Raw genomic sequence first — 570,497 nt, forward strand, 5'->3', positions numbered from 1 at the left:
AAAAAGCACTGCACACTGTACATGAACTTTAAAAAATGTTTGTGGAAAAATGGAATGTAAAGAATTTTTGAAATCCATGCATATTCCTTGTATATGAGCATACAGAGAAAAATTTGGAAGGAAATACTTCAAATATTAAAAGATGGTTAATTGTGATGTTACGGGGTTTTGGAGTAATATACACTTGAAAATTTCATTTCTATATATTCCTCTATTCCAAGCTTTTTAAAAAAGATTTTCAATTTTATTTATTTGAAAGGCAGAGTTACAGAGAGAGAGAGAGAGAGAGGTCTTCCATCCCCTGTTTCATTCCCCAAAGGGCCACAACGGCCAGAGCTGAACCAGGCTGCAGCCAGGAGCCAGCGAGATGAGATGCCAGTGTTGCAGGTCATAGCTTAACCCACTGCACCACAACGCGGGCCCCTATTCCAAAGTCTTGACATATGTGTGCATAGTTTTAAATTATTTCCTTTTATTCATTACTTTTATATCCCTTTTAACCTCTGCCCTCACATATGCACAGCCTCTACCCTCAGCCACATTCTTTACCAGGGTGGTGCATTTGTCGCAACTGCTGAACCTACATCACCGTCACCTAAGTCTATATTCCCCTTACTCTTTGGAAGCGCATAGAATTCCGCTTTACACAATCCACGTGCTAACTCACAAGGTCTGTGTGGCCTGATACTGCTGCCTTCTGTTCAGCTCCTTCCCATGATGTCTGCATTCCGCTCACTCTTGGTGCGGGGAGCTGGTCCTCTTCTTCCACTTGGCTTCATTTTTCTCTCAGTGTCTCACATCCACTTCCTCTCTCCTCAATCCCCACCTTCTTTTCCCCTCTCCTTCTTTTCCTCCCCCTCTCCCTCCTCCTTCTCCCACCGTCCCCCTCCTCCTCCTCCTCCTCCTCCTCGTCTTCCTCCTTTCTTGTCTCCTGTCTCTCCTGCTGTTTTGGGGAGTCTGGCATGCACATGCAGGGTCAAACATCTGTAGGTTGCAGGCAGATTCCACCTGCCGCTGGAGTCCTGGAGAAGGTGCTCACCTTAGGGGGCGGGACCAAGGGAGCGCAAGACTTCTCTGGAGGATGGATGCGGTGTAGATGCTCGGTGGGGGAGGATCTTTCAGGCTGAGGAAGGCAGTCGGCAAAAAGCAGAGGACTTTCCGGGGGAGAGTCCAGCAGAGGAGCTCTTCCGCCGCTGGGTCTGCGGATTGCTGTCTCCTCGGGCTGGCAGTCACTTATGAAGGATGCTGACCTTAGTTGATTTGAGCTCCTGGATTGAATTAGTCCTGGTTGTATAATTGACTTTGATATGTGGCCTTTGGATCTGAATTGGGTTTAATGAGATTTAACTGCTTCAAAGGGCTTTATAAGAATTCATTTTATCCTTCAAATCTGATTTCAGATGCTACCTACTTTATGACGCCTTCTTGGGCTTTGATGGTCCTCCTCTCGTGCTCCCATGGTGCCCTGGCTGATACATACTGTGCTCAAGCAATTGCCCCCACTGTATTTTCTCTTTTCTGGATGAAATCTTTCCTTTATTGCCTCTCTTCAGGAATCTTGAGGGACAGGCAGGTATCTTGTTCATGTTTGTATCCCAGGCCTACCACAGACCAGGAACACGTTCAACTGAGCCAGCAGGTGCTCATAATGGCTTTTAAAGATTATATGAATGGTTAACATTAAGTAAGCACTGTGGCAAGCGCTATACCTATATTGTTTCACTCATTAGACACTTCAGAAGAAAAGAACTTTTATTATCCTCATTTTACAGCGACTGAGAGTAAGATACATTCATTTGATTTAAGGTCAACTGTAAGTGGCAGAATTTTTTGTACGTGGTTTCGGCTTCAAGCTATGGGCTCTTACCTGACCACAGAAGGAGACACGGATGGCTGAGGAACGCTTCTCCTTCCGTGGCTGAAGACGTGACTGCAAGTGTCCACCATTGATTTTACAGAGGAAATTACGATGTTCTAACTCATTGATGCTTCTAACTTCTCAATCATCTTTTCCCTCATTCTTCTTCTCAAAGTTTTATTTGAAAGGCAGAGTGACACAGAGACAGAGCTCTTCCATCTGCCACTTGCGCAGTGTGGACCCCCGTACTTTACATCACAGCTGCCTCCCAGGGTGCACATTAGCAGGAAGCTGGAATCGGAAGTGGGGACTCGATATAAGCACCCAGATGTAGGATGTAGCGGGCTTAATCCTGAGCCAAACAGGGGAGCCCCTTTTCCTTCTTCCTTTGGTGTAACCCTCTCAAGGAAAATGTTTTGAACGCTTCCTTTGAGGTGTAATCCAGCCAAAAACTAAGTGTTTTATAGGGAAGGGAGCTAACATTTTCTCTGGTTCTTGTAGCCACTCATGCATTTGTGAATTTACATATACCAAGCAAGCACCTACTGTGTGCTAGGAACTTCTTTCGGCGCTTGACAGCGGTAAGCAAACCGAGTGGAGGTTCTGGGGCGGAGGGGGGGTGGGGTGGGGGACGCGCAGGTGCCTGGCTCCCTGGCTCCTCGCGGCAACCGCCCCAGGTCACAGATAACTCTTAGCCCGCGGGTCTGCGCCCGGGGCGGGGCTGGGTGCTTCATTTGTGCTAACTCGGCACACCAAGCCTCTGTGCCAAGGGGCAGTCTCTCCCCCTTTTACGGATGAGGAGACCGAGACACAGAGGCTAAGGGACTCCCGCGGCTTCGAGCGCAGGCTCTCCCGCACACGGCTGCATTGTTTCGTTTATGTCTCTCTCTTCCTATCACAATTTTTAGCCGCTGAATCCTTGTCCCCTGACTCCCAAGTCCGGGGGTTTGCGCTGTGCCCGGGCAGCCTCGTGGAATAAATGAGAATGCCTTGGAATTTTGGGCAACTCTTCCTCTTCCAAAGAATTCAAACTGATTTCCACGTCATTCTGAGAGACTTGTGAAGAGTTCCCCCGCCAGGGCAAAGAGAGTGCGTGGGCCCCGGGTCACCTTACACGGCCAGGGCACCCAGCAGATGGCGCTATTTCAGTAGCCACCCGCCGGCTGCCCAGTCCCCTGGGCTCACCGCCTCAGCCGAAAGCTTCCCGGCCCTCCCTCACTCCCTTCTCTCTCCCCCTCCCCACGGAGCCCGGCCCACGTGACCTCCAGGCGGCCAATGGGCGAGCAGAGAGGGCGAGCTGGTCCCTGTGGCCGCCATTAAAGCGAAGGGAAAACCCGTGAATTCGGATTAAAGGGGGAAAAACACCGCCCGCTGGGCCCACAAAATGGGGGAGACTAAGGCGTCCAGGCGGTGAGGCCGCAGGAGAGCAGACGTTAGGCCGGCGGGGCCCAGGGACGACACGAAGACACAGCCAGAGAATGGTCTGAGCCCGGAGACACCGCCACCACCTCCGCCACTGAGGAGACTCTGGGCTTTAAGGACATCGCCGCTGCCGGGCCGGGGGCCTGGGCTCCTCTCCCGGTTCTCGCCCTTCCCGCCCCTCTCGGGGCTCCTCCGCGCCCGGGAGAACCCTCCGGAGCTTGGGCTCTGCGGTCTCGGACTCGATTTTGATTATTTATTGTGTAATTTATTGTTTTTCTTGTGGAAGGAGCACACATCGCCTCTGTCCCCCCGGAGAGGGACGAGCGTCCGCGGGCTCCGCAGTCCGGCCCGCCGGGCGAGCGCGGCGCGGCCCTCCCGCCTCCGGCCCTCGGCCCCGGGCGGCTGGGTGCCGGCCGGGCGGCGGGGGCTGCTCGCGGCGGCGGCGGCGGCGGCGGCGGCGGCAGGGGGGGTGGGTGGGGAGGGCGGGCGGCCCGGCGGCCTCCTCTTCCACCGCCCCCCCAACCACCACCCCCCCGCCCTCCCCGGTGTCTGTGTTTCTCTCTCTGGTCGGAGGCGGCGGTAATGGCGGATGGTGGGTTGTGGCGCCGGCGGCGGCTGCTGTGAGGGACGATGAGTTCCTCCTCCGTGCAGAACGGGGCCAGCCTGGAAGATTGTCACTGTAACCTCTTCTGCCTGGTGAGTGCCGGGGCCGCGGGCGGCGGGGGGAGGGGGCCGGGGGGCGCCCTTGGGCCATGGGGGAGGGGGCCGGGTCGGATCCCGATGCCCGAGTGCCCGGGCTAGGCCCAGCCGGAGCCGGTGCCCTGCGGAGCTCCGCAGCCGGCGCCGGGGACGGCGTCCGCTCCCCGGCTGTCCCGGGCTCCGTCCTGGGAGTGTGGGCTCTTCTCCCTTGTCCTGTTTCGGACTCCGTGTCTCTCTCTCTTTTTCCACGGAAGTCTTGTCTTCAACTTGGGCACCTTATCTGGTCGGACGCGAACATTTCCCTCTGTGTTTCTTGCTTAACTGTTGCTTTTCTCCCTGGTGACTCTGTGTCCCTTTTTCAGACTTTCCGTGAGTGCTCCTGCTTCCCCTGCCTTTCGGCCTTCCCCGGGTCATTTGGTTTCCCCTGGTATACGGGACCCTAGACCCGGAGCAGGGAAAGGCTCTTTTCTTCGTTTTTCATTTCGTTTGCCTGAGTCAGACTAACTCAGGGTTACTTTTCTTCCTTGGCTGACTTCAGATCTTTGTGTCAAAAACTAGTAGATGCTGTTTCATATGTCTTCTTTCTAAACTTTGAAAACAGTTTGCCATTTTGACAATTTCTAGCCATCTTGCTTTTATTAGAACATTATGTTTTTCTTGAGAGTGGAAGGTCTGATGGAGGAGGTGCTGTGGTTTTTGCACTAAATGCTTCTATATTTGTCTGCTTTGCTTGCTGTTTAAGACGGTTTGGAACAGCCTGCTCCTTGTTTTATTAAAAAGTCTGGGCAATCTGGGTGTCGAGATGACAGTTGTGTCGATTGGCCCAGGTCTGCTAACACCCAGCGGTGAAGACTTAGAAAAGTACCAACTGCTGGACGTAATAATAGCGTCCTGAGTTGGACAGTAGCTGAGCTCCATCAGTGACTCGAAGTTTGGGTGACTTTCCTTTCTCATTTTCCCCTGTAGTATGTGAAATAATAAGAATATATGATAGGGGGTCGGGTCCGTGGCGTAGTGGGTAAAGCCACCGCCTGCTGTGCCGGCATCCCATATGGGCCCTGTTGGAGTCCCGGCTGCTGCACTTCTGATCCAGCTCTCTGCTGTGGCCTGGGAAGGCAGCGGAAGATGGCCCAAGTCCTTGGACCCCTGCACCCACGTGGGAGACCCGGAAGAGGCTCCTGGCTCCTGGCTTGGGATCAGCCTAGCTCTGGCCATTGCGGCCATCTGGGAAGTGAACCAGAGGATGGAAGACCTCTCTCTGCCTCTGCCTCTGCCTCTGCCTTTGCCTTTCTGTAGCTCTGCCTTTCAAACAAATAAATAAATCTTAAAAAAAAAAAGGGTATATGATAGGTAAGTGATTTTAAGTGGGCGGAGCACAAGTAGCTGGCAAGTGTTAACTGCCAGCCAGTCATGTTTCAGCAGTTTCATTTTTTGGCACCTCATGCTTTGCATCTTTAAAGAAGTATTGAATTTCTTTTGTCACATTTTTTTTTTCATGATGTTCAGTTGAGGTCTTTAATGCACTTCCCCCTTCTAAAATATGTTGATCAGCATCTCTTCAGATACAGTAAGGCAAACATCGGGTTTTACATTTCTGTCCTCTCCCAACTCAGTCTGTTTTTGGAACTTTTAGGATCAGATTCTTTGAAGATAGCCTGGCACAAGCCTGACAGTTCTTTGTGATAATTATTTGACTTTTCCAGAGGGGTGTGTGTGAAGAGTTAACATGAATTTTTTTTTTCTTCCAAGAATTGTTCAGGTGTCTTTTTTCACTAGAGTCATGATTACAATAAATATGTAGTGATGGGTCTTAAGAATTAATTTTCAGCTAAAAGCTTGATATCAAGGATCAAATGTCACCAGTTAGAATATAACTTACGACAGAAGAAATATATACTCAGTGTGCAATATTAAAGTACAGTTTATATTTAGCATCATTAAGTTCTTTTATTTCTTCTTGGGACACATTCATTAAGTTACTATGCAGCGACATCTTGGTGTCAATTTTTTAAGTTTTTTTTCCCTTAGATTCTTGGTTGTTTTACTATCAGAATTAAAAAGTTTTTTTTTTTTTTTTAAATCTTAACCTGCTTTCAGTATGTTAGGTGTACATTGAAAAATTCTAGTGTCTTAATGAAATAAGGTACTTCATAATGAATGCTTGAGACTTTCAGTGAATACACAATAATAAATCATGCTTTCTTTCCTCCAGGCTGACTTGACAGGAATTAAATGGAAACGATACGTTTGGCAAGGCCCAACTTCTGCCCCTATTCTGTTTCCGGTGACAGAAGAAGACCCCATTTTGAGCAGTTTTAGCCGCTGCCTTAAGGCAGATGTACTTGGTGTTTGGCGGCGAGATCAAAGACCTGGAAGAAGAGAACTGTGGATTTTTTGGTGGGGTGAAGATCCCAATTTTGCTGACCTTATTCACCATGATTTATCAGGTGAAAGCAACTTACTTCTTACTGGTGATACAACAGTGTTGCATAGCTTTTCCAAAATACCATTTGTATTACAAATTAAGGTGTGTGTGTTTATGTGTGTGTATGTGTGTGTGACACTGTTAGGTATGAAACCAGATGAAAGATCATCATGTTTTATTTAACTGTGATTATTTTATTTACATAAATCATCAATATGTGTTATGATGGGTTTTTTACACTGAGGATAACTGTCCTTCTGTCACCCAGCTTCCTTCTTAATTTCTCACAGGTGGTTAGATCCCAAGGAATACATTAACCTCAGAAAATTGGAATTGGGGAGCATAAAGTTCATACCAGAGCCATACTAATACTTTGGAAGCAAAGTGTAACTCAGCCTTTGAGTCAGTTCTGTCACTGATCTTTTTTTGCCTGAATGTACAGATGACTGTAGGAGTATCTAGAAATGTAACTTTTTGTTGTGTTTCTTTAGAGGCTTAGAGTTATTTTGTTATTGCTGTGTGTGATTATTACTTTATTAACACTTGAAGGCATGTGTTCATTTTGTTATTTTTTAAAGTGAGTCTTAGATACTGTTCCATTAAAGACTATTAATGTGAGACAAGTGCCAACTTGTTTTAATTTTTATAGGACATAGGATCATAATCGAAAAAGTTACACAGAAATACCTTTATTGTGAGCAAATAAATATTACTTTCTTTGTTTTAGGACTAAAAGCTACTTTAGAGACAGAGGATAGCTAGCTCTTCATGTGATTACTGAAGCTTGGATTTACTGTGAGAGTCAGTGTTAACTGAATTTTTGATGATAGAAATGCATATGATTAGTTGTGTTGTGCTGCAAAGTGCCAAAGACTTCAAATTAGTATGATAATGATCCTTGAAGTATAAATTTCTGATTTTTTTAAAAAAGAGTTCTTATTTTACCCTAAAGTTTCTGTTAATATTCACTAAATAGAGCCATCTGAAATAGGGTCTGTTTTATTTTTGAAGGAAATATGATCTAGATACACGTATAGTACGTGAGACCAGTATTTATGTAGGAATTCATGTCTTATATTTAATAATTGCTTTTACTTTCTAGTGCATATACTACACCCTCTGCTGTGTTAATTACATTTGAGAGTGGTTGCAATTCTTCTTGATAAAGCTTGCCACTTTTCCCAACATGCCTGCTTAGAGAATCTAGTCTTTAGTTCTAAATACGTAGTAAAGTTCTAAATTTGTGAATTGTGTTTATATTTCTGTGTGTATATATAACGTATGCACATATGTCAGGATGTAAAAATGCCTGAGTGGTTTGAGTAAGGTGATGCTTCTAATTGTTACACCAAAAGCTAAACATGTCAACTTGGTTTTTCTTTCATTGGTTTGGGTATAGCTAAGTAACTTTAATCTTTGTATGATCATAAGAAAACCACCTTACTGAAATGTTTGGGGACTTACATTGTTGATAAGACTCTAAAATTACATAATTTTAATGTATATAACATGTAGTTATATAACAATGTTGTGGATAAAACTAGATAAACTGTACTTTTTGATAAAACATTGTTGATAAACTGCAATACTGTCCTTGGCAGTTTCGATTGTCTTAAAGTTTACAGAGAATCTTAGCAGTTTTCCCCCCCTTAAGATTCCATGAAATAACATTTTGAAGAATGAAAGATCATTTTAACAGATTTATAGTATTTAGTTTTACCATATTATGACTAATATTTTGAAAGGGAAGAGCCTATTAGAGTTAGAGGAAAGCTGTTTTGATGTATATTGTTAAAACACTATAGTATGTGGGTATGACATTTCATTTAGGTTTCATGTTATCAGTCAGTTCTGTTTTCTCTACTGAAACTGGGTTACAGTTTTAAGAATTTCTTCTCTAGTTACCTTTGATTTTTAGCATAATTTTCAAAAGTATTAGCACCTGTACTTTAAAGTAGCTATTAATCTTGACTGTGATTGAAGTAATTTGGGGAGATTAGGTTTTAATTGTTGTCAGATTTTGCTTAATGCTATTGAATGGAAAATCATTTTTTAAAATTTATTGAAGTGGAAGTGACTGAACTAGTAAACCAAAGTACAATTAGAAATAGTATGAGGTCATATTCCAAAGCCTGTCGTATGTTGTTATAGTTTGCATAATGCATAGTCAGTGATATTTATATAATGTTTTAGCTTTTTTCTTTAAGAAAACCTGTTATTTACTTTAGTGTGTTATTACTTAAATCAGACATATCTCAAAGAATAATAAGGTCTTTTCAGATGGACGATATTTGTCTTGCCCTTTCCTTTGCTCCAGGGACACCGTCTGCCTCCCTTTTGGGGTAATTAGTCTGCCTCTGTCTCTCTAGCTAACCTTTTTCATTTCTTCCCATCTGTGGCACTCTATTCCCTTCTTTTAATCTCCCCTGAGGAGAGAGCAGCTGGACAGTAGGGGTGGCATCAGCTGCAGGAGGCAGTCCTGAGTTCCAAGTGGAGGTGTAGCACTGGAGGAAAGGGGAACCGGAAGGACCCAGGTGGTAACTGAAAAGCTGGTTAATTTAGCCGGAGTCTGCTCTTCACAGGCAGTGTTCTTCTGTTTGGTTTGGTACCTACCACATCTTGTTACTGAAATGTGTGTGATTATGGTGATAATATTGCCCTAATTTTTCTGGTGAGTGAAGAGGAAAAGTATTCCTTTTTGCAAAGATTGGAATGTTGTTATTTAACTCAGATATTCAATAACAAGACTACAGAATTGCCTTTACTTAGTCCCCTTACCTTCTTGTCATCCATAATGCATTTTTTTATAAAGATTTACTTGTGTTTGAAAGACAGAGAGAAAGGGAGTGGTGGAGGCAGGAGAGAGAGAGAGAGAGAGAGAGAGAGAGATCTTCAGTCTGCCAATTCACTCTTCAAATGGCTGCAAAGGCCTGTGCTGGTCCAAGCTGAAGCCAGGAGCTTCATGTGGGTCTCCCATATAGGTGCAGGGGCCTACGTAATTGGGCCTTTTTCTGCTGCTTTCCCACATACACCAGCAGAGAGCTGAATTAGAAATGGAGCAGTTAAGATTCGAACCAGCACCCATAATAGGATGTTGACATTGCAAGTGATGGCTTAGTCCACTGTGCCACAATGCCAGCCTCATCTATAGTGTGTTTTTTGTTGTTAAGATTTATTCACTTATTAGACAGAGTTACAGAGAGGGAGAGACAGAGATATTCCATTCACTGGCTCTCTCCTCAGATGGCTGCAATGGCCAGAGCTGGGCCGGTCTGGAGCCAAGAGCCAGGAGCCTCCTCTGGGTCTCACCAGTACTTGGGTGATCTTCCACTGCTTTCCCAGGTACCCAGCAAGCAGCTGATCAGAAATGGAGCAGCTGGGACTTGAACTGAAACACATTTGGGGTGCTTGCTTTGGAATCAGTAGCTTGACCTGCTTTACCACAGCGCCTGCCCCCCCCCCCCAGTATATATATTTTTAATACATTTGTTTATGTATTTGAAAGGCAGAGAGAGAGAGAGAGAAAGAAAGAGCTCTTCCATCTGCTGGTTCACTCCCCAGATGGCTGCAAAGGCTGGAGCTGTGCTGATCCCAAGCCAGGAGCCAGGAGCTTCCTCCAGGTCTCCCATGTGGGTGCAGGGGCCCAAGGACTTGGGCCATCTTCTACTGCTTTCTCAGACCATAGCAGAGAGCTGGATCGGAAGTGGAGCAGCAGGGACTTGAACCGGCGCCCATATGGGATGCTGGCATTGCAGGCGATGGCTTTACCTGGTATGCCACAGCACCATTCCACATTATGTATTTTTTAAATTAACTAATAAACTAGGATAGTGCTAGATTCACATAAAAGTTACAAAGTTAGTGTGAGCAGTTCCTGTATAACTTAATGAGTTTCCTATATTTTCAACATCTTATATTAGAATGATATCTTTTTCTCTACTAATGAATGAGCATTGATCCTTCATTACTCAAGTATTTATGTACTTTATTTGGATGTCCTTTATTTTTACTAAATGTCATTTTTTGTCTTGGGATCCTAGCCAGGATACCATATTACATTTAGTTATTGTGTCTCCTTAGGCTGTTGTAGACTGTGACAGTTTGTAAATGGAAAATAATGATTTTGACAGTTCTGAAAAGGCTGGTCAAGTTTCATAGTACATTTTATATTTCAGCCTCTTTCTCTTTGCTATCACTTAACACATGTTTGGATCGCCTTCCTTTCAGATGTATTGATGTGTTTAAATAGAACAGAAACTCATCTTATTGTTAATTGATAAAGATCAGTTACAATAAATCAAGTCTGATTTAGTGCATACTTTAAACTTTCACTTACTCATCTTGTATCAGTAGTAAATATGGCTTAGCAAAGTAATTTACAAAAAGGCTTGATGATTTTTGTGTCAGAATTTGTGTAGCCTAGTATTAGCCTAATTGTAACCTTCCAGAAAGATATTAGTTAAAAAAAAATCTATTGGGTCTCAAAACCAAACATACATGCTTTTTACTTTTTGCTCTTTTCTGTCAGGAGAATGAGTAAGTGATTCTATATTGATAGTAATTTTTTTTTTTAAGTTGGATAGTTAGAAAGAGAGTTCCCATCTACTGGTTCATTCCAATGCCCAAAATGGCTGGTACTTGGCTAGGTCAAAGTCAGGAACTACGAAATCAGTCTGGCTATTTTATTTGGTTGGCAGATACTCAGGTACTTGAGCCATCCCTGCTGCCTCCTAAGGTCTACATTAGCATGAAGATGGAGCCAGAATGCTGGGTGTTGAATACAGGCACTCCAATGTGGGGTGCTGGCTGTGATATTATATTTTGATAGAAAAAGGATTAGGAACAAAACTCCTTTCTGGTTACAGCATTTTTTTTCCCTTTTGTAGTTTTGTAGTGAACTGTTTAGTGGTTGTGTGAAAGTGGATGATAGATGCAGAATTGGTGGTGGGAAAATGTTAGCTCAATCCCACTGGTCAAAAGTCCCTGTAAGGCCGGCGCTGCGGCTCACTAGGCTAATCCTCTGCCTTGCGGTGCCGGCACACCGGGTTCTAGTCCCAGTCGGGGCACCGGATTCTGTCCCGGTTGCCCCTCTTCCAGGCCAGCTCTCTGCTGTGGCAAGGGAGTGCAGTGGAGGATGGCCCAAGTGCTTGGGCCCTGCACCCCATGGGAGACCAGGATAAGTACCTGGCTCCTGCCATCGGATCAGCGCGGTGCGCTGGCTGCGGCGCGCTGGCCGCAGCGGCCATTGGAGGGTGAACCAATGGCAAAGGAAGACCTTTCTCTCTGTCTCTCTCACTGTCCACTCTGCCTGTCAAAAAAAAAAAAAAAGAAAAAAGAAAAAAGAAAAGTCCCTGTAATGGGGCAGGCATTGGCTAAGTGGCTAAAACACTTGCATCCTCGATCAGTGCCTGGGTTTGGGTCCTAGCTCTGCTCCCAACTCTAGCTTACAGCTCAAGTGCACACTGGGAGCAACGGGTGGTGGCTCAAGGACTTGAGCCGTTGCCACCCATGTGGGGAGCCATGGATTGAGTTCCTGTTTCCTGGTCCAGTCCCTGCCATTGAGGGCATTTGGTGAGTGAGCTAGTAGATGAGAGATTTCCCTCTGTCTCTCTATTATCTTTCTGCTTCTCAGATAAATATATAGATATTTCCTTAAAAGTCTGTATCATAAGACTGATTGATTCTTTTAAGCAAACTGTTAGTTTGCTTTCATGTAAGATTGCTTCATTTTCATTAGTGTGTCCTTGAAGAAGAGTTTTCTGTGTATTTTTATTCTGTGTATTAGCCTTTTTGGAATTTTTTTTCTGTCAGCATTGGCTTTTATTCTGTTCTTTAAAATAAAAATAAAAACAGAAACTACTCTCTTTCCCAATTTTGATGTCTTAAAAAATCATAGTAAGTTAGACTGTGACGGGACTGAGAAAACTGATACCTTGAGAACTAAAAGCAGAGACTCAATGAGAGCTAAAAATATTTTTTTTTTCTTGGCTCCTAAGATCAGTATACTGGATTTTAGAAACATGTCCTAATACTTTATATTAGAATTTTATCATAATTGAATACTGCTCAAAGTAAATGGGCTAATGTTCTGAATTTAATTTTTGATGATTTTATTGAAGCATATTAGTTATGGTGGTCTTCAACTTTAAATGACAGCTTTTAACAGGATCAACAGATAGATAATCAGCAGCCAAGCATAGGAATCTAGTTGCAGCTGAGTTAAAACACTTTATGTCTATGTAGTAGTCTACTAAGGGTTAATTCATTTATATCTTCTGTTGTAAAATTTACTTGTGGCTAAATTCTTAGTATTGGTAAGTTTTCTAGGTGTTCATTTGCTGTATTCTGTTTACTGTCCTTTTTGAGCATTAAGTTTTGTCTTAACAAGTTTCAAATAAAAGTCAAGCTGTTCTTTCAAAAGGTTTATTTGTTCATTCATTCATTGGACAAACTGAGAGGAGAGAGAGAGAGAAAGAGAAGCCTTCCATCTGCTGGTTTACTCTCCAGATGGCTACAACAGCCGGGACTAGTCCAATCTGAAGCCAGGAGACCTGAACTCCATAATGGTCTCCCATTTGAGTGCCTGGGCCATTGTCCATTGCCTTCTCAGGCACATTACCAGGAAACTGGATTAGAAGTGGAGCAGCTAAGACCTGAACCTATGTTTCGATATGGGGTGTTGCTGTCGAAAGTGTATGCCAGCTTCAAGCTATTTTTAAATCAAAGTTTTCAAGTTTTTGCTATAGGAAAATGGTGCTCTCAGTAATATTTGTTGAATGAATGATTTGTGAATGGGAAGTTACTGTTCAAGACAGTGATACAGACGTTTGAAGCATTTCTGTTTATTCTCTCAGGAAATAAATGATACTTTCTTCCATGCTGATATTTAACCTATTCATTATTCATTAGTGTATGTTGCATTTTGATATGTTTATCAGAATTACACAGGATAAGACTCCTTTTTTTAAACAGCTGATCATCATGGAGATGTTTAAAGATGTCAGTAAAGTTCTAAGAAAAAAGTTGGGTACTGGGTGTACACCAGCTTTTTTGACTTTTTTTTCCCTACTGGCACGGAATTATTTTGATTACCTAGCACATACTTTGGCACTACTCTCCTGTGTATTCTCAAGAAAAACTTTAGTAATCAAATTTACTATTTAAACTTTTGTGTTTTCTGTAAACAAATTCTTGGTGAAAAAAATTTTTTTTAAAGATTTATTTATTTATGTGAAAGAGAGAGAAGAGACAGATGTTCCATCCACTGGTTCACTCCCCAAGCCACAATGGCCAGGGTTGGGCCAGGCTGAAGCCAGGAGCCAGGAGCTTCATCGGTTCTCCCACATGGGAGTAGGGGCCCAAGGACTTGGACCATTCTCTTCTACTTTGCCAGGCCATTAGCAGGGAGCTGGATGGGAAGTGGAGTAGCCAGGGCTTGAACTGGCACCCATGTTAGATGTAAGTGTTGCAGGCAGTGACTGAACCAGCTGTACTATAGCACCGGCTGCCCCTCGTGGTGAAAATTTTCAAGTCACATTGATGATTTAGAATTCTAATGCTGTAATAACAGAAAAGTGCTAAAAATGCAGAATTGAAGCTCTTATTTTCTCCAGGGATACAGATAAAAGAGGGAGAAAATATTTAAATAAATTAAGCAGAGTTTTTTTGTTAAGCTATAGTTGATTCAGTTCAAAAGAACAAGGTAAAGATTTGCCATGTGTTCCCATGTCCATACACTTCCTGTTATAATGCTGGTGTTGAGATTCAAGGACCTTTTTAATTAGAGTTGTATAAGTTTTATTTATTTATTTGAAAGGCAAAGTGGCAGAGAAAGGGAAAAAGAGAGATATACCATCTATTGCTTCACCCCCAAGGTGAGTGCAACAGCTGGGGCTGAGCCAAGCTGAAGCCAGACACCTGGAGCTCCATTTTAGTCTCCCCATGGGTGGTGAGGGTTCCCAGCACTTGGGTAGTTCATCAGCCTTCCCAGGAGCATTAGCAGAGAAGTTGGGACTTGAACTGTCACTGTGATATGGGCTGTGGATGTCCTAAGTAGTGGCTTAACCCACTGGGCAAAGATTCTTGCCTCTATCACTCTGTCTTGAGTGGGTTGGTTTTATCATTGGACTTTTCATATATCTGAATAAAATATATTAGAAATGTTTTTATTGTGCTTATTACATCAGGGTGTTATAAAGTTGGTTCAGAGGCTGGTGCTATGGTGTGCTGGGTTAAGCTGCTGCCTGCAATGCTGACATCACATATGGGTGCCAGTTCTGGTCCCAGCTGCTCCACTTCTGGTTCAGCTCCCTGCTTGGGTGCCTGCATCCATGTGGGAGACTCAAAAGAAGCTCTGGGCTTCTGGCTTTGGCATGGCACAGCCCCAACTGTTGGGCCATCTGGGGAGTGCCTTCCAAGTAAAATAAATAAATCTTTAAAAAAAAAAAAAATGTTGGTTCAGTAGGCTTTTTCTAAGTGACACCCTTTCCCTACTCCCCCTCACCCCCAATGCTATAAAAACCGAACCAAAAACCTTTGAACTTTCCATTAAGCTTTATTAGGGCTTAATTTCCTCAGCAGTGAAAAATGAAATTCTGTTACTTTAGTGCGACGATTACTAGTCACTTTCCGTGTAGGTGAAGATGCATTTCAGAGATTCATTGGCTTAAAAAAAGAAGACAACCAGGTAGGTTGTCTGTACTTCTTTCTTTCATGTGTAATTCCTATTTAGTGTTATTGGGAATTGTGGGCTTTTGGGGGCATAGGACCTGAGGGCCACTTGAAGCATGTAGTTCACTTGAGTTTGTATCAGATTTAGACTAATGAGGGAGAAATGTTTGAAAATATACTTTTCTAAACTAAATTTATATATTAAGCCATTTAACTGCAGGACTAACTGAAATGAACTAACCATAAAACTTCATAATGTTATCTGAAGCTTTATAAATCATTATATTGCAGCTTCTTTTATTCCATAGGTTTTTAAATTTACTGTGTTGGAAAGAAGGCAAATTCATTCTTAAATTTTAAATGAATAGTTTATTTGTTGTTGGTAGCAACTGTACAACTTTGATGTGTATGATGGTAACTACATCTTGGATCTCTGGTGCTTTAAAGTTTACATGTAGTTAAGAAAAAGATTTTTGGTAATGGCTGCTTAGGACAAACATTGAAACTGTTGTGCTTCTTAAAAGGCAGAGACTTTTGATGTGAAAGGTAATAAAAATAAAAGATACTAGGTAGATGATAAAGAGGTAAAGAATTGGTAGATACACAGCATAATTCTTTTGGAATTAGGAGCATGTGTATTTCTGTAGTAATAAGTCACATAATTTGAGCTAAATATCTTCATATAAGCTGTTTACTTTTGAAATGGTAAGAACTTACTAAGCTGAAAGCAGGGTGTTTGAGAAAGGTTCTTTTTTTCTCAGCAACACAAATATGCTTGCGATTTAGACCTTTAAATAATTAAAATGTTACTATGTATCACTTCCCTTTCTTCCTAGCTTCATATTTTCTTTAATGGAATTGAACCAATAAATGTTTTTGATTTAAATGAAAGTACCTGTGTCTCCAACATAATAAAGTGTGACGATATTTTCCTATTTATTTTTTAAAATTCTGTCATATTGCCTCTTTTTAAAGCTTACATCATTTTTTTTAAAGCTAAACTTTTAGCAGAACCATACTTAGTTGCTTTGAAAGACCTATTGTTTATGACACTTGAAAGAACAGTATAAAATCAACATTACAACCTTTGTAGTGGCATAGAGTTTCTACTGCAGTTAAAGTCCGCTGTCATTACGCTTTCAGTTAATGTTTATTCTACCCATTTGTTATGTAAGTTCTGAATATAAACTGTATATAACTCTTAATCATGTCTCCACTTTTATTCAAAAGCTGTTGAATCTATTTTCCTGTGGGATGATATCTGTATACATTTTTATTGTTGAACTGAGAAAAGTGTTGTCATATGTAAAAATTGAATGGAGATGACCCATGTTTAGAAAATATTGATAAAGGCCGGCGCCGCGGCTCACTAGGCTAATCCTCCGCCTTGCAGTGCCGGCACACCGGGTTCTAGTCCCGGTCGGGGCGCTGGATTCTGTCCCGGTTGCCCCTCTTCCAGGCCAGCTCTCTGCTGTGGCAAGGGAGTGCAGTGGAGGATGGCCCAAGTGCTTGGGCCCTGCACCCCATGGGAGACCAGGATGAGTACCTGGCTCCTGCCATCGGATCAGCGCGATGCACTGGCCGCAGCACGCCAGCTGTGGTGGCCATTGGAGGGTGAACCAATGGCAAAGGAAGACCTTTCTCTCTGTCTCTCTCTCTCTCACTGTCCACTCTGCCTGTCAAAAAAAATAAAAAAAATAAAATTTTAAAAAAAGAAAATATTGATAAAGGAATAAAGGTTAAAATAAGATATACAATTAATTATATTTATACTAAGCAATTTACACTATTAAGGTGATTAAAAGAGGATATACAATTAAATATACTAAGCAATTTACACTATTAAGGTGAAAATTAAGATGCTTAAGTGGTATTATTTGGAGCAAGATTCATTGCATGTTTTGTTAAGATAGAAAATGGATAGTTGCAAACTACATCTAAGAACCTCAAAATGATTGTGTTAACTTTTTGATAAATTAATTTGGAATAATTGATGAACCTGCTGGCAAAATTTAGGCTGTATATTTAGTGAAGGTAGTTGTAACTTCATGTGACAGAAGTGACATTTAAAATTTTTAAGTTTTTAAATTTTAAAATTCCCCACCCAACTAGGGGATTGTATACGGAATAATAATCATGGGAATTGTTTGGTTGGAAGGAGACCTAAAATGGCTGATAATATACTGCTTGTTAGGCTCTGTGCCAACAGCTTCCCCTTTATTCATCACTTAGTTTTATAGTTGAGCCATGGATTAGATTGCTGATGGACATGAAATGTTTTGAGTTTAATTATTAACTGTCTAGATGTTTTTTGGCAGGTTGAATGATTGGATGAATTAGGACAAAGTAACAAGTGCGCCAGTGTAGAAATTGGCATCATGGGCGTGGACCGTATTTAATATTTTCCTGGTTATACAAATAAGTGTCCTTTGCATTGATAGAGCCAAATCTATAGGTTTATGATATCATTGCCTTTTTTCTCTTATGTTATTACCTTTTTATAGGATAGGAAACATAATTTTTAAGTAGTTAAATAGACTGTATAACAGGCCTTTTATTCCTTGTGGAGTACTTTGAAATAAGATATTTTAATGTCTAGAGATACATTGAAGTGTTTGTATCTTAATACTGTAAGGTGAAATAGCGCTTTTTAAATGTTTGTTTATTTTCATCTACTGGGAAGGTAGAGGAGCAGTAGGATGCTGCAACAGTCAGGGCTGGGCCATGTTGCAGACAGGAGCCTGGCACTCCATCCCAGTCTCCAATGGGGATAGCAGGGACCCAAGTACTTGAGCCAGCATTGCTGCCACCCAGCATGGATTAGCAAGAAGCTTGATCAGAAGCAGAAGAGCCAGAACTCAAACTTAGAACTCTGATATGTAATGCAAGCACCTGCTGCACCACAGCTTCTGTGCTGTTTATTAATATGCAACTTAAACGGTAACATTTTTTTACTTGGCTCTGAATACAGTGCTACTACTTTATTTATTTATTTTTTTCTTTTAGAAGAGGAAGATGGCGTTTGGGAGAATGGACTTTCCTATGAATGCCGTACTCTGCTTTTCAAAGCAGTTCACAATCTGTTGGAACGGTGTTTAATGAACCGGAACTTTGTACGTATTGGCAAGTGGTTTGTAAAGCCTTATGAAAAAGATGAAAAACCTATAAATAAAAGGTAAGTTATCTGACTTAAACTTTTACTTGATATTTCTTGAGTTTTTTTTAATCTTTATGACTTTATAGAGAATGTGGGATAAAATAAGCTAATACCTCACAGAAATACTTAGGGGGTTAACTATGGTAAAGAATAATGTTAAGTTTTCTTTAACTATTTCTGTCTTCCCTTCACAGATTTTAAGGTTTTTTTACAGTGTGAATAGACTGTATTTTAATATAGTGGTCTAAATTTTGATTCGGATCCTCAAGAAATTGTAGGATGAAAACAGAGGCATAGAAATGCCTTTTTTTAGTACTAGTGGAAATATGTGTGTAGTAGTCTGTTAACATTAGGTAATATTAACACCTGTTAAAGACAGTGATCTCTGCATTATATTTTGGGTGGAGTTAGCCCTTCTTATTTTCCAGTCTCTTAATTTGCTTTCATTGAAATAATTTAAATTTGTATTTTTCTATTTAAGACATAATTACTCTTGGAGAGTTTGTAATTTTCTTGAACTTTGAATTAAGCAAATTTCTGATGCTAATTAGTAGAGTGGTTGCAGATGGAGGTACAGAAGACATTAAGATAGATGCCCTCCTTTTCCTGTGTAATTAAAAGCTTCAGGGTACTATACTTCCCTGTGATGTGAATAACATAAGAAATTGTCTGTTGGAAAATTCAGTCCCAAGCAGTTGGTGAATTAATGAGACTCGAGATGAACAAGTGACAAGCAAGGTAGGATGTGGAAGAGAAAATGAAAAGGAATTTGTTTTTACCGAAAAAAGATTTATTTATTTGAAAGGCAGAGTTCCAGAGAGAGAAGGAAAGACTGAGGTCTCCATCCACTGATTCACTCCCCAGATGGCTGCAATAGCCAGGCCTGGCCCAGACTGAAGCCAGGAACTCAAAGTTTCTTCTGAGGGTCCCATGTTGAGGCAGGGGCTGAAGCACTTGGGCCGTCTTCTGCTGCTTTCCCAGGTACATTAGCAAGGAGCTAGATTGGAAGTGGAACAGCCGGGGCTCAAACCAGGGTCCATATGGGATGCTGCATCACAGGTGGTGGCTTAACCTGCTGTGCCACAGTGCTGGTCCCATATACTTCTTACTCTTTTTTTTTTTAAACTTTCTTTTTTAGTTTTTGTATCCTGGATGAGTAATAACCTTGGAGAAATAAAAATTATTTGATTAACATAAACTTCTATTGTTAACAAAATAATTAAGTGTACCAGTTAGGAATACATTCCTCTACAAATTACAAGAAACCTGGTCAGCTGGGTTATGTAGGGATTGATTGACCTTTTTCTTAGTAGTAGGAGGTCCAGAAGTAGATAATTCAGTACTGTGCTTATGTTCAGTAAAGTCATCAAGGATTCAGGGTTCCCTGAAAATTTTTTTGCTTTGTTATCTTTGGTCTTTAGCTTTTGTCTTCAAGATCCCAGTGGGTATTGAGCTTCCAGATCTTACAATGAGTGCCAGGCAGGAAGAGGAAGGAAGATAGGAAGTAGGAGGAGAAGGAGTCAGTGTAAAGCAGATTATTTCCTAGAAACTGTAGCCAGTGTATTATTGGCTATACTAAGAGGTTAAATATATTTTAATTGGAGGGGCCGGCACTGTGGCACAGCGGGTTAACATCCTGGCCTGAAGCGCTGGCATCCCATGTGGGCGCTGGTTCGAGACCTGGCTGCTCCACTTCCGATCCAGCTCTCTGCTATGGCCTGGGAAACCGGTAGAAGATGGCCAAAGTCCTTGGACCCCTGCACCTGCATGGGAGACCCGGAAGAAGCTCCTGGCTCCTGGCTTCGGATTGGCGCAGCTCCAGTCATTGCAAGGCTTTTCTCTCTCTCTCTGCCTCTCCTCTCTCTGTGTAACTCTGACTTTCAAATAAATAAATAAATCTTTAAAAAAAAAACTTTTAGGGCTGGCACCGTGGCTCAGTAGGCTAATCCTCTGCCTGCGGCGCCAGCACCCCGGGTTCTAGTCCTGATCAGAGCGCCGGATTCTGTCCCAGTTGCCCCTCTTCCAGGCCAGCTCTCTTCTATAGCCTGGGAGTGCAGTGGAGGATGACCCAAGTCCCTGGGCCCTGCACCCGCATGGGAGACCAGGAGAAGCACCTGGCTCCTGGCTTCGGATCAGCGCAGTGTGCCAGCTGCAGTGTGCCGGCCGCGGTGGCCATTGGAGGGTGAACCAACGGCAAAAGGAAGACCTTTCTCTCTGTTTCTGTCTCTCTCACTGTCCACTCTGCCTGTCAAAACATAGTCACTCTGAACAAAATAAGGCACTTGTTATTAAGAAGAAAGGGAAAATAGAAATTAGATGGGTAGTTAGAAGGGGAAATGGATATTTGATAGACTATAGCAACGTCTATCGTATACAGTAGTTCCCCATGGTTCAGTTTCCCGTAGTCAGTTGTGGTCTGAAAATATTGAATGGAAAATTCCAGAAATGAAAAATTCATAAGTTTTAAATTGCATGCCATTCTGAGTAATGTGAAGAAATCTCCTGGTGTCCAACTTCTTGCTGCACAGGACTGAATCATCCCTTTGTTCAGCATGTCTATCCGTATATGCTGTCCACTTGTTAGTCACTTTGTAGTGGTCTTTGTTACGAGGTGGACTGTTGTGTTCTTAATGTTCAGGTAATGTTATTTTACTTAATAATGGCTCCAACACTCTTAAGAGTAATGATGCTGGCAACTTGAATGTACCTAAGAGAAGCCATAAAATGTCTCCTTTAAGTGAAAAGGTCAAAGTACTGAAAGATATTTTGAGACAGAACACCTTCCTATAACTTTTATTATAGTATATTCTCATATTTGTTATATTTTATTACAGATTTTATTATGATAAGGTTCTGATAAACCTATTGTAAATTGGAAATGATGTGTTGGTAATGGATTTAATATACCTAACTTAACAAACATAGCTTTGCCTAAAAACTCTTAAATTATCATCCTGTATTGGACAAGGTGATCCAAACCAAAGCCTATTTTGTGCTAAGGTACTGGAGATTATCCAAAAAATGCCAGCAGCACAATAGACTGTAGAATATTGATTATTTATCCTCTCCTGCTTCCCAGCATCTTGAGTATATTGTGCTACCTATCATTCATCTGGGCAAGTATCCAAATTTGAAATTTGAAGTATGATTTCCACTGACTGTACATTACTTTTACACCATTGTAAACTTGAGAAATCATAAGTTGAATCATCGTTAATGAGGGCCAGTTTGTATTCCTAATATCCTATTGTACCTTATTTATAAATGAAAACTTATAGTAAGTTTGCAGAGGAAAAAAACAGAGTGTATGTGTAGGGTTCAGTACTATCTGCAGCTTTAAGCATTCGCTGGGGATTTTGGAACATATTTCTGTTGGATAAGAAAGGACTACTGTACATTTATATGGCTTATTTAAGAGTCGAGCAGATTTCCATGATTTAAAATGAAAAGCTGCAATCCTGAGCCCCAGGTACTAGATTTACTTGTCAGAAGCAGTCCTTTTTAATTCTTTTGATAGTTTCTTTTACCTTTTTAAATTTTTTTGAAGCAAACAAATGCTTACTCTTGAGTTTTCCGTTATTCAGAATTATTCTATTGACTTTCTGTTGAGGATTTAGCTATCTTATTTACTCCCAATCCCCAACATCCTGACATCAGCTGTCTTCCACACACTATTTTTCTCCTCCTTTTCCCTATCTTGCCAATACAGTTAGGACTTTGACTAAAATAATATTTATTGTTTATACTGTTATCATTGTGTAAGCCTTGTAACTGAGCTTATATAGTATATTAGAAATATATTCCATTTCTTGTACATCATTTTGTTTTCCTGTGTATTGATATCTCTCTCTTTTTGGCTTAATTATTTCTACTGAGGTTTGGTAAACTGCCACTCCATAGGCCAAATATAGTCATCCACCTGTTTTTATAGAAATTTATTGTAATACAGCCATGCTCATTCATTTATGTCTGCTTTCACACTAAAGCGGAGGTGAATAATTGTGATCTAACCAGCCAGCCAACCATACAAAGCCAAAAATACTTAGAATGATATATTTATTTTCTGAATCTTCACAGAAAAGTTTGCTGACGTCTGATTATGTATTTATTATAATCTATCCCTAGCCTATCAGAAGTAAAATCTTCCCTTCCTACCTTCAAAGACTTTATATAATACAGTTTCTTTTTATTCTTTTTAATTAATGTTGTTGTTGAAACTCTTCAGTGTATTTTAAATCTTGGAATTCAGTGTTAGTAAAGAACCTGGTCCATAGAGATTGAGAGATTTTTGGCTTTGGTAAAAGTTCACAGGAAGGAAAGGAATATATCCGTAGGTATTTGTGCCAAAATAGTCAACATACGTGAGATTTAACCCTTTCTTTTCCTTTTAAAAATGCTTTGTACCTGTGCTGTCCTGTATGCTAGCCACCAGCTACTAGTGACTGAAGTCGATAAATTGAAATTAAATAAAAGGTCAATTCCTCATTTTCACAATCCACATTTCAAATGTGTATTATATGAATAATGATTATTTAATGGGCAGTGCAGATAAAGAACATTCCCATTATTGCAGCTTTTGGATAGCATTGGTTATAGCACAGTGTTTATAATTAAAATAATACTTTTGGTGCTTCACTAAAGAAGTTGGTGATTTTTTTAAGACAATAGGTGAAAGAATATGCTTTAAATTTCACCTGTGAAACCCTTTATTTCTGCCACATATATGGCTTTTATGTTATCTCCTCATCTCAAATTCATTAAAATTAAGTATTAGATATAAGTATACATTGGAAATGTATTAGTTGCTGTTTGTAGCTTTAGGATATCCTATGTTGTATTCCTTATTACCTCTGAAAACCTAAACTTCCAGAGAAGCTAAGAGCTAGTATGTTTTTCCAAGTACTCATTCCTGCTCTTGTGTTCTAGGGTAGCACTGTCCAATAGAAATAGTGTGAGTCACACATATAATTTTAAATGTTCTAATAGGCACATTAAAAGTAAAACAAAAACACACTCAAATATCCAATTGAAAGTATGTTTTAAAAAGATTTATTTATGCTGGAGTCAGAATCCGGAGCAGGAGATTGATCCTAGGAACTTTGATGTAGAGCAAGGATGTCTTTTTTATTTTTATTAAAGATTTTTATTAATTTCTTAAAGGGTAGAGTTACAAAGAGAAGGAGAGACAGAGAGAAAGGCCTTCCATCCTCTGGTTCACTCCCCAAATGGCTGCAATAGCCACAGCTGGGCCGAACCAAAGCCAGGAGCCAGGAGCCAGGAGCTTCTTCTGGGTCTCCCACGTAGGTGTAGGGACCCAAGTACTTGGGCCGCCTTCTACTTTCCCAGGCCAAAAGCAGAGAGCTGGATCAGAAAAGGAGGAGCAGGGCATGAACCGACGCCCATTTGGGATGCCAGTGCAACAAGCAGAAGCTTAGCCTACTATGCTGCAGTGCTGGCCCCAAAAATAACTTTTTTTAAAAATTTTTATATATTTGAGAGGTAAGAGTTACAGAGAGGGGGAGAGAGAGGTCTTACATCTGCTGGTTCACTCCCCAATTAGCTGCAAGCAGCAGCTGAGAGCTGAATTGGAAGAGGAGCAACTGGGCCTCGAATTGGCACTGTGGGATGCCGGTGCCACAGGTGGAGGCCTAGCTTACTATGCCACAGCGCCAGCCCCAAATGTCTTAACCGCTAGGCTAATAAACACCTGCCCCTAAAATGGATTAATAAAATAGTTTTCTTTTCTTTTGGTATTGAATCTTTGAAATTCGGTGTATATTTTATCCTTAGAATACATTTTTATTTGGATTGGCTACATTTTAAGTCATGGATGGTTACGTGGCTGTTGCGTTAGTAGTACAATTTTAGGGCTTTAAGCTTAGGTGGACTTGGAAATGTTGATTGGTGAATGATATCTTCTCTCTGGTATTTTGTCAGCACTTCTGCAATTGTACACTAAATTATGAATGTGCTGTGGATTGAGGAGAATCCCATACAAGATATTTGCTGTCTGCTAAGTTAGGCATTGTGACTTAAGTAGATTGAACATGTGTTGAATTCCATCCCGCCCCCATAACCTAACTATGCTGGTTTGTCTTTACTCTGTCAATCAAGACTACTATGTAGCATATTTCTGAAATCTTAAGTGATGATTATAATTCTTAAAACCCATGCTGTTTCTCTGTGGTATCATTAGGATTTGCATACTTTTCTATATTTTCATGCTTTCTAGGAACATTTATGAGGAAATTTAAGTACCAAGACAGACTTTTTCTTTCTTTATTGAACTTTCCTGTAATTTTTATGTAAACAATATTCATACATATGTACATGTATATTTACATACATATACATGAGCATATAGTTTATTGTTGCTCTGAGGTATGAATGAAAATAGAGAAATTTATTTTTCTGAAGGGTAGAAGAAAGTAAGAAACCATTGCCTAAGCAGAACTGGCCAGGCACTCTTTAGAATTAGAGTTTTATATGCATTATCTCAATTCTCAGAACAACCCTGTTTTTACTGCAGTTTTACAAGTGATGTATCTGAAGCACAGAGAAGTTCAGTAAGTTGTCCAAGATCATATAGAAACAAAGTGCTGGAGCTGGATTATGGGACATGAAAAGTCCGAGACAAATTGTGGACCTTTTAGACCATTGTGTCTGTTTTGCATTTGTATCTTTTAAAAGTGATCAGAAGTAGTAAAAATAGAATACTTTAAAGAAAGATCATTTGCAGAGGACCTGAAGTTGTAAACCAAAATAGTGACCCTATTGCTTTCTAAATATTTTTTCTGTTTAAAGCAAATAATGTGTTCACTAAGTGAGCAGAAATACATATTTAAGATTCTCATAGAAGGTGTTATTGTCTGAGTTTTAATATAGATCTTTTGTTCACATAGAGAGATATGTTAAGAATAACTGATAGTACACCTGTAAGTTTAAGGATTTAAAAAATTTCCTTAAAGGCTACAGAAATACAGATTATTTTTTTTTCTTTTTTTATTTTTTTATTTTTTTGACAGGCAGAGTGGACAGTGAGAGAGAGAGACAGAGAGAAAGGTCTTCCTCTGCCGGTGGTCCACCCTCCAATGGCCGCCGCGGCCAGCGCGCTGCGGCCGGCGCACCGCGCTGATCCGATGGCAGGAGCCAGGAGCCAGGTGCTTTTCCTGGTCTCCCATGGGGTGCAGGGCCCAAGTACTTGGGCCATCCTGCACTGCACTCCCTGGCTACAGCAGAGAGCTGGCCTGGAAGAGGGGCAACCGGGACAGAATCCGGCGCCCCGACCGGGACTAGAACCCGGTGTGCCGGCGCCGCTAGGCGGAGGATTAGCCCAGTGAGCCGCGGCGCCGGCCGACAGAAATACAGATTATACAATGATTTCCAAACCTGTCTGGGTGTGGAAATCCTTTGAGAAAGCCCCCCACCCCCAATTATTGATGCTTGTCTTTTTTAAAAGCTATATTTACTTGAAAGGTGGAAGGAGGGAGCAAGGGAAAGTATGAGTGAGAGTTCTTTCATCCTCTGATTCACCCCAAATGCCCACAATAGCTGGGCCAGGCCAAAACCAGGAACTCCATCAGGGTCTTCTACGTGGGTAACAGGAACTCAAGTGCTTGAGCCCATCACCTGCTGCCTCCCAGGAACATTAGCAGCAAGCTGGATTGGAGGTGGAGGAGCTGGGAGCTGAAATAGATAATATGTTATGGGATTTGAGTGGCAGCTTCTACTGTGTTTCCACGCTTGCCCCAGTGCCTTAAACTCAGTCTATGGCTTGGGCTTTGGAATTTTAAAAAGATCTAAATGTAGGATAAATTTAGAAATTTTTGAATTCATGGAGGAAAAAAGAAACTCAGGAATTAAGATAACTAGGTTTTTTTTTAAATTGATAAAATGTACCATTTAACAAATAAAATTTACCATTTTTACCTTTTTTCAATGTACAGTTGAATGACCGTACATTTACACTGTTGTATATCTGTCTCCATAATTTTTCATTATCACCATAAAAATAAAAATAAAAAACCTTTAATTTGCTATTTCTCTCATCTCCAACCCTGCTCAGCTCCTGGTATTTTAAGTGGAATCATAAAATATTTGTCCTTTAGTGTCTGCCTTATTTCACATAGTGTAAGGTCTTCAAGGTTTATCCATGTTGTTGCATGTGACAGATTTCCTTTTTTTTTTAAGACTATTCTGTTATATGTATATATCACCTTTTGTTTATCCAAATGGATATTTAGGTTGTTTCTACCTTCTGACTGTTCTGAATAAAGCTGCCATAAACAATGGTGTACAAGTATCTCTTCAGGTTACTGCTTTCAGTTTTTGTGGATGTGTACTCAGGATGGCTGGGTCATATGGTAATTCTGTGTTTAATATTTTAAGGAATTACCATGCTATTTTCCACAGTTGTATATTCCCACAGCAGTACAACAAAGTTTAATCCTACCATGTCCTCACCAACATGTACTTCCTGTTGTTTTAAAAAATTACAGCCATTCTGTGGGGGTAAGTAGTATCTTACTGTATTTTTGATTTGTAGTTCCCTAATAATTAGGGATATTGAACATCATTTTTTGACTGGCCCTTTGTGTATAATTTTTGGATAAATGTCTGTTTAAATATTTTGCCCATTTTAAAATTGGCTGTTTGGGTGACTTGCATTTTAAGTCAGTAGTCCCTTTAACTAATTAGTTTTATGATTTTCTTTTTTTCTTTTTTTTTTTTTGGACAGGCAGAGTGGACAGTGAGAGAGAGACAGACAGAGAGAAAGGTCTTCCTTTTGCCGTTGGTTCACCCTCCAATGGCCGCCGCGGCCGGCGCACCACGCTGATCCGATGGCAGGAGCCAGGAGCCAGGTGCTTTTCCTGGTCTCCCATGGGGTGCAGGGCCCAAGCACCTGGGCCATCCTCCACTGCACTCCCTGGCCACAGCAGAGAGCTGGCCTGGAAGAGGGGCAACCGGGACAGAATCCGGCGCCCTGACCGGGACTAGAACCTGGTGTGCCGTCGCCGCTAGGCGGAGGATTAGCCTAGTGAGCCGCGGCGCCGGCCTAGTTTTATGATTTTCTAGACCAGCCATTTAGCTTCTCTGTGCCTCATATTCCCTACCAGTTAAATGGGATATCATCTTTTTTTTTTTTTTTTTTTTTTTTTAAGATTTATTTATTTATTTAAAAGACAGAGTTACAGGTGAGGGAGGGTCCTTCCATCTGCTGGTTCACTCCCCAAATGGCCACAACGTCTGGAGCTGGGCCAATCTGCAGCCAGGAGCTTCTTCTGGGTCTCCCACGTGGGTGCAGGGGCCCAAGGACTTGGGCCATCTTCTACTGCTTTCCCAGGCCAAGAGCCAAGGAGCTGGATTAGAAGTGGAGAAGCTGGGACTTCAACCAGTGCCCATATGGGATGCCAGCACTGCAGGCGGTGGCTTTACCCACTACACTACAGCACCAGCCCCAGGATATCATCTTTATGTAGCTTACTAAAGCAAATGCTAAAAACACATGAGATATGGCACTTCCTAAAGCAGTATACATATTAAACTGTCGCTAGTAAAATGGATAACTTTATAAGTGTGTCTTCATTTTCAGTCTTAGAAATAAAGAATCTTTTGTCGAGTTTCAGTGCATAATTGAGGAACATTTCTATCTACAACAGAAGATGGTCTGTTTAGGTTTCATTTGTAATATTTTACAGCATTCCTTTTTGTTTTGGTGTTGGAGCGTAAGCTCCTGGATAACAGTGTCACTCTCTGCAGTCCTTTTGTGTGGACAGTACGTTGGATTATTACTGTAGTTACATGTGTTTGTTTTAGCTCTATTTAAAGTGCTAACTACCAAAAATATTTTATGGTGTATTTATTATAAATAGTAATTGTTTCTCCTAGAAAGAAAAGGCATTCTGAAATTTTAGTGTGTCATTACACAGAATTCTCTTATAATACCTCTTGATTAGAATATTGCCTTCATATAGGAATCACAGGCACCGTCTCATTTAGAATATGTTTTCTCTAGTCATGCACAGAATTGGTTTGTTTGAAATCTTTTTAAAAAAATTTGAGAAAGCCGGCACCGTGGCTCAATAGGCTAATCCTCCACCTTGCGGCGCCGGCACACCAAGTTCTAGTCCCTGTCGGGGCGCCGGATTCTGTCCCGGTTGCCCCTCTTCCAGGCCAGCTCTCTGCTGTGGCCAGGGAGTGCAGTGGAGGATGGCCCAGGTGCTTGGGCCCTGCACCCCATGGGAGACCAGGAAAAGCACCTGGTTCCTGGCTCCTGCCATCGGATCAGCGCGGTGCGCCGGCTGCAGCGGCGGCCATTGGAGGGTGAACCAACGGCAAAGGAAGACCTTTCTCTCTCTGTCTCTCTCTCTCACTGTCCACTCTGCGTGTAAAAAAAAAAAAAAAATTGAGAGTTACAGAGAGAGGCGTATGCACACTTTTTATCTCTGGTTGATTCCCCAGGTGCCCACAACTGCCTGGACTGGGCTGGGCTGGAGGTGAGAGCCAGCAGCTCTGTCCATGTTCCCCATATGGATGGTAGGAACCTGTTAACTTGCACCATTACTGCTGTTTCCCAGGGTTTACATTAGCAGGAAGCTGGAGTCAACAGTTGAACCCAGCACTTTGATATGGGATGTAGTCTTTTAAACACTTAAAATGCCATGGATTCATAGGGAGTGGGTTTCAGCAGCTCAGGCCCCTTTCCATTGGTTCTGACAAAGTGTGCTTCTCTGGTTAGGGCAGGCTGGTACTTCAATTGAACACAGATACCTTTCTCTTTGGCTTCTTTCTTTTCTGATTACCTTCTTTCATACATTTCAGGAAGCTGTCTCAGCTCTTAGAGTGCTTAATATGTTCAGTATACACATTTATTCTCTTGGCAAGAATCTTGCCCTTAACTTGTTTGTTTATAACAATTCCAGCAGCATGCTGGGTAACATTGTAGACTTCCAGTTTTGCCATGTTAACATTGATGGGCATTCCTTTTTAAACAGTTCCTATTCCCTTGGTGTCTGCAATGCCACCTTTCTTGTAAATGCACATGTGTACGTGGCCAAAGAAACAACTTCATGTTTTCCAAAAGACCTAGAAAACATGTATCAGTGCCTGTGCTCTTTCCCTTTGTGTTTGTCATCTTGGCAAGTCATTGGAAGGTGGCAGTTCCCTCCAAAAGGCTTGAAGTTTTATATAATTCATTTGAAAGGGGATAGAGAGATCTCTCATTGTCTGGTTCATTTCTCAAATGCCTACGACATTTGTGGCTGAGCTAATCTGAAGTAAGGAGCCAGGAATTTAGTCTCGGTTCTTCAAGTACTTGAGCCTTCACCCGTTGCCACCCTAGGGTAACATTAGTAGAAGTTAGAATTGGAAGCAGAGCTGGGAGCAGCCAGGACTCAAACCGGCATCCATATAGGATGCTGCAGATTTAACCCTCTGAACCACAGCTCTGACCCCTGGACTCTGCATTTTTATAGTTAAGAGGGGAAAATGTTTTGAAAATTTATTTCTGTGGGTTGTATGTCATTACATACAATGAGTATAATGGGCATATCCCTCTCAGAAATTAAGCATTAGGGTATGTTAAGATGAAAATACCATTTAGAAATTGTTATTTATGTACCCTATAACTCAGCCTTAACAATTACAAAAGACATGTATCAAAAAATAGGACACATAAAAGAAAAAGCACAAATGTAGCTAACTATGCATTCCCACATATACTGACAAAATTAGTTGTATACATGTTTTTTTACATCACATACTTCCTTTGAGAAAAAGTAATGTAGAAGCTTAAAAGTGATGAACAAACATTTAATTTTCACATGGTAAAGGTACATGCTTGGTATTAACAAAGAAGATGAAGAGTCACACCGTTGATTTGGTCTTTTCCCTGAGGCTATGTTATGTTGGCTACCCCATTTATTTATGGAGAAACTTTATTAAACAACCTTGTGAGTTCTGGGCTATCTGTCTTCTTTATAAATTATACTTGCAGATCAGCAAGTTCCTTACTAAATTAATCTTTGTTTTAGTACTTTATCAACTATAGCTAATAACAGCCATTTTACATTTTGACTTGATCTGTTCACTCAAATCTGTAAGTTCATTAGGTACATGATTTCTGCCTTTCAGATAATTTCAGGCAGTTGTTCTGCAAAGCATTTTCTGTTATATAACATGGGTCACCATTTTTCTCATGTGCTATATTTCTTTTCACTCACCATCTCTTCCTGAAATCAGTGCTACATTTTATTTTATTTTATTTTTTTTTTTTTTATTTTTTATTTTTTTGACAGGCAGAGTGGACAGTGAGAGAGAGAGACAGAGAGAAAGGTCTTCCTTTGCCGTTGGTTCACCCTCCAATGGCCGCCGCGGCCAGCGCGCTGCGGCCGGCGCACCACGCTGATCCGATGGCAGGAGCCAGGAGCCAGGTGCTTTTCCTGGTCTCCCATGGGGTGCAGGGCCCAAGCACCTGGGCCATCCTCCACTGCACTCCCTGGCCACAGCAGAGGGCTGGCCTGGAAGAGGGGCAACCGGGACAGAATCCGGCGCCCCGACCGGGACTAGAACCCGGTGTGCCGGCGCCGCTAGGCGGAGGATTAGCCTAGTGAGCCGCGGCGCCGGCCCAGTGCTACATTTTAAGTTCTTATTATGGCAGCACCTCACTTCTGGTACCAGTTTCATCGGCTATATTGTGTAACTTAACCTTCTCCAAAACTTAGTGTCTTTAACCTGGCAATTGTGTATTCTTCATTAATGAATCTGTGGGTCAACTTGAGCAGTCAGAGGGAGTAAGAGTGTAGTCCATGCCAGTCCATAGTATATTTATTTATAGATTTATTTCAAAGGCAAAAAAAAGAGGTCTTTGATCTCCATCCATTGGTTCACTCCCCAAATGCCTACAACAATTAGGCCTGGGCCAGGGCAAAGCCATGTGTCCGGAATTCCATCAAAGTGGCAGGAACCCAAGTACTTAGCCATCATTAGCAGGAAGTTGGATTGGAAGCAGAGGAGCTGGGACTCCAACTCAAACCGGCACTCCAAAATGGATGCAGATGTTACAAGTGGCGGGTTATTATACCACAATGCCCACCCCAAGTTCACACTTTAAACTACTGGTTAAGTTCAGGTCTATTCCATATGTTTCTTGCCTTTATAAACCAGTGGGCAGCAGGGTGTGTTTTTACATGGTGATGAAAGAAGCACTAGAAGTCAAGTTGAATTGCATGAACACATGTCAAGCTTCTGCAGTTCTGAAAGCTTGAGTAAAGAGAGGGGTGAGCAAAACATATTACAATGTTACAGTAATCCAAACAATATGATATTGGTGAGTAGATCAAGGAATAAACACTTGTGTATATGATCAAATGATCTTTGACAAGAGTGCCAAGTCCACTTAGTTGGGAAATGACAGTTTTGTTAGCAGATGGTATTTGGAAAACTGGATATCCACATGAAAAAGAATGAAGTTTATTCCTGTCATATCATAGGTGTATAAAGCTTAAGTGAAGTGGATTAGAGACCTAAACATAATTCCTATAACTATAAATCTTCTGCAAGGATATGAGAGAAGATTAGTGACATTTAACTTGGCAATGATTTCTTAGATATGATACCAAAAACACAGGCAGTACAAGCAAAAGTAGACATGGGACTTCCTCAAATTTTTGTCGGTTAAAGGACACAAAGGTGGCTGGCGCTGTGGCATAGGGGGTAAAGCCACCGCCTGCAGGGCAGTGTCCCACATAGGCGCCGGTTAGGGTCCCGGCTGACCACTTCCAATCCAGCTCTCTGTTAAGGCCCGGGAAAGCAGTATAGGGTGACCCAAGTCCTTGTGCCCCTGCACCCATGTGAGGGACCCAGAAGAAGCTCATGGCTCCTGGTTTCAGATCGGCACAGATCCGGCCATTGCAGCCAACTGGGGAGTGAACAAGCTGATAGGAGACCTTTCTCTCTGCCTCTCCTCCTCTCTCTGTGTAACTCTTGCTTTCAAGTAAATAAATAAATCTTTAGGAAAGAAAGACACAAAGAAGAGTGAAGAGGCCACCTACAGAATGGAACATGATGCTAAGTGACATAAACCAATTATAAGAAAGACAATTACTATATGAGTTATCTAGACTAGTCAAGTTCATAGAAACAGAAAATGGAATGGTGGTTGGTGGTTTTCTAGGGAATTGCAAAACAGGTTAGTTGTTTAATAGGTATAAAGTTTGAGATTTGTAAAATGAAAAATTGTGCTGTTCTATCTTGTAACAATATGAATATTCTTTTTTATGTTTGATTTTTATTTATTGGAAAGACCAAGTGACAGAAAATCTTCTATCCAGTGATTTACTTCCCAAATACCTACAAGAGCCAGGCAGGGCCAGCCTGAAGTCGGACCCAGGAATTCCATGCAGGTCTCCCACATGGGTGGCAGGGACCCAAGTACTTGAGCCATCACCTGCTGCCTCTCAGGGTGTCCATTAGCAGGAATAGGAAGCTGTATAGCAAGCAAAGGCAGGGCTCATTTCTATGAACTACAGTATGAGATGCAGGTATCTCAAATGGTCGCTTAACCTGCTGCAGCATGCCTGCCCCGCAGTGAATAATAGGACTTAGTTGTGCATTTTAACAAGGTTTTTGTTATGGCAAAAGTATGGTTATTTGTCTCTTAACCACAGTTTGTTTGAAAAGGGGCAAAAGATCAAATAGCTGTTATAATTTCATTTATTGAAAAATTTGTAACCTGGCAGGAAGTTAAGTAAATAATTGTTATTAGTATTATTAAAAGCATAGGATATTTTGGGAACACCAGAGATAATGCTTTAAAAAGCCTTAAGATTGAGAAGTGGAGAGAAGTTTGTGTCGAAGAACGTGAAAGAGGCCGGTGCTGTGGCGTAGCAGTAAAGCCACCACCTGCAGTGCTGGCATCCTATATGAGCGCTAGTTCAAGTTCCGGCTGCTCCACTTCCCATCCAGCTCTCTGCTGTGGCCTGGGATAGCAGTGGAAGATGACCCAAGTGCTTGGGCCCCTGTACTTGCATGGGAGACCGGGAAGAAGCTCCTGGCTCCTGGCTTCAGGTCAGCACAGTTCCGGCCATTGCGGCCATTTGGAGAGTAAACTAATGGAGGAAAGACCTTTCTCTCTGTCTCTCTCTCACTGTAACTCTACCTGTTAAATAAATAAATAAAAATATTTAAAAAAATCCAAGATTAAGAAATTTTCAGCTTTGTACTATCTTTTACCTGATTTCTGCCATCTGTTTTTCGACTTCTGGTAACTCTATTTTTTACTGTAATTTTAATTTTGTATGTCTTGCTTTGTTCAGAAAAAGTTCAAGAGGGCTTATACATGGATACAACAGGTTGAATTGATTAACCAACATTGGTTAACAATATATATATATATGTATATATATGTATACACTTCCTTTGTATTCTGAGGCAGAGCATCAGACAAGCAGAGCCCATCTGGCTGGCTCACTCCCCAGTGCCCACAGTGACTAGCGTTCGTTCTGGGTCTCTGATGTGAGTAGCAGGAACCCAACTCCTGAACCTTTAACTGATGTTTCCTAAGGTTTTGTATTAACAAGAAACTGGAATTGGGAGTCATCTAGGACTCAAACCCAGGCACTCTGGTATGGAACGTGGGTATCCTAACCACTAGGCCAAATGGCTACTCCTATTGGTCGTATTTTAAAAGCAGATGAGTTCTCCCTCCACCCCCCACCCCCCACCCCCACCCCCCCCTTTTTTTTTGACAGGCAAGAGTGGACAGTGAGAGAGAGAAAGAGAGAAAGGTCTTCCTTTTCCATTGGTTCACCCCCCAGTGGCCACCATGGCTGGCGCACTGCAACCGGTACACTGTGCTGATCAGAAGCCAGGAGCCAGGTGCCTCTCCTGGTCTCCCATGTGGGTGCAGGGCCCAAGGACGTGGGCCATCCTCCACTGCCTTCCTGGGTCACAGCAGAGAGCTGGACTGGAAAAGGAGCAACCGGGACAGAATCTGGCGCCCTGATTGGGACTAGAGCCCAGTGTGCTGGCGCCGCAGGTGGAGGATTAGCCTAGTGAACTGTGGCGCTGGCCAAAAGCAGATGAGTTCTTAAATGTATAGAGAAATAAGAAAAATAGATTCATCTTAGTGTGCAGTCTCATTTCCTTTTGTGCCGCTTGACCTTTCAGAATTTTATATTACTGATACATCTTTTGTCCTCTTTATTTTCCAACCTGTATTCCAGCCATATCAATGTTTTCTAAGAGGTACTGTCTGGCATTATTCTTGATTCGAGGATGCCTTCAACTGTTAAGACCCATCATTGCTTTAAACTAACTTCATTGGTTGAGAGGGATGGTTGATTGGATTACAGCGCCAGTTTTAGACGTAATAAGTAGAGAAAGAGATATTTGTATTTAATTTTCTATATATAGAAAGGGTGAAATAAGCAAAATTAAGTGTCCATTAATTCTATTGGTCACCTAGATTTTTTTTCTTCTCTTAAAAAATTGAGATCATGCTGTTTTGATAGCCTGCTGCTTCCTAGTAAACTTGGTCCCTTCCCCAGCTTATTTTTGTGGGTATGTATTGATTGTGTGTGTGAGTGTACCTCTCTAACTGGTTCCTCTATTTGCAGCTTTTTCTTTATGGTAAACAGTGATGTGAAGAACATTTTTTTACATATGAATGTATGCTTATATCCATGATTTTTGTTTTCTTTCAGATGATGTAGATTTCTGGGCTAGAAGGAATGTACCTTTTTATAGTATAACTTCTTAGTAAACAAAAGTTAACCTTTTTTGGCTATTAATCATCCTAAAATATAACTTTTTCTTCTTTATTAGTGAGCACTTGTCCTGCTCTTTCACCTTTTTCTTGCATGGAGACAGCAATGTTTGTACCAGTGTGGAAATTAACCAACATCAACCTGTATACCTTCTCAGTGAAGAGCATATCACCCTTGCTCAGCAGTCTAATAGCCCGTTTCAAGGTAAATTATTTTATTGTCTTAATTATTGAATTTTTTGTTTGAAAAACATCCTTACTGAAGTTGATAATTTTATGTTTTAGGATTGATAGAATTTCCCCCAAGTGGTGATTCCAGTGTAGTCTATGTTCCTTTTTCCAAGAGAGAGAGAGATTGATCTTTGACCCACTGGTTCACTCCCCAAATGGCTTTGACACTTGGGACTGGGCCATGTTAAAGCTAGGAGCGTAGAACTCTTCCTGGCTTCCCGCATGTGTGGCTGGGGCTCAAAATACTTGGGCCATTTTCTGCTGCTTTGCCAGGCACATTAGGAGAGAGTTGGAGTGGAAACAGAGCAGTTGGGACTTGAACTGGTGCTCTGATATGGAATGCTGGCATTGCAGATCATGATCATGGCAAAACCCACTGTGCTACAACACCAATCCCAGTAAAATTAATTTTTTAAAGATTTATTTATTTATTTGAAAGGCAGAGGTACAGAGAGGCAGAGAAAGAGAGGTCTTCCATCTGGTGGTCCACTCCCCAAATGGCTGCGGTGGCTGGAGCTGGACTGATCTGAAGGTGGGCGGATCTGAAGCCAGGAGCCAGGAGCTTTTTTTGGGTCTCCCACATGTGTGCTTGGATGCTGGTGTCCCAAGTGGTGTCTTAACCATTGTGTCAAATGCCTGCTCTGAGGAAATGTTTTATAAACTTGTTGGCTTATTTTTAAGGGCTGGAAGTATGTTCTTATTTTAATTTAAACCTAGTGTTTACTTTTAAGAATTTATATGTTTAGTAAATTAAAAATATTTAGATTTGTACATCTGCATTTGTTTTTACTTGATATGCTTTTCCTTGATAGGAGTCAAGAGAAGTTGAAGGATACACAGAGACCCCACTTCATGATGAAATTCTATTTTTGATTTGAGGGTAGACAAATACTTATCAGGGTTTTTAAAATTTTTAAATAAAGATTTGCTTATTATTTAAAGAAGGAGAGCGCGTGCTTCCATCGACTGCTTCACTACTCAAATGGCCACAACAACTGGGTTAGGGCTGGGTGAGGTTGAAGCCAAGAATCAGGAGCTTCCTCCTTGTCTCCCATGTGGGTTGCAGGGGCCCAATGTCTTGGGCCATCTTCCGCTGCCTTCTGAGATGCATTAGAAGGGAGCTGGATTGGAAGTGGAGCAGTCAGGGCATGAACGGCATCTATAAAGGATGCCGACATTGCAGTCAGTGGTTTAATCTGCTACACTAAAATACTGGCCTAGGGGCCAGTGCTGTGCCAAAGCAGGTAAAGTTGGCACCTGCAGTGCCAGCATCACATGTGGCCCCCAGTTGGGGGCACGGCTTCTCCACTTCTTATCTGACACCTGCTATGGCCTGGGAAAGTGATGGAGGATGGCCCAAGAGCTTGGACTTGGACCCCTGTACCCTTGTGAGAGACCCGGAGGAGGTTCCTGTTTTCTGGCTTTGGATTGGCCCAGCTCCAGCTGTTGTGGACATTTGGGGAGTGGGCCAGTGGATGGAAGACTCTCTCTCTCTCTCTCTCTCTCTCTAACCCTGCCTTTCAATAAATAAATAAATTTTAAAAAAATATTGGCCCCAGCAGTTTTTTAAGATTTATTTATTTATTTGAGGGCAGAATTATAAAGAGAGGGAGAGACAGATACATTTTTCATCCACTGATTCACTCCACAAATGACCAGACCAAAGCCAGGAGCCAGGAGCCAGGAGCCAGGAGTGTCTTGTAGGCCTCCCACGTGGGTGCAGGTGACCAGGCACTTGAGCCATCTTCCTCTGCTTTCCCAGGCACATTAGTAGGGAGCTAGACGTGAAGTGGAGCAGTGGGGACTCAAAGTGGCGCCCTCGACAGTTTTTATATTAAACTTAAATGGTGTACTTTATCTTCTTAATAATGAAACATAATAAATTCACTTTCACTGACATCATTATGAATTCCCTTTTCTTTTTTAGAGTTACATTAATTATCTACCACATTGTTCAGTGTGATCTGATCATATTTGGTGTAACTATCTCTGTTACTTACTTTATGTCTGCTTTGGGTTTCTAGTTATCCTAAGCCCATTTGGATTAAATGGCACTCTCACAGGACAGGCATTCAAGATGTCTGATTCAGCCACAAAAAAACTGATTGGTGAATGGAAGCAGTTCTATCCTATCTCGTGTTGCTTTAAGGAGATGTCTGAAGAGAAACAGGAAGACATGGATTGGGAAGATGATTCCTTAGCTGCAGTAGAAGTTCTTGTTGGTATGGATTTTGAGTATTAATCTTAAGGGGAAGCTAGCTGACTAAACATATTAGTTAGATTTTACTAAGTAACAGACATAGGGAGAAAAAACATAAAATGGTCCATAATTTTTGTGCCCAGATTACCTTTGTTAAGCTTGTAAAATGAACTTGAAGAAATGATATACATTACAGTTAACTAGATGTGATTAAAAAAAATACAAACACATTCATAGTTAGAAAATAGAAAAATGAAAAGAAAAAACTGCTTTCTAAGGTAATCCCAACTAAAGTAAATCCCTACTAACAGCTTTTTTCTCTCAGAAGCAAAATTGTATGCTAACAATGCATATATTTATAAATATATTTCTTTACATAAATGTAATCATATCTACTTTTCCATTATTACTTTTGAGTAAAACTGATTCCACTGTAGTTAAGATAGTAATTGATTACTCTGTGCATTTTTTTCCTTTCAGCTGGTGTCCGAATGATCTACCCAGCGTGTTTTGTTCTAGTCCCTCAGTCAGATATTCCTGCTCCTAGCTCTGTGGGATCCTCTCACTGTTCAGCTTCTTGCTTGGGTGTTCATCAAGTGCCTGCTTCTACAAGAGATCCTGCGATGTCTTCAGTTACTCTTACACCACCTACATCTCCTGAGGAAGTCCAGACAGGTATTGTACTCATTTGTTTCATCACCTCTGGCAATAAATTGGTATTTTAGGTACCCTAAACACTTAACAATGGTTTATTTTGAAATACTTTCAAGCTTGAGAAGTTCGCTAGTACAAAGAACTCATCTAGCATCCAAAATTGTTAACATTTGCTGTATTATCCTCTCTCTATTTATATATTCATCATCACTGGTCTTTTTCTGAACCATTTGAGAATAAACTGTAGAGACAGCGCCCTGTAACTCCTGTCTGCTCATTGTATTTCCCAAAATTAAGATATTCTCCCTTGTACTTTTTATTTGATCACCCAGTTTAGGAAAGCAACAATGATACCCTACCATCCAATTCACATTGGCGTGTTTTGTTTGTTTAACATGTTGAGGCAGGTATTTGGCATAGAATTGAGATGCTCCTTGGAATGCCTGTATCTCATATCAGAGTGTCTGGGCTCGGGTCCTGGCTCTTCTCCTGATTCTGGCTTCCTGTTAATGTGCACCATGGGAGGCAGTAGGTGATGGCTCAGGTAGTTGAGGCCTGCTTGAACCTGGCCCATCCCTGGCTATCGAGGACATTTGGAGGAGTGAACCAAAAAATGGGAGATTCATCTGTCTGTCTCTCTGTTTCTTTGTCTTTGAAATAAATAAAATGAATTTTTTAAACAAGTAACCCTGTTGACTTGATGCCCACCTTCCCAGGATGCACCTGTGTCTCTTCTAAGAACACATCTAAGCAGGATGCATACTAAGACCCCCACCCTCCCCCCTTTTTTTTTAAAGCATTTTTAAAATCAGATTTGCTTGTTTGCTTGAAGAGCAGAGTTATAGAGAGAGGAAGAGATGGGGAGAGAGAGGATCTCCCATCTGCTTGTTAACTCTCTGAGTAGCCATAGTCAGGGGCCTGGAACTTATCTGTGTCTTCCACATGAGTGCAGGGGCCCAGGCACCTGGGCCATCCTCCACTGCCTTCCCAAGGACCTTGACAGGGAGCTGTATTGGAAGTGGAGTGACCAGGACTTAAGCAGGCACTCGGATGGAATGCTGGTATCGTGTGTCAGAACACACGCTTGTTGTGTCACAACAGCGGCCCCAGCCCATCCTGTTTGTTATCTGGTTAAGGTACCACCCTCACCTCAGAGAAGAGGCTGAAATTGGGGTCAGGGGGGTGGGAGGGTTTCTTTTTAGTTTGGACCACACTTGGAGGTACCATTCTCTTTTTCTGTTTCATGAGCAATCCTCTGACTTACTCATGATGGGTATTTCTCCATGTGGAGAGGCCTCCTACTTTCAAATAAATTGTTTTCACTTGTATAATATATATATATATATATATACACACATACATACATATATATATATATAGACGCCTCTGCTTTGAATTCATATCTGTAAGTTTCAAAATAGAAAATAATCAAAAGCTCTGAAGCAAATTTGGCAAAATGTTATAATTCTAGAGAGCTAGGTGGTATGTTCACAGGTGCTTATTATGATTAACATTATAATTTTATATACGATCATTATTTCAAAATAAAAATATTCAAAAAATTTTAAAAGTTAGCATACTTCTTGCCTCAAGATAAAAATGTTCTCAAAATATAGCTGGAGCAAGTTGTACCACAGAGTAATGAGAAACCCCAGTAATTTTACTTTAAACCTACTTCTGTTCTCCTACAGCCTGTTCTTTTTTGTTTGTTTCAGTTGATCCTCAGTCTGCCCAGAAGTGGGTCAAATTTTCTTCAGTAACTGATGGCTTCAATTCTGATAGTACTAGCCACCATGGTGGGAAAATACCCAGAAAATTAGCAAATCATGTTGTGGATAGAGTTTGGCAGGAATGCACTATGAACAGAGCACAGAACAAGTATGTATTTTCAAGTTTGAAAATTCCATATTCGTAATTACTTATAATTAGGGGATTTTTTTTAAATATAAATAAGAATTTGTGTGATTTTAATGGAAAGTTGATTTAAAAATTAATTTTAAATTCCTCTGTAACAAAAATTGTGTCATTCTAAAGAATTTCATAATTTGAAATCTTAGGAGGAAGTATTCTGCTTCATCAGGTGGCCTATGTGAAGAAGAGACAGCCGATAAAGTGGCATCCTGGGATTTTGTGGAAGCCACACAAAGAACAAATTGCAGTTGTTTGAGGTATACTTTTTTCTAGTTGATTGATGCCCACGTATATGTGTAATAATTTCTCATTCTGTTGATTTAGAGTAGCTTACATAAGCACACAGTATGTTAGAATTTTTTTTTTCAAAAGAAAAAAATTACATAATTTGATGCTGACTATAGAAATACAGACAAGTCCCTGCCTTAAGTTCTTTATCAGTTACCAGAGGTAGACTTTTGTGAAAGCTTTGTTTCCTAGCACCCAAATAAAAGAGACTTTTTATTGGGTTACGGCATATACAAGAACACTTTTAAAAGTTTGAGGAAAATTAGTTTAAAATTATGAGTTTATTTTGGAGCAAAACAGTTTTGAAATTTATGCATAGTTCTTTTATGATTCACATTTTCTTTTTTTTTTTTAACTTTTATTTAATGAATTTAAATTTCCAAAGTACGACCTATGGATTACAATGGCTTCCCCCCCATACCGTCCCTCCCACCCACAACCCTCCCCCCTCCCACTCCCTCTCCCCTTCCATTCACATCAAGATTCATTTTCGATTATCTTAATATACAAAGATCAGGTTAGTATACATTAAGTAAGGATTTCAACAGTTTGCTCCCACACAGAAACATAAAGTGAAAAATAATAGATGATTTTTTTAAATGATGATGAAATCAGATCAGACCTATTGTCATGTTTAATCCCAGTGAGAGTCTAGTTGAGAATTGATAATTTTTTTTAACAGAAGATCAGTTTAGTATGCATTAAGTAAAGATTTCAACATAGAAACACAAAGTGAAATATATTTTTTGAGTACTCGTTATAGCATTAAATCTCAATGTACAGCATATTAAGGACAGAGATCCTACATGAGGAGTAAGTGCACAGTGACTCCTGTTGTTGACTTTACCAATTGACACTCCTGTCTATGGCATCAGTAGTCTCCCTATGCTCCAGTCATGAGTTTCCAAGGCTATGGAAGCCCTCTGAGTTCTCCGACTCTTATCTTGTTTAGACAAGGTCATAGTCAAAGTGGAGGTTCTCTCCTCCCTTCAGAGAAAGGTACCTCCTTCTTTGAAGACCTGTTCTTTCCACTGGGATCTCACTCACAGAGATCTTTTTTTGCCAGAGTGTCTTGGCTTTCCATGCCTGAAATACTCTCATGGGCTTTTCAGCCAGATCCGAATGCCTTTAGGGCTGATTCTGAGGCCAGAGTGCTGTTTAGGACATCCACCATTCTATGAGTCTGCTGAGTATCTCGCTTCCCATGTTGGATCACTCTCCCCTTTATTTATTCTATCAGTTAGTAGTAGCAGGTACTAGACTTGTTTATGTGCTTCCTTTGACTCTTAGTCAAAGGCACCGGCTCCCTAAGGTACTTTTAAAGACATGGAATATATTAGATAATTTCCACAGCGTCTAAAGTAGTACATACAGTTGAGTTTTGTGCAGTAATTTTTTTTAGCATTCTTTGGGGAGATGTAAGGTGAAATAAATATCAGAAAATGTGATTCTACAAAAGACTCAAGGTATATCACTAAAATACAAGATTTCTAATGGTTTGTTGATAGATTGGTGGAATGGATGACTTTGGAATTTTTTAGGTAATTACATTTATATGTTGGAGCCTTTTGATGAGACTTGATTATCAGAGGCTTTACGATTTTATTGCCTGGAATTTATTATTTTATTCTGCAGATTAATGGTAAATCTTATGCTTTTGCAGTCATGGAAACAATAATGGCCTTCATATCCCTAGCCTCATCAAAGAAATGGCCACATCTCTTTGTCAGGGAAGTGAGGCAAAAGAATGTAGCACCTGCAAGTTAGGGCCAGGGCTTTTTTTAAATTAGCTTTATTTGGTCGAATACAATGACAGATTCTCAAGTGTTCTGATTTATTTCTGAATAGATTGAATGTTCTCATACAGATTCTTTGTATCATTTCTCAAAGTCTGGTAACATTGTTGAAAGTTTGTCTCTGTTGGCCGCGCAGCGGCTCAATAGGCTAATCCTCCACCTTGTGGCGCCGGCACACCGGGTTCTAGTCCCGGTCGGGGCGCCGGATTCTGTCCCGGTTGCCCCTCTTCCAGGCCAGCTCTCTACTGTGGCCCGGGAGTGCAATGGAGGATGGCCCAAGTGCTTGGGCCCTGCACCCGCATGGGAGACCAGGAGAAGCACCTGGTTCCTGGCTTCGGATTAGCACGGTGTGCCAGCCGCAGCGGCCATTGTGGGGTGAACCAACGGAAAAGGAAGACCTTTCTCTCTGTCTTTCTCTCTCACTGTCCACTCTGCCTGTCAAAAAAAAAAAAAAAAGTTTGTCTCTGTAATAAAAATATGGATAGTTAGCTCTTATTTCGCAGTTTAAAATAGTTCAAAACTATACCTTGTTTAGGACATAATTTGGGTAAGATCAGGGTGTCAGTAAACTGTGTTCAGTTGGCCAAATTTGGCCTGTTGCATGGCCAGTGAGCTGAAAAGGTTTATGTTTTAAAGAGTCGAAAAATATTTTGTGGCACAAGAAAATTATGTGTTGTTCAAATTTTGGTAGCCATCATAAGAACCCACTGGAACACATTCACATGTGTTCATTCACATGTTGTTTGTGGCTGCTTTTGTCCCAGTAGTGCCAGAGTTGAGGACAAGTCATTCATCACTTCTTTAGGTTTTTGTCATGTGAGCAGTGTAAAATATACGTGCACAAACCAATATAGCCATGACATCACTAGGCAGTATAATCTTACGGGACCACTGTCTATATATTATGCAACAATGACTGAAATGTTTTGCTGTGCATGACTGCAGTTGGGACATAAGACTGGCCTCTAGGGCCCAAAATATTTATTATCTGGTCACTTAAAAAAAATGTGTCCATTCCTGGTCTAAGATCAATGGAACACTTAAATGAAATTAAGCTTTTGTTTCCCTATATTGGTATTTTTATAAAACATCTCTTTTGTTTTAGTTTCCAAATTAGGCTTTGCTTTATTCTTTTTGAAAAGATATGGGTTTTAAGCATTTTTGTCTGATGTAGTTATAGAGGAAGGCACTAGGAAACACATGTTAACATAAGTTTGAATTTTTTATCTTGAAAATGAACTTTTACTTAAAATTTTTTCTTTGTATTTTCAGAAGTTTCTCCCAAGCATGTAGAGATTTCCTGCACTTAAAATTTTCAAAGCATATGACTTTGCTCAGCTTACGCCTTTAGTAACTTTGCAGTGTCTATGATCATTTCCTTTTTAAGAATCCTCCTACAAAGGTGTGTCTGTGGTTCCCTGTCTTTGAACATGTAAGAATTGGAGGCAAAGTAATGTGGACTTGGGGAAATTCTGGGACCATCTTGCTACCCCGCAGGCTTGAGACCAGCCATCCCACATTGAAGCATTAAAAAAAAATTACTATAACATTTTATACTTCAAGCTGTCTTCCACCTCTCAGTCATAAATAATAATGTTATCTCATTGTTTTAAAACAACTTCTATGTATGGGATGGAAGAGTCATAGTTTATTTAATCATCCCAGAACAACATAAGTTGTTTTTTTGCTTGTGTTTACTTTTTTTTTATTCTTTTTTTTTATTTAATGAACATAAATTTCCAAAGTACAGCTTATGGATTACAATAGCTTCCTCCCCCCCATAACTTCCCTCCCACCCACAACGCTCCCCTCTCCCACTCCCTCTCCCCTTCCCTTCACACCAAGATTAATTTTCAATTATCTTTATATAGAGGATCAATTTAGCATATATTAAGTAAAGATTTCCACATTTTGCGCCCACACAGAAACACAAAGTGTAAAATACTATTTGAGTACTAGTTATAGCATTAATTAAACATCTAAGAGTAATTGTGTATTAATTACAGAGTTCAACCAATAGTTTTAAGTAGAACATAAAATGCAACTTTTGTATTGTTGTGGCTTCCCCCCCAACCCCCCTTCCTCCCGTGGCCCTCCCCTCTCCCACTCCCTCTCCCATCCCGCCCTTCATCACGTTTCGTTTTACTTTTTAAAAAACAATATTATTCCTTGGTGCCACAGCTCACTAGGCTAATCCTCCCCCTGCAGCGCTGGCACTCCGGGTTCTAGTCCCGGTTGGGGCGCCGGTTCTGCTCCTCTTCCAGTCCAGCTCTCTGCTGTGGCCCGGGAAGGCAGTGGAGGATGGCCCAAGTGCTTGGGCCCTGCACCTGCATGGGAGACCAGGAGGAAGCACCTGGCTCCTGGCTTTGGATCGGCGCAGCGCGCCAGCCGTAGCAGCCATTTGGGGGGTGGACCAACGGAAGACATTTCTCTGTCTCTCTCTCACTGTCTAACTCTGCCTGTCAAAGAAACAAAAATAATACTATTAGTGACTTAACTATTTATTATGATATTTCTTAGCACTTATTCTGTGATGAGATGTCATAGGCTCAGGATACACTAATTAAAAAGGCGCCTGCTGTAATGAAGTCTTACTCTTAAGGGAAATGAGGCAGTAATTTGTTGTTTAAAAAGGTTTTAAGGCCCAACACAGTGGGTTAAGTTGCTCTCTGCGGTGCTGGCATTCCATATAATCCTCAGCTACTCCACTTCCGATCCAGCTCTATGCTAATGTGCCTAGGAAAGCAGTAAAAGATGCCCAAGTACTTGAGCCCCTGTACCCACGTGGGAGACCTAGAAGAAGCTCCTGGCTTCAGATCAACTCAGCCCTGGCCAGTACAGCCATTTGGAGAGTGTACCAGTGGATGGAAGATACCTCTCTCTCTTTCTTTCCCACTGTAACTATGCCTTCAAATAAATAAATAAATCCAGCTCTCTGCTGTGGCCCGGGAGTGCAGTAGAGGGTGGCCCAAGTGCTTGGGCCCTGCACCCACATGCGAGACCAGGAGGAAGCACCTGGCTCCTGGCTTCAGATCAGCACAGTGCACTGGCCGCAGCGGCCATTGGAGGGTGAACCAATGGAAAAGGAGGACCTTTCTCTCTTTCTCTCTTTCTTCACTGTCCACTCTGCCTGTCAAAAAAAAAGATTTTAAATCTTGTTAAAATTTAAGAATAATGAGCACAGGGAAGGAAATAAAGTAGATGGACAATGTGGTAGAATTGTGGGCAAGAGGGTTATTTAAATACTACTTGGGACATCAACCTGATTCAGCCAATTTTACTTTGATTGTTTTGCATATGAGAATATTTATTTTTCTTGAACTGACTTGAGGCTGAGTAGCGCACATTTACCAATACTAAACTTGCGTTGACTGTAAATAAGAAAATTATTCTTAGAAAGCAAACCGCTTAACACCGCATACTGTGCTTCAAGGGTACTGGGAACTTAAGGCCAATAGGAAGAAAAGAATCTTAAAGGAATTATTTTGTTGGGCTTTGCTTTGAGAACAACTCCTTTAGAAAGAGTCCCCAACTTTTGAGTTGTAGTATGATATAAACTTGTTTTCTCTGAAGAAACTAGCTTTTATAAAAAGGTCTGTATGAAAGAAAGAATTGTGACTTAATGTTGTCAAAAATTTGAAGAGTCACTGCTGAGAGTTACTCTTACAACTGGTTAAGAGAATATGTGGGCTGGCGCCGCGGCTCAATAGGCTAATTCTCCGCCTAGCGGCCCCGGCACACTGGGTTCTAGTCTCGATCAGGGCGCCGGATTCTGTCCCGGTTGCCCCTCTTCCAGGCCAGCTCTCTGCTGTGGCCAGGGAGTGCAGTGGAGGGTGGCCCAAGTGCTTGGGCCCTGCACCCACATGGGAGACCAGGAGAAGCACCTGGCTCCCAGCTTTGGATCAGAGCAATGAGCTGGCCGCGGCGGCCATTGGAGGGTGAACCAACGGCAAAAAGGAAGACCTTTCTCTCTGTCTCTCTCTCTCTCTCTCTCTCTCTCTCTCACTATCCCCTCTGCCTGTAAAAAAAAAAAAAAAAAAAAAAAAAAAAAAAGGAGAGAGAGAGAATATGTGAATATAAAAAAATCTCTTGTATACTTGGAACAGAGCCAAATAATTCACCTCATTAATGGAGAGCCTCTCTCTTGTTTGTGTAAAGTAGACTAAATCGCAAGCTTTTTGGTTTCAACTTTTTTATACTTAAAAATTATTGAGGACTCTTAAGATATTTTTATTTATATGGATTATTACCTATTTATATTCATTTTAGAGAAATTTTAAAGCACTATACTTAAAAGAACATAAACCCAGTAATATTAACATGAATAAGATATTTCTGTAGATATCAACTATGTTTTCTAAAATAGCAACAGAAAAGGTGGCTAGCTTAAACTGTACCTCAAACAGTTGTTATACAAGTACATTTTTTCAAAGCAGTCATTGTATTTCAGCAGGTAGCAGAAATGCTTTACCTCTTATTTCTTCAACAGAACATAAAAGCATGTATGTAAAGGGATTTAATAAAACTTATTTTTAATGAATTTGGTAAAATCTAATAAGATTATATTTGTCTTCATGAAGGACATTCTTAAGTGAAAATGGCTTTTAAAAAACCAGCAAACAGTGTAAAATAGTATAAAAAATAATGATTACTATGATTAGTACAGTTGGTACCACTGCTCTGATTCATGTTCAGTGGCTAGCAATTTTATGGTCCGTTGCTTTTGCAACGTCATTCTAGATATCAGAGTGACAAAAAAGGCAAATAGTGCTTTGCTATTATAAAAATAGTTTTGAACCCCTGAAAGGATCCATGGATCATTCTCAGATATTTGAATAAATGATAAGTGAGTGGTATTGTCATTTCTTTTCTCTTTGCTTTCCTGGTTCCTTCCTGCTAGTATTATCTATTTTCCTTTTTTTGCTGGCTTAGGAGCTTGGTATTCTGTTTTTTTCTCTTTTGCTAATTCAACATTTGTTGTGCTTGCTTTCCTTAAAGTCTAAAGTGAATCAGAGTCTATGTTCTGTTTATGGGAGCAAGAATCTTAAAATGCTTTAATCTTTTTTTTTTTTTTTTTTTTTAAGATTTATTTATTTACTTAAGAAGCAGAGTTACAGACAGAGAAAGGGAGGGACATATCTTCCGTATGCTGGTTCACTTCCCAAATGGTCGCAAAGCAGGAACTGGGCCGATCTGAAGCTAGGAGCCAGGAGCTACCTCTTTTTTGTTTTTGTTTTTTTGACAGGCAGAGTGGACAGTGAGAGAGACATAGAGAAAGGTCCTCCTTTTTTCCGTTGGTTCACCACTCAATGGCCACTGCAGCCAGCACACCGCACTGATCCAAAGCCAAGAGCCAGGTGCTTCTCCTGGTCTCACATGTGGGTGCAGAGCCCAAGGACTTGGGCCATCCTCCACTGCACTCCCGGGCCACAGCAGAGAGCTGGACTGGAAGAGGAGCAACCAGAACAGAATCCGGCACCCCGACCAGGACTAGAACCCGGTGTGCTGGCGCCGCAGGCGAAGGATTAACCTATTGAGCCACGGCACCGGCCCAGAATACTTTAATCTTGCTCTTCTTAGCTTCCATGTTAATTTTTAAAAATATTTTAATTCTACCCCATTCTAAGAGATTTCAAACATACATAAAAGTAAGAGAATTGAACAATTAAACAATGAATTTGTATTTATTAACTATCCATATTTACTATGGTTGCTTCATCTAGGCATTTTCTTTTGCTGAAGATATTGTTTTAAATTTTGACATCCATTGTAGTTGACTTATTTAAAATATAATTATTTTGGCATACAGTTAGTATAAAATGTTAATGATATTTGGCATTCTTTTTACTTTTGAGATTTTAAATTAATGATGAATTTTGCTATTCTAGGCCTTTTGCCTTTAAAAAATTATTTTCATTTTATTTGAAAGGCAGAGAGATAGAGAACAGGGAGAGATCTTTATTGGTTCTCTTTCCAAATGGCTGCAATGGCTGGGCCTAGGCCAGACTGAAGTGAGGAGCCTGGAACTCAACCTGAATCTCTCATGTGAGTGCTAGGGACTCAAGTACTTCAAAAACAGTAAAAGTAAACCTAATGGATACTGAATGCTTAAGCTATATATTCTACCACTTTTTTTTTTTATGTTTCTTAGTGTGAAAAATTGTTTTATATGTATCATTCATTGTGAATCTGGAAATCTCAGAGTATACTATTTTAAACTGTGAGTGAAATTATTAGGTTTTTAAGTATATATCATAAGTTTTTGAATTAGGATTGCTTGAAATTATGAGGAAAAGCTATTTTAGGCATGCCCTTTTTGTTTCCTAGTTATCTGTTTCTTTAGTGCTAAGTCTTGGGAGAAGGTAGATATATTGTTAGACCCTTCAGTCAGTCAAATCCAGTGCTTTCCAGACTGATCTTTTAATTTAGCAGAATAGGAATTGCTTTGTGGTCATTTGCTGCAGGATTATAAGTGATAACTGAGCTCAACCAAGCCATTCGTTTATAACAGTTAATAACTATAAAATATCAGTGAATAGATTTCAAACGTTTTGATCCCTGTTTATCTTAAAGTAACTGGAGTCTTACCTCTGTCCAGATATTAAGATTTTTAAATTATAAGGCACATCATCTTTGGCTGTTGGTTCCTAGATATTAAATGAAATAAGGGAATTGGCTTTAAGGAATCTTTCTTCATGTTCTTATTTTTTTAGGTCACTGAACAGTATTTTTTTCCAACGTAAATTTAAATCATTATTTTGTGTGAAAAACAAATGATGTCTGAGATGTCTAAGAGTGTTAACTTACATACTTTGCTGTAATGGTGATACTGTAAACATTAAAGCTTTTTTTTTTTTTTTTATTTTTCAGGCACAAAAATCTCAAGTCAAGAAATGCTGGACAGCAGGGTCAGACACCATCATTAGGTCAGCAGCAACAAGTACTTCCTAAGCACAAGACCAACGAGAAGCAAGAAAAGAGTGAAAAGCCACAGAAGCGCCCCTTGACTCCTTTTCACCATCGTGTATCTGTTAGCGATGATGTTGGCATGGATACAGATTCAGCCAGCCAAAGACTTGTGATCTCTGCTCCAGACAGTCAAGTGAGATTTTCAAACATCCGAACTAATGATGTAGCAAAGACTCCTCAGATGCATGGTAGTGAAATGGCAAATTCACCTCAGCCGCCCCCACTTAGTCCTCACCCTTGTGATGTGGTTGATGAAGGAGTGACTAAAACACCTTCAACTCCTCAGAGTCAACATTTTTATCAAATGCCAACACCGGATCCCTTGGTTCCTTCTAAACCACTGGAAGATAGGATAGACAGTTTGTCTCAGTCTTTCCCACCTCAGTTCCAGGAAACTGTAGAACCTACAGTCTATGTTGGTACAGCAGTAAACTTGGAAGAAGATGAAGCTAATATAGCCTGGAAGTATTACAAGGTCCCAAAGAAAAAAGATGTAGAGTTTTTACCACCTCAACTTCCAAGTGATAAATTCAAGGATGATCCAGTTGGACCTTTTGGACAGGAAAGTGTAACATCAGTTACAGAGTATGTATTTTTTAATAGTTGCTATTATAAGTTAAGGGTGGAAGTGATGAAAGTTCTTAATATTAGGATCCTGGGATTGGTTTCAGAGTAGGATTCATGGTAGTAAATCCTTTAAGTATTTAACTTTGCGTATGTCTTTACCATGTTTTTTCCTAAGGAACCTCTTTCCTATGAAATATTCTAACCACAAAAAAAAAAGCGAGAAAATAATAGATAAGTACGTGTTCATCAGCCAACTTAAGGATTTTTGAGCATAGAACTATTGTGTACTGTTTTTCTTCCTCCATTCTTCCTTTTACTATCTTGACTTTGATACTTACCCTTTCTATACATGTGGTTCTAGTTAATTATTGCTTTATGGTACATCCTTGTTATGAGTACAAGGATACTGCAAAAACTTCATGGAAAATGTTTATTTGGTTGCAGAAAAATTTTAAAATCGATGTATAGTTTTTTCTTGGTGCACATTTTCATGAACTTTTTGAAGACCCCTTGTATACCATAATATTTATCTACTCTTTTGAAGGTGAATATGTTGTTTATCTTCAGCTTTTCGCAGCAACAAAGGGTGTAGTAGCAAATTTTTTTGTACATATATCCTTGTGCAGTTGTATAACAATCTTCTCTAGGAAGTACATATAAAAGTAGGGTTGCTGAACCATGAAGTATTCCATTTTCGACATTAAGAGTCTAAGCCATTGGTGTACAGTTTATACTTTCATGAACCATGAGAATGTCTATTGCTCTGCCGTTTCCTCAAAACTTTGGTATTACATGATTTTTAATTTGGCTAATCGGCTGTATGCAAAATGGTATCTCATTGTGCTAACACATTTTTTTTATGATTCACAGTGAGATTAAGCATCATTTAAAATGTTTATTGGACATTTGGATTTCCTTTTTTATTAATTGACATTGATCATACCTTTTAGTACATGTTTTAATTCTTTACATATTCTGGATATTAATCCTGTACCAGTTGTATGTGCTTTTGTCGTATTTGGTTTGTCTTTGTCTGCTTCATAGCATACTCAGAGCAGAACAAAGCTCTTCTTTTCAGGTTTCCATTTACTTTCTGTGTTGCTCTGAATACTTTTATGGTCACTCCAATAAGACTTTTACTTTTTTGTTTTTCTAAAAGATGAAAATCAACCAACGAAATGACATTTTTATTGTTTAGAACTGTCGACCTTTTGTTGATGAATTACCTTCTCATTACATAAATGCTCCTTAAAAGTTAAATGTCTTAAACTTTATTATTTCTGTAAACCATCTTTCAATTCTTGATTTATATATATATTTCTATTAATATAATTACTGTGGAATTTATTACTTTTTAAAAAGTATTTCTTTTTATTTATTTGAAAGGCAGAGTTAGAGAGAGAGAGGGAGAGCCAGAGAGAAAGAGATATCGTTTACCTGCTGGTTTACTCCTCAAATGGCTGCAATGGTTAGGGCTGGGCCAGGCCTAAGCCAGGATCCTGGAACTCCATCCAGGTCTCCCATGTGGGTATAAGGGACCCTAGTACATGAGGCCATCTTTTGTTGCTTTTCCAGGTGCATTAGCAGGGAGCTGGATCGGAAGTGGGTCAGCTGGGATTCAAACTAGCACCCATTTGGGATACTGGTGTTGTAGGCAGCAGATAAACCCACAGTACCACAATGCTAACCCCAGGCATTTATAACTTTACCATGATGTTTTATTATAATAAGGAACAGTTGCTTTTTAGACTTGTTTTCTAGCTCTTTGTAGGATTTTATTTCAGTAGCCTGCTAAGTTTAAACCACTGTTCCGTGTAAATTGGTGACTTTGTTTTTGCCTTTTTTTGTTTGTTTTGCGAATCTCTTAAGTACCTCAGAGACAGTGTGGGAGATAAACTTGATGTCCTTGCATTCCTTAAAATGACTTGATTTTTGCCTTCATAATTGGCTTAGTAATTTGAATAGGTATTAGATTCTTAGTTGAAAATAATTTTTCTTTTGAGCTCTTTAAGGATCTCTTTACTATCTTCTAATGTCCAGTGTATCAGAGAAAATGTGTGATCTATCACATTCTTCTTCAGGTATTTAAAAATGTCATCTGCTACCACCATGAGGCAGTTAGAGCTTTGAGGGTCTTACAGCTTCAGAATTCTGAAATTTCACAAACATATATGTACATAGAATGGTTTATTTTTTCCTTCCTGTTCTTGTGCTAGATACTCGAAGGGCTCGTTTAATTTAAAGTCTTTTTTTGGCTGGCGCCGCGGCTCAATAGGCTAATCCTCCACCTGCAGCGCTGGCACCCCGGGTTCTAGTCCTGGTTGGGGTGCCAGATTCTGTCCTGGTTGCCCCTCTTCCAGGCTAGTTCTCTGCTGTGGCCCAGGAGTGCAGTGGAGGATGGCCCAAGTGCTTGGGCTCTGCACCCCATGGGAGACCAGGAGAAGCACCTGGCTCCTGGCTTCGGATTGGCGCAGCATGCCGGCCGTGGCAGCCATTTGAGGGGTGAACCAACGGAAAAGGAAGACCTTTCTCTCTGTCTCTAATTGTCTAACTTTGCCTGTCAAAAAGAAAAAAAAAGTCTTTTTTTATGTCCCACCACTGGGAAATTATTTTTTTCTTCCTCAGATTCTCTTTGGAACTTCAGATTCAGATTGTGAGCTTTTGTAATTTTCTAATTTTATTTAAAAAACATTTTTGTTTGAGAAGCAGACAGAGAGAGCCAGGGCTCCCATCCTGTGGTTCACCCTCCAAATGCTCACAATGGCAGAGCTAGACCAGGCTGAAGCAAAGAATTCAATCCACATCTCCTACGTGGATGGCAGGGATCCAGCTTTTTGAGCATCCTGTCATCTACTGTTTCCCAGGTCTGCATTAGCAGTAAGCGGAAATTCAGAGCCGGAGCTGAGAATCAAGCTCACGTACTCTGATTTGGGGTGTACGCATCTTACTGGCATCTTGATTGCTCAAATGCCCAGTCCTTTCTTTTTTATTCCTTTTTTTTGCTCTATGGTCTAAGGAGATTCCTCAACTTTCTTGTAGTCCTTTCTTGAATTCTTAATTTTTATTTCTCAAAATCAGATGAAACAGTAGAAGAAATGTCATAGCCTAGAATATGCTAGAGGAGAATGCAGGCAGAGTATATGAATAGTAGGAGAGTCACATAGCTTAGAAAAAAAGAATCCTTGTTTAATGTCCTGTTTTCCCTTTAGAAGTGCTTTATTTTGATCTTCCCTTTGTTATGCTTCATCATATTTCTGATAGTTTTTGTATGCATTTTAGAGTGAGAGAATAGATGGAGTGATTGGAAATTTTATATATTTAGTCAGAGTTTGTTGATTGGCAGCCTTTGCTCAATCAATAAATATTTTAGTATATATATGTATTAGTGTCCAGCAGTTATCTTTAGGATATCTAGTTCAGGGGTTCTTTGGGGACATTAAGAATTGTCCCTAAAATTCCAGAATATAAGTGCTAGATCCTATTTTTTTTTTTTTTTTTTGACAGGCAGAGTGGACAGTGAGAGAGACAGAGAGAAAGGTCTTCCTTTGCCGTTGGTTCACCCTCCAATGGCCGCCGCGGCCGGCGTGCTGCAGCCAGCGCGCTGCGGCCGGCGCACCGCGCTGATCCAATGGCAGGAGCCAGGAGCCAGGTGCTTTTCCTGGTCTCCCATGGGGTGCAGGGCCCAAGCACCTCGGCCATCCTCCACTGCACTCCCTGGCCACAGCAGAGAGCTGGCCTGGAAGAGGGGCAACCGGGACAGAATCTGGCGCCCCAACCGGGACTAGAACCCGGTGTGCCGGCGCCGCAAGGCGGAGGATTAGCCTAGTGAGCCGCGGCGCCGGCCACTAGATCCTATTTTTACCAGGCAGTTTATGCATTTTCCTTCAAAAGTAACCTTCCTATTCCTCCATTTTCAACTTTTTCTCATTTCTTTCTAGAAATTTAAATTCAGATTTCTTCTGATCTTTCTAGACAGTTTGACTCTCCTGTTTGTAAAGTTTGCCTGTAGTCCTCTGGTTTAATCCTAGTCTGTGAATTTTTCTCTACTGTGTTTTTTCTGATTGGCACTTCCTTGAGATTTAGGGAATTGTCCATTCTCTACTGTTAGAGATTTGTTCCCTCTCTCTCTCTCTCTCTCTCTCTCCCTTTCTTTTAAAGATTTATTTATTTATTTGAAAGTCAAGAATTAGAATTGGAGTTGGAGAGAGAGAGAAAAGTATCTTCCATGTGCTGGTTTACTCCTCAAATGGCTGCAATGGCCAGAGCTGGACCATTGCAAAGCCAGGAACTTCTTTTGGGTCTCCCATGTGGGTGCAGGGTCCCCAGCACTTGGGCCATCTTCCACTGCTTTCTCAGGTTTATTAGCAGGGAGCTGGATCAGAAGTAGAGCGTCCGGGACTCGAACCAGTGTCCATATGGGATGCTGGTGCCACAGGTGGTGGCTTTACCCACTATGCCACAGCACTAGCCCCAAGATTTGTTCTTTTTTAAAATTCCTTTATATCATTTTAGCAGACAAATCTCTGTGCTTGATGTATTACTTGAATCTTTTTTTTTTTTTAAGATATATTTATTTGAAAGGCAGAGTTACAGAGTGAGAGAGAGAAGGACAGACAGAGATCTTTGAGAAATAGAGACAGAGATCTACTGGTTCACTCCTCAAATGGCTGTAAATGCTAGGGCTGGTCCTGGCTGAGACCAGGAGCCAGGAGTTTGTTCCAGGTCTCCCACGTGGGTACAGAGGGCCCAAGCACTTGAGCCATCTTCTGCTGCTTTCCCAGGCATATTTGCAGGGAACTGAATTGGAAGTGGAGCAGCCAGGACTCGAACCTGCGATCGTGTGGGATACTGGCCTTGCAGGAAGTGTCTTCACCTGCTGTGTTGCAATGTTGGCCTCTATTACTTGAATCTAAAAGTATTCTAGTTTGATTTTACTTAAAATTAATTAAAATTTTCCTAAATTTATTTTAGGATACTCTTCTGGTCATGGAAGTCTACTAACATTAAATAGTGTGTCATTGGGCCTCTTGAAAGCATATTATATCTTGGAAAATAGGTCTTAAAAAATCTTAGTGTTATGTGTGCTAAATGTAATATAAATCTAAGCTAGCCTCTGCTCTTATCTGAACTGTTAATCTCGTTGTTTCTGTACTTTTCTACATACATTCTCTGCACAACATCCAGAGTGATTATTATACATTAAATATTAGTTACTCATTTGCTTAATCCTCTCCAATAGTTTCCCTTTATGCACAGAATAAAATCCAAACCTTTTCTCCTGATGTGTAGGACTGTACACAACTTCCTGCCTAGCTAGTTCTTCACCCTCATCTACTAAAATCCTATTTGCTTCCTGGTTTAGTCACATCAGTTTTCTTGCTATTCCTTCAAAAAATCAAGCCCATTCCTCAAGGCATTACAGAGTGGGAGAGAACTGATCAGCCCTTCCTGTCTTTCAGTCCTGCTCCTATGTTACCCTCTCAGGGAGGATTATACTAATCATTCTGTCTAAACTGTGGTCTGTCATTTCTCCCTAGTATCCTTGCCTATCTGATATATTGCTTCAATTTCTCTAATTAATCTCATTAATGATATATATTAAATATATCATTATTTGAAATTATATAATGTATTTGTTAATTATGTTTTCCTTATTAGAATGTAAACCCTATGAGGGCAAGGACTTTGTTTTGTTTACTGCTGTATTCTTCTAATATAAACACACACATACATACTCCTAGAACAATCCTTGACACAAGTAAAAATTTCACAACTGTTTGAATGAAATGACAATATGCCCCTGTAATACTTGAGTATTTTAAAATAAGAGTAGTGATTGTTTAACGTTATCCAGCTTAACCTTAGAATCTGTTCTTAAATTATTTGACATTTTTCTTACTAAGAATCAGAAAGAAGAAACATAGTGTAGAAAAGAAGCATACAGAGTAGAGTGGTGCTGAGTTATGATTATGTAAGTTAAGATATTAACATACTTCTGTTTCTGCTTAGTTATGGCCGCCATATTTTCTGCATTATAGAAAAGGAAAAATGTTTGAATAAAAGTGTTTTTTTCTTTGTGGTAATTTTATGTCTCAAGTGAAGGTTGTTTTGGTTATGCTAGTTATTGAAATATGTGTTGTTTCACAACACATTTTTTAGATAGTGTGCCTTGCTTTATAGCATAATAGTAGATTAGTAGATGTGATAAATATTAACAAAGGTCAACCATCAGAGGCTTAGCTCCTATATGAAACTAAGAAACACTCATGGAATATGTTTGTTCTATACTTAATATGGTAGAAGTGTGTTTGACTATTTTTTAATGTTTTTGTCATCTGAGTGGTTGTGTCCTTTTCCTGGAATTGTTCTGTGGAATTAGTTCTCAGTTGTGGTAGTTTTTCTGCCCCTTAGCCCCATACCCAGATGACCTTTGGCAATGGCTGTAGACAAACTGAGGGTGTGGCACTGACATCTGGTAGGTAGAACCCAGAAGTGCTGCCAGATACATTACAGTGCACAGGATAGTGTGCCACAATGAAGAATTATTCAGCCCAAAATGTTAATAATGTTACAGTGTTTTAATGAAATGAATAACTTTTCATAGACATTTGAACTCTGGAATAATAGCTGTTAAGTTAGATACCCCAAAGATAGTTTTAAAAGATTATTTATTTATTTTGTTTGAGAAGTACAGTTACAGACAGAGAGAGAGAGAGAGAAATGTCTTCCTTCCATTGGTTCACTCCCCAAATGACTGCAACGGCCAGAACTGCACCGATCGGAAGCCAGAAACCAGGAGCTTCCTCCCGGTCTCCTATGTGGGTGCAGGGGCCCAAGCACTTGGGCCATCCTCCACTGCTTTCCCAGGCCACAGCCGAGGGCTGGATTGGAAGAGGAGCAGCCGGGACTAGAACCGGTGCCCATATGGGATGCTGGCGCAGCAGGCAGAGGATTAACCTACTGCGCCATGGCGCCGGCCCCCCCAAAGATGTTTAATGATTAGCTTCATCCCTCCATATTATTTTAGTAACCTTCACCACCACCTCCCACCCAAACCACATAGTGAAATACTTGGTATAGTCTTCAGTGTTTTTATTATGATGAAATAGGATTGCTCCCCCATAGTGAAAAGGATGTTACTGGAATAACTTGATAATTCAGTATTTTTTATTAATTAACATTGCTTGAATGAGGAGGATCAAAGAATAACATCTGTAGAATGTGACAAAGTCAGATGACAACCCCTGACATTAAAGTGAATTCTGCGAATTATGTTAGTTTCTCTTGGTGGCATTTAAACAACATCCTTAAATTCTTCATAGAAGCTCTTACAGTTTTAAAGCTGTAGTGTGAATCAAACACCTTTCTTAGCTATAGAAAGCCTAGTTTGCTTTATTTCAGTAAATTTGTGAGTTAATACCCCAGAGTTTATAAATTTGTAGTCTTCCCATGCTTTGAGCTTGGAAAGTGTGTTTAATTGTGTAGCAGGTAATTTTAATGAATTTCCTTATAGGACTGTTAAAAGTCCTCCAAATTCTTTCTTCCTCCATATTTTCTTTCTTTTTACATTAATATTCAAAGATATGTTTTCTCTATCAGTTTAAAGTTTCTGTTGTATACAAGGTGCCGTGAGGCACTGTTAGGATATAAAATAAATTTGGTCTTGGTCTTAAATGAAATTGTATTCTAATGGAAATGAACAGATTAAATTCTCTGATGTAGGTATAAATGAAATACAGTAGGGATGCAGAGCAACAGAGCAGGAAATATTCCATCTGTAGATATCTAGAAGCTTTATATAGTTGGACATGATTAGATTACAGGGGTGCTGCCTAGTAGTTTGGTGTGTCATGATGAGAGATGAGACTTTAAAAGTGAGGTAGGGAACTAGAGTGGAATAGCAAAATGTTTTCATAAGATTATATATTACTGTTGAGATAATGGGGAGGTCTATTATAAGCTTTTTGAGTGAGCTAAAGTAAGATTTTGGAGCAGAATGATTTTGGAAAGATTAAATAACATGATTGAAAGTTCATTTCAATAATGAAGAGAGAGGCATGTATAAAAGGAGATCAGTTTGGACATGAGTTTGAGTAGCTAGGACAAAGTGATGTAAGACTCTTGCCAGGAAATTAGAAACAGCAGGGGTGCAGAGATGTAGGAAGGTTACAGATGCTGTGAAGTAGACTGGAAGTAACTTTGCAGCCAGCTGAATAGGATAGTATAGGAGTAGCAGGAGAGATGAAGAATAGGCATATTAATTTCTGAGATGGAAAGATGAAGAACAAATTCTAAGGTTTTCCTACCATCTTTTTTGCTGTTGTAGGTTAAATCATAGCAAACTTGGATTTTAGCATCTTTAAAAGTTGTTTCTCAGAATAGGAGCATCATGAAACAATTATTGATGTACTTTAATAAGGTAAAGTTTTGCTAAATAAGTAATAGTGGCATATCCACTTTGACAAGGGAAATACGTACGAGCTAATATGCGAAGACCTCTAGATAGATTATAAAGTACAGAAACAATTACATGGTAGTATATTCATACATATTTTTTCATCTTAATAAGATAATATAAATTGTTAATCCATGTTACCTTGGAAGAGAGGGATTGAGATTGTATCCTTCTCTCTCTGTGCTAAATGATTTCAGTTGTGTACAGTATGAAAATGTGAATTCAGTTTGAGGTGCCTTCTTAGAGATTCCATGAGGCAGTTGGGATCATGTGTCTGAAAGTTATGAGAAGAAGCATTGATAATCCATTTAGAACAGATATAAAATGCAAAGAAAAAATAGATCACTAGAAAGAACAAGTTGCTTTATAATAATGGTTGACTTTTATATAAGTATATGTGTGTGTGTGTCTTCATAGGAAATTATGGAATGAGAAGAAACTCAGAGCTTTGTTTTATTCATTTTCCATTTGGTTCATTTATTTATTCATTTTCCATTTGGTTAAAATAAACGGTTTCCATTGATTGCTCTTTAAGGTGGCAGTATTCTCCCTTAATAGTGGATAAATGACAGTAAACAATAGTCTTGGGTTTTGTTTTGTTTTTTCCTAAGATTTATTTACTGGGGCTGGTGCTGTGGTGTTTCTGGTAAAGCTGCCGCCTAGTGTGCTGTCATTCCACATGGCCACCGGTTTGAGTCCTGCCTACTCTACTTCCCATACAGCCCTCTGCTATAGCCTGGGAAAGCAGTAGAAGATGGCACAAGTCCTTGGACTGGACCCCTGCATTTGTGCAGGAGACCCAGATGAAGCTCCTGGCTCCTGGCTTTGAGTTGGCGCAGCGCCGTCTGTTGCGGCCATCTTGGAAGTGAACCAGCGGATGAAAAATCTTTCTCTCTGCCTCTCTCTAATGCCATCTCTCAACCAAATAAAGAAATCTTTTTAACAAAGAAGAGAGAGAGAGAGAGAGATTTTCCATCATCTGATTCACTCCCCAAATGGCCTTAATGGCTGGGGCTGGACTAGATCAAAGTCAGGAGTCTAGAGATCTTTCATCTGCTGTTTTACTCCCCAAATGGCTGCATTGGCCCGGGCTGGTCCTGGCTGAAGCCAGGAGACTGGAACTCTTTCTGGGTCTCCCACGTGGGTGGCAGATGCCCAACTACTTGGGCTGTCTTCTGCTGCTTTCCCAGGCTTGTTAGCAGGGAGCTGGATTGGAAATGGAGCAGCTGTGACTTGAAAAAGCACCCTTATGGGATGTTGGTGTCATAAGTAGTGAGTTAACTGGCAGTGCCACAACATTGGCCCCAGTGCTTAGTTTTGGTAGAATTCATGTTTGATTAAAATAGTCTGCTATTATGATTCCGAGGGAAACCTTTCTAAATGCTGAAAGAAGAAACTGTTCTTTAGCATAGTGCTCCTAATGTTTTGTTCTGTGGTCAGGGTACATCAGGTTATCTTAACCTTGATACTAATCATTAGAATTAGCTTCTGTGTCATATTAGTTATCTGCCAGATTCTGTTCTATGTATAGAATGCATTATTTGATCCCTTACAGGTAATTTTGAATGCCTTTATTTCATAGAAGTCTCTGATTAAATAAACTAGTTTTGACTACTCAATTTTTTAAGTAAGCCTTCTATATTTGTTATTTAAGGCAATAAAGCTGTACTTTAGACAGCTAGTTTGAGTGTAAGAATTTATATTGAATATATGAGTAGTTCTAGAAGTAGTACCATTTGAAAAAAGGAGAAGGATTTTGAGATTTATTAACTCATCTGTTCCTTAACATTTCTCTCCATAGGTTATCTCTTATAATTGTCAGTCTTAATATGTTGTCGTACCTTATTGAATAAAAATGTAAAAGTATGTGCTACCATAAGCCATGTTGAAGTCAGCACCTTAAAATGATAGTATGTTATTGTAATAGTGAAAGGCAGGAGATATAATTAATGAATAATATAAAAGTAATTTAAATATGCTTTGGGTTTTGTAATGCTTCCTGTTCATGGCTGTATCTGATTCTCTTCCAGTTTATCTGTACCTACCTTCATATATAATGAAACTGTCTCTGTAGTTTATTATTTGGCTATATGTGGAAGTTTCTTTTAGGAGAGGGACATGTTAATCTCATTTACAAAAGTATATGTATACAATACAAGTGGATAGTGACAAAATGATAATTGGAGTTTAATCTGGCATCTCTTAAAAATCACAGTTTATTTCTATTTTTATCAGCATTAATACAGAAAAATGTATAATGTAAATGATTTATATTTCTTAATTGTGACTTGATTCTATTGATATTATTGACTACATTTAAATTCTTTGCATATCCTGATGTCTGTGAGAATGATTCAATAAAATAACAAAAAGTCATCTTTAGGCAATGCATTTGATTTACTCATTTTTATTTTTAATAAAACTATGTATTAGCAGTAGTCCTTTTAACAATAACTGCACACTAGTTTAGCAACCACTTACGTAAATAGTGTGACAGTTTTTAATGCTTCTGTGAGAAGACAATTTAATATGAAAAGTATAGGTTTTTTTTTTTTTTTTTTTAATTTACCCCTACACAAAGTACTAGTGTTTTTCAGGCTATGGGTGGAGGGATTTCTTATATTGTGGTGTTTCTGAGTAGTTACTTGAATGAATGCTTAAAATCTTACCAGCCCTAACTTTGCCACTATGTGACCTTGGCAAATCATTTATTTCTACATAATTCCCACATGAAAGTCAAGGGATAATACCCTCCATTTCCTTTCTTATGAAGTTATTTAAGTTTTAAATAAATATTTAGAGGACTTGTCAAAGTAGAAAAAATACTATTTTGATAAGATTTACATTAGAGAATGTCTTGTAGACAAGTCATCCAACAGTTATTTAGGATCTAATATTGTGAGATACAGAGCTACTCTTAAGAAATGTTTATGGAACAAAACTATTTTAATGATTAGTTATAAAATAATCTCCATTAACAAGTTGTATTAACATTGTGTTGCCATGGAAGAAAGTTTTTGTAAACTTGGCATTTTAGTCTTTGGGATAAATGTGGGGGCATATTTGGAATAATGATACATAGTTGAACATTTGATGGCGTGTTTAGAACGTAATAGTTTTTGTTTTGATGGCCTGTTTTGCCCTTGGTAGATAGAGGCTAGAATGCTGCCAATGCTGATATTAGTGAATAGATGAATGAACCGTGACCTTCCTGTCATTCAAGGAGTTTATAGGCTGGCAAAGACAAGGGCACTTCAAGATGTTTGTGGAAAGTAGAACTAAAAATATTTATTTTGGTACAAAATAATTTTGAAATTCATACATACATGGGTCTTTTAGAAGTTCATGGGAAATGTATGTTACAAAAGACTGCATGAATTTCCGTGTTTTTGCACTCAAATAAACTTAATTCTGTTTCTACAAACTTTTTGAATTGTCCTTATACCTTCGTTTCTCCCAAACCTTATATATTTTTTTCTCAGTACTCAACAGATAAGCGGAGTATCAGTATTATCTAATGTATAAAAATAGTTTATTTGGAAGTACAAGATAATATATTTTAGTATTACTAACTGCAAAAGTGTCTCAGTCCTGTGTGGCTTTTAGATTTCATGTATTTTTTAGCAAATAATTATTGAGTAGCTATTTTTGCCAGAGACTCTAGGTGGTTAAGATAATTCAGTGAACAAAGATGAGATCCCTGACCTTGTGGGGCTTATCTAGTGGGAGTGACAATCAGCTATGCACATGATAAACAAATTGTCATCATAAACATAGTTACATGTTAACATAAGTGCTGTAGGGGGAAAATACAGCAGGATCAGGGGTATTACTGCTTAGGCAGATGGGTAGTATTGCAATAAAGTCCCATAGAGAAGATAATACCTTAAAAAGACTTGAAGGCAGTAATGGAGATGACTAAAGACATTTGTAGGAAGAATGTTCCAGACAGAAGGAATGGCCAGGAATGTGTCCTGTTTGAGGAATATCAAGGAAGCTGGTGGAAGCAGTGTGAGGGAGAGGGGCCTAGAATGGAGTCAGATGGAGCTGTTGACGACAGCTTGTGACCCTTAGCTTTGTAAATCTGACGGAACAGGAATTTGAGAGTCTAAGTGATCTATGCAAACCAGAAACTAATCATTTTGTATTTACAATCTGGGTTATAAAGTACAAGCACACTGATCTTTGGTGATTTAAAAACCCTGATGCTTTCCATGGTTCTTTGATGCAGATCAACTTACGATCATCTTTTAGCCTTAGATTTCACCTTTCTCTGGTTTGTTCATTTCTACTAGTTCATCTTTCCAACTTCAGTGTTGTCATCTGTCTTGGTCATTTTATTAGTTATATTAAAAGAGTAGAGAGAAATATACTTTTCGATTACCATGTTGAACCAGAAGACTGATTATGTAAGAATTGATATTTCAGTATGATTATAAAAGAAACTTTGAGGTCCTTGAACTGAAGTATCACTTTGCGTGCAATACATCTTAGCAGAATTAGTAGTAATAATTATTCATATGAAATACAAATCAGGCCTTCATAAAGTTTGAACTCAAAGTATATCCACTGAGGACAGTAAGAAAAGTATACTTTCATTGTATAAATGCCTAAATTGTATTAAAATGTCCTGTCTCACTGTAAAGCCTGTAATCTGAGAATCACCATCCTAGAGCAACTTAGATTTAAGCATTCCTCTCAGGGAAAGGATTGGGACAAGTTAGTGTGCTTGAGGACTTGAACACAGAGTGAGTTACCAAAAAGACTACACATTTTGGTGAAAACTTGGATTAGGTAGGAAACTTGGGTTTTAACTCCATTTCTCTGTTACTAAATTTGAGATTTCAGTAAATTACACTATGCTTCATTTTCTTCATTTATATCATGGAGAGGGGTGTAGGTTAGATCATTCTAAGTAATTCTAAAAATGTCATGGTTCATAAATTGTTTTGGAAATTTTTTGTGCTTTTGTGGATAATAAATACAATTTTCTAATTTGTTTTTATGCAGGTTAATGGTGCAATGTAAGAAGCCTTTAAAAGTTTCTGATGAATTAGTACAGCAATATCAGATTAAAAATCAGTATCTTTCAGCAATAGCATCAGATGCAGAACAGGAACCTAAAATTGATCCATATGCATTTGTTGAAGGAGATGAAGAATTCCTTTTTCCTGATAAAAAAGATAGACAAAACAGTGAGAGAGAAACTGGGAAAAAACACAAGGTGAGTCAGAGAAATCACAGTACACTGAAGAGTCACTGATGATTTTGTAGTACTACTGTGTAGTAACACACTACCACACTTAGATATTTTTTTCTTAAATAGAAAAACCAATTACTGAGAAAAGCATAGATTTTTTTGAATAGGTAAATCAGGTATGTAGTATACAGTATGGTTGCCTGTGATGAAAAGATCTTTTTTTACTTTAAAGTTGCTGGGTTGGATTAAGAGTACATGATCTTCTGTCTTAATTAAAATCAAGATATTTAGGTAGGGTTTTTTTTTAGTCAGTGAGTTAAAAATATGCTGTAAGTGAATTACTAGTTTTCAAAGATAAAATATGTATCATTGAGTTAGAAAATACATGACATTTAAAATATGTGAATCAGGAACTTACAGTGTCCTTAAAAATCAGTATATATATTACATATGAGAGAGATAAAAATTTAGTATGTGTCCATCTTTTAAGAATAATATAACTCTAATAGGAAAGAAATTTGCCTTGTATACAAAATATAAAGATTGAAAGCTGTAAAATTGTGAAAATTACTCAGTAGTATGCTTCATAGAAAGAATTAATTTCACAAAGTTTTACTTAGTTGCCCTTTTGTGAATACGTAAACAATAACTGGAAAGGCTCCAAGTATAATAGAAAAAAAACACTAATTAGGGGGTTTTTCAGGTCTAGGTTCAGATTCCAACTGCAACTACGTACTTGGCCATATTTTCTGGGGCAGATTATTTTTAGATATCTTTAGAACCTCCTTTTTTGTATTTGAGTAGAGTCAACTCTTTACTTTTTAACTGTAAGAATTAATGATAATATGTATATAATGCTTAGCAGAAAGGTTGACATGTAACTAAATAATTGGTAGATTTTGTTATTGGTAATTCATATATTTCAGCCTAATGTATAATGTTGTTTGCAGATAGACGATGGGACATCTAATGTAACAGTGTTATCACATGAAGAAGATGCTATGTCATTATTTAGTCCATCTGTCAAGCAAGGTAATACTTCTGTTTACTAATTAAAATGTTGCATTCCAGTATTATCACTATAGATTGATAGCTTGTTGGCCTTTTAGTACTCTTTCTGCATAATTCACTAAATTTTCATAGAGATCTTTCTTAAAATTATGGATTTAGTGTTTTGTCTCTTGTTGTGAGAAACAAGTTGAGGTGATTGAAATTGTTGGAACTGTTAAAAATTTTTATTTATTTAATTAGTTTGAAAGATAGAGTGAAAAAAAGAAAGAGATTTTCCAATCACTGGTTTACTCCCCAAATGCCCACAACATCCACAGCTGGGCCAGTCCAAAGCCTGGAGTCAGGAACTCTAAGAGCTCCACTGTCAGTGGCAGGAATCCAAGTGCTTGGGCCATGATTCACTTCTCTGCAGGTGCATTAGCAGAAAGCTTGATGGGGCATGGAGGAGAGACTTGCTCCAAGGCACTCTGATTCTGATATGGAGTGCATGCATCTCAAATGGAGGCTTAATTTGCTGTGCCAGAATACCCACCACTTTTCCCCCTGTTTTATAAATAAAAGTGATTCTTGTCTTTAAAATGTGAGATTGGGTAAGATTATCACCTAAGACTCATCAGATCTAAAAACTCAATTTTTAAATTAAGCTTCATGGAATCCTGTTGTCTTTTGCTTTTCATACAAGTTTAGGAGAACTGTTTCTGAGGCCTTTAATTCGATAAATATTTACTTGTTAGGTATAGCACTATTCTAGATGTTGGAGATACAGTTGTCAGGATGCTATTTGAAAGTATCTGGCCAGCACTGCAGCTCAATAGGCTAATCCTCCGCCTTGTGGCGCCGGCACACCAGGTTCTAGTCCCGGTCGGGGCGCTGGATTCTGTCCCGGTTGCCCCTCTTCCAGGCCAGCTCTCTGCTGTGGCCCGGGAGTGCAGTGGAGGGTGGCCCAAGTACTTGGGCCCTGCACCCCATGGGAGACCAGGATAAGTACCTGGCTCCTGGCTTCGGATCAGCGCGGTGTGCCAGCCACAGTGGCCATTGGAGGGTGAACCAATGGTAAAGGAAGACCTTTCTTTCTGTCTCTCACTGTCCACTCTGCCTGTCAAAAAAAAAAGTATCTGACATGTGCTGCTTCTGAATGGAATAGAGAGACACAGTATTATTCATTAAACATTTTGTATTTTTAATTGACAAAAATTGTGCATATTTATAGTATACAGTATTTTTTAACAATTAAAATTTTTTAGCAGAATTTTGAGTGACGGGGAGAGAGATACAGAGAGCTCCCATCTATCACTGGTTCACTCCCCAAATGTCTGCCACAGCTGGGATTGGGCCAGGGCTAAGTCTGTAGCAAGGAACTCTGTCCAGGTTTCCCAAATGAATGGCAGGACAACAGCTGCTTGAGCCCTTCACTGCTGCCTCCCAGGGTCTACGTTGTTATGAAGCTAGTTGGGGAATAGGAGGCAGACGCTGAACCTAGGAATTCCCTGTGGGGCACAGGCAAATTAACTATTAATGCTCATCCCAGCTTCATGTTTCACTATGACTACTCTGGCTATTTAACATTTGCATTACTACATCAGTTTTTTTGTGGTGAGAAAATGCAAAACTCTTAGCAGTTTCCAAGTGTGAAATACGTTGTAATTAACTGTAGTCAACATGAGGTACTATTTAACCTTTTTTTTTTCTTTTAACATTCATTTATTTATTTGAAAGTCAGAGTTCAGAGAAAGAGGGAGGGAGAGACAGAGATCTTCCATCTGCTTGTTCATTCCCCAGATGGCTACAAAGGCCAAGGTTGAGCCAGGCCAAAGCTGGGAGCTTCATCCAGTCTCCCTCATGGGTAGCAGTGGCCCAAACACTTGGGGCATCCTCCAGTTGGCCCTTAGCAGGGAACTGGATTGGAAATGGAGCAGCTGGGACATGAAGCAGCATCCATATGGAATACTGGAGCTGCAGGCAGCAGACTTAGCTCCTACACCACAGTGCTGGCCCCTTGCTCTCGTTTAACTTTTGATGAGGGCAAGGGAAGTTTTCTTATGGTATATTCTCTTTGGGGACAAAGTTTTGTTTCAACATTTTGAATAACTAGAGATGGTCAGTCTCTGGACAGCCAAAAACAAGAAAAGGAAAAGTTTATCTGACCAAGGAACAAATGAGCTTTCAGGAAGTTAATTTAGTTGTTGATGGTTCTAAGTAGTTTGTTTAATGAGTTAACACTTTGTGTTCTTTGCCAAAGTGATGTACAAATTTAATTCCTATCAAAGTTGCAGTGAGATTTTTCACAGAAGTTAAAAAAAACCCTAAAATGTAGTCGGAAGCACAAAAGACCCTAAAGAGCCAGTATTTATTTTCTTTATTTGAGCAGCAGACGGACAGAAGAGAAAGACAGACTGAAAACTCACATCCCATTGACTTTCCAGAAGTCTGAAAAAGTTGGGACTGAGTCAGGCTGAACCCTTGGGCTAGGAGCACAATCCTACCTTGATGTGGGTGGTGAGGATGAAAATTCTCTAGCTATCACCTGTTGCTTCCCAGTTTGTGCATTAGAGGAAGCTGGAATCAGGAAATGAAGCTAGAACTTGTACCCAGGCACCCTGGTAAAGGGATGTGAGCATCACAGGTGGTATCTTAAACAGCTACCTTGCCAAAGCAATTTTGAGAGGGAAAAAAGTTAATTGCATCACAGTACCTTATTTGAAAATCTGCAAAGCTGTAGTAATTAAACCATCATGGTACTGGATTAAAGAAAGACATAGAGACCAGTAAAGCAAAATAGAGAGCGCAGAGTAAATCCATGCATTTATTATTAACAGACAACAAAAACAGATAGACATGAGCTTACATCAAACCAAAAAGCTTCTGCAAAGTAATTGTAGTAGTTAACAAACTGAAGAGACAACCTATGGAATGGGAGAATATATTTGCAAAATATATATCTGATTTCCCATAAAAATGCTAAAAGCACACAGTGGGGAAAGGATAGTCTCTTCGGTAAGTGGGTCTGTGAAAAGTGTGTATCCACATGCAAAAGAATGAAATTAAATTCTGATCTTGTAGCATATATAAAAACCAACTGAACATGTCAGGATTTTGGCACAGTGGATTAAGCCTCCATCTGTGATGCTGGCATCCTGTGTAGGTGCCAGTTCAAGTCCTGCTGCTCCACTTCCAATGCATCTTCCTGCTAATGCGCCTGGGAGAGCAACGGAAGATGGCTCAAGTGTTAGGGCCCTTGTACACACATGGGAGACCAGGATGGAGTTCCAGGCTCCTGGCTTTGGCCTGGTTCAGCCCTGGCCATTGCGGTCATGTGGGGAGTGAACCAATGAATGGAAGATCCCTTTGGATCTCCCCTGCCTCTCTTAACTCTGCCTTTCAAATAAAAAAAAAATGAATCTTTTTTAAAATTCTGAAAATGCATGAAAGACTTAAGCCTAAGGCATGAAACTGTTAGAAGAAAACATGGTAGAAAAGCTCCATGTCATTGGTCTTGACAAAGACGTTTTTGGGTATGACTCCAAAAGGACAGACAACAAAAACAGATAGACATGAGCTTACATCAAACCAAAAAGCTTCTGCAAAGTAATTGTAGTAGTCAACAAACTGAAGAGACAACCTATGGAATGGGAGAATATATTTGCAAAATATATATCTGATAAAATTTAATATCCAAAATATAAAGGAAAAACAGCTCAATAGCAAGAATATAATATAACTGAAAATGAACAGTGGACTTGATTAGACATTTCTCAAGAAGACATGCAAATGGCCAGTAGGTATGTGAAAAAAAATCTTCAACATCACTGTCTGTCAGGGAAATGCAAACCAAAGCCACAGTGAGATAACAACTTAAAAATATTACGGCGTTGGTTATTGAAAAGGTGGAAAGTAGTAAGTGTTGGCAAGGATGTGGAGAAAAGAGAATCTTCATAAAAGGGGTGTTTAAAAAGTTCATAGAAATGTGTTATGGAAGAAACCATGCACTTACTCAGCCTTTACAGAAGAAGGAAATCCTGTCATTTGTGACCACAGTATGGGTAACCATTGGAGTGCATGGTGTTAAGTAAAATACTCCATGATCTCACTTGTATGTGTAATCTCAAACAGCTGGACTCAGAAACAGGGAGTAATGATGGTTATTAGGAGATAGGAATTAAAGAGATGTTGGCTAACGAACACAAAATTTTAGTTATGAGGAGTAAGTTAAGAGAAAGGTTGTCCAACAAGGTGTCCACAGTTGGTAATGTACTGATGCTCATCAACTTACTATGGGTAACATCCCAGTAAACTAATTCTAAATTAAAAATACTGTGGCCAGCGCTGCGGCTCACTAGGCTAATCCTCCGCCTTGCGGCGCCGGCACACCGGATTCTAGTCCCGGTCAGGGCACCGGATTCTGTCCCAGTTGCCCCTCTTCCAGGCCAGCTCTCTGCTGTGGCCCGGAGGGTGCAGTGGAGGATGGCCCAAGTACTTGGGCCCTGCACCCCATGGGAGACCAGGATAAGTACCTGGCTCCTGCCATCGGATCAGCGTGGTGTGCTGGCCACGGCAGCCATTGGAGGGTGAACCAACAGCAAAGGAAGACCTTTCTCTCTGTCTCTCTCTCTCTCCACTCTGCCTGTCCAAAAAAAAAAAAAAAAAAAAAAAAAAATACTGTAAGTATGGGGCCGACGCTGTGGCATAGTGGATAAAGCCGCCTCCTGCGGTGCCAGCATCCTAAAGAGGCGCTGGTTCGAGTCCTGGCTGCTCCACTTCCGATCCAGCTCTCTGCTATGGCCTGGGAAAGCAGTAGAAGATGGCCCAAGTCCTTGGGACCCTGCACCTGCGTGGGAGACCCAGAAGAAGCTCCTACTCCTGGCTGCGGATCAGCACAGCTCTGGCTGTTGTGGCCATCTGGGGAGTGAACCAGCTGATGCAAGTCCTCTCTCTCTCTTTCTACCTCTCCTTCTCTCTCTCTGTAGCTCTGACTTTCAAATAAACAAATAAACCTTAAAAAAAAAAAAAACACTGTAAGTCAAAATGCATTTAATACAGCTAACTTACCAATCATCGTAGCTTAACCTAACCTAACTAAAAATGCTCAGAATACTTAAACCTTATACAAAGTTGGGCAAAATCATCTAATGTAAAATCTGTTTTATCATAAAGTATTGAGTATCTCATGCAGTTTATGGACTGCCCCTATCCAAAAAAATGCTGGCAGTACAGTACACTGTAGAATATCATTTGCTTCCCGTCATGATCATGTGGCTGAATGGGAGGTTGGCATTCTGCAGATGCCTAGCATCACAAGGTTCATGACACACGTCACCGGTTAAGAAAAAGATCAGAGTTCAAAGTATAGTTTCTACTGCATATGTATTGCTTTCACATCATTGTTAAGTTGAAAAATCATTAAACCAAATCATTGTAAATTGCAAGTAATCTGTATTGTATTTTTGAAAAAATATTAGCAGTCTAGATTTTAAGTATTCTCATCACAAAACAGTATGTGAGGTAATATATATATTAAAGAGCTTGATTTAGTCATTCAACAATATATGCACATGTCAAATGAAAGAAGTAAGTAGTTTGAATTCTTCGTCCTATTTACCCTACCTTAAGTATATTTCCTGGGATGTAGGAAATGTTTTTATCTTTTTCTTGTGCCAGTGGTGCAGGTTTTTCAAACGTGAACCATTGGGGCAAATACTTGGTACAGTGGTTAATATGCTTGGGCTTGCACATGATATATTGGTGTCCTTAATTTGAGTCCCTGCCTCTGTGCTTTTGACTCTAGTGTCCTGCTAGTGCACACCCTCTGATGGCAGCAGTTGATGGTGCAGGAATTTGCGTACAGTCCACCCACAGGAGAGAACCTGCATTGTGTTTGGGGCTCTAGCATTGGTCTGGCCCACTTTGCCTGTTGCATTTAGAAAGTTGAACCAGTTAATGGAAGGTCTCTGCTTCTTTTTGCCTTTCAAATTAAATGAAAATAATTTAAAAAAAAATGGACCCATTTACCATTTCTGAAGCATCTCAGAGCTTTGGAATCTTGATTTTTGTGTTCTCTTGATAATTTAAATATGTATTATTTAAAAGGCAGAGAAATAGAGATCTCCCATCTGCTGATTTATTCCCCAAATGCCTGGAACAGAAACTGCTAGGCCAGGTCGAAGCCAGGGTCTTGGAACTCAGTCCTGTGTCCCACATGGATGGCAAGGACCCAGCTATTGGCCATCACCTTATTACCTTCCAGAATATTCATTTAGGAAGCTGGAATTGGGAGTGGAACTGGACCTTTATCGCAGGCACTTGAGACATCAATCACTACACCAAATGTGCCCACCCTTGGTGATTTTTTTTTAAAGATTTATTTTATTTGTTTGAAAGAGTTAGCGCTGGTTCACTCCCCAAATCGCTACAGTAGCCAGAGCTGAGCCAATCCGCAGACAGGAACTAGGAGCTTCCTCTGGGTCTCTCTGTGGGTGCAGGGGCTCAAGGAATTGGGCCATCCTCTGCTGCTTTCCCAGATGCATTATTATCAGGGAGGTGGATCTGAAGTGGAGCAGCCGGAGCTCAAAACGGCACCCGTATGGGAAGCCAGCGCTGCAGGCCAGGTCTTTAACTCACTGTGCCACAGTGCCAGCCCCATCTCTGATCATTTTTATGTACTTGAAAACTTCAAAACTACTTCTCTAGTGAATCCTTATGACTGACAACACAGAGGGACTGGGAAAGTGACTTTTATCTTTCTGAAAGTTAGGGCTATCTTAAGTAACTTGACATTCAGATAGTTACTTGGAAAGTTAAGTATCAGTCTTAATTGTTTTTGTTTCTCTCGTGGAAATATAAACAATCATATTTTTCCCCAAAACTGGAAAAAAAATTCTAGTATGGAAACAAAATTTATTGGGAAGATAATATTTATTGAGTGTTTAAATGCCTGGCAGTGGGCAGAGGGCTTTACCTACATTCTATCACATTTAATTCTTAGTATATGTCATTACTGAGGCATAGAGAGCTTAAGTAATTTGCCACGGTCATACTCTTGGTGTTGGAGCTGGGTTTGAATAATTGCTGTTTTTACATTTCAGGAAAATGGAGGGAAGAAGGTGTGTTTAATTCTGTTGCCCTAATGGTGTTCACAATTTTGTTAATCACTTGGAAGTACTTACTATGTTCATATATATTACATGGCCTTTGGTGAGCTTCCTGAATAAGGTGCCACAATTATTTACAATTTTTTGTCAGCAACAGAGAACTCTAGATTTTCTAAGAGAAATAATCCCTATATAAACATAAAGTTATGTATCTGGTTTAAATAAATAGAATGGTACTTACATGGTCAGTAGTAGAATTTTTTATTTTTCTGATTGACACATGTAGATGTTCCACGCCCAACTGGTCACGCCCGTCCTCCATCAACCAGTTTGATTTATGACTCAGATTTGGCTGTCTCTTACACTGACCTTGATAATCTCTTCAATTCTGATGAAGATGAACTAACAGTGAGTATTTTCTTAATCATTAGGATTATGATTTGTTTTCCTTCATTTTATATAAGATTTTATTTTTCAGAAGTAATTTGTGATTTCATTAATGTTTTATCCTTGAACAGGAGATATTTTAAAATATGAGTATATTTTTAATGTCATATTTGAGTTGTCTTGATATAGAATCACCTATAAACTTTGAATTGTCTTCCTTATCCTTTCATTTGTATGATTGAAGGATTCACGATCCAGCTTAATTTGAGCTCTGCCATAAGTCTGTTTTTTTAGTTCTTAGGAAGCTGATTTTCCTATTCTTTAATCCTCTGGTTTGAAAATTACTCTACAGTTGACTTGTTGAGAGGATATAGAAGTAATTAACATTAAAATTATGTGCCTTATAATTTGGTTGAGGAATATCACTTCTTTTGAATTTGGCATCACAGCTATAATGATAAGATAGATACACACCATAACAATGAAATAGTAAGAAAAACTAGTGTTTAGTCTTCAACCCCATTTGCAGAAAAAGGTGAAAATAAAAGAAAATTTAAAATGAGACTCCTTAGACTGGTGTTTAGCATAGCAGTTAAGACTCCCATGTCCCATGTTGGGAGTACTTCAATTCCATTCCAAGCTCTAGCTCCAGACTCTAGCTTTCTCCTCATGCAAACCCTGGGAGGGAGAGGCTCAAGTAATTGAGTTCCCAGCTCCCACCTTTGGCCCTGGCCTTGGCTCAGCAGTGGTTATTATGGCCATTTATGTGATAAATCAGCAGATGGAGGGTCTCTGCCTGCCTTTCTCTATCTCTGTATGTCTTTCTCTCTCTAATAAATAAATAAAAATTTAACAAACAGATTTCCTAGAATGTCAGATCTAACAAGTTAATGAATTGGGTTCAGCATTATCATAAAGGGGAATTGCTTTTTTATCTGTGTAAAGTAACTTGGAAATTTCAGTAGTACCTATGATGTTTCTGTGATCTTTCCTATATAACATGTCTTTAACCCTCACATATACATATGAAATGTCTATATTTTAGTCTGTATGTATAGGGCATATATAGCTATACATAAACTTTTTCCTCATATCCCATAATATAGTATCTGTCAGGGTACTGTGCAGTAGAAGAATATATCTTTGAATACTTTGGTGCATTCATATTTTCCTCTGTGCTAGCATTCATGTGTCAACTGTGGCCTTATGAGGTAAAAAAAACATTGTAGTCAGAGCTCAGTTCACATATTTACCTCATAGGGTCTAACAGTAGACAGGGTACAAATGTCAGCACTAAAAGCATTGATGATAGATTGGAGATGCTAAAACTTAGTTTGGTCAATATATTAAAACATTTTTAGTTAAGAACCTTGTTGCTTTGTCATGAGATTTTTGAAGTTTGTGCTAGGTTTCCTGTTAGCATACACTTACAGGAGTAAAGAGAATGTTAAAAGAAGGTAAAAATATATAGAAAAATTGAGGGTCTGTTATTGTGGCACAGCAGGTAAAGCCACCACTTGCAATGCTGGCATCCCATATGGGTGCTAGTGCATGTCCCAGCTATTCCATTTCTGACTCAGCTCCTTGCTAATGGCCTGGGAAAACAGTGGAAGATGGGCCACGTCCTAGGGCCCCTGCACCCACGTTGGGGAAGCTCCTGGCTCTTGGCTTTGGTCTGGTCCATCCCTGGTGTTGTGACCATTTGGGGAGTGAACTAGTGTATGGAAGATCTTTCTCTCTCTCCTTCTCTCTAACTCTGCCTTTCAAGTAAATAAGATAAATCTTTAAAAAAAGAAGAAGAAAAATTCTGAGATATGATTAATGTATATAGGAAATTTCCATGTCTTTCACTTAAAAGGACAAATGCTTTAGGAGTATCTTACTAAGAAGCAATTCTGTGTTAATTTACAAACCTTTATTGTAGATATATTTTTTATTTTAATAGGTTTTCAGTTACTTGTCATTCTTGCTTGTCTGTGTTAGGAAAGTTTTTGGTTATTTTCTTTAGAGTAGCTTATTCCCCTATCAGTTGAAAGGCTTATTGAGTCACTATTCAGAGAAACTGATCTGGGGTCAGTGTTTGTCTTAAGATTTTTTTTTCTTTTTTGTATCTTTAAATTGTATCTAGTATGTGTTTAACCTTATTATAGATTAAAAATATTTTTGATGAATGAACTTTTCTTTTAAGTTATGTCTGAATGATTACTATTTTGGGATGATATTGAATTAAAACTTCAGATAAATATCTGCTTTTTTTAAATAGCCTGGATCTAAAAAATCAGCAAATGGATCTGATGATAAAGCCAGCTGCAAGGAGTCAAAGACAGGAAACCTGGACCCATTATCTTGCATAAGTAAGTTTTCCAAATCTGTGCTCCAGATAAATTTGTAAATTTTTATCTCCAGAAAGCTCCCTACTCCCGTTTTTTTAACAGATTCATTTTTTAGTCCTATGTTGAAATGTGTGTTTTATTAAATATAGGCACTGCAGATCTTCATAAGATGTATCCTACGCCACCATCATTGGAACAACATATTATGGGATTTTCCCCAATGAATATGAATAATAAAGAATATGGTAGTATGGATACAACACCTGGAGGAACTGTTCTAGAAGGAAATAGTTCTAGTATAGGAGCACAGTTCAAAATTGAGGTTGATGAGGGATTCTGTAGCCCAAAACCTTCTGAAATTAAAGTAAGTATTTTTCTAGAAAAATAATTTACTTCCTATATTTTCTTGTAGAATTAATTTGTATTTGTATTCAAAAATCCTTTCATAGTAATTCTAGTTTTGTTGTTAAGAAATATGAGGACTGAATTGTGTGACACTAATAAGAATGCATTTAAGTAAAGAATAAAATTACCTACATTTTATTTATTTATATAAGGAGAACAGATTTCATGTATTTCATATAGATAGTCTTAAAAATATGTAACAATTCCCACTCTCCCTTTCTGCCTCCTTGCTTCTTCCTTTCTTATTTTTCTTTTAATTTTTGTAGTAAGATACTTTCAGTTTACTTTATAATCACACTAAATAAAGAATTCAACAGGTAGAAAGTAGAAAGATGTTGTTCTTCAAGAGTATAGATAAGGGCTATAGACAATAATCAGATCTCCAGATGTCAGTTTCACTCATATACATGACTTGGTTTTGTATGCAAAAATTTTACCTTACCACTACATTTTACCTTAAGAATGGGAAAAAGCTGAAATGAATTTGGCTTTTTGTTGATTTTTTTCCCTCCGAATGCTGAGATACTCAAAATCCATGATTTTTACTTGTAGGATTTTTCTTATGTTTATAAACCTGAAAATTGTCAAGTTCTAGTGGGATGTTCCATGTTTGCACCCCTGAAAACTCTACCAAGCCAATGTCTGCCCCCTATCAAATTGCCAGAAGAGTGTATTTACCGTCAAAGTTGGACTGTTGGAAAATTGGAATTGCTTCCTTCAGGGCCTACAATGCCATTCATCAAAGAGGGGTATGATTCTATTATTATTTAGATTATTATAGTATATGAACTGTTATAACTTTTTATTCATAGATAGGCTGAAAAAAGGATATTGGTTTTTGAAAGTTCTAAAAATTTTCTGGTTAATTGATTATAATGGTAATAGTTGGATATGGTTAAATTGTTAGAAAACTTTAAGAGCATTATGCTTAAATATCTGTCTTCAGAAGCATATTTTCTTTTGATTTACAGTTCAGACTTACCCCCTTTTGTTCGTTTGCTATATTGTCCACATGTTTTACATTTAGTCACCTAGAGTGTATGTATTAACTAGAAATACTTAGGTCTTAATTGTTCTTTTAGTTTTTGTACTGATTGTCCTCTATTATAGTTTGCAGTATTACAAAAACATTTGAGATGCTTTTATTTTATATTTCACAATACTTATTTAATATCTGTATGTAATTTTCTCTTTTGCCCTGTGGCAATAGTGATGGAAGTAATTTGGATCAAGAATACGGCCCTGCTTACACACCTCAAACGCATACTTCCTTTGGGATGCCTCCTAGCAGTGCACCTCCTAGTAATAGTGGAGCAGGAATCCTTCCTTCTCCATCCACCCCTAGGTTTCCAACTCCAAGGACTCCAAGGACTCCTCGGACTCCTCGTGGAGCTGGTGGACCTGCCAGTGCTCAAGGCTCAGTCAAATATGAGAATTCAGACTTATATTCACCAGCTTCCACCCCATCCACATGCAGACCCCTCAATTCTGTTGAACCTGCAACTGTTCCTTCCATCCCTGAAGCACACAGTCTTTATGTAAACCTCATCCTTTCAGAATCAGTTATGAATTTGTTTAAAGACTGCAACTTTGATAGTTGCTGTATCTGTGTTTGCAACATGAATATTAAGGGTGCCGATGTTGGAGTTTACATTCCAGATCCAACGCAGGAAGCACAGTATAGGTGTACCTGCGGCTTCAGTGCAGTCATGAACAGAAAATTTGGAAACAATTCAGGATTATTTCTTGAAGATGAACTAGATATCATAGGACGCAACACAGACTGTGGCAAAGAAGCAGAAAAACGTTTTGAAGCTCTCAGGGCTACTTCTGCAGAACACGTTAATGGAGGACTAAAGGAATCTGAAAAGTTTCCTGATGAGTTAATATTATTGCTGCAAGATCAGTGCACTAATTTATTTTCACCCTTTGGAGCAGCAGACCAAGATCCTTTCCCCAAAATTGGTGTAGTGAGCAACTGGGTACGTGTTGAAGAGCGGGACTGTTGCAATGATTGCTACCTTGCATTAGAACATGGGCGTCAGTTCATGGATAATATGTCAGGAGGAAAAGTTGATGAAGCACTTGTGAAAAGTTCATGCTTACACCCATGGTCCAAAAGAAATGGTAAGTATGCTCACAGAGTACTTTTATTTTGGCTTATTTTCTTTTACTTGTATGACTTTGCTTTTGTTTCTTAGTTAATAGAGATGCTTTAATATTGGGCTTTAAACCCTTCTAAGGATATCTATTTTTTTTTTTTAAGATTTATTTATTTATTTATTTGAGAGGTAGAGTTACAGATGGAGGCGGGAGAGAGACAGAGAGAACGCATGTGCTTCCGTCTGCTGGTTCTCTCCCCAAATGGCTGCAACAGCTGAAGCTGGGCTGGTCTGAAGCCAGGAGCCAGGAACTTCGGGTCCCCATGTGGATGCAGGGACCCAAGCAGTTGGGCCGTCTTCCCCTGCTTTCCCAGGCCATTAGCAGAGAGCTGGATCAGAAGTAGAGCAGCCAGACACAAACTGGTGCCCATATGGGTTGCGGGCGCTACAGGTGGAGGCTTGGCCCACTATGCCACAGCGCTGGTCCCAGGATGACATGTTTAGAGGCAGTTTCTTAGCTGTTGAAATAAAAGTTTGGTTATTATAAACCTGCAATTATGCAGAAATATAGACAACACTTTGCACATATTAATTAGCAGAAAATTGCTAGTTGTTTGCTCTATTCAACAGTGTTTCATTTACTGAATATTGAGCACCTTGTGTGTGCCACCCACAATATTAAACATTCACTGTTGAACAAAGTAGACATTGCTTACTCTTTTTTTTTTAAGGATTTATCTATTTATCTGAGTTAGTGGGAGACGGGGAGAGAGAGAGAGAGAGAGAGAGAGAGATGGATGGATCGATCTTCCATCCACTGGTTCACTTCGCAGATGGGAGAGAGAGAGAAAGAGATCTTTGATCTGCTGGCTCACTTCCCAGATGTCCACAACAGCCAGGGCTGAGTCATGCTGAAGCCAGGATCTTTTTCCAGGTTTCCTGCATGGGTGGCAGTGGCCCAAACACTTGGGCCGTCTTCTGCTGCTTTTTCCAGGCTGTTAGCAGAGAAGCTGGTCAACAGTGGTGCAACCAGAACATAACCCAGCTCGCTTATGGGATACCATCATCACAGGTGGTGACTTTACTCACTGTGCCATGATGCCAGTACCTCCTTACCCTTTTGAGTGCATAATTTAGTGAAAACAGATGGTAAAGAAGAAGTTGATCATTTATTGCTTAGTGACACAGTGCGTTGAAGAAAAGATAAGATTAGAAAGTAGAAAATAATAAATGACACTACAATTTTAGATATATGCTCAGAGAAGATATTTCTGAGGAGGAAGAGCATTTGAATAAACTAGAAAATGTGAGCTATGTGGTTAATTGAAGAAAGAGTATTTCAGGCAATGTAGGGTACAAAGATTTGAGGGAGTAAAGTGCTTGATATAGTTGAGGAACTTTAAGAAGGCTATTGTTGCTAGAGTGTATTGGTTAATAGGCAAAAATGATAGGGCATGAAATCTCCAGTGGTGGCCAAACACCAAAATGATGTATGGTCTTTAGAAATGTAAGACTTTTGTAGTTTATTCCAAGTGTGATGTGAAGCTGTTGAACAGTTTTGAAGAAAGAAACAACATGGTCCTTTTTCTGTTTATTTTTAAAGTGGTAACTCTTGAGATATTATGGAAAGTAGCCTGGGAGTTGGAGATTGTGAAGGTGACAGTAGAAGCAGGTGTATCAGTTGAAAGGCTTTTTCAGTAGTCCAGGGAAAAGATGATGCCTGCTTTGACAAGATTGGAAGCATCAGAGGTTTGTATTAGATTGTAGTTATATATAAAATTTTTTTTTTGACAGGCAGACTGGACAGCGAGAGAGAGAGACAGAGAGAAAGGTCTTCCTTTGCCGTTGGTTTACCCTCCAATGGCCGCCGCGGCTGGTGCGCTGCAGCCGGCGCACCGCGCTGATCCGATGGCAGGAGCCAGGTACTTATCCTGGTCTCCCATGGGGTGCAGGGCCCAAGGACCTGGGCCATCCTCCACTGCACTCCCTGGCCACAGCAGAGAGCTGGCCTGGAAGAGGGGCAACCGGGACAGAATCCGGCGCCCCGACCGGGACTGGAACCCAGTGTGCTGTGAGCCTCGGCACCGGCCTGAGCAATATGATCTTAAACAAATTAATTTCACATAGTGAGTTTTCATTTGTATTAATGAAGTAAAACTAGTACTTGACCTTTGTAGCATAATAAAGATCTGATTAATTAATTCATGTTAAACGTGGTGCTTACCACTTAGTAAGCCCTGATTTAATATAAACTACTATTATTATTAAAGTTATGAATTACATATTTTTGTCTTAGGTGTGGCCAATCCACATTTTAAAAAAGTTTCCATTTCTACTGATTAACTTTTTAAACTTTAAGTCATCGATTAACATATACAGAAAGTTAGCTACTTTCAAAATGTGGCTTTTGTGAGAATCTATGTTCCTAAGAAGTGTATATCATGTAGCTTTTATTTGGGGTTGGTGTTTGGTGCAGTGGTGAGTATGCTGTTAAGATGGTTGCAATCTGTATTGGAGTAGTTGGGTTCAAGTGCCAGCTCCAAGTTCTGCATCCAGCTTCCTGTTAATGCACATCTTTGGAGGCAGCAGTGATCATTCAAATAGCATGAGAGATGCAGATTGAATTCTGGGCTCCTGGCTTTGCCTGTCCCTGTCCTAGCTATCGTGGACATTTGGGAATTAAGCCAGTTGATAGAAGATCTGTCTCTCTGCCTTGTAAATAAATAAATGAGTAAATAAATAAATATTTTTTAAAAACTTATTTGGTTTTTGTGTCATTTGCTAATTCAGTCATTTTTTAACATATATGAAAGACTTTGCCTGGTATTTTGGAAACTGTGAGGATATTCTACCCTTAAACTGCTTACTAACTACTAGGGGAACTAAAACTGTAATGCAAGTTTGGAAGAATTAGAGATAATCCAAATGTTCATCCAGAAGAGAATTGATAGTATGATAGTACAGATGGAATATTATTTAAGATCCAAAAATGTATAAAGTTATATGTAGGGGTCAGTGTTACGGTATAGTGGATAAAGTTGCCGACTGCAACACAGGCATCCCATATGGTGTCCCGGCTGCTCCTATTCTGATCCAGCTCCCTGCTGATGGTGTGGGAAAAGCAGTCAGAGATGACCCAAATGCTTGGTGCCCCTGCTACCCACATGGGAGATTCAGATGAGGCAGCTGGCTTGGGATCAGCTCAGCTTCAGCTGTTGTGGCCATTTGGGGGATGAACCAACAATTGGAAGACCTTTCTGTTTCTATCTCTGTCCCTGTCTCTTTGTAACTCAAATAAATAATCTTAAAAATTTACATGTAGGGGACAGCACTGTGGTTTAGTAGGTTAAGCCTCTACTTGTGGCACCAGTATCCCTTGGGGTGCTGGTTCAAGTTCTGGCTGCTCCATTTCTAATTCATCTCTCTGCTAATGGCTGGGAAAATAGTGGAAGATGGCCCAAGTCCTTGGGCCCCTGTACCCATGTGGGAGACCTGGAGGGAGCTCTTAGTTCCTGGCTTCAGCCTGCCCTAGCCCTGGCTGTGGTGGCCATTTGGGGAGTAAACGAGCAGATAGAAGATCTCTATCTGTCTCTCCCTCTCTGTCTGTAACTGCCTCTCAAATAAATAAGTCTTGAAAATAAAGTTATATGTAACAAATAATTGAATCTCAGTACTTTGGTGGAAGAAGAAAGAATACATCCCAGAAGATAATAATTTATAATAATATATCTTTTAAAAGTATTGCTTTTGGGCTGGCGCCACGGCTCACTAGGCTGATTCTCCGCCTGTGGCGCCGGCACTCCGGGTTCTAGTCCCGGTTGGGGTGCCAGTTCTGGCCCTGTTGCTCCTCTTCCAGTCCAGCTCTCTGCTGTGGCCCGGGAGTGCAGTGGAGGATGGCCCAAGTGTTTGGGTCCTGCACCCGTATGGGAGACCAGGAGGAAGCACCTGGCTCCTGGCTTCGGATCGGTGCAGCGCTGGCTGTAACGGCCATTTGGCGGGTGAACCAATGGAAGGAAGACCTTTCTCTCTGTGTCTCTCTCACTGTCTAATTCTGCCTGTCCAAAAAAAAAAAAAAAAAAAAAAAAGTATTGCTTTTGATTAACTTCTGAAATAAGCAAAGCTAAATGTAATTATATGTGTATAAAATTAAAGTTGTTGCTTAATTCTTGAAATTTTGCGTGTGTCCAGAACTCACTGAGGGACAAAAATAGAAGCACTCATGATTATTTTTGTAATATTTTAGTTCTTGGGTAGTGAGATCACATTATTATTAATATTAAAGGATATTTAAAAAGGAAAAGATATAAATACATGTGATGTTTTTAAAAAGGGCATGATTATTATTATAAGACGTATATAGTGGTTAAGAACATAGGCAGGCAGCTGGCACAGTGGCATAGTGGGCTGAGCTTCTGCCTGTGGCCCTGGCATCCCATATGGGCGCCAGTTCAAGTCCTGGCTACTCCACTTCTGTTCCAGCTCTTTGCTATGGCCTGGGAAAACAGTAGAAGATGGCCCAAGGCCTTGTGTCCCTGTACCCACGTGGGAGACCTGGAAGAAGCTCTTGGCTCCTGGCTTCAGATAGGCCCAACTCCGGCTGTTGCAGCTGTTTAGGGAGTGAACCAGCAGATGGAATACTTCTCCCTCTCTCTCTCTCTCTCTGCATCTCTCTAACTCTGCCTTTCAAATAAATAAATCTTTTTAAAAAAATAGAAAAAAAACTTGAATTTCATTAAAAACTTAAAAAAGAACTTAAGCAGGCTATGAAATCAGATTGTTTGGGTTTAAAATATTACTCTACCATTGTCTGTTTCCTGTGACCTTAAGGATGTCATTTAGCTTCTCTACCCCAGTTTCTTTTTTTTTTTTTTTTTTTAACTTTTATTTAACAAATACAAATTTCCAAAGTACAGCTTATGGATTACAATGGCTCTCCCCACCCCCCCATAGTTTCCTTCCCACCTGTAACCCTCGCCTCTCCTGTTCCCTCTCCCATTCACATCAAGATTCATTTTTAAGTATCTTTATATACAGAAGATCATTTTATATTAAGTAAAGATTTCAACAGTTTGCACCCACACAGAAACACAAAGTGTAAAATACTGTTTGGGTGCTAGTTATGGCATTAATTCAAAATACAACACATTAAGGACAGAGATCCTACATGGGGAGTAAGTGCACAGTGACATCCTGTTGTTGACTTAACAAATTGACACTCTTGTTTATGGTGTCAGTAATCTCCCTAGGCTCTTGTCATGAGTTGCCAAGGCTATGGAAGCCTTTTGAGTTTGCCAACTCCGATCTTATTTAGACAAGGTCAGAGTCAAAGTGGAAGTTCTCTTAAAACAGGATCAATAATAGATTTATGTATTACTGTGTTGAGCAGATTGATTGACTTAATTTATATAAAATAGCAGTGCTTGGTACACAGTGAAACTCAAATATTTGTAGTAATGTTAACGTTGGCAGTAGCATTGGTGGTATGCTTTAATTATTAGTATTGTTTTTCAAACAGACTTACTTGCCAAATACTAGAAAATACTGAGCTTTATCCAGTGTACATTTTTTATAAGTAAACACTGATATAAATAGAAAGCTCTGTAAAAATAAGCATTAATTTTATTCTAAAAATTGTCAAGAATAAATGAAAACAAAATTCTCTTTATATTCCAATTAAGAATTTTCACATAAAAATGCAAGAAAATATAAATGCTCAAAGTGGGAATAGTTTCACTAAATTGTAGCAGCATTGTGACCAAGTGGCAAGGTCTTATATTAAGGCCCTGTGGCCTAATTGTTCCCTCGTGTTGACCAGATACCATCTTCTCACTATAAAATTGCAAATCTCCCTTTATATTCTCTGTTCTGTTCTTTTTGCTTTTCCCCCTATTACTTGCTTGTTACTTTCCAAGTGTGCTATATAATATATCGATTAGTGTCTTTTTGCTAAGCATAGTCCTGTGAATTCTCTGTAAGATGAAAGGTTTTTGTTGATATTTCAAGCACTTAGAAAAGTACCTGGCATATAGGAGATTATTGAGATACTGAAATATTTATTTGAATGAATTTAAAAGTCTACAAAGTATGTTTTGTAAATTCTAATGACAATATTTATTTTGTACAAGATAGATAAAGCTTTGTCCTGATTGTAAAGGTACATACTTGCTGAACAAAAATTAATTTAGACTGAACAGGGGCCAGCGTTGTGGTGTATTGGGTAAGGCCACCAGCTTCCTGCTAATGGCCTGGGAAAAGCAACGCAAGATGGCTTAAGTGTTTGGGCCCCTGCCATCCACATGGGAGACCCAGATGAAGATCTTAGCTCCAGGCTTTGGCCTGGTCCAGCTCTAGCCATTGTGGCCATCTGGGTAGTGAACCAGCAGATGGGAGGTCCCTGTCTCTCATCCCTCTCTCCCTGTTTCTCCCCTAACCCTCTCTTTGTAACTCTGACTTTCAAATAAATAAATCTTTTTAAAAAATCTAAATAGTGTAGAAAAGTAAAAGCAAAAATTGGAGCCGGCACTGTGGCGTAGCAAGTAAAGGCGCCGTCTGCAGTGCCAGCGTCCCATATGGGCGCCGGTTCGAGTCCTGGCTGCTCCACTTCCAATCCAGCTCTCTGCTATGGCCTGGGAAAGCAGTGTAAGGTGGCCTAAATCCTTGGGCCCCTGCACCCGTGTGGGAGACCTGGAAGAAGCTCCTGTCTCCTGGCTTCGGATCGGTGCAGCTCCAATGTGGCCAATTAGGGAGTGAACCAGCCGATGAAAGATCTTCCTCCCTCCCTCCCTCCTTCGCTCTCTCTCTGCCTCTCCTCCTCTCTCTCTGTAACTTTCAAATAAATAAACAAAAATTTTAAAAAAAGAAAAAATTGCTCCAATTTCTGCCCATCCTCGCCATCATATCACCTCTTGATTTGTCTTTTTTAAAACAGTTTTGTAGAGCCGGTGCCGTGGCTCAATAGGCTAATCCTCCACCTTGCGGCGCCGGCACACCGGGTTCTAGTCCCGGTCGGGGCGCCGGATTCTGTCCCGGTTGCCCCTCTTCCAGGCCAGCTCTCTGCTGTGGCCAGGGAGTGCAGTGGAGGATGGCCCAGGTGCTTGGGCCCTGCACCCCATGGGAGACCAGGAAAAAGCACCTGGATCCTGGCTCCTGCCATCGGATCAGCGCGGTGCGCCGGCTGCAGCGGCGGCCATTGGAAGGTGAACCAACAGCAAGGGAAGACCTTTCTCTCTCTGTCTCTCTCTCTCACTGTCCACTCTGCCTATCAAAAAAATAAATTAAAAAAAAAAAGAAAAAGAAACTGCTTTAAAAAAAAAAAAAAACAGTTTTGTAAACACACCATACATTTCAGCCATTTAAATATCCAATTGAATGGTTTAAATATTCAGAGTTGGACAGGTATCACCATAATTGATATTAGAACATACTCATGCTAATTAGCAGTCATTCCCTTTTCCCCTACTGTTCTCCCTCCCAGTCTTCATTGACTGGCTTTTTTCACTTAGCATTATGCTTTTTAAGTTTTATCCATGCTATAGCATGTATTAATATTTTATTGCCAAATATTATTTATTGTATAGTTATACCCTATGTTGTTAATCATGTTGTTAATCCATTCATCAGTTGATGGACATTTGGGTTGTTTGCATTTTTTGACTATTATAAGTAATGCTTCTGTGAATATCTCTGTATAAGTTTTTAAGTAAACATATGTTTTCATTACTGTTAGGTGGACTCGCTGGGTCATATATCTCTGTAACCTTTTAAGGGATTGCCAGACTTTTTTTAATACAGCTGTGCTATTCTACGTTCCCACTTGCAATGTATGAGGGTTCTGCTTTTTCCAAACCCTCATCAACACTTGTCAATATGTCTCTCTCTTCCCTCCACCCCCTTTGTTTTTTTGAGAGGTGGAGAATCAGATGGAGAGAATGCTCCCATCCACTGGTTAACTCGTTATGCCAACAACCACCCAGGGTGAGCAAGAGTTAGGAGCTGGGAGCTCAATCTTTGTGTCCCATGGGTGGCAGGAAACTAACTACTTGAACCATTACTTAACTATCTCCCAGAGTCTCCATTGACAGGAATGTGGACTCAAGAGCTGGAGAAAGACAGATACTCCAGTACAGGATGTGGTGTCTTAACTGCTTAGCCAAAGACCTGCCTCTGTATGTCTTGTTGATTATAGTTGTCATAGTGGTTACGAAACAGTATCTTATTGTTGTTTTGATTTGATTTTCCCTGATTACTAGTGATGTTGAGCATATTTTCAAGATTTATTTTTGTTTCTTTGAAAAGCCTTGTGATGGAGGGGTGAGGTTTTTTTTTCTCCCCTACTGGTTCACTCCCCAAATGGCTGTGATAGCTGGGACTGGGCCAAGCTGAAATCAGGACCCCAGAGATTTATCTGGGTCTCCCACATGGATGGTAGGGGCCAAAATATTTGGGCCATCTTCTTTTTATTTTTTTTAAGAGATTTATTTATTTATATGAAAGGCAGAATTACAGAGAGGGGGAGAGAGAGAAAGAGACAGGTCTTCCCTCTGCTGGTTTTCTCCCCAGATGACTGCAACGGCTGAAGCTTCGCTGATCCGAAGCCAGGAGCTTCGTCTGGCTCCCATGTGCATGCAGTGGCCCAAGGACTTGGGCCATCTTTTACTACTTTCCCAGGCCATTGCAGAAAGCTGGATCGGAAGTGGAGCAGCTGGGACTCCAACTGGTGCCCATATGGGATGGTGGCACTGCAGGTGGAAATTTTACCCACTGCGTCACATGGCTGGCCCCTGGGCCATCTTCTGATGCTTTTTCCAGGTCATTAGCAGAGCGGTAGATCAGAAATGGAGCAACTGGCACGCATAATGGCATGCTGGCTGTTGGCATCTCAAGTAACAACTTAACCGACTGTTCTACCATTCTGGCCTCCATGTTATTCATTTGTTTATTGTGCTTTTGTATCTTCTCTGAAGAAATATCTTTTTAGATCTTTAGTTTTTCTTTCTTTCTTTTTTTTTTAAGATTTATCTTATTTATTTGAAAAACAGTTGAAGATTCAGTCCCCAAATGGCCACAGTGGCCATAGCCGAGCCAATCTGGAGCCAGGAGCCAGGAGCCTTCTCTTGGTCTCCCACGTGGGTACAGGGGCCCAAGGACGTGGGCCATCCTCTGCTGCTTTCTCAGGCACATGAGTGGGGATCTCGGTCAGAAGTGGAGCAGCTGGGACTCAAACCAATATCCATATGGGATGCTGGCACTGTAGGCCAGTGCTTTAACCTGCTGTGCCACAACACCAGCCCCTTTAGCTCATTTTTTATGTGTTTTACTACCGAATTGTAAGAGTTCCTTATAAGGATTAAAAAAAAAAAAGACCCTTAGGAGATATATGATTTATAAATATTTTCTCCTATTTTGGGGGTTGTGTTTTTACTTTCTTTCTTGATGGTAATCTTTGAAGCACAAAAGTTTTTAATTTTTCTGAAGTACAATTTTTTTTCTTATTGCTTGTTTTTTTGGTCTCATATCTCAAAGACATGTCCCTAGTTCAGTTTCATGAAAGTTTATTCCTATATTTTTTTCTAAGAGTTTTGTAATTCTAGTTCTTATTTAAGTCCATTATCCGTTTTAATTAATTTTTATACATAATGTGTGGGAAGGTTTCAAATTCATTCTTTTGAGTGTGACTATCCATTAGACTGATTATCTCCCCATTAAGTTGTGTTGGCACCTTTGTCATAAATCAGCTGATCATGAATTAGAGGTTTGATTTCTGGATGCTCCGTTCTTTTGTATTAATTTATTTGTTTACTCTTGAAGATCCTTATATATCCACATATTTCATATGTATATGAAATTGTTTTTCATTCATGTCTCAGGTTTTGTAGATAATTATTTTTCTTCCTTAGTCCTTAGGTTTTTCTTCATGTCAGTCTTTCCTTGCCATCATTATAGAATACCTGAAGACATAAATAGGAATTTGTTTATTTAGTATTCTCAGCAGCTAGTACAGTTCATGCGCTATAGATCTTCAATAAATATTTTAGTGCTCAATAAATATTTTATTTATTGAGTAGGAAAAATGTCTGTCAGAATCACACTGACTTAAAATACAAATTTCTGAACCTCATTCAGATCAGGATTTCTTGGAGTTAAGCTCCACATACGTGTTTACAAAACTCCTATGTGATGATAATAAATAACTGTACTCATTGATAATGTTTTCTAGACTTTGTTTTATGTTCTTCTAGTTGTGTAAAATATATTCCATATAGAATTTTACAGCCTGTTTTCATTTACCACTATGTTAGGTATTAGTCTATGTCAAATAGTTTTGTTACCACTTTAATGACTCAGTGATATTGGTATAGTTATATATACAATAGTTTATATGTCATAGTTATTAAACATTGTATTTGTGTTTAGTCCAATATTTAGTTATAGGCAGTTAAAGCCTGCAATGGTTAAATAATTAGAGTTGAATGGTTTGATGTAATAGTATGCTTGGACAAGTTTAATGGTACTGAAACCATTCCAGGGGCCATATGAATTATATCAATATCATCTAGTGATTTTTCTTTTTAGCCATTTGACAGTTATGAGCAGTACCTTCCACACTTATTTATCTATGGATAATAGAATACATTTTAGCAATGTGAGTGACTTTATCTGTTATTATTCAAGTTATCTGTTATTATTCAAGGTAGACAGTTTTTACAGTCTACCTTTTCCCCAAAATTAAACTTTAATCATTATAACCAGCCTAATGTATGTGATGATTTTACCATAGTGATTATTTAATTAAGGGACATGACTTACAACTCATGTCACTGTGAATCAAATTTTTTTCTGGTAAATTATCTGTCTTAATCAAAATAAGTGTAAAAACAAAGACATTTGTTTGCTTAGTTCATAGTTTATAAGCCAATTAATCAGCTAATTAATGAATTTTTGAAGATGACTTACAGTCTTTTTTGTGTTCTGGTTGTAAGTATCTAGAAGAATCATTTCTATAGATAATTTTTTTGTAGAACTTAACACAGTTCTCTATATAAGCAGAGTTTTAATGTTGATGATAGAGAGCTGAATTTCCCTAAATGTATTTCTTATTAAAGCTCTTGTGTATATTGGTAATAGCAATTCTTATTTACTTTTCTTTAAAATGCTTGTAGATGTGAGTATGCAGTGCTCACAGGATATACTTCGAATGCTCCTCTCTCTTCAGCCAGTTCTTCAGGATGCTATTCAGAAAAAAAGAACAATTAGACCTTGGGGGGTTCAAGGTCCTCTGACTTGGCAACAGTTTCATAAAATGGCTGGTCGAGGTTCTTATGGTAAGTTATTTATAGTGATGTGTGATGATTGATTGATATCAGTCCTCAGATTTTCTGTGCCTAACTAGAATAAGTACAATGATAGTCTTCTGAAATATTTTTGTGTGTTATGTTTTAATTAAGGACATTATACTTTGTGGTCTAACTCCAGTCCTAGGCTTTTTTGAACATTTCCAACATTCAATTTATTGAATTCTCCAACCTGTCTTCAAAAGGAGTAACTTCACTTGCATCCTTTTTTACAAATTGGACTTCCCAGTAAGATTTTATATGAAAAAAGGGTCATACTTCTAAAATTGTTTAAAAAGCTAAGTATTTCTATTGTTGTAAACTCTCATTTTAGAAAATTCAATTAAAAGTGGGTCAGGGGCAAGCAGTTGACACAGCCATTAAATGGTGCTGTTTGCAAGGCTGGTGTTCTGGCTTAATGGTTAAGCCTCTGCCTACAGTGCCAGCATCCCATATGGCATTGAGTCCTGGCTGCTCCACTTCTGATTCAGCTTCCTGCTAATGCACCTGGGAAAGCAGAGGAAGATGGCCCAAGTGCTTGGGCCCCTGCCACACACATGGGAGACCAGGAAGAAGCTCCTGGCTTCAGCCTCGCACTGCCCTGGCTATTGGAGCTATCTGGGTAACGAACCAGCAGTTGGGAGATCCTTCTCTCCTCTGTCTGTCTGTCTGTCTCTCTCTCTCTAATTCTGCCTTTCAAATAATAATATATCTTTAAAAAAAAAAAAAAAGAAGAAGATGCTGCTTGGGACTCCCACATCCCATTTCAGAATGCTGAGTGTGATTTCTGGCTCTACTTCTGATCTACCTTCCTGCTATTGCCCATACTAGGCAGCAGCAGATGGCTCAAGTTCTTGTGTCGCTGCTGCCCACACAGGAGACTCAGATTCAGACTCTTTAGTTCCAGGCTCCTGGCATTGGTCTGATACAGCTCTGGCTGTAGACCTTTAGGGATTGAATCATTTGTTGGATGTTCTTTCTCCATCTGTTTCTGTCTTTCTTGTTTCAAGTAAATAAAAATAAAGTTTAAAATATAATAAAAATAGATATGAAAAGAGGGCATAGCATTAGTAATTAAAAGCACGGTTCCTTCCCACCAATTAAGTCCCTGTTTCCCCACTCCATGTTCGAGTAGGTGCTGAGTAGGCATCTGAACAATGGTTATTTCATTTAGCTTGAGAGACTGCATGGTACAGACAGTGAGGGTAGATTTCGTAGATTCATATCCCTCTTCTGCCACTTCTTTCTTAGCTGTTGCCTTCTAAAGGTAGATGAGTAATAGTATCTGCTTTATATGTTATTTTGTGAGGACTAAGTGAGTTAGTACTATATATATAAAGAGCTTTGGACATAATGTACATAGCAAGCATTATATTTGTTTGCTATTGTTAATTTCAGTTTGTTTTTTTCTTTTGAGATTGAGCATCTTTTTTTAATGTAAGGGGTATTTCTGTTTTTATAAACTTCATTCATGTCCTTTGCATATTTTTCTTAGGTTGGCATTTTCTTTTTTTAACAAAAATTACTTTGTTGTATTAAGAAAAAATATAAGCTCGATCCTCTTAAGTTTTTAAATATACAATACAATAAATATAATATTGTTGACTCATTTACTATTTACAGCAGATGTTGTTGGCTATTTTCTTATGTATTTGTAGGTCTCCTTTTCTGGGATATGGAAATGAACCTTTTATCACATGCATTCTAAGTCCTCTTCATTTGGCTTTATTTATAAAGTGTAATGTTTCATGCCAGAATTTAAATTTATATGATCCTGTTTATAATTTTTTAATGGATAGGTTTATGTTATGATTAGATGTTCCACCATTCAAATTTATTAAAAGTAAAGTAAAATTCTCTTCCCATGCTTTCTTGATGTATTTCTCTATTTTTTTAAAGATTTATTTATTTATCTGAGAGGCAGAGTTTCAGAGAGAGCGAGGGAGAGACGGAAAGATCTTCCACCTGCTGGCCCACTCCCCAAATGGCCGCAATGGCTGGAGGTGGGCTGATCCAAAGCCAGGAGCTTCTTCCAGGTCTCCCACGTGGTTATGGGGCCAAAGCACTTGCACCATCTTCTGCTTTCCCAGGCCACAGCAGAGAGCCTGATTGGAAGAGGAGCAGCCAGGACAGGAACTGGTGCTCACTTGGGATGCTGTTGCTATAGGCAGAAGGCTAGCCTACTAAGCCACATTGCTGGCTCCTCTTGATATATTTCTGGATTTTTCACTCAAATTGATTTTTAAAAGAGATTTATTTATTTATTTGAAAGAGTCATAGAGAGGCAGAGAAAGAGAGGGAGGGAGGGAGGGAGGGAGGAGTTGTGGGGGAGAGAGAGAGAGAGAGATGTCTTCCATCTGCTGGTTCATTCCCTAGATGGCCACAACGGCCAGAGCTGTGCCCATCGAAGCCAGGAGCTGGGAGTTTCTTTTGGATCTTCCTTACTGGTGCAGGAGCCCAAGGACTCGGGCCATCTCCTTCTGCTTTCCCAGGCCATAGCAGAGAGCTGGATTGGAAGTAGAGCAGCTGGGACACAAACCAGCATCCATAGGAGATGCTGGCATTGCAGGTGGCAGCCCTACCCACTGCATCACAGTACCAGCTCCTCAGATTGTTTTTTTAGTTTAAATTAAGGTACTCAGATATGTTTTATAAAAGCCATTTGATGGGGCTGGCTGGCACAGTGGGTTAAAACCCCAGCCTGCAATGCCTGCATCCCATATGCGTGCCAATTCAAGTCCTGGCTGCTCCACTTCCAATCCAGCTATTTGCTATGGCCTGAGAAAGCAGTAGAAGATGGCCCAACTCTTTGGGCCCTGGCACCAGCGTGGGAGACCCGATAGAATTTCCTGGCTCCTGGCTTCACATCAGTTAAGTTCTGGCCGCCTAGGTCATTTGGGGAGTGAACCAGTGGAATGGAGTACTTTCTCTCTCTCTCTCTCTCTCTCTCTCTCTCTCTCTCTCTCTGGCTCTACCTCTCTTTGTAACTTTTTTTTTTTTTTAAAGATTATATTTATTTATTTGAGAGGTAGAGTTACAGACAATGAAAGGGAGAGACAGAGAGAAATGTCTTCCTTCCATTGGTTCACTTCCCAAATGACCACAATGGCTGGAGCAGCGCCGATCTGAAGCCAGGAGCCAGGTGCTTCTTCCTGGTCTCCCATGCAGGTGCAGGGGCCCAGCACTTGGGCCATCTTCTACTGCTTTCCTAGGCCACAGCAGAGAGTTGGATTGCAAGAGGAGCAGCCGGGACTAGAACCGGCACCCATATGGGATGCCAGTGCCGCTGGAGGAGGATTAACCTACTGTGCCACGGCACCAGCCCCTTTAACTCTATCAAATAAGTAAAATAAATTTTTTTTATAAAAAGGACCGTTTGAGAAATTCTTAACTGGAAAAGTCTCAGTCTCTGGGTTTAAGTATTTTTTCTTTAAATTGAGTATTTTTACTAATAATTACTTCACTAACTTTTGACATTTAAATAAAAAGATAATCTTTTCTTAAGTGTTTTCTTAAAATATGTCTTTTTAACTAGGAACTGATGAATCTCCAGAACCACTGCCAATCCCCACGTTTTTGTTGGGTTATGATTATGATTTTCTGGTGCTTTCTCCATTTGCTCTCCCTTATTGGGAGAGACTTATGCTGGAACCCTATGGATCTCAAAGAGATATAGCCTATGTTGTACTGTGTCCAGAAAATGAAGCCTTGTTAAATGGAGCCAAAAGCTTTTTTAGAGATCTTACTGCAATATATGAGGTAGGTATTGTTTAAAAAAAAAAAAAAAAGTGGCATTTTAAAACTACCTTATGATCTGTATGCTTATATGGAAAGTATAGTGGGAAGTTTCAGTGAATGGGGCAGAGTAATGATGATGTCAGACCAGGTGTTTACTTCTAACACTAGCCAGTTAAATCCTTTGGCAGTTCTAACTCAGTCTCTTGGCTAGTTTTGTGTAGAAATCTGTTTTTGGGGAAAAACATTGAAGGCATATATGAGGATACTTCAGAAATTTTATGTAAAAATGAAATTAAAAGTTGTTTATTTTGGGGTAAAAATTGTGCAATTCTTGTGTTTGCAGGATCTTCAAAAAGTTCACAGAAAATATATTATTATGAAAAATGTATATTTCAAAATTTTTTGCATGAAAAATAAACTTAACCTTTCCACTCCATTTTTCCATGAAAATTTTGAAATACCCTTATATATTTTATTTAAAGTAACCATGTCTAAAACAATTTAAAGCATTGTTAAATAGCTAGGAGAAAAAAATTAACCTCTGTAAAATTTCTCGTACTGATTCTATGGGACGGGTTGGGGAGGGTCTGGCTCACGAGCCATATAAAGCCTGTGAAATCATTTGGTTTGGCCCTGCTGAAGGCAACCAGAGGCAGCACTTGAAATTCAGTAAATCTCTTAAGTTAGAATTTTCATGTTGTATCCATCTCTGTGCACAATGATTGTATACTTTAAGAATTACGCATAGGACATAAGGTTTTACTGTATTGCAACTTTTTTCCACAAATATATGAAAATCCAGTCTGTACATTTTTAGTTTCTTTAACTGAATTTGTTAGTGTATACTAGTTTAGTTTCCTTGTAAGTTTCTTTTTAATACCAGTGGATCTGCTGTATATGTTTTATAAATAAACATTCCCCAAGGAGTGTTAATTAAATACAAGTCCTAAAAAATCCTCCCAGCAAGAAGTTCCATAATTAAATAGATTTGGGAAAATCTTGTGTATTATATTGAACTTTCAGTGATTCACAGTAAATTTCCTACTCCCGTGTTATAAACTTATTTGTCATTGAGCTTCTTAGAAAATTTGGTGGCCCACAGAACTAGAGGGAGAGCTGGGAGAAACTGTATTTCAATACCAAATTTTAATTTACATTGAATATGTATTTATATACATGAATTGGCATAGATGTATGGCTATAACAAAAAATGACTGCTTTTTGCATCATTCTTTATTCTGTAAACTTTGATTATTCAGAGTAAATGGTTTTAGTGCAGTATTATTATTTAGATACTTTTTCATTAGGGGTGTCTAAGTTTTCACAAAATTTAATGAATCTCTAAAGGAAGAAGACTAGTGGTGCCATTTCACTACTGATATTGTTATATAAAATGCTCATTATAAATAAGATTATTTAAAATAGCATAAATGCTTTAATATACTAAATACTGTAGTACATTGACTTTTTTGCTTTCTGTATGTATATTTATAGTCCTGTCGATTAGGTCAACATAGACCGATTTCTCGACTGTTGACGGATGGGATCATGAGAGTTGGATCTACTGCATCAAAGAAACTATCAGAAAAGTTGGTAGCAGAATGGTTTTCTCAGGCAGCTGATGGTAACAATGAAGCATTTTCTAAGCTCAAACTTTATGCACAAGTCTGCAGATATGACCTAGGTATTCAATTTGTTTTTATTCTGTAAGACCAGTATTAGCCAAGTGTGGCCTTGTCCACCAGCTATTTTCATAAATAAAATTGTAATTTGATCACAGTTATCTTCCTTTATTTGCATATTGTCTGTTTTTGTGCTACAAATTTAGAGCTGAGCAGATGTAACCGACAGTGTGGGTTGTGAGGCCAAAAGTACTTATTATCTGAATCCTTACAGAGAGAGTTTACTAATCCCTCATGTAGGGTTCCTATCAGGCAGGAGGAAATTTTATTTAAAGACTATTTTCTATGCTTTTGTAGGATCTAATGTTTTAAGTTATAGAATTCTTGATTTGCTAATAGTTTTAGAAATAAAATAATTTGTAGCTAACCTCTGTAACACCAAGACATAGTTTTCTTGTGTGTGTGTAGCTAAGAAAATGACCAAGTACTTTAGACTTGCTTATAATATCATTGAGCGTCCTTTAGACTTAATCCACAGAGATGCAGAACCAAATTAATTCAGAGGCATTTGGCATTCCAATAATTTGAACCTTATGATAACATTCTACCATTTTACCATTTTGGGTTTTAATTAGCTATTGGTGTAGAAAATATTTTTTCAACTTGTGGTTTAGGAGCCTTTTTAATGATTTGATGGGAATTTGCTACATAATATTTATTGCATTTAATTAGTTGCATCTAGAAAATGTAATTTTATTTTATTTCATGGTAATCATTTATTTAATTTGCATGAAAAAGCTGGTTTACTTTTACAATTCCGTTTTCAATTTCTAGGTGAAAATAAGCTAGTTGATACTAAATTGTTAGCAGGCAGTTTAGGGAGAGTAATTACCAAGAAAGTATAAATTAGATTATTATTTTATTCATAAAGAATTTGAAAAAGAACTAACCAGTGAAATAAAGAATTTAAATACCCTTCCTGTTTTTATCTTTAGGTCCTTATCTTGCTTCGCAGCCACTGGACAGCTCTCTGCTTTCCCAGCCAAATTTAGTTACCCCTCCAAGTCAGTCTTTGATTACACCATCTCAGATGGCAAGTACTGGAAATACTAATACTCCATCAGCCACCCTAGCATCTGCAGCAAGCAGCACTATGACTGTGACTTCAGGGGTTGCACTGCCTACTTCGGTTGCAACAGCTAATTCGACTTTGACCACAACTTCATCTTCTTCATCCTCCAGTTTGAATAGTGGAGCATCATCAAATAAACTACCTTCATTTCCACCCTTTGGCAGTATGAGCAGTAGTGCTACAGGGTCCATGTCTGCACAAGCAAGTGCAGTTCAGAATGGCCAGCTAGGGGGGCAGCAGTCATCAACTCTACAGACAGCTGGGATTTCTGGAGAGTCATCTTCGCTTCCTACTCAGCCACATCCTGATGTGTCTGAAAGGTATCTTTAAAAACACTGATTTTTGCACAAATATAAAAACTATGATTCTTAATTTTTTCTAAATATGAGTTATGAGCATTTTCAGTATCTGCTAAATGGGGTGTAATGTGATATAATATGCATACATTGTGCTTTATGTAATGCTTCCAAGTTTTGTTTTCCTTTTTTTAAAGGTTTATTTATTTGTAAGTCAGAGTTACACAGAGAGAGAAGGAGAGGCAGAGAGAGAGAGAGAGAGAGAGAGAGAGAGAGAGGGAGGTCGTCCATCTGCTGGTTTACTCCCCAACTGGCTACAACGGCCAGAGCTGCGCCAATCCAAAGCTAGGAGCCAGGAACACTTCTGGCTCACCCATGTGGGTGCAGGGGCCCAAGAATTTGGGCCGTCTTCTACTGCTTTCCCAGACCATAGCAGAGAGCTGGATTGGAAGTGGAGGAGCTGGGACTTGAACTGGCCCATATGGGAGGCTGGCACTGGAGGCGGCAGCTTGACCCACTACACCAAAGCCCTGGCCCCTCCAAGTTTTTTTTATAATGACCATAGTGATGACATTTCTCATTCCCTTTTTTTAAAAAGATTGATTTGTTTATTTGAAAGGCAGAGTTAGAAGGGGAGACAGAGCTCCTCTGTCTGCTTGTTCACGCCCCGTATGGCTGCAATGTCCAGGGCTTAGCCACGCTGAAGCCAGGAGCCTGAACTCCATCTTGGTCTTCCTCATGGTAGGAGCCCAAGTACTTGAGTCATCTTTTGCTGCATTTCCAGGCATATCACCAGGAAGCTGGATCAGAAGTAGAGCAACGGACTCAAACCAGTGCTCATATGGGATACTGGCATCACATGTGGCAATTTAACCTTGACGCTACAACACCGGCCCCTCTCAGTCCTTTTATGATGAAAGTATTGAGTGAACTTCCCTTTTAGTTTATAAATTTGGTTAGGCTGAGCATTGTTAAACCTGTCATCTATCCAGGATACAGTTGTTCGCAGAGTTATACTCATATACATCGATAAAAAAGCAGACTATTCCCTATATTAATCCAGCCATCTTAAACATCTAAACAGATTCGAAGTTTAAAAAAAATTAGCCATCAAATAATGTAACTGGTTTACCATTGAAATTACGAAGTATGAAATGTAGTAGAACATTGAATAGATCTGGGAATCTGGTTTTCTTTCTTTCTTTCTTCTCTTCCCCCCCCCCTTTTTTTTTTTTTTTTGAAGATTTATTTGAAAGAGTTAGAGAGAGGGAAAGATAGATCTCCCATCCATTGATTTACTCCCTGGATGGCCATAACGGTCAGGGATGAGCCAGGCTGAAGCTGGGAGCCAGGAGCTTTATCCAGGTCTCCTACATGGGTGGCAGGGGCCTAAGCGGTTGGGCCATCTTCTGCTGTCTTCCCAGGTCACCAGTAGGGAACTGGAGAGGAAGTGCAGCATCTGGGACTCACCTGGCACCCATATAGGATGCTGGCGCTCCAGGTGGTAGCGTTACCTGTAGAACTTGGTTTCTTTCTGATCTTGATTTAGCCAATTTTGTGATTTGGGGCTGCTACTGAGATAGGTCTTAGACAGAGGACCAGTTTTATCCTTTATGCACTAAACTCTCATTTCAGATATACTGCAGTTTTAAGAATTTTATTTCTATTTTCTTCTTATGCTAGTACGTATGTATGTATGTATGGTTCACTGATACTTCCCACCAAAAACAAAAAAAGGGATGGGGGATCAAGAGCCTGCTTTTGAATGCACTCCCAGCAATACAGTACAAGTTTTTGTCTTACTTCTACTTCATATTTTAGCACGATGGATCGAGATAAAGTGGGAATCCCCACAGATGGTGATTCACATGCAATTACCTATCCACCTGCAATTGTTGTTTATATAATCGATCCTTTTACCTATGAAAATAAAGATGAAGGCACTAACTCTTCTAATGTGTGGACTTTGGGACTACTTCGATGCTTCTTGGAAATGGTCCAAACTCTTCCTCCACATATTAAGAGTACTGTTTCTGTACAGGTAAGATTGATAAATATTGTGAGTTAAATATTTGTAAAACAGTTTGCTGTTTGAAAGATACTATTTTTCTGTTTTCAAATTGGTGTTCTGAAAGCCAAGTTCTATTATTGATTTAACTTTAAGTGATATAGATGTTAGCTATGTTGTAATAACATACCTGATGTAAAATATAAAATTCTTGATGATATGATATGTTGTAAAACATGAATTTTACAATCATACCACAATAATAATGAGAAGTAAAAATTGCATATAGTATATAGTATGTTAAATACTGGTCCTGTGTTAACCTTTTAATCCAGTGTTTAAATTCATAAGCCTAAGCAGGTAAACGTAGCATGGACCTGTATAAACTGGAGTTCTAAATAGGGCAGATTACAAGTAAAATTAGGAGGAATTTAACCATTTTATTATATAGAATACAGTAATACTAGTTAGTTGTACTCAGTATTTATTAATGTAATTGTTGTGTTGACACTTTTGAAAGTTTTTATAAAGTTCTTTAGTACAGGACCCACTGGCAAAATGGACTTTTATAAAACTCTGTAATAGATAAGAGAATATAATTCTTTAGATTATCATTTAAATATACTGGTAAAGGGTTCTTAGAGTTTAATTTCTTTTATTCTTTATTGGAAATCTAATATTTGTTATATTTGCCTATGCTTAGATTGTTCCTTGTCAGTACCTGTTACAACCTGTGAAGCATGAAGATAGGCAAATCTATACCCAGCATTTAAAATCCCTGGCTTTTTCGGCCTTTACCCAGTGTCGGAGACCACTTCCAACATCAACCAATGTGAAAACACTGACTGGCTTCGGTCCAGGTTTAGCCATGGAAACTGCTCTGAAAAGTCCTGATGTAAGTATATTTTCTATGACCAAAGTTACTGAATGATTACACATTTTATGATTTTGTGAAAAACTAAGTAGGATTTTTAATTTAGCTCTCATTCTCTAAAGATTTATAATTGGGTATATTCCTAAAATTTTATAGTGTCATATTTAGCACCTTCGTTTTTTATTTTACAGAGACCAGAATGTATTCGACTCTATACACCTCCTTTCATTCTGGCCCCAGTGAAGGACAAACAAACAGAGCTGGGTGAAACATTTGGAGAAGCTGGACAGAAATATAATGTTCTTTTTGTAGGCTACTGTTTATCACATGATCAAAGGTGGATTCTTGCATCTTGTACAGATCTGTATGGAGAACTATTAGAAACTTGTATCATTAACATCGATGTTCCAAATAGGTACTTTTTCCTTAGTGAAAATCATCCTTTGAAAAAATCATATATGTACATACATGTATATTATGTTTCTTGTTTACTAAATAGAAAATGGTTTGGAAGGATATATGCATTAAGGATAGGAGGCTGTTATTGTGGCATTGTTGGTTGTAAAGATTTATTTGCTATCTTATCAACCTTAGAATAGTACTTTCTACCTTATTTCCTTGATACATAAGAGAGAGGTAGAGACAGAGAGTGAGGTCTTCCATTTGCTGGTTCATTCCCCAAATGGCCCCAGTGGCTTCAGCTGTGCCAATCCGAAGCCAGGAGCTAGGAGTTTCTTCTGAGTCTCCCACGGGGGTGCAGGGGCTGAAGTACCTGAGCCATCTTCTGCTGCTTTCCCAGGCCATAGAAGAGGGCTGGATCGGAAGAGGAGCAGCCAGAACTTGAACCGGCGCCCATATATGCCGGTGCCACAGGCAGAAGCTTAACCTACTGCGCCACAGCGCCAGCCGCTCTCTTTGCTATCTTGATAAATAAATAGAGATTAGTTCATGAATGAACTCTTCAAAATGTGTGGGGGTGTGGTTGGGGGTGGATAGGTTAGGGATTAGGGGATTAAAGCCTCTACCTGGGACATCTGCATGCTAGTTCTAGTTCTGACTACTAAGAATCCAGTTCAGCTCCCTGCTAATACGCCTGGGAGGGCAGCAGATGATGGCCCAAAATGCTTGGGCCTCTGCCACCCATGTGGGAAACTGAGATGGAATTCCAGGATCCTGGCTTCAGCCTTGCTCAGACCTGTCTGTGGCCTCTATTTGGGGAATAAACCAGTGGATGGAAGAACTCCTCTATCTACTTCCCCCTTCCTCCCTTCTCCTCTGTTCTTTCTCTCTCTCTCTCTCCTCTGTCACTTTTCCTTTAAAAAAGTAAATAAATTTAAAGGAAAAAAAGGTGCACCAATGGAATCAGACCTGGGTTCAGATAGTAACTCTGCCACTTTGTGGGTATCTTAGGAAACTGACTTTAGCTGGCCTAACTACAACTTGCTTTTTTTGTGAAATCTGATAATTGTATCTGCCTCACAGGATTATTAGAATGCAGTGTTATATTACAGTGTAAAATGATTAGGCACAGTGCTTGGTATGTAGAAAGTATGTAATAAATATTAGCTATTTTTGCTTAGCTGGAGTGCTTCTGTTAGGTGTTTGCTTAGTAAAGGACATGCACGTAGAAAACATAATCCATTGTTGTTTTTCTGAGAAGTGTGGTGTTATGTTGAGCATTCTTTATCCTAAAGTACAATGCAAGGATTGGCCTTGCTCTTAACATTCCTATTTGTTTAGCTATTTATTGTTTATGGCTGTTTTCATAATGCAGCAGCAGAGTTGAATTGTTATGACAGAATCTTATTAATGACCTGCAAAACTTTTAAGTATGGATATATTAGGACAGTACTGGTATAAAGTAGTGTTGTTGGTCACATGAGGTGGTTCATAGAAAAACTTTTTTTTATTTTAAGGTAAATAGAATTGTAATGTATATTAAAATTTTGCATTCCAAACCCAAGATTCTATGAATATTCTTACTTAGGACTTATAAAAATGTGAAGCATTAAAATTAAGGAACCAGTTTTTTACACATTTTAAAAATATTTGATTATTTCGGTATTCCATTCTGTAGGGCTCGTCGGAAAAAAGGTTCTGCTAGAAGGTTTGGTCTACAGAAACTTTGGGAATGGTGCTTAGGACTTGTACAAATGAGTTCATTACCATGGAGAGTTGTAATTGGTCGTCTAGGAAGGATTGGTCATGGAGAATTAAAAGGTAAATTTGTATATTTATTATGTAGTATATAAATGTCTGTTACGTTCATTCACACACATTGCTAGGTATGTGTGCTGAATAAAATGCAAAAGTTATCTGTAAAACTTTTTATTTTTGTAAAGAAATCGCAGGGGCTGACATTGTAACACAGCAGGTTAAGCCACTCCCTGTGACACAGGCATTCCACATTAGCAGGCATTCCATACCATCACAGGTTCAAGTTCCAGATGATCCACTTCCAATCCAGTTCCCTGGTAATGTGCCTGGGAAAGCAGTGGAAGATGTCTCAAGTGCCTGGGCCCCTGCACCCGTGTGGGAGACCCGAATCAGGCTTCCGGCTCCTGACTTTGGCCTGGCTGCATCTTGGCCATTGTGCCCAGTTAGAGAGTGAACCAACAGATGGATGATCTCAACCTCGATCTCGATCTCTCTGTCTCTCTTCCGTTTTGTCACTCTGTAATTTTGGCTTTCAAATAAATAATCTTTAAAAAAAAAAAAAAAAAACCACAGATGTGTGTATGTGATAAAAATGGCTATTGGGGGAGGTAAATGGTGTTGAATAGTATCAATAGTAAGATTTAGGGCTTGATGATTCCTGTTTGAAGAATATAACTGGGGCAGTCATTTGTTTGATGCATTTGTTAAATTGCTGCTTGGGATGTCCACATCCTGTGTTAGAGTTCTTGATTCGAGTCCTGCCTTCCTCACTTACCTAGCTTCCTACTAATTTGTACCCTGAAAAGTACTAGGTAAAGGCTCAAGTCCCTAGGTCTCTGCCACTTATATGGGAGACCAGGATTGAGTTTGGGGCTTATGTGGTCAACTTGGCCCAGTCCTTGGCTGTTGTGGACATTTGGTGAGTGAATTAGCAGATCAAAGATCTCTCTGTGGCTGTCTGTGTTTCATCCTTTCAGATAAAAAGAAAAAAAAAATTAACTTTTGTGTTTTAATTTTGGTTCCCTAGTGCTGTTCCTTTGAATCTTATTAATTTTAAAAAAATTGTTGATACCCACAGATTGGAGCTGTTTGCTGAGTCGTCGAAATTTGCAGTCTCTAAGTAAAAGGCTTAAAGACATGTGTAGAATGTGTGGTATATCTGCTGCAGACTCTCCCAGCATTCTCAGTGCTTGCTTGGTAGCAATGGAACCCCAAGGCTCTTTTGTTATTATGCCAGGTTAGCTATCTTTGGTTTATAGCAGATTTAATTATTCATGTACTTAAGAATTTAGATGTTACATAAAATATCATTCTTAAAAGAGAAAATGTCTTTCATTACTTTTTCAGATTCTGTGTCAACTGGTTCTGTGTTTGGAAGAAGCACCACTCTAAACATGCAGACATCTCAGTTAAATACCCCACAGGATACATCATGTACTCATATACTTGTGTTCCCTACTTCTGCTTCTGTGCAAGTAGCATCAGCTACCTATACCACTGAAAATTTGGATTTAGCTTTCAATCCCAACAATGGTAGGTGAATTGTGCCTGAAATATTTTTAAATATTAGCCATTTTGGTAGGCCAAATAATCGCCCCCAATACCTATCCATGATATATCCCTAAAACCTGAGAATGTTCAAAAAAGACAATGCAGATGTGATTAAGTATGAAATTAAGGGTCTTGAGATGGAGAGATTATCCTGGATTATTGAGGTGAATTCTATATGTAATAAACATGTGTCCTTTTGAGAGACAGGAGGAGGGATGTCTGACTATAAGCAAAAGAGGAGAAGGTCCTGTGATGGAATAAAGGGAAGGCAAGTCAGAGGGAGAAAGAAGATGCTATACACTGACTTTGAAGATTGAGGAAGAGACCAGGAACCAAGGAATAGAGTTTAGATCCTGGAAAAGACAAAGCAACAGATAATCCCCTAGAACCGCCAGAGGGAGCACATCTTGGAGACACGTTTGTTTTGCCTTGGTAATTAATAAGCATGATTTTAGCTTAGGGCGGAAGATTTTAGCCTTCTGGCCCCCAGAACTGTAAGAATACAAGTGTGTCTGGTTTCATGCCAGTAACTCTATGGTAATTTTTTAAAGCAGTAATAGGAAACTAATGTGACTGTTCTTTTTGCCTTATTGATATTAAAACTGATGATGTGAATTATCACATAAGTCTTATTTTAAAAGGCAGTAATTGACCATAAAACATTTATGCAGGTTTATGCTTATGTTTCTGATGTACCTGTATGTAAATGTAGCATTTTGTATCTCTTTATAATAAGTTGATTTGACAAAATATTTTATATAAGCTGCAAGAGTAAGGATGTAGGTTTTCTAGATGAGTTTACAGGTTGCATTTTACTAGAAAAGAAAATAAATGACATTCCATTGTACTCTAATCTACCTTAGAAAATTTTCACATTTTTTTAAAAGATTTATTTATTTATTTGAAAGGCAAAGTTACCAAGAGGCAGAGGCATAGAGAGAGAGGTCTTGCATCCACTGGTTCACTCCCCAGATGACCTCAATGGCTGGAGCTGTGCCGATCTGAAGCCAGGAGCCAGGAGCTTCTTCCAGGTCTCCCACGTGGGTGCAAAGGCCTAAGGACTTGGGCCATCCTCTACTGCTTTCCCAGGCCATAACAAGAGAGCTGGATCAGAAGTGGAGCAGCTGGGACTCCAACTGGCACCCAAATGGGATGCTGGCACTGGAGGCGGCAGCTTTACCCACTATGCCATAGCGCCAGCCCCATCACATCTTTTTTTTTTTTTTTTTTTTTTTTTTTTTTTTTTTTTTTTTTTTAAGAAAGATTTATTTATTTGTTTGAAGCAGAGTTACAGAGAGAAAGATAGAGAAACTCCATTCACTGGTCATTGAACAATTGGCCACAACAGCTAGACTTGGGCAAGGCTGAAACCAGGAGCCAGGAACTCCATTGTTCCATCGTTGTCTTCCACATTGGTAGTAGGACCCAAGTACTTGGGCTATCTTCTGCTACCTCCTGAGGCTCATTAGCAGGGAGTTGTATCGAAAGCCAAGCAGCCAGGACTTGAACTGGCACTCTGATATGGGAAGCTGGCATTCATTGCAAGCAACGTCTTAACCCACTATGCCCCAATCAATTGCAAAAATGTCACATCTTTAAAGACACAATTTTGAATGCTAATTATTATTCTTCTTTTACTTTCATTATATAATAATTTGAATATTTTACTCAGTAATAAATGGGGTATTAATTTTGAGTGATTCCTTTTTAAACACATTTTCACTTCCTACATACCATGTTTGTTTTGTATTACTTTCCCATTGCTTAAATTACTATTCACGGCTGGCGCCGCGGCTCACTTGGCTAATCCTTCACCTGTGGCACCGACACCCCGGGTTCTAGTCCCTGTTGGGGCGCTGGATTCTGTCCCGGTTGCTCCTCTTCCAATCCAGCTTTCTGCTATGGCCCAGGAAGGCAGTGGAGGATGGCCCAAGTGCTTGGGCCGTGCACCTGCATGGGAGATCAGGAGGAAGCACCTGGCTCCTGGCTTTGGATCAGTGCAGTGCACCAGCCTTGGTGGCCATTGGCGGGTGAACCAACAGAAGGCCGACCTTCCTCTCTGTCTCTCGTTCTCTCACTGTCTAACTCTGCCTGTCCAAAAAAAAAAAAAAAAAATTACTATTCATTAAATTGCTTAGCTCTCATTTACAAAGGGCTTCAAAGAATTCATGGAAAATCCACACTGTCTTTAAATTCCTGTCTTCCAGGAACTTTCTGAAACACTGCATATTATCTTACAGTTCTGGAGGTCAGGAGTCTAAAATCAATCCTGGTTGGCTAAAGTCATGGTGTTAACAGGGCTGATTCCTTCCAAAAAAAATCTGTTTTCTTGTCTTTACTAGCTTTTAGAGGCCACCTACATTCTTTGCATAAGGCTCCTTCCTCCATCTTGAATGTCAACAGTGTAGTGTCATCCTATCTCCTTCATTGACTCTAACCCTACTGCCTCCCTCTCATTAGGAGCCCTGTGATCACATTGGACACACCTGGGATAATCCAGAATATTCTCCCCATCTCAAGATCTTTAGCTTGATCACATCTACAAAGTCCTTTATGGTAACATTCATAGATTGCTGGGATTAGGATGTGGACATCTTTGTGGGGGGCCATTATTCAGCCTACCATGTGCTTGTGTATGTGTAGTTATTTATATGGCTCTTAGCACAATACTTTGCATATGGTGGATACTCAGTAAATACTAGTTAACCTATTCTGGTTAAAATTTATTCATTTAAATTGTTTTATGTAAATTACTATGGAGTATGGAAATTTGAATTTTTATTTTGTTCTGTGTAGATGGAGCAGATGCAATGGGTATCTTTGATTTGTTGGACACAGCAGATGATCTGGACCCTGATATCATTAATATCCTTCCTGCATCTCCAACTGGGTCTCCTGTGCATTCTCCAGGATCTCATTACCCCCATGGAGGTGATGCTGGCAAGGTAATCCTGTTAGAAAAGTTCAGTTTATCCAAATCTTGTTCCTTAATTTAGTAATGGATTAATATATGAAATAAAATGGATAGTAGCAAGAGGTGATATTATCTGTGAATTCATGCACTCAGCCTCATAGACATTAGTACTTTAATTGTACACTTAATAATTATTTATTTGAAAGGGAGAGACAAAAAAGAGGGAGATGGGGTAGGGCCAGATTTTTCATCTTCTGGTTTGCTCCTCAAATAACTGCCAGGGCTATACCAGGCCAATGCTAAGAGCCTAAACCTCCGTAGAGGTCTCCCTAGTGGGTAGTAGGGATTGAGGTATTTGAACCATCATCTGCTTTTTCCCAAGCACATTAGCAGAGAGCCAGGACTGGAATGGATTTGGGATGTAGGCATCCCAAGCAGTGGCCTGACTGGTTGTGCCATAACACCTGCCTTTGCATTGTACTTTTTTTTTTTTTTTTCTTAAGATTTATTTATTTATTTGCAAGTTAGAGTTAGAGAGAGGCAGAGATCTTCCATCTGGTGGTTCACTCCCCCAAATGGCTGCAATGGCTTGAGCTAGGCCAATCAGGACCCAGGAGCTTCATCCATATTTCCCACGCAGGTGCAGGGGCCTAAGGATTTGGGCCATCCTCCACTGCTTTCCCAGGCCATAGCGCAGATCTGGTTCATAAGTGGAGCAACCGGACTGAACTGGTGATTGTGTGGGATGCCTACACCATGTTGCTGGTCCCTGAATTGTACATTTTTAAGAACTCTGATGCTCTGCTGTCCCTGAATCCATATTTTCTAGACTACTTGGCATTACTTCTTTTGTGGTTTTTGTGCCGCTTCATCACAGGTTCTGCTTAGGTATATGATCACAATATCATTGAAAGTCAGCAAATGGCTGTGAGAGCTACCGTTCATATCAAGACTGTGAAAAGGAACATTATAAGAATGTCAATTTTTTTATAACAAATTAGATGTTAACCACCCCTCACCCTTGTTATTTTTAGCACTTAAGAAAGCAGGCTATCTTGTCCTTCTGTTTCAAGTCAAAACTAATTAGGCTACATTGAGTAACATTTATTTTAGTGAAATTATATATAGTTCTTTTTTGGTTATTTTACTATGTATATATTATGAATCTACATTTTTAAGTAGTGATTTTTGTCCAGTCTTACCATGTATCCCTTCCTCTTCTTTTAACTGCAAATGAGATTATTGTGAAAAAACACATCAAGTAAGGAACAACTACAAGAGTCCTACCACTGTAATGAAACTATTTTTAGTTTTAGCCATTATTCTTTCAACATATATTACAGCTGTCAATAAGTATAATCAGCTTTTTAGTACAGCATTGTTTCTATACTAATACTTGTTAAATTATTCCCCCTTTCTTTTTTTTTTAAAGATTGCTTTATTTGAAAAGCAGAGTGACAGAGAGTTATCTTCCATGTACTGGTTCACTCCCCAAATAGTGGCAACAGCCAGGGATGACCAGGCCAAAATCAGGTGGCTGGAACCCAAGCACTTGAGCCATCATCCAATGCTTCTTAGACACATTAGCGGGAGTTGGACCAGAGTTGAAGTAGCTGGGTCTGAAACCAGTGTCCTGATATGGATGCAGATATCCTAAGCTGTAGCTTAACCTGTTGTGCCACAACACCCACCCCTTCTAAAATGTTTGACATTAGGGTATTTTACTTTTTCCTTTCACAGATTTTTATGTAATTAACATTTCCATGCATATGTTTTCTTTTAAAGATTTATTTATTTATTTCAAAGGCAGAATTAGAGAGATCTTCCATCTGCTGGTTCATTGCCCAAATGACCAAAATGGCCAAGATTGGGCCATGCAGAAGCCAGGAACCTGGAACTCCATCTAGGTCTACCATGTGGATGGCAGAGGCCCAGGTGCTCAGCCCATCTTATACTACTTTCCCAGGCACATTAGCAGGAAGCTAGATTAGAAGTGGAGCATGTGGGAACCTGTGTCTATGTGAGATGAAGGTATTGCAAATTGTGGCTTAACCACAATGCTGGCTCCTTAGCTATTTTCTTTTTTTTTTAGATTTTTAATTTATTTATTTGACAAGTAAAATTACAGTAAGAGAGAGAGAGTGAAAAGTCTTCCTTCCGTTGGTTCACTCCCTAAATGGCCGCAACGGCTGGAGTTGCACCGATCTGAAGCCAGGAGCCAGGTGTTTCTTCCTGGTCTCCCATGCGGGTGCAGGGGCCCAAGCACCTGGGCCATCCTCCACTGCTTTCCCAGAGCACAGCAGAGAGCTGGACTGGAAGAGCAGCAACCGGGACTAGAACTGGCACCCATATGGGATGACGGCGCCTCAGGCGGAGGATTAGCCTAGTGAGCCAGCCTCTAGCTATTTTCTTACATACCAAGAAATACAATAACTCATCTAAAGGGTGTCAACATTATTTAATAGTTGTCCCTTCATATTGACCTGCTTTCCAAAAACACTACTAACTGATTTATAGGTAGTAGTAGATGAACAAAGCTAAATTGATGCTACATTTTGGAGGGGGTGTGTGGTTGTCAAGAATTAGTTGATTAAATAAGTTAGAAATGTCATTGAACATTTTGTATTTTTTACTTAGCTGCAAAAATTTACACAACATAGACTTGGCATAATAATAAAAAATTATTAAACATTTGGCAGGGGCCAGCATTGTGATGTAGTGGTTTAAAAGCTCTTCACCTATGATGCTGGCATTCCCATATCTAATTGCTGGTTCAAGTCCTGGCTGCTCTGCTTCTGTTGCAACTCCATGCTAATTCTCCTGGGAAGGCAGCAGCAGATGTATCAAGTGCTTGAGTCTCTGTCACCCACATGGGAGATTTGAATGGAGTTTCAAGCTCCTGACTTTGACCTAGCCCAGGGCTGACCATTCTGGCCATTTGGGGAGTGAACCAGTGGAGAGAAGATTTCCCTTCCTCTCTTGCTCTCTGGCACTCTGCCTTTCAAATAAACAAACAAACAAATAAATAAATCTTAAAAATAAAATTTTGGCCTATTCATTTCCTCTTGCAACTCTTAAGAACTCTTGTAATACTATTAATAATTATACTCTTCCTAAGTACACAGCTATTGATTTTTTCAATGTCCTTTCATGTTTTTTATATTGATATCATAAAGTATTAAGACTGATTGCCATAATCCATTCTTTTTTATCTATTTCTGGTGCATAGGTTTATTGAATGAACTAAAATTCTTTTAATTTCTTTTCAAGGGTCAGGGTACTGATCGGCTACTTTCAACAGAATCTCATGATGAAGTAACTAATATTCTTCAGCAACCATTGGCCCTTGGTTACTTTGTATCAACTGCCAAAGCGGGTCCATTACCTGACTGGTTCTGGTCAGCATGTCCTCAAGCACAATACCAGTGTCCCCTTTTTCTTAAGGTATTGCCATTTCTATGCCAATTCCTAAATAATCCTAATCGACAGTGTAATTACTAGGAAATATGGAAGTGTATTTTTGAAGTCTTGTAGCTCATCTAACTTCTAAGTTCTTACATACATTGCCACATGTAGTTCCCTTGGCAGGATCACAAAATTACACAATTATGAAACAATTCTAAATTTCAAACTTCTGATTGAACTTTATTCTAAAGTGAAATTGCCAAGATCTTTGTCCTTTTTTAAAAAAATATTGATTTATTTATTTGAAAGGCAGAGTTACAGAGAGAGAAGTCTTCCATCCACTGGTTCACTCCCCAGATGGCTGCAACGGCCAGAGCTGCGCTGATCCAAAGCCAGGAGTCAGGAGTTTCTTCTGGGTCTCTCACATGGTTGCAGGGGCCCAAAGACTTGGGCCATCTTCTACTGCTTTTCCAGGCCATAGGAGAGCTGGATTGGAAGTGGAGCAGCTGGGACTCAAGCCAGCATCCCTATGGGATGCCAGCACTGCAGGCAGCAGTTTTACCCACTATTGCCACTGTACCAGTGCCGAGAGCTTTGCTTTTACTTTTTTTTTTTTTTTTTTTTTTTTTTTTTTTTAACTATCCATGTGGAAGTAAAGTTTAGTTGAGGGAAACTTTATGTCTTTTTTTTTTTTTAATTAATTTATTTATTTTGAAAGGCAGAGTTACAGAGAGGCAGAGAAAGAAAGAGGTCTTCCATCTGCTGGTTCCTTCCCTAAATGACTGGTAGGAGCTGGGCCAATCCAAAGTCAGGAGCCAGGAGCTTCTTCAGCTCTCCCATGGAGGTTCAGGGACCTAAGAACTTGAGCCATCTTTTACTGCTTTCCCAGGCCAAAGCAGAGAGCTGCATTGGAAGTGGAGAAGCTGAGACTTCAACCGGTGCCCATATGAGATACTGATGCCCATACAGGGTGCCGGCACTGCAGGCGGCAGTTTTACCTGCTAAGCCACAGCGCCAGCCCCACCTTAGGTCTTTCTAACCTGGTCGTTTTCTATCTTCTCTTTTCCTTTTTTTTTTTTTTTTTTTTTTTAAGATCTTTTCTTTTTTTTCTTTTCTTTCAAAGGTCAGAGTTACACAGAGAGAGGAGAGGTAGAGAGAGAGAGAGGTTTTCCATCCAATGGTTCACTTCCCAGTTGGCTGTAATGGCCGGAGCTACGCCAATCTGCAGGAACCCAAGGACTTGGGCCATCCTCTACTGCTTTCCCAGGCCATTGCAGAGAGACGGATCGGAAGTGGAGCAGCTGGGTCTTGAACCGGCACCCATATGGGATGCCGGTGTTTCAGGCCAGGGCATTAATCCACTGTGCCACAGCGCTGGCCCCCCTTTTTTTTTTTGAGAGAGTTAGAGAGGGAAAGACAGGGAGAAAGGTCTTTGATCTGCTGGTTCATTGCCTAAATGGCCACAGGCTGGAACTGGGCTGATCTGAAGCCAGGAACCAGAAGCTTTTTTTGAATCTCCCACGTGGGTGCAGGGGTCCAACCACTTGGGCCATCTTCTGCTTTCCTAGGCCATAGCAGAGAGTTGGCTTGAAAGAGGATCAGCCAGTACCTGAACCGGTACCCATGTGAAATGCTGGTGCCACAGGCAAAGGTTTAGTTTGCTAATCCACTGAGCCGGCCCCTTAACCTCATTTTCTAAATGAGCATATTTAAGGTCAGAAAACCTCACCTATCCAAACTCATAAATTTGCAGTAGATGTCAGACTGAAATTGGATCTGTTTTTTTCCACCATAATATTTATTCATGTATTTGAAAGAGTTGAAGAAGGAGAGGAAGAGAGATCTTTCATCTGCTGGTTCACTCCCCAAAATAGCTACAACAGCCAGGGCTGGGCCACGCTGAAACCAGGAACCAGGAGCTGCTTCTGTGTCTCATATGATTGGCAGGGGCCCAGGCAAATGGGCCGTTCTCTTCTGCTTTCCTGGGTGCATTAGTAGGGAGATAGATTGGAAGTGGACAGCTGACACTTGAACTGGTGCTCATATGGGAGCATTCCAGCATGTCAGGCAGTGGCTTAACCTGCTATACCACAATGCTGCACCCCTAAAATTTGGATCTGTTAATAGCTATTATATATTTTTAATTATATAGTACTGTATTTATGTTGCATTATTTTGATGATCTAAAGTTTTTTAATCTTTATAATAATTCCTGAGTTTTAGTTTCATTTACTCTCTCCTTATAAAAGCTTTCTAACTCTGTGTAAATTCCTGTGTTGAATCTATTGTGTTTTCTTTAAGTAATGAGATTTTCAGTGATGATATAGCTATAGTTGAGGTAGATCATAAACTGTTAAAATAAAGTGAGAGGTTAAAGACCTACATAGAATTTATTGTTGCAACTGCTGCTGCTGTTCCATAATAACAAATTCAGATCTAACTCACTTATTACGTTAGCCTACCAGAAGTTGACTATTTTTAATCCCATAAATCATGCTAATTTAAATACATGCAAACTGAATTTTGATTATAGGGTCAAAGTTGGATAGTATGCTCTAGTTTCTTGGAGTTAGGTTTTAGTGGGCAGTAGTTTTCTTACTATCCTTTAATCTTATTGCTATTAAATGTGGGTACTTTGGACTGTATCCCATTCAGTCAGTGACATTTGAGATTAAACAATGGACATCTATGGCCCATTCATAAAGAATGCAGTAGTTTGAGATCTGAATTGTTAATGAAATAATTTGTTTAAAGAACATCAGCCAGGGTAACAATTAGTTTTTTTAAAGTTTTTTAATTTTTATTGTTATTTATTTTTGTTAAAGATTTATTTATTTATTTAAAAGTCAGAGTTACACAGAGGAGAGGCAGAGAGAGAGAGAGGTCTTCTCTCTGCTGGTTCACTCCCCAGATGGCCGCAACGGCCGGAGCTGCACTGATCCAAAGCCAGGACATGGGAGCTTCCTCTGGGTTTCCCTTGCCAGGGCCGGGGCCTAAGCACTTGGGTCTTCTTCCACTGCTTTTCCAGGCCATAGCAAAGAGCTGGATTGGAAAAGGAACCGCAGGGACTAGAACCAACACCCTTGTGTGATGTCAGCACTGCAGGTTGCTGCTTTACCTGCTGTGCCATGGATCCGGCCCCTTTTTAAAAGATTCATTTATTTGAAACGTGGAATTGTAAAGGCAGAGGCAGAGAGGGAGGGAGAAAGGTCTTCCATCAATTCCTCAGATAGCTGCAGTAGCTGGAACTGGGCCAATTGAAGCCAGGAGCCTGGAGCTTCTTCCGGGCCTCCCATGCGGGTATGGAGGCCCAAGGACTTGAGCCATCTTCTGCTTTCCCAGGCCATAGCAGAGAGCTGGATCAGAAGAGGAGCAGCTGGGACTTGAACCAGTTCCCATATGGGATGCCAGCACTGCAGGTGGCAACTTTAACTTTTTTATGCCACAGTGCCGGCCCCATAATTAATTTTATCATATGATTTTTTTTCCTCTTCCAGTATATGTGCACTTGTCTATGCAGATTTCATTTTGAGGACATATTCCCAAGGAGTTTTCTGTAGAATAGTAGTCCTTGGAGTCTCCACTGAACAAAGAGTTCTTTTGTCCTTTAGGAAGTTTCATACATGCTGTCAGCCCTCTTGTAATCACAATCATGTGTGTGCACTAAAAGCTCTATATAAAATATCAGTAAATAACTTCACTTATAATTTCCCAAACTTATTTTAATACAAAAGAAAAGGATTGTATAACACCTATTAATAGCTCATGACCTTAGTGTTTCATTACACATTTTTAAGGAAACCTACTTTACAAAAAGCTCAAGGGACTATCCAGATTTTTTTCTACTCAATATTTATTTGCAGAAAGGATAGTGTAAAGTGGGCATTCACCTCTCAGATACAGTGTAACAAGATTAGGACATCTGGTTCAGAATCATCAGGTAAGGCATAAATAACCATGCTTTTTGTTCATCTTTTTTTCCATGCATCCCATTTTAGTTTTATACTGTAGGCAATAAAGCCACTTGGTATGTTTCTTTTTGCTTGGAAAAATACTGTATTCTTACCCAGAAAATTAATCTTTCTTATAGAAATTAAAGGTTTGATTCTAATTATATTCATTTACTTTATAGTGATCTCCCATGTGAGACTTTTGTTATAACTCATAAATCAAGAATTTACAGACATTTGACACATAAATTTCTCTGGTTATATTCCTGAATATACTACACAATAATTTATATATATATATGTATAAATAAATATACATTAAGTTGCATATTGACAGTAGCTAAATGTAAAATAGTGTTTCTTGCAGTACAGAATGAGATCTAACAAGAGTTTCTGCAGTGAACACCACCATTTTGTCTTTTTAACACTTTGATACATTGACTTATTAACTAAATGTTTTACCTTATTTAGGTGAAATGCAAATAATAATAGCACATTCCTTCCTCTCACTCTTCATTGCCATATCTAAATGGGTGCATTAGGCATTACTAAGCCTCTGTTACAAAGCTGGGCAAAGGATTCGGTGCACTATATTACTTACGAGTGCTCACAGTTCAGCCACTGCTGTGTCGAAGGTTTAAAGTTGTAAAAGTACAGCAGTATTCCTGCTACCATTTTAGTGCTGGAGTCTGCATTGTCTATGTTCTGAGACCGTATTCCAGATTATCACTTTATTGCATCCTTAAACATTCACTTCGTATATCTAGACAAATTAAACTTTGAAAATAATGGGAAATGTTTTCAGGCAGTTATTATGTGATCTCAGAAACAGTTAAGCTAAAGAAAATGTACAATGATTCGATGTAAGTTTGCTACTTAAAAATTTCTTCTGTAATGAATTAGTTATTTGTATAGTATTTGTATGATATAGTGTATCATTCATAACATAGGACTGAAGTGTATTTAATTAAAGAAGACACATTGGAAAAATAAGGTGAAACTAGATTTTTTTGTTCCTATGGTCAACCGATTATCTGTTAACTTTTTAGGCCTCTTTGCACCTCCACGTGCCTTCAGTGCAATCTGACGAGCTGCTTCACAGTAAACACTCCCACCCACTTGACTCAAATCAGACTTCAGATGTCCTCAGGTACAGCACTTTTATCATTAAGGGTTCTTGGTTGCAACTGTAAAAAGAACACAATGTCGATCCTTATGTTTTTCTCAGTTTTGAGAAGAATTTACAGTTTTCAGTTGTGTCATTCAGAATCGTTGTTTTTCTAACATGAGTAATTTACTTTTCAGAATAAATTTTATGAAAATTATCTTTTCCCTCAAGGACTCTTTCATACCTTTACCGCTTTTTTTAAGGTGACTTTGAGTCTTGGATACCATAATTGAAAACTGCTTCCAAAATTTATATCATTTATTTGCTTTTCAGGTTTGTTTTGGAACAGTACAATGCACTCTCCTGGCTAACCTGTGACCCTGCAATCCAGGACAGACGCTCATGTCTCCCAATTCATTTTGTGGTGCTGAATCAGTTATATAACTTTATCATGAATATGCTGTGATCTTCATTTGACAGAACTGTGCAAGAGAAGAACAAGGAAAAAGGATATTTCGCTGCAGGATTAAGTTAAAATTATCTTCTCAGTGAAAGTCATTTGTGATGGGGTCTAATTCTTATTACTTCAACAAATATTGTTTTGACTTGGGGAGGGGGGGCGGCTATAACCCTGCTGTTTTTCATCGACTATACTGAACTCTTTAGGATGATGACTGATCATACAATACGTATTATAACATTTTGTAGCAAAAATTAACCTTTTTTTTCCAGTCACAGTATTTGTGAAGAGTAATGAGCCATAGTACCCAGTCATGTAAAATGAATATTAAAAGCATGGAGAGGAAACATGAGGAACAATGAATTTCAACATATGGCTTTAGAACATCAAGATGTTCTTGTATTGGATTATAGTATCTAGTATTCAAAAATGCCTGCATCTCTTATTTATTGTAAGTTTTTAAATGTATAAATTGTCTTATATTTCTTAACCTCTTTTATAAAAATTTTCCTAGAAGGTTTATACTGCCTTCTTGCTTTAAAGCAATTGGTCTAAAATATATGTAATCGTCTTAATTAAAAAGTTGCAGTAGGGTTGCTTTTAGAGTATTATTTTTTTGTAAGGGGGGGTGGGACAGTAAATTTGTATTGTCTCAATGTACAGTTTAATGGGGATAGAGGGAGAATAATGTCCATACCATTGTGTGTGGCGGATTTACAGCTAAGCTGTAGTTGCAGAGTACATGTACAGTAATGAAGTTCACTGTGTTTATAAATTGAAAAGGTACCGGGTCTTACAGCATTTTATATATCACACCTTTACAGAGTAACATGATGGCAATATACAAGTGATATTGTTAGGTGGTTTAACTTAGAATAAAATGAAAATTCTTCAGTTATATTTTGTACTATGGTTTAGGGCTATGACTAATATTTCAGGCCATTTCCAGTGAAAGAAACTTAGTTTTACAAGAAAAACATTTGCTACTGAATGCTTAAACTAATTTTGGTGTTTAATGTTAAATGCTTAAAGTTTTTTCAGTTTTAACAGTGGCACATTTAGGCATGGGGATATTATTAATTGTATGAAATTTATCTTCAGGATCTGCTACAAGGTTGAAATTTAGCCCAGCTCTAGGCATTTTACAAATTATTTTAAGAGCAGTCACTCTTGATCGTTTGACTTTTTTTTTTTAAATTAAATTAAAGATTGGGAATGTGTGTGAGAGTATGCATATGTATGGGTGTGTGTGTGCAATCAAACTGTGGTGTAAATAGATTCTCAGTGAATTCTGGTATTCAGACTCTATTCCACTAGTGAAAGAACCATTTTCTAAACTTAATCTGTTTCCCTTTGCTTTTTTTATTTATTTAATTTTCTTGGTTTGGAGATGGCAGTCCCAAACACCAGAGTCTGTACTATCCTTTAACACAGCTCAGATTAAGATAGGGCAGATGCCAAGGAGGTTCTCACCTCCCTAAAGAAGGGACTTGAATTTTAGGGACTTTAATTCTCCCCTTCCTTCAATACAACTTTACCCCCTTTCTTGTTTGCACATGCCAAGGTAACTGCTTTTACACAGGCTTTCCCCCCTTGAAGAATCCTTTCTACAGTGCTGCTCACCAGAGAGCCCAAGTTAGCCTCCTACTTGCATTGCTGACTTGAATTCACAGTCGCCAAGTCTACCTGTCTTTTCTGGAAGCAGTCTAGCAAAATTCCTATTTGTATGTTCATTAATTATCTACAAAGACAAGATCGATTGTATTTACAAAACTCTTAGTTTTTTGTTTTTTGTTTTTTTTTTTTTTACTGGAACTTGTTTTGTAAATACTCTGTGCTTAGCGTCAAGATCACTTTCTTATGAACAATATGACTTCTTTAAATTGTGTATATAAAAACATTAGCAAATGTCTTTTCTATAAAGAAAACACAATTGACGACAAAGATTTTCAATCATTTCTTCAAAATTATAATCCCTACGGTCAGTGTATTTTGATATTATATCTAAAGGTCACATCTCTTCATTTATTTTGAAATTATGCTAACACACCACAGGTTATGTTGGCATGTTTGGTTATGTACTTTTTAAAAAAAAAAAAAAAAGCTTGTCTGATTTTTGAGGGAATAAAATGCTTATTTGGAATTTCTATAAAAGAATATTCTTTTTTATATATGTAGCTCACTCTTGACCATAAAAAATAAAAACTATATTCTCAGTTGCTTAAAATCACTAACTATGGTAACCACACCTCAGTCTGAAATTAGATTGTTAAAAATCACTCCCTGACAGTTTCTTTTATATAGAGCCATAAGGAGGGAACCCAGTCTACAACTACTTTTTATCTGAGAATCAGGGAATAGTTCCCAAATATACAGGATTTGGTGAAAAGATTTTTTTTCCTTCCCTTCATATATCTGTTCACACTCAAATGGAAAGTTATTAAGTAGCCATGAGAAAAGGTCAGTTGACTTAGGGGGAAAAAAGGAAATTAAGCCTTTTGTGCAGGATGATGGTTCTGACTTCCTAATGCATTGTCACAGACAAGTGTGGGTAGTTCTGTTTTATTTACATAGGTAGGCAAAATACTATTACTTTATACCAGTGCATTACCAACACCTTGACTTCTTCCTTACAGTGCTAATGTCTGTTTTTGTGCAGTTACCCATTACAAAGCAGGGTGGAAGTTCAGTATTTTGGCATTTAAAACAGATTAGTTATATAATGTCTGCTTCCAGCCAGTGAGAAACATCTAGCCATACCTTTCTTATGCAAGCCATTCAGTTATCAGGACTGTGAATTAACACTGTATGAATAAATTTCTGTACACCTTATTGTTTGGCCAGAAGGCCACCAAGTGTACTTATATGTAATCCTTAAATTTTAAAGTAGGCGTAATTTTTAAATATTTCTAAACTTTTCTTAAACCACTAAAATTAAGCTCTTACTACTTAGTCAACTATCCTCAGCTGTATTCGTACTCAATTGTCAGTATGGCACAGATTACTGTATTAAAATAATCTCCTTTCGTCTTCATATTTACCTTCTGAGGTAATTTTTTAACTTAATGTGTTACTACACAGATTTGCAGATCTTTAATCAAGCACTATGTTAATACTGTAATATCAAAATACTATGTCGCATTATTTAAAATGTTCCAATTGAATAGATTAAAAGGAAGTTTTTAAATGCTATTGCATCATATAATTTGCTATTTCTCCACTATGACATTGCATATCAGTCTATTAATATATTTAATGTTGCATGAGTGATATTTTGGTCTGGGTTTCCTCTTAAGATTTTAGTTTGTCTAAATTAAGGAAAAACTTTTTTAACATTTTTATCCCTCTTCCCCTCCCCCCAAATCAGCTGGTAATCATAATCTTTTGTTTTTTTTTAGTGTTTTAATGGGCCCAGAACTGTGGTTTAAATTTTTATATGTGTATTTTTTTCTTTTTTGTGGAGTATAAATTTGAAAACTGGATTTGGGACCTAAAATACTCCTCAGGTTGATGTATTCATGGAGTTTTAAAATAGTTTTAGTTTTCAACGTAAACTGGATTTGTGGACCTTAAAGTTACTGAATTTAAACTAAAAATTGTAACATCATTACTGGACATGTCAGCATCAACCCTCTCAAAACAGCTTGGTCACTTTATGAAGGGGTGTTTTAAAGTTGTTGTTTAGCAGTGACATTACTATGGTCCAATTGCTTTTCTTTTTAACGTGACAAAGAATAAGGAACAAACACTATTGCTGCCGAATGCCATAACACTGAGTTGTACAAATTGTGATTGAGGAAAATGAAAAGGTTTATACTTTTTAAAAAAAAAACAAAAAACAAAAAACAAAACTTCAAATGGAATAAATTATTCATGAAGCCTTCATTGTGGTGTCTCATTCTGTTGAAAACACTTCCATCTTAAATTTGCAAAAACTTGTAGCAGTATTATTGTGCCAAAGGCAACCTAGAAACTAATCAGTGGACTTTTAATTTCTCTGAGCATTTTATTTTTTAAAAATTTTAACTGTCAATGTACAATATGTAGGATGATTGCACATATGTATGCACATACCAATTTCTCTTAGGCTGATCTATTTAGTAATAATTTTCTAGTCCAAACAAGCTGCCTTCAAATAAAGCTTAGCTCTACCCTATTTTTATTTTTATTTGATTGCATAAATGTGTTTGAAGCCCAAAAATTTTTTTTTAAATATGATTAATCATTAAAAATAGCTCTATCCATGTTCTGGAAATAGCCACCTAAAATATTTTTGTTCATACTTAGGCTGAGGAAAGACATACTCTAAAATTATTGTGGTTATTTTGAAATAGATTCTGCCAGCAAGCTATGTTTGAAGTGAACCATTGAAGGGAGGTGTATGTTGTTGAACTGCCTATCTTAAACTATGTTCTGTCTCATGGTTCATATTACCTCTGATTTGTTTCCACCTTTTTTGCTGTAGTCTGTGTATGACTAAAAATAACTATGCAAATGAAACTTTTTATAAAAGGAGTTAATCACTTTTTGCACAACTGCACACATGCTTTCTTTTCTATTTGTAGTTTTCAATATTGAAAACTATTATCTGAAAATTCTTTTGAGTCATTTACTGAAGGAAATGAAGATTTTTTCTTTCATAGTTTAAGTCACATGCTTGTTTGTACTGTGTATAAAGTATTTATACTTGTTAAGAATTCAAGCTGCTTAGTTAGAATAGACGTGTTCCCTACTTTAAGCAAATAGTTTTTACATTGTGACCCATGTGCTCTACCTTGGCAAAATTTAAGACTTTGAAAGCCTGCAATGTTAGTCGGTCCCTTCCATAAGAATGTTCTGCAAATTACCTGCCAGAGTTCTCCATGTGAATTTTTTTTAAAGCAAAGAACTATACACTTAAAGGCAAAAGTATATGAAATTTGGTGAGCACTTTGAAATGTTCTAAAAGTAAATAATAAATTACTTATTGAAATAATCTTGGCCTCTTGATATCAATATATTATTTATGTGCATAAATGTATGTATTTGTTAATTAAATACTACTAGTTTATTCTAGGTATAAATGTTTACTGCATTTCTAGAATCCAAAATGCAACATATTTTAATAGTTTGTTTTCTGTTATCAAAATATTCCTGAGACAGAATCGTTAAAATAAGAATTACTAAAAAGTACTTGGGGCATAAATTGGCCAATGTAGATATTTGGGAGATGCAGAGGCAGAGAATTCATTCAGGATAATGTTAGAATTAACATTTTGAGCCCTATCCAAACCATTTGAAGAAAGTTAACTTTTAAATACTAGTTTCCAGGGGAGACTGGACACTTAGTGACAACTATAATTGCTTAAGTATGTTAAATGAAAATATCCAAGCTTTGCCTAACAGGGTATTAAGGGAGTTTTGCTGTTAACAACTAATTCAGGTAAGTCAGGTTTCTTCCAGATGTTCCCTCACCCACCAAGAACTCAAAAATGGAGGAATATATTTGACTAGTACACAGAAACAAAAACAAAAGAAAAAAGGAAGATAATTATGGTTTTGGGTTATGGTGAAAGATAAATTTAACCATCTTGAATGTATGCCTGAGCCATGTATTACTCTTCCATTATCTAGTTTTTTGACATCCTGTGGCTGCTGTAGGAGTTTCCAATGGTGGACTAAAAGAACTCTCTTAGGGTCATATAATTATAACCAGAAATTCTGTTTGACATTGTTAGTAACTGATATTTTTTGAGCTTTTTATCCACAAGATTGACCCAACAAAGAACTGTGTCAAAGTTGATCTGTTCTGAACTTAAAAGTAGAAATTAAAAGTAGATGCTTATTTTGCTGCATTATACCAGAGAGAAAAAACCCTAGTGAATGCTAAGTTTAATCAACCCCAATACCACACAGTACCTTCCAGACTTTGTTTCAGGATGCCTGAACTTAAGATTTGGTTTGTCTTCTTCTTTTTTTCTTTCTTTTTTTTCTCTTTCTGAGCAAGTCCGTATTTATTTATTTATTGGACAGGCAGAGTGGACAGTGAGAGAGAGAGACAGAGTGAAAGGTCTTCCATTGCTGTTGGTTCACCCTCCAATGGCCGCCGCAGCTGGCGCGCTGCGGCCAGTGCACCACGCTGATCTGAAGGCAGGAGCCAGGTGCTTCTCCTGGTCTCCCATGCAGGTGCAGGGCCCAAGCACTTGGGCCATCCTCCACTGCCTTCCCAGGCCACAGCAGAGAGCTGGCCTGGAAGAGGGGCAACTGGGACAGAATCCGGCGCCCCGACCGGGACTAGAACCCGGTGTGCCGGCGCCGCAAGGTGGAGGACTAGCCTAGTGAGCCGCGGCGCCAGCCAATATTTAGCATTAAAACCAGCAGTAACTACAAGTCTTGTGTATTGAATATCAAGTAAATTCATTTCAGGGCAAGCATCTGGCCTAGTAGTTGAGATGCTGGTTAAGTCACCTGTGTTGCGTTAAGTGCTGTGGCTTAGTGCATTAAACCACTGTTAGGGCTGCCTGCATTCGTACTGGAGTGCCTGAGATTGAATGCTCTGGTTCAGATCCAGCTTTTTGCTTTTGCATACCCTGGGAAAGCAGCAGGCAGTGGTTCAAGTGCTTGAGTTCCTGCCATGCATATGTAGATGGAGTTTCTGTCTTCTGATTTCTGCCTGGCTGTACCTTGGCTATTGTAAGCATGTGGGGGCAAATTTGAAAGGCAGAGTAACATAGAAATCTTCCATCTACTTGTTCATTCTGCAAATGGCCACAACAATCCAGTAGCCTAGAACTCCACAACATCTCCCATGTTGGTGGCAGAGACCTAGGTACTTGGGTCATCTGCTGCTGCCTTCCCAGGCTCATTGGTAGGGGGGAGCTGGATTGGAAGTGGAGCAGCTGAGACTCAAACTGGAACAGGCTATCAGGTACCACAGGTGGCGCCTTAACCTTCTATACCTCAATTCTGGCTCTCAATATTTTTTTTGACAGGCAGAGTTAGTGAGAGAGAGAGACAGAGAGGTCTTCCTTTTTCCATTGGTTCACCCCCAATGTGGCCGCGTGCTGATCCGAAGACAGGAGCCAGGTGCTTCCTCCTAATCTCCCATGCGGGTGCAGGGCCCAAGGACCTGGGCCATCCTCCATGGCAATATTTTAACAAAAGGCATCTGTGTACCCATATTGGTGTACCTGGGTTCAATACCCAATTCTGGCTCCTTCAACTTTAGGCTGCTGCATACCATTGAAAGGGCAGAGGTGATGGCTCAAGTAATTAGATTACTGCAACCCACTGAGGAGACCTAGATTTAGCTTCTGGCTCCTGGCTTTGACTTAATCTAGCCTCAGCATCTGCAGGCAGTTGAAGGTACACAGCAGATGGGAGCTGCCTTTCCAATAAAAATATGTACAAGATTATTTCCATCTTTATTGAGCTGACAGTCTAGTTAGCATGGTCTAGTACCATATCAGGTATTAAATAAAACTACCCTAACTGAGTGAACCACCACATTATACTCCTAACCTGGTCTGTCTACCCTGTGTATTGACTTGGTAGCTAAAAACCATAAGTGGCTGCTTGCTCTAAAGACAAATACCAAAAGCCTTGCATGTTCTCCCATCTGCTTCTCTTAACCTCAAAATAAGCCTTGTTTGCTCTTCTTGTAGCCTCTTAGACATTTGAGTTCTTTGAAAGTCATAGTCATTTTTACGTGAAGTCCTCCCCCATTTTGCCACATACACGCTTGTTCCAGATCAGTCTGTCTTGTTACACACTCCTACTGCAGTCCCCTCCACAGAGCCTTTCTAGTTGACACACTTCTCAGCTGCGTGATAGTTTCCACCTAACAGCTTCATGAGGGTGGAAATCATGTATGTTTTGCTCAACTTTCCTTCTCTAGAATCTAATAAAATCTGTCATTGTTTTAGGTAGTTAAATATTTTTTAGTAAATACATTTTAATTGACGTGTGATAAACACCGTAAACAACAGAACTTAGCTCAACTGTGATTTTTGTGCATAAATGGAATTGTATGATTATAACTACATGGGGCTGGCGCTGTGGTGTAGCGGGTAAAGCTGCTGCATGCAGTGCCAGCATCCCATGTGGGTGCTAGTTCGAGTCCCGGCTGCTCCACTTCTGATCCAGCTCTGCTGTGGCCTGGGAAAGCAGTAGAAAATGGCCCAAGTCCTTGGGACTCTGCACCCACATGGGAGACCTGGAAGAAGCTCCTGGCTCCTGGCTCCAGATCGGTGCAGCTCTGGCTATTGCGGCCAATTGGGGAGTAAACCAGTGGATAGAAGACCTCTCTCTCTGCCTCTCCTTCTCTCTGAGTAACTCTTTCAAATAAATAAATAAATCTTAAAAAAAAAAATGATTATAACTACATGGGATTCTTACTACAAATAGTTGGATCATTGGATTAAGATTCTTCTATTTTTCATTTTAGACTCAGTTCAGATAAAAATGTCTGAACTTCTTGAAAATACAATTTTATCATTTGCAAATGAATAACTTTGTGAACTGCAAAGAAAATTACAGATAATTGGGAAAGCTTTAAAAAAAAAAAAGCATTGTTCTTAAAAATCTTTTTTTTTAAATGGAGAGTTCTTCATGGGTTTGGTTCCCAAGTGCCTACAAGGGCTGGGGCTGAGCTTGGGCCAGGCCAAGGCTAAAGCTGGGAGCACAAATCTCAGTCTGGGTTTTCCATGTGGGAGGCAGGTACCCAATTATTTGAGCCATTGCTGCTGCCTCCCAGGAACTGCATTGCTGTGATGCTAGAGTCAGTAGCCAGAGTTGGTATCAAACCCAGGTATTCTGGTGTGGAATGCAGGGGTCTTAACCACTAGACCAAATGTCTGCTTTGGGATGACCATTTAATATATAAAATCCACGTTCTTCAGAAGAGTCAAATCCAAAAGGAACTGAGGTTTACTAGAGAAAGAAAACAGAGAGGTGGGGCCGGCTCTGTGGCACAGCGGGTTAATGCCCTGGCCTGAAGCACTGGCATCCCATACAGGCGCTGGCTCTAGTCCCGGTTGCTCCACTTCTGATCCAGCTCTCTGCTATGGCCTGGGAAGGCAGCAGAAGGTGGCCCAAGTCTTTGGGCCCCTGCACCAGCGTGGGAAACCTGGAAGAAACTCCTGGCTTCAGATCGGCACAGCTTTGATCATTGCAGCCAATGGGGCAGTGAACCATCGGATGGAAGACCTCTTTCTCTCTCTGCCTCTCCTCTCTCTGTGTAACTCTTTCAAATAAATAAATAAATCTTTTTTTTAGCATCTCTCTCTCTCTCTCTCCTTTTTTTTTTTTTTTTTTTTTTTGACAGGCAGAGTGGACAGTGAGAGAGAGAGAGAGAGAAAGGTCTTCCTTTTGCCGTTGGTTCACCCTCCAGTGGCTGCCGCAGCTGGCGCGCTGCGGCCGGCGCACCGCGCTGATCCGAAGCCAGGAGCCAGGTGCTTCCTCCTGGTTTCCCATGCAGGTGCAGGGCCCAAGCACTTGGGCCATCCTCCACTGCCTTCCCAGGCCATAGCAGAGAGCTGGCCTGGAAGAGGGGCAACTGGGGACAGAATCCGGCGCCCCGACCAGGACTACAACCCGGTGTGCCGGCGCCACAAGGTGGAGGATTAGCCTATTGAGCCATGGCGCCGGTAAATAAATAAATAAATAAATAAATCTTAAAAAAAAAATAGAGAAGTGGACATTTGGTGCAGTGGTTAAGATGCCACTCGGGACACCTGCTTCCCATATTGGAGTGTCTGGGTTCGAGTCCAGCTCCTCTCTTCATTTTTGCTTTCCCCATAATGAATACCATGGGATGCAACAGGTGGTGGCCCAAGTACTAGGTTCCCTGCTACCCAACACAGGGTACATGGATTCAGTTCCTGGCTTCTGGCTCTGGCCTGGCCCAGCCCCAGCTGGCAGGTATTTGTGGAGTAAACACTGGATGGAAGATTGTTGCCTGCCTTTCGAAGAAATTAAATTACAAAATAGGTACTGAAAAGTAACAAAAATGACTTTTAAATGAGTTTCTAGCAGGAGTAAGAATTGAGAAAATCTGAAGTATTTAGTCCTCATTTAGGTTTACCTCTCTTGTGTCCCCGTACACCCCAATTAAAAATTATCTGAAGGATCTTCAAGCTCTAAAATGTGAAATAATATGCTTTTTAAAAAAGGTTTATTTATTTGAAAGAGTTACACAGAGAAGGAGAGGCAGAGAGAGAGAGCGAGAGAGAGGTCTTCCATCTGATGATTCATTCCCCAGTTGGCCCCAATGTCCAGAGCTGCGCTGATCCGAAGCCAGGAGCTTCTTCCAGGTCTCCCACGCAGGTGCAGGGCCCCAAGGACTTGGGCCATCTTCTACTGCTTTCCCAGGCTATAGCAGAAAGCTGGATAGGAAGTGGAGCACCCGGGTCTCGAACCGGCGCCCATATGGGATGCCGGCGTTTCAGGCCAGGGTGTTAACCCGCTGAGCCACAGCGCCAGCCCTGAAATAATATGCTTATGATGGAATTTGAACAGGAGACAGCTGATTCAAAGGGGATAATTGAATTATGTCCTAGGTTCTGACAACAACTTAGATAGGATTTCAGAAATGCTGGGGGAAAAAAATGTTCCTAAGAGAGTGAAAGTGGGCACTTTCCCAAGTTTTAAGGTAGGTCTCAGAAACTAACAGGGGAGAGCATTGTGGCCTAGTGGGCGGGGCTGCCCTTTAGGTCATCTACGACCCTTGTTCAAGCGCTGGTTTGCATCCTGGCTACTACTACGCTTCCAATACAGCTCCCTGCTGATGTGCCTGGGAAGCAGCAGATGATGGCTGAATCGTTGCCACCAATAGGAGAGACCCAGATAGAATTTGTTGGCTCCTGGCTTCAGCATGGCCCAACTGTGGATGGAAAATCTCTCCCTTCCCTTCTTTGTCACTCTGTCTGCCTTTCAAATAAATAAATAAGTACATTAAAAAAATTACTTGGCTTTACCTAAAACTTCAGAAGCTGGTATATTTTCACTAAAACATTTGTACAATAAAATACTTATTATTTACTAATTATGAGATGTAAATCTCTCATCTTAAGCCCTCATCTAGTGAGAAACATACTGTATAACTATAATTAGTTGGGTAAGTCCTTTTAAAGTGATAGAACAGTGCGATGCATAGCAAGAAATAGTGCCTGAAATCAGTCTCATTACTGTTTTGACAGCACTGATAAGCTGATAGCTCTGCAGTGACGACTCAGCAGGTTGTTTTAATAAGGCTTCATGGTATTTTTGTGCTTCTATCAATTCAACAGACATTAGGTACAGTTATACTGTGCTGGGGAAAGAGGATATGGTCCCTGTTCTCCAAGTATTTTGTAGTGGGAGAAACAGCGAAGTCTGAATGATTACAGTGTGGCTACACAGTAGTTTGCCTGAAGGAAGGACAGGGTGTGATTGGAGCAAACCAGGGGGATATAGATAAATCTAGTGGAGGGTGGGTGGTTTCTTAGGGATAGGCTCCTTAGCAAGGTAATGCTGGACCTGAGAATTACAGGACACAGAGGAGTGTATTACGTAAAGAGATTGAAAGGCATTCTGGACAGGAAGAATGCTGGGGGACAAGATCCTCGACTAGGGAGAAAAATCTGAGAAACGCAGTTCCAACTGACGAAAGTTGCCACGCCAGGATAAGAGTTCCGTCTAGAGCGAAGATAGACCATGAAAGTCTCTCTTTTGAGTTGCACCCTAGGGAAATGGAACTTTACTTCAAAGCAGGCCAGTGCTTTAGTAGCTGTGTTCATTCATGATTGGTGGCAGTATAATTAGTATACTTGACTCGTAGTAAATATTCTAATTGTGTTTTTCTCTTTTCTTCCTCCAATGTGATTGAAAAATGGTTAAGGTGGAAAAGAATGAATTGAAGTAAACAGTCAGGAGAATGTTTATCCAGGAAGGAATGTTCTCTTTTGACTTAAAATGTAGGAACTATTCAACATTTTTCATCAAATCCAAGGCACTAATACTTTTTTTTTTTTTTTTTTTTTTTTGACAGGCAGAGTGGACAGTGAGAGAGAGAGACAGAGAGAAAGGTCTTCCTTTTGCCGTTGGTTCACCCTCCAATGGCCGCCGCGGCCGGCGCGCTGCGGCCGGCGCACCGCGCTGATCCGATGGCAGGAGCCAGGAGCCAGGTGCTTTTCCTGGTCTCCCATGGGGTGCAGGGCCCAAGCACCTGGGCCATCCTCCACTGCACTCCCTGGCCACAGCAGAGGGCTGGCCTGGAAGAGGGGCAACCGGGACAGAATCCGGCGCCCCGACCGGGACTAGAACCCGGTGTGCCGGCGCCGCTAGGCGGAGGATTAGCCTAGTGAGCCGCGGCGCCGGCCGGCACTAATACTTAAGACATCAGTGGTTCATGTGCCACATAGAAAATGAACCCATTATAAGATGCCCCAATTTGGGGCATGTTAAAATGTGAAAAAGTTATCAGAGAATTAGTGAAAAATAATTTTTTGTGGCTAGAAATGGTAATGGGCTTCAATATCATATTGGCCTTAAAATGAGATTATTTTCTCAAACTTTTTCTCTGGCTGCATGCTTTTCAAACATTTTTAATCACAAAAGTAGTAATTATATTACAGTCCTTTGACAATCAAATGTGATATAAGGACAATTAATTTGTAGGATTATTTGCCACTTGAGAAGAGAATCTGCCTAATTTAAACATTAGGGCTGCACAGTCTTTCTAAAAATTGTGGCGGGCATTTGGCACAGAGGTTGCTGCTTGGGATGCTTGGTTCAAGTCCTGGCTCCTCTGCTCCTGATCTAGCTTTCTGTTTATGTGCACCCTGGGTGGCAACAGATGACATTCAAGTCGATGGGTCCCTGCCACCTACGAGGGAAACCTGGACTGAGTTCCTGGCTCCTGGCTTCAGCCTGAACCAGTCCCAGCTGTTGGTGGGCATTTGGGGAATGCACTAACAGATGATTTTCTCTTTCTGTCTCTCTGCCTTTAAAATAAAATGAAAATAAATAAAAGTTTTAAAAATTGATTTGATAGTAGTTAAGGGGGGTTGGTGGTGTGGCCTAATGGGTTAAGCTGTTGCTTGTGACTTCGGCAGCTGCTCTGAATGTTGTTTCAAGTCCTAGCAGCTCCATTTCTCAGCCAGCTCTCTGCTAATGCACCTGGGAAAGCAGTGGAAGATGGTCCAGGTTCTTGGGCTCCTGCACCCACATGGAGATCTGGATGAAGCTCTTGGCTCCTGGCTTTGACCTGGCCTGGCCCCAGCTGTCTTGGCCATTTGGGGTGTGAACCAGCGAATGGAAAATCTGTCTCTCCCTCTTTTTCTCTCTTTCAAATAAATTCCCCTTTTCTTTAAAAAAAAAAAAAAAAAGTCATCATGAGAGGAAGCAGTACACTTGATAGCTTACAGACCAATGGTGCAGGGTCTATATAATTATTCTATATATAGTCTGAGTCTATATAACTATTATCAAAATTATTTCATTGACAAACGTTATTTTAATGATTTGTCAGGTGGAAACAAAGTCAGAAACACTGAAACGCACATTAGTGCTTTTCTTCCTCTGCTGATCTATTTTGAAAGCCAGACCTTATTTTAAAAGAGATTATTCATCTGTTAAAGCCTTGCAAACTGTAAAGTATTATTTAGCATTGATACTTGGTAAATAGAAGGTCCCAAACACATGTTGATTTAACTAGGTAGAAGAAACAGCATGTATTTTAGACCTTGAAGAGGTTTGGGCTCTCTTTCCAGAAGTACCAGATACTCATAATTTTGAACAGATTCCAGGGAATTCCTGAAACCACATCCTACGAATCTATGGACCCTAAGTTAAGGACGCTGAGAGGAAGAGGTCTGACTTCGGACGGCGCTGGTGGGACATCGAGAGACTTGAGATTAGATTTCTTTTTAAATTCTCCGCCACATCCTGGGATTCTGGAATTCTGGTGCTGAGAGGACCTACTAGGGGAAGATTTAAAGAAGCGTGCAGACTGGTTATGTAGTGTTCCGGTCAAACAATAGTGGGGACAACATTAACATCTCTTACACACGCGTTGTGTGTTCTGAATGCCTCGATAATCCTGTGATGAAGTTCCTGAAGCTCCGAGGGGGCTTAGTAGCTTGTCTAAAAGGACACAGCTCTGGAAAAACGATAGAATCCTTAGCCCAAACCGTCGGAGCCGAACCTGGGCAGGGAACAGCGCGGGCGGAGGAAGGGGCGGGGCCGCGCACGCGCACGCGCACGCGCACCGGCGCCCTGGCGCCGTCGGCTCTGGGTTTCCTCTTGCAGCTACTCTTCCTTTCAGTCCAGTACGGTGGCCGACGGGAGCCAGACGCTGGGGATGAATGAAGGAGCTGGGTGCAGGTTGAAAAAGTCTCCTCGGCTTTTCCCTTCCTCCAGTCTGGGTTCTGCCCTGGTGCGGTGTTCCCGTCCTGCCCCCGTCTTGCCCACCGCCCGGTCGGTCCCGGCGTCTGAGCGCTTGGTGCCCAGATCGAGTCGGGCACAGCTAGGGTGTGGGGATTCGGATTACCGCCTAGGCCCAACTTCGGACCGCGCTCTCGATTTCTGCCGCGGCCGCCTGTAGGACGCAGAATCCCAGTGGGGTCCCGTGAGGCTTGGAGGGTAGATCTTCAGGTATGAAGCGTCCGCTTCTCAGGCCTCAGCGCGTTCCCCGGTCTTTGTCGGCGACCGGCTAGACTTCTCTCAGCCCGAGGGACTGGCTTCTGGTTCTGTCCGGGGCAGGACCGGTCTTGGCGCCTCTGCCCCGGCAGCCCAGCCCTCTGTTCAAAGACCAGCTCCTCCTGCTTCAGAGCAAATCAGCGTGGCTGCCCACGCCTCGCACCCACGGTGCTGCCAGTCGGTCGGTCTTAAGAGGGGATGGCTCTGGCTAACTGTTGCTTTTTTTTTTTTTTTTTTTGATGACTCCTGAGGACAGGCAGCTGCCCGAGTGGCGCTCGTCTTTCCCCGTGGCACAGCTCCTTGCACCTACACGTGTGCTTTTTAACCCATAACGCAGGGGGTGTAGGGAAGAGTAGCCCTTAGAGCCGGGATGTGCCGTGGCTTGTAGCCAGCGAGGTGATTCTCCAGCGTTTGCACTGGGGGAGGACGGGGAGAGAAGCCGCAGCTCCTTACCCATGTCGGAGAGGCTGTGAAACCAGGCGGGTGGGGCAAGAGGAGCCGCCTTAGCTGTGGCCGCTCGCTTAGCTTTTGGGGCGCTGGGGGGACTAGTGCAGCGGTTTTAGAGAGGGCTCGAACAGGGATTTGGTCGATGACGGCTGAGCCTTGGATTTTGCCACTAACTAGTTGTAGTACTTTGGGCCTGTTCCTGTATCTCACCAGACTTCGTGTTCTGTGGAAAAGGCTAGAAGAGGCATTAAAATTCTCTATTTTCTTATTTCCCAGGTGGCAGTAGGAAGAGAGGCAGACAGAAAAAGCCTTGTCTTTATTGGTGTCCGGAACGTTGCCAGTTGAGGGGCCTGTGACAAGTGTACCACATTCCCAGGGTTTTTCAAAAGAAGGCGTTCACACCACGTGGACGTTCTACCCCAACTCTCTCTCTTTTTGTCACTAGGATCCACAGTGATGATGACTGAGTGTGCAAGCCTTCAGTTTGTCAGCCCTTTCGCTTTCGAGGCAATGCAGAAGGTGGATGTGGTGCGCCTGGCGTCTTTAAGTGATCCGGAACTAAGACTTCTCCTGCCCTGTTTGGTACGGATGGCGCTTTGTGCTCCTGCTGACCAGAGCCAGAGCTGGGCTCAAGATAAAAAGCTCATCCTCCGCCTTCTGTCCGGAGTGGAAGCCGTCAACTCCATCGTTGCGTTGCTCTCGGTGGACTTCCACGCTTTAGAGCAGGATGCCAGCAAGGAGCAGCAGCTTAGGTAACGTTCCGTTATGAACCGGGCAGATCAGGATGTACTTAGATTGGCTGAGGAATAGGGCATCGGTGGTTTCTCAGAGCTTAGAGAGCTCCTCCAGAAAACAGAATGAGAATGTAAACTTCAGAGACTATTCTACTTAGGTCTTTTCTATTTGTAGTTAAAATCCTAGGGTCTTTAAAAATATCGTGTAGAAGTTTGGCCTTATTCTGTTGTCCGGCTAAACTGATGTGGCCAGTTACTTTGTGGGAAGTGTTTAGGGTAACTCCCTCTAGATTACAGGGATGTATTACAGGATGTATTAGAATCATTTGGGCAGCTTTTTAAACTTTTTTTTAAAAAGATTTATTTATTTATTTGAAAGTCAGAGTTACACAGAAAGAAAGGGAGAGGCAGAGAGAGAGAGAGAGAGAGGTAGATCTTCCATCCACTGGTTCACTCCCCAAATGGCCATAATGGCCGGAGCTGTGCCAATCTGAAGCCAGGAGCCAGGAGCTTCCTCCGAGTCTTCCCATGTGGGTGCAGGGGCCTGAGGACTTGGGCTGTCTTCTACTGCTTTCCCAGGCCATAGCAGAGAGCTGGATCAGAAGCAGATGGGGGCCGGCGCCACGGCTCAATAGGCTAATCCTCCGCCTTGTGGCGCCGGCACACCAGGTTCTAGTCCCAGTCGGGGTGCCGGATTCTGTCCCGGTTGCTCCTCTTCCAGGCCAGCCCTCTGCTGTGGCCAGGGAGTGCAGTGGAGGATGGCCCAGGTACTTGGGCCCTGCACCCCATGGGAGACCAGGAGAAGCACCTGGCTCCTGCCATCGGATCAGCGCGGTGTGCCGGCCGCAGCGTGCTGGCCGCGGCGGCCATTGGAGGGTGAACCAACGGCAAAGGAAGACCTTTCTCTCTGTCTCTCTCTCTCACTGTCCACTCTGCCTGTCAAAAAACAAACAAACAAACAAACAAAAAAGAAGCGGCCTTATGGGATTCCAGCACTGCAGGCAGTGGCTTTATCCGCTGTGCCAAAGAGCCGGCTCCCAGCTTTTTAAACTTTTGCTGGTTCACAAAGGTTCTGGGTAGATGTTATGTCATTCTCCCCCAAACTCCTCCATAATGAATCCAAGAGTAACCCACTAGTTTTAAGGGAAGTGATTGTTTACTATCAGTTGTGATGGAGTCTTTATGTATGTAGGTTGTGAATCCCTGAGATGATAGGTAAGCTAAATAATAATCAGAAGTCATAGAAGGTATTTAAAATTTTTATGTTCTTTTGTTGGTTATTTTAATAAAAGATAATTTTTATGCATTACTTCCACACAAGTGTTCTCATACGTGTTGTTTTATGTGTTTGTGCTTCATTAGGCATAAACTTGGAGGAGGCAGTGGAGAGAGCATCCTGGTTTCCCAGCTTCAGCATGGACTGACATTAGAGTTTGAACACAGCGATTCACCTCGGCGATTGCGTCTCGTGCTTAGCGAACTGTTGGCAATCATGAACAAGGTGATTTATTTTGAGCACAACTCAAAGTATTTATGCTTTGATATCTACATATAGAAAGGTTGTGAAGAACAGGGCAACAAGGCAGGCAGGCTGTGTCCTTTCCTACTTGTATTTCTTTTTTAAAGATTTATTTATTTATTTGAAAGTCAGAGTTACACAGATTGAGGAGAGGCAGAGAGAGAGCGAGCGAGAGGTCTTTCATCTGCTGGTTCACTCTCCAGATGGCCGCAACGGCCAGAGCTGCGCCGATCTGAAGCCAGGAGCCAGGTCTCCCATGCAGGTGCAGGGGCCCAAGGACTTGGGCCATCTTCTACTGCTTTCGCATGGCCATGGCAGAGAGCTGGATCAGAAGGGAGCAGCCGGGACTTGAACCGGTGCCCATCTGGGATGCTAACACTGCAGATGGTGCCCTTATCCACCATGCTACAGTGCCAGCCCCTGAACTTATTTTTCATCAGTTTGAAATGAATGAGAGAGAGACAAAAAAAAAAAAAAAAGATAGAGAACATGCTCTGTCATCTATCTGCTGGTTCACTGTTCATATGCCCACAACATTTGGGCCTGGGCCAGGAGCTGTGGACTTCATCTGGTCTTCCCTGTGGATAGAAGGGACTGAAGCACTTGAGCCATCATTTACTGCCTCTCAGGTACATTAGCAGAAGCTGGATCCCAAGCAGAGGCAGGACTTGGTCCCAGGCACTCTGCTCTAAGAAGTGGGTGTTCCAAGGCAGCTTAACCCTCTGCAACACAACATCTGCTCCTATATAGGGTCTTCTTGACTTTTATTTATTTTAAAGATTTTATTTTGCTTATTTGAAAGGCAGCGTTAGAGAGAGAGAGATATCTTCCATCTGCTGCTTTGCACCCCAAATGGCTGCAATGGCTGGGGCTAAACCTGGCTGAAGCCAGAGCCTGGAGCTCCATCTGGGTCTCCCACATGAATGCAAGGGCCCAAGCCATTGGGCCATCTTCTGCTGCTTTCCCAGGTGCATTAGGAGGGAGCTGAATTGCAAGTTATAGCAGCCAGGACTTGATCCAGCATCCATACGGGATGTCAGCATTGCAGGCAGTAGCTTAATCTGCTGTGCCACAATACGGGCCCCATCTTGACATTATAAAGGAATTTATCTCAAGATTTGTACAAATTAACCAAAGTTGATAATACTTTTATAGGATCTAATTTATAGTGAATTTTAACTGAAAACCTAAATGATTCATTTAGACAATGGATGAGCCTCCATTACTTCATACATAACAGTGACTAGGAAGTATCAAAGCTGAATTAGAAGAAGAGTGGCCGGCGCCGTGGCTCACTAGGCTAATCCTCCGCCTTGTGGTGCCGGCACACCGGGTTCTAGTCCCGGTCGGGGCGCCGGATTCTGTCCCGGTTGCCTCTCTTCCAGGCCAGCTCTCTGCTGTGGCCCGGGAGTGCAGTGGAGGATGGCCCAGGTGCTTGGGCCTTGCACCCCATGGGAGACCAGGATAAGTACCTGGCTCCTGCCATTGGAACAGCGCGGTGTGCCGGCTGCAGCGCGGTGGCCACTGGAGGATGAACCAACGGCAAAAAAAAGGGAAGACCTTTCTGTGTCTCTCTCATTGTCCACTCTGCCTGTCCAAAAAAAAAAAAAAAAAGAAGTAGGGTGATTGACTGCATTGTTCTTGTACCCTAATAGGTGTTAAGAACACTGGTAGAGTGTTTTTTTTAATACCTCACTTGATGACTATAATAAAAGAACTGACTTTCGTGTTTAGGAGGTTTTCAGGTTTTTTCAACTTTGTGTCCCTCAGCATATGGGAAATATGGTGACAAAACTATTGCGTGAAATTTTAAAAAATATAGTGGGTGTTTTTGTTGATGTGAGCTTTACTCTGTTTTCTACACAAATCTTTTAGAATTGAACAGGAATTTGCCTTTGTTATAATGTGTAAATTTTGTATTTTTTGGCTTTTGTTAAGTGATGTTTTATGTAGGTAGCATTCCTATTTCATTTCTTTGTCTTGCTTTATCCTTTAATTCCAGTTGTCTCCAAACATTTAAATAGAAATTTATTCTTGAGACCAATACTGTTGGGTCTGAAAAGTAATTAATGTGAGTGCTAATTGTGGTTAAATTGGTTGAAATTGATGAAGTACTGTATATTGTGCTGTAGTATAGTAGTGAAATATTAAGAGACATGGTGTGTGATCTCAACAACTAATTACAAAAATAGTAAGCACTTTCATTCATTACCCAAATTATAACAATTATTATTGTTTTTAATGATATATATGTATAGAGAGGGAGAGACAGACAGAAAGATGGAGAGATCTTCCATCCACTGGTTCATGTCTCAAATGTCCACAACAGCTGGGGCTAGGCGAGGCCAAAGCCAGGAACTTAGAACTCCATTTGAGTCTTCCATTTGGGAAGCACCTAAGTACGTGGGCTATCAACTGTTGCCTTTCCTGCTGTGTTAGCAGAAAGCTGGATTGGAAATGGAGCAACCAGGACTTGCAGTGCACTCTGATATGGGATATAGGTGTCATTAGCAGTGGCTTAATGCACTGCGCCACAATATTGAATTTAATAGAGTTCCTGTCTTTTTTTTTTTAGGTATCTGAATCCAATGGAGAATTTTTTTTCAAGTCTTCTGAGCTCTTTGAAAGTCCAGTATATTTGGAGGAAGCTGCAGATGTACTTTGTATTTTACAAGCAGGTATTGTATTAAGTGCTAAGATACATTGTGAATACATTTTCCTCTTAAATGATACTGTGTAACTTCTTAGCCTGGACTGTTGTGTTATTTTAAGAATCTTCTAATAAAAATGTATCCTAAAAGTTAAAGCAAAAATGATTCATAGCAGGACAATTATTAAGTAAACTACATTATTGCCAGAGTATGGTATATTATAAAGATACAAAAATGATATATTTGATTTGGTGATTTTAATGCCCATTAATAATTTTGGAAACTTTCTCCAGTATGTTAAATGAAAAAAATTAAAGGAGAAAATAGTAAGTAGAATGTAATCCCAATTTTCTTTCTATCTTTTATTTTTTTGACAGGCAGAGTTAGACAGTGAGAGAGAGAAACAGAGAGAAAGGTCTTCCTTCCATTGGTTCACCCCCCAAATGGCCGCCACGGCCGGCGTGCTGCGGCGGAGCCAGGTGCTTCCTCCTGGTCTCCCATGTGGGTGCAGGGCCCAAGCACTTGGGCCATCCTCCACTGCCTTCCTGGGCCACAGCAAAGAGCTGGACTGGAAGAGGAGCAACCGGGACAGAATCCGGCACCCCAACATGGACTAGAACCTGGGGTACTGGCGCCGCAGGCAGAAGATTAACATAGTGAGCTGTGGCGCCGGCCCCAATTTTCTTAGAAATTAAAACAAAAACAATATCCATGGGAGGGATTAAAATACAGTATATTATTAACTTTGATGAGATAGAGATAATTTTATTCTTTTGCATTTTTATATGTTCCAGATTCTTACATATGATAAAAATAAAAGGAGAAGGACATAAAAAGGCAAAGAAAGTGTTCATGAAAATAATTCTTTAGAAAAGCATTGTTTAGTAAAACTTTGTGCAATGTTCCATGTTGTAATGTCCAGTTCAGAAGTTGTTAGATATATGTTGCTAATGATTATCTTATTAGAAGCTCAACTCTATATGAAAAGAAAGAACTTTAATTGCTTTTCGATGATATTTGTGAATTGTCAGACTTTAAATGTAAAATATAATGATCTCTTTAATAATAACCTTGACTTTATTTTCTTATAGAACTCCCTTCCTTACTTCCCATAGTGGATGTAGCTGAGGCCTTGCTACATGTTAGAAATGGTGCCTGGTTCTTATGTCTTTTGGTGGCCAATGTTCCTGATAGTTTTAATGAAGGTAATTATAATTTAAAAGTGGGATATTGAAGAGATTAACTTGGACATGTCCAGGACTTATTGGTTGGAGCTAACAAGAAACATTTAGGAGATTTTATGTTGTTGTTGTTGTTGTTGTTGTTTTAAATTGGGAACCGGCTTTGTGGCATAGCAGATAAAGTTGCTGCCTGCAATGCAGACATCCCACATGGGTGTCAGTTCGAGACCCAGCTGCTCCTCTTCTGATCCAGCTCCTTGCTAATGCACCTGGGAAAGCAGCAGAAGATGGTCCAAGTACTTGCGCCCCTGCCACCCAGGTGGGAGACCTGGAAGAAGCTCATGGCTACTGGCTTCAGCCTGACCCAACCCTTACTGTTGTAGCCATTTGGGGCATGAAACAGTGAATGCAAGATCTCTCTCTCTGTCTCTGTCTCTCTGTCTCTCTGTCTCTCTCTCTAACTTTGCCTTTCATATAAATAAAATCTTTTAAAAAACTGTGTATATTCATTTGAGAGGCAGAGGGATACAGAAAGAAAAAGAGCATGAGAGAGAAATATATAGAGCTCTCCCATCTGCTGGTTAACTCTGCAAATGGCTGCAATGGTCAGGACTGGGCCAGCCTGAAGCTGGAGTCCAGAGACTCAGTCCAGCTACCTTATGTAGGTGGCAGAGAGCCAAACACTTGAGCCATCACCACTGCTTCCCAGTGTCTGCATTAGCAGAAAGATGGAGAGGAGCTAGAGCCACAAGTTGAACACAGGTATTCTGATGCAAGTATCTTTTTTTTTCTTTTTAAGATTTATTTATTCTTTTGAAAGAATTACACAGAGAGAGAAGGAGAGGCAGAGAGACAGAGAGAGGTTATCTGTCCGCTGGTTCACTCCCCATTTGGCTGCAGTGGCCGGAGCTCTGCTGGTCCAAAGCCAGGAGCCTTTTCCAGGTCTCCCACGTGGGTGCAGGGGCCCGAGGACTTGGGCCATCTTCTATTGCTTTCCCAGGCCATAGCAGAGAGCTGGATCAGAAGTGGATCATAAGCTGGATCATAAGCTGTGACTTGAACTGGCACTCATGGGATGCTGGCACTGCAGGTGGCAGCTTTACCTGCTACACCACAGGGCCAGCCCTGCAAGTGTCTTAACTGGTAGATTCAGTGCCTGCTCCATCAGATTTTTATTTTTTGAAAGTTTATCATTGGGGCCAGTGTTGTGACATAACGTGCAGTTTTTTTAAAAAAATATTTATTTATTTATTTGAAAGGCAGAGTTACAGAGAAGCAGAGGCAGAGAGAGAGAGAGAGTCTTCCATCTGCTGGTTCACTCCCCAGATGGCCATTACGTCTGGAGCTGTGCCGATCCAAAGCCAGGAGCTTCTTCTGGGTCTCCCACGTAGGTGCAGGGGCCCAAGGACTTGGGCCATCTTTTGCTGCTTTCCCAGGCCATTGCAGAGAGCTGGATCAGAAGTGGAGCAGCCAGAACTCAAACCGGCATCCATATGAGATGCCTGTACTGCAGGCAGCAGCTTTGCCTGCTATGCCACGGTGCCAACCCCATTTAAAGCTGCTTCCTGTGATGCCAGTATCCCATATGGGTGCTGGTTTGAGTCCCAGCTGCTCCTTTTCCTGTTGAGCTCCCTGCTAATGCATCTCGGAAAGCAGCAGAAGATGGCTCAAGTTCTCAGCCTGCTGCTCCCAAGTGGGAGACCTGGAAGAACTTCCTGGGTCCTGGCTTCCGTCTGGCCCATCCCTAACCATAGTGGCCATTTAGGGAGCAGATGGAAGGTGTCTCTCTGTGTGTGTCTCTCTCTCCCCCTCTCTCCATCTCCCTGTAAGTGTGCCTTTCAAATAAAGAGAAAGTTTATCAGTGAGCATTCACTATAGAATTTTGAGTTTAGAGATTTCAGAATTATATTGGCTTTGATAATTTTAGAGAGTATGTATGAACAAAGTACTTTTTTGCCTTTAGTCATCAGTGCTATAATATGACAGTAAAAAATACCAAGGAAGTAGAAGATTTAACTCTCATTGTCTGGGAGCAAATGGGGTATAGACATTTGTGAAACACTCAGAGAGTAGTTTGAGGTATAGGTAGTAAGAAATAACAGCATTCAGACTCTGGGTTTTTAACTTTATTTCGCTGTCAGTTTGCAGAAAAGCATAGGATAGAAGTTGAAAAGAATCATCTAAAAATTTCTATGTCTATTGCAAGCTTCTGGGTCTGAGTGATATAAAAATAAAAGCATATGTTAAGCAAGGTAATTTGTGAATTGTGAGCTAAGAAGAAAAATACTAGGTCTAGGGTCATAATTCCTGGCTTTTACCACACATTCTGTGATCTCAATCAAAATATTTAATTCTCATTTGTAAAATGGGTATATTATAACATTTTATTTATATATACATATATATATATATTTAATGATTATTTATTTGAAAGATGGTGACAGAGGGGGATTAGAGGCAGAGAGAGAGGGATCTTCCATCTGCTGGTTCATCCCCTAAAAGCCTGCGATAGCCAGGGCTGGGTCAGGCTGGTGCCAGGAGCTAGGGACTGTCTGGGTCTGCAACATGGGTGGCTGGAACCCAAGTACTTGGATCATCATCTTCTGTCTCCTGGGTCCTGGAAGCGTAGGCAGAACTGTATCCCAGGTACGCCTGTATGGGATGCAGTTGTCCCAACTGGCAGCTTAGCTTGCTGTGCCACAGTCTGCTCCCTCTCTTATATTTCTGGAGATTTTTTGAATATCACATGATATGTGAAACTCTTTGTAAACTGTCAGCTTGTTTTATCAGTTCCTGAAAGAGGATTTTTGACATCTGAAAACTTAGTAGTGGATTTAGCTGTTTCTCCTTTCAGTGTTGTTGGTTTTTGCTTCATGTGCTTTGAAGTTCTATTATTGGATCCGTGTGCATTTAGAATTGTTTGTTTTGATTAAGTTAGCCTTTTTCCTTCATTCTGAAATACTCTATTTTTCTGATAATGTTCCTTCTTTTGAAGCCAGATTTATCTGATAATAATATAGCCATGTCATCTTTCTTATGATTAGTGTTTGGCTACACTAGTATTTACTTTTCTTTCTCTCTCTCTCTCTTTTTTTTTTTTTTTTTACGATTTATTTATTTATTTGAAAGGTAGAGTTAGAGAGAGAGGGAGAAACAGAGAGGGAGAGAAAAAGCTTCCACCTGCTGGTTCACTCCCCAAATGGCCGTATTATTCAGAGCAGGCCAGACTGAAGCCAGGAGCCAGGAACTTTTGAGTCTTCCATGTTGGTGCAGTGGCCCAAGCACTTGGGTCATCTTCTGTTTTCCCTGGACCATTAGCAAGTAACTGGATTGGAAGTGGAGCAGCCAAGACACAAATCATTGCCCACATGGGATGCTGGCATCACAGGTGGCACCTTTACCCGCTATGCCACACGCCGGCCCCAGTAGTAGTTACTTTTTTGTGTGTACATCATTCCTTTGTGTAGTTTCACATTTCCTTCTGTGTTATTTCCCCTTAGCTTAAGCTGCTTCCTTCATTTCTTGTAGTGCAGATTTGTTGGCAATAAGTTTTCACAGATTTCTTTGGTTTAGAAGAACTCTTCATTTTGCTTTCATTTGTATAAGATATTTTCATTGGGCTTAAAGTTGTAGGTTGACAGTTTCTTAAAGGTGTTGAAAGATCTTCTGGGATGAGTGTTGTGGTGCATCGGGTTAAGTTGCCACTTGGAATACTGCATCCCGTATTGGAGTACCTGGGATTCAGTTCTGTCTCCGCTTCGCATCCAGCTTTCTGCTAATGTACACCTGGGAGGCAGCAGGTGATGGCTCAGTACTTGGGTTGCTGCCCTTACTTGGGATCCCTGGGTGGAGTTCCGTGCTCCTGACTTCAGCATGACTCAGCCCTGGCTATGGTGGGCATTTGGGGAGTGAATCAATGGATAGAAAATTTCTCCTTGTCCCCCTGTTGTTCTGCCTTTTAAATAAATAAATAAAGACTGGTGGTGTAGCGGTTAAAGCTGCTGGCAATCCCATATGAGCACCACCAGTTCATGTCCTGGCTGCATGCTTCTGATCCAACACCCTGCTTACGGCCTAGAAAAGGCAGAGGAAGACAGCCTAAGTATTTGGGCCCCTGACACCCACGTGGGAGACTTGGATGATGCTCCCAGCTCCTGGTTTGGCCTGAGCCAGTGCTGGTGGTTGTGGCCACTGGGGAGTGAACCAGTGGATGGAAGATCTCTATCTCTCTTTCTCCTTCTCTGTAGCTCTTTCAAATAAATAAATCTTTAAAAATAAATAAATAAACTTTTAAAAAAGATAGTATTCTATTGTCTTGTGTTTTTTGTCTTTGTTCCTTCATAATGTTTTTCTCCTCTGGTTACTTCTGTTTGTTTATTATCTTTTTTCCTGTGGTTACTTTTGAGATTTTCTCTTTTATGTGGTGTGTCTTTGTATGACATTCTGTTTGTATTTGTCCTGCTTGAGGTTCATTGAACTTCTAGATTCATGAAAACATTTCTTCAAGTTAATTTTTGCCTACCATTCCCTTTTCTTCTTTGTACAACTGTAGTTGCAAGTAAGTTTGACAGTACGGTACTACCCCATGGGTTTCTCTTTGTGTTTTGAATCTCTGTTAATTCTTTGCATCATTTTGACCATTTCTATTGCTGTGCTTTCATGTTCCCTGATCTTTCCTTTAGTGTCTGATATTCATAAATTATTGATTCTTAAAGGCTGAAAAAAATGGTTTCTAACATCTTACTTATGAAACTTAAAGTAATAGGGACTCTTACATATTTAGTTTGTAGAGGCCTGATCAAAAATGGAGAACGACAAGATGAAGAAAGTCTCGGAGGAAGGCGCAGGACAGATGCCTTACGCTTCTTATGTAAAATGAATCCTTCTCAGGCTCTCAAGGTCCGCGGCATGGTGGTAAGAAACCTGCTGTTTTTAAGAGACAAAGGCCTTTTTATCAGGATGAAGAATTTTTCTCCAGATGCCTTTGGAATCTTGTAGGTGTTGGGAATTTGAATTATATTCTGGGGGAGTTATCTTCCTCTTGAGTTTTTAATGTTTGTGAGATTTCTTCCTCTGAATTTCTTCCTCATCTTTTGTTGTATGACCTTGAGTTTAATTTGTTTTCTTGGTTGTGTTAGGTAGAAGAATGTCACTTGCCAGGTCTTGGAGTGGCTTTGACATTGGATCATACTAAAAACGAAGCATGTGAAGATGGAGTGAGTGACTTGGTTTGTTTTGTTAGTGGTTTGCTTCTTGGAACAAATGCGAAAGTCCGGACTTGGTTTGGAACTTTTATCCGAAATGGACAGCAGGTGAGGGTTAAGAATTTGTAGAGGCAGAAGATCAGGATATTTTGATGATTACTATGAGGGCAAAATTTCTTTAAAATGATGTGATAGTAGTTCTCAAACTTAGTTTCTGGGACTTCTTTACATTTTTAAAAATCTCTAAGGTATGAAAGAACTTTTGTTTATATGGTTTTTAGATATTGAAATTTGCTGTATTGGAGATTGAAACTGAAATATTGGAAATACTTAATTCACATAAGAAGAATAATCTTATTAAATATGAACATAACTTTCTTTTTTAATATAACATATTTTTAGTGGAAAGTAACTATATTTTCCAAAACCAAAAAAGTTTAGTGAGAAGAATGGCATTATTTAGAGTTTTCCACATCTCATCAAGCCTAGTTTATAGAAGTCTTTGGAAAAGTACACTGTACACTTGTGAGAGAATGGGAGAAAAATGACAAACAACTAGATCATTAAGGAAATGTTTTTGCCTTTCTGGACCCTCTGGAAGAGTTTTAGGGAACTCTCATGTTCTAAGTTGCACAAGACTGCTGCATTAGATTTTCAGAATAAGTTGTTCTGTAATTTTAACATATATATGATGTGTGTACATATATATACATAATATATTTTATTATAAAATGTACAAAACAAATATTTACCATTTCATCATTCGTAAGTGTACAATTCAGTGACAACGTTGACTGTATTCATAGTGTTGTATAACCATCACTACTATTCATTTCCAGAGCATTTTAATCATTCCATACTGAAAGTCTGTACCCATTAAATAATAAACTGCTTATAGCTCTCTTCCCCGTACCTCTGGTAATCCCTGTTCTACTCTCAGTCTCTAGATTATACCGATTTTGGTACGTCATATGAGTATAATCATAGACTATTTGTCATTTTGTGTCTGGAATATTTTCAGATTTTTCCATGTTGTAGCAATTATCAAAACTTCTATCCTTTTTAAGGGTGTATAAAGTTCCATTATATGTATGAGGGCACTTCTAATATTTCATGGAAAATGGAATTGGAAGAAAAGTTTAGGGATAGGCATTTAGCCAGCAGTTACGATGCCTGCATCTCGTATTGGATTACCTTGGTTTGATACACAACTCCAGCTCTGACGCCATCTTCCTGCTAATGAGAGGCAGTGGTGATGGCTCAAGCGATTGGGTCCCTGGCTTTAGCGAGGCCAAAACCTGGCCGTTGCCTGTATTTGGAGACTGAACCAGAGGATGGGAACTCCCTCTTTTCTGTTTCTTTGCCTTTCAAATAAATAAAAATTTAGAAGGTAAGTTTATTTTGGTGCAAGAAATATTTTAAATTCATGAATATGAATAGTCTTGAAAGGTCACAAAAATACATGTTATGAAATAACTGCATAGATTTAAAATTTTTTACACCAAAAAATTATATTTTATTAAATATTTTTTCTTTTATTTGAGAGGCAGAGAGAGAAGGAAAAAGAGAGTTCCCATCCAGTAGTTTAATCCCCAGATGTCTACAACAGCTGGGGCTAGGCTGGGGCAAAAGGGCTTCCACACAGGTGTTACAAACCCAATTACTTGAGCCATTACCACTGTCTCCCAGGGTCTGTATTAGAAGGCAGCTGGAGTCAGGAGGAGGTGGGCACTGAACCCTATTTAACTTTGCTGTGGGACATGGACGTCTAAACTGCAGGCCAAATGCCTTATAATTTAATTCCGTTTTTCCACAGACTCTTTGAAGTACCCTTGTATGTACCACATCTGGTTTATCTCTTCAACCTTTTACTGGCTATGTATATACGTTGCAGCAATTGTCCTTTGTATGCAATAAGCTTTCTCCTTTGAATTTAATGTTATTATTCAAGCTGGTTTATGATACTTTGCTTAGAAACCCTCTAAGAATAATAAACAGCTAATATTTGCCTAGCTCTCTATAGTTTTCGTCTTTTTTTTTTTTTTTTAAAGATTTATTTATTTGTTTGAAAGGCAAAGTTGCAGAGAGGTAGAGGCAGAAAGAGAGAGAGAGAGAGATGTTCCATCTGCTGGTTCACTCCCCAAGTGACCGCAACATCTGGAGCTGGGCCAATCGAAGGCAGGAGCCAGCAGCTCCTTCTGAGTCTCCAATGTGGGTGCAGAGATCCAAGGTCTTGGGCCATCCTCCGCTGCTTTCCCAGGCGCGTTAGCAGGGAACTGGATTGAAAGTGCAACAGCTGGGACTCGAACCAGCGCCCACATGAGATGCTGTCACTGCAGGTGACAGCTTAACCCACTATGCCACAGTGCCGGCCACAGCTCCCTATAGTTTTGACTTGCTTTCATATTTGTTTTCTTTGCTTCTTTTATTAGTCTGCTTAACATTTAGTGCCTGCTACATGTCAGATACAGTGTTAGGCTCTGCAGAGTAAGAGATAACTAAGACGTTATCCTTTCCTAAGGACTTGTGGGGTTTATGAATTTGGAAATGCTGAATTATAAGAGCTCTATAGGGTAAATATTAATAAAGTATTAATTTCCTTGTCACTAAGGAAATTGGAGGTCAGAGAGGTTGACTACATTACTGAAAAGTCCCTGATCATCTGATAGTAAAGCTTAAGGTTGATATTTAAGGTCTTTTATCTTCAAATTCTGAGTACTTTCTGCTAAACTACATTGCGTTTTTGAAAGAATGATTTAAATATTATGCAATTCAAGTTGCTATTCATTTAGTCTTTGCAAATGATCCAAATAAGAATGAATAGAACATTCTTCAAACCCATGGATTTGGAGGCTATTTTATTGGCTCAGATGGGATTTTGCAGTTAAGGCAGCCTCTTCAAATGGGTCAACGTCAGGTGTTTAAATGGAGAGCTCTCTGGGGGCGATGTTGTGGCGTAGTGGATAAAGGTGCTGCCTGTGATGCTGACATCCCATATGTGTGCTGGTTGAAGACCCGGCTGCTCTGATGCTGATCCAGCTCCCTGCTGTTGTGCCTGGGAAAGCAGTAGAGGATGGCTCAACTGTTTGGGACCCTGCCACCCACATGGGAGACCTGGAAGAAGCTGCTGACTCTTGGCTTCAGTCTGCCCCAGCTCTGGCCATTGTGCCCTTTTGGGGAGTGAACCAGCAGATGGAAGATGTCTCTCTGCTCCCTCTCTCTGTAACTCTGCCTTTCAAATTAATAAGTAAATAAATCTTTAAAATGGGGAGCTCTGTTTGAGGTTGCTTTTTAAATTTATATTTGTTTTAAAACTTTAGATGCTTTCGTTTATCTGAGAGGCAGAGATCTCCTTTATGCTGGTTCACTCTTCAGATGCCCACAGTGGGTGGAGGGCTAAATTCTAGAACCAGGAACTCAATCCATGTGGGTGGATTTTGACATGGGTGTCAGGGACCTAACGACTCGAGTCATCGCTTGCTGCCTCTGAAAGTGTGCATTAGCTGCATGAGCTTCTTTAATGCTCCGTGCTCTCTTCCATTTGTGATTTCCATTTCTTGCAGAGAAAGAAAGAGACCAGTAGTTCTGTCCTTTGGCAGATGAGAAGGCAGCTGCTTCTGGAGCTGATGGGCATTCTTCCCACAGTAAGAAGTACCCGCATTGTGGAAGAAGCTGATGTGGACATGGAGCCCAATGTGTCTGTGTATTCAGGACTGAAAGAAGAGCATGTGGTGAAAGCCAGTGCGCTCTTACGTCTGTACTGTGCTTTGATGGGGATCGCTGGACTCAAGTATTCAATAATTTGATATTTTACCTTCTTGTCATTTTACTTTCTTGTTTCTAATCTAAAGAAAGTGAGCCCAGGGCCTTTTATTCAGAACATTTGGGTTTTTTATTTGACTAAGATAGTGAGCTGGCCTATGTCAAGAATAAAAAGTCATGAGCTGGCCTATGTCAAGAATAAAAAGTCAATCATTCCCAACAAGGATTAATTAATCTATTTTAGTCTGATTATAAATAGAATTATGTAAATATGAGAGGGGCCAGAGAAATTTATCCACTTCTAATGATAGTATGACGATACCTATGATTTTACCTCAGTCCTGCATGACTGTAGTGAATGATCTATGAGATCATTTATAACAGATAATGGAACAAAGAAATTGTGCAATATGAATGTAGCAACAAGCCAAAAGTGGCACTTAAATCAAACATAAACTGAAGAAATGACTGAGAATGTTGACACTGCCACCATGTGAGAGACTAGATAGATAGCCAGAAGAACTTAGTGAAGACAGACTTGATTACAGTCATGGGAAAAGTGATTGTGACAAAAGAATGATAGTATCCTAGACGGTGTGATACTGGCAGAAATTTCACATTAAAAGAGCTATCTGCTATTTCATGAGTAAAAGTATAACGGATAAATTCTTGGGAGGTGACCCAAACTTAGAAGGGGTATGACAATTCACCAAGGCACAGAGAGGATGGTTAGTGTGTATTATAAATTATGAAATGAAAAAGGCAATGGCTATTCAAGCCACTCTTCAATGAGGATTTTACAAAGGAATAAAACATTCTAATTCCCACTGTTTGTAATGTTTTCAATTACAGAGTGTCGTATAATTATTAGTTTTATTGTTGTTTTCCATATCTCCATGCATTATAACTGACAGAGTTTAGAGTGTTTTGACAATTTTAAAGGTCAGAAAATAATTGTAGTTTGTACCCTTCATTATTAAAATCATGTTGTATGGTTTCAGCTTGCTTGGTCATTTTTATGGTCCAACACTACTGGGCAAAATGAGGATTGCCTATATTTGTGTCTGAGGATTAACCCTGCAGTTGCAATTTCTCGACACTTTTTTCTTTTTTGATGATTCATTTTATTTATTTGTAAGGCAAAGTGACAGAGAAAGAGTGAGGGACAGACACATAGAGAGAGATAGAGAAAGATAGCTTCCATCTGCTGGCTGTAATAGGTAGGGCTAGACCAGGCTGAAACCAGAGCCCAGAACTCCATCTAGTTCTCTCTGTGAGTGGCAGGGGCCCAAGCATTTGGGCCATCCTCTGCTGCTTTCCTAGGTGCTTTAGCAAGGAGCTAGATCAGAAGTAGAGCAGCCAGGGCTTGAACCACACTCCACTATGGAATGCTGGCATTGTAAGCTGTGCCTTACTGCTGCACCACAACACTGGCCCCATTGCTTTTGATTTGAACAACTTAAGAAGGCAAAGATTTTGTAACTAGTGAGGTATCATTGTAAAATTAAAAATTTTCATCTGAAAAGTAAAACTGATGGGAAGTTCATGCTTTCTTATCCCTACCTAAAAAAGTGAAGCCTAATAATGTATTCCTTTCCAGACCGACTGAGGAAGAAGCTGAACAGTTACTCCAGTTGATGACCAGCCGTCCTCCTGCTACACCAGCTGGGGTTCGCTTTGTTTCACTTTCATTTTGTATGCTGCTGGCCTTTTCTACACTTGTCAGGTACCTTACTATATAAATTGCTCTCTGTTTTTTCTAGGTCTACCTTTATTTACTTACTAAAATGCATGAATAGGGGCCAGTGTAGTGGAACTGCGAATTGAGCTGCTACTTGTAACGCCAGCATCCCATATCAGAGTGCAGGTTTGAGTCCCAGCTGCTTTGCTTCTGATCTGCCTCCCTGCTGGTGTGACTGGGAAGCAACAAATGATGGTCCAAGCACCTGTCTTTGTGCCATCCACGTGGGAGACCAGGATGGAGTTCCAGGCTCCTAGCTTCAGCCTAGTCCAACCATGCTTGTTGTGACCATTTGGAAAGTGAACCAGCTGATGTAAGATCTCTCTCTGTTTCTCCCTCTCTCTTGCTCTCTCTTTCAAAGAAAGCAAGCAAAGTATTTTTAACAAGTGCATATATGATGTTAGATTAAAGCTTACTACAAAAATTGGCATAGGTGTGGATAGTCATAGTATCTTTTGTTGTTGTTGTTGTTGTTAGCTACTGAGCCATGTGGCTTCTTTATTCCATTTTAAGGTTTAATTGGCAGTCACTTGTATGTACAGCCAGGGTACAATTGGATATTTGGACATCTACACACACCCAGGAAACTATCACTCCAGTCAAGAAAACAAGCATGTCCAGTGGTTCCTTTGTGCCCTTTCTCATCCCTCCTCCTACTCTCTTCCCAGCCCCAGCTTTTTTTTTTTTTTTTTTAAGATTTGTTTTATTTATTTGAAAGACAGAGTTACAGAGAGGAGTAGAGACAGAAACAGAGGTCTGACTCTATCCCTGTCATGTAACTCTACCTCTCAAGTAAATAAATAAATCTTAAAAAAAAAAAAAAAATCTGAAGACTTTAAAAAAAGAAAAGGAAAAGAAAAGAGAGCTTCAGTTTCCATCCTCTGGTTCTCCCCAAATGGCTGCAACAACTGAGGCTGGGCCAGGTTGAAGCCAAGAGCCAGGAGCTTCTTCCAGATCTCCTGTGGGTGCAGGAGACCTGCAGGTACATTCACAGGGAGCTGGATCAGAAGTGGAGTAGCCAAAGCTCCCAACCAGCACCCATATGGGATGTTAGCTCTGCAGGCCAAGGCTTTATCCCACTGCACCACAGCACCGGCCCATGATCATAGTATCTTAATAAAAAGATATTTATGTCTCATTTTGTCATTATCAGAGTTTCCCATGAACACTGTTTAATGGAGTTAAAATAGTTCTTCAGGATTTGTTAAGGCTAGTAACAGCCCTTACTCCCCTCCTCTCTGTTTCCCCTTTCCTAGGGCAGTTCTTTCTCTTGTTTTGGGTGGCTTTCTTTTATTAAGATTTATTTATTTATTCTTTTGAAAGGCACAGAGAGAGAGAGAGAGAGAGAAATCTTCTGTTGGTTCCTTTGCCAGATGGTACAGTACCCAGGGCTGGTGCAGGCTGATTCCAGGAGCTCAGAACTTCATCTGGGTCTCCCATATGGGTGGTGGGGACCCAAATACTTGGGCCATCTTCTGCTCTTTTCCCAGTCACATTCGCAGGGAGCTGGATTGGAAGTACAGCACCCAGGACTCAAACCAGCATTCTACATTAGACACTGTCATCCTAGGCAGCAGCTTATTTTACTGTGCCACAGTGCTGGCCTCTTGGTTGATTCTTTTGGATTTTACTACTAAATTTTTAATAGCATATTTGTGTTTTATACATCCTGATTTTGTTCTTTTAAGTATTACTTGTTGGGGCCGGCGCCGTGGCTCAATAGGCTAATCTTCCGCCTGCGGCGCCGGCATCCCAGGTTCTAGTCCCTGTTGGGGCGCCAGATTCTGTCCTGGTTGCCCCTCTTCCAGGCCAGCTTTCTGCTATGGCCTGGGAGTGCAGTGGAGGATGGCCCAAGTCCTTGGGTCTTGTACCCCATGGGAGACCAGGAGAAGCACCTGGCTCCTGGCTTCAGATCAGCGCAGTGCGCCAGCTGCAGTGGCCATTGGAGGGTGAACCAATGGCAAAGGAAGGCATTTCTCTCTGTCTCTCTCTCTCTCACTGTCCACTCTGCCTGTCAAAAAAAAAAAAAAAAAAGTATTACTTGTTGAGTTCCCACTGTTAAAGATGAGGATTTAATTCTGTCCTAAACATATCCATACATCCTTCCTATTTTCTTTTTTGATTTTTTTTAAAGATTGATTTATTATTTATTTGAAAGGAAGAGTTACAGAGAGGCACAGTGAGAGAGGTCTTCCATCTGCTGGTTCATTCCCCAAATGGCCACAATGGCTAGAGCTGGGCCTATTGGAAGCCAGGAGCCTGGAGCTTCTTCTGGGTCTCTCACATGGGTGCAGGGGCTCAAGGACTTGGGCCATCTTCCACTGCTTTCTCAGGCATGTTAGTAGGGAGCTTGGATCAGAAGTGGAGCAGCCGGGTCTTGAACAGGTGTCCATATAGGATGCCAGCACTGCAGCTGGTGGTTTTACCTGCTACGCCACTGCTCTGGTACCACCCTTCCTATTTTCCCATTTTGCCAGTACAGTTAACAGTGATTCTTATTAGATCAATATTCATTTATATTATTGCATAAAGCACTACTGAGAACTCAACTATGTAGAAGGTGATTTCTTGTAAAATATTTTGCTTTAATAATTATATATTTATTTATATTTGTTTATTTCTAAAGATTCATTTTAATTATTTGAGAGGCACAATGACAGAGAGAGAGATCTTCCTTCTGCTGTTTCATTCCCTGAATGCCAGCAGTGGCCAGAGCTGTGCCAGCCTAAAGTCAGGAGTCCAGAATTCTATTCAGTTCTTTCATACAGGTAGCAGGAATCCAAGCACTTGAGACATCATCTGCTGCTTTCCCAGGTACTTTAGCAGGAAGCTGGGTTGGTAGTGGAGTATCTAAGATCCAAAGCAGCACTACAATATGGGATTGCAAGTGGTGGTTTAGCCCATTGTGCCACAATGCCTGTCCCTGCTTATTTTTAAAAAAGATTTATTTATGTATGTATTTGAAAGGAAGAAGAGTGACAAAGATATCTTTTTCTTGTTTTTGTTGAGATTATTTATTTGAAAGGAGGGGAGACATACAGAGGAGAGAATGAGCGATATATTTTATCTGCTTGTTCATCCCCCAAATGGCTGCATTGGCCAAGGCTGATCCAGGCTGAAGCCAGGAGCCTGAAACTCCATCTGGGTCTCCCTTGTGGGTAGCAGAGACCCAAGCAGTTGGACTATCTTCCCGTGTTTCCCAGGTGCATTAGCAGGAAGCTGGATTGGAAGTAGAGCAGCCAGTACTCGAACTGGAGCTCTTTGAGGATGCTGGTGTCATAGGTGGCGGCTTAACTTGCTGTACCACAGTGCTAGCCCCCAGAGATATCTTGTATCTACTGGTTCACTCCCCAAATGGCTGCAACAGAGAGAGCTGGAACAGGCAAAAGCCAGGAACCTGGAACTGCATTTGGATCTCCCATATTGATGGTGGGATCCAAGTTCTTGGGCATTCATCTACTACCTTCTAGGGTACACATTAGCAGGAAGCTGCATAGAAAATGAAGGTGGCGGGGGGCAGGGCTGTGGTAAAGCTGCTGTCAGCAACACTGGCCTCCCATGTGGGGGTTGTTTCACATCCCAGTTACTCTACTTCTGATCCAGCTCCTTGCTAATGTGCTTAGGAAAGCAGCAGAGGATGGCCCAAGTGCTTGGGCCCCTGCACCCATGTGGGAGACCCAGACTCCTGGCTCCTGGCTTTGGCCTGGTTCAGCCTTGGATGTTGCGGCCATCTCAGGCGTGAACAGACAGATGGAAGATCTCTTTCTGTCCTTTGTTTCTCCCTCTCTGTCCATAACACTGATTTTCAAATAATATAAATAAATGTTAAAAAAAATGAAGGTAGGACTCCAACTCTGATCCTCTGACATGGGGTGTAGGCACCCAAGCAAGGGCTTAACCCATTGTGCCTCAACATCTACCCCTGAAATGATCATCTTTCTTTTGTGCCTTACTTTTGTCTTCTTCTGCTTTTTTTTTTTAAACAGCTTTATTGCAATCTAATTTAATAACATAAAATTCACCCATGTGCAGTGTACAATTCAGTGTTTTAGTATATGAGGATACTTCAAAAAGTTAATGGAAAATATATATTGTGAAAAAACTGTTCATGGATATCAAATATCATATAAAATATAAGCCTGTATTTTAATTCCACTTTCACATGAATCTTTTGAGGTACCCTTGTATTTACAGAGTTAAACAACCATTACCACAATCTGATTTCAGGACATTTTCTTTTATTTATTTATTTTTTTTTTTTAAGGATTTATTTATTTATTTGAAAGGCAGAGCTAGAGAGAGAGAAGGAGAGATCTTCTATCTGCCGGTTTACTCCCCAAATGGCTGCAACATCCAGGGCTGATCAGAGTCCCGGAGTAGACTGCTGTCTACTGGAGAGTGAAGGCCTGTCTAGAAATCCATAAACAGTGTTTTTTTAATTTTTTTTTTATTTTTTAACTTTTATTTAATAAATATAAATTTTGAAAGTACAACTTTTGGATTATAGCGGCTTTTCCCCCCAGAACCTCCCTCCTGCAACCATCCCATCACCTACTCCCTCTCCCATCCCATTCTTCATCAAGATTCATTTTCAATTATCTTTATATACAGAAGATCAACTTAGTATGTACTAAGTAAAGATTTCAACAGACTGCACCCACACAGATACACAAAGTATAAAGTACTGTTTTGAGTAGTAGTTTTACCGTTAATTCACATAGTACAACACATTAAGGACCGAGATCCTACATGGGGAGTAAGTGCACAGTGACTCCTGTTGTTGATTTAACAATTGACACTCTTATTTATGACGTCAGTAATCACTTAAGGCTGTTGTCATGAGCTGCCAAGGCTATGGAAGCCTCTTGAGTTCACAAACTCCAACCTTATTTAGTCAAGGCCATAATCAAAGTGAAGTTCTCTCCTCCCTTCAGAGAAAGGTACCTCCTTCTTTGATGGCCCGTTCTTTATGCTGGGATCTCACTCAGAGATCTTTCATTTAGGTCATTCTTTTGCCACAGTGTCTTGGCTTTCCATGCCTGAGAAACTCTCATGGGCTTTTAAACCAGATTCAAATGCCTTAAGGGCTGATTCTGAGACCAGAGTGCTTTGGGCATCTGTCATTCTATGAGTCTGCTGTGTATCCCGCTTCCCATGTTGGATTATTCTCTCCGTTTTAACTCGATCAATTATTATTAGCAGACACTAAATCTTGTTTATGTGATCCCTTTGGCACTTAATCCTATCATTATGATCAATTATGAACTTAACTTATCATTTTGACTAGTTAGATGCCATTAGTACATGCCACCTTGATGGGATTGATTTGGGATCCCCTGGCATGTTTCTAGCTCTACCATTAGGGGTAAGTCCGAGTGAGCATGTGCTGAATTGTACATCTCCTGCCTCTCTTATTCCCACTCTTATATTTAACAGGGATCACTTTTCAGTTAAATTTAAACACCTAAGAATAATTGTGTGTTACATAAACAGTGTTAGCAAGGAAAGATTAAAGGTTTGTATAACTCAGCTCGCAATATAATCTCCCACTGGGGCTGGTCCTGTGGCATAGTAGGTTAAGCTTTTGCCTGTGGCATCAGCATCCCATATGGGCACTGGTTCCAGTACTGGCTACTCCACTTTTGATCTAGCTCCCTGCTAATGGCTTGGAAAAGCAGTGGAAGATGGTCCAGATGCTAAGTTTCTGCACCCACATGGGAGACCCAGAAGAAGCTTCTGGCTCTTGGCTTCAGATCAGCCCAACTCCAGCATTGTGGCCATTTGGGGAGTGAACCAGCAGATGGGAGACCTGTCTCTCCCTCTCTCTTTATAACTCTGTTCTCAAATAAATAAATCTTAAAAAAATAATCTCCCACGGAATTCTCCTACTTTCAGAATGGTATTTCATGTATATGTATATGCTTGTCTGTTATTTCACACATGAAATTTTCCATCTCCAGAAAATAATCTCCGGTCTTTTTTCTCCTGAGGGAGGGATTTTCACCTGGTTGTGTAGAATGGAGGAGGTGATTTGAGGTCTTCTATTTATACTGTCAACATTTCTGTTTTTTTTTCTTTAACTCTTAACTCCTAAGCTGCTTGGGACTGTCATTTCTCTGTCAGGAGTTCCTGGCTGTCGTGTTTTTTTTTTTTTTGTTTGTTTGTTTGTTTGTTTTTGACAGAGTTAAACAGAGAGAGAGAGACAGAGAGAGAGAAGTCTTCCTTTTCCGTTGGTTCACCCCCCAAATGGCCGCTATGGCCGGCGCGCTGCGTCAATCCGAAGCCAGGAGCCAGGTGCTTCTTCCTTGTCTCCCATGCGGGTGCAGGGCCTAAGGATTTGGGCCATCCTCCACTGCCTTCCCGGGCCACAGCAGAGAGCTGGACTGGAAGAGGGGCAACCAGGACAGAATGTGGCACTCCAACAGGGACTAGAACCCGGGGTGCCAGTGCCGCAGGCAGAGGATTAGCCTAGTGAGCCACAGCGCCGGCCTCTGGCTGTCTTGTTTCTTCTTCCTCATATTTTTTTCTTTTTTAAAGATTTACTTATTTTTGGAAAGGCAGGGTTATAGAGAGAAGTTTTCCATTTGCAGGTTCACTCCTCAAATGGCTGTACTGGCTAGGGCTGGGCCAGACCAAAGCCAGGAGCCTGGAACTCCATCTAGGTCTGTCATTGTGGGTGGCAGGGGCCCAAGCACATGGACCATCTTCTGTTTTTCCAATAGGAAACGGAGCAACTGGGATTTGAACTGATGCTTATATGGGATATTGCTTCGCTGGTGGCTGCACCACAACACTGGCCCCTCTTGTTTCATGCTTAGTCCTCATTTATTACTCTATAATTTTGAATTCTAAGCTCAAGGTTTCTGTAAATTAAATTTCATTTTTCAGGGAACAGATGAAGTAGCTTGTTATTTTTTAGTACTAAATTTTGTGGTCTTTTGATGCTTGAATTTTTTACTAGATTTTTTTTCTATGTGAAATCAGTATTGGGCTGGCGTTGTGGCTTAATGGGTTAAGCTGCAGCCTGAGACTCAGGCATTCCATATGGGTGCTGGTTCGAGCCCTGGCTGCTCCACTTCTGATCCAGCTCCCTGCTAAGGCACTTGGGAAAGCAGCAGAACATAGCATAAGTTCTTGGGCCCCAGCACTGATGTGAGAAACCCAGATGAATCTCCTGGCCCCTGGCTTTGTCCTGGCTCAGCTCTGGCCACTGCAGCCACTTGGGGAATGAACCAATGGATGGAAAATCTCTCTCTAACCCCCAGTCCCTGTAACTTTACATTTCAAATAAATAAACAAAAAATCAGTTATTGATAAAGTTTTTAACATTTTAATCCCAAAAGATACTTGCTTTTCTAAGGAATGTGACAAAGTGCAGTGTCTCTACTTTGCAAATGCAGTAACTAAGACCTGGAGAGGTTGTGACTGTTGAGATTTGTGGAAAACAGAGATCCCCATCCTTGACCTCTGGAACTGCCACTTCATATCTGAGTGACAGTGGCTTGATTTAGCCAGCAGTTAATTTGGTTTGATATTTTAAAGTAGGAAAGGAAGTACTAATTCCTACCAAAGTTTATTTCAGAATGCTTTCTTAATCAGTTGCTGTTTTGTTTCATTTAAACCAGTAACACACTGGTCTGTTTTCTGTAGTACACCTGAGCAGGAGCAACTCATGGTGGTGTGGCTAAGTTGGATGATAAAAGAAGAAGCCTACTTTGAGAGGTAAGACGACTTGATTTGTTTCAGTTAGCTAGAAAGCTTTTCTCATTCTTTTTGGAAAGCTGTATTTTCTTTTCTGTTTTCACAGCACTTCAGGTGTGTCTGCTTCATTTGGGGAGATGTTATTGTTGGTGGCCATGTACTTTCACAGCAACCAGCTTAGTGCCATCATTGACTTAGTGTGTTCCACTTTGGGGATGAAGGTAATTTTGTTTTTTTAATCTTCTTTCTAAAAGAAAGTGCTTCTAAGCTGGACATGTTATTGTAGTGTCAAGTAAATAGATTGTTTTCATTTGTGCAATTTTAGTTTTTTGATAGTTTGAAGTTTTATCATGAGCTCCTGAAAAAATGCACTTGGAGAACACTTATTTGTAAGAATTATAGATGTCCAGTACAGAAAGCTTGGAAAATACAAAACAAGAGAAAAAATCTAATTCTGTCATTCAGAAATTTCAGTTATACTACAAGCACTTGAGCCAACTGCCTCTACTTTCCCAGGCTGTTAGCAGGGAGCTGGATTGGAAGTGGAACACCTGGGACTCCAACCAGTACCTTTTATCTGCTCTGCCACAACGCTGGCCCTACAGTGGTATTTTATATAACTCTGAGGGTACTTCATAAAGTATGTGCAAAAGTAGAATTAAAAAGTAAGCTTATTTTGATGCAAAAATTTTTAAATCCATGCCTACTTTTTTCTTAATAAACACTTTTTAGAAGCTTTTTGAGACCCTTCATTTGCATACAGGCACTCACACATCTATGTCTTCATATGCTTATCAGGTTGTTTCTTAGGATAAAGTTCTAGAAGGAAGTTGACTAAGTAAAGGAGTATGATTATGATAAGATGTTTCATGAGGATTGCCTGATTACCTTTTAGAAAGATGACACCAGTTTAACTGTCCCTGTTGCTGAATGAGAAATTCTGTGTTTGTAAACTCCCACTGTTACTAGGCATTACCATTTTTCTTAGTCTTTGTAAATTTGATGAAGAATGTTTTTACTTATTTTGTACTTCTTTGTTTACAAGTAAAACTGTAGTTTTTCAAATCTATGGGTTTTGATTGTTTTCTTTGTGTATGAGGAGAACTCTTTTAGTATCCTAATTTTTCTGTAGAAATTTTTATTTTTCCTTTCATTGATTGATCAGTGGCTCTCCCTATAAAAGAAAACCATTCTGCCTTATATAATCATGTTTTGTTGATTTTAAGACATGCATTTTACCCAATACTGACACTCATGATTCATTTTACAATGGCATGTAGTGTAAATGTGATGGTGTTCCCCCTCCTCCCTTGTTTCCTTGAAAAACTACTATTAAGTCAGTGATGTATCTTATATTACTTAGTATATTTAAAAGTGAAGTATAATGTTACAGTTGATTTTGTCAAGTATTTTTTACTATGTAGAAATTATCACTTTTTATGTAGTATAATATTTCTATTGTGATTTTTATTTTGCCATTGTGCTTAGAAACTTTCTTTCCTTAAGTTTTTGTAACTTGTCACATTTTATCTTAGTGGTTTTTTTTGTGGCTTCATATTTTATATTAAATATTTAATCCATTTGGAGTTCATTTGGGTGCATGATAGTGTGAGTATGATTAAAATGTATTGGTGTGTATTCCTACTACCCACACAACAAGATAGCTAACCCAGCTCCATTTATCAAATTATGCATTTCCTTTCACTGACTTTAAATGACAATAATAGAATTTAATAAGCTGTTTTTATATTGATTCTGTTTCTGAGGGAAAACACACTTTAATGTTGGGTTTGAGACATTATTTCTGAAGCAGAGTGTGTACTTACTTTTTTTTAAATATTTTATTTATTTATTTGAAAGTCAAAGTTAAACAGAGAGAGGAAAGGTAGAGAGAGAGGTTTTCCATCTGCTGGTTCACTCCCCAATTGGCCGCAACGGCTAGAGATGCGCCAATCTGAAGCCAGGAACCAGGAGCTTCTTCTGTGTCTCCCACGTGGGTGCAGGGGCCCAAGGAGTCTGGCCAACTTCTGCTTTCCCAGGCCATAGCCGAGAGCTGGATCAGAAGTGGAGCGGCCATGTCTCAAACTGGCACTCAAATGGGATGCCAGTGCTTGAGGCCAGGGTGTTAACCTGCTGTGCTACAACACCAGTCCTGTGTACTTACATTTGAATACTAAATTTTATATAAGCCCAGCCATTTTAGATAATAAAAGCACCAGAGTAAGTTGTGCTTCATGTATTGGATTTTCATGTGCTGTTGTAATTCTTTTGGTTATTTTAGATTGTAATTAAGCCAAGCTCCTTGAGCAGAATGAAGACTATCTTCACACAGGAAATATTTACTGAACAGGTATTTTTATTTTATTCTTATTTATTTAACTTTTCTTTTACAATACCTTTGTGGGGAAACTTGTATATTTCATGTTAAGAGAACAGAATAGCCTTTCTCCATTGCTTTTTAACTTCTTTTTTTTTTTTTTTTTATTTTAAAGTTTATTATTTCTTTGAAAGTCAAGGGGAGAGAGAGAGAGAACGAGAGAGAGAGAACGAGAATGTTTGGTCTTCCATCTGCTGGTTCACTCCCCAAATGACCACAATGGCTAGGGCTGGCCTAGGCCAAAACCAGGAGTCAAGAGCTTCATCCAGATCTCCCACATGGATATCAGGGGCTCAAATACTTGGGCCATCTTCCTCTGTTTTTCCCAGTCTGTTAGCAGGAACAGCTGGGACAAGAACTGGTGCCCATATGGCATTTTGGTTCTGTAGGCAGCAGCTTTGCCTGCTATGCCACAACGCCGTCCCCTGAGGGGAATCTTTGAGAGACACTTAGAAGTCTATGAATGACATCTTTTTTCTTAACATCCATTTTTATTTACTTGAAAGGCAGAGTTGCAAAAAGAGAGGGAGAGACAGAGATGTATCTTCCATCTTTCATTTGATGGTTCACTCTCCAAATGGCCACAATGGCCAGGGCTGAGCCAGGCCAAAGCCAGGAGTTTCTTCCAAGTCTCCCATGTGTATACAAGGGCCCAAACACCTGGGCTATCCTCCAATACCTTCCGCAGGTTATTCACAGAGAACTGAATGAGAAGTGGAGCAGCTGGGACACGAACCAGTGCCCATGTGGGATGCTGGTGTTGCAGGTGGTGGCTTTACCTGCTGTGCCACAACACGGGTCCCAAATGTCATCCTGAGAATAAAAATTCCTGCTTATATTTATGTGATGCTTTGTGATTTACATAATGCATTTCCTAAAAGACTTCCCCCCCTCACAACAACCCTTTGAGGCAGGTAAAGCAGTATTCTATTTTGTACATGTAAAAATAGATTCCAATGATAAAGTAACTCCTCCAAAGCCAGTGAGCCCAGATTATAAGATGCCTACTTTTGGAGTTTTTACCTTTTTGCACTGCTGTGCATGTATCTATGTTTAAATGCAAAAAAAATCGAGAACTTTATAAATCACTGAATGTATGCTTTTTCATCATTCAGAAGAATTAAAATATGAAATAATCAATTGTTATCATTTGTAGGGAGTACATTTGAGTACTAATAGTTTATCTACTAATCCTCTCTGGTAAAAATAAGTTTAGATTTGGTTTAATCATATGTATTAATACTGTTTTTTCCTGTTAGGTTGTCACAGCTCATGCAGTTCGGGTCCCTGTTACGAGTAACCTGAGTGCCAACATCACTGGGTTTTTGCCTATCCATTGTATTTACCAGCTTCTCAGGAGTCGTTCCTTTACCAAGCACAAAGTGTCAATAAAAGTATGACCTTACATTTATTTTGAAAATTTAGCCCTAGTTAATGCTTTTTCCCCAGCTAATTCTGTTCCAATTTGTGGGCCTTTACTCTTTGCTTTGGGTATGAAAAATGTGCTGCCAGGCTGTGATACAAGTCATGTATGTAGCCATGGTAATTAGGAACCTAATTTCAGATTTCTAAAACAGTATAAATGTTAGTTAGAAAATGAATGTTATTAATTCTTTTAAATTTTCAGTGATAGCACATGACTATTTCATTAAAACTTAGAAGTTGCCATTTTCTTCTTTTTTCTCCCCCAGATTTTATTTGTTTATTTGAAAGGCAGAATTACAGAGAGAGGGAGAGACTGAGAGAGAGGTCTTCCATCTGCTGGTTCATTCCCAAAATGGCCACAGTGGCCTGCTAGGGCTGGGCCAAGCTGAAGCCAGGAGCCAAGAACTCTGTCCAGGTCTCCCATGTGGTTGTCAGGGGCCCAAGCACTTGTACCATCTTCCATTGCTTTCCCAGCAGGTAACTAGAATGGAAGTAGAGCAGCTGGGACTCAAACCAGAGCCCGTATGGGATAATGTCATTGCAGGTTGTGGCGTAACCTGCTATGCCACAATACTGGCCCTCGAAGTTGCCATTTTGCTTGCCAAATTGCTGATCAGCTATGACCAGTATTTGTAGATTTGTTACAAGGACACCTAACTAAACTGAAACTTATTTATCTGAAAGGCATCGCACAGAGAGAGAGGGACAGACAGAGATAGAGAGATCTTTGGTTTCCTGGTTAACTTCCCAAATAGCCACAACAGCCAGGACAGACCCATACTGAAACCAGGAGCCAGGAACTCTATCTGGGTTTCTAGGCGCATTAAAAGTGGAACAACTGGAACTCAAACTCTGTATTCTGCCATGGGATGCAGTGATGCTGCTCTTTGATGGCCCCAAATTGATACATATTTTAATGTTTTTAATTTTTTATGTTTGTTTATATCCAGCAGATATAAGAAAATCTAAGAATCTAAGAAAAGGCTATAACCCAGGAGTTAAAGAAATCTGAATCTTTTTAGAGGCATTTTTATTTACAAAGGAAAATGAACAGTATATGCATGATATATTACCTTTTTTTTTTTTTTTAATATTTAGAGAGAGGTCTTCCATCTGCTGGTTCACTCCCCAAATGGCAGCAATGGGCAGAGCTGGGCTGATGTGTGTGCAGCGGCCCAAGCACCCGGGGCATCCTCCACTGCTTTCTCAGGCCATAGCAGAGAGCTGGATCAGAAGTAGAACATCTGGGACACAAACCGGTGCCCATATGGGACGCTGGTGCTGCAGACCAGGGCCTTAACCCACTGTACCACAGTGCCAACCAATATATTACATTTAATTGTTCTTATTTTTATGATTTAGTGAAATTATTTTTTAGCTATAATGCATCTTCTACATTTTTTAATTTTTATCATTGTAAAAGAGCTACGAACTAAGAATGTGAATATATACCTGCCATTTCTACATGTCTTCTATCCAGTGACAGTCAAGTGGGATCTTTATAGAGTGCTTATAAACTACTTTCTTTGAGTTCTGAGGATTTGCTATGTGGACCTATCCCTCTACCCAAATTCCTCTCTGCCGTGAGGTCTTCTATGGCAAGACACATCGTACTCTGCATACAGATATAGTAGGGACTGAGACTGTGTGTCTCACTGCTTAAAAACTAATCGATTACTCTCATAGCTAAGCTTCTCATTATTTTAGGTTCATCTAACACTGGAAAATATTTTCTATTAGGATATAAAAGTAGTTCATATTTTTAAATCAAAGGCAATTATGAAACTTAGTAATCTATTTGGAGCTACCAACAATGAATAATGAGTTTCATAGACTCACCACCACATAAAACCATTTGTGCCTCTATGATTTCACATGTGTTTTCTTATTGCCACAATTGATTCACTGCCTATAACCTTCTGTTTTAGGACTGGATTTATAGACAGCTGTGTGAAACCTCCACTCCACTCCATCCTCAGTTACTTCCTCTGATCGACGTGTACATAAATTCTATATTGACTCCTGCATCTAAATCTAATCCAGAAGCCACTAATCAGCCAGTCACAGAACAGGAGATACTCAATATTTTCCAAGGAGTCATTGGGGTAAAATAATGTCCTTCTACATTTATTGACTTATTTTTCTTCTATTTATTCTTCTGAGTTATTCTATTTTTTTTTTTTTTTGTCTATCAAAACTTCAGGTTCTGATAAACTTGAGTTTAAAATGAGATTACATTTCCTCAGATCACTTGTGAAAATGGAAGAATGATACTAGTTTAAGTGATTTGTCAAAGGAACATTTTTTGAGGAATTATTTATTTAGTTATAAGAGATTTATTTATTTATTTTAAAGGCAGAGTTACAGAGATGGGGAGAGATTTTCCATTGGCCTGTTTACTCCCCCAAATGGTTGCAATGGCTGGGGTTGGGCCTGGCCAAAGCTTGGAGTCTAGAACTCTATCTGGGTTTCCCACGTGGCTGCAGGGGCCCAAGTACTAGGGTCATTCTGCTGCTGCTTTCCCAAGTGCTTTAGCAGGGAGCTGGATCTGAAGAACAGCTGGGACTCCAACTGGCACCCATTTAGGGTGCTGTGTCACTTGCTGCGCCACAATGCTGGCTCCTTGAAGAATGGTTGTTTTTAAAGAATTATTTTTATTTATTCGAAAGAGAGTTACAGAGAGGAGAGATCAGAGAAAGGAGAGTTATACACAGAGAGAGAGATCTTCCATCCACTGATTTATTGCCCAAATGGCTGCAATGACTGGGCTCAGCCAGGTTGAAGCCAGTATATTTTTCTGGGTCTCTCAAATGAGTGCAGGAACCCAAGGACTTGGGCCATCCTCGGCTGCTTGCCTAGGCATGTAAGCAGGGAGCTGGATTGAAGTGGAGCAGCTGGAACTTGAATCACCATCCATATGGGATGCTGGCGCTGCAGGCTGTGGCTTTAATCCTCTGTAACATAGCACTGGCCGTGGGAATTCTTTTGAAAGCTTTGTTTTAAAGTCTAAAAGGAGCCCTGGAGTTTGTGTGTATAAATATAATTGTGATACATTTTTTTAAAAGATTTTTGTTTTATTTATTTGAAAGAGTTACAGAGAGGTAGAGACAGAGAGAGAAGTCTTTCATCCGCTGGTTCTCTCCCCAAACGGCTGCAACGGCCGGAGCTGTGCCGATCCGAAGCCAGGAGCCAGGAACTTCCTCTGGGTCTCCCAAGTGGGTGCAGGGGCCCAAGGACTTGGGCCAACTTCTACTGCTATCCCAGGTCATAACAGAGAGCTGGATCGGAACTGGAACAGCCGTGATTAGAACCGGCATCCATATGGGATGCTGGTGCTTCAGGCCAGGGCTTTAACCAGCTGTGCCACAGTGCTGGCCCCAGAATTGGGGTACATTTTAACACATTCAACAAAGCTTTGTGAAGCTTCCCAGGAATCTAAGGTATACCTAGGTTCATTTCTGGGAAATTTGATGAAAATGTTTTTTCCCTATTTAGTTAGAAAAGGAAAAAAAAAGGTACAGTTTTTCACATGTATATTAAATAATTAGAATTTAATATTACTGGGTATTTAATATAGTATCTTGTTTATGAAGTGCTTTCTTCATGATACTTTCAGATTGCACTTGAGACTGAGTAAGCCTGCCTATTATAGAAAATACTGTTGAGTGGTAGCTAAAGTCTCTTTTTGTCCTGTCTTAAAGACTGGTTAAGCATTTTGCCTTTCATCTCTATACCTTCACAATTTTATTTTAACTGCAAGTTGTCTCTTTCATTTTAATGCAGACATTTCTCCCATTTTATCCAAGCTAAGAGCAGCATCACTGCTTAGTTTATTTTGATGCTTTTATTTTCAATAAAACCCAAAACCAAACCAAACAGCCCTCCTGGGATTTAAGGTGTTTTCAAGTGTTTACAATGCTCCCTGCAGGGGGACAACCTTCGCCTTCCTCAGCGTTTCAGTATCACAGCACAGCTTTTGGTGCTCTACTATATACTGTCTTACGAAGAGGCTCTTCTGGCAAACACGAAGACTTTAGGTAAGTTTTGCACTTAGGAGAGCTTCTGGTGGAAGTTCATTTTATTTTATTACAATTTGTTACTTTGCAAACTGTTATGTGATAAAATAAGGGCAGGTATTTTAATGCACTTCAGCATCATTTTATAATCCTTGCACTCTGGGCACTGTATACTTGATAGGTAAGTGCTGCTGTGTGGGCACATAACTACCCTTAACAGCTCAGTCTTCTTTCGGCAGGCTCAATTAATACATGAGTGAATTGTCTGTGTTGTGACAATTTTATTGATCTCATTCATTAAATAGAAGTTGACATAAAAGGAAGGAGCTGTAACTGAAATTTTTGCTTGATTTTAGTTGTTACCCTGTCTTCTTTCTGTTAATGTTAGCAATAATAACCTTATCAAAGCAATAGGAAAAAAAGAAGCAGTTAAAGATTTTCTTTATACCATTACAGTTATCACTGAGTTGGGTTTTTTCTTTTTTTTTTAAGATTTGTTTATTTAAGAATCAGAGTTGTGGACATAGAGAGGGAGAGGCAGAGAGAGAGAGGGAGCGGTCTGCTTGTTCTCCCCAATGGCCACAATGGCCAGAGCTGTGCTGATCCAAAGCCAGGAGCCAGGAGCTTCTTCCAGGTTGCCCATGTAGGTGCAGGGGCCCAAGCACTTGGGCCGTCTTCTACTGTTTTCTTAGGCTATCAGCAGAGAGCTGGATTGGAAATGGAACATCCAGGACTGGAAACGGCGCCCATATGGCATGCCAGTGCTGCAGGCGGAGGCTTTACCTACTATGCCATAGCACTGGCCCCCTGAACTGGGTTTTCACTACTTCATGTTTTATCAGAAAGTCAGATTTAGAATGTGACGTATCAGTATAAAGAAGCATGTTTTTCTGTATTTTTAAAAGCAAGTTTACCCGATCTTAGGCTTGTTAAATGTATGTAGTTTTAAACTTTTTTTTCATATTTTTTATAAAAGATTTTTTTTATGTGAAAGAGTGATAGAGAGGGAATGAGAAAGAGATATCTTCCTCCTGTCTGCTGATTGACTCCCCAAATGCTCACAGTAACCAAGTCTGGGCTAAGCCAAAGCCAGGAGCCAAGAATTACATCTGGGTCTCCCATATGGTTGGCAGGGGTCCAAATACTTGAGCCATGTTTTGCTGCTTTTCCAGGTACATTATCAGGAAGTGGAATTGGAAGTGGAGTACCTGGTACTTGAATCAGTACTCCAGAATGGGTTGCCAGTGTCATATGCAGTGGCTTAATGCTACATCATGACACAGGCCCCATTTTTCGTATTTGCAAGAAAAAAATATTAAACACTGTTGCCATTGAGTATATATTACAGGGAAAATTCTTGTAAAACTGATAATTTTGCCACAATTCAGTGATTTTATTTTTTAAAGATTTATTTATTTATTTGAGAGGCAGAGTTACAGACAGAAAAGGAGAGAGGTCTTCCATCCACTGGTTCACTCCCAAATGGCTTCAATAGCCAGAGCTGAGCTGATCTGAAACCAGGAGCTTCCTCTCGGTCTCTCATGTGGGTACAGGGGCCCAAGCACTTGGGTCATCCTCCACTGCTTTCCCAGGTCATAATCAGGGAGCTGCATTGGAAGAGAAGCAGTCAGGACATGAGCCAGCATCCATATGGGATGCTGGCAGCACAGGCGAAGCTTAACCTACTGTGCTATAGCGCTGGCCACACAGTGATTTTGTTTTTAAAACCTGTAAATTAAAATTAGTTTTCAGTATTTGGAAGATCAGTTTCTTTTTGTTCAAAGTATTGTATTTTAAATATATTGTAGGCCGGCGCCGCGGCTCACTAGGCTAATCCTCCGCCTGGCGGCGCCGGCACACCAGGTTCTAGTCCCGGTTGGGGCGCCGGATTCTGTCCCGGTTGCCCCTCTTCCAGGCCAGCTCTCTGCTGTGGCCAGGGAGTGCAGTGGAGGATGGCCCAGGTGCTTGGGCCCTGCACCCCATGGGAGACCAGGAAAAGCACCTGGCTCCTGGCTCCTGCCATCGGATCAGCGCGGTGCGCCGGCCGCAGTGCGCCGGCTGCGGCGGCCATTGGAGGGTGAACCAACGGCAAAGGAAGACCTTTCTCTCTGTCTCTCTCTCTCACTGTCCACTCTGCCTGTCAAAAAAAAAAATATATTGTAAATTCTCACTTGTGTTTTTTTTTTCCTGATTATAATTGTAAAGGTTATACAGATGTTACCCTGTAACTTTTATTATAGTCTTTGTCATAGTAGGGAAAAGATGGCTTAGTAATAAGTATTAGGTAATAGTCTCTCACTGCTATCCGCATCTTGACAATGAATTCTCTGAGAATAATTTTTATTTAATAAATAGTTCCTAGAAGAATGACATACCAAGAGCTGTTCTAGGGGAGAATTCAGAATGCTAATACTGTTAGCAGGGAACCAAATACACCTTAGTTTTTATCTTAATGGGTCAAACTTGAGAGCAAGAAGTGAAGGTTGACTCAGAAGTTTTGGCCAGGCCGGCGCCGCGGCTCACTAGGCTAATTCTCTGCCTGTGGCGCCGGCATGCTGGCTTCTAGTCCCAGTCGGGGCGCTGGATTCTGTCCCGGTTGCCCCTCTTCCAGGCCAGCTCTCTGCTGTGGCATAGGAAGGCAGTGGAGGATGGCCCAAGTCTTTGGGCCCTGCACCCGCATGAGAGACCAGGAGAAGCACCTGGCTCCTGGCTTCGGATTGGCACAGTGCGACGGCCGTAGCAGCCATTTGGGTAGTGAACCAATGGAAAGGAAGACCTTTCTCTCTGTCTCTCTCTCTCACTGTCCACTCTGCCTGTAAAAAAAAAAAAAAAAAGAAGAAGAAGAAGAAGAAGTTTTGGCCTGAGCATAAACGAGAGGGGCTGGTATTGTGCCGCAGCGGATTGAGCTGTCACCTGGGGCACCAGCATTCCAAATTGGAGTGCCAGTTTGAGTCCTGGCTGCTCTGCTTCTGATCCAGCTTCCTGCTATTGCACCTGGGTGGGAAGGTAGCAGATGATGGCCCAAGTACCTGGGTCCCTATCACCTATGTGAGAGCTTTAGTTGGGGTTCCTGGCTCCTGGCTTTGGTCTGAGAGCCCTGGCTATTGTGGCCATTTGGGGAGTGAACTGGTAGGTAGAAGATCTCTTTCTCTCTCTGTCTCTGTCTCTGTCATTTTGCCTTTCAAATAAATAATATAAATCTTAAAAACAAAAAAAGAGCCTGCAGATGGACCAGGTTTGTAGGAGAACAGGAGCTGGGTTTGGACATGTTGAGGTGTCTGTTAGATGTCAGGTGAGTGTGTTGCATAGGCAGCTATATGTGTGGGCTAGAATTTAGGGGAGATATTTGTATCAAAGCTTTGAGACTGTTTGGAATACGTATGATATATAAAATCATCAACATTAAATGAGATCACCAAGGGATGGAGAATAGGAGGAAAACCAGGAGCACATGGGGTGTCCTGGATGCCAAGAGAAGAGTATTTGAGAGGGGAGCTCGTGATCACTAATGTCAAATGATCTTGATAGAGACGTTAGAACTAAGGCCTAGCTAATGGCTGCATATAGCTTGCTAGAGATCATTTCACCTTTACAGTTTCATTGGCAAAGTATCTAAACGAAAGCCTGATTGTAGTGGATTCAAAAGGGAATCAGAGGAGACATGCTGGAGACAGTGAGAAGAGATAGCTCTGGGACCGGCGCTATGGTGCCTTAGGCTAAGCCTCTGCCTGCAATGCTGGCATCCCATAAGGGTGCTGGTTCTAGTCCTGGCTGCACCAGCCCTCTGCTATGGCTTGGGAAAGTAGTGGAAGATGGCCCAAGTACTTGGGCCCCTGCACTCATGTGGGAGCCCAGGAAGAAGCTCCTAGCTCTTGGCTTTGGATCAGCCCAGGTCTGGCCATTGTGGCCATCTGGGGAGTGAACCAGCGAATGGAAGCCCTTTCTCTCTGTCTCTCTTTCTGTCTGTAACTGTACCTCTCAATAAATAAATAAAATCTTTAAAAAAAGAGAGAGACAGAGCCGGCGCCATGTCTCACTTGACTAATCCTCTGCCTGTGGCACCGGCATCCCATATGGGTGCTGGGTTCTAGTCCCGGTTGCTCCTCTTCAGTCCAGCTGTCTGCTGTGGCCCATGAAGGCAGGGCCCCTGCACCAGTATGGGAGACCAGGAGGAAGCACCTGGCTCCTGGCTTTGGATGGGCGTAGTTCTGGCCATAGTGGCCATTTTAGGGGTGAACCAACGGAAGAAAGACCTTTCTCTCTGTGTCTCTCTCTCACTATCCAACTGTATCTGTCAAAAAAAAAAAAAAAAAAAAAGAGAGAGAGACCTTTTAATGAGTTGTAAAGAGGCAGAGAGAAGTGATGTGGTAATTGATAAGGAATATGAGGTCAGAAGAGAAGAGGAAGACGCCCTTTTTTTTTTTTTTAAATGAAAGAGAGAAGAGAAAATTAGTATGCTGTTGAATAATCTATGGAGAAGGGTGGATTGATGAAACAGGAGAGGGAACAAATCCTGGAGTGATGTCTTTCATAGGTAGGAGGAGGTGGGGTGTAGAAGGCAAGTAGGATTGGCCTTTCCTTAGAGGACTTTTCCTCCTTGTTAGGAGATTTTTTTCCTAGTTTAGTTTCTCAAATCCAGGGAAACATATTCATGTAACTGTAGAATGTGTCACAACATGGGAGAGTTTTGCTCTTCTGGAGCCGTATCAATGATTATTTTTTCTCAGATGTATTCCTGCCTGTGAAACTGTATTGGAGCTTTGACATCCCGCTCACTCTTCTGTGACTGCGGGCCTTTAATAAATATTATTGGCAGCTTCCAGGTAGCTGCAGAAGCTCTAAAACAGAATTCTGAAATTTGAGTAGAGTCACGAAAATATCATAGCCATTTTGAAAAGTATGTTTAGATGTATACATTTTTGTTTGCTTTAGAATATTTTTAAGAGATTTCTTTTTATTTTTTTAAACAATTTATTTATTTGGGAGGTAGAGTTACAGACAGTGAGAGGTAGAGACACAGAGAGAGGTCTTCCATTCACTGGTTCACTCTCCAAATGGTCACAACGCCAGAGCTGCGCCAATCTGAAGCCATAAGCCAGGAGCTTCTTCTTGTTCTCCCATGCGGGTACAGGGGCCCAAGCACCTGGGCCATCCAATAGGATCCTAAAGACCACCTCACTCTTCAATAAGTAAAAGCCATTACTTGATTAACTCATCCTCATGCTTCACTTCATTTAGTAATAAAGTCCTTCTTGGTGACCAGCAGAAGACGACACTTTCTCCAGTACTAGGGAAGCCATTGTGTTCACTGGCTTTAAATTACTGAACTTGAGGTTTTCTTTTGTACTTGATAGTTTTCCTCTGACAAGAAAGTTACTTCATCTGCCCCTTTCAAGAGAAACCTTTCAGCAAGCATTGACAGACTTTGTTTCTTAGCAGCTTGAAGTCTTAGAGCTGTAAAGCTTAGAGTCAAATCAAATACTGACAAAAAATACGAAGCCGGCGCCGCGGCTCACTAGGCTAATCCTCCGCCTAGCGGCGCCGGCACACCGGGTTCTAGTCCCGGTTGGGGCGCCGGATTCTGTCCCGGTTGCCCCTCTTCCATGCCAGGTCTCTGTGTGGCCAGGGAGTGCAGTGGAGGATGGCCCAGGTTCTTGGGCCCTGCACCCCATGGGAGACCAAGAAAAGCACCTGGCTCCTGGCTCCTGCCATCAGGTCAGCGTGGTGCACCGGCCGCAGTGCGCCGGCCGCGGCGGCCATTGGAGGGTGAACCAACAGCAAAGGAAGACCTTTCTCTCTGTCTCTCTCTCTCACTGTCCACTCTGCCTGTCAAAAGAAAAAAAAAAAAAAAGAAAAAGAAAAAATACGGGAACTATGGCTGCAGGAGGAAGGCCTGATAAAGGTGTGAGAAGCTGAAGGCAGGGAAGTTGTCTTTAGTAGATATTCAACAAGGGATGAATAGGCACTGATGGAATTTAAAAAAAAAAAAAGAATGGACTTGCTGGCTGAAGGTGTGAGTTGTAAGAGAATGAAGTTGAATTCATGTTGCCTAACTTCCTTTAGGAAGAGTCTGTTAACTCCTGCTGTATGTGATTAGATTAAGGACCTAAAAACAGCCTTCTGTTCATGATTGTGTTCATCAAATCTAATTTGATTTTCCAAGTAAAATCTTTAGATTTTATTTATTTATTTGAAAGACAAAGTTACAAAGAAGCAGAGACAGAGAGAGAGAGAGAGAGAGAGAGAGGTCTTCCATCCACTGGTTCACTCGCAGATGGCCACAATGGCTGCAGCTGCGCCGATCTGAAGCCAGGGGCCTGGAGCTTCTTCTGGGTGTCCCTTGTGGAGCAGCCGGCACAGCGGGTTAACGCCCTGGCCTGAAGCGCCGGCATCCCCTATGGGCGCCAGTTCTAGTCCCGGCTGCTCCTCTTCTGATCCAGCTCTCTGCTATGGCCTTGGAAAGCAGTAGAAGATGGCCCCTGCATCTACTTGGGAGACCCGGAAGAAAATCCTGGCTCCTGGCTTCAGATCGGCACAGCTCCGGCCATTGCAGCAATCTGGGGTGAACCAGCAGATGAAAGACCTCTCTCTACCTCTCTCTGTAACTCCTAATTAAATAAATAAAATAAATCTTTAAAAAAAGATAAGTGGAGCAGCTGGGATTCAAACCAGTACCCATATGGGATGCTGACACTGTAGGAGGTGGCTTTACTTGCTACAACACAGAGCGCCTGCCCCTGGGGAAATCTTGACTAACTTAATCATTCTTTTAATATGCTTTTGTACATGGCTTCTCTCACCTATTATGAGTTTTATTATCATTTGAATTCTAGCACATTTTTACCCTTTGCTATATTCTTGCTGTCTTGTGATCCACTGTTTTGGTAGTGATTTTGCAACCTTTATGTGCTGTATTCACAGATTAAATGAATTAAAAGCACCTTAAATTTGTTTTTTTTTTTTTTGTTCCCTTTTGAGTTGAAGGTTAAGATTTCTATTTTTCCTGACACGTTATTCATGTCATACTTTTTATCTTTGATTGACAGCTGCCATGCAAAGGAAGCCCAAATCATATTCCTCTTCTTTGATGGATCAGATTCCTATCAAATTCCTTATTCGACAGGCTCAAGGGCTGCAGCAGGAGTTGGGAGGTATATTTGTTTTATTTGTTCTTTATGTTAAAGTTGATTTTTTAAAAAATACTGTATCATTTATAATGTTATAAAATGTAGTAATAGATGCTCAGGGTTAAAAATTTAAACAATTCATGTGTAAAATTCCTTTCTACTTCCCTCACTAAATCCATCCCTGCTAACTACCCTTCAACCCAGAAAAACCACAGCTGTTTTCAGTTTGGTACGTATGTTCATACATTTTCATCTTGTAGCATGTACCATATGAAATTGTAGGTATTTCAGCTTTTTTTTTATTAAGGAACAGGACTAGTAGTGTTTTTTTTTTTCTTTTTTAAGATTTATCTTACTTGAAAGTCAGAGTTACAAGAGGCAGAGAGAAAGAGAGAGAGAGAGAGAGAGAGAGAGAGAGATTGATTGATTGATCTTCTATCCACTGATTCACTCCCCAAATGGTTGCAATGGCTGGAGCTGGGCCCATCTGAAGCAGGAGCCAGGAGCTCTTGGGCCATCTTCCACTGCTATCCCAGGCCATAGCAGAGAGCTGGATCAGAAATGGAGCAGCCGGGACTTCAACCAGTGCCCATATGGGATGTCAGCACTGTAGGCAGCGGCTTTCCATGTTATGCCACAGCACTGGCCCAGGACTGGTAGTATTAATTGGTCCAGCTTTATGAATCCGATTATGTCTGAGATACCTTAAATATCACTTATCTCAATCTTTTTTTTTCTTAATTTTTATTTATTTTCATTTTATATGAAAGGCAGATGGGAGGGGTTCAGTAAGAGGAGGGAAGGAGGGGGAGAGAGAGAGAAAGAGACTTTCTGTATGCTGATTCACTCCCTAAATGCATGTAACAACTAGGGCTGGGCTAGGCTGAAGCCAGGAGCCCAGAACTCTATCTGGGTGTGTGAAACCCACATTGTTGGCAATTACCCAAGTACTTGAGCCATTGTCTACTGCCTTCTAGGGTACACATTAGCAGGAAGCTGAATCAAAGATGGAGAGACCACTGCTGGCCTCAGATATGGGATTTGGATGTACTAAGTGGCAACTTAACCACTGTACCAAATGCCCACTCATCACCTATTTTTGACCTATAAAAACAGTAGTTTTGGGGCCTGTGCTGTGGCGCATCAGGTTAAAGCTCTGGCCTGCAGCGCCAGCATCCCATGTGGGTGCTGGTTAGAGTCCCAGTTGCTCCACTTCCAATCCAGCTCTCTGCTAATGCACCTGGGAAGGGAGCGGAGAATGGCCCAAGTCCTTGGGCCCCTGCACCCATGTGGAAGACCCAGAAGAAGCTCCTGGCTCCTGGCTTCAGATCAGTGCAGCTCCAGCCGTTGTGGCCATTTGGGGAGTGAATCATTGGATGGAATACCTCTCTCTCTCTCTAACTCTTTCAAATAAAATAAATCTTAAAAAAAAATTTCATATGGTTAAACCTAAGAAATATGTATTAAAATAAAGAAAGGTTTTTAAACCATGAATAGTATTATGCTGTGACTCTTTTGAGTCATGCTTTTTTTCTGGACTCTTGGATATCTTTTCTTATCAGTACAAGTAGATCTATCTTACTGTTTTTAATTGACTGCTCTGTGTCTCTCCCTCTCTGTGTAACTACCTCATAAATAAATAAATAAAATCTTTTTTAAAAAAGGGAAATATAGTATTTCTTGAAAATGTTTTTTTTTTATTTTAAAGATTTATTTATTTGAAAAAGAAGGAGAGACATAGAGAAGAGAGAGATCCTCCATTCGCTGGTTCACTCTCCCCAGATGGCTGCAACCATCATGGCTGGTTCAGGACAAAGCCAGCAGCCAGGAGCTTCATCTGGGTCTCCCAACAGGGTACAGGGGCTGAAGCGCTTGGGCCATCTGCTGCTGCTTTCCCAAGCACAGTGGTAGTGAGCTGGATCTGAAATGGAATGGCCAGGACTTGAATCCGTGCCCAGATTGGTTGCTGGTACCTCAGATGGTAGCTTAACCTGCTGGCCCCAGATATTTTTTTCTAATTAAATATCTCTATAATGTTTGAGTGTGTATGTGTGTGTGTTTTAAAGAATTATTTTATTTTATTTGAAAGACAGAGTTTCAGAGCGAGGTAGAGCTAGAGAGAGAGAGAGAGATATCTTCCATTCCACTGGTTCACTCTCCAAATGACCACAATGGCCAGAACTGAGCTTATCTGAAGCCAGGAGCCAGGAGCCAGGAGCTTCTTCCCAGTCTCCCACGTGGGTGCAGGGGCCAAAGGAGTTGGGTCATCTTCTACTGCTTTCCCAGGCTGTAGCAGAGAGCTGGATAGGAAGTGGAGCAGCTGGGACTTGAACCAGTGCCCATATGGGATGCTGGTGCTGCAGGCTGGAGCTTTAACCCACTGTGCCACAGCATTGGCCCCAAGTGCGTTTTTTTAAAATTCTTTGGAATTTTCTTTTTTTTTTTTTCTTTTCCTTTTTACTTCTTATGGTTAATTTCAAAGAGAAACGTGAGCCTTCATTGATCATCTTTAACCAGATGTCTGTATTTATTTACTTGTATATTTGCGTAGTGTATTTCCAAAGAAATGATGTTGGATTTGGAGGTAACATGTTTTATTGAAAGCAGTCTGAATGTAGATTACTTCACACAGTTTTAAGAAGTTGTTTTTTGTGTGTGACTTTTGTGGATAGCTTTAACTGTACAAATATTCCTATGCATTTAGAGATTTAAGCTTTAAAATAGTACTACTTTTGATTGTTATATATTTTCAAATATATGCCAGTTTTAAGCAGTTGCTGTTAGAAAAGAAGCAGAATAAGCGGAATAACTTACAAATCATGTAAGTTATACAAAAAGTCATAAACAAAGTGTGCTGTAGGCAAAATGTTAGAAATAGAGCGTTGATGTAGTAAAAATGGTTTCCTGTTCTTTTTTATTTCCTTAACTATTCTTGCAGGGAGAAAAGCACCCCTGTTGTGGGTGTCATTAGTACTGCTTCTGTTGGCTAACACTTTGGCATCACTAATAAAGGAATTACACAGTGTTTATTACTTCAGGATGGAGGACATTGTTGTGTACTTTATGAGAAAATTGAGGTGAAGTGAAGAACAGTATAGAAAGTAACTAACCTTTTTGATACATGTGGTGGAAATTTAAGTTTTACCCATCTGTGGCATTGATTCTCATTAGGCTTAGAGGAAAGGGCGTGTTCTTTTTTTTTTTTTTAAGGATTTACTTCATTTATTTGAAAGAGTTACAGAGGGAGAGGTAGAGACAGAGAGGGGTCTTCCATCTGCTGGTTCATTCCCCAGATGGCTGCAATGGCCAGAGCTGCGCCAATCCAGAGGCAGGAGCCAGGAGCCTCCTCCAGGTCTCCCACGTGGGTTGCTGGGGCCCAAGTACGTGGGCTATCTTCTACTGCTTTCCCAGGCCATAGCAGGGAGCTAGATTGGAAGTGGAGCAGCCAGGACTCAAACCGGCACCCATATGGGATGCTGGCGTTGTAGGCGGCGGCTTTACCCACTACGCCACAGCGCTGGCCCCTCCCTTCAACTCTTGAATCATTGATGCATCAAACAGCTTTTCCTGATGGGAGGCTGTTGTTTTATTGCAATGGCGTAGAAGAAAGCTTATGGCTGGCGCCGCAGCTCACTAGGCTAATCCTCCGCCTTGTGGCGCCGGCACACTGTGTTCTAGTCCTGGTCGGGGCGCTGGATTCTGTCCCGGTTGCCCCTCTTCCAGGCCAGCTCTCTGTGTGGCCAGGGAGTGCAGTGGAGGATGGCCCAAGTGCTTGGGCCCTGCACCCCATGGGAGACCAGGAGAAGCACCTGGCTCCTGCCATCGGATCAGCATGGTACGCCGGCCGCAGCGCGCCGGCCGCGGCGGCCATTGGAGGGTGAACCAACGGCAAAGGAAGACCTTTCTCTCTGTCTCTCTCTCTCACTGTCCGCTCTGCCTGTCGGAAAAAAAAAAAAAAAAAAAAAAGCTTATGAATTTTTGTTGTAAGTAGTGATTTCAAACTCTCTGTGTATCAGATTACTTCAGAATTTTTATTCATTTATTTATTTAGATGTATTTGTTTAATGTGTTTGAAAGAGAGAGACAAAGAGATATCCCTTCCGTCTGCTGGTTCATTCCCCAAATACCAACAACAGCTGTGCAGGGCCAGGCTGAAGCCAGGAGCCAGGAAGTTAGTCTGAATCTCTCACATGGGTGCTAGAGATCCGACTGCTGCCTCCCAAGGTGTGCGTTGGTAGGAATCTGGAATGGGACTGGAGCTGGGACTTGAACTCTGGCATTCTGATATGGGATGTGGGTATCCCAAGAGGCATCTTAACAACTGTTCCAAATGCCTACCCTGGGGATCTTTATTTAAGTAGATTCCTTGGCTCCAGCTACTATACAGAAGTTCTTGGCCGGCGCCGCGGCTCACTAGGCTAATCCTCCGCCTAGCGGCGCCGGCACACCGGGTTCTAGTCCCAGTCGGGGCGCCGGATTCTGTCCCGGTTGCCCCTCTTCCAGGCCAGCTCTCTGCTGTGGCCAGGGAGTGCAGTGGAGGATGGCCCAAGTGCTTGGGCCCTGCACCCCATGGGAGACCAGGATAAGTACCTGGCTCCTGCCTTTGGATTAGCGCGGTGTGCCGGCCGCAGTGCGCCGGCTGCGGCGGCCACTGGAGGGTGAACCAATGGCAAAGGAAGACCTTTCTCTCTGTCTCTCTCTCTCACTGTCCACTCTGCCTGTCAAAAAAAAAAAAAAAAAAAAAAAAAGAAGTTCTTGAACTGTGGTATGCCTGTATAAGAAGTACATTTTCCAAAGTTTGTTTATTTGAAAGCTAGAGTTACAGAGGGATAGATCTTCTATCCACTCCCTAAATGGCCAGAACATTCAGGACTGGGCCAGGCTGAAGGCAGGAGCCAGGAGCTTCATCTGGGTCTCCTACATGGGGACAGTGGCCCATGTGCTTGAGCCATCTTCTGCTGCTTTCCCAGGTGCATTAGCAGGGAGCTGGATCAAAAGTGGAGTGGCTGGGACTCAAACTGGCCATATTGGTGCCCACATGGGATGCTGATGTTGCTGGCAGCAGCTTAACCCTCTGTACCACAATACCTGCCCAAAATAAATAAATCTTTTTTTTAAAAGATGAAGTGCATATTCTTAGGGCTGTATAAAGAAAGAGGTAGTGTGGGCCAGCACTGCGGCTCAATAGGCTAATCCTCCGCCTTGTGGCGCCGGCACACTGGGTTCTAGTCCTGGTTGGGGCGTCGGATTCTGTCCCAGTTGCCCCTCTTCCAGGCCAGCTCTCTGCTATGGCCAGGGAGTACAGTGAAGGGTGGCCCAAGTGTTTGGGCCCTGCACCCCATAGGAGACCAGGAGAGCACCTGGCTCCTGGCTTCGGATCAGCATGGTGTGCCGGCTGCAGCGCGCCGGCCGCGGCGGCCATTGGAGGGTGAACCAACGGCAAAGGAAGACCTTTCTCTCTGTCTCTCTCTCTCACTGTCCACTCTGCTTGTCAAAAAAAAAAAAAAAAAAAAGAGGTAGGGGAGATTTTTGTGTTTGAGAATAGACTGTCTAATTGACTTGCTGTACATTTTCAAGGATTGCATTCAGCTTTACTACGTCTTCTTGCAACTAACTACCCACATTTATGTATTGTGGATGACTGGATCTGTGAAGAAGAAATCACAGGGACTGACGCTTTGTTAAGACGAATGCTCCTGACTAATAATGCCAAAAACCACTCTCCTAAACAGCTCCAAGAAGGTAAAGTAAATTGACACGATTTTGACCTGTTTAATAGTACGAAGAGATGCTGGGCTAATAAAAAAATCTTCTAACCATATAGTTTTCCTGAACATATTGTGAATTTACTCTTATTAATTACCTTAAATACTTCTCTGAGTTTAAGGTATCTTAACCATTTTTTTTCACATACATTTGAATCTTTTCCCTCATGGGTCTGGTGTTATACCCCTGCAAAGCTGGTATAGGTATTAGGAATATCAGAAACTAGTTAGAAATAAATGGACTAGAATAGAGCAGTATACTTAACTGTTAAAGGATAATGCTGTAGTTTAGTACTTTTGAGTAGAAATATGTGAACCACATTGTAAACCTTCTAGTAGCTACATAAAAAAGAAAAAAGCCAAATAAATAATTATTTAACCAATTATATCTAATGTATTTTTTGAAAGAATATTTATTTGAAAGGCAGAGTTATAGAGAGAGAGGCAGAGACAGAGAGAGAGAAAGAGAGAGATCTTCCACCCACTCTTTCATTCCCCAGATGGCTACAATGGCAGTAGCTGGGCGACCCGAAGCTAGGAGCCTGGAGCTTCTTCTAGGTCTCCCATGTAGGTGCAGAGGCCCAAGAACTTGGGCCATCTTCTACTGCTTTCCCAGGCCATAGCGGAGAGCTGGATGGGAAGTAGAGCAGCTGGGATGTTGGCACTGCAGGAGGTGGCTTTACCTGCTGTGCCACAGTGCCGACCCCTCCATTGTTAATTTATCATGTAGTCAATATGAAAATTGAGATTTCTGCTTTTCCCCCTACATAAGTCTTTGTGATTTGGTATATATTTTATGCTTATTATACCTTAGCTTGGACTAGCTACATTTCAGGTACTCAGTAGCCACATGGGTTAGTAACTGCTCTATTGGAGAGCATAGATCTAGATATTTTTTAGTAATACCAATCTACCGGATGCCTACATTCTGAGAAGGGCACCACCTGGAGGAAAATATAAAAAGTTTGAACATTTCAAATGAGTTTTAACTACCAAAAGCAATGCTTTGATGTATTTTCCTGTTTCAGTCTTCTTTTTTTAATTTATTTTATTTTAGTTATTTGAAAGGCAGAGTGACAGAGATGAGTGATAGATGGAGAAAAATCTTCCATCCACTGGTTCACTTCCCAAATGGCCACAATGGCTAGAGCTGGGCCAAGTGCAAGCCAGGGATCTTGGAGTTTCACCTGGATCTCCCATGTTGGTGGCTGGGGCCCAAACACTTGGGCCCTTCTCCTCTGCTTTCTCGGGGAAGCCGGGTCAGCACTGACCCCACCATCCTCTTTTTTTTTTTTTTTTTGAAGATTTAGTTATTTATTTGAAAGTCAAAGTTACAGAGAGAGAGAGAGAGAGAGGGAGGTCTGCATCTGCTGGTTCACTCTCCAGTTGGCTGCATTGGCTGGAACTGCACCAATCTGAACAAAGCCAGGAGCCTTGAGCCTCCTCTGGGTCTCCTACATTGGCACAGGGGCCCAAGGACTTGGGCCATCCTCCGCTGCTTTCCCAGGCCATAGCAGAGAGCTGGATCAGAAGTGGAGCAGCTGGGACTTGAACCAGTGCCCATATGGGATGCCAGCACTGCAGGCTGCAACTTTATCCACTACTCCATAGTGCCGGCCCCCTCCCACCATTCTCTCTTTAAAGTTAGTCTGAATCACCAAGAAAATAACATTGATCTTCAGGTCACTGATGGGATTTAAAAAATATTTTTGTTTGGGGCTGGTGGTGTGGTATAGCAGGTACAGCCATTGCCTGCAGCACTGGCATCCTGTATGAGCACCAGTTCGAGTCCTAGCTACTCCACTTCCAATCCAGCTCCCTGCTAGTGGCCTGAGAAAGCAGTAAAAGATGGCCCATGTCCTTGGGCCTCTGCATACACATGGGAGACCAGATTAAGCTCCTGGCTCCTGGCTTCTGGCTTTGGCCTGGCCCAGCCTTGGCTGTTGTGGCCATTTTGGGAGTGAACTGGTGGATAGTGGGTCTGTCTCTCCTTCTCTTTCTGTAACTGTTTTTCAAATAAATAAATAAATATCTCTTACAAATTTTTGTCCTTTACTAAATAACAACTGTTCTTCCATAAGTTTTTCTTACAGCCCTTATTTTAAGTTGAGTCACAACTATAGCTAGGATTGAAAGTTTTGCTTTTTAGCCGTTTTCTTGATTTATTTTGCCTTTGGTCTGAGAGAGCAATATTACTTCCTCCTTGGTAAAGTTTATGGAATTTAGATTGATTGTTAAATTTGTTCTCTTTTTTAGCATTTTCAGCTGTTCCAGTAAGTCACACACAAGTGATGCAGATTATAGAACATTTGACTCTACTGTCTGCTAGTGAACTTATACCATATGCGGAAGTATTAACATCCAACATGAATCAGCTATTGAATTCAGGAGTCCCGCGGAGAATTCTCCAAACAGTCAATAAATTATGGATGGTTCTTAATACTGTGATGCCTAGAAGGTAAGTTCAGTCCATTGTTACATGTGGTAGATAAATGTGTAGCAGTGATAATATGCAAAAATATAAACTTAATTGTTGGAAGAAAATTTTCATGAGACTGCTTATGTTAACGTATCTCCTTTTTAAAGACTACTGGTAAAAGAGTTGTTATAACAGTAAAGAAAAGAGTAAACATTTTTTACTTTTTAAATTTTTAATTGGTTTTTAATAGATTCAGTGTGATTTATAGGCACAATTCTAAGAGCATAATATAACGAAAAACATTAATTTCATCTTACGAAATAGAAGAAACCTTAAAGTATTTCCAAGTTTTTTTTTTTTTTTTTTTTTTTTTTTTTTTTTTTTTTAAAGGCAGAGGGGACAGTGAGAGAGAGAGACAGAGAGAAAGGTCTTCCTTTGCCGTTGGTTCACCCTCCAATGGCTGCCGCGGCCAGCGCGCTGCGGCCGGCGCACCGCGCTGATCCGATGGCAGGAGCCAGGAGCCAGGTGCTTTTCCTGGTCTCCCATAGGGTGCAGGGCCCAAGCACCTGGGCCATCCTCCACTGCACTCCCTGGCCACAGCAGAGGGCTGGCCTGGAAGAGGGGCAACCGGGACAGAATCCGGCGCCCCGACCGGGACTAGAACCCGGTGTGCCAGCGCCGCTAGGCGGAGGATTAGCCTAGTGAGCCGCGGCGCCGGCCCTAAGTTTTTTAATAGGGCTTTCTTTCTTTTTTTTTTTTTTTTTTAAACTTGCCCCATCCATGGTCAAGCTCTGGTTTTCTTTCTTCCTTTTTTTTTTTATTTTAAGATATATTTATTTGAAAGTTACACAGAGAAGGAAAGGCAGAGAGAGAGCGGACTTCCATCTTCTGGTTTACTCCCCAAATGGCCGCAATGGCCAGAGCTGTGCCAGTCTGAAGCCAGGAGCCAAGAACTTCCTCCAGGTCTCCCACACAGGTGCAGGGGCCCAAGGACTTGGGCCAACTTCTACTGCTTTCCTAGGCCATTGCAGACAGCTGGATCAGAAGTAGAGCAGCTGGCCCCGGGGCATTCTTATGTATAGTCATTTGTAGCTAATTATGATTTCAGTCACCATTGTGTGTATGTGTGTGTGTGTTTAAGATTTACTTTTTATTTATTTGAAAGGCAAAGTTAGAGGGAAAGACAGTGTTTTAGAGATCTTCCATCTACTGGTTCACTGACCAAATGGCCACAGTGGCCTGGGCTGGGCCATGCCTAAGCCCGGAACCTAGAGCTTCATCTGGGTCTCTTATGTGGGTACAGGCACCCAAGCACTTGGGCTATCTTCCTCTGCTTCCCAGGTGCATTAGCAGGAAGTTGGATCAGAAGTAGAGCAGCCACGTCTTGAACCAGTACCCATATAGGATGCCAGTATCACAGGTGGAGGCTTAACCTGCCATAACACTAGCTCCCACCATTGTGTCTTACATCAAATCAGTGGTTCCAATTTTTGATGCATATAAAATTACCTGGGGATTAGAAGTTTTGACAATTAAATCAGAATTTCTGTGTATGGGAGTGATGCATCAGTATTCTTCTTCTTTTTTTTTTTTTTTTAAGATTTATTTTATTTATTTGAAAGAGGTACAGAGAGAGGAAGAGACAGAGAGAGGTCTTCCATCTGCTGGTTCACTCCCCAAATGGCTGGAACTGATCCTATCTGAAGCCAGGAGCCAGGAGCTTCCTGTGGGTCTCCCATGTGGGTGCAAGGACCCAAGGACTTGGCCCATTCTCCACTGCTCTCCCAGGCACATTAGCAGGGGGCTGTGTTGGAAGTGGAAAAGCCCACATGGGATGCTGGTGCTGCAGGCTGGGGCTTTAACCTACTGTGCCACAGCGCCAACCCCATCAGTATTCTTGAAAATATTCTCTAGGCGGTTCCAATATCCAGCAATATTTGGAGAACTTGTTTGGTCATTGGGTCTCTGCTGAATGCATCATTGACACCTGTTCATATCTAAAAATTTGGAATACTGGATTTGATTTACAAAAAAATGTTATTTGAAATTCAGTGATTGAGAGTGAGGATGAGGCAGAGAATTGAACCAGCACTTTAATATGGGATATGGGTATCCAAAGTGGTGGCTTAGCCCACTGTGCCGTGATGCCTGCCCCTGTTTATTTCTTTTAAAGATTTATTTATGTATTTATTTGAAGGGAAGAGAGAGAGAGAGAGCGAGAGAGAGAGAATTTTCCATTGCTGGTTCACTCCCTCAATGGCTGCAACAGCTGGGATTGGCCCAGGCTGAAATCAGGAGCCAGGAACTCCACTGGGGTCTGCCATTTAATTGGCAGGGTCCCAAGTACTTGAGTCATCATCTTGCTGTCTCCGTACATTAGCATCAGAAACAGAGCATCTGGGACTCCAAGAGGTACCCTGATAAAGGGTGTGGGTATCAAAAGTGATCTTAAATCTTAACTGTGCAACAATGTCTGTTCCATCTAAATCTCCATGTGAGTGGCAGTGACCCAAGTACTTGGGCTATTTTCTTTGCAGGCACATTAGCAGGGAGTTGGGTTGGAAGCAGAGTAGTGGAGACTCCAAGCGGTGCTCTGATCTGAATATTGATGTTGCAATGCTGGACCCCCCATTTTTTTAAATTAATTAATTAATTTGAAAGAGTTACAGAGAGAAAGGGGCAGAGACAGAGAGAGATCTTCTGTCCATTGGTTCACTTCCCGAATAGCCACAATGGCAACAGCTGGGCCAAATGCAAGCCAGGAGCTTCTTCTGGGTCTTCCATGTGAGTGGCAGGGGCTCAAACACTTGGGCAATCCTCCACTGCTTTTCCCAGGCCATTGGCAGGGAGCTGGGTTGGAAGTGGAGCTGCTGGGGCACAAACTGGAGCCCATATGGAATGCTGGTGTTGCAGGTGGCGGCTTGACCCACCATCCACAACGCCATTTCCCCTGAATAGTTTTAACTACCTCTTGTTTTATTTATGAATTGTTCTGTTGTTTAAGGATATTAATAATAGCTGTTTTTTTTTTTTTTTGATTTTTTCTTCTGATCCTTTCGTTTTCCGTTTCTTTGGAGTTTTTGTTTTTTCAGTTTGTATATTTTAAGCTGTGTCAAAGCAAAGCATTCTTTGAATGTCTGCTGATTCTTGGCTGTTCATTGATATTTATGAGTGAGTTTTATGTGTGAGGTAAGACTGGTGGGCTCTTGGACTTCACTGTGATAGATCAGGTAACCTCCATATTGATAGTTCGCTTAGTTATTCTGTTGTGTATCAGTTTAGTAACAACTTTTATTATTTATTATTATCTAATTTCAAAGTAGTATTTCATATTGAGACTGTGATGATAAATATAAAATAATGGCTTACATTCTGAGGGCAGATGCTGTTTCCATTGTTTGGATAAGTATTATTTCATTTGCAGATGTTACATTCATACTTTTCAGATGAACAGTTCAGACAGGTTTAATGATTTACAGAGTCATAGAGCAAATGTTTTGTAGCTGAGGTATTAATTTTAATTTTCTGTGTTATGATTATTCCATTACAGCAGTGAATTTTTTTTAAAGATTTATTTATTTATTTGAAAAGCAGAGTTAGAAAGAGGCAGAGGCAAAGAAAAAGAAGTCTTTTATTTTCTTTTTTTTTAAATTTTATTTATTTATTTGAGAGAGAGAGTTACAAAAAGTGAGAGGGAGAGACAGAGAGAAAGGTCTTCCTTCTGTTGGTTCACTCCCCAAATGGCTGCTACGGCCTGCGCGCTGTACAATCCGAAGCCAGGAGCCAGGTGCTTCTTCCTGGTCTCCCAGGCGGGTGCAGGGGCCCAAGCACTTGGGCCATCTTCTACTGCTTTCCCAGGACACAGCAGAGAACTGGATTGGAAGAAGAACAGCCGAGACTAGAACCCGCAGCACCCATATGGGATGCTGGCGCTGCAGGTGGAGGATTAACCTATGGTGCCAGCCCTGAGAGAGAGAAGTCTTCCATCCGCTGGTTTTACTCTCCAAATGGTCTCAGTGGCCGGAGCTGTGCCAATCTGAAGCCAGGATCCAGAGCTTCTTCTGGGTCTCCCAGGCGGGTACAGGATCCCAAGGACTTGGGCCATCTTCTGCTTGTTTCTCAGGCCACAGCAGAGAGCTGGATTTGAAGTACAGCAGCTGGGACTCGAACATCCACCCATACAGGATATTGGCTTTGCAGGCAGCGTCTTTACCCACTATGCCACAGTGCCGGCTCCAACAATGAATATTTTTGAGACTACTGTGTGTTTACTGTTTTGTCTTCACTTGTTTCAGAGATGCAATAATAAATTAGATAGCTATAATTTTTCACTTTTCCCAGTTTATTCATACTGTTTTCTAATTTTTTACCTGAATATTAAGTTGCTAAAATAGAAACAACTGGATGGCTACAAATTTCAATTGTAGTATAGCTGTTTTGAATATGCAATCTTTTTTTTCATCAGGTTGTGGGTAATGACAGTTAATGCACTTCAGCCTTCGATAAAGTTTGTACGACAGCAAAAGTATACTCAGAATGACCTGATGATCGATCCTCTCATTGTCCTACGGTGTGATCAGAGGGTTCATAGGTATGTGCCATATGAGTTGCAATTTTACTATGGAGCTATACTTTGGAGAGTGGAAAAAAATGTAAGAAATTCAGTTTAAACTTGTGTCTTAATGTCTTTGCAGATAACTAGGTAACATGACCTGTGTGACTTTTTGTCTTTTATTTTTTTTGAGTATATTCATGAACTACTTCAAAAAGTTCATGAAAAAAGGAATTAAATGATAAATTTATTGTGGTATAAGACAATTTTGAAATCCTACATGGTTTTTCCATAGTATTTTTCGTGAATTCAAAAAAAATTATTTATTTATTTATTTATTTATTTGAAAGGCAGAATGACAGAGAGAGAGACTGAGAAAGAAACAGAAACAGAGACAGATCTTCCATCACTGACTCACTCCCCAAATGCTTATAAGAGCTGAGGCTGGGCCAGGCTGAGGCCATCAGCATAGAATTCTAACCAGGTCTCCCATATGGTGAAAGGAACTTAAGTATCTGAGCCATTACCTGCCACCTCCCAAGAAGCTGGATCAGAATCAGAGCAGAGACTTGAACTCAGCCCTACTATGTGGGATGCAGGTGTCTCAAGCAACGTATTTTAAAATCAGAGTTAACACAGAGAGAGAAGGAGAAGCAGAGAGAGAGAGAGAGAGAGAGATCTTTCTTCCTCTGGTTGACTCCCCAGTTGACTGCAACAGCTGGAACTGCGCTGATCTGAAGCCAGGAGCTTCTTCCAGGTCTCCCACACGGGTGTAGGGGCCCAAGGACTTAGGCCATCTTCTGCTGCTTTCCCAGGCCATAGTAGGGAGCTAGATCGGAAGTGAAACAGCCAGGACACGAAGCAGCGCCCATATGGGATGCCAGCACTGCAGGCGATGGCTTTTACCCGCTACGCCATGGTGCTGGCCCCTCAAGCAACATCTTGAATACTGTGTCACAACACTTGCCTCCTTTTCGTGAGATTTTTGAATTCCCCTTATTTGCATGAATTTCAAAAAATTGCACTAAAATAAATGTCTTAATTCCATGTAGCATGCACTTTCAGAAGTAATCCTCTATGTTAATAAGTAAATATTTCATAATGTCTAAGGAGATGAACAAAAAGAGGAGATGTTCAGTAAAGTCTTCTTCTTATATCTCATGCTGACACTGCTAAAACAAAATTCCTCCTTGGCCTTTTGACCCAATCCCAGTCCCATCTCCAAAAGAAACTTTGTTATAGTGGTTAATACATAGCTTTGCTTTTGTATGTACTTATGTTAGACCCTCTGTGTGAGGATGCTAACACATCGAGAGGCACACCCCAAAGACTCAGAGTCCAGACCGGCTGATGCAAAAGCAAGAGGATTTATTCGGCGTCTGCGCAGACGGGCCTCCTGAACTCGGGAGTTCAGAGAGCGCCCTCAGCACAGAGCCACACGGTTTATATACCCGCAGCGACCAATCAAAAGCACTATAGAGTCCATGCACACAGCTGTCCAATCTGTGAGCTGATCATGTGAAAGGCATGCGTCTTCTGTCCAATCAGCTACGGGATCACATGGGAGGCATGCACACAGCAGTCCAATCCGTGAGCTGATCATGTGAAAGGCATGCGTCCTCTATCCAATCAGCTACGGGATCACATGGGAGGCATGCACCTCGTCGCCATTTTGTTGTTTATTTCTTCAGCAGTTCCTTTCCCTGTCAGCGTCATCTTGTTCACCCTGAGGGGGACGACGTCTCGCTCCCTTCGTTCCCCTGGAGGGAGAGCAGCGTCCCGCTTCCCACACCGTTATCTGAGTATTAGGAGGCATACAAAATGGGTTAGGTCTTAGCACAGCCAGGCGCAAGTGTCTCAGCTAGCTAAGAATAGGGTCCCTTATTTTTATAGCTGCACCTAATTTTAGCTCTGGGGGAAAAAGTTTAGGGCTATAATTTTTAAACTTTAATTTTATTTGGGGCAAAGGTAACTTCTTGTTTTTAATAGTGTTAGCTTAAGTCACTCCATCGTGGTTTGATTTTTAAGGTTCTTCACTTAGAAATTTATAAATAGAAATTTCAACTTTTTTTGGTTTGGGTGGTTTAAAAAATTTTAGTAGTACTGTAGTGTAGGCATTGTTATTATTTTAAGATTTATTTATTTAAAAGACAGAGTTAGAGAGAGATGGAGAGACAGAGAGAGAGAGATGATTTCCATCTGCTAGTTTACTCCTCTAATGGCTGCAGTGACCAGAGCTGGGTTGGTTTGAAGCCAGTAGCTCAGAGCTTCTTCTTTGTCCCACCCATGGGTGCAGAGGCTCAAGCACTTGGGCCATCCTCCCTTGCTTTCCCAGTGGAGCTTGGGCCGTCGTTGTGGTACAGCAGGTAAAGCCGCCGCCTGCAATGCCGGCATCCCATATGGGCACTGGTTTGCGTCCCGGGTGCTCCACTGATCCAACTCCCTGCTATGGTCTGGGAAAGCAGTAGAAGATGGCCTAAGGGCTTGGGCCCCTGCACTCATATGGGAGAGCAGGAAGAAGTTCCTGGTTCCTGGCTTCAGACTGGTCCAGCTTTGGCCATTGAGGTCATTTGAGGAGTGAACCAATGAATGGAAGACCTTTCTGTCTCTCCCTCTGCCTTTCCCTCTGTAACTCTGCCTTCCAAATAAATAAATGTTAACAAAAAAAAAATGTGGAGTAGCCAGGACTCGAACCAGTGCCCATATAGGATGCTGGTACTATTATTACTATTATTATTATTATTATTATTATTTATACTTACTATGCTTAATATGTTTTTCATATCAGTATGCATAGTTCTGCATGCTGCTATTCCATGTACTTGTATTGTGTGCCAGGCCTGTCCTTTGGAGACTGATTCAGATTGGTTAAATTTGAGAATAATTTTTAAATAAGCACTCTAGTTGATTCTTGAGTTTTGGGAAGCATTGCCATAGTTTATTTAACCATTGATATATTAATGGCCATTTAGATGATTTCCAGTATGTCAGTTATTAACACAGCTGTAATGCTATTAATGCATACATTGTGGTTCTCTCTGTGATAAGAAGTGGAATTTCTAGATTTACCTAAGAGCATGACATTTAAAATTCTAATTATTACTAATTTATCTTTTTTGTTTCTTTTTTTATAGTTAATGCATATCTGTTTTTATCTCATCTGAATTTTGTCTCAAAGTCTTCCTCAAAGATTCTTACAGATTAAATTTAGATGAAATAAAAATAGAAGAGTCCTTGAGGAATGAATAACTGTGTACCTGTTTTATAGATGAGAAAACAGAAGCTTAGTGACATGCTTATGTTAAGTGGATGAATCACTCATGGAATACATCGTTGTTTTACTCCAAAGAAGAAACAGGAATAGAAAGAATATTTATTCTAGTTTCCATCTTATCAGTAATAGAATATACCTCTTTTTTTTTTTTAATAAAAAAGATTTATTTATTCATATGAAAGGCAGAGCGAGAGAGAGGGAGAGACAGAGTAAGAATGATCTTCCATTTGTTGGTTTACACCTCAGATGGCTGCAACAGCTGAGACTAGGCCAGACTAAAGCCAGAAGCCAGGAGCTTCTTCTAGGTCTCCCATCATCTGCTGCTTTCCTAGGTGCATTACCAGGAAGCTGGATCAGAAGTGGAGCAGCTGGGACACAAACTGACACCCATGTGGGATGCTGGAGTTGTGGGCTGTGGCTTAACTTGCTATGCTACAACACTGGCTCCAGAATATACCTCTTTAAAAAAAAAAAAATTATTTGAGAGGTGAAAGAGAGAGAGATGGAGACAGAGATAGAGAGACAGCACTAGTATCCAGTAGTTTGCAATTCAAATGCCATATATTGAACCTGGAGTCCAATCTAGGTTTCCGTGTGTGTGACGGAATCTCAGCTACTGAACCATCACTGCTGCCTTCCCAGGTTAGCATGAAGCTGGAGTCAGGATCCAAAGCGTGGTATCAGACCCAGTCACTCCAATGTGGGACATGGGTGCTTTAATCAGTGGTGTGGATTCCTGTCCTGAGTATGACTCCTTGAGGACTGCTTTATGGGCTCATTTCTGAGAGTTTTGCTGGAAACAAAACTTTTTTTTTCTACAGAAAAAAAGGGAATGACTTTCTCTAAAGCTTACAGATAATTTGATTTTAACTGATAAGGTGAGATGGGTAAGACTATGTAATCTTCACATATACAGAATGAGAAATAATAGCAAATGTTACTTTAGAGAATGAATTTTTCCGTGAGAAAACTTATTATGATGTGCTGTTCAAGGTTTTAATAATTTACATCGGATTTGTCATATTTTGGTTAATTTGCAAATTTATATTCTTTATCATACATTTTTCTTCTTGTTTAGATGCCCCCCACTGATGGATATTACTCTGCACATGTTGAATGGATATCTTCTTGCATCTAAAGCCTACCTTAGTGCTCATCTGAAGGAAACAGCAGAGCAAGATAGGCCGTCCCCGAATAATACAATAGGTTTAGTTGGACAGGCTGATGCCCCAGAAGTTACCAGGGAAGAATTGAAAAATGCATTATTGGCTGCTCAGGTAAGTTTTACTAAAGTAAAATTAATTATGAATAAGAATATAACTTCCTTCCTTTCTTCTTTCTTCCCCTCGCCTCCCCTCCCTTCGCCTCCCCTCCCCTCCCCTCTCCTCTGCCTTGCCCTCCTCTCTACCTTCTCCTCCCCTCCTCTCCCCTCCCCTCATCTCGTCTCCTCTCCCCCTAGACAGAGGCACAGAGAGAGGTAGCAAGAGACAGATAGAAGCCGGCGCCGCGGCTCACTAGGCTAATCCTCTGCCTTGCGGCACCGGCACACCGGGTTCTCGTCCCGGTCGGGGCGCCGGATTCTGTCCCAGTTGCCCCTCTTCCAGGCCAACTCTCTGCTGTGGCCAGGGAGTGCAGTGGAGGATGGCCCAAGTGCTTGGGCCCTGCACCCCATGGGAGACCAGGATAAGTACCTGGCTCCTGCCATCGGATCAGCGCGGTGTGCTGGCCGCAGCGCGCCGACCGCGGCGGCCATTGGAGGGTGAACCAACGGCAAAGGAAGACCTTTCTCTCTGTCTCTCTCTCTCACTGTCCACTCTGCCTGTTAAATTAAAAAAAAAAAAAAAAAAAAAAAGAGACAGATGAGACAGAGAATACCCCATCCACTGACTTAGTCTAGTCAGGTTTCCCATGTGAGTGGTAGAAACCCAACTAAAATTCAGACAAAAAGAGTAAAGGGCTTCCTGTTAGTGAAAACAGTTAAATAGGAGGCATATTATCTCTTCCATGTACATCAGTAACATATTGCGCATTCCTTTTATTACAGAATCTGTGATAGAATAATCCTATTACCTTGCTTCTGAATACCCCATGGACTAATCTTCATGATACTCTTTTTTAACATTTTAAGCAGGAATAATCATCATGATAAAAATGTAATAGCCACTTAGATGAGATTTATATTTTAACAAAATGCGAGGGGGCTGGTGTTGTGGTACCAGAGGATAGACGATCATTCTCTGTTTCTCCTTCTCTTGCTGTCATTCTGCCTTTCAAATTAATAATAAATAAATCTTTTAAAAAATGTGAACACATTTAAACCAGCAGAGGGGGCCTCTGCCTGCGGTACCAGCATCCCATATGGGTACCAGTTCAAGTTCCAGCTGCTCTACTCCTTTAAAAAAAAAAAAAAAAAAAGATTTATTTGTTTGAAAGAGTTACAGAAAGGTAGAGAGAGAGAGAGAGGTCTTTCTGCTGGTTCACGCCCCAGATGCTGGTGTTGGTGGTGGTGGCTTAATCCACTACACCACTATGCTGGCCCCAAAATAGTTTTGTTTTTTTTTTAATATTTTATTTACTTACTTGAAAGAATTACTGAGAGAGAGCTCTTCCATCCAATGGTTCACTCCCCAAATGGCCAAAACAGCCAGAGCTCAGCTGATCCAAAGCTAAGAGCCACAGGGTCTTCCCTGTGGGTGTAGGGGCCCAAGGACTTGGGCCATCTTCCACTGCTTTCCCAGGCTGTGGCAGAGAGTTGAATCTGAAGTGGAGCAGCCAGGACTTGAACTGGTGTCCATATGGGATGCCGACACTGCAGGCCGTGGCTTTAGCTTCTGTGCTACAGTGCCGGCCCCACCCATAATAGTTTTTTTATGTGTGCTGATTTTCATGAGGACAGAGTGAATAATTTTCTTCAGATTCTTGAGGAATTCTAGACCCATCAAAGACCAATGCTCTGTAAATTGCTCAGTTCTGCTCTTAGAACTACCTCTTTATATGTCTGCTTAAGCAACTAGTTATTTTATCATTTCTGTTCATGTGAAAACAAAATCAGATTTGTTTTTAAACAGCTTCTCAAAATGTTTTCTATTCATTGTGTTTTATTTCCTTGTAGGATAGTGCAGCTGTCCAGATTCTCTTAGAGATTTGTTTACCTACTGAAGAAGAGAAAGCAAAGGGTGTGAATCCAGACAGTTTGCTAAGGAATGTTCAAAGTGTTATTACCACCAACACTCCAAGTAAAGGAACTGAAGAAGGAGAAGACAATTTGCTCTGTAACCTTCGAGAAGTTCAGTGCCTTATCTGTTGTCTGTTGCACCAAATGTACATTGCAGATCCTAACATTGCTAAGCTTGTTCACTTTCAGGTCTGTTTTCAAAGGGTGATGCCTGGTGGTTGAGATTTATTTTTCTTGAGGGCTATGAATTGCAGAATTTACAGGGATACTTTAGAGATAATACAGTGATCACGATCTACTGAAATATGAGAAAAATTCTAGACTTTTAGAGATTTTTTTCAACCTAAAACTTATTCAAATAATTTATCTCTGTGTAGGACATTGTGTATTCTGAGAGTAAGGAAGTGAAATCTTTGTTTGTATTTTGTCTGTAATTACCTTATATTTTGTTTCTGATTTCTTCTCTTTCTTGTTGAGATAGGGTTATCCATGTGAACTTTTGCCTCTGACAGTCGCAGGTATTCCATCTATGCATATCTGTCTGGATTTTATTCCTGAGCTTATTGCACAGCCAGAACTTGAAAAACAGGTAATGAGCATTTTGGTACTTTTGGAAAATTTTTATCTGTTAATAAAACATTTTAGAATTTGTATTATTTTAAGATATAAAAAACATAACATTTGTATTTTTTATTACAGATATTTGCCATCCAGTTACTTTCTCATTTATGTATCCAGTATGCATTACCAAAGTCACTTAGTGTGGCTCGTTTAGCTGTCAATGTCATGGGAACTTTGCTAACAGGTTTGTAACCAATCATAATCAATAAAAAAATCTTCTAAAATAGATTTATACATATATTTTTGTTTGTTTTTTACTTTTGTTTAAAGATTTATTTGTTTGGAGAGAAGAAAAAGAGAGACAGAGAGGGATCTTTATCTGCTGGTTGCAATGCTGGGCTAATCCACATGGAAGTGAAGACTCTGGGGTTCTATTGGGTCTCCTACTTGGGTGGCAGCGGTCAAGCACTTGGGCTATTCTCTGCTGCTTTCCCAGGTACATTAGCAGGGAGCTGGATCGGAAGTGGGACAGCTGGGACTTGAACCAGTGCTGATATATGATGCTGGCACTGCAGGCAGCAGCTAAGCTTGCTGTGTCACAATGCTGGCCCCTAAATTAATGCATATATTTTCTGAGGGTACTGGCGACTGGGGGCTGGGCCAGGCTGAAGCTAGCAGCCAGGAGCCTCTATCCTCATTTGGCTCTTCCTTTTGGGTGGCAGGGGCCCAAGCACTTGGACCATCCTCTGCTGCCCTCCCAGGTGCATTAGCATGGTGCTAGTTCAGAAGTGGAGCAGCTGGGAGTTGTACTGTTGCCTATATGGGATACAGGTGTCAAAGGTGGCAGCTTAACGCGCTGTGCCACAATGCCAGCCCCATCATTCATAACATGTTTCTATTTATTTATTTATTTTTTGACAGGCAGAGTGGACAGTGAGAGAGAGACAGAGAGAAAGGTCTTCCTTTGCCGTTGGTTCACCCTCCAATGGCCGCCGCGGTGGGCCATCCTCCACTGCACTCCCGGGCCACAGCAGAGAGCTGGCCTGGAAGAGGGGCAACCGGGACAGAATCCGGTGCCCCGACTGGGACTAGAACCCGGTGTGCCGGTGCCGCAAGGCGGAGGATTAGCCTAGTGAGCCACGGCGCCGGCTCATAACATGTTTTGAATTATTCTTCATTTGAAAATATATATATTTCAAAATGTGAGTTGTAGTATAGAAGAGGTGGATAGACAACTTTTCTTTGATTTTGTTGATGAATATATATATATATAGAGAAAAATAAATCTCCTTTCTCAGTATGTCAGTAGAAAACAAGTTATGATTTATTGCAAATGCTCAGAGTTCTAGAAAAATATAATCATATATATGTACATCTGTAAGATAAATATATTTGTTGTTTCCTGAAGTTCTAAAACATATCCTAAGATTTTAATCACCTTCTGGTTTATAGAGTAAAATGGTATGAAAATAAACTACTTTAAACTATGTGAACTATAATTCATTCCTTTAAAGTTATGACTTATAACTTACTATTCTTTCTCAGTGTTCCCATAATACTCTGTTGATTTTCTTTCCTTTGTATATGCTTCATATTGTAATAATTTGTAGTGGTTAAGAGTTTATGGCCGGCGCTGTGGCTCAATAGGCTAATCCTCTGCCTGCGGCACCCGCACACCAGGTTCTAGTCCTGGTCGGGGCACTGGATTCTGTCCCGGTTGCCCCTCTTCCAGTCCAGCTCTCTGCTGTGGCCTGGGAGTGCAGTGGAAGATGGCCCAAGTGCTTGGGCCCTGCACCCGCATGCGAGACCAGGAGAAGCACCTGGCTCCTGGCTTTGGATCAGCACAGTGCACTGGCCTCAGCACGCTGGCCACAGTGGCCATTGGGGGTGAACCAACAGTAAAGGAAGACCTTTCTCTCTGTCTGTCTCACTCTCTCTCACTGTCCACTCTGCCTGTAAAAAAAAAAAAAAAAAAGAGTTTATACTAGCTGCATGTAATCCTACCTCTACCACTAACTGGCTGTGTGACCTTAAACAATTTTCTTAATCTCTCTAGGCTTTTAAGAGTTTTCTCATGTAAAATGGGTATCTTATAAGAAAATTAAATGAAAGTATGCATGTTATGCACCTATGATAGTGTTTGGGCAAAGTAGGAATTGATTTCTAGGATGTTGCTGCTAGATTGTCAGCTTTTGGGAAGGCAGGGTCTGGCTGAGCCATAGAAAACTTAGTGATTCTAGCATGGACTTAGTATTTAAGTAGGCCATTTGCATTGAATATCTAAAATAAAAAATTCTGTTTTGTTTTTTTCCAACAGTTTTAACACAGGCTAAGCGGTATGCTTTTTTCATGCCAACTCTGCCAAGTTTGGTCTCTTTTTGTAGAGCATTTCCTCCACTTTATGAGGACATAATGTCTTTGCTCATCCAAATAGGGCAAGTTTGTGCCTCTGATGTTGCCACTCAGACAAGAGACATCGATCCAATTATTACACGTAAGCTATCTCATTTTCAAGATTTATCTTAATATCTCAAACAAGAAAACCAAATTCCCTTGTAGTTTTCATGTCTTAATTTGTTTTTCATTCCTAATGTTTTTAGGTCTTCAACAAATAAAGGAGAAGCCAAGTGGATGGTCTCGAATCTGTAAAGATCCATCTTATAAAAATGGATCCAGGGACACTGGAAGCATGGATCCTGATGTACAGCTCTGTCATTGTATTGAAAGCACAATAATCGAAATAATAAACATGAGTGTTAGTGGAATTTAGAAAAAAATTAAACAAAAAATTGAAGCCGTTTGCTGCATATACCCAATATGAATCTGCATCTTATACAACTTTAAACTGAATGGAAACAGTAATGTCTTGGAATCACTAAAATGATTCAATTCCACATGCATACAATTTAAGAGAATTATGCTTGCTTGTATTTGATTGGCACGTCTTTGGATCTCCTTTGCTGGTATGTTTGTATTGTAGCAGCTGGGCTTTTTTCCATTGGGAGCACACTTGAAATGGAATTTGGCCTTGTATTTAACTTTTGAAGTGAAGAAAGACTGCCATGCCTTTAATTTAATTTCTTATAAAAATGAGTCTATTGGGTAGCCCTACTGTTTTATTTTAACTGTGAGTTTGTAACACATGATGTCAAAGGTGGAATGATGGGAGGGAGAAAATGGGATCAAGGGAAAGGAGAATTCAGGAAAAATTAGTAGGAGTTAACTACTCAGAAATCTCAGAGACTTGCAACGCAGGTAATAGTGATAGTAATGGAACTCTAGCTCTTAAGAAACAGTATTGTGAAGGCTTTAAAAAAGGCAAGTAGCTTTTGTAAATGATTTCATAGAATTACGGATGGGGATTTAAAGATTTTACATATTTGCTTCAGTTTTTACTAATATATGAAGCCATAAGTTTAAAGAGATACTTGAATAATTTGGAATTTTAAAAAACTGGTTTAAAAGTGTTTACAGAAACACCTGTGCAAAGAAGAGCCTGAAAGGAGGTCTCATTTAGTTTTTTTTTAATTTATTTTTGTAATGCTTTATTAACTTATCTAATGCTCAGAGGACAGAAATATATATCAAATTACATGAGATTTAGAGCAATAAGACTCACTGGATTAAAGAGCTTTTGGCTTGTCATCATGACTATAATTCACATTTACTTTAAGAACATCTTTGAGAAAACATACACAGTGTTGGAACCTCAGGAAAAATTGAAATGTGGAAAATACTGTTTTGCTGAAGAATTTTGCAGTCCTCTGTTAGTAACTTCCATTGGTTAGATAGATGTATTCAGGTAACCCATCATCCTCATTACAAAAAAATTAAATATCCGGCATAGATGGTACTTCCCTTTGCTCTCTGAGATATACCTCAATTACACACTCTTTTTCCCCCCCAGCACTCAAAATAGACCTTTTCACTTGTAAAAGAAGTCAGGCAGGCGGATAAGAAGGTGTTTTTTTAAGGGAAAAAAATTAAATTTAACTTCAGCCTCTTCACTAGCAAATCATCACATCTCATTTTCCTCTTTTGTAAAATCGGTTTAACGACTGGCCCTACCTCACAAGGGTATTCTCTAAGAACGAGTTTGTAGCTGTTTCAAATCATGAAGTGCATAATATCATATGTGGTAGGGATATTTATAACTTTTTATTAGATGCTTAATGTTCAATTAAGTAATTTTGATGTGAAAAACATACATGCTAAAAAAATCCCACAAGGATTTTCATATTTTTGAACAAGGCAGTTTTGTAGTCCCTAAAGAGTAAACGCAGCTGCTCCTGTTTTGTTCTGTTTTTAAAATGAGGCCTTGCAGTACTTTATGTGAATAGGTACCCCCAGGAGTTCTGAAGAGGCTCAAGTATGTTTTCTAACTAAATGCAGTACAAATTTCATGGACCAATTTTTAAAGACTGGTCAAAACCTGCTGTGTGAAAATAATATGCTGTTTTTCATCAGATTTGTTGATGATGTAAATAAAATATGTAAATACATTAGTAAATGTTAATATTCCTGTATTTTAAGTTAAGGTTATAAAATTTGTCACAATGTGATTTTTTTATTCAAGTGAAAACAGATGTGTGCAGCTATTTTGCATATTGACTTATAAACATTCATATTCTTTATTAAGTGAACTTGTAGTTTTTTGTGTTTCATTCCACTACTGTTGACCTGAAAGGAACAGTTAAAGGGACTGGAATTTCTGACTGGCTCCAAGGTCTACCGTGTATCCCTTTTTGTTATGCCACATACACTGTGTTTAATGAAATTAGAGCTGACTGAAAGCCTTAGGAAGTTAGGAGAGGGAAATGAGAAAAGTTACCCTGGAGCAATTATTTTAAAGTTTTGATGGTTTAAAATGACTTTTTTTTTCTAAAAAAGATTTTTTAAAATTTATTTGAAAGGCAGAGTTACGGAGAGGCAGGGCGGTGGGTGGGGAGGAATCTTCCATCTGCTGGCTCATAACCCAAATGACTGCAATGGCCAGAGTGGGACCAATCCAAAGCCAGGAGCCAGGAGATTTCTCTGAGTCTCCCACGCAGGTGCAGGGGGCCCAGGGACATGGGCCATCTTCCACTGCTTTTCCAGGCCACAGCAGAGAGCTGGATGGGAAGTGGAGCAGCCCAGACTTGAACCAGGGCCCATATGGGATGCTGGCACCTCAGGCGGTGACTTTACCTGCTCTGTCACAGTGCCAGCCCTTTAAAAATTTCTATAAGCAAAACAACAATTTGAAAGTATTTTTAAAGATTCAATAAACATACTTTATCCCACTGTCTTAATAAATTTCTCCTTCAGCTCTGCCTATATTTTTTCATGTTATTAAATTTGTAACACTCAGAGTCTGCTTTTTTCACTTTAACATTTTTGCAAATTGTTTAATTTTTATAATATTTTGGGTTTTATAACCTATGGTATTGATATATCCTAACCACCTCCCTTTGAGTGAACCATAATATTTTTATTATTAAATAATATCCAAATTGTTTTATTTTTTAAGATTATTTATTTGAAAGGCAGAGTTAGGCCGGCGCCGCGGCTCAACGGGCTAATCCTCCACCTAGCGGCGCCGGCACACCGGGTTCTAGTCCCGGTCGGGGCGCCGGATTCTGTCCCGGTTGCCCCTCTTCCAGGCCAGCTCTCTGCTGTGGCCAGGGAATGCAGTGGAGGATGGCCCAAGTGCTTGGGCCCTGCACCCCATGGGAGACCAGGATAAGTACCTGGCTCCTGCCATCGGGATCAGCGTGGTGCGCTGGCCGTAGCGCGCCAGCCACGGCGGCCATTGGAGGGTGAACCAATGGCAAAGGAAGACCTTTCTGTCTCTCTCTCTCTCTCTCTCACTGTCCACTCTGCCTGTCAAAAAAAAAATAAATAAATAAATAAAAGGCAGAGTTAGAGAGAGAAGGGAGAAGGGGAGAGGGAGAGAATCTTCCACCTGCTGGTTTACTCCCCAAATGACCATAATGACAGGGGCTGGCCCAGGCCAAAGCCAGGGGCCTAACTACTTGGGCCACCTGCTGCTTTCCCAGGCACATTAGCAGGGAGCTGGATGGGAAGTGGAGCAGCTGGCACTCCAATGGCGCCCATGTGGGATGCCGGAGTTGCAGGCAGACTGCTTAATCCACTGTACCACATCGCAGGCTGCATGTTAATATTTAAGTATTACAAAAAGGCACTGTTGTCAATTGGGGTATTATCAGTTTTTATTTTAGGTTTCATCTGGGATTGAGATTTCCAGGCAAAGGGGTAGAATTTATTCTTACGACAAGTTTTGCCATTTTGGGAAGATGTAATAAAACTGAAAGTGAGGCAAACAAATCAAGTAGCCCCCTGCCCCCTCCTCCCAGCAAACCTTCCTCCCCTAACTAAGTTACCCGAATTTCAGAGGTCATCTCAGGGTTTTATTCTGGGGACACTAGTATCTGAGCTTAGTTCAGGCTAACCAAAATGAAACAACAAAAACCACCACAGCTTGGCGAAATCTCTCGGTCTTTAAGAAAACAAGAAAATTGTTCTTGACTAATAATAATTTCATGAGGGATGGAAGGCAGACAAGCTTTAATGAGGTGGAAGCTTTAAGAGCATCCGCCTGGCTGATTTTATCATTTGGGAGCGACTTGAATATTCGGAAACCTTGCAGCCAGCTGTCACCAAACCTTATCTTCCAGTTTGGCTCAGTGTGGCCCATTCCTGCCTTGTTTGTTTTTTCCCCTTATACCGTGGCTACTTATACTCGGGCAAGACAGGGCGCTGATGGAAGCTCAGAGGAAACCTAGGCAAAGTTTAAAGATGTGTTTTCTCCGTTGGTCTCCCGACTTTAAGAATGAGAGAATTCGAGTTTCTAGGGAATATGTGGCGCGGCTTAAATTACCGATTTCAAAAATCAAGAGGAGGTGCTTTTTCTTCAAACGAGCCTCTGGGGACTGCCCCAGGGTTTCGCTTCCCGCGTGACCGCCTTCCGCTGCCGCCAAGTACCTTCCGTCGGTCTTTGCTTCTGAGGCTCCCATTGGGTGCCAGAGTGGTCGCCCTCTAACCTCGCGCCAGGATTGGTTGCCTGGTCTCCGGTCTTTGCGGGTGATTGGTTGTCTGATCTCGCTCGGCGATTGGGTGCTGGGAACCGAGGGGGTGGGAGGCGGGAATTTGTCTTGGGCTGTGTTGTGGAGGGAGGGAACTGAGCTTGGGGAAGAAAAAGGGCTGCGGAGCCCGGGGAGAGGCGGCCCGGAGAGGAAGGGAGAGGATTAAGGCGCGTGCCCTTCCTTCTCTGCCAGGGGCCCCCTTTATCTGCTTTCTGAAACTTTTCCTTTTCTCTGGTGAATCGGAGCCGAGTGGGCGTTGCTTCGGCTTTCCCGGGACAGGCAAGTCTGAGGGAGCTTGGGGCGGAGCGGGGGCGCGAAGCCTGGCTCGGCGGTGGCCGGGCGCCCCTGCCGGCTCCGGGCGGAGGGGAGCCCTCGCACAGGCGAGTTCGGCGGGGCTGAGGTGTTGGATGATGGGTTTCACGTGTCTGGGCCCGCGTGGGCTTGTTGGTCGCAGGGGAAGCTAGTAGGTTTCCGCCAGGCTTCCTTCTCAGAGCTCTACGGAGAGAATCAGCAGATGCTGGAACGCAGACATGCAGTCGTGATGCTTTAAGGAACACACAGAGAGGTTAAGGTTATTGTTGGCCTCGGCTGAGTTGCTGTTTTTACCATCTCTCCACCTTCGCACGGGGAATTTATTTATTGCCTTTTCACCGTTGCAAATAGTTCCATTTTTGATAACAGTGTATATCACCGCCCCCCCGTCCCCCCGCCGGCATTGATTTTAATTTCCTTGGGAGATAGTTACCGGAAGAGAGGTCTGTGGACTTCTCATCACAGAAGTGCAGCCGTGCCCCGAAATTGCTGGCAGTTCCCAGAGGCACCTTCTGTGCCGTGTGTGTGGATCCGAGGTCCAGGCCGGTGGTCTGGGGCAGGTGGGGCTTGCAGCGGCTCCCCTCTTATGCGTCAGACACTGGCGAGGTACACCCAGCCCTGGCCGATTGTCATAGAGACCCTTCCAGGCAGGTAGGGTTGCCTCAGCCCCGCAGATGAAGGAACAGACTTCGGACGTGTAAACAGGAGTTAGTGCGCGCCTCCCTTTGTGCCAGGGTCCTTTTCTCCCTTTAAGGTAGGGATACTTGCAGAGGAAGATTTTAGACTAGGGAAGTCCAAAAGACACCTGAGGGTAACACCTGATGCCCTGTCAGTGATGGGGAACCTGTCTGTGCTACCCCACACCGGGCGCAGGTTTTTCTTTCTACCTGGAGGACCACACAAAAGTGCAGAATAGGAGGAGAAAGAGCTGGGCCGTGGAGTTGGGAGCTGCCTGCAGAATTGATTTCCGTCGGTTGAGTACAGTGATGTAATCGTGCCAGAGGCCCTAGTTTCTCCAGGGCACGTGTGCTGTCATTTTGGCACATTCATGTGTTTGATCTTTACGATGGTTCTACGGCGTCGGTGTTCTTCCTGTCCTTACTTCACTCATGAGGGCACGGAGGCCTAGAGCACGCGGGTAGCTTGTCAGAAGCCTTACCAGCCATTTCCTGGCTAAGTAGGGATGCAAAGCTGGCTTTCCCCGACGAGATAAACTCTCAGCCACTGTGATTCATAAGACAAGGACATTGTTTTGCTTGCATTTGCTTTCATATCGGTACTTCGTTAATAGGGAATGCAAATTATGCAAAAAACTGTATGGATTTCAGAAACCTCGAAACCAAAATAAAGTTTCCACAAACTTTTTGAAGGACCTTTGTGGGCTTATTACTTCCGGTTTATTTCAAGGTTTCTGTCCTAATGTTAGATTGCTGGTTTTCTTTGGCACTGTCTCAGTATTCATTTCCATTTCTGTTGCAGTCCAAGAAGCTGAGGTAAACATGAGTACTATGTCTTCAGTGGGGTCTGAGTATACAATTGGTGGAGTGAAGATTAACTTTCCTTGTAAAGCTTACCCCTCGCAGCTTGCTATGATGAATTCTGTAAGTATTTTTCAACAGTCAAGCCTTCATTAAAAAGAACTGACGGTGTGACTGCATTTGTATTCTCAGTTAATGGATTGAGAATATTCCTTGGGTTCATTTGGAAGAACATCTAGCCTTTAGGAAGATATATACACAGTATTGTATATATCCACAGTTGCAGGGCAAGAAAGAATACTCCAAAAATGTCGTCACTTTATTTGGAACTTCTGTTTACTTTATTGACTGATTACTTTCTACTAAGTATTTACCATGTTTTGCACAGAATAATGGATTTATCAACTAGTTGTTTTGAAGTGCAGAAGTCCCTCTGTATCGATGGTGGACGGATTCTAGAACCCATCTCCCCCACCACCCAAAACAAAATCTGCACATTTGTACGTTTCTTTAATAAAAGGACATTATACTTACATACTCTGTGCATATCTACCCATATACTTTAAATCATCTCTAGGTTACTCATTGAAAACAATGTAATGCTATGGAAACAGATATTGTGTAATAATGACATGAAGCAATCTGTAGATACTCAATCCAAATGTGTTTTCTGCCCTTCTCACCATGACAGCTGCTGCAGAATAGTTTTCCATCTGGTTGGTTGAATCCATGGATATGGACATCCATTTCAGTCCTATAGAAAATTTATATACAGGGGCTGGCGCTGTGGTGCAGTGGACTAAGGCTCTGCCTGCGATGCCGGCATCCCATATGGGTGCTGGTTCATGTCCTGGCTTCTCCTCTTCCGATCCAGCTGTCTGCTATGACTTTGGAAAGCAGTAGAAGATGGGCCCTTGCACCAGCGTGGAAGACACGGAAGAAGCTGGCTTCAGATCAGCTCCGCTGGTGCCACTGTGGTCATTTGGAGCGTAAACCAGCAGATGGAAGACCTTTCTCTCTGTCTCCCTCACTGTCCACTCAAAATAAAGAAAGAAAAAGTTTAGAAAAAGACACTTAGCACAACACCTGGCTGTGCCAAGCCCTCAATAAACTTGAGTTATTGTTTTTATTCTTAAAACAGCTGAGAAAGGAAAACAACTAACTCAGGCACAGTAATCATGTTGTTACCAGTAAATAAAATAGGAAGTAAAATGACAAGATTTTGCAAGCTGTAAAGTTGTTTGACTCAAATTTGTACATTAATTTTTTCTTAAATTCAGAGGTAGAGTTACAGACAGAGGGAGAGACACCTCCCCTGCAATGGCCGCCGCGGCCGGCGCACCGCGCTGATCCGAAGCCAGGAGCCAGGTGCTTCTCCTGGTCTCCCATGGGGTGCAGGGCCCAAGCACCTGGGCCATCCTCCACTGCACTCCCGGGCCACAGCAGAGAGCTGGCCTGGAAGAGGGGCAATTGGGACAGAATCTGGCACCCCGACCGGGACTAGAACCTGGTGTGCTAGCACCGCAGGCGGAGAATTAGCCTATTGAGCCGCGGTGCTGGCCTCTTTTTTTTAACTTTTCAACAAAATTTCAAAATATTTTGACTGTTGGAGAATATGTGTAACATAAAGTTTCCCTTTTTAACCATTTTTATGTGTAGTTAAGTGGGCTTATGTGTAGTTCCATAGTTGCGTAGTCATCACCACTATCCTTTCTTCAACTTTTTTAGCACCCTCAACTGAAACTGCACCCATTAAACAGTAACTTTTTGAAATAGATTTGTTACTTTTATTAGAATCTGAATCACTATGGAAGTCATTTACATATGGAAGTTATTTACATTTAATGACTTCAAGCTTTTTTATTATTTGGAAGGCAGGGTTATAGAGAAAGGGAGAGAAAGAGATGTTGTATGTACTGGTTCATGCCCCACGTAAGTGCAAGTGCAATAGCCGGGGCTGGGCCATGCCGAAGCCAGGAGCCCAGCTCCTGGAACTCTAGCCAAGTGCCTATATGGACGACAGGAGTCCATGCACGTTAACAGGGAACTGGATTAGAAATAGACCAGCCAGGACTTGAACCAGTGCTCTGATATTGGATGCCTGCATTGCAGGTGGTGGCTTAACCCGATGTGCCACAGCACTGCCTCTTGATTACCATTTACTTTTTTTTTTTTTTTTCATTTTTTGACAGGCAGAGTTAGAGAGAGACAGAGAGAAAGGTCTCCCTTCCGTTGGTTCACCCCCCAAATGGCTGCTACAGCTGGCGCACTGTGCCGATCCGAAGCCAGGAGCCAGGTGCTTCCTCCTGGTCTCCCATGCGGGTGCAGAGCCCTAGCACTTGGGCCATCCTCCACTGCCTTCCCGGGCCACAGCAGAGAGCTGGACTGGAAGAGGAGCAACCGGGACAGAATCCAGCGCCCCAACAGGGACTAGAACCCGGGGTGCTGGTGCCGCAGGTGGAGGATTAGCCTAGTGAGCCGTGGCGCCGGCCCGATTACCATTTACTTTAAATTTGTATGTATTTGAAAAGCACAGAGAGATCTTCAGTTGCTGGTTCATTCCTTAAACGTCCACAACTTGGGCTGAGTCATTCCAAAGGTGGGAGCCTGAGTCTGAATCTGGTCTCCCACTGGGTGGCAGAGACCCAAGTGTTTGAGCCATCCTAGCATGCCCACTGGCAGGAAGCTTGAATCTTGGAAGTGGATCCAGGACTGGAAACAAGGGATGTGAGTGTCCCAAGCAGCTAAATAATAACTTTGTATTTCCCTCTCCGATTGGCCCCTTGCAACCTCCATTTTATTTCATGTTGTATGAATTTGATCTACAGTATTGTAGAAACAGACAATATTTGTCCTATTATGTCAACCTTTTAAAACTTAGAACAGTATCCTTAAGATCCCAGCCATGTTTTTATACTTCTATTATATATGTATAAATTCATAAATAATATGGAGTAATTTTACATATTAAACCTTGTGCAGTCATGTAATACTATACCTGTCTCTCTAGAATTATTTTTTGCTCAATATTATTTTAAAAATATAGTCCTATTGATAATTCATTTTGATTATGGTATAATATTTTATTGTATAACTGTGCCAGAAATGATGTTTTCTTGTTGGTGGACATTTAGGTGGTTCATATTCTTTTGCAGTCACAAATACTGCTATGAATACTGTTACCCAGGTTTCCTTGTGTTTATGTGGGAAAGGCTTTGATTCCTTGACTTGGGTATCTTCAACTTTATTAGAAATTGTTAATTTCTGAACAAAGTTTTTGATAGTTTCTAATTTCAGTAATATTGTCCCCAATTAGTTTTTTTTTTTTTTTTTTTTTTTTTGACAGGCAGAGTTAGAGAGTGAGAGAGAGAGACAGAGAGAAAGGTCTTCTTTCTGTTGGTTCACTCCCTAAATGGCCACAATGGCCAGAGCTACACAGATCTGAAGCCAGGAGCCAGGTGCTTCCTCCTGGGTGCAGGGCCATCCTTCACTGCCCTCCCGGGCCACAGCAGAGAGCTGGACTGGAAGAGGAGCAACCAGGACTAGAACTTGGGGTGCCAGCGCTGCAGGCAGAGTATTAGCCAAGTGAGCTGTGGCGCCGACCCCCAATTAGTTTTTATTAAAGGTATCATAGATATTAGTATATTACAGTTTCACAGAAATGATTGCTGTTTTGACAATTTGCCACAGATTGCTTTCTTCTGTGTCTTCTCTTGGGTTTCATGTGCTTGTAAATACAACATAAGCTTAGAGAGGTATGAAGGAATAAAGTTTATACCAAATACTGGTTCTCTTTGGAATTGTGTTCCCTGGAGTGCAGCCTCACTTCTCCTTGTTCTGTTTGTACTCCCCATGGAAAGAAACCCTAATAAGGTAAAATTTTTATTGATTTTTTTTTTAAATTTGTTTGTGTGTTCATAGATTGTCAGAGGTTTAAACAGTAAACAACATTGTTTGTTGGAGAGCCCCACAGGAAGTGGAAAAAGTTTGGCCTTACTTTGTTCTGCTTTAGCGTGGCAACAATCTCTTCTTAATGGTAAGTAGTTGCTTGATAACATCAGATTGTTTATTGGAACCTGAAAACAATATAGTTGAGTACCTTTATCCAGACTGGTTAAACATGTGCTAGCTAATTAAATACTCTTTTGGAATGGTGGTTATGACGCTGCTTGGGATGCCTATGTCCCTTATCAAGGTGGGCCCAGCTGAGTCCAGGCTCTGTTCCTGATGCCAGCTTCCTGATAACATGCACCCTGCCAATCAACAGCAGAGAGCTGGACTGGAAGAGGAGCAACTGGGACTAGAACCCGGCACCCATATGGGATGCCAGCGTGCAGGTGGAGGATTAACCAAGTGAGCCACAGTGCCGGCCCCCATAGTGTTTTCATTATATACGTTTTTTGGTGATCTGTTCAAAGATCCCTCGTATGTATGGATTTCAAAATTTTTTTCACTAAAATAACCGTCATTTTTTTATGTAAGAACTTAGTTTTTATTTTAAGCATGTTTATTTTATTTGAAAGATGAAAGAGAGAGAGAGAGAGATATCTCATATCTGCTGGTTCAGTTCCCAAATGAGGTAGGGCTAGGCCCAAACCCACAGCATGGAACTCAATCCCAGTTTCCCATGTGGGTGGCAGGGACCCAACTGCTTGAGCCATTAGTTATTGCCTTTCAGGGTGTGTGTTAGCAGGAAGCTAGAATTAGGAGCGGAGCTGGAACTGGAGCCCAGGCACTCCGATGTGGGGTGCAAGCATGTGAAGCAGTATGCCAAAGCACTATGCCAACACCTGCCTCTAAAGTTACCTTTTAATTAGATTTCCTTGAATTTTTGAAGTATTCTTGTACATTAGAAATAGAGATTTTTTTTTTTCATTCTTAGGGAAGCCAGTAGATGAGGGCTCACACAAAAAAGCTGAAGAACCATTGTCATGTTGTTGTACATGCCACTCGAAGACTTTTACAAACAATGACATGAACCAACGAACTTCACGTCATTTCAACAGTCCAAGCAAACTACCTTCTGAAAGAAGTGGAGCTTCATCAACTTGTCAAGGTAATTTACATTTTGTGGGGGTCTGTGTATCTAACAGGGGCCTTAATTCTTACTGTTAGGAGACTTAATTTAGATAAATTTAGTTAGCATGTTAATCATTTTGTGTCTCTAATTTTTCTGGAATTATTTTAAGATAATATACACAGTAGTCAAAAATCCTTGAAGTTTTTTTCTGTTGTTAATTTATTAAGACAATTTTTTAAATAATTTTTTGACTTGTTAAGATTTATTTGTTTATTTGAAAGTTAGAATCACAGAGACAGAGGGGGACAGAAAAGGAGAGATCTTCCATCCTCTGGTTCACTCCCCAAATGGCCACAGTGGACAGGCTGGGCCAGGCTGAAGCCAGGAATCAGGAGCTTCATCTCAGTCTCCCATGTGGATTCAGGGGCTCAAGCACTTGGCTTGGATCATCTGCTTTGCCTTCGTGTCGTGGGCCCTTAATCCACATGAGAGACCCGGAAGAAGCTGCTGGCTTCTGGCTTCTGGCTTTGGTGTGACTTTGCTTTTCAAATAAAATAAATATATATATATATTTTTTTATTATTATTTTTTGACAGGCAGAGTGGACAGTGAGAGAGAGAGAGACAGAGAGAAAGGTCTTCCTTTACCGTTGGTTCACCCTCCAATGGCCCTGTGGCCGGCGTGCTGCGGCCGGTGCATCGCACCGATCCGAAGCCAGGAGCCAGGTGCTTCTCCTGGTCTCCCATGAAGGTGCAGGGCCCAAGCACTTGGGCCATCCTCCACTGCACTCTCGGGCCATAGCAGAGAGCTGGCCTGGAAGAGGGGCAACCGGGACAGAATCCTGCGCCCCGACTGGGACTAGAACCCTGGGTGTTGGCACTGCAGGCAGAGGATTAGCCTATTGAGCCGCGTTGCTGGCCAATAAAATAAATATTTTTTTAAAAGTCTGTTTAGGGGCCGGTGCTATGGCACAGTGGGTTAACGCCCTAGCCTGAAGTGCCAGCATCCCATATGGGCGCTGGTTCGAGACCTGGCTGCTCCACTTCCAATCCAGCTCTCTGCTATGGCCTGGGAAAGCAGTAGAAGATGGTCCAAGTCCTTGGGACCCTGCACCGGTGCAGGAGACCTGGAAGAAGCTTCTGGCTCCTGGCTCCTGGCTTTGGATTGGCACAGCTCCAGCTGTTGTGGCCAATTGCAGAATGAGCCATCGATGGAAGACCTCTGTGTGTGTGTGTGTGTGTGTGTGTGTGTGTAACTCTGACTTTCAAATAAATAACTATATCTTTAAAAAAAGTCTGTTTAAATAATTTTTCTGTTATTAGATTATTTTCCTATTGTTAAATTTTTTATTGCTACTGTTTCAGATTTAACATTTATGACCCATTTTTCAAAAAAAAAATTGCGTCTATTTGAAAAGCAAAGATAGACAGGTAGACATATTTTCTATCCTCTGGTTCACTTCTCAAAGGCTTGCAATAGGCAGTCTGGGCCAGGCCAAAGCCAGGATTGCAGAACTCAATCTAGGTCTCTCACCTGGGTGACAGGAACCCAGGTACTCGAGCCATCTCCTGCTGCCTCTCCGCATATGCATTAGCAGGAAGCTGGAATTGAGAGCACAGCTGGATCTTGAACCCAGGCACTCTCCGATGGGATACGCGTGTCCCAAGCAGCACCCTAACAACTCTACCAAATGTCCACCTCTGATTTTTGTTTTGGTAAATTGGGATTACTCTTCTGTGTTACATGGCAATTAAGCTTTTCTAAAACTAAATTAAGACTTAGTAAACATTTCCAACGTCTTTAATGGGTCTGTGCATTAAGTCCATACAAGTCCACTGACTTATTTGGAACAGGGTTTCTCAACTGTTTATATTAACAGTTGGAATAATTCTTTGTTTTGGGAGCTGTCCTGTGTATCATGAGATGCTTGAAGGGACCCCTGGCCTCTAACACTAGACACCGCTAGTACTACCTCTTTTTGAACAACCAAAAGTGTCTCCAGGCCTTGGTCCATTTCCCTAGGTAAGGAGTAGTAGTGTTAACCTGTGCCCTGATTGAAAATCACTGAACTAGATTGTTTTGTTGTTATTGTATTGGCTTTTCTGGATATTGCAGAGCTCAGAATTAAATACCTTGCCTAAAATCTGTATGAAAATCCAAAGAATAGCCAAGATATTTTTAAAGCAGCAGATCTGAGTGAGCAACTTGATTTACCAGATGTCATGATTGATTTTACAGGACATAAAGCTGCAATCATTAATAAAGTCTGATGATAGCACAGTGATAGGCCAGTGTTTTTTTTTAAGAGTTATTTATTTTACTTGAAAGTCAGAGTTACACAGGGAGAGGAGAGGCAGAGAGAGAGAGAAGTCTTCTGTCGGCTGGCTCAACCCCCAATTGGCCACAACAGCCGGTGCTGCGCTGATCAGGAGCCAGGAGCTTCCTCCAGGTCTCCCATGTGGGTGCATGGGCCCAAGGACTTGGGCCTTCTTCCACTGCCTTCCCCGGGCCATGGCAGAGAGCTGGAAGTGGAGCAGCAGCTGAGACTCGAACCGGCACCCACATGGGATGCTGGCTCTGCATGCGGCGGGTTTACCTGCTACGCCACAGCACTGGCCCCAGACTAATGTCAATGTATAAAGAACCAAACTCAAGTTCCACATATATCTAGAAACTTTTTATTTTTATAGAAGTTCTCATGCAGAGCGTAGGGGAAAGGAGGGACTTTTCCATATGTAGTATTGGGACTGTTAGGTACCCATATGGTGAAAATTGACATTGGAAGCCTACTTTACACCAGGCACAAAAATCCATTCTAGGTAGATTAAAGATCTGCGTATTGAAGGCAAGGCTGTTAGGATTTTAGAATATAGTGCTTTTCAAACTACTTGTGTTCTTAAGACACCTAGGAAGAAACATAACTTGCAAATGGAACGGGATAGTGGATCAAGGAAGTTCTGGGTCTTTCATCCCTATTTTAGAAATTTGAAGCAGTATATATTTTTTTTAAAGTCCTCTGAAAAACTTTAAAAGCAATAGTGTGTGGCATAGATTCACTTCTGTGTTTGTGTAGGCCTAAACTTGCTTTTTGAAAAGTGTGTTGAGCTTGCTTATGTAGATTTTTCACCTTGTAAATAATATGTAAATCCTTTAAGATTAAGGACTGTTTGTTTTTCATGGAATCTGGCTATTGTATGAACTCAGTATAATAGATGAACTGTAAAATTAGTTCAAGCCGAGGATGTGCAAGGAACTTACAGTGAGGAGCAAAGGCGATGCTGCCTTTCCGAATTCTCACATAGGAAAAGGGAAAAACCAGTATATAGAAATAGTTAAGAACAGGGTTATAAACATTAAGGAAAAAGGAAATGTGTTTGCTGTGTTCCCGGGGTGTTGGGTTTGGCTGTGTGCCTAGGGGTTACACTCATAGACCTTAGAGTCAGCAGGACTCGGTCACATCCAGCTCTGCCACTTGAGCAGTCATGTGATGTTGGGCAAGTTAGTGACTTCTCATTTAGTGGTCAGATTGTCAAGTGGGGATAATTAACATTATTGGGTGATTAAAAAGTCACTGATGACTTTGACGATTAGCTTTCAGGATTGTAGTATTAAAAGATAGATTATATGAGTTTGACTCTAATCAATATTTTTAAGCCTAACGAAGATGAAGAAGCTTAATAGAAAAAGAACATTGAGATACTGTAAAGAAAGATTTTTTAAAAAAGATTTATTTATTTATTTGGAAGTCAGAGTTACACAGAGAGAGGAGAGGCAGAGAGAGAGAGAGAGAAGTCTTCCATCCGATGGTTCACTCCCCAGATGGCTGCAACGGCCGGAGCTGCACCAATCTGAAGCCAGGAGCCAGGAGCCTCTTCTTGGTCTCCCATGCTGGTGCAGGGACCCAAGGACGTGGGCCATCTTCTACTGCTTTCCTGGGCCATAGCAGAGAGCTGGATCAGAAGTGGAGCAGCCGGGACTAGAACCGGCGCCAATATGGGATGCTGGTGCTTCAGGCCAGGGCGTTAACCCGCTGTGCCACAGCGCCAGCCCCGAAATATTTTTATTGAAATGAAATACAGTTTCCTGAGAGGATCTTAGAATTATATTTCTCAGACCTTGTTTTTGAAAGTAGGCTACAAAAACTAAATCTATTTAAAAAATCAATATTGGACTTCTCCTGTAAGAGGCATGTTCATCAAAAAGTTTGTTGTATCTGGTAAATTGGTAAAAAAGTCTTTTTGAAACATGTTCAGTGTTTCCTGTTTTAAACTGTGTTATGAAAATTTGACAAATATTTCATCTTGGTTTCAGTTTTCTTCTGTATTGATTTCCTAAGTTTAAGATTTTTATGCTAATTTTTTATTCTTACATAAGACTCTCCTGAAAAAAACACGTTGGCTGCAAAATTATCTGCCAAGAAACAGGCATCCAAATCCAGGGATGGAAATGATGACTTTCAAGTAGACAAGAAAAGAATTCGACCCTTGGAAACTGCACAGCAGGTAAACAGAATTTGTTGGCAGTGAAATAATCTTGTTAGTTAAAGTTAACTATGGGGGGCTGGTGCAATGGTGCAGTAGGAAATCTTCCGCCTGTGGCATTGGCATCCCATATGGGTGCTAGTCCCGGTTGCTCCTCTTCTGGGGTCCAGCAATCTGCTGTGGCCCAAGAGGGCAGAGGAGGATGGCCCAGGTGCTTGGGCCCCTGCACCCACATGGGAGATCTGGAAGAAGCTCCTGGCTCCTGGCTTCGGATTGGTGCAGCTCCGGCCATTGTAGCCATTTGGGGAGTGAACCAATGGAAGGAAGACCTTTCTCTCTCTCTCTCACTGTAATTCTACCTGTCAAATAAATAAATAAAAATCTTTTTAAAAAAAAGAAAGCTAACTATGTATAGTCAAGAATCAAGTTTTTTATTTATTTGAGAGGTAGAGTTATAGACATACAGAGGGAGAGACATAGAGAGGTCATCCATCCAGTGATTCATTCCCCAAATGGCTGCAATGGCCAGGAACTTCTTCCGCGTCTCCCATGTGGAAGTAGGAGTCCAAGCACTTGAGCATCTTTCACTGCTTTCCCAGGCCACCAGTAGGGATTGGAAGTGGAGCATCTGGGACTTGAACCAGCGCCCATATGGAATGCCAGTACCACAGGCAGAGGCTTAATCTGCTATGCCACGGGGCCAGCCCCAAGAATCAGGTTTTCATTAGCACTTCTGGAGATCAGTTGGGCAACATGACAGCAGTATATTAAATGACAGTATTGTAACTTCATTTTATATTTGTTACAAAAGAGTTATTACAGCATATTATTCACAGTAATGTCACTTAGGTGAAGCAGAATGGTGATTTTTTTTTTTTTTTTTTTTAATTTTTGACAGGCAGAGTGGACAGTGAGAGAGAGAGACAGAGAGAGAAAGGTCTTCCTTTGCCGTTGGTTCACCCTCCAATGGCCGCCGCTGCAGCCGGCGCACCGCGCTGATCCGATGGCAGGAGCCAGGATCCAGGTGCTTTTCCTGGTCTCCCATGGGGTGCAGGGCCCAAGCACCTGGGCCATCCTCCACTGCACTCCCTGGCCACAGCAGAGAGCTGGCCTGGAAGAGGGGCAACCGGGACAGAATCCGGCGCCCCAACCGGGACTAGAACCCGGTGTGCCGGCGCCGCAAGGTGGAGGATTAGCCTATTGAGCCACAGCGCCGGCTTAAGAATGGTGATTCTTTCAATATATGAGTAGTCGTTTTTTCTCCCACAGTTTCTAGTATTTATTTTTCTTGTCTTAGAGAGTACCATAGCTAATTGGAATTATTCCTCATGTACATTAAGACAGTAGGATATGGAGGAAAGAACATGGACCCTGGAGAAGTACAGATGTTCAAATCCTGGCTGTCATCATATGAGGAATTTGATAGTAAATTTTTAACTGAAGGTGTATTTTGGTAATACAGCTCTTTAACTTTTTAACCACTCCATTGTTTTTAATCTAATAATGGCATTTTCTTTTGGCCAAAATAACATTGATATGAATATTTATGTTATAGGCTCTTTGATATTAATAGTTTTAGCATAATGACAGTGCTTACTTTTACATACTGTGTTCTGAAGATGGATGGATGTGGCCCAATGTTGTGATACAGCAGGATGAGCCACTGATTACAACATTGACTGGAGTCCTGGCTTCCAATCCAGCTTCTTGCTATGCACCTGGGAAAGCAACAGAAGATGGCTCAAGTACTTGTCCAATTACGTGGGAGCCTCCAGTAGAATTCCAGGCTCCTGGCTTCAGCCTGGCCCAGCCTTGTAACTGTTTGGGGGAGTGAACAGACAGATATGGAGGAGCTTTTTCTCTCTTTCCCTCCTTCTTTATCTGATATTCTGCCCTTCAAGTAAATGAATAAATCATAAAAAATTGATGATAAAATTTGTACATTTCTAAAAATTACTTAATGGTTGAAATTACCAGATGTTTTAATGAAGTATACTTTTTATAAATGAACATAATGTTTTCTCAGAATTCATGGCACTGAGGTTGGGGAGGCTGAGATTTTAACAGACTTAGTTGTAAATAAAAATAATTATTAACTGGCATGCCTTTTGTAGGTTTGTAATTTGGTGCTTTTAATTAAATGTATTTAAGGTGTACTTGGATTCTTATGTAGTTGTGTCGTTACATTGAAAATCTTTTTTAATTTTTATGATTAAGGCTTGGTTTTAGAAATAGAATAAACTAGTTTATTTAGAAGATTTTCTTTAAAGATTTATTTTTATATTTATTTGAAACCAGAGAGAGAGAAAAGATCTTCCATCTGCTGGTTTACTTCCAAAATGGCCACAACATCAAGGGCTGGGCGGGCTGAAGCCAGAAGCCAGGAGCTCCATCTGGATCTTCTGTGTGGGTGTCAAGGGCCCAAATACCTAAGCCGTCTTAGGCCGCTTTCCTAGGTGTTACTAGCGGTAAGCTGGGTTGGAAGTAGAACAACTGAAACTGGAGCTGGCACTCCGGTGTGGGATGCTGGCTTTGCAAGAGGAGTAAAAGTTCACTGCATCCCAATGCCAGTCCTCCTCACCCTGCCGCGCCACCAGTTTATTTTTGCAAAAGCACCAGTTACAAATGAAGTGCTTCTCTCTCCCCACCCCTTACTAGTATGTATGTAGAGTTGGATATTGTGAAGTCAGTCTAAACATAAAAATTTTATTCTCTGACTTCACTGGTTATCATTTTGTCTATAAGCAAGGAATTATCAGTATAAATGCTTTTTTCTCCCCTTATGACTTGAATAAATAAGTCTTTGGCAATTAGGAATAAGAATATATTCAGGAGCCAGCACTGTGGCTGCAGTGCCAACATCCCATATGGGCACTGGTTTGAGTCCCAGCTGCTCTACTTCTAATCCAGCTCTCTGCTATGGCCTAGGAAAGCAATAAAAGATGGCTCAAGTCCTTGGGCTCCTGCACCTGTGCGGAAGACCTGGAAGAAGCTCCTGGCTTTTGATCTGCCCAGCTCTGGCTGTTGCAGCCACTTGGGGAGTGAACTAGTGGATGGAAGACCTCTCTCTCTCAGCCTCTGCCTCTCTGTAATGCTGTCTTTTAAATAAATAAATAAATCTTAAAAAAAAAAAAAAAAAAAAAAGAGGGGCCAGTGCTGTGGTGTAGCAGGTAAAGCTGCCACCTGATGTGCCAGCATCCCATATGGCCGCTGGTGCAAGTCCCAGCTGCTCCACTTCCAATCCACTTCTCTGCTGAGGCCTGGGAAAGCAGTGGAGGATGGCCCAAGTACCTGGGCCCCTGTGCCTATGTGGGAGACCCGTAAGAAGCTCTTGGCTCCTGGCTTCAGATCCGCGCAGCTCCGGCTGTTGGGGCCAATTGGAGAATGAACCAGTGGATGGAGGATCCCTCCCTCTCTCCCTCCCTCCCTCCCTCCCTCCCTCCCTCTCTCCCTCTCTCCCTCTCTCCCTCTCTCCCTCTCTCCCTCTCTCCCTCTCTCCCTCTCTCTCTCTCTCTTTCTCTGCCTCTCCTTTCTGTGTAACTCTGACTTGCAAATAAATAAATTAATCTTTTTAAAAAAATTATTATTACCAGTTAGAAAGCTTTTTTGTTTTCGGATGTGTAAAAAAAGCTGTTTTGATGTTCTATAACATAACTAGACTGTCAGACTTTTTAGTTTACATTAAAGTTCATTTTGTTTCTGTGTTTACAGATTAGAAAACGTCATTGTTTTGAAAAGGAAGAAATTCATTTGAATGCAAAAGTTGTTTCAGAAGAGACCGTAACACTTAACTCTCCATCAGAAAAGATAAACTCCTTTTCACCACAAAATGTATGTATGTATGTATGTGATTATTCAGTTTAAAGAAGGAAACTGGGATTTTTTAAATCCATTCTTGAAGAAAGAGAAGAAAAAAGCTTGGAAGTCCTATGCTGTGTCATACCTCTGCTACTAATATGTGAGATGGTAAACAGTGTACTGTATGCCTCAGATCCTCATCTATAAAATGAAAGAATTAGATTAAAGAGAGATCTGAAAATTATTTTTTTCAATTTAAAATATTCTAATGTTTGTGAACTCCAAGAGTGTCCTAGGGCAGTGGTTTTCAAGGAGGAATCCTAGGGACTATAGAGACTCCTGACGTGTTTTTTGGGTTGTCCTTGAGATTAAAAGTATTTACATAATAGTATTATTATGTTAGTTGCCTCTTTTATTGTCCTGACATTTGTACTGGCAGTGCAGAAAATATTAATAAAACTGTAACCAAATCATGTTGATGGTACTTCTCTTTACCATCTATTTATAGTTTAAAAAAAGTCCATTTTACTTAAGAATGTCCTTAATGAAGCAGTAAAAATGAGTTAAATTATTAAATTTTAGCCCTTGAGATATTTAATATTCTGTGTGAGGAAGTGAGTAGTGCTCATAAAACTTGCATACATAAATAGGGTGGGTGTCTTGAGGAGAAGCACTTGTGGGGTAGTTTGGATTGTGAGCTGAGCTAGCCGCTTTATACTATGCTTGATAATTGTTGATGATAAATGGAGTGAGGTTGATAAAATTTGAGTGTTTTAATGGAAATCAGAAATTAGAAAAGTCTGTAATTGCTGTAAGCATGCAGCTTTCTGATATTTACAGACTTTTTTGGTTAAATTGCTAGTGATATCGCAGAGTGTAACTTTTTGCTGTGTATAATGAAATGTCAGCATTTCCAAGAGCTATAAACTCAGTGAGCTCGATGTCATGCAAATGACCAGTACATGATATTACAAAGATATCTGGAAAACCTTCATTCTAAGTGCACGACAGACCTGTAGCTGTTTTTTCTCTGCCCCATCACCCCATTCCTAGGCCTCTGTGCTTTTGTCATCAGTTACTATAGATTTAGTTTGCATTTTCTTGTTGATCTTACAGAAGTCTTAGAGTTTGAGAAGTCATGTAGGAGTTTCTAAAGTTAAATTGTTAATCATCATCATTGTAATATGTGATAGATGTTTGAATCTGCCTGTTTTTTCTTGTTTTCTTTCATGGGACCTTATTTTTTTTGGTGGCTGTACTGTTAGTATGAATTCGTATACATACTTATTATCTATTTGCTGTATAAGAATGTAGTGTCGGCTGGCGCCACGGCTCACTTAGCTAATCCTCTGCCTGCTGTGCCGGCACCCCAAGTTCTTGTCCTGGTCGGGGCGCTGGATTCTGTCCTGGTTGTTCCTCTTCCAGTCCAGCTCTCTGCTGTGGCCTGGGAAGGCAGTGGAGGATGGCCCAAGTGCTTGGGCCCCTGCACCTGCATGGGAGACCAGGAGGAAGCACCTGGCTCCTGGCTTTGGATTGGTGCAGCGCGCCAGCCATAGTAGCCATTTTGGGGGTGAACCAACGGAAGGAAGACCTTTTTCTCTCTCTCTCACTGTCTAACTCTGCCTGTCAAAAAAAAAAAAAAAAAAAAAAAAAAAAAGAATGTAATGTCTATCTCTTTCATGTGGATCTTTAGTGCCTAGAACAGCATATATCACATATTAGTTACCTAGTAAATAATTTTTTTAAAGATTTCTTTATTTATTTGAAAGGCAGAGTTACAGAGAGACAGAAAGAGAAAGAGAGAGAGGTCTTCCATCTGCTGGTTTACTCCCCAAATGGCTGCAAAGGCTGGAGCTAGACCGATCATGAGCCACGAGCTTCTTCAGGGTCTCCCATGCAGGTACAGGGGCCCAAGGACTTGGGCCATCTTCTGCTGCTTTCCTGGGCCATAAGAGAGCTGATGGGAAGTGAAGCAGCCAGTACCCGAACTAGCACCCATAGGGGATGTCGGCACTGCAGGCAGCAGCTTTACCTGCTACGCCACAGCGCTGGTTGTCTTAGTAAATATTTGTTTGTGGAATCTTAGTGAATTTTTTTTAAGGATTTATTTATTTATTCACTTGAAAGGCAGAATTTACAGGGAGAGAAAGAGAGAGAGAGAGAGAGAGAGCGCGCGCGCGCGCAGCTGGTTCACTCCCCAAGTAGCTAAAATGGCTGGGACTGGGCCAAGCTGAAGCCAGAAGCCTGGAACCTTGTCCTGGTCTCCCATGTGGGTGACAGGGACTCTAGCACTTGGGCCATCTTCTGCTTTCCCAGGCACATTAGCAGGGAGCTGGATCAGAAGCAGAACTGGGGTTCTTATGGGATGCAGGCAGTAGCTTAACCTGTTATACCACAACACCGACCCCCTGTTCAAATTTTCAAAAAATTATTTTAAATTTTCATTTGAGAGACAGAGAAACACCGAGACAGAACTTCTATCTGTGCCCAAAATGGCCAGGGATGGACTAGGGCTGGGCTGGAAACTCAGTGCAGGTCTCCCACATGGATGATAGGAACCCAGTTACCTAAGCCATTGTCACTGTTTCCTAGAGACTCAATTAACAAGATGCTGGAGTCTAGAGTTGCAGCCAGATATAGAACGTTTTTTTTTTTTAAAGAATTATTTTATTTATTTGAAAGACAGTTACAGAGAAAGGTAGAGCCAAAGAGAGAAAGGTCTTCCATTCTGCTGAACCAATTTTTTTTTTTTTTTTTTTTTTTTTTTATTAAAGACATTTATTTGAAAGGCAGAGTTACAGTGAGAAGTAGAGAGACAGAGAGATCTTCCATCTGCTGGTTGTCTCACCGAATGGCCAGGACTGGACCAGGCTGAATCTAGGAGCTGCTTCTGTGTCTTCCACTTAGATAGCAGGGGGCAGCATACTTGGACCATCTTCTGCTGCTTTCCCAGGCATGTAAGAAGGGAACTGGGGGGCCGGTCCTGTTGGTGTAGCAGGTAAAGCCACCAACTGCAGTGCCGGCATCTCATATTGGGGTTAGTTCGAGTCCTGGCTGCTCCTCTTCTGATCCAGCTCTCTGCTATGGCCTAGGAAAGCAGTAGAAGATAGCCCAACTCCATGGGCCCCTGCACCTATATGGGCGACCTGGAAGAAGCTCCTGGCTCCTGGTTTCACATTGGCTCAGCTCCATTGCGGTCATTTGAGGATTGAACTAGCGGATAGAAGACCTTGCTCTCTCTCCCTATCTCTTTCTCTTTCTCTGTAATTCTTCCCTTCAAGTAAAAAAAATAAATCTTAAAAAATAAATAAAAAGAAGAAGAAGGGATCTGCATCAGAAGAGTAGCAGCCGGGACACAAACTGGAGCCCAAATGGAGTGTAGACATCGCAGGCAGCCACTTAACCCACTATACCCAATGCTGGCAAGGGACAGGTCTTCACTAAATGCTGCCATGTAGTTCCTATCTTTAAATGTTGCTAAAAGGTTTATAGTTGAGTAAAAGCTTAGTTTAATAATCTGTTAAAGTTGTTTATGGCTAAAAGCTATGTAGAGTCTAGACAACTTGGCAGTAAGCAAAGCTGTTGTGCTGAGTACTTGAATTTTAAGCTAAGTGCTTTCATTGATTTCTCTCTTTGGTTATGTAGTATATTGACATGCTGATCATATAGTATGGTCTTGTCATTGTTAAAACATAACTTAGCTGTACATCTGTATGTCTGTATGTTTATATCAGTTTTATTTTTAAACCATAAGTACGTATTTTCTTTCTTGGCTCAAGCTGGCAAAATTCCATATTCCTATAGAAATGAATAATTGTTCTTTTAAATTTTTAAAAAAGATTTTATTTATTTATCTGAGAATTATAGACCAGTGAGAGAGGGAGACAGAGAGAGGTCTTCCATCTGCTGGTTCATTCCCCGAGTGGATGCAATGGCCGGAGCTGAGTGATCCAAAGCCAGGAGCCAGGAGCTTCTTCCAGGTCTCTCACATGGGTGCAGGGGCCCAAGCGCTTGGGCCATCTTCTACTGCTTTCCCAGGCCATAGCAGAGAGCTGGATCACAAGAGGAGCAGCTGTGACTAGAATGGTGCCCATAAGGGATGCCGATGCCACAGGCAGAGGATTAACCTGTGCAATAGCGCCAGCCCCAGAATAATTGTTCTTAAGTGGGTGATTTATTACTCATAATGTTAATGGTTTAAGTTTCTGACAGTTTCCTGTAAGTTTGATGATTTATTGAACAAATTTCCTTATTAAATCTAGTAAGTCAAGTGACACAGAACTTCTGTGTATTAAGACATAAATGATATATGCCATGCTAATTAAACATGTATGAAGTAAATTTAATGGACATCAAAACATTTTTGCAGTACAAGAAGTATTTTCTTGGTAGTCTATAATAAAAAGCATGAATACATAAAGTAATTTTATGTACTTTCTGAATAGCAAAGAACTCCATAAATACTTAAGTAAAATGATCTATATAGTTTTTTAGAGGACCAAGATCAATCATCTTTATGGAAACATTATAAGAAAGAATGGGAATATGAGTAGAAATAATAGATTTACAGAATGGTATCTTTTGGCCAGTATGGTACAGGAGGTTGAGCTGCCACCTGTGACACAAGCACCCTTTTTATGGTACCAGTTCCAATCTTGGTTGCTCTTCTTCCAATCCAGTTCCATGTTGGTTCACTTGGAAATGCAATGGAAGATGGCCCAGGTGCATGGGCCCCTGCTGCCCATATTAGAGACCGGAATGGATTTCCAGGCTCCTGGCTTCAGCCTGGCTCAGCCCTGGCCATTGCAGCATTTGGGGAATGAACCAGAGGAAGATCTCTCTTTCTCCCTCTCTCGCTCTGCCTTTCCAATGGATGAATTGAATCTGTAGAGGTGTGTGGGGGGGGATGTTTGGCTGTCATAAAGGAGTGTGTTTTTCTTTTAGGAACTTGTTTGATTTCTGGTATAACATTTCTGAGTCTTTTGCAAAGTGATTATTATTATTATTATTATTATTATTTTTGACAGGCAGAGTGGACAGTGAGAGAGAGAGACAGAGAGAAAGGTCTTCCTTTGCCGTTAGTTCACCCTCCAATGGCCTCCAATGGCTGGCGCACTGCGCTGATCTGAAGGCAGGAGCCAGGTGCTTCTCCTGGTCTCCCATGGGGTGCAGGGCCCAAGCACTTGGGCCATCCTCCACTGCACTCCCTGGCCACAGCAGAGAGCTGGCCTGGAAGAGGGGCAACCGGGACAGAATCCGGTGCCCCGACCGGGACTAGAACCCGGTGTGCCGGCACCGCAAGGTGGAGGATTAGCCTACTGAGCCGCGGCGACGGCGCAAAGTGACTATTATTAATCATAAAAATATTTTCTCTAGATTTTCGAATAGGTAATTTGATAAAGAAGTAGAAAAAAGTTCCATACATTTTCATTTCACAAATTTTTTTTTTTTATTTGACAGGTAGAGTTAGAGAGACAGAGAGAAAGGTCTTCCTTCCGTTGGTTCACTCCCCAAATGGCCGCCACGGCCAGAGCTATGCTGATCCAAAGCCAGGAGCCAGGTGCTTCCTCCTGGTCTCCCACGTGCGTGCAGGGCCCAAGCACCTGAGCCATCCTCCACTGCACTCCCGGGCCGCAGCAGAGAGCTGGATTGTAAGAGAAACAACCGGGACGAGAACCTGGCGCTCTTATGGGATGCCAGTGCTGCAGGCAGAGGATTAACCAAGTGAGCCATGGCGCCGGCCCCACAATTTTTGCTATTATCTAGTAGCTTTAGAAATTAATTTATCTTCAAAATTTTGTATATAGTAATTGAGAAAATGAAGTCCATCTTTTAAAAATTTTGCTTATGTTGACAGATCATATGTCTCACCTTTCATCTGTAATATTTTAATTTAGGCCATCTAAAGATCTTGAATAAAATAAATTGGAGGACTTAGGTAAATAACATATCTCTTTTTAAAACCTGTTCCTTGGGGCTGGCATTATTGTCTCAACAAGTGAAGCCGCTGCTTGCAGTGCCGGTATGCCATGTGGGCCCCAGTTGGTGTCCTGGTCTCTCCACTTTTAATCATGCTGCCTGCTAATGCACCTGGAAAAGCAGTGGAAGGTAGGCCAAGTGCTTAGGCCCCTGCTACTCTCAAGGGAGATCCCGATGACGCTCCTGGCTTCCATGTGGCTCAGCCGGGGCCATTGCAGGTATTTAGAGAATGAACCAGCAGATGGAAATTGCCTGTCTGTAACTCTGCCTTTCAAATGAGTAAGTCTTTAAAAAAAAAAAAACGCAAAAACAAAACCTGTTCCGTGAAATGGAAGGAAAACATGGGTGGGACTAGATTGAATAATAACGTGTATCTCATTGAGCTCTAATGTTTTCAGATTCTAAGGATACTGTTCCCATCGTGGATATTACTGAACGATAGGAGAAACTTCAGATGGTGTTTATTTTCAGAAGCATATTTATTTATTTGGATTCATGAATTAATTATTTAGTTCTGTTCCTTATGAAGATACAAATTATATATATATATATATTTTTTTTTTTTAAAAGATTTATTTATTTTATTTGTAAGGCAGAGTTACAGAGAGGCAGAGAGAGAGAGAGGTCTTCCATTCGCTGGATCACTCCTCAGATGACCACAAGAAGCCAGGAGCTTCTTTGTGCTCTCCCATGTGGGTGCAGGGGCCCAAGGACTTGGGCCATCCATCCTCCACTGCTTTCCCAGGCCATAGCAGAGAGTGGATTGGAAGTGGAGCAGCCTGGACGCGAACTGGGTTCCATATGGGATGCCAACGCTGCAGTCGGTGGCTTTACCCACTACGCCACAGCGCCGGCCCCTAAATTTTATATTCTTAGTACTGTTCAAACTGGTAGTTACATAATTCTGGACAAACTTTTTAAGTTAGTTGGGTAATTAGTTTAATGCTCTCATTAATTAATGAAATTAGTTTAAGTTCCCTTGGATTTGACACTAAGCTTTTTGAATTTTTCTTTTGGATTTTAAAAGTTTTTATTAAAGTAATTTAGTTTACAAACTGTGGATTAGAAAATTAGGTGGTTGTCTTTTTAGTTTAAGATTTATGCATTGGGAAGAGTGAGAGAGAGGGACAGACAAATATCTTCCATCCAGTAGTTCACTCCTGCAATGCTTGCAACAGTCAGACCAGGCTGAAGCCAAGAGCTTGGAACTCCTTTCAGTTCTTCCCTTGGGTGGCAAGGACCCAAGTCCTTGGGCCATCTCCTGCTGCTTTCCCATGCACATTAGCAGGGAGCTGGATTGAAAGCAGAACATCTAGAACTTGCACTGGCACACCAGATAGAGGATTCTGGCTGGCAGATGGCACTTTAACCCACCGTGCCAAAAACACTGGCCCCGGTAGTTGTCTCTTTCTCTGTCATCGCCAGGCTCTTTACTCTGTTTTCAAGTTAGAAAATAGTGTCAAAATCTTCTTTATTTGAGTAATCTTCTCGCGTCCACCATTTGTTCTCTTTGTTTAGATTCATTTTTTATACTGATAACTCTTATGTCAGCAGTCTGGTGATGCATGGTGATGTTACTTTGTTCTGCCAGTTACAATATTTTTCTTAAGAATTTATTTGTATTTTATTAATTATATTAGGATATCCTCATAAGGAGAAGTTTTTTTTTTTTAATTTATTTATTTGAAAGTCAGAGTTACACAGAGAAGGAGAGGCAGAGAGAGAGAGAGAGAGAAAGGTCTTCCATCTGCTGATTCACTCCCCAGTTTGTTGCAATGGCCGGAGCTACACTGATCCGAAGCCAGGAGCCAGGAGCTTCCTCTGGGTCTCCCACATGGGTGCAAGGACCCAAGGAGTTAGGGCATCTTCCACTGCTTTCCCAGGCCATAGCAGAGAGCTGGATCAGAAGTGGAGCAGCCGGGACTCGAACCGGCGCCCATATGGGATGTGGGCACTGCAATTGGTGGCTTTACCTGCTATGCCACAGCGCCATCCCCTATAACCACTCTTTGTTTATTTATTAAATAAATGCTAATGTTCTTTATATATCCTTCAGTAAAAGTAATTTTATCTGATGTAGTATAGCAAGTTTTTTTCATTCCTTTTCTCTATTGTGTAGAAGAGGCATAGATCCAGCAGAGTGCGCTGTTGATCTTCTGATAGAGTGTTGGTGTTGGGCAGCTTTGGGCTGGTTTTTTTTTTTTTTTTTTCCTTCCCAGTCCTTCCTTTTTTCTTTTTAATATTTAAAATATTTTTAGTATTGAGGAGAAAATAACCAATTTTATCAGTATTTTGGAGGTCATTTTCTCATGGTTTTAATTTATTTTTAACATTATCACATACATATGGTAAATAAAATGATTATCTGCCATTTTCCCAAACAGTTAAGAAATACTAATTATCTGACAAATACAGGCTCATGAATTAATGCTGATTGTCAAATTCTTTTAACTTTTCTTTGGGTTTGACTCTTTGCAGAATAAAAAACAAATTTTTTAAGATTTTAATTTTTAAAATGCTAATTAGTTTTTTTTAACAGATTCAGTATGTTTCCCAGATCAATTCTATGAATATGATGATAATCCCCCCTTCTTCCCTCCAGACCAGCCCTGGTGGTTAAGCTATTTGGGGAGTGAACCAGCAGGTGGAAGATCTCTTTCTCTCTCTGTCTCTCCCTCTGTGTCACTTTGCCTTTCAAATAAATAAAATAAATCTTAAAAGCAAAACCAAACAAACCTGGGGCTGGTGCTGTGGCATATCAAGTAAAGCCACCGCCTGCAGTACTGGCATCCCATATGGGCGCTGGTTTACATCCTGGCTGCTCCACTTCCGATCCAACTCTCTGCTATGGCCTGGGTAACCAATAGAAGATGGCCCAAGTCCTTGGACCTGTGTGGCCGCATGGGAGACCCAGAAGAAGCTCCTGGCTTCTGGCTTTGGATTGACAGAGCTTTGGCCATTGTGGCTATCTGGGGAATAAACCAGCAGATAGAAGGCCTCCCCTGCCCCGATCCCCCTCTGCCTCTGCCCCTCTGTGACTCTGCCTTGCAAATAAATAAATAAATCTTAAAAAAAAAAAGTACTCCATCCGCTGATAGGATTATGTGATTTTTTTTCTGATATCCTCTTGATAAGATGAATTACATTGATTTTTTTTCTTTTGCTTCAAAAAATGACATTTATTCAAAGGAAAAAAAATTACAAGATGTTCATCTCTTTGCTGCCTCTCCTCCCCGCTCCTGCTTCTCTTCAGTTATACAAGACTAAACCCCAGGGGAGCTAGGTAGTAGGACAGCTTCTACAGATGAGGTCAGCAACATTGAGGGGCATGTCCTTAATAGAGGTGTTGTAGAAAGTCTTAGTGTCTCAAAGAGTCCTCTTGATTCTTCAGTTACCATATATTAATAGCCACAAACTTGGCTCACTAGGCTAATCTTCCGCCTGCGGTGCTGGCACCCCGAGTTCTAGTCCCAGTTGGGGTGCCGGTTCTGTCCCGGTTGCTCCTCTTCCAGTCTAGCTCTCTGCTGTGGCCTGGGGAGACAGTGGAGGATGGCCCAAGTGCTTGGGCCCTGCACCTGCATGGGAGACCAGGAGGAAGCACCTGGCTCCTGGCTTTGGATCACTGTAGCGCGCCAGCCATAGCAGCCATTTTGGGGGTGAACCAACGGAAGGAAGACCTTTGTCTCTCTCACTGTCTAACTCTACCTGTCCAAAAACAAAAACAAAACCATAAACTTACTACAAAAGCATCTACAACAGCCAATTCTTTAAATATTTTTTTCTGTCTTGATGGGGAGGTCATAGTTGATGATTAAAGAAACTTGTTGCACATCAGTGACTCTGCCTATGTAGAGAGAGAGAGAGAGAGAGAGAATTCAGTGCCGAGGGAGGAGAGCGCACATAATCCATCCAGAAGGGGCTTAGTGGGTACATGTAGGCAGCCCAAGGCAGGCAAAGAAGCAAGTATCCCTTTGTTCCCTAGAGCCCTTGGGTATGCTGGATTTTCTTCCAAGTTGCTACTTTCCTGAAAAAGGCGCTAGTTGGGCCCCAATCACCTTGTACTATTGATTTTTTTTTTTTTTTTTTTTGACAGGCAGAGTTAGACAGTGAGAGAGAGAGTGACAGAGAGAAAGGTCTTCCTTCCTTTGATTCACTCCCCAAATGGCCGCTACGGCTAGTGCACTGTGCCTATCCGAAGCCAGGAGCCAGGTGCTTCTTCTGGTCTCCCATGTGGGTACAGGGCCCAAGCACTTGAGCCATCCTCCACTGCACTCCTGGGCCATAGCAGAGAGCTGGCCTGGAAGAGGAGCAACTGGGACAGATTCCAGTGCCCTGACCGGGACTAGAACCCGGGGTGCCAGCGCCGCAGGTGGAGGATTAGCCAAGTGAGCCATGGCGCCGGCTTTATTTATTTATTTATTTATTTTCTAATGTTTGTTTATTTACTTGAAAGAGTTTCAGAGGGAGGGAGAGATAGAGAGAGAGCACATGCTCCCATTTGCTGGTACACTTCTAAAATGGCCACAGCTGCCTAGGCTGGGTCAGGCCGAAGCCAGGAGCTCATCTAGGTCTCCCACATGGATGTCCTCTGCTTTCCCAGGCCATTAGCAGGGAGCTGGATTGGAAGTAGAACAGCTGGGACATGAGCTGGTACCCATATGGGATGCCGGTGTTGCAGGCGATGGCTTTACCCACTATAGCATAGCACGGGCCCCCCTTGCTAGCATTTGATAATAATGATTCTAACTGGAGTGAAATAATAGGTCATTCTTGCTTTGATTTGCATTTTCTAATAGCTGATGATATTGAGCTTTTTTTTTATTTTTTACATATTTGTTGCCATTTGTATTTTCTGTTTTGAGAAATGTCCATTCAGATCATTCATTTGGCCATTTTAAATTGAATTTTTGGGGCCCTTTTTTGTTTGTTTTGAGTCCCTTATTTATTTTGCTCAGTGAAGAATTTGAAAGTGTGTTCTCCTGTCAGTTGTCTCTGTTAATTATTTTATTTTTGTGCAGAAGCTTCTTATTTTTTTATTTTTTATTTATTTTTATTTTTTGACAGGCAGAGTGGACAGTGAGATAGAGAGATAGAGAGAAAGGTCTTCCTTTTGCCGTTGGTTCACCCTCCAGTGGCCGCCATGGCTGGTGCGCTGCGGCCGGCACACCGCGGTGATCCGAAGGCAGGAGCCAGGTACTTCTGGTCTCCCATGGGGTGCAGGGCCCAAGGACTTGGGCCATCCTCCACTGTACTCCTGGACCATAGAAGAGAGCTGGACAGGAAGAGGAGCGACCGGGAAAGAATCTGGCACCCCAACCGGGACTAGAACCCGGTGTGCTGGCGCCGCAGGTGGAGGATTAGCCTATTGAGCTGTGGAGCTGGCTAGAAGCTTCTTAGTTTTATATAATCCCATTTGTTTGTTTTTGATTTTTTTTCCCCAGTGCTTTTGGGGTCTTTGTAAAAAAAAAAATCCTCCCCTATATTAATACCTTAAAATATTTCTACTGTCTTTTTTTCTAGTATTTTCTTAGTTTATGGCCTGACAAATAGATATTTGATTTTTTTTTTTTAAGATTTTGTTTCAGAGGTAGAGTTGGAGACAGAGAAAGGTCTTCCATCCACTGGTTCACTCCCCAGATTACTTGTCACAGTTGGAGCTGCGCCAATCTGAAGCTAGGAGCCAGGAGCTTCTTCTGGATCTCCTATACGGGTACAGGGGCCCAAGCCCTTGGGCCATCTTCTACTGCTTTCCAAGGCCATAGCAGAGAGTTGGATTGTTAGAAGAACAACCAGGTCAGGAACCAGCACCCTTATGGAATGCTGGTGCCACAGTCAGAGGCTTAACCTACCATGCCACAGTGCTGTCCCCATATCTTTGATCTATTTTGAGTTGATATTTGCATAGGGTAAGGGATAAGAGTCAAGTTTTAATCTGCATATTGATATGCAGTTTTCTCAGCACCATTTATTGAACAGGCTGTCCTGTTTTTGGTTTAGTGCTTGTTGAGAATCAGATGATTGTAGATGTATAGATTTCTTTCTGAGCCCTCTGTTCAATTAGTCTTACTATAGCTGTGTGGTATGTTTTGAAATCAGTTTTGTTTTTTTTTTTGACAGGCAGAGCGGACAGTGAGAGAGAGAGAGACAGAGAGAAAGGTCTTCCTTTGCCGTTAGTTCACCCTCCAATGGCTGCCGCGGCTGGTGCGCCGCGGCTGGTGTGCTGCGGCTGGCGCGCCGCGCTGATCCGATGGCAGGAGCCAGGTACTTCTCCTGGTCTCCCGTGGGGTACAGGGCCCAAGTACTTGGGCCATCCTCCACTGCACTCCCTGGCCACAGCAGAGAGCTGGCCTGGAAGAGGGGCAACCGGGACAGAATCCGGCGCCCCGACCGGGACTAGAACCCAGTGTGCCGGCGCCGCAAGGCGGAGGATTAGCCTAGTGAGCCGCGGCGCCGGCCTGAAATCAGTTTTTGTGACGCCTTTAACTTTGTGTCTTTGGTGTTTCCATATGAATTTTTTGTTAAAGATTTATTTATTTGAAAGAGTTACAGGGGGCTGAGAGAGAGAGTCTTCATCTGCTGGTTTACTCCCCAAATGGCCCCATCAGCTGGAGCTGGGCTGATCCGAAGCCAGGAGCCAGGAGCTTCTTCCAGGTCTCCCATGTGGGTACAGTGGCCCAAGGACTTGGGTCATCCTCCACTGCTTTTCCAGGCCAAAGCAGAGAGCTGGATGGGAAGTAGAGCAGCCAGGACTCAAACCAGTGCCCACCTGGGATGCTGTCACTGCAGGCGGTGACCTCATCTGCTATGCCACAGTGGCGGTTCCCTCCATATGAATTTTATGATTGTTTTTTGGGGGCCCATGTGGTGGCGTAGAGCGTAAAGCCACCACCTGCAATGCCAGCATCTCAAATGGGCACCAGTTCGAGTCCTGGCTGCTCCACTTCCAATTTGGCTCTCTACTGTGGCCTGGGAAAGCAATAGAAGATGGCCCAAATCCTTGGGCCCCTGTACCCGCATGGGAACCTGGAAGAAGCTCCTGGCTCCTGGCTTTGGATCAGCCCAGCTCTGGCTGTTGCGGCCAGTTAAGGAGTGAACCAGCTGATGGAAGACCTCGCTCTTTAACTCTGACTTCAAATAAATAAATAAATAAAAATTTTTTTTTTTTTGACAGGCAGAGTGGACAGTGAGAGAGAGAGACAGAGAGAAAGGTCTTCCTTTGCCGTTGGTTCACCCTCCAATGGCCACCGCGCTGCGGCCGACACACCACGCTGTTCCAATGGCAGGAGCCAGGTACTTCTCCTGGTCTCCCATGGGGTGCAGGGCCCAATCACTTGGGCCATCCTCCACTGCACTCCCGGGTCACAGCAGAGAGCTGGCCTGGAAGAGGGGCAACCGGGAAAGAATCCGGCACCCCGACCGGGACTAGAACCCGGTGTGCCGGCGCCGCAAGGTGGAGGATTAGCCTAGTGAGCCGCGGTGCCGGCTAGTTTATTTCATTTATTTCTTTTTTATATATATATTTTTTTTGACAGAGTGGACAGTGAGAGAGAGAGACAGAGAGAAAGGTCTTCCTTTGCTGTTGGTTCACCCTCCAATGGCCGCCGCGGCCGGCACGCTGTGGCTGGCGCGCTGCGGCCAGCGCACTGCGCTGATCCGAAGGCAGGAGCCAGGTGCTTTTCCTGGTCTCCCATGCGGGTGCAGGACCCAAGCACTTGGGCCATCCTCCACTGCACTCCCGGGCCACAGCAGAGAGCTGGCCTGGAAGAGGGGCAACTGGGACAGAATCCGGCTTCCCAACCAGGACTAGAACCCAGTGTGCCGGTGCTGCAGGCGGAGGATTGAGCCGCGGCGCCGGCCTCTTTTTTTATATTTTTATATACTTATTTTTGACATACACAAACACATCTGAAGATCTCTCATTAGTGTTTCTTAATTGTCATTATAGAGATCTTTCACATCCTTGGAATTTTATTGTTTTGGTAAAAGTCATGAATGGGATTTCTTTTATAATTTCTTTTCCAATAAGTTTGTCATTGGTATATAAAAATGCTACTAGATTTTGTATCTTGCAGCCTTACTTAAATTTATCAATTCCTGTAGAGTTGGTGGATTTTAGGTTTTTCTCTATATAGATAATCATCTACAAACAGGAATGATTTGAGTTTCTTCTTTGCTGTTTATGTTTTTTTTTTTTTTTAAAGATTTATTTGAAAGGTAGAGTTACAGAGAGAGAGAGAGAGGAGAGAGAGATCTCCCATCTGCTGGTTCACTCTCCAAATGGCCACAACAGCCCAGGCTGGGCCAGGCTGAAACCAGGACCAAGGAGCTTCATCAGGGTGTCCCATGTGGGTCCAGGGATCCAAGCTCTTGGGCCATCCTCTGCTGCTTCCCCAAGCACATTAGCTGGGAGCTGTAGCGATTGTGGAATAGCTGGGACTCAAGCTAATGCCCATATGGGATGCTGGCCCTGCAGATACTACCATGCTGGACCCTAGAGAGAAAAAGAGAATTATCTTCAAGAATTAATATTAAACTGTGGAAATGAATATTTTTCTGTTTTGATTATTAGGTTATATTATACTAATAGATATCCTGATCATAAGTTATTCTTTTGTTTGAGGCTTTTTGGTTATTTCTATGTATATGTGTATGTGTGTGCGTGGATGCAGCAGTCCTGATTGCTTTAACACTTAGAATTCATTGTTTTGTTATTCATTAGTGAGATGTGCTCTGTTGTATTTTTTTTTTTTTTTTTTTTTGGACAGGCAGAGTGGACAGTGAGAGAGAGAGACAGAGAGAAAGGTCTTCCTTTGCCGTTGGTTCACCCTCCAATGGCCGCCGCGGCCGGCGCGCTGTGGCCGGCGCACCGCGCTGATCCGATGGCAGGAGCCAGGAGCCAGTTGCTTTTCCTGGTCTCCCATGGGGTGCAGGGCCCAATCACTTGGGCCATCCTCCACTGCACTCCCTGGCCACAGCAGAGAGCTGGCCTGGAAGAGGGGCAACTGGGACAGAATCCGGTGCCCCAACTGGGACTAGAACCCGGTGTGCCGGCGCCGCTAGGCGGAGGATTAGCCTAGTGAGCCGCGGCGCCGGCCTGTATTTTGATAAGAAGTTTATCTATAAAAAATTATAAAGAAGTTTATCTAGGTTTAGTTTAGGATCAGTATTGTATGGGATTATAAAAAATTTTGGGGGGTAGTGCTGTGGCGTAGCAGATAAAGCCGCAGCCTGCAGTGCCGGCATCCCTTATGGGCGCTGGTTCTAGTCCCAGTTGCTCCACTTCTGATCCAGAAAGCAGTAGAAGATGACCCAATTCCTTGAGCCCCTGTACTCGTGTGGGGGACCCAGAAGAAGCTCCTGGCTCCTGCCTTTGGATGGCTCAGCTCTGGCGACTGTGGCCATTTGTGGAGTGAACTAGTGGATGGAGGATCTCTCTATCTGTTTCTGCCTCTCTGTAACTGTGCCTTTCAAATAAATAAAAGAAATATTTTTTAAAAAAATTTAGAAGTTTTCCTTATTTATTTATTCATTTTTTAGTTACAGAGGAAGGGAGAGACAAAGAGAATGGTCTTCTATCTACTGGTTCACTCTCCAAATGGCCACAATGGTCAGAACTGGGCCAATCCCAAGCCATGAGCTTCTTCCCTGTTTCCCAAGCGAGTGTAGAGGCCCAAATACTTGGGTCATCTTTTACTGCTTTCCTAGGCCATAAGCAGAAAGCAGAGAGCTGGATCAGAAGAAGAGCAGCTGGGACTAGAACCTTTGCCCATATGGGATGCCAGCACCGCAGGTGGAGGCTTAGCCCACCACGCCACAGCACTGGCCCCAGCTTTACTTGTTTTTAAAGACTTGAATTAAGGAAACTTCATATACAGAGAGAGGAGCGTGTAATGAACCCCCTTGTGCCTATCACTCAGCTTTAACAATTTTCAGTATTTTGCAAATTTATGTCCTGTATTTGTTTTATTTATGTGCTGCCTTTTTTTTTCTTTTCTTTTTTTGAGAGGATGGCTGGAAGAAAGGTGAAGGACTAGAATTTTTTTTTAAGATTTATTTATTTATTTGAAAGGCAGAGTTGCAGAAAGAGAGAAGTCCTCTATCCACTGGTTCACTCCCCCAGTGGCTGCAAAAGCCAGAGCTGGGCTGATCCAAAGCCAGGATCCAGGAGTTTCTTCAGGGTCTCCCACATGAGTGCAGGAGTCCAAGGACTTGGACTGTCTCCCACTGCTTTCCCAGGCTATAACAGAGAGCTGGATCAGAAGTGGAGTAGCTGGGATATGAACCAGTGCCCATGTGGGATGCCGACACTGCAGGTGGTAGCTTTGCCCGCTATGCCACAGCAGGGCTCCAAGGACTAGAATATGTTAAAGCAAGTATCAGATAACTTACCTATTCACTCATAAATAATTGAGTACATATTTGTAACAGATAATACCTTTCGGAAAACGTAGCAAGGACTGGGTGGGCGTTTGCTGCAGAGGTTAAGCTGCCACTTGGGCTTTCTGCATCCCCTAGCAGAATCAGCTCTGCATTCAGCTTCTTATTACTGCTGTGCACCCTGGGAGGCAGAGGTGATGGCTCACGTAGATAGGACTCTGCCGCCCACATCGGAGACCTGGATCGAATTCTCGGTTCCTGGCTTTAGCCTCATCCAGGTAGTTTGGTCCCTGCCACATATGTGGGAAAGCTGGATTAAGTTCCTGGCTCGTGAATTTGGCCTGGCCCAGCCCTGGCTATGCCAGGCATTTGGGGAGTGAACAGATGAGAGATTACTTTTTTTTTTCACATATTTAATAAAAAATAAAAATTTCAAAACATAGTGACATTTTAAACATAGCATTCCCATAGGTAGAAAATTAACAGCAATTTAATTTGTCTAATACTCAGTCTCCGTGGTTTGATTGTTTGAAAACTGACGTTTTAGGGTTGCTTTTTAAAAGTCACAGTCCAAACAAGGTACATGCATGTTGCTTAAGAGAAATGTCATTTATTTATTGAAAAAACACGTCTTTTCTCCTAAAGGATTTCCCCTGTTCAAGATTTGGTCAGTTGTATTCTCATGGTGTCATTTAAGATAGTCCTCTAGTCCCGTATTTCCAGTGAATAGATGTAAAGTTTGAGTTAGATTCAGGTTTGGTTTTGTTGTTGTTTCCTTGAATAACACATGGATAGTGCTGCATGATTACTGTTGTATCACTCAGGAGACAAATAATGTCCATTTGTTTCTTTGTGTAATGATAGATCAAGAGCATGTCTTCATGTTATTTAATATGCTTCTATGACATTTTTAGTGTCTGTGTTGCATTCTGTTGAATAGCTTTTCTGTACCTTGTTTGTAATCTCCCTTGACTAGATGTTTAAGGGAGTATTCATTTGTTATACTAGTTTTTAGTAGATTTTATTATATTAAAAACTTATGGACTTCTTCAGTTTAAAGAAATAGTGTCTTTTTTTATGACAGTTTCAGACCCTCCACTCTTTTTACCAATTGAATTTTTAGTCTCTAAGGGCTTTTTCTTATGCTGTAATTGTTTGCTTGAAATTATTTTCCTGGACTATAGCAATGAAAATATACTTCTGTTTTAAATGGCTCCTAAATTATATGTGTTTCCTCCAGAGCAAATTTGCATTTTCTTCCTTTCTCTTTTACCCTCTTAATTTTGTCATATGTTGATCATCCTTGATTGTGGTTCACATTTAAGGCAGAAAAAATATTTAATTCCCTGCTACTCTATTCTCCCATGTCTTTTTTTTAAGATTTATTTATTATTTAAAAGTCAGAGTTACACAAGAGAGGAGAGGCAGAGAGAGAGAGAGAGAGGTCTTCCATCCACTGGTTCACTACCCAATTGGCCTCAATGGCCAGAGCTGTGCCGATGTGAAGCCAGGAGCTAGAAACTTCTTCCAGGTCTCCCACATGAGTGCAGGGGCCCAAGGACTTGGGCCATCTTCTACTGCTTTCCCAGGCCATAGCAGAGAGCTGGATGGGAAGTGGAGCAGTCAGGACTAGAACCGGCACCCATATGGGATGCCAACACCACAGTTGGAAGACTGACCTACTGTGCCACGGTGCCGGCCCCTCTCACATGTCTTCTAACTGCCTGCTTTTAGTACCAGGCTGTGTGAATGTTGAGTAACAATGCTGATTAGGTTAATTTACATGTTGTTAAGATTGTGATTATTTCCTGATGTTAGCCTTATGAATCTCTTCTTGTGATGGATCTGCTGACTCAATAGGGTCCATTGAGCCAGGGTGACTCTCAACTCTCCTAACTCTCCTTAAGCACACTTGGTATGAATTTCATGCTTCCTTTTTTCCCTGCCTGTTTTGTCAGTTATCTGCTTAGTCTAGAAATATGTGACAGTCTTTTTTTATTGATGAACTACTCCTCTGTACTCCTTTTTATTAGTTTTATTCTATTTTGCACTTCAGTACTGGAGGTTGCAATTTAGATGATCCCTGAATGAGTAGCACAAGTGATATGGTGAGTCTAGATATGTCTAAGAATGTGATGAATTTTTTTTAAAGATTGATTTGATTTATTTGAAAAGCAGAGTCACAGGGAAAGACCAAGAGAGAAATCTTCTATCTACTGGTTTATTCCCAAAATGGCTGCAATGCCCAGGGCTGGGCCAGACCAAAGCCAGGAGCCCGGAATTTCCTCCTGGTCTCCCATGTGGGTGCAGGGGCCAAGGACTTGGGGCATCTTCTGCTGCTTTCCCAGGTGCATCAGTAGGGAGCTGGATCATAAGTGGAGCAGCTGAGTCTAACCAGTACCCGTATGGAATGCTGGCACTGCTTGCAGCAGCTTTACCCACTACGCCACAGTGCCTGCACCGGGGCGTACACTCTTAAGCTATCTCAGTCCTTTGGTCTTTAAAGAATGTCATCACAGGGAATGGTGTTGTGGCACACTGGCTGCTCCACTACTGACCCAGCTCTCTGCTATGGACTGGGAAAGCAGTTGAAGATGACCTAAGTCCTTGAGCCCCTTGCCCTGACTTGCGAGACCTGGAAGAAGCTCCAGGCTCCTGGCTTGGGATTTGTGCAGCTCCAGCTGTTGAGGCCATCTGGGGAGTGAACCAGCATGTAGAAGGACACCCCCACCTTTGCCTCTCTGTAACTCTGCCTTTTGAATAAAAAAATCTTATTAAAAAAACAAACTGTGTATGTCCCATCCTGATTTGACAATATCAGTTTTCATTTCAGGCTTTTTGGGGGTTCAGATTGACAAAATCCTATGTAGCCATTGAAAACATGATTGATGACCCAGATATAGTTTGTGAAATTCCAGAGTTTGAGACCTCAGTTACAAGCTAAGATTATTTCAGCAGTGTTTTGGTGAGACAGAACAAATATATATGTAATGTACCGTATTGGACTGAAGTCTAATTGTTTCAGTTCCTGTATACTAATCTTTAATACATCAGTAAATTATTTTGATGTAGGGCAGAGAAGATAGGATGTACCCCCCCATAGCCTAAATATTAATTGAATTGTTTTTTTAAATTTTTTTTTTTTTTTATTTTGACAGGCAGAGTTAGAGAGAGAGACAGAAAGGTCTTCCTTCCGTTGGTTCACTCTCAAAATGGCCACTACGGCCGGTGCACTGTGCCGATCCGAAGTCAGGAGCCAGGTGCTTCCTTCTGGTCTCCCATGCGGGTGCAGGGGCCCAAGCACTTGGGTCATCCTCCACTGCCTTCCCGGGCCACAGCAGAGAGCTGGACTGGAAGAGGAGCAAACGGGACTAGAACCCGGCGCCCATATGGGATGCCAGCACCGCAGGCAGAGGATTAGCCAAGTGAGCCATGGCGCCAGCCCAGAATAGTTTTTTTGTTTTTTTAATTTTGAAAGAATTACAGAGAGGAAGGGAGGGAAAGAGATCTTCCATCCACTGGTTCACTCCCCAGTTGACTGCAATGACTGGAGCTGGTTTATACCAAAGCCAGGAGCCATGAACTTCCTCTGGGTCTCCCATGTGGGTGGCAGGGACCAAACACTTGGGCCATCTTCCATTGCTTTCCCCAGGCCATTAGCAAGGAGCTGGATCTAAAGTGGAGCAGCTGGGACACAAACCAGTGCCCATGTGGAATGCCAATGGCAGAGGCAGCTGCTTTACCCACTATGCCATAAAGCTGGCCTCTGAATAGTTTCTCTTACAGATTTAAAATATCTCCTGACTTAATCAGTGATAGTTTGCTTTTTAAGAAATAGAAACCTTCTCAAAGATTTTACAGAGATACAGCTGTCTTTATTGGAACAATAAAGACCCAACAATTTATGGGTAGTGTCTGTTTCTTTGGGGTCCTCAGTGTGACTGTTCTCCATCTCTCTGCAGGATTCTCTCATTAGTTTCTTGTTGACTAATTTTTCTGGATACTTCGCATTTTCATTTGACCTTGATATCTTAAAATGGAGGCCTTAAAGTATACAACATGTTCTTGTCTCTTGTCATTAACCAGCTCAGGCTAAATGCCTCAGATACACATTCCTAGGAAAATGAATCTTACTGTGCCAAGAGTGTGGGGGGCAAGGTCCTGTGTTTTGGGGGTGTTAGACCCAGCTTCTCAGGAGAGGCTATCGTTGCTGAGCTGTTTTTTGAACACATTTCTCATGATTTTCCTAGTGTAGTATCTTTATCACGTCGTCTAAGTTCTTACATATATAGGAATATATACCCTTCTCATCCATCTCTTTTCTAGGAAGTTCTGGTTATTCTCACTAGTTTATTTTCCAGGTCACATTGAGAGACATTTTTTAGATTAATTGCCCCCCCCCCCCAAATCTTGCTGGGATTTTAATTCGAATTCAGAAAAATATTAGATCAAAAAGTTCACTAATCTCCAAAAGATTGTGTCCCATGCTTCATGAGCTGTAGCTCTGCAGAGCCTGTTTTACATGTGGCACACGCTTTCTACAGTGAACTGTTACCTTTTCCTCTCCAACTTGAATTTACAGAGAAATTACCCTTCCCCCATCTTCCTCCTTCCCTGCCCCCCCACCTCCCACCCCACTCCACTGCCATCTCTCTCCCTCACCACCCCCCTCTCAAACACACACACACACACACACACACACACACACCCCAGCAACCCATTGCAAACTCTATAGGGTCCTGTCTCTGATAATACTTTAAATCTAAGCTGATAGAGTAGTTGCTAGCCGTATGTCACTCTGCTTCAGTTAGTTAGAATTAGTTGAACTAATCACATTTCAAGTGTTCACTAGCCTGTGTGGCTAATGGCAAATATATTGAATAGTGCAGATATCAAACATTCCATTATCACAGAAAATTATTTGGGGTAGTGCTGTTTTAGATGCTTGTGTATTGATAACTAACCTATTTCTTAATGTCTGTGAAAGTAAAATTTCTTTTCTCTCTTTCTTTTTTTTTTTTTTTTTTTTTTTTTGTCGTAAACCGTCTTCCTTTATTTATATTTGCAATATGAAACAGAAGCTCAGCACGGACACACGCACATGCACACTCAAGCCAGCCCCGGGGCAGGGAGTGGGACAAGGCCACTTGGCAGCGGGGCTGCGGCCCCAGACCCTCAGGGCGCAGGGCGGCCCAGCCAAGAGTCAGGGCCTCTGGGGATGCTGCCGGGGAGGCCCCTGCTCCCGAAGGCTGGGTCCCTGGGTGGAAGTGCAGGGTCTGGGTGAAGGCACTGCCCCCTCCTCGGGCCCCAACGCCCCGCCCTCGCCAGCCACCCCTAAGGTAGACCTGAGCTCAAAGGCTGGGTGTGGGTGTGGATAAAATTTCTTTTTTAATAGGTTTTTCTAATAGTGTTTGATCGGTATGTGGAACACAACTTGATAGGATAGCTTTCTCACTTTAAAAGTTAATTGAAGGAAGTTTTAAAAATACCAAAATATCATGAAAAAAGTAAAACTCGCAATCCCAAGGATTTTTTAAAAGCCTTTTTGAAATATAATATGCACATGCATGGAAGTGTATAATTGGATTTTCACCTAAATGATACAGAAATGTCTTTACCATTTTTTTATTCCCAGGTACTTTTTGAGTCATATTTTGATTGTTTGGATTTAATAATAGTGTGCTTTCTCAAGGTGGTACGTAAGTTTGTCTCACTATTGTTGATGCTAAATTTGATCACTTGGTTAAAATGATTACCGCAGGGTCTTTCCATTGTAAAAATACATTTGCTTTTTGTAATTAATGAGTTACTTGTTTGGTGATACTTAGAGACTGTGAATATCCTTTTCCCCAAGAACTTTTCACTGAATAGTTTTAGCCTTTTTGTCTGAGTCAGTTACTACACAAAAGTTTCAAAATGGCAGTTTAAAGTATTTTGGCATTCTATTTACAGTTTTTAGCTGGCACTTCCCTGTAAGGAACAACACTCTCATCACAATTTTCTTCTTTTGAGTCCTTTTGTTTTTCTCTCTTTACCACCACCCCAGGTGTTTCTTCTCATGAAGTTGTCAGTGTGACTCATCACTACTTTAGTATAATCATATCTGTGAAGTGCAGTTATATCAGACTTTTTGCTTTATATAGCACATTGGTCATGGTTATGATGTATTTGTTCTTAGCCCGAGAATTCTTACTGAATAGTATTGTTCTAGTATAAATTTAGATGAGAATTATTCTACTTCGGATCTTTCTTGATTAATTCTGCTAAAACAGACTTTTCAGAAACTAGGGCAACTGTGCTAAGGAATTTCCATTTATACTAGGCAAGAAAGTAAACAGTAAGTGGAGAGTAGGGTAGCAAACACTTATGGTATCAAAAAACAACCGTGAAAAGGATCTGTCTTAATGTGCTAGCCCATTGCAGTTTAACATATTGCTTACAACCTTCACAATAGAATTTGAGTGACTTCAGTTACACATTCCAGGAGACTGGCAGTCTGTTACAATCAGAGTCTGAACTTTAGAGCAGGCTAATTTACAGCGATGGGATGAAGAAAGTTGTGGATTTGTATTACACACTCTCACCTGACACTGTATCTGATCCCTTACCTGCTGATTGACATCTTGAATGAGCTCTTTGAAGCAGGTTCCAGCTTAATTAAAACGTTTGCTTGGTTAGCAGTGATCTGTGAAAGCCTGTGATAAATATTGAATCAGGTTCACCTGCTGGTTGCTGTGAGTGGATAAACAGCTGCTTTGTGCAGTTTAATCATGAAACTGGCAGTAGAGTACTACTGTTTGAATTTTTTAAGAAAGAATAGTTGAAAAGGTATAGTTATGTCACTTTTGCTATCTTACTGGAGTGTGTGCTTATGTGCGATTTTGCACAACAGGCGTCAGTACCTGTTTAGATGGCTTGGACAAGAGCTAATGGTTGATAAAGATGAACAACAAACCCTCTTTTTATGCCTGTGTTCATTGGCCTTTTACCATTAGCTCATTATGTGCTTAACTTTTTGAAATAAAAAAGCAATGGTTGGCTTTCTGCCTAGTTAAATGGTCGATGAAAACGATCCTAAAGCTTTTTTTTTTTTTTTTAAGATTTAAGGTTATCAGTTTCAGCTTCTACACAAGTTTATTAGTTTATTATATATTTTGTAGCAGCTTGAAGAAATCTTTTGTTATTTACTTTTTTCATTTGTAAATTGTATATTAGTGAACTGCCCCAAGTATTTTAGCTTTGTGTTAGTGTTTGGTAATTGGCAAACATTAAAACAGAAATGAGGTTACAAGCAATGTAGGAACTTTCATAAAATTATCTTCTTTTGACTATTTATTGCTATAGAGAATATATGTCAGTTAAGTTGGTTGTAAAGCAAATGGTCTTTCCATTTGATTTCCACTATAAAATCAGATGTAAATTCTGGAGTAAAGCCCTCACAAAAATCAGTCAGAATCCCCTTTTAGCACCTGATGAAAATTATAGTTTTGCTTTCTAGAAATGTGTGCAAAATTGTGTTTGTATTTTCTCAGTGGTGTCAAAATTCTCTGTAACAGTCCATGGACTGTAACTTAAGAATATATTTCCTAATAAATAAAACAGAACATTTTTGGTGAGGAGGAGTTAACATACAAGCTGTTCTGTTGGGCCTTAAGCAACTTCAGATAAACCAGAATAAAGTACATTTAGTGTTTTACGTTTGTTTTGCAGTACTTCTACCACTTTCAGGTAAATTCTTTACTCCTTAGTTCCAGGGGTTATTTACCATAGTGACAGTTCCCAGTAATCTTCCTGAAGTTTTTGTGTTTTTATTCCCATCATCAATTTCTTTGGAATTTTATGGGAAGATTAAGTTTTGAAGTCATACTCTGCCTTTCATCATTGTTTTTTATTTGTTGATACATGCAACTCTGTTCATATTTTTCATTATACAGTATATATAATTTCATTGATTGAAAAACCTCATAAGCTTTTTTTTGTCTTCTTCCGTTGATGCACTTAGCCTCTTTTCTTTATTATTATAGTAATATTGCAGTTAATATTTCCTTATACCTGTCTTAGTATGTAAAGGTTCTTTTAGTGCATATGCCTGGCACTGTCATGCTGGGTCAAAGGGTATGTTTATCTTCAATCTCACTGGATCATCAGTTTGCTCTGAAATAGAAGTGACAGTTTGTGATCAGGTGAGCTGTAGCTTCATATCCTAACACCAAACCTGGTGGTTGTGAAATGTGGTATAATTATTGCTTTAGTTTGCACTTTCCCAATTACTGGTGAGATTGAGCGTTATGTTGTGCATCTTTTTAGACATTTGTTGACCTTTCACTTTTTTCTCTTCTTTGATTTGCTTGTTCTTGGCTATTTATTTGCTTTACCTTTTAAAAATGGATTTATTGAATCTTTGTATCTTATAGATAACTGATCCTTACTTGTATGCGTTACAAATAGAGTGTACCTTTTTGTTTCTTTAAGGAGGATGTCTTTAGGAGTTTCACATACAAGAATACTTCAAAAAGTTTGTGGAATTAAAATTAAGTTTATTTTGGTGCAAATAATATTGAACTCCATGAATTTTCCATGAACTTTTTGATGTACTTTTGTATTAAAAAGGTTGTATTTTCAATTGTTTTTGCTTTTGGTTATTGTTTTAAGAAATCCTTTCCTACATTTAGATCGTAAAAGTCGCTTGTATAGGAACAAAGACCACATAGCTCACAAAGCCTAAGATGTTCTCTCTGGCCCTTTATGAAAAATTCGCTGGCTCTTACTCTAAAGAGTCTTAATGGAAAGTTTTGGTTTTTTCCCTTGTGGAATATAACATGGATCTTGTTAGAAAATATTTGATTTAAATGTCAACTAATAATAAGTTAAAATAATTTTTATGAAGTAAAGTTTATAGATTACCCTTAAGAATATTTTATAATTACATTCAGAAAACAATGCGCTTAGAAGTAACTATAAACCAGTTTCCTTAATTCATGAGTGAAACTGGTATTGATAAACTCTAAAAACTGTGCTGTGCAGAATAACTGAAGAATGCAGCGCGCTCTGAGAAGAGGTAGCCTTTGTCACTGTCTTTTGTTTGGTCTGATGTCGTGGATTCTAACGTTTCTTAAATGAACGAAATGAGCTGATACATGTGAAGTCCTTAGCACAGGGACAGTCTTAATAAATGGTAGCTGCTATTAATAGTGAACATATCAGGATATGCATTTGTCACAACAACATAGGCTCTAATTTTAGCCTATGATGAGGTGATTTCTCTTTTTGTCCTTGAAAAATAACAAATTGTCCTATACTTTTTCTTTAAAAAGCTGATCTTTTGACTTTGAAGTAGCTTTTTGATATGTGAAGCACTTCAAATTAGCACTTCATTTAAGCATCTGTCAGATTAAAATTTGATTCATGAATATAGTAGTTGGTTCAGGGACATTTAGTTGTAGTCTATCAGTTAAAAAGCACTTAAATCATAAGTAAGTACAAAACACCATGCTTAATAAATGCATTATATAAAGAAGTGTAAGGCATAGTTTCTGTCCTCAAGGTTGGAAAGATGATACATGCACATGGAAAGTTCTGGAAAATACAAGTTACTATCACGTTGACCTAATTTTCCCATTACTTCATATAAATAAGCTGCTTTTCAAGCTCTTATATATTAATTTTTCATATTGTCTACCTTTTTATGTCTGCTTCTAAATCCAATTCGTAGCCTTTTTTTTAAAGAAGCTCTCCTTGATTTATAGATTAGCAAAATAACTTTCTTGGCCAATAAAATGTTTTTTTTTTTAAATCATTTTCCATTTCTAGAAGTATTTACTCACTGTGCTGTTTTTCAAGTATTTAGACATACTACTGTGTTTTTTTTGGTGGAAAGTTTGGAGGAAGTTAAAAACTTGAGTAGTTGGCATTGCAGTATCTTACTGTTGAACTTCTTTAAAAAAAGATTTTATTTCTTTGAAAGGTAGAGTTAAAGAGAGGGAGAGGCAGAGAGAGAGGGAAGGAGGTGAGGGAGAGAGAGAGGGGTTCAATCCACTGGTTCACTTCCCAAATGGCCACAACAACCTGAGCTGGACCAGGCTGAAGCCAAGAGCTTCTGGGTCTTGGAGATAGCAGGGGCCCAAGCGCTTCGACCATCTTCCACTGTTTGCCCAGGTTTTAGAGTTCACAAGTTAGGGGGGAGCTCATATGTTTTATCTGTTGACCTTCAGACTTACTAGATGGGAGTGAGTATTTTTAAATTTGCTGTTTTCCTAGTACAGTCTGAATATAAAAGGGAAAAGAAAAACATCCTTATGAAAGATCAACCTGATCATTTTTAAGCAGGGGAAATACTTAATGAGGATTATAGAAGTTATTTAATTTTACTCATTTAATTGTTTCAAGATCCCTAAATTGAAGGATTTCACAGAGAGGCCATAAACAGCATGTTAATTGAATTGGGGGACAGTCTGACTTTCTGTCATTGCTGTCATCAGGATTCTTTTTCTAGTTTTGTTATAGCATTGAAAGTTGCTGACTTTGGTACAAATGACCGATTTTGTTATTAAATATGAATCGTTTTGAAGCTTTCTCCTCTACCTTCACAATCAATTTTTCCATATTCACATGTGATGTACTGTATTGTTGAGATGGAAGCTTCAATAGAAGATCACTTGTGAAGAAATAATTATTTAATAATGGAAAGGAAGGGGCTGGTGCTGTGGCGCAGCAGGTAAACCCGGCATCCCATATGGGCGCCAGTTCTAGTCCCGACTGCTCCACTTCGCATACAGCTCTCTGCTATGACCTGGAAAAGCAATAGAAGATGGCCCAAGTCCTTGGGCCCCTGCACCCATGTGGGAGACTCAGAAGAAGCTCCTGGCTTCAGATTGGCACAGCTCCTGCCATTGCAGCCATCAGGGGAGTCAACCAGAGGATGGAAGACCTCTCTCTCTCTCTCTCTCTCTCTCTGCCTCTGCCTCTGCCTCTCTGTAACTCTTTCAAATAAAATAAATAAATCTTTTAAAAAAATGGAAAGGAAAAATAAACAACTTGCTTTGTTAATTTTCTTCTTAAATTCTGTTTATCTGTGAAAAGCTATATTCTTGAGTCTTCCTCAAATTCATGAATGGTTAATTACTTCAGATTACTTTAAAACTTAAAAATCGGGGCTGGCACCGTGGCTCACTTGGTTGATCCTCTGCCTGAGGCACCAGCATCCCATATGGGCACTGGGTTCTTGTCCTGGTTGCTCCTCTTCCACTCCAGATCTCTGCTGTGGCCCCGGGAGTGCAGTGGAGGATGGCCCAAGTGCTTGGGTGCCTGCACCTGCATCAGAGACCAGGATGAAGCACCTGGCTCCTGATCCGTGTAGCTCTGGCTGTGGCGGCCATTTTGGGGGGGTGAACCAAAGGAAGGAAGACCTTTCTTTCACTAACTCTGTGAAATAATAAAAAAACTTAAAAAAATCAAACATAATGTTTAATATAAAATTAGCCATAGTTTATAATTTTTGGATTATGGAGTAAAGGAGAACTTTACAGTAACTAAAGTCAGTCAGTCTATTGAGGTAGGTTTTCTGAAAGTAGTTCTTGATCATTTGCTTTTGTTTGTATGGTTAGTAGCATAATATTACAGTACAAGCAGAGCATCCATCTAAATTATTAGCACCAAATAGATCCCTTTTAAAAATTAAAAGATTTGAACATAGAATATCAAAGTATAAAACTTATAATAGCATTCCTTTAGAATTTGAAAAGAAATTATCTGAATGGTGTTTATATATGAAAGTCTGTAAGTGATATATTGGGTTACTTGTTTTAGGGAGTTGGTTTATTTTATATATTTCTATATTTGAGTTTTTGGGCAGGAAAAAAGGTGGAATTAAAAGGAAGAGGTGGTAAAGCTTTGAGTTGATACTGAAAAGTGTTACATAAAAAGGTAGATTTTCCAAGCCTTGAGAAAAGACATTATCTGATTACTTATGTTTGAGTGTTATGTCCATGTAGTATAGAATGATGCATTGGGCCCCATGCATTCCAGTATTCACATGAACTTCATGTGTCATAAGGCAGAGGCATTGAGGGAAAAGATCTAAGGTACGAAAAAGTAAACTAATTGTGCTACCTGAAGTTACTTTAATTTGTTCATTGTGTTAATTAATTATTGTGATCAATGCAAAGACCAAAAAAGCATTCAGTCAGGAATATCATGATGTAATTTGCATTCTATTTTCTTCTGACCATAAATTGTTAGATATTGCAACATATGTAACATAAACCACACGTCAGCTGTTTCCTGCCTCACTGTTGACAAGAGCTCCATTCATAACTCTTCTTTTTATCCTTTCAGGGAATGAGTAATTATTCAATATAGAAGGCAGGATATTTGGAACTGGCTATTTAATGTGGCAGCACTCTGTAATGAAATCTGCTGTTACTGGCAACCTGAGAGGGGAATGTAACAATTCCAGCATGGCTGTAACTTTATCTGCTTTGACTGACTGTTTATTTGGCACATCAGTGAACCTTTTATCCCAGTGAGTGACAGCTCCAGAAGGGTCACATTTACATCCATTCTATCATGTATTGTAATATTTAATGGCAGACAAGGTTGAGTGAGACTGGGAGTAATTCGATCTTGCCTTTCCACTGAGTTGAGGCTAAAAGACAGCTTGATCCCCAGTATTGTGGTGTAACATGCTATGACTTAGCATTTGTTTATGAAGGCTAATCTTACCGATTACAATTAAAAAAAAACCTGTAGTCAGGTAGAATATTTGTTCTACTAAACTAAAACTCTCAAGTACGCATCATTCCTTTTAGTTTCTGTGTTTTTTACTTTTCCCCCATTAGTGGCTACTTTTATAAATTAACATTTTATAGTATTTCTCTTAAATGAAGCTTCATTCTATCTCATTTTGAGTAGTGATTGAGGTTTTGAAGGGAACAATTATTAAGAACCTGTGAAAACTTATATATACTCATTTATGCATTAAAGTTTTTTCTGATTTGTGGGAATTTGGAACTAGAAGAGAAATCAGGTAAATATTAGGCTATATTGCAGTTTCATATGATGTGTTTAAGGATATTATTTAACTATTTTAATTATGAACCTGAATGTCCAGGAAAATCTGTCCTGGGTAGTAATTTTACTGATGGATTTGCACTCCATAACAGGCACTTGGCTTTTACATATCCTTGTTCTGTACAGGTATGCTTACTTCATTATTAAATATTGATATTTTACATCCATTTTCATACCTTTGCTAGAGGAGAATTTTCTCGTTTTTAGTTTTAGAGATATTTAAACTTGATTATTCCTATTGTCTTGTAAACTGCATTTAAAATGCCCTTTAAAAAATTGGTATTTTATGAATATTTGAATGATCTGTTCCATAAATAAAACTGTCAACTTCACATTAACTATCACAAGTTTACACGCAGCCTGAGCAATAATTAAAATTGTCTTCCATTTTGTCTTACCATTTTTACAATTTATGAAAGTTAAGATGTACTTAACAAATTTGAATTGGAGAGTTAGAGTTGGATGTATGCTAGAAAGAATACAAATATGGAAACATCATTTATAACTTAAAATCCAAGAAAGAGAACCAATGTAAAGTGGAGTTTGTAGTTTTTTAATTGCAAATTTAATTGCTATAATATCTCGAGTTTTCTCTGTATTTGACCATTGTGTTTCATTATTTATTGGTTCTGATTCTAAGAGAAGTTTGGTAACATTTTCAGTGGTCATCTAGACATTAGCTGTCTTTTCTTACTTCTGTTACAGCCCCCTGGCTACTGCTCTAGGTGTGGTTGTTCCACTAAACAAGGAAGCGATCAAGAGTCTTCAAACACCATTAAGAAAGATCAAGGGGGCAAATCCAAGAGACCCAAAATATATTTTGGAACACGCACACACAAGCAGATTGCTCAGATTACTAGAGAGCTCCGGAGGACAGCGTACTCAGGGGTCCCGATGACGATTCTTTCCAGCAGGGATCATACTTGTGTCCACCCTGAAGTAGTTGGTAACTTCAACAGAAAGGAAAAGTGCATGGAATTGCTGGATGGAAAAAATGTGAGTAAAGTTACTTTGTTTTAGAGAAAAAATAGACTGAAAATATTAAAATTATACAGAATGTGTTTTAAATTTACCTTTCTAGTAACAAGTAACTTAGAAAATCTAATTAATTGCTAGTATTGATATTTTTTGAAAAATAATCTTATAAGGAAATATTCAAGTTTAAAATGAGAGGTTTTGCTCTTAAAGCTTAATTACTTGAAATTAACTTTCATCATAATTACATGGCACCTTTCTTATTTTAAAATCCCTTTACCAAAAATAGACTAACATGGATGATGACATGTGGAGATAAAATGTTTAAATGATTTAGTCTAATTAGATTTAATTAATATACTTTGTACATTTAAAAACCTCAAAAGAAGATAGTTTATTTAGGCTTTCTCTTTGAGAAAATATTGAAATGCTTTTTGAATGAAGTGAAAAATATAATGATTTTCTGCCTTATAATTCTGATAGGTATGAATTTCTGTGTTAAAAAATTACTAACTTTAGAAAGATGTCATTGGTCATTTTGATATTTTCTAGTGAAATTAGAATACTATGCATTTGGATTAAGTAGAAACAGAGGAGTCTTTCTTCCTGAAGACTTGGATGATTTATAGTAGTTTTTAGGCAGTGTTTGGGGGTCTGTGATCTGGTAGGTTGTCCTAATATACTCTGAAATTGAAGTTTCAAGTATGAAATTATAACCAGAAGTCATGGGTGAGCCATTAGTGAATAGTATATGAAATAACCAGTGATTTTTTAAAAAAATACATTTCAAAAGTTATTTTTTTTTCATTCATACATGAATGCTCCAAAAAGTTTGCGGAAAAACGTGAGAATAAAAAGGTAAGTTTATCTTGGTGCAAAACAGTTTTGAGATCAGTGTATAGGCAGTCTTCAAAAAAGACCATGGATAATATATACTATGAAAAAATCGCATGAATTTCATTTTTTTGCACCAAAATAAGCTTATCTTTTAATTCTAATTAGCATGAACTTTTTGAAATTCCCTGATATTTTTTAGGTTTTTAGGCAAAATGCCATGAGCTGTACAGCACCCAAGGTTTCATTTTCATTGCTGCATCACCTTCTAACATATAATGTGAATAAATGATTTTATATGATGGATTTCTTTCTGTGTTTTTCTAAATTAGTTTTGAATTTATTCAACTTATTCAGGAATATTGAAAAGATACTTTAATATCATGAAATAAGAGGTAAAGGTATTCATTATTAGATAAGTAGAAAGGGTCTTCAATAGAAAAACTTGATTGATTTGTTCAGAGCCAGCAAGAAAATAATTACTAAAACAAAAGTATTGTTGAAATTGTACAGTTAACTTAAGAATGGTGAAATCCCTTTACTCAATATATTTTAAAAATTCTCAAGAAGTGATAAAGATATTAAAAGTTAAATGCTACAAAAGTATAAGGAAAAAAGCTCCCCATGGTAAAACTCCATAAATTTCATGCTTAAGTAGATTTCTTGCAGTAAGTGGCTGACTGATCTGCTACATTCCTTGAATACTTGAATATTTGTTTTTGCTTATATATTATAAACATCAAGAATACTTTCTGTCATTGTCATTGTGCAAGTATTTTTACCTTTTTATTTTCCTTGGGAAAATTAATATGTGTTTGTAAAAAGTATATAACTTATAAAATAAGTAAAAACATTTATAACATATATAAGCTATCTATATATATGTGAACATGTATAACTTACAAAATAGTAAAAACAGTTATGAAGTTGAAGATTGTATGTTGAAGGGAAATAGTCTTATTATGTGTAATCTAGAGCCCTGCAGTGCTGGTTATATTTCTTGGGTGATCTTTACTCTCGTAAATTTGAATCATAAAAAAAAAAAAAAGTTTTTCACTGGGTTTTAGTTTGTCTGAGGTGAACAAGTATTTTATTTTAATATTATTAATATAAATAATTGAGGATACCTACTTGGTTTGGCTTGACCTAGTTCTGCCTGGGAGTGCTTACCTCACAGGCACACATGGACGTGCTTTTTCTTGTTCCCAAGCCCTCAGAGTAATTTGGTATTGTAATGAGGACCAATTACAAAGTCACTCTAGGTGTCTGTGTTTACTGGTCCTGAATTACCGAAGTGAAGTGATAAATCGATAGCTGGCAGTTTGAGTGAGGAGAGTTTAAAGTGTGATAACGCTTCAATTGACAGACTCCCCTCAGGGTTGTGTTACACTGCTAAAATGGATGAGCTTTTCTGGTTTTGCTATCAGCCTGTAGCGTGGTGTCATTCTCAGTGCCCTTAAAGTGTAAACTTTCTGATTTTTTGGCTTGATCTGAAGGCACATGTGTTTTTTGTTCACTGTTTCTTTTATTAAAGTGCCATAATACTAGAAAACACTGTGCCTGTCTGTTAAAAGCTAATTCTTACTTCAGTTATGAAAAAATCATTTTAATTAGAGCAAAAGATGAGAATTCTAAAAATTGTTTTATGTCTAACATACCAATTTTTTTGTTAAATTGAGACTTTTTGTTAAGATTTATTTATGTATTTGAAAGTCAAGGTTACACAGAGAGAGGAGAGAGAGGAGAGAGAGAGAGAGAGAGAGAGAGAGATCTCCAATTCACTGGTTCACTCCCAAATTGGTCAGAATGGCCAGAGCTGCACCAGTTTGGAGCCAGGATCCAGAAGTTTCTTCCAAGTCTCCCATGCAGGTGTAGGGGCCCAAGGACTTGTGCCATCTTTATTTATTTATTTATTTATTTATTTTTAAAAAATTTTTTGACAGGCAGAATGGAGGTATAGGGGCCCAAGGACTTGTGCCATCTTTATTTATTTATTTATTTTTTAAATTTTTTTGACAGGCAGAGTGGACAGTGAGAGAGAGAGAGAGAGAGAGAGACAGAGAGCGAGACAGAGAGCAAGGTCTTCCTTTTGCCGTTGGTTCAGCCCCCCAATGGCCGCTGTGGCCGGCGCACCGAGCTGGTCCGAAGGCAGGAGCCAGGTGGTTCTGCTGGTCTCCCATGAGGTGCAGGGCCCAAGGACGTGGGCCATCCTCCACTGCACTCCCTGGCCACAGCAGAGAGCTGGCCTGGAAGAGGAGTGACCGGGACAGAATCCGGTGCCCTGACCGGGACTAGAACCCGGTGTGCCGGCGCTGCAGGCGGAGGATTAGGCTATTGAGCCACAGCGCCGGCCTTGTGCCGTCTTCTACTGTTTTCCCAGGCCATAGCAGAGAACTGGTTTGGAAGTAGAGCAGCCGGGACTCGAACCTGCGCCCATATGGGATGCTGGCACTACAGGTGGCGGCTTCACCTGCTACGCCACAGTGCTGGCCCCTAAATTGAGACTTAGCAGTTCACAACCATAGACTGTTAAGGCACCTTTGTAATAATTTTTTACTATGATAATATTCCTTAATGAAGATGCTTGGAATGAAGAAATGGTGACTGTCAATTTAGTCTGTATCAAACTCAGTATGGAGGATAATTGGCACATCTTGCCTGTCTCTGGGTCCTAGAATTTTAAAATTGGAAGGAGCCTTAGAGATGATATGGTCAGTGAATCAGAAGGAATCTTTAAAGGTTTCTGGTCAGCTACTCTTTGATGCTCAGTCACATGAGTAAAATGGGCCCTGAATTTTTTCCAAACAAGCAATTACCAAGAAAGGAGAAACCAAGATCCATGTTTTCTAACTCCTAGTCCATTTGTTATATTGTCTATACTAGAGACCAAAGCAAGATGGCATTAAGGTATGGAGAAGTTGACAAAGTAAGAAGGGTAGAAACAGAGGTAGAGGTTAAACAAAGAAGTGAAAATAATGTAGAAAATTAACTAAAGAAATATAGTTGATTTTTTTCCTTCTAATTTTTGTTTTATTTTAAGCTTTGGGGAAACAACAGGTATCTTCTTTTAACATGACTAAACACAAAGCTTTAGGAGGACTACCCCTTAGCTGTTGATGTCTTGGCCTTTGGTATGCTGACATCTTTTTACAGGTTATGGACCTTTTATGGTTTATTCTGTTACTAATAATTTCTAGGTACATTTGTATGCATAATAATATATGTTTTAAAAACATAGATTCCAGTAATTCATAGATAAATACACAAACACAAATGAGAGTACTTCGAAAAGTTTGTGAAAGTTGAAAAGGAATGAACTGTGGCACAGTGTGTTAAGTTGCTGTCTGCAGTGTTGGCATCCCGTAGGGGCACCAGTTCAAGACCAGGCTGCTCCACTTCTGATCCAGCTCCCTGCTGATGTGCCTGGGCAAGACAAGGAGGATGGCCCAAGTCTTTGGGCCCCTACATCTGGCTCCTGCTTCAGACTGGCCCAGCCCCAGATGTTGCAAAATGGCATTAAAATATAAGTTTATTTTGGAACAAAGTTTTTGCAATCCATGCAATATTTTCATCATAGGTATTTTTCAAGAAATTTCTGAAGACTGTGTATATGTATGTATACACATACGTAATTTTTTTCATTTACTGAGGATAACAACTTGGGAGACATTTATATGTCAATCGTTTTTAATTTTTTCTGCATAGCAATGAAAATAAAAATGACTCTGTATTCTGCCAGTTAGTCCCAAATGACAGTTGGAGTGGGCATTTGGTCGAGAGGTTAAGCCCCTGGTTGGGATGCCTGCATTCCATGTTGCAGTGCCTGGCCTCCAGGCCAAGCTCTGCTCCGATTACAGCTTCCTGCTAATCCATGTTCTGGTGTAGGTAGCAGGTAGTGGCTCAGGTGGTTAGGTCCCTGCCACCCAAATGGTGAGATCTGGATTTAGTCCCTGACTCCCAGTCAGCCTCGGCTTAGTCCTGACCATTGTAGGCATTTGGGGAATAGATCATTGAATGGGAGCTATGTCTCAAATAAAGTTTTTTAAAAAGTTAATACATGTATATGGTTAGAAGATTGAAAATTATATACAGAAAAGCATAAGGTAAAAAAAACTTTCCAAGTTCTAGCTCTTTAGCCCTTTTAAGAAACCACTGTTAAGGTTTTTTTTTTTTTTTTTTTTTTTTAATTTTTATTTGTTTATTTGAGAGACAAAGAGAAATGGATATATAGAGAGTGTTCATCTGCTAATTCACTCCCCAGTGCTTACACTGGTTGAGGCTGAGCTGAGGGTAAAACCTAGAGCTGAAATTCAGTCCAGGTCTCCCATTTGGATGGCAGGAATCTGTTGAGTGAGCCGGCACTGTAGCCTCCCAGGATCTGCTTTTGGATTAGCAGGAGTCTGGAGCTTGAGGTAGGGTTTGAACCCAGGCACTTTGATGCAGGGTAGCTTCAACTGGTATCTTACTCTTTTTTTAAGATTTATTTATTTATTTGAAAGGTAGTAAGACACACACACACACTCAGAGAGAGAGAGAGAGAGAATCTATCCACTGGTTTACTCCCCAAATGGTCACTATGGGGCTGGGCCGGCCAGAGCTAGGAGCCAGGAACTCCAACCTGGTCTTCCAGATAGATTGTAGGAACCAAGTACTTGGGCTGCTTCTGCCACTTCTTTCTCAGGAGTGTTAGCAGTGAGCTAGAATGGAAGCAGACCAGCTGGACTCAGAAACTGGTGCTCTTATGTGGCACGCCACTGTCACAAGCAGTGGCTTTGTGGGGAGCAATCCGGACTAGACTAAGTTACTCGAATTAGGACTTATTCTATGCATCTGCTCTCCCACAATATGGCGCTGGGAGAGAAGTAAACAGCTTCCGCACAGCTGCCTCCAGTTCAACCAATTAACTGTAGGACTTGCTCCTGATTGGAGAGCAGCGTACTCAGCCGAGTTGGGATTGGTGGAGGAGGACTATAAAGGAGGAGAGAGACGGCATGCACCGGGAACATCTATGGGGAACATCTAGCTGAAGGAGCACCTGTGCAGCCCCCGAGAAGAGCCTGCTGGCGGTGTGCCGCTCCCCTGCGGAAGTGGGGAATGCGGCCAGGGGGAACTGCCCTTCCACGGAGGTGGAAGGGATAGTAGCCAACCCGGGAAGAACCAGCAGCAAACCCGGGGAGGGCCGAGCAGACGAAAGAACAGCGCAGGGTCCTGTGTCGTTCCTCCACGAAGAGGGGGAGCGACATAATGGTGCCGTGACTCGGATAGGAAACCTGACTCGGATAGAAAACCTAGGACGGATAGGAAACTTAGGACGGATAGGAAACCTAGGAGGGAAGAAACGGGAAGAACTGGGAAAATATCGGAGAGAGAGACTAGCAAACAGCCTAGGGAAAAGCCGGACGAAAAAGGAGCCGGAAGAAGCTATTGAAAGCCTAGGCATAGACTCGGATTCGGACTACGGGGGGAAGCTGGGAGAAATCTCTAAGGTCGAAAGCGAAAGTGAAAGCTAGAACAAACAGACTCGGACGCGGACTGTGGGGAGAGGCCAGGAGAAATGAGGGAGGAGTATTGTTGGAAGAAAACTTAGGGAAACATACCGGGTAGAGAAAACTGTTAGGGAAATTGAAGCCGCGGGGGGCAGGCCGAGGCGGATACGAAAGCCACTTTGGGATTCTCAAGTTAGCCCGGGAATAGGGGGCGAAAAGTTGAAACCAGAAGCTGAGACGTAAGCCAGATTGGGATCCGTCTGATTAGCCCGGGGAGCAAAGGACGGGAAGCCAAATCGTGGGGCGGAGACGTACGCTGGGTTGAATTCGCCAGGCTAGCCCGGGGAACTTGGATTGAATGCTAGTGGTGGAGACGCAAGCTACGCTGTGTTACTCGCGGAAGCCGCTGCGTGCAGAGAGAGCACGGGGCGTGAATAGATAGGGAACGCTGGCGTAGGCCGTGGTTCAGACGCGAAAGGGTTAAGCGTGGAGACCGCGGAGCGCGCAAAGCCGAGCCGCGCAAAGCCGGGAAGCTGCGCAGATGAGAGAGGCGCGCGGGCTGAAGCGGCGCAGAGCCGGGAACCCGCCGGCGGGGCGAGGTGCCGGGAAGCTGCGGGGATAAGAGAAACAGAAGTTTGGAAGTGAAGTAAAAGAGAAATGGGAATGCTGGAAGATAGAAGTGAAATGGAAGAGGTAGGAATGCCCGGAGATAGAGAAATAGAGAAAAATAAGGCCTCCCCTCAACATGCCAATTAGAAGGCTTGGATTCGGTCTGCCCGATTAGTGAGGCGATGAGCACCTGGGCGGCTAGCCGCAGGTCACCGAAGACAGGCACGAATTAACATCAGTAAAGCTTCCCCACAATGCAACAATTAGGAGGCTTGGATTCGGTCTGCCTGATTTAAGGCGGTAAGCGCCAGCAAAGCTCGACCAGAGTATGAGCTGCAGGTCACCGAAGATAGGCACAAACCAACACTAATAAGTCTCCCCCACAATACGGCAATGAGAAGGCTTGGATTCGGTTTGCCTGATAGGTTTTGTAAACACCTGCAGGCAGTTCTAGCAGAACAGAGTATGCGCTGCAGGGCACCGAACACAGGCACGCATCAGCGCCTAAAAACCTCCTCACAACATGGCGAAGAGAGGACCCGGATTCGGTTTGCCTGATGGATAGGACTTGTAAGAGCCTGTGGCAACTCTAGTGTGTGCCGCGGGACACCGAAGACAGGCGCGTATCAACGCCAAAAATAAAAAGAAAGGGGGATCTGTGGGGAGCAATCCGGACTAGACTAAGTTACTCGAATTAGGACTTATTCTATGCATCTGCTCTCCCACAATATGGCGCTGGGAGAGAAGTAAACAGCTTCCGCACAGCTGCCTCCAGTTCAACCAATTAACTGTAGGACTTGCTCCTGATTGGAGAGCAGCGTACTCAGCCGAGTTGGGATTGGTGGAGGAGGACTATAAAGGAGGAGAGAGACGGCATGCACCGGGAACATCTATGGGGAACATCTAGCTGAAGGAGCACCTGTGCAGCCCCCGAGAAGAGCCTGCTGGCGGTGTGCCGCTCCCCTGCGGAAGTGGGGAATGCGGCCAGGGGGAACTGCCCTTCCACGGAGGTGGAAGGGATAGTAGCCAACCCGGGAAGAACCAGCAGCAAACCCGGGGAGGGCCGAGCAGACGAAAGAACAGCGCAGGGTCCTGTGTCGTTCCTCCACGAAGAGGGGGAGCGACAGGCTTGACCCACTGTACTGGGTTAAAGTGTTGGGCCTTTAACTGGTGTCATAAGTGCTAGGCCAAATGCCTGACCCTACTATAAAATTTTATGTATTTTGCCAGAACATTAAAAAAATTACTTGCTCTGATATATGTGTGTGTGTTCTTTAAAAACTTATTTGAAATTAATCATGCTATGCACATTATTCAGCACCTTTTTTTTCTTTTTTAATATGTCCTTACAGAGCCAACATATTAGCATATGGGCAAATTAACTCATTTTTAAAGAGTTAATAGATTTTGTATGAATTTGCCATAATATCTTTAACATGTCCCCTGTGAGTGTACATTAAGTTTATTTCCAATTTTTGGCTATTAACAGTACTGTGTACATATATTTACATTAATGATAGATTTTTAAATTTTGAAAGCTTTTGGTAAATAGCCTGTATTCTACTCATACTAGAAATGTATGCTTTTAAAAGTGTGTTTTTATGCTTCTACTAATTTTCTATACTTTTTAACAGTAGTATGTGAGACTGTTGTAAAGACTGAATTTTATCAAGCACTTATTTTTTCTTTTTGAGAGGTAGAGTTACAGATAGTGAGAGGGAGAGACAGAGAGAAAGGTCTTCTGTCTGCTGGTTCACTCCACAAATGGCCGCAATGGCCGGAGCTGTGCCCATACAAAGCCAGGAGCCTGGAGCTTCCTCTGAGTCTCCCATGTGGGTGCAGGGGCCAAGGACTTGGCCATCCTCCACTGCTTTCCCAGTGGAGCTAGATGGGAAGAGGAGCAGCCGGGACTAGAACCGGTGCCCATATAGGATGCCGGCACCGCAGGCAGAAGATTAACCTATTGCACCACAGCACCGGCCCCATCAAACATCTTTTTTTTTTTAATCAATGCCTGTAATTTTTTTTTTTACTTCTATTAGTAGAATGGCAAAGGACAGTAACAGTATAAAAGAAAAAGTAGAAATTCTTGTTGAACCTTAGAATGTTCTTATGGTACAATGTTAAACCTTGCTAGAAACTTAAAAATCTAAATTAAAATAAGATTGTATTTTTCACCTTTAAAAGAGATAAATTATTGGTAATGATAAAGCTATGGAAAATTAATGTAAAATTGTTAAACTTTCTGGAGGATAATTAAGAGAGTTAAAAATACTTCATAGTCTGAATTCATAATACAACTTCTAAAAATGTATGCTAAGAAATATTTGGAAATGGGCACAAGAACTTTCACTGTAGATTTATTTATAAAGCAGAAATTGGTGACCATTAATAAGGAAACTGGATTATCAACTATGGCAAATTAATTTGTTGTACATGTATATGAGCATGAGCAGCCATAAGAAATTACTTATTGACTTGAGATTTTCTTGATATGATTTCTAATAAAATAGGCAGAGGGAAAAAAATGAATGCAGCTTCACCAAAACATTTATTTATTGTGGCTAGATTATTAATAATCCTCAGTACCTGGGGAAATTTTGCTCTGTTGCTGTTACTAGGTCACATAGTAGCTATGTATCCTTTTATACATATGTATAGAGGAAATAGGAAATACATCAATATGGTAATTAATTTTTGTGGTAGTTATAGATAATTAGGGTTATTTTGTGCTCTTTTGTATTTTGGAATTTTTTATAGTGTACTTTCATACTTTATTTTTTCTCCATGGACATTCAGGACAACCATCTTTCTTGCATCTGCTCTCCTTCTTTGTATACCACCATCCTTTTAACCACCCACCCTTCCTCTCTTTGTTTGAATACTATCATATAGCTCAAATGAAAAGGTACAAAATAATCTACAGAGAAAAATCTCTCCCGTTCAGGCCACTTTGTTGTCATGCTTTTTTTTTTTTTTTTTTTTTTTTTATTTATTTTTTTTTTTGACAGGCAGAGTGGACAGTGAGAGAGAGAGAGACAGAGAGAAAAGTCTTCCTTTGCCGTTGGTTCACCCTCCAATGGCCGCCGCGGCCAGCGCGATGTGGCCGGCGCACCGCGCTGATCCGATGGCAGGAGCCAGGAGCCAGGTGCTTTTCCTGGTCTCCCATGGGGTGCAGGGCCCAAGCACCTGGGCCATCCTCCACTGCACTCCCGGGCCACAGCAGAGGGCTGGCCTGGAAGAGGGGCAACCGGGACAGAATCCGGCGCCCTGACCGGGACTAGAACCCGGTGTGCCGGCGCCGCTAGGCGGAGGATTAGCCTAGTGAGCCGCGGCGCCGGCCCTGTTGTCATGCTTAAAAACAATCAGTGATGCCATTGCTCTGTGTACTCTTCCCGAACCTATCACTTGGATCAGAACAAAGTCCACAGCAAACATAATTTTAAAAATATATTTTCAGGTTAATGTGGATATGTGGAGTTTTACTGATGTGGCACTCTGAGTTTGAGCAAAGTAATATAGCTTTTTTAAAATGGTTTGGGTTAGAGAGGTAGTAAACCTGTTTTCTCTGTAAATCTTAGGGTTATGGCTTTAATGATGTTAATTCTGAGAAACTTGTTTTATTTTTGTTTCAGTATTTGTTTACATTTCTTTTACACATCTTTGTTTTTAGGGAAAATCATGCTATTTTTATCATGGTGTTCATAAAATGAGTGATCAACACACATTACAGACACTCCAAGGGATGTGCAAAGCCTGGGAAATAGAAGACCTTGTTAGCCTGGGGAAGAAACTAAAGGCGTGTCCATATTACACAGCTCGAGAACTAGTGGAAGATGCCGATATAATATTTTGTCCATACAACTATCTTCTAGATGCACAAATAAGGGAAAGTGTGAGTATATATGCACATATTAGAAAAAAGTTTTCTCCTTTTTATTAGAATATAAATTATGAATGTAAGTTTTTTATGTTTTAATTTCTTTATTTTTGCTTTATATTTAATTATGTGAATAAATTTATATAAACATTGGAGTACTGAAAATGTATATTAAGGTGTATTAAAAACTTATAGACCTAATCATTTTAATTTTTAAAATGATAAGCCATTTTAAGGACTTAGTAATGAAGTAGGATTATAGTAGAGTTTCTCAGCCTTGGCAGTAATGAATCATTCTTTGTTGAGATTAACCGTCTTTGGCATTGTAAGATGTTTACCACCATCCTTGGTTTCATCTGCTAGATGGCAGTAGGACCCTCACAGGTGTACTCAGCAAAAATGTCTTCAGACATTGCCAAATGTGTCCTAGGGACAAAATTTTTTTCAATTTGAGATGCATTTATAGCTTATAGCTATTATTCTTTCCATTTATGAATAATCACAAGGAATTATTAAAAACATTTCTCCTCCGCCTAGCGGCGCCGGCACACCGGGTTCTAGTCCCGGTAGGGGCGCCGGATTCTGTCCCGGTTGCCCCTCTTCCAGGCCAGCCCTCTGCTGTGGCCAGGGAGTGCAGTGGAGGATGGCCCAGGTGCTTGGGCCCTGCACCCCATGGGAGACCAGGAAAAGCACCTGGCTCCTGGCTCCTGCCACCGGATCGGCGCGGTGCGCCGGCCGCAGCGCGCCGGCCGCGGCGGCCATTGGAGGGTGAACCAACGGCAAAGGAAGACCTTTCTCTCTGTCTCTCTCTCTCACTGTCCACTCTGCCTGTCAAAAAAAAAAAAAAAAAACAAAAAACCACATTTCTTTAAAAAAGCTTTTGAAGAACTCACATTGGGGAAATATGGATACCATGCAAACTATGCATCATGAGCTTTTGAGACATCAAAAAAGTAAGCATTTGTGCTTACTTGCCTCCTTTCTCCAACAGACATCTACTTGGTACAGCATAAAACAAACAAAAAAAAATGAATGCTTGGTACAGTCTATTGTTACTGCTCCTTTTAGGCATGACTCTACAGCTCTTACTATCTTTCTGTTTAAGTTCGTAATTAGTAAGTATTACGTTTACTACCCCTACAATCTTAACTCCTTTGGTTAACTATTAACACTGTCTCTTCTCTCCAAATCATTGTACATATCAATCCTTGTCAGTATTTATGATAGTACTTTGATTATATCCTTCACCTGCTTAAAAACCTCCTGTTGCTCTCTGCTCATGGGATAAAGTCCATATTTCCTAAGTTTGTACTCAAGATGCTTGATAGTCTGACCTGGATCTGTCTTTGCTGGCTTCTCTGCTAAAACCTCAAACTTGAAACCTTCAAAAACGATCTCATAGTACCCTGATGATTCTTTGTTCTCTCCTAATTCTCTGCTTTTGATGGAGCTTCTCTTAAAATACACTGCCTGTCTTTGTCCAAATCAAAATCCTAGTGATCTTTTAAATCCTATTGTATTTTCTATTCTTCCATTCTCTCTCAGTCATTGTCAGCCCTCTATATATTATTACATTCCCAAAATAACATGGTGGCCATTGCTTTGTGACATTTCCTAGTCTTCGTTAGTCAGGACTCTTTCTATTGCAGCTAACACAATGCAAACTTAATAAGGGCATAAGCAAAAATACTGCCTCTGCATTGCAGTGGCTTTCTTCATAGGCCACCCCTTTCCTTGTGAGGACAAAGATAATAAACATCAGGCTAACCTAGAGAAAAGAATATGACCAAATATTATTTGCCCCAAATTAGTTTGATTGGCCTAGCTTAGATCACAGATCTGGTTTTGAACCTGAACCAGTCCTTGTCCTCAGAAGGATGGAAAACTTATTTGAGAAGCCTGTGTGATAACCCTTACCCCTGTTATGAGAGGAGTGGTGATGTCCCTTGACTCAGATTAATAAGACAATACTTCAAAAAGTTCTTAGAAAAATGGAATTGAGAGATTACTTTTGTGAAAAAATTTTTTGAAGGATAGGCATGTAGCCCAGTGGTGAAGACTCCAGTTAAGATGGCCATATCCCACATCAGAGTGCCCAGGTTTGAGTCTTTGGCTTCTGACTGCAGGTTCCTGCTAATACAGAGCCTGGGAAGCAGCAGTGATGACTCATGTAGTTGGGTTCCTGCCACCCGGGTGAGGAGTGAGGAGTGAGGAGCTGGGATTGCGTTCCCAGCTTCCAGTGTCAGACCTTGACCAGCCCCAGTCTGTGTGGGCATTAGGTGAATGAATTGGCAGATAGGAGCTCTCTTTTTCAGATAAAAAAGTAGATAATTAATATTTTTTTTGAATCCATTTGTAGTTTTTATTTTATTTTATTTTATTTATTTATTTATTTATTTATTTATTTATCTTTTGGGGGACAGGTAGAGTTAGAGAGTTATAGACAGTGAGAGACAGAAAGGTTTTCCTTCCGTTGGTTCACTCCCCTAATGGCCGCCACGGCCGACGCTGCGCCGATCCGAAGCCAGAAGCCGGGTGCTTCCTCCCAGTCTCCCATGTCAGTGCAGGGACTTGGGCTATCCTCCACTGCCCTCCCGGGCCACAGCAGAGAGCTGGACTGGAAGAGGAGCAACCGGAACTAGTACCTGGCGCCCCAGCTGGGTCTAGAACCTGGGATGCCAGTGCCGCAGGTGGAAGATTAGCCAAGTGAGCCACGGCACTGGCCATTTATAGTTCTTTCATTGACAATCTTTTCCCATAATACCCATTTTCTGTGACTTTTTTGAAGTACTCTTGTAGTGCTGCCATTATCACATGGGAATTGGAGAAGAGCAGTTCTCAAAATGAAGGGTTGCAGGACAAACTAAAATGAAACCAAAACACACTACATCATGTCAGTATTTTGAGAATCATTTGAATGCTGTGTTTTACTTTTAAAGGTATTACAATATATTCTTTCAAAACATTACATTGGAAACTCCTTCATTGTAGAATTTTATATCCTTCCTTGTAGCCTGCAGTACCTTGATTCAAGCTCATGTAACACATGTTTTTTTTCATTGATAGGTTTGTCAAATATTTTGAGAGTTAAAAATAGCAAACTCTGAAGCATGGAGCTGGTATTTGGTTGGCTTTAGTGTTTCACAAGTTTTATTTAAGATCCAGGGTCAGTTGCTAGTAATTGACTTGCAATTTTGGCTTAATATACTGTGAATTTTTAAATGAAATATCTTGCCTTGTTGTTAAATCCATTTTGCCAAATTTTTACAGGAAAATTCTTTTGTCTTATAGATGGATATAAATCTGAAGGAACAGGTTGTCATTTTAGATGAAGCTCATAACATTGAGGACTGTGCTCGAGAATCAGCAAGTTACAGTGTAACCGAAGTTCAGCTGCGGTTTGCTAGAGATGAACTAGATAGTCTGGTCAACAATAATATAAGGAAGAAAGACCATGAACCTCTACGAGCTGTGTGCTATAGCCTCATTAAGTAAGAATATTTGTGTAGTAGTGTATTTATGCTGCCTGAGTGTCAAACACAGGTTTTGTTATGCCAGTGTTTTAAAGTTAGTAAATTTTGATTAACCAGGATACTTGGGAAATGGGTTGTTTTCCTGCCAGTTAAACTTTGTTAATAAAAAAAGAAAGCCTGATCTAGCCTTTGTCTTATTCCAAAGATTAAAATGAAATTAATTGGTTTTTAAAAATTAATAATTGTGAAGCTTCTGAAGTGCAAACAGCTAATAAGTACATGAAAAAATGCTCAAATCAATGTTACTAGAGCAATGCAGATTAAAACCATGAAATAGCATCTCATGCTTGCTAAAAGGTTATGATAAAAAACAAAACAATACAAACATTGGCAAGGCTCTAGAGAAATGGGAACCCTCAGACATTGCTGATGGGAATAAATGACACAACCACTTCAGAAAACAGTGTGGTAATTTCTTTTTCTTTTTTTTTTTTAAGAGTACAGTAGTATTAAATCATTCATAGTTATGCAACCATCACCACCTTTCATCTCCATAAGTATTTTCCCTTGTAAAACTGCAGTTCTATAACTCATTAAACAATAACTCCTCAATTCCTCTATTCCCAGGCCCTGGCAACCATCAATCTACTTCCTGTCTCTATGCTTTAAGTACTCATATATAAGGAATCACACACTGTTTGACATTTTTTGACTGATTTGTTTCCTTTATCATTCTGAAGGTTCATCCATGTTTCACTGTGTAACAGGATTTCCTTCTTTCCTAGTGCTGAATAATATTCCACTGTAGGCACACACCACATTTTGCTTATCCATTCCTCGTTAGATGGGTTGCTTCAACTTTTTGGTTGCTGTGAGTCATCCTATGACTTTCAGGACACAAATGTTTCTTCAAGACCCTTCCTTCCATTCTTTTGGGTATTTACCGAGAAGTAGAATTGCTGGATCATACGATAATTTGATTTTTAATTTTTTGAGGAACCACAATGCCATTTTTCCAGAGTGGCTGTAGCGCCTGACAGTGCACGAGAGTTCTCATTTCTCCTCTCTTCATGGACACTTATTCTTTTCTGTGTTTTTGGATAGTAATGATCCCAGTGGTTGTGAACAGTGCCTCATTGTAGTTTTAACTTACATTTCCTTGCTTATTAGTGACGTTGAGCATCTTTTCATGTGCTTATTGGCCAATTCTCTATCTTTTTGAAGAAATGTCTATTAAAGTTCTTTGCCCTTATTTGAATTGAGTTTGACTTTCAGGGTTGAGTTTAGGAGTTCTCTGTATGTTCTAGATATTAATCCCTCATCAGATACATCATTTGCAAATATTTTCTCCTCTTCTGTGAATAGCCTTTATATTATGATGTTGGTATCATATTTTGCTGTATAAACTTTAAAAACAGTTCATGAAGTCTAAAAAATTATGAATCTTCTTACTAATTTAGGAGAATATTTTTATGGCCCCATATAATGTCTATAGGACACTGAACAAACTAACCACAGTTGTTCAGGTTTTTTTTTTTTTTTTTTTTTTTTTGACAGGCAGAGTGGACAGTGAGAGAGAGAGAGGTCTTCCTTTACTGTTGGTTCACCCTCCAATGGCCGCCACGGCCAGCGCGTTGCGGCCAGTGCACCACACTGATCCGATGGCAGGAGCCAGGTACTTATCCTGGTCTCCCATGGGGTGCAGGGCCCAAGCACTTGGGCCATCCTCCACTGCACTCCCTGGTCACAGCAGAGAGCTGGCCTGGAAGAGGGGCAACCGGGACAGAATCTGGCGCCCCGACCGGGACTAGAACCTGGTGTGCCGGTGCCGCAAGGCAGAGGATTAGCCTATTGAGCCGTGGCGCCGGCCTAACCACAGTTTTAATTAATAGATTTAAAAATTCTTAATCAGGCTTTAATTTATTGCTTTATCTTTTGAGTAGAATTCTTTTTTGTTGTTGTTTGGTTTTAGATTTATTTATTTTATTTATTTGAAGGCAGAAGACAGCATTATGGAGGTGGACAGAAAGAGAAAGAGAGAGAGAGGTCCTCCATCCTCTGGTTCACTTCCCAAATGGCCTGGCCAGGAGCCTCTTCTGGGTCTCTCACGTGCATGCATGGGCCCAAGCACTTAGACTGTCCTCTGCTGCCTGGGTCCCAGGCACAGGAGCAGGGAGCTGGATGGGAAGGTGCAGTATCCAGGAATTGAGCTGGCGCCCACAGGGATGCAGGTGCTGTAGGCGGTGGCCCAACCTGCTGCACCGTAGCATTGGCCTCTTGAGTAGAAGTCTTGTTTGATAGGTTTTAAATGATTTCAGAACTCTAAAATAATAGATTTAACATTAATTTTATTCAAATTCACATTAGATAATTCCCTTTTTATTAGAGATTAAGTTGCTGATTTAGAGTCTGGTTGTTTTAAAACAAAACTCCCCCCCAGTCTACATCTTGTTAATTTGTTATTAACATTTTTTCTGTTTCCTTGACAGTGTGTTGTCATCACTCATTATCTGTGGGGTGTTGGTTCCTGGATCCCTGAGGATACCATAATCCCCAATGTTCAAGTCCCTTATATAAAATGATAGAGTATTTGCATGTAATTTTTTTTAGATTTATTTATTTATTTGAAAGAGTTGGAGAGAGGCAGAGAGAAAGAGAAAGATCCTCCATCCATTGGTTCACTCCCCAATTGCCAGCAACGGCCGGGGTTGTGCCGATCTGAAGCCGGGAGCTTCTTCTGGGTCTCCCACGTGGGTGCAGGGGCCCAAGGAGTTGGGCCATCTTCCACTGCTTTCCCAGGCCATAGCAGAGAGCTGGATCAGAAGTGGAGCAGTTGGGACTTGAACTGGTGCCCATGTGGGATGCTGGCACTGCAGAAGGCTGCTTTACCCGCTATGCCACAGTGCCGGCTCCTGCATGTAATTTATATATATCCTCCTGTATCCTTGTACTTAAAATAATATCTATTTATAATACTTAATGCAGTATAAATGCTTTGTAAATAATTATTATTCTGTATAGATGAGAGATGAGTAACAGACAAAAATGTCTAATACTCAGTTCACATGCAATTTTTTTTCAAAGCTTTTTCTATCTGTGGTTGTTGGAAAGATTCTGTGTGGATACAGAACCCATGGAAACAGAGGTTTGAGTGTACTTCTAAAGAAATTGACTGTTACACAATCATGGGGTTTGAGCAAATATGGATACTTCAAAAAGCTCATGGAAAATGGAATTAAATGATAATTTGGTTACATAAAATTTTGGAATCCATGTATATCTTCAAAAAGTTTGTGGAAATATTATGAGCAAGCTGCATGGATTTCAAAATGTTTTTGCACCATAGTAAACTCACCTTTAAAAAATTTTATGTATTTATTTTCATTTTATTACAAAGGCAGAGACAGAGACGGGTCTTCTGTTTCCAGATCCTCCCCAAATTCTGCAATAACCAGGAACAATAGGCCAAAGCCAGGAGCCGGGAACTCAGCTGGAGTCTCTCCCATGTGGTGGCAAGGACTCAAGTACTTGAGCCACACTCTGCTGCCTTGCAGAATGTGCATTAATAGGAAGCTGGAATCAGGAGCAGAGCCAGGACTCAAATCCAGGCTCTGCAATATGGGATGCAGGTGTCCTAAGTGGCATCTTAACCAAGCTCCTGCTCTGTCTTTTAAAAATAAATAATAAAACTAAAATTTATTTGAGAAGGAGAAAGAGAATCTCTCCAAATTTGTGCAATGATTGAGACTTGACCAGGCCAAAATTAGGTGCTGAGAACTCAGTCCGGATCTCCCATATGGGTAGTAGGGACCCAGTTACTTGAGGTAGAACTGCTGCTTCCTATGATTTGCATTAGCAGAAAGCTGGGGTCAGGAGCCAGAGCCAGGTATCAAACTCATGTGCCCTGATATGGGACATGGACATTTTCACTATTAGCAGGGAGCTGGATTGGAAGTGGAGCAGCTGGCACACAAACATACCCTTATGGAATGCCAGCATTGCAGGTGCTGGCTTTTACCCACTATAGCATGGCGCTGCCTGCCCGCCCCCCAAACTTTATTTCCACTTTTTCACAAACTTTTTGAAGTACCCTAGTAAAATGTAAATAAATTTGTGTAGTACAAGTCTCCACACCCTGTCCCTCGTCTGCTCAGTTCCCATTCTAAAGAAACTTAACATTCATTGCTTATTTACACATATAGATTTTTTCTCATTTTTGAATCTAAATGATACCCTATACATAAATTTTTTTGCATCTTGCTTTTTAGAATTAATATATTTTGAAGATCTTTCCATATGAAGACCTAGGTAACCTTCTCAATTTTGAAAAAAACCTGGAATTCTATTGGATAGATAATGCAACAATTTATTTAATTGACCTCTGATTAATAGAGGGGGTTGTTTCTAGGATTTTGGTATTTTGTTGTAATAAATAACTTTGAACATACACCATTCATATGTATGCAAATGTATCTATCGGAAAATTCCCAAAAGTGGAATTTTTGGATCAAAGCATAGATATTGCTAAATTTTGCCACAATAGGTGAGTGAGCAGAAGACTAATATATGCTTCTGCCAGCAGTGTATGAGAGTTTGGAACTTATTTTTTGGAGTGCTTTTGAGGTAGAAAATGGTATCCCAGTGTAGTTTTCATTTACATTTCAATATGAATGAAACTAAGTCATTTTTATTTCCTTTGGATCAACTGTTGACAGCTGTGTCCTGTACTGGTTCTTTTTGATATGGTTCTTTTTCTTGTTGGTGTAGAAGCTCTTTAAGTGAGTAAGTTAATTATCTACAATAAGAGTTGCAAATACTATTGTCACCCCACCTCAGTTTTGCCATCTGCCACGTCTTCCCTTGTAGTATTTTTGCCATGTAGAATTTTGTCAATTTTATTTCATAGAATAATTTGTTGATTTGTTTATTGTTGCCACTTTTATTTTCTCACATCTTCCTCTCATTTACCCTGATAGTAATGGTGTCTGTACTTTTGTGCTGTTCTCATCAAGGTTGCCAAAGGTATCTGTATTGTTCTCTCTTATCTGAAAGGAATATGTTCCCCAGTGAATTCTGAAAACAGAGGGCAGTACTGGACTCTATCATTTAATACCTTTTCCTTCCTAACCAATCACTTATCATGCACTGTGGCCACAAATTTTCTAATTTGAGATTCAGTAGCAAATCTAGCATGAATTTCTCTTTCTTCAGAATTTGAACGATAGAGAATTTGTTTTTTACCATAGATCTTTACAACCCTAGCATATGATTTTTTTCTTTTATGCTGAGAACTTTCCCTTTTCATTTAAAGGAAACACTTTATGTCGTCTTTTGGCGTATCTGAATCTAGCATCAGTAGTCTTACACTCGGGGACCATTATTTAATGCCCTGCAATACTGCACAGTCAGACTGATAATGGAGATGACTACCGAGTGAGTGTTGGATGAGTGATGTGTACACGATGGACATGCTAATCAGCAGGATGATTCATGTCCCAGGTGGCATGGCATGAAGATGACACAGGACTTCCTCATGCTACTCAGACTGGTATACAGTTTAAAACTTACACATGCTTTACTTCTGAAATTTTTCATTTAACATTTTTGAATAATGATTATGAGTTATTGAAGCTGTGGAAAGTAAAACCTCTATTAAAGGAGAACTACTATGTTGCCAAATCCATTTTTCTTTTGTCTTACTTCTCAGCAGTGCTAGGTGTTATAGATGACCACCTCTTTTTGAAAAGCATTTTTATCTTAGCTTCTATGATATCTCTTGGTTTTCTGCTTCACAGTCTATTCGTTTTCATGTCTCTTGATAATTATCTTTCTGTTTGATTTCTGAATGTTCAGGTATCTCAGGATTTTGCCTTAGGACCTAATGTCTCTACTAGCTCTTCCTTTTTCCTTAAGTTATTAACCTAATATTGTAGACTATAGTGTACTTTGCAGTACTGGTAAGATGTGAATCTATGTCTGTAGTCCCAACGTCTTCTTGAAATGCTGTTCTCATAGGTCCAACTATGTACTTTATATATCTATTTGGATATCAAAAAGACATTTCAAGTTTACACTCAAAGCAAAACCCTTTCCTTTCATTACCGTCCCCACTCCTCTTGCCCCAGGTCTTAACCATTTAAGCAAACAGTACCAACCAGTTCCTCAAATCAGAAATCTAAATAATATTCTTGGTTACTATCTCTTTCATCCAGTTCATCAGAAAGTCTTGCAGATGCCATCTACACAATAAATCCCAAATCCATAAATTTCTTTAACTCTCTTTTTCTATCATTCTCAAATCATTTCTCAACTAGAATACTGTAATAGCCTCCTAACAGTTGTCTGCTTTCATTCTTCTTTTTCCTGTAATATGTTACGGCTTGGAAGCTGGAGTTAGCTTGTAAACACTTAAAATAGATGGTCTCTCTCTTATTTAAAACTTTGCCATTGTACTTTAAATACAATCCAAATTTCTTGTCCTGGGTTAAGATGATCTGATTCCTCTTATTTTTCTCACATTGTTCATATCATTTCTTCTTTTTTTTTTCCTGATATCCTTGTGATGGGATACTTTTTGCATTCAGTTAAAATAAGTATGACCTCAGGAAGAGTACTGTAGACATTGCTGTCAAAGTAGCAGCTCTGTTATATTAACACAGTTTATTTTTGTTATATATTACTACCTGAAATTTTCTTGTTTATCTATTGGCTTATATGTTTATTTCTGTCTTAATAACGTGTACTGAGAATAAGCACTTTGCTTATTTTACTGACTTGTTATTTCTACTACTCAGCTGTCTGACTTAAAATGGGCATTCAGATGCTTACTGAATGTATGTAATAATAAGCAGCACTTCGCAGTTTCTTTATTAGCTTGCTTTGCATTTCCTTTAATGTACATTGGGAATAAGTACCTAAGGCCTTACTCTCATTTGGAGAAACATTAATCAAGTAAGACAGTGTGAATTACAGATGTCTTATTCTGTTGAAGTAGTGCAGATAAGGATGATACTGACTGACAGGATTGTCTTTATTTTATTCCAGTTGGTTAGAAGCAAACACTGAACATCTTGTAGAAAGGGATTATGAATCATCCTGTAAAATATGGAGTGGAAAGGAAATGCTCTTAAATTTACACAAAATGGGCATCACTACTGCTACTTTTCCCATTTTGCAGGTAAGATTTCTTTTTCTGCCTTTGAAATTCATTTAATGAATTGGAAGTGATTTAGTAGGGGCAGGAGTTGTGGCTCAGTGGATTAAGCTGCTAGAGTGGATACTTGCATCTCATCTTCAAGTGCTTGGGATCAGATCCCGCCTCTGTTTCTGATTCAGCAACAAGTGATGGCCCAAGGACTAGAGATCTTGCCACACAAATGGGAGACCCAGATGGAATTCCTAGCCCCTGACTTTGGTTTTTATTTGAGGAATGAATTGAAGCATGGATAAGCTTTCTTCCTCTCTCTCCCTCCCTTCCTCCCCCGCTCTCCATCCCTCTCTCTGTCATTCTACCTTTCAGATTACTTAATTAAATCTTAAAAAGAAATGATTTAATAGTAAATAAATCAAGAGTAATTTCATTGGATAATCTAGAATTTAGTTTTTTATCTTTTATTTAAATTTTAAATTTTATAAGCTTTTAAGTGATGGCATGGATAAATTATGAGTGAAAATATAGAATTATTTAGTTTGAAAGAAATAAGGCTTCAAGAGATTAATTGCTTTTTGTTAAAATCTAAAAAGAGCCAATATTTTTAGATTATAAACTTTTTTATCAATTTTAAGAGTTAAAATTTTGAAAAAAAAAAAAAAAAAAAAAACTGATGTTTTGTTCATTCACCTTAACCTAGATATTATAAACCTAGGTTCATGGATAGAATTTTTTTTGGTTTGTTTTTGTTTTTTTTAGGATTTATTTATTTATTTGTTTGAAAGGCAGAGTTACAGAGAGGCAGAGAGAAAGAGAGAAACGTCTTCCATTTGCTGATTCTTTCCCCAAATGGCCACAATGGCCGGAGCTAGGAGCCAGGAGCTTCTTCTGGGTCTCCCACATGTGCAGGGACCCAAGGACTTGGGCCATCTTCTACTGCTTTCCCAGGCCATAGCAGAGAGCTGGATCGGAAGTGGAGCAGCCAGGACTAGAACTGCCAGCACTTCAGGTGCAAGCTTTACCTGCTGCACCACAGTGCCGGCCCCCATACATAGAGATCTTAAGTGGGCTTTTAGAAAATTATGAACCTTGGCCGGTGCCACGGCTCACTAGGCTAATCCTCTACCTGTGGCGCTGGCACCCCGGGTTCTAGTGCTGGTTGGGGCACCGGATTCTGTCCCGGTTGCCCCTCTTTCAGTCCAGCTCTCTGCTGTGGCCCGGGAGGGCAGTGGAGGATGGCCCAAGTGTTGGGCCCTGCACCTGCATGGGAGACCAGGAGGAAGCACCTGGCTCCTGCCTTTGGATCAGCGTTGTGCTCTGGCCACAGGGAGCCAGCGGCAGCGGCCATTGGAGGGTGAACCAATGGCAAAGGAAGACCTTTCTTTCTGTCTCTCTCCCTCACTGTCCACTCTGCCTGTAAAAAAAAAAAAAAAAAAAAAAAAAAAAGAGAAAAAAAAGAAAATTATGAACCTTATGAAGTTGTATATAACATTTTATGAGTATGTATTTGTGTCCATTTTTTCTGCATAGAGGATAATTTTCATATTCTCAATTTTATAGACTTGATTTTTTAGAGGCTGTTTTAGGTTTTGAGTAAAATTGAGCAGTAATTACAGTTATATGAGTATATTCTCACCAAATGCCCACTACAGATATCAATGTTTTTCCTATTACTGACATCTTTCTATAGTGTAATTTGTTCCAATTTAAGTCCATGGTTTACTTTAAGGTTCACTTCTTAAAATAAAAAAAAGAAAAAAAATTATTTATTCATTTGAATGGCAGAGGCAGCGAGAGAGAAACTCTTCCATCTCCTGGTTCTTTCCTAAAAATGGCTACAATGGCCAGGGCTGGGCCAGACTGAAGCCAGGAGCCAGGAGCTTTATCTGGGTGTCCAATGTGGGTGCAGGGGCCCAGTCATTGGGCATCTTCTCCTGTTTCCCAGGCACATTAGCAGGGAGCTGGATCAGAAGTGGAGCAGCCAGGACTCGAACTGGTGCCCATAAGGGATGCCAGTGCTGCAGGTGGTGAATTATTCCATTATACCACAGCACTGGCCCCAGGGTTCACTTCTTGTGTTGTATAATTTACCTAGGTTTTGCCTGTCAACCTGTTGTTACAGTATTATACTAAATGTATTCACAGTCTTAAAAATCTTCTGTGTGGTGCCTTCATATCCTTCCATCACATCAAACCCCACTTCTACCAAACCCCTGGCAACCATTGATATTTTTTCCTGACTTGATACTTTGGCCTTTTCTGAGAAGCTGTATAGTTGGAATTGTGTAGTATATAATGTAATGTAATCTTTTCAGACTGACTTCTTGTGCTTAACAGTATGCATTTAAGGTAACATCATGTCCTTTTTTTTTTTTTTTTGGCTTGCAACTTATTTCTTTTTATTGCTGAGCAATGTTCCAGTGTCGGTACCATTGTTTGTGTGTCCATCTGTGGCAGCGCATATGGGTGGCTACCAATTTTTGGCAGTTGTGCATAAAGCTACTATAAACATTTGTATTCATGTTTTTGTGTGGTTATGTCTTCTGCTTGTTTGAGTAAATACTTAGGAGCACAGTAGTTGAGTAAGACTGTTTAACTTTGCAAGAAACTGCTAAACTGTCTTCTAAAGTCTGTATCATTTTGTTTTCTCACCAGCAATGAATGAGAGTTTCTGTTGCTCTACATCTTTGTTAGCATTTGATGTTGTCAGTGTTTTGAATTTTAACCATTCTAATTATGTATAGCATAGATATCTCATTGCTTTTATTTGTACTTCACTAAAGAAATGATATTGAGTATCTTTTTATATTTTACTTGCCATCTATGTGTCTTCCTGTTTGTATCATTTGCTCATTTTTCTATTGGAATTTTTAATACTTTTAAAATTTATATTTAGTTATTTGAAAGGTAGAGACAGAGACAGAGACAGTGAAGGGGGAAGAATTTCCATCCTCTGGTTCACTCCTCACTGTCTGCAATAGCTAGGTTGGGGCCAGGCCGAAGACAGGATCCCAGTTTGGGTCTGCCATGTGGGTGGCAGGGATCCAACTATTTGAGCCATCACCTGCTGTCTCCCAGGGTGCCCATTAGCAGGAAGTTGGAATTGGAAGCAGAGCCAGGACTTAAGCCTAGAAACTCACGTATGACGTACGAGATGTTAGTGTCTCAAGCAGAGTCTTAACTGCTGGGCCAAACACCTACCACAGATTGTACTTTAATTGTTGAATTCTAAGAGTTCTTTGTATATTTTGAAAACAACCCATTCATCAGATACGTGCTTGCAAATATATTTGTCCAGTCTGTTTATCCTTTTAAATGTGTTTTGTCTTTTTCATTCTAATGTTAAATGTGTCTTTCACAGAGTAGAAGTTTTTAGTTTTAATGCAGTTCAGCTTGCCAGTTTTTTTCTTTCATGGATCTTGCTTTAGGTATTATATCTAAAAACTCAACTCCAAACTCAGATTTTCTCCTATCTTCTAGAAGGTTTATAGGGTTGCCTTTTGTATTTAGATCTATTATCTACTTTGAGTTAATTTTTTTGGAAAATATATTTCTGTTTCACATTTTTTCCACGTTTGTACAGGAAAATGGATAAATTATAGTATATTCATGAAGTAGAATATTCTTAACAAAAAACTACTCCCATCTCAACCATTTAGATAAATCTTAGACACATAATGTTGAGTGGAAAAAAAAGAGTAAGAGTGCAAACTGTGTGATTCTATTTTTACGAAGTTTAAGTACAGATAGTCCTAATGTGATAGAAGTCGAAATATTGGTTATTACTCTGCAGGAGTTTGGGCCAGTTTGGGATGAAAAAGGGCACAAGAGAGTCTAGGATTCTGGGACTGTTTTGTATCCTGAATGATCATCGGTTATGTAGTTTGTGTGTGTGTGTTGGGTGTTTATTAAGTGCTACATTTAAGATATATATATTACATGCCAATAAAAAATGGACAAGTAAAATTTGTGTTGATGGAATAAACTTGGAATATATAGAAGGCATAAAGAAGAAAATGATTCGGGGCCGTGCTATGGCGTAACTGCCTGTGGCGCTGGCTTGCCATATGGGCAGTGGTTCCTTTCCCAGCTGCTCCATTTCTAATCCAGCTCCCTGCTAATACACCTGGGAAAGCAGGAGAGGATGGCCCAGGTGCTTGGGCTCCTGTACCCATATGGGAGACCCAGAAGAAGCTCCTGCCTCTTGACTTTGGATCAGCTCAGCTCTGGCTGTTGTGGCCATTTGGGGAGTGAACCAGCTGATGGAAGCTCGCTCGCTCCCTGTCTCTGTAACTATGCCTTTCAAGTAAATAAATAAATCTTATAGAAAAAAAAAATAATCCTAGCACACCAACAGAGAGCTGGATGAGAAGTGGGTCCACCAGGTCTCAAACAGGTGCCCATATGGAATGCTGGCATCTCAGTTGGCGGCCTTACCCACTTTGCCACAATGCCAGCCCTTGTTTTACTTTTTATATGGTCATTCTCAGCATCAGAGTACCTTCTTGGAAATAAATTAGGTTTTCAGAACAGTATAGCAATTTCTTTTTTTTAAATGTAGATTTGCAAGAGCTGCTTCTTTTTTTAAAAAATTTATTTATTTATTTGAAAGAGTTACTCAGAGAGAGAGAGGTCTTCCATCCGTTGGTTCACTCCCCAATTGGCCGCAATGGCTGGAACTGTGCCAATCCGAAGCCAGGAGCTTCTTCCAGGTCTCCCACGTGGGTGCAGGGGCCCAAGGACTTAGGCCATCTTCTATTGCTTTCCCAGGCCATAGCAGAGAGCTGAATGGGAAGAGGAGCAGCTGGGACCAGAACCGGCGCCCATATAGGATGCTGGTGCTTCATCCAGAGCGTTAACCCACTGTGCCACAGCAGTGGCCCCAGCAATTCTTTTAAGCCCCTTGGAGAAACTGTTGGCTATATTTTTTAAAATTTTATTGTACTTTAGTTCCCTAATTGCCTGAAGAAGTAATGAACCTCCTGTCTAACTTATTATTAAAGTGTCTTTGACTCTGAGGAGAATTTAGTTAGTAAGTGAATCTTAAGTATGAGTATACTGTTAACATTGTGTATTTATAGCATTCACCTATAGTTTAAATGTGTATTTCCTTTGTATTTCATTATGCTTTTAAGAAATTGCTTTTGCTTGTCCTCTGCCCTCTCATTATTAATGTGGTGATTTCTTATAGGGTCATTTTTCCACTGTTCTTCAAAAAGAAGAAAAAGTCTCACAAATTCGTGGAATAGAGGAGGCAGTAGAAGTACCTGTTATCAGTGCTTCAACTCAAGTTATGCTCAAAGGACTTTTTATGGTGCTTGACTACCTTTTTAGGCAAAATAGCAGGTAAGTGAAGATATCGGGTCTATATTTTTCCTCTTAGAAATATTAGCATTTTTGGATGCTAGCATGTTTTTATTATATACTCATTTTTGGTGGGTGAATAGGAGAATCATAAGCAAGCATTATATGTTTTTAAAATACTCATTTTTTCATTTGAGAGGTTGAGACAGATACACTGTCAGAGAGTGAGCTCTCATGCACTAGTTTACTCCCCAAATGCCCACAACCACCCCAGGATAGAAGCTGAAAGCTGGGAACCTAATCTTGGTCTTTCACGTTGGTGGCAGGAACCCGACTAGTTGAGCCATCGACTGCTGCCTCTCAGGGTCCACATTAGCAGAAAGATGAATCGGAATCCAGAGCTGGGAATTGAACCTGTGTACTTGGATGTGGGACATGTGCATTCTAACTGGTGCCATAACAGCTTGCACAGATGCTCATGCTATAAGTTAGCATTCTAGAAATTACGGAGTTCGATCGGTAGCAGGAGTGGAGAGCGGACCCAAGAGAGCTCTGAGCAGCCCCAGTGCTGCTGCCGGCCTAGTTACCATCACACACCTGGAGGAGCCGCAGCTGCCCCAGCGGTCCCCAGTCACCACCAGCACAACCGTGAGCAGCGACCCCACAGCTGCCCTCAGCGCCTCAGAAACCAAGTCCCAGTACCACAGGCAGCAGCGCAGAGAACGGTGGCCGAGAAGCCTCACATTGGCTGCGCTTGCTTGCAGTAACGAAGGTCATCACAACGAAGGTTTTGGGAACATAAAACAAATGGATATGGTTCCATATAAAAAATGGATATGGTTTGGTTTCATCAACAGGAATGACATCAAAGGAGACGTATTTTTACACCAGACTGCTATAATGAAGAATAACCCCAGGAAGTCCCTTCCCAGTGTAGGAGATGGAGAGACTGTGGGGTTTGATGTTGTTGAAAGAGAAAAGGGTATGAAGGCAGCAAATGTGACAGGCCCTATCGGAGTTTTACTGCAAGGCAGTAAATATGCACCCCACATCATAGGGGTTCTCTATGCAATTACCAGAAGAATTACCAAAGTAGTGAGAAGGGAAAAGAATGAGGACTTGGAGAGCTCTCCCGAAGGCCAGGCCCAACAAGGCAAGCCCTACCGCAGACGAAGGTTCCCACCTTAGTACATGTGGAGACCCTATGGGCTCAACCACGGCATTCCGACCCTCCTATGCAGGGAGAAATGATAGAAGGCGCTGACAGCCAGGGTGCAGGAGAACAAGGTAGGCCTGTGAGACAGGATACCAGGGTTATAGACCACACTTATGCAGAGTCCTCACCAGACAGCCTAGAGAGGGCGGCAGTGAAGACCATAAGGAAAAGCAAGGAGATGGGACCCAAGGTCACCAGCCACCTCAGCATCAGTACCACCACAACTTCAGTTACTGAGACAGGTGTCCAGAAAACCCTAAACCGCAGGATGGCAAAGAGACAAAAGCAATGGATCCACCACCTGAGAATCCGTCTGGTCATGAGGCTGGGCAGGGCGGGGCTGAGAAAATGCTGGCTTACATCTGCCATCACCCGGTTTAGTCATCCAACAAGAAGAAGTGAATATGAAATCCCAGCAATAAGAAATGAACAAAAAATTGGGGCTGAAGACCTTCAGTGCTTGTTTTTTGCCTGTTGACCAGATTGCTAGAACTGTCTGCATTATGTCTGCAGCATGGGGCTTTTAATACTTTTTTACCTGAAGATATGTTTCTTGTAATAACTTTTTTTTAAAGCCTGGTTTTTCTCAATACACTTTATTTTTTTTTTCCAGATTTATTTACTTATTTGAGAGGCAGAGTCACAGAGGCGCAGTGGGGTTGGGGGTGGGGTCTTCCATCCTCTTGTTCACTCCCCAAATGGCTGCAATGGCCAGAGCTGGGTAAATTCGAAGCCAGGAGCCAGGAGCTTCTTCCAGGTCTCCCACGTGGGTGCAGGGGCCCAAGCACTTGGGCCATCTTCCACTGCTTTCCCAGGGCATAGCAGAGAGCTGGATTGGAAGTGGAGCAGCCAGGACTCGAACTGGCACCCATATGGGATGCCGGCACTGCAGGTGGAGGCTTTACCCACTAAACCACAGTGCTGGCCCCTCAATACACCTTTAAAGGCTTTTAAATTGTTCTGTATCTAGTCAAGTTGAAGATTTTAAGAATTTCATTTTTAATTTGTAATAAAAGTTTACAACTTGATTTTTTCAAAAAAGTCAACAAACTGCAAGCACCTGTTAATAAAGGTCTTAAATAATAATAAAAATTATGATGTATTTGCTCTAATTGGCATAGACTCAGATCAGTTGAAATTAGTATTTTTATTTATCAAAAATAAATACACCGAATTAATTTGCCATTAAATTTATGGTCCTTCACTGCAAAACTTAAACACTTGGGTTTGGGTTTGCCTTTTTTTTTTTTAAAGATTTATTTATTTATTTGAAAGTCAGAGTTACACAGAGAGAGGAGAGGCAGTGAGAGAGAGAGAGAGAAAGAGAGAAAGGTCTTCCATCCTTTGGTTCACTCCCCAGATGGCCACAATGGCTGGAGCTGTGCGGATCTGAAGCCAGGGGCCAGGAGCTTCTCCCCGGTCTCCCACTTGGGTGCAGGGGCCCAAGGACTTGGGCCATTTTCTATTGCTTTCCCAGGCCATAACAGAGAGCTGGACAGGAAGTGGAGCAGCTGGGTCTCGAACCGGTGGCCATATGGGATGCCGGCACTTCAGGCCAGGGTGTTAACTCACTGCGCCACAGCGCCAGCCCCTAGGTTTGCCTTTAAATATAGTTTGGGTATATGCTTTACCAGTGTCAGGAAGTCTCAACAAAATCCTCCTTCTCTATCCCTTAAGTGTCACCTGGTTCCAGGATTTTTTTTTTTAAGTGCTGTGTGTGTGTGTGTGAAAATACAATTTACCATCTTAACCGTTTTTATATAATTCAATGCCATTAAGTGTATTTATAAGATTCTGCCATCATTATCACTGTCCATTTCTAAAAGTTTTTATCATTCCAAACAGAATTTCTGTACCATGAAATGATAACTTCCTAGTAACTTCTATTTTCATCTTAGGAATTTGCTCTTTTTAGATATCTCATATAAGAGCAATCATACAATATTTGACCTTTTGTATCTGGCTTATCTCACTTCACTTAGCATAATGTTTTCAGAGCTCATTCATAGAGTAGTGTATATTAGAATTTCATTTCTTTTTAATGGCTAGTTAATATACCATTGTATGTGTATTCTGTATTTTGTTAATTCCTATATTGATGAACATTTGTTTCTACCTTTTGTCTATTAAGAATAATGCTGGTATGAATAATGGTATACAAATACCTGTTTGAGTCTTTGTTTAAAATTCTTCTGTGTGTGTGTGTGTGTGTGTGTGTGTGTATATATATATATAATTGAATTGATTGCTAGATCATATAGTATTCCTATGTTTTACATTTCTGTTAGCAATGCCATGAGGGTTGTAATTTGTCCACATCTTTCCCAACACTAGATATGTAATGTTTTTTGCATAAAGGCCATCCTGTAGAGTGTTGTCTATGCTTTTCATATTATATCCAATCAATCATAGCCAAATTTGATGTCTTGAGATGTAGCCTTTTTTTTTTTTTTTTTTTTTTTTTTTAGATTTTGTTTATTTATTTGAGAGGTACAGTTACAGAGAGAGGGAGAGACAGAGAGAAAAGTCTTCATCCACTGGTTCAATCCCCAAATGGCCCCAACAGCCAGAGCTGAGCTGATCAGGAGCTTCTTCTGGATCTCCCTCATGGGTGCAGGGGCCCAAATGCCTGGGCGATCTTCTACTGCTTCTCCAGCCCATAAGCAGAGAACTGGATCTAGAAGGAGGAGCTGGGACACAAACTGGCGCCCATATGGGATGCTGGCGGTGCAGGTGGAGTGTAGTCTACTATATCAGGGTGCCGGCCCCCAGCCTTTGTTTTCCTAAGAGTTCTGTACTATTTGTATGGGTTTTTTGTTGTTGAGTTGTAGTAGTTACTTATATGTTCTGGATATAAATCTTGTATCAGGTACAGGCTTTACAAATACTTTCTCCAATTCTTTGAGTTGTCTTTTAACTTTTTGGTATTTTAAAATCTTTATTATATTCATTTTATCTATTTTTTCTTATGATGCCTGTACTTGTAGTGTCATAGCCAATAAGTCATGGCCAAGATACCATAAAACTTTTCTCCTTTGTTTTCCTCAAAGTGTTTTATGCTTTTTGGATATCAGTATTTTTTGTAAAATTTTCTTCTCCATGGTTGTTGAGTTCCTGACTTGAAATTTGTTTTATTTTTTTATTTTTAAGGATTTGTTTATTTATTTGTAAGGCAGAGTTACAGAGAGAGGGAGGGCTCTTCCATAAGCTGGTTTACTCCCCAGATGGCTGCAATAGCCGAAGGTGCACCAATCTGAAGCCAAGAGCCAGGAGTTTCTTTCGGGTCTTCCTTACTGATGCAGGGGCCCAAGTACTTGGGCCATCCTTTGCTGCTTTCCCAGGCCATAGCAGAGAGCTGGATCAGAAGTGGAGCAGCCAGGACTCAAACTGGCACCAATATGGGATGCCGGCACTGCAATCAACGGCTCTACCCACTATGCCACAACGCTGGTCCCCTGACTTGAAATTTGATATATGATCTTTCTAAGGATAAAATTAACAATGAAATATTATAGTGAGGACATGGTAGAGAATTACCACATCTTATTCTGCTAACATATGCGTTTTTAGATTCTCTTTGGAAGAAGTTATGAACTGGATGATACTACATCTATCTACTGGTTCAGTACATTCTTTAAAAGTAAAGAGGAATGGATGTTTGGCCTAGGGATTAAGTGAGATACCTGGAGGGAGTTCCAGGCTCCTGGCTTTAGCTTTGTCCAGCCCTAGCCATTGAGGCTATCTGGGAAGTGAACCAACAGATGGAAGATCTCTGCCTGCCCCACCCCTCCAACTATGCCTTTTTAAGTAAATAAATAAATCTTAAAAAAAAAAAAAAAAAAAGATACAGACCCATATTTTAAAGGAACTCAAATTTTTATAATTAGTTGCTAACACTTTTTAAATTTTGTTTAAATTATTTTCTGGGGCCAGTGCTGTGTTGCAGTGGATTAACCACCGCCCACAGCACTGGCATCCCATACAGGTGCTGGGTCGAATCCTGGCTGCTCTGCTTCTTATCTAGCTCCCTGTTAACGAGCCTGGGAAAGCAATGGAAGATGCCCCAAGCCACTGGGCCCTTCCACCCCTGTGGGAGACACCAAGGAATCTCCTGGCTCCTGATTTTGACCTGGCCCAGCCTTGGTCATTAGGGCCATTTGCAGAGTGGGCCAGTGGTGGAGGATATCCCTCTTTCTCTCTCTCCTTAAGTCTGCCTTTCAAATAAATAATTTTTTCCTTTTTATTGTTGTTAAGATTTATATATTTACTTGAAAGGCATAGTGACAGAGAGGGAGAAAGAGGGGAAGAGGGAAGGCTTGCCGTGAGGTATTAAGATTAAGATACTTTCCATCTGCTGGTTAACTCCCCAGATGCCACAACAGCCATATCTAGACCAGGCAAAGCCAGGAGCCAGGAGCTCCGTCCCAGTCTCCCACCTGGATGGCAAGGACCCAAGTACTTGGGCTATTTTCTGCTGCCTTCCCAGGTACATTAGTAGAAAACTGCGTTGAAGTAGGGTTGCTGGGACAAGAACTGGCACTGTAACATGGGATGCTTGCATCATAGGCAGTGGCTTAATCTGCTGTGGTACATCGCTGGCCCCCAAAACCATTGTTTTCTAAGGTGATAAAGTATAACCCACTTCTCAGTTTCTTTAAACACAATACTATTTTCTGTTTTATAGCTAATCATGTAGTACAGAATGCAAAGAGCTTTGGACTGGAAATTGCGATTTTTTTTTTTTTTTGTAATGTTTAGCTTCATTAGTTGAAAGGTAGAGTGAAAAGAGAAAAATTTTCTTTTTACTGCTTCACTCCCTGGATACCAATAATAGCCAGGGCTGAGCCAGGCGGAAGCTAAGAGCGTGAACTCCATCCGCGTCTTCCCTATGGGTGGCAAGGGCCCAAACACTTGTTCTGTCATCTGCTGCCTCCCAGGATGCATTAGCAGGAAACTGGATTAGATGCAGATGAACCAGGCCTCAGAGCAGCCACTTCCATCTGGGATGTGGGCATCACAAGCAGTGGCTCAATCCACTGTGCCGCATTGCCCGTTCCAAGGCCTGGATTTCAATTCTGGTTCTGGCATGATTTATGTAATTTTTTTAAAAAATTACTTGAAAGGCAGAGAGTGAGTGAGTGAGTAACTGAGTGAAAGATCTCCTGTCTGTTGGTTCACTGCCCAAATGCCCACAACAGCCAGGGCTGGTCTGGGCCCAAATCAACAACTCATTCTGGATCTCGCTTGTGGGTGAGACCAACCTAGCTACTTGAGCTATCACCTGTTAGCTCCAGGGTGTTCATTATCAGGAAGCTGGGATCAGAAGTAGAGCCAAGACTCAAACCCAAGTGCTCTGATAGGGGAAACAAATGCCCCAAGTAACTTATTAATTGCTGCCTCAAATGCTTACCCCCAAATGATGTTTAAAAATGGAGTTGAGAAGTAGCTGGTGAGGGATGATGAATGGTGATTAGGTGAATGCTAATATTCCCTGTGAAAATTGGTTGATGCTGTGATTTAATTGCTTAATTATATCAGAATTGCTGAATTAGTGTGGGGGATTATCTTTGAATGGGAAAGTGCCAGCACTCTCTCAATTGAGGTTTTATTTTTTTAAACCAATACTGATTTTTTTTATCCTTTTAAAAAATTTTTTTTCTTTATTTATTTGAAAGGTAGAGTTATAGAGAGACGGAGAGAGAGAGAGAGGTCTTCCATCCACTGTTTCACTCCCCAAGTGGCTGAAATGGCTGGAACTATGCTGATCCTAAGTCAGGAGCCAGGAGTCTCTTCTGGGTCTCCCACGTGGGGGCAGGAGCCCAAGCACTAGGGCCATCTTCTATTGCTTTCCCTGGCCATAGCAGAGAGCTGGATTGGAAGTGAAGCATCTGGGACTTGAACAGGTGCCCATTTGGGATGCTGGCACTGCAGGCAGCTTTTACCCACTATGCTATGGTGCTGGCCCCTCAACTGAAGTTTTTTTTTTTTTTTAATTTAAACTTTTTTCTTTTTCTTTAAGATTTTATTTATTTGAGAGGTAGAGTTACAGACAGTGAGAGGGAGAGACAGAAAGAAAGGACTTCCTTCTGTTGGTTCACTCCCCAGATGGCCGCATTGTCTGAAGCTACGCCAATCCAAAGCCAGGAGCCCGGAGCTTCTTCCCGGTCTCCCACATGGGTGCAGGGGCCCAAGCACTTGGGCCATCTTCTGCTGCTTTCCCAGGCCATAAAAGACAGCTGGATTGGAAGAGGGGCAGCCGGGACTCAAACCCATATGCCCATATGGGATGCTGGCACCACAGACAGAGGATTAACCTACTGTGCAACAGTGCTGGCCCCCTCAACTGAGTTTTAATATAATCAGTTTTTGTGTTGTATGTAACTGAGATATATATTTGATACAGTTTTACCATTTAATTAGCATTTTCTTTGCATTCAGGTTTGCAGATGATTATAAAATTGCTATTCAACAGACTTACTCCTGGATAAATCAGACTGATATTTCAGATAAAAATGGCATCTTGGTTCTACCAAAAAATAACAAACGTTCAAGACAGAAAGCTGCAGTTCATGTGCTAAACTTTTGGTGCTTAAATCCAGCTGTGGTAAGCCCATCATGTTTTAAATGAAATCTGTGGTTTTTTTTTCCTCAGTACCAACAATTAAATGGGCATGTTTGACTCTTAAAGATGATTTTATGTATCTAATATTGTTTTCCTTTTAGGCCTTTTCAGATATTAATGGCAAAGTTAGGACAATTGTTTTGACATCTGGCACATTATCACCAATGAAATCTTTTTCATCAGAACTTGGTGTTACATTTACTATCCAACTGGAGGCTAATCATGTCATTAATAACTCACAGGTTAGTTTTTATTACTGTGTTTGAACACCCTCGGTCTTTTAGTTTTAGTTTTTCTGTGAAAATAAAAATGTTACTCCTTTACTATGTTTCCTATTTTTTTTAATTGAGACTTAATTACTTGAAAGGCAGAATGAGAGACAGAGACAGATCTTTCATTTGCTGTTTCTCTATGCAAATTGCCACCGAAGCCAGGGCTGACTCAGTTTGGAAGGCAGGAGCCAAGAACTCCATCCCTGTCTCTCATGTGGGTGGCAGGAACTCACATACTTGAGCCATCATTGACTGCTTCCCAGGCCCATTATCAGGGAGCTGGATTGGAAACGGAGTAGCTAGACTCAAACCAGCACTCTGATAGACGATGTAGACATCCAGGTGACAGCTTAATTCCCTGAGCACAATGTATCCACACACCCCTACACACACACACACACACACAGTTTTTTATTATTTTTAAAAGAATTATTTATTTGAGAAACAGAGATACAGAAAAAGAGAGGGAGAGTCAGAGAGAGAGGTCTTGTATCCACTGTTTCACTCCCCAAATAGGTGCAATGGCCGGAGCTGGACAAGTCTGAAGCCAGCATCCAGAAGCTTCTTCCGGGTCTCCCATGTGGGTGCAAGGCCTAAGTACTTGGGCCATCTCTTCCACTGCTTCCCCAGGGCATCAGCAAGGAGCTGGATCAGAAGTGGAGCATTTGGGACTCAAACTGGGATGCCAGTACTGCATGTGGAGATTTAACACACTATGCCACAGTGCTGGCCCCAACACCCACAGTTTTTAAAAAAGATTTATTTATTTGAAAGGCAGAAGGAAGAGAAAGAGATCTTCTATCCTCTGGTTCACTTTCCAAATGGCAGCAATAGTCAGGACTGGGCCAGTCCAAAGCCAGGAGTCAGGAACTCCATCCTGGACTCCCACATAGGTGGCAGGGTCTAAGTACTCTTGCCATCATCCAGTTCCTTCCCAGGCACGTTTGCAGGAAGCTAGATCAGAAGCAGAGCAACTGGAACTAGAACCAACACTCCAGTGTGGTATGCTGGTGTCAGAAGTGGCAGGTTAACTGGCTGTGCCACATCATTGGCCTCAGTGGCTGATGTTTTTGTAGAATTCAGGTCTCCAGTCGTCTTTAGGCTTTATACTCTGGATTTTTCTGATTGGTCATGAATAAGACTGAGGTTAAACAGTTAGAGAAAGAATACTATGTATGTGACATTGTTAATTCCCTTTGAATCATATCATGCGACAGTAATGGTTTGTTGTATTACTAATGTATCACAATGGATTTTTCTAAGAATAGGTTTTATTGAGAACTCATACTGACCTTCACTCCCCAATATTTTGTCTGATTTAGTTATTGGTATATAGATCTGAATATTCATTTGTTCACTTACTTGTCAAATAATTGTTAAATGCTTAGCATACTTACAGAAGAAGTAAAGATAAGTATAACCCTTTTGCTTTCAAATAATTTTATTCTAAGAAAATTTAGTAATCTCTGTAAAGCAAACTTCTTTAAATTAACTTGAATATGATAATTAACGCTATTGGTGAAAAAAACCAGCAATTTAAAAATGATTTCCCAGTAATTTTGTTGTTTTATCTGCTTTTTTATGTTCTTTGTAAATACTTCTAACAAAATACTAATTTTCCTGCTTTGCTTAGGCATGACTCTAATACTAAGATATTCATATTCCAGCTTTGGGTTGGTACCATTGGATCAGGCCCCAGTGGTAGGAATCTCTGTGCTACCTTCCAGCATACTGAAACATTTGAGTTCCAGGATGAAGTGGGAGCACTTGTGTTATCTGTGTGCCAGACTGTGAGCCAAGGAATTTTGTGTTTTTTGCCATCTTACAAGGTAAAGGCGTGTTTATTTCTTTCTCTTTAAAGAATCATGTGGTAGAATTTTTATGTGTGTTAATTTTTATGTAAATATATAAAGATTTATTCATTCATTTGAAAGTCAGAGGTACTGAGAGAGTGGGAGAGACAGAGATCTTCCATCCACTGGTTCATTCCCCTAATACCACAATAGCTGGGGCTGGACCAGGCTAAAGCCAGGAGCCTGGAGCTACATCCTGGTTTCCAGTGTGGGTCACAGGGGCCCAAGCACTCAAGCCACCTGGCTCTGCTTTCCTAGGTGCATTAGCACTGAGCTGGGTCAGAAATGGAGCAGCTGGGATTTGAACTGGCACCCATATGAGATGGCCCAACCTGCTGCACCACAAAGCCAGCCTCCAAAAATATAGTTTTAAAGACCATATGGGATTACCATGATAAGTTTTATAGAGTCAGGGGCACTAAGGTAATAATTATAGTTTTCTGAACATTTTTTTAATCACTTAAGATACTGTGATTGCTAGATCAGTATTTACTTAAAAGTCTAAAAGAAAAGCCAAGGAGGGTGGGACGGAGGAAGGAAATATCATTATGTTCTTAGAACTGTATCTACAAATCACACTGAATATGTTGAATACAAATTAAAAAAATAAATGAAAAAAAGACTGCTACCCTCCAAAAAAGAGAATTAAAGTCATTAAGTAGGGGCTGGTGCTGTGGAACAGCAGGTCAAACTGCAACCTGCAGTGCTGGCATCCCATATGGGCACTGGTTCGAGTCCAAGCTGCTCCGCTTCCAGTCCAGCCCCCTGCTAGGGCACTCAGGAGGATAGCAGAAAATGGCCTAAGTCCCTGGGTCCCTGCACCCACATGAAAGACCAGAAGAAGCTCCTGGCTTCTGGCATTGGCCTGGCACAGCCCTGGCACAACCCTGGCTGTTGTGACCATTTGGAGGCTGAACCAGGGGATGGAAGATCTCTGTCTCAGTCTCTCCTTCTCATGTAACTCTGCCTTTCAAATAAATAAATAAATGTTTTTTAAAAAAGTCATAAAGTAGTGTGTTAGTTATATACGAAGAGTTTATGTGTACATGATTTTTATTCTTAGGCACTTCTTGATGTTTTCATAGTTGAAGGAAAGAATTCTGATTCACTTAAATCAGTTATACTTTGAATATTTCAGTAAAGTGAATCTAAACCAAACTTTCTTTGTTACTGTTGTTTCACTTCATGCATCTGGCCGGAATAGAAATTTTGGTTTTATTTTTAGAAACACTCTGATTTTTAATAATTTTGTTAAATCAAAATTATTTAAAATATTTTGGTTTTCCTAATACTTAAAACATTGAAATCACATATAATTTCTGAGAGTAAAATCACATTTTATCAAAACCTAAGCTAAATTCCATTGTAAAGAAGTATCACTTGTTGTTTTTTCTTTCTTTCTTTCTTTTTGAACTTTTATTTATAAATATAAATTTCCAAGCTGCAACTTTTGGATTATGGCAGCTTTTCCCCCCATAACCTCCCTCCCACCTGCAACCATCCCATCATCCACTCCCTCTCCCATCCCATTCTTCATCAAGATTCATTTTCAATTATCTTTATATACAGAAGATCAACTCAGTATATACTAAGTAAAGATTTCAACAGACTGCACCCACAAAGACACACAAAGTAGAGTACTGTTTGAGTAGTAATTTTACCATTAATTTGCATAGTACAACACATTAAGGACAGAGATCCTACATGGAGAGTGGGTGCACAGTGATTCCCGTTGTTGATTTAACAATTGACACTCCTATTTATGACGTCAGTAATCACCCGAGGCTCTTGTCATGAGCTGCCAAGGCTATGGAAGCCTCTTGAGTTCACCAACTCCGATCTTATTTGGACAAGGCGATAGTCAAAGTGTAAGTTCTCTCCTTCCTTCAGAGAAAGGTACCTCCTTCTTTGATGGCCCGTTCTTTCTGCTGGGATCTCACTCACAGAAATCTTTCATTTAGGTCCTTTTTTTTTTCTTTTTCTTTTTTTTTTTTTTTTTTTTTTGCCACAGTATCTTGGCTTTCCATGCCTGAGAAACTCTCCTGGGCTTTTTAGCCAGATCTGAATGCCATAAGGGCTTATTCTGAGGCCAGAGTACTGTTTGGGCATCTGCCATTCTATGAGTCTACTGTGTGTCCCGCTTCCCATGTTGGATCGTTCTTTCCTTTTTAATTCTATCAGGTATTATTAGCAGACACTAGTCTTGTTTATTTGATCCCTTTGACTCTTAATCTTATCATTATGATAATTATGAACTTAAACTGATCACTTTGGCTAATAAGATGCCATTGGTACATGCCACCTTGATGGGATTGAATTGGAATCCCCTGGCACGTTTCTAGCTCTACCATTAGGGGTAAGTCCGAGTGAGCAAGTGCTGAACTGTACATCTCCTCCCTCTCTTATTCCCACTCTTATATTTAACACGGATCACTTTTCAGTTAAATTTAAATGCCTAAGAATAATTGTGTGTTAATTAAAAGAGTTCAACCAATGGTATTAAGTAGAACAAAAAAATACTAAAAGGAGGAAAATAGTAAGTTGTTCCTCAACAGTCAGGACAAGGGCTGATCAAGTCATTGTTTCTCATAGTGTCTGTTTCACTTCCACTGGTTTCCTTTTAGGTGTTCAGTTAGTTGTCACAGATCAGGGAAAACATATGATATTTGTCCCTTTGTGACTGGCTTATTTCACTCAGCATGATGTTTTCCAGATTCCTCCATATTGTTGCAAATGACCAGATTTCATTTTTTTTACTACTGTATAGTATTCTATAGAGTACATATCCCATAATTTCTTTATCCAATCTTCTGTTGATGGGCATATAGGTTAATTCCATGTCTTAGCTATTGTGAATTGAGCTGCAATAAACATTGAGGTGCAGATAGCTCTTTTATTTGCCAATTTAATTTCCTTTGGGCAAATTCCAAGGAGTGGGATGGCTAAATTCAAAACCTAAGCTAAATTCCAAGGTAGAGAAGTATCATTTGTTATTTTTTTATTTCTTTTTTAAAAGCTTTATTTATTTATTGGAAAGTCAGAGCTCTATAGAGAGAGGTAAAAACAGAGAGATAGAGACCTTCCATCCACTGTTTCACTCCCCAGTGGCTGCAACAGCCAGCACTGGGCCTGGCCAAAGCCAGGCACTTCATCTGGGTTTCCCATGTACGTGGCAGGGACCCAAATACTTGGCCCATCTTCCATTGCTTTTCCTAGACCATTAGCAGGGAGCTGAATCAGAAGTGGAACAGGGGGCTGGCGCTGTTCGTAGCAGGATAAAGCCTCCGCCTCCAGCATTGGCATCCCATGTGGATGCTGGTTCAAGTCCTGGCTGCTCCTCTTCTCATCCAGCTCTCTGCTATGGCCTGGGAAAGCAGTAGAAGATGGCCCAAGTCCTTGGGCTCCTGCACCCACATGGGAGACCCTCAATAAGCTCCCAGCTCCTGGCTTTGTATCAGTCCAGCTCCTACCAATGTGGCCATTTGGGGGGTGAACCAGCAGATGGGAGACCTTTCTCTGTCTCTCTCTCTCTCACTGTCTGTAACTCTACCTCTAAAATAAATAAATAAAAATATATTTAAAAAAAAAAAAAAAAAGTGGAGCAGCTGGGACATGAGCCAGGGCTCAGTGGGACACTGGCATCACATGGGGTTGCTTTACCCACTTCACCATAACGCCGGCCCTGGCATTTGTTATTTTTCAAAAAAAATTTTTTTTGACAGTGGACAATGAGAGAGAGAGAGACAGAGAGAAAGGTCTTCCTTTGCCGTTCGTTCACCCTCCAATGGCCGCCGCGGCCAGTGCGCTGCGGCTGGCGCACCGTGCTGATCCAATGGCAGGAGCCAGGTGCTTCTCCTGGTCTCCCATTTGGGTGCAGGGCCCAAGCACTTGGACCATCCTCCACTGCACTCCCAGGCCACAGCAGAGAGCTGGCCTGGAAGAGGGGCAACCGGGACAGAATCCAGCGCCCCGACCGGGACTAGAACCTGGTGTGCCGGTGCTGCAAGGCAGAGGATTAGCCTATTGAGCCGTGGCACCGGCCGTTCAAATTTTTTTCTTTGTTGTTTCTTGATCACATATGAAGTTTCAAAATGCATTTTTGTGGTCCTGAAAATAATGCCATTGAGCTTTTGCATTGAATCTGTATTTTGCTTTGAGTTGTATTATCTTAACAATATTAACTCTTCCAATCCATGAAAATGGAATGTCTTTCAATTATGTCCTTACTTTCCTTTTAGCAATTTCAGTAGTTTTCACTATACAAATATTTTTAAATTTATACCTGTTTTTGTTCCTTTTGACATTATTGTAAATGAGCATTTTTTTTAAATTTCCTTTTCAGTTTGTTTATTCCTAGTATATAAAGTGCAGCTAATTTTTCCATGGTAATTATATATCCTGCAACTTTGCTGAATTTTTTTTAATTAAAGACCTTTTTGGTTTTTGGTGACTATTTTGGGGGAAATTTTTAGAAGTTTTTTACATATGAAATCATATCATCTGTGAACAGAGATAGTTTTATTACTTCCTTTCCTAATTTGGATTCCTTTTATTTCTTTTTCTTGCATGACTGCCTGGCAACAACTTGTACTTGAATAGAAGTGGTCAAAGTTACCATCTTTGTTCATTATTTTGTCTTGTTCCTTACTTTCGGTGGGAAAGGTTTCCGTGTGTTATCATTATGATGTTAGCTGTGGGTCATTCATATGTGTCCTAATAATGCTGAGAAAGTTTTAATTGATTATAGTTTTCTTTCCCTTTCCTGTGTTTGTCTGCCTTTTGGTATAAGGGTAATGTTGGCCTCATGGAATGAGTTAAGAAGTATGCTTTCCTCTTCAATTTTTTGAAATTGAATTGAGAAGGTAAATTCTTAAAGTATTTTGTATAATTTGTCAGTGATGCCTTTAATTATACTGTTCTTTGTTGAAAGCTTATTTTATTATCAGTTGTTGGTTTGCTTATTAGTTATGGGTCCAGTCATGTTTCTATTTCTTCTCAGTTCAATTTTGGTAAGTTATTTGTTTCTAGGAATCTTTTTTTTTCCATGTAGGCTATCTAATTTGTTAGTGTATGATTGGCCATAGCTTACTTTTTTTTTTAAGATTTACTTTGTTTATTTGAAAGACAGAGGTACAGAGAGAGATAAAGACAGAGAAAGAGGTCTTCCATCGATTGGTAGTGGCTGGAGCTGAGCTGAGCCGAAGCCAGGATCCAGGAGCTTCTTCTAGGTCTCCGACATGGTGCAGGTACCCAAGCACTTGGGCCATTCTCCACTGCTTTGCCAGGTGCATTATGTGGGAACTGGTTTGGAAATGGAGCAACTAGATTTGAACTGACGCCCATGTGCAATGCTGGTACTGTAGGTGGTGCTGTATTACAGCGCCAGCCCCAAAGACAGACTTCTAAAATCAAAAGCTCTATTCTTCCATAGCTACTGCAAAGAAGTAACAAGCCACAGTCTGGAGAAAATATTTGAAATACAAACACTAGACAAAAAACTTTTAAATTTCAGTGATAAGAAGATGAACTTCTTATTTTAATAAAATAAAAGGATTTAAGCTAAAAACTTTGCAAAGTAATATGTATGGCAGATATGTACATGAAAAGATAAAGAACATGCAATTTCAAACTGTAATGAGGGGCAAGCTTTGTGGCACAAGCTTTGTGGCAACTTCCTGGGACATCTGCATTCCTTATTGGAGTGCCTGGTTCGAGTCTTGGCTACTCCCCTTTGGTGGAGCTTCTTGGATAATGTGCCTGGGAAGCAACAGATGCTTCCTCAAGTATTTGAGTCCCTACCACCCATGTATGACATTCATATCCTTCTGCCCATATAAGAGACTTATGTAGGATTCCTGGCTCTTGGCTTCCCCCTGGCACAATCCTTGCTATTGCCAAAATTTGGTGAGTAAACCAGTGGATGGAAAAAAATCAGCCAATCAGTCAGTCTCTGTTTTTCTCTCTTTCTCTGTTACTCTTTTAAATTAGTTTAAAAAATTCTTTGAAAAAAAAATTAAAAACGTACAGTAATATACCTATTCATATCTACTAGGTCGTGGGTCAGAAAGATAGATAATGGTTAGTGTTGGGGGATTCCAAGATTGCAGAATGGAGAAAGGATATACTGCTAAAGGCTAGGGGAAAACAGTACCAAAAAAGTGGAGGAAGTACCTTCCCAGGGTAGAGTCGGAGAGAAATCTGCATGGAAATTCTGCAAGTGTGGAAGGTACTGACAAACAGCAACAAGTGTGGACACAGCACAGGACCCCTGCGGAGAGCTGGAGGAAATGCTAGCTTTGGAGTGCAAGATGACAATAGACTGAAACAGCCTGTGCCACTGGTGATATAGCCAGAAGGAAGCCTAGCAGAGTATGTTGTCTTTGAGTCCAGCCTGGAGCCCTAAGAGGGACAGGGTACCTTTCTAACCAGTGCAAAAAAGGGGCACGTTTCTCTCCCCCCATCCCCTCATAGTAGCACCTGGAAAATAGCTGGGAGAAGGCACCATTTTGACATCAGTAGTGGCCACAGTGGCTCTTGTGCACCCATGTGACCAAGGTATTTTACCAGAGGGAAAAATCAGTGTTCCCTACAACTTTGAGTCTGGCTAGGAGGATTGATAGGGGGCTGGGCACCCACATAGGACTGAGGTGCCCACAGCCTCTCAACATATCATAGGTTCCCGGGCTCAAACCCACCCAAGGCAGAGCACCAACAGGCAGTTGGCTCTGGGAATGTCTTTGCCTTTCCATAGACAGGATAGGCTAGCAGGATGGAGCGATCCTCTGCACCCCATGACTGTGGGAGTCTTGTGTGCTGAGACTGTGCGAACTCTGTGACTGCACAGTAGGGGACAGGGTATTGCTGGGTCTCTGGGAAATCACTATATGAGGCGCTAGAGGCTCAGAGATCCCTGATTGCCTGGGGTGGGTCATTGTAGTGGGATCTGTACTCACATGAGGACTGCACAGATCCTTTCTGTGGTTCATGCAGCAGTGTGGCTGAGTGCTACACCTACAGTGGGCTAACCCAGGGCATTGATCATCTTGGAAGAAAGGAGGTGAAGGTATGATTACACAACATAAGTAATCATATCCTTTTCCCTGCTGACAATAGAGATCTACCAAGCCCAAACTTGAGTGTCACCCTGGATACTTGCCCCACCCTGCAGCACTGACCAAAGTTCCCTGCCCACACTTAGTTCATGCTTCTGGGTATTCACTAAAAGAACAGACACTCTACTAACTCAGAGAGGCATAGTTCAAAGATAAAAGCCATCAGAGGATAAAACCAACAAGTATTTCTACAAATGCCTGAAAAAACATGCAGAAATTCAAGAAACAAGAGTAAGGAAGACAACATGACTCCCAAAAGGAGCAGAAAAGCACTTCGATATTAGAATGTGAAGACAAAAAAATTGATGAAATGCCTGAAAAGGAATTCAAAAGATTAATCATAGGATTACTCAGAAGCATTGAGAAGCAAATTCATGAGTTAAAGAAATCCATACATGACATGGAAGAAAAATTTTCCCATGAGATTGAGATTTTGAAGAAAAATCAAACTATTAGAAATGAAAAATTCAATATATCAAATAAAAATACAGTGGAAAGCCTTAACAGCAGCCTTGGTGAAGCAAAGAAAGACTATCCAAACTATAAGAAAAATCTTTGAAAATTTCTCAGACCCCCCCCCCCCAAAACAAAACAAAACAAAACACAGCCAGCTAATCTTTGACAAAGGAGCTAAAATCAATCCCTGGGGAAAGGACAGTCTCTCCAATAAATCGTGGTGGGAAAATTGGGCCTCCATGTGTAGAAGTATGAAACGGCTGGCACTGCGGCTCAATAGGCTAATCCTCCGCCTTGCGGCACCGGCACACCGGGTTCTAGTCTCGGTTGGGGCACCGGATTCTGTCCCGGTTGCCCCTCTTCCAGGCCAGCTCTCTGCTGTGGCCTGGGAGTGCAGTGGAGGATGGCCCAAGTGCTAGGCTCTGCACCCAAATGGGAGACCAGGGTAAGCACCTGGCTCCTGCCATCGGATCAGTGCGGTGCGCCAGCCGCAGCGCACCGGCCGTGGCGACCATTGGAGGGTGAACGAACGGCAAAGGAAGACCTTTCTCTCTGTCTCTCTCTCTCACTGTCCACTCTGCCTGTCCAAAAAAAAAAAAAAAAAGTATGAAACAAGACCCCTTATACTTTATGCAAAAATCAAGTTAAAATGGTTCAAAGGGGGGCCGGCACTGTGGCTCACTTGGTTAATCCCATATGGGCACTGGGTTCTAGTCCCGGTTGCTCTTCTTCCAGTCCAGCTCTCTGCTGTGGCCCGGGAGGGCAGAGGAGGATGGCCCAAGTACTTGGGCCCCTGCACCTGCGTGGGAGACCAGGAAGAAGCAGCGCTGGCCATGGCAGCCATTTGGGGAGTGAACCAATGGAAAGAAGACACTTTTCTCTGTCTCTCTCTATGTCTATAACTCTACCTGTCAAATAAATAAATAAAAAAAAAAGAGTGGAGATCCACCCAGGACTATTTAGAAAAAATGGATCAAGGATATAAATCTGTGACCTGATACCATCAAATTAATGGAGGAGAACATTGGGGGAATTCTGCAAGACATTGGCATCGGCAAAGAGTTCTTGGAAAAGAACTCAGAAGGCAATCAAAACCAAAACAGAAAAATGAGATTACATCAAGCTAAGAAGCTTCTGCACTGCAAAGGAAACCCTCAGCAAAGTCGAGAGGCAACTGAGGAATGGGAAAAATATTTGTAAACTATGAAACTGATAAAGGATTAATATCCAGAATCTTAAAGACCTCAAGAAACTCAACAACAAAACAAACAATCCAGTTAAGAAATGGGCAAAGGACTTGAACAGACACTTTTCAAAAGAGGAAATTCAAATGGCCAACAGACACATGCAAAATGCTCAAGATCACTAGCCATCATGGAAATGCAAATCAAAACCACAAGAGGTTTCACCTCACTCCAGTAAGAATGGCTCCCATACAGATTTCTACAAACAATAAATGGTGGCAAGGACGTGGAGACAATGGTACCCTAATCCACTGTTGATGGGACTGTAAACTAGTACAGTCATTGTAGAAGACAATATGGAGATAGAAAGCTGAAAATAGATACACTATATGACCCAGCAATCACACTCTTGGAAATTTATCCAAAGGAAATGAAATTGGCATATGAAAGATTATCTGTACCCCCATGAGTATTGCAGCTGAACTCACAATAGCTAAGATAATGGAATCAACCCAGATGTCCATCAGCTAATGACTGGATAAAAAATTATGGTATATATATACACTATGGAATACTGCTTGGCTGTGAAAAAAGAATGCAGTCCTGTCTTTTGCAACAAAATTGATGCAACTGGAAACCATTATACTTAATGAAATAAGCCAGACCCAAAATGACAAATACCATATATTTTCTCTGATCTGTGGTAACCAATAGAGTACCAAAAATATAGGAGAGAAATGGACATTTTGAGATACAATGATTGTTTATAGTTCTTTTCTACTGTTGACAAACTTTTTTTCTTCTTGCTATTTGTTGAACTCTTTACTTAGTGTAGGGTTAATCTTATGAGTGTAGAGTAAACTCAGTGTAGATCATTGTAAAAATTATGAGAGGGGCTGGCGCCATGGCTCAATAGGCTAATCCTCCACTAGCAGTGCTGGTACAATGGGTTGTAGTCCTGGTCGGGCACCGGGTTCTGTCCCAGTTGCCCCTCTTCCAGGCCAGCTCTCTGCTATGGCCCGGGAGTGCAGTGGAGGATGGCCCAAGTGCCTGAGCCCTGCACCTGCATGGGAGACCAGGAGAAGCACCTGGCTCCTGGCTTCAGATCAGCACGGTGCGCTGGCTGTGGTGGCCATTGGAGGGTGAACCAATGGCAAAAGGAAGACCTTTCTCTCTGTCTCTCTCTCTCTCACTGTCCACTCTGCCTGTAAAAAAAAAAAAAAAATTATGAGAGGAAGGAGAAGGAAGGTTGGGAGCATAGGCAGGAAATATCACTATTTTCCTAAATCTGTATATAAGAATAACATGAAATTTGTATTCCTTAAATAAAATAAATAAAAATAAGTGGTAAGTCTTGATACGGATGTGGAGAAATTCCATCTACCATTCCATAGTCCCACTACATTGGCTAATCTTCATATAACTATCATACCAAGAGTTCTTAGTGTGACTAATCATATCACATCATAACAATGATGTGAATGAGCTAGAAATCAAATGTCGTTGGCAGGAATTGCCTTTTGGAAAACTGTTCAGTTATTTTTTTTTTAAGTTAAAACTGTGAAAGTACTTCAAAAGTTGGTGGAAAATGAAATTAAAAGTTTATTTTGGTGCAAAAAATGAAATCCATGCACAGTTTTTTCATAATACACATTTTTCTTGAACTTTTTGAATCCTTGTACATATACCATGTGATACAGCCATTCCACTCCCAGGTATTTGTTCAAGGGAAATGAAAGCATATTATATGTAATCTTTTGTACAAGTGTGTTCATTGCAGCTTTATTTCTAATAGTTCAAATCTGGAAACAATCTCAAGGTCAACCACTGGGTAACGGGATAAACATTTTATGTTATTTCTGTAGACTGGAATATCACTAAGCAAGGAAAGGAAAAAAACTTGGTAATGTGCAGTAATATGGGTCAGTATTAAAAGTCAGGCAGAAGATGCTATGTGAAGCTGCAGGTGGGAATGTGGACAAACTGTTAGGAGGAACAGAAGGCAAGCAAGATGGTGGAGACTAAGCACTAGGAGGAAAGTCTGTTACTACTATGATGGAGGTGTTGGAAAGTACTTTTGTGGACAAGGCCACCCACTGAAGCCTCACTGAATCCACATGACTCACAATTTGCTGCTCAACTGTGGTGTCTACTGAAAAATGGAAATCTGTGGCTCTCACAAAGCCAGTGCTAAGGAGATAACCAAATACCACAATGATGACTATATTAAATTCTTAAGCTCCATTTATCCGGTAACATAAAGCAAGAAGATGCAGAAGTCCAAGGCATCTGGTTTCTGTTACATCAGTGGTACCGTCTTGGCCATCCTGGAACTGAAGGATCCCCAGAAGTGCTGCATATTGACATTACTATCCACCACAGTGATGGCATGGAAGAGGCCTTCTGTTCACAGACTGGATCTTGACTGTGTCTTTTCATAACTGCAGAGCGTACTTCCCAGGAAATGAGGTCCTATAGGATATTGGGGCTGGCAAAGGCAAGTATTATTGCTGTTAACTACCTGCCCTGAGGTGGGATTAATGATGAGTCCTGTGAGGCCATTTTCAAGTGGGTCATGTCCACGTAATGGAAATGTTACAGCCTAGTGCAGTGGTCTTGCAGTGTGGCTCAGACTCCCTGTTTGGGGATTGGCTGGTTTGCTTCTGTCTGACCATCAAAAGGCATTCCAAGTGTGTAGAATCTGTCAAGAGCTTCCACCTGCCTATTCTGATGCTGGGAGGAGGTGGTTCCACTATTTGTAATGTCACCTGGTGCTGGGCATATACCAGTTGGCCGTGGTCCTAGAGATCCCTAATGAACTTCCATAGAATGACTGCTTCAAATAGTTTGGATCAGATTTTGTTTCATGTTAGTCCTTCCAATGTGACTAACAAGAACAGTAATGAGTATCTGGAAAAGATCAAACAGCAGCTGTTTGGGAACCTGAAAATGCTGCCCCACACATCCGGGATCCAAATGCAGGTACTTCTTGAGGATGCAGTCCCAGAGACGAGGTAATGAGGACGAAGAAGATCCTGACAGGTGCATTTCTAATCTTTTCCTCTGACAAACAAATCGCCTGGGAGGACGAGTTCCCCAACTCTGATGAGGAGGGAGAAGGTAACCACTAGAACTCTTCCAACTTTGAGAGCCAACAGAGTCAAAACAGAAGATGAGAGAAAGATCCAAAGAGAAGAAAGGGTCAAAGAGGGTGTCAGGTTGGCCTGAGTATACCTTTCCAGATCCGGCTTCTTGCCAGCTTCCCACCATTCTCCTTTAACCCCTCAGATTTTATATTTTTATTTTGTTGTATTTATATAAAAATATATTAAATATAAATGTCCCCAGGGAGTAGACATGATCCAGGGTCCTGAGCCCAGGGTGGCCGAGCTGAGTCAACTCTTTTAGCAGATGTCTTGCCAGCCATCCCTCCTAAGTTCTTAACTTTACATCGTAAAGGATGCCTTTCCTGCATCCATGAGACAACATGCTCAGGTGCCAGGGTGTCTGCATAGGTAGATGTGGAGGGATGCCTCTTACTGAGCATTGTAGGAGGGACTCCCTGTTCTTTTCATGCTCCTAAGGTAACATTTTTAGTTTGGTTCTGTTCTCAGCTTCCCACTGGCCTCAGGTAAACTAAGAAACACTACCTGCCCTCAGTCTTTCTCCAACTCTGCAGGTGGAGGTTGTAAATCTAGTTTATTTCTTGAGATGCTGTTTTCCCTTTTGGAGACTCTTTGTAATAAAAGGATATCTTTCTATCATCTCCACCCCCTAAAAAAGCCAGATGTGAAAGTGAACATATTGCATGATTTCATTTTTAGAAAATTCTAGAAATGATAAATTCTCTTCATCTGTGTGAGGGATAATTCTGGGAATAGTCTCGTTTGTGAAAAAGTATTCAAGGAATAGTTTGTCAAAAAGTACTCAACTCTGTTTCAGACAACAAGTAAACCATTGAGTGTAGCTTCCGTCTATTAAGTCTTTTTCTACAAGAAAAGTTGACTGCTTGGATGTGAGCCATAGTTTGTGGACCACTGTTATATATACTGTAGTGACGGAATAGTGGTTTCCTACGACTACAGATGCTAGGGCACTGACCACAAAGTGGATATATTAGTTTGCTAGCACCATTATAACAAAATATGACTAGGTGACTTAAACAGCAGGAATTACTTTTCTCACAGTTTGCAAAGCCAGAAATCAGGTGTTGGCATGTTTGGTTTCCTCTGAGGTCTCTCTCGTCCTGTAATTGACCTCTGCCTTGCTGTGCCCCTGTATAAACTTTTCTAAGTACTTGAGTATCCCTGGCATTTTTTTGTGTCCAGATGCTTTTTTGCTGTAAGGATACCAGCAGTACTTACCTAACAGATGAGGTACCATGATCATGAAGGGTACCAGCAGATTGGATTAGGATCCACCCCGAAGAACTACTTTTAAGTCAATCACTTCTTTAAAGACTTTATTTCAGGAGATTGTCATATTCTGAGGTTCTGGGGATTCACACTTTGTGCATATGAATTTTGGAGGAAAGAATTCAGTCCATAACAAGGTGCAAAAGAACTTTTTAGGATATTAAAAATGTTTCATGTTTTGATTATGGGAGAAACTATATAGGCTCATGTATTTGTCAAAGTTCATTGAGCTGTACCCTTAAAATGAGAGCCTTTTATTCTATGCAAATCATACTCCAGGAGTAAGTGTTTTGTACAGCACGTAAGAAGCTACTTGGGAAGCCTGCATTCCATATTGTAGTGCCTGTTTTGAGTCCTGGCTCATCTTGAAATGCGGCTACTCCCAAAATGGTCCTAATGGCCAGGGCTGGGCCAGCCTGAAGCCTGGAGTCCAAAATTCCTTCCAGGTCACCCACGTGAGTGTCAAGGGAAGAACTTGGGCTATCTTTTGTGTCTTTCCTAGGCAAATTAGCAGGGATCCAAATGGAAAGCAGAGCAGTCAGGACTTGAACCTAGCATTCTGATGTTCAATACTGGCATTGCACATGGCAGCTTAACCCACTGCATCGTAACATCAACCCTAGAAAGTAGGTTTGGAAGGAACGTAACTCAAACAAAGATTGCATATGACAAACCCACAGCCAGTATCATGTTCAATGGGGAAAAGCTAAAGCATTTCCTCTAAGATCTGGAGCCAGACAAGGATGCACACTCTCAATGCTCTTATTCAATACAGTACTGGAAGTTTTAGCCAGAGCCATTAGGCAAGACAAAGAAATAAAAGGAATACAAATAGGAAAGGATGAAGTCAAATAGTCCCCATTTGCAGATGATAAGATTCTAAACAAAGAGAAACCTGAAGACCCCACCAAGAGACTATTAGGTCTGATAAACATATACAAAACGATGCAGTATACAAAATCAACATGCACTACTTAGTAGCATTTCCTATATACCAAAAATGAACTCACTGTGAAAGAAAATATAAAGAAATCCCAGGGGGGTCGGCACTGTGGCTCAGTGGGTTAACACCCTAGCCTGAAGCGCCAAAATCCCATATGGGCACCAGTTTGAGACCCAGCTACTCCACTTCCAATCCAGCTCTCTGCTATGGCCTGGGAAAGCAGTAGAAGATGGCCCGAGTCCTTGGGCCTCTGCACCTGCGTGGGAGACCTGGAAGAAGCTCCTGGCTTCGGATCGGCGCAGCTCCAGCCATGTGGCCCTCTGGGAAGTGAGCCATCGGATGGAAGACCTCTCTCTGCCTCTCCTCTCCCTGTGTAACTCTGACTTTCAAATAAATAAATAAATCTTAAAAAAAAAAAAAAATCCCAGGGACAGAGTTGTGGCCTAGTGAGTAAAGCTGTCGCTTGCAGTGCCATCCATATGGGTGCTGGTTCATGTGCCAGCTGCTCCACTTCGAATCCAGCTCCTTGCTTATGACCTGGGAAAAGCAGCAGAAGAAGACGCAAGTGTGAGATCTGGATGAAGCGACTCCTGGCTTTGGCCTGGCTCAGCCCTGGCCATTGCAACCATCTGGGGAGTGAACCAGTGGGTGGAAAATCCCTCTCTCTTCCTCTGTAACTTTTTAAAGATTTATTTATTTATTTGAAAGTCAGAGTTACACAGGGAGAGGAGAGGCAGAGAGAGAGAGATCTGCCATCCGCTGGTTCACTCCTCAATTGGCCGCAATGGTCGGAGCTGTGCCGATCTGAAGCCAGGAGCCAGGAGCTTCTTCCAGGTCTCCCACGTGGGTGCAGGAGCCCAATCATTGGGCCATCTTCTACTGTTTTCCCAGGCCATAGCAGAGAGCTGGATTGGAAGTGGAGCAGCCGGGACTTGAACCAGCACCCATATGGGATGCTGGCACTGCAGGCAGCAGCTTTACCTGCTACGCCACAGCGCTGGCCCCTATAACTTTTCTTTTTTTTTTTTTTTTTAAGATTTATTTGAAAGGTAGAGTTACAGAGAGGCAGAGGGAGGGAGAGAGAGAGAGAGAGAGAGAGAGAGAGAGAGAGAGAGAGGTATTCTATCCACAGGTTCACTCCCTAAATGACCACAATGGCCAGAGCTGGGCCAATCTGAAGTCAGGAGTCTGGAGCTTCTTCCAAATCTCCCACACAGGTGCAGGGCCCTAAGGACTTGGGCCACCTTCCACTGCTTTCCCAGGCCACAGTAGGGAGCAGCATCGGAAGTGGAGCAGCCGGGAATTGTACTGGTGCCCACATGGGATGCACTGTAGGCAACAGCTTTACCTGCTATGCCACAGCACCGGCTCTTCACTCTATAACTCTTTCAAATAAATGATCGAATCTCTTAGTAGTCCTGAATGTTGAGGCCTGGGACCCATGCAAGTTGGTGTTACTCAGTGTATTGAGCCATCCAGCAGAAGCCTTTTCCATGACCTTGCCTTTTGAGCACACTGCGCATGAAAACTTCTAAAGGTTGAATATTCAGTTCTCACAGAAACAAATCTCCCTTTGCTTTTGTCTGGCCATATAAACCAGACATCCCTCATAATTTTTTTTTTTTTATTTTTATTTTTTGACAGGCAGAGTGGACAGTGAAAGAGAGAGACAGAGGGAAAGGTCTTCCTTTTGCCGTTGGTTCACCCTCCAGTGGCCGCCGCGGCCAGCGCGCTGCGGCCGGCGCACCGCGCTGATCCGATGGCAGGAGCCAGGAGCCAGGTGCTTTTCCTGGTCTCCCATGGGGTGCAGGGCCCAAGCACCTGGGCCATCCTCCACTGCACTCCCTGGCCACAGCAGAGAGCTGGCCTGGAAGAGGGGCAACCGGGACAGAATCCGGCACCCCGACCGGGACTAGAACCCGGTGTGCTGGCGCCGCTAGGCGGAGGATTAGCCTAGTGAGCCGCGGCGCCGGCCCATCCCTCATAATTTTTTTTAAAAGATTTTATTTGTTTATTTGAGAGTTAGAGTTTCAGACAGAGGGAGAGACAGAGAGAAAGGTCTTCCTTCCGTTGGTTCACCCCCCAAATAGCCACAGCAACCGGAGCTATGCCGATCCGAAGCCAGGAGCCAGGTGCTTCCTCCTGGTCTCCCATACGAGTGCAGGAGCCCAAGCACTTGGGCCATCCTCCACTGCCCTCCCGGGCCACAGCAGAGAGCTGAACTGGAAGAGGAGCAGCCGGGACTAGAACCTGGCGCCCATATGGGGTGCCGGCGCTGCAGGCAGAGGATTAACCCGTGCCACAGCACCAGCAACCCTCATAACTTCTTTTCACTAATGGTTTCGAGTCTGTTATCTTATCCCCTAGAATCATTTTAAGCACATTAACAATGATTTCATCTGTCCTTAGTGAATCAAGTTCTTCTTTTGATTCCAATAGCCTCTCGTGGGCTGTACAGTCCTCCAGAAATACAGTGCCATTGATAACAGGAAGGCAGTTTCTCCGCACTCCTTGAGCTTGAATATGTTTACTCAGATCCGAAGTTATAAAAGTGATGTTGGCAATGGTCAGTTCTTCTGAAGTGGGATATAACATTGGGACATGTTGTCCAAGTCTGTCATCTGTTAGCATATGTGTAGCAATGTTTTTCCCACATTATCCAATCCAACAAATACCAATTTGCCAGTTGTCCTATGTAATCCTGAAAACTGTAGCCTGGTGTTGAAACAACTGTAAATCCAGTCAATATGAAGAACTTAATCAAATTCTATTGGATCTGAGACTGAAGAGAATGTGAGTTCCCGCTTGGTGTTGGTCCTGCACCCTTTGAGACTCAGCTACAAAGCGTGATGGCTTCCCAGTGACTGGAGTTATTAAATGTAACTTGTCATCTATTTTTCAATTTGGAAGGGTCTGACATTGAACATGCAGAAGAAAAGAAATCCTATATTGGAATTTATTTCAGAGGCATATTAGGGAACATGATTGAGATATAAGTAGAAGAGTTGCCTTAGTTTTCTTATGTATAATAAATTATCACAAACTTAGCATCCAAAAACAATACACATTTATCATGTCCCTGTGTGAGTCAGAAGTCTGGGCACAGCTTATCTGGGTTTTCTGCTGTTGGTATCACAAGACTGTTGCCAGGGATCACCTGGGGACATCAGTCTCATTTGGGACTTGACTGGAAAAAGAGTCAGTTCCAGGGTTCTTCAGTTTGTTGGCAGAATTTTGTCATCTTTTACCTGTTGGACTAAGGTACCCAGTCTTCTACTGGCTGTTGACCAGGAATCACTCTTGCTCAGGTCCTAGCCATGTGACTTTCTCAGCATGGCCACAAAGGTGGCTCTTTTCAGGAAGGGCCAATCTGTCTTTAATGAGTCCCACCTGGTTCAGTCAGGCCCACTCAGGAAAAGTTCCCATTGATTAACTCAAAATTAACTGAGGTGGGCCTTGACTGCGTCTACAAATTTTTTTTCCTGTACTACATGATATAATCTGATGATAAGAATAAAATTTTATCTTGTTCATTGATGTCACTCTCAAGGGGAAAAGCTTATACAAGATATGTATAGGGGGTAAAATTTGTAGGGTTTGTCTTAGGATTCATTCTATCATAGGGTTAATTGGTCAGTATAAGAAAAGGCTAAAGGAAAACCTCGACAATCGAGATTTGTTACTGTGACATATGAGAATATAATAGTGAAATGAAATCTGCGAGATGTAGTCAGGTCCCAAAGGCAGCCTGTCTAGCCCCAATGAGCTCTCCATAAATTTACCTGTTGAATCACCATATGAATGGATGCAAAGTAACTCTTCCTGTTTCAAATCTTAATTGCCTTTGAAATCAGAGATATTGTAGAAGTAAAAATTAAAATGCCAGCCGGCCGGCCGGCCGGCGCCATGGCTCACTTAGCTAATCCTCCGCCTGCGGCACCAGCATCCCAGGTTCTGGTCCCGGTTGCTCCTCTTCCAGTCCAGCTCTCTGCTGTGGCCCGCTTTGTATCAGCGCAGCGTCTGCCGTATCGGCCATTAGGAGAGTGAACCAATGGAAGGAAGACCTTTCTCTCTGTCTCTCTCTCACTGGCTATAACTCTCTCTCTGTCTCTCTCTCTCTCACGGTCTAACTCTGCCTAGCAAAACAAAACAAAACAAAAAAACTAAAATGCCTCTGATGTACACTTTGGAGCAGAGCATCCTAATGACATATATTAATGTTTATTCTGTCTTGAGAAAGAGCATTTAATGTCTTTAATTGTATTTTTAAAAATAACAAAAATATTTGTGTTGAGAACCTTACTTACATTACATTTATGATCCTTCTGAGAAATCTGTTAACTTAATTTCACATTTACTTTTATTAGTTCATTGAGGAAATAATTATTGAATGTATATTTTGAGCAAAGGGCTGTGCCTAGCCCTGTTAAATATTCAGAGATGAACGATTATCTCTTCAAGAAGATTTCATTTGGGTTGCAATAAAAAAAAAAGATCAAATCCTGATTCTAGTTAATAAAATCTACCCATAGTCATTAGAGAGCTAAAGAAGAATAAGGAATTAAGGACCAGTGTGGTAGCACAGTGGGTTAAAGCCACCACTTGTGACATTGGTGTCCTGTATCAGAGTGATGGGTTTGAGTCCTGTGCTTCTGATCCAGCCCCTACTAATGTACCTGGGAAAGCAGCCGATGGCCCAGATGGCTCCTGGCTTTTGGCCTGGTTCAGTCTTGGCCTTTATAGCAATCTGGGGAGTGAACCAGTAGATGCAAAGGAAAGTCAGTCTCCCTCCCCCTCCCCCTCCCTCTCCTTTCCCCCTCCCCTCCCCCTCCCCCTGCCTTCCCCCTCTCCCTCTCCCTACCTTCCTTCCTCTCTCCTCCTTCTCTCCCTCTCTCCCTCCCTCCCTCGCCCCCTCTCCCTTCCTCCCTCGCCCTCTCTCCCTCCTTCCCTCCCTCTCCTTCCCCTCTTCCTCCTTCCCTTTCTCTCTCCCTCCCCCTCTCTCCTCTCTCTCTCTACCTCTCCCTTCCTCTCTCCTCCTTCTCTCTCTCATTCCCTCTCACTCTCTCCTGCCTTCCCTCCTTCTCTCTCTCCCTCCCTTCCTCTCTCCCTCGCCCTCTCTCCCTCCTTCACTCCCTCTCCTTCCCCCTCTCTCTCCTTCCCCCTCTCTCTCCTTCCCCCTCTCTCCCCTCTCTCTATCTCTCCCTCCCTCCCTCTCCCACATCCCCTCCCCCTCCCCCCATAGTCTATGTTTCACAGCCCTGTGTTGTTGTAGAAGGTTAAGCTGCCACCTGCAGTGACACCATTCCATAAGGGTGCTGGTTTGATTCCCTGCCCCTCTACTTGCCATCCAGCTCCCTGCTAATGCACCTGGGAAAGCAGCAGAAAATGGCCCAAGTGTTAGGGCTCCTGCTACCCATGTGGAAGACCTGGAAGAAGTTCCTGGCTCCTGGCTTCAGTTTCGCCCATCTTCAGCCGTTGTGGCCATTTGGGGAGTGAACCAGCAGTTGGAAGATTCTCTCTCTCTCTCTAATCTACCTTTCAAATAAAATAAATCATTTTTTAAAAAAAGGAATTAAGAGTTAGAAAAGATCACATTTGATTGAAGGAAGCAATCAATAGGTTGCTTCAGTAGATGTTAAAGAAAGTTGGATAGATTGCCACTGTTGACGAGGGAATAAGAAGGATAGCATTCAAGATGGAGGCAAAAGCATTAGCAAAGGCACACAGAGTATTTTTCGAGTCACAGAGTTTAGCTTAGGTTGTATGAAAACAGAGAGACTGGACGGGAAGTTGCAAATTTGCATAAAAGAAACAGAAGTCTGAAGCTTTTGAAAGTAAACAAATGTTTTTCCCTGTATGTCTAGAGACTTAGAATGATTGATTTAATCAAAGCTTTGCTCTTTCTCTGAGAGAAATAAAACTGATTTCCCTGCATTATGATCTGCAGCATTTGTGTGAGATAAAAGTGAGAACGATATTATTCCAGATTTTTTTCCTCTACATTTCTTTCAGAGCCTTAGTTCTAAAATTACTAGAAATTGAAATAGTTTAATGAAGAATGCCATTCCTCCACTAAAATAAATTTGATTTTTGACTCTATTGTTATTTAGCTAGTAGCATTACTGCTTTAAAACTCTAGGAGAGATCATTTTTATGAGTAGTATGGTTTCTAAATTGTTTTTATGGATAGAAAAGTTTCCATTAAGTAACTTTGAAGAGAGACACTCTGGTGCCAAAGGAGCAGCTTGCATACAGGCTCTGATTTTCTTTTGCATTTTTATGAGCATGTTCTCTGAAGGAATATTTTGCATTCACCAGTGAATGTCAGATAAGGAATGAAATGCAAATGTTTCTGTTCAGTTTCTAGTTATAGTTTTATAAGTATTATTCAGCATTAAATACACGGGTATCTTCAACCTAACTACTAGCTGCCTTTCAGGGTTGTGCATTAGCAGAAAGCTAGAATCAGGAGTGGAGTCAGGACTTGAACCCAGGCACCCTGAAATGCAATGTGGGCATCCCAGGAGGTACCTTTTTTTTTTTTTTTAGATTTACTTATTTTATAGATTTATTTATTTGAAAGAGTTAAAGAAAAGTAGAGACAGGGGAAGAGAGGTCCTCCATCTACTGGTTCACTCTCCAGTGGCCTCAACAGCTGGAGCTGAAATTATTTGAAGCCAGGAGCTTCTTCAGGGTCTCCGGCATGGGTCTCCACATGGGCCATCCTCCCCTACAGCTGAGGCCTTAACCCACTGTGCCTCAGTGCTGCCTGCCCCCCCGCCCCAGAAGTATCTTAACTGCGATGGCAAATATCTTCTTCTCAGAGAAGGTTTTTCTTTCACTTATATAGTAGATATTTCTGTGGATTGTAGAACTTGCCATATTTTAAGCAATCACCTGAGCCTTTTCAAGGAACATCTGCTTTTTCTTCTAATGCCAAGGGGAAGGAATCTTCATGGCTTTGGGCATTGACTACATACATCCAGTCTCTGGATGTATGTAGTTCTTGAGAACTTCTATTCTTTGTTATTAAACAATAGATATTCATTTGTTAATTGATTTGGCAAATATTTGATCAAGGTCATACTTTTTATCTTTTAGGTTCTTTTTTTTAAACTTTTATTTAATAAATATAAATTTCCAAAGTACAACTTTTGGACCATAGCGGCTTTCCCTCCCATAACCCCTCTCCCACCCGCAACCATCCCATCTCCCACTCCTTCTCCCATCCCATTCCTCATCAACATTCATTTTCAATTATCTTTATATACAGAAGATCAACTCAGTATATACTAAGTAAAGATTTCAACAGACTGCACCCACAAAGACACACAAAGTATAGAGTACTGTTTGAGTAGTAGTTTTACCATTAATTCGCATAATACAACACATGAAGGACAGAGTTCCTACATGGAGAGTAGGTACACAGTGACTCCCGTTGTTGATTTAACAATTGACATTCCTATTTATGACGTCAGTAATCACCCGAGGCTCTTGTCATGAGCTGCCAAGGCTATGGAAGCCTCTTGAGTTCACCAACTCCGATCTTATTTGGACAAGGCGATAGTCAGAGTGTAAGTTCTCTCCTCCCTTCAGAGAAAGGTACCTCCTTCTTTGATGGCCGGTTCTTTCTGCTGGATATCACAGAGCTCTTTCATTTAGGTCCTTTTTTTTTTTTTTTGCCACAGTGTTTTGACTTTCCACAAGGTCATACATTTAATTAATGAAAGCAGTTGCCTTAGAACTTTTGATTTTCTATTCCAGTGCCCTTTTAATAATAGCATTCTTGGGTATAATACAGAATTTGATTTATCTGAAAAATATCAATTTAATTTATCATTTTTAATTAGAACAGTATGCACATATAGACAAGTACCTATATATTGACATATCTGAATGTATATTTGCTTTTTTTTTTTTTTTTTTTTTTTTTTGACAGGCAGAGTGGACAGTGAGAGAGAGAGAGACAGAGAGAAAGGTCTTCCTTTGCCATTGGTTCACCCTCCAATGGCCGGCGCACTGCGGCTGGCGCACCACGCTGATCCGATGGCAGGAGCCAGGTACTTATCCTGGTCTCCCATGGAGTGCAGGGCCCAAGCACTTGGGCCATCCTCCACTGCACTCCCTGGCCACAGCAGAAAGTTGGCCTGGAAGAGGGGCAACTGGGACAGAATCCAGTGCCCTGACCGGGACTAGAACCCGGTGTGCCGGCGCCGCAAGGCAGAGGATTAGCCTGGTGAGCCATGGCACCGGCCCGCATATTTGCTTTTAACATTTGTTTTTCTTATGGGCTAAATTGTTATCCTTAAGAGTATAGATATAAGAGCTACTCTGAAATGCTACGCTGAAAATGAGTGTGAATATTCTGAAAAATAATATGGCAGTGGGAAAGTGGCAGTTAAAATAATAAAATTTTGGTGGGCTTTTTTTGCTTTATTGTGTGTGTGTGTGTGTATGGTAATCCATACCCTTTGTCAAAACATGCATACAGTTGTACATCTCGTTCCAAAAAATTGCATTTTTATAGTTTTTAAAGTGAAAAATATAGGGAGAATTAGGCAAGGGAAATTAAGATTAAACTAGAATCATAGATGGCCATGTAAACTAATTTTGAAGAAGCAACAATTAAGTAGTTAAGTCTGAAAACTGAACTCATTCTAACTTCCCATGCTTGCCTAACCTCTTAGTTCTAAACTATTTTTTTTTAACTTATTTATTTGCAAGTCAGAGTTACACAGAGAGGAGAGGCAGAGAGAGAGAGAGAGAGAGAGAGAGGTCTTTCATTCGATGGTTCACTCTCCAGATGGCTGCAACGGCTGGAGCTGCGCCAATCCAAAGCCAGGATCCAGAAGCTGCTTCTGGGTCTCCCACATGGGTATAGGGGCCCAAGGACTTGGGCCATCCTCTGCTGCTTTCCCAGGCCACAGCAGAGCTGGATCGGAAGTAGAGCAGCTGGGTCTCGAACCGGCGCCCATATGGGATGCTGGTGCTTCAGGACAGGGTGTTAACCTGCTGCTCTGCAGCGCCAGCACCAGTTCTAAACTATTTTTCATGGAGGAAGAAGAGATACAGACAGCACTTTATAGGAATTGCCAGGCAAATTTTTTAAGTATAACTTAGGATTAATTTACTATTAATCTCAAACATTTTTTTTTGTACTTGATATGGGGTAGAAAACTTGGAAGTTCCTGGCATTATGTCTGAGTTACAATTTTTACTATCTGTCTATAGTTAATCTTCTTCTTTTTTTTTTTTTTTTTTTTTTTTTTGACAGGCAGAGTGGACAGTGAGAGAGAGAGACAGAGAGAAAGGTCTTCCTTTGCCGTTGGTTCACTCTCCAATGGCTGCCGTGGCCGGTGCACTGCGCTGATCTGATGGCAGGAGCCAGGTACTTCTCCTGGTCTCCCATGGAGTGCAGGGCCCAAGCACTTGGGCCATCCTCCACTGCACTCCCTGGCCACAGCAGAGAGCTAGCCTGGAAGAGGGGCAACCAGGACAGAATCCAGCACCCCGACTGGGACTAGAACCCGGTGTGCCGGCGCCGCAAGGCGGAGGATTAGCCTAGTGAGCCACGGTGCCGGCCCTATAGTTAATCTTCTGATAGCAACCAATTAATTTTTCTTTTTGGCTGGCAATTTCAGATTGGCACCCTTTGAATTCATCTTTTGGGGTATTGTCAGGAAGGAGTTACCTTGATAAAATGGTAGCCTCAAAATCTCTTATCAAATGGGCCATCCCAGATGTCATGGGATAAAAATACTAACATATCAAAGTCAGATGCTTGAATCATACATTGAATAAGTAAACTTAAAATACTAAGAAGCAATGGGAAAGAGCTGGGGGAAGTTTAACACATTTAGGATTTCTGACTTATAGAAACTGAGGTGATAAGTGTGGTTTTCATGCTACAATATATACAAACCTAGAAGATTTTATGCAAGTGATTTAAGTCAGTCACAAAATGATAGATACTATATCATCCCACTTATGTGAAGTTTCTAGAGTAGTCAGACTCATAGAGACAGAAAGGAGAATGGTGCTTGCCTTGGGCTGAGGCTGAGGGAGGGAGCCCTGGGGAGTTGTTGAACAGAGGCAGAGTTTCAGTTTTGTAACCTGAAGAAGGTTCTGAAGATGGGTCACACAACAATGTGAATGTACTTAATGGGACTGAACTTGTTTTAACTGTGAAAATTTGTTATGCAGTAATAGAAAACAATATAATGCATTTGTTTATAGTGTTGTGACATATTTGAATCCACTCTGACATTTTTATTATCCAGACATTTTATATTCCTTCTCCAGCTCAAAGGTCTACTCTGTTAAACCACTGTTACCCTGAAGGCAGAATTAGTCACCCTCTTCTCTGCCTGTCCACATACATCTATAATAGCACTTACAAGGTGGTAGCTTTTTAAATTTTATTATAAATTGATGATTGTAATTATATATATGGAACAAAGAATGTTTTTTTGATTTATGATTATAATGTTGAATAATTAAATCAAGCTAATTAATATAGCCATCCCTTCAAATACTTTTTGTGTATGGTGAGAACATTTGAAATTTATTCTTGGCAATTTCAAAATGTTCAGTATACTTAACTCATCTGTGCTACTATAACCACAGACTGAGTAATTTATAAAGAACAGAAATGTATTTTCTCCTGGTTCTGAAGTCCATGATCCAGGGACCAGCAGGTTTGATTTTCTGTCGATGGTTGCTGTCTGCTTTCAAGATGGCACCTTTTCCTGTATCCTCACATGATAGAAGGGCCAATATATCAAAGAGATGTCTGTACTTCTATAATCATTGCAGTGCTATCCACAATACTCAAGTTATAGAATCAACAGATGGATAAAGATTCTGGGGCAGATTGAGAGGCCGTATCTGTGAGCTCCAGCCTGGTGATAGAGGCCTTTGGGCTTTAACTGGTGCCCGGTCTTATCACCTGGGGCCTGGCACTGAACGAAGTCTTAAGCTTTCTTTCCCATCTTACTTCCTGGCAGCTAGAGTCTTGCTCTGTTGTCTGCTAGAGGTTGAGGGATCACTGGTGCTGATGGTCTCTTGGCTGCCAGTGAGCTCAAAAGCTGAGTCTTCAGGTACTGACTTGAGGGCAGAGGCTCTGAGGCCATGTCAAACTCTAGGTTTCCCTGAGCAGGCCTGGTACTGGGTTGCAAGTCCAAGTTCTAAATATTACTCCCTCTTGCTCCCCTATCTGGAGGCCTCTCTCTCTACAGTGTGCTACTTGCAGCTGGGAGAGGGATAATGTGGTACCTCTTTGCTTTCTACCTTCTTCAGTGCCCCTTTTCTTATTGTTACAATAAAACCCTCATGAGGTCTCTCACCTGGCTTCTCTAGCTCTTGTGAAGGTGACTTGGTAAAGGAACAGCTCTTTAAATTGGTGTCCTTGTGGGGAGGTGATTCCCGGGGCTGGTCATCTTACGCAGCTGCCATTTTGCCATGCCTCTCTCATTTTATTTGAGTCTTTTTCTTTTTATTCATTTATTTTAAGACTTATTTATTTGGAGTGCATGAGAGACAGAGAGGGAGAGAAAGAGAGATTTTCCATCTCCTGGTTCACTCCCAAAATAGCCACAACAGCCAGGGCTGGGCCACGTGAAAACCAGAAGCCGAGAGCTCCATATGTGTCTCCCACATGGCTGGCAGTTCTTGGGAGATTCTCGGCTGCTTTCCCAGGCACATTAGTAGGGAACTGGATCTGGAGCAGAGTAGCCAGGACTCGAACCAGCACTCCAGTGTGGATGCCAACTTATCCTGCTGCACCACAATTCTGACCTTGTTTTTCTTAATCTAACTAAAGGCTTGTTGATTTTGTTTAGCTTTACAAAAAAACCAATTCTTCGGTTCAATCTTTTATTTTGTCTTTCTAGTTTTCATTTATTTATGTTCTGATCTTTGTTATTTCTTTCCTTCTACTAACTTTGGATTTAGGTCTTTTTTTAAGATTTACTTATTTGATAGAGTGACACAGAGAGAGGAAGAGACAGATTTCCATCTATATAGGTTCACTCATGAAATGGCCACAATTGAGAGGGGCAGGCCAGGCTGAAGCAGGTAGCCTGGAATTCCATCCTACTCTCCCACGCGGGTTGCAGGGACCCAAATACTTGAATCATCTTCTACTGGTCTCGCAGGCACGTTAACAGGGAACTGGATCAGAAGTCATACAGCCAGCCTTGAGCCAAGGCTCTGATATGGGATGCTGACATTGCAAGCAGCAGCTTAATCTGCTGGGCCACAATGCCAGCATGCTTTTTGTAGTTCCTTGAGAAGTCATGTTGTTTGTGAGTTTTTGTCTTTCTTACATACAGATTTATTACTACAAACTTCTTAGAAATGCTTTTGCTTGAGTGGATATTGTGGCACAGTGGGTTAACCCACCTTGAAATAACTGTACCCCCTTGTCAGACTACCTGGGGTTAGGGACCCACCTTTGCTTGTGATTCACGTTCCTGCCGATGCACAGGGGCAGCAGTGATGGTTTAATTACTTAGTCCTTGCCGCCCACGTGGGAGACCTTGGTAGAGTTCTGGGCTCCTGAATTTGGCCTGGCCCAGTCCTGGCTGGTGCCAGCACTTGGGGAGTGAGCTAGCAGATGGAACATCTCTCTCATTCTCTCTCCATCACTTTTTCAAATTAAATAAATAAGTAAGCATTTTGGTTCACTCTCCAAAAAGAATTAATTTTGCTGAATCACACAAATTTTTCTATTTTTGTTCATCTCAAGATATTATTTCATTTCCCTTTTAATATTTTCATGAACTCAGTAGTTGTTCAATAGCATATTATTTAATTTCCATGTATTTGTGAATTGTTCCTTTAACTGATTTCTCATTTCATCCCATTGTGGCTGAAATAGATATCTGATATTCTTCTTAAACTTCCTAAGACTTGCTTTGTGGCCTACTTATGGGAATGTTCCATGTGCATTTGAGAATGTGTTACTCTATTGCTGTTGAGTGGAATGCTTGCTATATTGTTCAAATATAGTGTTTCTTTATTAATTTTCTATTGTTTAAAGTGGAGTGTTTAAATCCTCTGATGTTATTGTGTTGCAGTCTGTCTTTTCAGATCCATTCGTGTTTGCTTTATGTATTTGGGTGTTCTGATGTTGAGTTCGTACATATTTTTAATTTCTACATTCTTTTATTGAACAGACCCTTTTATCATTTTATAATATTCTTTGTTTTGTTTTATAGTTTTTGACTTAAAGTTTGCTTTGTCTGATATAGCATAGCTACCCCTGCTTTCTTTTGGTTTCCATTTACATAGAATTATCTTTGTCCAACACTTCACTTTCAGTTGATGGTGCCCTTAAAAGTGAGGTCAGTCTCTTGAAGGCAACATATAGCTGTTATGTTTTTTATTTTTTAATTCATCCGCCCCCTCCATTGGAGAGTTTACCCATATTATATGAAAAGTACTTACTGGGGGCCGGCGCCGTGGCTCACTTGGTTAATCCTCCGCCTGCAGTGCTGGCATCCCATATGGGTGCCGGGTTCTAGTCCCAGTTGCTCCTCTTCCAGTCCAGCTCTCTGCTGTGGCCCGGGAGGGCAGAGGAGGATGGCCCAAGTGCTTGGGCCCTGTACCTGCATGAGAGACCGGGAGGAAGCACCTGGCTCCTAGCTTTGGATCTGTGCAGCGCCGGCCGTAGCAGCCATTTGGGGAGTGAACCAACAGAAGGAAGACCTTTCTCTCTGTCTCTCTCTCTCTCTCTCTCACTGTCTAACTCTGTCTGTCAAATTAAAAAAAAAAAAAAAAGAAAGAAAAAGAAAAGTACTTACTGATAGGTATGGGCTTCCTCCTGCTGTTTTATTGTTTTGAGTTGTTTTGTGGATACTTTGCTGTTTTTTCTCCCTCTCTTTGTGGTTTGATGTTTTCCTGTGTTAGTATTTTCTGAATCTTTATTTTTCAGAGATTTATTATTTATTTGAAAGAGAGTTACAGAGAGAGGTAGACAAAGAGAAAGAGAGGTCTTCCCATCTGCTGGTTCACTCCCCAGAAGGCCACAATGGCTGGAGCTGAGCCAATCCAAAGCCAGGAGCTTCTCCTAGGTCTCCCACATGGTTGCAGGGACCCAAGGACTTGGGCCACCCTCTGCTGCTTTCTTGGGCACATTAGCAGGAATCTGGATTGGAAGTAGCCAGGATTGAACTGGCGCCCATATGGAGTGCCAGTGCTGCAGGCTGGGGCTTTAACCCATTGTGCCGCAGGGCTGGCCCCATGCTTAATATTTTCTATTTTCGTTTCATATCACACTGTATTTTAAGTATGATTCTTTTGTCTCTTCTCCAGTAGATTGTGAAGTGGTGAATTTTCCAGAGCATTTCACCTTCAAGTTTTAAGGCAACAGATTATAGCAGGTTCAAGCTGGCAACATTTGGAAGTACCAGCTCTTAGGAAACATTATAATTGGAAGTATACTAATCTCATTATAGTTTACTTAATTAGTCTTTTCACAGAAGTACATTAGTATAGTTGCCTTTAAAAAAAAAAAAAGTCTATTAAGAGGCAGAGAGGCAGAAATTTGATCTGCTGGTTCACTCTCTAAATGCCCCTAATGGCCAGGACTGTGCCAGGCCGAAATAGTTATACAGAAACTCAGTCTAGGTCTCCCATATGGGTGGGAGGGGCGCAACTACTAGCTATTATCTCCTGTCTCTTAGGATGAGCATAAATAGGAAGCTGAAAAATGGAACCAGGCACTCGAGTAAGAGATGTAGGCGTGCTGCATTTTGACTACTAGATCAAATACCCACACCATCACTGCCTGCCTTTTTTTTTTTTTTTTTTGGAAATGAAATATATAGTTGAATTTTTATGAATAAATTGGTTCATTTAGATTTCAGCTAACATCTACTTGGCTTTAAAATGGTAAATTTGTTGAATGTATATTTTAATAAACTAATTACCTCAGGCATTGATGAATCAACCAGAATCAGAATTCTTGAATTTGCTCCATTTGTAAACAGTGGGGTTCTTCTTCTTCTTCTTTTCTTTTTTTTTTTTTTTGAAAGAGAGTTACAGAGAGAGAGGGAGACACAGAAAGAGAAGTCTTCCATTTGCTGGTTCACTCCCCAAATAGCCACAATGGCCAGAGCTAAGCTGATCCAAAGGCCAGGAGCTTCTTCCAGGTCTCCCATGTGGTTGCAGGGGCCCAAGCACTTGGGACATCTTCTACTGCCTTCCCAGGCCATAAGCAGAGAGCTGGGTCAGAAGAGGAGCAGCCAGAACACAAACCAGTGCCTATGTGGGATGCTGGCACTGCAAGTGGAGGCTTAGTCTACTATGACACTCTTAATTTTTTAAGATTTACTTATTTAAAACGCAAAGCAGGTGGTGTGAAGAGAGATGATCCTTCATCTCTGGTTTAATCCCCAAATGATTAGAACAGCCAGGGCTGGGCCAGGCTGACACCAAGAGCCAGGAACTCCATCCTGGTCTCCCACATCTGCAGCCGGGACTACTGCAGATCATCCTCTGCTGCCGTCCTAGGCACATTAGCAAGAAACTGAATCAGAAGAGGAACAGCTGGAATTTAAGCCAGCACTCCAACATGGGATGCCAGTGTTGCTTAACCCACTGTGCTATAATGCTGGCCCTTAGTTTTCAAGAGATTTCATCCAAGAAAATTGCCATGAGGGCTGGCGTCGCGGCTCACTAGGCTAATCCTCTGCCTGTGGCACCAGCACCCGGGTTCTAGTCCCAGCTGGGGCGCTGGTTCTGTCCCGGTTGCTCCTCTTCCAGTCCAGCTCTCTGCGGTGGCTTGGCAGTGCAGTGGAGGATGGCCCAGGTCCTTGGGCCCTGCACCCATATGGGAGACCAGGAGGAAGCACCTGGCTCCTGGCTTCGGATCGGTGCAGCACGCTGGCCGCAATGTGCTGGCCGTAGCAGCCACTTGGGGGGTGAACCAACAGAAAAAGGAAGACCTTTCTCTCTCTCTCTCTCTCTCTCTCTCTCTCTCTCTCTCTCACTGTCTGACTCTGCCTGTCCAAAAAAAAAAAAAAAAAAAAAATTGCCATGAGTAAAGGTAAACATTATTTTAGCAATGTCATTTGATTTAAAATTTTTTGCCTTGTAGATATTGTTTACTTTTATCAGAATGTGTGTTTGTGACTCTAAATAAATGTGTCAGTAACATGGTGTAGCTCCAACATTTCTGGACTCCTTAAGCTTCTAAATTTTAATTTATGTGAGGGACTGCTTTTTCATGCAGGACTGTCGAATTTTTCCACTTAGATTGCCAACAACTACAAGGGCTCTTATTTTCACTTCAGAACAATACTCATACATATAATTCTTTCAAGTTCACTACTCATTCTATTTTTATTGAAAGTTTGATCCTGAAGTGTAACCCATCCTTTTGAGGTAAAAGTACAAAGTCGACTGTCACCAAATTGGGAGGTGTTTCAATAGAAATTAATATATTTTTGTCATTCTATATTTTGTTTGTGTACATAAAATATGCTAATGTTTACTGTAACTAAAAATGTTACCTACAAAGTTACTAAATTACAAGGATAATATTTCTAACATGTATTATATCAAATATCTACCATATAAAAGAAACATTTCTTAAAAATTAATAGATCATGAGAAGAGTGAAGAATCATCTTAAGATAGAAAAAATACGATGTTTTTCCTATTAAATAAATTATGTGAATAAGATTACAAAAGATGGTAGTCTGTTTAGGCAGGCCTATTAAAAGCATTAAGACTTGAGTACTGGCTATTAAAGTGAGTAAAGGGAAGGCAATATTATAAAGTTAAACACATGCCAAAAAACATTTTCCAGAGGACTGGGATTGTAACAATACCATTAATGAGGGCAAAGAGGTCTTAATGCAATTTGCACTTTCTAAAGTTTCAAAAAGAGGCTTTGAGTTAGTATATTATTAATGTGCTCAACATCTGGAACTGTGTAAAAGCTATGAACATTGAGCAGATGCAGGATTTCCCCACTAGGCTGCATTCTAACTTATTGCCTCCCTAGTGAGATACTGGTTTTAAGAAGTTTGAAAAAGTAAAATGACAATATCCAGATAAGCAGAGATATTCCAAAGTATCTTTTAATTTATGAGATCTAACTGTTTAAAAAAAATGCCTTTGAAATTAACCCAAGTGATGTGAACACCAGTAGGTAAATTAAATCATTTCTCTCACTAAATGTTAGCTGGTCTTTGAATTGCATGTACCAAGAAAAACAATTTATCATAGATATCTCACATTTTTAAAAAATGTAACCCTTAAAGCCCAAGAACTGGCTTTGTGTCAGTGTATTTTCTTTTATGCTATTTGATTTGTATGTGCTTATTAAGGATATTAACAAAATTTAATCATTTTTTGTATGTTTACATGTTATATCTTTGACAAGAGAAATAAGCTGTATAAACCTGTAACTTTTTAAAAGATTTGTTTTATTTATTTGAAAGGCAAAGTTACAGACAGAGGGAGAGACAGAGAGGTCTTCCATCCCTGGTTCACTTCCCAGATGGCTGCAACTGCCAGAGCTGAACCCATCTGAAGCCAGGAGTCAGGAGCTTCTTCCTGGTCTCCCAATGTGGGTGCAGGGGCCCAAGCATTTGGGCTATCTTCCACTGCTTTCCCAGGCACGTTAACAGGGAGCTGGATCAGAACTGGAACAATTGGGACTTGAACTGGCACCCATATGGGATGCCAGTGCAGCAGGTGGAGGCCTAACCTACTGTGCCACATGCTGACCCCAAATCTGTACTTTTTTTTCTTTTTATTTGAAAGGTAGAGTTAGAGAGGGGGGAGAGATAGAGGATAAGGAAAGACGTCTTCCATCCACTGGTCCACTCCCCAAATGGCTGCAATGGTTGGGGCTGGGCCAGGCCAAAGCCAAGGTCTCCCATGTGGGTGTAGGGGTACAAGCACCTGAGCCAAGCTCTGCTGCATTCCCAGGCTCATCAGCAAGGAGCTGGGTTAGGAGTGGAGCAGCTGGGAGTTGAACCAGTGCCCATATGGGATGCCAGTACAGCAGACAGTGGCTTAACTTGCTACACTACAGCACCAGCCCCCTAAATCTGCAATTTGAGTGTCACTTGAAATTAGAATGGAAGAGCAATAGGCCTAAATATATCTTGTTATCTGAAAATTTTTCTATAGATCATTTCACTTGTTCACTTTGAATATTTTTTCTTAATTCTGATTCACGTGTTTCAGCTATTTTGCTACTGAACTACACTCCAAATTTGCAAGTAGTCCTTGTTATTCCTAAATGGAAGCTTTTTGGGTACTTTTTAAAGACTTTCATTGAAGAGATAAAATAAATACAGTGTACTCTGGGGAAATACTGTCTTATAATCATCAAATTCTTCTTTTTCAAAGTATTCCTTGTGTCTCCATCTGAACTAAAAATTGGCTGTACCCAGAGGATATGTACTTCCATTTGAGCTTTTTAAGATAAAACCATATTTTTTCCTCTCATAATTGGAATATCTCAAATTTGGTATCCTATTTGATCTCCACTATCTTTCTAAACCTTTACACATTATTTTCTTAAGGAAGAAAACAAATAATAACTCTCCAATAAAAACTGTAGCCTGAGCTTATTTCTGTTAATAATATTATTCTTTGCCCTTCATCTTTATTGTCATCCTGCAAATCACCTGAATATTCTTTTATTACACATTTGACACTTCATTTTATGTTATTTTCCTCTTTAATCTTTCATTATTTTAGACCTTCCTTTTTCATTCATTTATTAAATTTATCCAGCCAATATTTTTGAGTACTTTCTGTGTGTCTAGTACTATTCTAGGTACTGGACAAGCACTAGTAAGCACAGAGACAAAAATCATTACCCTTATATACAAAAATCATTATCCTCATATTCTACAGGTGAGAGGAAAAAAAACCAGATACATAGAAAGATAGTGACCCGTTACATCATGTTAATCACTGTTTGTGTCCAACCAGATTTCTTTTATTGAAACCCTAACTCTTGGTGTGGATATATTAGGAGGTGAAACCTCTAGGAAAATAATTACAGTTAAATGAGGTCATGAGGATGGGGTCCTGATCTGATAGGACAGACTCGATATCCTTTTAAGTAGACACTTGAGAGCTCTGTTGCTCTCCCTCTGCTCACACATGGAGGGAGGCTTTATGAGGATGCAGTGAGAGGGCAGTCATCTCCAAGCCAGGCAGGTTGCCCTCACCAGAAACCACTTTGGCCAACACCTTGATCTCAGACTTCCCAACCTGAAGAACTGTGAGCAATAAATTTCTGTTGTTTAAGACACTTAGTCTTTGACATTTTTTCCCCCATCTACTTGAAAGACAGACAGACAGAAAGGTCTTTCCTTCCATTGATCTACTTCCCAGGTGGCCGCAGCACCCAGGTCAGTGCAGGTCGAAGCCAGGTCTTCTCCATGGTTGGTACCAGCCCACACACTTGAACCTTCATCTGCTGCCTCTTAAGATGCATTAATAGTATCAGCGTAGCCAGGATTTGAACTGGATTTGAACTCCAGTGTAGGATGCAGGCACCACAAGCAGTATGCTAACTCACTGTGCCACAACACTCACCCCAGTGATATTTTATCAGCCCTAAAAGACTAATACAAGTGGTGATAAGTGCTATGTAGAAAACTAAAAAAGGAGAAGGGAAAAGAGAATTCTAAGGGTGTGGGAGAGATGATTCTGAATTTTAATTAGGTGGCTTGGGAAGGCCTGTCTGAGAAGGTGGCATTCAGTAAAGATCTAAAGGAGAAGGAAGCAAACCGTAAATTTTGATGCTGAGGGAACAATGTTCAGAGATATCCTTCAGGTCGAAGAGTGGATTTCTTTGAGCAACAAGCAGGCTGGTGTGGCCGTGCAGCAGTGTGGGGTGAAATGAGGGAAGTAGAAGGAGATGAGGTCAGAGAACTGGCAGGAGTAAGATCACGCCACAGTAAGGATTTAGATTTTATTCTAATTGCAATAGAAACTTTAAACTTGGTTTTTTAAATTATTTTTTATTTAAAAATTTTATTTATTTATTTGAAAGAGTCACAGAAAGGGAGAAACAGAGAACATTATCTCCATCCACTGGTACACACCCCAGATGGCTACAACAGCCAGGGCATGGCCAGGTCAAAGCCAGGAGCCTGGAATTCCATCTGGGTCTCCCATGTGGATGGCAGAGGCTCAAGCACTTGAGCCATCTTCCACTGCTTTCACTGGCACATTAGCAGGGAACTGGATTGCAAGTGGAGCAGCTGAAACTCAACCAGCACTCATATGGGATGCAGAGGTCTCAGGTGGCAGCCCAACCTGCTGTGCCACAACATTGGCCCCTAGAGTTGGCTTTAAAAGCATTTCTAAAATATATGATCTGTATGGAATGGAATATTATTCAACCATAAAATGGACGAAATTCTAACACATGCTACAATATGGATGAACCCTGAAGATGTGGACTATCAGTAAACAGACACGTGCACAAAAGTGCAAATATTGAATTATGTATTCTATGAGGTCCAAGAATGGATGAATTCATAAGAAATGGAATGGGGGGAGAGCAGGATTTTGGTGCAGTAGGTTAAGCCACCATCTGGAACACTGGCATCCCATATGAGCACCAAGTTCAAGTCCTGGATTTTCCACTTCCAGTCCAGCTTCCTGCTAAAGCATCTGGGACAGCAGTGGCCCTTGCACCCACATGGGAGATCGAGATGAAGCTCCTGGCCCTGGCTTCTGCCTGGCCCAGACCTGACGATTGCAGCCATTTGGGGAGTGAACCAGCTGATGGAAGGTCTCTCTTCTCTGTCTTTCTCTATAACTCTGCCTTTCAAATAAATGTCTTTTTAAAAAAGGAAAGAAAGAAAAAAAAAAAAAGCACAAGGACTACCAGGGCCTTGAGGTAGGGGAGAATAAGGAGTTACTGTTTAAATGAATGTAGTGTTTCTGACTGAAAGGATTAAGTTTTGGAAAGGGATACTGGTGACAGTTGTATAACATTCTAAATGTACTTAATGCTAATGAATTATACACTTGATGCATAAAAAGTAGATTTTGTTTATTTTACAATAGCTTTAAAAATATAGACATAAATGAATACTACACAGTAGTGTAAATGAATAACCTAGCTTTGAAAAAAATATAGACACATAAATGAATACTACACAATAGTGTAAATGAGTAACTTAGTTTCATGAATGTCAATAAGGGTAAATCAACAGCCATACTGTTTGATTACTGTAGCTTTGTAACATGTAATATGTAAAATATGATGCTTCTAGCTTTGCTCTTCTTCCTCATATTGTCTGGAGTCTTTGTGGTTTCACGTAAATTTCAGTGTTCTATTTCTGCAATAAATGCCATTGGGATTTTGATAGGGATTGCTTTGCATCTGTATTTGTATTTTTTTTAAGATTTATTTATTTATTTGAAAGTCAGAGTTAAGCAGAGAGAAGGCTAGGCAAAGAGAGAGAGAGAGGGAGGGAGGGAGGGAAGGAGAGAGAGAGAGAGAGAGAGAGAGAGAGAGGTCGGTCTTCCATCCACTGGCTCACTCCCTAATTGACTGCAAATTAACTGGCGCACCAATGGGATGCTGGCACTGCAGGTGGTGGCTTTAGCCACTACACCGCAGCACTGGCCCTGTATTTGTATTCTTTAAATGTAGACTTGAGCATTTGTATCCTTTAGGTCCTAGGCTTTTCTTTTATGGGAGTCTTTTTATTACTGATTCAGCCTCCTTACTGGTTGTAGGTTTGTTCAGATTTTCTATTTCTTCATAATTCTGTCTTGATTGATTATATGTGCCCAGGAATTTGTCAGTTTCTTCTGTTGGTATGTAATTGTTCAGAATATCTCTTAGAAACCCTTTTTATTTTTGTGGCATCAGTTGTAAATCTTCTCTTTCATTTCTGCTTTATTTGAGTCTTCATTAGTCTCAGTAATGGTTTATCAGTTCTGTTGATTGTTTTTTTAAAAACAAACTAAGTTTCCTCAGGTTTTTATTTTTTCCTTCAGTTTTTTCTGTTGCCTATTGCATTTATTTCTGCTCCAATTTTTAGTATTTCCTTCCTTTTACTAACTTTGGGCTTAATTTGTTCTTCTTTTTCTGGTTCCTTTTGATTTCTTTCTTGATCTGTTCATTGGTTATTCAAATGCATGTGTTTAATTTCTACATATTTACAAATTCTCCTGTTTTCTATCTGCTATTGAAATATAGTTTCATTCCACTGTGTTAGGAAAATATATACAGGATAGATTTCTATCTTCTTAAACTTGTTAACATGTTTTGTGACCTAACATGTAATCTGTCCTGGTGAATGTCCCATGTGCAATTGATAAGAACCTAGGTATTGTGGCTGTTGGGCAGAATGTTGTATCTATGTATGTTTGGTCCATCTGTTATTCAGGTTCTTTGTTTCCTTATTGATCTTCTGTCTGGATGTCTTATCTATTATTGAAGGTGAGGTGTTGAAATCTTCTACAATATGTTTGCTATTTCTTCCTTTAGTTCTGTCAGTATTTGCTTAAAATATTTGAATACTCCAGTGTTGGTACATACATAATTGTTAAAGCTTCCTGGTGAATTAGACTTTTTATTGTTAGATGATGTCTTGTCTCTTTTTTACTCAAAATCTGATATAATTATTGCTATTCCTGCTCACTCTTGGTTCTTATGTATAAGGAATATCTTTTCTAACCTTTCACGTTCAGCATAAGTGTCCTTAAATCTAAAGAGAGTCACTTGTTAACAGTAGTATGTAGTTGGACTGGATTTTTGTTTATTTAGCCATGTTATGTCTTTTGATTGAGGAATTTAACCCATTTATATTAAAGTAATGACATATAGGAAAGGACTTCTGCCATTTTGTTGAGTGTTTTCTACTGGTAGCTTTTTTGTTCTTCTTTCCTCTCGCTGTCTCTTTCTGGAAAAATAAAAGTAGCTTAATAGCTACTTAACTATATTTGGAGAATTAAAATACATCTATCCACTTAAAGCAAATTTGAGTGATTTCTATACTGGTAACAATTTGTTCAAGTTATAAAAGTTACATTAACACACTTTAAAACTCTAATATAAATCCAGAAAATGTAGGTTGTGTTGGTATATCTCTACTTTCTTCTTTTTTTGTTCTCTCCTTCCTGAATTACAATCTTGTATAATTATTACAGGCTGCTCACTTAAAAGATCAATGAGTTTTAGCACTAAGTAAACTCAGATGACCTTATGTTACAGGTAGATGTTTTTTAAGGTCTCAGTAAAATTATGTGATAATTCATTTTCTATTTGCTGTAAAAATTTTCTTATGAAATTGATATTGTATATTATGCCTTTTTATTATGGTTCTCAATATGTATTTTATGAAAAGTCTGTTTCTGTTTCACTGTGTATAAATTTCTTAGGTTCTTACAAACCAAAAAACCAGTAGACAGAATGCTTTTTTCCTCATCCCTGTAGCACACTTGAAATAAGCACACATATTATTCTGGTTTTAAATGTTTTTTTTTTTCCCAATGAAACCTTTTATTTAAGGAATATAAACTTTATGCATTTCATAATTACAACTTTAGGAATATAGTGATTCTTCCCACCCTACCCGCCCTGCCATCCATGTCCCTACCCCTCTTCCTCCTCCCTCTCCTAGTCCTAGCCCCATTCTCCACTAAGATCCATTTTTGATAACTTTATATACATAAGGCTAACTCTATACTAAGTAATTGAGTTCAACGATTTGCACACACACACACACACACACACCCCAAAAACACTGTTCCTCAAAAGTCTGGACAAGGGCTGTTCAAAGTCATTGCATCTTGAAGTTAATTTCACTTTTTTTTTTTTTTTAGAAATTTAATTAACTTTAAAGAAGCACCAAGAATGATACATCTTTTGGGAACACTTAGACATAATTATAATACAACTCTTTATGGACAAAGGTCCTGCATGACAAGTTAGTGCACAGTGACTCCTGTTGTTAATTTAACAATTAGGACTTATGTATGACGTCAGTTATCACCTGAGGCTCTTGGCATGAAATGCCTAGGCTGTGGAAGCCTTTTGAATTCACAAACTCCATCAGTATTTAGACAAAAATATAAGCAAAGTGGAAGTTCTCTTCTCCCTTCAGAGAAAAGTACCTCCTTCTTTGATGACTACTTCTTTCTACTGGGGTCTCACCCACCTAGGTCCTTCATGTAGGACATGTTTTACCACAGTGTCTTGGCTTTCCATGCCTGAAATGCTCTCATGGGCTTTTCAGCCAGACCAGAATGTCTTAAGGGCTGATTCTGAGGTCAGGGTCCTACTTACATCAATTGTCATTCTACGACTCTGCTATGTAGACTGCTTCCCATGTTGGAGCATTCATTCCTTTTTAATTCTATCTGTTTTTATTACCAGACACTTAATCCTATCTATATGCTCACTGTAACAATTAAGAAGGTATTTATATCACCCAGCTTAAAGGGATTTGAGGTTCCATGGCAAGTTTTTTAAACTGTACCCTTAGAAATAAGTCCATAGGCATGAATACATAATTAAACAACTTTACCATTATAAACTTCATACACTTCATAATTACAACTTTAGGAACATGGTGATTCTTCCCCCTGTGCCTGCCCTCCCACCCATACTCCCACCCCTCTTCCCTCTCTTATTCCCACTATTATTTTTTACTGAGATGTATTTTCTTTTCTTTTCCTTTTTTTTTTTTTTTTTTGACAGGCCGGTGCACCGCGCTAATCTGAAGGCAGGAGCCAGGTGCTTCTCCTGGTCTCCCATGTGGGTGCAGGGCCCAAGCACTTGGGCCATCCTCCACTGCACTCCCTGGCCACAGCAGAGAGCTGGCCTGGAATAGGGGCAACTGGGACAGAATCCAGCGCCGCAAGGCGGAGGATTAGCCTATTGAGCCGCGGCGCCAGCCACCCTCTCTTTCAATTGCTTTGAATAGCTTGAGAAGAATTGGAGTTAGTTCTTCTTTAAATGTCTGGTAGAATTCAGCAGTGAAGCCATTGATTCTAGGATTTTCTTTGTTGGGAGGGTCATTATTACTGATTCAATTTCTGTCTTGGTTATGGATCTGTTTATGTTTTCTGTGTCTTCATGGCTCAGTATAGATGGGTTGTATGTGTCCAGAAATCTATCCATTTCTTCTAGGTTTCCCAGTTTGTCGGTATACAGCTCTATGTAGTAATTTCTGATGATTATTTTTATTTCTGTGGTGTCTGTTGTTAAATTTCCATTTTCATCTTTCCATTTTTTGGTTAGTTGGGCCAATGGTGTGTCAATTTTGTTTATTTTTTTTTTTCCAAAAAAACCAGCTCTAAATTTTGCTGATCATTTGTAATATTTTTGTTGTTGTTGTTTCAATTTTGTTGATTTCTTCTCTAATTTTATTATTTCTTTTCTCCTACTAGTTTTGGGCTTTGTTTGCTGTTTTATTTCTAGATTCTTGAGATGCATTGATGTTTATTTATTTGGTGCCTTTCCAATTTCTTGAGCTAGGAACCTATTGCTATAAACTTTCCTCTTACCACTGCTTTTGCTGTATCCCATTAGTTTCTTTTAATTTATTTTTAGTTTATTTATATGAAAGTTAGAGTTACAAGAGAGGCAAAGAGAGAGAGAGAAAGAGAGGGAGAGAGGTCTTCATTCCCCAGATGGCTGCAATGACTGGAGTTGTGCCCATCCGAAGCCAGGAACTTCCTCTGCATCTCCCAAGTGGCTGCAGGGCCAAAGGGCTTGGGCCATCCTCCACTGCTTTCCCAGGCCATAGCAGAGAGCTGGATTGGAAGTGGAGCAGCTGGGACTTGAACTGGCGCCAATATGGGATGTCAGCACTGCAGGCGACAGCTTTAACTGCTACACCACAGTGACAGCCCCTGTATCCCATGTGGGTTTTGTGGTTTTTTTTTTTTTTTTTTTTTTTTTTTTTTTTTTTTTGACAGGCAGAGTTAGACAGTGAGAGAGGGAGAGACAGAGAGAAAGGTCTTCCTTCCATTGGTTCATGCCCCCAAATGGCCCCTACAGCTGGCACACTGCACCAATCCGAAGCCAGGAGCCAGGTGCTTCCTCCTGGTTGGTCTCCCATGCGAGTGCAGGGCCCAAGCATTTGGGCCATCCTCCACTGCCTTTCCGGGCCACAGTAGAGAGCTGGCCTGGAAGAGGAGCAACCGGGACAGAATCCGGCACCCCAACCAGGACTAGAACCCAGGGTGCCAGCACCGCAGGCGGAGGACTAGTTAAGTGAGCCACGGTGCCGGCCTCCCATAAGTTTTGATATGTTGCATTGTTGTCTTCAATTTTTTCCAGAAATTTTTTGATTACTCTTTGGATTTCTTCATTGACCCTCTGTTCATTTGGTATCATGTTGCTCAATCTCATTGTTTTTGCATATGTTCTAGAGATTCCTCTGTTGCTGATTTATAGCTTCATTCCATGTGGTCTGAGAAGATGCATGGTATGATTTAGATTTTTTTGAATTTGCTGAGACTTGCTTTATGGCCTAACTTGTGGTAAATCCTAGAGAAAATTCCATGCACTGTTGAGAAGAAGGTGTATTCTCGGCTATAGGATGGAAAGTTCTGTAGATATCTGTTCGGTCCATTTGGTCTATAGTGTTGATTAACTCTGCCGTTTTCCTTGCTGATTTTCTGTCTGGTTGATCTGACCATTGCTGAAAATGGGTATTGAAGTCCCCCATTACTATTGTATTTTGGTCCATGTCTCCCATTGGATCCCTTAACATTTCTTTTAAATAGCCAGGTGACCTGTAATTAGATGCATATATGTTTATAATAGTTACATCTTCCTGTTGAATTGATCCCTTAATCATTACATAGTCCCCTTCTTTGTCTTTTTTTAACACTTTTTGTTTGTTCTATGGAATTCTTCATTTCTAAGATTTCATTTTGCTTTCTCTTTAAGATCACAATTTCATGAGAGAAATTTTCTTTCATGTCATAAATAGATTTCATTAGTTTGAGCATTTGGTTCTGATTACTTCTAAGTAACCCTATGATCAATTTTTTGAATTCCTTTTCTCGCATTTCTTCAGTTTCTTCATCTTCATAATCTAGAATTGAAGTGTTGTATTCTTTTGGGGGCGTCATGTTTGTTTCTTATTCTTTTTTTTACACAAGTTTGTTTATTTATTTGAAAGGCAGAGTTAGAGAGAGTCAGAGGCAGAGATAGAAAGAAAGGTCTTCTATCTGTTGGCTCAACCCACACTCTCCGACACTGGTGCAGACGCTCTTGGCTGCTGGGTCCTGAGTTGTGGGTGTCCATACCTTCCATGTAGGTCCACTGTGTCCCTCTAATTTGCATGGAGTTTCCTCTGCCATTTTCTCCCTAACTCTTCCCTGAAACTGGACTCTCTCCATTTTTTTCAAACTATCTTCTAGACTAGAACAGTAAGCTTCCCTTTCCACCATCTTAATCTCTGCTCCCCTCTAAATTTTTAAAAATCACATTTAACTCTGATATTCTAAATTCTTTTCAATATAGTGAGGGTAGAAAATCCTTGCTGCCTTTATTTAGGGGCAACTTTGTATACTGAACCAATTCTTTATTATTTTCAAAGTTTCCTACTTAATATATTTCTTCTGATCCGAATGTGGAATATATTTTGGAATCATCAGCATAACGGTGTTACCCAAGTAACAGATCTTGAACATTTGTAACCTACAGTATTGGAAGCTGTTATCTCAGGATCAAGGAATTTAAGATGAGAGCTTACCTATGTTTTCAAATGGAGGAAAAAAAAGAGTATATCATTGTATTAAATTCTACTAGGTATCAACAGTTATGCAAATTCATCACACACTCCATCTGGTTTTATATCATCTTACTATTTTTATCCTCTTCTAACTGATTATTCAAGAGAAATTTAAATAATTTAAAGGTTATTCTGGGGGCTGCCATTGTGGCTTAACGGACTCAGCTGACTCCTGTGATGCCAACATCCCATATGGGCACAAGTTCGTGTCCCAGCTGCTCCACTTCTGATCCACCTCCCTACAAATGTGCCTGGGAAAGCAGCAGAAGATGGCCCAGGTGCTTGGGCCCTCACCCATGTGAAAGACCTGGATGAAAGTCTTCAGCCTGGCTGAGCACTGCATCCATTTGGAAAGTGAGCCAGGAATGGATGATCTCTCCCTGTAACTCTGCCTTTAAAATAAGTAAATAAATCTCTTAAAAATTATTCTGAACATTATTGACTTTTTTTTTTTTTTTAATTTGACAGGTATAGCCATAGACAGTGAGAGAGAGAGACAGAGAGAAAGGTCTTCCTTCCATTGATTCACTCCCCAGATGGCCACTATGGCCGGCACTGCACCAATCCGAAGCCAGGAGCCAAGTGCTTCCTCCTGGTCTCCCGTGCGGGTGCAGGGGCCCAAGCACTTGGGCCATCCTCCACTGCCTTCCCAGGCCATAAGCAGAGAGCTGGACTGAAGAGGAGCAACCGGGACTAGAACCCAGCGCCCATATGGGATGCTGGCGCCGCAGGCGGAGGATTAACCAAGTGAGCCACAGCGCTGGCCTCCATTATTGACTTTTGAGCCATTTTTTCTTTCTAGTGGAAGACCCAGTAATGACTTCCATATACAGTTACTCTGAATATGTTCAAATTTTTGAAAACTTTGTAAGCAGTGGTGAGAAATTTGATTCAGAGACAGTGTGTATTATAAAAGGAAACTTTAATAGCTCATTCGTAAGCCACTCAGAATGGAACAAAACTTAGATCAATGATAGTCCTATTTTTTTAAAACCTGTTTTTTATGGTATATTTCAGTTTTTATTGATGAGAGAACTCTGATGACTTAAAGTATAGCAGTGAACTATTTTGCTAATTAGTAATGTAAAATTTGTTTTATGCTCTTAAGGAGCTCTATTTATAAAAGATAAAGGTAAGACTCAGAGAAAACAACCCATCTTGTAAAAACTGGTTAGTTTCTTCTCCCTGGAGAATGTTAAGTGGTTTGTTTGTAGTTTCCTCCATTGAAATAACTGCTCTTTATTGCATAAAACTCATGGCATAGAACAAGTGGGTAAAATGATTAGGCGAACCATCATAATTTCTTTTACTTTTGTCTTTGGCTATTAATTCACCTCCTTTAATTTATATATACTTTGCATTTGCTTTATTTATTTTCTAGCTTCTTGGAAGAATGCTTCATTCTTTTATAGTTTTTTTTTTAAAGATTTATTTATTTATTTATTTATTTGAAAGTCAGAGTTACATGTAGAGAGAGAGGGGGGTCTTCCATCGATGGCAATGGCCAGAGCTGCACTGATCCTTGGCCAGGAGCCTCCTCCGGGTCTCCCACGTGGGTGCGGGGGCCAAGGACTTGGGCCATCCTCTACTGCCTTCTCAGGCCACAGCAGAGAGCTGGATCGGAAGCAGAGTAGCTGGGTCTCGAACTGGCGCACATATAGGATGCTGGTGCTTCAGGCCAGGGTGTTAACCCTCTGTGCTATGGCTCTGATTTCTCTTTTACAGTTTTTAAATATATTCCAAGGTTTAAGTGTGTTTCCACTTATTACTTTTCTGCATCCCACATATTTTTATATAGTGCCTTTCTTATTTGTATCAAAGATTTCATGACTTCTACTGTTTTCCTAATTCACATTTTTAAAGAATGTGTGTTATTGTTAGATTTTTTTGACTGACTGTATTATTGACATTTAATCTGATAGTGAACATTCTTGTGTGTTTAAGATTGTTTGAAATTTGTTCAAATTCATTTTGTAATCTCACCTTTGGTTATTTCTAGGCATGTCCTATTTGTAAGCACATATTTTCTATAATTTACAAGGTATCTGAGCCTCTTTATCAGTTTTAGTCATGACAGATCACAGTCTCAAAGAATGTGCTTAGCCACCTATGCATTTAGAAACTGATCTTTTTATTAAAAAGATTTATTTATTTATTTATTTGAAAGTCAGAATTACAGAGAGTGAGAGTTATTTTTAGCCCACTGGTTCATTCCTCAGGTGGCTGCAATGGCCATTGCTAAATAAGGCAACTTAATCTGGAGCTGGGTGGCAGGGGCTCTAGTACTTTGGCCATCTTCTGCTGCTTTTCCTAGGCCATTAGCAGAGAGCTGGATCAGAAATGGAACCCCTGGGTCATGAACTTGTGCCCCTATAGGATGCTGGTGCTTCAGGCAGCAGCTTAACCTGCTGCACCACAGCACTGGCCCCTAGAAAATGATCTTAAAGAAGCTTCATTTTTGACTCTTTCGTTAAGAAACTTCAGCTTAGATTTACCTAGAGAATATAAAATGCATTTGCTTTGACAGAAGTTGTTTCCCCCCCTGCTTTTGAAATCATCAAGGTAGCAACAACAGTAGCAATAGTGTTGGCAGTAACAGTAATGATAGCAGCAGGAGCTAACATTTATTTAGCTCTTATTATGTATTTCTTTTAATCTGTTCATGAATTTAATCCAGTGACATTTCTGTATGATGTTAGTGTTTCTCTCATTTTATAGATGAGGAAATACAAAGGTTAATACACATGCCATAGTCACATTAGAGGTACATTAGCTTTAAACAAACAAATGTAAGTTTACGTAGCTGGACACAGGAAACATTTAATTTTTTTCTTTTTTTAGCTATTAGAAAAATTAAAAGAACGTTGGCTATACACTGGTTTATGGCATAATCTGGAGTTGGTGAAGACAGTCATTGTAGAACCGCAAGGTGGAGAAAAAACTGATTTTGATGAATTACTACAGCTGTATTATGATGCAATCAAGTACAAAGGAGGAAAAGGTAATTGGAAGCTATTTCAGAGTGAGTGAAAATTTTATCATAAAATAAGAAGTTGGTGCTATTAGAATTTTACTTGTGTTACATTTTAAATGAATTGCACTTAAGAGAAAAATTAGTTTATATTTCTGACTAAAGAGAAAGTAGGTTGGATAAAAAAATTGTTTTATTTGTAATTGTCCTCCTGTAGTATTTTTCACTTGGATGTAACAATTCAATTTAAGAAACAGCATGTGGGGTGGTGCCGCAGCTCACTAGGCTAATCCTCTGCCTATGGCGTTGACACCCCGGGTTCTAGTCCCGGTTGGGGCACTGGATTCTGTCCCGGTTGCCCCTCTCCCAGGCCAGCTCTCTGCTGTGGTCTGGGAAGGCAGTGGAGGATGGCCCAGGTCCTTGGGTCATGCGTCTCCCCACATGGGAGACCAGGAGAAGCACCTGGCTCCTGGCTTTGGATTGGCGCAGCGCCCCGGCTGTAGCGGCCATTTGGGGGGTGAACCAACGGAAGGAAGACCTCTCTCTCAGTCTCTCTCTCTCACTGTCTAACTCTGCCTGGCAAAAAAAAAAAAAAAAAAAAGAAAGAAAGAAAAGAAGAGAAAAGAAAAGAAAAGAAAAAAACAGCATGCATTCATAAATTATACTTCCTGAATCATTTTATATAAGAAGGCAGCTAGGATAAGTATAAATATCTTCCTTGCTAGTCAAATGAAATCTACATTTTGATGCAGATAATATATTCTGTACTTTTATTCAATTAGGTAAACTTGAGTTTTCAAAACATAACTGGAGGCTGGCGCCGCGGCTCACTAGGCTAATCCTCCGCTTTGCGGTGCCGGCACACCGGGTTCTAGTCCCGGTCGGGGCGCCGGATTCTGTCCCGGTTGCCCCTCTTCCAGGCCAGCTCTCTGCTGTGGCCAGGGAGTGCAGTGGAGGATGGCCCAGGTCCTTGGGCCCTGCACCCCATGGGAGACCAGGAGAAGCATCTGGCTCCTGCCATCGGATCAGCGCGGTGCGCCGGCCGTAGCGCGCCGGCCGCAGCGGCCATTGGAGGGTGAACCAACGGCAAAAGGAAGACCTTTCTCTCTGTTTCTCTCTCTCTCACTGTCCACTCTGCCTGTCAAAAAAAAAAAAAAAAAAAAAAAAAAAAAAAAAAACCACATAACTGGAGACTCAATTTCTAGGTTAGAGAATGCCCAATAGATTCATGTGAAGCACTAATAGTAGTAGTTTAGGAGCAGTGCAATAATATACAGTAACATAATTGTCATTGTGTTTTTATAAGACTTTAAAAAATGTTTTAGTTATTTTTATAAAGGTTACAGATTTCACATATTTTAGACTTTTTGTACTATTCTGTGTATATGTGTTTCAAATAATTTTCAACATTATAGTGATTTAGTCCAATACATAGTACAAATTAGAATTATTTAAATTTTTCTGAGAATGTTACTTTCTGGTGGCAACGATAATGATTGTAACTGTAGTTTTTATAAGGTAAAACTGTTGGTTCGTTCATGCTCAGTTGATATGCAAGTTGCAATCACTTATAGTTTTGCTATATAAATTATCTGGGAGCTACAGTTTGAAAACTGGTTTATTGCCATATTCCATCTAAATATAATTTTATTTGCCATATTTACTGAGAGATAATGAACTTTCAAAACTTTATCTCATAGTGTAATTTTGATTATTTTAAATTTGCTACTATAGTTACTTAATAATCGGTCTTTTCAAAATGAGAGGAGTAAGCATCTTATAAAAACTTTGAGTATGTTTTTTGAAATGTTTATTTTTGTTGCCTCAGATGGAGCCCTCCTGGTAGCAGTTTGTCGTGGTAAAGTGAGTGAGGGTCTGGATTTCTCAGATGACAATGCCCGTGCTGTCATAACAATAGGAATTCCCTTTCCAAATGTGAAAGATCTACAGGTATGCCATTAAAGCCTTACGTTTTACTATTATAGAGGTTAAGTGGTGTTGTCTAAAGTTAATTACACATTATTCTTATATCTAAATAATTTTATTCCTTGATAAATCAATGAGTCAGGTTTTTTCTTTTTAAAAAATTAGTTTAGTTTTTATAAGTCTATATAGTTAATAGATACAATTCTAAAATATAGTGATATTCCTTTCCTCCCTCCCGCCTCCTAAGAAAGGTTTGAGTATGTAGATGTAACTTACACTGTCTTTTTTTTTGCTAAACAAGAATGGTTTTCGAGGTGTGATTTGAGAAGTTGATAGAAAAACAGATTGTCAGGCTCCATTCAGACTTACTGAATGAGAGACACTGGGGGTGGAGCCCAGAATTTGTGATTTATTAAGCTCTTCCTAAATTTTGAAGAGTCCCCAGGGAATTCTGGGGTTCTTTCTTATCTCCATTCCCTTGCTCTCCAATGCCCTGCTCTGCAGATTTCTGCTTTTAGCTGTTCTAAATTCCAACCTCTTTTACCTCAGTGCAGCAGAATCACTGTACCCTGCCGTAAGTCAGTGCTATTTGCTATGGTCAGCATATTATACCCAGGAAGAGAGATGGACATAATGGAGTTCATCTAAAGAATTCCCCTTATCGCCAGAAATGCATTTGGTGTTCTTTTCCATAAAAGCATTCACTCTATTTTACTCAGTTTTACTTAAAGTGGGAGACACATTTACAAACATTTATTCAGAAAACGCTTCTGTCTCATTGCTGACTATTTGCTAAAAATTATGCTTGAAAAATTACTGTATTCATTTGAAACCTAATGTGATGTTATTTTCCATCAAGGAGAATTGTGCTAATTAGTCTTAGTTTAAAACTTGAGGTTTTCTGGTCACTGAAGTGATAAACTGAATATGATTCATATACCTCTTCCCAAAGTATAACCAGTTACAGTCTCATACCAGAGCAGGAGTTCTCACAGTAGGATAGATACTTTGTTTAGTATTAATATTTTATAGGCACTGTGAGTTATTTAATTTTGTTTTCATTTACTTAGACCAAAGCAGTATTTAGTTATTGATACCAATTTATTATTTATTACTGAAACCAATAATAAATAGTATTCCCCTACCCTCCAAAACTTCTGGACCTCTTCAGAACTGCTGCAAGTCCTTCAGGAGGGTGATAAACCCGAGGACTCAAACTCATTTCCACCTCCACTGACTTTGGTGGCTTCCACTGTCCTTTTCAGTCTGCCAGTTTTCATGGCATTGCTACTGTCTCCTTTTGAAGTCTTATCATTTTACCCTGGCCCTACATTACACTAATGTTGCTTTGTTAAAATGGAGAAAATCCCTTTCCTTTCCTTACATATTTCTTTAAAAAAAAAGATGTATTTATTTATTTGAAAGTCAGAGTTACACAAAGAAGAGTGGCTGCAACAGCCAGAGCTCAGCCAATCCGAAGCCAGGAGCTTCCTCTGAGTCTCCCACATGGGTGCAGGGGCCCAAGGACTTGGACCATCTTCCACTGCTTTCCCAGGCCATAGCAGAGAGCTGGATCAAAAGCGGAGCTGCTGGGTCTCGAACTGGCGTCCATACGGGATGCCGGCATTGTAGACAGCGGCTTTTCCTGCTAGGTCACAGCACCAGCCCCCTCCTTACATGTTCTTTCAACATCTTGTATATAAATTTTCCCCTAAAACTTATATTTAAATTTTTGCTTATATCCCCTCTCCTTCTTGGAGCTACATGTGAGTTCTTAGGAGCTAGAAAAGAAGATAAACTTTCCAGCTAATACTAGGTTTACTCAATGTTACATTTAGAAGGTAGCAAGGCTTGAAAGGAGTCACATCAAATTCATGATACTGATTATATATGAAGAGAAGAAACAGGATTAATAAGGGGGCTAGTTATTAAAAGGGACTTTTATCTTTTCTCATAACTTTGAATAAAAAACAAGCTTAAGGAAACAGAGTGAGAATACAGGCATTTATTAGATTTTGTTGTCTTTTCAAAAATTATTAAAATCTAAAAATTTGAGAAAGCACTTTGTTTACCTTCCACTTTCTCCACTTTTTGCCCCAGCAGCTGTGATTCTAGGCATTATTATTACACCAATCTGGGTTCCTAATGCTTTCTTTCTTCAGGATAAATTTTTTTTCCTAGGCATCATTTTAACCTTTTGTGCAAAAAGGGTCCTGGTGTGACTTTCCTTAGTCGTGACCCTACTTGTCAGTTTATCTGAATACCAGTAACTGCAGTCATAAAACAACAAAGTAACAGAAGCATCCATGAGTTTTGGGTGGAGTGGAAGATGGTAGTTCTGAAGGGATTCCATAGTTGTTCCCAAGAGGGGAAACTAGAGTGGACCCAAGAGTTAGACAGTGAGAGAGAGAGAGAGAAAGAGAGAGAGAGAGTTATAGACAGTGAGAAAGAGGTCTTCCTTCCGTTGGTTCACTCTCCAAATGGCCAACAGTTCTAAAACCTAATAACTTAAAGCAACAATCTATTTAGAGTGGGGGCAGGTATTATGGCACAGCAGGTTAAATTACCACCTGGAAGTGCCCACATCCCATATCAGAAGGCCATTTCTAGTCATGGCTCCTTCACTTTGCTCCAGCTTCCTGCCAAATGGACCTGGGAAGGCAGACCCAGGTACTAGGTCTCAGGTGTTGTTCCTGTCTCCTGGCTTCCGACTAACCCAGCCTTAGCTTTTGCAGGCATTTGGAAAGTGAACCAGAGAATGAAAGATCTTTGTTTCTCTCTCTCTTTCATTCTGCCAGTCAATCAATACTAACTTTAAAAAATCATACTATAGAGTGACTGGGTAGCATATGATCTTGGGCTTAATTAGGCAGCCCTGTTGGTTTCACCAGGCTCAGTAACCCTGCTCTAGTTGGCTGATACAGTTTGGGCTCAGCTCTGCTCTACCTGTATCTCATCCTTAACAGACCAACAGTTTAGCATGTTACTGCTGCAGTGGCAGACACACAAAAGGGCAAGTTTGACTGTGAAGCACTTTTCAAATACTAGCCAATGCCCATGGTATTTCACATGTACAATCATAACAATTTTGAAAGATTTCCAGGGGCGGAGTAGGTAAGGCTGCCCGCCACCTGCAGTGCTGGCATCCCATATGGGTGCTGGTTTGAGTTTGGGCTGCTCTGCTTCCAATCTACCTCTCTGCTGTGGCCTGGGAAAGCAGTGGAAGATGGCCCAACTACTTGAGCCCCTGCATCCACGTGGGAGACCCAGAGGAATCTCCTGCCTCCTGGCTTTGGATTGGCCCAGCTCCATCTCTTGCAGGCATTTGGTGAGTGAACCAGTGGATAGAAGATCAACCTCTTTCCCTCCCTCCCCCCACCCCCACCTTTCTGTAACTCTGCCTTTCAAATAAATAAATAAATCTTTTTAAAAAAAGACCCAAATGGGCCGGCGCCGCGGCTCACTAGGCTAATCCTCCGCCTAGCGGCGCTGGCACACCGGGTTCTAGTCCCGGTTGGGGCGCCGGATTCTGTCCCGGTTGCCCCTTTTCCAGGCCAGCTCTCTGCTGTGGCCAGGGAGTGCAGTGGAGGATGGCCCAAGTGCTTGGGCCCTGCATCCCATGGGAGACCAGGAGAAGCACCTGGCTCCTGCCATCGGATCAGCGCGGTGTGCCGGCCGCAGCGCGCTGGCCGCGGCGGCCATTGGAGGGTGAACCAATGGCAAAGGAAGACCTTTCTCTCTGTCTCTCTCTCTCACTGTCCACTCTGCCTGTCAAAAAAAAAAAAAAAAAAAAAAAAAAAGACCCAAATGCTGGTTCTCCCCAAATGCCTGCAACAGCCAGGACTGGGCTAGGCTAATGCCGGTAGCTAGGAACTCAATCTGGGTTTCCTACATGGGTGACAGGGACACAACTACTTGGGCTATTACATGCTTCCTCCCAGGATGCACATTAGCAGGAAGCTGGAATTGGGAGTGGAGCTGGAACTTGAACCCTGGCACGTCATTATGAAACGATACCTCCCAAGCGTCATCTTAACCACATCAGACAACCACTGCTGAAGGGGATATTTCCTCCCTCCCTCCCTCCCTCCCTCCCTCCCTCCCTCCGTTTTTGAAAGATAGAGTTACAGAGAGAGGCAGAGGGCAGAGACAGAGAGAGAGGTCTTATATCCACTGGTTCACTCTCCAGATGGCCACAACAGCCGGAGCAGTGCCAATCTGAAGCCAGGAGCTTCTTCAGAGTCTCCCACATGGGTACCGGGGCCAAAGGATTTGGCCATCTTCCACTGCTATCCTAGGCCATAGCAGAAAGCTGGATCAGAAGAGGAGCCGCTGGGACTAGAACCGGCGACCATGTGGGATGCTGGTGCTTCAGGCCAAGGCTTTAACCTGCTGCAACACAGCGCTGGCCCCTTTTTTTCTTTAAAGATTGATTTATGGCCGGCGTTGCGGCTCACTAAGCTAATCCTCTGCCTGCGGCGCTGGCACACCAGGTTCTAGTCCCGGTTGGGGCACTGGATTCTCTCCCGGTTGCTCCTCTTCCAGTCCAGCTCTCTGCTGTGGCCCAGGAAGGCAGTGGAGGATGACCAAGTGCTTGGGCCCTGCACCTGCATGGGAGACCAGGAGAAGCACCTGGCTCCTGGCTTCGGATCAGCATGGTGCACTGGCTGCAGCAGCCATTGGGGAGTGAACCAATGGAAAAAGGAAGACCTTTCTATCTCTCTCTCTCTCTCTCACTCTCCACTCTGCCTGTCAAAAATAAATAAAATAAAATAAAATAAACATGAATATTTCAAAAAAAAGAAGATTTATTTTTATGAAAGGTGGAGTTAGGGAGAGGCAGAAGCAGAGAGAAATCTTCCATCCACTGATTTACTCCCCAAATGGTCACAATGGCCAGGGCTGGGCCATGCTGAAGCTAGGAATCTCCCATGTGAATACAAGGGCCCAAAGACTTGGGCCATCTTTCACTGCTTTTCCAGGTGCATTAGCAGGGAGCTGGATTGGAAATGGAGCAATTGGAATTGGCCCCATCCAGGATGGCAGCACTATAAGAGGCAGCCTAACCTGCTATGCCACAAAACTGGCCCATGAAGGGATTATTGTGTACCACACATGGCAGAGGGCTTAGAAATATGACTCTACGCAGGATCCCTCAGCATTATTTTTCATATCTAAAGGATATCTGTAGGTTTTCCATTTATAAGACTGATGTTTATAAGCTTTAACTGTGTAGCATCCAGTTTTATAATTAAGAAATCCTTTTGGGCCGGCGCCGCGGCTCAATAGGCTAATCCTCCGCCTAGCGGCGCCGGCACACCAGGTTCGAGTCCCAATCGGGGCACCGGATTCTGTCCCGGTTGCCCCTCTTCCAGGCCAGCCCTCTGCTGTGGCCAGGGAGTGCAGTGGAGGATGGCCCAGGTGCTTGGGCCCTGCACCCCATGGGAGACCAGGAAAAGCACCTGGCTCCTGGCTCCTGCCATCGGATCAGCGCGGTGCGCCGGCCGCAGCGTGCCGGCCGCGGCGGCCATTGGAGGGTGAACCAACGGCAAAAGGAAGACCTTTCTCTCTGTCTCTCTCTCACTGTCCACTCTGCCTGTCAAAAAAAAAAAAAAAAAAAAAAAAAAAAAGAAATCCTTTTGTTGCTTGGAAATGACTAGAATATAGTAGAAGGTAATTGCTATTCATAAATGATCAAATAAGTTATTATTTTTTTTTCTTTAAAGTCCTTGGTTAAGTTTATTCCAAGGTATTTGATTGTTTTTGTAGCTATTGTGAATGGGATTGATCTTAGAAGTTCTTCCTCAGCCATGGCATTGCCTGTGTATACAAAGGCTGTTGATTTTTGTGCATTGATTTTATATCCTGCTACTTTGCCAAACTCTTCTATGAGTTCCAATAGTCTCTTAGTAGAGTTCTTTGGGTCCCCTAAATAAAGAATCATACCATCTGCAAAGAGCGATAGTTTGAGTTCTTCATTCCCAATTTGTATCCCTTTAATTTCTTTTTCTTGCCTAATAGCTCTGGCTAAAACTTCCAGAACTATATTGAATAGCAGTGGTGAGAGTGGGCATCCCTGTCTGGTACCAGATCTCAGTGGAAATGCTTCCAACTTTTCCCCATTCAATAGGATGTTGGCCGTGGGTTTTTCATAAATTGCTTTGATTGTATTGAGGAATGTTCCTTTTATACCCAGTTTGCTTAGAGTTTTCATCATAAAAGGGTGTTGTATTTTATCAAATGCTTTCTCGGCATCTATTGAGATAATCATATGGTTTTTCTTCTGCAGTCTGTTAATGTGGTGTATTACGTTGATTGTTTTGCGCACATTGAACCATCCCTGCATACCAGGGATAAATCCCACTTGATCTGGGTGGATGATCTTTCTGATGTGTTGTTGCATTCTATTGGCCAGAATTTTATTGAGGATTTTTGCATCTATGTTCATCAGGGATATTGGTCTGTAATTCTCTTTCAAAGCTGCATCTTTTTCTGGCTTAGGAATTAAGGTGATGCTGGCTTCATAGAAAGAATTTGGGAGGATTCCCTCTTTTTCGATTGTTCTGAATAGTTTGATAAGAATTGGAGTTAGTTCTTCTTAAAATGTCTGGTAGAATTCAGCAGTGAATCCATCTGGTCCTGGGCTTTTCCTTGTTGGGAGGGCCTTTATTACTGTTTCAATTTTTGTCTCAGTTATGGGTCAAATAAGTTATTGAAAACAGTTATTTGTGCACCTCTTGGATATATAAGAAATAGAAAAGTTTCTTATATTTTTGTTTGTTGCCTGTGCTTTTGGAGTCATATTTAGGAAGTCATTGGTCAATCCAAGGTCATGCAAATTTTCTTAACATTTTCTTTGAGGGGTGCTGTGGGGAGCAGGGCCTGTCTCTCGCAACATGGCGAAATAAGTACTGAGACTATTGAGACTAACTCTATGTGCCTGACCTCCCACCATATGGCACTGAGAGGGAGTAAACAAATCTTACACAGCTGCTTTGTCAATTAGCTGATTCCTGATCCAACCTCTGATTGGAAGAGAGCGGCGTGCTCAGCACGCAGGCAGCGGAGCATGGATTGGTGGGAGAGGACTATAAAGGCGAGATAGAAGCAGCATGGGGGGGGATTCGCTTATGCGCCGCGAGGCGCAGCAGACATTTCACACCACGCGCCGAAAGAATAACAAGAATGGGGACACACACCAAGTGGAATGCGGATAGAATGCGGTTAGCACAGGAGCAAACTTGAGCGCACAACGCAGAGTCATTTGCTTAAACAACAGCGTCCAGTCCAGTGTCATTCTCCCGCGAGCCCATGGAGGAGCGACAGGGTTTTACAATTTTAACTCTGTAATTTAGATATTTGATGCATTTGTAATTTTTCAAAATAATTTAAAGTAAGGGTACAACTTCCATATGTACAAAGTGTCTTCTAGACAGCATATAGCTGGACCATGTTTTGTTTTGTTTTGTTTTGTTTTGTTTAATCCATTCTGCCAGTCTCTGCCTTTCAGTTGAAAAGTTTAATCCATTTACATTTATTACTGATGGGGAAGGACTTCTGCCATTTAACTGTTTTCTGTGTATCACGTACATTTTATTCCTCCATTTCTTCATTATTGTTTTTGTATTTATCTAGTCTGTAATGCACTGTGGTTTGAATGCCCTTTATCCAAAATATTCAGAACCAGAAGTGTTTCAGATTTCAAATTATTGGCACAGACTTCACTGGTTAGCATCCCTAATCTGAAAATTGGAAATCTGAATGAAGTGCTCTGTAATCAAAAACTTTTTGAATTATAAGATGCCTAACCTTTATTTTAGCATTTTAAAATTTCCCCTTTTAGCCGGCGCCGCGGCTCACTAGGCTAATCCTCCGCCTAGCGGCGCCGGCACACCAGGTTCGAGTCCCAATCGGGGCACCGGATTCTGTCCCGGTTGCCCCTCTTCCAGGCCAGCTCTCTGCTGTGGCCAGGGAGTGCAGTGGAGGATGGCCCAGGTGCTTGGACCCTGCACCCCATGGGAGACCAGGAAAAGCACCTGGCTCCTGGCTCCTGCCATCGGATCAGCGCGGTGCACCAGCTGCAGCGCGCTGGCCGCGGCGGCCATTGGAGGGTGAACCAACGGCAAAGGAAGACCTTTCTCTCTGTCTCTCTCTCTCTCACTGTCCACTCTGCCTGTCAAAAAAAAATTTCCCCTTTTATATGCATTTTTTAGCTTTTATTGAATAAATACAAATTTCATAGGTACAGCTTTAGGAATATAGCAGTTCTTCCCCTCATACCTGCCCTCCAACCCCCACTCCCACTCCTATCCCACCTCCCATTACTTCTTCCATCCCATTCCTCATTAAGATTCATTTTTAATTAACTTTATATACAGAAGACGAACTCTATAGTAAGTAAAGATTTCAACAGTTTGCACCTACACTGACACACAAAGTGTTACATACTGTTTGAAGACAAGTTTTACCTTTAATTCTCATAGTATAATTCATTAAGGACAGAGGTCCCACATGGGGAGTAAGTGCACAGTGACTTCTGTTGTTGATTTAACAATTGACACTCTTATTTATGACATCAGTGATCATCCAAGGCTCTTGTCATGGGCTAAGGCTATAGAAGCCTTTTGAGTCAAAAGTTCCATCAGTATTTAGACAGGGCCATAAGCAAAGTGGAAGTACCTCCTTCCCTCCTTCTTTGATGGCCCCTTCTTTTTCTTTGGTCTTCCTTTACTGTTGGTTCACCCTCCAATGGCCGCTGGGGCCGGCGCACTGCACTGATCCAAAGCCAAGAGCCAGGTGCTTCTCTTGGTCTCCCATGTGGGTGCGGGTGCCCAAGGACTTGGGCCATCCTCCACTGCACTCCTGGGCCACAGCAGAGAGCTGGACTGGAAGAGGGGCAACCCAGACAGAATCTGGCGCCCCGTCTGGGACTAGAACCTGGTGTGCCAGCGCCGCAGGCAGAGGATTAGCCTATTGAGCTGCGATGCCGGCCGTGATGGCCCCTTCTTTCCCATGCAATCTCACTCACAGAGATCCTTCATGTAGATCATTTTTTGCCATAGTGTCTTGGCTTTCCATGTCTGAAATGCTCTCATGGGCTTTCAGCCAAATTTGAATGCCTTAAGAGCTGATTCTGAGGTCAGAGTGCTGTTTAGGGCATTGGTCATTCTATGAGTCTGCTGTGTGTCCTGCTTCCCATGTTGGATCATTCTCTTTTTTTAAATTCTATCTATTGTTATTACCGGACATGTGATCCCTTTAACACTTATTCCTGTCTATATTGATCAGTTACACACTTAAAATGATCACTTTAACATGGAAGATGGGATTAGTACCACCTAGCTTAATGGGATATGGAGTCCCATGGCAAGGTTTTAGCTTTACCCTTAGGGCTAAGTCCATGGGAATGTGTGCCAAACTGTACATCTCCTCTCTTTCTTATTCCCACTCTTATTTTTTTTTTTAACTGGGATTTATTTTCAATTGGATTTAAACACCTATGAATAATTCTGTGCTAAGTAAGGAGTTCAACCAATGGTATTAAGTAGAAAAAGGAAATAATGAAAAAAATAAAATAATAAACTGTTCCTCGATAGGCAAGACAAGGGCTGATAAAGTCATTGATTCTCATGTCAGTTTCACTTCTACAGGTTTCCTTTTAGGTGCTCTATTAGTTGTCACAGTTCAGGGAGAACATATGATATTTGTCCCTTTGGGACTGGCTTATTTCACTATGTATGATGTTTCCCAGATTCATCCATTTTGTTGCAAATGACCTGATTTTGTTTTTGTTTTTTCCACTTTGTAGTATTTCATAGATACATATCCCATAATTTCTTTATCCAGTATTCTGTTGATGGGCATTTAAATTGATTCCATGTCTTAGCTATTGTGAACTGAGCTTCAGTAAACTAGGAGGTGCAGATAGTCTTTTAGTTGCCAATTTCATTTCCCTTGGGTAAATTCAAAGGCGTGGGATGGCTGAGTTGTATAGTAGGACTATAATCAGATTCCTTAGGTATCTTCAAACTGTCTTCCATAGTGGCTTTACCAGTTTGTGTTCCCACCATTCCCACCAACAGTGGATTAGTGTGCTTTTTTCCATACATCTTCGCCAGCATCTGTTGTTCATTGATTTCTGTATGAAAGCCATTCTAACCAGGATGAAGTGAAACCTCATTGTAGTTTTGATTTGCATTTCCCCGATGGCTAGTGATTCTGAGCATTTTTTCATGTGTCTGTTGGCTGCTTGGATTTCCTCTTTTGAAAAATGTCTGTTTAAGCCCTTTGCTCATCTTTTAACTGGGTTGTTTTTTATTGTTGTGGAGTTTCTTGATCTCTCTGTAGATTCTGGTTATTAATCCTTTGCCAGTTGCATAGTTTGCAAATATTTTCTCCCATTCTGTCGGTTGCCTCTTCACTTTCCTGACTGTTTCTTTCACAGTACAGAAACTTCTCAATTTGATGTAATCCCAGTTCTTAATTTTGGCTTTGGCTGCCTGTGCCTGTGGGGTCTTTTCCAAGAAGTCTTTGCCTGTGCCAATGTCTTGCAGAGTTTCTGCAATATTTTCTAATAATTTGATGGTGTTGAGTTGTAGAGTTAGATCTTTAATCCATATTAAGTGGATTTTTGTGTAAGGTGTAAGATAGGGGTCCTCCTTCATACTTCTGCATATTGAAATAGTCTTCCTAGCACCATTTGTTGAAGAGACTGTCCTTGTTCCAGGAATTGGTTTTAGCTCTTTGATCAAATATAAGTTGGTTGTAGATGTTTGGATTGATTTCTAGTGTTTCTATTCTGTTCCATTGGTCTATCTGTTTTTGTACTAGTACCATGCTGTTTGGATTATAATTGCCCTGTAGTATGTCTTGAAATCTGGTATTGTGATGCCTCCAGCTTTGTTTTTGTTGTATAAGATTGCTTTAGCTTGGGGCTGGCTCCGTGGCGCACTAGTTTAATCCTCCGCCTGAAGCGCCAACATCCATATGGGCGCCGGGTTCTAGTCCCGGCTGCTTCTCTTCCAGTCCAGCTCTCTACTGTGGCCCGGGAGGGCAGTGGGGGATGGCCCAAGTGCTTGGGCCCCTGCACCCGACATGGGAGACCAGGAGGAGGTACCTGGCTCCTTTCTTCGGATCGGCATAGCTCCGGCCGTTGGCAGCCATTTGGGGAGTAAACCAGTGGAAGGAAGATCTTTCTGTCTACCTCCTCTCTCTCTCACTGTCTGTAACTCTACCTGTCAAATAAATAAAAATCTTAAAAAAAAAAAAAGATTGCTTTAGCTATTCAGGTTCTCTTGTGTTTCCATATGAATTCCACCATCATTTTTTTTTTCTAGATTTGAGAAGAATGTCTTTGGTACTTTGATTGATATTGCATTGAATCTGTAAATTGCTTTAGGAAGAATGGACAATTTGACCATAATTGATTCTTCCAATCCATGAACATGAAAGATTTTTCCATTTTTTTTTGTATCTTCCTCTATTTCTTTCTTTAATGTTTTATAATTCTCATCATAGAGATCTTTGATATCCTTGGTTAATTTATTCCAAGGTATTTGATTTTTTTTTGTAGCTATTGTGAATGGGATTGATCTTAGAAGTTCTTTCTCAGCCTTGGAATTGTCTGTGTATACAAAGGCTATTGATTTTTGTGTATTGTTTGTATCCTGCTACTTTACCAAACTCTTCTATGAGTTCCAATAGTCTCTTAGTGGCGTTCTTTGGATCCCCTAAATACAGAATCATATTTTCTGCAAATAGGGATAGTTTGACTTTCCCAATTTGTATCCCTTTGATTGCTTTTTCTTGCCTAAAGGCTCTTGCTAAAACTTACAGTATTATATTGAATAGCAATGGTGAGAGTGGGCATTCAGACATTAGCTGGTGCAGCTGTTAAGTATGTTCAAAATGGTGCCTTTGTGAGGTGATCAGAGAGAGAGAAATGTGTCCGTATTGTCCTTTTTTTTTTTTTTTTCCTCTCCTCTAGTTAGGCTGGTGCACTTTCCCCTATGGGGCTTCAAGCCTTGTTTCCTCTAGGCCCTTCCTGCCACTTTTTTGCCAGTGTCACGGGCTCCTGTGGTCTTGTCTCACCTCACTTTCCAGCGCTGCTGCATAGGTTCTCAGCTGTTAGAGTCCTGAGCCATGGGTGCCCACGCCTTCCACATAGGTCTACTGTGTCCCTCTAATTTCAATAGAGTTTCCTCCGCTGTTTTTTCCTAACTCTTCCGTGAGACTACACTATCTCCACTTTTTTTAAAAAACTATCTTCTCCTGGGCTAGAGCAGTAAGCTTCCTCCCTACTCTGCCATCTTGGAACCTCCTCCCTTTGGGTTCTGGCTAAAACTTCCAGGACTCTATTGAATAGCAGTGGTGAGAGTGGGCATCCCTGTATGGACCCAGATATCACTGGGAATGATTCCAACTTTTCCCCATTCAGTATGATACTGGCCATGGGTTTGTCATAAATTGCCTTGATTATGCTGAGGAATGTTCCTTCTATACCCAATTTGGTTAGAGTTTTCATCATGAAAGGGTGTTGTATTTTATCAAATGCTTTCTCTGCATCTATTGAGATACTCATATAGTTTTTCTTCTGCAGTTTGTTAATGTGGTGTATCACACTGATTGCTTTGTGAATGTTAAACCATCTCTTCATACCAGGGATAAATCCCACTTGATCTGGGTGGATGATCTTTTTGATATGTTGGTGGATTTGATTGGTTAGAATTTTGTTGAGGATTTTTGCATCTATGTTCATCAGGGAAACTGGTCTGTAGTTCTCTTTCTCTGTTGCATCTTTTTTCAGGTTTAGGAATTATGGTGATGCTGGCTTCATAGGAAAGAACTTAGGAGGATTCCCTCTCTTTCAATTGTTTTGAATAATTTGAGTAGAAGTGGAGTTAGTTCTTCTTTAACTGGTAAAATCAGCTGTGAAGCCATCTGGTCCTTGGCTTTTCCTTGTTGGGAGGGCCTTTATTACTGATTCAATTTCCTTCTTGTTAATAGGTCTGTTTTAGGTTTTCTATGTCTTCCTTGTATCTGTCCATTTCTTCTAGGTTTCCCAGTTTGTTGGCATCCAGCTCTTTGTAGTACTTTCTGATGATTCTTTTTATTCCTGTGGTATCTGTTGTTACATTTCCTTTTTCATCTAATTTTATTAATTTGAATCTTCTCCTTTTTTGGTTAGTTGGGCCAAAGGTGTGTCAATTTTGTTTATTTTTTCAAAAAAAAAAAACAGCTCTTTGTTTTGCTGATCTTTTGTCATTTCTTTTGGCTTCAATTTTGTTGATTTCTTCTCTGATTTTATTATTTCTTTTCTCCTACTAGTTTTGGGTTTGGTTCTGTGTGCTTCCTGTACTTGGATGTCCCTTTCTTTCTCCAAACCAAGGAAGTTTTCTGCTATTATTTCACTAACGAGGCCTTCCAATTCTTTCTCTCTCTTCATGCCCTCAGGAACTCTTAGAACCCATATGTTGGTCTTTTAATAGTATTCTGCAGATTCTCAACAGTGTTTTTTCGTTTTCTAATTTCCTCTTCCTGTCTTTGGTTTGACTGTATACTTTTCTGTGCTTTGTCTTCTTTGTCCGATATTCTTTCGTCTGCTTTCCCAATTCTGTTGTTAAGGCTCTCCACTGCATTTTTTATTTGTTCTATTGAATTCTTCATTTCATTTTGATTTCTCTTTAAGATCTCAGTTTCATGGAAGAAATTTTTTTCCATGTCCTATACGGGTTTCAGTTGTCCATGCATTTGCTTCTGATTACTTCTATGTAATCTTATGATCAATTTTTTGGATTCCATTTCTTACATTTCTTCTATCTCATCATCTTCACAATCTAGTATTGTTGTATTTTGGGGGGGGCTTCATGTTGTCTTCCTTTTGTTTTTTGAATTGATGCGTTTGTTGTTCAGCCTTTGTGGAGATACTCATTGGTTCATTGGTTTCATTTCTTTTTTTTTGCTATTGCGGCTTTTATCATTGTACTATGACTCTGTAGATAAGGGGAATGTCTGCTTTCAGGGAATACCTAGAGCCGTGTGGTAGGAGTGACTAGGGAGCTCGTTAAGGGTGTGCCTAAGGTGACACACCCAGACTTGGCATGGTAAATCTTCTCTCTCTCTTTCCTTTTTTAATCAGAATGGAAATTTATTCTGCTTAGCTGAGCTCCTCTCAGTGGAGACCAATGCCTGAGCACTAGCCCCAGTGGGTATAATATTCATCTGCTGTGTCCCAAGGACCACACAGAGAATCTGTGCAGTCCTCAATTTAAGTTCAGATTCCCCAGCAGTGTCTCTCACTGGTAACCCAGACCACCTGAGCTTGTGTAGTCTCCCATTGTGACTGCTCAAAGTCTCAGCCACACCATAAGTCCTCCAACATACCCTCAGTTTTTGTATTTTTTTCACAGTCCTGGTACAGAAACCTCACACTGTCACAGGCTCCTAGCCCCCTGTTAGTTCTCCCCACCAGAGTTAGTAGTCTCCATTTGGCTGGTTGCCAGGCACAGAGCAAGCTGGCACAGCTGTTATGTACATCCAAAACAGTGCCCACTCTATTGACTTCTTACAGGACACCCTAGTAAAGTGATTCGGAATAGAGAAACATGTGTGTCTCATCCTTTTTTTCCTCCTCTAGTTTGGCTGGTACACTTTCCCCATGGGGCTCCAAGTTAGGTTCCCTTTAGGTTCTTCCTGCAGCTTTTTTGCCAGGGACTTGGGCAGCTGGGGTCTTGTCTCACCTCACTTTCCAACACTGGTGCATAAACTCTTGGATGATGGAGTCCCGAGTCGTGGGTGCCCACGCCCTACATGGAGGTCCACTGTGTCCCTCTAATATTGGTAGAGTTTGCCCTGCTGTTTTCTCCCTAACTCTTCCCTGAGACTACGATCTCTCCACTTTTTTTTTTAAACTATATTTTCCTGGGCAGTAAGCTCCCTCCCTACTCCTGCCATTTGGAAACCACCCTATATGCAGTTTTAAGCTACTTTTTAGTGTTTATGTTAGGAATTATACCTAACTTCTTAATTTCCCTTCCTCCCTGCTTCTTTATTGTCACTGATTACACCTTATACATTATGTCCCCATGAACGTAATATATAGTTACTGTTGTATGCATTTGCCTTTTAAATCATATAGGAAATGAGGAATTAGAACTTGAAACTACAGGGGCCAGCACTGTGGTGCAGAGGGTTAAAGCCCTGGCCTAAAGCACTGGCATCCCATATGGGCGCCGGTTTGAGACCTGGCTACTTCGCTTCTGATCCAGCTCTCTGCTATGGCCTGGGAAAGCAGTAGAAGATGGCCCAAGTCCTTGGGCCCTTGCACCCATGTGGGAGACCAGGAGGAAGCACCTGGCTCCTGGCTTTGGATCAGCACAGCTCCAGCTGTTGCAGCCATTTGGGGAGTGAATCATCGGATGGAAGACCTCCCCCTCTCCCCTCTCCCCCCTCCTCTTCCCTCTCCCTCTCAACTCTAACTTTCAAATAAATAAATAAATCTTAAAAAAAAAAGAAATTGAAACTAAAAAAATATTAGCTTTTTAAAAAGAGGGTGGGGGGGGACCGTGCTATGGTGCAATAGATTAAAGTCCTGGCCTATAGTGCCAGTATGGGCACTGGTTCAAGTGAAACAGCAGATGGAAGATCTCTCTCTCTCTCTCTAATGCTTCCTTTCAAATAAATTTTTTTTAAAGTTGGCTTTTTTTTTTAATTTTTATTTTTTTGACAGGCAGAGTGGATAGTGTGAGAGAGAGACAGAGAGAAAGGTCTTCCTTTACCATTGGTTCACCCTCCAATTGCCGCCACAGCCGGCACGCTGTGGCTGGCGCACCGTGTTGATCCGAAGGCAGGAAACAGGTGCTTCTCCTGGTCTCCTATGCGGGTGCAGGGCCCAAGCACTTGGGCCATCCTCCACTGCACTCCCTGGCCACAGCAGAGAGCTGGCCTGGAAGAGGGGCATCCGGGACAGAATCCGGCGCCCCGACCGGGACTAGAACCCAGTGTGCCGTTGCTTCAGGCGGAGGATTAGCCTATTGAGCTGCAGCATGGGCCAAAAGTTGGCTTTTCATAAAGATTTATCTATTCCTTTGAAAGTCAGGGTTAAAGAAGAGGCAGAGAGAGCACGCTTCCTTCTGCCCTGGTTCACTCCCAAAATGGTTGCCAGTGGTAAGAACTGGGCAAAGCCAAAGCCAGGAGTCATGAACTCCATGCTGGTCTCCCACATGGGTGGCAGGGGTCTAAGTGCTTGGGCCATCTTATGCTGCTTTCCCAGATGCAGTAACAGGGAGCTGAATCAGAAGTGGAGTAGCCAGGACTTGAACTGGTGTTCATATGAGATGCTGGAACCGTAGGCAGCAGCTTTACTCACTATGCCACAGCACTAGTCCTCCTGCTATATTTTATAATCTGTTGGTATACCTTGAAGATGGGGACAGTCGCTTAACCATCTACAATTAAAATGCTGTTTCAATTAGTGATTAAATGAAGGTTTTTGAAAATTTACTTGGATTTGTTTTAAAAAAACAGCAGTCTTCTGTTTCTACGAACTTTAAGACATGAGAATAATAAAAAAATCCTTAGATGATAACATGATGGTGGTAAGCACTAATATGATTCATAGGGACGAAATACAATGTATTATTTTAAATCATTAAGGAATAGCTTAATTTCCGGTAGCATCATGTACTTTAACATGTGGTGGAACATAATAAATGTAGGGTCTGTCATATTGATTGTTACTCTTTATACTAGTTTCCTAACACATTATCATATAGTATTTTGAAATAGTATACATGGATCATCTCATAGTTGCCATGAGTAAGTAGCCTGGGCATGGCTTAGCAGAGTACAGAAGGCTATAAAGAAGTTGTGGGTTAGTCTCATCTCAGGTATGGCATCCTCTTCCAATTTCATTCAGGTTATCGACATAATTCAGTTCCTTGTGATTGTAGGAGTAAGATAGTAATTTTTAAACCAGCCTGGGGGTACTCATGGCTTCTGGAAACTATTCACAGTTCTTGCCATGTAGCCTTTTCACAGTATGACAGTGTTTACTTATTCAAGACCAACAGGATACTCCAATCAGCAAATTCAGAGTCTTGTAGAATTTAATATGCTCACAGGAGCAACTTCTCATCAGCTTTGCCATTTAATGTAATTTAATCAAGGAAGTGATTAGCCCATAACCCTTGCCATAGTCTGTGGCATATTCTCTCATTCAAAAGGGAGAAAATTATTAATATGTGAGTGTCTGCGTGTCACTTTGGGGTGTGTCTTCCATGCTCTTGTCCTCTGTAAAATGAGATGATAAGCTAAAGTGATTTCTATAAATGACTCTTCTAAAACTAAAACTGCTTCAAATTTCTGCACCTTAAATTAGAAGTTGATAGTTTGCTTTTCTATTAATACTCGAGTTTGTCATGCAGGAATAAGAAATGACTCACAAAAGAAAATTTTAAATGTCTGCCTTTCAGAAATGAAGCAGCCTGTTTCTGCATTGTTTTCTTTATTTCATTTGAATTCATATTTATAAGATTGAGGTCAGTGCCTGAGTCAGAAAAGCAATCTGGGAAAAAGAAGGCAGTGACTTTAATTTTATGATACTAAATTTTTTTCTTCAATTTGAGAAATATTATGGAAGTAAAAATTTAGAAATACAGTTTAAAATACTAACCTAAGACTTTGCCGTCTCAATAGCAGAGTTTGGCTTTTAGAGACGCAGGAAAATGTATGTTAGAGCCAAAAATATGACTTTTTTGGCTGTGACCAGGATTTCCTCTTCCCACCTTGGGGACTAGAAAGTAGAAGTAGGAAAATTTCATTTTGGAGCCAAGTGTGACTTGTTTAGTTCAAGTCATAATTTATTACATATACCTCAGGGACCTGAAAATAAAGAAACCCACTATGAAATGTTGATAATGGGCTACCCTGAAGGGCAAGCATTAAACAAACTTCCCCAGTGAGGATTTTTTTTTTTAACTCCCACCTTTCCCAGATGCTTCTGATCATTCTATAAGGACCTACTTAATCGTATAATAGTTAAAAAGAAAACTTTCTGTGCACCAAAGTATTTGAGGGGCATGAGAGTGAATCAAGGTTTTTATATGATTAGATGTTTGGGAAAAGTATAACCAAAGAAAAATTGTTTTCTTTTAATATAATTAAGTCACAGTATAACAAGGCTGCCTTTTCATGGGTATCTAAAGCAAATCCTTTAGGCAATTAGTGTGATCTAACAAACACAAAAGCCTTCAATTCAATTTTATAATTCAGGCATCCTCAATTCAAATTGGTAACATAGATATGGTTTGTGACAACATGATAAGATACTTAGATTTTTTTTTTTATTTTTATTTTTTTGACAGGCAGAGTTAGAGAGACAGAGAGAAAGGTCTTCCTTTTTCTGTTTGTTCACCCCCCAAATCGCTGCTATGGCTGGCGCGTTGCAGCCAGCGTGCTGTGCTGATCCGAAGCCAGGAGCCAGGTGCTTCTCCTGGTCTCCCATGGGGTGCAGGGCCCAAGGACTTGGGCCATCCTCCACTGCAGTCTTGGGCCACAGCAGAGAGCTGGCCTGGTAGAGGAGCAACCGGGACAGAATCCGGCACCCCAACCGGAACTAGAACCCGGGGTACCGGCACCGCAGGCAGAGGATTAGCCTAGTGAGCCATGGCACAGGTCAATACTTAGATTTTTTTTTAAAACTTCTTTTTAAATATTTATTTTATTTATTTGAAAGGCAGAGTTGAGAGAGAGGGAGGGAGGGAGAGATGGAGATCGATCTTCCATCTGCTGGTTCGCTCCTGAAATGGCTACCATGGCCAGGGCTGGGCCAGGCCAAAGGCAGAAGTCAGAAGGTCCATTTGGGTCTTCCCTGTGGATGCAGGGACCAAAACACCTGAGCCATCTTTCACTGCTCTCCCAGGTGCATTAGCAGGGAGCTGGGTGGGAAGTGGAGCAGCCAGAACATGAACTGGCACCCAGATGGGATGCCAGAATCACAGGTGGCAGCTTAAGCCATTTCACCACAGCACCAGCCCCAAGATAGATTTTAAAATTGCATTTCACGGCCGGCTCCGCGGCTCACTTGGCTAATCCTCCACCTTGCAGCGCTGGCACCCCGGGTTCTAGTCCCGGTTGGGGCGCCGGATTCTGTCCCAGTTGCTCCTCTTCCAGTCCAGCTCTCTGCTGTGGCCCGGGAGGGCAGTGGAAGATGGCCCAAGTGCTTGGGCCCTGCACCCGCATGGGAGACCAGGAGAAGCACCTGGCTCCTGGCTTTGGATCGCTGGTCGTAGCGGCCATTTAGGGGGTAAAGCAACGGAAGGAAGACCTTTCTCTCTGTCTCTCTCTCACTGTCTAACTCTGCCTGTCAAAAAAAGAAAATTGCATTTCACTTGCATTCTTTAGTATCATTTATTAGGATATGAAAATATTTTCCTTCCATAGATATTGTGCCTTTATTCCTCCAAGGAAAAAATTCATAAAACCATGACATGTAGCTAAAAATGTTTATACTTTAAAAATGTTGGGGCTGGCACTGTGGCCTAGCAGGCAAAGCCACTGCCTACAGAGCTGACATCCCATATGGGCGCTGGTTCAGGTCCTGGCTGCTCCACTTCTGATCCTTGTCTCTACTATGGCCTGGGAAAGCAGTAGAAGATGGCCCAAGTCCTTAGGCCCCTGCACCGGCATAGGAAACCCAGAAGTTCCTGGCTTTGGATCAACGCAGATCTGGCTGCAGCCAGCGGATGGAAGACCTCTTGCTCTCGCTCTCACTCTCCTTCTCTCTCTGTGTAACTTTTTTTTAAAGATTTATTTTAAAAACTGTTAAAAATGTTAAAGTGTATGTTAGATTTTTATAATTTTCAGAAATGCTCTTACAATGATTAAAATAATTTACTAAATTGTCTTTTTAGGAATGTAGTATGTTGAGTTACCAAAATAGATTTTATTTGTAAAGTGCTTAAAATTCAGATAATGATCTGAATGTGTATTTTATTATTCGCATATAGTAACCATTGTGATTTCTTCATTTAAAAAAAGACTTCCTTTAACTCTTAATGTACTAAACTACTTGATTATATTATCTTAATTTTACAAATTAATTTAAAATTTTAAAAATCTTAATAAATTCAAGATTTATTTATTTGAAAGGCAGTTAGGAAGGATGGAAGATCTTCTGTCCACTGGTATGCTCCTCAGTTGGCCACAACAGCCAGGTCTTAACCAGTCTGAAGCTAGGAGTTAGGAACTCAATCCTGGCCTTCCACACAGTGGCAAGGGCTCAAGTACTTGGACCTTCCTCTGCTGCCTTCCCAGGTGCATAAGCAGGAAGCTAGATCAGAAGCAGAGACTCAAACCAGCAATGGGATATTGGCTGCTGGTATCACAAGCAGGAGCTCAACCTGCTGTGCTTCAATGCTATCCCTTTAACCAATTCATTAAAAATTGTATTCATGATTGAAAAATACAGGCATCAAGCCAGTGTTGTGGCACAACGGGTTAAGCCACTGCTTGTGACACCTGCTCCATACCAGAATGCTGGTTCAAGTCCTGGCTGCTCTGCTTCTCATCCAACTCCTGCTAATGTGCCTGAGAAAGAAGCAGACAGTGGACCAAACACTTTGATCCCTGTGGCTCATGTAGGAGACAAGAGATGGAGTTCCTGGTTCCTGGCTTTAGCCAGGCCCAGCCTCCGGTGTTTACAGCCATTTGGGGTTAGAAGATTGCTCTGTCAGTCTGTTTTTCAAATAAATCTTTTTTAAAAACCATTTCCGTTTTCTTTTTTAATTTTTATTAATATAAGAAGAACAAATTTTATGTATCGCATAGGTATAGTTCTAAGAAGATAACCATACTTCCCTCTCACTGCTCTCAATCCCCTTCCTTCCCTCTTCCTTTGTTTTTTCTTTATTTTTTTTCTTTTTTTTTGTAAAAACATAATTTCAATCTACTTGTAACACAGGCTTAATTCACCACTGACCATAATATTCAACAAGTAAAATGTATAAAGACCACAGTTCCACAGGAATATAAACAGAGGCTTAAAACAATCATATCACAAGCTATTTCATTCCTATACCTTTTTTTATTCTTTATTTACTGCCACATGTCAGAGAGACATGATTTTCACTAAGCATGCTTGTTTCCAGTTGTATCCATTTTATTGCAAAAGATAGATTTTATTGTTTTGTATTGCTTAGTAGTATTCCACAGTGTACATATACCACATCTTTATTCAATCATCAGTTGATGGACCGTATCTTAGCTTCAATAAACAAGGAAGTACAGATAACTCTTTTATATGCTGATTTCATTTTGTTGGGGTAAATTGCCAGGAGTGGAATGGCTGGATCATATGTTACATCTATTTAAAGATTTCTGAGGAATCTTCATACTGTCTTCCATAATGGTTGTACAAGTTTACATTCCCACCAACAGTGTATTAGGGTACCTTTTTCCCCCACATCCTCACCAGCATTTATTGTTTTTTGATTTTTGGATGGTAGCTGTAATAACTGGGGTGATGTTTCACCTCATTGCGGTTTTTATTTGCATTTCCCTAATGGCTAGTGATCCTGATCATTTTTTCATGTGTCTGTTAGCCATTTGATTTTCATCCTTTGAAAAACTCCTGTTCATGTCCTTTGCCCATTTCTTGACTGTTTTGTTGTTGAGTTCTTGAGCTCTTTATTGATTCTGGTGTTAATCTTTTATCAGTTTCATAGTTTGCAGATATTGTTTCTCATTCTATTGGTTGCCTCTTCACTTTGTTTTTCCCTTACAGTGTATTTCAGTTTTCTTACATTTGCTATTGACTTGATCACAAACACACCTGTATAATTTGATAAGTTTTCACATGTTGTTGGCATTTTGTAAGTCACAGCAAAAGATAGGGTGCTTGCTCCAAAGGATGACAACATTGACAAAATAGAGTGCACGTTTAACCACGTGAAACCAGTGCTTCCAGATGTCAAAATATTATCAGATGATGACTGTACTGAAATTTTTAAAGCCAATAGTGTCCTTTTTTTTTCAAAGATTTATTTATTTGAAAGTCAGAGTTACACAGAGAGAGAACGGGCAGAGAGAGAGAGAGAGGTCTTCCATCTGATGGTTCACTCCCCAATTGGCCTCAATGGCCAGAGCTGTGCTGATCCGAAGCCAGGAGCTTCTTCCAGGTCTCCCACATGGGTGCAGGGGCCCAAGGACTTGGGTCATCTTCTGCTTTCCCAGGCCATAGCAGAGAGCTGGATGGGAAGTGGAGCAGCCAGGTCTTGAACCCACATGGGATGCAGCGTTAACCTGTTGTGCCACAGCGCTGCCCCCCAGTAGTGTCTTTTTAAGGAGACTGATGCTGTTCCTTATTACTGTTGCTTTGACAATAGTGTGAATATTCATGAGTAAATGATTATAAAGAGCTATATCAAGGCAAACTTGCTTTCAGAAACAAAAACTGAGTAGCTTTCCTTTTTGGTTATTTTTCTATCAGTAACAATTTTTTTCCAAGAGTCTGATTTGTGCTAAATGTAGTAGGAGCAAATATGAACAAGATGCTTTCTCTGCTCTGGTGACGTCTACAGTTTAGTAAAGGCCGGGAATGTGTAACAGGATGTTTTGGTGGAATCGAGACCGCGCACTCAGATGTTTAAGAAGACTGAAGCTGAGCAACAGCTTTCATCTTTTATCCAGATGTCAGTTTATTTTTGACTAACTTGCCTTAAAGGGTGGAGGACCCAGAGAGATGATTCTTATCTGAATTGGGAGTCAAACCTACAAACACTGGATAAAGTGAAATGGCCTTATGAGAGGCCACGTTATAAGACTATTCAGAATAATGAAACAACTTTTTTTTTTTTAAATTATCTGGCTAGAGTACTCTAATATACTCTGTGAACACAGTGATACACTATACAGATTACAGCCCCTCATCTCATGGAACTTATAATCTACCAAGGAATTTTATGAAAACAATAAACAACTATAGTTGTGATGAAGGCTGTAGGAAAAAGTCATAGGAACCATGAGACTGTTGTAACAGGTCTTCAAGGGTCAAGAAAGGCTTCCTGAGGAAGTGATATTTAAGCTGAACAAGAAAGAAGACTAGGACTTACGTAGTTGAACAGAATGAATAATAGCATTCTAGACAGAAAAGAGTGTTTGCTAAGGCCACAAGATGTGAAAAAGGATAGCAGTTTCCAGGAATCAAAAGAAGCTGAGTAGAGGGTGAATTAGAAGAAGGGCATGTGAGCATAGTACTTAGAAGGAAAAGCAGTTAGGACTCTGTAGGCCATTGTAAAGATTTGGGAAACCAGATCCAGCAACCAGAGCCCTGGGGTCAAGGTGGAGTAGAGTTCTGGTTATGGAGTAGTATCTGATATACAAACCCACCTGGATCTGCTAGCCTCCATATTACATGTGGTTACCCTGGGGAAATGGCTATGTATATAAACTTAAAGGCTGTAATACTAAACTCTAACATTTAGGAATCCAGCAACTTGCTATTGAAATTGTTGGAAACGCTTAGGCTGAATCACAGATATAGAAGAAACACTTCATCACCTCTAAAATCTAAGATGAGTTAATTTTCAATTTCTTAAGCCTCTTTTTCTTCTTCAGAACACTAATTTTTAATAAAAAACATAATTTCACCAAAAATATTATTATAAGAAGTTTCTAAGTATATCATTAAATTCCACAATTGAAATCGAGTTTAAATCTAACCTAGTTATTTAGGTTGACAACATGTATAGTTCCTTTGGGCAGTACAAAAATGAGATAATGAAAGCCTTTGTTTCCATCTTCTCGAAATAAATGCATGAACTGCTGAGCGTAATTTTTAATACCCCATTTTTCTTAAAAGGATGCTTTGAGATCTGAAGTAGAAACATTTAAAACAAAAAGTTCTAAGCAAATTTGGCTGATAACCTTTTTCTCCTCATATTCATTGTGTTTCCTTTGGAAAAAAGCCATGGCTGAAAACAGAGGTCTTTTAAAATGTTCATGGAAAATACATATTGTTTAAAAACTGCATGAAAAAAATTTTGGGCAAAAATAAACTTATCTTTTAATTCCTTTTTCCTTGAACTTTTTGAAGCACTTTCATATAGCTACAAGTAAAATATTTGAATAATTAGTAAAACAAAAACTTTAGTTTTGATTTTTAAAAAATTCTCATTTTCTTTTTCTTTACTATTTGGAAGACAGAGATCTTCCCTCCACTGTTTCACAGCCCATTGGGCTCACTAGGCCAAGCCAAAGCCAGATTCCATCCAGGACTCCCTCATGAGTGTCAGGGGTCTAAGTACTTGAGCTAGCTTCTGCTACTTTCCCAGGGACATTAGCAAGGAGCTGAATTGGAAGCAGAGCAGCTGAGGCTTGAACAGGCACTTTAATATGGGATGTGGGCATCACAGATGGCAGCTTAGCCCACTGTACCACAAAGCCAGTCCCTGAAGTTATTTTGTGATTGTCTTTTTCACTTTTTGGCCAGATCAGTAACCTCATTGGTTTTCATATATTTGCTGTGCCCTTAAACAAGATTGAATGTTTTTTCCCCCTTAAGATGGAAGGATTTAAAGGTGAAATGACCACTTCTGGAGGACTTGTAAGGCTGATTGGCACTTAATGCTCTTTTGGAATAGAACATAATCAGCAGCACTCCCTCAAGGGAAGTGGTGAAATTGTTTTTCAGCATCTCTTAACATTAATTTTTTTCTTCAGTAGAGAATTTTGGTTGTGGATTTTTAAAAAAGATTTAGTTATTTGTCTGAAAGGCACAGTTACAGGAGCCGGTGCTGTGGTATTGCGGGTAAAGCCACCACCTGCGGTGCCAGTATCCTATGTGGGCACTGGTTCAAGTCCTGGCTGCTCCACTTCCGATCCAGCTCTCTGCTATGGCCTGGGAAAGCAGTAGAAGATGGCCCAAATCCTTGGGCCCCTGTACCCACATGGGAGACCCGCAAGAAGCTCCTGGCTCCTGGCTTCCGATCGGTGCATTTCTGGCCATTGCAGCCAACTGGGGAGTGAACCAGTGAATAGAATACCTCCTTCTTTCTCTGTGTAACTGTGCCTTTCAAATAAATAAATAAATCTTTTAAAGAAAAAAACGGCATAGTTAGAGAGAGAGAGGGAGACCCAGAGAGAGATCTTCCATCTGCTAGTTCACTCTCCAAATAGCCACAACAGCCAGGGCTGGGCCAGGCTGAAGTCAAGAGCCAGGAACCACTTCTACGTCTCCCATGTGGGTAGCAGGGACCCAAGCACTTGGACTACCATCCGCTGTCTTCCCAGGTACATCAGCAGGGAGCTGGATCAAAAGTGGAGCAGTCAGGACACAAACCAGCGGCTATATGGAATGCCAGTGTCACAGACAGTGGCTTTAGCCACTATGTGACATCACTGGCCCCAGTTGTGGATTTTAATGTTGCTTCAATCAAATCCCCTTAAAACCAAGCAGATAGGTTTTAGGTGAGTATATCCCTTGATTTTTTTTTTTTTCAGCTATAAAGCTTTAATGTTTCAACACAACTTGTAGTAGACATCACTCTTTATTGCTTCTATTTTTCAAAGAGCCTAAGGGTTTGAAACTTGGGAATGAGTTCAGTTTTTGCATTTTTTTTTTTTTTTTTGACAGGTAGAGTTAGGCAGTGAGAGAGAGAGACAGAGAGAAAGGTCTTCCTTTCCGTTGGTTCACCCCCCAAATGGCTGCTACGACCAGCGCGCTGTGCTGATCTGAAACCAGGAGTCAGTTACTTCCTCCTGGTCTCCCATGTGGGTGCAGGGCCCAAGCACTTGGGCCATCCTCCACTGCCTTCCCGGGCCACAGCAGAGAGCTGGACTGGAAAAGGAGCAACTGGGACAGAACCCAGCGCCCCAACCGGGACTAGAACCCGGAGTGCCAGCGCTGCAGGCGGAGGATTAGCCAAGTGAGCCGCGGCGCTGGCCCAGTTTTTGCATTTTAACTGTAGGACAAATAATACCAGTATGATAGGGAGTTACACAGTAACGTGATTTTTTTTTTTATTGCATCAAATATATCAGACATCTGGGTTTTTATAACAGGGTTTCTCAAGCTTGGAATGATTTACATTTTGGATATGGTGATTCTTTGTAATGAGGGTGTCCTGTGCATTATGGGATATTTAGCAGCATCTCTAGCCTTATTTAACCACTAGATGCCAGTAGCAGCCCCACCCTTATCACCAGTTCCGACAACAACAAATATCTCCAGCCATTGCCAATTTCTGCTCTTAGGCAGAATTGCTCTTGGTTGAGCACCATTGTTTTATATAGTTTGATACACAAATGTATGTCATGAATTAAAATGAAAACTCTGCATTAATTTATTTTTTATCAGGTTGAAAAAAGTCCAATAAAGCTTTTACTATGATTTAATATATACTATATACAGTAGATGGCTTCTTATAATAACAATCTGTTGGCTTTTACCCGACTGTCAGTCCCTGCTTCTGAGAGGCAATGATTTTCACTTCTTTAAACAGTTTCATTTGGCATTTGCCTTTGTATTTTATTTTTATTTAATGAATTGTTGCCATCATCCCTATTTGAGAAGGATTTTAAGCTTGTTCATTGTTTTTTCCCTGTTTATATCCTCTGAATATAGTTATAATTTTTATTGAATCATCAATATTCATTTTATTGTGACTATGAAAATATTGTTCACTGTAGTTAAGTGATCTTTTTCCTTTCTCAAACTTTTGAGTTAATACCTTCTTTCTCTCTTTCCCCTCTCCTGTAAGTTGTTATTATTTTTTATGTAATTTGAGAGCCAGAGAGACAGAGTTCCCATCCACTGGTTCACTCCCTGAATACCTGCAAGGGATGGGGCCACAGCCTGGAACTCAGTTCAGATCTCCCACTTGAGTGGCAGGAGTCCAATTACTGGAACCATCACTGCTGCCTCCCAGGAATTTCACCGTCAGGAAACCGAGTCAACAGGTGCAGCTGAGAATTGAATTCAGGCACTGCAATGTGGGACATGGGCATCTTAACCACTAGGCTAAGTGATCTTTTTCTAAGTAAGTCTACCACCCTGCAGTAGATCTGTGCAACACTTCACAACACAATTTTTCTTTTAGACCTTTTGGATAATATGTCAGTTCCTTTTTTCACCTCCCTCCACCCCCCACATCATTTCTGAGCCTCTCAGTTTTCTACTTCAACTAGAATTACGTTATACCAGAAACCCACCTAACCACCAATATTCTGAGATTTTTCCCTTTGCTACTATGTCTTAGAAATTTGGTTTGCTGGGGCTGGCATTGTGGCTTAACAGATTAAGCCACTACCCATGACACCAGCATCCCATATGGGCACTGGTTTGAGTCCTGGCAGCTCCACTCCCAATCCAGCTTCCTGCCAATGTACTTGGAAAGGCATCTGAAGATGGCCTATGTGCCTGGGTCCCTGCTATCCATGTGGTAGTTCCGGGTTCCTGGCTTTGGCCTGGCCCAGCCTGTTGTGCCCATTTGGGTAGTGAACCATCAGATGGATGGAAGCATGTGCTTGCACTCTCCCACTGTCTCTTTCCATTTCTCTGTGTAACTGTACGTTTGAAATAAATCTTTAAAACAAAAAAAAAATTGATTTACTAATCTTTTGTGTTAGATTGCCAGTTTCCTGGTTTTAGATCCTTCCTTCTCTTTCTTTCTTGATTTTGGTGTCATCTTTGAAGTATACATTCTCTCTTTTTTTTAATTAAAGAGATGAATTTATTGGTAAATAGAAAAAATCAACACCTATTCCGATATACCCAAACCTCATCCTTGTATATATTAGGTAAATTAAAAGAAAAACATTATCAAAAACACAACCTGCTAGATCCAACTTACAAATAAGCACCAAAAGTTTGGTTGAATATCAGGTACCTGGAGTTACTCTGAGAGAAACTGTTAGAAAGAGATTAGGTTTCCAGTTAGTTCACGGAAGCCAATTTAAACAACGCAGCCTAACTACAGTACTAAAGTTAAGATAAACTTCAGTTCCTCTAGACTGCTTATTTATTGGTATCTGAGGTTCACTATATCTCCCATGACACATTCTTCTGGCACCCACACCTTGGTCCCAAGCACCAACAATGTAGGCAAATAGCCACCATCGCCATGGTATTTCTTATGTTATGCTTAGGACTGCAGAGAAGGAAAAGATTGGAGTCTAAGAGCCTTATGTAACTGAGGTGACTGTGGGGCTCCCAAGAACACCTTCTTCCATGCCCTGGGTGTAGTACACATCCTCTAACAGCTTCCTTGTACTTCTGCCCCTGTGTCTTTCTGGACTTCTGCAGGCCAAACCAGCTTATTTCCCCGGAGTAGCTCTGGTACACTGGTTCAAACTTCACTGGGGTTTGAGTTTAGATGTTACTTAGTTTAGTTGAAGGTAGAAGCTGTGTGTGTTTCTCTCTCTTGTCTTTTAATTTGGGGGAAGTTTTTGAGAGTGGGAGAAGAAGTGATTTTTTTTTCTTGAAACCAGAGATCATCAGTTGTTTGTTTGTTTGTTTGTTTTTTGACAGAGTGTACAGTGAGAGAGAGAGACAGAGAGAAAGGTCTTCCTTTGCTGTTGGTTCAACCTCCAATCGCCGCCGCAACCGGTGCGCTGCGGCTGGCGCACCACGCTGATCTGAAGGCAGGAGCCAGGTACTTCTCCTGGTCTCCCATGGGGTGCAGGACCCAAGCACTTGGGCCATCCTCCACTGCCTTCCCGGGCCACAGCAGAGAGCTGGCTTGGAAGAGGGGCAACCAGGACAGAATCCGGTGCCCCAGCTGGGATTAGAACTCGGTATGCGGGCGCCGCAAGGCGGAGGATTAGCCTATTGAGCCGCGGTGCCGGCCTATTGTTTTCTAAGTTAGCAAAGTGTAGTGCTATGATTCCATATGCCTAATTCCCAGAGTCACATGTTCATATTTGAGATGCTCTGAATCAAACAGTCTTGGCAGTAATATTTTAAATGTAGAAACTAACAGTATATTTTTTAAATCAAGACTTACATTTGAAAGGTAATATATAATAAAAATATAGACAGCTTCATTTATTGGAATGTAGAGGTAATAAATTGGGATTTAAAATTTTAAGTATATGTTAAAGTACCCATTTAATCTTTTTTCTCACATGCAGTCTTTCCCTTGCTCATGTTTTTAAATGTTTAGTCATACAAAATCTGGGTCTGAGCCTTTTATCCCTGGAATTTACCCTCTATCACTGTCATTGCCACTGAACCCTTATGTAAGTCCCCAGGCCATAGTGCTTGGTGTTGTATCTTCTGGTATCCACAAGCTTCTTTTATAAGAGATCTTGCCTTTTTCAGGATTGTATAGAAATAGATACAGATCTCTGTTAGTTGCCAAATATAGCTCTACTTTAACAAAGCTTCTTAATATTCCTTTAAGAGCCTACAATTCTGTTTACAACCTAACATTGTGTTCTTACATAAAAAATACTTCATTTTGCTAGTTATTGCAGAATGAGTTTATAATTCTGTCAAAAACATCTCCTAGGTTACAGAGAGACCATTGGGAAAAAATTTGTTGCAAAACTGTTGGAACATTGTTCTTTATATGTCCTGTCAATGTACATATTTTTGGTGATATCTGTTGAAATAGTAGGCATTCCATAAAGTAAAGAAACTTACTTTATAAGTCAATAGTATAGTTAAAATTGGTCCAGGTGTTAAAAGTTTTATTTGAGTTGAACAGCCCAAGGTAATGACCATATAAGAGTACTTTAAAGAGTGTGTGGGAAAATGGAATTAAAAGATGTTTAGTTAATGCAAAACAACCTGAAATCCATTGCACAGCTTTTTCATAATGGGCATTTAATAAACTTTTAAAAGATCATATATCTGGATTTCAAAAATTTTTGCACCAAAATAAACATTTTAATTCATTGTTCCATGAACTATTTGAAGTACCTTCTTATAGTCTACATATTCCTATGGCTTTTTTCAGATATATGTAACAGTATATTAAGATAGAAGGTAAAATCCACCAAAGCCTAAACTGGGTTTCACAAGTATGGGATAATTCATGACTTACCAGCTCACTAACTTCTAATATATGATGTTAAAGTCTTTAACTCTCCTTGTCACTTATTTCTTCAATCAACCCTCTGTTGGAAGGGTTGTGGAAATTATTTTCCTCTTTACAGAAGAGGAAATTGTGAAAGGGTGCTATTTGGGTATACTAGGACTTGACCAGGGTCACAAACTGATAGGTGTCAAGGCCTTGACTGCAAGCCATATGCTTTTTCCATTATACCTGCTTTCCTCAAAAAAAGTCTGTAGAACGAAGGATGGCATTTTTTAGAGATGGTGATTTAAATAAGGGTTTGCAGGTTTATCTGAGCAGTATTATTATAGATAGCCTAACTAAATTGCTACAAAGTCTACTTTAAAAATGTTTTTATCTTAGTCCTTTACAGAATGAGCATATTAAGCTTTTTTGCATGTTACAAAGTATTAGCTGTTTTTAATACAAAAATATTGATTTCTTCTTTTGTCTAAGTGATATTGAGTATCTAGTAAACTCTTCTAGATATATTCACAAGCTAAATTATTCTGACCGGTGAGATTGGATATGTTGAGAATAGTAAATACCTGATTTGAGAGGAATATGATTTGTTCTATTTCCTAAATTTGAAATCTACAGGCTATTGTTTTCAACACTGACAATTTATGACACAAAGCTTAATACAGGTTTTTCTGCATAAAAAAAGTGTCTAACCAAAAGTGTCTTAAAAAAATGTGTGAATTAAGTTACATTGCTATTCTAGTATCTTGATTCTTACTTCTTGGTAGGTTATTATGGTCAAGTCCTAATGAAACAGCGGAAGTAAGTAACAATTGAAAATGATTCCTAATGTGCTTGGGAAAAAAAGTTTAAAGGCAGCCTGGCTTCTTAGCTTTTGGCAGAAACTCATTTTTCCCCATTAAAAAAAGTATAGATATACTATATTTGGTTAACTTCATGTTTCTGTAATCTTGAAAGTATGCCAGATAAAATAAAACCAGTTATATTCCTTTTATCAAGCTAAATTATTTCACATACAGGATCTCATGCTGGGTTTAGAATTCTAACAGTTGGAATTTCTATTGAAACACTCTGATAAAAGTGTTTACTCTAGGATGATATGAAGCAGTAAATGTCTCTAATGTACAGTCTCTGTCTTCCAGATTTGGTTGGCGGTAAATGTTTAGGTTTATGCCCTGTACCTTGGCTAAAGATAAAACTGTTTTTCTTGAGTGTTTGCTAGACAAATGTGCTTGTTTTTCTGAAGCAGCATTTTAAAAATATTTTTAATTACTGAGTTTAGCTGATTATTTATTCTTAGTTTTATTTGAGGCTTGAACTTTTGTCTTCAAGCTTATATACAAGAAAAAAAGTTATAGTCTTAGGTTGATTGCTTTCAGGAAGTTTTTTATTGAAATCATAGTACATATTCACATGAATTGGGATAAAATCTAACATTTTTCATATGAGCTAGTAGTAAAACGAAGAGATATTTATAGCTCTAGCTCATATTTATCACACTATTTATTTCTTCATAAGCTACTTATAAAAAGCTGCTCTTGTACAGAGCTATTTAAGGCCCACACTTATTGGAGTTAAAAAAATAATGTTTAAAACTGTGAGTTAAATTTTTTTGTTGACACATATAGTATAATCCTTTTGGTTATTTTATATTTTATCTATTATTGCTAGAAGTAGTATATTACTTATACTGTTTTCAATAAAACCAAGGCATGGAGAACTCAAGGAACTTACTGTTTGATATTTGAAATCATAGTCCAAAATCATATAACTCCTTAAATACTGTCTCTCTTGTTTTGTTTACATAATTCTATAAGTACCACTTCAGTTTTGATGATCTCTGTCAGGCTAGATTTCTATGCAGATACATTTTTTTGTTGTCTGGAGATTGCCATATTAAGGATGTTTTGTACTTTTTGTGAACTTTAATTATATAAAGACATTTTTTGTGAATTAATGCAACATCCGAACCACTAGATTGCCAACTCAAGAAGCTACATGAGTTAAACAGGTTATTTAAATGAGTGACTTAGTTGCAGACAGTAGTGAAATAGTCAAATTTTTAGATGTTGCCATATCCAATTATTTTAAGCCACAGTAAGGGTCACACAGAACATAATTTTGGGCCTTCAGTTAGCAACCTTTGATTAAGTAGTTTGCCTTCTCCCTGTTCACACACTATTACAAAATTACACATATACTAATTTATTGGGGGTGGGGAGCAAGTGGTTAAACTCTTCCAGAGAATACAGTTAAGTATAGCTTTCTATTTTGGAAAAGGCTTGTAAAATGTATTTGAAAACTAATGTTAAATGGTCTAAAAGATCATCTTTCCAAACCACACTTGAGCTAAGTTTATGGTGTTTATTTTCTGTCAAAACTTAGAAGAGACATTCACAGTTAACTTCCATAATATAAAATGTCTGTCTCATTCAGCATTAAAGAAGCATTGGTCAACAGGTATAATGTTGTTAGACTATATAGCTAATGTGAATGTGGGCATGACCTCCCAAATAGATCAAAGACTAATCTCTTTGACAGTTCCAAGATGGCAGAGCTTGCCTTGGGCCTTTTGCTGCTGCACACTGAAACTTTGTTTGGAAAGCATGCTTGAGGGATAAGAATGTGTTTATAAGGATGAGCAGGTAAAAGTAAAAGGTTGTTTTTTGACATTTCAACTAATCCCTTCTAGCCTTTGGTTTACTTAACATTTAGGCTATTTGCTGGTAGGAGAAACTGGCTTTTTCACATATGCTCTATGTCATTTTAAATTGGGCATTGATTTTCATGCCTGATAGTCCGTAAGTGTACAGTGAAATAGATTCTGATGTTGTTAAAATGAGATGTGCTGTTCTATCTTTTCTAAACCCTGATTGTCTTCCTAATTAATAAGGAACAAAAACCTTTGGGGGATCACATTCGATTTTAAAAAATCTTTTTATATAACAAAAAAAGATTTCAAAGTTAACCTTCATATGTGGTTCAAATTTGTTTTGTTTTTGTTTTTAATTTATACCTAAAATAATTCCCTTGGGGCAGTATTTTAAAGACCACTTGGATTGAACAGAGTTTTTGAACATTTGGAAAAAATTGAAATAATGTAGTCATACTTTTATTTATTTAACCTAATAGCTGCCACATTATCTCTGCATATTTCATTTATAACTAATGCTTCCTGAAGCAACTCTTGTTATAGCGACAGTGAATATTATGAAGTATTAGTCCGACATGGAAACCTGTATTATGTCTGAACAAGTATTTCTTTGAGGAAAGCAGAGAGTTTTCCCTGGTTATATAGAATTTTTGAAAGTATTTTTCCCTTTAATCTCTAAATGCTGTATTGTACTTTATTGCTGAATTTTCAGCAGTTATTATGTGTTATCTAATATTTTCTATGGTACATATTATTTACTGTTTTGATTTAGAAATTTGATAGGTTCTTTTGAGGGGATAAAATTTTTTATCTACCAACTTGGAAGCTACTTATCAGACATGTACTTTGTTGTTTTATTTCCTGCATGTCCTTCTTTTGAAAAAGCTTAACGGTGTTAGTGTTTGGGTATCCCTTATATGAAATGCTTGGGACTAAACATGTTTGGGATTTTGATTCTTTTTAGATTATTGAAGAAAATATTACTGGCTTATATGTAGTGTTATCTTGGAGATGGGATCCAAATCTAAACATAATATACTTTTACACCTTACATATCTAGCCTGAAGATAATTTTTATGCAGTGTTTTTAGTATGTCTGCATTTTGATTCCCATCCATCACGTGAGATCAGGTGTCAGTGCTACAATGTTTCTGATTTGGGAAAATGGTGAATTTCAAAATTTCAGATTATGGATGCTTAGCCTATAAAGACTACTGAAGAGACCCTTTTTCTTGAGTGCTTTTACAATTTCTTAAAGCTATGTTAGGTTAATTTAGATGGAAAGTCCAAAATCTTTCTAAGAAAGTAACTCTTTGTACCTTTAATTAGGTTTGCACTACAAAAATGAATTGTTTGATGTACTTACTCAGGAATACTGCAGAAAGGACATCTTTAAAAACCACCTAGCTGAAAGTAGCAAGTCCTTCTGTTTCATATTGGATTCCAGTGCTAGCAATCATAGTAAACTTCTGTCAATTTCCAATACTAGCAGTTTGTTATAGATGAATAAATTGTTATCATTAAGTTCTGAAACTAATTTTTACTTTATTAGATTTCTTTTTTTAAGATTTATATTTATTTGAGAGGCAGGTTTATTAGAGAGGCAAAGTTACAGAGATAGAGATCTTCCATCCACTGATTCACTCTCCAAATGTCTGCAATGGCCACAGCTGGTCTGATGCCAAGTTAAGAGCTTCTTCCGGATCTCCTACATGGGTGCAGGGGCACGTGGACCATCTTCTGCAGCTTTCCCTGGCTATTAGCAGGGAGCTGGGTTGGAAAAGGAGTAGCCGGAACTCGAACTGGTGCCACAGATGGAGGCTTAATCCTACTACACCATAGCGCTGGCCCCACTCAAAAGCATAACAGACTTGACTTACCTAAGTTCACTCAGAAAAGCTATGATACAGAGGATGACGTTGTGGCACATGATGCTGGCATCCAGTATCAGAGTGTGAGTTCAAGTCCCAGCTACTCTACTTCAGATCTGGCTTCCTGCTAATTAGCCTGGGAAGGCAGTGGAAGATGGCCAAGCACTTGGACCCCTGCCACCCATGTGAGACCAGGATGGAATTCAAGCTTTGACTTGGCTGAGCTCAGACTGTTGCAGCCATTGCAGAAATTTGAAACAGCACATGTAAGATATCTCTCTATCCCATCTCTTCCTATCTCTGCCAAATAAATAAATAATCAATCAAGTACTAATATATTGTCAGATTCTAGAGTTCACTCAACAGAGCCAGCTCTGGAGTGAGACCTGGATTCAAATGCCAGCTCTACCCTTTACAGGCAGAATCATCTTCAACATGTCACTTAATTTTTTCAACCTTGAATTTGTCTATAAAACAGAGGGACAATATCTACCTTTTAAGATTATTATGAGGATTAAAATGAGATAATATCTGTTCATCATTGCAATGTGCATGGAACAGTTTAGGAGCCCCGTAGTCCTTCAGGAATATAAAATAGCTTACTACATTTTCTTCTAGAACATTTATAGGTTTACTGTGTATCTTGAATTTGTTTTTGTAAATGATATGAGATCCAGCTTTGTTTTTCAAAGTGGTGTTTTTCAAATCCCTAATGCCATTTATTTATCCCACCTTTATGATGTGTAAAACAATGTTCTGTTTCTAGACTCAATCTGTATTCCAGTTTTATCAGGCACTATATCACTATTCCACTGTTTCTATAATTATATGTTTCAATATCTAACTGGAAAACGAAACTTTATAGTATAGGTTGATAAAATATTGGCACTGTTTTATCTATTTCAATGAAGCTTACTTAGCAGCAATTCAGTTCACAGAAAAGTTTTTTGTTGAGGATTTGAAAAGCAGCAATTCTTAATATTTTAGAATCTTTGCACCTTAAGAATGTAGTAAAAACTATTAACTCTGTCCTCAGAAGAGATACATAGGCACATATCACACAGCCCTCTAGTGCTTTTCAGCCCTCTAGTGCTATAGGGATTTGAATTTGAACCCCCATTCCATAAGAAATTATTCAACAATTTCATAATTCTTCTTAGAATGTCTTAGTTGTAATTTGATACCATTCAAATATTTCTGAGCCGTAAGTCACTATATGTAGTTTGTCAGAGCAACTCTTCCTGACACATATATGAGAAAATAAGACTGACAAGATACTGACAATATTGTATAATGGAAGTACTTGAAACAGTTCTTTCTCTTTTGTGGATAGATAGATTTTTCCATAACAAAACCTTTTTAAAAATTAAAATTCAGTGGAATGGAATGGAAGTAACACAGATCAGATTTACACTTCTGCATGAAAAAACTAGAAAACTGAATGTTTAGACATTGGGCAGTAGGCATAATAGAATTGAGATTCCTGAGAGGAAAGGAACAGGATGAAACATAACGGCACCAGATTATTGCCTGAAGACAGTGGCCAGGCCACGGTGCAGGGAGAATAAACCCAGACAGAAGTTGGCAGTCTAACTGGGTTGAGACAGAGTTCAGTGAAATAAAGTACCAGAGAGGATAGAGCTGCCCAGGGAAGGCTCCAGATACTTGCAAAGGGCTCCCTTGAGTCTTTAGTTGAGTATTGATTGTTAGACACAAGAGAGACCTACCCAAGGCCAGGAAAATGAGTAAGCAGCACAATTCCTTGAGCTCATAAAGGGCTGGGAATAGTTTGTGTTCCCACCAGCTAGAACAGGCAGGATCTTATAATCCTGGGGCACTGCATACAATCATCACAAGAGTTTCACCCTTGTACTGGGAGCAGTTAGCCCTAGACAAAAGGCTGCTTGGACCTGCCCTAATTGAAGCTTAAAAGCAAGCCTCGGGCTGGCGCGGCGGCTCAATAGGCTAATCCTCCGCCTAGCGGCGCCAGCACACTGGGTTCTAGTCCCGGTCGGGGTGCCAGATTCTGTCCCGATTGCCTCTCTTCCAGGCCAGCTCTCTGCTGTGGCCCAGGAGTGCAGTGGAGGATGGCCCAAGTGCTTGTGCCCTGCACCCAAATGGGAGACCAGGAGAAGCACCTGGCTCCTGCCATCGGCAGCATGGTGCGCCGGCTGCAGCGTGCCGGCCTCAGCAGCCATTGGAGGGTGAACCAACGGCAAAGGAAGACCTTTCTCTCTGTCTCTCTCTCTCACTGTCCACTCTGCCTGTCAAAAAAAAAAAAAAAAGAACAAATTGGCTTCAAGTAACCTAACTGCATTTCAGAAGAAATTAAAACTTTTTATATTAACACCAGAAGTCCAGTAAACATTGACATAATATTCAGTATCTAGTATCCAGTCAAAAATTAGACATGCAAAGAAAATGAAGATATAACCTATAATACAGAGGAAAATCAATCAATAGAAACAATTCCAGAAATAGCAGAGATGTTGGAACTAGCAGACCAGGAGGTTAAAATCTGTTCTATATTCTGTATGTTTAAAGAAGATATCAACATGATGAGAAAAGAAACAAGATTTTGAAAAAAAAAAAAAAAACCAGGTGAAATTTCCATATAAGAGAAATACAATATGTGCAATAAAAATACACTACAAAAAAAATCAGTGAACTTGGAAGACAGGATTAAAATTACTTAAATATAGAGTGGGAGAAACATGGAAAAAATGAACAGAGCATTGGTGATTCACGGTACTATAAAGTGGCCTAATAAAGGTATAGTTGGAGACCAAAAGGAAAAGAGTATGTGGAAGCAGAAAAAAATTTAAAACAATTTATTTTTTTTTATTTTTTTGACAGGCAGAGTGGACAGTGAGAGAGAGAGAAACAGAGAGAAAGGTCTTCCTTTGCCATTGGTTCACCCTCCAATGGCTGCCGCGGCCGGTGCACTGTGCCGATCCGATGGCAGGAGCCAGGTGCTTCTCCTGGTCTCCCATGGGGCGCAGGGCCCAAGTACCTGGCCATCCTCCACTGCACTCCCGGGCCACAGCAGAGAGCTGGCCTGGAAGAGGGGCAACCGGGACAGAATCCGGCACCCCGACCGGGACTAGAACCCGGTGTGCCAGTGCCACAAGGCGGAGGATTAGCCTAGTGAGCCGTGGCGCCGGCCTATTTTTTGTTTTATTTTTGACAGATTGAGTTAGTGAGAGGGAGAGACAGAGAGAAAGGTCTTCCTTTTGTTGGTTCACCCCCTAAATGGCTGCTACGGCCGGTGCTACGCCAATCCGAAGCCAGGAGCCAGGTGCTTCTTCCTGGTCTCCCATGCGGGTGCAGGGCCCAAGCACTTGGGCCATCCTCCACTGCCTTCCTGGGCTACAGCAGAGAGCTGGACTGGAAAAGGAGCAACCGGGACTAGAACCCGGTGCCTCTATGGGATGCCAGCGCCACAGGTGGAGGATTAACCAAGTGAGCCACAGCGCCAGCCCCCAAAATTTAAAAGAATTAACAGCTGAAATTTTCCCAAATTTGATGGAAACTATGAACTCACAGATCCAAGAAACTTACAAACATTAAAGCAGAAAAAACACAAAGGCATTCTGGAATCCAATCCAAAGTGGCCCCCCCACGAGACATTAAATATAGAGAAAGAGGACAACAGCAGAGTTTTCTCCAGAGCTATACACATTAGGAAATAATGAAGAGACATTCTTAAAATACTGAAATAAAATGGTTAAAATTCTTGATCCAGTAAGAAAATCTTTCAAAACATGAGGGTATAGTAAAGACTTTTCAGAAAAACAAGGGCTGAAAGGCAGATATTCATTGCCAGTAGACTTGTACTATTAATGTTAAGGGAAGTTCTTAAGGTAGAAAGGAAAATGATACAAGACAAAAAATAAATCTATACAGGAAATGAAGAATGCCAGGAATAATAAACATGTGAGTAAATACAGGATTCCTTAGTAAATACCTATCAATTTAGAAAAAGCATTACTGGAAAAAGTAGCACTCTGAATAAAATACATGAATTAGTTAAAAATTAGTTAAGACACTAATGTCTTAATTTAACATGTACTACAGTAATTAGAGATGTTTGTTTACATTAGAGGAATTGGGTAAAGGTTTTAAGGAATCTGTATTGGTAGCTTGGTAACTTTTCTGTAAATCTAAACTTATTCCAAAATTAAAAGCTTATTTAAAAATCAACGGTAATATGCTATTTAAAGTGTAAATCAAAATGTTTCGTGAATTTATAGTACAGGTAAAACTAAAATGTATGGCAGCCATAGCATAAAGGACAAGAAAAGGAAGTGAGGAAATATATTGTGGTGCAGTTCTCATACCATATATGAAGTAGTTTAATATTATTCTGAAGTAGACTGCGATGAGTTAAAGACGTGTATTGTAAACCGAGAGGAATGACTTTTAAAAAAGGTAGTGGTGATGGTGGTGGGGGAACACATACAGCTAAAAAATTCAGTGGTGAAGATAAAATAGAAGCATAAGGATAGGAAACCTTTTTTCTGCCTGGGACCATTTATAACATCATTCACAGCCATTCAAAATTATCGGCCTAAAAATTAGCCTACTATGGATTTATCAAATTTCAAGTCCCACCTGCGCTTTCTGTGGCTGGGCCAGACAAAATGATTTTGTGGGCCTTATACAGTGGGCCAGACATTCTCCACCTGTACTAGGAGAAAGAATCTGACTAATCCAGAAAACAAAAAGTAGATAATGCAAATGTTTAAAAATAGCAAGCTAGTAGTCTTAAAGAAGAAAGATCAGAATGAATAAACATATAAGAATCAACTACCTAAATACATTTTAACATGAACGAATTCCAAAATGATAAAAGATCATAGATGTTTACATTCTATGTAGAATTTACATGAAAATCTAAAAAAGGCCAACAGAGGACTTCTCAAAGCCAGCATTAGAAAAAGGAAATTGGCAAAAAAGGATAGGAGGAACTTTTTGTGCTAATGTAACTTATATATTATGATTGTGGGGGTAGTTACATAACTATACATTTATCATCTACTTGTATATTAAATTTTAAATAAATTTTATTCAAATAAATTTTATTACATGTAAATTACATCTCAGTAAACATTAATGGCAGAGCTAACTATATGCATGAGGGAAAAGGGAAGAAGTGAAAAAAAATCAGTACTAGGAAACAAAATACCTTTTTCTCTTTGAAAAATAATATGTAGGTGCCAGTGTTGTAAGTTAAGCCTCTGGCTGAGACACCAACATCCCATAAAGGTGCTGGTTCAAGTCCTGGCTGCTCTACTTCTTATCCAGGTCTCTGCCAACACACCTGGGAGAGCATCAGAAAATGGCCCAAGTGCTTGGGTCCCTGCACCCATGTGGGAGACCTAGAAGAAGCTCTGGGCTCCTAGCTTTGGCCTGGGTCAGCCCTCTCTTTCTATAACTCTGCCTTGCAACTAAATAAAATATAAATCTTAAAACAATATTTTGGTCAGCGCCGCGGCTCACTAGGCTAATCCTCCGCCTTGCAGCACCGGCACACCGGGTTCTAGTCCGGTCGGGGCGCCAGATTCTGTCCTGGTTGCCCCTCTTCCAGGCCAGCTCTCTGCTGTGGCCCGGGAGTGCAGTGGAGGATGGCCCAAGTGCTTGGGCCCTGTACCCCATGGGAGACCAGGAGAAGCACCTGGCTTCTGCCATCGGATCAGCGTGGTGTGCTGGCCACAGAGCGGCAGCCATTGGAGGGTGAACCAACGGCAAAAAGGAAGACCTTTCTCTCTGTCTCTCTCTCTCTCACTGTCCACTCTGCCTGTCACAAAAATAAAAAATAAAAAAACCAATATTTTAAAAGTTTGAAGTTATGATTTTTAAAGTGAGCTTTAATTATCTACTAAATTTTTTATGCTTTTTGTTAAATTATTAGGTTGAACTAAAGCGTGAGTACAATGACCACCATTCAAAATTAAGAGGTCTATTACCTGGACGGCAGTGGTATGAAATCCAAGCATACAGGGCTTTAAATCAGGCCCTTGGTAGGTAAGTAGAGTGAAATTTTATATAACATTACTGTAGTATTAGCTGTAGGGTTATATGTAGAACTAGTATTGCCATTAACTATTTATAATTAATTTGACAAACTTTTGTGTAACAGGAACCCTAGGAACTGGTCAATTTTTAATTATAGATGTCACAAGTAGACGCTGAAAATAGTGCATAATCATACCTAAAACAAAACTCAAAATTTGCTAATGTTTGTCATGCAACTAGTGGTATGCAAAGATGGTTCTTAAGGAAAGCTCACAACAAACTTAATGTTTTGTAACATCAAAACCTAGATGATGATTTTTTTTAAATGGATGCATAAAAACTGACCATATGAGCACTAGTTTGAGTCCCAGCTGCTCGACTTCTGATCCAGCACCCTGCTAATGTACCTGGGAAAGCAGAAGATGGCGCAATGCTTTGGCCCCTGCCACCCATGTGGGAGATATTTCAGTTCATGTACATATATATGTAACATGCAAATCAGAGTAGATATACCTACAGGTAATAATTTTTATATGTACACACTCCCTCCCACCAGATTTCAGGTAACTATATTGCTATACCAGCCAGTGTGAGAAAATGCTCCATTTATTTGCAATTATGTTCCTTTAGTCACTAAAGATGTGTTGAATTATAATATCTGTTAAATTACTTTCATCAAATATAAAACTGTTATTCTGCGTCTTTGTAAAGAAGACAACTGACTGGGGAAAATTTTTTTCATTTTAAAGTCATTTCTAAAATTAAAATAACAGTGTGAAGTATAGATTGCTATTTTGGTTAACTGCGATAGTATTCTATACTCTGTCTCCTATGTGAAGTGATAACGTTGATAAATCAACATTGAAACTGAAGGACAGTGAATAACTGAAAGAAAGAGAAAATAATAGCTCTTTTTGAGGCACAAGTGAGCAATAAAGCAGTTTGCAAATCTTTCAAGAAGGATGAAACTAGCCATGGTCATGGTACTAAAGAATAACACCAACTAAACCACATTTAACAGTAATACTTTTTTTCTGAAAGATCCCAGGTTATGAAAATATGTGCTTTGTGGAACAATCATTTAAATCATCACTCTACACTGTAATTTCATATCATGGGATGCCATTTCCAATTTTTGTACAGTCTAATTGATTTTATATATTCTCTGTTTTTGAAATATAACCACATAATTTTTTTCTCAGCAAAACTGTAAGGAGTTTATAGAATTCAAATAAAATCATGGAAACATAGCCTTTGACATAGGCACAGTACAACCAGAAGACTCATAGCCAATTGTAATTTTACCTTACCAAAGTCCAGAATTTAGATTTCTGTCACTTATCTTGAACACTTGCATTAGACCAGTTGCATATAAGTAGACTGGATTCATTTGACTTCAATTTACATAGACCTAATTGACATAGGACCCAAAAATTGAACGTAACTTTCAGAACATGTCATCCACTCCCATGTATATCATTTTAGAATGGTGTTTTATATGAATCTCTTCAAACTGAACAACTCAGTTCTGTGATTAAACTGCTGATATCCTACTGCAGCTCTTTTCTGCCCAGAAATCCCATTTTACATGGCATCTAATTACACTGCAAGTTGTTCTTAAAGTGCTTCGTCTGTTTACTTTGTCTCTCTCTGCTGACTGACCTCTTTTGTTTGAATTTTAATATTCAGATAATAGTTTCTAAGGGACCTTGAACATATATTTGAAATTCTTGGCTTTTAGTCATTTAATTTCAGGAAAATAAATATTCTTACTTCAGTTGATTATTTTTGTTTTACTTTTAATACAAACAGTGCTGTGAATTTCAAGAAATCCTGTGAAGCAAAAGTTATATTTGTATCCTATTTTTGTCACTTACAAACTTTTTGCATATTTATTATTTCATTTGATTCTTCATTGATCATTTCCAATAGCAATGCTAGTACTCCATATTTTGTTCTAATTGTTTTGTTTTTAAACTAGTTGTGAGATTACTTATGTAAGGTTACATAGCTGCTAAATGGCCCTTCACATCTTGGCCGCCCTCTCTTTAAAAAACCACAGGACCTGCTTTTTCATCTTTATATCACCCTACCTCTATCCACTGAACTGACCATGAAGTATAAACATTTATTAGATTTACCACATCCTTTCTCTACCTTGGCACACAAATTACTTTGTAATTCATTTGGCAATTTGACAATCTAACCATAGTTGAAGGTCTTAGCCTTTATGTGGACTTTTTCTGTTTCTCCAGCAAGTTATTTACACCTTAGTAAACCCATAGCAGTTTGTACGTTATCTCTGTTTCAGCTCTTATCTCATTTTAATTGCCTGCTTATACGTTTCTTTTCTTGAAGAAATGTGTTACACACATTTTTAAACTCTTAAAACCAGCTCTGTCAGCTTGGGACATAAATGCTTAATAAAGACTTGTTGAATTAGTGGAAAGATGCCAGACTCAGTACTTTTGCCACAATACCACATTGCCCCAAAGAGCTTGTAGAGCTTCAAGACAGGCTTTTCTAGACTATAATATAATTCATTAATCTGTAATGCTATGTATAGTACTGTATTTTTAGCATTTCATCAGTTTAAAAAATAGAAAGTCTAACTGTCATTTTACTGGTTTTCTTTAAAGATTTATTTGTTTGAAGGCAGAGTGACACACAGAGAGAGAGAGAAAGAGATCTTCCATTTACTGGTTCACTCATTTACATGGCCTCAACAGCTGGGGCTGGGCCAGGCTAGAAACCTGGGGCCTGGAACTTCATCCAGGTCTCCAATCTGAGTGCAGGGGCCCAAGCACTTGGGCCATCTTCCATTTCTTTCCCCAGAGACATTAGCCAGGAGCTGGACTGGGAGTAAAGCAGCTAGGACTCAACGAAGCACTCATATGGGATGCCAGCATAAAAAAAAGTTAAAAAATTATAAAGATCAATGGGGCAGCATTGTGGCACAGTGGGTTAAGCCACTGCCTGCAACACCAGCATACCATATCAGAGTTCCAGTTTGAGTCCTAACTGCTCTGCTTCCAATCCAGCTCCCTGCTAAGGTGCCTGGGAAGGCAGCAGAAGATGGCCCAAGTACCTGGACCCCTGCCACCTATGTGGTAAACTAAGATGGAGTTCCTGACCCAGACTAAATTATTGCAGCCATTTGGGGAGTGAACCAACAGATAGAAGATATCTCTCTATCCCCCTTTCAAACAAATAAAAATGAATCATAAAGAAGATCAAGCAAATATTTTGCATCATTTGATAAAACTCATGGTGTTTGTTGATTGACAGAAAAGGGGATTATACTGAGGCACTCTTTCTAAGGGATACAGGTAGATGATACAGAGTAAGCAGAAATCATTTGATTTTTATTAATTTTTTTGACAGGCAAAGTTAGACAGTGAGAGAGAGAGAGACAGAGAGAAAGGTCTTCCTTTTCCGTTGGTTCACCCCCCAAATGGCCGCTACAGCCAGCGTGCTGTGGCTGGCACACCGCGCCGATCCGAAGCCAGGAGCCGAGTACTTCCTCCTGGTCTCCCATGAGGTGCTTGGGCCATCCTCCACTGCACTCCCGGGCCACAGCAGAGAGCTGGCCTGGAAGAGGAGCAACCCGGACAGAATCTGGTGCCCCGACCAGGACTAGCACCCCGGGTGCCTGTGCCACAGGCGGAGGATTAGTCTAGTGAGCTGCAGCACTGGCCAATGTTATCTTATTTTTAAAGCCCACATGGAACTGTTAGAGTATTTGAAGTAGAAAAATTCTTTGTAATATAATAATAGCCTTTGGAAACATCCCAGGTGATTTTGCAACTGGGTTACCACTGTACTATGCATTTCCTGAACTAGCCTGCTTTACTGTAAGTATCATCTTTGTCTCCAGTGGTCATAATTCACTTGAGCAAGACAGTATGAAAGCAATGAAATAGAGGCAACTTTTCCCCCTAGCTGTTTTGTTAAATACCTGTTTTCTATAGGATACTTTAAATACAAATCAAAGTAGAACCAAAAGAGTGGCATCCTGATGTTCCATTGATTTTTCAACACATTGACAGTGTTGAAAGTATTAATCTTCCTATTCTAGCCACTTGTATAGTCTGCTGCTTTAGAACTTACAGATCACTTTAAAATAATATAGAAAAAGAATGTCAAAATTTACATTTTTATTAGTCTATTTTCTTTTGCAATACAAAATACCTAATATGGGGTATGCTATAAGGGAAAAAGATTTGTTTAGTTCACAGTTTTCGAGACTGAAAGGCCAAAATCAGAGATCTCATGAGGTTTTCCTTGTCTGTGTCATACAGCATGGCAGATGACATGGCAGTAGTGTGTGTGAGAGGGACTGATTACCTGGCAAGATAAGGAGTCAGAGGGATTTAGGATCAGGCTCACTCATGTGTAACAACCTGTTCTCACAGTAACTAGCCTGGGTTCTGCAGGAACAATATTAATTCTTTCTGAAGGCAGGACCCCCAGTCACCCAAATACTTTGTACTAGGTAGAGCTTCTTAAAGGTTCCACCATCTGTCAACACTGCCACACTGGGAAGCAAGCTTCCAGCATAGGAGAACCCTTAGGGGATTTATCCAAACCATAGCAACATTCAAAAATTCCCTTTGGAAAAATAGAACATCAATCTTCTTTCTCAAAGTTCCATGACAGTAAAGGCCTGAAAATATTAAAAGTTACAAAGAGTTAGAGGAGAAACAATGGCAGATAAGAAGTGCCAATAAATTCTGAACTCTGAAAAACAGTTGAATGACAAAATGACTTAGGAGGCATGGGAAGGCTGGAATTTAAATCTACAGCATTGAAAGCCAACAAGGGCCTCCCAATTCATGCTTAGAAAAGCATAGGACTTCAGAAACTCTAAACTGTCCATTAAAGTAAAAACAGAATTGGTTGCAAGATAGTATAGGAAGCAGTTAAACAGCCTCTCCCTCAACCAGCTATACTTCTGTAAAGTCTGAACTAGGGAGTGTCTATTTTCTTCAACATCAGGCATAGCTATGAAAGTATTAAAGATGGCAGTTAATACATACATCCTATGTATAGAACTTCTATGTACTGAATGTAAAAACTCCATCTCTTCTTTCTCAGCTGTGAGTAGGCTGTCAGTCTTCTTCTTCTTTTTTTTTAACTCAGTCTGAATGCAGTCTGGGTTTTCAGTTCTTTTTATTTATTTTATTTATTTACTTGAGAGGCAGAGTTACAGACAGAAAGCAGGAGAGACAGAAAGAAAGATCTTCCATCTGCTGGTTCACCGCCCCCTCCCCAACTGGCCACAATGGCCAGAGCAGGGCCATTCAGAAGCCAGGAGCTTCTCTAGGTCTCCCATGTGGGTGCAGGAGCCCAAACAGTTGGGCCATCTTCCACTGCTCTCCCAGGCCATAAGCAGAGAGCTAGACTGGAAGAGGAGCAACCAGGACATGAACCAGTGCCCATATGGAATGCTGGCACTGCAGGCAGAGGCTTGACCTTCTGTGCCACAGCACTGGTCCCCATCTTCTGTCTATCAGGCAGATATGTGTAAAATTCCTCCCTACGGAAACTGACCCACCTTATAAGAAAGTGCCTATAAAGTACTCTGTTCCTATCAAATTACAGCAAAACCTTCCCCATAAGCCCCAAATATACATACAGAGCCACCAATCAGTGTTTTGGTGCCTTATTATTAAATAGGTGAAGAATCTTCACCACATACTGAAATAAAGTTTGTAACATGAAAACAAAACCAAAACAACAAAACAATTCTAGCAAAAAATAAACAGGATAAAGAGCTTACAAAAAACAAATAGTACAACAGAAGAGAACAAGAGCTGGCTAGATTCTTCTCTAGAGAGCCAAATGGCATATATTTTAGGTGTTGCAGACCACATGCAGTCCCTGTCTCTTTGTTTTTTAAAAATATAAATACCATTTCTTTTTTGGCAGGCTAAGCAAAAATAAGACATGGGCCAGATTTGCTCTGTAGGCTTAATTTGCCAATGCCTAGATAAGAGAAGTCTTCAAAGAATTTATAGTAATATAAATAGTAATAAAGGTAATATATTGCTTCCATGAAATAAAAACAAAAAACTAGGCCGGTGCCGTGGCTCAATAGGCTAACCTGCGGTGCTGGCACATTGGGTTCTAGTCCCGGTTGGGGCACTGGATTCTGTCCCGGTTGCCCCTCTTCCAGGCCAGCTCTCTGCTGTGGCCAGGGAGTGCAGTGGAGGATGGCCCACGTCCTTGGGCCCTGCACTGGCATGGGAGACCAGGAGAAGCACCTGGCTCCTGCCTTCGGATCAGTGCGGTGCGCCGGCCACAGTGGCCATTGGGGGGTGAACCAATGGCAAAAGGAAGACCTTTCTCTGTCTCTGTCTCTCTCACTGTCCACTCTGCCTGTCAAAACAAAACAAAACAAAAACAACAACAAAAAACTGTCAGAAATGTACATGATAACAACAGTTTTCAGATGCAGAATAGGACTTGGAAGACCAGATGAAAATTGCCATATGAAAAAGACAAAAAAAATGGGGAAAAATATATACATATGCGTGAGTCAACTTCTCATAAATAGGATATACATATCAAGAGAACAGATGATATCCAAAAGTAAGACAGTTCCTCAGAATTGAAGAGCCTGATTTTTTCTTTTATTGAAAGGGCCCGCAGAAGCCCAGGTAAAGGGTTAAAAGCTACAGAGCACCTCACTGTGCAATGTCTGTGTATCTGAGAGAAAGAAAAGGTTTTCAGAATCTTCCAGAGCAAAAGACAAGTCTTATACAAAAGATGAGGATCTAGAATCACAACAGAATTCTAAAAAGCAAGACTGAAGCTAATAGACAAAATTGCCTTCAAATTTTTGAAGGAAATTTTTAAGTCGCAATTTGAGTTCTGTGGGAGCCAAACTATCAATAAACTGTAACAGTAGAATAAAGCCTTCCAAATTTAAAGACCTAACACATTTACTTCAAATGAGTACTTTCTTAGGATGTTACCGGAAGATCTGCTCAAAATAGAAGAAAATCCAGAAAATATGCTGTGTGACTCAGTTCTTAGTGGTAATCTAGTAGATACTGATTTAAACAAGAATTGTATGTAAAGAAATAGGAGGTTGGTGTATATGAAAAATAAATGTCTTCCACAGAAGGCAGTCAATACATAATTTCCAAAGGTCAAAACCCAAGCAGTAGTAGTATAGAGAGTATTTAGAAATATGGAGGTACATAACCAAAACTGTCTAAAACAGTTAAAAGTAATTGTTTCAGAAACATAGAAATTGAGGATGAGAAATGGGAAGGTAAAACTGTTCTGTTTGCCACTAAAAGCATTATAATACTATATCTTAAAATATGCATTGGTGAGAATGAAAATCTTCAAAGGTAAAATTAACTTTAAGAAAAGGCTGATGGAGATCCATTGTTGTGGTGCAGCAATTTAAGCCACTGCTTGCAATGCTGGCATTCAATATCAGTATGCTTCCAATACAGCTCCATGCTAATGTACTTGGGGAAGCAGCAGATGATGGCCCAAGTACGTGGGCCCCTGCCACATCTGTGGAATTCCTAGATGGAATTTTTGGCTCCTGGCTTCATCCTGGCCCAATCCTGGCTGTTGCAGCCATTTGTGGAATGAACCAACAGTTGGATGATCTCTATGTCTCCTCTACTGATACACTTTTCAAATAAATAAATATTTTTTAAAATTAGCATAGGGGTTTCAATACTAGTTAAGATGGAAGAAATACATTTTATGTTGTTTAAGAACCTAGACAGAATGCATAGTGCAGCATGTGTAGTTTGTGTACTATCAGGCAGACTTGGAAAGAAGATCAGAATTCAAAATACCAATGAACTGGCTGGACTGACCATATAAATTACAAACAAAGTAGAATTCATAGCAAATAAAATTAGTAGGGATGAAAAGAAACCTTATATGATGATAAAAGTACCAATTTCCCAAGAAGACATAACATTCCTAAATGTAAATGCCCCCAAAACAGCATTTTTAAATGCTTTAAACCAAACCTGTCAGATCTGAAGAGAAAAATAAACAAATTCACATTTAGAGTTGAAATTCACACTTACAGTTGAAGACTTCCAAATTCCAGTCTAGTAGAACTGGTAGACAAACTAATAGGGAAGACTTGAACATTATTAGTCAACAGGATTAAACTGATATTATAAAGTTCTCCACTGAGTAAGAAAAGTAAACACTGATTTCAACTGTCCATGGAATTTGTAGACCATAAAGTCATATTAAGTATATGCTTTAGCCATAATGAAGTTAAACAAACTGTAAATCAGTAACAGAAAAAAAATGTCCAAATACTTGGAAGTTAGGCAACATACCTCTAAATAATCTATAGGCAAAACAGGAAGTCTCAAGGAAAATTATAAAATATTGTGAACTAATCAAAAATGAAAATATAAGCCATTAAAACTTGTGAGCTGGCTGGCGCCACGGCTCACTTGGCTAATCCTTCACATGTGGCACTGGTACCCTGGGTTCTAGTCCTGGTGGGGGCACCAGATTCTGTCCGGGTTGCTCCTCTCCAGTCCAGCTCTCTGCTGTGTCCCAGGAAGGCAGTGGAGGATGGCCCAAGTGCTTGGACCCTGCACCCACATGGGAGAGCAGGAGGAAGCACCTGGCTCCTGGCTTCAGATCGGTGCAGCGCCAGCCATGGCAGCCATTTGGGGAGTGAACCAACGGAGGGAAGATCTTTCCCTCTGTCTCTCTCTCTCACTGTCTAACTGCCTGTCAAAAAAAAAAAAAAAAAAAAAAGAAAAGAAAAGAAAAAACAAACTTGTTAGCTGCAGCCAAAGCAATGCTCAGAAGGAAACTTATAATTAACTGCTCTTTTTAGGAAAGAAGAAAGATCTTAAACAATAACATGATTAACACAGAGAGCAAAACAAGTGTAAGGCAAACAAAGGAAAAAGGAAGTAAGTCAATGAAATTGAAAACAAAATAAAGAAAATTAATGAAACTAAAAGCAGACTCTGAAAGAAACAACAAAATTAACAAAACACGGAGAAAAGAGAAGCCACAATTATTAAATTAGGAACTACAGTTAGTACTACAGACTCCGTAGACATTAAAATGATACACATTTGACAACTTGGATGAAATGGACTAATTTCTGAAAACTCATGAAATATTAAATCTCATCCAAGATGAATAAATGAGATGATTAATACTCTAAAGAAATTCAATTCATAGTTAAAAGCTTTCTGGAAAAAACCTGTCCATCCAAATGGATTCACCAGCAAATATTACAAAATATTTAAAGAAAAAAATAACACCAATTCTACATGATATCTTCTGGAAAACAGAAGATGGAACCCTTCCCGAGTTCATTTTTTGAGGACAGCATTAACTAGCTACCAAACCAGATGAAAAATATACAAACAGAAAAAAGAAAAAAAAAAAAAACAAAACTACAGACCAATATCCTTTGTAAGCATTGTGAAGATATCCTTAACTTGTTAACAAATTGGGGGAAGTCCTCAAAAGTAGCAACACATAAAAGACATCTAACAGTTCAAAAAGCAGCAAGAAAAGAAACAAAAACCTAGAATTAAATTTACCAAAACTGGATATGTATCCATGAAAAAAATGGCTTGATCTCATTAAATACAGTGAGCTTTCTGACATTTTAACTTACCCCATTCCCATGCCTTCTCTCCAAGGTCACAGCCTTAAAACCAACTGCCTACAATTTTTTTTTAAGATTTATTTATTTATTTGAGAGGCAGAGTTAGAGGGAGAGACAGAAAGAGAGGTCTTCCATCTACTGGTTCACTCCGCAAATGGGCACAATGGCCAGAGATGGGCCAATCTAAAGCCAGGAGCCAGAAGCTTCTTCCAGGTCTCCCACATGGGCACAGGGCCCCAGGCACTTGGGCCATCTTCCACTGCTTTCCCAGGCCATTAGCAGGGAGCTGGTTCAGAAGTAGAGCAGCCAGGACTTGAACCGGCACCCATTTGGGATGCCAGCACTGCAAGCAGAGGCTTAACCTACTATGCGATAGCTCCGGCCCCCTTCAATCATTGTTAAATCCAACAACTTGACAGCTATGGCAGAGGCAGAATGGAGCTGGAGCACATTCCTGAAAAGCTGTCTTTAAGTGACCTGTTTGGTGGTTCCCTGGAAAGACCCAACTCACGAGCTTATATGTATGCGACCTGACTCAAAGCTCACCCAGCAGTTAAATTTCACAGCTTCCTGCAACCATGATTGATATTTGGGGGCACATAAGAGGCTAACTAAAGTATGTACAGAGAAAAGCTAATGAATAGCCATCAATAGGGGCTTTAGAAGTTCTGACAACTTCCTGTGTCTTTTTTTTTCCCCAAAGAAACCATTTATTTAATGAGTATAAATTTCATAAGTACAGCTTTAGGAATATAGTGATCTTAGCATTATACCCATCCTCCTACTCCTCCTCCCACCCTGCCTTACCTCCTCCTCCCACTCCCATTCTCAGTTCCATTATCCATTTAAAAAAAAAAAAAAAACTTCCTCGACAGTCAAGACAAGGGCTGTTTAAGTCACTGCTTCTCAAAGTGTCAATTTCACTTCTACAGATTTCCTAATTTTAGGTGTTCTATTAGTTATCACAGATCAGGGAGAACATATGGTATTTGTCCCTTTGGGATTAGCTTATTTCACTAAGTATGATGTTTTCCAGATTCGTCCATTGTGTTGAAAATGGCTGGATTTCATTTTTTTTAACCACTGTGTAGTATTCCATAGAGTACATATCCCATAATTTCTTTATCTAGTCTTCAGTTGACTGACATTTAGGTTGATTCTATGTCTTAGCTATTGTGAATTGAGCTACAATAAAAAAATGGGATGCAGATAACTCTTATTCCCAGGAGTGGGATGGTTGGGTCATATAGGAGGTCTATATTCAGATTTCTGAGGTATCTCCAAACTGATCTCCATAGTGGTTTTACCAGTTTACATTCCCACCAGCAGTGGATTAGGGTACCTTTTTCCCCACATCCTCACCAGCATTTTTTGTTTGTTGCTTTCTGTATGAAAGACTTTCTAACTGGGGTGAGGTGAAACCTCATTGTGGTTTTGATTTGCATTTCCCTGACAGCTAGTGATCCTGAACATTTTTTCATGTGTCTGTTGGCCATTTGGATTTCCTCTTGTGAAAAATGTCTGCTTAATTCCTTTGCTCATTTCTTAACTGGCTTGTTTTGTTGTTGTAGTTTCTTGATCTCATTATATATTCTGGTTTTTAATCCTTTATCAGTCACATTGTTTGCAAATTATTTCTCCCATTCTATTGGTTGCCTCTCCCTTTCCTGAGTGTTTTACAGTACAGAAGCTTCTCACTTTGATATAATCTCATTTGTTGATTTTTGGCTGATTGCCTGTGTCTCTGGGGTCTTTCCAAGAACTCATTGCTTGTGCCAATGTCTTGCAGGGTTTCCCCAATGTTCTCTAATAATCTGATGATCTCAGGTTGTATATTTAGATCTTTAATCCATTTTGAAGGGATTTTCGTGTAAGGTGTAACATGAGGGTCCTTCTTCATACTCCTGCATGTGTAAATCCAGTTTACCCAGCACCATTTGCTGAAGAGACTGTCCTTGCTTCAAGGATTGGTTTTAACTCCTTCGTCAAATAATAAGTTGCTTGTAGATGCTTGGGTTGATTCTGGCATTTCCATTCTGTTCCATTGGTGTAGCCATTTGTTTTTGTACCAGAACCAGGCTGAAGGGGAGTTGGTTATTTAATTGGTAGAATTCAGCAGTGAAGCCATCTGGTCCTGTGCTTTTCCTTTTGGGGAGGGCCTTTATTACTGATTCAATTTTCTTCTTGGTAATGGGTCTGTTTAGGTTTTCTATGGCTTCCTTGCTCAATTTAGGTAGGTTTTATGTGTCCAGGAGTCTATCCATTTCTTCTAGGTTTCCCAATTTGTTGACATACAGCTCTTTGTAGTAATTTCTGATGATTCTTTTTATTCCTATGTTTTCAGTTGTTAAATTTCCTTTTTCATCTCTAATTTTATTGATTTGGATCTTCTTTCTCCTTATTTTGGTTAGTTGGGCCAGTGGTGTGTCAGTTTGGTTTATTTTTTCAAAAAACCAGCTCTTCATTTTGCTGATCTTTTATGTTGTTTTTTGGTTTCACATTTTGTTGATTTCTTCTCCAATTTTAATTATTTATTTTTTCCTACTAGTTTTGGGTTTGGTTTGCTGCAACTGTAGGATGAAAAGTTCTGCAGAAATCTGTTAGGTCCATTTGGTCTATAGTGTCAGTTAACTCTGCTGTTTCCTTGCTGATTCTGATTGACGTGTCTTTTGCTGAAAGTGGGGTATTGAAATCCCCCATTACTATTGTATTAGAGTCTATGTCTCCCTTTAGATCCCTTAATGTTTCTTTTAAATAGCCAGTTACCCTGTAATTAGGTGCACATATGTTTATAATAGTCACTTCATCCTGTTGAATTCATCCCTTCATCATTACATAGTGCCCTTCTTTGTCCCCCCCCCCTTTTTTTTTGACAGGCAGAGTGGACAAGAGAGAGAGAGAGAGAGAGAAAGGTCTTCCTTCCGTTGGTTTACTCCCCAAATGGCACAACAGCCAGAGCTGTGCCAATCCGGAGCCAGGAGCTTCTTCCAGGTCTCCCATGGGGGTGCAGGGGCCCAAGCACTTGGTCCTTCTACTGCTTTCGCAGGCCATAGCAGAGAGCTGGACTGGAAGAGTGGCAGCTGGGACTAGAACAGGCGCCCATATGGGATGCCGGCACCGCAAGCGGAGGATTAACCTAGTGCGCCGTGGCGCTGGCAGGTTTGCTTTTTTTAAACCATTCAGCCAGTCTGTGTCTTTTAATAGGAGAGTTAAGGCCATTTACATTCAAGGTGACTATTGATAAATCATAACTTTGCCCTGCCATTTTTCCATAAATATTCCTATTTTTTACTTTGGATTTCCCTTGTACTTTTTTTGGGAGCTTTTCTTCCTTTACCTTCTTCTATAATAATGACTGTGTTTCTGTGTTTCTGTGTGCAGCACGTCCTTAGGTATCTCCTGCAGGGCTGAATGAGTGGTGACAAAATCTTTGAGTTTCTATTTGTCATGGAAGATCTTCATTTCACTTTCGTTCATAATTGAGAGCTTTGCAAGGTATAGTGTTCAGGATTGAGTGTTTTTTTTTCTCTTAAGACTTGAAATATATCTCACCATTCTCTCTTAGCCTGTAGGGTTTCTGAAGAGAAGTCCGCTATGAATGTAATTGGATGTCCTCTGAAAGTAATCTGGCGTTTCTCTCATGCACATTTTAGATTATTTTCTTTATGTTTTACTGTGGAGAGTTTGATTACAAAGTGTTGTAGTGAAGATCTTTTCTCGTCATATCTATTAGGAGTTCGATGTGCTTCCTATATTTGGATGCCCCTTTCTTTCTCCAAACTGGGGAAATTTTCTGTTATTATTTCACTAAAAAGGCCTTCTAATCCTTTCTCTCTTTCCACGCCTTCAGGAACTCCTAGAACCCGTATGTTGGGTCGTTTGATAGTATCCTGTAGATTCCCAACAGTGTGTTTTAGTTTTCTGACTTCTTCTTATGTTTGGTCTGACTTTATAATTTCCTGTGCTTTGTCTTCTAAGTCAGATATTCTTTCTTCTGCTTACTGATTCTGTTGTTAAGAATCTCCACTGTATTTTTATTTGTTCTATTGAATTCTTCATTTAAGATTTCTTAAGATTTCTCCTTAAGATCTCAATTTCATGGGAGAAATTTTTTCATGTCATATGGATTTCATTAGTTTGAGCATTTGGTTCTGATTACTTCTAAGTAACCCTATGATCAAGTTTTTGAATTCCATTTCTGGAACTTCTTCAGTTTCTTCATCTTCACAAACTAGTATTGAGGTGTTGTGTTCTTTTGGGGGTGTCATGTTGTCTTCCTTGTTCTTGTTTCTTGTATTGGTGCATTTGTTATTCAGCATTTGTGGGGATACTCATTGGTTTCTTTGAATTTTCACCGTGGCAGCTTTTATCTTTGAACTATGTGTGGATTAGTGGAGAGTCTGCTTTCAGGGAATACCTAGAGGCATGTGGTGGGAGTGGCCAGAGAGCTCTGTTCAATGCTCCAGGGTGTGTTTGAGGTGACACGTGTGATTTGGCGTGGTAAATCTTTTTGTTTTTTTTTAATCAGAAGGGAGGTTTCTTCTTGTTTGTTGGCATAGACTCAGCTGAGCTCCTCTCCTCGAAGGAGACCAGTGCCTGGGTGCTAGCCCCAGTAAGTGTATTATTCGTCCACTCTGCCACAAGGACCACACAAAGGATCTGTGCAGTCCTCAGTATAAGCTCAGATTCCCCAGCAATGTCTCTTGCCAGGTAACTAGGGAGCCCTGATGGTGTGGAGCCTTCCACGGTGACTGCCCAATGTCCCAGCAACACCTTGAGTCCTCCCATGCAGTCTCAGTGTTTTCATAGTTGGCACACAACCCTCCCACAGTCATGAGCACCCAGCCCCCTGTCTGTTCTCTGCACCAGACTCAGGAGTCTCTGCTTTGCTGGTTGCTGGGCCTGGACACAAGCTGGCATAGCTGTTACATATGTCCAAAATGGCATCTACACTCTGTCAGCTTGTTACAAGATGCCTTCGCAGGATGATTGGGCAGAGAGAAAACATGCCACCCCCTTTGTTTCTTCTCCTCTAGTTTGGTGGGTACACCATCCCCCACGGTGCTCCAAGCTGGATTCCCTCTAGGCTCTTGCTGCAGCTTTTTCACCAGTGACTTGGGCTACCACAGTCTGGTCTCACTTTGGTCTCCAACGCTGGTACAGAGGCTCTCGGCTGGTGGGGTCCCAAGTTGTGTGCATCTTCACCCTCCACCTAGGTCCACTGTGTTCTCCCAAATTATTTAGTTTCCTCTGCTGTTTTCTCCTTAACTCTCCCCTGAGACTGTTCCTGGGTCTTGAGTGAGGTACACATATGTGTTTTACTGTAAACATAATCATGGATGTGCACATGCTTAGACTATCTGAGAAGGCCCTAAGCTTTGACCTTGATTTTGTACTGAAGTAAGAAATGAAGACTAAGGCAATGTTGTTACCTGCTTTGCTGAAAGTTTAAAAGTGTGTCCTAGTATACAAGCCTATTGGCAAAGAATGTGAGGCATAATTATTCCAGACATTTAAGGAAATTTCCATCTACTAATTTGCTGACCACTAATCTAACCAGTCTTCAATGGCCACACATAACAGAATACAAACTTTACAGATTATTTGAAACAGCAAACTGCAACAATAAAAAATCTCAAGCAGGCAGAATAATCTGAGTTCTAGAGTTGCCATGCTATTACTATATAAAATGTACTGTTTTCAACAAGAAATATGACAAGTCAAAGGACAAAAAAAAGCATATGCATACACAGGGGGCCAGAGGGAATAATCAATAGAAACAGTTCCTGAAGAAGCCCAGATTATTTTACTTGTCTACTGGACAAATGTAGTTTAAATATGATTGAGAATTAAGAAAACTATGCCTAAAGAACTTTAGGAAACTACGATAAAAACATTTTGCCACAACATGTAAAGAATCTTAAGGTATCATAAAGAAATAAAATGTGTTAAAAAGAGCCTAAGAGAAATTCTAGAGTTGAAAATTATAATAACTGAAATGAAAAATTCATTAGAAGGGCGAATAGTAGACATGATCAGGGAGAAGAATCAGTTTATATACAGATACAAGTACATCAATTGAGATTATAAAGACTTATGGAAAAGAAAAAGATTAATGAACGTAATCTCAGAAACCTCATCAGGCATACTACTATACACATAATGGCAGCTCAGAAGGAAAAAAAGAGAAAGTGGAAAATATATGAAAAATCATGACTGAGAACTTTCCCAGTCTGATGAAAAGCATCTATATACACAACCAAGATCAAACTCCACGTTGGATGAACTCAAGAAGACCTAAACATAGACGGGGGGAAATCAACTGATTAAATCAAGGTAGCAAAAGAAAAGCGACTCGTGGATGGGGAGCCTCAGTAAGATTAACAGGCATTTTTCCATCAAAAATTAGGGAGACACTGAATCAGGTGATTTATATGTTCACAGTGCTGAAAGTGAAAAAAAATCTATCTAACAAAACTGTCCTTCAAATGGAGGGGGAATTAAACAAAAACTGAGTGTATTAATCTCTAGCAAACTTAATCTATAGAAAATAATAAAGGGAATCCAGGCTGAAACCAAAAGGCAGTTTGGCAGCAACTCCTATCCACATGAAAAAATACAGAATGTCCACAATAGTAACTTTATCAGTAAATATATAAGAGAGTCTAAGTATATATTTTTGGCTTATAATCCTTTTTCTCACCTGATTTAAAAAAAAAAAAAACAGCTACATATATCAATAATTGTAGATCGGTGGTGATTTCCTCAATGGTCATCAAGACCACCCTCAGGTTCAGTAATGTACTTGGAACACTGATAGCCTCAGCACATAGTTTTATATATGACCAGAATTTGTCACAATGAAAAGATAAGAAGCACTGTTAGGAAGATCAGAGGTGTATAAGGAAAATCCAGGGGGAAGCGAGCTTAGTGGTCCTCTCACTGGAATCAGAATAGACCTAATTATCTCAACCATGACGTCATGTGTGAACTTCTACCAATAAGACTTTATTGGGGGCTGCTAAGGGAAGCAGCTGTTTCCTAGCACTTCCCAAAAGTGTGGCTTCCTAAGGGGAAAAATAGATGTTCTGCATTAACATGGTTGCATAAACCATTTAGGAACCGCGAGACGCTCTAATCAATCAGTGATGATAACCCTCCTGAAGCCTAAGTTCCCATTCACCAGCAAAGGGCCACCTTTAAGCAGGCCATTCTATGGATAGACAGTTCAGCCTTCTATGTTAACCCTTTAGTGCACATCTGTATAAAGATGTAATTTATATGAAGGTAACAACACAAAGGTGAAGGGGCCAAGACCAGAACTATACAGGAAAAATGTTTTTGTTCATTTTGGGAATTATGTTGGTATTAATCTTGACTGATTATTAAGATGTTTATTCTCTCAAAGCAACCACGAGTAACTAAAATATATAGTGAAAAAATTATAAGGGATTTAAAATGGTGAACTAGAAAATATATATTGAACACAGAAGGATGCAGTAATAGAAAAACAGAAGCATCAAATACATATATAGAAAGCAAATACCAAAGTGAGTTTTTACAAAATACTAAATCCTGCCTTATCAGTAATTACATTAAATGTAAATGAATTAAACACTCCAATCAAAGAACAAAGATTGACAGAATGAATTTAAAATAACATAATTGAAAAGTATACTGGCTACAAGAGAAATATTTCAGTTAAATATAATCAGTTTGAAAGTAAAAGAATGGGAAAGAACATACTAACAAATGGTAAACAAGAGACAGCTGCTTTGGTTACGCTGGTAACAGACAAAACAGGTCTTAACACAAACTATTCAGACAATGGATATTTTATACTACTAAAAATGTTACTTTATGAAGAACAATAACAATGACAAACATGAAACAAAAGTGCCCCAAAACACATGTAGCAAAAATTGTCAGAAATATTCAAAAATAATCATTGGAGACTTTAATTCTCTAAATTGAATAATGAATAGATTAACTAGAAGGAAAATTAACAAAAAATAGAAATCCTGAACACTATCAACCAACAAATATAAACAAACATAATAGACGTTTATAGCACCTTCCACCTAAGAGCAGAATGTACATTCTTTTCAAGTGAACATGGCACATTCTTCAGGATAGACCAGCCATATGTTGGGCCATAAAATAAGTCTCCATAAATTTTAAAAGGTTGAAATCATAAAAAGTATCTTTCTTACCACAATGGAATGAAACTAAAAATCAGTAACAGAAGGAAAAGTAGAAAACTCAGAAATTCACTCTTAACCTCTAGGTCAAGAAATCACAGGGAAATTGGAAAATATTTTGTGATAAATAAAATTGAAACACAGTGTACCAAAATTTGAGACAGTGAAAGCAGAGGGAAATTTATAGCTCCTAAATATTTATATTTTTAAAAAATCTGAAATCAATAATCCAACCTCCTACTTTATGGGGTTAGGAAGACAAAACGAAAACAAGGAATATAAAGAAAATACTAAAGATTAGAAAAATAAACAAATTGATTTCCTCATTGTTTTTAATTAAGTAGCAAAAATTGCTTTGTTGGAAAGAGCAACAAAATTCGTAAATCTTTAACATGACCAAGAAAAATATAGAAGAGTCAGATTACTAAAATTAGGATTGATACACAAAACTTCTAATTTAACAGAAGTCTAAAGGGTTATAAGAGGAGGCTTTGAACAATTGTATGACACAAATTTGGTAACTTAGGTTGGGGAGCAGGCCAGTGAAGTGGAAATCTCTATCTTCCTTTCGAATAAATAAATAAGTGGGACTGACGCTGTGGCGCAGTGGCTTAACGCCTTGGCCCGAAGCACCAGCATCCCATATGGGCACTGGTTCAAGACCCAAGCTGCTCCACTTCTGATCCAATTCTGTGCTATGCCCTGGGAAAGCAGTAGAAGATAGCCCAAGTCCTTGGGCCCCTGCACCTGCATGGGAGACCCGGAAGAAGCTCCTGGCTCCTGGCTTTGGATCGACACAGCTCCAGCTGTTGGGGCCAATTAGGGAGAGAACCATCGGATGGAATATCTCTCTCCTTCTCTCCCTCTTTCCCTCTCTCCCTCTCTCCCTCTCTCCCTCTCTCCCCCTCTTCCCCTCTTCCTCCTCCCTCTCCCCCCTCCCACTCCCTCTCTCTGCCTCTCCTCTCTCTCTGTGTAACTCTTTCAAATAAATAAGTAAATCTTTAAAAAAAATAAAAAAATTTTAAAACGTTAGGTAGACAAATTCATGGAAGGACACAAAGCACTGAAACTGGGGTAAGAAGGAATAGAATACCTGAGTAGATCTACAACAAGTAAATATTAAATTAGTAATCAAAACATGTCCTGTAAAGAAAACACCAGGCTGACGTGGCGTAACGGTAAAGCAGCTACCTTCGATGCATGCATCCCTGATAGGCACCACTTTGTGTCCCAGGTGCTCCACTTCCGATCCAGCTCTCTGCTAATGGCCTGGGAAAAGCAGCAGAAGATGGCCCACGTGTTTGGGCCCCTGCTCTCCACATGATAGACACAGATGAAGCTCCTGGCTTCGACCTGGCCCAGCACTGGCCTTTGTAGCCTTCTGAGGAATGAACTAGCATATGAAAGATCTTTCTCTGTGTGTTTCTCTCTTTCACATAATAAATAGATAGATAGATAGATAGATAGATAAGATATTTAACAAAAGAAAGAAAAGCCCCATGACAAAATATCTTCACTGATGGATTCCACCAAAAATTTAAAGAATCGGGAGAATCTTTCACAGTGTCTTAAAAAACTAGAAGAGGAATAATTTACTCATTTTATGAGGTCGTCATTACTTGGTACTAAAACAAGCCAAGACATCACAAGAAAACTGCACAGTACTATCTCTTAAAACTCTGGGAACAATATTTCTCACCAGAACCTAAAAAACTGAATTTGGCAGCTTACTAAAAGGATTATATACCATGGCTAAGGTGAAATTTATTCCAGGAATACAAGGTTGGTTTAGTTTACTAAATCAGTTAATATAATACACCATATTAGAATAGATGACCAAAAACCATATGATCTTCTTGGGATGCAAAAAGCACATAAAACATAAAGCAATATCCAACATATTTTTATGATTAAGAAAACACTCAACAAGGAGGGATAAAACTTTCAGCTAGTATGACACTTAATAGTGAAAGATGAAGGTTTTCCCCTAATTTCAAGGTCATGACAAGGATATCCACTCTCGCCACTTCTGTTTGATATTTTATTTGAGGTTCTAATCATGCCAATAAGACAAAATAAAATAATTTAAAAGTAACACAAATTGAAAAAGAAAAATTATTTGCAAGTGACATGATATTCTATATTGAAAACCCTGAAGAATCCATAAAGAAATTATTGCAGCTAATAACAATGTTGACAAGGTTTCAGGATACCAGATCAATATATAAAAATTAATGGCAGTTTTATTCACTAGTAACCAAAAATGAAGAAAATTCCACATAAAATAGCATTCTCAAAAATAGAATACTTAGGAATGAGTTTAACGGGAGGTAAAAGATCTATACATTGAAACCTGAAAAATGCTATTGAAAAACTTAAGTAAATGAAAAGAATTTTAGGTTCATGGTTTGGAAGACTTACTGTTAGTGTATCAGCACTGCTCATCTTTATCAATAGTTTCAGTGTAATATCAGTCAAAATCTCAGTTGGCTTTCTGACAGAAATTGAAAAGTTGATCCTAAAATCACTATGGAAATGCAGGGAACTCAGAATGGCCAAAACAAATATAGGAAAAGAAGAAAACAGGTGTAAGTTTTGTTGAACTGGGATTAGGCAGTAATTTGTTAAATTTGATAGCAGAAGCACAAGTAATCAGAAAAATGAAAATAAACTGAATTTTGTCACAGCTTAAATTTCTGTTAATTTGAAGCACAGAATTAAGAAATCAAAGACAGCTCTCACATGGAGAAAATATTTTCTCATCATGTATATCTAGTGTCCAGAATGTGTATAAGGAACTCATATAACTCAAGAAAAAGACAAAATGTGCAATTTAAAAATGGACATTTTTAATAGACATTTGTCCAAAAAAGATATGCAAATAGCCATTAAGACTCAAAAGAGGCCGGCGCCTCGGCTCACTAGGCTAATCCTCCGCCTTGTGGCGCCGGCACACCGGGTCTAGTCCCGGTCAGGGCGCCGGATTCTGTCCCGGTTGCCCCTCTTCCAGGCCAGCTCTCTGCTGTGGCCCAGGAGTGCAGTGGAGGATGGCCCAAGTACTTGGGCCCTGCACCCCACGGGAGACCAGGAGAAGCACCTGGCTTCTGCCATCGGATCAGCGCGGTGCGCCGGCTGCAGCGCGCTGGCCGCAGCGGCCATTGGAGGGTGAACCAACGGCAAAGGAAGACCTTTCTCTCTGTCTCTCTCTCTCTCTCTCACTGTCCACTCTGCCTGTCAAAAAAATTTTTTAATTAAAAAAAAAAAAAAAGACTCAAAAGACTAGGTTCTTTATTGATCACTAAGGAATATAAATCAAAACCATAATTAAGTGCCTTCTAGAAATATACCTGCTAGAGTGGTATAAATAAAAATGATGTGAAATAACTGTTGTTAAGGCTGTGCAGATTTTGGAATTTTCCTGCATAGCTACTGCTAATGTAAAATTGTGCAACTGCTTTGGAAAATAGTATGATAGTTCCTCAAGATTTTAAGCATAATTACCATATTACCCGGGAATTCTATTCCTAGGTAATCACCCCAAGAGATTCACTCCAAGAATAAAAAACATGTATATTGGTGCCGTGGCTCAATAGGCTAATCTCTGCCTAGCGGCGCCAGCACCAGGGTTCGAGTCCCGGTCGGGGCACTGGATTCTGTCCCGGTTGCCCCTCTTCCAGGCCAGCTCTCTGCTGTGGCCCGGGAGTGCAGTGGAGGATGGCCCAAGTGCTTGGGCCCTGCACCCCATGGGAGACCAGGAAAAGCACCTGGCTCCTGCCATCGGATCAGCGTGGTGCGCCGGCTGCGGCGGCCATTGGAGGGTGAACCAACGGTAAAGGAAGACCTTTCTCTCTCTGTCTGTCTCTCTCTCTCTGTCCACTCTGCCTGTCAAAACAAAACAAAACAAAACATGTATACAAATGTTCCCAGAAAAACTTGTTTGAAAATGTTCATAACCACATTAGAAACAATACAGACATCTCTATTCACTATGAGTAAACAAAATATCATATACTTGCATAAAGCAATTTTTTCGGGCATAAAAAGGAATATGATATGAGTCAATCTTAAAAACATGTTATATCACCTTTTTTCATTTATGCAATAAAAAACAAAATGCCACATATTTTATGATTCCAGCTAAATAAAATGATCAAAATAGGCAAATCTATAATTACAGAAAATATGTTAGTGGTATCCAGAGGATGGTATATAATTGAGTTAATTTGGAGTGACTGGTAGTGGGCACAGGCTTTTTTTTTTTTTTTTTTTTTTTTAAGATTTGCTTATTTTTTGAAAGGCAGAGTTACAGAGAGGTCTTCCATCTGTTGGTTCACTCCCCAGATGACTGCAATAGCCAGAGCTGCGCTGATCTGAAGCCATGAGCCAGAAGCTTCTTCCAGGCCTCCCATGCAGGTGCAGGGGTCCAAGGACTTGGGCCATCTTCTGCCGCTTTCCCAGGCCATAGCAGAGAGCTGGATCGGAAGTGTAGCAGTTGGGACTTGAACTGGCACTCATATGGGATGCTGGCCCTGCAGGTGGGCAGCTTTACCCACTACATCACAGTGTCGGCCCCTTGCACTTTTTGGAGTAATTACTTTTTGGAGTAATAAAAATTGTAGAATTGATAGTGATGTAAGTTGTACAGAATTATGTATATTACAAGCCACTAAACTGTGCATTTTTCAATTTTAAAATTTTTGAAATATTTTAAAAACCAGCAAATTAAATCTTACAATCAATAAAAAGAATAATGTACCAAGACTACAAGCAATTATACTAGAAATTCAAAGCTATTCCAAAATTTGAATTAACCAGTGTTATCTATATTAAGTTGAAAGAAGAAAACCTGCATGAGTATATCAATTACATTGTAAAATATTTTTTACAAAATTAAATATTCATGATTAAAACTCATAAAATTAGGAAAAAGGACATTTAGGTAAAAGTTATTATTAATACGTAAAGATTAGCCTGTGCAGCTAAGGAAGATCTTGATTTAGAAGTAAAATACATGTAACATTTTTGGATATAGATTAGTAGTTGGCAGAAATAGATTTCTTCACATACCTACTTTGATACATTGTATTGGTACCTTCTTTAGCTTTTCTCATAATGAATTAAAGGAATGTATACCTGACACACCATTGATTTTCTGTCTGTCCCATCACAAATCTGGCTTTTATTTTCAATATTTTATTTCCCCCTATTTTTTGTAGATGTATTCGACACAAAAATGATTGGGGAGCTCTTATTCTAGTGGATGATCGCTTCGGGAATAACCCAAGTCGCTATATATCTGGTAAGATTCACAGCTGGGCTTGGACTAAGAACCATTAACAGTCTGCTTTTTTTTTTTTTTTTAATTGTGCTTAAATATATAACATGAGATCTGCTTTCTTAACTTTTTAAGGGTATAGATCCATATAGTTAACTGTAAGTAGAATATTGTACACCAGAGCTCTAGAACTTTTTATTTTGTAAAACTGAAGTATTATGCAAATTGAACAGCGATGCCTCTTTTGCCCCTTCTTCTAACCCCTGGCAACCACCATTATATTTCCTGCTTTTTGTCAGTGATTACTCAGATAATTCATTCAAGTTGAATTGTGCAGTATTTATCCTTTTGTGATTGGCTCATGCCTTCACAGTTCATCCATGCTGCAGTCTCTAATGGGGTTTTCTATTCTATTTCTGAATAATATTTCGTTGTATATATGAGCCATATTTTCTTCATTCTTCTGTCATTAGGTGTTTAGGTTGTTTCTACTTAGGTATTGGGAACAATGCTGGAGTGAATATGGCAGTATTCATATATACATTTTTAAAAAATTATTTGAGAGACAGAGTTAGATACAGAGGGAGATCCTCCATCTGCTGGATCACTCTCTAAATGCCCATAACAGCTGGACCTGGGCCAGGCCAAAGGCAGAAACCCAGATCTCAACCTGGTTCTTTCACATGGGTGGCAGGGACCCAACTACTAAAACCATTACCAGCTTCCTCTACACATCAGTAGGAAGCTGGAATCAGAGTGGATATGGGACTTAAACCTAGGGCTCTGGTGTGAAATGTAAGTATCCTAAACAGCATCTTAAATAATGTACTAAATGCTCGCCCCTGTAATTTATTTTAAAACCAGGAAAGATTATGCCTGTAGCATTACCTGCTGTTGGTCCTTTGTGGTTCCATATGAACTTTAGGATTTCTTTTTCTATCTCTAAAAACATGTCATTAGGATATTGATACAGATTGCACCAAATTTGCAGACTGCTTTTGGTAGTATGGATATTTTAACAATATTAAGTCTTCTAATCCGTGAACATGTGGTTCTTTTTCATTTCTATGTGTCATCTTTAATTTTTTGTTTTTGATGCTATTCTAAATGGCATTGTTTTCTTAAAATCCTTCCTGAATATTTTTTAATGTTTGTTGTTAGTATACAGAAACAAATTTTTAAGTGGATTTTGGTATCCTCCAGCTTTACTGGATTTACTAGGTCTGACACTCTTTTTTTTTTTTTTTTTTAATTTTCATCTAAAAGCATGTCATTTGTGACGAGATAATTTTGCTGTTTCTTTTCCATCACAGATTCATTATGTTTCTTTTTCTTGCCTAAAAGTTCTATTTTTAGGACTTTCAACTAAGAATTAGTGAGATTTTGGGGCCGACACGGTGGCGCAGCAGGTTAAAGCCCTGGCCTGCAGTGCCGGCATCCCATATGGGCACTGGTTCGAGTCCCAGTTGTGCTCCACTTTCAATCCAGCTCCGGGCTGATGCACCTAGGAAAGCAGTGGAGGACAGCCCAAGTCCTTGGGCCCCTGCACCCACGTGGGAGACCCGGATGAAGTTCCTGGCTTCATCCTGACCTAGCACCAGCCATTGCAGCCATTTGGGTTGTGAACCAGCAGATGGAAGACCTTTCTGTCTCTACCTCTCTCTATAACTCTTTCAAATAAATAAAATAAACCTTTAAAAAAATTATTGAGATTGGACATCCCTGTTTCAGGTCTTAAGGAAAAGCCTTTGGGTGTTTTTTGGTTTTTTTTTTTTTTTTTTTTTTTTTTTTTTTTTTTTTGGCAGGCAGAGTGGACAGTGAGAGAGAGAGAAACAGAGAGAAAGGTCTTCCTTTTGCCGTTGGTTCACTCTCCAATGGCTGCCGCGGCCGGCACGCTGCAGTCGGCGCACCGCGCTGATCCAATGGCAGGAGCCAGGTGCTTCTCCTGGTCTCCCATGGGGTGCAGGGCCCAAGCACTTGGGCCATCCTCCACTGCACTCCCTGGCCACAGCAGAGGGCTGGCCTGGAAGAGGGGCAACTGGGACAGAATCCGGCGCCCCGACCAGGACTAGAACCTGGTGTGCCAGCACACAAGGCGGAGGATTAGCCTAGTGAGCCATGGCGCCGGCCAAGCCTTTGGTTTTTAACTACTGTAAATATGGGCTTCATATATACCATTTATTATGTTAAGGTAATTTCCTTCTAGTTTATTAAATTTTTATCATCAAAGGGTGTTGAAGTTTTTTTTAAGATCTATTTATTTGAAAGTCAGAGAAATGGAGAGACAGACAGACAGACAGACAGAGATCTTCATCTACTGGTTCACCCTCTAGATGGCTACAACAGCCAGCACTTGGCAAAGCTGAAGAGAGCCAGGAGCTTCATCCAGGTCTCTTACATGGGTATCATGGGCCCAAGCACTTGGGCCATGTTCCTCTGCTTTGCCCAGGCCTTTAGCAGGGAGCTGGATTGGAAGTAAAGCAGCCTGGACTCCAGCGAGCACCCATATGGGAAGCTACGACTTACCCACTCCAGCCCAGCACCAGACCCAGGTGTTGAATTTTGTCACATGCTTTTCTGCATTGGTTAGAAGGATCATGTTTATATTTCATTTTGTTAATATAGTATTTCACTTTGATTTGTGTTTTGAAACATGCTTGCATGTAAAGAATAATTCCTACTTGGGAGTGTATGATTCTTTTAATGTGCTGTTGAATCCAGCTAGTATTTTATGAGGATTTTTTCATCTGTTTTCATCAGCGATATTGGCCTACAGTCTTCTTAATTTCTTTGTCTGGCTTTAGTATCAGGGTAGTATTGGCCTCATAAAATGAGATTTGGAAGTATTCTCTCCTCCTCTTCTTTGTGTGTGTGTGTATGTGTGTGTGTGTGTTTGGCAGAATTCACCAGTGAAGCCATCTTATCCCAGGATTTTCTTTGTTGAGAGGGTTTTTATAAGTGATTTAATCTACTACTGGTTATAGGTCTGTTCAGATATTCTATTTCATTGTGATTCAGTTTAAGAGGACTGTGTTTCTATGAACTTGCCCATTTCTTCAAGGTTATCCAAATTATTGGAATATAATTTTTCAGAGTAGTATATGATATCTTTATTTCTGTGCCAGTAGTTATAATGTTTCCTCTTCCTTTAAGGTTTCTCAGTTTTGTCAATCTTTTCAAAAATACCAACATTTTTTTTTCTGTTCTTTTATTTCTACTCAAACCATCCTGTCTATGGTATTTTTGTTATAGCAGCCTGAACAGAGTATAAATGGATTAAACTTGTCTTAAGGCAGCTTTTGATAGGGAAGGTTTTACCATTGACGTGTGTGCAGTGTTTTGTCTGACTTGTAGCTCTCCTGTCCCTTTTTCTCTTTTACAATCTTCATTTTTGTTTCATTGAAAGACTGATCTCCCATCTTCTGGTTCACTCCCCAAATGACACAACAGCCAGGGGTGGGCCAGGCCCAAACCAGGAACCTAGAATTTATTCTTGGTCTCCCACATGGGTGGCACGGACAAGGATGAAACGTTAACTGCTGATGCCAGGATATATATTAGCAGGAAGCTGAAACAGAGAGCAGAGTCCCCAAGGACTTGAAACATGGCACTTCAGTGTGGGATGTGAGCATCCCAAATGATGGCTTAACCATTATGCTTGCAGTAGCGTGCTTTCTTTCTTTCTCTGTTCTATGAGTTGTTATATGGCTCTCCCATAAAACATCTTATAGCAATGTTTTCAGTGATAACAACTTCAATCACATGCAAAAATTTACTTTTTGACCACCAGTTATTGAAGTAAAAAATCATACCTTTTTATACTGTGTATCTGTTTATAGTTGTATTTTTATACTGTTGTGTTTAATTTCTGATTAAAAGCAATTTTGTTGCTACTTTATTGTCTTTTTCTACATGTATACCTTTGCCAGCAAACTATAGTTTATGCTTTTGTATTTCTGTTTGGCAGACTTTTTTGTTGTTGTTTTTTAATATTTCTTGCCAGACAGATCTAGTGGTGATGACCTGGGAAAATCTATCTATCTATCTATCTATCTATCTATCTAACAGGTAGCGTTACAGACAGAGACAGAGAGAAAGGTCTTCTTCCAATTGATTCACTCCCCAAATGGCCGCAACGGCCAGAGCTGCACTGATCAGGAGCCAGGAGCTTCTTCCTGGTCTCCCATGTGGGTGCAGGGGCCCACATGACCCTTGGATGGCACTTGGGCCATCCTCCACTGCCTTCCCGGCCACAGCAGAGAGAGCTGGACTGGAAGAGGGGCAACCAGGACTAGAATCAGCGCCCAATGGGATGCCAGCGCTGCAAGCGGAGGATTAACCTAGTGTACCATGGCACCGGCCCCATGGGAAAATCTTTTTTAAAAATGAAGGAAACATAAAGATGTAGTTTTTTTTATTTGAAAGGTAGAGTTATGGGAGGAGAGAGAGAGAGATCATCCATTCACTCCCCAAATGGATTTAATGACTGGGCCATGCCTAAGCCATGAGCTTCGTACAGGTTTCCCATAAGGGTGGCAGGTACCCAAGGACTTGTGCCATCTCTGCTTTTCCAGCCCATTAGCTTGTGGATCAGAAGTGGAGTGACCAGGACTTGAAACAACACTCATGGATGATGGTGGTGTTGTAGGTGTTGGGCTTAATCTGCTATACCACAATAATGGCCCCATCTTTCCTTCATTTTGATGGACAATTTTACCAGATATCCTGTTCTTGCCTGGGAGGTTTCCCCTTTCATAACTTTGACTGTATTATCCCACTTTCATCTGGCCAGGAGAAATCCATTGATAGTCTTATGGCGATTCATTGCTTTTCCCTTGCTGCTTTCAAAACTCTCATTTTGACTTTTAATAATTTGATTATATTGTATCTTCATATAGACTTTGGGTTCATCCGGTTTGGGTCGATAGGACTTCTTGAATCTGGATATCAATTTTTTCCTCCAGTTTAAGAAGTTTTTGCTCATTGCATCTATAAACTTTTTGTTCTTCTCCTTTCTCTTTCTAGGACTCTAAGAATTCATTTACTGCTCTGCCTGGTGGTGTCCCTTAAACACTTTGTGCTTTCTTCACTTTTTTCTTCCAGGTTATTTTTTTTTTCCCTTTTTACTCCTCTGAGTGGATAATTTTAAATTAGGTTCACTGATTCTTTTCTTTTTTTTTATTTGTTTTTTTTTTAAACTTTTATTTAATGAATATAAATTTCCAAAGTACAGCTTATGGATTACAATGGCTTCCCCCCCATAACGTCCCTCCCACCCGCAACTCTCCCCTTTCCCACTCCCTCTCCCCTTCCAATTCACATCAAGATTCATTTTCGTTTCTCTTTATATACAGAAGATCAGTTTAGTATACATTAAGTAAAGATTTCAACAGTTTGCTCCCACACAGAAACATAAAGTGAAAAATACTGTTTGAGTACCAGTTATAGCGTTAAATCTCAATGTACAGTACACTAAGGACAAAGATCCTACATGAAGAGTAAGTGCACAGTGACTCCTGTTGTTGACTTAACAAATTGACACTCTTGTTTATGGCATCAGTAATCAACCTAGGCTCTTGTCATGAATTGCCAAGGCTATGGAAGCCCCCTGAGTTCACTGACTCTGATAATTTTTAGACAAGGCCATGGTCAAAGTGGAAGTTCTCTCCTCCCTTCAGAGAAAGGTACCTCCTTCTTTGATGGCCGTTCTTTCCACTGGGATCTCACTCGCAGAGATCTTTCATTTAGTTTTTTTTTTTTTTTTTTTTTCCAGAGTGTCTTGGCTTTCCATGCCTGAAATACTCTCATGGGCATTTCAGCCGGATCTGCATGCTTTAAGGGCTGATTCTGAGGCCAGAGTGCTGTTTAGGACATCTACCGTTCTATGGGTCTGCTGTGTATCTCACTTCCCATGTTGGATCATTCTCTCCCTTTTTTATTCTATCAGCTAGTATTTGCAGACACTAGTCTTGTTTATGTGATCCCTTTGGTTCTTAGTCCTATCATTATGATCAATTGTGAATAGAAATTAATCACTGGGACTAGTGAGATGGCATTGGTACATGCCACCTTGATGGGATTGAATTGGAATCCCCTGGTATGTTTCTAATTCTATCGTTTGAGGTAAGTCAGCTTGAGCATGTCCCGAATTGTACATCTCTTCCCTCTCTTATTCCCACTCTTATATTTAACAGTGATCACTTTTCAGTTAAGTTTCAGCACTTAAGAAGAATTGTGTATTGCTGATTTTTTTCTTCTGCTTAGTCAAGTGTTCTTCTTTTTTTAAAATAATATTTTTTTTTATTTGAAAGACAGAGTTAGAGGTAGAGCCAGAGAGAGAGAAAGAGGTCTTCAATTCCACTGGTTCACTCCCCAGATGGCTGCAACAGCCAGAGCTACACCAATCTGAAGTCAGGAGCTTCCTCCAGGTCTCCCACGTGGGTGTAGGGGCCCAAGGAGTTGAGCCATCTTCCACTGCTTTCCCAGGCCATAGCAGAGAGCTGGATCGGAAGAGGAGCAGCCAGGACTTGAACCAGCCCCAGCCCCCTCAGGTCTTCTTAAGTTTAGTTTAGTTCAGTTTGTTTCTCGCATTTTTCAAGCTCCAAAATTTATTTGGTTCTTATTTGTATTCTCTTATCTCTTTGCTGATACTTTCTTTTCCTCTTCCTCTCCCCGCATATCATTTTTTAACAGTTATCTTAAATTATTTGTTAGGTAATTCATATACCTCTGTTTAGGATCGATTTCTGGAGATTTATTTCATTCCTTTGATGGTGCTCTTTGTCCCTGTTTCTCTGTATTTCTCACAGCGTTGTATTGATATCCTAATAGCAGTCGCCTCACGGTGTTTAGGACTGGTTTTGTACAGGAAAAGACCTACATCTGTCAGCCTATGCAAGCATTCTGGGATCCTCCTAAATCTTTTTTGTGGCTCTGTCTTCTCTGGACTAGTGTTTATAGATTTCTAAAATATGGATTTTCCAGGCTCTTTTTTCTAGACATCACAATATCTTGCTCCCTCTTATCTGTCTCTTATATCATGAGGTCTCTGAGGCAGAAGCAGTCTGGTCAGCTCTTTTGCCTCTAGCGGACCTCAGGCACGTAGACTGTAAGGTCCCGTCAATACTCCACAGCAAGTGAGATGGAGACCAGTCCCTGCTAAGATCACTGTGAAGCCAGAGTGCTGGGCACAGGCTCCAGGCTTCTCTTTCTGCCTGAGAAGATGGCCACGGAGCAGAGTCAGCACTTGGCCGTGGGACCATAGTTCCTGTGGAGCAGCAGCCTTTTGTCCAGATCTTTCATTCCCAGTGGCCCCCATAGGTGTAGTATGCTGGGTCATATCAGCATACTGTATAACCAGGCGAAACAAGCAGTTGCCTCAGACAGCTGTCCAAAAATTCACAACAGTGGACAAACAGTCCTGTCTTCTCTGTTCTTCTAAGGAGAATCCAGGAGCTGGGTGTTTGCTTGCAGATACTTACTTAACAGTGTTCTCAGCAAGGGACTAGATGAGATGGTTTACCTGCTAGAATGCAGCGTGTTTTGTGCTAGCAGGGTGTGAGAGCCTCTCAGCTGGCTTCTGGATTTCTCACAAAGCAGTGTGGTCCATTTATTGTTACTGAGCCAGTTGCTACCTAGGAGGGAGGAGGGTTTAAGACTTCCTCTTCTACATTCTCAAATCTTTGATATTTAATGGTGTCTTTTTTTATAGAAAACTTTTATTTAATAAATATAAATTTCAAAAATACAACTTTTGGATTATAATGGTTCTCTCCCCTCCCTATAACCACCCTCCTACCTGCGAGCCATCCCATCTCTTACTGCCTCTCCCATCCCATTCTTCATTAAGATTCATTTTTAATTAGCTTTATATACAGAAGATCAACTTACAAAGTACTGTTTGAAGCCTAGTTTTACCCATTAATTCTCATAGTACAACACATTAAGGACAGAGGTCCAACATGGGGAGTAAGTGCACAGTGACTCCTGTTGTTGATTTAGCAATTGACACTCTTATTTATGATATCAGTGATCACAAGGCTCTTGTTATGAGCTGCCAAAGCTATGGAAGCTCTTGAGTTCACATACTCCAACCTTATTTAGACAAGGCCATAATCAAAGTGGAAGTTCTCTCCTCCCTTCAGAGAAAAGTACCTCCTTCTTTGATGGCCCCTTCTTTCCACTGGACTCTCACTGACAGAGATCTTTCATTTAGGTCAATTTTTGCCACAGTGTCTTGGCTTTCCATGCCTGAGATACTCTCATGGGCTTTGTAGCCAGATCCGAATGCCTTAAGGACTATTTTGAGGCCAAAGTGCTGTTTAGAGCATTTGTCATTCTATGAATCTGTTGTCTATCCCACTTCCCATGTTGGACCATTCTCCCCTTTTTAATTCTATCAAATATTAGCAGACACTGTTCTTATGTGATTCCTCTAACACGTAATCCTATCTTTATGATCAGTTAGCATGTGCTGAACTGTGTATCTCCTCCCTCTCTTATTCCCACTCTTATTTTTAATGTGGATCAATTTTCAGTTGGATTTAAACATGAAAGAATAATTCTGTGTTAATTAAAGAGTTTAACCAATGGTATTAAGTAGAAAAGAAGGGCTGATAAAGTCATTGCTTCTCATAGTGTCAGTTTCACTTCTACAGGTTTCCTTTTAGGTGCTCAGTTGTCACAGATCAGGGAAAATATATAATATTTGACCCTTTGGGACTGGCTTATTTCACTCAGCATGATGTTTTCCAGATTCCTCCATTTTGTTGCAAATGACAAGATTTCATTATTTTTTTCTACTGCTGTGCAGAATTCCATAGATACATATCCCATAATTTCTTTATCCAGTCTTCTGTTGATGGGCATTTAGGTTGATTTCATGTCTTAGCTATCGTGAATTGAGCTGCAATAAACATTGAGGTGCAGATTTCTCTTTTATTTGTTTAGGTTTTCTATGTCTTCATGGTTCAATTTAGGTAGGTTGTATGCATCCAGGAATCCATCTTTTTTTTTTTTTTTTATTTGACAGATAGAGTTAGACAGTGTAAGAGAGAAAGGTCTTCCTTCCATTGGTTCACCCCCCAAAATGGCCACTATGGCCGGAATTAGGAACTACACCCATCTGAAGCCAGGAGCCAGGTGTCTCTTCCTGGTCTCCCATGTGCGTGCAAGAGCCCAAGCACCTGGGCCATCCTCCACTGCCTTCCCGGGCCATAGCAGAGAGCTGACTGGAAGAAGAACAACCGCAACTAGAACCTGGCACCCATATGGGATGCCGGCCCTGCAGGCGAGGATTAACCAAGTGAGCCACAGCACCAGCCCCCAAGGAATCTATCCATTTCTGCTATAGTAAACCAAACCCAAAACTAGTAGGAGAAGAGAAATAATTAAAATTAGAGGAGAAATCAACAAAAGTGAATCCCAAAAAAAACATTATAAAAGATCAGCAAAACGAAGAGCTGGTTTTTTTTTTTTTTGAAAAAAAAATAAATAAATAAATAAACAAAATTGACACACCATTGGCCCAACCAAAAAAAAAAGTAGAGAGAAGACCCAAATCAATACAATTAGAGATGTAAGAGGGAATGTAACAACAGACACCACAGAAATAAAAAGAGTTATCAGAAATTACACAAAGAGTTGCATGCCAACAAACTAGCAGAAATGGATAGATTCCTTATTCTTGTTTCTTGGATTGTTGCATTTGTGGAGATGCTCATTGGTTTCTTCTTCTTCTTTTTTTTTTTTTTCTGCTGTGGCGGCCTGTATCGTTGTACATTGACTCTATAGATAAGTGGACTGTCTGCTTTCAGTGAATCTCTAGAGGCTTGTAGTTGGTGTGGCCAGAGAGCTCTGTTTAGTTCTCCAGGGTTAAGAGGATGCCTAAGGTGACACACCCAGGTTTGGCGTGGTAAATCCTCTCTTTTTTTAATCAGAAGGGATGTAATTCTGTTCAACTGAGCTCTTCTCCTGGATGTAGACCAGTGCCTGAGCACTACTCCAGTGGGTATATTTGTCCGCTCTGTCCCAAGGACTACACAGAGGATCTGTGCAGTCATCAGTGTAAGTTCAGATTCCGCAGCAATGTCTCTCACCGGGTAACCAGGACCGCCTGAGCTTGTGGCATCTCCCACCAAGTCTGCTCAGAGTCTCAGCCACACTGTGAGTTCTCCCATAAACCCTCAGTATTTTTTCACAGTCCTAGTTCAGAAGCTTCACACAGTCACAAGCACCCCCTGATATTTCTCCCCACGAGAGTCAGGAGTCTCCACTCAGCTGTTATATATATCCAAAATGGCACCTGCTCTACCGGCTTGTACGCCTTTGTAAGGTGATCACTAGATCAGTAAGCTCCCTCCGTATTCTGCCATCTTGGAGCAGCCAGTGGTGTCTGTTTAAAAAAAGAAGAAGAAGAAGAATTAGAAAATTGGAATTACTAGACCAAACATAAATAATTTCTGTTGACTGGAAATCTAGCCTTTTAATTCTCAAATATTTACAAAAGTTCTTTATAAGTAACAATTTATTTAATTACCAACATAGTGTAGAATGCTAGGATTCTTCAATTTCATAGAATGTGAGATACAGTTCTGTAACACAATAATACTTCGTTTACCACTGTCAGGAGAAAAGCACTTCTACGGCAATGAATTTCCCAAGAAATACTCAATTTTTACATTTAAGCAATTCCGCTGCTTAGAATTCTTTATTCTTTTGTTCTGGGCTATCAGAAGTTTGTTGTACTTATTTGTTTCTTCAGTTATTTTAAATTTATGTTCATTAAAAGTAGTACTTTCTGAAAGGAAATAAAGCACCACTGTGTGCAGCAAGATCAAGTAGATAGTCATTTTTTTTTTCCAACTCAAATCAATACATGTCCCTGTGATTTTCATCCAACAGTAACAGGTCTTTCAGAGTCAATACCAAGAAGCTAACTAGAGCTGTGGGGTATATGTGCATCTTTATTATTACCTTTACAATAAAAAAGTTTGTCAGACTATAATAAAGATATTCTTAAGTTTAGATTACTCTATTAGGCTTGATAGTAAAACAACCATCTGGATAAATGCAGAAAATATTGCTTTGTTGATTTTTTTCCTTCCTTTTTTGTGTAAAGCAAGCAGTCTCCTAGGTCAAGCAGAAACTAAAGGCAAAAATGCTAAGTGCCGGTGTTTAGTCAGTAGGTGGAGCTCAGATTCTTTCAAGTTTTGAAAAGCAAACGAGGACATTGTATGGTAAAAGATCAAAATCAAAAGTTTAATACTAACATTTTTAAGTTTTATAGAATTACACATTTATATCTGGTATAACCATTTCCCCCAAGCAAACATATAAAAATTTAAGGAAAATGCTTATTTATTTTTAAATTTTAATATCTAGAACTTAAATTTTTATCACATAGTTTAAATATTTTCCATTATTTTCGGTCTTTTCTGTACTTTTTCTGACATTCATGAAGTATAAAATGTTTTCTTGGTAACATTAGCACAGCAACACAAATTTTTTTGATGACTGATTTTTATTTGAATTCAGCTTACATAAATAATTAATAGAAGATAGTCATTAAAAAACTAATGGGGCCAGCACCACAGCTCAATAGGCTAATTCTCCACCTTGCGGCACCGGCACACCAGGTTCTAGTCCTGGTTGGGGCGCCGGATTCTGTCCCGGTTGCCCCTCTTCCAGGCCAGCTCTCTGCTGTGGCCCGGGAGTGCAGTGGAGGATGGCCCAAGTGCACCCCATGGGAGACCAGGAGAAGCACCTGGCTCCTGCCATCGGATCAGTGTGGTGCGCCAGCCGCAGCGGCCATTGGAGGGTGAACCAACGGCAAAGGAAGACCTTTCTCTCTGTCTCTCTCTCTCTCTCACTGTCTAACTCTGCCTGTCAAAAAAACAAACAAACAAAAAAAACTAATGGAATACATTTGAAAGTATGATAATTCAAATTGCATGAAATCCTCACCTTGTAATACCAGAGTGACTTTTAAAAAATAATAGCTACAAAATATGAAGCTAAGTGTGGCAACATGAACAGGGAATTTTTATTTTGTGAAAGTCCATATATCTGATTTTAATTTCATCATGAAGTGAATCATACTATAAAAAACCTTATACTCCTAGTACGGTTCCTTTTTTGCAGTTTTCATGTCACAAGTCAAATCATATCCCTTATTTAGATTTTTTTATAATCAAAATTCAGATAGGACATGTTTTATTATTTCTTTCACCTCTATAATAGTTTCAGATGCATTTGAAATTGGTATAGTAGAACAGAAAATCTGCTGAGGCTGGAATCTTGTGTTTAGTTTTTACAAAAGGGGTCAAATTTGGAATATTGGAAATGGAAGGTTGCATTGTTTAAAAAGGTAGGCAAGTTTTCTGAGGCATTATGATAAAATTAAATTTGCTAGATTCCTGTTATTCTCAACTAGGGAACACAAATGGTCCATGATTTTTGATAATTCAACCAATGAGAGGATATATATTCAGCAGAAACCATACTTCGGTTTTTATCTTTTCCCAGACTGACACTATGAAATGCAGCACTCTCATGACACTGTGAGCTGTGGCCCCCCAGTCAGCCCTGCAATCACAAAAGTCAAGCACCCATGTATTGCTTTGCTAAGCTGTGATGTTAGGTAGCTTGCATTTAGTAAATGCATAGTCGACTTAACAGCATTTTCAATGTACGATGGGTTTCTCAGGACATAATTCCAACATAAGTCATGGAGCATGTTGTACATCAGATGTAAAATAAAATGCCAAAAACCATTATGTGTATTCAAAATGCAAATTAGGTTACTTCATTAAAAATTAGGTTTTCTCTTACTAAAATACTTCAAAAAGTTTATGGGAAATTGAATTAAAAGTTTATTCTGGTGAAAAAATATTTGAAATCCATCTATAATTTTTCTACAATATTCATTTTCCATGAACTTTTGAAGATTCCATATATGTAATACCTTAATTAAGTACCAATCTTTTATTTTGTTATATTCTGTGTTTGTTTATATTCTTCACCTCCCCTCCCCTTTAGGACTTCCTAAGTGGGTAAGGCAGCAGATTCAACACCATTCAACCTTTGAAAGTGCACTAGAGTCCTTGGCTGAATTTTCCAAAAAACACCAAAAAGAAATTGATGTAACCAGAAAGTATGTGAAGGACCAAGAGTCTACTCTTGAAGTGGCCTGTTTAAAGGACAGTGCGCCAGCTTACTTACTGGATCTGGCAAGTCATCTATCACCAGAAAATCCTAAGGAAGATGACACAGAAATGTGTATCCAGGAACTACAGTGCCCTAAAAAAGTTACTGAAAACCCATCTCTACCAAGTGGCATCATCTCCAGAAAGCGTGGAAGTATGAACAGTTTTGCCAATTTACATTTGCTAAAGAATTCTTTCATTATATTCAGTGAAATGATTTTATTTTGGTACAGATTATATTATAAACCAACATATTAAAGGAAAAATAAAGTTATCATAACAAAAAGTATGGTATATATTAGAATGGGGACAAACTTTTGACAGGAAACCAAAGTGTTCTATTTCCATGAACTAGCTTTGTGATCATGAGCAAGTCACTTAGCTTTTTGAGTTATAATTGGAAAAAAAATGGAAAAAAAACCTGCCTAGCTGTCTCTACAGAAAGCGTTGTAAGGGTCAAGTGAGAGACTAAATATCATGGAATTCTAAAGTACTTTGCCAGTAGTAGATGTTATTCAGAAGGCTGTACAGGTATTGGTCCAGTCTGTGGATACTTCTTAGATGAACTTTGTTTCTCAGGAGGTGAAAGTCATTCTAAATGATAAAAATATTTTAAAATTGGCTGGCGCCCTGGCTCACTAAGCTAATCCTCCACCTTGCGGCGCCGGCACACCGGGTTCTAGTCCCGGTCGGGGCGCCGGATTCTCTCCCGGTTGCCCCTCTTCCAGGCCAGCTCTCTGCTGTGGCCCGGGAAGGCAGTGGAGGATGGCCCAAGTACTTGGGCCCTGCACCCCATGGGAGACCAGGATAAGTACCTGGCTCCTGCCATCGGATCAGCGCGGTGCGCCGGCCGCAGCGCGCTGACCGCGGCGGCCATTGGAGGGTGAACCAACGGCAAAGGAAGACCTTTCTCTCTGTCTCTCTCTCTCACTGTCCACTCTGCCTGTCAAAAATTTTTTTAAAAAATATTTTAAAATTATTAGAAAAAAAATCTGTTAGAGATTGGCACATTGTAGCCCATGAACCAAATTCAGTCCGTTTTTGTTAAGTAAAGTTTAATGGAACACAATCCTGCTGGTTCATTTACATATTGCAAAGACTTATGCATCACACTAACAACTGTGTAGTTGCAACAAAGACAACATTAGCAGCAAGCCTAAAATATTTACTATCTGACCTGTAACAGAAAAAGCTTTCTGAACTCTGGTATGAATTAAACAATTAAAATTATAAATCACTGTACCTTCATATCAGTGTTTAAACATGTATTTTTATAGTATATGCTTTTTTAGGATTTATTTATTTATTTGAAAGAGTTACACAGAGAGAGGAGAGCCTGAGAGAGAAAGGTCCTTCATCCAATCGTTCACTCCCCAGTAGGCCGCAACGGCCAGAGCTGCACCAATCCGAAGCCAGGAGACTCCTCTAGATCTCCCATGTGGGTGCAGGGGTCCAAGCACTTGGGCCATCTTCTACTGCTTTCCCAGGCCATAGCAGAGAGCCAGATCAGAAGTGGAGCAGCTAGGTCTTGAACCAGAGCCTATATGGGATGCCAGTGCTTCAGGCCAGGGCGTTAACCCGCTGTGCCACAGTGCCGGCCCCAATATATGCTTTTAAATAATCGTCATAGTCGGGGTTGGCGCTGTGGCTCCTTAATCTTTGACGGATTTTTAGGGCAAATTTTTTACAGCCTATTCACACCTTTAATCAGTTTTCTTCTTCTCTTTTTTAACCCTCCTTCCACCATTCAGTCGGGAGGTCCATGCTGTGGAATTTGGTGGCTTACCAGAAAGCGTTAACTTGGGCTAGGAAATACCAGAAACCCAAGATTCCCTTCAGGGTTAACATTTTATTCTGAGCTGAAATTCCATCACTATTGGTTGTGGGATCTGAATTATGTACCCAATACAGCTATTTAAGCATTTATAATAAATAATAATTTTAACCTACTATGATTATCTTGGCTAGGAGCAGAAACTTAAAAGTTACTATATTTTTGTATTCTTAGATGACCCAGTGTTATTGGAAGAGTCTGTACAGACAAGGAAAGAGAAAAGGATCATTTCCCGATCTACAAGCCCAACGTTCGGCAAGCAAACCAACAGAGTCAGCTGGTCTAACTTTCATTCTTTGGGACAGTTCGTTACTGGTAAAATACAGACCACAACACCTGAGCTCAGGTCACCAAAGAACTGCACCTCTAGTCCTTGTACTTTCAAAACAGAAAACACGGAAAATAAAACTCTTTTGCCACTCTCTGATAAACCTGAGTCCTCAACTCCTACAGTAAAAACGTCATTTGGATCATGTCCTCAGTCAGAAACCATTGTTTCTTCAGTAAAGATTGAGCATCATTCCAGACAACCACTCAGTTATGAAGAGGCCCTGGGTCTGGACACTGAATTACCCCCAGTAAATGAAGATGCTGCCCATTCAACTTCAGGTAGCGCTTCTGAGACAGAAGTAGAAGAAGAATCCATCTATTTTACACCTGAACTTTATGATCCTGTAGAAACAGATGAAGAAGACAATGAGCCTATTAACACTGATAAGGGCAGCAGATTGGCTAATAATTCAAATTGCATTTTGGCTACAGACCTTTTAGAAATTAAAACTACAAAAGGAATGGATTCAGTCATTGATAAGAAAACAGGATCACCCAGACACAGAGTTGAATATTGAAGGTGGTAAAATTGATGACATTGATGGTAATGTAAAAACATCTTGCGTAAATGAATTGAAACTGAGAAATACTCATGAAATAGATCTAAACAACTTTCAACAATCTGTTTCCAAAAATAAAGGTGTGAGCCCTGGTGTTAAGTAATTATACTTAACTGTCAAACTGCAGAAATAGGTTATCATGCTTGTGTTAAACTCTGTTGTAATCAATAATTTATGTATTGAGTAAGTGATATACTTTAAATTTTTGTAGCTATAATTTTAATTCACTGAGATGTTTAAGTCTATTTTATGTTCAGAAATACAATTTTAATATTCACAAATTTTGATAGTGATTCATACAAAGTATTTACCTCCAATAAATCTTCTTAGCTAAATATAAATTAAAATTAGTCTGAAAGATATCTAATTTCCTAAGGCACTTTTAATATCACATATTCATATTTTGTAGTCTACTGCATTTGTTTTCATACTGACGCAGAGGGACTAGTAGCAGTGTGATCTAGTCACAGCTCAGCCATGTTTCACTACAGATTTTTTTTTTTTTTAATATTTATTTGAAAGTCACAGTTACACAGAGAGAGGAGGGGCAGAGAGAGAGAGGTCTTCCATCCGATGGTTCACTCCCCAATTGGCCGCAACGGTCGGAGCTGTGCTGATCTGAAGCCAGGAGCCAGGAACTTCTTCCGGGTCACCCACGTGGGTGCAGGGGCCCAAGGACTTGGGCCATCTTCTGCTTTCCCAGACCATAGCAGAGAGGTGGATCAGAAGTGGAGCAGCCGTGTCTCAAACCGGCACCCATATGAGATGCTGGCACTTCAGGCCAGGGCATTAACCCACTGAACCACAGCGCCGGCCCCTCACTACAGATTTACCTCAAATTATTCCGAGACTTTTTTTTAGAAATCAATGTTCTTTTGTTAAAAGTAGATGTATTTTTGTTTGATAAACCTAAAATCATAAATTTATGTAATGTTATAAAGTGCCAAATGAAGTATTCCACATTTTCAGTTGTAATTATTTAGCTTCATCATGATTGTAGGAAAAAGTGGCACATCCTGGCATAAAGTTTTAACTATGCAACTACTAACATGGAAGCTTCATATATAAATTTTATATACAAGAGTACTTTAAAAAAGTCATGGAAAATGGAATTTAAATATCTTTATTTTGGCGCAAAAAATGTGTTAAGTCCATGCATAGTTTCCCATGAACTTCTTAAAGAATCTTCATATATAACTTCCTAGCAGAAAGATGGTCCTTTAGAGCACAGTGTGGATTCCTCACTGTGGATTCTGTGTTTACATTTTTGTAAACAGAACCATCTAATCAGATGCTCTGATAAAAGATGACATCTCTGACATCATTCCAAAAATACACTCCCTGATCTTTTTTTTCTAAGAAACATCTGTTTTCAGCGAGCAGACTTCTTGTGAGTGACTTCAACTGACATTTTATGAGTTCAAGTTGTATGTATATTCTATTATCAAGTCAAAATTCCCAATAATCAGACATTTTTTGCATTCATTTGGATAAATTATTTTAAATGCATATGTTTGCTTTCATGTTGATGGTATTTAGGTATAATTTGGCTTTTTTTCTATAGCATTGGATATTACATCTGTAATTTGAAGAATGTAAGATGACAACTGGCCAAGTAAAGAATTTATAGATTGGGATACACTAGATTCCACCTAGTATTATATATTTATCTTGGTTGATCAGTGGATAATAGGTACCAAACACTAGATTAGAAAGTAATTTTAACCTCATTTTTAAAGAGTATGAAACCATTTCTCCCCTCTGGTATTGCTGTTAAATTAGATTAGGGTAGTGGACAAGAGACGATTTCTATTCTAGTTCTGCCACTAATTCACTAGTCATTTGCCTTTCAAAGAATCACTTTCATCTGTGAAATGCGGAATGTAGTTTCATGAAGTCATAAAAATTCCTTTCAGCTTTAAAAATCCTTAATTTAAAGGAGTATCTAGGGGACCATCTCTGTGACATAATGGGTAAAGCTGCCGTCTGCAGTGCCAGCATCCCAGATGGCCGCCGGTTTGAGTCCTGGCTGCTCCTCTTCCGATCCAGCTCTCTGCTGTGGCCTGGGATAGTAGTACACGATGGCCCACGTGCTTGGACCCCTGCACCCACGTGGGAGACCTGGAAGAAGCTCCTGGCTCCTGGCTTTGGATTGGCTCAGCTGTGGCTGTTGCGACCATCTGGGGAGTGAACCAGCGGATGGAAGACCTTTCTCTGTCTCTCCTTTTCATTGTCTATAACTACCTCTCAAATAAATAAGTAGATTCTTTTCAAAAAAAAAAAGTATCTATTGATATTTACTGAGTCACTTGCTTTTGTTCCAGAATGCTTAAAATAAAACCTACCATTTTATAGAAAAGGTGAAATAACTGTTACTAATCTATGCTATGGACATATGTGCAATAACTTGGAGAGCTATCTACTTAATTTAACAATGCTACTAATATTTTGCAGGCATTTGAAATTGCCTTTTGAAGAATTGGTAAACATAAAAATCAAGCATATACTTTGAGTCATATTTAATGTTATTACCCAACTTGATATCGATTATCTTCCTCTTTCCCTAGATACAATCTTTCCAAAAATCTGATTCTCTCTCAGGCTAAAATTTCTATGCTGAGAATGTAAACAGAGTTGTGCCACAAGCTTAAATTCCAGAAGACGTTTCAAAAATTTTGTACAGCAGGGTGGGCATTTGACATAGTGGTTAGGATGATGTTTGGGATGCCCATATCCCATTTTGGAATGTCTGAGGTTTGAATCCTGACTCCAGCTTCCTGCTAATGCACACCCTGGGAGACAGCAAATGATGTCCTAAGTAGTTGAGTCCCTGCCACTCATGTAGGAGACCCAGTTTCTATCTCCTGGCTTCAACTTGGCCCACTGTGGCTGTTGCAGACATTTGGGAAGAAGTAACCAGCAAATGGGAGATCTCTCTCTCTCTCTCTCTCTCTGACTCTCTATGTTTCAAATATTTCCAAGTTTAAATAGATGTATTTTTTTAAAGATTTATTTTATTCCTTTCAAAGACAGAGTTACAGAGAGAGAGGTAAAGCCAGAGAGAGAGGTCTTCCATCCACTGGTTCACTCCCCAAATGACTGCAATGGGCAGAGCTGAACTGATCTGAAGCCAGGAGCCAGGAGCTTCTTCCAGGTCTCCCACGTGGGTGCAGGGGCCCAAGCACTTGGGCCATCTTCCACTGCTTTCCCAGGCCATAGCAGAGAGCTGGATCGGAAGAGAAGCAGACAGGACTTAAACTGGCGCCCATATGGGCTGCTGGTGCTGCAGGCTGGGCTTTAACCCACTGCACCACAGCGCAGGCCCCAGATGTATTCATTGTAAAGGCATAGTGTCAGAGAGGGAGAGACAGAAAGATCTTATAGCCACTGTTTCACTTCCCAAGTGGACACATGGCCAGGGCTGGCCCGGGCAGAAGTCAGGAACCCAGAACTCCATCTTGGTCTTTCATGTGCATGCAGGGGCCCAAGTACTTGGGTCATCATCCATTGCTTCCCAGCCATGTTAGCAGAGAGCTGGATTGGAAACAAAGCAGCCAGAACTCAAATCTGTCATAAGCACCAGCTTCACCTGCTATGCCACAGCGCTGGTCCCAATATTTACAAAATGGTATCACTGTTAAAACAGATACATGTTCTCTTCAAACCATGACTTTAATCAAGACAATATTCCAGTAAGTAAAACGTAGAGTAGGAGACCATTTTTATTACTGACATGTTTAGGGGTGTATATTTGGCCTAACAGTCAAGACACCACTTGGGACATCCACTTCCCATATCAGAGTACCTGGGTTTGAGTCCTGGATCCACTCCCAATTCCATCTTCCTGCTAATGCGCACTCTGGGAGGCGGCAGGTGATGGCTCAAGTACCTGAGTCTATCACCCACAGAGGAGAGTAGATTGAGTTCCAGACTCCTGGCTTCAGCCTAATGCAGCCCCAGCTATTGCAGGTATTCGGGGGTGAAATAGCAGGTGGAAATTAGAATGTCTCTCTCTCTCTCAAATACAATGAAAATAAATATACATAAAAAGACTCTAAGAAGTTTATATAGTTAAGTAAGTTAAAATACATAAAAGCATTTAAAAGAGTATCTGGCACATGGTAAAACTTCTATCAGTCACACATCTAGAATGCATTCCTGCTTTATAAAGCCTTCTATAGTGATAGATGAACTGAAAGAATTAGAAAAGGAAACATACTGATTTGTTTTTTAAAGGTTTTTGATATATATATATAAATATTATCAGATAATTTGTCATATTCAATGCATATAAAATAATTGTGTAATACTGAATTTATGCAAGGACTGAAAATCAGGCTTGTAATCCATGAGTGACAAAAACTCCCAATTGTAGAAAAAGCTCTATTCATGGAGGAAGGGTACAATGAAGAGTGCATGTTAGGGGCAGGCACTGTGGCACAGCGGGTTAATGCCCTGGCCTGAAGCGCCAGTTCGAGTCCCGGCTGCTCCACTTCCAATCCAGCTCTCTGCTATGGCCTGGGAGGGCAGTGGAGGATGGCCCAAGTCTTTGGAACCCTGCACCTGTGTGGGAGGCTGGAAGAGGCTCCTGGCTTCGGATCGGCGCAGCTCCGGCCATTGCTGCCAATTGGGGAGGAAGACCCCATCAGATGGAAGACCTCTTTCTCTCTGCCTCTCCTCTCTCTGTGTAACTCTGACTTTCGAATAAATAAATAAATCTTTTTTTAAAAAAAAGTGCATGTTATATGACTCAACAGTTCAGTTTTAGAGGAACTATTTAAAACAATAAAGTTGTGTTATAAATTAGAATTATTAATATGCTACTACTATGTATGTAATTATTGCATGGCTTTAAATCTGGCACTTCCTAAGGTCACATAAGCTTTGTTTTTATTCTTATGATCTTCCTATTCAAAACATTACTTTTTAAAAGAGTTCCTCACATTTTTCTGCAATAGGTTTTGTCATTTTATTTTCCTGTAATAAAGCACATTCAAAATATTTAATTATTTAATTGCTTATAAAACTTATTTATGAAATCAAATTGCCTGTTGTAAAATCAGTTCAAAAACTGGTTACTGTGGTAATCTCTCAGTGATGGCATTTTTTTATTTGATTACCATAAAATTCTTGCATATGCCCTTTTTAACGTTCAGTTTTTTCAATGAACTAAACAAGATTTTTTTTTAAGATTTGCTTATTTCTTTGAAAGGTAGAGTTACAGAGAGGGAAAGAGCTTCCAACCATTGGTTCACTCCCCCAAATGCCTGCCACAGCTGGGGCCAAGCCAGGTTGAAGCCCGGGTGCTCCATCCACGTCTCCTACATGGTGGCAGGGGCCCATCTGTTGCTGCTTTCCCAGGCGCATTGGCAGGGAGCTGGGTCAGAAGTGCAGCACCTGGGGCTTGACTGGTACTCACGTGGGATGCCGGCATTTGAGGCGGCCACCTAACCTGCTGTGCCACAATGCCAGCCCCAGATTTTTCAATGAACTAAGCAAGAATTCAACCTTAGGAATTTTTGGCAGTTTCTTGTCTATTTCCATAGGTTAATATAGTCAACCTTTTGTAGACATCGCAATAATGAAATTTTTCATAATAAAAAAAGGTCAGACTGTATCAGACAATGAATAGCTAAGGAAGCTAAAACCTTACTGTGAAATTTCTGTACAGTCTGAAACATAAAGAACATCACTTGAGGAAATGGAAATTTAGGATCATGACCAAAGGCTTATAATCCACTAGCCCTAAATGATTTTCATGTCTCAAAAAAAAGGGGGTGGGGAGGAGATTTGGAATTTTGCTTCTTAAGGTTTCGTTTGATAGAACCATTAGCTGCTTGGCTTCCTGTGGTCCACAATGAAGCCTTGTTATGATATCCATGGGATCTGAGCCAGTGGATCACCTTATTGCTACGACCACTCTATAATGAGGTGCTTTCAGTAACTAAACCCTCTTGGCCTAGGTCCAAAACAACCCATCTTATCCCAAATTCCACTCTGTAATAAACAGGCTTCAGTGAATGGGAAAGAAAACAAAAGCCATCTGAAACGTACTGTTCCCAGAAATTAACTTTTGAAAATCTGATGGTAAATACTGGTTAAAAGGAGTATTTGTTAACAAAGCATAATTAGGTCACTATTTTAGTATTCCTACAATAAATTTGTTTTTATTTGGCCCACTCATATAATTTTGTATTAACTTATGCTTTTCCCTAAAATTTCATTTCATATTTTATGGCAACATTTATAGAGCTCAATATAAGAGGGCTTAATCTGGCTATTTGCTGTTATAAAGTACTAAATACAAGTGGACTTTTACTTAGTTAACTAATTAGTTATCTTTCATACTACTGATAATTCCTAAGCAGCTGACAACCTTTTTCTTTACCTGATGGACAGACAGACAGATGGACAGAGATGAACATTAGCTAGTTCACTCCCCAAATACAACAGCCTGGGCTCTGCCAGGCTGAAGCCAGGATCTCAGTACTCAATGCTGGTGTACCGTGTCGGTGTCAGGGACCCAAGTACTTTCCCATGGTGCCATTAGCAGGAGGATGGATTAGAAGTGGGGCTAGAGCTTGAACCCAGGTACTCTGATGTGGGATGCTGGCATCTTAAACGTTGCACCAAACACACATGCCCACTTTTATCTGTTGTAAAAGCACCCAGGCAACATGCCTTGTCAGTTGGAACTGTATCCTATTGTTTGTTGAGCTGGTTTACTACCTAAAGCAGAAGGCAGTAGAAACTCTAAGATCTTAAAATTATTTTGTCTTAAGTATTAGATGTAGCGTAACCTTAAACTAAGGATCTATAGTATAGGCTCACTAAAATGTAAATTATAATAAAGCAAACTGATGTATTAATATTTCCATGTTTCATTCTTTAAAGTTAATTGGCAGTACAAACAGATATTGGCACCATTTGACTTACAAATACGTTCCACCCTCACCTGCTAACTGACTTTGGGCCGGTTACTTAGCCTCTCTGAATTTACGTCTTTTCATCTTAATAGTGGATAAAGATTTTAAGAGAAATAGATTAAACATGAGAATCAAATTCAGTATACAGAAATTTTTTGCATCAAGCAAAGAAAAAGATAACAGAATTTGGGGCGACTGAGTTTTGCCCTGCTACTTACTGATTGGCCGTGGTCATATTATTTTACTTCATTAAGCTTCAGCTTTATTTTCTGCTTTAAAAAAATCCAAAGTAATAAAAAGATTATGAGAGTTAAGTGAGATGATTGCAATATGTGGAAGTACTTTATACAAGCTTGTCCAAATATTATGAGGAAACTAAAACAATAATCTAGTATAATTGATACCTTAGTTCCTGAAATTGTACCTTCAAAAAACGAATAAATGTTAACATTTGGCCATGTGCTAAACATCATTTTGAGCTTCTTGGAAAAAAAACTTTTAAAGAAGACTTAAATATTATGACAATTTACTTCCTTTTTTTGTTGTTTAAAGACTTACTTATTGGGGCTGGTGCTGTGGTGCAGTGGGTTAAAGCCCGGCCTGCAGTGCCAGGATCCTATATGGGCGCCAGTTCGAGTCCTGGTTGCCCCACTTCCTATCCAACTCCCTGCTAATGTGACTGGGAAAGCAGCTGGGACTCAAACCAGTGTCCATATGGGATGCTGGCACTGCAGGCAGAGGCTTTACCCACTACACCACTGCGCCGGCCCCTACTTCAGTATATCTTAAAATGTGGATCTTGCAGGGGCCGGCATTGTGGCATATCAGGTAAAGCTGCCGTTTATGATGCCAGCATCCTATATGGGTCTGGTTTACATCTCAGCTGCTCCACTTCTAATCCAGCTCCCTGCTAATGGCCTGGGAAAAGCAGTAGAAGATGGCCCAAGTGCTTGGGCCCCTGCCATATATGAGGGAGACCCAGAAGAAGCTCCTGGCTTTGGCCTGGCCTATTCCCTGCTGTTGCAGCCATTTGGGGAGTGAACCAGAAGATGGAAGACCTTTCTCTCTGTCTCTACCTGTTTCTGTCTGTAACTCTACCTCTCAAATAAATAAATAAAATCTTAAAAAAAAAAAAATGAAGCCATCTACTTTTTGGTGAAACCCAAAGTAACCGAGGCCCATAGAGATTTAGTACCTAGGGCTAGGTTATGTTGCTAGCAACACGCTGCCTTTTAGTGTAGCTGAGTTTGTATTAACCTGACTTTCTCAAGGCATTCTTAGGGAGAGGTAATATTGTATAACCAAATAGTGAGCAAATTAAAACGTTAATTGTAAAAAGTCTAAGTCATATCCCTTCTAGCTGCATTCAACTATGGATTTATGATGAAGAGAAGCAAAGGCTCTTCAGAAAGTTCACGGGAAGATAGAATTAAAAGACCGGTATAGGCCGGCGCCGCGGCTCACTAGGCTAATCCTCCGCCTTGCGGCGCTGGCACACCGAGTTCTAGTCCCGGTCGGGGCACCGGATTCTGTCCCGGTTGCTCCTCTTCCAGGCCAGCTCTCTGCTGTGGCCAGGGAGTGCAGTGGAGGATGGCCCAAGTGCTTGGGCCCTGCACCCCATGGGAGACCAGGAGAGGCACCTGGCTCTTGTCTTCGGATCTGTGCGGTGCGCCAGCCACAGCTCGCCGGCCACGGTGGCTACGGGTGTGTGTGTGTGTGTGTGTGTGTGTGTGTGAACCAACGGCAAAGGAAGACCTTTCTCTCTGTCTCTCTCACTGTCCACTCTGCCTGTCAAAACACACACACACACACACACGACAGGTACAAAAATTTTTCAACCCATGTGGTTTTTCATTACATACATTTCCCATGAACTTTTTGATGAGCTCCCTGATATGTGCTGGTGACGACAGGCTTTCTCTCGTTTCCACCATGGGCAGTGGTCCTCCATGGGCTCATCTTCTGGTGAACATATACCCGCACACACACCTTAAAACTGCAAACAGCAGTTCTGCATGAAGTTAATGTGATTGGTGATCCGCCTTTCCTAAAACTTTTGTTTTTTCAGAGTTAGACAGCTGGTGCTGCGCCGATCCGAAGCCAGGAGCGAGGTGCTTCTCCTGGTCTCCCATGGGGTGCAGGGCCCAAGGACTTGGGCCATCCTCCACTGCACTCCCTGGCCACAGCAGAGAGCTGGACTAGAAGAGGGGCAACCGGGACAGAATCCGGCGCCCCGACTTGGACTAGAACCCGGTGTGCCGGCGCCGCCAGGTGGAGGATTAGCCTAATGAATCATGGCGCTGGCCTGCACTGCTTTTTAAAACATGTTCTACTGTCCTAGGAATTGCAAAGGGAAAAGGAAAATAGCATTTCAAACTCAATTTGTGCAAAGCAAAGAAATGTACAAGCACGAAACGTCCCATTGGCATAGATGAGGCACTGATGCATCTGTTTCGGGTAAGGGCTCAGAATATCCATTCCCACAGCGTACAAGACTGAGATTCACGCTTCGGTGCAACCTGGGCAGAAGATAAGCAGTAACGCATGAAGACAACCACAAGCTAAGAGGATCCTGCTTCCAACAGCTGTCCCTGGGAAACACTGCTGCATGCTGACTTTCAAACACAGCATCTCTGCATAGTTGCCCCACAAGTTGCCTGCTGCCCTGCCCTACCTGAGCCACCTTCAAGGCTTCTCCCCATGCTCACTTTATCCTGCCAATCCTCGCTTCTCACTTGAGGCAGAAGGAACTACGCTACTGTGCATTATGATTTATCCCAGACCATGCACTTACCCCCAAATAATCCTGAACCCCACCACTGCTAGAAGTAGCATCACCAAGCAGAAGCGCTTTACTTATCTTCCGAGATACTGACTTCAAATGGCCCAGCATCTATACTTTCCCATTTCCTTCTTCCCATTTTTAAAGATTTATTTTATTTATTTGAAAGGCACAGCTACAGAGAGAGACAAGGAGAGACAGAGAGCAGCGAGGTCTTCCATCCACTGGTTCACTATCCAAATAGCCAGGAGCTTCCTCCGAGTCTCCCACGTGGGTGCAGGGGTCCAAGGACGTGGGCCATCTTCTACTGTTTTCCCAGGCCATGAGCAGGGAGCTGGATGGGAAGAGGAGCAGCTAGTACACGAAACCGGTGCTCATATGGGAGGCCTGCATCACAGGCAGCAGCCCTACCCATTACAACACGACACCAGCCCACTTCCCCATTTTAAAAATCAATGGGTTCATCTAAACTCTTTCCACCTGCTTAAAATCTGAGGATAACAGTCGTTAGGATGATATCCATTCACTCAACACTTAAGACACTTAAAACTAAAATGGGATTTTCCCTGTTGCTTCCCACTCAAAGGTGGACCACTCATGACCAATCTGAATGTTTGCGTTGGTTACACGTCTGCAGAAACATATGGTCAGATCATATGGTTCTAATCATGTTCCCCTTCGTTCTCTGCAGCTTTGCCCAATTTCAATATTTTTTCTGGAATTGGAAAATCTTTCTTGTGGTAATGTACTCATTTATCAAAAAATGAATATGTGGTTGTTAAGAATTTTTTGGTTTCTTGAAATATGGAAGATTGTAAGAAGTTTTTCTGAGAACTACAACCTTACATGGGTTCATAGGCATATTGTTGCACAAATTCTCGTTTTTAATTGTGGAAGGCCATGTTAGCTACTTTTTTTTTTTTTTAACCTACATCATCCAGGGTGTCCTCAATTCTGAGTTTCCACTCCTCTTTTTTTTTACTCAAGGGAAAGACACTCCTTTTTTTAAGGTTTATTTTATTTATTTGAAAGAGTTACAGAGAGAGAGACAGAGAGGTCTTCCATCCGCTGGTTCACTCTCCAGATGGCCACAACGGCTGGAGCTGCACCCATCTGAAGCCAGGAGCCAAGAGCTTCTTCCGGGTCTCCCACGCAGGTCCAAGGGCCCAAGGACCTGGGCCACCTTCTACTGCTTTCCCAGGCCATAGCAGAGAGCTGGATCGGAAGAGGAGCAGCGGGGTCTTGAACCTGTGCCCATATGGGATGCCGGCGCTTCCTGCCAGGGCTTTAACCCACTGCGCCACAGTGCCAGCCCCAAAGTGAGATTACAAGGGACAGTGACTCCTAAGTGCATCCCAAATTAGACTGGAGCCCCAGGAATGTATCAGAGAGGTTCCCTCTCCATTGTCTTCCTTCTTCCTTGAGCAGTGTCTGTGCTGTGGAGCACCCCTGATTCCTGCAGTGGGGAGCAACCGCTCACTTAGAAGCTGCTGCAGGTGTTCCATGCCTGGACCTCTCGCTTCCTCCACGGAAACGTATTCCTATGACAGTCCAAGTAAAGCTGTCCTTGCAAATTTGATACTTGGATTGTAAGCTCAACTGTTCAGCAGAAGACTGTGGAGAGGGGCAGGTATTGTGGTACAGCGTGTTCAGCTTCTGCTTTGGACACGTGCGTCCCACACTGGAGTGCCCCCTTGAGTCCTGCCTGCACTTCCCACCCCGCTTCCCGGTAGTGCACCCTGGGAGGCAGCAGGTGATCGCTCTAGTGCTTCAGTCCCTGCCACCCATGAAGGGGACACAGATGGAGTTCCAGGCTCCCATCTTCAGCTTGCCCAGCTTTGGATGTTACAGGCATTTGGGGAGTGAACCAGCAGGTGGAAGACCTCTGTCACTCCACTTTTTGGGGGAAAAAAAAAAAGGAAGAAAAGAAAAGGAGGGGGAGGGAGATAAATATGGAGAAAAATTTTATCTTGAAATCAGATGTACTACAGTGATATCTATTATTAGTATGAATTATGAATGCCCTGAAAGAGGAACAGTGCTGCTTCCACAGGTGGACTTCCCTGTGGTAGCCTGAGCAAAATTACTTTGTTTTTTCTAAATGCCGATGAAATACTTCCATTTCTTTTTTTATTAGAGAGGCAGGCAGACAGAAAGCTCCCATCCACTGTGTCAGTCTCCAAGATGCCCACAACAAATGGGCCCGGGCCAGGTCCAGAGCCAAGAGCCAGGAATGAAATCCAGGCTTCCTGTGTGGGTGGCAGGGACCGTCCCCACGACTCCCACGGTCTGCCCTAGTGGAAGCTGGAGTCGGGAGCCAGAGCCTGGAAGCAAACCCGGGTGCTCCAGTAGGGGGCACAGGCATCTCAACCACTAAATGCCTGCTCCGATGCTTTCATTTTTAAATTTCTTTTTAAATAGCCTTCTCTTAGAATATGAATATTCAGGGTCTATGCTATTTCTATTATAACCATCTCAGGGCAAAGATTTCATTCTTTCACATGATCAAAGATGTGGTGTTAGAATTCTGAAAAACACCATTTCATTTTTAATTAATACAGGCAGATTTTCTTAGTACACAATGTGAATATTTGTTAATAGTGCTCTCATTTACACTCGGTTTTATTTGAGACCAAGAAATTACATTTTTCTTAAAAAATGATGGTTCTTAAGGGGGTAGTAAGTCAAAGGCACCTGAACATGGGTTTTGGGCTTGAACAGTTTAAGCCCCCTGGCCTAGTTCTTTGTAACTTTCACTTACTCTCCCTAAAACACTTTCCTCACCCATAAAGTGAGAGCAGTAATACCTCACAGGGTTGCTATGAGGATAAAATTTAAAAATGAGTAGTCATTAGTAAATGCAAGCTATGACTCTTTCATTTTAAACTTATTTTCTATGCTATGTTAGACTAAAGACTGTTGACATTAACTTTTCTCTTTAAACATGTTAAGCTAATGTTTTTTGAAAACACTATCCAGTCTTAATATCCTATCTGCTTTCTATTAGGCCTTTACAACTGAAATTGAGATGTTGAATCTGGTAGTTCAACGTTTATGAAAGTCTTTTTAAATTTTTTGTAGGTACGGAAACAGGTTTATCTTTAAATGCCACCTGGAATATGAAAGAATGTTCTTTAACCAGCTTACTTATAGTGTAGAAATTCTATCAACCAATCTATTACCATGTCTATTAATTAGGGCCAAAATAACTGGTCTTAGAAACATTGCTAAATTAAGAGTAAGTTTATATGTTTTTCTTGATTTTTAATACGGGGCTACTTATGCATAACTGTGCCTACGTAATGATGGAGGCATACAAAGCAGTCGATGCTGCAGCTCACAAAGCGAATTTGTTAGATGAGATAGACAGAGACTTCCAGACCCTGGACAGGCAGGGCCTGCACTACACCCCTCATAAGCAGGAAGCAGTTACAAAAGATGGATGATTCTATGTCCTTCAATATCCGCTAGGACTAAGAGGATGGAGTCTCTGAGAGGGGAATGATGTAGGCAGGCATACAGATTAATTGATCGGGTTTGTGAGCTGGAAGACCACGTCCCTGTGTGACCTCATGCCCCTACCTGGCCAAACCCGTGTGCCCACCTGCCAATAAGGTTAATTAACCACTACCCTTTGGATTAAAAGCCTGGGACACAGTGGGCTTGCTCTCTTCCTTCCATTTTTTTGGCCTTTGCCAGTGTGGGTTCCTGTGGCCCTGTGCTTCCAAGGCGCATGGCCTTTGGGCCACCCGCCTCATGCTTCCTGGCCTATATGCTCCTCCACGTGGTGGCTCCTGGTGCTCAGTATGAACCCACATTTCTCTCTTTTAGATAGCGCCCTCATTCTCCTATGCATTTCTCACCGAATAAAAGCTTAAAATACAAAAACAACAACAACAACAAAAAAGAGTCAAATGCCGCAGACAAATATAATTAACAAGGCCCATTTTGGTTATGAATAAAAAAGTATGATGACACTTCAGCAAGTTTGCAAAAAATGAAAAGTTAACGAGCGCTTTCCATGACCTTTTTGAAGACTCATGATAGAGAGTGTGATATACTATTAAAGACGAACTATTCCTAGGGACTTGTGCTGCACTTGATCTTAGCCGACAGGCTGAGAAGGGATCCTGGGTATTTGTACTTGTACTGTTTTGCAACAAAATTAGTGTAGCTATTGATTCCTCTTCCTGAGAACATTCTGGGGTACCTTCACAATAGTACTTTAGTAAATTTGGCATAAACTCCAAGTGTCAAAGCCAGAACTGGAAAGGCACTTAAGTATGGCAACATAAAAATTTAGACATATTATGCTTCCACACTGCAGTGAAATTACACTTTAAAAATCGTGCGTTGTTAAAGTAATCTAGTATTATCTCTCTGTGGGTTTTTAATCTGCTCTTTTAAGTCTAATCAGGATTGAATATACACTGGAAACAAAGACATGATCCAAAGATTAGCCTTGTAAAATACGGATTGGATTTCCAACTGAAGGTAAACTCCTACTGCACATCCCCAAGCCAAGCAGATTCAGTGATAATAGTAACATAAATGACCTGGGCACAGATACGGTTCCACGGGGGGTGAGAGCACTCTCGGCACATATTTTCTGGGGGTAAGACTCGGTCTATTATTAAAGTACTATGAATAACATCACTAAAAAAAAAAAAAAAAGAAAAAGCTATTCCCAGGTAACTAAACGTAATTTGGATTTTAAAAGCTGTTTTTAGGGTATGCTACAGTGAGGCAGTTAGGAATGTGAGCAAGGATGGCTGGATATCAAATTCTGCTCTTGCCTTCTTACTAACTCCATGACCTTAAGGAAGTTACTTCTCTGTGCTTTAATTGATTTTCTGTAAAATACTGGGGAAATAAAAACAAGCCAATAGGATTGTTATGTGGATTAAGTGAACTAATTCATACAAATACTCACAACAGTGCCTGGCATGAGATAATAGCTCTTTAAGCATAACTAGCAATAGCAATGGTAACAATAATCATATTATTGTTGCTATTATTATTTTAAAATTGATTCTTTAGTTATAGGAAAGTACAGGATCATTTGTTATCTCAATAGAAAATAATGTGATTAGAGATTAGAACATTTTTCCATTTCAGTGTTTAAACTGTCTGACGGTGGCTAGGCGTATGAACAATTTGAACTGCGAGATTCCTGTTCTAGCATCCTGAAACAGTATCACAGTCCCTTGGCAACAAGAACTGCTCTGCCGCTGTGGATTTTATAAGGTGATTTTCAGTGCACATCCAGAGGAAACACCATTTATAAGCATACAGTTAATTGAGAGCTCGCAGGAAGAGCACAGTTAAGTACTATTCCTACGTGGGGCTGGTGAGTTACACCGTACAATTAATACTTCTCTGTGGGAAAAAAATTGGGCTGTCTCTCTTCCAAGGAAGGAAAAAACTGGCAATATGGGAACATTGAAAAGTTCTGGCAAGTTCTGTATCTTATTCTTTAAAATTTACCCTCCCCAATTGGAAATCTAATAAAGACTTTGTAATGAGGTTTTGTTCCTTAGTCTTCCCTGATAAGAAGCTTAGACAAGAGGGGAAGCATAACCTTGTTTTGGTGGAGACCAGTAGGAATTCTCTTGCGAACATGACTTTCTCACAGTTATACACCCTTCATATCCATCTATACTGTACTCTTACAGTACTGCGTTAGGAAATTATGCCATTATTTATCACGCATGTTAACTGAATATAGCCATCACCTGCATTTCTGAGAAAGCACCCACTTTTTACTCTCATGTCTTACATAGTATTAAGACACCCAAATCCAGGTATTATTTTTGACATGTTTAATGTAATGATTGATTGATTGATTTACTTTCTTACTGACTTATTTGAAAGGCACAGGGGAGGGATCTTCTATCTGTGATTCACTCCCCAAATACCTGCAACAACCAGGGCTGGGCCAGGCAAAAGCCAATAGGCAGAAATTCCAGGGATCGCAGGGACCTAACCACTTGGGCTATCATCCATTGCCTTCCCAGGTGCGTTAGCAAGAAGCTGAATTGGAAGCAGGGTAGCTATGACTCCACCTAGCACTCTGAGATGCCAGTGTTGCTTGCACCAGCTTAACCCACTGTGCCACAACACTGGCCCCTGCTTCCTAAACACCAAGATGTTTGGAAATCTTAACCCTGAAATGACTGTTCATGCAGACGTGCTGTGCGCAAATGCTGGATTATCGCTGCCGCTCTGGGTTTACTGAAGGTGGTTTGTGTAGCTATGACAACGAGACGGAGTCTAGAACTGTCAATATTCTTTACCTCCTCACGGCACGTGTAACTGAGTCCCCACAGCCTAGTCAGTATCTTACCCTGACCTGCAGCTCCCTGGGAGAGCCGGGGTGGGAGTGGCCCCGGCACACCGCTGAAACCGCAACATCACAGCTGCCCACAGCCCCGATTTCAGTGGGGGAAACAGGAAGAGCGTGCCGAGTTTACCAGGCAAGACTGGAGGAGAGCAAAGCCCCGGGAACCTGGAGGATCTCTGGGGTCTTCCTGAATGTTAAAGACTCTGTGCGCAAATCAAAGCTGTGGGCGAGCAGGGGCCGCAGTCAGTCCCCTGCCGCAGACCCGCGGGCCTGCGCAAACCCGAAGGGAAAGGTGGCCGGCCTCCCTCCCGCTTTCCCCTGGCGGACGTGCCAGGCCTTTCAGGCCATCTCTGGTCCCTGACCGACCTCTAACTCAAGGTGAGCCAGCTTAGAACCGCAAGAACTTTAAAAACCCAAAGAGACATCGATGGCGGGCCGACAGAGCCTACAGTTAGTCCGAAAAAGCTGCCCAACAAGTAAGTGAGGCCAACAAACCCAGGGCAGAGGGTCTGGACACCAGCGTGGTTACCAGGTGTCATTTAAACTGTTCAGTAACAGCGACCAGAGCATGAGCCGAGCGCAGGTGGAAGCCAAGTGGGTGTGACAATAAACGGGCAACTGAGAGACCCCCGTGGGCAGGGGATTGGGTGTAATCCTGGCCTCGCTCTCTGCACCCTGGTTCCTATACCACAGTTCTACAACTGAAGAAAGGGTCTTGGGGTCTCCTACTATCTCATGCTATGGCATGTCAACCTACAATCATCTCAAACTAGAAAGCTTTATTTTAAAAAAGGAGAAAGGCCGGCGCCACGGCTCACTAGGCTAATCCTCCGCCTGTGACGCCAGCACCCAGGTTCTAGTCCCAGTCGGGGTCAGGTTCGGATTCTGTCCTGGTTGCTCCTCTTCCAGGCCAGCTCTCTGCTGTGGCCTGGGAGTGCAGTGGAGGATGGCCCAAGTGCTTGGGCCCTGCACCCGCATGGGAGACCAGGAGAAGCTCCTGGCTCCTGGCTTCGGATCAGCCCGGTGCACCGGCTGCGGCGGCCATTGAGGGGTGAACCTTCGGAAAAGGAAGACCTTTCTCTCTGTCTCTCTCACTGTCCACTCTGCCTGTCCAAAAAAAAAAAAAAAAAGAAAAAAAAGAAATTACGACATCTTCATAAAACAGAAGCAGATAAATCATTATTAGCAAATCTTCAGACTAAAATGGAAAAAAAAAAAGAACAAAAAAAACTCACGAAATGGTAACTCAGAATCCCATATATGAAGATACAAAGAGCATAAATAAAGGTAACTACGGAGACAAATATAAAAAACAGTGTCGTGTATGTATTTTCATATTCCTTTTCTTCTTTAACAAGATAACTGTAGAAATTATAAACCTGTGATGATGAGCTGATGCTAAAGATATTAAAGATACTAAGTTAATATTAATCTGAATTAATTTGTTTTTAGTTAAGATTCTAGTGTAATCTCCAGAGCAACCATAAGAGGAATTAAAAATATGGTAAAATTAAAAGGAAATTAAAGTGGTACACTAAAAAATACCTAGCAAGAAAGATCATAATTAAGGAAGGAAGCAAAAATACACAGCCATAGAAAATAAACAGCAAAATGGCATGCATAAATCTTATCAGTAATTACATTAAATGTAAATGGATTAACTATGCCAATCAAAAAGATATGGACAAAATAAGTTTTTTTTAAATGTTTATTTATATGTCTTTTATAAAAGACAATTGTGATTGAAAGACACAAATAGACTGAAAGTAAGAGTATGAGGATGATGAACCATGCAATCTTTAAAAATTTCTTTGGAAACTTCAACACAATTGACAGCTATCTTGATTTAAAAACAAAAAAAGTCAAATACTACCAACTTTAGAAAAATAAAAACTGATCAACTATATGACAAAAGAAAATTAGGTAACTTGGATGAGATGGTCAGATTCCTTAAGAGACAAAAACTACTGAAACTGACTCAATAAAATATCAGAATAGATCTATAATCAGACACGAAAGCAAACTCCTAACTTAAAACCTTCCCATAAAGAAAAGTCCAGGACTCTGGTTTCACTGGTGAATTTTACATATACATTCATGTGAGGCATAATGATGGACTGTATACTGAGCAGTATAAGATTATATTGCCTAGTCATGTTGTAGTTGTCAGTTTGTATAAGTACACTCTATGATGTTTACACAAGAAAATCACCTAGTAGCTCATTTCTCAGAACACCTCCCCATTGTTAAGCAACATGACTGTGTGTGTGTGTGTGTGTGTTTTTTTTTTTTTTTTTTTTTTTTTTGACAGGCAGAATGGATAGTGAGAGAGAGACAGAGAGAAAGGTCTTCCTTTTGCCGTTGGTTCACCCTCCAATGGCCGCCACGGCTGGTGCTCTGTGGCCGGTGCACCGCGCCTATCCGAAGGCAGGAGCCAGGTGCTTCTCCTGGTCTCCCATGCGGGTGCAGGGCCCAAGCACTTGGGCCATCCTCCACTGCACTCCCTGGCCACAGCAGAGAGCTGGCCTGGAAGAGGGGCAACCGGGAAAGAATCTGGTGCCCCGACCGGGACTAGAACCCGGTGTGCCGGCGCCGCAAGGTAGAGGATTAGCCTATTGAGCCACAGCGACGGCCATGACTGTGTTTTAAAAATTGAAAACACTTCCCAACTCCTTCTAAGATGCTAGTATTACTCTGAGCCCCAAACCATATAAAGACAACACAAGAAAACTACATGCAGACCATTATCCCTCACGAATTTGTACATTAAATCCTTAACAAAACACCAACAAATTGAATCCAGTAACATGGGAAAAGGATTATTCATTAGGACCAAGTAATATTTATCCCAAGAATGGAATCTTGGCTTAAAATGTGAAAATCAATATAATGTATGACATCAACATAACAAAGGATTAAAACTACATGATCATCTCAATAGATGCAGAAAAAGCATCTGACAAAATCCAATACACTTTCATGGTTTAAAAAAAGCTAAGTAAACTAGAAATAGAAGGGAAGTTCCTCAAACTAATAAACGTGTATCTATGAAAAACATAATTATATCATGCTTAATTAGGAAAACATGGAAAATAATGAAGTTAAACTACTATCTCACATTATAGACAAAAGTTAAATACATTAGAGACTCAATGTAAGAGTTAAAACTTTTAGAAGGAAACAGAAGGGTAAACGTTCTTGAACTTGTATTGAAGACTTTTTGAAATATAAAGTTTCTATATTAGGTTCCCATCAAAATTGAGTAGAAAATACAGAGTTCCCACTTCACTCGCTCTCCCCAATGCATAACGGGCTCCAACATCAACACTGCACACCAGAGCAGTACACTCTCACAATCAGTGAACCAATAGACTCATCACTGTCGCCCAAATTCCATAGCTGTTTACATTAGGATTCACTTTTTTTTTTTTGGACAGGCAGAGTTAGACAGTGAGAGAGAGAGGGAGAGAGAGAGAGAGAAAGGTCTTCCTTCTGTTGGTTCATCCCCCAGATGGCCGCTACGGCTGGTGTGTTACGCCGATAGGATTCACTCTTGATGTTCTATAGTTTACGGGTAAGTATACAATGACATGCATCCATCATTATGTACAGAATAGTTTCAATGCCCTAAAAACTCTGTGTGCTCCACCTATTCAGATCTTCCTACATTAAGTTTACATCTAAGTTAAGTCTTCATTGAAATGACACTGCCATTTCATTGGTAGTGCCAAGTACGTTATAATAGGGTATTCCCAATAATCTCTTTTAACCTGGCTATTATTCATTTCTCTTTTTCATAAGCTTTAACCACTGAATACATTTGTTGCTATTATTATTTTGAAAAAAAAATTCATTGTGACAATTTAAAAAAGACTGCATTTTGCCTTCGTTTATTCCTTTTCTAATTATTTTTCTTTATATAAATCTAAGTTTATGGTGGTATTAGTTGCCAAAAATGTTTTAATACTGCAGACTGTATGACTTGACCAAGAGCAATTTATTTTCTCACACTTGTGGGGGCTCAAGTCCATGACTGGGATGCTCACTGCTTTCATTCCTTCTGAAGCCTTTCTCTTTGGCCTGCAGACAGCATCTTGCTCTTTGTGTTCTTACATGCTGAGCCCTCGGTTTGAGGGTGCATTTGTCTACTGTCATTCTCTGTTGGCAAACTAACTTGTTCTCCCAAGGACACCATCACATTGAACTAGGGCCTAGCCTGGTGACCTGTTTTGACTTAATTACCTCTTTAATAGTCCTATTCCCAAGTTCAAAAAATCACATTCAACATATAAATTTTTGGAGGACACAATTCAGCCTATAACTGATCTGTACTGTTTCTGAAAAACTTCTAACATTTCTTGCATGGCAAGTCTACCATTAACTAATTTCCTCGTGTCTTGTTTGAGAAAGTCTTCATTTCTCTTTCACTTGAAAGATAATTTAGCTCGGTACAGAATTCTAGACTGGTGTTATTTTTTCCTTTAATATCAAAAATATTTGGCTGCACTGTCTTCCTGGGATTTTTCATAAATTGAGTTGCATCCAGTGGATTGTCCAGATTTGGGTTAAGCAAAACTGTCACATTGGTGGTGTTGTGTTCTTCCATCAAGAAGCATAATGTCTCTCTCTATTTTCTGGATTTTTTTTTTTTTTTTTGACAGGCAGAGTGGACAGTGAGAGAGAGACAGAGAGAAAGGTCTTCCTTTGCCGTTGGTTCACCCTCCAATGGCCGCCGCGGCCGGCGCGCTGCGGCCAGTGCACCACGCTGATCCAATGGCAGGAGCCAGGTGCTTCTCCTGGTCTCCCATGGGGTGCAGGGCCCAAGCACTTGGGCCATCCTCCACTGCACTCCCTGGCCACAGCAGAGAGCTGGCCTGGAAGAGGGGCAACCGGGACAGAATCCGGCGCCCCAACCGGGACTAGAACCTGGTGTGCAGGCGCCGCTAGGTGGAGGATTAGCCTAGTGAGCCGCGGTGCCGGCCTATTTTCTGGATGTTAAGAGCCATTGATGCTCAGTGCCTAGGGTCATTAATACATGACAAGTTGCAAAATACTGATGGTCCAATCTATCAGTCCATTTTTAATTATCATATAGAGCACTCTTAGAAGGAATTCTCCCTTTATCTACTCTTTGATCACTCAAAAGGTACAGTTGAAATAGGAAAGTCAGGATAATTGCTTGATGCCTTTACTACAATTATTATAATAAGTTGGTTCACTACCATCCTAAACTAATGATTTTTGTGGATTTTTTAGCTTCAGTATAAACTTAGGAACTTAAACACAGACATATCTCAATTCCTGTCATATTTCTGAAATAAAGCAAAATCTTAGTTCATACTTACTTGCTAGTTAATATAATCAGCAATATAATAATAACAATAATAATATTCAGGAGATATTGCCATTCAGCTTGGAACAAAAAATGTGTACCAAAGATGTAAATGGCACTTCACAAAAAACAGTATTCAGATGGCCAATAAAAGTGTAAACAGATGCTCAATCCCATTTGTCACCAGGTAAATATAAATTAAAACATAATATGTGCAGGGCCGGCACTGTGGCGTACCAGGTAAAGCCACCAACTGCAGTGCCGACATCCCATATGGGCGCCAGTTTGAGTCTCGGCTGCTCCACTCCCCATCCAGCTCTCTGCTGTGGCCTGGGAAAGCAGTGGAAGATGGCCCAAGTCCTTGAGCCCCTGCACCAGCTTGGGAGACCCAGAAGAAGCTCCTGGCTCCTCGCTTTGGATCAGCCCAGCTCTGGTTGTTGTGGCCAATTGAGGAATGAACCAGAGGATTGAAGACTTCTCTCTCTCTCTCTCTCTCTCTCTCTCTCTCTCTCTCTCTCTTTGCTTCTCCTCTCTCTATGTAACTCTGACTTTCAAATAAATCTTTAAAACAACAACAAAAAAAACATAATATGTGGTGCTTTAAAACGTTCATGGAAAAAGCAGAATTAAAAGTAAGTTTATTTTGGTGCAAGAAATTTTGAAATCCATGCACCATTTTCATAAAAGATATTTTCCAGGAACTTTTTGATGATCCCTCATTATGTACAGATTTCAAAATTTTCTGCACCAAATTAAACTTTTAATTCTATTTTCCCTGAACTTTTTAAATTACTCTCAATCACCACTCTATGCCCACCAGAATGACTAAGATGAAAACAAAACACTAAAGATCCCGAGGATGCGGAGTGGCCCGAATCCTCCTCACAATGGTAAAGGGAACTGGTACAACCATTTTGGAAAACTGTCTCACAGTGTCTACAAACTGAACAATGCGTATCTTACACTCCAACAATATTCCTGGATATACACCCAACAGAAAGGGATGTGGATGTTCACTACAAGACACAAATCGCTTGTAGCAGCCTGAGTCAAAGTAGCTAGAAGGCAAAAGCAGTAGTGGAATGGGTGAAAAACTGAAATGCTGATCAGCAGGAGACCGGATATATCAATGACATATTTGCACAGAGAGAATGTGGGAACTGTATTTATACTCAAAAGCACTGAGGAATCTCAGGAACATAATTTTGAGAGAAAAGGTAAGACACAAGGTCAAAACAGGCAAAATGAATTCAGTGTGGAAAGTCACTTGGGGCCGGCGCCGCGGCTCACTAGGCTAATCCTCCGCCTTGCGGCGCCGGCACACCAGGTTCTAGTCCCGGTCGGGGCGCCGGATTCTGTCCCAGTTGCCCCTCTTCCAGGCCAGCTCTCTGCTGTGGCCCGGGAAGGCAGTGGAGGATGACCCAAGTGCTTGGGCCCTGCACCCCATGGGAAACCAGGATAAGTACCTGGCTCCTGCCATCGGATCAGCACGCTGGCCGCGGCGGCCATTGGAGGGTGAACCAACGGTAAAGGAAGACCTTTCTCTCTGTCTCTCTCTCTCACTGTCCATTCTGCCTGTCAAAAATTTAAAAAAAAAAAAAAAGAAGAAGAAGAAAGAAAGTCACTTGGGTGGGCTGTAGGCAGGAATCCAGCGACTGAAAAGGACTACCAGGATGCTATTTCTTTCTGTGTGTGTGTGTGTGTGTTTTTTTTTTTTCATCTGATTTTTTTCTTTTTTTTTTTTTTGACAGGCAGAGTGGACAGTGAGAGAGAGAGACAGAGAGAGAAAGGTCTTCCTTTGCCGTTGGTTCACCCTCCAATGGCCGCCGCTGCAGCCGGCGCACCGCGCTGATCCGATGGCAGGAGCCAGGTACTTATCCTGGTTTCCCATGGGGTGCAGGGCCCAAGCACCTGGGCCATCCTCCACTGCACTCCCTAGCCATAGCAGAGAGCTGGCCGGGAAGAGGGGCAACCGGGACTAGAACCCGGTGTGCCGGCGCCGCAAGGTGGAGGATTAGCCTATTGAGCCACGGCGCCGGCCCTTTTTTTCATCTGATTAAGGGCTAATAGGTACACTCACCTTGTGAAAATACATAGAGTACTTTTCTATATATTTACTCTACTTCAAGGAAGTTTTTATTAAAAACAGTTTGTGATATCCTTGTCTATTTTCCCCATCTTTTATTAAGTAATGCTTATTTGTATAAGACACAATTCTCAAACTCCTTTGAATCCACAGCACTTTAGGACCGCAAGTCCAGAGAAATCAGAGTCCTAACAGGTCGCTCACAATGGAACATTGGCAGAAAAACTTAAGCCATGGAACTGCTAAGTCTTCTACAGCACAACTACATTATGCTGTCCACGTTCCAAGGGCAAACCAAATGAATATGAAACTGCTCTGAAAATGAAATAGTACCAGAACTCAGGAAAATCGTTTAGTCGACTGTTTGCAGAACTGGTTGGTCAAGTCTGCTGCTCAAAAGGTAGTCTTTGCATAATGGGGATTTTCTGTCTTTCTAGGGGGTCCATGTTAACACATTTGATAAACTTGTATCTTAATGTGCCTCTCTGGAATACCAGTGTGACCTCAATCTGAACAAAGCCTTCCTTGATGATGTTTGCAGGAGGTTAGCTTGGTCATTTTCCCCGCCTGCATGTTTATTATTGAATGTTAATCAGATTCCTCATTAAAGATTCATCTGCCACACCAGGGCGTAATTGGCTGTCTCTGAGCGGCCACCTTTTGTCTTGAGCAGATTGCTAAAACTGCACTAAGCAGCATTAGACCAAAATGATGACCTTATTCATTTGTCCTTTACTTGTTTGCCAACAGATTAGACCTGATTATTATGCAAACACACTACAAAGAACTGTCTTAGAAAAAGCTCATGAATTTTGCTCAGTCAAAATCAGTTTTTATGCAGAAGAATGCCTGAAATAATTGATAATGATGCTTATTAAGCTGCTTCTTTATGTGTATGTTATAATGCACCATTCAGAAGTTGAGTTAAAAGAGGTAAAGTGTTCAATTTATAAATCAAGCACTGCTTACCTATTTTGATCTGTTTTACCATCCACTTTTATTGATGAAATGGTGCAAAGGAGGAAAAGATGAAATCCACTACTTAAACGTGCATATTACTTTCCTCTTGAATTGGATTAAGATAAACAGAATAACCACAAAAGTCTAACAATACACTTAGTAAATCCATGTTTTTCACTAAAATATTTACTTAACAATTACATTTCCTGAGCTTCTTTACGGATAACCCACAGAATGCTATTTGTAAAATACCCATCTGGGGTGGGGATTTCCCAAAGGAACGACATACAGTGACATCTTGCTTATTCTATGTCCATACTCGCGGTTAGGTAAGTTTGCAGGAAATGAACTGCGCCAACTTGGCTGCCATCTGCAACCTGACGATTTCAGCGTAATTGTTTTAAGCAGGATGTGCCTCACTCTGATCTCCAGAGTCTTTGGTAATCTGTCTGCCCCTGGGGCTGAGACTTGGCTACACATGGAGCTATTGCAGCCTTAGAAATGAAATCGCACCCAAGAAGGGTTCAGGTGGACTTAGCTTTACAATCGGATTAAAAGTTCGGAGTGCCCAGATTCAGATGGTTATCCTTCCTATTCCTGAACACCGGGATATAGGGAATGATGCTTATGATTTTATATTTTATCAAGGAACTAAATCCTCACAGAGCCATACATTACGCTAGGGATGAGGTACTGGCAAACATGTTATAAATAAAGTACTTATGATAGGTTGTAAACGTGTTCTACAGATCTAAGAGTGAAAATATTGCTTCTTTAGTGGAAATATTTTTGTTATTATCTGAACTGATCTTTTCTTCATCATTAAAAACAGAACTGGACCGTGGAGAAGGTGAGTGACGGCATCAGCGGATTTAGTTACTGAAGAACCAAAAGAACTCATTATGAATTGACAAATGGTATGTTAAATTGAATGAGCAGCGTCTACTTATAAAAGATGGCAATATCGCAAATACAGCCCAATTAAGACGCTGTTCCGCCAAAGCTGCTCAGTGGAATCAATGCTAGATGTTCGGTATAAACTGTCTGCGGGCCCTGGAATGCATCTTTCCACCAACTTCGGCAATCTGGCCTTGCATCCAGGACTCACTCTGTCCCACTATTTTTTTTTTTCTCCCTTGAAAAAAGTTTCCTGGGGTGAGCTAGGTTGCCTGCTTCCCACACTGAAGTGGCTGCTTCCTGGCTCTGGCTCCTGATTCTGACTAGTGTGTGCCCTGAGCAGATGCAGGGGGTGGCTCAAGTACTTAAGACCCTGGCACCCATGTGGGAAACCCAAGATGGAGTTCTGGGCTCCCGGCCTTAGCCTGGTCCGGCCTTAGCTGTGGTGGACATTTAGGGAAAGAACCAGAAAATGGGGTGTGTGTGTGTACATGCGTGTGTGAGCACGTGTGCGCACCTGCCTGTGAATTACATGTAAATTAAAAAAGAAAGTAGACTGTTCCCAAGTGCTGCTTTTCTCTTGTTTTACGGCATGTCAACCCGACAGGCAGCTCGCTCGCTGGCGTATCCATTCCCCTTCACAACGAGACGTCAGTTACCTCAGGGCTCCAGGGACCTTAACTCCTGTCCTGTAAGAGTTAACACTCCCTGGGACGGCAGGAAGCAGCCCGGATTAGGAGCTGAGGTGCTGGTCTGAGCTTTACCACTGTAATTCCCTTACTGTCTAGGTACGACCGACACATGGGAGGCTAATTCCCTTGACCATAGTCTGTGCACAGAGGGTGGGACTGGTGCTAGCCTGCTTGCCACGAAGTCCTACCCACTGCTCCGGAAGTCTCGTCAGTTCTAGAGATTTCCCCTTTCCTTCGTAAACTGCCCGCCATACACTGTGCTAACCCGGCTGTAGAAGCGGCCGGGCCTCATACCCCATTCCTAACAGTCTTTGGGGGTGGTGTGAGAGGGAGAGAAGGGGGGGGGGAGGAAGAAAGAGAGAGAGAGAGGAGGGAGAAAGAGAGGAGAGACAGAGAGAGAGAGAGGAGAGACACAGAGAGAGAGAGAGTAAGCATAGCAGTCCTTAAAGAAGACGTAAAAGTTGAGAGAGGTTCTGTATCCCCACCGACACAGGGTTTATTGCGGGTGTAGAAAGAGGGGAGGACCGAAACATGCCTGTTAAAGTTTCTGTTTGTAACAAATAATACTGTTATACTCTCAAACTGCCACAAAGGCCAGGTCGCCCCTGCGGGTGGCCAAGTACAGTCTTCACCCGCGCCTCCCGGGTGCGCAGCAGCGGCAGACTGGCATGGGAAGCAGGGTGGGACTCATGGCCCAGGACCCCCAGCGCCGCCAGCCTCGACAGGAGCCCCGGGAGCCCAGGGTGCTCGCAGCCCTTGACCTCCCCTCCCCTCCCTCGGCGCCACCACACCACCCAGCTGCCTGCTTCTGCCTCCTGATCTCCAGCTACTCGGTTCTCAGAATCTTGATCTCCTCCCGTGTCACGGTGTTAAGTACAAGGGGGAAAATCGCCTCCCTTACAGGAAAGAACCTTTTCCGTTAATAATCAAGACAAAGGTTTCGTGACTGTGCTGGGCGACCTGGTGGTGCTCTCCAGAGTTCAGCTGCTGTCCTCCGAAAATGGGAAGCAAGCTGCGGGGTCTGCTGGCCTCAGCGCGCACACAGAGGGCATGCGTGTAGGAAAGCGTCCTGGCCAGCTTCCTGCACACTGCAGAGCGCACGCTCCAGGGAGGGACTGAGTGGTGGACAGAACAGCGGGCCTGGAAACCTGACTGCTGTATCCTGTGTGCTGCTGAATTTATTTCTCACGACGGTCAGTAGTCATTTTACACAGCAAGAAACTAAGACCCACCAGTAGGAGATTCAGGTTTGAAATGCAAGACTAACTGCCCACAAAGCCTCTGGATCTGTTTGTTGTTCACTGTGTCTCACTGCCAGACTGGAGTTATTAGATGGACTTTGACAAATCAATGTATTAGAACTTCCGTTTTTTAAATTTATAAATCAGAAATAATATCTGTGCTGCCCAGCTCCTGAGGATTTTGAAGAATGAAATGAAGCACTGGAAAATTTGAAGCACTATCTACATCTAGCCAGTCGTACTGGGCTAAGAGGAAATAGATGCACATGAAAGCAGGCAGCACACTTTTAATGAAGAAAGTTCAGCACTGGATTTAAGATGATTGGAATTTTTTAGGGCAAACAAAAGTTTATGAGATATTTCAAGCTTCAAGTGAATAGAATGACAGCAGAAAGCTCTCAGGTTCCTCTCATCTGGGGCTGACGCTCTGCCTTTTCTGCACGTTTCTTCCACGAGAAACAGACAAATCATTAGCCACAGAAACTGCCAGACAGGACTGAGTCAAGAAAGGCAGTTCCACTTGTGCTCCAGAGCCAGCACAGATTCAGTCTGACGCCCTGAATCGTCTACGTCCATGACCCTGGTCATTAGGAAATTTTAAGAGATGTTAAGCACAACCAACTTACCAAATCAGAAAAGTGTGATATATCATAAATCTCTGTACAAAAATACGTAAAGTACACATTTTGGAAGGTTTTAAATACCAACATTTACCTGCTCAATAATTTTATTATTACTGTTTAATGGTTTATTTATGGGGCCAGCGCTGTGGCATAGTGGGTTAGGCTGCCACCTGCAGTACCAGCATCCCATTTGGTCGCCAGTTCAAGACCCGGCTGCTCCACTTCCGATCCAGCTCTCTGCTATGGCCTGGGGAAGCAGCAGAAGATGGCCCAAGTCCTTGGGCCCCTGCACCCATGTGGAGGACCCAGAGGAAGCTCCTGACTCCTGGCTTTGGATTGGCGAAGCTCTGGCCTTTGCAGAAAATTGGGGAGTGAACCAGCGGATGGAAGACCTCTCTCTCTGCCTCTCCTTCTCTCTCTCTCTGCCTCTCCTTCTCTCTCTGAGTAACTCTGACTTTCAAATAAATAAATCTTAAAAAAAATTATTTATTTACTTGAGAGGCAGAGCTACAGACAGGGGTGGGGGGAGACAGAGAGAGAGATCTTCCATCCGCTGGTTCACTCCCCAAATGGCCACAGCTGTTACAGCTAGGCTGATCTGAAGCCAGGAGCTTCTTCCTGGTCTCTAAAAAAAGGTGCAGGGCCCAAGCACGTGGGCCATCTTCTGCTGCTTTTTTGAGCTGTCAACAGGGAGCTGGATTGGAAGTGGATCAGCAGGGACTAGAACCGGTGCCCAAATGGGGTGCTGGCACCATAGGTAGGTGCTTAACCTACTATGCCACAGCACCGGCCCCAATATTTCTATTATTGAGGAGCCACAACAATTAACTAGCAAATTGCTATACTCAATTTCTTGAAGTTTTTTTTGTCTCTTAAGAATGTTTAGAGCTTCACGAGTTCAGAAAAGCATGTCTCTCACGATATGGTAGTGACAACTCAGAGAGAACAAAATCAATGAAGGAACAATTATTAATGTTTGACAACACACACTGTGTGTTCCACATACCAGCAAATTTTAGCCAGCATTCAAATTCTAGCAGGGCTTTTTTAAACTTTAAATCAACTATGATTATATACAGTTAATTTGGGGGGATTTCTAGATAAGCAAATGAGTATTAAATTTTGTAAAAATGAATGTGTACAGGCTGGTGCCGTGGCTCACTTGGCTAATCCTCTGCCTGTGGCGCCAGCACCCCAGGTTCTAGTCCCAGTTGCTCCTCTTCCAGTCCAGCTCTCTGCTATGGCCTGGGAAGGCAGTGGAGGATGGCCCAAGTGCCTGGGCCCTGCACCTACATGGGAGACCAGGAGAAGCACCTGGCTCCTGGCTTTGGATCAGCATGGTGTGTCGGCCTCAGCACGCTGGCTGCAGTGGCCACTGGGGAGTAAACCAAAGGGAAAAGGAAGACCTTTCTCTCTGTCTCTCTCTAACTCTGCCTGTCAAAAAAAAAAAAAAAAAAAAAAAAGAATGTGTACAGTTTTTCTTTCATCATTATATCCTGACTACAAAACTTTACAAAAGGGTATGCACATATTTTTTAATTAGCTAATATATGCATAGCTGTATTTTGGCCACCATTTGGCTTTAGCCATTAAAAATTCATTTATAAATGGTTTTTCTGTAAACTATATGAATAGGGCTGAAGAAATTTTTTTTAAGATTTTATTTATTTGGGCCAGGGCTGCGGCTCACTAGGCTAATCCTCCACCTTGCGGCGCCGGCACACCAGGTTCTAGTCCTGGTGGGGTCGCCAGATTCTGTCCCGGCTGCCCCTCTTCCAGGACAGCTCTCTGCTGTGGCCCGGGAAGGCAGTGGAGGATGGCCCAAGTGCTTGGACCCTGCACCCCATGGGAGACCAGGATAAGCACCTGGCTCCCGCCATCGGATCAGCATGGTGCGCTGGCCTTGGTGGCCATTGGAGGGTGAACCAACGGCAAAAGGAAGACCTTTCTCTCTGTCTCTCTCTCTCACTGTCCACTCTGCCTGTCAAAAAAAAAAAAAAAAGATTTTATTTATTTATTTATTTTATTTATTTATTTTTTTTTTTGGACAGGCAGAGTGGACAGTGAGAGAGAGAGACAGAGAGAAAGGTCTTCCTTTGCCGTTGGGTCACCCTCCAATGGCCGCCGTGGCCAGCGCGCTGTGGCCGGCGAATCGCGCTGATCCGAAGGCAGGAGCCAGGTGCTTCTCCTGGTCTCCCATGCGGGTGCAGGGCCCAAGCACTTGGCCCATCCTCCACTGCACTCCTGGGCCACAGCAGAGAGCTGGCCTGGAAGAGGGGCAACCGGGACAGAATCCGGCGCCCCGACTGGGACTAGAACCCGGTATGCTGGCGCCGCTAGGCGGAGGATTAGCCTGTTGAGCCATGGCGCCGGCCAAGATTTTATTTATTTTACAGGTAGAGTTACAGACAGAGAGAGAGAGAGAGACAGAGAAAGGTCTTCCTTCCATTGGTTCACTCCCCAAATGGCTGCAATGGCCGGAGCTGCGCCAATCCGAAGCCAGGAGCCAGGTGCTTCTCCTGGTATCCCATGCGGGTGCAGGGGCCCAAGGACTTGGGCCATCCTCCACTGCACTCCTGGGCCACAGCAGAGAGCTGGACTGGAAGAGGAGCAACTGGGACTAGAACTGGAGCCCATATGGGATGCCGGCACCACAGGCAGAGGATTAACCTAGTGCGACATGGCGCCGGTCCCAAGAATTTTGCTATATAATAATACTTTATCAAGTTATGGTGAAATACAATTTTTAAGAGGAAAGCTCACTGAGTTTAGAAATTTGTCATGTGGGGTTTCAAAGGGCACATGCCGCTCACAAGAGCGCTAAAAACATTTTTTGGCATATTATCACTTGAAGATTCAAGTCTCTGCCTTCCTGAATTGACACTTCAAGGCTCTGTAGTCTTAAGGATGGAATCAGGCTGTATTTTAAGCCTGCAAGAGGAGCTGGAAAACTCAGGAAGCGGCTGCACTGCTGCATAGTCTAACCCAGAGTCCTTACTGTGCAACTGGAGTTCATGCAGCTTGCGCCACCTCCAGCCTCTTTTAGGAGTAACAGATAGAAATCACTTCTTTGCTACAGGCATGTTGTCTGACTTTGTAGAACAAATTCAAAACATCAATCCACAGAAAAACAAGTTCAAGGATTGTTTCCAAAACGGCACAGTTTTTATAAATTGTGTCATTGAGTTATTTTCTTTCTCTGTGAATATTTCTTTTTAATTTTCCAGTTTTATTTTGCTTTAATTGATATGCAATAATTGGATGTGACCCATTTTAAATTATCAAGGATATTAAATAAGGTTTTAGAATTTTGAAAGTTGCAAATTGATTTGTCCCAAGAATGTTACATAGTTTTAGAACTGAATACTGTTAAGCAATAGTTTGAATAATTCACTAAGTAAAAACCAACTATATTAAGAAAGTTATAAAGATTATTAAACTTTTGGATTTTTAAATTCATTTATTCAACAATTTTAAATTCATTCATTCAACTAGTAGTTATATACTGTACTGGGCACTGGGAATGCGATGGGCTGCAAAACCACATACTAGAGGTCATGGTCCAGTTACTGGGGCAAACAAGTCTTAAAACCATGCAAATAAAAGATTACATAAGGAATAAGTGGTGTAATCAAGGAGGTGAAATATGCACACGCTGAGAAGTATAAAACATTGAAAAGTGAAACTGAATACGACCAAATAAAGGAAAAGATGTCCTGCGCACGCGGATTACAAGGATTACCACTGTCAAAATGCCCGCACTACCCAGAGTGTTGTACAGATTCAATGCAATCCCTATCAAAACTCCAGTCATTTTTCACATTTGGATATAGAGAAACCAATCTTAAAATGTGTATGGAGCAACAGAAGATACAAAATGGCCAAAGCAATTTTGAGCAAAAATAGCAAAGCTAGAGGCCTACACACCCTGGTTTGAAACTATATTATAACACTATAGTTATCAAGCAGTATGGTACTGGCATAAAAACAGACATGTTTACCAGCAAGGAGGCCAGAAACAAATCCTTTCATTTCCTATCAACTGATTTTGACATCGCTGCCTAGAATACAAAATGCAGAAGGGACAGTCTTTTTGATAATTGGTGCTGGGAAAATTGGATATCCACATGGAACAGAACGCAATTAGATTCTCCTCTCACAACATGTACAAAAACCAACTAAAAATGATTTAAAGATTTAAAAACAGACCCTCAATCTAGAAAACTACTAAAAGGAAGCAAAGAGAAAAAAAGTGATCTGTCAAAGATTTTTTTTTTTTGACAGGCAGAGTGGACAGTGAGAGAGAGAGACAGAGAGAAAGGTCTTCCTTTTGCCGTTGGTTCACCCTCCAATGGCCGCCGCGGCCGGCGCGCTGCGGCCGGCGCACCGCGCTGATCCGATGGCAGGAGCCAGGAGCCAGGTGCTTTTTCCTGGTCTCCCATGGGGTGCAGGGCCCAAGCACCTGGGCCATCCTCCACTGCACTCCCTGGCCACAGCAGAGGGCTGGCCTGGAAGAGGGGCAACCAGGACAGAATCCAGCGCCCCGACCGGGACTAGAACCTGGTGTGCCGGCGCCGCTAGGCGGAGGATTAGCCTAGTGAGCCACAGCGCCGGCCGCAAAGATTTTTTTTTAATAAGACCTCAAAAATACAGTCGACAAAAGCAAAAATGGATGACTCAGGTTATATCAAATTAAATAACCGCTGTACAATAAAGGACACATCGAATGGAAGGGGAGAGGGAGGGGAAAGGGGAGGGTTGTGGGTGGGAGGGACGGTATGGGGGGGGAAGCCATTGTAACCCATGAGTCGTACTTTGGAAATTTATATTCATTAAATAAAAGATAAAAAAAAAATAAAGGACACATCAACAGTGAGGAGATAACTTACAGAATGGGAGGGAATTTTGCAGGCCATAAATCTCATCTGGAAATCAAACAATTTAAAATGGAAACGGAAGAAAATCTGACTTCAACATGGGCAACATACCTCCGTAGGCATTTCTTGAAAGACATAAAAAGGCCAACAATGAACCCATTGATATCACCAGTCATTCGGGAGAGGAGAAAGCCCTCCATACCTGCTGGAATGGCTCATTACCAAAAAGATGCACAACTCCACGATGTGGCTAAAAGGGAACTCTTGTATGTTAATGGTGGGAATGTCAATGGTGACAGCCATGGTGGCTTCCCTTCGTGGTGCAAGGTGGGGAGTGGGCAATGCCCCCGGGAGCCCTGAAGGGGTGTGGCTTTTTTTTTTAAAGGCATTTTCAAGTTTTTTTTTTTTTTTTTTTTTTTTTTGGCTCCTTCAGAATTGACTTTGAACGCTTGGCCCCAGTCTATGGTGACTTGGGTCACCCTTCGGGTGTGTGTGCTTTCTCAGGGTTGCCCCCTCATTTGAGTTGGTGTGGAAATTGCAAATTTGCCAGACACACACACTATGCCCAAATTCCACAGCTCCGCGATTGAGGCTGGTATTACTGATGTGAGAGACATCTTTCTGGGTGGTGGAGTGGATGAACAAGTCCTGATGGAACTAAGAACCTATGGGAGAATAAGCCAGTGCAGCCTGGGGCAGTTAGCGGATTTCCTCCAGCCGCGGAGCTGCTTTCATGGCAAGTTCAACAGCAACATCAGCCCAGCAAGCACAAGCCCAGACCCTGCTCGTCCTTATTCCCGCATCAGAGCAAGCCCAGCAGCACAAGCTAGCATTCCTGACCCTAGGCGGGTGCAACCCGGGACTGCATCAAAGGTAACCGCTGCAGCAACGGTTGCTACCCGTGCGTGCAGACTCCCGCTCAGCGGATACCAGCAAATGCAGGGCAGCTTCCTCAGGGGCTCAGGGCGGCTTAGGGTGCCCAGGACACCTTTCCGTCTCAGCAGTCCGTGGCGCTAGCACAGGTTAGCCCATAAACACAGCCTGGTGGAGTGTCAACTCCTGTTACGCTGCAGGTATCGGCCCCTCTTCCTGGAGGCATTTCCCCCCAGGGGGGTGTCACCATGCAGCCTCAGCAGATCTCATCGACCTGGACGAGGACTCCAGTTACACCTGCACCAGCGCAGGTAACTGCGGCCGGCCGACAGCGACCTCAGGCCCCGTCTGCTCGGCAGCAGACTCCCCGGTGTCCCAGCTGATGGAGCTGGGGACGCACCATCTGATGATAACAAAGAGGAGGACAAAGAGGAAGACGGCGCTGAGGATGGGCAGTTGGAAGAACAGCCACTTGATAAAGAAAACGACGTGAGTGATGAGAAAGACAAGAGCTCCTTGCCACAGAAAACGTGTGATCACATGATAAGGCAGACAGAGACAGAGACCTTCCATCCAGTGGTTCACTCCCCAAATGCCCACAAGAGCCAGGGCGGGACCAGACTGAAGCCAGGAGCGGAGAACTGAGTCTAGGTCTCCCATGTGGTGGCAGAGACCCAAGTCCCTGAGCCACTGCTGGCGCCTCCAGGGTGCACATTAGCAGGCAGCCGGGATCAGAACTGGAGCTAGGACTCGAACTCAGACGCTCGGATAAGGCACGCCCGCATCCAGCAGCATCCTAAGTGCCGCGCCCACCCCTGCACGCGTTCTGGACTCCTGCACAGTGCCTCTTCCCAAGTGCTGCTGTTTTCCTGGTAGTTACTGAGATTTTTTTGTTACCATGACATTTCTTTCTTTTTTTTTTTTTTTTTAACAGGCAGAGTGGACAGTGAGAGAGAGAGAGAGACAGAGAGAAAGGTCTTCCTTTTGCCGTTGGGTCACCCTCCAATGGCTGCTGCGGCCGGCGCGCTGCGGCCGGCGCACCATGCTGATCCATGGCAGGAGCCAGGTACTCTCCTGGTCTCCCATGGGGTGCAGGGCCCAAGGACTTGGGCCATCCTCCACTGCACTCCCTGGCCACAGCAGAGAGCTGGCCTGGAAGAGGGGCAACCAGGACAGAATCCGGCGCCCCGACCGGGACTAGAACCCGGTGTGCCGGCGCCACAAGGCGGAGGATTAGCCTAGTGAGCTGCGGCGCCGGCGCCAGCCTCTTTTTCTTTTCTTTTTTTTTCTTTTCTTTTCTTTTTTTTTTTTTTTACAGGCAGAGTTAGACAGTGAGAGAGAGAGACAGAGAGAAAGGTCTTCCTTTGCCGTTGGTTCACCCTCCAGTGGCCGCCACCGCCGGTGCACCACGCTGATCCGATGGCAGGAGCCAGGTGCTTCTCCTGGTCTCCCATGGGGTGCAGGGCCCAAGCACTTGGGTCATCCTCCACTGCACTCTCAGGCCACAGCAGAGAGTTGGCGTGGAAGAGGGGCAACCAGGACAGAATCCGGCACCCCGACTGGGACTAGAACCCGGTGTGCCGGCGCTGCAAGGCGGAGGATTAGCCCAGTGAGCTGCGGCGCTGGCACCATGACATTTCAATTGAAATAAAATTTGTGTTTTGATTATAATGCATACATACACACATATAGCCATTATGGAAAACACAATGGAGGGGCCTCAAAAAGTTAAAAATAGAACTTTCATATGAACCAATAATCTCATTACTGTGTGTTTATCCAAAGGACCTGGAATGTGTACATATAAACCATAAATATATACAAATTTTAATTGTCTATTATCAAACAAAATTTTTTTAAATCTAAAACATTACACATTGGCACATGTATTTAAATACCACATTGGGCCACTTAAATATTGACAACTATCATGTGTTGATTATGTTAAATAACACAAAGAGGGGCTGGCACTGTGGCATATCAGGTAAAGCCACTGCCTGCAGTGCTGGCATCCCATATGTGTGTTGGTTCAAGTTCCAGCTGCTCCATTTCCTATCCAGCTCTCTGCTATGGCCTGGGAAAGCAGAAGATGGCCCAAGTCCTTGAGCCCCTGAACCCACGAGGGAGACCCAGAAGAAGCTCCTGGCTCCTGACTTTGGATCGGCACAGTTCTGGCCATTGTGGTCATCTGGGGGAGTGAACCAGCAGATGAACTCTGTGTGTGTGTGTGTGTGTGTGTGTGTGTAACTCTGACTTTCAAATAAATAAATAAATCTTTTAACAAACACACACACGGCTGGCGCCGTGGCTCACTAGGCTAATCCTCCGCCTGTGGCACCGGCACACCGGGTTCTAGTCCTGGTTGGGGTGCCGGATTCTGTCCTGGTTGCCCCTCTTCCAGGCCAGCTCTCTGCTGTGGCCCGAGAGTGCAGTGGAGGATGGCCCAAGTCCTTGGGCCCTGCACCCACATGGGAGACCAGGAGAAGCACCTGGCTCCTGGCTTCAGATCAGCGCGATGCACCGGCTGCAGCTGCCATTGGAGGGTGAACCAACGGCAAAAGGAAGACCTTTCTCTCTGTCTCTCTCTCTCACTGTCCACTCTGCCTGTCAATAAATAAATAAATAAATAAGCTACAAGCAGAGTAAGTTGTGGTCTCAAAATGAAAAGCAGCGTCCCCAGGACGGCCATGGAGTTAGGGCAGAGGTGGAGTGAAGGAGAGCTTGAGAAGAAGCAGCCAAGCTAACTGAGGGGTCCGCGGAGTTGGGTAAATTGTCCATGTGGGTATTGAAGTACTCGGGATAGTGGCAGGGTTTTGAAAAGAGCCAGAGGTGGCCAACCAGGAGCCAAGGTTGGAGGGGAATAAGGTAGGGCTACTTAATGGCATTCACCTCAAAGAGGAGAGTTCTGTCACTGTTTTAAGTACCAGTTCTCCTAGGCAGGTGGACAGAGATGATGCTGGAACTAGTAACACAGCAGCGTCTCCATTCACCTTTCTATGCTGGCGGACGCGTGATGGGAGGAAACGCACACTCAGGGGCAGGCAGAGCCCTCAGCTCCTCACTGAGGCTGAGACTGGGCTGCACCACTGTCATCTCTGCTCACTGGGTCCCAGGTTCCCGAACAAGGAGCCAGGAAGGGAACAGGAAGGGGTGGGATAAGGAGAACCCAGTTTGTTATAGCCTTTGCACTAACGATTATCAAGTGCAATGTATTTTAAATGAAAAGCCCAATGCATGCTTTTGAACAGTGAATTTTTCCATTGTAGATTAACAACACATTCAGAAAAGTAAACAAATCCAAATTCAAGTGCATGAATCATTAGAAAGTAAACACATCTGTGTAACGACTGCCCAGGTCAAACACAAACTCTGTCACTATCCCACAGTCCCCTGCGCCCCTTCCCAATTCCGCCTGCTCTCCCCAAAGGTACCCTCTTTCCTAACTATAAACCATGGATTTGCCTTGCATTTTAAAAATTTTTATGTAAATGAATCGTTCATCTTCTCTTGCTTAGCTTTTTTTTTTAAGATTTATTTATTTGAAAGTCAGTGTAACAGAGTAAGAGACAGAGAATCTTCCATCCACTGATTCACTCCCCAAAGGGCCACATCAGCTGGGGCTGGCTTTATCTGGGTCTCCCACGTGGGTGCAAGGTCCCAAGGACTTGGGCCATCTTCCGCTGCTTTCTTAGGTGCTTTAGTAGGGAGCTGGATCGGAAGTGGAGCAGCTGGGTCTCAAGCCGGCATCCATATGGGATGCTGGCATCTCAGGTGCTGGCTTCACCTGTTATGCCACAACATCAGCCCTTGACTTTTCCACCAAGATTATGCTGCGAGATTTATTCATGGTGTTGCCTCAATCAGTAGCATTTCATCCATTTTTATTTGTTCAGTATCCCAATATATGGATATATATAATTACTTATCAATTCTACTTTTTGGTGGGAATCTACATTGTTTACAGTTTTGAATATTATAAATAACTCAGTTACAATGATTATTATATCTTTTGGTGTAAATATATTTTGGATATTTAATAGGTGAGAAATTGCTGATTATAGGAAACATATACAGTAGATAGAACCAGTTTTCTAAAGTAATTATATCTATTTACACTCCCATAAGTAGTATATCAGAGAGCCAGTTGTTCCATATCCTTACCCACATTCGGCATTGTCAGTCTTTTAAATTTAGCCATTTCTAGTGGGTATGCAGTAGTATGTAATTTTTAGTTCGAACTGTGTTTTCTCCAGAGCTGGCATTGTGGTGTAGTGGCAGATGAAGCCACTGATGCTCACGATGTTGACATCTCATATGACTGTAATGGTTCAAGTCCTGACTGCGCTGCTTCCCTCTTTCTGCTGCTGTGCCTGGGAACACAGCGGTAGGTGGTCCAAGTAGTTGGGTCCCTGCCACTCATGTGGGAAAGCTGGATGGAGCTCCTGGCTCCTGACCCAAATCTGGCTCCCCTTGGGGAGTGAACCAGCAAATGAAAAATCTCTCTCTCCCTCTCTCTGTGTCTTTTTTTCTTCCTTCCTTCCTTCCTTCCTTCCTTCCTTCCTTTCTTTCTTTCTTTCTTTCTTTCTTTCTTTCTTTCTTTCTTTCTTTCTTTCTTTCTTTCTTTCTTTCTTTCTTTCTTCTTTTTTAAATATAGGTTTTGTGGTCAAAGGTGTGAAGCCCAATCCAGTTCTTTTTTTTTTTTAAGATTTTTTTTTTTTTTAATATGAAAGACAGAGTTGCAGAGAGAGGTAGAGACAGAGAGAGAGGTCTTCCATCCACTGGTTCACTCCCCAGATGGCCGCAACAGCCGCAGCTATGCTGATCTGAAGCCAGGAGCCAGGAGCTTCTTTCCAGTCTCCCATGCAGGTGCAGGGGCCCAAGGACTTGAGCCATCTTCTACTTCTTTCCCAGGCCATAGCAGAGAGCTGGATTGGAAGAGGAGCAGCCGGGACTAGAACTGGCACCCATGTGGGATGCAGGCGCTTCAGGCCAGGGTGTTAACCTACTGAGCCACATCGCCAGCCCCCTGTGTCACTCTTTTAAATAAATAAATAAATCTTTCCCCAACAACATAAGCAGTTACCATCCAACCAGTTGGGGGCCCAGATGGAGCAACAACTCAAAGAAAGGGCGAATTCTCTATGTCTTCCTCTCCTGCCCCTGGACATCAGAACTCCAAATTCTTCAGGCACTGGACTTGGGACTCAGCAACGGCTCTCAGGCTCTTTGGTTTTCAGCCTTGACTAAGAATTACACCATTGGTTCTGGGGCCTTTGGACTAGAATTCAACCATGCTACCAGCCTTCCTGATTCTCCACTTGATAGATGGCCTATCACGGGACTGCTCAGCCTCCATATTCAATAAATCCCTTTTCCCATACTTACTGATTTTATCTCCCTGGAGAACCTTCACCAAAATATATACCATGTGATTCTATTTACATAACACTCTTTAAATGACAAAATTATGCAGACAGAAAATAACTGGGAGTCTTCAGAGGTAAGAAATTGTGGCAGAGTGAAGCGGCTATGTCTATAAATGTGAAATAGCATGAGGGAGAATATTGTGCTGATAGAATGGCTCCGTATTTTAATTATGGTAGTGGTTACATGTGTCTACACATACAATAAGATAGCATAGATCTGTAATACACTTCATGTCACTGTCAATCTTCTGGTTTTGATACTATTATATCATACAAGATGTAACCAATAGCAGAAACTAGAACTTTGTAATAACAATGTCTTGTGAATCTATATTCGTTTTTTTTTTAAAAAGTCAGTGTGAAAAAGTCATATCCAATAGATTCAAAAAAGCATTTGCAAAGTCCCACATCCCCTTATTCTCAATAAACAAGAGGAAAAAGGGTATCTACAAAAAAAAATCCTATAGCCAACGACATGATTAATTACAGTAAACAGTTCAATGCTTTCCCCTGATATCAGAAACAAAGTAAGGATATATTCGATTATCCCCACTTCTATTCAACATTGTACTAGTAGCCCTAGCCTGTGCAATAAAGGAAGAAAAAAAGTAAAGGTCTATAGACTAAAAGTAAATAAAACTTTTTATTCACAGACAACACAATCACCTTTGTAGAAAGCAGAGAATTTTTAAAAAGCTATTAAAACTAATTGGTGTATTTAATAAGATTTCAGGGTTTAAAATCAATGTGTAAAAACAAATTATATTTTTACATATATTTCTATGTTTATATTTAGTATTGGTCTGCTGGTGAATGAATACCTTCAATATTTAAATGTTTGAAATTGTTTAATTCCCATCATTTTTGAAGGACGTTTTCACTTAGTATGGACTTCCGGGTTGCAGTCATTTTCTTTGAAACTGATATATTGTCTTCTGACTTTCATTGTTTTCATTGAAGTATCATGTGTCCTTTCTTTCCCCTGCCTGCTTGTAGGTGTTTGTCTTTTGTTTAACAGTTTTTGCTATGATGATCCTAGTATACTTTTCTTTGTATGTATTGTTCTTGGTGTAGTAACTCTTGAACATACAGCTTGATAACTTCTGTGAGTTTTGGAAAATTCTCAGGCTTTAGCTCTTCAAATATGAGGGATCTTCAAAATGTTATTGGGGGAGTAGGCATTTACGTTGGGGGTGTAGACACCTATATCCTACACCAGAATACATGGATCAGATTCCTGGCTCTGGCCCCTGACTCAGTTTCCAGTCAATGCAGACTCTGGAAGGCAGTGGTGACAGCTCAATTAGTTGGATGCTGGCTACCCATGTGGGAGACTTGGATTTCATTTCCAGATTCTGGCTTCAGCCCTGTCCTAGCCCCAGCTATGGGGGTATTTGGTGAGTGAATCGTTGGATAGGAACACACACATTCATTCATTCGTTCTCTCTCTCTCTCTCTTCTTCTCCATCTCTCCCTCAAAAAATTTCCCCTAAGATTTTGAAAGTTCACAGAAATATATATTATGAACAAAATATGCATAGATTAAAAATGTTTTAATCAAAATAAATATCTTTCAATTCCATTTTCTATGAACTTTTTAAAGTACCCTCAATATTACTTCCGGCCCATTCTCCCTCTCTTCTCCTTCTGGGACTCCAAAATGAGTCTCAAAACTTTTCTATACCACTATTCCGTGTCCACTAGAAGAAACTGACTCAAAGTCCCCTTGTCTCTCTATATTAAATCTTTTAGATTAGGCCATAAATGTGTTACATATCATAAAAAATAATTCCTTAAAGGTGGCACCAAAGCTTCTGCATAGCTTTCAAAGAGCATGTATAGTATTTTTTATTTAATTTTTACCTTCTTGTGAATTAGATGGATGCTTTTACTTTAAAAGAAAAAAAGAAGTATCAGTCTCAAATACTGTTTTGGTACTTAAACTATGTTTTATAAGCATTAACTTCTATTCACCTATACTTATGGAAAAAGTCTGTGTCCTTCATTTATTACTAACAGCTAGGGATATATGGCTGTGGATGCATATTTCTGTTTTAGCTTTTGTTTGAGCAGCTTCCAAAACATCATCCTATAGGTTTTTGGAATCTGTGCCAAGTTCAGCTCAGATTAAGTTTCTTTGTTAGGACTGCTTTTTGAAGCATCTGGAGCAGAAATCATATACTTCTGCTGCATAGCAAAGAAACATTTGGAAATCATCAGAGACATCATAATAGAGGGTGAATAGTATTGTATGTTTTTTCTCAGGATAGGTAATGCCTGCAACAAAAAATGATTTTATCAAGAATTTAGAAAACTCTATATTGATATTGTTAAAACATTTTAAGCAGCTGATAGCTTACTTTGAATAAGATAATTCTACATATTATTGTTTCTAAAGCTACTGTAGAATACTTCTGAATAAAAGTAGGGATTTCTCCTTTTTACATATTTTCAGTGCTATACACACATACACAAGTTAAAAAGGCATGCAAGATTTAGATTTTTAGCTTAGTATCATAATTTTACTTTTGTTTATTCCCAGATTTTAAGCAGCGATCTCAATAATCCTTTATATAATTTCAACAAACAGCATCACTGTGAGTAAAGAGGCTGTCTTAGGCTTGGTTTAGACTCATTGAACAACAAAAATCCTTAACTCTCCTAAAGACAAAGACCTATTTTTTTTATTAAAAGAATTTCCAAGGGTAGCTCTTAGTTTCTAAAATAATACATTGTGTCATACTCATAAATGGGCCAGGATTTCAATATAAGTCTCATAAGTGTTGTAGCTGTGAAATAAACCTAAGCCTACAGTTTCTAGAATGATTGATGGGTTTGTAGAGATCACTTGATTGTCCGACATGCAACCGTGAAGAGGTACATTCAGATTGTGGTCTGGAAATCCAAATGATTTAGTGGATAAGTGCCAGGCTGTGGAACCAAAAGCAAAGAGTTCTCTTTCTGGCTGGAGGTGACCTTTGTCAGGCTCCTTTCTGTGTTATTCTTAAATTTAGAAATGACTTTTTCCTCCCAGTTTACTTCAAAAGGATGGTATAAGCCTTTGGAATCATTGTGGCACAATGGAACCTAAATGAACCCTCCCACATCTATGCATGGGAAAATCAACTGACACCTCCCAATTCCACCAATCGTGAAATCAAACGCTGACTGTCTAGGTGCTAATTAAAGTGCCCATAGTTAACATTTGTGTGAATCCAAGCCTTCAAATTGGTGGAACTGTTTTTCCAAAATCCCTAATACATGTTTACTTTTTTAAAAATCTCATAAATAGCAAGAAGATACTAGCAGAAAGGTGGACAGATCCTTTAGGGAGTAAGGAAATGCATTTTTGCTTCTTTATAGTCTACCTTATCTCCACCTTAAAGACATAGCTAAAACGTGATGTCTGAAATATATGTAGCAATGAAGTTTTTATTGATTGATATAAATATGTATGGCTTTGTTCAGCTGAATACTGCTGGTAGGAGTTACTGGCGTATGTAATACATTATCTTATTACACTCATTTTATGGAAGCTGATCCTGATGGGACAGTGGAAGGAGAGCTTACTCCGGCTTTCTGGAAAAGCAATTAATCCTACTGCTTATGTAGCGACCATGTCTTGGATCGCACTGGTGTGCTGGCACCCTCTCTCCTTTTATTAAAACAAAAATGCAGCTGCTGACCAGAAGTGCAGCTCTACAAGTGGGGCTTTCATCATGTTGCTAAGAGATTCATATCCAGGGTTGACATCATTTCAGTTATGGCCTTTTCATTATTAAAGTTTGGAATTTTGAGTTTGTTTATTGAAGATTTAAAGCTATAGGTTAAATCACCAAATTGAAATCCACTTACTTTCCTATATCATAAGTGGATAAGGTATGCTGCAAAAAGTATCCTTCAGCTTTTCCCACCAGCTGAATAATTCTAACTGAATTACTTGTCTCGTCAAGAACACGATGTGTAGTTTTTCCTGAATCCTTAGCATTTTTTCTTTACAAGTGATTCTCGTATCCTTCAGTTTCTAGTAGTGCGTTTAGCAAATGCTTGAGCTGTTGGCTATTAAATGTTAGTAAAAATAGTGGCCGTGACTTCTACCTAACCCTGTGGCAACTTTACTGACTTCATCTGTTTCTCATCAGTCTCTAAAAATGATAATTCCTTAAGACACATGGCATTCACCAATGTTTACAAAGATTTTTAACTCTCAGTCTGATCTTGTGCTCAGGGCCCTCCCAATTTGTAATCCAACCTTTCCATGGCAGTGAATATTTTATTGTAAAAATAAAAATTAGCAGAATGCTTTTCATCTAGAGTTTAGGGTAAACTCTATTTTAAATAGCAGAAATAGCACTATGTACTTATCAAAGACCATTTTTTGACATTAATGAAATATAAAGTTCATATTTTAAAATTTCTAGAATTTGAGGTTTGGGCATTTTAACTCTTGCTTTCCCATTAAATCTAAGTCTACTATGTTAAACTTATGACTACCATAAACATGACTGAAATATGGGGCCTGCATTGTGGCACAGTGGGTTAAGCCACCACCTGTGACACTGGCATACTACAGGGCACCGGTTCGAGTACCAGCTCTTCCACTTTCCCATCCAGCTCCCTGCTAATGTTCCTGGGAAGGCAGTGGGAGATGGTTTAAGTCCTTGGGCCCCTGCACCCACACGAGAGACCTAGAAGAGGCTGCAGGCTCCAGGCTCCTGGCTCCTGGCTCTGACCTGGCCCAGCCCTGGCCATTGCAGCCATATGGGTACTGCTCTGAGTACCAGCTGTCCACTTCTGAGCCAGCTCCCTGCTAAAATGGCCTGGCAAAGTAGTGGAAGATAGTCCAAGTGCTTGGGCCCCTGCACCCTCATGGGAGACCCAGAAGAATCTCCTTGGTTCCTGGCTTCAGATTGGCCCAGTTCTGGCAGCTGTGTCCATTTGGGGAGTGAACCAGCAGATGGAAGCATTCTCTCTGTGTCTCCCTCTTTCTGTAACTCTGCTTCTCAAATAAATAAATAGATCTTTTTAAAAAAGACCAAAATAAAAATTGTTGAATATGGATGGATGGCTTTTATCTTCATACCATGTATTCTGCATACATAGTAGTAGATAACATTGCGGGAGTTTTTTGTTATTTAAGAAAAATAATATCTAGAAAAAGCAACTGGAGTAACGGCTGTGACATCACTCTGACTTCTTTCAAGACTGTTGGCACTGTTACACACAGCAGGAGGCACATAGACGGAAGTAGATTCGCAAGTTCCTAATTCTCAAAAGTGGTTGTCTCATCACGCTACTGTCAGACAGCAACTGGGTATCACCTGGTTCAAGGCAGCCACGCCTCCGGCCGCAGGGACCACACTGCAGCGACGTCCGCCGCTCACGTCACTCACGTCATTACGCAGTCGCGCCCGGCGTCACGACTACTCATGGCTGATTAAAGCCTCGGCCACGTGACTGCACGCTCCAGCCGCCTCCCTGAAGGACCACGGGGTCCGAAGCGCCCGCGCGGTTCCTCCACGTGGCCCCACTCCGAAGCTTCCTAGGGGTCCCGACTTCAGCCAGTTTGCAAGGATAACAAAGACCTCCCACTCCTGTCTCTCAGAAATTCCACGAGTTTTTGTCTGTGCTGAACCAAGGCCAGGGGTCAGATAGTTGAAAACATTCCCCCGCGGCTGCCTATTCCAACAGTTACAGTTAAGACACGTGTTCTGATTGTGGGGAAAAACAGGCCGCATTTAGAAAGACGATTCTGGTGGAATTTGACGTGCAGTCGTGATCAGCAAACGAATGGCAGTCACCTCAGCTGACTCTTGGCGTTCCAGTTTCCCCTCTCCGCATCTGCATTTTTAAAGTAGGCTTACGACCGGTAATAACTAGTTATTTATTCATATCATAAAACTACGGCTCCAATTCCACTTCTGTGTGTTTAAAAAAAAAAAAAAAAAAAAAAAAACCTTAGCTTCACAAGAGAGATGCCAAACACCATTCAGAGCACTTGAAATGGGCAGTTTCCACCGTGCAAACTGTTATCATGAACCCACCCTATGGGATCCGTGTCACTGCAGCTGACCAATGGAAAGATCGACTCATTTCTTTCAACCTCACAGCTATTAATACCAGCAAGCCAGATCCGAATCCTGACTTTCCCTAAGCCTGTGTCCAAAGGCTTATTGATAGTATAGCTCAAATCACAGAGATCAGTTTCCTCTGCAGTATTTCGCTGCTCCAAGGACAGCACAGAGTAATGATGACCGCGCTGCATCCATCCCATTACCAGGCTTTATGTACCTTTTGTTAGCACTGCTCCAGCTGCCCCAGCAGATCTGCGGAATGGCACAGCTCAAATCTTACAGATCGAGAAAGCGAACAACAGTGCTGTCTTGTCTTTATAATTGAGGGGAGGTCGTGAATGTGGGTTTCCTACTGAGTTCTTGGTCTGTGTATCAGCTACTGTACTGGAGTGGTTTCTGACCTCCAGACACCTCAGAGTTCCCCTAATCTTGAAACGGTTGTGGCCGAGATTGCTATCATCATCTAAGGAGAAATCAAGAATGATGTTTTAAAATCCTCTTTTATTAACAACCACTCTCTTCCAATGGGATCAATTTAAAGTATTTATGTAGAGAATGTGACACGTGAGTGAGGTTACTGCTGTATTTTGAGATAATTTGGACTGATCCGTGAGTTTGGCAAGGGGAATGAATTGAAGATAATCTGTTAAAATGTTTTATTTCCTAGATTTTTCTTTACAGAATAAGATAGGAACAAGGCACACATAAAGTTCATGGGAAATGAAATTCAAAGGTAATCTTATTTTTATGTAAAAAAATCTTTTGAAATCCAGTTTTTTTCATAATTCATATTTTCCGCAAACTTTTTGAAGATTTATTTATAGGTACTTTGTGTGTGTTTGTGTGCACATGCATGCTTAGATACTAATATATTTGTGTATGTGTGCTTAGATACAGGCATGTGTGTGGCTACACATATATTGAAAAAGGAAGAAAAGGCAAAGCTCACAGTAGCAAACAGGATGAAAGGAAAAGGGAGTCATAAGCAGAAAAAGCAGACACATTTAGCTAATACAAATGGACTATGGAAGTAAAAACTATGTCTAGTATTTTGTAACATACACATGGCTAGAATTCCACAATCAGATGTTTATTGAGTGCATATTACATGCTTAGCACTGTGGAAAGAGGAGACTGAATGGCATGTTTAAGACATGGTCTCTACTTTCAAAGAATAGAAAATCCAATGGAGCAGCCAAGTTAACATGTGTAAGAAACTAGAGAAATGTGACAAGGTATTGGGGTGGAATGAGTTAGCTTTGCATAAGAGATTAGAATTCTCAGGTTCTGAGCCATGAGCATGTAAATTGCTGCCTAAATTTTCCTACAGTCATTCCTGAAATCAGGTCGTCTTTGCATTCAGGAATTTCAACTTCTCTGCTAAAGACAATTCTAGGCTTCTCTGGTGAGGCCCACTCCTATTACAGAGAAGCAGGCCTGTTTTCACGCTGCGACATCACATCACGCTCTCATGCTTTTCCAGAATTGGCTGCTGAAGATGGAAAGCCACGCTTTTGCAACGCCTCCCGTCCCTGCTGCAGGAGGGAGATGCGGCCAGGCTGATGTTTTGAATCAAACTGTGATTGCAGACTAGAAATTATCCTTCCTCTGTTCCTCCGCCCTTTGTGCATGGAATGAAGAAACAGCATGAACAGAAAGGACCTATTGAATCCCTTAAAACATGAATGAGAATAAACTCACGTGAGAAATAACTTTCTCAGGTTATTCCACCGCCACTAAAATTATTTCAGATGCCATCAAAATTTAACATAAAGAACTTAAACTAACATTCAGATACATTTGGTGAGTAACATTGCTAACTAGAATTGTGTAGATCAAGACAGTTTCACAAAAGAAAAGTCATTTGTGGTCAGCCAGGTATAAAATGTGGCTCTAGATGCCAAAGTGTAATGAAATTAAATTTATGTCACTATTTTTGCTTTCTTTTCTACAAACTAATCATGAATCTACAGTGTCACTTAGGTTTGCTTAACAGCTGGTGTTGATGAAAAGATACTGGTCTTAATATATAGTAAGGATGGTTATAATAAACTGAGTACAATATGCTGAAAATTTTTATGAGTCAATTCATAATGTACATGTGAACTTGTCAGAAAAAATCAATAGCTTACTGAAGGATCAACCTGGGGGAAGGAATTCCAAGATCAGAGTTTTTAGATTAGTCTACTGTTAGTTTTTAAGTTAAAAGCTAGCTGCAGTAAAATTAGAAGTGGGTTACATTTGCATAGTTTAGCTAGTTATTTTGCCCCATTAGATGACTAAGCAAAGAGTTCCTTGCTAGGAATCTCTGGCCAATGTGATGGCTTCTAGATGTTAAGAAAAATGGAGTATGATGATATTAATTTGCTGCTAACTAATGTCGTACAACATTGCTAAATGACAGTCCATCTGTCAAATTAACGTCATGACATCCTACTTGTTATTTTAATATGTTATGAGGATGAAATGTGTTTTTTAGATATGTTTTACATTTGCACTAAGTAATGGAAAGTACAATATATTATGTGCCTGTGCCCTGAGGAGAGTTTTTAACCAAAATAATTGAAGGCAATAAATCTTACCTCATTCCTCCTGTCTTCCTGCCCCGTCCCGGCTGCCTTCTGCGTTGCTGTATCTCTGGGGCACAGCGCCTCCTCCACAGTGGCAAAGGCTGAGCACCACTGTGCGCTTTCTGCAATCAAGCCCGCAATACCTGCCGAGAGTTCGCTTTGTCTTGAAATGCCCATTTCATCAACACTCCGTGGCCGCTTCTCTTCCCTAAGATTGAAATGTGCGTTTGAATGATGTGGCTATTGAACCTAAGTATTTCAAATAATTAGGAACATCTATAAGCTAATAAATCTCTCCTACGGTTTTAATTTGATTGTACACATGGTAGGTGTTTTTGTTTAAGAGGCTGTGGGGAGGGGTGCCTGATTTATAATGTGCTTGGGTCTTTTGTTTAAATTGTCACAGGCAGCAGTGATAAAGCTGGATGCAGAGAAATGATGCAATTCACATTTGATATATAACTTATTATCTTTAATCATGCCTTGATCTTGCCAATATTCCCTAAGGTGGATATTTTAAAATCTGAAGATGATTCACTTTAAGATGCACTGTTCTAACAACCAGGATTTCTCAGTGTGCTTTGTTTCATGGCTAAATACACTGCTCAGTCAATTATTATACATCGTCTTTGCAAAAGTGATCTTTGGTTTGTGTCCTTGGTATAACACTATCCAGAGTATTTTCAGTGTATGTTTAAATGTGACAATATATTACGAAAGGCGAATTTTTAAACGATTTAAATGGAATACTTTTCAACAAGAAATAATGATGTGAATATAAACTAATCCAATATATATGAATGTAGCCCAGGCTTGCAGTATTGGTTTATCCATTAATTTTCTTGGCCCAGGTGTTTGTTTAGCGGGAAATCCCCTCACAATGTGATGAGAGACGTATTTGACTCAGAGCTGGGCGTACAGCTCCACGTGCTGTGCTTCTCAGCGCTCCAAACCGTCTGGCCAGAACTACTGCCTACAAGCTTCAAAATCACCAGGCAAGAAAGTGATTCACGACCCTTCCGTGGAAGAAACACTTTTTATGGCTTTCAGTTGTCAAACTGCAATAGTAACAAACCTAAACAGCAAGGAATTTTATTAGCAATTTCATTATAAAATTCTTAGTGAATAATTTGAGATATTTTTCTTAACTAGAAACCTTTTGTTGACGTTCATACTTAAAAGCTCATTCATTTCTTTTACAAGTTAAGCAATACAAAAATCTCAAAAGTGCAACTTCCACCTACAGATCTCACCTCTCAGGGAAAACTGCTGTTAACGCACTGCCATGATTTCCCGACTGTTTTTCACAAAATACTTAAAAACTTTAATTATGCTTGTGCACACGACTTTGCATATGGGTATCTTTCCATATCAATCCAGATATAAAGAACTCAGTAGCTTTTACTAATGGCATGGTATTCAGCAGGTGCACGTGGGCACTTCTAAAAATTCACAGAGAATGGACTAAAAAGGAGGTCTATTTTGGTACCAAAAAAGTGGAATCCATGCATGGTTTTTTTCATAACTCATATTTTTCCTGAAATTGCTGGAGCACCTTCATGCCTAACTTTTTCTAGAAACTGCCACACTCATCTTCCACAGTCTTTGTATGCCATGTCACATTCTTCTCACCAGGGTATACACATTTAGATTCCTCTACATTTTTGCCAACAACTGACATGGTCCATTTTAAATATGCTAGCCATTCCAGATGAAGTGGGGTGGCATTTTATCATCATTTTAATTTAATGACAATATTGAGTGTCTGTTCTTATGTTAACATGCCATCTGTGTATTTTACTTGGTTCAGGGTCTGTTCAAGTTGTGGGCCCATTTTTTAAATAGGTTTGCTTTTGTGTTATGGAGTTTTTGAGAATTCTTTGTATATTCTGGATTCAAATCCTTTATCAGATATTTGTTATGCCAATATTTTCTTCTCATCTGTGACTTTACATTCTCTCAATAGTGTCTTTCCAAAACAGAAGGGCCAGTATTCTGGTACAGTAGGCTAAGCCTCTGCCTGCAGCACTGGCACCCCATATGCATGCCAGTTAGTGTCCCAGATACTCCACTTCCAATCATGCGCCCTGCTGATGGCCTGGTAAAGCAGTGGAAAAAAGCCAAAGTCCTTGGGCCCCTGCACCTGTGTGGGAGACCCAGAGGAAGCTCCTGACTTTGGATTGGATGAGCTCCGGCCTTTGTGGCCATTTGGGGAGTGAACCTGCAGATGGAAGACCTTTCTCTCATCCCTCGCTCTCTCTGTCTATAACTCTAACTCCCAAATAATGAAAATCTTAAAAAACAGAAACTTAAATCTGATAAGTCAAATTTGTCCATATTTCTTTAATAGATCATGCCCCTTTTTTTAAAAAATGATTTATTTATATGAAGGGGAGAGTGACTGAGAGAGGGAGGGAGGGAGATAAAGAGATCTTCCTTCCACTGGTTTATTCCCCCAAAGCTCAAACAGCCAGGTCTACACCAAGCCAAAGCCAGGGGCCAGGAACTCCACCCCTGTCTCCCACATGGGTGGCAAGGTCCCACACACTTGGGCCGTCTTATGCTGCCTTCCCTGGAGCATTAGCAGGAAGCTGGATTGGAAGTAGAACAGCAGGGACTCAAACTGGTAATCCACTATGTGAAGCCAGCCTCACAAGTGACAGCTTAGCCCACTGTGCCAAGACACTAGTCCCTAGATTATGCGTTTAGTATCACATCTAAGAAATATTTCCTACACCTAGGCTGCAGAGAGCTTTCACCTTTACCTTCTTCAAGAGGTTTTATAGGGGACTGGCGCTGTGGCACAGTGGGTAAAGCCACCACCTGAGTGACGGCATCCCAGGTGGGCACTGGTTCGAGGCCTGGCTGCTCCTCTTCCGATCCAACTCTCTGCTGTGGCCTGGGAAAGCAGTGGAAGATGGCCCAAGTCCTTGGGTCCCTGCACCCATGTGGGGGCATGGGAGACCTGGAGGAAGCTCCTGGCTTCAGATCAGTGCAGCTCTGGCCATTGCAGTCAAAACCAGTGGATGGAAGACCTCTCTCTTTTTCTTTCTCTCTCTCTCTCTCTCTCTCTCTCTCTCTCTCCCTCTGCCTCTCTGTAACTCTTTTAAGTAAATAAATTTTTTTAAAAAAAAGAGGTTTATAATGTAAGGTTTATGATGACTTGGAGATAATTTTTGTATATGGCATATGGTATAGGTCCAAGTTTATCATTATGTACAATTGTCCTATCAACATTTGTTGAAATTAGTATCCTCTGTCTCAGCTAGATTGTCTCTGCACTGTTGTCAGAAATAAATTATCCAGAAGCAGGCATCTGGCCTAGCAGATTAAGATGCCACATCTCATATTGGAGTACATGGGTTCAAGTCGCAGCTCCACTCCTGTTGGCACCTTCCTGATAATGTGGACCCTTGAAGGCAGTTGGTGCTGGCTCAAGCAGCTGGGTCCTGGGGCTGGCATTGTGGCACAGTGGTTTGAACTGCCAAGGGATATCTGAATCCCTATCAGGGTGCTGGTTCAAATTCCAGCTCTTCTGCTTCCAATCCTACTTCTTCCTAATGCACATGGAAAGGCAGCAGATGATGGCCCAGGTTCTTGGGGGCCCTACCACCCATGGGAGAAATCCAGATTGAGTTCCTGTCTCCTGGCTTCAGCCTGGGCCAGACCTGGCTGTTGAGGGAATTTGGGGATTCAACCAGTAGAGGAAGGTCTCTCTGTCTCTCTGTCTCTCTCTCTCTTTCTCTTGATCTGCCTTTCAAATAAGTAAATCAATGTTTAAACATGGCTGGTCCCTATCACCAATGTGAGAGGCCGGGATTGAGTTTTTAGATCCTGGTATGTGGGAAGTGGCTGGGAGTGCTCTCTGTCTCTATGCCTTTCAGATGGACAAACAGATAAATAAATTTTTAAGAAAATTAATGTTTCTTAAAAAACATTTCCCCATGTGTGGGTATATTTCTGAATTCTATATTCCATTTATTTGTCTATATTTATAATACTACACGGTCTTGGTTACTGTAGATTTTTAGTATTCAAATCAGGTAGTATTAATCCTCCAACTTTCTTTTTCACAAAAGCTGTATTGACCATTTTAGGTACTTTTCATTTCCATATAATTTATTGAATCAGCTCACAGGAATTCTAAGATCTCATTGAGAAGAACTAATGTCTAAAAAATACTAAGTCATCCAATGCATGAAAAAGCTAATTTCTTGCCATTGTTTAGTCTTGTTTAGTTTTCTCAACAATGTTTTAGTTTTCAGTATATGGGTCTTGCACATATTTTGTTACATTTATTCTTAAATATTTCATATTTTATGCCATTGTAAATATGCTGTCTTTCTTTTCAATTTCTGATTGTTAGTGTATAGAAATATTACTGATCTATGTTTATTGCTTTCATGTCTTCCAACCTTACTAAGCTCACCTATTACTAAGCTTATCACTTAGCGATAGCTTATCACTAGTTGAGCTGTGTATTGCATTATATACAATGTGAATAAATGCTCCCTTTCTAACTTTATGCCTAATTGCACTGGATAGTGCACCACCAGTACAAGTTAAATTGGCATAGTGAAATGAGAAAAATTTGTCTTGTTTTGATTTTCTGGAGAAAGCATCCAATCATTCATCATTAAGTAATGAAGTTTCTTCTAGTTATAGAATAAAACTATCTGCTGAGAGTTTTTGTCAGGGTTGGATGCTGGATTTTGATATCTACTTTTTCTGTGTCTGTGAGATGATCCTATGGTTCTTAATGTTTAGTTCATTAATATAATTCACATTGAATTGTTTAATATTAAACCAACCTTGCATTCCTGTGATAAATCCAACTTTATTGTGATATATTATCTTTTATTTATTTATTTATTTTGGACAGGCAGAGTGGACAGTGAGAGAGAGAGACAGAGAGAAAGGTCTTCCTTTTGCCATTGGTTCACCCTCCAATGGCCGCCGCGGCCGGCGCGCTGCAGCTGGCGCACTGCGCCTATCCGAAGGCAGGAGCCAGGTGCTTCTCCTGGTCTCCCATGGGGTGCAGGGCCCAAGGACTTGGGCTATCCTCCACTGCACTCCCGGGCCACAGCAGAGAGCTGGCCTGGAAGAGGGGCAACCGGGACAGAATCTGGCGCCCCGATATATTATCTTTTTTTATTTTTATTTTATTTTTTTTTTATTTTTTGACAGGCAGAGTGGACAGTGAGAGAGAGAGACAGAGAGAAAGGTCTTCCTTTGCCGTTGGTTCACCCTCCAATGGCCGCCGCGGCCGGCGCGCTGCGGCCGGCGCAGCGCGCTGATCCGATGGCAGGAGCCAGGAGCCAGGTGCTTTTCCTGGTCTCCCATGGGGTGCAGGGCCCAAGCACCTGGGCCATCCTCCACTGCACTCCCTGGCCACAGCAGAGAGCTGGCCTGGAAGAGGGGCAACCGGGACAGAATCCGGCGCCCCAACCGGGACTAGAACCCGGTGTGCCAGCACCACAAGGCGGAGGATTAGCCTAGTGAGCTGCGGCGCCGGCCAGATATATTATCTTTTTTAAAAAAGTATTTTCATCTGCTCAAAAGGCAGAGTGACAGAGAAGGAAAAAGGTGTCTTCCATCCACAGGTTCATTACAAATGTCTAAGGCTGGGTGGGGCCAAATCCAGGAGATACATTTTTAAAAAGAAGAAAATACTCACATGGTATCTATCAGTATTTGTAGGCAGATCTAAGAGAAAGCCTACACTGGTGGATAACTTCCCAGTGGTTCTGAGGATCATCACTACAATGAGCACTTTTTTAAGGCTGCAACACCTGAAAAGTGGTATGACAGTCTTTGGGGAGGGGGATGACGCAAAGCAAAGTCATGGTTCTTGTCCTCAAATAGCTGGCTGTCCACCAAGGGAGAGGGAAATGCAAACAATTCATCCACAATGTTAAGTTAAAGTAGGACAACAAACCCAAGAAACACATGGTTGCAGAGAGAGGGGTGGCCTGGTGTGGACAGCAAAGGCCTCAGCAGGGCGCTGCAATAGCACTAGGAACAGGCACTTCCGAAGGACCAGGTACCAGGGAGTTCCAGGGGCTTTATACAGAGGAACTCATTTGGAAGGCGATGAGTGGATTTTAACATAACTCCAGAGAAAGGGCTTTGTGCTTTGGCTTGTGCCCTAACTCGTGCATCCTCATCTATAAAAACAAACAAAACAAAAAAAAAAAATGGGGACTAACAGTATCTCATCCTCCAGCTGCCTGGAAGCTGCTCCAGACGGGCCTGACTGGAGGAGCAGTGTGCACGGCTGAGCAGAGGTGCCCACAAACAAGACCCCTTACTAGGTCTGTTCTCCGTACTGCAAAAACTAGAACACGGAGCTATGTAGCTGCCTGGGATCGTCCACCTCTATTTACTTTTACTTTTTATAAGTCTCAACAGGTATCAAAGGATTTTTTTCCCATTCAAAGATAGAATTTTGAGGGTATGTTGCTATAGACACAAGAGGAAGTACAAGAGAAAACAAGGGCTACTCTCAAGTCAGACACAGGAAAAAGCCCTAAGCCCTCAGGTAGTGGCAACAAAAGCCAGGAGTTCAGTATTTCATCCCCCAATGCGAGCAGCTAATCCCCATTCATACATGCAGGAAAGACAAGGCACGCAGACATTTGTCTGATGCAATGCAAGGAACTGGTATTGAACAATGGATTAAATCTGAGTCAGCGACTGTATTTGATCAGATGCATTCAGGTAACTAAGTAAGCAGGAGGGAGAACGGATGACTCCGCTAATTGCGGTTAATTTTGAACTACTGTATCCTGCCTGTAACTAAGCAAACTGTCATCGTAAGACCAGAGCCAGCCATGTACAGGGCTCGACTCCCTGAGGCACACAAATTAAAGTCGGCCACTTATGGGGGGATCTTTGGGACCACTTACATGAGATGACTAATAGGGTTACATTTTTAAAAATTAAATCTGAAGAGTTTCCCAGAAGTTATGTAGAAACCTTCATTAGGTACATTTTCCATTTTGACTCCGTGTGGATGAGAGCCAGCAGGTGGGTGAAGCCAGCATCACACGCTGCAGCACACCCCCCTCAGCCCCGACACGCTTCGTATTTGAGTCTTTCCTAGGTTCTGGCTGAGTACAAAGCAGCATCTTTCAACCCAGGTGAGAAGAATTAGAGAAAGTTTTGAGGATAAAAATACCAGTTTTAATGATATGCTTCCACACCTATCCTCAATTTTTTTCTACGGCATGAGAAATTACTTTTATCTTTGATTGCTTTGGGGGAAAAGGTTAGATAGACACATGTATACATATATATACACACACACACATATGTATATTCCTTTCTTTTTAAACCTTTGACCTAAGCAGTTCTGAGAAGAGAGATAATATGAATATATACTTAAAATAGTAAAAAGCCAGTTCAGAAGGACGGGAATACACATAGAAGAGACAGAAGCCTGGGGGTGGCACCTTTCCATGCTGCTCTGCTGCCGCCTACTTGGAGAAGGCGATGCACATGGGGTGCCGAGGAAGGGGGCTGAGCTGAGGACATGGTCTCCCCGTGCAGTTATGGGGGTCAGTGCCATCAGCGGAGGGTAGGGGAAGCTGCACCCCGGCACCACAGCATGGCGACGGAAACCCTGGCCTCTCCGCCCGCAGAGCCCGGGAGACGCGGAGAAAATCCTCGGGATGCCCCTGTCCAGCCCTTGCTTAAAATCCCAAAAAGTCGGATTCCACCGTAAACAGCCTCAAGGCCTTCCTAAATTCGGATTGCACAGATGGAGGCAGAACTGTCAGAGCAAGGACAGGGGTTGTATAAATGAAAACGGGATCCCAAACCGGGAATCCTGCATGAAGGAAATTCTCAGAGTCTTGACGAAAGGGGCTGAGGCCGAGGTGGAAGAAGGGGTCCCAGGCAGGCTCTGCCAGGGCTGTCCTGGGCACTCATGCCGACTCCTGCCCTGCAGCTTTGCTTTCTCAGACCCCTGGCACATTTTCTGATTTGGTCGTTTGGGACTAATTACATTCTTTTGTTCACTGCGATTACAACACTTTGTTCCATTTTAAAACACAAAATTTATGTGTAACTAGAGTTGTTATATTCCCGCCAGGAGTCCATCTGCTGTCGTCAGGTTTAAATCACAACCTATCTGTGAGTCATGTAATTCTAGTTCCAACAGGAATTCCAAGACTAAAGTTTAATTTCTCCAAAGATGATGATGCCAGTCAGCTCCCGGCTCCTAGAATGCAAGAGCTGGGGAATGTGCTAGACCTGGCTGCAGCTCAGTGCCAAGCGCTGGAGGATGCTGATCCGTTTTGTTTTCCTGAAGTTCGCACTTGCCCCAGCTTGAGTCGGGCAACGTCACGTGGGAAGAAGGGGCGAGAAGAAGGAGTCAGAGAAGCATGGGTTCTCACCCAGGTTGTCACTTTTAAGCCAAGTGGCACGAGGCAGATTACTGAACCTTGCCAAGCCCCCATTTTAAGATTTATATAATGGGGACAGAATATTTATTCTGCACTCCCCCACAGGCCAGTCATGAGACTCAAAACAAATGATGTAATGGAAAGCTCCATGGGAAGAGTCTAAACAAAAAAGATTAGTCCCACGCACAAAGGTGGACAGCCATTAAACAATGAGCGCCAGCAGTTGAAAATACAAATCTGGGGGGCAGGCGCCGGTGGACGGCTCAGCAGCTGAGACACCTGTGTCCCACATCGGACAGTCTGGGTTCAGTACCTGGCTCTGCTCCTGACTCTGGCTGCCCGCTAATGCGCACCCGTGGAGGCAAAGGTAGTGGCTCAAGTAATTGGGTCCCTGTCACTCACATGGGCAAGCTGGGTTGAGCTCCCAGTTTTTGGCGAGGGCCTGGCTCAGTCCCAGCTGCTGTGGGCACTTGGGAGAGGAAACTAGTAGATGGGAATGTTCTCACTCCCCCCCTCCCTCCCCCAATAAAAATTTACAAAAACCTTAAAATAAGGGTGTTACTATTTCCCTATTCATTAATCTCCAATGACTCCATCTCGATCATAAGGTCAAAACACTTCATCATGGCATTCAGAAAAAAAGCCTTCAACGTATGTCACACTTGCGGCAGCAGTAGGTTCAGCCACCACATGGGACACCCAACTCTTGTATCAAAGTCCCACCTGTTTCCAATCCAGCCTCCTAATTCACCTGGCAGGCAGCAGATACTGGCCCAAGTACTTGGGTTCCTGCCACCCATATGAGACCAGGATGGAGCTCATGGCTGCAGCCTGACCCAGCCCTGGCTGTTTCAAGTACTTGCGGAGTGAACCAGTGGAAGGGAGATCTCTCTCTCTCTCTCTCCCTCGCTCCCTCTGATACTCTGCCTTTCAAATAAATAAAATTTAAAAATAACTCAAGCCAGTTTTATGGCTTTTCACTTTTTTACCCTCCCCCACACAGAGGTTCCCGGGCACACAGAGCCTCTCAGGATCAGGCAAGCAAAGCGCGTGGCCCCTGCGCCAACACTGCCTGGCTCACACGGCTCCCACCTAGCCGACTCAAGGGCTGGCGTGGAGAACAGAGGTTAGGAACTAGGAACGGTTGGATAAAGCAGAGGCGAATTCCGCTCAGGGCTGATTCTTGTTAGCTGATGTGGCATGGGGCAAGTTCATGTATTTCTCTGTATTGTCCCTTTATTTGAATAACGGACAGTGTAGGATTAAAATCATAGGATTGTTGGGAAAGTTATGTACAATAAGGATCTATTTTAACACCTGATTAGCAGTGATCGGCACAGGTGGCCAGTTACTTTGTTACTACTTTGAAACTCCTGCTCTCTGTGGCACCCGGCTGATACCTGCAGGCAGAGCTGGGCCTTCGTATCCTCTGAACATTTGCACAGTCTGGTGGTGTTGTGGGGACACTCACTACATACACGGCATTCAGAGTGACACACCTGTTCTCTCATCAGTTGTCAATGGACAGTATTTATTATTATGAGCTGCAACTTTTTAAAAATTATTTGAAAGGGAGAATTACAGAGAGAGAGGGAGAGACAGAGAGAGAGAGAGAGATCTTTCATCTGCTGGTTCACTCCCCAAATGGCTATAATGGCCAGAGCTGAACTGATACAAAACCAGGAGCCAGGAGCTTCTTCCAGGTCTTCTAAGTAGGTGCAGGGGCCCACGGACTTGGGCCATCTTCTGCCGCTTTCCAGGCACATTAGCAGGGAGCTGGATGGGAAGTGGAACAGCCGGGACATGAACCTGTGCCCATATGGGATGCCAGCACTGCAGGTGGTGGCTTTACTGGCTACCTTGCACTGCTGGCCCCATGAGCTGTAACTTTTAAAAGTGTGTAACCACAGGTGTGTATCACAGTGCATGATTCTGACGTGTAACTCCCATCATGTGTTATTTCAGAGTGGCTGATGGAGGGACAGGTGTTTCCCAGGACGCACTCCCCTGCTAGGCTCTGTGTTGGAGCCAGGCAAGGCACCGCCTCGGGTTGGCCAAGGCAGAGCAGCGGCCGCTCCTCCCTGCAGGCTGTCAGGAGGGGTGTGGGGAGGGAGACGCAGGAACCCCACAGGAGCCTGCTATGCCTTCTCCTCTACTCTACACCATCTCTTTTTTTCCCAACAGCAGTCCCAGCTCCCCATCAAGTGTCCAGCTGCAGAGCACAGAGGCTGGGTTGACCCTGGCAGTGGCATGCGGGTTTCTAAGATGGGTTGGAGACCCCTCCGGCCTTCCAGATCCTTCTGCAGAGCTCTGCTCCCCTGGGCCTCCCACAATCATCCAAGGTCTAATTTCTACAATATTATCCTATGACCAGTGGAGAGCTGCATTCCTGATGGAGCTGTGACCCAGCACACCGTTATCCAGGTCAAGAACACCTCACAGAGCCAGTGCTGTGGCGGAGAAAGTAAAGCCCCAGCCTGCAGTGCCAGCATCCCATATGGACACCTGTCTGAATCCTGGCCGCTACATTTCCCATCCATCTCTCTGCATATGCGCCTGGGAAAGCAGCAGAGGACAGCCCTAAACCCTGGGCCCCCTGCACCCACATGGGAGACCTGGAAGAAGCTCCTGACTCCCAGCTCCAGCCTGGCCCAGCCCTGGCCGTTTCGGCCATTTGGGAATAAACCAGCTAGTGGTGGATCTCGCATTCTCTCCCTCTATCTCTGCCTTTCAAATAAATAAATCTTTTTAAAAATTTTGACAATAAAAAAAGCACTTCATTGGCACCAGAAGTCCCCTTCTGTCCCTCCCTGGTCACACCCTCTCCTTCATCCCATAGTGAATCACCACCCGCCTCTCACGGTGATCACAGAAGCTCGCCATCTCTCTTGGTTTTCATCACAGACACAAGTGCATGCCCAAAACATAGGCTCACTCGATCCGTGTTTGAATTTTATAGAAATGGAATTATACTATATTTATCTCCTGTACCATGCTTCTTTCACTTAACATTATGTGTTTTGAGATTTTTTTTTCTTTTTAGTGCTAAAAGTTCATGTCTTCATTCTATAAAGGCTTTGTGGGTTTCTTTAAGCTCTACTGAGACATAAATTATATGAAAAATATTACATCAATCTAATGAATACATTTTGGGTTTAGACATGCATGTCTTTGGAATCAATGTTAAGTGTTTTAAAATCCACTACTGGTGCACTATTGTAGCCTCAGTTAATTAATTTTTACAATATGCTCTGATTTATGCTTTTCATTTTTATAAAGACTGTTACATGGCTCTCTTCCCTATTTGAATAACAGGAACTATATCTTCCTTTTTTAAGATTTTATTTATTTATTTGAGAGGTAGAGTTACAGACAGTGAGAGGGGGATACAGAGAGAGAGGTCTTCCTTCCGTTGGTTCACTCCCCAATGGCTGCAACGCACGGAGCTGCTAACTGATCTGAAGCCAGGAGCCAGGAGCTTCTTCCAGGTCTCCCAGGCTGGTGCAGGGGCCTAAGGTCTTGGGCCATCTTCCACTGCTATCCCAGGCATAGCAGAGAGCTGGATCAGAAGAGGGACAGCTGGGACTAGAACCAGTGCCCATATGGGATGCCAGCGCCGCAGGTGGAGGATTAACCTACTGCGCCACAGCGCTAGCCCCCTTACTTATCTTTCACACTCTTTCCATTTGCCCCTGTTCAGCCAGACACCCTAGTGCACACACAGCCCCGCTTGGGTTTTTCCATGACTGTTTTCTTCCTCCTATACAATAACTCTTTCAAGGCTTCTCCACTGAACAGGGGAGGGAGGAGGAGGAAGGGTGAGAGCGTGGGTAGGAGGAAGGATAGGGTTGGCAGTATCACTATGTTCCTAAATCTGTATATATGAGATACATGACACTTGTATCCTTAAATAAAAAAAAAATTAAAAAGGAGTTTAGAATAAATAAGAAGGTGCATTATGTCCACACACACACCATCTCCACTGCCCATGAACCTGTAACTCTTTTGCCTTCCCCTACAGGCTCAGTAGATGTCTCCTCCGACTTCTCAGAAGAAAGTTCCCAGATATGGGCCTCTGTGACTTAGTTTTACCACACCTAAGCACCTGTACGCAACCAAATCCACAGCTTCTTTCTCTCCTTTTACAATGAAAACGAAGCCTTTCCTGTCATCCATGATGAACTGTTCTCCACGTGCCATGGGTGTCTACTGCTCATCTTCCCTCCTCCCCTTATACTTGGACTGTATATTTCTCCTTCTAGAATTTAAACCTGCTCAAGTCTCTTCCATTTAAGGCAGAGTATGCATTTACCTACCTACCTACCGTGGTTACTTCTTCAACGCCTGCTTCCATCTCAGCCCACTGCAATCTAACTTCCTCTTGAACCATTCCCTAGAATTTAAGTAAAAGCTCTTGGAATTAACCTCTATTTACCAACCTAGTGCAAATGAGCGATACTCTCCATTGCCTGTAAGACGCACTAATGCGTTCAGGACACTGACCACCTTATTGCTTCCATGCCACTACACTGCACTGCTAAAGGCTTACCAAGCATCAGTGTCTTCATTCAATCTGTTTATTTGTTACTGTCATTGCGTAACACAAACATGACCTATATCATTGCAGAATTGCTACATGAAATGTAAGGAAGAAAAAGAAAATTAAATTAAGTTGAATGCTTTGGAAAGGTTTAAAAAGGAAAATTGCTTATTCTTTTCTATTGATTTGGGGTGAGCAAGAAAAATTTGGGAGAAAATCATAATTACCTAGGATTCTGCACTTAAACTGCTGCATGATCACCTTTAAGCTCTTGGCCTACTTGAAATAAATCAAAATAAAGAATTATAGACAATGCATGCATGGATAGGCTTTGTATAAGGAAACGAAAGCTGAACTCCAATGAACAGATCATACATACGCACATACAGAGGTCTAGGCCTTATATCAAGGGAATACACAGATCCATGTTTTATGTTAAAGTGTTAAAGAATGTAAATTTTTTAAAATGATCCCTTAACTTAATCACTCCTTCAATGAACTGACCATTGAGAAATTCCCCAGTCCCTCTCTCAACACAGAAAAATTACAAAGGTTCCCACCATGCTCCCGCCTTGTGTTCTCTAAACCCAACAGGTACTTTCCAGTTCCACCTGTCCCTGCCCTCTCAGCAACATGTGACACTGCTGAAGTCCCTACTGAAAACTATTTTGAAACTTTTCCTTTGATCTCCTGCCACCACACTCTCCTGATCCTCTTCCTTCCTCTCTGGCATATATATATATTAAGATTCATTCATTCATTCATTTAAAGAGTAGCAGAGAGGGAGGGAGAGCCAGAAAGAGCTTCTATCTGCTGGTTCACTCTCCAAACGCAGCAGGGGCTGGGCCAGGTCAAAGCCAGCAGCCGTGAACCCTATCCGGGTCTCCCACAGGGGTGGCGGGAACCCAGGTACTTGGGCGTCATCTGCTGCCTCCAGGCACCTTGGTAGGGAGCTGGATTGGAAGTGGAAGTGAGACTTGACCTCAGGCTCTCCAACACGGGATGTGGGCACCCCAAGTGGTGGCTTGACGCCCTGCCCCCATCCCCACCCCCACCCCCACCCCGAGCCTGCCCCTGGGGCTCCCTCTGCTGTTTCCTCTCTGGGTGTCTTCTCTGCCGCCAGCTCTGCGGTGTGAGAACTCAGGGATCTTTCTGGGCCTGTGTTCTTTGCCCTCTGCACGTTCACTTCAGATGGTCTCATTCTCATTCCTTCCTCTTGCTGACGGCTTGCTTGTCTGTATTTACAAGTCTTAGCCTTGCGCTGAGACACAGGTTTGGGTACCCAACCACCTACGTGATGTCTTTACTCCAATACTCCGCTGGCACCTCCGACCCAGCCCACCCAAGTGGGTGCAACTTCTCTGCCCACCTCCCCCGGATGGTTACAGGTCCTTCTCCAGTGCCCCCAGCTCCAAGTCACCAAACCAGCAACGTGATCATCAACCTTAATTAACCCTTCCCTGTCCTGTTGCCGCTGCCTCCTGAGCATGTCTCAAATCCATGCCCTCCTCTCCATCTCCACTGCCGTCACCCTCTCCTACACTTTTGTAACATCCCCCGCAAACGTCCCCGCTTCCGGTCCGCTCTGCCACCTGAGTCGCACGGGCACGCTTCAGCGCAAGCACAGCCCAAGCAGTCACAGCTCCTCCGCGGGGCTTGCGAAGCCTTGGGTGGTGGGTCTCTGCGCTTCTGCTGTCTCCCACCGCACTCCAGCCACGCTGAACTTCTTCCCACCTCGGCACCGTCCTGCTGCCCGCCCTCCGGCTCTTAGGCAGGTTGCTTTCTCTCCCCGAAACACGCTCACGCATCTCGGCTTTCAAGCCATTTCCTCGGGAAAGCTTACCCTGCCTGGGCCGGCTCAGGGGTCCCCGCAGTCCGTTCCCGCTCTCACTGCACCTCCCCGTATGGCATCTGACTTTCTTACCCAGGGACCAGCTCTAAAAGTGTCACATTGTATCTGTCCTATTCACTTCTGGATCTCCAGAACAATGCTCACCTCTCCACGCCGAGTACTCAGTGCCCCTCTGTGCTCAAGCACTTGTTGAACTAATGAATGAAAGAGCCAACCGACCAGAGCTCCCATTCAGCACCTGATGGAAGAGCGAAATGTTTCTAACAGCGAACATATTACAAGTCGCTGTCCGGGAGAGAGCAGCCCTCGGTACGCTCACTGCCCTCGCGACGTTACTCGGGCACTGAAATTCTTCCGAGTACTGCCATTGGAACATGCCGTGTGTTCTGCGTACCCTGGATGGCGGCAAATAGCCACGCTTTGAGACTGGATTTTATTTTGGAAGTAGCAAGAGTATTCAGAGCCAAGATGGGTGATCAAGCCAGGTAATAACATCAGAGGTGAAAAATTATGTGTGGCTATAAATTAATAAGCCTGACTGTTTTGCATGGCTCATAAACTGGGTCATAAGGCAGTTCCAACAGAGAAGCTCCAAAAGGCCCCCAGCTCTGCAGGGCTCTTACAATGTTTGTTTAGTTTCCCAAGGGACTTCCTTTGCAGGCGGCCCTGACCATTTAGATATACACAGTCAGGAATTTCTTTTAAAAAAGAAACCTGTTAGCCTTAGACACACTTTCTGGGTATGCATGAGCTTTTCTCAAACTGCAGGAAGAGCATAACACAGTAGACGGAGCCCAGAAAGGGAAGCAATCTTATTTACCCTCGTCACTGCTGTGAACACCTAACACACAAAGCACCTACAAATTAACCGTCACCATGACTTGGCCCCCTGTCACCACAAAGCAGTTACTCTAGCCCACCTCCTTGAAATACCTCCCTGAACAAAAATGTTCTGAAATATGGAATAACCCTTTGCCAGCTAAGATAGCTCTCCAGGGCACCAACCACTGTGAGATGGGGTTGGCTCAATTTATGGAAGTTAATGAGCAAGTTCAAGGTTCTCTGCACAGATGGTGCCCTCCGACTCTGGTCAGACATCTCAAAATATGTGTTACTAGCCACAAGGGAAATCACAGGCAAAAACAGAACCACAGAAATAAATCTATCTTCCCCACCAAGGGCAACGATAACAGATCTCATTTAGATCCCTGCAACGTGCCAGAAATTATGCCAGGCTAAGCACTTAATATGCCAGTGTCATTTTTTATTTCTGAAACCAAAGCTAACAGAGGTTAATTGGTCTATTATCATATATCCAGCGGTAGGAAGAACTACACTGAGAACGCACCGTCTACATGACTGCCAAGAGCTTTCAACCTCATTCAAGGGGAGCACTGAACTAGAACCAGGCCACCAGCATGTGCCAAAAAAGTGGTAGGTTTTAGTTTTATTATTTTATTTGCAGGACAGACAGGCAGACACAGAGAGTTTCTATTCACTGATCTACTCCCCATATACTGGCAATGACCTCAGGCTGCAAGTCAAAGCCAGGAGCCTGGAACCCAGTCCAGGTCTCCCACGTGGGTGACAGGGACCTAACTACCTGAGCCATCACCTGCCGCCTCCCCTGGGGTGCAGTAGCAGGAAACTGGAACTGGGAGCAGAGCCAGGACCGAAACCCGGACCATCAGGTAGGGCATGAGGACGTGCCAGCCAGTGTCTTTTTTTTTTTTTTTTTTGAGATTTTTTATTTGAAAGTCAGAGGTACACGGAGAGAGGAGAAGCAGAGAGAGAGTTCTTCCATCCACTGGTTGACTCCCCAATTGGCTGCAACGGCTGGAGCTGAGCCGATTCGAAACCAGGAGCCAGGAGCTTCCTCCAGGTCTCTCACGTGGGTACAGGGACCCAAACACTTGGCCATCTTCCACTGTTTTCCCAGGCCATAGCAGAGATCAGAAGTGGAGCAGCCGGGTCTTGAACCAGTGCCCATATGGGATGCCCGCACTGCAGGTGGCAGCTTTACCCACTACGCCACAGCGCCGGCCCCTCAGCCGGTGTCTCAACAGCTGGGTCCAACAGCCACCCTCCACGGCAGATTGTGGACCCCATGTCTACTGTCTCGTCTTTTTTGTGGCCCATTCTCTCACCAGGGTCTCAGTCTTCCGCTAGCTTTACCTTCTTCTCAGGGGGCCTCAGGGTTTCTACCGAGTATCACTGTCTTCACTTCACAACGCTTAGCCTATCTGGCTGTGGCTTCGATTTTTCTCTTGCAGAATTGGGCCTGTCTGCTTCACTGCCCAGAAGGTTGTTGTGGGGCTTGACCCTGCCTGTGCTCCTCAGATGACCTGCCCTCCAGACCCCAACTTCCCCGAGCCTTGCTTCCTGCAGAACGGCGGTGTGCCAACTCTTCCCGGGGGGGATTTTCCAGATACTTGGGAAAGGCTGCAGCAGGAGCGGTGTATGGAGTATGTCCTGTTCCTGAACGTGACGTCTATTCCTTGTCCAGTTAGGGTCTGTGCCTTGCTCCCAGACTGTGAGACTCTCAGTGAAAATCTCTCAGATGTCTGGGTTCGATTCCAACTTCGTGCTAATGTACACCCTGGGAAGCAGCAAATAATTGAGTTCCTGCCACCCGCAAGGGAGGGCTGCACTGAATTCCTGGCTTGTGGTCTTGGCCCAGCCTAGTCCTGGTTGTTGTGGCCATTAGGGGCATCGACAAGCAAACAGGAACACGCTCTGTCTCAAACAAAAATTTCACTTTTCACCTAGCCCTCGCCATTCATCATGATTTACCTATTCTAAGCACCACCTTGTTATAAGCATCTGTTCATAGAGGGGTTTTTCTGGATCCTGAAATGACATCAGTAGAATTCTATAAACCATGCTGCCTATATTCAAAAGTCTGTTGGGTTATAATGGGAAGGTTAAATAAAGGGTGACCAAAAAAATCTTACCTAACAGGAATATTTTCAAAGATATAAGGAACAATCAGAAAGAAAATATGGATTGAGGAGAATTACTAAAAAGCTTAAATTTCCCTTTTTTTTTTTTAAGATTTATTTGTTTGGAAGGCAAAGTTACAGAGAGAAAGGCAGAGACAGAGAGATCTTCCACCTGCTGGTTCTTCAGCCACAATGGTCAGGCTGAAGCCAGGACCTTCTCCCGGGTCTCCCACATGAGTGGCAGGGGTTCAAGCACTTTGTGCAGTACTCCACTGCTTTTCCCAGGTCATCAGCAGGAGCTGGATTGAAAGTGGAACAGCCAGGGGGCCGGCACTGTGGCACAGCAGGTTAAAACCCCAGCCTGCAACGTTGCCATCCCATATGGGCACCAGTTCAAGTCCTGGCTGTTCCTCTTCTGATCCAGCTCTCTACTATGGCCTGGGAAAGCAGTAGAAGATGGACGAAGTCCTTGGGCTCCTGCAATTTGGAGAGTGAACCAGTGGAATGGAAGACCTCTCTTTCTCTCTGGCTCTACCTCTCTCTTTGTAACTTTTTCAAATAAATAAGTAATTCTTTAAAAAAAAAAAAAAAGTGAGCAGCCAGAACACGAACTTGCTCCCATATGGGATGCCAGCATTGCAGATGGTGGCTTTACCCGCTATGCCACAATACCGGCCCTGGAGCCTAAATTTCTGTTGAGGTTCTTCTCCATCCATCCATGCACTCACCCAGTGATGCTCAGAGCGGCCTACCTATTATTAGTTAGCAGATACTAATTTTCCAAGAGTTCTGGGGAAAAAAAGGAAATTTAGGCTTTTTAGTAATTCTCATTCCATGTTTCCATGTTTTCTTTCTGATTGTTCCTTATATCTTTGAAAATATTCCTGTTAGGTAAGATTTTTTTGGTCACCCTTTGTTTAACCTTCCCATAGCATCAGGAATCATCACTCTCACCAAATATATTAGGGAAATAAATCACAACAGGATTTGTACAAGGCCTTGTGACAGCTACAGAAATGACATTTATATGTCGTGACTCCTAGTCGTTTATTTAGTAAGCTGATTTCTAGGAAGTCTTTGTTGCATGTTCCTTTGTTAGCTGGTAATATGCGCATTTCTTCTTTCTATAAAGCTTTAAAGTGTGGCAAATACATTCCAGGCTATGGTAACCACTGATAAAAGAGCTAAGCATTACCAAGGGGGAAAAAAAAAAAAACGTTGAAGCTAGCAATGGTTCCCAAAAGTGTTTTATTCTTAAGTTACTGTCTTTTTAACCTTTAACCATGACTCACAGTAAGAAATACATTTTATTTTAAGACTCAAAGTAGGGGCCAGTTCTGTGGTGTAGCAGGTAACGTTGCCGCACGTGATGCCAGCATCACACACGGGTTCGATTCCCGTTGCTCCACTTCCCATCCAGCTCCCTGATAATGTTGGATTCCTGAACCAGGACCCCGACACGTCGAGATGCGCACCCCAAAGACTCAGATTCCAAACCAGTAGATGCAACACGCAAGAGGATTTATTCAACGTCTGCGCAGACGGGCCTCTCGACAGCACAAAGCCATCCAAAGAAGAAGCCCCGAACAGTTGTTAACGAGCACAAAACCACACAATTTACTTAATACACACAATTTACACGCTAATTGGAGGGTTTAAATGATACACACACGATTCACACACTGGTTGGAGGATTTAAATGAGGGGGTTAGTGGCGGGAAAATTTTTCTGGCTATCGCAGGAGTCACTTTAAGACTTTAGGGTGGGATATCTGCTGCTCGCCAGAAGGTGCTCTGCAACTAGGAGTTATCGCAAAGCCTCGAGGTGGGGTTCCTGCTGCGAACCACATCTCAAGTGACTGCTGGTGCCTAGGGCTCTTTCTAGGAACTAGCACTCTAAGTGGGGCAAAGGTTACTTCTAAGAATTAACTCACTAAGTAGGACAAAGGTTACTTCATCTGGGACGGAGGGGAATGGCTCTTCAATAATGCACCTATGAGGGCAGTGGAAGATGACCCAAGTACTTGGGCCCCTGGACCCATGGAGGAGACTCAGAAGAACTCTGGGCTCCTGGCTTTGGACCAGCCCAGCTCTGGCCATTGCAGCCAGTTGGGGAGTGAACCAGTGGATCAAAGACCAATCTTTCTCTCTTGCTCTCTCTCTCTCTCTCTCTCTCTCTGTCTGTCTATTTCACATGCACACTCTGTCTTTCAAATTAATAAACTTAAAACAAGTTCTGGTCAGGACCTAATAAATGGCTCAAAACACATAGTTTCTAAATCATTGCTTTAAATTATCCATAGCTAAAGACAAAACAAAACAAAACACCATACGGGTCATGACGACACAGGCTAGTCCAAGCCAGCTTTAGTAAGAGAGATATTTAACATGATCCTTCTTTTTCCTGACAAACATGTACATTTTCTTCTAAAGAAATCTAGTATGCTTGAATTAATATTTTATTATTACACTAATCCAGCAATGTAGAACATTTTGTTTACCATCTGTGAGTCCCACAAAAAACATCTTTTCTGAATTTTGGACTCATTTTTAAAATAAAGTCAGAAGAAAGGATACAAGTGACATTCTAATTCCTTTTTTAGAAAACAACCTCTTTAACAGAACATGTGTGCTCAGCACTGTATATTTTTAAGTTGTCTTAAAACTTTTTAAACTTTTTACGGAGGTTGCCTGTTCTTATTTTAAGGTAATAGTCCACAAGGAAAGATGGATTTGTTAGTATTTTTTAATCAACTAGTGTGAATTTTAAATAGCAGGTTTCTGCCTTCTTAAATAAATCACTTGTACCAAACGCATCTGCTCTCTCACATGGTGTGTCACAAGTGGGTTGCAGCTGACTGCTCTACAAACGGGATTTGGATTCTATTAGCAGCTCCAGTGAAAGATTCCTTTCTAGTATCTGGGCTGCCTCACTGCTGCACACACTGAACATGGCTTTAGCACAATTACTTAAAGCTCCCTCAATTAGAAAATGCAAGATAGCTGTCATCAAACTTGTGTAATGTAGACCTGCCAAGTATCCGGCAGAATTCATATGTGCAACAGATTAAATACCTACATTGTTTTCTCATTGGGAAGCAAATATATTGCTTTTATAGCTAATGGAAAAATCAGAACTGTTTCCATTATCTTGGTTTTAAAAATACACAGACAACAAAGCCAATCTCAACATAAAATACATGTTTTTAAAATACCACACTTCGGAAATGAGTGAAATAGCTCTATTTTCAGAGTGAAACTTTAGCATCGCTTTTAAGGCATGAAGTATAAAAATCACGAGGGATTGATAACTTTTGAATAAATAGCATAGTTGCTAAGCATAATGAATTTTTCCATCTGGAATTCCCATCTAAAATTCCCTCCCCTCCTAAGCAGTGTTGTCTCCTGCAGTAGAAAACGCGCAGGGAGGGGCACACGGCCTGGGACTTGGTCTGGGTTCTGCCGTCAACGGACAGTGTACGTGGAGGGATTCCCGGAACCTTCCCCGGCCCTCGGATTTCTAATTTTAAAAATGAAGGTGTTGAACCACATATTTCTGGGTTCCGTGACGTCCTGGGAGTAGGCAGGCGGGAGATGGTTATCTAGCACCTGTATGTTAACAAACAAGAATTGTCTACCTCTCCTTTCCCCGTTAAGAAGTGGGCACCTAGTGTCGCCCAAGTAGCAAGAAAAGCATTATGGTGGCTTGCATGCAACACTGACAGCCATCTGTGACCCCTCCGAGAAACACGCAGAAGAAGGGTTTCCAGCAGTCTTTGCTGGTCGTCCAGACAAGGCGTGTGATCACTATACCAAGAGAACAGACCCAGTAACCCGGGACGGAGAGAGAAGGCAGTGTGCTCACCCACCTGTACCAGTGAAAAGAGGCGAAGTGTTCTGATCGAATTTAACAACCAAAATCCGACTTACTGAGAAAAACTAGAGCTGCCAGCGAGACGGAATGGTGGCCATCTGGAGCTCAGAGGTTGCGTCTCCGTGTAATCACAGTGGTGACATCATTCCCCAGCGGCAGGACATACATAGTAAAGCACTTATCTGTTACCCCACAAGGTGGTGTGTTTTATGTACACACTTGTTGGGGAAGCGTTTTTGATTCTGACTCTGACGATGTGCTTTTTAAATGGCTTTCTTATCTCTGCCTTGTTTGCACATCAGTTAGAATCCTGCCTCTGGGCCTACCAAGTTGGTCAGAGCCATACTCCATTCCCAAATTGGTAACACATGCCCTCAATACACACACTTTGGGGCGTGTTCTTGACCTTGATCCCAACGAGGACTCCAAATGTGCTCCTTCTTGGCAAGCAGATCAGCTGCCCTTGTGGGTTTTTTTTTTTTTTTTTTTTTTTTTTTGCTCCCTGTGATTATGGTTTACAAAATTTAATACACTTTAGGAGGCTAATACGATCCGTTATCTGTAAGGAGTATTCACACACAATGTGGGGCTGGGCGAAGTTTGTGAAATAACTTTAGAGGTTATTTAAAACAAAAGTTGAAGAGGAGTTGGCAATCAAGTTCATTACCTTGAGCCTGTCCATGCCTCTATCTTAGAGCCTTCCAAATACCCAGGATTCTTTTCTTCTTCCATAATAGCTTCTTCTACTGAGCCCTCTCAAGTACTCACTCTCAAATGAATTCCAAGATTAGCTTCAAGGAATCCGGGTGAAAGGTGTTTGATTTCTGGCTCCAGGTTTGCCTCTCAGATCTGTGTTTCAGACACAGCTGTGTACTGGCCAGCACGGTAAGGTACACCCGCCATTCATCAGTCTCTCTCATCTCTCAAGTAATCATTGAGGGCCTGCATTGTTCCAGGCATTGTGTTCCACACAGGAGACAGAAATGGGATGAGCCCTCCCTTGAGAGCAAGATTAAAGACAGTGTTAAACCTAATATTCAGCAAGAGACGTGACAATTTTTACTTAAAAAATCTTATATTTCTAGCGATTTCCTCTATTTTTTTCTATGACCGATTTGAAGTTATTGTTTCTTTTGTTTTCTACTTTCCAGGCTAACTATAATTTAAGCCAGAAGTTATTTATGGTTTAACCTCCACATCTTCCTAAAGAAACAAAGATCAGCAAATCCAATTTTAGGGTTTCAGTGGCTCCTCATTGTTACTCTGTTCTGATTTTTGCTTTACAACAATTTTACATTCTCATGGTGTGCTTGGGTCCTGGAAAGTTGGTAAGTGGAGCACGATGGTTTCAGCCAGTAGGTCTTTGGGGGAATGAACTTGAAATGTTCTTTACTTACGAAAGACTGGAACAGGAATGAGCGCTGAGATCAAGAGACAGTCCCCACTACAAAAGGAAATGTCATTTGTAGTGGACACATGATGGGGCAGTTCATCTGTGTGACCAACAGATATGAGTAGTCACTTTCCATCCCAGGAGGGGCAGGTGTCATGTGGAAGAGTGTCCCAATTCAAAAGCAAATCAAATGGCCTGGGACAGCAGTGGAGGATGGCTCAAGTCCTTGGCCCCTGCACTCGTGTGGGAGACCTGGAAGAGGCTCCTGGCTCCTGGCTTCTGATTGGCGCAGCTCCAGCCGTTGCGGCCAGCTGGGGAGTGGACCAGCGGATGGAGCATTTTTCTGCCTCTCCTTCTCTCTCTGTGTAACTGACTTTCAAATAAATAAATAAATCTTTGGGAAAAAAAAAAAGCAAAGCAAAACCAAAGATCAAATGCTTGCCTGCGGATTAGCTCCAGTGTTTACCTTCAATAATCTTTCTGCTCAGGGCATAAAAAGTGGTGTGTTAAAATAAAAAAAAAATTCTGTGTATTGAAAGAAAACAGTACCGCTAAATGGTAAGATAATTCTTATTCAAACTAAAAAGGTCTCTTTTCCTTTCATTCAGGCTGGGTCAGAACCTTCAGTAGTACGCTTGAACCAACAAAAGGAACAAAAAATAAAACATTAAGAACAAAAGCATGTCCATACGTATCCGTTTCAAGCTGGAAACGGTTGGTGAACGGTCTTGTTAAGTTGCTGCCCACCACAACGCCGGAGCTGTGAACTTCTGAAACACAGCACCGATATTAACGAGCTGACCCTTCTAAGGCTTGCGGGTGTGGCACGGAGATCTGTAAGTCATTTCAGCGAGGGCACCCTGGGCTGGAGGGACCACGGCCAGCAGACGGCGCCCTTGAGTACATCCGTCCTGTTCCAGAGGCAAGACAGACATTTCTCGAACAATCAGGGACTAATTCAAAAGAGAACGGGCTCAGACGGCAGAGAGTCAGTGCCACAGGTCAGAGACGATGTAGAAATCCAGTCAGACCATAGACCATGGCTTCCTCTCACACCCTCCTTACTTGGAGACCAGGGAGGGTGACTGCGCTTCCGCCATAATTCTGGACACAAATAGAACAGACTCCCTTTGCCTCCAAGGAGGTCACTTCAGCCTCCAGAATGGGCGCAACCAAGCGTGCTTGTCAGATTTTCCCCCAACAGGAGACAATGAAAACCAGACACTCCCCAGAAGCAGACCCTAGGAACTGGAGGGAGGCCTGGAAATTTGGAGGAGAGAGAGTGGGGGCAAACACTGTGCATGAGTCCCCCACCCCACCCCGAGACAGACACTTTTAAAAAAAATAAATTAACTCATTCATGAGATTTCCAATGCATTCTTTTGACATATGGTAAGAGTGTCAACATACTGGATTTATTTCCGGGGAAGAAGAAACCTGACTGATTCAAACAGTACCTCAGAATTTATTCAGTAATGTCAAAAGTCACAACTTCTTTTTATCACTTTGGATTCACAAAATTGCATCACAGGAAGATATATGCGTGAGTGTGATTGCTCCCAGACATCCATTTTTCTTCCATCAAGGATCTGAAATGGTGTTACAAAGCCAGCTCGTATTTGTGTGGGTTTTAGTGGCACCCGTCCAGAACGAGTTCGCACGGAGCGCTGGGCCAAACCTGTGAAAGCAGGAGAGAGCCGCCACCAGACCTTTCCTCTCTGGCTTCTAATGTTCAGACTTTCCTGTTGATCCAACAGTTCTCCTAGTTTAACCGGCTCCCTCCTAGTGCTTGTTCAAGGTGAAGGCGGGAGTGGTGAAGTATCAAGAGAATTTGAGCAATTGCTCACGAATAGCAGACTCCTAATACCAGAGATAATGATATGCTTACACTTTGAAATGAGCAGTGCAAAATTCAAAGCACATTTCAATCGAACGCAGAGAAAGTAGGCGCGGGGGTCAGTCAGGTACTGCGCGGAGGCTGTCCGGCTTCCTGGTCAACCTGGAGTTGGGGTGGGGGGTGGGGCGCCGCCCCGATAGGCAGCAGGTGACATCGCTGCCCTGGGGTTCCCGCCCCACGGGAGGCCTGGGGACGACATCAGAGATCGTCTGCTTGTGAACAGGGGGGAAAGAATCCATTTTTACTGCAAGGATTTAGCGTGATGTTGATGGCAAGTGACATGATCACTGAGAACAGATGCCATATGGAGTCTCACTGATTGATGTGCAAATCTCTGACAGCGGAAACCCGGGCTGTCCGTTTGCCTCGGCGGTTGTCTCAGTGAGCTCAGGCTCCCCTTGGCCCTGGTCGCAGAGGACCAGCGGGTTCTCGGTCGCCCGGCTGTTGCACAGGGTGAGCCCCGCACGGGGGCGGGGCCGGCGTCCACAGCCGGAGATGGAGGAACGCTGAAGATTCTCCCGAAGTGGAGAACGTTTTCACGTCGCAGTTCGCGAGGACCCGCACTGTAGTTCAGATCCGCATTGCCTTACCCGCTCCCACAGCTGCTGCGAGCTCTAAAGGCCGGGTGTCCGTGCAGACCTGGGGGACGGCTTCCGTTCGCCGGCGATGCTGCGGGAGGGACGCGGTGGTCCCACCTCTGTGCGGAGACCGCAGGGCTCCCCTGTGCTGGGAAGCGCTCAGCGGGCCCCTCTGTAGGAACTTCGCTCAAGGCGCAGGCGGCTTTTGGTTTGAACGGGTGGGGTCTGATCAAGCAAATCAAGGGAATGAAGTATTTCTAAGCCCCAGAGCGGACGGTGCCCTTTAGACTCTCACAGAGCCACACTGTATGTTAGATACTAACATGGCTCCGCACTGAAAAGCACTTGGCACCAACGTGGGAAATGATGGCATTGGATAAGGTGAGGTGGTGGAAAAAGGCATGTGAACTCAAAGCCTGCGTGTACCTCATTCCAACCGTCGACTCGAATTCTGTTTTCCAGATTGGCTTTTTTTTTTTTTTTTTTGATAGATTGGCACATTTCATGTTTACTTTAATAATAACATTTTAAGTTTTTTTTTACTATAAAAGCAATACATATTTTCCATTAGAACTTGGATAAGGAAAAACACTGATAACTTTGCTCCCTAAAGACGACTACTATTTTTCTATGCACAGGTTTTTCTGTATTGAAAAATATACACATAATTTTGTACTCTGCTTAACTTTCCACTACATCATATAAAATGCTTTGCCTTAAAACTGCTCTTACATTTTCTTTATTAGCTGCAATGATCATCACCAAATGAGCCCACTACTGTGTCCTGTGCCAGTCCCTCAGTAACAGTTAGAACTTCTCGTCCGAGTGGGCACTAGTGCAACGGACATTTCTCTGTGAAGACGTGTCTCTGGATCTTGCTTTATGTAATTGGCTTCCAGACACAGAATTACTAGGTCAACTATAAAAACTTCTGCAAGCCCTTTGATGGAAATCATGTGACTGTTTTCCAGAACAGTTGTTTCCGCTTACGCTTGCTCTGATAGACTGGGATGGTATCCATTTCACAGCCCACTCACATGGTGCAGTTTTGAAGCTCTCCTGAGACTTCACAGCGGAATTGGGAAGGAGAGGTGGTTGCCGGGTGACCCTTCCCTTAACCCTCTTCATCCTCCCATTCCATTTCATTCACTTCAAGATTAATTACAAAACACCTCACCAAACTCTCCTGTAAAAAAAAAAAAATCAATGGATAATCATGCAAAAATTGTAAAAGTACTTGCTAGGCACCTGCTATGCAGGAGATGATGATACAAAATTTCTTTGCATATTGGGGACATCTAATAATTTTATCTCCGGATGGTAACAGTCTGAGGAATGAGAGCTTGCAAAGCTTGGATGAGGGCTTCCAGGAGACTCAGTCTGCATCTGGCTCTTTCCCTAACTTGCTGTGTGACCTTGGGCAAATGACTTAACCTCTTGGGGTCTCTTTCTCCACCTAGGAGGGCACTGGATTTAACCAGATTATCTTTAAAGTGCTTCTGATTCTAGGATTCTTTGATGCTATTAGAACTGTTATTCCAGAAAAAGAATGATTCTTTCAATATCCAATGGAGAGTGCCTGCAATATTTATTTCCAGAAACTCCGAGTTCAAATCCCTACCGCTGGACTGGGCGACTTGCCTGTTTCTAACCAGCTCTCCTTTAAAGAAATATCATGAGGAGAGCACGACCTTCGCCTGATCCCTTTGTCAGTTCAAGAAAACAGATGAAAGGTGTAACAAAGAATCCTTTAAAAATGTATCTGTACCGCAGAATGGGTCAAACGACACCACAGCTTTGCAGTGTCCTTTCCACGGGAGCTTCACACAAGGCTGACATCTGAATTCACAGCACAAACACTACCTCTTCTAGACAGCATCTCCACACCTGCACGGCGATGAACACCTGCTTTACTTCACTGTGCAACATCTTCCTAAATATGGTGCCAGGGAAGGAAGGGAGGAAGGGAGGAAGGGAGGAAGGGAGGAAGGGAGGGAGGGAGGAAGGGAGGAAGGGAGGAAGGGAGGAAGGGAGGAAGGGAGGAAGAAGAAAATCCTATTCCCTAGCAGGATTTTCTTACTGAATAATTCAGGTAGTTGTGATTTTTGCCCTATTGAGATGGGATTCACAGATCACAAAATCCATCTTTGAAAGTGCACAATTCAATGACTTTAGCATATTTATAGAAATATCCAACCATCATCATGGATGTATTTCTTTAAAAACATAAAATGAGGACCGGCGCTGCGGCTTAGCGGGTAAAGCTGCTGCCTGCAGTGCCAGCATCCCATATGGGCACCAGTTTGAGTCCCAGCTACTCCACTTCTGATCCAGCTCTCTGCTGTGGCCTGGGAAAGCAGTAGAAAAAGGCCCAAGCCTTTGGGCCCCTGCACCCACGTGGAAGACCCAGAAGAAGCTTCTGGCTCCTGACTTCAGATCAGCACAGCTCCAGCCATCGTGGCCAATTGAAGAGTGAACCAGCGGATTGAAGACACCCCTCTCTATGTCTCTCTTTCTCTCTCTCTCTGTAACTCTGACTTACAAACATAAATAAATCTTTAAAAAACACATAAAATGAAAATGCCTAGACAATACACCAAATTATTGCTTCTACTTATTGCATCTGGTATTATGTATAGACTTTTCATTCAACACATTGTTTGAAGGAAAGAATTTAATCCATTCAGAGTTAATAAAATAATTTTCATCAGCTGTCAAATCCCACTTGGAAACCTCTACTTAAAAAATAAAGAAAAATTAAGGGTTGTGTTTGATAGTCTCATGCTATGATGTAAGGTGCTAAGAAGAGTTCCTGTATTTCTGAGTTAATTTTTAATATTTAGGATTATTTAAAATTTCTGCTTCCCTCTTCTGACTTATAATTCTAGTATTATTAAGAATACATATGCCCAGGGTTAGGCAATTAGTTTCGCCGTTCAGGTGCCATGTCCCACATCGGAGTACTGGAGTTTGATTCTGGCTGTGAATATGGATGCTGGGAGGCAGTGGCGGTGGCTGGCGACTCCCAGGTACCTTAGCAGGAAACCGGATTTGGAACTGGAGTAGCCAGGACTCGATGTGGCACTCAAGTGGCAGCTCGACCCGCTGTACCACAACACCGGCCCCTCAGACGTACTTTTTGTCAAAGGCTTCTGTTAATACCATCGGATAAAAACGTGTGCTGTGGAAATCCAGGCCGACTCACGTGAGGTGCACGCACCTTCTGTATGATATTTCTCTTCAAGCAAAACTAACACAGGTTCTTGCGAAACCAGCAAAAACCTCAGCTCCAGATTCTTCCAGAACCCGGTGCCTCCTTACGCCACAAAGCATATTGCAAGAGAAGAGTGTGCTGACCGGCCAGGCCCTGACTTGTCAGTTTTTCGTGATTCTTTCACGGCAGATGGAAAATTCTGGCTGTAGATGGCAGCATCTCACTAAGGCATCCGTCCCAAAGCCTCCCGCAGCCAATCGGTGAGAAAGGCAGAGCCCTGCGGTGCCTGCCAGACTACAGTTCACCTCCTCAAAACCAGCCATGAACTTTGTCGGTCCAGGCATCAGACTTCACCCTAGAGCCCTGAGCACGGTGCGCCCGCCGTGGGGTGTGGGAGACAGGAGCATGGGCTGTAGTGCAGCTCCTGAGAACACCCGATTGGAAGATTTGCCAGCGCCTCTCCTGAATGGGACTTTTATTTGTTTTCCTTCCTGATTTATAGACAGAGCCCCATTACAGAGGCAATATATCTTCCCTGAAATAACTTGCAAGTTCTTTATGACTGGCAGTGACTTTGAGGCTGGGTGTTTTACTTTGTTTTATTTTTGTTAACAGGTTCATTCTGGTGCTGGTGATAACAACAGTGCCTAACATAAAATTTTACAGAGTTCTCTAGATGATGGAATCATCTGAATTAATTCAATGATAAACCCAGAGGTTTCAGGAGAAGCACTTTTCCATTTCCAATCATGCACTGACTAGAATGGATAACAGAATAATCAGTCATCAATACACAATGAAAACTCATTGGATGACAGGCACTACGTAAGGACCTCTCCCCTCAAAGTTTATCACAAGGGAAACCCAGAATCATTGTTATTTCGCACCTGAAGAAGGACACAGGAGATTCAATGACTTGTCCGAGATTTCACGGGTAACAGTGCTAGAAGCAGGTGGAAACTCAGGTTTGATTTTTTTTTAACTTTTTGTTTAAGATTTATTTATTTGAAAGGTGGCATTACAGAGAGGCAGAGGCAGAGAGAGAGAGAGAGAGAGAGAGAGAGAGAGAGAGAGATCTTTCATCTGCTGGCTACTCCTCAAATGGCTGCAAAGGCTGGAGCTGCACTGATCCGAAGCCAGGAACCAGGGGCTTCTTCCAGGTCTCCCACATGGGTGCAGGGGCTCAAGGACTTGGGCCATCTTCTGCTGCTTTCCCAGGCCATAGCAGAGAGCTGGATTGGAAGTGGAATAGCTGGTCTCGAACCGGTGCCCATATGGAATGCTGGCACTGCAGGCAGCAGCTTTACCCACTACCCCACAGTGCCAGTCCTGAAACATAGGCTTTTTAAAATTATGATATCAGTTGCAGGGTGGGCCTTTGGCCCAGCAGTGAAGACACAGGTTGGGACGTGTAAATCCCATAGCAGGGTGTCTGGGTTCAAGCCCTGACTCCGCTCCTGATGCCAGCTTCCTGCTAATGTGCACCTTGGGAGGCTTTCGTGGTTGGGTCCATGCCACCCATGTGAGAGACCTGGATTCAGTTCCTTGCTCATGGGCACTTGGAGAGTGAACCAGTGGACAAGCTCCTCTGTCTCTCTGCCTCTTAAATAGAATAAAAACATTAAAAGTTCAGTTCCGGCCGGCGCCGTGGCTCAACAGGCGCCGGCACACCGGGTTCTAGTCCCGGTCGGGGCGCCGGATTCTGTCCTGGTTGCCCCTCTTCCAGGCCAGCTCTCTGTTATGGCCCGGGAGTGCAGTGGAAGATGGCCCAAGTGCTTGGGCCCTGCACCCGCATGGGAGACCAGGAGAAGCACCTGGCTCCTGGCTTCAGATCAACGCCGTGCGCCGGCCGCGGCCACCGGCTGCGGCGGCCATTGGAGGGTGAACCTACGGCAAAAGGAAGACCTTTCTCTCTGTCTCTCTCTCTCTCTCTCTCACTGTCCACTCTGCCTGTCAAAAATTTAAAAAAATTAAAAAAATTAAAAAATAAAAAAAAGTTAAGTTCCGTCAGCACCATTACAACTGCTTCTCTAAAGAAGCAGGAGTGGCTGGCATTGTCATGTAGTGGGTACAGCTGCCCTCTGCAAAGCTGGCATCCCACGTGGGTGCCGGTTTGAGTCCCGGCTGCTCCACTTCTGATCCAGCTCTCTGCAAATGTGCCTGGGAAAGCAGCTGAAGATGGCTCAAGTTTTGGGGCCTCTGCATTCACAAGGGAGACCTAGAAGAAACTCCTGGCGCCTGGCTTCGGACCAGCCCAGCTCCATTTGGGAAATGGACCAGCAGACGGAAGATCTCTATGTATCTCTCTCCCTCCCTCCCTCTCTCTCTCGCTCTCTCTGTCTCTCTGTCTCTCCGCAACTCTTCCTTTCAAATAAATAAAATCTTTAAAAACAAACAAACAGAAGGCTAGTAAGTGGGGGCAGGAAAGCTTCCAGACTGGAGAACAGGTGTGACTGCGGCCATTGTTGTGGTATAGCAGGTGAGGCCGCCATTTGTGCCAGCAGCCCATAGGAGTGCCAGTTAGAGTCCTGACTGCTTCGCTTCTGATTCAACTCCCTGCCAGGGCCCCCGCCACTCATGTGGCGGAGACTCAGATGGAGTTTCAGGCTCATGGCTTCAGCCTGGCCCAGACCCAGACATAGCTATTTGAAAGATGAACCAGCAGATGGAAGATTTGTCTTTACTACTTTCTCTGTAATTCTGCCAAATAAAGAATCAATAAAACAAGCTAGCTTAAATGGAGGTTGGGGGGGAGGCAGTGCTGCTGGCATCCCATGTGGGCACTGGTCCTGGCTGCTCCACTTCTGATCCAGCGCTCTGCTACAGCCAGGGAAAGACGGCCCAAGTCCTTGGGCCCCTGCACCCTCATAGGAGACCTGGAAGAAGCTCCTGGCTTCAGATCAGCCCAGCTCTGGCTGTTGTGGCCATTTGGGGAGCGAACCAGCAGATTAAAGACCTTTTTCTCTGTCTCTCCCTCTCTCTAACCATCTCTCAAATAAATAAAATCTTTTTTAAAAAAATAGGTGTGATTCGAAAGCACTTGAAATAGGTAGAAAATGATTTTTAAAAACTTGTTCATTCTTCATTCAAGAGATATTTTAGTGTTTAGTATGTACCGAGGCCAAGACAGCACTGAGGAAATAGTGCTATCGTCTCTAATTCACAGTTGTTGACCGTCTACAGGCCGTGGGAGGAATCAGCACAGAGACAGGTAATTGTAACATGGTACACCCTCTCACTGCATGGCACTGTAAGACGGGGCAGAGAGGACAGGGTCGACCTGGAGTCGAGGGGAAGAGAGCCCTCCTGACAGAGCCGGCGTTGAGGCTGAGTCTTAAGGGCTAACGCAGACAGCTGGGAGGGACGGGGGCACAGCAAAGCAAGCAGGGGGACCGCATGGTGCCCACTGGATCCTGCATCTGGCCCGAATACTACAGCTCAGGATCTAGAAAATAATTCTGTTGGGTTCAAATGCAACAGCCAGAAACCCTACTTTGTCACCAACCCTTGACTATAACCTAAAACCTGCTGTAACAAAGCTACACCCTAAGGTTGTTTATAGGGCAACCTTGATCATCAATGACAGTGAACTTGCACGAAGAAACATTTTAAAACTAGCATGAAATACCCACGCATGTGTCTCAGCCAGTGCTTCCCACCTCTCTGTGATATTAACACATCTGCTTTAGGGCAAGTCTCTGAAACACTGAAGGACTTCATCAGCCAGGGACTGGCAGAGCCAGAGCTGGCACTCCGGTAGCTCTCAGCCCTGCGCGGTTTACGTGGTTTCGTTCCTCACAGCAGCCAAGAGTGGGGCATCTCGGAGTCCATGCCCTGTGACTTCCTTGTGCGCTCTGCTTGAAACGCAGCTCCTGAAACTCTGACTCACATGGTGAATTTTGTAAACCCCAAATCCATTCCCATTGCCTGCCCACTCTTTGTCAGCTCACCCAGAGGTTAAAAATTCACCTCCCAACTCCCTCCAGCCTCAGTCTGCCGCCACCAGTTCAGTCCTCCTAAAACAGAACTGATGACGTCACTGTGCCAAACGAAACCCTCCACTGCCTTCCAGCTGCCTTCAGAATAAGGTTCAGTCTCCTCGGCGCGGCGCCCACAGCTCTTCTCGCCCTGCACCTCAGTGTCTCGTTTCTCTCCACCTTGTCACCCCCCTCCTGCCTTGGACCGTGACTCTACTCACGCTGTACCCCAAATACGGGATGTTCTCTTTCCCCAAAATGTACTTCTTACCCTCTCCACAGGGTCTGACAAAACAGTGCATTTTTTTTAAATTTTTTGACAGGCAGAGTGGACAGTGAGAGAGGCAGAGAGAAAGGTCTTCCTTTGCCGTTGGTTCACCCTCCAATGGCCGTGGCAGCCGGCGCGCTGTGGCCGGCACACCGTGCTGATCCGATGGCAGGAGCCAGGTGCTTCTCCTGGTCTCCCATGGGGTGCAGGGCCCAAGCACCTGGGCCATCCTCCACTGCACTCCCTGGCCACAGCAGAGAGCTGGCCTGGAAGAGGGGCAACCGGGAAAGGATCCGGCGCCCCGACCGGGACTAGAACCTGGTGTGCCGGCGCTGCTAGACGGAGGATTAGCCTAGTGAGCCGCGGCGCCGGGCAAACAGTGCGTATTTCATGGCCTTGTTTCAGTGTTAGCTCCTCTGTGACACACACCTTCCCCGTCTCCTTGAGTTGAATGAACACTTCCTACAGCACTATTCCTACCTTCATTAGTGCACCATCACTTTAACAGCCACATATACATTAATATTTAATATACAAATAATTCTGAGTGCTCTCCTAGTCACCATAGATTCTGAAAGCTACCAGCAGCTGCTCATAAACCCTAACTGAGTACTGACAACGGTTACTGAATGGATAAAGCCCGGGTACCTGAATTTACAGCAGCATTAGCTCTCTGCTGTGGCCTGGGAGTGCAGTAGAGGATGGGCCAAGTGCTTGGGCCCTGCACCCGCATGGGAGACCAGGAGAAGCACCTGGCTCCTGGCTTCAGATCGGTGCAGCGCCGGCCGTGGTGGCCATGTGGGGAGTGAACCAATGGAAGGAAGACCTTTCTTTCTGTCTCTCTCTCTCTCACTAACTCTGCCAAAAAAAAATAATAATGAATTTGGAAGGGAAAACGAAACTCCTAGTTATGACAGCAAAAAATGACAGCTCTCAGTAGGAAGAAGGTAAAAAGCAAATAAAACAGAAGTAACTAAAAATGCCAGCTGGGGACTTTTTTGCTGTGCAAACATCCCATTTATTGCAGTGTAACCTAAGGCAGCACTGTCACTGCACAATACAAAATAATACAAAATAATACTGTTACTGCACAATACAAAATAATACTAAGATAATGGCCCTGTATCGTTATGAAAGCATTGACCGTTTGTTCTACATAGAGTACGTACATCTTTATGCATGGTGGCATAAAGATAGATATGCAGATCAATGGTATAGAATTAACAGTCTGGAAATAAACCCATGTATCATGTATTTACAGTCAATTTGTTATATTTTCAAAATATTTATCTATTTTATTTGGAAGGCAGAACTGCACAGAGAGAGAGAGAGAGAGAGAGGGAGAATGACTCTTCTGACTCTTCTATCCACTGGTTCACACCCCAAAAGTCTGCAATGGCAAGGCTCAGCCAGGCTGAAGCCAGGAGCTTCATTTAGTCTCCCGCATGAGTACAAGGGCCCGAGCACTTCAGCCATCTTCAGTTGCTTTCCCAGGCTTATTAGCAGGGAACTGGATCACAAGTGGGTGCCGTGGGGGATACCAGTATCACAGTCAGTGGCTTAATCCACTACACCACACCAGACTTGTCAATTTTTGACACAGGTAGCAAGACTATTCAACAAATGGTGCTGAAGAAGTTGGGGGGGCACTGCCAGAAGTGCCAGCATCCCACATGGGCGCTAGTTCCGAAACCTGGCTGCTCCACTTCTGATCCGGCTCTCTCCTGTGGTCTGGGAAAGCAAGGGAAGAGGGCAGGGCCCAGGTCCTGCCCTGGAAGAGGCTCCTGGCTCCGGGTCGGCACAGCTCCTTCCATTGCAGCCAACTGGGGAGTGAACCAGTGGATGGAAGAACTATCTGCCTCTCCTTCTCTAAGTCTTTCAAACAAATAAATAAATATTTAAAAAAATAAAAGTTGGGGCTGGCGCCACGGCTCAATAGACTAATCCTCCGCCTGCAGTGCCGGCACACCGGGTTCTAGTCCTGGTCGGGGTGCCGGATTCTGTCCTGGTTGCCCCTCTTCCAGGCCAGCTCTCTGCTGTGGCCCGGGAAGGCAGTGGAGGGTGGCCCAAGTGCTTGGGCCCTGCACCGACATGGGAGACCAGGAGGAAGCACCTGGCTCCTACCTTTGGATTAGCACAGTGCGCCGGCCGCAGCGGCCACTGGGGGGTGAACTAATAGAAAAGGAAGACCTTTCTCTCTGTCTCTCTCTCTCACTGTCCACTCTGCCTGTCAATAAATAAATAAATAAAAATAAAAGTTGGATATTCACATACAGAAGAATGAAGTTGGTTTCTTACTTCATACCCTTTACAGAAATTAACTCAAAATGGATCAAAGACCTCAGTGCAACAGCTAAAAACAGTAAGTCTCTCCCAAGAAAGCTTAAGTATCAATCTTTATGACCTTGGAGCTGGCAATGGATTTTTATATGTAATACCAAATATATAAGCAACAAAAGAAAAAGTAAATTTGAATTCATCAAAGGACTCTATCAAGAAAGTAAAAAGACAACCCAAAGAATGGGCGAATACATTTGTAAATCACGTATCTGGTAAGGGTCTAGTAGCCACAGTACGTAATCCTGCAACTCAACAACGAGAAGACAAACAGCCCAATTTTACAATGATCAAATGACTTTGAATAGCCATTAAGCACATGAAAAGATACTCACATCATTGGTTAATAGGAAAACACAAAGTAAAATGGCCGTAAGATACCTCTTTGTACCTACTAGGATGGCTATCATTTTAAAAATTGGAGATTCAAGTCTTGGCAAGGATGTAGAGGAATGTGGACCCCTGTGCACTGCTGACAAATGGTGCTGCTGCTAGCAAAACAGTCCGGCTGTTCCTCAGAAACCTGCACAGTTACCACGTGACCTAACAATTCCACTCTGAAGAACTGCAAACATTTATTCATGCCAAAAAACTGTACACAAATGTTCGTAGCACTATTATTTATAATAACCAAAAGGTGAAAACAACCCAAATGTCAATCAGTGATGAATGGATTTAATAAATGTTCATGTTTTGCTGCATCTACGTCAGTTTTGCTCTTCAAGAAATAAAATATTCCAGGTACAAGTGAAGGCCCTTTTGTACCCCTCCTGGATCCCACCCCTCCCTCCTGCCCTCCAGGGGCAGTCACTACCCCAGACTTGTTTGGGAATCTCTTCCATTTGTTTTTTATGTTTTAGATGCTTGAATAAGTAATACGTGTTATTTTGAGTTTTAGAAATTAAGGTATACTGTACTTTGCACTCAATATTTTAAATTGTAAAATGTGTTACCTAATTTTAAGCTCTTTAAGGCATAGGTGTTACGACAGTTGGATCTGAACTGGTTAAGACACAGGCGCCCCAAAACTGGAGGCCTGGGTTCAGCTCCTCACTTTGCTCCAGATTCCAGGCTCCTGTTCATGTGCCACCCATGTGGGAAACCTGGATTGAATTTCTGGCTCCTGGCTTTGGCCTAGCCCAGTCTCAGCTGTTGCAGGCATTTGGAGAATGAGCCAGTGGATGGGAAATCTTTCTCTGCCTTTCGAATTTGGGGCCGGGAGCAACTTTTTCGACATGTGCGCTGGCTGGGAGTGTGGTGCACATCTTTCCCCCTCGCTCTCTGTGATGCTCACATGGTCAGTCTCAGGAACTCCAAGATGGGCTAGAGGTTTGGCTCTCATTAGAATTCTGTGCACCTGAGCGGGCAAGTGGCATCCTCCTGGCTGAATGCTCCTCCCTCGCTCACGGCCTTTCCCTGGGTGGTATTTTCTGCTGTTGGCCTTTATGCTTCAGTGTGGGTTCTTACTTTTCCCTGTGAATCACTGTGTCAACATAGGTGTGGATGGTTAAGTAAACACAGAGATACAGGAGCTGAATCTGAACCCGTAGGAATGCCCGATTCTCACCACTAACGCTAAAGACCTGCAGATTTGGACTGTTTCTTCCTGGCTTCTTTCATGGTAGATATTGAACTTGGAAGTCGAGAAACGGATACACGTAGAGGAAGCTGGGGGATGCTCACCCTATCTGCAGTAAAAGTTTGCTTCTGAGTAGCCAGGATACACGGGAAGCACTTTAAAGAAACAAAGAGCATACCTAATGATACTCAGGTAGAACAGGTCACCACGCCTTCGCCTGCCTTCGGAATACCTGCCCAAGTGTGCTGCTTTGAACTCTCAGTTAAAAGGAAACCTGAATAATTAGCATGCAGCTTCCTAACTCAGGAGATCAAGATCGGCGAAGTTCATTCCAATGTTAATCTAAGGGTGTTTGAAGCTTCTTTTAGCTTTAAAATGCCTTGAAGTGGCCAACCTCCCAGCTCCACAAATAAGTGTTTGGTGAGGAATTTTCAGCTTCATTTGTTTTCATACAGTTAATAGTTTCTACTAATGATTATTGCTTGTTAAAAGAAGTTCAAGGCAAATAGGAAATGTTTGTTTGAATGGGCTCTAACAATCCCCAACTTACTCATAAGTACTCATTGTCTGCTCTTGGTTAACATGTTAGGGACAAGAGCTCCCGGTTTCTGTCTGATAATACCTTGTATTTGAAAGCATACTTAGTGTTTACTTATCATCTGGTTTTAATGTGGTGCAGTCACAATACAGACAAGAGTAGTCAGGGGCCCACCTTTTGGGCTACACCCATTAACACAAAAGCTGTAATGTTTTCTGAAATGCCTTCATTTAATTACCAGCTATGCTGAACTTTTCACAGGTTGCCTCAATAGTGAGTCACTTAAATAAAAACCCACCAGTGTGTACAGCAGAACAAAGAGCGTGAAAGAAGTCTCAGCCTTGAGACGGATATGGAGTTTTCAAAAGGGACAAAGAAGTAACCTTTTGCTGACTCCCCAGCCCGTGGAAGAGCTGTAGGAAAAACACCAGAGAGGCTGCCACCAAGTCCACGTGAACAGAAAACGAGCCTTCGGCAGGTGTGCATGCTGCTCGTACACTGAACACATTGACTCCTTTGATCTCGTCTCTGCAAAGACTTTCTTTCCCAGGTAGGCTGTAACAACTGTTCTTAAAGGTACAGCTTCCCCTTCTGGAAATTTCTTGATATCTTATTTGTTTTTGCTTAAGACAAGACAAACTTCCATTAACATAATTTGAGAAGCAATTATTGGCCATTGTGAGAATATTTGTTTTGCTTTTAGCATTTCTCCTATTCAGATAAATTTACAAACTTCTGTTAAGCTTTATGACAGGCAGAATTATGCTTCTCCTTATAAGCATAATTTTCTTCTAAGACTGTGCAATATTATATAATAATTAAGTTTCACTAATCAACAAGTGTATGTAGTAGGCCTACTGTATGTTCAAGACTAGGCTACCTATGACGTTTCGTACAAGCAAGACAAGATATGGCCTTCAAGGAGATTCCAGTCGAGTTAGTGAATGGCTCTAGCCTACATGTGTATTAACATAGTATGTCTACAACTAGATATCCAGGACATCAATGTAACAGCTATACAGATTGTCAACAATGGTAAAAAGTCATTTTTGGAGGGAAAGAACACTGCAAAGTGTTCTTAGTGGTTTCACTTTTTACCAGGTTTTGTCTACACCGCATTCAAGGCCAAGGATCCCCATCCCTGCATCCCCCTGCTGGGCTCACAGGCCAACCTGAGCCTCACGGCCCTCCCTCTGCCTCTCTCAGATCTCAGCTTCTTTGAGCTCACCCGCACTGCACCCAGCACCATCTGCCTTACTCTCCTGCCCCTAACTCTGAAGTGGTTCAGGCCGTCAACTGAAAAAGGCTCTAGTTCTTTAGTATAAGACCTGTCCCTCATGACCCATGCTTATCTCCTGCATCTCTCCCTTTGGGATTTTATGCTTTAATAACACTGGCTTTTTGCTCATTTGTTTCAAATTTGCATGCTTTTTAAAAGAATTTATTTTGGGGCTGGCGCTATGACATAGCACGTAAAGCCACTGCCTGCAGGGCTGGTTATCCTATACAGGCACTGGTTCGAGTCCTGGCTGCTCCACTTCCAATCCAGCTCTCTGCTATGGCCTGGGAAAGCAGTAGAAGAAGGCCTAAGTGCTTGGGCCCCTGGATTCGCATGGGAGATTCGGAGGAAGCACCTGGCTTCTGGCTTTGAATCGGCACAGCTCTGGCCATTGTGGCCATTTGGGGAGTGAACCAGGGATGGAAGACTTCTCTCTTTTCCTCTGCCTCTCTGCCTTTTCAAATAAATAAATAAGTCTTTTAAAATATTTATTTTGAAGGCAGAGTCAGACAGAGCTCCTGTCTGCTGGTTCATTCCCAATGCCCACAACAGCTGGGGCTGGGCCAGGCCAAAGCTCAGAGCTGGGGAACTCAATCCAGGTCTCTCACACTGATGGCAGGAACCCAGCCACTTGAGTCAGCGCCTGCTGCCTTTGAGGATGCCCATGAGCAGGAAGCTGGACTTAGCGTCGGAGCTGGGACTCCAACCAGACACACTGGTATGGGGTGGGGTACTGCAGCAGTGTCTAACCACACCGATGCCTGCCCGTTGGCTGTGGGGTAATGTGCATGTGCCACGCCTTTCTTCTCGTCGGGTTCCCAGCGCTGCCCTTTCAATGAATCAGATCATGGCTAATTCTGAGGTTCCAGGCCCCAGTGCAGGCATCACCCTCTCCCGAGGTCCTGGTCTGAACTTGAAAGGCCCTTTCCCTAGGGTGATGTAAGTCTATAAATCTTCAGTTCACACATGTTCCTCACACATTATACTCTAGGTATACCCTGAGCACCTGTCTAGGTTTGTGTCATCTGGAAAGTAAACAGAATGCAAACCTTTGCAGGCACTCTGGAGTGAACATTTTAATAGTCCAGTTGGTGGGTTTTTTTTTTTTTTTTTTTTTTTTTTTCCCTGTTTACAGCTTTACTACATTTTAGCTAAGTGCCCTTGGGCAAATCACTTGCCTCTTTGAAACAAGCTTTCATCTTTACCATGAAAGTAGTAACAATGGCTAACACTTATCAGGCACCTGCTAGGTTCTAAGCATTCTTCTAAGCATATTGTGCTTACAACCAGAGGCTGACCTCATTGTCATCCTCATTTTACAGATCAGAAGAATAAAAGCAGGCAAACGTGAGCCATTCCGCATTACTGAGCGGGGAGGCTCGACTTCCACGCTGAGCAGTCCCACTCCAGGATCCACACTTTGGTCTCCCCGATTCTGCTACCTCTCCCACGCCAGGCTATGGGGAGGACATCCATGGGGCCGCTTTGCAAAGCACGTCATGTTGTGCAAGTGGTTGGAAGAATGGCTATTTTTGGAGCATGAGTATGTGTTATGACACAGGACAAAGTAATTTGCACAAATGAACAAATTCAAATGCTAGGTATGACTGTCATCTCCACTAAAGATGACGTAATCAAGGCAAAGGAAGGTAGTGCAGTGGAAGGGCCCGGACCCAGAGTACAGCGGTTTAGTTCTCCACGGGGCTACATTCTAACGATCAGAATTGTGTCCATGCCCTCCCTAGAGACGAACTTCGTCACAAGAACGTTCCCGCTTACTTTGCGTGTGTCAGAAATCACATGCTTTCATCAAGGCAGGCTTATTCTACTTGGAAGCAAAAGCAAGTGTTACAAAGCAGAACGTACCTGCCCTGGGAGCAAGGCCTTTCAGGAGCAGCGCCTGTCGATCCCCTGCCTGCCTCCTTACTGTGCACCTGCTCAAAGACGGAGACGCACCTACAGGACACGCACTTGCACCTCTGCTGCTCTTAGTTCCAGGAGCCCAGGAAACGTCCGACTGATGCAGAAGTCGAAGCGTCCAGTTCATGACTACCTAATTATTTACTTCTTAAATAAGATATCTAGAATCATATCCTCTGCTGGAGAACAACAGCCTGAGAGATGACCAGAGACATTTCTATAAAAAAAAGTTCTAATTTGAGATCCACAGTCTAGTGGAAACAGGCAGATATGAGCTCCAAACACCCTATGGTGGTGGGGTTGGGTGAGAAAATAGAGCGATTTCATTTTAGTGCTGGTTTTTAACATTTAATTTCCTTTTATAAAAGCAGTTTGACCTTTGTGGAACATGGGGAAATGTAAAAGGACTGCAATGAATACATTGCGCAACCACCCTTCCAGAATGATCTTCCGCAGAGGTCCTTGGAGCAGCCCGCCCGCCTGAGTCCTACTCAGCTGCCTGCGATGGGTGGGCCGGTGACTTCTGGGCACGCTCAGCGACCCTCCTGCTTCAGAGGCCTGCGGGATGACCCCGTCCCTCGCAGCTATGTAAGTGGCATGATGTGGCATGTTTATCTAGCAGCTTGCTACGTGATTAATATGTGAGGTTCCTTTTCAAGGCTGTTTGTTTCTGTTGGACTGTAAGTGTTAAAAATAATATAAGGTCAAATTCCATAGGAAAGCAGGGTTCTGATTGAATTTCCAGCTCCAAAGTCTGGACCAAAGCCAGCAGGGTCTGGGAAGGCAGCAAGGATGGTGTGCCTTACACTGCACAAGTCCAGAGTGACTACCAGGGTTGACTAACTGGACGTGAGGATAGGTTTGGAAAGGCATTCCAGCCAGACTAATGAGCAAGCGGGCTGATGCGACGGAGACAGGGGGAATATACGCCACCTCTCTGCAAAGAGCTTAAAGAATGCACTGGGAAAAAGACAGAATTAGACATGTGCTGGAGCCATCGCAATATCTGCTTCACTGTACACTGCTTAAAAATACCCGCAGAAGGGGCCGGTGCTGTGGTGTAGCGGGTAAAGCTACCGCCTGCAAGTGCCTGCATCCCATATGGGTGCTGGTTCGAGTCCCAGCTACTCCACTTCTGATCCAGCTCTCTGCTATGGCCTGGGAAAGCAGTACCAGACGGCCCAAGTCCTTGGGCCCCTGCACCTGCATGGGAGACCTGGAAGAAGCTCCTGGCTCCTGGCTTCGGATTGGCGCAATTGCAGCCAACTGGGGAGTGAGCCAGCGGATGGAAGACCTCTCTGTCTCTGCCTGCCTCTCTCTCTCTCTCTCTCTGCCTCTCCTTTTCTCTCTGTGTAACTCTGACTTTCAAATAAATAAGTTTAAAAAATCTTTAAAAAAATATCTGTGGAAGAATTCTTAAAAGTGCTCTGAGTTAAATTAAGAGTCCAAGCCCTAAATATACACATATTATATATATATATATTTAGCTATATATTTTGATGCAATTTATGGTAGACAATGTTGTCTCTCAGCCCATTTTAGAGTATGAATTAAAGCTTGAATTCTGTTTAAAAAAAATAAAAAAAAAAATGCAAGATGTCCCCAAAATGGCACTAGTCTGATTTGAAGGTCTGAAAGGACCAGTTTCCTACCTTGTGAATTCCCTTGGTAAAACAGTCAGCAAAACACACATATTCACAGTGACACATGTGGAGTTGACAGCACTGTTGCCCAATCTGCCAAAGAACACCACCCTCACCAAATGGGCCGCGACTGCGAATGCACTTCTGTGGACAGCAACTTCTCCGTGTGGCTCAAACCATGGAGATCGTGACCACAGCGTGGCCGCCCTCTTACCCCATGTGTGCCTGTGGGAGTTCGGTTCTCACTTGAATTTCTACCCTGGAATCCTTCCTGTCTGTCCTCTGCCCGGAACGTCCTCCTCTTCAGCTTTCAAGGCGAGGCAGACTATTATTGCCTACAGAAAATCTCCATTCCCCATCCCCCTTTCTTCCCAAAGAGAAGTATTCTCCCCTCAGCCACAGGGGTCCACAGGACCCAGAACTGTTCCTCCTCACTGTATTTGCCACTTTATATCCTAATGAGTATGTATCTGTCCTTCTCTCAGATTAAGTGTAAGCTTCTTGAAGACAGGGACTGACTTACTTATCCTGTAATATCCACTCCCTGTGCTGAAGAAATCAATGCAAAGTCGGGCCAACACTGTTGGCATTTAAATATATTTTTAAACCAAAGAATTTTCAAAGCAGAACTTTTTCTCTGGGAAAGAAAATGCATTCTTCAAAAAATTTATGCTTCTTATAAGGGCACTTTGACTAGTTTGTGGAGAAATGGAACAAAAAGTTAAGTTTATTTTGGTGTAAAACAATTTTGAAATTCATGCATAGCTTTGTCATAATATGTTTCCCATGAGTTTTTTGGAGACCCCTCATATTTGTCTACATTGCCCACAATGTGGAGATGAGTTTCCCCCTACATCTACAGATCAATTTTTATTATTAAGAGATTGGATATGCTATGTTGCATCCATTTATGCAGACAGTATGTGTTGACTACCTACTATGGCATTGCTGAAATTTTCATCAGTATTGGTTCCTCATTTTCCAAAATGATGATAAATTATAATAGCCACTACCACCATCATTTGCACAGTGTTTGATGATTTACAAAACATTTTACAGTCAGTACTCCATCAAATCTTTCCAAATGTATGAAGTGGATAGTATTACTATTATCTTAACTTTTAAACCCTTCCCTGGATTCCCAGCTAACTTCCTTGAAGCATACTGAAGCATACTGCATTTCACCAGGTGGAATTATAAAGCCAAAGGAACCTTCAAGGAACCACGTCTGGGGCAGGCATTTAGTCTAATGTTTAATAAGCCAGTAAGACACCCACACTCCACAATGGAGTTTGAGGATTTGAGTCCTGGTTCAGCTCCTGAGTCCAGCTTCCTGCTAATGCAGGCCCTGGGAGGAAGGAGAGGATAACTCAAGGGATTGGGCTCCTGCCAACCCACATGTGAGACCCAGATTGAGTCTTGGCTTGGCCCTGCCCTGGCTCTTGCAGGCATTTGGGGAGTGAACCAGCAGATGGGAACACTCTGTGATCTCTCTAATTAATCAAAAAGAAAGATCATCCACCCACTCCTTCCTCTTACAAATGAGCTGACTGGCAAGTCAAATAAGATCTGGACGGCAAAGCGACTGCTCTGTCACACGCAGTCAGCAAACCGGAGCAGAATCTGCCTTCCGAGTTCTGGTCAGTGTCCCAGTCACTACCCATAATGCCTTCAAAAAGGCTGACCACATCACCTCATTTTTGAGGGCTTCTGTTGATTCCTTTTTCAGGGGGTCAGCTTTGCCCCCCTCTTTGCTCATGGCGTAGCGCTCTTCCCGACGCGTGCGCCCGTCTACTGCTTCGCCTGCTTTCGCCTTCCGAGGGGGAGCTTCTGCAGACCTACGGCGTGCACGACAACTTTCTCCAGGCTGTTTTCTCCCTGGTCGATTTTATCTCTCATTAATTTTTCCCCCAAATTTCCTGATTTCCCAGCTTTTTAGTTTTTGTTGTCAATATTCAGACAGTTAGTTGGACAATTTTCAGGCATTGACCCAAAGGTCTGATGAGACCTGGGGAATGGGATTACGTGAGAGCCATTACCCAATATTCTCTCCCTGCTGAGTGCGGAGGGTTTTAGACTAGAACGAGTGGTTGGTGTGACTCCTTTGTTGACAGATGAAACTTGCCCAGAGTTACCCAGCCCGGATCCAAACCCGGGGTTCCAGCCACGGTCCTTCCACCACCTGGTCCTGGGACGCTGTCATCTGGAGCAAGATCTCCATCCAAGGTCTGGGATGCTGGCCGAGTCCAGAGTCAGGAAAGCAAGGCATGCATGCTGACGCAGACCTTGAACTTGATCATCCTAACTGCTCAAAGTTTTAAATAATTTTAGAATCTTGTTTATGAAAACTGGCCTTAATTTGCCACTAAACCGGGAGCAGTGTTGTGAAGAGGCTGGCAAAACCTCTCTCCCTTTCCCAATGGACCAAATTACTAGGAATTTATTCTTCTGAAGGCAAACAATCTCTATATGATCATGTTGAAGCACTACATATAGTTTTGTCTTTAAATACAAGCCCCATTATTCCTTCCGTGATGTCTTATAGGAAAATGCTGATAGTTCCTCAGCTGAAACTGGCTGAATTTAACTTGCGAACCCTTTAAAATTTATTTACAAGATTTGAGAATAGAGCTTGATTTTATAAAAAATTTGGTTCTGTAAGGCAGACTCTCTTGCTTTGACTTAGGATTCCTAGATTCAGACTGAAACTTTCCAGACTTGAGTGGGCTCACGTTTTTGTAGCTTAATTGTGAATCATCTTTCACTTCGGAGATTTACAGACGGCCTAAAGACCTGAATCTGCGGTCACCTCCCTCCCCAGGGAAAGCCTCTCGATGAGCCTTATTACGGCTGTTCCTAATGGATTAGAACAAACAGCTTCATAACGTTTAAACAGGACAAATACTGTCGCAAGGAAAACAGCGTTTCCCTCCAAGAGCGTTTGGAAGCCGTGTTAAAGCATCTGGCCCCAGCAGGCCAAACCTCTCAAGCGCAATGGGCAGCAAATCAGAACCAGAGCAGTGGGCCTGTAGTTCTCCTGTTTTGCTTCATTCTAGTTGATTCTTTCGGCAAAGTCTAGCCAAAACAGCCGTGCTCTGAAGTTCTGTAAATTTAAGCTTTTAATTAGATTAAAAAAAAAAAAAAAAAAAAAGACTTTCACGGCTCTTGTCAAGTGCTTGCTTTGCTTTGAAAGAAAGTTGTGGTCCGGGCCGGCGCCACGGCTCACTAGGCTAATCCTCCGCCTTGCGGCGCCAGCACACCGGGTTCTAGTCCCGGTCGGGGCGCCAGATTCTGTCCCGGTTGCCCCTCTTCCACGCCAGCTCTCTGCTGTGGCCAGGGAGTGCAGTGGAGGATGGCCCAAGTGCTTGGGCCCTGCACCCCATGGGAGACCAGGAGAAGTACCCGGCTCCTGCCATCGGATCAGCGTGGTGCGCTGGCCTCAGTGTGCTGGCCGCGGCGGCCATTGGAGGGTGAACCAACGGCAAAGGAAGACCTTTCTCTCTGTCTCTCTCTCTCACTGTCCACTCTGCCTGTCAAAAAATAAAGAAGAAAGAAAGTCATCCCTGGAGCGGACTCCCTCCAGCAGCCACAAAACGCATCGCGGGTCTTTTTTGGGTCGTCTCTGCTTGGATGTTGCTCCGTTGGAGTCTGATGCATGTGACTTTTTCTGGAATCTTCTACACATCTGCACTGTTGTAGAAAACCTGTATTCTGCTTAACACTAACTATGATCAGAACTCTTCCAAATGTAAAAGTAGCACCTAATAAAGTAGTTTAAAAATCAGCACTACCTGCAAACAACAGATTCTTTAGAAGAGGGTGTGTTCTTGCGTTTTTCCACTAGTAATTTTTCAAATGCTTAGCTGACTTGCAGGTGGTTTTCAATAAAAAACGGAACTGTGTAGCCCAACATGATTGCATGATGGCGCCATGTTTCTTCTTTCACAAAAAACAAGTATCGTGGTCTTTAAATTGATGTTTTTCCTTGTGCTAAAAACAATCTGTCAATACTAAGAGTGCATTTACCTTGTAAATAATTCATCTAAATAATGCAAGGTTCAAGAGAGAAATCTTGATTAGAATCAAACAGGATAAGCCTTGGTCACTTTTTGTATTTGGGGGATTAAAGGAAATCCCTGAATCAGCTTCCTACTGAAACAGGAACTACATTGCTTATTAACAAGCCACCACATTTAGAAGATACTGTAGTGGTCTCCAGTTAGAATCCAGTCTGGTTTTTACCTGAAACATGACATGCATCTATGTTATACAAAAAGCAGCCACTGTTATGAAAATGATTCCCAGGGGCTAGGAGTTGAGACTCACATATTAAGGATGTCCACAGGAAAACACGGCCACCCGCACGGGATTTGGCTGCACTTACTCCAGGGGACAGGTGTCTGCACTGCCTTCGGAGCTTTGCTTTTATTTTTGTCAGTGTTTAATTTCCTGCGGTGCAGACACACTTAGTGCAGTGAGATTTACCTGATTAAGTGTCACAACGACAAACAGGGCTGTCAGGTGCTCATCTTCCCTGCTAATCAACTAATCACCTTTGGATGCCGAGCTCCGTCTACGAGCGCGTCCCTGGCACCAGTAAGCTGCGTTCATCAGTCTCCACATTTGATCTGCACATGACCGCATTAGAGGTGGGGCTGCAGATGCACATTGCGGTGGGGATTTAGAGAGATATTTTACAGTCCCAGGTTGCAAGCAGCTTCCTTCGTTACGGGAAGCCTCTTTCCTCCTGGTTACGTTGCCACCGCAGTCCTGACCAGGCCTTTAGCTTGGGCAGGAGTCACAGCAGCACTGCCAAGATTTAAAGTCTCAAGGTCAGGACCCCGTTTTCTGAAAGCCATGAGGCTACTGCACGTAGCCCATTCCGGGCGGCAAAAGGTCTACAGTGAGAGCTTGAGGTTCACACAAAATCCTCCTGGCACCAGCACCAGGGTTTCCATGCCTCTTGCCCGCCCCTTGCCCTGCAGGTACTGTCATCCAAGCGTGTTAGTGGCAAAGATGACAGGGATTTACAGAACCCTGAGATGAGGAAGACTGCACAGTATTTTATGCGTATTGTCTCCTCCCTTTTCGGTCCAAGCCAGAATCGCTGTTCAGAGGATTGGGGGTGGGGTAGGGTGGGTAGGAATGCAAGCCTTTTGTGCAGAGGATTTTCCTAGGCCCCCTGGATACACAGTGGCATGAGTGAAGTTCAAGATCCCATCTCCTGACTGCTATTCCTTCTCCTACTGGTCCCTCCACCAGACCACGCTGCTGCTGTTGCTGCATTTCGCTTGGTGAGTGGGAGCGATGAGCTTTCACGATTCGCCCAAGCCTCCAACAGCGAAACCCCCTGGCAGTGTGAAAACACATCTGTGGTGGCGTGAATTTGTGTGATCACGTGTAAGTATCCACATAGGGTTTGCCGTATCTTATTAACAGCCCCGTCTGACAGGATGGCCCAGCTCCACGTCCTCAAAGGTGGTGTGTGGAGGCTGCTGGGCTTCCTTTAGACAGGGTGCCCAAATGTACCTGCTGCTTGCTGCCACAGAGCCTGTGAGCCACCGTTATGCCCGGGGCTTCCCTTTCTCTTGTTTCAATTTCCATAGCCTCCTTTCCTGCAACGGCCTCTATAGCAATCCTCACAGTTCACGTGAGACTGCGGAAGTAGACAATTCCTTTACAAGTCTCTAGAATTTCTTATACAAAACAGGTGATGTCTTTGCCACTTTGTTTACAAACACAGCTTCTGACACCTAACGACTTTTGCAAGCCAAACCCTAATTTGAAGGCCTTTCTTTCAGTAAAATCACAATCTGATGACTGCAAGAATTTGGTTTGACTCACATGTGACTTCAAAATACGTTGCTCACAAACAACTCCACTAGGCATATTTTGAAATAAGGGTATTTCTCACTTTGAATTGTTATTTAATGGGTTCTTTATAAAGAAAGGCAAACAGATACACTGAGCATCACTTTGTACCAACTCTTGTCTTACATGTTTTCACAAATCTGCTTTACTCAAACTTTGTAGGATCTTCAAGGTAAGCATTATTTTCCCCCATTTTGACAGAGATGAAATTAAGTTTCATTTAATAATTAAGCTGGACCAGTTCCTTAGCAATGAGGCAATAAGTAAGTAGAGCCCAAGCTCAAGCCCTGGTGTGTCTGATAGCTGTTGGCCAAATGATGCCTGGGTAGGCCTTTGGGGCCACTCACCCGCTGCTCATGGTATCTCAGACACACCAGACTTCAGCTCCCACGAGGAGGAAGCCCACTGTACAGACAGCCACGCTCACACAGGTGTTAACTACGAGCACAGTTAAAGCACCGTTTTCTTTTTTTTTTTTTTTAACTTTTATTTAATGAATATAAATTTCCAAAGTACAGCTTATGGATTACAATGGCTTCCCCCCCATAACTTCCCTCCCACCCGCAACCCTCCCCTTTCCCTCTCCCTCCCCCCTTCCATTCACATCAAGATTCATTTTCGATTCTCTTTATATACAGAAGATCAGTTTAGCATACATTAAGTAAAGGTTTCAACAGTTTGCTCCCACACAGAAACATAAAGTGAACAATGCTGTTTGAGTACTAGTTATAGCATTAAATCTCAATGTACAGCACACTAAGGACAAAGATCCTACATGAGGAGTAAGTACACAGTGACTCCTGTTGTTGACTTAACAAATTGACACTCTTGTTTATGGCATCAGTAATCACCCTAGGCTCTTGTCATGAGTTGCCAAGGCTATGGAAGCCTTTTGAGTTCATTGACTCTGATCATATTTAGACAAGTTCGTAGTCAAAGTGGAAGTTCTCTCCTCCCTTCAGAGAAAGGTACCTCCTTCTTTGATGACCTGTTCTTTCCACTGGGATCTCATTCACGGAGATCTTTCATTTAGTATTTTTTTTCTTTTTGCCAGAGTGTTTTGACTTTCCATGCCTGAAATACTCTCATGGGCTTTTCAGCCAGATCCGCGTGACTAAGGGCTGATTCTGAGGCCAGAGTGCTGTTTAGGACATCTGCCATTCTATGGGTCTGCTGTGTATCTCACTTCCCATGTTGGATCGTTCTCTCCCTTTTTTATTTTATCAGCTAGTATTTGCAGACACTAGTCTTGTTTATGTGATCCCTTTGGCTCTTAGTCCTATCATTGTGATCAATTGTGAATAGAAATTGATCACTGGGACTAGTGAGATGGCATTGGTACATGCCACCTTGATGGGATTGAATTGGAATCCCCTGGTATGTTTCTAACTCTACTGTTTGAGGTAAGTCAGCTTGAGCATGTCCCGAATTGCACATCTCTTCCCTCTCTTATTCCCACTCTTATATTTAACAGTGATCATTTTTCAGTTAAGTTTCAGCATTTAAGAATAACTGTGTATTGATTACAGTATTCAACCAAAAGTATTAAGTAGAACAAACAAAAAAATACTAAGAGGGGTAACGTATTAAGTTGTTCATCAACAGTCAGGGCGAGGGTAAAGCACCGTTTTCTAACTGTACAGCTTGCGGCATGTGAGAAGAGCTTTTCCCAAAGACCCCATTTTAAAAAGCACCTGCATTGTTTTGAACATCTTCTGAGGGGTCCAGAGTTTGGCACAGCAGTTAAGACACTGCTTGGAGGGATGCAGCTGTGGTATAGCAGGTAAAGCCGCCGCCTGCTGTGCCGGCATCCTGTAGGAGCACCATTCAAGGCCCAGCTGCTCTACTTCTGATCCAGCTCTCTGCTGTGACCTGGGAAAGCAGTAGAAGATGGCCCACGTCCTTGGGCCCCTACAGCCACATGGGAGATCCAGAAGAAGCTCCTGTCTCCTGGCTTTGGATCAGCACAGTTCCAGCCATTGCGGCCATCTGGGGAGTAAACCAGTGCCCACATCCCATATCCTGAGTGCCTGGGTTTGAGTCCCGACTCTGCTCCCAATTCCAGCTTCCTGCTACTGCACCCCCAGGGAGGCAGCAGGCAGTGGGTCAAGTGGTTATGTCCCTGATACCCGTGTGGAGACCTGGATTGAGTTCCTGGCTCCTGGCTCCAGCCTGACTCAGCTCCAGCTATAGTGGGCATTTGAGGAGTGAAGCAGCAGATGGAAGATAGCGCCCATTCTTTCCCTCTCTAATAAATTAAACGAATGAAAATGAAAATAAAAGTCTGTGAGCTAACTGTGGGACAGCTAAGGAAAATGTGTTTGCCAGGCTCAACGGCTTGGCAGAATCAACCCTCTTGTGGAGTCAGACTTCCTTGGAGGGTAAACTACAGATCAGTCTCTAGTCCAGCTCCTGGATTGCCTATATACCACCCGGGGGAGGGACCGTCTCTACTGGGCATCTTGCATTTCTGCAAGCTAACCGTGTTCCCTGGAGCTCCTGCCTCCGGAGGCAGTGAACGGAAGGAAGGACCCCGTTCTCTAAAGGGAGCAAAGCACAGGCCGGCAGGCAGCAGGTAAGGTTCCTTCCAGCTCTCAGCATCAGTGCATTTACATTCTATAGGCATGAAACTGCCTGGCAACTGTGCCTCCAAAAGACCCTCAGAACAGTCTTAATCAGGCCTAAAACAGACTCGGGTCTCAAGACAGCACGGGGCCACTGGCCAAGAGCAGGTGCAGCAGCAGCCCCGGAGGGAAGCGCCCTAACCTCCGCTCGCAGGCATTTCTGCGCAGGTCCAGCAACACAGCCCTCCCTGGGCCTCTGGCAGGCGTTTCTGACCTTGGGCAGGCGACAGATGGGCTGCCCTCTGGTTGCTGTTTAATCCTAACGGCACCGCCATTCCTATTCTCAACAGCAGAGGGCCCCAGCACCACAGCTCTTCCACCGAGGGGCTGACAAACTCTCCCGCCTTTGAATGAGTTGGCACTCGTGGTTGCTTAAGGAACTTCAGTTATTTGATGAGTGGCACTGTCTACTCTTATGTCATTAATAAAGGAAAAAATTTTAGTCCTCTTTTTCGAGTCCTGGCTTAAAACTACAGTCTTTGGTAACAGCTGAACTAATGTGTCAAAAATCAATGACTCAACACTGGAATATTTCAAAAATATATATCTATATAATCCTTTCTCTTAAAATTTTGGAATAAAAAGCAAATGTTTAGAAGAGATTTTAAGACTTCTTGGGATAGAAGAAAAAGCTTGATTTTGGAGGGAGGTTGGGGAAGTGGATCCTAGTTTTCTAAAAAAATGCCAATCTACTTACTTCCTTGTTTCCAGAACTAGGAGTTACAAAATACTTAGGGTTTTTGCTTTTTCTTTTAATTCCAATTTTTATTTTAATTTTATGCCTATAAACAAAACACACTCACTGTTCATTTACCTCTCTTTTCACCAAAATTTAAGTCTCTAACTCCTCCCAATTTCTTACTCTCTGTACAAGCAATCACTAAATCATACCATTCATTTGTTTATTTTTGAGAGCGAGAGTGTGTGAGAAAGAGAGGGAGGGAGAAAGGAAAGAATTTGGGGGGTAGAGGGGGGGGACAGAGAGAGGGAGAGGGACAGATCCCACCTACCGGTTCATGAAGCCAGGAACTCAATCTGGGTCTCCAACGGAGACCCACGTACTTGAGCCATCACCCGCCTGCCACCCAGGGTGCACGTTATCAGGAAGCTGGAACACAGACTAGAACCAGGACTGGTACCCGGCAGTTTGACACAGGATACAGGCGTCCCAAACAGGCTCTAAACCACCAGGCCAAATGCCCACCCCAATCTTACCTGTTCTATTTCCTATGTAGTGCTTGGGCCAGTTCTCGTCTCTCCGGCCCCCACTGCCCTTGGGGAGGCCTTTACACAGCTGGTGCTGTTTTCTAACCAGCCTTCCTATTTCCAGCCTCATTTTGCTCAAATCATTCACTGCATATTTACAAAACCAACTTTCTAAAATGTCATTCCCCTGCTTAAAATGTTCAGTGATTTGCCATTACTACAGAATAAAGCACAAATATCTCATCACAGCCTTCAAGTCCTCCCACAGCTTGGACCCTGGCTACCTTGCCAGCTTTGTGGCTTCCTTATCCCTTGACCACAACCCTCAAGCCTCTGTTCCTACCATACACTGAACTAAGAGTTCCCGCATGCATCCAACTATTTCAACCTTGCTGGGTGCACCTGCTGCTGTCCTGTTTTTTCCTTCTCTCACTCCTGTTGACTGAATGAACACCCACCTCTTCCTTTATGAGCCAGGCCAAGCAGGTAACGTCTGCTCTGTAAAACTTGACCTAAACCCAGAGAGGATGAATCATTACTCTCCTTGTGTCAATATTCTATCACATATATATTTTTTACTACCGTACTCCTCATATTAGACTAGATATTTTGCTTAGGCCAGTGGTTCTCAGTGGTGGAAGGGGGGTGTTTATTTGAAATTTTGTCCTTCAGGGGACACATGGCAATGTTTGGTTACATTTTTAATTGTCAATGGCAAGATGGGGGATTTATTGGCAGCCACACTGGAATGCCTTGCACAGCAAATGCCCATTTAGCCAAGTGATACCCTGAAGTTGAAAAGCTCTGTGCTGAACTGTACACTTGGGGCTTTTTCATCTTTGGATCCTCAGAACCAAGAACAATACCAAGCAAAAATCAGGCATCAAATAAACACTGCCGGAAATGAATTTTAAAAATCCATAAGATTGTCTGCAAGGAATCTATGCAAATATAGAAACTAAGATTCAATCACTTTCAAACATACAATATAAAATTTTTTTTAAGATTTATTTTTTATTTATTTGAAAGACAGAGTTAGAGAGAGAGGTAGAGACACAGAGAGAGGTCTTCCATCTGCTGGTTCACTCCTCAGATGGCTGTAACAGCAGGAGCTGCGCTGATCTGAAGACAGGACCCAGGAGCCTCCTCCAGGTCTCCCTCGCGGGTGCAGGGGCCCAAGCACTTGGGCCTTCTTCTACTGCTTTCCCAGGCAGAGAGCTGGATCGGAAAAGGAGCAACCGGGACTAGAACCGGCACCCGTTTGGGATGCTGGCACTTCAGGCCAGGGCTTTAACCCACTGCGCCACAGTGCCAGCCCCATATTTTTAAAACTTTCCTCAAGAACTCAAAGGGGCTGGATTAAAATTGTGAGTTTATTAAATGCCTGATTCTCCTCCCCAAATATCATGAATTGTCAGAAAACAAGACATCCGATTAAATAGTTTGATGAACTCTTGAAGGAGAGGACAGGGGGTGGAGTGGAGGAAATAATCAAAGATTTATAGAAGAAAATTTTACAGAGCAGGAGGAAAACAGAAATGATCAGATTATAAGAGCCCACATCAAAGTCTTACTTCAGAATACCAACAAGAAACAGATAAAAAGCAAAAAATCTACAAAAAATAATCCATGGGTGTTAAATATCTCATTACTAAGACTAGATACTAAAATAATATTGATATGAAATAACACATCAATATAATCACAAAATTACTTTAAACCTAAATTTTTTTTAAAGATTTGAGAGCCAGAGTTACAGACAGAGAGGGAGAGACAGAGAGAAAGGTCTTCTACCTGCTGGTTCACTTCCCAAATGGCCACAACAGCTAGAAGTGGGCCTCTCAGAAGCCAGGAGCCAGGAGCTTCCTCTGGGTCTCCTATGTGAGTGCAGGGGCCCAAGGACTTGGGCCATCCTCTACTGCTTTCGCAGGCCATAAGCAGGGAGCTGAATTGGAAGAGGAGTAGCCAGGACACAGCCGGCACCAATATGGGATGCCAGCGTGGCAAGCAGAGGCTAAGCCTACTATGCCACAGTGCCAGCCTCTAACCCTAAATTCTTCTTCTCAATCAAATTAATATCTAAGTAGTGGGACAAAATTAAGACATCTTTGGGGCTGGTGCTGTGACACAGCAAGTTAAGCTGCTGTCTGCAGTGCCGGCATCCCATGTGGGCCCCAGTTCGAGTCCCAGCTGCTCCACTTTCCATCCAGCTCCCTGCTGATGCACCTGGATGGCAGCAGAGCACGGCTCAAGTCCTTGGGCCCCTGCACTCACGTGGGAGCAATAAACGGGGCTCCTGGCTCCAGTCTGGCCCAGCCCCAACTACTGCACCCATCTGGGTGAGGTAAGTTCTCTTCTTTCTCTCCTTCTTTCTCTCTGTAACTCTGCCTTTCAAATAAATAAATCAAATCTGGGAGGCGGGGGGGGGGGGGGGGGAAGGGGACTTGTAGTTTAAAAGAAAAAGACATTTTCAGCCACAGCCACAGTAGAGCATAGAAGTATTATCACCCACGAACCTTGTCCTTAGATAACTATAGTAAGATGTGACCCTTCTACTCCCTCCAAAAAAAGACATCTCAGAGTAATATGAAATATATAAGAAGCAAGAGATGGGCAAAAAAACAGAATCTAAAATATATCTAAGGCTGTTCATGCATAATGAAAATTAACCAGATCACGATACAAGAAGAAGGAGAGTAGAAGTAAAGGAATTGCTCGCTAAGACCCTTGTTATGTTGGGGACAAGAGAGAGTGTGGACATTTGCACACAAATGATAGGAAAACAAAGACAGAAAAATACAAACTTTTGGCCAGCGCTGCGGCTCACTTGGCTAATCCTCCGCCTGCAGTGCCGGCACCCCGGGTTATAGTCCCAGTTGGGGCACCAGATTCTGACCCAGTTGCTCCTCTTCCAGTCCAGCTTTCTGCTGTGGCCTGGGAAGACAGTGGAGGATGGCCCAGGTGCTTGGGCCCTGCACCCACATGGGAGACCAGGAGAAGCACCTGGCTTCTGGCTTCGGATCGACACAGCACACCAGCCGTAGCGGCCATTTGGGGGGTGAACCAACGGAAAAAGGAAGACCTTTCTCTCTGTCTCTCTCTCTCTCTCACTGTCTAACTCTGCCTGTCAAAAAAAAAAAAAAAATACAAACTTTTCAATCAGTGTCAGACACTGGTGTTGTGGTGCAATGGGACAAGCTACCACCTGTGACACCAGCATCCCCCATCGGAGCACTGGTTCAAGTTTGGGCTGCTCTGCTTCCAATCCAGCTCCCTGCTAATCCACCTGGGAAAGCAGCAGAGGATGCTCCGAGGACTTGGGCCCTGCCACCCACATGGGAGACCCAGATAGAATTCCTGGGTCCTGTCTTTGGCCCGACCCCCCCTGGCTGTTGTGGTCATTTGGGGAGTCAACCCATGGTTGGAAGATCCCTCCTCACTCCCCCTCTTCTTATCTCCTTCTTTGTCACTTTGCCTTTCAAAAATAAACCTGTTTTTAAAAAACAATTTTAAATGTAAGAGTAATCATTAGAAAAATAGAATATACTCATACAGTTTCCAAAACAATAAATATAGGGGAAAAGGAAAATGAAATCCAACAAAAGGCAATAAAGAAATAAAAAATCACAGTAAACAGAAAATGCAAGGTAGTAAGATTAAGTCTAAATATACTAGTTGTCACAATAAATGTAAAGAGGTTAAATTCCCCAATCAACATCCCATATTAATAAATAGGCATAATTTTTATGTGTCAGTTAAAACTTTAAAGTAAAAAATTATCCAATTAAATGATAGAAAATCAAGTTGGTGTTTCAAAAATTTTATCATAAGCTATTTATGAGAGACGTGTAACATAGAATGATGAAATGCTTAAAATTCCATATGGCTGCTGATTCGAGTCCTGGCTGCTCTGCTTCTGATGTAGTTCTGATAATGGCCTGGGGAAATACGTAAGACGGCCAAGTGCTTGGGGCCCTGTACTCCCTGTGTGGGAGACCCTGGCTTCTGGCTTGGGCCCTGTACCTGGAGGAAGCTCCTGGCTTCTGGCTTCAGATGGGCTCAGCTATAGCTGTTATGGCTGTTTGGGGAGTGAACCAGTGGATGGAAGACCTTTCTGTCAGGGCCAGCGCGGTGGCACAGTAGGTTAATCCTCCATCTGCAGCAGTGGCATCCCGTGTGGGTGTCGGTCCTAGTCCTGGCTGCTCCTCTTCTAATTCAGCTCTCTGCTAATGGCCAGGGACAACAGTGGAAGATGGCCCAAGTGCTTGGGCCCCTGCACCCGCATGGGAGACTACTGTGGCCATTTGGGGAGTGAATCAATGGATTGAAGACCATTCTCTCGGTCTCTCCCTCTCGCTGTCTGTAACTCTACCTCTCAAACAAACAAACTTAAAAAAAGAAAAAGACCTTTTTGTCTCTCTCCCTCTGTCTATAACTTTACTTCTCAAATAAAACAATTAAAAAATATATATGTGTATGTATATATATATTCTATGTAAACGCTTAAAAAGCAGATGTAGCAATACTAATTTCAAGCAAAATATTATTTTCAGTCTAAAATGTTTCACCTATTAAAGGAACAAAAAGGACCAACAAGGATTTTCCATTTTGATAAAGTATAATCCAGCAAGAACAAGTAAGAATTTTGAGTTTTATGAACTAAAATATAGCTTTGAAATATGCACTATTAAGTAAAAATTGATGCAAATACACTTTCAAAATGACAAATTTACATTTAGAGAGATTCTAATGAAGGGGATCTCAGAAATAAGATGATTAAGTATATACATACAAAGTAAAGACACAGAAGACCTAAGTTAACAATCAAGAAAACCCAACATAAAGATACTTTTAAGAACTATATACCCAACAAAGGCACAACATGCTTACCTTCAAACAGAGGATTCACAAAACTTAGCCATATATTAAGCTACAAAGGAAATTTTAACAATGAAAAACAGAAATCTTATAAGGGTGCTTCAGAGGCCGGCGCCGCGGCTCACTTGGCTAATCCTCCGCCTGCGGCGCCGGTACCCGGGGTTCTAGTCCTGGTTGGGGCGCCAGATTCTGTCCCAGTTGCCCCTCTTCCAGTCCAGCTCTCTGCTGTGGCCCAGGAGGGCAGTGGAGGATGGCCCAGGTCCTTGGGCCCTGCACCTGCGTGGGAGACCAGGAGGAAGCACCTGGCTTCTGGCTCCGGATTGGTGCAGCGCACCAGCCATAGCAGCCATTTAGGGAGTGAACCAGCGGAAGGAAGACATTTCTCTCGGTCTCTCTCTCTCTCTCTCTCTCACTGTCTAACTGTGCCTGTCTAAATAAATAAATAAATAAAGGGTGCTTCAGAAAGTTCATGAAAAATACATTTTATGAAAAAATTATGCATGAATTTCAATTTTTTGGAACCAAGATTAACCTGCCTTTTGAAGCATCCTCATATGATATGATTCTCTAATTAAAATTCAATAAAATTAGTGATTAATAGTTTATTGTAAAAGGATATCTTCCAAATTTTCTCTACAAGGAAAAAATTAACCATCTTTCATGCTATTGCACCAAATTACAAATTATTTGGAAACTGAAACCACTAAAAGCACAACATAGCGAAATTTAGTGAAAACTGTCTGAGTGATGATTGGGAGAACATTTAGAGCTTTGTTAACACATAAGATTTTTGGAAAGATTAAAAAATAATTAATCGGGGGCTGGCATTGTGGTGTAGTGGGTAAAGCTGCAGCCCGCAATGCTGGTATCTCATATAGGTGCCAGTTTGAGTCCCGGATGCTCCAGGTCTCATCCAGCTCCCTACTAACCTGAGAAAGCGGCAGGGGATGGCCCAAGTAATGGGGCCCCTGCGCCCACGTGGGAGACCCAGATGCAGTTCCTGGCTCCTAGCTTTAGACTGGCCCAGCTCCAGCCATTGTGGCCATTTGGGTAGTGAACCAGTGGATGGAAGATCTCTCTCTCTCAACTCTGCTTTTCAAATAAATAATTAAAAAAAAGTTAATTGAGCATTTGATTAAAAAATTTAGGGGGTAAAAAAATTTAGGGGGCATAAAAGCCCCAAATGGAGCAAAGAAGCAATACCGATTAAAGTAGAAATTAACGGGAAAAAAACCAAACTAATATATCTAATCAATGAGACCAAATATTGGAGTTTTTAAAAAAGATCAATAAAATATACAAAGCTCTTATAAATCTGATCAAGAAAGCACAAACATACGGAAAGAGATTTCAATTTCCATGAAATGGAAACTTTCTAGAGAACTATATAGCAAAAATCTCTCACAAGATAAACAATCTAACATATAAAAATAATTTTTAAAACTTCATGAGTAGGAAGTCTTCTTCAAAGAAAGCATCAAGCCTTATTTTTCTAGATGAATTATATAAAACCTTGAGGAATGACTGTATCCTTTGGTAGATAAGGTCCTCCAGGCCATGGGGTGAGCTGAAGCTTGCTAACTCATTTTCATAGACTGAAACCAAATAAGGGCAAGGGCAGCCTACCCTGACCAATACCATCTATGAAACAGTAAAAAAAATTGTAATGTAGTCACAAATCCAATCCACTGATGCATTGAGAGAGAAATGCGTTACGTCTAATTGGGATTTATGTCAAGAATCCAAAGATGGTTTAATATTCTATAAATTATCAGATTAAGAGATAAAAGATCAACAGTCTCCAACTCTAAAAATAAAATTTTATTAAAATTCAGCACTTACTCTCCAGTAAACAAAAAAATTCAATAAATGAGAAAAAGAACTTCCTTAACTTGATGAAGTTTACCCATCACAAATACATAGCAAACACAGAAGTATTCCCTTTGAACTTTGGTACAAGTGTCCACAATAACTATTGGTTAATATTATTCTAAAAGCCAATACCATATAAAAAGAGAAAGAAATCAGAGTAATAAATTCTGAAAAGAGACGCAGTGTCATTGTTTGCAGACTACACAATAGTCTAACTAGAGAAATCAACAGCTCTAACAGCTAACAAATTTGTCAGAGTAGTTTCTACATGTGACACAGCTCCCAGGGCTGGCGTGCTGGAGACTTGCTCCCCACGACAACAGTGCGGGGAAGGGGGCCTTTAGGAGGTGATGAGGTCATGAAGCCTGTGCTCTCATAAATGGATTACTGCTGTTATCTCAAGAATAGCTTCCTTATAAAAGGGCGCATTTAGCTTCTTTCCCGCACTCCCTCATTCACGCCATGCCCTCCTTCTGCTGTGACACAGCAAGGAGGGCCTCGTCAGAGGAGGCTTCTCATCTTGGACTCCATAAACTCCAGCCAAGCAAGCTTCTGTTCACCCTAAGTTACCCAGGCTGGGGAATCCTGTTACGGCAGGATAAAATGGACTAAGGCAGAAGCTAAAGATCAATGTTTAAAAAAAAAAAAACAGATTTCTTATATTCTAGAAATTACATAGAATTCTGAGGAATATACCTAAAAACAAACATGTGCAACTGTATGAAGTCAACTTCCAAACTTCAGTAAGTCTTTAATGAAGACTCAATGGAGGGCCGGCGCCATGGCTCAATAGGCTAATCCTCTGCCTTGCGGCACGGGCACACCGGGTTCTAGTCCCGGTCGGGGCACCGGATTCTGTCCCGGTTGCCCCTCTTCCAGGCCAGCTCTCTGCTGTGGCCCAGGAGTGCAGTGGAGGATGGCCCTAAGTGCTTGGGCCCTGCACCCCATGGGAGACCAGGAGAAGCACCTGGCTCCTGCCTTTGGATCAGCGCAGTGCGCCGGCTGCAGTGCGCCGGCCGCGGCAGCAGCACGCCGGCCGCGGCAGCCATTGGACGGTGAACCAACGGCACAGGAAGACCTTTCTCTCTGTTTCTCTCTCTCACTGTCCACTCTGCCTGTCCAAAAAAAAAAAAAAGACTCAATGGAGACAAATATCATATTATTGGATAGGAAGACACAGCATGTAAAGATGTCAGTTCCCAAATTACTCATGAATTGAATGCACTCTTGGTCAAAATCCCAGAATTCCCATGGAGCTTGACAAGCTGATAATTATTTATTGAAAAGAAACAGAATGAAGTCATAAGACAACAACTTGATAAAGAACAATGAGGAGGAAGTTGCCTTACAAGATCTGAAAATTTACTATAAAGCTATGACAATTAAAGTATTGTTTAAAAGAATAGAAGTCAGGTAATCTCTAAGACCACAACAGAATTAAACTAGAAAATAAGAGCAGAAAGGTAGCCTAAAAATGCCAAAATATTTGGAGATTAAACAACACACTTCTAAATAATACACGTATCAAAGAAGAAACAAGAGAAATTTTACAGTATTTTGAACTAAATGAAATGGAAAATACAACTTATCCAAATTGGTAGGGTGCATCAAAAATAGTGCTTCGAAAAAATTTACAGCACTGGATGCACATATTGAGAAAAGAAATATATAAAAGCAATCACTCAGGCTGCTATCTCTAGAAAACTAGAAAAAGATACAGGCCAGCGTTGCAGCGAAATGGGTTAAGCCACTGCCTGTAATGCTGGCATCCCATATGGGCGCTGGTTCAAGTCCTGGCTGCTCTACTTCCAATCTAGCTCCCTGCTAATGCACCTGGAAAAGCAGCAGAAGGCAACCCAAGTACTAGAATCCCCGCACTCATGTGGGAAACCTGGATGAAGTTCCTAGGTCCGGGCTTCTGCCTGGCCCAACCCTGGCCATTGCAGCCATTTGAGGAGTGAACCAGAGGATGGAAGAGATCTCTCTCTCCCTCCCTCTGTGCCTTCGAAATAAATAAAGTTTTAAAAATTAGAAAAAGCAAATTAAATCCAAAGTAAGCAAAAGAAACCATGAAAATTAGAACAGAAGTCAGAAGGAAAAACATCAATCTAACGAAAATCAAATAAAAGTTTGTTGTTTGAAAAGATCAATAAAGTTGCTAAGATTCTGGCCAGGCTAACCAAGAGGAAAGAGAGAAAGGACACAAATTACGAATATTGGATATGAAATAGGGGATATCACTACAGATCACATGGAAATTCCAAGGATAGTAAAGGAACACTGGGAATAACTCTAGTCCCCAAAATCTGATAACCTGGATGAAACAGACCAGCTCCTAGAAAGACATAATCTGCAAAAACTCACAAGAACAATCTGAATAGGACTTTATCTATTAAGGAAATTCAATCAACAAATTCCTGAACAGAAACCACCATGCTCAAATGGGTTTGAGTGAATTCCACTGAACATTCACATTCAGAAGACAGAAGCAGAGGGATTACTTCCTAACTCATTCTAAGAGGCTAGCATTACCCCTATACCAGCACTAAATAAAGACATTACGAAAAAGCAAACCACAGACCCATCTCTCTCATGAACATAGATGCAAAAATTCTCAACACAATATTAAACTGAACACAAAAATTTATAAAAAGAATTACACACCATGACCAAGTAGAATTTATCAAATATATGCAAAGTTGGCTCAGTATAAAAAAATAAGTTAATGTAATTCATGATATCAACAGGCTGGAGAAAAGTCACATGATCATATGGGATGCAGGAAAATATTTGACAAAGTATAAACCCAGTAGGAACAGAGGGGAATTTCTTCAACCTAAAGAATCTTATACAAGCTTACAGAGGTGGGCAGCATGGTGTAGTGGGTTAAGCCACCTCTTGGGATACCCACATCTCATATGAGTGCTGGTTTAAATCCCAGCTACTCTGCTTTTATTTTTTTTTAAGATATATTTATTTATTTCATAAGTCAGAGTTATAGAGAGAGAGAGATCCATCTCCCATCCACTGGTTCACTCCCCAAATGCCCACAACGGCCAGCACTGTGCCAGGCTGAAGCCAAGAGCTTCATCCGGGTCTCCCACATAGGTGGCAGGGGCCCAAACACTTGGGCCTTCTTCAGTTGTTTTTCCCAGGCCATGAGCGGAGAGCTGGAGTAGAAGTGAAGCAGCCGGGACGTGAACTGGCACCCACAGCAGAAGCTGGTGTCACAGGCAGTGGCTTACCCACTGCTCCACAACACTGACCCCTGCTTCTGGTCCAGCTCCATGCCAATGTGGCTGGGAAGCAGAGGATGATGGCAGAAGTGCCTGGAGCCCTGACTCCCATGTGGGAAGAGAGTTCTTGGCTCCTGGTCCAGCTCTGGCTATCACAGCTATTTGAGGAGTGGACCAATGGAAGAATGGATGGGTAAATCAATCTCTCTCTCTCCCCCTCCTTCCTTCTCTTTCAAAGAGAAAAATAAGTAATTTTTTTAAAAGACTTATACCTAACATCATACTTGTGGTAAGAAATTCAAATCTTTCCACAAAGATTGGGAATAATGTAATATATCCCCTCTCACCACTGCTTTTCAACATCAGACCAGAAATCCTAGCTAATGCAATAAGACAAGAAAAGGAAATAAAGGCTTTACAGATTGGCAAGAAAAAAATAAAACTGTCTTTGTGCGTAAATGACATAAATATCTATGTAAAGAATCAGAAAGAACTGACAAAACAAAAACAAACCTCTTGGCCTTAAGAAACAATTACAGCAAAGTTTCAGGATACAGGGTTAATGTGCAAGAGTTAATTGCTTTCCTAAATTCAGCAACAAATAAGTGGAATTTGAAATTTAAAACACAATAGCATTTACATTAGCATTCTCCCAAAGCGGAATACTTAGGTTGTAAGAGTAACAAAACATGGACCAGGTTTACAAAACCCTAATAAAAGTCAAAGACCTAAAAAAATGGACAGATACTCAGTGTTTATAGACACAAAATTCCATTTTCTCAAGACGTCAGTTCTTCCCAACAGCTGCCTTTGAAGCAACTCCAATCAAAGCCTCTCCCAAAAAATGATGTATCTGAGATGACAGGAATGCTAATTACCTGATCGTTACACATGATACACGTGTCTACATTTCACCTCATAAATATGTACATCTACTAATGTGTCAATCAAACATATTAAGAGACAGGCATTTAGTCTACCACTTAAGATAGCAGGTAAGATGCCCAAGTCCCATATCAGAGTACCTGGGTTCAATTCCCAGCTCTAGACTCCAGCTTTCTGTTAATGCAAACCCTTGGAGGTACTGGTGGTAACTCAAGCATGGGTAACCTGGATTGAGTTCTTTTTTTTTTTTTTTTTTTTTTTTTTTAAGATTTATTTATTTACTTGAGAGGCAGTGTTATAGAGCAAGGGAGAGAGACAGAGAGAGAGAGGTCTTCCATTTGCTGGTTCACTCCCCAAATGGCCACAGTGGTTGGAGCTGGACCAGGCCAAGCCCAGGAGCCAAGAGCATCTTCCAGGTCTCCCATGCGGGTGCAGGGGCGCAAGCACGTGCACCATCTCTGCTCTCCCACACTGTTGGCAGGGAGCTAGACTGGAAGAGGAGCAGCTGGGACTTGGACTAGCTTCCCTATGAGATGCCAGCGCCACAAGCAGATGTTGAACCCACTACGCCACAGCGCTGGCCCCAGACTGAGTTCTTGGCTCCTAGTTTGATCCAGTACAATCTTTTGGGGGGAGTGAACTGCCAGATGGGGGCACATGTGCATGCTCGCTCACTCTCTCTCTTGCTGTCTCTCAAAGTCTTTCTAAAATTATTTTTAAAATATATTTAAAAATAAAGATATAAAAACTCGGGAAAATTTTTTTTAAATCCTGGCAAGTTATTTTATTTTATTTTATTTTATTTTTTTATTTTTTGACAGGCAGAGTGGACAGTGAGCGAGAGAGACAGAGAGAAAGGTCTTCCTTTGCCGTTGGTTCACCCTCCAATGGCCGCCGCAGCCGGCGCGCTGCAGCCGGCGCACCGCGCTGATCCGATGGCAGGAGCCAGGAGCCAGGTGCTTTTCCTGGTCTCCCATGGGGTGCAGGGCCCAAGCACCTGGGCCATCCTCCACTGCACTCCCGGGCCACAGCAGAGAGCTGGCCTGGAAGAGGGGCAACCGGGACAGAATCCGGCGCCCCAACCGGGACTAGAACCCGGTGTGCCGGCGCCGCTAGGCGGAGGATTAGCCTAGTGAGCCGCGGCGCCGGCCAAGTTTTTTTTTTATACCTACAAATTTCTATGATTCTGAAGTTTATGTGGGGAAGCAAAAGACATAGACTAAACAACACAATATTTTAAAGGGTTTATTTATTTATTTTCATCTATTTGAAAGGTAAATATGGGGCTGGTGCTGTGGCATAGCAGGTAAAGCTACTGCCTGCAGTGCTGGCATCCCGAATGGGCGCCGGTTTGAGTCCCGGCTGCTCCACTTCCAAATCAGCTCTTTGCTGTGGCCTGGGAAAGCAGTGGAAGATGGTCTGAGTCCTTGGGCCCCTGCACCCATGTGGGAGACCCACAAGAACCTCCAAGCTCCTGGCTTTGGATCAGCGCAGCTCCAGCCATTGTGGCCATCTGGGGAGTGAACCAGCGGATGGAAGACCTCTTTCTCTCTCTCTCTCTCACTCTCTCTTTTTATCTCTCTCTGCCTCTGCCTCTCTGTGGCTCTGCTTTTCAAATAAATAAAAAGAAGAAAAGAAAAGAAAGGTAAGGAAATTGGCAGAGAAACCTTATATTCATTGGTTCACTCCCCAAATGCCTCCAACAGCTAGGGCTGGGCCTGGCTGAAGTCAAGAGCCTGGAATTCCATCTGGGTCTCCATCTGGACGGTAGGGGTTCCAGCGCTCGAGCTACCGTCTGCTGCCTCCCAGGATGCATGAGCAGCAAGCCAGATCAGAAGAGAAGTAGCCAGGACTAGAAATGGGATATGGGTATCCCAAGCAGCAGCTTAACCTGCTTCCCTACAACCCCTGCCCCTAGACAACACAAGATTGAAAAACAACAAAGCTGAAAGACTGACACTACCCCATTTCAAGACTTACTATAAAGGTACAGTCAATGAGACAGTATGGTATCAGTGAAAACACCTCACCGGGACAGAACAGAGTGCCCAGAAACAGACCCACCCAGATACAGTCAGTCGGTCTTTGACAAAGGAGCAAAGACAATAAAATGGAGAGAACGTCTTTCCATCAAAAGCTGCTATAACAACTGATCATCCATCCACAGGAAAATTAATCTAGACACAGATCTTCCATCCTTCACAAAGTAACTCAAAAAGGATCACAGACCTGACTGTAAAACACAAAGCTATAAACTCCTATGATAGAGGAGAAACACAAATGGCATTAGGTCTGGTAACTTTTTAAAGTTCAATACCAAAAAGATGACCCACAAAAGAAATCATTGATAAACTGGATGCCATTAAAATTAAATTTTTCTGCACTGTGACATACACTACCAATCCACAAGCTGGGAGAAAATATCTGTAAGAGACTTATCTGAACAAAAAGGCTGTTATCCGGGGACCAGCGCTGTGGTGCAAAGGGTTAAGTCACAGTCTGCAGTGCTGGCATCCCATATGGACATTCGTTCAAGACCTGGCTGTTCCACTTCCAATTCAGCTCCTTGCTAATGGCCTGGATAAGCAGCAGAAGACCAACCAGGCCCTTGGACCCCTGCCACCCAGGTGGGAGACCTGTACAAAGCTCCTGGATCTTGGCTTTGGACTGGCCCAACCCTAGCCATTGCGGCCATTTGGAGAGTGAACCAGCAGATGGAAGATCTGTCTTCTCTGCTCTCTAACTCTGCCTTTCAAATAAATAAATATTTAAAAAAACAAAGACTGTTATCAAGTTCACAATGAACTCTCAAAAGTGAACAAGAAAACAACTAGGTTCTTCAAATGAGCACCAAAACTTAGCAGATACCTCACCGAAAAAGATCTACCGATGGGAAATTAGTATATGAAAAGATGTTCCACATAACATGTCATCAGGGAAATGCAAATTGAAATGACGAGATACCACTGCAGGCTTGTCCGAACGCCACTGACAAGCTGGCAAGGATGTGCAGCAACAGGAACTCTCCTGCACTGCTGGTGGGCACGTGGTATGGTAAAAAACCCTTGGAAGACATTTTTGGCAGTTTCTTACAAAACTAAACAACTTTTTCCATGATACCAGCAATCACTCCTTGGTATTCACCCAGATGAGTTGAAAATTTAGGTCCGCACAAAAACCCACAGGCAAGTATTTTTTTTTTTTTTTTTTTTTTGACAGGCAGAGTGGACAGTGAGAGAGAGACAGAGAGAAAGGTCTTCCTTTGCTGTTGGTTCACCCTCCAATGGCCGCCGTGGCCGACGTGTTGCAGCTGGTGCACTGCATTGATCCGAAGCCAGGAGCCAGGTGCTTCTCCTGGTCTCCCATGGGGTGCAGGGGCCAAGCACTTGGGCCATCCTCCACTGCACTCCCGGGCCACAGCAGAGAGCTGGCCTGGAAGAGGGGCAACCAGACAGAATCCGGTGCCCCGACCAGGACTAGAACCCAGTGTGCAGGCGCCGCAAGGCGGAGGATTAGCCTAGTGAGCCGTGGCGCTGGCCCACAGGCAAGTATTTATGGGAACTTTATTCAAATTGCCCAGACTTGGAAGCCACCAAAATATCCTTCAATAGGCAAAGAGATTAAAAAAAAAAAAAAAAAAAAAAAAAAAAGACCGGTGCCACGGCTCACTAGGCTAATCCTCCGCCTGTGGCGCCAGCACCCTGGGTTCTAGTCCTGGTCGGGGCGCCGGATTCTGTCCTGGTTGCCCCTCTTCCAGGCCAGCTCTCTGCTGTGGCCCGGGATTGCAGTGGAGGATGGCCCAAGTACTTGGGCCCTGCACCCCATGGGAGACCAGGAGGAAGCACCTGGCTCCTGCCTTCGGATCGGCGCAGCAATGCGCCGGCCATAGCAGCCACTTGGGGGGTGAACCAATGGAAAAGGAAGACCTTTCTCTCTGTCTCTCTTTCTCACTGTCTAACTCTGCCTGTCAAAAAAAAAAAAAAAAAAAAAAAAAAAAAAAAAAAAGTAGGCTATCAAACCATGGAAAGACACAGAGGAAAATTAAATACATATTACAAGAGAGAGAAACCAGTTTGAAAAAAAAGGCTTCATACTGTATGACCAACCACAGGACATTCTGGAAAACATCAAACTAAGGATACAGAGATCAGTGGTTGCCTTGAATTAAGGGGGAGGAGGCAGAGTAGGTGGAGCACAGGGCATCTGTGAGCAGTGACCTACTGTCAGAACCACAGTGGTGAACACACATCATGGCAAGTGTGTCCAAACTCATAGACTGCACAACAGGAAGAGTGAACCCTGATGTGAACTGTGGACTTTGGGTGGCATTAATGTGTCAGTGTAGGTTCATCAATGGTAACAAACGTACCATGCTGGCGGTGAAATGTTAAATGACTTTTTGAAAGGCAATTCTAAGTTTCTACTTTATCAAACCATCACTTCCATTTCTTGAACTTTAATCCTAAGTACTTACACTTCTATATGTTGACATTTGTATGAGGTTATTTTCGTATTATAACATTTGTTTATAAACAGCCAAAATCAAAGAGAAATAAACAAGTATTAATGGAGCTAAGTAGACTGTGATTCTTCCTGGATTCATAGAATACAATTCTATTTATGAATAAAGTAAAAAGAAATCAAAATATATACATGTAAGATATAAATATTTAGGAAAATGGTCACGAAGGCTATAATAAATTATTCATAGTAGTTATATCTTGAAAAGAGATTGGGATTGGAGACAGGAATGGGAAGGACGTACTTTCTATGTTCTGCTATCCACTTTTTTTTTTAGTGTAGAGAATATATTTCTTGCATAAATTTAAAATTTACACGTTTTAAACGTTACCCTTATAATGAAAGCAACATGTTTATTTCAAAAAATTTAGAATATTCAGAGGAGGAAAATTTGCCAATAAACACAACAATAGCCCCTATTAACATTTTAATGTATAGTTACCCCATTTTTCCCACATTTTAAAAATAAAAATGGCATTATAAATTGTGATTATATTCCCTAACAAAATATTCATGTACAGACTCTTTTAAAAAAGGACGCATGTTCCTTCATTTGTCCAGTAAACACCAGAGATATGCTCCGTGTCAAAGCGTAATATACCTAACAAGTACCCTACTGTTACACTTTCAGGTTTCTCCCAGTATTTCACTAGTGGAATCAGTGCTGAAATATCTCTATAACTAAATTCTTACTGTGATTATTTCCCCAGACTAGATTCCTAAATTGCTAGAATTGTTATTGCTGGATCGGGTAATGTGCATTTTCTAGGCCAAAGCACTTCAGAAAAACTGTTTTAATATCCACCAGCGGTGCATGAGAATACCAGTTTCCAAGGGCCCTGACCAACAGTGGATATAATTTTTTAAAAACTGCATGTTAAGATTTGGAATTTTGTTTTTATTTATATTTACCAATTCTTGGATTCGGAATAAAGTTTTAAGTCAGGAATACCGGCCCTTTGACGGTGTGTTACAAACACACATAAGCCTTCCAGCTCCCAACTCATAAATGAGATTCCCTTTGCTTCTTTCTAGCAGTCTCAGTGATGTTAGCTGCTCAGACACACTAGTGAGCACGCATTATATATACCAAAAAGAACACTAGCATCTTGACTTGTGATTGACCCACAGAATATCCATCATAGAAAAACACATTTATTTTCAATCAATTAATGATGTATTAAAAATTGAAACATTTTCTGGAAAACTCCATTCTTGGGGAGAAAGCTTTCTTTGTGAGAGATTAAAATCTGGCTTGAGAGTTTTACATGGATTAAGTTTTAAATTAACATAGAAGAATAACAATATGAATCAATTTGATCAAAGAAAAAGTGTCACTAATTATTTAAACAAGACACTTACAACAGGGATTTAAAGGCAAAGAAGCGGATTTCCCTTGCATGTGGATCAAATCAGAAGGATCCCATAATTGACTCTTTACAAGACCCTGCATCAGTATAATGGACTAGATATTAAAGCTCTAAGTATTTAAAGCCAGTTTCCGTCTTTCTCTAAATGGAGGCCCGCCACTAAGAGCTATTTTACAAGTCTGACACATTAGCTGCATCATGGCGAAATACGCTGGCTCTGCTCTATGGTCCGGAATTTCAAGTGCTTTCAATAGTTAAATGGTGTGAAATGGGTAACATTGAACCTGTGAGAAGCAATGAGCGTCTTAAAAAATAAATTCCAGATGGGAGCACTGATGGGAAGGGATATGGATACTGTAATGGTGCATTTCAACGAATTAATTCCAAAAAGAGCTCATACGTTTTTGTATTTTTAGCCAACTTACTTGAGTATGACTTTGGGAAGAAAAAAAAACTGTCATTTTCCCCCCTTTCTATTATTTAACATTGTTTGGGAACAAAGGGCTTTTTGTAAACTCGTGCTGTCAGATCAAACCCGGCAGTAGAGTAAGGGAGTCATACAAGGAGGATTTTATAACTTTCTTACAGCAGTAAAGTCCCAAGGGTCAAGTCAAGAGCACAGATCTTCCTTATGGTGTTGTATTAGACTAATAGCCCCTCTTGCTTTCCTACTGCCACTGCAGGATGGAGGGTCTGGCATCCCCCCACAGTGGCACATGCTTCAGGGACACTTGTGTTTTCTGCTGTTATGAACCCCAATGTTTTGGTCTCACGTCTTCAGTATTTTGCACCCACAGTAACTCGGCAGAAGCATTACAGTACAGTGAAAAGGGGTTTAGAGCTTGACTAAGTGTGAACTCAAATCCCAGATCTGCCCCTCGATAAACATGTAACCTGGATCGGGTGACTGAATCTCTCATGTCTCAATGTCCTCATTTATAGAACAGGGATAACAGGCATACTTTTAGGAATATTAAGGAGATTACACAGTTCAATATATGAGAAGTCTAGCAGAGAAGTTCACTTGTAAGCCCTCAAAAATCGCAGCTGCAGGGGTTAGCACTTGGCCCAGCGGCTAAGATGCCAGTGAAGATGTCTACCTCCCACGTGGGATAACCTGGGCTCCGTACCCTGCATGGGCTCCTGACTCCAGCTTCCTGCTAATGCAGACCCGGGGAGGTGAGCTGATGGCTCAAGTAGTGGGGTTCCTGCCACCCAAGTGGGAGACCCTGAGTTCCTGGCTTCTGGCTTCAAGCTGGTCTAGCCTTGACTCTTGTGGGCATCTGAGGAATGAATCAGTAGAAGCAAACTCTGTTTCTCTCTCTGCCTCCCAAATAAGATTTTTGAAATTCACAGCCATTATTATTCATAGTCAATGCTTATTGAATTACATTTCTTACAATTTTTGTCTCAGCAATTACAATATTAGACTAAGTGGTACCAAAGGTCCTATTCTGACACCAGATACTGGCTGTTTTTTTTTTTTTTTTTTTTTTTTTCTCTTGCTTGGAACAAAGAACATCAGGAAATATCTATCTGCCCTTACCATCCAGTGTAACCAGTGGACCCGAGCCACAGCAGCACTCCGAGGCCGGCCTTTGAGGTCCTGGCTGCACGGCTCACCAGCCCAACTTTGGCACCAGCAGCTCCCAGCCCCGCCGCGGGCCATCGGTGGGAGGGCCCCGCAGCCCCGCAGCAGGGAGACTCGCTCCCAGCCGCCACGGCTCCACTTGGCTGGAAACACCTCTCAGAGGAAGGTGCTGGACAAGTCAGGAGAGCAGTCTGGCTCCGACTCGAGCTAAAGCTCTCCGTGTTTTCATTACCAACTCCACTTACATGGTTTAGGTCTCAGGCAGCAGGAGACGCCAGATCGCACAGATGCCTCAAATATACATCTGAGACCAGCATTTAGCCTTAAAGAGCAGCCCGCGTGCCTGCAGATGTATTTTTTTTGTGTGTGTGAAATGGGGCATAGAAAGGGGTGTGTGTGCATGTGTGTGTGTGTGTGTGTGTGTGTGTGTTTAATGTCAGGCGTCAAGCAGCCCCACAAATCATTTTTACGTGGTTTCCTGGACCTTTGTTTTTAGCAAATCCCTTAACGGGAGATTGACTCATTTGTGTATGTCTTCAAAGGAAGGACTTTGCAGGTAGCTCTTCGTGGGGCCTGCTCCTTCTGGGGTTTGGGAGAAAGCCTCTTTAAAGGGTAGGTGTGTTTACTTTTGAGTGGTCATTGTTTGCTACCTGCAGCCATTAGCTGAGCAGCTGGAGGGCTGGCAGTCTCTGGAATCAGAGTGTCTGTGTCGCCCTCAAACTCAGCACCACATGGCCGAGAGCCCAGCCCCGAGCTGGAGGCAGAACCGCCCGGTTTCAGGTTCTCCTTCGCACTGCTCGGAATCGCACTGGGTTCTGCGCTAACTTCAGAACCGACTGCATCCTATTTTGCGAACGGCAAAATATCAGTCTCTATCGGTCGATGTCCGCTCTGAGGTCAACAGCGCGTCAACCTTGCCAAGTTATTTTTTTGTCCCTTCGTGTTGTGCCTCTGAAACAAAAATACATCTGTAATTTAGATGGCGTGTGCCTCTAACTAAGTTAAAACATAAGCAAATCTACTTAGCCAAAAACCCAAATTTATTCTCATTTTATTGGGCAGGTGGTGTACATATTAGATGATTTCCCTCTCGGGTTTTACATTTATTTCATGTGTTTTTCTCCAAAGAACAGGAGTTATTCTGTCAAAAGTGGGGAGGTGAAACCTCGGTTAAGGGAATGCTGCAAATTCTCCCCTTTCAGCAGAAGTAATTTATAGTTTCATAATATTCCAGAGTTTCTCTTTGTCTTTCACATGACAATTTATGACCAAGGTATTTTCGTGTTTCCCTTCCTCCTTGCTACAAGCCTGAACAAATAAACTGTGTGCACACAGGGTCTGCTTCTCCCTGCTATTTTCCAGGTATCATTATTTTTTTTTCCTTCCCTTGACCTCGTGTGACATAAGCTGAATGCCGAATGGCATTATTTTCATCCGGAAGGTGCATAATGTGAAACCTAACTGGTGAGAATGAGTTTTTGTGTTAGTTTGTCTGAAACTAGTTCAACTGTTCAAATCCAATATTCTGAATATGGGGAAAAAAAAAAGAGTTTTGGTTGCCTGGAGAAAAATATATATCTTTGGTATAACTAAAAAATGACTTTTTCAGACATTTGCCCTTGGCTTTTAAAAATTATGGCATGTACAACACTGCATAAGAAAACTACGTAGCAAATACCTCTGTACCCACTGCCTAACTAGAGAAATTAAGTATTGGCAATAAAATTGAAGGCCTCTGGGTGTCCCCCGCCCCAGATGCACGCTCCTTCCAATGCCCTGGATGAGGGAAGCCGGGATTTACAATTTCCACATCTCTGTGCATTTGCTATATATGTAAGTGCCCTGAAACATTACAGAATATGAATATCACTTTACAACTTTACATAATTGTTAGACTGCGTGATTCTTTAAACAGTTGCAATCTGTTTTTCTTTCAACACTTTGCATTGGAGAGTCACCCAGTTTTCTGGAGATAGTTCTGGGTCAGTCTTTTTCACTGCTGTATTGTACATCGCATCGTTACTCTGCAGCCCAAGTATCAATCTCCTGATGTAATTTAACCTATCTTTTGCTACTATAAAAGGAAAATCCACACACACCTTTTTGTGCACATTGACAAGAATTTCTCTAAGTGTATCTCCAAAGAGGAACTGGGGACCGTCACAGAAATGCAGATTGACTGTTCCTAGTTCTTGTCATGTTATTCTCCAAGCTGGTTCAACGAAAACACACTCCCACCGGCAGGCCCTGCTTCACTCCTCACCAACACTTCCCATCACAAGCCATTTTCATCTTTATTCACCCAATGGATGTGAAGGCTCACGTTTCTCTGCTTATCCAGCGGAGTTTAACATCGATCTATTAGCCACTCACGTTTCACCTTCTGTGAAATAGAGGTCTGTATCTTTTGGCTCTCTGGGGCAATTATTGGTCTGTTTCATAGAGATGTATACAAAGCCCTTTGTTGGTTCTGTGTATCTCAAGTACCTTTTCCTAGTCTGTATCTTGTCTTTTCATATTTTCTATTCTGTGTCATTTGCTAAACTGAAGTTTAAGCTTTTCAAACAAATTCATCCTTTTCTTTCTTTATAATTTATGCTTGTCCATTTCAATTACCATAACTTTAAAATAATTCTTGATTTTCAGTGAGATAATTTCCCAACCTGTTTTTCTTTGAAATTATGCCCTTGGGTTTTGAAAGTACACTGATTCCTTGCTTTTCTAGTAGTGTGGCTTTAACTAGCAATTTCTAGCCATTTGATGACTTCCACAAACGGACTGAATGTATCTTTCCAGGTTCATTCCACAACACACTTCTCCCCGTCTCTGCTCCCCTCCATCCTATCTCCATTATAGTCTTTCTTCTGTGTAAACAAAAAGTTATTTCTAGATTGCTGAATAACTAGTCAGTGGCTCCATAAAGACCCAAGAACCATAAGCACAAAAAATTAATGCTTGAGGCCAGAATTTTGGCACAGCAGGTTAAGCCTCTGCCTGTACTGCCAGCATCTTATATGGGTGCCAGATGGAGAACCAGGTGCTCCACTTCCAATCCAGCTCCTTGCTAATGTGCCTGGGAAAGCAGCAGCAGATGGCCCAAGTGCTTGAGCCCCTGCAACCACATGGGAAACCTGGAGGAAGCTCCTGGTTCCTGGCGTCAGCCTGGCATAGTCCTGGCCGTTGCGGCCATTTGGGGAGTGAGCCAGTGGATCGAAGATCTCTGTCTCTCTGTCTCTATCTCTCCTGTCTCTAACTCTGACTTACAAATAAATAAAAAATAAATCTTAAAAAAAATTAATACTAAAAGGAATCATAAAGCATTCATTTAAACCCCTTTGTGGACACAAAGAGACGAGAGGAACTTTAACTAAACCAGATTTCCCTATGCAACAGAAACTAGCTCATGATCAAGTGTGAGGAGCTTATGCTTGGGATTCAGGCTGTTCTTACTGTTACTAGCTGTACCATTAAATACCTCTTTGGTGCTCCTATCCATAACATTGTCCTGCAAGTTTTGGGGGAGCATTAAATGCTAAGGTCTGCTAAGTGTGGAAACTGTAGCAGGCCTTTCACGTTGCCCTCTTCCTGACCCTCGTCCATGATAAGCACCATGCTATGGGAATACAGGCTTAGAGGACTTGGGAAAGCTTCTCAGAGGAGCTAATGCCTCAGCTCCAACACGAAGAATGCCTGGCACTTCGGTGGAGGGAAGGTCGAGGGACATTCTGGGCTCAATAACAACATGTGCTTGGGAGCAGCTAGCAGAGTCTAGGTTTCTTACTCTAGGCAGGCTACAACCATCTTGATGATTAATCAAGTAAAAAGCCTTCCCTGCAGGTTTCACACCACAGGGACGGCTTGGAACAAAGAGGCTGTCCCTCTTAACGAGTTCTGGATTGCGATTTCGGTTACGGACTTCAGTTGGTTGTGGGAGTGTTAGAGCAAGGGTGGCGTGGGCAGGGGATCTCAACATGTGGGCCATGGATCATTGCGGGTTCCCAATATCCTTTCAGGAGGTCCACAAGGCAAAATTATTTTATTAACAAAACTCAGACATTGTTCATCTTTTTAATTCTGCTGACATTGGCAATGAAGGTTGGGACGCAATAGGAGGTAAAAAAAAAAATGCTGTCACCAAACTTTGCTAGCAGTCAGTTCATCTTTGACTATCATGAACTCACAGTAAAAACAAAAACAACGTATAAAAACAGCCAGCTGCTTCTGAGACCAGCTTTGAGGAAGAAGTGACAATTGTTTATTAAATCTCAACTCTCCTTTCAGGATGTGTTCATGGTCAGGGTAACCAGACGAGAATGACACATGAGACTCTCTGCTGCACACGAAGTCCAAGTTCAAAGGCTAACTCAAGGGAAACGGTTTTTCAATTGCTTGAGTTTTGAGCTCAGTTAGCTACTTTTTCCATAGAACTTTATTTTTAAAGAAAGATTAACAGTCAAGTTGTACGTATTCCAAGTTGGTAGACATGTTCTCAATGGTGAGAAAAGGGTGCCTGTCCTCCCAACAAGTAACTCAATATTTGCTGCCAAACACAAAATTCCAGCTTCCAAGCAAAATGATCAAATTGATGGTGATATTATCAAAGGTGATCTTTTGATATCATATAATGAAATGGGTCTCCATTGGAAGACGTGCATAACTCAATGAACCAATATTTTCCAAATTACCAATGGATTATGTTAAAAATCATTCATGGGTAAATAATCCACTCAAAGTGCATATCACATCAATAATTCTTAATGTAAAAGAGCACAAAAGGACTTAATAAGGTCTTGGATTCTACACCGCAACTATCCTTTAAGAAACAACCACTAGGGGCCAGCACCACAGTGTAGCAGGTAAGGCGTCACGCAGTGCTGGCTTCCCACATGGGCGCCAGTTTGAGTTCCAGGCGCTCCACTTCCAATCCAGCAGTAGAGGATGGCCCAAGTCTTTGGGCCTCTGCATCCATGTTGGAGACCTGGAAGAAGCTCCTGGCTCCGATCGGTGCAGCACCAGCTGTTGTAGCCATTTGGAGAGTGAACCAGTGGATGGAAGATCTCTCTCCCTCTCTCCCCCCCACCCCCACCTCTCTGTAACTCTGCCTTTCAAATAAATAAATGAATCTTTAAAAAAAAAAAAAAAAAGAAAAGAAACCACTTGTTCACTTTTTGGTGTTAAAAAAACACACACACACAATTCTCCCCAAAGGCTCATTGAAACACTCCCTTCCTTTTCCAAATACATGTCTTAAGAGGTTAATTTTTCTTTAGGTGAGGGTCCTTGAAAAAGTTCATGAAAATGGGAATTCAAAGATGATGTATTTCCCAAGAACTTTCTCAAAACCCCTTGTGTACTTCAGCCGTAGGGGTTGAAGTCTGCACCATGTCACATATACCAAGTGCAGAAGCAGGTATCAGAATCCTCTGTCCTCTGTTAAGCCAGGCTTTAAGGGGCTTTGTAAAAACAAGAGTTAATGCCCATTACCATACTTCTGGCTATTTTTGTTTTTGGAAAATACAGTTTTTAAAAATAAATGTTGCCTTGTTATAGAATTATTTTAGAATAAAGACTCAAATGCATTAATTTTACTTTCTAGTACAGTTAATATTGATAAAACTTAGGTAAGAACTCTGTGGTCCTCAAAAATTTTTTAAAGTAAAGGTCCTGAAATCAAAAGATTTGATAATTTCTGATATATAAAGAGAATAAATTTTAAAATCTAAAGGAGAAAGTAACAGCATTACAAATAATGGAATCAGAATTGGAGTTGAAGATGGTAGGCACCCAAGTCATGAATGAATATAGTTGATGTACTGTGTTCAGGGTAGGACTAAGATGCATTAAGAGGTAGCAAAGTGGAGTTTAAGGAAAAAAACCCACTGAATTCAGAGCTGATTTCTCTTAATCCTACAGTTAAGCAATGGTTACTTCAAGTCAAGTAACCAGAAGTCACTTCCTTTCAGGGTTGCCAGATTTAGCAAATAAAAATACAGGATGCCCCATTAAATTTGAATTTCAGATAAACAACGAATTATTAGTTAGTATAAGTATGCCCTGAATATTGCATAAGGTTCAGATTTAACTGGGTTCCTGTATTTTATCTGGCAGCCCTACTTCCTTTTCCAAATCTTAACTTTCTCCTAAGTAAAAATGAAAGTGTAGGCTACATTCATACAGGCCTACCCTGTTAACTGATATTGGTCTGTGAAGGTTAAAAAAAAAAAAAAAGAAAAATCAAGAAAATATAGTGTTTGTGTACATCTGTTAATATACAGCTGCAAACTTATTTATTTATCGGATTTATTTATCTATTTGAAAGTCAGAGCTACAAGAGAGGGAGACAGACAATAATCTTCCAGCTGCTGGGTCACTCCCCAGATGGCTGCAATGGCCAGCACTGAGTCAGAGCCAAGGAACACCAGCTGGGTCTGCCAGGCAGGTAGCAGGGGCCCAACACTTGGGCCATCTTCTGCTGCTTTCCCCAGGCCATTCACAGGCAGCTGGACTGGAAGTGGAGCAGCTGGGACACAACCTGGTGTGCCCGTATGGGATGCCAGCATCCCAGGCAGAGGCTTCATCTGCTAGGCCACAACGCTGCCCCTGCAAACATCCTTTCATTAAGAAGACTTAGCATTTATTTTAGGTTGTTCTTCCTATTTCAATGGGGTTACATCACTTTTCCACGTGTCAGGCAGTTTTTCATCATCGTAACTCAACAGGTAAGAAAAACTACATTGAGGGAGTTCTATCAGCTCACAGTACAAGATCAGCTAGCCCCAGTGGTCTGGCGTCTGACCAGGGCATTGGGTGGCAGAACTCACACAGACAGAGGGCTGCATGGCGAGCAGGGAAGGAGGGGGAGAGCAGCTGGGTGGACTCAGACTCAAAACCATGTTCCTCCCAAGAACTAACTTCTGAAGCCACGCCCCCAACGACCTAAACCCCTCCCACACCTCCCAGACACCATAATCAGATGAAGCTTCCACCCAATTAGTAACATCAGTCCATGACTTTGGGACTTAACCATCTGCATGAACTGGGGAGCCAAATCCTGTTCAATTCTGCCCCTGGCTCCCCACAACTCATGTCCTGTTCACAGAAAACAGAATTGTTCCAGCCCCAGTAATTCCCAAGTTCAACATTAACTCAAGAGTCGAAAGTGCGTTCTCCCTTAGCTGTGAGCCCCTGTGAAGTACACAGGGTGCACATCTCTGTCCCCCTGCAGGGAGACAGGGAAACAGAGCCAATACAGCCAAGACCAGACCAGAAACCAGAAGGGCAAACATGAAGTCCTGAAGCTCTTTGTCCTGCATCCCAGCCTCCGTGGCAGGGAGGGGCAGCCCCTCCGCCTTGCCTTTGCTGGTCACAGGCCACACACATTCCAGTCCTCACAGGCTGGAGTCTCTGCAGCTCTATCAGGCATCACCCCCTTCAGAGGCTCCACCCTGTGGCCCAAACCTGCCCGGCGCCCTCCATGACCTCATAACGCTTGCATTCTGCACACCTGCAAAAGCAGCACCACGTGGGCGACATGAGGCGCGGCCGGCAGCACGAGCCTCACCTGGGCCTCGGGAATCGGGGTTGCGGGGGGCTCAGCTGCATGCTGCCTGCAAGCCAGAGTCCAGACCCAGCCTGGGGAGATCTTTGAGACAAATTTTCAGTCAGGAACCTGGGCCTGCCTAGAGCCTCAAAAGATCTGAGGCGCCACCAGGTGTCCCCCCGCCCCCCACCCCCGTTTTGCTAATTGCCACGCAGCTCCCATGTGCACTGTGATCTTTATCAAGCTTTCCCACCTCACTCTGAGGTCCCAAACACACCACCCCTTTTCTCCCCTGCTCTCCCCAGGCAATTTTCCCAATCTTTCTGCTCCCTTTTGCTGCCAATTCTCATGGTAAATCTTGCTAACAGCAGCCGGGGACAGCTTCTGCAGCAGCCAACAAACAAACCCATCCACCACCTTCAGCTGCAGCCTTGCACGGTCTCAGAACAAGGCCGCCACAGAGCCGGCCCTTGCTCCCTTTCCCGGTAGAACCCTCACTTCCACTGGAGGCCTCGTCAACAGGGCCTTTCCCCAGTGTGGATCTCGGAGCCCTCTCCAGAATCCCCCAGGACACCCTGCTTTCAGTGCTTGAGGAGTTCTCCGGCCACCCCTCCCAACCCTGGCAACCTCATCCTGCAAGCCAAAGCCTAAGGCTCCTCCACACCTGTCCATGCAGTTAGTAACGAGCTGTTTCCCTCTTAGTGAGCATTTCAAGACCAACCGCTAGGAAGCAGGTGTAGCTGTGGCTTACTCTATCGGAGGTTCAGTCCAGAGTTCAGGAGGTCGCACTGCTTTGGCGTCTCGTCTCATGAGGGAGCTGGACGGCAGGCCCTGGGCACCACCTTCCCAGGACATGCCAGTGACCTCCAGCCCCAGGCCCATGTCCCAGACACCACAACTGGATCAAGCCAGCGCCCTGTTAGGAACCTCACTCCAGGACTTAACCACCTCATATGCCACATACTGTTCTTCTGGTTCCTTTTTGGGCAAACTTTCCAGTTAACCTTGAAAACCGTTCTGAAACTTCCCCTGGGTATAAAGTTCTAACGACTGGAAGCCTCAGCGCTAGATGGCATCTACGTTTTCTCCCAGGCCACTCTTCCTGGGAGAACGGCTCTGCCCCTCTCTCCAGCACTGTTGGTGGCTGGGAAGGTAGATGAAGTCATGGCTGGAAAGTGCCCCATACTCTTCAGAGAAGGACCTAGAAGCGCTGGGAGTCGCCACTGCCCTGGTGTTGAAGCAGTAATCGAGTTTTCGGGATGCACTGAAAAGCGGAGTGTGTGTTTCAAGTATTGTTTCTGACTTGCACATCTCAGTTTGATCAGGAACAACATGTTTGCTGTTGAGTGCAGGAACTTGGTGATCTTAGCTCAGCGTTGACATTTTACATCCTTCCCAGGACTCTAAGTGCTCTTTAAGGAATGTGTGGTTAATGTAGTAGAGAAAAATTCACAATTACACCGCATCTGAAAGCCAGCAAGTCCAGCCTTTTTATTGGCTTCCAATACTGGCTTTATATAAACAGGACTCGTTTTTCTGAAAACACCTGTCAACTTAAAACACGCAGTAAGGACAAAGCCAGGACCCTCCAGGTCCAGTGAGTAGCTAAGAGAGACATCATTTCTGTTCTTCTAGAGATCAAGACCGTTTTTTTCCATATGATTTCTTAGACTAGCCTTTCATCAAAAATAAAAGCTAACTATGATGCATCATGGGCAGAGAATTCTTGATCCAAAGCTCCAGAGATTACCTGACTTGATTATTCCACATACTCTGTATTCTCAACCAAAATAGACTTCTTTTTAAAGAGAATCCAATTTCCAATGGGTTTAACCTAGAAAAACAGCAAAAAGCTAATAAAAGCTTGGAGGCTGGTCCAAGGAAAGCATTGTGGCTGCTCCATGTTTGGAGCCCTGGTCCAGTGGAGAGGTTTGGAACAGCTGCCAATTCCTCTAGTGAATTTGCTGTTCTCTGGGATGTGGGCTGGGGCACCTGGTAGACTCCTAGTAAATTCCTGACCAGGAATAAATTATCCATGACTGCTTTCCTGTATTTCCAAAAGCTGGACTAATTGAGATACTAGTGTTGTGAACTGATTTAATCTTTGGAAAGAGAGTGTGGAGATAATTTCTTCTCCAGCTTCCTCCTGCTTACTATTCACCACTCCAATAAGCACTGTGTTCCTGTCTTGTGGCCATCTGAGGACCGAATCTCTGTATAATAACATGGCTGAAATGCCTGGAGGAAAGCCCGCCCCTCCCCATCCATCCTCTACCACAGTCACCATTCAGACCTCAGCTGATTCTTCTGAAATCAGTGGGGTGACCCCAACAACTATCAGATGACCTTCCCTTCCTCCCACCCTGCCAGAATAATCAGCTGGCCTTTTCCCTCCTTTAATTACAAGATTGGTCAACCTGGTGTTCAGGTTAAGTTCCACTGTCAGGTTTAGACCCTCAGCGGAGTTGTGTGGGAGACTTTATTATATCTGCATATATTGCGTGGTCCCAGCAGGAATTTCTTCTCTATTTTCTGCTGGGTTTCAAACATCTACGTTGTTTCCCTCGTGCACAGCTGCATTCACTGAAGACAAGGAGCTCATACAGATTTGGCTGTGAAAGCAGTGAAAAGAAGGCGTGGAGGGAACTGGATTTAGGACCCAATATGTGCCAATACTTCCTTGAATTCCAGGTTGCTCTGGCTGCTTCTCTACATCACAGAAAAGCTGACTGCAAACCTGCTGGGTGAGAAGTTCCACCTAGTAGGAAATTACAAACAACTTCTCAACATCAGGATCACCAAGGGAAATGAATGCCCAGTACAAAATAATCATTGTCACTATGTCGACAGTATCTATCGTTGTGTAGACAGTATCTATCGTTCAGGCGCAGACTGATGCTGCCACGAGATGTCTCCCTTCTAGTAGTGCACCAGGCTACTTCAGAAAGTTCGAGGAGAATGGAATTAAAAGGTAGGCTTATTTTGGTATAGATAAAATTTGAAATCCATGAATATGAGGAGTTGTCAAGACATTCCAGAAAAAAATGAATATTATGAAAAAACCATGCATAGATTTAAAAAATGTTTGTGTGAAAATAAAATATTTATTTATTTATTTGAAAGGCAGAGTAACACAAAGAGGAAGAAACAGAGAGATATCTTTCATCCACCAGTTCACTCTCCAAATGGCCACCATGACCAGGGCTGAGCTAGACTGAAGCCAGGAGCCAGGAGCTTTTTCTGGGTCTCCCATGTGGGTGCAGAGGCCCAAGCACTTCAGTTATTCTCTGCTGCTCTCCCAGGTGCATTAGCAGGGAGCTGAATCGGAAGTGGAGCAGCCAGGACTAGAACTAGGGCCCATATGAGATGCCAACGTCGAAGCAGAGGCCTTTCCTGCTACGCCAAAATGCTGGACCCTAAACTTACCTTTTAATTCCATTTTCCACAGCTTCCTGAAGCACCCTCGCACACATAGAGTCCTAACATCAGGCCAGCATCTTGGAGCAGCAGGTTAAGGTGCCACTTGTAATGCCTGTATCCCATAGCAGAGCGCCAGCTTAATTTGTGGCTGCTCCACTTCCAATCCAGCTCCCTGCTAATGACCTGGAAAAGCAGTGGAGGATGGCCCAAGTGCTTGGACCTCTGCACCCATGCAGAAGAAAGACCTGGATGAAGCTCCGGCTCCTTCCTTCCACCTGGCCAAGCCCCAGCCGTTGTGTCCATTTGGGGAGTGAACCAGAGGATGGAAGAGCTTTCCCTCTCCTGCTCTCTCCCTCTTTCTTTCTGTTGCTGTGCCTTTCAAATAAAAATAAATGTTAAAAAAAAAGAATCCTAACATCAGCTCACAGCTTTGGAGGGCAAATGCCAAACAGAGAAGTTTTTGTGCGATTAGTTCAGCCTCTTGGGTGATGGGAACCTAAACCACTGAGAACGCCAAGTGGTTTTCACGTGAGTTTCAGAAAACCTGCATCTCAGCTGTCAGGGTGACTCTACCAGATCTCTTCGCTGGACCACAGAACAAATGGATGCCTGTCATCCCTTACAAACAAACACAATTAACTGAGGTCTACCACATGACAGTAATTATGAATATGCTATCCTAGTCTTTGTGGGGAGCAACTCGGACTAGACTAAGTTACTGGAATTAAGACTTATTCTATGCATCTGCTCTCCCACAATATGGCGCTGAGAAGGGAGTAACAACTTCTACGCAGCTGCCTCTCGCCAATTTGATTGACTGAGCTGCAGGAGCTGATCTTGCTCCTGATTGGAGGAGAGCAGCATACTCGGCGTGTGGGCAGCCGAGTTGGGATTGGTGGAAGAGGACTATAAAGGAGGAGAGAGACAACATGCACCAGGAACATCTAAGGGGAACACCTGAGGAACATCTGAGCCGCCCCGAGAGAGCCGGCCAGCAGTGTGCCGCTCCCCCACGGAAGTGGGGAAAGTGGCAGGGGGAACCGCCCTTCCACGGAGGTGGAAGGGACGGTAGCCAACCCGGGAAGAACCAGCAGCAAACCCGGGGAGGGCCGAGCAGACAAAAGAACAGCGCAGGGTCCTGTGTCGTTCCTCCACGAAGACGGGGAGCGACAGTCTTAAAGCAACTCTCAAAATACAGATACTGTTAGCTCCAATTTGTAGATAAGAAACCTACTTCAGAGAGTTTATGGGATTTGGTCAAGTTAGTGAGAGAACTAAAACTCAGAAGCAGTCCTGGGGGTAGGGGAGGGTGTTTGCCTAGGTGTCAAGACACCAGTTAGCACACACACCTCTCATATCAGAGTGCCTGCATTCCATCCTCAGCTGCAGCTCCGGCTTCCAGCTTCCTGCTAATGCACACCCTGGGAGGCAGCAGGTGAGGCTCAAATGGTTGGGTTCCAGCCACCCACATAGGAGACTTGGATTGAGTTCCTGGCTCCGGGCTTTGTCTATTCCTCCAACACTGCAGGTGTTTGGGGAGTGAGCAAGCAGATGGGATCTCTCTTATCTGTCTCTGTCTCTCTGTCTATCTCTCTCTCTACTAACTGCATCCCAAAATAACAACAAAACCAGCCCTGTAGTCTTAGAAAATCTCTAGTCTAAACTGGTCCTCCTTGTACAAATAGGAACACTTTCCAAGACCATCCTGTTGGTAAGGTAAAAGCTAGAGTCAGAACTCCACTGAATAATACTTTTTTCTACCTTATTTGGAGTCTCCAAGATCTGAGGAAACTTCACGAAAAGAGGATCAGAATAGACCATGCCCTAGGCCATAAACAAGCATCGATAAATAGGATAAAACTAATATGAGGTATGGTTTCTACACAATGAAATTATAAATCAATAACACAAATTTGGGAAACTCACAAATATGAGGAAATTAACACACCACTAAATAGCAAAAGAGCCAAAGAAATCAAAAGGGAAATATGAAAATATTTTGGAATGGATGGAAATCAAGACACAACAGACTAAAACTCATGGTATGCAGTTAAAGCAAGGATTAAAAATTTATAACTGTGTATGCCTGCATTAAAAAAGAAGAAATCTCAAAGCCATAACCTAACTTTCTACCTTAAAATACTGGGAAAAGAAAAACAAACTAAACATTAAGTAGAAAAAACGATATCATAAAAATTAAAGCAAAATTCATGAAATAAAGAACATGAAAATAATGGAAAAATTAATCAAACAAAAAACGTTTTTTGGAAAAAGATCAACACAATTAGCAAAACTTCATCTAGACTGACCAAGGGAAACAGAGAGAAGACTCAAATGACTGGAATCAGAAGAGATGGGCTTTCTGGCTCAGCAGTTACAACACCAGCTGGGATGCCCTTATCCCACACACCAGTGCCTGGGTTCAAACCCCGCTCCCCTGATTTCAGCTTCCTAATAATTTGTACTCTGCGAGGCAGCATGTGATGGCTCGAATGGACAGGTCCCTGCCACCCACATGGAAGATCCAGACTGATTTCCTGGCTCCTGGCTTCAGCCTGGCACAATCTCATCTGTTGTGGGCATTTGCGGAGTGAACCAGTGGATGGGAGATCTCTGTCTCATTCTCTATGCCTTTCATATAAATAAAATAAATTAATTAAAATTAAAATCAGAAGTGAAAAAGGGGGGTTGGGTATTCAGCCTATCATTTAAGATGCCTGTGTCCTGGGGCCAGTGCTGTGGTTACCGCATACAATACCAGCTTCCCATACCAGAACACCAGTTTGAGTCCCAGCTTCTCTGTTTCTGATCCAGCTCCCTGCTAATGTGCCCAGGAAAGCAACAAAAGATGGGCTGAGTGCTTGGGTCCCTGTCACCCAAGTGAGAAACCAGGATGGAATTCTAGGCTCCTGCCTTCGGCCTGGCCTATTCCTAGCCAGTGCAGCCATGTGGGGAGTCAAATAGCAGATGGAAGATCTCTTTGTCTCTGTCTCTTCTTTCTCTGTCATTCTGCCTTTCAAATAAATAAAATAAACCTTAAAAAAAAAATACTGTGTCCCACATTGTAATGTCTGGGTTCAGTTCCCCACTCCAGCTTCCTGGCAAAGTAGACCTAATTATATTCCTGCCATCCTATATGGAGACCTGAATTGAGTTCCTAGCTCTGGCTCGGGCCCAGCCTCAGTCATTGTGGGCATTTGGAGAGCAAACCAACAGATGGGAGAGCTCTCTTTCTCTCGCTCTCTCTGCCTCCCAAGTTAAAAAAAAAAAAAAGAAGAAGAAGAAGAAGAAAGAGAAGATTATGAGGAGTACTATGAATAATTATATGCTCTAAATTAGGTAAACTAAATGAAATGGGAAAAAAATCCTAGAAACATATAAATTACCAAAACTGACTCAAAAAGAAATAGACAATCATAATAAATCTATAACAAGTAGAGATTGAATTAGTAACCAAAAAATTACTCACAAAGAAAAGCCCAGAACCAGATGTCTTCAAGAGTGAATTTTACAAACATACAAAGAAGAATTCAAACCAGTCTTTCACCAACTCTTCCAAAAAACAGAAGAGGAAAGAAGTAAACCAACCTCTATTTGCTGAAGGCATGACTTATACAGAAAATTCTAAGAAGTCCACTAAGAAATTATTAGGCTAATAAACAAGTTCAGCAAGGTTTCAAGATACACATCAATAAACATATTTCTATACACTTGCAATGAATAATCTGAAAATCAAAAATTAAACACAATTCAATTTACAACTGCATCAAAAAGAAATAATTAGGAATGAATTTAGAAAAAAAGTACATAACCTACATTCTGGAAACTATAAAACCATTATTGAAAAAAATTTTAAAAGTTCTAATGAAAACACCTCACGTCCACAGCTGAGAGACATTGCAAAACTTCCCAACTTGATCCACAGATGCAACAGAATCCTTATCAGAATCCCAGCTGACTTCTTAGTAGAAATTGAAAAACTGGTGCTAAAATTAATGCAAATTTTATGGACCTTGAGATAGCTAAAACAAGCTTGAAAAATAAAAAATAAAGTTGAAGATTCTGGGGTGAGTATTTCAAGTAGCAGTTAAGATGCTGCTTGGGATGGCCTGCGCCGCGGTTCAATAGGCTAATCCTCCACCTGCGGCACTGGCACCCCAGGTTCTAGCCCCGGTTGGGGCACTGGATTCTGTCCCGGTTGCTCCTCTTCCAGTCCAGCTCTCTGCTGTGGCCCAGGAGGGCAGCGGAGGATGGCCCAAGTGCTTGGGCCCTGCACCTGCAAGGGAGACCAGGAAGCAGCACCCGGCTCCTGGCTTCTGATCGGCGCAGTGCCGGCCCTAGAGGCCATTAGGGGAGTGAACCAACGGAAGGAATACCTTTCTCTCTCTCTCTCACTGTCTATAACTCTTTCTCCATCTCTCTCTCTCTCACTGTCTAACCTGGGGGGGGGGGGGGGGCATGCTGCTTGGACGGCCACATCCCATATCAGAATGTTTAGGTTCAAGTCCAAGCTCTGCTTCTGATTCCAGCTTCATTCTAATTTACACTTGGGAGGCAGCAGGTGATGGCTCAAGTAGTTGGGTCCTTACCACCCATGTGGGAAACCTGGATTGAGTTCCTGGGTTCAGGTAACCCAGGCCCAGATCTGTCTGGCTATTGCAGGTATTTGAGGAGTGAAGCAGATGACGGGAAATCTCAACTTCTCCTCTCTCCCTCTCTGCTTTTTAAATAAATCACTTTAAAAGTAATGTTGAAGAACTAACATTTCCAATTTACAAAACTTAAGCAATTCAATACAAATCAAGACTGTATAGCACGGACCCAAGGGTCGATATATAAATCCGTAGAACAGAACTGGAAATCCAGAAACAAACCCATGGCAACTGATTTTTCAAGAAGAGTGTCAAGACCACTGAATAGAGGAAAGTATGGTTTTCTCAATAAACGGTGCTGGTCACAAACAAAAGAATGCAGTTGGGCCCTTACCTCATAAAAGATACAAAAATTAATTCAAAATGAGGTAAAGTACTGAATTGAGACTATAAAACTCCGAGAAAAAAACATGAAGGGGGTGGAGGAGAGGGAAAACTTTCTTGACCTCAGATTTGGCAATAGATTCTTTGACATGACACCAAAGCTTGTACTGTCAAAGAGAAAGTAGATAAATTGGGCTTCATCAAAGTAAAAAAAAAAAAAAAAAAGAAAGAAAGAAAAACCCTCTGTGCTTCAAAGTGTATTATCAATAAAATGAAAACATTAACAAAAATCTTCAGAATGGGAGCATATGCTTGCAACCTTATTTCTGATAAGGCACTTATATGCAGAATATATAGAGAACTCTTACAACTCAATAAAAAAGTTTAATAACCCAATTTAAAAATGGGCAAAGGATCTGAATAGACATTTCTACAAGGAAGATACACAAATGAACAGCACGTCTATGAAAAGATGCTCAACATCATCCGTTTGTCATCCAAGAAATGCCAGCGGAATCCACGTGAGACCCCGCTTCACATCAACAGGAGGGCTGGAATTCAAAAAGTCAGATGACAACAAATACTGGGTTCCTGAGGATGTAGGGAAGACAGAACTCACACACACTGCTGGTGGAAATGTAAAACGGTGCAGCCATTCATTTCCTCAGCCGGCTCCTACAGCTAACACACGGCTCAGTAACTGTACCTGTAGATATACATACGCAGGGGAAAGGAAAACATGTCCACACAAAAACTTGTACTTGAATTTTTATAACAATATTATTCATAATCGCTAAAAGGTAGAAACAACACAAATATTTGTTACCTGATGAATAGTTAAATAAAAATAGTGTATGTGCACAATGGAATATTATTTGGCTATAAAAAAGATGAAGTACTGATGCATGGTACAACACGGATAAACCTGGAGAAAATTACACTAACAGAAAAAAGCCAGGTACTAAAGACCACATGTTGTATGATGATACTTCTACGAAACATCCTCCAGGATGGGCAAATTTATACAGACAGGAAGTAGATTAGTGGTTGCCTAGGGCTAGAAAGTATTGTGGGATATGGGAGCATAGCTAAAAGACATGAGATTTAGTTTTGCAGTGATGAAAATATTCTGAAATTCACTGTGGTGATGGCTGCCGAATTATCAGTACACTAAAAAGCACGGCGTTATATACTTGGAATGAGTGAATTGTATGGTTTTATATCTCAATCAAACTGTTAAAATGCAAGTGACAGGGTCTAACTAACGCAATTACTTCTAGGGCCAGCACTGTAGCACAGCAGGTTAACGCCCTGGCCTGAAGCGCCAGCATCCCATATGGGCTCGGGTTCGAGACCTGGCTGCTCCACTTCCGATCCAGCTCTCTGCTATGGCCTAGGAAAGCTGTAGAAGATGGCCCAAGTCCTTGGGTCCCTGCACCCACGTGGGAGACCCAGAAAAACCTCCTGGCTCCTGGTTTCAGATTGGCGCAGCTCTGGTTGTTGCAGCCAACTAGGGAGTGAACCAGTGGATGGAAGACCTCTCTCTCTCTCTCTCTCTCTCTCTGCCTCTCCTCTCTCTCTGTAACTCTGACTTTCAAATAAATAAATAAATCTTTTAAAAAATGCAATTACTTCTTTTATAACAAAGCAATACACACAAGCAACAAATAAAAGTTCTCTCCAGAGGTGAAAGCAAGCAAGCAAAAAAGAAAGAGAAGAAGCTTAAATATTAGGGGAAAAAAAGTTTAAAAGTTAAATGAGGTACAAACTGAAGGTTCAGCAAATTAAAACTGGCTGGCATCAAATCACCTCAACACTGGCTCTTATCTTGTGTGTTGTGATGTTTCTATATATCTACGGAGCTTCCTGTCAGGATCAAGCCCAGTGTTTCTTCGTGCATCTTTGAAAATACTGGGGCTTAGTTAGTGACAACAAAAGAAGAAGGAGAACACCTTCTCCATAATGTGGTGGGGGGTGTGCGGGTGTTTAAAGCCCACAAAGGTTTATTGAGTGCCTACTGTGTGTTTTCATATTCGATTTTATAAGGGAAAATAAAGATGAACAAAGTATGCTCTTTTCTTATAAGGCACGTACAGCCTCTGGGAGAAGTCTGATGGAGTAAGTGAACAGCACCCAGGCTGGGAAACGCAAGGGAGACAGAATATTTACCTTACAGTTTCCTGGCAAGTGTTGGTGTTCTTAGGGGTAAAAAATGGAAAAGATGTTCACCTAGTGGGTTCCATTCACTACGCTGTGTGCCAGACGACTTTCTCTGGTCAGGTCAGTCTGAACTCAGTGAGTTCACACCCACCAACAAATGCAGAAAATGTCTACACTCTGTGGCTTCTCCTTCCCTCCCTTGCTTTTTTTTTTTTTTTTTTGTCCCCTTGTGTTGATCTCCCCAGATCTAAATGGAAGGCTCAGAGTTCTCCCTGACCTTGATGCTATCTGGTTCTGTCTCCCAGCACAACTATACTCCACCCATTGAGGCCCCAAATGGGCCACTTGTTACACACAAGATTTCTGCTGCCCCCCCCCCCCCCTTAATAGAGCTGGCAATGTTCTGGAAGGCTGCGGCCACTCTGGTCTGATTCTGCACCTCCGTGTTTTATTAGCTGTGTGTTTGGTTCTGGGATCCTCTCTTTAGTTATTGTCGTTATTAAGACTATTTGTGTCTCCAGCCAATCTCCCCTAAATCCTGGCTGTTATCTGCTCTGGGTATGTGTGTCTATGAAGTGAGTGCATTCTTGTCTGAAGTATGTCCTGGCTGCCTCTGATAGCAGCCACTGCTGACCTAACTTTACTAGGCACCCAGGTTGCTACGATTAAGATTAATGAGACTGACTCTCAGTCATGAACCTAGTCAAGGATAAACTTGTAAATCCAATGAGTTCTGAAGATGACTGGTTACTACTTACCTTTCAACCTTTAAGGGTTTGGGGGATGATTTATAACTACTTTCCCCTCCTACAATATCATTAGGAAGATCTCATGAAGATATCGCTTCTGCAGCCCACAGATTATTATTCATAAAAGAATGCATTTTTAATAATTCATGGGTGATATGTATGCACATGTGCAGACTCCACTCATGAATAATGGCTCAATAAAGTCATTGGCACCAAAGCAGACAGCATTTAATCCAGCTGAAAGCCACTCTCTCCTCATGATTACCATGAGAAAATCCTGCCTGGATTGGATTTTCTTCAACATTCCCACTGAGATGACTACATAAGAAGGCCTGCAAGAGCCGTGAAAAGTTACAAAATTACACTCCTGCAAAGAGCACTGGGAAAGGTGTGAAGACTGTTCACAGAGCAGCTCCCCTGTTTTTATCTAATGGTTCCAGAGAGCCCAGTGTCCCAGGTAGCTGGGAGTCTTTTCCAACAGTTTAACGAATGAACACAGACCCTCTGGCTTCCTAAACAGTTACAAGCTCATCTTCTTTTAATGACTCAGAGCCATCCCTATAAATGTGGTGCAGCCTGACAGAGGAAACAACACAGGCTCTCAAAGTCAGCAAAAATGTCTTTCAGTACTGGCTCCACTGTTAACAGCCATGTGACCTGGGGCACATTGCTGAATGTTTTTGAGCTTTAGTTTCTCATCTGTAAAATGGGAATGGCAGAATCAAACTCAACAACGCTGATTTCCAGATTGCACAATACAATGTGGTTGTTTTTTAAATGCTTTCCACCTCCAAAATGCCTTTTTTTTTTTTAAAGTTTATAGAAATGGAAATGTGACAGATAAAACAAGAGAGAGAAAGAATTGGTGAGAGATCTTCTATCCTCTGGTCCACTGCCCAAATGCCCACAGCACAGAAACCAGGAGCCAGGAACTCCACTCAGGTCTCCCACATGGGTGACAGGGAGCCAGCTACTTGAGCTATCACGACTGCCTTCCAAGGTCTGCGTTGGCAGGAGGCTGGAGTCAGGAGCCCATGTTGGGAAGGAAACCCAGTGTAGACACAGGCGTTTCAACACCTGCTCCTGTCTGGGTTGTTTAAATCCCTGCCTCTAGCACAGAGCCCGATATTTAATAGGCACTGTTTAAATGACAACAGTCGTTACTATCAGCATCACGTAATATGAAGCTTTTGTTCATTTCTGTGCTTTTATTCTTGCATCTGCTTTTTCATGTGGTTTTCTTCCTGTCAAGCTGTCATCTGTCTCTTCTCACTGTAATCAGGGTACTTGCTCAGAAAAACCCTAATCCCATCTTTTAATATGCTGCTTCTTTCTAATCTCTGAGTTTCAGAACCAGACAACCATGTCTTATAATTGTGTGTAAAATAAGAGCAGTCAAATTCTACATGAGGGTTTTAGTCTTCATGTAGTATGCATTTAGCAAAATATAGACGGTCCCCAACTTCCAATGATTTTCTGATTTATGATGGTGTGAAAGCCATTTGTAGAATTTCAAATTTTGAATGTGGATCTCTCCTTGGGCCAATGACACGTGGCTTGATGCTCTCTCAGGACGCTGGGCAGCAGCCACGAATGCTCTGCAGTGTGCTAAGCCGCCAGCATTTTTGGGATACAGGTATTCAATAGATTCCATGAGCTAATTAATGCTTTATTGTAAAATGGCTTTGCTAGATGATTTAGCCCAACCACAGACTAAGAAAAGTGTTCTGAGCACATTTAAGGTTGGCCAGGCCAGGGCGCTGGCGCTGTGGTGTAGTGGGTAAAGCCGCTGCCTGGGGTGATGCTTTCCTATATGGACACCAGTTTGAGTCTCAGCTGCTCCACTTCTGATCCAGCTCCCTGATAACATGCCTGAGAAACACACGCAAGATGGCCCAAGAATGTGGGAGAACTGGAAGAAGCTTTTGGCTCCTGGCTTCAGATTGGCCCAGCTCTGGCCATTGTGGAAATTTAGGGAGTGAACCAGAGGAAGGAAAATCTTTCTCTATCTAACTCTGCCTTTCAAATAAATAAATAAATCTTAAAAAAAAAAAAAAAACGGTTGGCTAGGCTGAGCTATGTTTGCAAGGTTAGGCATAGTGAATTCCTTTCAATGTAATGATATTCTCCACTGATGTGGGTTTTTAGAGATGTCACCACGTGGCAAGGAGAGCAGCATCTGAACCTGATCACATAGTTTAGGTTCATATTTTGAATCCAAGTCTCAACTTTTTGAAGGCCTTCATGGAAAACATTGTGGTGCAGTAGAAAGAATATGAGTTTTATAGCCAGAGAGACCTATATCTGAATTCTCTACTTGTTAGCTGCATGACCTTGGACAAGTTACTTAATCTCTCTGAACTTCAGATTCATCATCTGTGAAATGGAGAAAATAAAACTTACAGAATAAGGACAATTACATGAAGAAATATGTATAAAGTATAAAACAGAGTTCTAGACACACAGCAGGTGATACACAAAACTCCATTCTTTGTTTCACCCTTCATTATTCCTTTATTCCTGGTTTTTAGCTGTGTTCCTGGATAGATTGGCTGCTTCCTGGTTCAGGTGAAAGGTAAGGCCTGAATGTCTAAGACATGGAATTTGTTAGGGAGTAGCAGTGGCACCGTGAAAGATCAACACCATTATAAGCCAAAAGATGGGAAATGGCTATAATTTCCCACCCATAAAAGAAATAAAGAAGAAAAATCCCAAGGTGATAAGCAATTTTGTAAAGGCCAACGCACAAAAAAGATCAACAGCACAATCATCACTATGGACAGATGGGGCTGCAAACATCCCCCACCAGGTGCTAGTCTGAGCTGTTCATCTTGTCTGCCAATTTTAACAACAAAATCTCGATCATGATTGTGAGCAGAGCCTACTAGGTTCAAGGACCCTCAGTAGTTACAGCATTTTGTCTGTTGAACTCAAGACTTCATAAAGACTTTTACAAGGATCTGACTAATCCTTTTAATGGATTGCCTAGATGTGTGATGACTAAATGTATACCATAGAATAAACTATTTCATCAAATAGTTCATTTAAACATAAATCTATAAACACAACTAGATTATTTCTTGTGGCCGATATTTACAGCCGATCGGCTCATACCAAGGGACTGGTGAGATGGATCGCCTCGTCCTATTCCGATCCTGCACTTTGACTGTCTGGAGGCACGCGGTCTGCTGACCCTCCGTGTCCCAGGCTGTCTTACATGCCTCACGGGCCTACCTTGTGCAAATGCTTTTCAACAAACGCAGACAATTCAGCATCTCTGTCTGCAGTTGGTTCAAGTTTGGTCTTCAAGTGCATCCTTTTGAGCTATACTTCCACAGCTCTAGCGAAACTGTCTCCCATCTGCTCCTGAGCAGAACCAGCCAGAGTCACTTTCCCGCACTGTGCACTCCGAAGAAGGCACGCCAGAGCCATCCCTCTGCCTGGAGCACTTCTGGCACCGCTTGCTCTCACGTTGTTTGTGTTCTCTGCTTTATTCTCTCCTTTCTCTCTCTCTTTTTTTTTTTAATCCCTCACTATTCACAGTTGTTTTTAAAAAATATTTATGTATTTGAAAGGCAGTTACAGAGAAAGAAAGGGAGCAAGAGAGAGACAGAGAATCTCATCCACTGGTTCACTCTCCGAATGGCCACAACAGCCAGGGATGGGCCATGGCAAAGTCAGGAGCCAGGAGCTTCATCCAGGTCTCTCAGGTGGGTGCAGGGAGCCCAATTACTTGGCCCATCTTCTACTGCTTTCCCAGGTGCATCAACAGGAAGCTGGATGGGAAATGGAGCAGCTGGGACTTGAACAGGCACTAACATGGGATGCCAACGTTATAGATGGTAGTTTAACCCACTGCACCACAGCAATGGCCCTGTTTCTATTTTTAGAAAGAGAACAGTATTAGGGCCAGCACAGTGGCATAGTGGGTAAGGCTGCTGCCTGCAGTGCCAGCATCCCATATGAGCCCAGTTCAGGTCCCGGCCTCTCCATTCCCAACCAGCTCTTTGCTGTGGCCTGGGAAAGCAGCAGAGGATGGCTCAAGTCCTTGGGCCCCTGCACCCACATGGGAGACCTGGAGGAGGCTCTTGGCTTCTGGCTTCAGATTGGCTCAGCTCTGGCCATTGTGGCCATTTGGGGAGTGAACCAGCAGATGTGGAACCTCTCTCTCTCTCTCTTTCTGCCTCTGCCTCTCTGTAAATCTCCCCTTCAAATAAATAAATAAATCTTTTTAAAAAGATCCTGTTGTTTAAAAAAAAAAAAAAGGAAAAAAGAAAGAGAACAGTTTCTAGGTTGGACCAATGGAAACAAGTCTTCTCCACTGTCCAGAAGAAAACAACAGTTCCTGTGTCGCATCATACCTTCCCTTGTGACTGTAGCAAAGCAGAGTTTTACTGTTTAGTTATTTCATTCCCACATTTATATGGGCATCAAATATCTAAGCAAGTTTTACTGAATTATGAAAAAGTTTTTCTTCTTTTATTTATATGCTATTTCTCTCATTTCCCAATTAAATTTTGATCATAAACTGAATTTTTTATGAAATGGTCTCTGAAGTAAAGAAAATTCCTAAAGCTAAAATTGGAGAAAGTATAAAAGAAAGCAGAATTAAGTCAGTAAATTCAATTTAATTCCATATTAAGACTAATATGTTCTCTCTCTCTCTCTCTCTCTTTTTTTTTTTTTTTGACAGGCAGAGTGGACAATGAGAGAGAGAGACAGAGAGAAAGGTCTTCCTTTGCCGTAGGTTCACCCTCCAATGGCCACCACGGCCAGCGTGCTGCAGCCAGCATACCGCGCTGATCTGATGGCAGGAGCCAGGTGCTTCTCCTGGTCTCCCATGGGGAGCAGGGCCCAAGCACTTGGGCCATCCTCCAGTGCACTCCCTGGCCACAGCAGAGAGCTGGTCTGGAAGAGGGGCAACCGGGACAGAATCCGGCACCCCGACCAGGACTAGAACCTGGTGTGCTGGCGCCACTAGGCAGAGGATTAGCCTATTGAGCTGCAGCGCCGGCCAAGGACTAATATGTTCATTTTAGCCTCGCTCACACCAAGACCAAGCTATTTTCTGGAGTTCTCAGTAATAAAGAAATGGAATATACTTTTTTTTCATCTTTTTTAAAAAAAGGAATAAAGTCAGTTTTTTAAATAAAGATGCCTGGAGTGGGAGTTTGGTGTTGTGATTAAGGTGCCATTTGGGACAACTGCACCCCACAACAGAATGCCTGGGGTTGGGTCCTGGTTCTGCCCCCAGTCCCAGCTTCCTGCAATCCAAGTCCTCAGAGGCAGTGGTGATGGCTCAAGTAGTTGGATCTCTGCCACCTGTATGGGAGACCAAGATTAAGCTCCTGGCTCTTGGCTTCTGCCTGGTCTAGCCCCAGCTGTTGAGGGAATTTGGGGAGTAAATCAGTGAATGGGAGCTCCCTATATCTTTGTCAAGTAAAATAAATAAATAAAAATTTTCATTAAGAACCACCAGTTAAGGCCAACATTGTGGCACCACGGATTAGACCACCCTTGCAACACCAGCATCCCCTGAGAGACCTGCTGGAGTCCTGGCTGCTCCACTTCCAATCCGGCTTCCTGCTAATGCACCTGGGAAGGCAGCAGAAGGTGGCCGAGTGCTTGGGCCCTGGCCAGGCTGCTGGGTTCAGTCCGATCCAGCTCTGGCCGTTGTGGCTACTTAAGGAGAGAACCAGGGGATAGAAGATCTCCCTTCTCTCTTTCCCTCTCTCTGTAACTCTGCCTTTCAAATAAATAAATACATATTCTCACACACACACACACATACACACAAAAGAATCTCTTGGTCAGTGAGGACTGCACCATCAACTTCTACCTCCACGAAATCTACAAAATGTGAAGAAAGCACCAGAGTATCAGGACATGGTTGAAGCCCTGGCTTTTGACTGCCTATGTGATCTTGGTCACTTAACCTCTTTGAGCCAGAATCTGTAAAGTAGACATAATCTACCTTTCAGGGATATTCCAATAACATTATGAGACCATATACTATAAAGCTCCATGCAAACAAGTTCTATTTTGAAGTCCTCAATGGCCGTTCTCCCTCCCTTGGGTTCCGTCTTGCACAAGCCTCCCAAAGCTGCTCGTCTGGTTCCTGCCCCTGCTTTAAGCTGGAGCAGCTCTGCCTTCACCCAATACTCACCCAGGGAGTGTCAAGCACTTTGCATAGAACTCATTTGATCTCCAACATAATCTCCTGAGGTCAGTCCTGCGAGGTCTGAATCCGGGCCATCTGACTCCAAGTTTGCACGCTCGCGGCTGGCCATGCTGATTCAAGGTAACTTTCAGGCAGCCATCACCTGTCACCTGGTTGCTGTGAAGGAAAAGGCTTTTAATAGGGGTTTTCCTTCCAGGAGGATGCAAATTCAGTGCTGGCCGAAAGCCTTGAGCAAATCTGGGATCGGGGCTGGGGAGAGGGTAAGGCCTGGACGCTGCAGTCATGGGGGATGCCCAGGAAGCAGCACAGCTGGATGCTGCATCTCACTGGGCCCCTGGAAGATCAGAATCTGGGCTGCCCAGGGCAGCACGCGTGAGCTCTGAGCCCAGCAGGGCCTCCCAAGGCGGGGCCCTGCAGTCAGGCCCAGCCTGACGCTGAACATCTCCAGATGTGCCTACAGCCGAGCTGCCTTGTCCAGGCAGGCCAGAGAGAGGCTCGCAGGGGTGTGGAACAGAACCAGAGCCCTCAAAGTGAAGCAAGCGGGACAGGAAGTCTCCTGGCACAGCAGGGGCCACCAGCCCCAGCAGAAAGCACGACCCCCACCAGGCTTTGACGTTCTAGGAAGTGCAAAGATTGTGTCACCATTTCCATTTTAAACCCCTAATTTCATAGGTTTACAGCTCAAGTCATAAAAATTCACTCTGGGCTGAAGTTTGGCATTCAGTCTCTTAGCTCATTTTAAGCCATGTGCTCAAAAAATATAGACATTTCTAGTTCCAGGCATTGAGTGTGATTTCAACAAATACCCCAAAAGCTTTGTTTGGTAAAAATGGGTTTGTAAACTATCAATCTATGATGCAGCGAAGGCTTGCCTCTGTGAAGTCGCAGGAATTGTGCTTTGAAAGAGAAATGTAGTGGGGCCAGTGCTGTGGCATAGATTAAACCACTGCCTGTGAAAGCCGACAACCCAGTTTGAGTCCCAGCTGTTCCACTTCGGATCCAACTCCCTGCTAATATGCCTAGGAAAGCAGTGGATGATGGCCCAAGTACTAGAGCCCCACGTGGGAGATGTGGATGGAGTTCAGGGCTCCTGGCTTCAGCCTGGCCAAGCCCTGGCCATTGCAACCATTTGAGGAGTGAACCAACGGATAGGAGATCTTCTTTCTCTCTGCCTCCCCTCTCCCCATCTCTGCCTTTCAAAAAAAGTTGTTTTTTTTTTTAAATAATATTGTTCCACCAGAAATAGAGATGCCCTCCACACTGTACTAGCATGGGGAAAATGAGTAGAGTCCAGTGTCACGGCCTATGTGGAGCACCATGTCACATGACCTCACTGTTCTCCTAAAGACACTGGAATTTTTTACCTAGAACAGCCTCCTAGCAAGCTGAAGTCAGCAAACAATTCATGATTTACAGGATATGTGACCTTGGCCAGTATGTATTTAAACCTCCATTCCCTTTGTTTATCAAGTGGAGTTAATTACAATTCACCTGCTGGTTCAACACCTATGTTGAACACAGCCTGGCACGTAAGGGCCTGGGTGGCAACTTACAGATAACTAACTCAGCAGAGCGAAGTTAGCTAGAGCGGTTGCTGGAGCAAAGTGCTCTACCCTGTTCATTTGACGACTGTCACTCATTCTACGTGTCCTCTAATACTTCCCGCTGGCCATTGAGGCCAGTAGGGACACTGAAAATTTTAGTTTCATTGAAAAACAAATTTCCAAGGAGAAGGTCCCAAGAACAATGTTATAAATCCCAGCGTCTGAGAAATCAGACAGGTGACAAAGAGCTAATAAACCTACAGGTGTGGCAGGGGCCCCTGAGACAGCCTGGGTCAGAGGCCTCAGCTCAGACAATTCACAGCCAGGCATCTGGTGCCTTCCACCCGTTTGGGCTGAGAGGGGGCGCAGAGCCCCGGTGTGGGGCTTTGGCTGATTATGGAAGACAAGGGATGCCCCAGCTGAAGGAAGGGCAGAGCAGAGGAGAGCAGCCCTGTGGGGGACCAGCAGGCTGGGAGGCTGGGCAGCGGAGGCTTGCCTGGGGGTGGGGAGAAAGGCATGTCTGTGTGACTGTGGCGCCTGCCTGGGGAGCAGAGAGAGGGAGCCCAGGCTTTGCGCCCAAGCCCAGGGCAGCAACGTGACACCTAACACTGGAAGCAAGGGCTCTGCCAACCAAGGAATTTTCAGAAACATCTTCATTAGTAGAGGTACTTCTGAAATGTCCACGGAACACTTAGGGGTCAGTCCAACCTGAGACGGCACTTTTACTTTTTAAATGTCAACAGCAAACTGCAGATCTCCCAACAGCTAATTTTACCCACTGCTCTCTAATCCTTTCATCCACTACAAATGCCATTCCAGAGGGAGGCAACAGTCCACTGATGAGCAAGGGGAAGGCAGAGAGGTTCCTTTTAAAACAAGTGCACTCCTCAGCCCTTGGTGCTGTTTCTTCGTGTTCTTTAAATGATGCATTCAAAAGAAAACATATCAAGTATATATTCAGTGAAGGAACGGTAAGATAAATATTGATGTACCCAAAGTACAAGAAAAGGAACATCACCCAGGCTACCAAAAATTCTCCCTGTTCCCTGGAGGTCACTCTGTCCTTAATGCCGCATTTTTTTTTAAACTTTTATTTAATGAATATAAATTTCCAAAGTACAGCTTATGGATTACAACGGCTTCCCCCCCATAACTTCCCTCCCACCCGCAACCCTCCCCTTTCCCACTCCCTCTCCCCTTCCATTCACATCAAGATTCATTTTCGATTCTCTTTATATACAGAAGATCAGTTTAGCACACATTAAGTAAAGATTTCAACAGTTTGCTCCCACACAGAAACATAAAGTGAAAAATACTGTTTGAGTACTAGTTATAGCAATAAGTCTCAATGTACAGCACACTAAGGACAAAGATCCTACATGAGGAGTAAGTGCACAGTGACTCCTGTTGTTGACTTAACAAATTGACACTCTTGTTTATGGCATCAGTAATCACCCTAGGCTCTAATCATGAGCTGCCAAGGCTATGGAATGCTGCATTTCTTACTCCTTTTCTCCAGCATGAGGATCTCCTACAGGAGTACCGATCCCCAAACTATGCTGTTTTTTGTTCAGAGGGTCATAAACATGGTGTCATATGCATGTCTAAGGCAAGTGTGTAGCTATCACTCATTCGCGTGCACTGCTGTATAATATTCCACTGTTCGTACAGAAGTTTATTTAACCACTGTCCTCCTGATAGATACCTGGATTGATTCCAACGTTTCACTACTGCAAACTGCACAGCTTTCAGCATCACTGTACCTGCTTCCCAGGGCACCACGACAGGTGTCTCTGGGGATTGATTTCTGATGAATCTAGGAGTTTGCTTGTCTTTGGTGTCCCAAGCAGTGTGCACAATCACCACAGTGCATACTTGTCCCACTTGCTCCGTGTTCTTTTTAATTCCTGATTTTACTTGATATTTCAAGTTTTGGCACTCTAGTGAGTGTGAAATTTGGAAACCGCTTGTGATCTTCATTTGCATTTCCCTGATTTCCAGTGAGGCTGAGGTGGTTAGCAGTTAAGTCTGTTTGCTCTTTTGTGAAGTATATGTTGATGTCTTTTGCCTGGCTTTTATGAAACTTTTTCTTATTAATTCATAGAAATCCTCTATATATGCTGTATGTTTGTCAGTTAATGTATTGCAATATACTACTAACTTGTCATTTCACTTAGGCAGTTTAATATATATTACTATCTTTATTCTTTTCTTATATAATTGTTTCTTGGAAGAAAAATAAGCTGGGGTGAGTGCCTCCCCTGTTCCTCTTGGATGGCGCTGGTTGCGAGGAATCTGGAGTTGATTCAGTTTACTTTACACATATTTTCTTCCCCAAAGTAGAAGCCTGTCTCTAGAGGCCCCCAAAAAGTACTGGCTTTTGTTGATAACTTTCACCTGTTCTACAGGAATTCTGCTTAGTGTCAAGCAGCCATCAGAGCCTCAGAAATATTTCTGTTTCCGGGAGTCAGGAAGAAATCGCGAGGAGGACTCCTCCCCTGGTTTAAGGCCCTGGTGACGTGGTAACATGGAGCTGGGCAGGCCCAGGGTCGCAGCCAAGTTCCAGCTCTTGGCCACCGTGCCGCTTCTCAGAGCCTCAGCCTCCTCGTCTGCTGAAACCATGGAAATCGCATCTGGCCTCCTGCCTCGGCAGAGCCAGCACCACGGTACAGATGGCTGCTCCCTTCCCCCTCGGAAGGACTGCCCAGCCTGTCCCTCTGCCACCTCTGCCTCAGGACATGCTGCCTCGCTGCCCCCACCCCGTGTGCACTTGCACCCTGGGCCTTGGTGAAGACCACAGTAGACACTGAGTCATTAACTGGAGCTTCTGGGTCTTGTTGTCAACGAACGACTCAAAAATATTCGCACCATGCACTTAACTGCCCTAATGCAATTCATTCACCACATTCGTGGATCTGTCAAATGGAAAGCCAGATACTAGTTGTTACAAGCATAAAATAAGACAAATTGGACATTCTGATTTTTGTTTTGTTAATCATGAAATTTCATTCACAAGTGCCACCTACACTTTGATTTTCTCTTTCTTTCCACCTGTCCCTCTTGCCTCATCACTCACACACACACACACACACACACACACACCCCACCCACACATATATCTTGATGACCATGATCTTCCTAGAGAAGGCAGCTACAACAAGCAGAATGAGCCCAGGGCATGTGCAGCAAAAATGTTTTCATTTAAAGCCTCCAATTATGTCTTCGTTGCTCTGTTTATCCTGGCAAGCGCCAACACTGGTGATCTTGGTAAAGCACTTCATAAAGTACTTAGATTCTAGTACTTAGATCTAGGCTACTCGATCTTTCTCTAGCAAAATTTATTGTTCAGGAAGCATACCAATTTTAGAACTCAATTTTTCATTGTAAGTCATTCATTCCTTTATTTTATAGTCTTTACCACCCTGTCAGTTGCATGGGCTCACAATTCAGTCTCTCATTCTGAATCACTTTAACAAATTCTTCTTGCATTCATTCATTTCATCAGCAAATGTTGAGGGTTAAGTTTTACTTTTAAAATGTGCTTTTATGGCCGGCGCCGTGCCTCAATAGGCTAATCCTCCACCTTGCGGCGCCGGCACACCGGGTTCTAGTCCTGGTCGGGGAGCCGGATTCTGTCCCAGTTGCCCCTCTTCCAGGCCAGCTCTCTGCTGTGGCCAGGGAGTGCAGTGGAGGATGGCCCAAGAGCTTGGGCCCTGCTCCCCATGGGAGACCAGGAGAAGCACCTGGCTCCTGCCTTTGGATCAGCGCTGGGCCGCAGTGCGCCGGCCACAGCGGCCATTGGAGGGTAAACCAACAGCAAAGGAAGACCTTTGTCTTTTTGTCCACTCTGTCAAAAAAAAAAAAAAATGTGCTTTTATGAGTGGGTATTTGGTATAGCAGGTAAGACACTGATTGGGATGCTTGCATCCCATGTCAGAGTGCCTAGGTTCAAGTCTCAAGTCTACTGATTCCAGCTTCCGGCTAATGCACTCCCTGTGAGGCAGCAAGTGATGGCCCCAGTATCTGGGTCGCATGTGGAAGACATAGTTGGAGTTTTAGGCTTCTGGCCTTGGCCTGGCCCAGCCCCAGCTACTTTGAACATTTGTAGAGATAGAAATGCTTTATGTGTGTGTGTGTGTGTGTGTGTGTGTGTGTATGTCTCTGCCTTTTAAATTTAAGAAGTAAATAAGTTTTTAAAAATCTTAATGTGCTCCTAAATTTGCTGTTGCAAATGTCGCTGTTAAGAGTTACTGGTAAAAAAAATAATAAAATAAAAATAAAAATAAAAGAGTTACTGGTAACTCCCAGCACATTGATCCTTGCTGTGGTGTTGGTGTGTGCTGCTTCATCTTCTATATATTCCCAGATATTCCTATCTCATTCGGATTCCACTAACGTCAGAGCCCTCCCGACATGCCTGTAAGACACTCCAGCCGCCCTTCGCAGAACCTACCCGGGGCTCTCGTTCTGCACTGTTTTGTGGCAGTTTGGATTTTCTTCCCTTCTAGATTGTAGGCACAACCCAAGGGTCTGCCTGCCCCGTCCCGAAGATCACTTTCCCTTTTCCCGCTCTCCTTGGGGAGAGGCTTGGCGCCCAGGGCCCTCCTGTGGGCTGCCGTCCTGCGCACAGCACAGCCGCACCAGCCTCAGGCAGACTGCACGGAGGAGGCTGAGCCTTCCTTCACTGCCGTAATCCTGCTTCCTCCGACACCATTTCTGCAAGTCCTTTCTACAGGACTCACAGAAGCACTAGTGGCACAGCACAGCCAACACCTCGAGTGTGAACGTGAGCGGTGTCGTGGTGCACACCTTCCCAGGCCGTGCCATCGGAGTCTTCAGCAGAAACAAAGGGACTTCCTTCCGTTTGGTTCTGGCCTGCTGCCATCTTCCCCCCAGTCACACATCCCCGCACCTTTGTCTGTGGGGCCACCCCATCTCTTTCACCCTGATTCTTTGCCCAAACTCAAATCCTCTCACTCTGTTCCACAGAGGAACTCTGCGCTCTCCCCTCACCACACCAAGGCTGGGTCCTTCTCAGCAGAAGCGTTCCACCAGAGCACTGCGCTAGATGGTGATGGTGTCTTCCCAGAAAAACCAGTTGTGCAGCTTCCCTATAGGCTGAGTGTCTGCCATCTGTTTTTGTTCTAAAGAACATTTTTTCCTTACCCTGACAAGTGTGAGGCTCGCGTCTTATTTCACATCATTCATAGCAACATACACACAAGGGGCTGTGATGTTGCTCTGTTGAGTTCATTCAACAAAAGCTCTTGCATGTCAGCTGCATGGAAGAGGAAATGGAGGGAAAGGAGGGAGCAAAACTGGCTCCCAGGTTCCTAGCTGGGAGGACGGGGCGCTTGGTAAACCACCCACCCCGGCCGGGAATGCACCAGAGGATGTGCTGTGGGGAAGAGCTCTGTTCCGGACACTCCAGGCTTGGCGTAGCTTCAGGACAACCATGCCCAGAAGGCAGCAGGAAGGCAGGAGTTGGGATTCAAGAGAGAAGTGGCTTGCCTCTAGATCTGGGCATCGTTAGCATGGTACCTCCGGGTACCACTGAGGCTGTAATACAAGTCAGAGTCCCAGATAAGAACAAAAACAGCGATGAGAGAGAAGATGAGGGATCTGGCAGTCAGTGAATGCATCATGCTTCTACATATACTAGAACAAATGGGAACAAGTTGCAAAAGTCAAATATACAATAAAATAAAATGTGGGGCTGGCATTGTCACATAGTCAGTTAAGCTGCCATCCATGATGCTGTCATTCCATATGGGCACTGGTTCAAGTCCCAGATGTTCCACTTCCAATCTAGCTCCCTGCTAATACATCCAGGGAGGTAGCAGCAGATGGCCCAAGTTCTTGATCCCTGTCACCCACGGAAGACACTCAGATGGAGTTCCAGGCTTCTGGCTTCATCCTGGCTGAGCCCCGGCTGTGGCTATTTGAGGAGTGAACCAGCGGATAGAAGATCTCTGTTTCTCTTCGTCTCTTTGCCTCCCTCTCCAATGCTGCCTTTCAAATAAATAAATTAATTATTTTTTTTAAAAAGGGAAATGTACAATCTACCAAGATTACAATCAATTATTTATCACAGCTGTTAAAGTGAGTTCTGTCCAGGGGGCTGTTGCTGTAGCGTAGTGGGTTAAGCTGTCACCTGCAGTGCCAGCATCCCATATGGGCACCGGTTCGAGTCTCAGCTGCTCTACTTCCAATCCAGCTCTCTGCTATGGCCTGGGAAAGCAGCAGAAGATGGCCCAAGTGCTTGGGCTCCTGTACCCACGTGGGAGACTAGAAGAAGCTCTTGGCTCCTAGCTTTGGATTGGTGCAGCTCTAGCCATTGTGGCCAATTGGGGAGTGAACCAGTGGATGGAAGACCTCTCTCTTTCTCTCTGCCTCTCCTTCTCTCTCTTTCTAACTCTTTCAAATAAATAAATCTTTAAAAAAAGGGGGGGGGGAGTTCTGTCAAAAAAAAAAAAAAGGAACAAAGGGAAGTTGCAACTGATAAGATTATCTAACTAGAAAAGCCAAGAGAACCAAATAAAAATTGCTGGATCCGGGCCGGCGCCGTGGCTCACTAGGCTAATCCTCCGCCTAGCGGCGCTGGCACACCAGGTTCTAGTCCCGGTCGGGGCGCCGGATTCTGTCCCGGTTGCCCCTCTTCCAGGCCAGCTCTCTGCTGTGGCCAGGGAGTGCAGTGGAGGATGGCCCAGGTGCTTGGGCCCTGCACCCCATGGGAGACCAGGAAAAGCACCTGGCTCCTGGCTCCTGCCATCGGATCAGTGCGGTGCGCCGGCCGCAGCGCACCAGCCACGGCGGCCATTGGAGGGTGTACCAACGGCAAAGGAAGACCTTTCTCTCTGTCTCTCTCTCTCACTGTCCACTCTGCCTGTCAAAAAAAAAAAAAATTGCTGGATCCAAGATAGCATTTGTAGCATTTACAAAATAAAAATTATTCTACCATATCAGAAATAACCATGTGGAAAATATTACAATAAAGATCATATACAATAAAAAGCTGAGTTTGGAGGTGCAGAGGAAAGAACACAGGAAACTGCTTTCTTATGGCTGTGCTATAGGAGGTAATTATACCTGCATGCTTGCTGCCACTGCACGTGGGCCACTGGAGTCCCCAGCTAACTAGCCAGCTCCTGGATTCTGTATTTCACCTGTGAGGTCTACCGGAGAAGCAAGCACAGAGGGAGAAGGATAGAACTGCCCAATTCAGTCAGATTTGTTGTCTTTTTCCAAGTGTGATTCAAACTTTAAAAAGAAACTTAACAGAAGGAAATGCTCACTTGGTAAACTAATGAGGATATACTCCTACATCAGAATGATTAACCTAACCCTCTGCCCCCAACCTGAGACCTAACGGTTCCATGAGACAAGACACAGAGTCTACCTCCCTGATACCTTTATTACAACTAAACACATTTTCCAAAAGGAACTTTCAAAATGAATACACTGGGCCGGTGCCGCGGCTCACTAGGCTAATCCTCCACCTGTGGCACCGGCACCCTGGGTTCTAGTCCCGGTTGCTCCTCTTCCAGTCCAGCTCTCTGCTGTGGCCCGGGAAGGCAGTGAAGGATGGCCCAAGTCCTTGGGTCTCTGCACCCACATAGGAGACCAGGAGGAAGCACCTGGCTCCTGCCTTCGGATCAGCGCAGTACCAGCCGTAGCAGCCATTTTGGGGGTGAACCAACAGAAGGAAGACCTTTCTCTCTAAGGAAAAAAAAAAAAAAAAACGAATCCACTGGAGTAACGGTGAGAACCAGATGGGGCTGTGGGAGGAAGCAAGTCAAGTCCTTTAAACCAGGTTCCACTCGCTGTTCTCGCCCCTGGTCTTCTTGCTGGCAGACAAGACAGAATGCCTGACCCAACAAGGAAGACAATGAGTACATCTTTCAATCCAGGGTGATGGAAAAAGAATCATTTGTTGATATAAGACAACAGTGTCTTTTGTCTTATGGTTGACTCAGCCTTGATCCTTGTTTCACTCAGAACAGAGTCATTTGAGAAATAAAAATTTTTAAGAAAACCCAGTCATACTGACATACTGTGCATACTGACATACAGTGTGGTTACGTTTTGCATTTCCCTTCCTGATGACTACTGAGGTTGAGTACCTTTTCATAGAAGACTACTGATTTGGGCAATATTGTGACTTAACCAAAAAATCTCCTGTTCAAAAGCCTCTTGAAAGATGGATAAAATACAGCAATTTTCACTTAAAATACAGAGTTGAGCTTACAAGAAAGTTAAGAGAAATCCTAAAGACCAAAAAGTACAAAGTAAGAGCTGATGCTAGGACTGCCTGAGGTTAGAGGACCTGTGGTATTAATCAAGGGGCTTAAAGTTCTTGTCTGTTAATTAGAGTTATGTTTTTAGTAAAACTTTTCTGAAGTGTACCATGCATACAAAAATTTGCTCAAATTATAGTTACACAGCCTGATGAATTTTCACAAAGTGAATACATCCATGTAGCTGGAGACCACACAGAGAAATAAACCTTGTCAACACGCCAGACACCCCCTTGTGAGCTATCCATTCACTGCCCATCCCTCCAAGGGAAAACCCTATCCCACTTTTTTTTTTAAAGTTTTGAAACCATTGTGGTTTTTTGTGTAACTTACTTTTTTTTTTTAAGATTTATTTTTATTTATTTGAAAGGCAGTGTTATGGGCGGAGGGGCAGAGCTAAGATCTTCCATCCTGGTTCATTCCCCAAATGGCTCTAACAGCTGGGACTGGACCAGGCCAAAGCAAGGATTCAGGAACTTCTAGGTCTCCCATGCGGGTGCAGGGGCCCAAGCACTTGGGCCATCTTCCACTGCTTTCTCGGGTACATCAGCAAGGAGCTGGACAGGAACTAGAGCAGCCAAGACTCAAAGCAGTGCCCATATGGGATGCCAACATCATAGGCAGCAGCTTTACGCATTACACAACACTGACCCCTTATACTAATTTAACAGCATCAAATTAGTTTTGCTAGTTGGGCTTCATAAAATGAAAATGCATGCTCTGTACTCACTTAAGTCTGACTTCTTTAGCTGAATTTTGCTGTAAAATTTAGCTATTGAGTTGCAATTCATTTATTGTTATTACTATGTGATAGTCCAGTGTATGAATATACTGAAATCTATTTATTTTCTTAAAGATTTACATATTTATTTGAAAAGCAGAGGGGCAGAGAGAGAGAGAGAGAGATCTTCCATCTGCTCCCTACATGTCTGCAGCAATCAGGACTAGGCCAGGTTAAAACCAGGAAGCAAGAATTCCATCCTGGTCTCCCATGTGGGTGGCAGGAACCCAAACACTTGCGCCATCATTCACTGCCTCCAAGACACATAAGCAGGAAAATGGAATGGAAGCACAGAGTAGGTGGAACTTGAACTAGTCACTTGGATATGGGATGCAGATGTACAAAGTGGCAGCTTAAGCCGTTGCATGACAACATCTCCCAAACAAATTTGTCTGTCCTTTCTACTGTAGGTGCACATTTAGGTTGTTCTCACTTTGAAATCTCAAATAATGCCCTATTAGTATTCTATACTTGTCTTTTTATTAGTAAATGTATGCATCTTGGGATATATACCTCAGAGGGGAATTAAATGGCCATTGAGTATGTTCCTATTAAATATAATTGTAGGATACCAAGGAACACCTTAGGCGATGCTGCCAAACAAATTTCCAAAGTAGTCATACCAACATGCATTCCTCCCAGCTGTGTACGCAAGTTCCAACAAGCAGTACTGTTTTTTCCATTTTAGCTATTCTGCTGTGGGTATAGTAATATTGCATTTTCTTGGTAACAACTAAAGTTGAATACTTTTTCATGTTTCTTGGCAAACTGGTGCAAATAGCCTATACAAGTCTTTTGCCCATTGTCCTATTAGGGTTGTCTGAATTTCATTAATGGTTTATAGAAGTTCTTTATACATACTGGATTTGAGTCTATGTATAATATGTTTCATACCCTCTATTCTGTACTTGGCTTTTCATTGTCTTAGTGGTACATTTTGCCACACAGGAATTTTTAACTCAATATAAACTAATCTGTTAGAGTCTTCCATTATAATTAGTCTTTTTATGTTCTCTTTAAGGAATCTCTGTTTAGCCTAAGGTCATGGAGTTATTCTTCCACGTTTTCTTATAAAAATGTATTCTATATTTAATATTTAGCTCACGGTCTCGCTGGAATTGGTTTGTGTGCACGCTGTGAGCCAGAGGTGAAGCAGCGCTGCACTCCGGATGGACAGCCCACAGGCCCGGCACCATCTTTTCTGACTATACTGCCACCTTTTTCCTAATGCGAGTGTTACAAATGTGCATCTTTCTGGACTCTGTTCTAGATGAATGTCCCATTCATCTGTCTTTGCACAGTGCAATGCTGCCTTCATCGCTATCATTTTTCACAGATCTTCTCACCTTGCAGTGGAAGTCCTCCAACTTTTTCCTTTAGCACCACCAGGGGCCCGAGTTCTCACCGACAAGTAAGGACAGGAGAGTAGAGGAGCTGGGACTGAGACTCACATGAATGGCTGAAACCCCACAGAATTCACACCCAGCACAAGACAAAAAAATGTTGTCCTCGTTCATTTTGGGATCTGAATTTACAATTCCTGCATAGTCTAACAATTGCCAAACTGAAAAATCAACACAAAAGGTTAATCCTTAGAAGCAAACAAAACTGTTCTGAGGTGACCTCATAGGAGATCAGGCCTGGCTTAGGATAAGTGCCTCAAGAAATTATAAGACAATCTGAGAAAAAAAATCTTTTGTGAAATATCAGTAAACCCAATAAAAGCCGGCTAGATAAGTCATCCCCAAGAACTCAGATGACAGAATTATCATGTACAGATTATTTAAAAATGTTTCAGATAATTAAATATTTAGAAAGGAGAGACCACAGATATCAGAAAAAGCAATATTTTTTTTTAAACTAAGCTGACTTGAAAAGAAATCAAATAGAATCTCAAGGAATGCAATGTATATTCCTTGAAATCGACAGTATTCAGTGACCCCATGAAAGTGGAAGGTCTTCGTCCCAATGAGTCGTGCCCTCCGCCTGCGGCACGGGCAGCCTTCCACCGCTGGCGCCACACGTCCGGCACCAGTAGACGCTGACTACACCGGAAATGCTCACCATGGGCTGGACATCCCTATCTAATCATCTCTGTCTTAAATGTTGACAATGGCGTTAGTAGTGTGACACCTAGAGGTTAAGCTCAAATGTGGGCCAGCCAAATAGACACCTGCAGGGAACTTCCTGGCAGCCCAGCAGCAGGTAGGGGAGGGCTGTTCCGGGGCACCTGGGCAAAGTGAGGCCTGCTGGCCTGGGCCAGCCTGGGGCTGGGTTGCAGGCAGCTAACATAATTCCCCATACTTAACATCAACACTTTTGTCAGTATGGATAGTGGAACTAGCATGGTTTTAGAGTCATATCTGACTACCAGCTACCACTGATGACCATATCTGGTTCAGCACTGGCACTGGGCCCTGGAAGCCTCCCTTCTGCTCACACTCCCAGAACCCTTCACAAAGGCTCGAGACCCACCACGACCCGCTGCTGCCCCTCTGAATCCTAAGAGCCTCATGGAATGGAAACAGTTACAACAGTCAGGATCAGTCACTGCACTTATGTTTTATATGCACTGTTTCATTTCACTTCTCACACAACCCAGCCAGATGTATGTTCATAATTTCTACCATCAAAAAAATGTTTTTGAAAGACAGAAATACAGAAATAGCGACCAACAGACAAGAGAACATTCCACAAATGCCCACAATAGCCAGGGTTGGGCCAGGCCAAAGCCAGCAGCTCAGAATTCAATCTGGGTCTCCTGTATGAGCGACAGAAACCCAACTACTTAAGCCATCACCTACTGCCTCCAGGGTGTGCATTAGCAGGAAGCTAGAATAGAAGCAGAGCCACGATTTGAACCCAAGCATTCAAATATGGGATACAGGCAACCTAAATACTGTCTTAACCACTGAGCTAAATGCCTGCACCAATTTTCCTCATTTTTTAAAAGACACTGAAATTGAGTTTTTTGCCCAAGATCACATTCTACATGGTACCACAAAAGATATTAGAACTCATGTCTGTTCTAGGTTCTTTGGCGACCACTAAATTGCCCCATTCCAGGCTTATCGTAACAGTTTCCAATTCAGCTTCCTTCTGGAGAGACAACTCATTTTTCATAACATTTAAAACACTGGCAAGGAAACAAAAGGTCTCAGCCGATTTTCTTTTGGACGTTTCTGTGGTCTTCAGGACAGCCTCAGTCCTGTTCCAGGCCTGGCTGCTCCCCTGGGCTGCGAGCAGCGGCCGTCTGCCCTCATGTAAACCCCTCGTCCAGGACAGGCTTTGTGCAGGCTGCCTACAAAGCCAAGGCGGCCATCTGAGAGGATGGAAGAAACCAGTAAAAGATGGGATTCTGGGGAGCCATCCCAGGTAGGGCTGTGTTTTATGCACCAGCACATTCGTGGAGTGAATTCGGTGTACTCGTAACGGCAGTTAATGAGTACAAGTGCAGTTCAGTTCTTTGTGTAAACAAGAGGGAGAGCATGTGTCTGAACGTAATTCCCACTGCATCGAGGTCATTTTAGAGCTGGTGGAGCTCTATTTGTCTTAGGAAATCTCGAAAACTTTTATTGGGAATTTGGAAAATATTTTTGGCCAGCAGGAAAGATAAAATCCCCGCACACAAAGTACAGGCCTGGGCCCAGAGACTGAACAGACAGACTGCTGTAAAACCCCTGTTTAATAAGGCATTAAAATGCCATCGACCTGGACACATTTAAAAAAAAAGAGAGAGAGAGCTATGAAAACAAATACCATTCAAATAATTAGGATCTTATGCCTGAGGCCAGCCTTGATGCCAACCAGGGACTTCCCTGCAGGAATGGAGCTGAGCCTGATCCAGAGAGGAGGAATCGGCCAAGACAAAGGCAGCTCTGGGCCTGGGTGTGTGTGTGTGTGTGTGTGTGTGTGTGTCTGTACGCCTTTCCAGCCCTCTCCATGGCCTGCCAATCTCGCTGCTGAAGGCTGTCCATTGGAAACGGGTTCCCTCCCAACTTGTGGGGCGACTGAACCTGAGCAGGGATTCCAAGCCTGACTTTGGAAAGGCCCAGAGTGCCCTGACCTTAAGGGTGGACACTTGCATCTTTCTGCCCCCACGAAGAACAAGGAGGCATTGGAAACCCCACTCTACTGAGTACATGCGTGCCAAGCTAGTGAGGGCTGTGAGTGCACACTTGTTTATGCATGTAGCTGCAAGCGGGAAAAAGATGTCTTTTTACAAATTCCTGCAAATACAGAAGCTCGGCGGAGCCGTTTCCTGCCCCCACAGCTGAAGGGGAGCAGCAGGCCAGGTGCACAGCAGCACCTTCCACTCCCCTCCCCCTGCAGGATTTCCAAAGGCTCAGCCCCAGAAACTTGAAAAATAAAGAACGTGTGCTCGTTACTTCTGGAATGGAGATCTGTTTGTCAGTTCAGGAGCACCAGTACCGTGCAGGGCTCATGCTAGATAGGACAGACGGAAGGCGCTTTCAGAAAATGCAGGCTTAAACCAGACTGCACTTCTGATGCAACCTCAGAGGATCTGGTGGTTTGGTTTGCCTTTTCATTTTTTTTGTAAAAAAAAAAAATCCCCTTGGAATTTGTGTTGGCGATCAGTAACTTTCCTTTTGTGAATCCTGTAAAGTCGTGACTATCTGAGAATGTTTCTCTAATTTTATTTCTTCTTCCTCTTGTACATTGTCCTTTCTTCCAAAAGATTGCAACTGCCAGCAAAATTCAAAATTTTGAGAGAATAGTGAAAGGGAGAGGAAAAAGGAGAGAAACACAATTAAAACCTATGCATTTTCTGAGGTTAATTTGCATTGGGCCAGTTGGTTTCATTTTGCAATACAAAAGAAAAATTCAAGCCCGAGAGCTTAAGCATTTCACTAAGCTCAGGTTCAGTGAGTGCTAAGGACACAGTGGTTTATTAAAAGCGTGAAAAATATCTTTGCGGAGGACTCCCCCTCCACAGCAGCCTCACGCGTGGCTGCGGCCCACGCTTCCTCCATGGCCGCCTGGGCAGGATAGTCAGGGCCCAGTGAAGCAGCTCCTTGAGTCTTTCTCGCCATTTGGCTGGGATCCTGCCCCAATTAACAGGCCCTGGACAGTAAAAGCGAGAGAGGGGCCGGGCGCTAAGGCCGCTTGTAAATGATTAGTCCAGGAGAGCGGCGCAAACCCCAGAACCTGGGCCCCGGCGGGAGTCTGCCGGAGGAAATGAAAGGATCAACCCCACGAGAGGGGCACTGTGGCCGATTGTTCCCAATGCAGCCACCGGCTTTTCCGTGTGTGCCGGAAATTGGGCTGAGGACGCAAGGCGGGGCGAGGAGAAGGAGGAGGAGGAGGAGGAGGAGGAGGAGGAGGAGGCAGGTGAGGACTCTAAATCATGCCCCATGCGAGCGCGGCCTGTTCCACCCTGTGCCAACCGTCCCCCTCCCTGGTCCAGGAGAAGTAGTGGGGTTTGTTTTGTTTTTCTCCTGAAAATGCAGAAATGAGCCTGGCCCGGGACTAACGGGGCCAATGGGGAGTTAAACTGTCAGGATCCCTTTCATTTCTCATTGGGCTGGCAGGCCACGCCTCGGAGGCTGGCAACAGGGATGTGACTCACCCTCCTTCCCAAGGCAGCAACAGAAGCCAGACAGGGACTTGCCCAAGGCCTCTGACAAGGCAGTGGCAACGCAGGGAGTTTCCTGTTGCAGTAGATTTAGCGTCGGTGCCCCTGAGCTCTGCAATGGGATTTGAGTGAGAAACATTCAGGTTGCCTCCCTGGAGCCTGGCTCCTGGCTGCAGGGGCTCTGCTGGAGGCAAATCTCAAAGCTCTGGACGCCTGAGGTGCTCAGAGGCCTGGAAAGACCAGGCAAGCTCCCACCCAGCATAGGCCCCTGCCGCCTGCAAGTGGCACCGCACACCCAGCTGCACACGGATCTGAGCTGTGGCATCTGGAAAAGGAGGTTCAGCTATGAGACAGGAGAAGCAATAAAATCTCAAAATGCAGTAAACAGAACTTCCCAGCACAAAAAAAGTCTCCCATCTTCTCAGCATCTAAAACGGAACCTGTGCAAACTGGCATGGCGCACTGGGGCTGAGGGCCACAGGAACCAAGCACATGTTTTGTCTGCATTATCTCGTTTCATCTTTTCCGTAGCCGGGGGAGAAGGCAGTAGTTTCTCACCCCTGAGTAGCGTGTGGGGAGGCAGAGCTCACAGGGGTCAGGCACCCGTCTCAGACAGGGTAGAGCGCCAGGCCCGCTTGCTTCCACTGTCCTATCAGGCCGCTCCGCCCCAAGTGCCGGTACACCATCCCAAGGAGGATGTGCATCCCAGGACAAAGAGCCCTGCCCACAGACACAAGCTCACAACATTGCCCACGTCACCCTCCCTATGGGAAAAACTGTCAGAACACACTACCAGTATAGTATTTATAAATTACACATGTGTTCTACCATGCTAATACAGACTTCGGCTATTTGAAAAGGGGAGATTAAACTAAAGAGAGAAACTCGGGTGTGCCCTCCCCCCTTTACTCCGGAGAGTCTTGCTACAGCTTCCGCAGTCCTCACCACCACAAAGTTCCCTCACAGACCCTAGTTATGGATGCGTGGCCTTGTAGCTGCAGCGTGGAAGAAGGACCGCAAGGCTTAGGAAGAGGGCAAGCCACACAGGCAGCAAGCGACAGGTCTGCGGCCAGGCACCCAAGACCACGTTCTCGCTGCTCAACACTGACCGAGAAAGAAGCTGGAAGTTCACTTTTCTTGCACCAGAATACTACATTTGGGTCTCTAGTGTGAGCGGCCAGAGACTAGGGCCTGAGCCTCCTGTGCAGTACTTTCAGGTTTATCGACTGCCCTGAGGAGATGCCCGTAGTCCGGGCCAGGCCACCAGCACGTGGGGCTGGAGAAGGAAGCCTGGGCTGCGCGCCGTCGGATGCTATTAAAAGCAGCCCACATAGTTTCCATCATTCCTCACGCCGCCGTGTCATTTTACAGACCCAGCCCTTGCTTCAGGCACACCAGCTAGGAACTCTGGGTACTGAAGAAAAGTGACTCCTCCACAAGTCTTCTCGCTATTGCCAAGGAAGCATATTGGGACCAGGAGTTGGACAGGCAAGCAAAGGACATCCTCGCTCTGCTTCTGAGCCCAGTGAGTCTTGGGCCCCTCTCCCAAACACTGCATCCCCCACCCCCCAAAAAAAAAAAAAAACCACTTTGAACAGTTGTTTTAGAGGCGTATGAATTATTTTTATTTATCTGAAAGGCAGAGAGAGAGACAGAGATGATGGTTCACTCCCTCAAATGACTGCAACAACCAGAACTAGACCGTGCTGAAGCCAGAGCCCAGGACTCCATCCTGATCTCCCACGTGGTGGCCAGGACCCAAGTACATGAGCCATCCCCTGCTGCCTCCCAGTGTGTGCAAGAGCAGGAAGCTGGGACTTGCACTCAGGCCCTCCGCTTCAGGAAACTGCTTTCCAAACTGGCATCTTAACCACTGTAGCAAATGCCTGCCCCAGTACCTAAATTTGGGCCAGGCTGACTCATCTCCAAGGACAGCGTGAGATCCAGTACAAGGCCAGCCCCCTCCTCCTCCGCCACCGCTCTGCGAGGGAGAGGACAACAGCAACCCTACGCGGATGGCCCCTCTGCAGTGGGTGGCAGTGCCCGCAGATGGAACGGTCGTCCTCTGCCATTCTGTGCCTTTCAAATCAAAATTATTTTGAAACACATCTGTCTGATTTTTCTGTTAAGGAACCCAAAAACCACTAAAAATACAAATCCATTGGGTCCAGCAGCCTCGGGACAGGGGGCAGGGCAAGCCAGGGGACAGAACGTGCAGTGATGACAGTGACGGCTGTGACACCCTAGAGGCAGAGGAACAGCTCTGTGTCAGAAAGACCTGGCTCCGAAGCCAGCTCTGACCCTGAGCCCAGAGCCTTGAGCAAGCTTCTTGGCCTCCTGGCACCTCAGCATCCTCCTGTGTGAGGGCGTGGTACGACACCTTTCTTACCAGGTTGCTAGGAGAGAATACACGGCCTGGCGCCACTCCGAACACCTGCTAACTGGTTACTAACACAGTCGGAATGAAGGCTAGTTTCCGTTTCTCATTTTTACACACGAGAATAGTAAAATCTGAAGAGTTCAGAATCTGAAATCCCAAGCCACACCCTGCCATGAAAGGAGGCAGTAAAGAGAGGAACTCCCTGCTTCCTATCAGAGCGACAGGGATGGGGCAGTGCCAGGCCACTTGCAGTGTTATTTGAATCTCCACAGTCCCAGGAAACAGACGCTCTCAGGCATTATCAGGCCCTTTTTATGACACAGACTCAGTAATGATGTCTCTGCTGACCGGCACAAACAAGAAAGCGACAAGGCCAAGTCCTAAACCCAGGATTTCTGGCCCAAGACACAGTTTGTCCCACAGATGCTGAAACTAGACCCCAGTGAAGCTGCGCTCATCCCTTAGGGAAACCGGGAGACCAGACGTACTAAATCCAGGTCCCATTCTTACCAGAAGGCTAGAAAAGCCACAGCCACAGGGCCAGAGACGTGGCACAGCAGGTTAAGCCACCGGCTACGACACTAGCACTGCGGCTGTTAGAGTCTCGGCTGCTCCACTTCTAATCCAGCTCCCGGCTAACGCACCTGGGAAAGCAGCAGAAGATGGCCCAACTGCTTGGGCCCCTGCCACTCACGTGGGAGACTTGGATGGAGTTCCAGGTTCCTGGCTCAAGGCTGCGGCCCTGGTCATTGTGGCCATGAGGAGGAGGGAAATGACAGATGGAAGATCTCTCCCTCTCTAACTCTTTCAAATCAATAAGAAAAATAAAGAGAAAGAAAGGCCACAACTACAAGACAGATCTTGAGTCATGGACTCACGGAGCCCAGAAATTCATTGGGGTCTCCCACCTGGGTGGCAAGGACTCAGGTACATGAGCTCCCCCACCTAAAGAAAGCCTGGCCCAACCACCACCAAACCCAAAGCCTCAATTCGCCTAGTCAAAAAAACAGGAGTGGTCCCTTCCCCTTCCTCTCCAAGGGCCGTTAATTACATCTGGAAGTCGCCCGGCTCCTTAAACCCAAAGGTTAAGAATAGGGTGTGCTGGGGACCTCAGACTCAACAGCTGATGTGGAGGTGGGATGGCAAGCAACCCATATGCTGCTGTCCCTCAGCCCGGACAGAAACCTGCCAGGTGAAGGGACAAAGGACCAAGGGACACTGCCATTTCCTGACAGGCCTCCTCTGCCAGGAACTGTGTTAGGGGCTTCTTTAGTTTGACTTTTTTCTTCTTAAGAGACAGACAAAGCCAGTCCCATCTTGGCATAGGCGAATGGTGCCCATGAAAGTGCATGGAGGAGCAGGCAGTGTGGAATCAGGACACTGGGGCAGGTGCCGGTCACACTCTGCCCTAGGAAGCAACTGTGCATTAAGGTAGAGCTCCAGGGCAAGCCTCATAGCCCAGGTGCAGGCCTAGGAGGACAAGAGGGTGCTGAGATGGCCCACGACCCTGGGAGATGGGCTGCAGTCCTGACCATGGGCCGCTGAAGTACCCAGTGTCCTCACGCCCCATAGCAGCGTCCAGAGCAGCGGACCCAGGCCGCACCAGCGGAGAGCAGGGATGCCAGCGAAGGCAGCACTGCTGTCCCTGAACGGCCTGGTGCCTTCAGCTCCCACAGTTCCCCGGCTTCACGCATTGAACCCTCACCCCATGAGTGGTGCTTTAGTGCCCGGGGTTGTGGGGGAGGGTGCTGCTCACAACAGCCCAAACCCCGAGTCATACCCGGCTCACCTGGGAAGGCGCCAACCCAGCTCCAAAGATTGGCCACTGTGCCGACCCCGCACGCCGCACACAAGAGGAGGAAGTGGGCGGATGTGGGAGAGGCTGGGCAGGCGCCGGGAGGAGTCAGCCCTGAAGCCAGGTTGCAGGGGAGGGCACCATGCCGGGCGTGCAGGGAGATGAACAGGGTGGACTCAGTCCTAACACCTCTGTCAGGAGAGGGAAAGGAGATCCGGCCTTGATCACGGGCCTCCGCTGCTGAGAGAAGCCACAGGGGCGGACCGTATCCCCTAGGGAGAGCCCCCGCCCTTACACAGGAGCCGCACTGAGGGTGTCTGGGAGGAAGAGCCCACCAGGCCACGGGAAAGCAGGGTGCTGTATGCGGGACCCGCCCGGCGGCGGCGGCAGCAGCCCCTCTCCCCCTCCCCACGCCGCAGCTACCGCCCCTGGCGTGTGGGCACAGCTCCTTCTTCCCCCAGGGGCTTCTGTGACCATTTTGTTCTATGATACGGAACTCAGGCTCCTGACAGAGCAAGAGCTTTGCTCAGGCTCACGGTTTCCGAAGCTTCCAGTCCGAGGCCAGGCGACCCCATTAGCGTGGCTTCGGATGAGCGCAATGGGACGTGGAGGAGCGCGTGCCGAGGCAGGACTGCCGAGGAGCCCGGAAACAGAGGCCCTCGCCGGCTTCATCCCTCTCGCGAGAATAGCATCCGGGGCTTGCCACCCGTGACCTAACGACCTCCCACTAGGCCCGCCCCCCTGGTGCGGCAGCTGGGCAAATCGCCACCCTCCCAGCGCCATTAACTGGTGAGTTTGGAGGTTAAAATCTGTGTGAATTCGGGAGCCAAATCGTCTTTCCTTCCATTAAATCTGTGAGTTACAGAAGCCGTACATGCTCGTTGTGACCAATTAAGCAAAGCAGAGAGGCACGAGGGGAGCATCATGAACAGGTCTTTCTTAAATCATCTCTGTGCCCCGCACAGACACAAGCACACACACACACGCATCCCACAGGTATGGGGTCTTCAGAAAGTTCACAGAAGGGTGGGCATTTGGCTTAGAGGTTAAGATGCATGCGTGCAAGCCAGGTTGGAGTGCTGGGGGTGGAGTCCCGGCTCTGCTTCCAATTCCTGCTTCCTGGGAAATACGCTCTGGGAGGCAGCAGGTGCTGATGGCTCAAGTAGTCGGGTCTCTACTACTACATGGAGACTTGGGTTGAGTTTTAAGGCTCCTGACTTCAGCCTGGCCCAGGCCCAGCTGTTGCAGGTGTTTGGAGAGTGAAACAGTAAATGGGAACTCTGCCTCTCAAATGAATTAAATTAAAAAAAAAAAAATTAATGCATGTGAGTCATGCATTTCATGGGAAATGCATGTTAACTTAAAACTATACATGGATTTAAAATTTTGTGCCACGATAAACTTATCTTGTAATTCTATTTTCCATGAACTTTTTGAAGTACACTGACATGAGTGCACTCATGCACACCCTCAAACACACACACACACACAGGTTTATTAGTTTGTGTTGCACAAATGAGACACCATATATATCACTCAGAAATCTTTTTCACATCGTGTATGATGGATATATATGTATATCTCTTTCTCTTGTTAATTGCTACTTAATGATCTGTAGTTTGGCTTCACCAGTTTTTCTTAAACGTTCTTGAAATCATACTCTATGTTACTACTCTCTCTTCACTTAATTTTAAATCAATTCCCAGGTCATCGAAGGCTGTTGGTAAACCCAGGCTCAATGACTGTGTCTTTTTCCAGAAGATACCATAATTGACCAACTTATTTTCTGCCATGTGGGACTACTAAAAGTAATACCACAACAAATACAGGGCATTAAGTAATGTCCACGTTTCTGGTCAATCTTTTAGGATATGAACACTTTGAGAGTCTCGGTCCACACTGTCCCAGGAAAAGTGTAAGGTCAGTTTTGTCCAGGGTAACTATCTACTCCGACGTCCTCTTTTCAGAATGATCTGCTTGCCAGCGGCCCTGGCTCCAGCTTTCTAAGTCAGCCCTTCCTCCTTCCCCACATTCTGTCCCACCCTAGGCTCCAAAGTGGCCCTTTGCCCCTGGGCGTGCGGCCTCCCTTGCCATCTGCTCACAAGCCCTGTCCCACCTCCCACAGCCCTATGGCTGTCTCCGTCATGGCACCTAGGCCTGGCTCTTGCTCTACAACCCCAAGCCTGGGTAGCAGAGTGCTGAATAGGCACTAGAAAATTCTAGAAGCCTAGAATTTTCCAGCAGGCATCCTCCCTGGCCTGAGAGGCAGGCTGACTGGCGACAGACAAGGGGGTGGGTGTGCTCCACAGCGCTGACCTGGGCCCAGGGAAGAGTGGGGGCCACCGCCCACTGGGGTCCAGCCCTCTCTACTCTTCCCTATCCCGGTTTGCCTCCCCTCCCCACTGGTCTGACTTGGGCTTTCATTTTCACAAATGCTCCAATTTGGTGGCTGGGGGTTCGGCCCGAGGGCTCCTGTGATCTGCAGCGCAGGGGCCTGCTTGCCCTCGTTAGAGAAGAGGGACCCTGGACGCTCTGCAGACCCCGCGGGGCTGCGGTAATCAGCGGGGGCTGCTCGGGCGGCGAAGCGTAAGCCTGGTCCTTCTTAGTGAGACTTCGCAGAAATCCCACTGGAGATTTTCCTGCCTCTGCCCTGTCTACTTTCCTTCATAATGATAAATGGCTGAAAAGAAAACTATCTAATCTCCAAACTGCTAGCGTTCCTCCTGCCCCTTCTTCGAGGCGAGAAGGAAGAACACAGTCACATAAAACAGAGTCCTTCATCGCCTGCACCTCTGGAGACGGTTCCTTCCCTTTTCATCCCGGGCCTGTTTCTGATCTGGGATGGGCTTGCATTGAAAGCCCCAGCCGGGCCCTCCCTAATCAGCTGCGACAGACGGCTGTGGAGGCTGGGGTTGCCCATCGACGTGGAGTAATGGAGCTGATTGCCCGGCCCCCTTGCCATTTTGTTCGGCGCACAATTGCTTAATAGCTGTCACCTTGGCTTTCAAGGCTGGCCGGCCGTGAGCTGACTGGTTCCCATTACTCGGGATGGCCAGTGCAAGTTCATCACCTTTACAGGATGTCCCTGATTGATTCCGTATGCCTTGGAGACCTGCAATGTATTTGCATAGCGGGGGAAGGGGACTGCAGGGGGAAAGGAATGGGAACCTCTTGGCTACGGGAGCTGCCAGTTTTCCTTGCAGGCCCCTCCAGGGTTTGAATCATTACCAGGACTTCTTTGTCGGGAGTCTGGCCTCTGCTGACATCGCTGCTAATGAATTTGTAATTTTTTTTAAAAATACAAAACAACCCAGCCGGTTGTAACCTTTGCTGTCGCCACCTGCCACCTGGGTGGGGGTGGCCAGCGGCAAGGGTGCCTTGTCTTCTGGCTGGTCTTGGCCGTGACAGTCTCTCCCAGCCATGCCCTCCCGGGGGCCTCTGAGCAGAACCGGGCTCAGAGGAGGCAGCTTTCAAGTGAAATCCTTTGCACTGGGAACTACTTCAATTAGACAGCAGGGGGAATGTTAACATGCCCTCCGGCCTTTTAAGTGGGTTTTAATTTTATGTTGTAAGATAAGACACTGCGGGGCTGGGCTGCCGCTCTGCCGGCAGGCTCCATTAGCGGGGCCAGCCAGGGCCTCTTGACCCCCGAGGCCAGCGCAGGCTGGAAGTTGGTTTTTGGTTTTTTAACAATTTGTCAGTCTGACCCAGCTTCTCTCTTCCTTCTCCCTGCTGTTGTTCCAGGGTCTTCCGCCGAGGGCCTGTTGGTGGCTGAGCTGGGACCCAGAGGCCTGGCGCAGGGCCGGAGCGCAGAGCCCGGGCAGCCGCCTGCCTGCCCACGGCCTCGCGCCTCCATGCGGGCAAGACACGGTGGAGGCAGCCCCTTTTCCAGTGGCAGCTTCTGGCCCAGTGATGGATGACCTGTTGGCGCTCCTGAATGGCGCCCTTTGTTCAGGAGATCCCATGTGCCCCCTTTTTATTGAGTTGTTGACTCA

At 41.9% G+C, this 570,497-nt stretch overlaps 4 protein-coding genes, 1 long non-coding RNA gene, 2 other non-coding genes and 3 pseudogenes across 9 annotated transcripts; 8 read left to right on the top strand and 2 right to left on the bottom strand.

The window, feature by feature from the left end:
- The first annotated feature begins 3,143 nt into the window (after nt 1–3,143).
- MED13 (mediator complex subunit 13) lies at nt 3,144–118,110 on the top strand. 2 transcript variants are annotated; one of them, XR_011383550.2, is made up of 31 exons: nt 3,144–3,976; nt 6,192–6,426; nt 18,081–18,249; nt 35,056–35,201; nt 37,252–37,449; nt 37,908–38,102; nt 39,797–39,959; nt 40,139–40,249; nt 48,947–49,630; nt 63,078–63,291; nt 64,218–64,299; nt 71,650–71,771; nt 74,014–74,104; nt 74,233–74,447; nt 75,041–75,237; nt 75,699–76,615; nt 87,750–87,911; nt 91,456–91,679; nt 93,153–93,342; nt 94,276–94,732; nt 96,530–96,749; nt 97,420–97,611; nt 97,782–98,005; nt 99,668–99,810; nt 100,826–100,984; nt 101,095–101,280; nt 103,759–103,854; nt 104,095–104,243; nt 107,483–107,656; nt 112,617–112,717; nt 113,009–118,110. XR_011383550.2 is itself a non-coding variant. In XM_051824707.3 (30 exons), the coding sequence occupies exons 1-30, from the start codon at nt 3,911–3,913 to the stop codon at nt 113,139–113,141; spliced, it is 6,519 nt and encodes a 2,172-aa protein (XP_051680667.2). In that variant the 5' UTR covers nt 3,144–3,910; the 3' UTR covers nt 113,142–118,110. The 2 variants fall into 2 exon arrangements, 1 of the variants encoding a protein (XP_051680667.2); XM_051824707.3 differs by lacking the exon at nt 103,759–103,854.
- On the top strand, nt 43,466–43,598 carry LOC127484533 (small nucleolar RNA SNORA38). Its single transcript, XR_007911594.2, has one exon. It is a non-coding gene; the product is annotated as a small nucleolar RNA SNORA38 (small nucleolar RNA).
- A 9,213-nt stretch (nt 118,111–127,323) lies between the features above and the next one.
- On the top strand, nt 127,324–192,067 carry INTS2 (integrator complex subunit 2). 2 transcript variants are annotated; one of them, XM_008271192.5, is made up of 25 exons: nt 127,324–127,478; nt 128,686–128,992; nt 130,337–130,475; nt 133,069–133,171; nt 134,236–134,349; nt 139,109–139,239; nt 139,464–139,637; nt 143,093–143,319; nt 144,892–145,017; nt 152,683–152,754; nt 152,840–152,954; nt 155,015–155,083; nt 156,370–156,504; nt 158,464–158,640; nt 160,464–160,572; nt 167,598–167,702; nt 173,256–173,420; nt 175,700–175,901; nt 180,328–180,453; nt 184,767–184,965; nt 186,801–187,052; nt 187,345–187,452; nt 187,563–187,668; nt 189,742–189,918; nt 190,025–192,067. In XM_008271192.5, exons 1-25 carry the CDS (start codon nt 127,460–127,462, stop codon nt 190,192–190,194), a joined length of 3,627 nt encoding a protein of 1,208 aa, XP_008269414.2. In that variant the 5' UTR covers nt 127,324–127,459; the 3' UTR covers nt 190,195–192,067. The 2 variants fall into 2 exon arrangements, with proteins under 2 accessions (XP_008269414.2, XP_051680679.1); XM_051824719.3 differs by having other exon boundaries at nt 127,356–127,748.
- Nucleotides 192,068–194,560: 2,493 nt separating this feature from the next.
- Nucleotides 194,561–403,436, top strand: BRIP1 (BRCA1 interacting DNA helicase 1). Its single transcript, XM_051824717.3, is given in 21 exon segments — nt 194,561–194,788; nt 196,301–196,422; nt 200,221–200,335; nt 201,182–201,355; nt 205,694–205,821; nt 209,512–209,631; nt 239,728–240,018; nt 250,600–250,821; nt 254,098–254,297; nt 261,324–261,456; nt 266,621–266,775; nt 274,388–274,553; nt 274,673–274,813; nt 276,511–276,672; nt 321,409–321,568; nt 323,367–323,488; nt 363,941–364,053; nt 387,102–387,184; nt 400,199–400,519; nt 402,374–403,013; nt 403,015–403,436. Coding segments are annotated over 20 exon segments (3,726 nt in total). The 5' UTR covers nt 194,561–194,788; nt 196,301–196,320; the 3' UTR covers nt 403,193–403,436.
- LOC127484522 (small nucleolar RNA SNORA67) lies at nt 219,507–219,639 on the bottom strand. The gene has a single exon (XR_007911583.2). It is a non-coding gene; the product is annotated as a small nucleolar RNA SNORA67 (small nucleolar RNA).
- On the top strand, nt 267,117–268,457 carry LOC149121180 (Y-box-binding protein 1-like). The gene is made up of 2 exons (XM_089317999.1): nt 267,117–267,151; nt 267,234–268,457. The coding sequence occupies exons 1-2, from the start codon at nt 267,117–267,119 to the stop codon at nt 267,919–267,921; spliced, it is 723 nt and encodes a 240-aa protein (XP_089174125.1). The 3' UTR covers nt 267,922–268,457.
- Nucleotides 287,610–288,682, top strand: LOC138846151 (histone deacetylase 1 pseudogene; annotated as a pseudogene).
- LOC149121181 (small COPII coat GTPase SAR1B pseudogene) lies at nt 291,999–318,713 on the bottom strand (annotated as a pseudogene).
- Nucleotides 403,437–419,567: 16,131 nt separating the features above from the next.
- On the top strand, nt 419,568–447,604 carry LOC127484376 (transcription initiation factor IIA subunit 1 pseudogene; annotated as a pseudogene).
- A 40,760-nt stretch (nt 447,605–488,364) lies between these two features.
- LOC149121182 (uncharacterized) lies at nt 488,365–496,180 on the top strand. The gene is made up of 2 exons (XR_016223773.1): nt 488,365–488,737; nt 490,789–496,180. It is a non-coding gene; the product is annotated as an uncharacterized LOC149121182 (long non-coding RNA).
- Nucleotides 496,181–570,497: the final 74,317 nt, after the last annotated feature.

This window comes from Oryctolagus cuniculus, chromosome 17 (assembly GCF_051225735.1).
Source record: "Oryctolagus cuniculus isolate XC-2025 breed Fujian yellow rabbit chromosome 17, ASM5122573v1, whole genome shotgun sequence".
NCBI classification, from domain to species: Eukaryota; Metazoa; Chordata; class Mammalia; order Lagomorpha; family Leporidae; genus Oryctolagus; species Oryctolagus cuniculus.

Coding starts and splice junctions, on each gene's coding strand:
- LOC149121180 (XM_089317999.1), top strand. CDS start 267,117: ATGAATCGGAATCCAGAGCTGGGAATTGAACCTGT. Junction 267,152..267,233: donor GAGCTGGGAATTGAACCTGT/GTACTTGGATGT, acceptor TTAGCATTCTAG/AAATTACGGAGTTCGATCGG.
- MED13 (XM_051824707.3), top strand. CDS start 3,911: ATGAGTTCCTCCTCCGTGCAGAACGGGGCCAGCCTGGAAGATTGTCAC. Junction 18,250..35,055: donor GAAAAACCTATAAATAAAAG/GTAAGTTATCTG, acceptor CTTCTTTATTAG/TGAGCACTTGTCCTGCTCTT. Junction 49,631..63,077: donor AGTGTAACATCAGTTACAGA/GTATGTATTTTT, acceptor GTTTTTATGCAG/GTTAATGGTGCAATGTAAGA.
- INTS2 (XM_008271192.5), top strand. Junction 173,421..175,699: donor TCCTAAACAGCTCCAAGAAG/GTAAAGTAAATT, acceptor TCTCTTTTTTAG/CATTTTCAGCTGTTCCAGTA. Junction 187,053..187,344: donor CTAAGCTTGTTCACTTTCAG/GTCTGTTTTCAA, acceptor TTGTTGAGATAG/GGTTATCCATGTGAACTTTT.